We start from the raw sequence: 508151 nt of genomic DNA, 5'->3' as shown, positions 1-508151 counted from the left end.
ATTTACATCTGGAATCCTAGCACTATTTTTAATAATATTTACCCCAAGTATTCAATTTTTTTCCTATTGATATCCATCTTTGCCATCTTTGCAATTTTCTTCTTCTCCTCTTTATTTACATCCCCAATTAAAATTTCAGACTTCTCCAAATTTAATCCCAATCCCAACTCCTCTTTAAAGTCCTTCAGGATTATCATAAATTCTCTTACACCCTCTAAGGGGTTTGTAAATAATAATAGGATAGCATCTGCATACATGTTTAACTTCATTTCTTCCTTTCCTTCCTTACACCCTTTTATCCTTACGGATTTTCGTATTCTGTCTGCCAAGTACTCCATACCCAATGCAAATAGTAGTGGTGAGAGTGAACATCCTTGTTTAACTCCTCTTTGTATATTGAATTGATCTGAAACCCCCTCATTCACTCTGACCACAGCCTTCCCTTCTCTATACAATTCCCGGATTGCTTCGACAGAGTTCTCTCCTGATCCTACCTCCTGCATAATATTCCATAAGAATTTATGTCTAATTGTGTCGAAGGCCTTATACACAACCAATTTCAAGACCACCAATTTTCCTTTTACCCTGCTTGCTAATAAATGTATTTATTAAAACAATAAAAAATAAAAAATAAAAAATAAAAAATAAAAAATAAAGAAATTAAAAATATATTTATTAAATGTATTTATTAAAACACATTTCTTATATGATGGCCTATGTATCTTCCCTTAACAAATCCATATTGATCTTCCTCTATTATTTTAGGTAGTACCTTTTCCAGTCGCCTTGCCAGGATCTTTGTAAATATCTTATAGTCTTGATTTAATAGGCTAATTGGTCTGTATGACCCCACCTCTGTAGGGTCCTTTTGTGGTTTTTCAATTACTACTATTTCCGCTAGTTTCCAAGTATCTGGGGCTTTCCCCCCTTCTAAGATATTACTAAATTGTTTTTTTCAGTTCTGAGCCCAGGATATCAATTGTTTCTTTATAAAAGTCTGCCGTAATTCCATCTAATCCTGGGGATTTCTTACTTTTAAATGATTTAACTACATTCTCTATTTCTTCCAGAGAAATTTCCTCCTTCAGTCTTAATCTATCACTTTCTTCAATTTTAAACCCTAAACTTTCCCTACTTATATTTTTATTATCTTCTTTATATAAAGATTAATAGAATTCTGCAAATTCTTTCCTTATTTCTCTAGAGCTTTGTGTAAGTATTTTCCTTCTGGTCTTAATGGCCTTCACCCTCTGTTTATCCCTCCTTTTCTTTAAATAGTTTGCCAGTCTCTTATATGATCCTATTGAGGTTCTCTGAAAACCATTTTTGATCATATTATCTCTCTTCCAACTTTATCCGGCTCATCCAATTCCTGTTTTAACTTTCTCAACTGCTCCTGTCTCCTCCTTAGAAATGTAAACTGTTGCAAGATTTCAATCTCTTTAATTTTTTCCTGTCTCCCCGAGTACCAATCCTTCTTAATTGCAATCTCTTTCAGTATACAATGTCCTCTTATAACAGCTTTGAAAGCGTCCCATACTACCGGGATCTTGGCTGAAGCATTGTTTTCTGTAAAATACCAACCAATTTGTTTTCTAATATATTCCCTGTCAATCTCTTTTGCCATTATTAGGTTATTGTACCGCCATCTCCAACTTTTTCCATCCTCTTCCAGTCCCAGCTCCACAAATAGTGGAGCATGGTCTGAAATCCATATTCCCATAGTTTTTGCAATTCTAACACTGATTTCATTCCCTTCTTTAATTAGCATATAGTCAATATAAGAGAAAGTCTTATGTCTGTTGGAGAAGAAGGTAGGTTTGGTATTGGGGTTTCCTCTCTCAAAAACATCCTTTAATCCCCATTTACATAATCTGAAAGTACTATCGTTCTTTATATTCCAATTAAAGTCTGCTGTAACGATAACTTCCCCTTCAGCGTAAAACTGCAGTCTATTCAAGGTTTGCTTTATAATTTTTTTCTGTCTGGTGTTAGTGCTGTATATATTAGCTATTGTAAATATTTTTTGTGACACTTTAATTTTTAAGAATATAAATCTACCATCATTATCTTTTTTCCGGCTCAGAACCTCTGGCCTAAGATTTATATTACATAGTATAGCGACCCCTCTAGCCTTGTTTGTCGCTTTCGATTCTGCTATTAGGCCCCATTGCTGAGAGCATAACAAAGGTCGGTTGTTTGCTTCTCTATGAGTCTCCTGAAGGCATAGTATATCCACTTTCGTTTTCTTTGCCAATGTCAGTACCCTGTAGCGTTTGGTGTTTGAGGCCAGCCCGTTAACATTTAAAGATAAAACCTTTAAAGATCTATCCATTATCCCAGCTACTGTTTATTTTTTGAATCCCTCTGTGTACATATATTATATTTTCAATTCTGACGCATTCAACTCCCCCCTGAGACTCACTTAGGGATCTCCATGATCCCTGTCTCATGGTATCTTGGAGAACCACACTCCTCTCCCTTCGCTCTTGGAAAGTTTATATCAGAAAAAGCAACATATATATATATTTACAAAAGACCATTTTAGATGTCTCTAGTATATATTATTTCTTGCTGTTTCCTTCCCCTCTCGACTTCCGTCTTCTTTTATTCTCTTGTCTCTGCACTGGAGATTCTTGAGATTCTTCACTCGACGCTCCCTGTTGGTCTACCTGTAATTCTTGCTCAGTCTGTCCTTGTAGTCCAACTCCTAAATCAGCTAACCTTTTTTTTTTTTTGCTTCATCAGGGTTCTTAGCAGAATATTTCCTGCTGTCTTTAAAAACCAACAGTGTAGCAGGGTAGGCCCAGGTAAAGAGGATTTTATGATTGTAGAGAGCTTGTGCAAACCGCTGCATACGTTTCCTGTCTTGAAGCGTTTCCTGAGAAAAGTCTTGTCTCACTACGACCTTTTGCTGTTTAAACAGCAGGTCTGCTTTCTGCCGGAGTGATTTATAAATTTGATCTCTTACCTTCTCTCTTGTGAGTGTCATAATTACAACCCTGGGAAGTCCAGAGCCTCCTCGTGATGTGAACACCCGGTGCACTCTCTCAATTTCATTCTGCTCAATTTCAATTCCTTGTTCTTTGAGCCATTGTAACATCTCCTTTTCCAGGTCCGTATTCCCAATCTCTTCAGAAATACCAGCGAATTTTAAATTCCTTCTGCACAGTCTATCGTTCATTTGTGAAATCCTTTTTGTCAGAGATTCTATTTTGTTTACGTTTGCATCAGCTACCTCTTTTGCATACTCTGCTATTTTCATAACTTTTTCTACTGTAGCAGTCATTCTTCTCATCTCTCCTTTCAAGTCTTGCATATCAGCGCGAACATTTGCTTCTGAACGCTGAATCATTTCACCCAGCTCCTTCAAAGACTTGGCCATCTTGTTAAGTCCTTCTCAAGTCTTTCCCAAATAAATAGATAAACCGCCGTTTTAAACACTAACTCACTCCAATCCAGGACTTGGACCTAAGCCCAGTTTTCGGTCAGTTATCTCAGCTATCAGTTTGCAGAGAGTTATTTGTTTTTCAGGCTTTTAATTAGTAAAGTCCCAAGAGCGAGACGGGTGTGCCGACGCATGTGCAGTTCTGCTTTCACCTGGCTTTAGAGCTACTACAATTGGTGGTAATTTCAATTCTGCCCCTTTAGGCGTGAAGGCGATTTGAGCTTGAATTTTAGATAGAAAATCACGTCCCAAAAGGGGACTGGGACATTCTGGTACATAAAGAATCTGATGAGTGAGGATCCTCCCTCCATTCTGGCACTCTTGGGGTTGCAGAAAGGGTTTTATTGCTGGCTAAGACTGGTATGAACAGGTCTAGGCTGGTTTGAACCAGTCCAAGCTGGGTGGTACAGGTCCAATTGGAACCGGTCCAATCGAGTTTGAACCAGCTGAAACCAGTTGGGAAAAGTCCATGCGGGTTCCAACTTGCCCACACCAGTTTGAATTGGCCCAGACTGGTTAGAACTGGCTCAGACTGGTTGGAACAGGTCTAGGCTGGTTTGAACCGGTCCAAGTCGGTTGAAACAGGTCCAAGCCGGTTGGAACCATCTAGGCCAGTTTGAACCGGTCTTGGCCGGTTTGAACAGGTCTAGGCTGGTTTTAAAGAGCCCAAGCCAGTTTGAGCAGTTCCAAGTGGGTTAGAACTGGCCCAGACAGGTTGGAGCAGGTCCAGACCAGTTGGAGCAGCTGCAGGTCATTTGAAACTGAATTTGACCAGTTCAAACCAGCCTAGACCAGTTCAAACCGGCTTCAACCAGCACAAATCAGCTTGGACTGGTTCAAACCAGTCTAGACCTCTTCCAACCAGTCTGAGCTAGTTCCAACCAGTCTGGGAAAGTTGGAACAAGCCTGGACCTTTTCCAACTGGTTTCGGCTGGTTCCAACTGGCTTGGGCTGGATCCAACTGGTATGAAATGATTCCAACAAGTCTGGGCTGATTCCAAGTGACATAGACCTGTTCCAACCAGCCTGGACCTGTTGTAACCAGCTTGGGTCAGTTTCAAATGATCTGCACCTGCTCCAACTAGCCTGGACTGCTCCAACCTGTCTGGGCCAGTTCCAACCCACTTGTAACTGTTCAAACCGGCCTAGACCGGTACAAACCTGACTTGACCGGTTCAAACCAGCTTGGACCGGCACAAACCGGCCTAGACCGGTTCATACTGATCTAGACTGGTTCCAAGCAGCTTGGACCTGTTTCAACCGACTTGGACCGGTTCAAATCAGCCTAGACCTGTTCCAACCAGTCTGGGCCTGTTCCAACTGGCCTGGGCAAGTTGGAACCCACCTGGACATTTTCCAACTGCTTGCTTGAAAGCCCAGAAGGGTTAACACCAGCAGGGGGAGCCCTGCTGATGCACATCAACTGGAACCAATTCATACCTGTTGGGTCCGGTCCACAGCGGTTGAACCAGCCCAAAGCAGTTGCAAAAGGTCCAGGTGGGTTCCAACTTGCACAGACCAGTTGGAATTGGCCCAGACTGGTTGAAACAGGTCTAGGCTGGTTTGAACCAGTCCAAGTCGGCTGAAACAGGTCCAAGCCGGTTGGAACCAGTCTAGGCCAGTTTGAACCGGTCTAGGCCGGTTTCTGTGGGTCCAAGCAGGTTTGAACCTGTCGAGGCAGTTTTGTACTGGTCTAAGCCGGTTTGAACAGTTCCAAGTGGGTTGGAACTGGCCCAGACAGGTTGGAGCAGGTCCAGGCCAGTTGGAGCAGGTGCAGATCATTTGAAACTGGCCCAAGCTGGTTACGACAGTTCCAGGCTGGTTGGAACAGGTCTATGTTTCTTGGAAGCAGCCCAGACCACTTGGAATCATTTCATACCAGTTGGATCCAGCTGAAGCCAGTTGGAACCAGCCGAAACCAGTTGGAAAAGGTCCAGGTGGGCTCCAACTTGCCCAGACCAGTTTGAACTGGCCCAGACCGGTTGGAACTAGCTCAGACTGGTTGGAACAGGTCTAGACTGGTTTGAACCAGTCCAAGCTGATTTGTGCTGGTTGAAGCCGGTTTGAACAGGTCTAGGCTGGTTTGAACTGGTCAAATTCAGTTTCAAATGACCTGCACCTGCTCCAACTGGCCTGGATCTGCTCCAACCTGTCTGGGCCAGTTCCAACCCACTTGGAACTGCTCAAACTGGCTTGGGCCATTTCAAACAAGCCTAGACCATTTCAAACTGGCCTAGACTGGTTCCAACCGGCTTGGACCTGTTTCAACCGACTTGGACTGGTTCAAACCAGCCTAGACCAGTTCTAAGCAGTCTGAGCCACTTCCAACCAGTCTGGGCCAGTTCAAACTGGTGTGGGCAACTTGGATCCCGCCTGGACATTTCCCAATTGGTTTCAGCTGGTTCAAACCGGCTTGGACCTGTTCCACCCGACTTGGACCGGTTCAAACCAGCCTAGACCAGTTCTAAGCAGTCTGAGCCACTTCCAACGAGTCTGGGCCAGTTCAAACTGGTGTGGGCAAGTTGGATCCCGCCTGGACATTTCCCAGTCCGGCCTTGGGAACTTAGAATCCGCCTGGACTTTTTCAAACTGCTTTGGGCTGGTTCCTACTGGCTTGGGCTGGATCCAACCAGTATGAAGGGGTCCCAGCAGGTCTGGGCTGCTTCCAAGTGACACAGAGCTGTTCCAACTGGCCTAGACTTCTTCAAACTGGCTCAGACCGGCAGAAACCAGCCTGGACCAGTTCAAACTGGCCTAGACCAGCTCAAACCGGCTTGGACCGGCACCAACTGGTCTAGTCTGGTTCAAACTGGCCTAGACCAGTTCCAACCGGCTTGGACCGGTTCAAACCATCCTAGTCCAAGCTAGTCCAAACCAGCTTGGACTGGCACAAACCTGCCTAGACCGGTTCATACTGGCTTAGACTGGTTCCAACCGGTTTGGACATGTTTCAACCGACTTGGACCGGTTCAAACCAGCCTAGACCTGTTCCAAGCAGTCTGAGCCAGTTCCAACCAGTCTGGGCCAATTCAAACTGGTCTGGGCAAGTTAGAACCCGCATGGACTTTTCCCAACTGGTTTCCAACTGGTCTGAACCGGTTCCAACAGAATTGATGGTAACAGGGCGGCGGGGCACTGAATGTGGACCTTTCACTACCGCATTTCCAAATCAGGTGACTGCATTTTGATCGGGAACAAAGGGACGCCAATCTCTGAGAATCTGGTGAGTAGCACTTCACAAGGGACATAGCGATGCAGCGGAGCGTGTTCAATGGCTTGTAATTCAAGCACTCCACTCGGCTGTATGATAGCAAATTTCAACAGGGCTTTCTCAGGGGACTATGGTATCAAACCGACCCCAGAGACTTTGAGAACGCATTGTGAGCTGAATTGGCCAAGCCAGGTTGCGTGGCGAGTTCCCGCCTCCCACCAGTAGGAATAAAGATACATGACACCGTTATTTTAAGGTTAATGGGCTAAAATTGCCCGCAACTTTATTGGTTGCAGCTGATGAGCAGTATTGGCTTAGGCATTCGTCTTATCCGACTATCTGGCTTCGGCCTGCTTGCTTGAAGACCCGGAAGGGTTAACACCAGCAGGGGGAGCCCTGCTGTTACACATCAACTAGGAACTCCCCCGGGGTCACCACTCGGGGGCGTGCCTTGGGCCCTGGCCTCCATAGGCTTCGGACAGGGCCACGCCCCCCGGAATCCTTTACCGGCTGAGACCAGCAAAAACCAGCCTAGACCGAATGTGCACCTTTGGACCGGCACAAATCGGCATTGACTGGTTCAAATCAGCCTAGACCTGTTGCAACCAGTCTGAGCTACTTCCAAATTCTAACCAGCTTGGGCAAGTTTCAAATGACCTGCACCTGCTCCAACTGGCGTGGAGCTGCTCGAAGCTGTCTGGAACTGTTCAAACTGGTTTGGGCTGGCTCAAACCAGCCTAGACCTGTTCAAAGTGGCTTGGACCGGCATAAACTGGCATAGACCAGTTCAAACTGGCTTGGACCAGCACAAACCGCCTTGGACCTGCACAAACTGGCCTAGACCGGTTCAAACCGGTTTGGACTGGCACAAACCAACCTCGACCAGTTCAAGCCAGCCTCGGCTGGTTCAAACCCACTTGGACAAGCACAAAGCGGCCTAGACCAGTTCAAAGTGGCCTAGACATGCTCAAACCAGCCTAGACCAGTTCAAACCGGTTTGGACCTGCCAAACTGGCTTAAACCAGCACAAACTGCCCTAGATCGGTTGAAACAGGCCGAGACCAGTTCAAACCAGCTTCGACTGGCACAAACCAGCCTTGACCAATTCATACGGCTTCGACCGGTTCAAACCAGCCTAGACCTGTTGCAACCAGTATGAGCTATTTCCAACCAGTCTAGGCCAGTTTAAACTGGTCTGGGCAAGTTGGAACCAGCCTGGACCTTTTTCAACTGGTTTGGGCTGGTCCCAACCGGCTTGGGCGGGACCCAACTTGTATGAACTGGTTCCGACTGGTCTGGACTGGTTCCAAGCGACATAGTCCTCTTTGAATCGGACTGGACCTTTTCTAACCAGTTTGGGGCAGATTCAAATGATCTGCACCTGCTCCAACTGGCCTGGACCTGATCCAACCTGTCTGGGCCATTTCCAACCCACTTGGAACTGCTCAAACTGGCTTAGGCCGGTTCAAACTGGCTTGGACCAGCACAAACCGCCCTAGACCGGTTCAAACCGGCCTAGACCAGTTCAAACCAGCTTGGACCAGCTTGGACTGGTTCCAGTCGGTCTCAACAGCTTCCAACCAGCCTAGACCTGTTCTAACCAGCTTGGGCCAGTTTCAAATGACCTGCACCTGCTCCAACTGGCCTGGATCTGCTCCAACCTGTCTGGGCCAGTTCCATCCCACTTGGAACTGCTGAAACTGGCTTGGGCTATTTCAAACCGGCCTATACCAGTTGAAACTGTCCAAGACAGGTTCAAACCGGCCTCGATTAGTTCAAACCGGTTTGGACTGGTACAAGCTGGTCTCCACAGGTTTGAACCGGCTTGGACCAGTTCCAACCAGCCTGGACCTGTTCTAAAAATCATGGGCCAGTTTCAAATGACCTGCACCTGCTCCAACTGGTCTGAGCAGGTTGGTACCCACCGGGAATTTTTCCAACTGGTTTGTGCTGGTTCCAAACAGCTTAGACTGGATCCAGCTGGTATGAACTTGTTCCAACTGGGCTAGGATGGTTCCAAGCGACATAGACCTGTTCCAACCGGTCTGGACCCAATCTAACCAGCTTGGGCCAGTTTCAAACGACATCCACCTGTTTCAACCGGTTCAAACCAGCCTAGGCCTGTTCCAAGCGGTCTGAGCCAGTTCCAACCAGTCTGGGCAAGTTGGAACCCACATGGACTTTTCCCAACTGGTTTCAACTGGTTCAAACCGGTCTGAACCGGTTCCAACAGAATTGATGGTAACAGGGCGCCCGGGCACTGAATGTGGACCTTTCAGTACCGCACTTCCAAATCAGGTGACTGCATTTTGATCGGGAACAAAGGGAAGCGAATCTCTGAGAATCTGGTGAGTAGGGACATAGCGATGCGGGGGGGCGTGTTCAACGGCTTGTAATTCAAGCACTCCACTCGGCTGTATGATAGCAAATTTCAACAGGGCTTTCTCAGGGGACTATGGTATCAAACCGACCCCAGAGACTTTGAGAACGCATTGTGAGCTGAATTGGCCAAGCCAGGTTGCGTGGCGAGTTCCCGCCTCCCACCAGTAGGAATAAAGATACATGACACCGTTATTTTAAGGTTAATGGGCTAAAATTGCCCGCAACTTTATTGGTTGCAGGTGATGAGCAGTATTGGCTTAGGCATTCGTCTTATCCGACTATCTGGCTTCAGCCTGCTTGCTTGAAGACCCGGAAGGGTTAACACCAGCAGGGGGAGCCCTGCTGATGCACAACAACTAGGCACTCCCCCAGGGTCACCACTCGGGGGCGTGCCTTGGGCCCTGGCCTCCATAGGCTTCGGACAGGGCCACGCCCCCCAGAATCCTTTACCAGCTGAGACCAGCAAAAACCAGCCTAGACCGATTCGAACCAGCTTGGACCGGCACAAATCGGCATTGACCGGTTCAAATCAGCCTAGACCTGTTGCAACCAGTCTGAGCTAATTCCAAATTCTAACCAGCTTGGGCCAGTTTCAAATGACCTGCACCTGCTCCAACTGGCGTGGAGCTGCTCGAAGCTGTCTGGAACTGTTCAAACTGGTTTGGACTGGCTCAAACCAGCCTAGACCTGTTCAAAGCAGCTTGGACTGGCACAAACTGGCCTAGACCGGTTCAAACCCGTTTGGACTGGCACAAACCAACCTCGACCAGTTCAAGCCAGCCTTGGCTGGTTTAAACCCACTTGGACAACCACAAAGCGGCCTAGACCAGTTCAAAGTGGCCTAGACATGCTCAAACCGGCCTACACCGGTTCAAACCGGTTTGGACCCGCCAAACTGGCTTAAACCAGCACAAACCGCCCTAGATCGGTTGAAACAGGCCTAGACCAGTTCAAACCAGTTTCAACTGGCACAAACCAGCCTTGACCAGTTCATACGGCTTCGACCAGTTCAAAGCAGCCTAGACCTGTTGCAACCAGTATGAGCTATTTCCAACCAGTCTAGGCCAGTTTAAACTGGTCTGGGCAAGTTGGAACCAGCCTGGACCTTTTCCAAATGGTTTGGGCTGGTTCCAACCGGCTTGGGCAGGACCCAACTTGTATGAACTGGTTCCGACTGGTCTGGACTGGTTCCAAGCAACATAGTCCTCTTCGAACCGGCCTGGACCTTTTCTAACCAGCTTGGGCCAGATTCAAATGATCTGCACCTGCTCCATCTGGCCTGGACCTGATCCAACCTGTCTGGGCCATTTCCGACCCACTTGGAACTGCTCAAACGGGCTTAGGCCGGTTCAAACTGGCTTGGATCAGCACAAACTGCCCTAGACCAGTTCAAACCGGCCTAGACCAGTTCAAACCAGCTTGGACCAGCTTGGACTGGTTCCAATCGGTCTCAACAGCTTCCAACCGGCCTAGACCTGTTCTAATCAGCTTGGGCCAGTTTCAAATGACCTGCACCTGCTCCAACTGGCCTGGATCTGCTCCAACCTGTCTGGGCCAGTTCCAACCCACTTGGAACTGCTCAAACTGGCTTGGGCCATTTCAAACCGGCCTCAATCGGTTTAAACCGGTTTGGACTTGTTCAAGCTGGTCTCAACAGGTTTGAACCGGCTTGAACCTGTTCCAACCAGCCTGGACCTGTTCTAAAAATCTTGGGCCAGTTTCAAATGACCCGCACCTGCTCCAACTAGCCTGGACCTGCTCGAAGCTGTCTGGAACTGTTCAAACAGGCTTGATCCGGGACAAACTAGCCTGTTCAAATCAGTTTGGACCAGCACAAACTGGCCTACACCGGTTCAAACTGGCCTAGACATGTTCAAACCAGTCTGAGCCAGTTTCAAGCAGTCTGGGCCAAAGCAAACCAGTCTGAACAGGTTCAAACCGGCTTGGACCGGTTCAAACCAACCTAGATCGGTTCCAACCAGTCTGGACCAGTTCAAACTGGTCTGAGCAAGTTGGTACCCACCGGGAATTTTTCCAACTGGTTTGTGCTTGTTCCAACCAGCTTGGACTGGATCCAACTGGTATGAACTTGTTCCAAAAGGGCTGGGCTGGTTCCAAGTGACATAGACCTGTTCCAACCGGCCTGGACCCAATCTAACCAGCTTGGGCCAGTTTCAAATGACATCCACCTGTTTCAACCGGTTCAAACCAGCCTAGACCTGTTCCAAGCAGTCTGAGCCAGTTCCAACCAGTCTGGGCAAGTTGGAACCCACATGGACTTTTCCCAACTGGTTTCAGCTGGTTCAAACCAGTCTGAACCGGTTCCAACAGAATTGATGGTAACAGGGCGCCGGGGCACTAAATGTGGACCTTTCAGTACCGCATTTCCAAATCAGGTGACTGCATTTTGATCGGGAACAAAGGGAAGCGAATCTCTGAGAATCTGGTGAGTAGGGACATAGCGATGCGGGGGGGGGGGGGGGCTGTTCAACGGCTTGTAATTCAAGCACTCCACTAGTATGATAGCAAATTTCAACAGGGCTTTCTCAGGGGACTATGGTATCAAACCGACCCCAGAGACTTTGAGAACGCATTGTGAGCTGAATTGGCCAAGCCAGGTTGCGTGGCGAGTTCCCGCCTCCCACCAGTAGGAATAAAGATACATGACACCGTTATTTTAAGGTTAATGGGCTAAAATTGCCCGCAACTTTATTGGTTGCAGGTGATGAGCAGTATTGGCTTAGGCATTCGTCTTATCCGACTATCTGGCTTCGGCCTGCTTGCTTGAAGACCCGGAAGGGTTAACACCAGCAGGGGGAGCCCTGCTGATGCACAACAACTAGGCACTCCCCCGGGGTCAACCCCTCGGGGGCGTGCCTTGGGCCCTGGCCTCCATAGGCTTCGGACAGGGCCACGCCCCCGGAATCCTTTACCGGCTGAGACCAGCAAAAACCAGCCTAGACCGATTCGAAGCAGCTTGGACCGGCACAAATCGGCATTGACCGGTTCAAATCAGCCTAGACCTGTTGCAACCAGTCTGAGCTACTTCCAAATTCTAACCAGCTTGGGCCAGTTTCAAATGACCTGCACCTGCTCCAACTGGCGTGGAGCTGCTCGAAGCTGTCTGGAACTGTTCAAACTGGTTTGGGCTGGCTCAAACCAGCCTAGACCTGTTCAAAGCGGCTTGGACCGGCACAAACTGGCTTAGACCGGTTCAAACCCGTTTGGACTGGCACAAACCAACCTCGACCAGTTCAAGCCAGCCTTGGCCGGTTCAAACCCACTTGGACAAGCACAAAGCGGCCTAGACCAGTTCAAAGTGGCCTAGACATGCTCAAACCGGCCTAGACCGGTTCAAACCGGTTTGGACCCGCCAAACTGGCTTCAACCAGCACAAACTGCCCTAGATCGGTTGAAAGAGGCCTAGACCAGTTCAAACCAGTTTCGACTGGCACAAACCAGCCTTGACCAGTTCATACGGCTTCAACCGGTTCAAACCAGCCTAGACCTGTTGCAACCAGTATGTGCTGATCCCGGGGGGAAGGTTACTGTTGGCATAGTCAAAGTCCGGTCCTGGGTCACTAGCCTGGAATCAGTCCACAAGGAGTGGGGCGAGGTCCAAAGCAGGAAGCCGGGCGGGGATAGGAGCACTGGGGAGTCAGGTCTGGGTCCGGGCTGGAACAGGTACTCAACAACGACGTTGCTCCCACAACCTGGGACCGGGCCGACTGGCCTTTATCTGTTCTGAGGCCAGGGGCGGTCCCGGCCCGCAGGAGACCCGCCTCTCTTGGCCTTAAGGTGAGCACTCCTCCTGGGAGAAACCAGTTCCCTTCGCCTCTCTGCCCTTCGCCTCTGCAGTTCAGGAGAGGCTAAAGGGTTACTGGGCCCAGGGGGAGACTCACCTGCAGGCACTGAGTCCTCAACCACCTCTGGAGCCAGAGTGGAACCACCTGGTGCCTGCTCCTGAGGATCCGGCACAGGTGCAGGCGCTTCAGAATCAAGGCCCTGCCCCAGTTCAGACGGTCCTGGAGGTGGGGACTCCTGTGCAGGCTGGGATTCCTCTGGTTCAGCCTCTGAATCGGAATCCCAGACCATCACACAGTATGAGCTATTTCCAACCAGTCTAGGCCAGTTTAAACTGGTCTGGGCAAGTTGGAACCAGCCTGGACCTTTTCCAACGGGTTTGGGCTGGTTCCAACCGGCTTGGGCGGGACCCAACTTGTATGAACTGGTTCTGACTGGTCTGGACTGGTTCCAAGCCACATAGTCCTCTTTGAACCGGCCTGGACCTTTTCTAACCAGCTTGGGCCAGTTTCAAATGACCTGCACCTGCTCCAACTGGCCTGGACCTGATCCAACCTGTCTGGGCCATTTCCAACCAACTTGGAACTGCTCAAACTGGCTTAGGCCGGTTCAAACTGGCTTGGACCAGAACAAACCGCCCTAGACCGTTTCAAACCGCCCTAGACCAGTTCAAACCAGCTTGGACCAGCTTGGACTGGTTCCAATCTTTCTCAACAGCTTCCAACCGGCCTAGACCTGTTCTAACCAGCTTGGGCCAGATTCAAATGACCTGCACCTGCTCCAACTGGCCTGGATCTGCTCCAACCTGTCTGGGCCGGTTCCAACCCACTTGGAACTGCTCAAACTGGCTTGGGCCATTTCAAACCAGCCTATACCAGTTGAAACTGGCCAAGACAGGTTCAAACCGGCCTCAATTGGTTTAAACCGGTTTGGACTGGTTCAAGCTGGTCTCAACAGGTTTGAACTGCCTTGAACCGGTTCCAACCAGCCTGGACCTGTTCTAAAAATCTTGGGCCAGTTTCAAATGACCCGCACCTGCTCCAACTACCCTGGACCTGCTCGAAGCTGTCTGGAACTGTTCAAACAGGCTTGGTCCGGGACAAACTAGCCTGTTCAAACCAGCTTGGACCAGCACAAACTGGCCTACACCGGTTCAAACTGGCCTAGACATGTTCAAACCAGTCTGAGCCAGTTCCAAGCAGTCTGGGCCAAAGCAAACCAGTCCGAACAGGTTCCAACCGGCTTGGATCGGTTCAAACCAACCTAGATCAACTAGGTGTCAGTATATGGAAACATCACCGCTGTAGACAGCCAGATTGTTGACACCACATGATGCGCTTATCTGTGGGAAAGAAGATTTTCCCAGGACGTTCACAGGCTGGATAAGTCTTTGTGAAGAGTGTAACTTGAAACCTTCTGTGTGTGCATGTTCAGGAAGTTTGTCAGACTTGCTGGAAGAACTGAACTGAAAGGACGTGTTTTTCTCTAGTGCTGTAATGTCAGAAATAAGCATCATGTAAATAGATTTCTGACTTATTTTCTTTCCCCTGCGGAAGCAGGAGGGAGGGGTTGTGCATTTTGCCCATGCTTGGGAAAATGTCGCCTATCAAAATCTCCCTGGTCTGTCTGGATATCAGCCAGAGGAGGTTACCGGTAAGCAAGCTCCGAGGACAGTGAGAGGGGCCAGCCTCTATGGAGGGGGCTTGCAAACCAACAGTTGGTAGCAGAGCCGGATGGTTGCAACAACAAGACGGCTGAGCACCAGGTGGGAGATTTTTTTTGCTGATAAGCAGCAATCCATGGACCTCTGCAATGCTGATTTATGGCTGGATGGTGAACGCGAATTGAAAAGTCTTCGGTTCTCTGAGAAAAAAAGGCTCCTGTTTTGGATAAAACACAGCCGAAAGGCCGCATACTTTGCATTCCAGAGCTGATAAGAAGTTCCATTGCTATGCGACAAGTCGTGAGTACTTTTCGAGCTAAATTTATGAACTGGTTAGTTTAAAAAGCATAGAGAGAAAAGAAGCTTCAAAAACGAAAGCAAGCGACGCTTGTTGTAAACAAACTTGGAAAGGGGACTTTCCAAGAAGAGCGCTGATTGTTGTTGGATTGCAGCGAAGGCTTATTGTTTACAGATTCTCTGTGGAAGGGAAATTTCCAGGCAGCTGGGCTGACTGCCAAGTGCAAGCAGCTTGTAAACAGACTATTGGATTTCCCAGTTTGTAGCTGCAGCTGCAGCTGCAGCTTGGGATTAAAGATGGCTCTGTTCTCACAGAAACTGAATAGCCAAAACTGGCTAGAATGGTCATTTGCAATGGAATTTTTGCTGGTGGGAGAGCAATTATGGGACTTAGTACAAACTCCACAACCTGTTGCTGTACAAGCACAGGGGAAGAAGGCTGCAGTTCAAAGTGAATTGAAGCAGCGTGTCCTGAGAAAATGTGGACGCTTATCTTGAGCCAGTCCTAAAGGGTGCAGAAGAACCAAGGGTCGCTTGGGAGTCACTCCGCAAAGCTTGTGAAGCTAGGGTGGGAAGCAAGGACTGAGAGTTGGTTGCCCCAAAGGGGGAGAGCCAAGATGAAGCTAACCGAATTCTTGAGAGCTCATCGAAAGCTGGGAGGAGCTTTGAGCCACAACAAGGAAGTGAAGGGACTCTTGCTGCTGCTGCTGATGATGATCCTAGCACTGCTGCAATGGCTGTTGCTGATGGGGGAGTGAAGCTCAGAAATCAAGCACCCCCACTAATATTGCTACAGAGGAGAAAGCTGTAGCTCAGAATGCTGTTCGTCAGGAGACACCACATCAGGAGAAAGGAGCTAGAGGGAGCTCTGTAAAGCCTCAGACTTCAAGCAAAGGTCGTACCCAGTCCCAGGCAAAACCAGATATGGCTTTGATGTCACAAAAAGCCACATCATCCGTGGATAACTCGTTTATTGTAGATACAGGATGCACGCAACACATGGCGTCACGCCAGGAACTGTTTTCTACTTTCGAGAAGCAACGCTTCACTGTGAAACTGGCCAATGGTCAGGAAATGGAAGCAACCGGGATCAGAACTGTGTATCTAGAAAGCCTGAACTTGACAATAAACAATGTTTATTTTGTTCCAGGTTTAAAGTACAATCTGTTGAGTGTATCTCAGATCACTAAGAAGAAACTGGTGTTGTCATATGATGAGGAAAGCTGCAAAATCTACAAAGATGGAGAGCTGTATCTTTCTGCCAGAGAGAAAGATGGACTGTATCTGTTGACATTTGATGAAAGTGATTATAAAATGTGCACAGCATGTGAATCTAAAATGCTTTCTCTTGCAGGTATCTCGAGAGAAGACACGAGAGGAAAGGCAACAAAGATTAACAGTGTTTTTCAGCGAGTGTATGCTGATGTAATTGGTCCTTTAGCACCTTCTAGAGGCAATGCAAAATACTATCTTGTATTTGTTGATCATTTTTCTCAATATGTATGGATTTACACATTGAGATCTTCCAGAGAAACCTTAGAAAGGTTTAAGGAGTTTTGTGATAAGGTTAAGAATATTCATGATGCTAATATTGATTTTCTTTTCACAGATGAGAAGCCAATTTTTCTTTCACAGGATTTTCAGGATTTCCTGGAGAAGCAAGGGATAGAGCACAAGGTTGTTGTCTCAGAGGCTGCATGGAACAAAACTGTTTGTGTAAAAGTGAACAAGGAGTTGCAGAATGGCATGAAGGCACAATTGCTGAGTTCACACTTGCCACATGAGTATTGGGCTGAATCTTTATCTTGTTTTTGTTACACGTGGGTGAGAAAGGTTTCGAAAGGTATGGAATGTTCTCCTTTTGAGAGGCTGTTCCATAGAAAACCTTCTGTCTCGCATTTTAAGGTTTTTGGATCTCAAATCAGGACGGAAACTCCAGAAGGGGTGAAGAATGCCAGAGGCATTTTTGTGGGTTATGAAAAGGGTCCCTACAGAGTAATTTTGTCTGAATCTGGTCAGGTGATTCTCACAAAATTTCTAGAGAGTGCTCCTGGACAGGAGAGAGTAATTTTTCACACATATCCCACTGCTGATGATTCAGATGATGAATTTGATTATTCTGATTATAGTGATACTGAAAGTGACACAGAAAGCTCAGAGAGTTCTGTTGACACAGTCATTGAGAAAGGTTCACACACAAAAGCTAGATCTTCACAGGTTAAGGATGAACCACTGTTTACTATTGGAACTGGTTCTTCGAAAAGTCCTGAGACTGAACCAGTCAGCAAAGAGGATCAGCACCTCATACGCAGGTCTGAGAGAATCACAAAGGGCGTACCACCCGAGAGGTATTCTCAAGAGTTTGCTAGTTCAGCTGTTGCATGTGTTACTATTGTTGACAACTCAAGACAGGTTGAAGCTGTGTCTAAGTCAGAGACAAAGACACAACAGGGAGTTGCTAAGCATAATACAACATTCCCTAGTCAAGGTAATGCAGAAGCACTCATTCCTTGGAAAACTGACAACCAGAGAGTTACATTGGTGAAACCAGTGGCGGGTAGTTCCAAGGGTGGAACTGAAACAACAGGGGATTGTTACATGTATAACAACTGTTTGTTTTCTTCTCTGGATCAAGCTTTGTCCACAGCTAATGATGATTCATATGGGGGAGGATGTCAGGATATGGAAACATCACCGCTGCAGACAGCCAGATTGTTGACACCACATGATGCGCCTATCTGTGGGAAAGAAGAATTTCCCAGGACGTTCACAGGCTGGATAAGTCTTTGTGAAGAGTGTAACTTGAAACCTTCTGTGTGCGCATGTTCAGGAAGTTTGTCAGACTTGCTGGAAGAACTGAGCTGAAAGGACGTGTTTTTCTCTAGTGCTGTAATGTCAGAAATAAACATCATGTAAATAGATTTCTGACTTATTTTCTTTCCCCTGCGGAAGCAGGAGGGAGGGGTTGTGCATTTTGCCCATGCTTGGGAAAATGTCGCCTATCAAAATCTCCCTGGTCTGTCTGGATATCAGCCAGAGGAGGTTACCGGTAAGCAAGCTCCGAGGACAGTGAGAGGGGCCAGCCTCTATGGAGGGGGCTTGCAAACCAACACTAGGCACACCCCCGGGGGTCACCGCTCGGAGGCGTGCCTTGGGCCCTGGCCTCCATAGGCTTCCAATGGGGCCAAGCCCCCCCCCCCCGGAATCCTTTACCAAACTACCCTTCAATATCTGGGGGAGGTGATGGTGCTCCCCCCCCATACATCTACATAACAATACCCATACCAATGCCTAACCACCACTGGAGCAAAGCTCACTGCCAATAGCCTCAGACCTGCAACCAGTCCCTAATCCCCACAGATATGTCAGCCAACCAAACATCGTTTCCTACATTGGAAATATGCACGCCATCCTCGCAGTAGGGGGTCACCTTACTGAACTGGATTTTGGGGTGGTCAATGTCCCGCCCCCCCCCCCCCCCCAGCGCTGCCACTCTACGCGCCACTGAGCATTCCAGGATCTTTCTGGATTTGTTCATAGCAATAGGGCATCAACAGTCCCTCCAAGTGGGCCTTTCCAACAGTGATGACCAAATTATGACTAAATTTGGGAAAGAAATCCTCAGATCATCAAAATCATCGAAAACGTTCCTCATTAAGTCCACGCTCTTCCAGTAGGCCAAATCATTTCCATCCAGCTGAATGACAAGGGCATTGGGTGGGCCTTTCGCAGTGGCTCTAGCTTTTACTGCTGGCAGAAATTCCCCCCAACGCATTCCACGGCGAGTGATCCAGGAGATTTCAACATTTTTTGGCAGATCCAACCCGCACCCCTGGCCACAGCTGACAGCACGGTTTCTGGCCCAGTGGACGATACTATGGCCTATGATCCAAATGCGCACAACCACGTCACCTAAAAGGAAAAGAGCATAACAAGGAGGGGTCAGGGGTGATGAAAACAGTCATAAAGGCCTCCGAATGTACCCTTTAAAAGCATCTGACTTCCATCGACCCAGATCCTTTATCCTTTCAGCTGGTAGGCCTAAGTGTACCGCTTTAGTGGCTGCCCCGATCCGAAATGAGTGGGCCACAAATGGTCAGGGGTCCCTTTAACTTTACTATCTTAACTTTAGTTTCTTTACCAGCCTATACCTTCCTAATATCTTCTGACTGATTATCTCAACTGTTTGACTGACTCCTCTTAACAAATTCTCTTCCAGTGAGCCCTCAGGGCTGATTTCCTTAAGAATGGATAGGTTTGATCTTCTTGCAGTCGATGGGACTCTCAAGAGTCTCCTCCAGCACCAGAATTCAAAAGCATCAATTCTTCGGCGATCAGCCTTCTTTATGGTCCAGCTCTCACTTCCATACATCACTGCTGGGAAAACCATAGCTTTAACTATACGGACCTTTGTTGGTAAGGTGATGTCTCTGCTTTTTAGGATGCCGTCTAGGTTTGTCATCGCTTTTCTCCCAAGAAGTAGGCGTCTTTTAATTTCATGACTGCTGTCACCATCATAAACCATAACATGCTGTAAATTTTATATCTTTATTCCACAATCGCTCCCATGCTCCCATGCTTCCATGTCTATATTATAACCGATTATTGCCCAGTGTGAATGATGATGCACTCCTAAGGCTTTCCCCCAACATCTTTGGCTGAACCCCCCCCCCCCATCAACCTCCCTCAGAAACAGGAGCTTTCACTTATTCATAGCAGAGAGTGCCTTCTCTGAGCCACTACTTTAAAGGGAGCCTTGTGCTCAGCTGCCTGTCCCCAAACTGCTATGGAAATGTATTATTCAGTCACTCTGTCTCTTTGTCTGTACAGAGCACTCTTGCACAAGCTTGTTCTGAAATGTTCCTTCTTCAGACACCCTGTTTCAGCTTCCTGCAGTTGTGTTGGTAGCACTGACAAAATGAGTCATCTTGTTTCATGCAGCCCAAACTCTGAGCAGTGAGAGGTTTCAGGCTATGCATAGGGTGCTGGTCCTTTGGAACGAAGCTCACTGTGGGCTCTTTAGGATATATGGTTTTGTTTTCTCACAGAAATACAGTCTGAGCGGAGGATGTGAAATATGCTCAGAGTCGAGAGTGGATTTCATGCTCTTTATTCAGCTCATAGTGGTGAGGAAGAATGGAATTTCCCCCAGAATGTCTGCCTTATGTACATTATTTACAAAATGGGCCACACGTGATTGGCTAATTCCAGGATTCTCCTGTAGGCCAATCAGGTTGCAGATTCCTTTCCACCTGGAGCTGGATTGGATGGCTCCTGTGGACCAATCAGACTGCTACATTCTTAATCCTATTGTTCTAGGACCAATCAGACTGCTGCCTTTTAGATCCTATTCAACTCAGTACATAACAGGATGGAAGGGCTCACAGCAGTAATATTCCAGCAGATCTTGCTTGCCCATTATAGGTTCCTAGGAGGACTCCAAAACCATGGCTTTGGGTCCAGCACAGAGCAGGAAAAGACTCTGTGTCTCTTCCCAGCTAAGACCCCCAGACTCTGGCAAAAGGCTGTTCTTCTTGTTCTTCTTTCCACCTCTAGGATGATGCAGAATTTGGCAAAGGGAGGAGATGGGCAAGGCCCACCCAGTGGTTTGTATGGCAACAGCACACCTGTTCTTTGCCAACTCCCTGTGGGTCCAAATGTGGGTGCTTGCAGGCCCAGCTATAACAATATTTTCACTAACTTTCAGACAGACAGAGGTGTGGGCTGCCTTCTTCAGAAAAGAATACATATGACAGACCCCTCTGCCCAGAGAGATGCATTGATAAAATGGGGACAATTTGATCCCCCGTACTGGCGTTATCTGGGGAGGGCTGGGGGCCTGGGCCCCCACAAAATTTCCCCTGTGGGTGCTCGGCCATCCCGTTGCGTATGGACACAGGATCCCAAATGTGGCTGCATCATGTAATCTACCCTGAGCTGCTGGGTGAATAGCCACCTTATCCAGGAGACGAATACATATTAGGGTTGGCAGCCCCACCTTTCTGGAAGGGTGGTGTTATAAGAGAAGAAAAACCTGCTCCTTTCCCCCTTATGGGGTATCCAAGAGCCCATATAGAGTCCTTTTGTAGGTTCTCTATTGGTAGGAGAAAATAACAGAGGCCAACCAGAGAATATTGAGAAGCAAAGCAGCTAGTAAGCCTGATCTTTATTAAACTGTTGCAACAGGGTCCCCCGCTCACTCCACGCAGGGAGGGAGGAGAGGAACCCAGAACATTGGTGTGCAAGCTCTTATATGGACTTTTGAAAACAGCGTAGTGCCATGCGAGTGGCTTGCCGATCAGAAGGTCAGCTGTTCGAATCTCTGCGACGGGGTGACCTGCCGTTGCTCGGTCCCTGCTCCTGTCCACCTAGCAGTTCGAAAGCACGTCCAAGTGCAAGTAGATAAATAGGTACTGCTCTGGCGGGAAGGGAAATGGCATTTCCGTGCACTGCTCTGGTTTGTCAGAAGTGGCTTAGTTGTGCTGGCCACATGACCCGGAACCTGTACGCCAGCTCCCTCGGCCAGTAAAGCGAGATGAGCGCTGCAACCCCAGAGTCGTTTGTGACTGGACCTAACGGTCAGGGGTCCCATTGCCTTTACCCTGTAGCTCAAGACCACCTCCCAAAACATCATACATACATCACAGAAAGAGGTGGTCCGCAGCAGAAATTTGAGTGTGTTGCTTCTCTCCTCTCTGCCAGGATACCTGATAATGCCTTATCTGATTGCCTTTTCTGAGTAGCCTGGCCATTCCTTTGAGATAGTAAATATTTAGTTCCTGAATCTCTTATGCATATTGATAGTGTGCTCAGCTTAGCAGATACTTGCCAGACTGTATTTACAGGGAGGTGTAAGCCCCTACAGTCCAAAGACAATTGGAAAGCTGACCACAGGTATTAAATTTACGGCATGTAATGCCTTACGAGAAAACATTATGAAAATGATTTATAGGTGGTACATGACCCCAGTCAAGCTTGCGAAGATTTATCATTTGCCCAACAACAAATGCTGGAAATGTAAAGAGACTGAGGGTACCTTTTTCCACCTTTGGTGGACCTGCCCAAAGATTAAGGCCTTCTGGGAAATGATTTATAATGAAATTAAGAAAGTGCTTAAGTGCACCTTTAACAAGAAACCAGAGGCATTTCTCTTGGGTATGGTCGGCCAGTTGGTGCCGAAGAAGGATAAGAATTTCTTTTTGTATGCTACTACGGCAGCAAGGATTCTTCTAGCAAAGTATTGGAAGACACAAGAGCTACCCACGCTGGAGGAATGGCAGGCGAAAGTGATTGACTTTATGGGACTGGCAGAAATGACCGGCAGAATCCGCGACCAAGAGAAAGAGACTGTGGAAGAAGATTGGAAGAAATTTAAGATGTATCTTAAGAATTATTATAAAATTGAGGAGTGTTAAAATGCTGAGGGAAAAGAAGACGTAGAATTGCAGCGATAATTGGGTTTAAAATTTAGGGTGGAATAGAGAAAGAGGATAAATTTATATTTAATTGGGCAAGATAGGTTGCTGAATAATGGTACTAAACTAAGGATGCAAAAAGTGAAAGGTATGGGGAAGTCCGGGAAAAGAGGGTTATGAAAATAAGGTTATGAAAATATGAGTTTTTTGTTTGTCTGTTTTTTTTTGTTGTTTCTTGTTTCTGTTAAAAAATTGGAAATTAATAAAAATCTTTATAAAAAAACAAAACAAACAAAGACAATTGGAAAGCTTTTCCCATTTCCTTCCTCCTTGCAGAGAAATATTTGAGGTCAATTTGGGAGAGACAAAATGGCTTCAGGATTGCTCTCCTGTACTGTTTCAGACACTATACTTAACGTCCTTAGGAGGACAACCAAATTTAAGCACAAATTCGACCCACAGCTGTGAGGCATTCGCGAGTTTTTTTGCGGAGAAAGTCCTGTTGCTCCGCCGTGACCTCCCTGCCAATTTAGATACAGTGACTGAACTGGAGGCCCCTCGACTGACTTCAGGTCCAGTGTTGGACCATTTCGATCGGATACTCCCTACTGATGTGGATAGATTCCTCCAAGTTGGTAGGCCCACCACCTGTCTCCTCAATCCGTGCCCGTCTTGGCTGATTAGGGAGTGTCCAGATGTTGTGTGGACCCCCCTGGTTGAAATTATCAATTTGTCCCTTGACACGGGGACATTCCCAGGGGAACTGAAGGAAGCAGTGCTGTGTCCACTCTTAAAAAAAACTTCATTAGATCCCTTAGACCTATCCAATTACCGCCCAGTTTCAAATCTTCCATACCTGGGTAAGGTAATTGAGAGAGCGGTTGCTGAACAGCTTGGTAGGTTTCTGGAGGAAACATCGGCATTAGATCCATTTCAGTCCGGTTTCCGTCCTGGTTTTGGGACGGAGACGGCTCTGGTTGCCTTAACAGATGATCTCCGTAGACAACTGGATCGAGGCGGGTCAGGACTGCTGATCCTTTTAGATTTGTCAGCAGCCTTTGACATGGTCGATCATGATCTTCTGGACCACCGTCTCGCAGACGTGGGGATACAGGGCATAGCCCGTAACTGGTTGTGCTCTTTTATCTCTGGTCGGGGACAGAGGGTGGCACTAGGGAGGGAAATGTCGTCACGCCACTCCTTGGTGTGTGGAGTGCCGCAGGGCGCAATTCTCTCCCCGATGCTTTTTAACATCTTTATGCGCCCCCTTGCCCAGATTATCCGGAGCTTTAGGCTGGGCTGTCACCAATATGCTGATGACACTCAGCTCTATCTGCTGATGGATGGCGACACTGACTCGACCCCGAACACACTGACCAGATGCTTGGAAGCTGTGGCTGGATGGTTTCGTGGGAGCCGATTGAAACTAAATCCTTCGAAGACAGAGGTCCTATGGCTAGGTCGGGATGACATGGGGATGAGGGACCAGCTCCCTTCTCTTGCGGGGGCCCAATTAGTGCCATTGCCTCCCGTTAAGAGTTTGGGTGTAATCCTTGACGCCTCCCTTTCCATGGAGGCGCAGGTTACAGCAACAGCCAAGGCGACATTTTTCCACCTTCGCCGCATCAAGCAGTTGGTTCCTTACCTTTCCCGCCCTGACTTGGCCACAGTGATCCATGCGACGGTCATCTCCAGGCTTGACTACTGTAATTCGCTCTATGCGGGGCTGCCCTTGAAGCTGTCCCAGAAACTCCAGCGGGTGCAGAATGCTGCAGCGAGGCTCCTCACGGGGTCTCTGCCATGGGAGCATATTCACCCAGTGCTTTTCAAGCTGCACTGGCTCCCGGTGGAGTACAGGGTCAGATTTAAGGTGCTGCTTTTGACCTTTAAAGCCCTTCACGGCCTAGGTCCCTCGTACCTACGGGACCGCCTCTCCTGGTATGCCCCACGGAGAGCCTCAAGGTCCATAAATAACAACACCCTAGTGGTCCCGGGCCCTAAGGAAGTTAGATTGGCTTCGACCAGAGCCAGGGCCTTTTCAACTCTGGCTCTGGCCTGGTGGAATGCTCTGTCTCATGAGACCAGGGCCCTGCAGGATCTGATTTCTTTCCGCAGGGCCTGTAAGACAGAGTTGTTCCGCCTGGCCTTTGGCTTGGAGCCAATTTGATTCCCTCCCTCCCTCCCTCCCTCTCTTTTTTCTTTTTCCTTCTTTTCCTTCTCCTCCTGAGATGGGCTACATTTTAATATTTTAATGTTCCATTATTTTAATGTTGTATTTTATTTTTGTTTTTAAGTTTGTAATCATTCATCTTGTTTTTATTATTGCTTGTAAGCCGCTCTGAGCCTGGCCTTGGCTGGGGAGGGCGGGGTATAAATAAATTATTATTATTATTATTATTATTATTATTATTATTATTATTATTATTATTCTATGATGTCACAGTAGGGGGCTTGCAGGCGCTGGGCAACCGAAGTTGGCATGAGTGTTACACAAATCTTAAAGTGCACACATAGCAGGCAGGCACCCTAGAAAAAAAACAATCCTATATTCCCTGAAAAAAAGACACTTTGAGTTCACAGAGCAATCCTGAAGCCCTCTTAATGACCCCAGATATTTACTCTGCAGTTGAAGGAAAAACCTTTCCCAATAGTTCTTTTCACTTACAAATCCTTCAAAAGCTATAAACATCTCACATAAATAGGGGTAGATCTGTGACAATGGATTAAAGAACTGAGGTATTTACCATTTCAAGGGAACAGCTCAGACTGGTCAGGAAAGGGTAACCAGCAAACTGTCAGGTGTTACGGAAGGGGGGGGCATGTCTTCTTCACCTTCTTCGCTACAATATATTTGCTCAATTTCTCTAGGACTCCATCACCCCTCCCCTGTCCTCCATAATCCCTCAAGGTGTCAAGACCCTAATCCTGTCAAATCACTCTGCCAAACCTTTCCTCCGGGCAATGCCAGGTGATAGACTACCATTGTCTTCCCATCACCGGCACTCAGGATGTGCTTATCTATGCATATCTCCAGCTCTGCATATTCCCCCCTCCCTCCTCCATATGTTAATCAGTGTAACCCAACCTCCCTTTAATATATTCATGATGTAATCTGTGTAACCAAACCTCTCTTTAATGTATTCATGACGTGTTTTGCACTGTATTCTGGGACATGGAGGGAGTTTCAAAAACTCATGTCACCCCTTTCTCACTGTTCAATCTTGCCTTGAACCTGTTGCGCAATAAACTTGGATCTTCTGCAGTTTGCTCCTGTCTACGGCTGAGCTCATTTTCCTCCGCAGGGACCCACAGACTTAGTCCGATGAGCTGGGTGGCAGAGCAGCCTCGCACCCAGATTTTGCCATAACAGATGGCGCCCCAACGTGGGGCTTTGTGGTTCTCCTGTGTTGCTGACCGGGGCCCCCGAAATCTTCAGCCGGCACCAGGCCATTTTGCCTGGGAAGATCCTTTGGACCCCCGGCCATCTTCCGGGCGGTAATCGAAAGCCCCAGGAGTTCAGCTGGGGAGCAAAGAGGGATCCAGCCGGCTTATTCATCAATCCCGGGATCATCATAGAAGACGCGTGAGTATAAGGAAAAGAAAATCCAGTGCACTGGTGGGAAAGGGGTGGAAATCTCCTGGCAACTGAATTCTCTGCCCTCCTCTCTATCGCTCCTTCTCGCCTGTCTCTTGGTCCAGTTGGTGAGAGAGACCGTGGACTGCTGCTCGACCCAAAAGGGGCGTTCTGAGCTCTATCTCTTTCTCTATAATTCTCCAGCCAGCCGCACCAATTGGGAGCCCGAAAGTAAGACGGAGAGACCCGACTTGAAAGATAGCCGACTCTCCGCAACGGGTATCCCAGTTGAAAGCAAGGGGTTGGAGTTCTTTTTCCGAACTTCCCGAGCGTCCTTGCTAGGGGGCAGGAAGTGGTCTTGCTTTCTATCAATCCCAGCCGCACTGGTCGGTGCCACGTAACACGTGTATTGTGCGTGAGCCCGCTTCCAAAAGCAAGGGGGATTTTCGGTTCGAAACTCTATCCAGGGATCACCCGATCTGGCACCGCACGGCATGGGCGTTCAGTAGGGCCCCTTTTCCTGAGATTGTGACGATAGGTAGGAGGTTGCCAGGAGGGATAGCCCATGAGGAATTGGGCGGTATCGGCAGAGTGGAAAGGGACCCCAGGATATTAGAATAGAGAAAGGAACCGAGTGGGTAAAGCTTGTTAAAAACATATAAGTAGGAAATAATACAGGAATAGGAAAGGAACCGAGTGGGTAGAGCTCGTTAAAAACGTATAAATAGGAAATAAGACAGGAATAGGAAAGGAAAAACCCTAAATAGCCCCCTGTACAAGTTACCCAAATCCTAATCAACCCCTCTCTTTCTCCCTACTCTATCCCCCCCCCAAAAAAGAAAACAACCACAAAAAGCAACAACAACAACGCATGCATTATAAAGGGGTACCCAGTCAACTAAGCATTGTGAGCCCTGCCAGTTTGGTTAACTGGTGGTGTTTGAAGAGGCAAGGATGCTCTTAAAACCATGTGGGACCTTCCTACTAATTTCACTTAATGAAGCTAAAGGAAGCGGCCCAACTCCTTGCAATTCAAGTTGTCTGTTATGTGTGTTGTGTGTTAATACATATATGAGAATATGCATGTTTACATGTTGTCTGTTATGTGTGTTGTCTGTTCCTTCTGTCTCTGACAGACTGCCTTTCTTAAGCGCGCATAGTTTAAACTGCAAGCTTGCTTCAAAATTTTAAATCTAAGGAAGCCATGCTGGACCTTATCAGTCCTAAATAAGACAAAATGAGAATGAAGGGTGCAAATGTTTACCCCACCTTTTGCTTTGCCGCAACTTTTGAGATTGTGAGTCTACAGTCTATTTTGGAATGTGAAGTTAACCTAATGTTTCTGCTGCAAAAGCGTAGTTGAGCACAACTGCTCTCTCAAGCTAAAATGCAGTGTCTGTATTTCATTAAGCACATGCCTATGAAAATAGGTGATCTTTCTAAGAAAATTGTTAATAAAAGGTAGAAGCTTCGATAGACAACAATTGTCTATCTATAGAGTCCAGTCCTGATATCAGTCTCTAAGATCAGCTAGGGTTTCCTGGCTTCTTATTGAAATTACCTCCCCCACTTGTTTCTGTCTCTTTCAGGCCCCCCCCCTTCTTACTTCTGTGCCAAGTGAATTTACTCCTGAGTAAGCTTCCTTCAACAAGGGAGGGGGGCACATTCTTTGCTAAAAGTACCCGACATCTCACCTTCCTATGTATAGTTATTTTAAAATCGTAGTTAGGCGTACTATTCCTATGCAAGTTCAGAGACATTAAATCAAATCCAGGACTGGTTTTATTATTTGAGTGGGTATATCAACTGAAATAACCCTATGCTTATAAAATATTCTCTCCCAGATTCTCTTCCTATCTTATCTTAGGAAACTGTTCTTCCTTTAGAGGGTTCTGTATAAAGCTGGATACTTTTATTTTCCTCTTCCTTAGTACATGATAGGAGCATTGAGTGTGCTCTCTTCCCCAGTAGTGCCTGTGTACATAAGTATGTGTGTGTCTCTTTGGTAGTACAAATCTTGCTGTGAAATCTTGCTGTGAACCCTATATTTTGGAGGGTTGGACTAGATGACCCCAGGGTCCCTTTCAACTCTCCCAATTTGTGGCTGTGTGGAAGGACAATTTGTGGCTGTGTGGAAGTACATGTGTCCGCAAGCATTGCAGGGTAATTCTTAAATTCTGGTGTGGTGATGGAGTTGAAATTCAGCCTAGCTTTGCTCTTTAGTTTTAAAAGGTGAGAAGTGAAGCTGTGATGTTTTGAAGCACAACTGGTAATATCAAGCATTTGAGTGATTACAGTGTTTATCATTTTGTCTACTATTTAAAAATCAGACTTCAAAGTCAATTCAAAGTTTAAACACATACAAATACATATGGGCCTTGACCAATCCTGTAAATAAAGGGGCAGGAAAAATTTTGTCTGCAAATGGTAAGGCCGAAATAACTTAAAATGTTAAAAATCCTATGAATTCTGACTCTCTGGCCATTTTTTCCCATATATAAGGGCGTGGCATTGTTCCGCGAATGGCCAGAGGGATATTAGCCCTTTCCTGTACATAAAGGAAGCAGTCGCTTTGCTTGGGCTGAAATTGCTAGCTTTTGTTGGTGAACACTTCAATTGCTGAGTTTCTCTTTTTTTGTTTTAAATCTAACCCTCTTTTAAAATCTACTCCTTACCCTTCCCTTATTCAAATTCTAATTTTGCCAGAAGATGCAACATTTCAATAGTATAAAAGGTTTGCTGAGACATGAACTCCACACATGCACAGAGACTAGATCAGCTAAAAAAAAAAAAAGATAGGAAAAGAAGAGAGAGAGAGAGGGGGGGGGGAAGGAGGGGGAACTGGTGGGGGGGGAGAGGAGGTTTATGTAAAACTTGGAACCATTGAGAGAAATCACCCTTAATGTGTCCCAAGTTTGAAATCTTAACATGCCAAATTCTTTTCACAGGTATATATCAAAGCATTCCACCCCTCAATGGGATTTAAATCACGGACTTTGTGTGCATTTTAACAGGATATGTGAACCCCCGATAACAAAGTGTTTGTCCCTTCTTTTCTCCCACAGCAACTTTCTTTCCTGTTCTTTGAAACAAGTCTGAATCCCTGCTGTATTAGTGACTTCCATCTCTTTGTGGCTTTGACACTTTAAGTTACAAATAATCTCTTTTCATTTATTTAATCAGTTTTTCCATGATGTCTATGAAATTAATCGAAGCACAACCAAACATTGTTTGTGGAATGGTATTTGTTTACCTTTTTGCCTGAGTATTATTATTTTTGGTTCCTCATAGGTCATTGTGTGTGTGTTTTACTTTGGGGACATGTCCATCACATATTGAAAGTCATTTTAAGCCCTTTTCCATTGTTTTCTCATTCTTTCAGTCCAGTAGTAATCTGTGGTTTTGATAATATCTTTGTGTTGTTTAATAATAATTCTTTTCTAAATCTGATGTCTTTGTGTCAAGTCTGTTTTCATCTGACTGGTAATCTAATTTTTGGCTTTCTTTTTTATTTTTTAACCTTTGTTGTATTTTCTACAGTTCTCTTTCTATACATGTGGAGTAATTTTTTATTTCATAATATGAAAAACAACAACAAAAAAACTAAGTGAAGGAAAGCAAACAAACTTAGCAGATAATAACAGTAATTATATGAAAATGTGATAATAATATTAAAATGAGTAAAATGCTTAACATGCTAAGATTTTATTATTTGCAGCTAATAACTCAAGGAGATTTTCTTGGGGAGGGGGTTTTTGCTCCTCCCTTTTCTAACTGTCTTTTAAGTCCCTAAAAACCCTAACCCCTTACAGGATATCACTTCTACAGATGTGCAATGATGAAAAAGCAGCAACAACCCCTCAACTCAGTTCTTCGCCATCACAAGACCTGCAACAACAGACACCAGAGTTTTCAAAATGCCCACAGCTATCTCTTTCAAAGGATATAGACTGCCGTGGGAGTGGGGCTGACAAAGGGGGGTGGAGTTGAATTACAAGGACATTTTCTGACTTTTGAACCTTAAGATACATACATAAAATATCCCAATTGTCTCAAGATATGCAACTGATATTTAATTAGTTTGTTTTGTATTATGTGTTATTACGTAGGAATGTTGAAATGTGTCTTGACAGTTTGTTATTCCCACAAATGGGGGGGGGGGTATTTTTGTGTGTAATTCTTTTTATGTTTAATGTCTTATTCCTTACACCTCAGTGGAGGATTCTCATACATTTTATGCTTTTTACAGATCAGGCTATTATGTAGTCCAATGTTTAGAATTAGATAAATTTCGTTGTTTCACCTGGCACTCTGCCAACTTCCCTACCCATTTTAAAATGTGCTAAAACTCACTTTACCAAGGAGAAGCTTCTAAGATACATGAAGGTGGATATGCTTTGGCTTAGCAGGAATGATCCCTTATAGAGTTAAATTGACTTATTTGGACAAGTGCCCCTTTTAAGAATGGTTTTCTTTTAACAGATTGGTTTGAAGAGTTAAGAACCATGGGGCAAGATAAATTCAAATTGGACCCAGTGTGAATTGGGCAAGTGTATCCAGGCTGCAATTAGCTTTTGGTCCTTTTAAGTGCAAGTGAGCAACTTCCCATGACTGCAAGACCAGAGCCTATAATAATAAAACCCCATAGAAAGGCCAAGGCAAAGACATTTATCTCAGGACGTGTCCAAACCTGTGCCAGCTGTGATGGGTGCCAGGCAACATGGTTAATATGAAAGCCCTAAGTGGATTCACCAGGGATTGCCACTACTGTGACACCATGCCGGTGTGAGACCACAGAAGAGCTACCTTGACACCTGAGAACACAAAATGGCGGGGGGGGGGGCAAAGCAAACTGCATTTTTTCCAGTCAATAGTGGACCTTCCTGCTAAATGTAAAGCATAGACCACTACTGAACAAAATACAACAGGTGTTCTTTTGTGTGATATCCTATATCCAGCTATCTGCACTACTATACTTGCAAATGACCTTCAGAGGCATGGCTTGCAAGTCCCCTTCAGGTTTTCACAAACCCACACATCTAGTACAGTAGATACAAAGTTATTATTTAGTGCATATCTATATAACATACACATACATTGTATTGGTCCGTGTTGCTCCCTCCTTTGCCGCCCTGTTCAACCCACCTCCTTTTCCATTAGGGCCTATTCCCACTCACAGGGCACCCCTACCTTCACCGAGATTTAGGGTGCGGAGAAAAGATTTGCAAGTTCTTACAGAACTTTAATGCAAATCTATCTCCGAATGGGGGACTGTTACGGAAGGGGGGGGCATGTCTTCTTCACCTTCTTCGCTACAATATATTTGCTCAATTTCTCTAGGACTCCATCACCCCTCCCCTGTCCTCCATAATCCCTCAAGGTGTCAAGACCCTAATCCTGTCAAATCACTCTGCCAAACCTTTCCTCCGGGCAATGCCAGGTGATAGACTACCATTGTCTTCCCATCACTGGCACTCAGGATGTGCTTATCTGTGCATATCTCCAGCTCTGCATATTCCCCCCTCCCTCCTCCATATGTTAATCTGTGTAACCCAACCTCCCTTTAATATATTCATGATGTAATCTGTGTAACCAAACCTCTCTTTAATGTATTCATGACGTGTTTTGCACTGTATTCTGGGACATGGAGGGAGTTTCAAAAACTCATGTCACCCCTTTCTCACTGTTCAATCTTGCCTTGAACCTGTTGCGCAATAAACTTGGATCTTCTGCTGTTTGCTCCTGTCTCCGGCTGAGCTCATTTTCCTCCGCAGGGACCCACGGACTTAGTCTGATGAGCTGGGTGGCAGAGCAGCCTCGCACCCAGATTTTGCCATAACACAGGTATCATGACAAGAGACAAGCCAGGAGACAAGACTGCCTCTTTCTGTGATGCATGTCTGATGCTTGTTGGGTGGGCAGTGGTTTTCAAGCAGGGTGCTGTGGCACCCTTTGGTGCCTTGAATGATGGTCAAGGGTGCTGGTAGCAACACTGGCCTCTGTCCCTCTTTCTCCCCCCATGCCTTCTTGCATCTCTGCCTCCAAAGGTTTGCACAGCTGTTTGTTCCAGCACCCCTGGCTACAAGCTCCCCAGGCGAACGGTGCCTCTGGAGCTGGCAAGGGGGTACTTCCCTGTGGGGCAGCATGAGGAGGCACCTCTCTTTAGGGAAGGGGCGGCAACTGCGGCTGTCCAGAGGACTCCTAAGGAGAGGGGAGAGGAGAAGAAGGAACATTCCACAAAGGAAGGAGTCAGAAAAAGGACAAGAGGCTGCCAGCTCTGCTGGCAAGGGGTGATGTAGCTGGGCTCCTGAGCCTCATAGAAAGCATGTAGTTGGTCAAGGGAGCCGTGGACTCAAAAAAGTCAAAAACCTCTGGGCTAAGGGAAACCCAGCCAGATTGAAGGGGGGGGGGGTATAAAAAAATAAATTATTATTATTATCAAGTCTTTAAAAGTTGTTACACACACTTGTCTTGGCTCCTCACCTCCATGCAACATGTAAGGTGAGAAACTCTGTCACAACAGTAAAATTAAGATCTGCCTTGCTTTGACTGGTTCCTGCCGCCGCTCATTTTTCTCTGACCCATCATGGATTTAGCCCCAACCCCAAGAAACTAGTAACTGAAGGAGGTGGGTCATGGGAATTGAAGTGTACGCCTTCTGCATACAACACACCCACTGCCAAGCAGCTCCATCTCACCTGCCCCCAACCCCATACCACCCTCTCTCCTAAAATAGACCGGGGTCACTGAGTCCTTCCCAGCAATAGAATTAGCCGTTCTGGAAGATTCCTAAAATGTTATTAATCCAGAGTTCAGAGTTCAGAATTCAAAGGCCCCAAATATAAAATAAACGTTCATAAATGTACACGGCAAACACATAAGTAAGTACAGGGGAGCAATCCTGTCAGCTTCTTTAGGAGACAACAAGAGTCTGCAGGATACAAATAATAGAAAAAGTATTAAGTGTACATTTCAAAGAATATATATCACCCTAGCGTTGCATGGCATTAACATTGTTCTAACCACTAGGCCACACGGCCTCTCCTAGAGCCTTGGCACTGAGGCCGGGAATTCCATCTTCTCAACTGCCGTTGCCTAGCAACGGAGCTTGTGACCGTTTGAGGTTCCTCAGCATCTCGAGGTTGGAGGAGGTGGCCAGTAGTGACCTTCTTTCCGTCACTACAGGAGAGGATGGCGTCCCGAAGACTCCTGGAGGTAAGTGTAGGTTGCCATGGCCAGGGGACTTAACTCTGGAACCTACCTGTATGAACTTTATGAGCTCTGGCCCAATGGTTGCCAGTGGTTTGATTCGAATTAATTTTATAATGAATGATTTTAGAGTGTTGTGTTGTACTGTTTTATTGTTGTTAGGGAGGGTAAATAAAAATAAAAATTATTATTATTACTGTTGTTATTATTATGGTCACAGACCAGGATAAAAAAAGAAAGAGCATATTAATAAAGTAGCAGTTAGGATTATTATTTTTTAAACCGATAATTGTTAGAGCAAATGAGGACCAAGAAACAGGCATAGGATAAAACATCTGAATAAAATACAAGATTAAACACGGATAATGGATGGATAAAAACTGATAATTAAAACAGATAAGAACTAAAAAAAACAAAGACAGTTAAAACAACTGTAAGAGCATAAGAACTTAAAAACTCGCAGTTAAACAACTATAAGAAGCTGCAGGGTACAAGCCTCTGAAATAGAGGACCCTCACAACATTAGAAACTGCTGCGCAAATATGGTTAAAACAGACAATTGAAACAATGTACAACAATAAATTGAGAAATAATTTGTTGTAGTAAAGGGGCTCCGGCCACTCGCCCCTCCCTCACCTGCCCTTACCCTCCAGCTGGGTCAGGTTTCTGGAACGGAGGCCGGCAGCCATTTGCTTTTTGACAAAACAAAACGCAACAGAAATGGCAATGCTGCCACCACTCCGTCTCAGGGCACCAGGAGGCACAGTCCAAGGGAGAAGACTATGCTCCTTTGTTACCAGTTGCCCCACTCTGCAAGCTGCTTCCGCAAACTTGCAGGCAGAAATTCATCAGGTATAGCGTAACCAAGTACCGTATTTTTCGCTCTATAGGAAGCACCTTTTCCCCTCCCAAAATGAAGGGGAAATGTGTGTGCGTCCTATGGAGCGAATGTAGGCTCCTTGGCTTCGCGGCGGCGTGCCTGACCTGGAAGCCGGAGGCTCCAGCTTTGCTAAAGGGGCGCTGCGCCTTCTCCCTCTCTGCGCAGCGCCTCTCCTGAGAGAGAGAGAAGGCACAGCGCCCCTTGAGCGACGCACCTGTCCTGGAAGCTGGAGGAGGAACAGAAGGGTCTCCTTCTGTTCTTTCTCCAACTTCGCTGAAGGGCGCTGTGCAACGCCTCTCTGTGCAACGCCTCTCCTGTGAAGGTGCAGCGCCCCTTCAGCAACGTGCCTGTCCTGGCTTCTGCCTTAGCCCTGCGCAGCCTCTTTGGGCAGGGGGAGCCTTCATCCCGCTGCCCTGAAGAGGCTTGGCGTGGTTATCCCAGAAGCCAGGACAGCCGCACGGTATCCCAGAAGCCAGATCCCTCTTGCTGTTCTGGCTTCTGGGGTTCAGAATAATTTTTTCTTGTTTTCCGCCTCCCAAAACTAGGTGCGCCCTATGGTCTGGTGTGCCCTATGGTGCGAAAAATACGGTAGTCAGGCGTTGGACTTAGATTTCCCCTCAGATTGGCACATAAGATTTATTTAAATTTATTAAAAAAAACACAAAGTTAACAAGCTTAAAAAGCAGGCACATCTTTTGTAACTTGCAGGCAGATAAAATACAGTGTTTAGTATAGCTAACTAAGATACTCACTTCTAAGAACAAAGACAGTGATAGGATAGTTTCAAAGTCCTTCAGTAGAGTAAAGGTAAAGGTACCCCTGCCCGTACGGGCCAGTCTTGACAGACTCTGGGGTTGTGCGCCCATCTCACTTAAGAGGCCAGGGGCCAGCGCTGTCCGGAGACACTTCCGGGTCACGTGGCCAGCGTGACATCGCTGCTCTGGCCGTTTACCTTCCCGCTGGTAAGCGGTCCCTATTTATCTACTTGCACCCGGAGGTGCTTTCGAACTGCTAGGTTGGCAGGTGCTGGGACCGAGCAGCGGGAGCGCACCCCGCCGCAGGGATTTGAACCGCCGACCTTTCGATCGGCAAGTCCTAGGCGCTGAGGCTTTAACCCACAGCGCCACCTGCGTCCCTTCTTAGGATCTTTATTCCCAGGTAATTAATATTCCCAGGTAATTAAAAGTCTGATAACAACACTAGGTGGGTGTGAATAGCTGGAGCCCCAGGTGTCAAGCCCCCAAATCAAACTAGAGAACTTCCTTCCTAAGATAACAATTTACACATTTGGAGACTGTCGGTCTGCAGGGTTAAAGCAACAGACCTCTTCCCCATAACTCTTGTGGCTTTTTGATTACCCACCATACTCCGCTCCTTTCTTGACCGAAGTTTGAAATCCTTAACTTCACTACACCCTCCCCTCTAAGATGAAATTACAGTGTTAAGTCCCTAAATTTCATCAAAACAAAGTATGTACAAACTGATGTCAACATTTCCGGCTTGAGTGGTTAAGCAGCCTTTTAAAGAAAAAAATCACTAGCAGCACACTCAAACTGATCTTCCCAAAACTAGGGGGGTTGCACAGATAACTCATCGTGGCTCAATACCGCAGGCACAGTAAAAAAGCTGTGAAATAACAAAAAACTTCCTAGCCGATGTTCTGGGCAGGATAGACAAGGATAACGCATCAAAAGTACCTTTAGCCTGTTTGTACCCTTCTAGGAAGTCCAAGTGCACAAAGGCTACCTGTGTTCGACTTCCAGAAGGAGTTAACAAAGAAAATTCAAGTTCCACATACATTTTCACAGTATTAGCATGATGTTCTCTAAAAGAATTAAGCACCTTTTGGTATTTCTCTTGATAAAACACAGGACTTAGCTTGGCCTCGGATGTACTAAGGCCAAGCCAGTAAACGACTTGCTTAGGGGGGAGACTGGTAAGATTTAAAGTTACAACCCAGTCTCCTTTCTCAAAACTTTGAGTCACTATTTCCAGATCAAAACAAAATAAAAAAATTCCTTCCAGTAGCACCTTAAAGACCAACTAAGTTAGTTCTAGGTATGAGCTTTCGTGTGCATGCACACTTCTTCAGATACACTGAAACAGAAGTCACCAGACCCTTCTATATAGTGAGAAGGTGGGGAGGGGTATTACTCAGAAGGGTGGTGGGAATGGGTGATTGGCAGATAGCTGTGATGAGCCTGTTGACGACTCTTAACGACTGCAATAGGTCTTACAGGAAAAAGCTAGGGGTGAGAAGGTGAAAAATGGCTTTGTCATGTATAATGAGATAAGAATCCAATGTCTTTGTTCAGACCAGGTCTCTCCATGGTTTTAAGTTTGGTAATAAGTTGCAATTCAGCAGCTTCTCTTTCCAGTCTATTTCTGAAATTCCTTTGTAATAGAACAGCTACTTTGAGATCTTGTATAGAATGTCCTGGGAGATTGAAGTGTTCTCCTACTGGTTTCTCTGTCTTGTGATTCCTGATGTCAGATTTATGTCCGTTTATCCTTTGGCGTAGGGTTTGGCCTGTTTGTCCAATATAGAGAGCTGAAGGACACTGTTGGCATTTGATGGCATACACAATGTTAGACGATGAGCAATTAAATAGTCCCGAGATGGTATATGTGATGTTGTTGGGGCCAGTAATGGTGTTGTCCGGGTGTATGTGGCATCTGGGTTTAGTGCAGGCTCTGGTGCCAGTGTCCGTGTTAAGTCTGGTAGTAGTATTATTGTGGGTTAGGAGTTGTTTAAGATTGGGTGGCTATCTGTAGGCAATGAAAGGTCTTTCTCCCAGAGCTTGAGAAAGAGAACTGTCATTGTCCAGGAGAGGTTGTAGATCTCTGATGATGCGTTGTATTTCCAGATCAGAAAGACCTTTTTGTTCAGCAGTGGGATGGTCTTTCTCTCGGGGCAACAATTCTTTGCTCAGGTGCACCAACTTCTCTCATTGTCGCGTTGGAACAAAGTTTCTCCTAACCCTATTTGACTGGCATTGGTTTGCATTTCAAAAGGAGGCTGCTGGTCAGGGGCTAGAATCACCCACAAACTTACTAGGGCTTGTGTTAACAACTCAGCGGCTCCCTTGAGTTGGTGTAAGAGCCATTCCAGTACACACTGGATTTCTGCTCCCAGGGATTTGATGTTTCCCAAGCCCAATCTGAATCCGAAATCATTCACGTCTCCTTGAGCAAGCTGACATTTATACATTTTAACGGTCAGGTTTGCATCTTGCAATCGGGCCAAAGCTCTCTGCACATGCTTAAGGTGTTCTGGTCATGACTTAGAAAAAATTAACTCAACTTCTTCCAATCCTTCCCATCTCCCTCTGAGCATGGACAAAGGATTTTCTAGGAGCTTGCCAAAACCTGGCTGGTCTGACACAAACTCTGGGCTCCTTGAGTAAATCTCAACCAAAATTCCTAACAGATTTTGAACACAGAGGTGGGGTGGGATGGAATCCCAATCAAACCTGAAAACACTTTTACTCATAACATAACCACACTGTTTCCTAGGACTAAAGTTCTGTAAAAGACCCACCAAATCGTATTTCTTCTCCACACAAATATTTGCATTACAAAACTTTTTGAAAAACAATAAACATATTGACTGGGTCTTTATAGTCCTTGAGCTGTGGATAGAAAAACTCTTTTTCAGGCACAAAAGGGGTAAACTCTATTGTGCAAAGAGACTTTTCTGCAGTTTCTAAATGACCTAGGAGAGAGTGACCAAATCTCTGCTTTACTTCAAACGCGGCCAAATCTCCCACCATGCCAGAGGACTCAAAACTCTCCACACGCTTGCATCTTTCACAGTCTGCGTCGCTAGGGGGGTCGTTGCAAGCTGCTGGAAAGGAACTGCAATTTCAAAACCCCTTCCCCCAAAGTAAGGTTTGCACAAACTTGGGGTTCAGGGACTGGAACAAAGGGATCCCCCATAAAATCCTGGGAGGGAACTGAATCAACAGTTGCAGATTAAGGAATTAAATTTCCACCACTAGGATTACTCTTCCGAAAATCGGACTGGTTCCGCTGGGACAAAACTAAGTCTTTTGGCAGAGTCACAATATCAGAGTCTATGCTTCAAAAGGAAGGCACAACAATTCGATGAAGGTGAACACTGGGAGGTGTGCTAGACGCTGAGGTGGGCCAGTTAACACCAGGGGTGGCAGTGCGTATTAAGCCAACCCTCTTCCCAACCGATTTCTCAGGAACAGCAGTCACAGCAGTTCCAGTGGTTTTGGGAGTTATAGCATCAGGCGCCCAACCTTCACCCCTCCCATCTGGGATAAGGCTTCCCTCAGTCCTCAAACCTTGAGGTGTTGTTCCCCAGTTTCCCATCCCCTGTACCTGGGTGGGTAAGACCTTGATGGAAAAAGAGTTCACCGCAAGTTGTTGTTGGTAAACCTTAAATCCCAAATTGTTCCCCACCAGGACAGGACATTTGCACACTTCAGGATCATGTACTATAATTAGGTGGTTTCCATAGTACCCCTTATACGATACTGGAACAATGGCAGTAGGTTGAAAAATCTCGTTCACACCATAGGGGCTAATCTTTAAGGGTTTAGCCTGCATCTGTAGGGGCAAAACCAAATCTCTGGACACACTGGTAATGTCAGACCCAGTGTCTCAGAAAGAGTTCACAGCAATTCCGTTGATCTCCATGGGGGCTGTAAACTTCGAATTAGCCCACTTCAGATGAGGCACACTTGAACCAGCATCAGTACTCACAGGTCCCACAATAACCGCACTTGAAGTGGCTACAGCTGGTTTGGAAGCTATAGCGTCAGGAGCTGCCCCACCCTTCCCCTCCGGACCGAGCTTTCCTCAGTTCCTGATTTTTGCTGTTCCGCTTCCCAATCTTCCTCGGTCAAGCACAGTCTGGAACTCGGAGACAATTTAGCACGTTCCCCACCTGCTGTAGAGGAGTCTTTTGCAGGAGTCTGTACCCACCAGCCAGTCCCCTGCTGGCCAGATGAGAACAATTTAGTCTAAAAGATTCTGTGAATTCTGTGGCCTCCTCTAAAGATCGTGGACTTTGGTCAGCAACCAAACTCGCAATTTCTGAAGACAGGTGGTGCATAAGTTGCTCTATCAGCATCAGCTGCCTAAGTTCTTCAAAGCCACACACACTTTCGGCTGAAAGCCAAAGTTCAAAGTTCTGGGCCATTTTCGCAGAATACACACCAATGCTGTCTGAGGGACCAGACTTATCCCCTTTTCGGAAAGCCCTCCGATAGTTCTCAGGATGAAGTCCATGCCTTTGCATGACTAATTTTTTAAAGCGCTCATAGTCACTGATTTGGGATGAGGGGAGATGGCCCATCAATTCGGCTAGGTCTCCACAAATTAGGGAGCACAAAATTGGCATGTACATTTTCAGGGACACCCCCATATCTTAGCAGGTTACTTCAAAAAGAGTCAGATAACTCAGAACATCAGTGGGGGGGGGAGGGCTGATATTTCAGAAATGCCCTCCAGTTAAGGTTGCTCAAAGTTAGCCCCGGAGGAGACGGTCTGCGATTTTCTCCTCGTGGCTCCTCGTCATACCTTGGAACAGGATGTGGAGACGCTAGTCCCTCCGGACGCAGGTGTTGCGTCGCCCGTATCCACGCGAGGGTCTAGGGAGAAATTCCTCCTCCTCTGCTGCGTACTGTCGCGCTGCTCCACGAGTTTCCCAAGCTCTTACTGGCGAGCAGACCCATCCCGGGCTGGCTGGGCGAACGCCGTCTCACTGTTCTGCGAATGTCGCGCGATGGACGCTCTCGACGGTAGTCTCCCACAGACACTTCTTGCAGCTGCTGCCGCAGATCTTGATACTCATAAGCCATCCGGCTGACTCTCGGCCCCATAAGAATGGACTGGCCCATCTTTGGAAACTTATCACGGCACCGGTATCCACCTTGGCCTGGGTTTTGCACCCACTCAACCGCATCGCCCTCTGAAAACTCCATCTCTTTGGGCTCTGCATAAACAAGATAGTTCCCTCTAGGACGTGTGGAGGCCATCCTAGCTTCCACTTCCCCTCACGAAGTGACAAGAGTTGGTTAACTGGCGCCCCCCTCACTCTCTCCAAGTTGCAGAACTCTTGCCCACCCTTCCGAACAGTTCTTAATTCGCTGGCATCCACCAGCTCTCTCTCCGACTCGGGATCTCCCAAAAACCAGGAGGCGGAGACTTGGAGGTTGGGGGGCGTTGTCTCCGAAGGAAGGGAACTGCCTTCTCCACCCGGGCCCCATTCGTCCACAGTACGCAAAGTGTATTCCTGGGAAGCCCCGGCTTCCATAATTCCTGACTATCTCTATCCAAAAAATAAATAAAACGCCTGTAGTACACAAAAGAAAAAATCGTGCCAATTTAAAATCAAAGTGCCAATTTAAAATCAAATTTAAAATCAAAGTGCCTTTCTGCAGGGAAGTTCCATCCCACCGCTGCCACCATGTAGTAAAGGGGCTCCGGCCACTCGCCCCTCCCTCACCTGCCCTTACCCTCCAGCTGGGTCAGGTTTCTGGAACGGAGGCCGGCAGCCATTTGCTTTTTGACAAAACAAAACGCAACAGAAATGGCAATGCTGCCACCACTCCGTCTCAGGGCACCAGGAGGCACAGTCCAAGGGAGAAGACTATGCTCCTTTGTTACCACTTGCCCCACTCTGCAAGCTGCTTCCGCAAACTTGCAGGCAGAAATTCATCAGGTATAGCGTAACCAAGTGGTCAGGCGTTGGACTTAGATTTCCCCTCAGATTGGCACATAAGACAAAAGAAAGTTTCTTTTTTTAAAATTTATTTTAAAAAACCACAAAGTTGACATGCTTAAAAAGCAGGCACATCTTTTGTATCTTGCAGGCAGATAAAATAAAAACATTGTTTAGTATAGCTAACTAAGATACAAAAGTATTGTTTAGTATAGCTAACTAAGAACAAAGACAGAGATAGGATAGTTTCAAAGTCCTTCAGTAGATCCGCATTACAAACTCAGCAGGAATCTCCATTACAAGGAGACACAAGATGGCTGCCAGCAAAGGTGGTACGCTAACAGCCGGGCGAATTGCAGGTTGCAGAGCGCTCTTTCTCAGCCATTCTTAGGATCTTTATTCCCAGGTAATTAAAAGACTGATAACAACACTAGGTGGGTGTGAATAGCTGGAGCCCCAGGTGTCAAGCCCCCAAATCAAACTAGAGAACTTCCTTCCTAAGATAACAATTTACACATTTGGAGACTGTCGGTCTGCAGGGTTAAAGCAACAGACCTCTTTCCCATAACTCTTGTGGTTTTTTTGATTACCCACAATACTCTGCTCCTTTCTTGACCAAAGTTTGAAATCCTTAACTTCACTACAAATGTACAACAATAAACTATCCCAGGGAGTTGACTCAGAGTCAGGGCTTTTCATGCCGGACTATTTTGAGTTGGGCGATGGTCTGCGCCTACAGATCTGTACACAGAATCTGGCGACCATCCAGGTCATCTTCTGCTCTTTGCCTAACAGCAAAAGGTCAAATTTTTGCTTTTGCAGGAGGTCGGCGAACCGTTCCGCGAGTCTCTTCGTCTAGCGTTTTTTTCGTCTTGCGAAGCAAGCCCATTGACGGCTTAGCGGATTAGCGCTATTAGCGGTTTAGCGGCTTTGAGCAGCTTAGCGGATAAGCGGATAAGCGGCTTAGAAAAAGGGGGGGGGAAGGGGAAAAACCCCGCAGGAACTCGCAAGACATTTTCGTCTTGCGAAGCAAGCCCATAGGAAATTCGTTTTGCGAAGCACCTCCAAAATGGAAAACTCTTTCATCTAGCGAGTTTTCCGTCTTGTGAGGCATTCGTCTTGCGGGGCCCCACTGTACGCGCCTCTTCATAAAAGGGACATCTAAAGAACAAGTGTTCTGGGCTTCCTATCTCTCCCAATGGACAGGTGCAAAGTCTCTGAGCATACGGGACCCTTCTAAAGGCTCCATCCAGGACCGGCGAGGGAAGAGCCGCGCTTCTGGCGAGTGTAAAGGCCCTTCTTGCATCCCTAGAAAGAAGAAAGAAGAGATATGCTGCCGGTGCGGCTATATCTCTCTCGATTTCTCCAATTCTATAGTTGGGGCACCTTGCACAGTCCTGCTGTCTCTCGGTGTCTAATATTCTTTGCCTGACCGTAGCATTAGCCTGGCCCAAGCCCAGACTTAGAAGGGCTTGAGGGGCAAAATCTAGTTTCCGGAGGGTGTTCAGGACTGCAGTTTGCCAGCCCGACTGGAATTGGTCACAGAGGATCAAAGGGGCTATCCCTCGGGGGGAGCAGGTTCAATGTCAGCCATTTGTAGATTGATGTTAGGCAGATGCTAGCCTCCACTCTCATCACCCCCGTTTCCAATCTAATCCATGCATTTGAGACAAAATCTGGGGACTTGGAGGAGAGCTCTAAGAAGAGGGAATCAAACTGATTCTAAGCCAAAGGTCAGGTGGAACAACTCTGTCTTTTTGGCCCTGCGGAAAGAAATCAGATCCTGCAGGGCCCTGGTCTCATGAGACAGAGTGTTCCACCAGGCCGGAGCCAGTGTTGAGAAGGCCCTGGCTCTGGTTGAGGCTAATCTAACTTCCTTAGGGCCTGGGATCTCTAGGGTGTTGCTATATATGGACCTTAAGGTCCTCTGTGGGGCATACCAGAAGAGGCGGTCCCGTAGGTACGAGGGTCCTAGGCTGTGAAGGGCTTTAAAGGTCAAAACCAGCGCCTTAAATCTGACCCTGTACTCCACCGGGAGCCAGTGCAGCTGGAAAAGCACTGGGTGAATATGCTCCCATGGCAGAGACCCTGTGAGGAGCCTCGCTGCAGCATTTTGCACCCACTGGAGTTTCTGGGACAGCTTCAAGGGCAGCCCCACGTAGAGCGAATTACAGTAGTCAAGCCTGGAGGTGACCATCGCATGGATCACTGTGGCCAGGTTGGGGCGGGAAAGGTAAGGGACCAACTGCTTGATGAGGCGAAGGTGGAAAAATGTCGCCTTGGCTGTTGTAACCTGCGCCTCCATGGAAAGGGAGGTGTCAAGGATTACACCCAGACTCTTAACCGAAGGCTTAAATGAATAGAAGGATGAATAAGGTCTCTAAGGAAATGGAGGCCAGAGATTTTCAGTTTGTTTCCCAACCTACCTCATCTGTGCTTTCCTGCTCAATACAAAAACATGAATGGGTCTGATCCATTCTTCACATTCTGACGTTCCTGTTTCTCTTTTCTCATGGACAGGGAATTGATTTTGATGAAGATCAAATATCGGAAATCAGCCTGGAAGATGGGGAGGATCTTCCTCCAAGGTAATCCTGTGCTAATCCCCTCCCCCATAATCAATTGCTTTTAAAAAAGAACCCGGTGGTGGTGCTTGGGGTCTTTGAAGGATGGGAGGCAATAAACCCTTTTGACAAAAGTGCTACTCCTCTCTCCCCTCAGCATCCCAACCACAGCTTCTCCGGATGCGGCTGATCTTCCTCCTGAAAGCATCAGCAAGGACCGGCTGAAGAACAGATTTACGGATGTCGTCGCAACCATGAAGAATGGGAAGATCCGAAGGAAGGCGCTCCAAGATCTTTCCGCCCTCCTGAAGAAGATCCAGGAATATGTGAGTTGCGTGGCGAGTTCCCACCTCCCCCACGGAAATAAAGACACAGGACACCAGTATTTTAGGTTAATGGGCAAAATTAGGCCACAACTTTATTGATTACAGGAACTGAGCGGTAATGGCTTAGGCATTGGTCCTATCGACTAACCGGCTTCAGCCTGATTGCTAGAAGACCGGCAAGGGTTAACCACCAGTAGGGGGAGTCCTGCTGATGTACATCAACTAGGAGCTCCCCCAGGGTCACCCCTCGAGGGCGTGCCTTCGGCCCTCACCTCCATAGGCTTAGGACAGAGCAACGCCCCCCGGAATCCTTTACCGGACTACCCTTCAATTTGGGGGAGGGTGATGGCGCTTCCTCCCCCCCTTTCATCTGCATATCAATACCCTTATCAATGCCTAACCGCCAATGCCAAGGGAGATGTGACGATTTGCTACGAGGTAGGCAAAAAACCAAATGGCTGGTGCCAATTTGCCAAGCGGGAAAAATTCCTACCAGGCCCCTTGACGGCGACCAACCGAAGTCCATAGCAATGTCAAAGAGCCAAATCTAAAGGGTGGCAGGGTGGGAAAACCGGAGCTGCTGGGGCACTGGGAGAAAAAGGGAAATCCTTTTTTTTAATGATATTTATTAGAAGTTTCAAAAATTTCAGAAAAAAGCAAAAGAGAGAGCAACAAAAAATTAACAAAACATACATAACAGTACATCAAAAAAGGAAGGAAGGAAGAAAAAAACACACATAAAAACCAATACACCAATAACAATAAAAAAACCCACACATCCAGTATTCCATATCTCCATCCTTCATTTACTTGTTTCATCGACCTCCTCGCACCTCCCTTTTTGTATTCTAGTTTAGTTATTTGTTTCAGCAAATTCTTTCCATCTTTCTCAATTTTTATTAAGTAATTTGTCTTAAGAGTCTAACCTATTAGTTAACTCAGCAAATCCTTTCCATCTTTCACTATATTCTGTCATTCAATTTACCTTAATTTATTTTAACCTTATCTTACCATAAAATACCTTAAAGCTTAAAACTTAATATTTATTTGTGCATAATTCCTTATATCATTTCTACTAAAGCCAAATATTTTCATTCCAACATTTTTCCTAATGCTCATTAATTTTACACTAATTCCCAAAATAATTTTAAAAAAAAAATTCTTCCAATCTTCCTCCAGCGTCTCTTCTTCCTGGTCTCGGGTTATGTCAGTCCTTACTGTCCATTCCATCTAGTCCATCAACCTGGTAATCTTATGTCTGAGGCTCTTAAGTCTTTTCCATGTCCCTTCTGCAGATCTTCTTCTTGTTTGTACTTGCACTTTACCTTATCTTTTGTTGATCTCTTTCTTAAATCCTTTCCTTTCTCATTGAGGAGTAGGTCTCGGGGATGTTCCAACTCAAAAATATCTCCGTCTCTCCTCAGCAGATCGGCCCATTCCCCACAGTCCCATTCCCCACAGTCAACAGTGTAGTCCAGAAAATATTTAAAGGCATGTTTCAAAGTCCCTCCAAACTTAAGGGCCCCCACAACTCCAGACCCCCCCTGGCCCACTCCAGATTCAACCTTCAACAACAACGGCTTATGCTCCTGTAGGACCTCGGGCTTCTCCATTTGTATTACTTGAGGTTCAACAGCAACCTCCTCCATTATCTTCTGCGTTTGCACTTGCTCTATCAAATCAGGTTCTTGAGTTGGCTCCTGGATGGTTTCTGTATAAGTATTCACTGTTTGTCCAAAAGTTTTGACTGCAACAGTCATCAAATCCATCTTCTCATGCATCTGCTCCAACAAAGCGCTTGTCTTGCAAAAAGCAAGCACCAAAACTTCTTCCAAACACATTTTTGTTCAAGGTCACAGTCTGTTCCCAGGATCCTAATCACCACAGCTGTAAAGTCCCCAGATCGACTCCAGCAACAATTTAACAAACTCCCTCTAGAGGAGACAATTTCTATTTGTATCCATCTTTTGAAAGCAGATCCAACAAAATAAAGTTACTTTCATTTTTCAATTTTTTTGTTTCTTTTAAATGCAAAAGGCAACATTGGAGACAATTTGTTTCTCTTCTTTAACTATCTGTCAAAGGATGTTCCTTTCGCAGTCAATGAACTTCACCAAAAATCTCTGTCTCTGACACCCCGTTCCCAGGTTTGAGACAGTGGAAATTTATCTTTCTTTACTCTCTCTCCTGCAGGCTTAAACAGTCAAAATTCCCCCTCTTTACTCCTGCTTCCAAGAGGGGTTTAGATGGTTAAAACAGAAGGAATTTTAAACCTTTATGTACAGCTTTCCAGACTTTAGCTTGCACAATTTTTGCTTCAGGCTATTTACAAAAGCGGAAGGCGGACTTCCTGTTTAGGACCTTCCCGCTTGAGTGCCAAATTAAAATGTTTCTTAGCCCAATTTTCTGTTCTACTCAAGGGTACTTGTTTAGAGTCCAATTGTCCACAGGAAAAAGTCAGTGCTCTCTGACAACGGCTGTGCGGCTTCACTCCGTAAAAATAGCGGTCAATTCAAAACACCGCGCCGCTCACCCCACGTCGCTTCGGATCCCCGAAAAAGGGGTTTCCTTGCCTGTGTGTGTGGGGCGCTCCTGGTGTCAGCCCAATCCCACGTTCCCAGGCTCCCTCTGCCTGGGATTTTTAAAGGGTCTCCGCCTTCGCCGCGGCGGCAAGACCCGATTTTCGCGGAGTGGGTTCCTCTGGATCAGAGGAATTCCACCATTGCCGATGGCGCTAACCCGGAAGTCCGAAAAAGGGAAATCCTCAGGCGCGCCGATTGGCTGGCAAGGGAGGTGACGCGCCCGAGGATTCCCTGCTCTTGCGGGGGCTGCAAGCCAGCCCCCGAGTACGTAGGGGGAGGGCATGAAGCCCACAACCCCACCTCCTCTCCAGCTCAGAAGTGGCTTTACTGAAGGGAAGCATTGCAACCATGCAGGGCTGTCAAGGCCTTCAGGCTGCCGCTTCTAGGTGCCCAAGGGACCATCAGGCATCCCAGCACATACTCAATTTGGAGAACAGAGCTGGGCCATAGTGAGTAAAACGGCTGAGAAAAGAAGAAAAAAGCAAACATTAGGAAAAGAGGGGTGGGAAGTCAAAAAGAAATGGATTTTTTTCTGTAGAGGATGCTAAATGTTTTGGAATGTTTGGAAGATTTAATAAAAATGTTATAGGAAAAATGGTGATGGGTTGCTTCTCTTCTCTGGGTTTCTTCTCAGCCATCGGTAGCGGTTCCTGCATCCTCCTTTGGCCAACTGGTGGCGATTTCCTGCCTTTGTGCATTGGATCCGGACCCGGAGAGCAGGCAGCGGGCAGCAGAGGCTCTCTGCCATCTTCTGCCCATCCTGCGGTGCAACGAAGGTAAGACTAGAAGAATGTATCCCAGGATGTGGTGGAGGTTGAGCAAGACCCAAACTAACCCTTTGGCTTTCCTTCGCAGAGACCCTGGCACAAATGTCATGGAACCAAATACTTATCACCAGAGCTGAGAAGGTCCTCAGATCCACCGGAGGACCGGTTCCTGAATTGTTCGTGAATAATTGTTACTGTCTTGCCAGGGTAAGTCGCTGTCTCTCAAGCCACATGTTCTGGGTTCCGCAGAGGCAGCACCTGGGCTTTCTGCTGCCCAGCCCTGCCCTGTGGGCATCTCTGACCTTCCTCTCTTGCTTCAGGTCTTTGGCGCCTTTCTCCCTGCGGAGCAGCTCTTGGAGGCCATGTGCTTCCTGGCCAGAGACCTGGTTGTCGAGAGCAGCTTCAACCCACTGGATATCTCCCACTTACTGCAAGAATTCATCAAGCAGTTTGGCGGCACAAAAGTGGAGGTAAGGCATCTGCAAAGGTAGGAGAGAAGAAGATTCTCTGCTTTGGTGTAGGGGAGGCAACCTCATGCCATTGGGTGGCCAGGACACATGTTAGTTGAGAGGGCCTGGCAATGTCAGGACAAGAGCCTCAGCCAAGGGTCCTGAGAACATGGATTCAGGGATGGGGAATCCTCCTCCTTCTGGGAGTAGACTGGCAAGCTTCTTCTCTTGGCCCACAATGGATAGGAGAACTGGTGCCCTGGAGCTGCCTGGGTCCAATACTCCCAAGGACCTTGAGTGGTACCTTGGAATGAAGATGGCTGTGGTGGCACAGGTCAAGGGTCCCTCTTTCAATGAGGGATGGAGGGATCCGCCTGCAGACAGCCCCGCTTCCTTGTACTCCCCAAGCAACCCTCTCCTTTTCTCTGACAGGTGAAGGTGCTGCTGAAGGCCTTCTATAAGATCAGCCAGGGGCCTACAGTGCAAGGCAGAAGCATGGCCGTCTTTGCTTTGTCCATCTTGTCGCACCACCACCTGGCAACAGTGGTTGAATATCTCCTCCAGTTTCCTTTCGGGTATGGAGCCCTCCAAGTTCTACTGGGCTAAGGGGGAGGTTGGCAAGCTGCAGGGCTTGCTCAGAAAGCCCTTGCTGCCATTTCCTCTCTCTGGAGCATGGCAGCAAGCAGAAGACTTGAAGCTGACCATTGCTCTTGTTTTTGCATTCCCAGAGACTGCGAGAGAGTGTGGAAGGAGGTGTTAGCATCGGCCGACCCAGAACAACTGATCCATCTTACGGCCAAGCAGCTTTACGAAAGCCCCTTGGCGGAATCTGCCACCGAAGTGGTAAGGACCACCTGCTTTCTGGCTTCCTTCTTCCTAGGGTAATATCTAGGGATTCCTGTATTCTGCAGGAAAGCAGATAAAGTGACTTGCACCCCTCTCTCTTCCAGCAACATCTCACCCGCCTGTTGCACGCCATCCTCAGGATGGAGGACTACAAGGCAGCTGTGCGCCAGAACTTCCCACAGCTGCTCATCGCTCTCCTGGGGATGGTTATGAACTTCCATTACGACCAGGAATTCCTTGGGTGAGTAGTGTGTTGCAAAGGGACCAATGGAGTCCTTTCCCCTTCAGCCTCAGGGGGTTTCCTGTCCAGCTTGGTTTTGCAAGACAGGCTCTCCTTCAGGCGGCTGCTAGGGAGGAGGGATGGGGAAGGAATTTGAGTGTGTGGCAATGACCCTCTTGGTAAAACTGGCCTTGCTTTTATTGCAGAGGGGCTAAGGAAGTTCTGCACCTCCTTCTTGGCACCACTGGAGAGCAAGTGGAGGCGGCCATCGTTGACCAACTTTTCTGCCGGGAGACTTTCAGCCAGGGGTTGTCTGCCATGGTGAGGTAAGAGGAAGAACGCGGTGACCTTCCCCAGTGGTCTGGCAAATGGAGCTGAAGGCACGGGATCGGACTGTGCCCATTTGCTTCCTGCGGTGTCTTTGCCTTCCTTACCAAGATCTGTTTCTCCATTTCAGAGCTGTCGGAAAGCGACGCTGGTGGATCCCTCCCATGGTGGAAAGCATCATCGCTGCTCTCGAGGACCAGGACTTTGCCGGAATGCCACAAGTCGCGGCAGCTATCTACATCGAGGTGAGGGGGACTGACGCGGGAGGAAATGGGTGCAGCAAGGAGGCCCTGGCTTGGTTTCTGCCAAGTGTTGGGCTGCTTTGAGCCTACGGACTGTTGCCTGTTTTAGTGCTCCTCAGAGTAGACCCATTGGATTTGATGTACATGACAAACTTTGGTGCATTCACTTCAGTGGGTTTGCTCTGTGCAGAATTGCAAATGGTGGGTAAAAGGAGAACCTGCCTCAGTCTCTCATCACTGAAGTGTTTCTTTCTCTTTGGGCCTCTTTAGCTGCTCAGCTGCCGTCTGGAGGTCTATCCCTGTGAAGATACACTGGAGCAGCTCCTCAACTGGCTGGAACACGACCACCTGCAAGTCCGGAAGCTCAGCGTCAGAGGGATATCCCTGCTTCTGGACTCTGACATGGCAAGTGATGCTCAGAGGGAGGGAGGGGGGGTACAGATCTCGATTCTAATCATGGTCCAACACTCTTTTGCTGGCACAATACTGAAGGGCCTGTGCTAAAAGGCGTGAGGCCTTTCAGACCTTTGAAAAGATTCTCTCTTTTGTTTTAGGACCCTTCGCTTCTGCGGCTCTTGCTGCTGGATTCCCTCCCTTCTGCGGAAGCCGATGTCCTCCCAGAGTTGATAGAGCTAGTAGACCAAGCCTACCATTCCAGGGAGCTGGGAGAGGAAGACCTGAAGATGCTGGCAGCAACCTACTGCGGTCTGGCTGCCCATGTGAGTGTTAGGGAAAACATGACATCACACCCGGTGGAGGAGGAATGCTTTGGAAGAGGAAGGGTGGGGTTTAGACTGGCATGCAGCGGAGATGTTCTGGCTTCAGGATGGTCTTCCTCTGGAGCACCTTCTCTTGGAAGCCTGCCTGGAAAACGCAGGGGGAGAGCCACCCCTGCCCCCAGTCTCCCCCAGGAGGAGGATAGGGGGCTGAGCAGCCTCAAAACACCCCAGTGGGCAGGAGAAAGGAAGGTGATCTGCTGAGAAACACAACCTCTGATATTTTCTGCCTACAGGAGGAAGCCTCCGTCCGGGCATCAGCCATCGAACATCTGGGGCTGCTTCGGGGCTGGGTGAGAGACCAAAGGCTTCCCATAACAACAACAGAAGAGGAAGCCATTCACGAACTGGTTGTGGTCCTCATTCACCTCGAAGACGAGGACGTGGTGGCCAAGGTGAGGGCCAAAGAGGTGGACTTACACAGTAGGAGGGAGGGATTGTTCTCAGGAGCTTACGAGACTATGTACCGCAATTTGTAACCCTCTTCTCTTCTTGTGTTGCAGGCCGCAAGGAGGGCTCTTTCCCATCTAGCCCCACAAGTGAAGTGGTGGGCTCGTTCCAACAAATTTAGCCTCCACTTTGCTCTCCACCAGGCTGCCAAGCATCTGGTAAGGTCCCTCTGCTTTGTTGGTAGCTTTGCCCAGGCATGTCTCTGGGAGTGCAAGGCTCTTCTGCCGCGCTCTCAAGCTTCTCTGATGCCACTTCTCCTTTGTCTTTGCCCACAGAGCAAGACCTTCAGCAAGGACATCCTTCGGAGTGCTGCCTTGACATGTACGAAGCCGTCCGCCAACAGGCTGCCATCAGTCTCCAGGGTGGCAGCTCTGCTTCTGGGTAAGTCAAGCAATGTTCTTCCCTGGTAGGGATGGACAGAAACGTCTTGGTAATGATGGCAGGGAGGATGGACATGTACCCAGGCCACCTGCTAGGTAGGCCATCTGCGCCCAGATCTTGCTCTGAGTGAGGGTGGAGACCTCTAGAGCATACCTGCCCTCCTGCCGAGCTGCCTCTGTCTCCACTTGCTTTGCATCGAGATGACGTCCCTTTTCTTGCCTCTTTCTCTCTCTAGGTCATCTGGCTTTCCGGGATGCCAGTTTCATCCACCATCAAGACATGGCATCCTATGGAACATGTGAGTGAGACGTACGGAGGGCAGGGAGGGATGCTTCTGCTGAGAAAGGTCTTCAGGGGAAGGCAAATTCTCAGATGTATGTTCAGACAGAGGTGCCACAAGATGAACATGCAAAGAGAATTGGCATGTGACTTCACTGCTCTCTCTCTCACACAAACACACCTGACGGCTGTTTTCATATTGTTGATGCATGGCTCTTTTCCTGTGTATCTCCGCCTTGCTCAACCTTTCTCCCTTGCCACTCAGGGCTGGAAGAGATGCAGCAGCACGAGGAAGAAGGGCTCAGGCAGACAGGGAGGAGCTGCCTGAACATCATGCAGCGGGCCTATAAACATCGGAAGAAAGGCAGGGTCCAGCGCTTTTTGAGGAGGCTGCTCCACTGCGTTCACAGGGAACCTTACCCGCAGGACTTCCTGAGCTGCATGCCAGGTGAGTGAGGCATCTGGTGGGCTATTGGGACACCTGGTGGGCTGTCTGGATGGGACGTTTCTCAAGGAGCCTCTTTCTCCTCCTGACAGAACATCCGCAGTAGCGCCAGGCCAAGACAACGTAACATCAGAGTTGTGCCGCAGAGATACCATCTTCTGCTCTCCGCGGGATCCAGTCTGGACCAGCGCCAGGAACATCAACGCCACCAGGATGGACCAAGAGGAGTGGTGCTGCCCTCACGATCTTCCGTACACAGCGGTAGGAAACCTTTTTGTTGTTGTTGTTGTGTTTCTTGTTGATGTTGTTTTGGATTGTTGATTTTATTGATTTTGAATCTCAGGGTGGTTCACAACACCAAGTATACGAAGCACAAAATACATAATAAGAATAATCACTGCACAAAATTCATAATAAAAATATCAGAACATAATATAAATTAAAATAATAAAAACATACTAAAAATAGCCACAAGACTAATGTATGCACACTAATAAACAATACAAAATCTAAATCAACGTAACACATTTAACAATCATTTAAAACAACCCCACCTTCTTGAAGAAGGCTGATATATTAGATTTAGAAGGTTGGAATACGAGGTTTGGATGGCACGCCTACCTAACATACAACAAAGTGGCAGTGCATAAGGACTTTTTAAATCATATAGTCAGAATTTCATTATACAAGGTCTGGGATAAGTACCACAGACTATTAGAGCCCAAAATACCCTGGTGGGTATCCCCAGTAGAGATGATAACGGTAAAAAAGACAAACATGGACACAAATTGGGCAACCTAGCAACAATTAATAAAGGTAGAACAGGACCAATTAAAAATCAAATTGTATGAAGAAATTAAACAGTATTGTAACGGCTAGATTCACTATCACCTAATAGTGCATATATTTAATCAGGATAAGAAAATTGGTTTTGGAGAAAAGAAGTCATTCTTACAAAAGGAATTAGTACCAATTAATAAAAAGACCCTATCTAGGATGTATGATCTACTTTTGGAATGGGAACTCAAGGATGAGATGCTAAAGGACGTTATGATAAAGTGGGCACAGGATTTTGGCCACAACATAATGTTAGCTGTGGAAATTTGACATCAAGTTCACAGCATGCTATACAATAAGGGAGAATCTAATGAAAATGATCTACCGATGGTACTTAACCACTGCCCCAAGGAATTGGCAAAAATCTATAAGCAAAAAACCAATGTGTGCTGGAGATGTAACACCGAGATAGGAACAATGTACCATATTTGGTGGGCCGTAAGGAGTTAAAAAGCTTTTGGAACAAAGTTCATGAAGAAATCATTAAGATTTTTTTAAAAAACATTCAATAAGAAATCAGAAGCGTATGTTGCAAACCTATAAGGAATACCTGATACCCATTCAAAATATGCTCAAGAATCGACAGACGCAGCAATGGTTATCATTTATAAGGGCCTGTAATTTTGGCAACTCATCCTCAGTAGTGTTGTTGAGGTCATGAAACTTCACTCTGCATTTGCCTTCCGGGACTATTTTACAAAAACCTCCTGATTTGGCAAGAAGATAGTCAAGAACAAGTCTATTAGCTGCTGCGATCTGGTTCAAATCCTCAATCTCAGACTGCAACGGTCAGAGTATATGTGTAGTGGCATTGATGGTTTTCTCCAACCTGCATGTTAGGGCAAATAGTGCTTCACGATTTTGTTCAGCCACAACTCCCGGATGTATGCCGATGGTGAGGATGCTAACGAAGCCTCTACCAACAGCACCCACAGACCGGGCCAGGAAAATCTCATCACTGCACTGTTCCCCTTGGACTTCTCTCCTCTTTCTGTTTCTAAGAGAGGGTAGAGGAGGAAAAGCCTCCACAGTCACAGGGAAAGTAAAGGCACCTATTCCCACACACTGATAATTACCAGGGTGGTAATTAGTGGCCAGTCCATTATACAAGAACCAAAGATTGGGGGTCCTTGATCACCCAGCCAGATGGATCCCTGTCCAGTGAAGTTGACTGGGAAAGTATGGGTACAGATCTGAGGATGTGGTGTTGTTTTGGTAAGAGGTGTTGAAGGAACCCCACAACCAAAACTTAGCAGTGCACTGTGTGTAATTTCCCAGCCAACCTTTATGTTGGTGGTGCTGGACATTCGGCCAATCTTTCCATTTGGTGTTCCATGATCCAGAGGCATAACAACAAAAGCACAAGCCCTGGGTGGTTCTGGAGAACCGGAAATATCGGTAGGAGGTATCATTCATTTCAGAAGGAGGTGTCACGAAAAGGCCACTTTGATTATACAGTAGGCCTGCCAAGACAATGTCAGGGTCCCTGGTTAGTCCTGGGATATGTCAGCTACCTTTCTAGGGTGTTCATAATAAAGGGTGACATTTTCGCCATATATTTAAACATCTGCTTAGCATGCTTTACAAAAACATTTTCTTTTGTCATTGGTCTCCTCAAGGTCAAGATGCACATCAGGGTTAACATCAACTTCATCATGATCAAGGAACTCCATGGGTTCAAGGAGCCCAAGGATATCAACAATTCCTCGTGGGTAGTCTTTCCGAAGAAATACTTCCTATATACGTAAAAGAAGATAAGGAGAACAGTTATTATTACTGTAAGAAGAACTGGAGGTAACCAAGACCAGAGCATAGCTGGAGAGTGAGCCAACCCTCCGTTCAGCCGCACCCAGTAGAGCCTCTTAGTGGTTCCCGGGTTCTGGTTGAACTGGAGTGGTCAATTCACACTGTATACACTCTGCTATTGCTACTCAAAAAGGGTTTGGGGCGGGGGGAGGAAAGAAGGCTACTGTGACCAGTATGGTGGGAGGAAGTACACCTTGGGGTGGTGGGTGAGAGAACCCGACAACAGTTCTTTTAGGTTCTCCGGGCATTTACCTCCTATGATAGGTTGGTCTCGGCCAAAACCCTTCTAAGGGTATATGGGTATATGGCACAGCTGCCTTGGTAATGCTTGTAGCCAAACGGGTATGTACCAATCATGAAAATACAAGGGGATATGACATCCGTAATCCTCCAACAACTCTACCCACTTATCAATTATGTTCCCTAGCCCATCCACATTCCTTACTACTATCTGTACAGCTGGTCTGTATTTAAATCTGGCACAAATTGAGGGCTGGCTGATAATTCAACTGGTAAAGATCCTCCCATCTGCCGGTGCAGTTCCTCAATCTTCGGGTGTGCGTAGACTCACTGGCTTCCGGTGCAGTGAGAACAGACCGGGTGTCTGGGGCTCGTGCCCTAACCCACTCCCGGTGGGGCTAGGGGCAGGGGTTCCTGGTGATCTTCAACTTCAGAGGGTCCGAAGGATTCTGCTCACAGTTCCAATGACCCTCAGACCACTTCAGATGAGAATGATCAATCCAGGGGGTCACCTTGGCCACTTTCACCGTGGTAGGCGTTGCAAGCAAGATGGCATATGGACCACACCACTTAGGAGCCAAACATATCTTTTAATTTATAAAATCCCTGATCTTCTAATTTCTTCCACCAACCAGGCTCCCTTTGACCCTCCTACATATATTTTAACGGCATCCACCTTGAGTATGTTGGCATCCATTTTGTATTCCAGTTCTTCCGGATTCCTAACGCAATTTTCCTTGGTCCTATTGTCTTCTTAAAAGCTGTGTTAATATCTCTGTTAAATAGCCCTTCTCTTCCTATTCCTTCATTTATTTCATTCTCCAGTCTTATCCATTTAACCCCTTCCTTATATACAATATCTATTAGATTTTTCAATTGGAACGTTTCATAGTAAAATTCCAAGTTCAGTATTCCCCATCCCATCGCTTCTTGAGATGAATAATTTACTATGGCTGGGGTTCTAACTCTTTTACTTCCAAAAATCCATTTTTAAAATACCTTATTCCATGTTTTGAACCATATTTTCCTAATGGGTAGTGTAATTACTTGAAATAAATATAATAATTTTGGTACCAAAAACATTTTAACTGCTCTAACCCTACCTAGAATAGATAAATTCTTATTATTCCACCACTTTATATTCTTCTTGATCTTTCTCCACGCTTCTTTGTAATTTACATCTGGAATCCTAGCACTATTTTTAATAATATTTACCCCAGTATTCAATTTTTTTCCTATTGATATCCATCTTTGCCATTTTTGCAATTTTCTTCTTCTCCTCTTTATTTACATCCCCAATTAAAATTTCAGACTTCTCCAAATTTAATCCCAATCCCAACTCCTCTTTAAAGTCCTTCAGGATTATCATAAATTCTCTTACACCCTCTACGGCGTTTGTAAATAATAATAGGATAGCATCTGCATACATGTTTAACTTCATTTCTTCCTTTCCTTCCTTATACCCTTTTATCCTTACGGATTTTCGTATTCTGTCTGCCAAGTACTCCATACCCAATGCAAATAGTAGTGGTGAGAGTGAACATCCTTGTTTAACTCCTCTTTGTATATTGAATTGATCTGAAACCCCCTCGTTCACTCTGACCACAGCCTTCCCTTCTCTATACAATTCCCGGATTGCTTGGACAGAGTTCTCTCCTGATCCTACCTCCTGCATAATATTCCATAAGAATTTATGTCTAATTGTGTCGAAGGCCTTATACACAACCAATTTCAAGACCACCAATTTTCCTTTTACCCTGCTTGCTAATAAATGTATTTATTAAAACAATAAAATAAAAAATAAAAAATAAAAAATAAAAAATAAAAAATAAAAAATAAAAAATAAAAAATAAAAAATAAAAAATAAAAAATAAAAAATAAAAAATAAATTTATTAAATGTATTTATTAAAACACATTTCTTATATGATGGCCTATGTATCTTCCCTTAACAAATCCATATTGATCTTCCTCTATTATTTTAGGTAGTACCTTTTCCAGTCGCCTTGCCAGGATCTTTGTAAATATCTTATAGTCTTGATTTAATAGGCTAATTGGTCTGTATGACCCCACCTCTGTAGGGTCCTTTTGTGGTTTTTCAATTACTACTATTTCCGCTAGTTTCCAAGTATCTGGGGCTTTCCCCCCTTCTAAGATATTACTAAATTGTTTTTTTCAGTTCTGAGCCCAGGATATCAATTGTTTCTTTATAAAAGTCTGCCGTAATTCCATCTAATCCTGGGGATTTCTTACTTTTAAATGATTTAACTACATTCTCTATTTCTTCCAGAGAAATTTCCTCCTTCAGTCTTAATCTATCACTTTCTTCAATTTTAAACCGTAAACTTTCCCTACTTATATTTTTATTATCTTCTTTATATAAAGATTAATAGAATTCTGCAAATTCTTTCCTTATTTCTCTAGAGCTTTGTGTAAGTATTTTCCTTCTGGTCTTAATGGCCTTCACCCTCTGTTTATCCCTCCTTTTCTTTAAATAGTTTGCCAGTCTCTTATATGATCCTATTGAGGTTCTCTGAAAACCATTTTTGATCATATTATCTCTCTTCCAACTTTATCCGGCTCATCCAATTCCTGTTTTAACTTTCTCAACTGCTCCTGTCTCCTCCTTAGAAATGTAACCTGTTGCAAGATTTCAATCTCTTTAATTTTTTCCTGTCTCCCCGAGTACCAATCCTTCTTAATCGCAATCTCTTTCAGTATACAATGTCCTCTTATAACAGCTTTGAAAGCGTCCCATACTACCGGGATCTTGGCTGAAGCATTGTTTTCTGTAAAATACCAACCAATTTGTTTTCTAATATATTCCCTGTCAATCTCTTTTGCCATTATTAGGTTATTGTACCGCCATCTCCTACTTTTTCCATCCTCTTCCAGTCCCAGCTCCACAAATAGTGGAGCATGGTCTGAAATCCATATTCCCATAGTTTTTGCAATTCTAACACTGATTTCATTCCCTTCTTTAATTAGCATATAGTCAATATAAGAGAAAGTCTTATGTCTGTTGGAGAAGAAGGTAGGTTTGGTATTGGGGTTTCCTCTCTCAAAAACATCCTTTAATCCCCATTTACATAATCTGAAAGTACTATCGTTCTTTATATTCCAATTAAAGTCTGCTGTAACGATAACTTCCCCTTCAGCGTAAAACTGCAGTCTATTCAAGGTTTTCTTTATAATTTTTTTCTGTCTGGTGTTAGTGCTGTATATATTAGCTATTGTAAATATTTTTTTGTGACACTTTAATTTTTAAGAATATAAATCTACCATCATTATCTTTTTTCCGGCTCAGAACCTCTGGCCTAAGATTTATTTATTTTTATTATTATTATTATTATTATTATTATTATTATTTTTTTTTTTTTAGGAAAATTTTCTTTTACAAATTTAAATAACACATTCATATCCACTATAATACAAAATTCTTTTGGACTTCCCCCCGCTCCCTCCACAATCCTCATAATTTTAAATTTATTTCACATTTCCTTTATGATTGTATTGCCAGTTGATTAATCTTTACAGCTCTTATCCCTCTTACAATACCCTTTCTCGTCACAAAGCCTCTTTAAATCCAACTAGCATTGTCTGTTCATCACAAATATTTTCCAGATAAATCGTAAACTTTCTCCAGTCCTGTGTGAACTTGTGATCTTTCTGATATCTAATTCTTCCTGTCAGTTTGTCTAATTCAGCAAAATCCATCAGTTTCCATCTCCATTCTTCCAATGTTGGTAATTCTTCTTGTTTCCATTTTTGAGCCATTAAAATTCTTGCCGCAGTCACTGCATATTGAAAAAGTTTATAATCACTTCTATTAATTTCTCTTCCTGTAATTCCTAACAGAAAGGCTTCTGGTTTCTTCACAAACGTATATTTAAACATCTTTTTCAACTCATTATATATCATTTCCCAGAAGCCTTTTACTTTCTTACACTCCCACCACATATGATAAAATGTCCCTTCCCTTTCCTTGCATTTCCAACATTTGTTACATGTCTTATACATTTTTGCTAATTTAACGGGAGTGATATACCATCTGTATACCATTTTCATAATATTTTCCTTTATCGTCATGCATGCAGTGAATTTCATATTTTCCTTCCATACCTTCTCCCAATCTGCTAACTGTATATTATAACCAAAATCCCTGGCCCAATGTATCATAACCGATTTAACTTCTTCGTCCTTTGTTTGCCATTCCATCTGGCCTAAGATTTATATTACATAGTATAGCGACCCCTCTAGCCTTGCTCGTGGCTTTCGATTCTGCTATTAGGCCCCATTGCTGAGAGCATAACAAAGGTCGGTTGTTTGCTTTGGCTCTATGACTCTCCTGAAGGCATAGTATATCCACTTTCGTTTTCTTTGCCAATGTCAGTACCCTGTAGCGTTTGGTGTTTGAGGCCAGCCCGTTAACATTTAAAGATAAAACCTTTCAAGATCTATCCATTATCCCAGCTACTGTTTCTTTTTTGAATCCCTCTGTGTACATATATTATATTTTCAATTCTGACGCATTCAACTCCCCCCTGAGACTCACTTAGGGATCTCCATGATCCCTGTCTCATGGTATCTTGGAGAACCACACTCCTCTCCCTTCGCTCTTGGAAAGTTTATATCAGAAAAAGCAACATATATATATATATTTACAAAAGACCATTTTAGATGTCTCTAGTATATATTATTTCTTGCTGTTTCCTTCCCCTCTCGACTTCCGTCTTCTTTTATTCTCTTGTCTCTGCACTGGAGATTCTTGAGATTCTTCACTCGACGCTCCCTGTTGGTCTACCTGTAATTCTTCCGAACATGAGAGTTCTTGCTCAGTCTGTCCTTGTAGTCCAGCTCCTAAATCAGCTAACATTTTTCTTTTGCTTCACCAGGGTTCTTAGCAGAATATTTCCTGCTGTCTTTAAAAACCAACAGTGTAGCAGGGTAGGCCCAGGTAAAGAGGATTTTATGATTGTAGAGAGCTTGTGCAAACCGCTGCATACGTTTCCTGTCTTGAAGCGTTTCCTGAGAAAAGTCTTGTCTCACTATGACCTTTTGCTGTTTAAACAGCAGGTCTGCTTTCTGCCGGAGTGATTTATAAATTTGATCTCTTACCTTCTCTCTTGTGCGTGTCATAATTACAACCCTGGGAAGTCCAGAGCCTCCTCGTGATGTGAACACCCGGTGCACTCTCTCAATTTCATTCTGCTCAATTTCAATTCCTTGTTCTTTGAGCCATTGTAACATCTCCTTTTCCAGGTCCGTATTCCCAATCTCTTCAGAAATACCAGCAAATTTTAAATTCCTTCTGCACAGTCTATCGTTCATTTGTGAAATCCTTTTTGTCAGAGATTCTATTTTGTTTACGTTTGCATCAGCTACCTCTTTTGCATACTCTGCTATTTTCATAACTTTTTCTACTGTAGCAGTCATTCTTCTCATCTCTCCTTTCAAGTCTTGCATATCAGCGCGAACATTTGCTTCTGAACGCTGAATCATTTCACCCAGCTCCTTCAAAGACTTGGCCATCTTGTTAAGTCCTTCTCAAGTCTTTCCCAAATAAATAGATAAACCGCCGTTTTAAACACTAACTCACTCCAATCCAGGACTTGGACCTAAGCCCAGTTTTCGGTCAGTTATCTCAGCTATCAGTTTGCAGAGAGTTATTTGTTTTTCAGGCTTTTAATTAGTAAAGTCCCAAGAGCGAGACGGGTGTGCCGACGCATGTGCAGTTCTGCTTTCACCTGGCTTTAGAGCTACTACAATTGGTGGTAATTTCAATTCTGCCCCTTTAGGCGTGAAGGCTATTTGAGCTTGAATTTTAGATAGAAAATCACGTCCCAAAAGGGGACTGGGACATTCTGGTACATAAAGAATCTGATGAGTGAGGGACCTCCCTCCAATCTGGCACTCTTGGGGTTGCAGAAAGGGTTTTATTGCTGGCTCAGACTGGTTTGAACAGTCTAGGCTGGTTTGAACCAGTCCAAGCTGGGTGGTACAGGTCCAATTGGAACCGGTCCAATCGAGTTTGAACCAGCTGAAACCAGTTGGGAAAAGTCCATGCGGGTTCCAACTTGCCCACACCAGTTTGAATTGGCCCAGACTGGTTAGAACTGGCTCAGACTGGTTGGAACAGGTCTAGGCTGGTTTGAACCGGTCCAAGTCGGTTGAAACAGGTCCAAGCCGGTTGGAACCATCTAGGCCAGTTTGAACCGGTCTTGGCCGGTTTGAACAGGTCTAGGCTGGTTTTAAAGAGCCCAAGCCAGTTTGAGCAGTTCCAAGTGGGTTAGAACTGGCCCAGACAGGTTGGAGCAGGTCCAGACCAGTTGGAGCAGCTGCAGGTCATTTGAAACTGAATTTGACCAGTTCAAACCAGCCTAGACCAGTTCAAACCGGCTTCAACCAGCACAAATCAGCTTGGACTGGTTCAAACCAGTCTAGACCTCTTCCAACCAGTCTGAGCTAGTTCCAACCAGTCTGGGAAAGTTGGAACAAGCCTGGACCTTTTCCAACTGGTTTCGGCTGGTTCCAACTGGCTTGGGCTGGATCCAACTGGTATGAAATGATTCCAACAGGTCTGGGCTGGTTCCAAGCGACATAGACCTGTTCCAACCAGCCTGGACCTGTTGTAACCAGCTTGGGTCAGTTTCAAATGATCTGCACCTGCTCCAACTAGCCTGGACTGCTCCAACCTGTCTGGGCCCGTTCCAACCCACTTGTAACTGTTCAAACCGGCCTAGACCGGTACAAACCTGACTTGACCGGTTCAAACCAGCTTGGACCGGCACAAACCGGCCTAGACCGGTTCATACTGATCTAGACTGGTTCCAAGCAGCTTGGACCTGTTTCAACCGACTTGGACCGGTTCAAACCAGCCTAGACCTCTTCCAACCAGTCTGGGCCTGTTCCAACTGGCCTGGGCAAGTTGGAACCCACCTGGACATTTTCCAACTGCTTGCTTGAAAGCCCGGAAGGGTTAACACCAGCAGGGGGAGCCCTGCTGATGCACATCAACTGGAACCAATTCATACCTGTTGGGTCCGGTCCACACCGGTTGAACCAGCCCAAAGCAGTTGCAAAAGGTCCAGGTGGGTTCCAACTTGCACAGACCAGTTGGAATTGGCCCAGACTGGTTGAAACAGGTCTAGGCTGGTTTGAACCAGTCCAAGTCGGCTGAAACAGGTCCAAGCCGGTTGGAACCAGTCTAGGACAGTTTGAACCGGTCTAGGCCGGTTTCTGTGGGTCCAAGCAGGTTTGAACCGGTCAAGTCAGGTTTGTACCGGTCTAGGCCGGTTTGAACAGTTACAAGTGGGTTGGAACTGGCCCAGACAGGTTGGAGCAGTCCAGGCTAGTTGGAGCAGGTGCAGATCATTTGAAACTGACCCAAGCTGGTTACAACAGGTCCAGGCTGGTTGGAACAGGTCTATGTCGCTTGGAACCAGCCCAGACCACTTGGAATCATTTCATACCAGTTGGATCCAGCTGAAGCCAGTTGGAACCAGCCGAAACCAGTTGGAAAAGGTCCAGGTGGGCTCCAACTTGCCCAGACCAGTTTGAACTGGCCCAGACCGGTTGGAACTAGCTCAGACTGGTTGGAACAGGTCTAGACTGGTTTGAACCAGTCCAAGCTGATTTGTGCTGGTTGAAGCTGGTTTGAACAGGTCTAGGCTGGTTTGAACTGGTCAAATTCAGTTTCAAATGACCTGCACCTGCTCCAACTGGCCTGGATCTGCTCCAACCTGTCTGGGCCAGTTCCAACCCACTTGGAACTGCTCAAAATGGCTTGGGCCATTTCAAACAAGCCTAGACCATTTCAAACTGGCCTAGACTGGTTCCAACCGGCTTGGACCTGTTTCAACCGACTTGGACTGGTTCAAACCAGCCTAGACCAGTTCTAAGCAGTCTGAGCCACTTCCAACCAGTCTGGGCCAGTTCAAACTGGTGTGGGCAACTTGGATCCCGCCTGGACATTTCCCAATTGGTTTCAGCTGGTTCAAACCGGCTTGGACCTGTTCCACCCGACTTGGACCGGTTCAAACCAGCCTAGACCAGTTCTAAGCAGTCTGAGCCACTTCCAACGAGTCTGGGCCAGTTCAAACTGGTGTGGGCAAGTTGGATCCTGCCTGGACATTTCCCAATTGGTTTCAGCTGGTTCAAACCGGCTTGGACCTGTTCCACCCAGCTTGGACCGGTTCAAACCAGCCTAGACCTGTTCAAACCAGTCTGAGCCAGTCCGGCCTTGGGAACTTAGAATCCGCCTGGACTTTTTCAAACTGCTTTGGGCTGGTTCCTACTGGCTTGGGCTGGATCCAACCAGTATGAAGGGGTCCCAGCAGGTCTGGGCTGCTTCCAAGTGACACAGAGCTGTACCAACCGGCCTAGACTTCTTCAAACTGGCTCAGACCGGCAGAAACCAGCCTGGACCAGTTCAAACTGGCCTAGACCAGCTCAAACCGGCTTGGACCGGCACCAACTGGCCTAGTCTGGTTCAAACTGGCCTAGACCAGTTCCAACCGGCTTGGACCGGTTCAAACCATCCTAGTCCAAGCTAGTCCAAACCAGCTTGGACTGGCACAAACCTGCCTAGACCGGTTCATACTGGCTTAGACTGGTTCCAACCGGCTTGGACATGTTTCAACCGACTTGGACCGGTTCAAACCAGCCTAGACCTGTTCCAAGCAGTCTGAGCCAGTTCCAACCAGTCTGGGCCAATTCAAACTGGTCTGGGCAAGTTAGAACCCGCATGGCCTTTTCCCAACTGGTTTCCAACTGGTCTGAACCGGTTCCAACAGAATTGATGGTAACAGGGCGGCGGGGCACTGAATGTGGACCTTTCACTACTGCATTTCCAAATCAGGCAACTGCATTTTGATCGGGAACAAAGGGAAGCGAATCTCTGAGAATCTGGTGAGTAGCACTTCACAAGGGACATAGCGATGCAGGTGGGCGTGTTCAACGGCTTGTAATTCAAGCACTCCACTCGGCTGTATGATAGCCAATTTCAACAGGGCTTTCTCAGGGGACTATGGTATCAAACCGACCCCAGAGACTTTGAGAACGCATTGTGAGCTGAATTGGCCAAGCCAGGTTGCGTGGCGAGTTCCCGCCTCCCACCAGTAGGAATAAAGATACATGACACCGTTATTTTAAGGTTAATGGGCTAAAATTGCCCGCAACTTTATTGGTTACAGGTGATGAGCAGTATTGGCTTAGACATTCGTTTTATCCAACTATCTGGCATCGGCCTGCTTGCTTGAAGATCCGGAAGGGTTAACACCAGCAGGGGGAGCCCTGCTGATGCACATCAACTAGGCACTCCCCCGGGGTCACCACTCGGGGGCGTGCCTTGGGCCCTGGCCTCCATAGGCTTCGGACAGGGCCACGCCCCCCAGAATCCTTTACCGGCTGAGACCAGCAAAAACCAGCCTAGACCGATTCGAACCAGCTTGGACCGGCACAAATCGGCATTGACCGGTTCAAATCAGCCTAGACCTGTTGCAACCAGTCTAAGCTACTTCCAAATTCTAACCAGCTTGGGCAAGTTTCAAATGACCTGCACCTGCTCCAACTGGCGTGGAGCTGCTCGAAGCTGTCTGGAACTGTTCAAACTGGTTTGGGCTGGCTCAAACCAGCCTAGACCTGTTCAAAGCGGCTTGGACCGGCATAAACTGGCATAGACCAGTTCAAACTGGCTTGGACCAGCACAAACCGCCTTGGACCTGCACAAACTGGCCTAGACCGGTTCAAACCGGTTTGGACTGGCACAAACCAACCTCGACCAGTTCAAGCCAGCCTCGGCTGGTTCAAACCCACTTGGACAAGCACAAAGCGGCCTAGACCAGTTCAAAGTGGCCTAGACATGCTCAAACCGGCCTAGACCGGTTCAAACCGGTTTGGACCTGCCAAACTGGCTTCAGCCAGCACAAACTGCCCTGGATCGGTTGAAACAGGCCGAGACCAGTTCAAACCAGCTTCGACTGGCACAAACCAGCCTTGACCAATTCATACGGCTTCGACCGGTTCAAACCAGCCTAGACCTGTTGCAACCAGTATGAGCTATTTCCAACCAGTCTAGGCCAGTTTAAACTGGTCTGGGCAAGTTGGAACCAGCCTGGACCTTTTCCAACTGGTTTGGGCTGGTTCCAACCGGCTTGGACGGGACCCAACTTGTATGAACTGGTTCCGACTGGTCTGGACTGGTTCCAAGCGACATAGTCCTCTTTGAACCGGACTGGATCTTTTCTAACCAGTTTGGGGCAGATTCAAATGATCTGCACCTGCTCCAACTGGCCTGGACCTGATCCAACCTGTCTGGGCCATTTCCAACCCACTTGGAACTGCTCAAACTGGCTTAGGCCAGTTCAAACTGGCTTGGACCAGAACAAACCGCCCTAGACCTGTTCAAACCGGCCTAGACCAGTTCAAACCAGCTTGGACCAGCTTGGACTGGTTCCAGTCGGTCTCAACAGCTTCCAACCAGCCTAGACCTGTTCTAACCAGCTTGGGCCAGTTTCAAATGACCTGCACCTACTCCAACTGGCCTGGATCTGCTCCAACCTGTCTGGGCCAGTTCCATCCCACTTGGAACTGCTGAAACTGGCTTGGGCCATTTCAAACCGGCCTATACCAGTTGAAACTGTCCAAGACAGGTTCAAACCGGCCTCAATCGGTTTAAACCGGTTTGGACTGGTACAAGCTGGTTTCCACAGGTTTGAACCGGCTTGAACCAGTTCCAACCAGCCTGGACCTGTTCTAAAAATCATGGGCCAGTTTCAAATGACCTGCACCTGCTCCAACTGGTCTGAGCAGGTTGGTACCCACCGGGAATTTTTCCAACTGGTTTGTGCTGGTTCCAAACAGCTTGGGCTGGATCCAGCTGGTATGAACTTGTTCCAACTGGGCTAGGATGGTTCCAAGCGACATAGACCTGTTCCAACCGGCCTGGACCCAATCTAACCAGCTTGGGCCAGTTTCAAATGACATCCACCTGTTTCAACCGGTTCAAACCAGCCTGGACCTGTTCCAAGCAGTCTGAGCCAGTTCCAACCAGTCTGGGCAAGTTGGAACCCACATGGACTTTTCCCAACTGGTTTCAACTGGTTCAAACCGGTCTGAACCGGTTCCAACAGAATTGATGGTAACAGGGCGCCCGGGCACTGAATGTGGACCTTTCAGTACCGCATTTCCAAATCAGGTGACTGCATTTTGATCGGGAACAAAGGGAAGTGAATCTCTGAGAATCTGGTGAGTAGCACTTCACAAGGGACATAGCGATGCAGCGGAGCGTGTTCAACGGCTTGTAATTCAAGCACTCCACTCGGCTGTATGATAGCCAATTTCAACAGGGCTTTCTCAGGGGACTATGGTATCAAACCGACCCCAGAGACTTTGAGAACGCATTGTGAGCTGAATTGGCCAAGCCAGGTTGCGTGGCGAGTTCCCGCCTCTCACCAGTAGGAATAAAGATACATGACACCGTTATTTTAAGGTTAATGGGCTAAAATTGCCCGCAACTTTATTGGTTACAGGTGATGAGCAGTATTGGCTTAGGCATTCGTCTTATCCGACTATCTGGCTTCGGCCTGCTTGCTTGAGGACCCGGAAGGGTTAACACCAGCAGGGGGAGCCCTGCTGTTACACATCAACTAGGCACTCCCCCGGGGTCACCACTCGGGGGCGTGCCTTGGGCCCTGGCCTCCATAGGCTTCGGACAGGGCCACGCCCCCCGTAATCCTTTACCGGCTGAGACCAGCAAAAACCAGCCTAGACCGATTCGAAGCGGCCTGGACTGGCACAAACCAACCTCGACCAGTTCAAGCCAGCCTTGGCCGGTTCAAACCCACTTGGACAAGCACAAAGCGGCCTAGACCAGTTCAAAGTGGCCTAGACATGGTCAAACCGGCCTAGACCGGTTCAAACCGGTTTGGACCCGCCAAACTGGCTTAAACCAGCACAAACCGCCCTAGATCAGTTGAAACAGGCCTAGACAAGTTCAAACCAGTTTCGACTGGCTACAAACCAGCCTTGTCCAGTTCATACGGCTTTGACCGGTTCAAACCAGCCTAGACCTGTTGCAACCAGTATGAGCTATTTCCAACCAGTCTAGGCCAGTTTAAACTGGTCTGGGCAAGTTGGAACCAGCCTGGACCTTTTCCAACTGGTTTGGGCTGGTTCCAACCGGCTTGGGCAGGACCCAACTTGTATGAACTGGTTCCGACTGGTCTGGACTGGTTCCAAGCCACATAGTTCTCTTTGAACCGGCCTGGACCTTTTCTAACCAGCTTGGGCCAGATTCAAATGATCTGCACCTGCTCCATCTGGCCTGGACCTGATCCAACCTGTCTGGGCCATTTCCAACCCACTTGGAACTGCTCAAACTGGCTTGGGCCATTTCAAACCGGCCTATACCAGTTGAAACTCGCCAAGACAGGTTCAAACCGGCCTCAATCGGTTTAAACCGGTTTGGACTTGTTCAAGCTGGCCTCAACAGGTTTGAACCGGCTTGAACCTGTTCCAACCAGCCTGGACCTGTTCTAAAAATCTTGGGCCAGTTTCAAATGACCCGCACCTGCTCCAACTAGCCTGGACCTGCTCGAAGCTGCCTGGAACTGTTCAAACAGGCTTGGTCCGGGACAAACTAGCCTGTTCAAATCAGCTTGGACCAGCACAAACTGGCCTACACCGGTTCAAACTGACCTAGACATGTTCAAACAAGTCTGAGCCAAAGCAAACCAGTCTGAACAGGTTCCAACCGGCTTGGATCCGTTCAAACCAACCTAGATCGGTTCCAACCAGTCTGGACCAGTTCAAACTGGTCTGAGCAAGTTGGTACCCACTGGGAATTTTTCCAACTGGTTTGTGCTGGTTCCAAACAGCTTGGACTGGATCCAACTGGTATGAACTTGTTCCAACTGGGCTGGGCTGGTTCCAAGCGACATAGACCTGTTCCAACCGGCCTGGACCCAATCTAACCAGCTTGGGCCAGTTTCAAATGGCATCCACCTGTTTCAACCGGTTCAAACCAGCCTAGACCTGTTCCAAGCAGTCTGAGCCAGTTCCAACCAGTCTGGGCAAGTTGGAACCCACATGGACTTTTCCCAACTGGTTTCAACTGGTTCAAACTGGTCTGAACCGGTTCCAACAGAACTGATGGTAACAGGGCGCCCGGGCACTGAATGTGGACCTTTCACTACCGCATTTCCAAATCAGGTGACTGCATTTTGATCGGGAACAAAGGGAAGCAAATCTCTGAGAATCTGGTGAGTAGGGACATAGCGATGCGGGGAGGCGTGTTCAACGGCTTGTAATTCAAGCACTCCACTCGGCTGTATGATAGCCAATTTCAACAGGGCTTTCTCAGGGGACTATGGTATCAAACCGACCCCAGAGACTTTGAGAACGCATTGTGAGCTGAATTGGCCAAGCCAGGTTGCGTGGCGAGTTCCCGCCTCCCACCAGTAGGAATAAAGATACATGACACCGTTATTTTAAGGTTAATGGGCTAAAATTGGCCGCAACTTTATTGGTTGCAGGTAATGAGCAGTATTGGCTTAGGCATTCGTCTTATCCGACTATCTGGCTTCGGCCTGCTTGCTTGAAGACCCGGAAGGGTTAACACCAGCAGGGGGAGCCCTGCTGATGCACAACAACTAGGGACTCCCCCGGGGTCACCACTCGGGGGCGTGCCTTGGGCCCTGGCCTCCATAGGCTTCGGACAGGGCCACGCCCCCCCAAATCCTTTACCGGCTGAGACCAGCAAAAACCAGCCTAGACCGATTCGAACCAGCTTGGACAGGCACAAATCGGCATTGACCGGTTCAAATCAGCCTAGACCTGTTGCAACCAGTCTAAGCTACTTCCAAATTCTAACCAGCTTGGGCAAGTTTCAAATGACCTGCACCTGCTCCAACTGGCGTGGAGCTGCTCGAAGCTGTCTGGAACTGTTCAAACTGGTTTGGGCTGGCTCAAACCAGCCTAGACCTGTTCAAAGCGGCTTGGACCGGCATAAACTGGCATAGACCAGTTCAAACTGGCTTGGACCAGCACAAACCGCCTTGGACCTGCACAAACTGGCCTAGACCGGTTCAAACCGGTTTGGACTGGCACAAACCAACCTCGACCAGTTCAAGCCAGCCTCGGCTGGTTCAAACCCACTTGGACAAGCACAAAGCGGCCTAGACCAGTTCAAAGTGGCCTAGACATGCTCAAACCAGCCTAGACCAGTTCAAACCAGTTTGGACCTGCCAAACTGGCTTAAACCAGCACAAACCGCCCTAGATCGGTTGAAACAGGCCTAGACCAGTTCAAACCAGTTTCGACTGGCACAAACCAGCCTTGACCAATTCATACGGCTTCGACCGGTTCAAACCAGCCTAGACCTGTTGCAACCAGTATGAGCTATTTCCAACCAGTCTAGGCCAGTTTAAACTGGTCTGGGCAAGTTGGAACCAGCCTGGACCTTTTCCATGGTTTGGGCTGGTTCTAACCGGCTTGGGCGGAACCCAACTTGTATGAACTGGTTCCGACTGGTCTGGACTGGTTCCAAGCGACATAGTCCTCTTTGAACCGGACTGGACCTTTTCTCACCAGTTTGGGGCAGATTCAAATGATCTGCACCTGCTCCAACTGGCCTGGACCTGATCCAACCTGTCTGGGCCATTTCCAACCCACTTGGAACTGCTCAAACTGGCTTAGGCCGGTTCAAACTGGCTTGGACCAGAACAAACCGGCCTAGACCTGTTCTAACCAGCTTGGGCCAGTTTCAAATGACCTGCACCTGCTCCAACTGGCCTGGATCTGCTCCAACCTGTCTGGGCCAGTTCCATCCCACTTGGAACTGCTCAAACTGGCTTGGGCCATTTCAAACCGGCCTATACCAGTTGAAACTGTCCAAGACAGGTTCAAACCGGCCTCGATTAGTTCAAACCGGTTTGGACTGGTACAAGCTGGTCTCCACAGGTTTGAACCGGCTTGGACCAGTTCCAACCAGCCTGGACCTGTTCTAAAAATCATGGGCCAGTTTCAAATGACCTGCACCTGCTCCAACTGGTCTGAGCAGGTTGGTACCCACCGGGAATTTTTCCAACTGGTTTTGTGCTGGTTCCAAACAGCTTGGACTGGATCCAGCTGGTATGAACTTGTTCCAACTGGGCTAGGATGGTTCCAAGCGACATAGACCTGTTCCAACCAGCCTGGACCCAATCTAACCAGCTTGGGCCAGTTTCAAATGGCATCCACCTGTTTCAACCGGTTCAAACCAGCCTAGACCTGTTCCAAGCAGTCTGAGCCAGTTCCAACCAGTCTGGGCAAGTTGGAACCCACATGGACTTTTCCCAACTGGTTTCAGCTGGTTCAAACCGGTCTGAACCGGTTCCAACAGAATTGATGGTAACAGGGCGGCGGGGCACTGAATGTGGACCTTTCAGTACCGCACTTCCAAATCAGGTGACTGCATTTTGATCGGGAACAAAGGGAAGCGAATCTCTGAGAATCTGGTGAGTAGGGACATAGCGATGCGTGGGGGGGGCGTGTTCAACGGCTTGTAATTCAAGCACTCCACTCGGCTGTATGATAGCAAATTTCAACAGGGCTTTCTCAGGGGACTATGGTATCAAACCGACCCCAGAGACTTTGAGAACGCATTGTGAGCTGAATTGGCCAAGCCAGGTTGCGTGGCGAGTTCCCGCCTCCCACCAGTAGGAATAAAGATACATGACACCGTTATTTTAAGGTTAATGGGCTAAAATTGGCCGCAACTTTATTGGTTGCAGGTGATGAGCAGTATTGGCTTAGGCATTCGTCTTATCCGACTATCTGGCTTCGGCCTGCTTGCTTGAAGATCCGGAAGGGTTAACACCAGCAGGGGGAGCCCTGCTGTTACACATCAACTAGGAACTCCCCCGGGGTCAACCCCTTGGGGCGTGCCTTGGGCCCTGGCCTCCATAGGCTTCGGACAGGGCCACGCCCCCCGGAATCCTTTACCGGCTGAGACCAGCAAAAACCAGCCTAGACCGATTCGAAGCAGCTTGGACCGGCACAAATCAGCATTGACCGGTTCAAATCAGCCTAGACCTGTTGCAACCAGTCTGAGCTACTTCCAAATTCTAACCAGCTTGGGCAAGTTTCAAATGACCTGCACCTGCTCCAACTGTCGTGGAGCTGCTCGAAGCTGTCTGGAACTGTTCAAACTGGTTTGGGCTGGCTCAAACCAGCCTAGACCTGTTCAAAGCGGCTTGGACCGGCACAAACTGGCTTAGACCGGTTCAAACCCATTTGGACTGGCACAAACCAACCTCGACCAGTTCAAGCCAGCCTTGGCCGGTTGAAACCCACTTGGACAAGCACAAAGCGGCCTAGACCAGTTCAAAGTGGCCTAGACATGCTCAAACCGGCCTAGACCGGTTCAAACCGGTTTGGACCCACCAAACTGGCTTCAACCAGCACAAACTGCCCTAGATCAGTTGAAACAGGCCTAGACCAGTTCAAACCAGTTTCGACTGGCACAAACCAGCCTTGACCAGTTCATACGGCTTCAACCGGTTCAAACCAGCCTAGACCTGTTGCAACCAGTATGTGCTGATCCCGGGGGGAAGGTTACCGTTGGCATAGTCAAAGTCCGGTCCTGGGTCACTAGCCTGGAATCAGTCCACAAGGAGTGGGGCGAGGTCCAAAGCAGGAAGCCGGGTGGGGACAGGAGCACTGGGGAGTCAGGTCTGGGTCCGGGCTGGAACAGGTACTCAACAACGACGTTGCTCCCACAACCTGGGACCGGGCCAACTGGCCTTTATCTGTTCTGAGGCCAGGGGCGGTCCCGGCCCCCAGGAGACCCGCCTCTCTTGGCCTTAAAGCGAGCACTCCTCCTGGGAGAAACCAGTTCCCTTCGCCTCTCTGCCCTTCGCCTCTGCAGTTCAGGAGAGGCTAAAGGGTTACTGGGCCCAGGGCACTGAGTCCTCAACCACCTCTGGAGCCAGAGTGGAACCACCTGGTGCCTGCTCCTGAGGATCCGGCACAGGTGCAGGCGCTTCAGAATCAAGGCCCTGCCCCAGTTCAGCCGGCCCTGGAGGTGGGGACTCCTGTGCTGGCTGGGATTCCTCTGGTTCAGCCTCTGAATCGGAATCCCAGACCATCACACAGTATGAGCTATTTCCAACCAGTCTAGGCCAGTTTAAACTGGTCTGGGCAAGTTGGAACCAGCCTGGACCTTTTCCAACTGGTTTGGGCTGGTTCCAACCGGCTTGGGCAGGACCCAACTTGTATGAACTGGTTCCGACTGGTCTGGACTAGTTCCAAGCGACATAGTCCTCTTTGAACCGGCCTGGACCTTTTCTAACCAGCTTGGGCCAGATTCAAATGACCTGCACCTGCTCCAACTGGCCTGGACCTGATCCAACCTGTCTCGGCCATTTCCAACCCACTTGGAACTGCTCAAACTGGCTTAGGCTCAAACCGGCTTGGACCAGCACAAACCGCCCTAGACCGGTTCAAACCGGCCTAGACCAGTTCAAACCAGCTTGGACCAGCTTGGGCTGGTTCCAATCGGTCTCAACAGCTTCCAACCGGCCTAGACCTGTTCTAACCAGCTTGGGCCAGTTTCAAATGACCTGCACCTCTTCCAACTGGCCTGGATCTTCTCCAACCTGTCTGGGCCATTTCTAGCCCACTTGGAACTGCTCAAACTGGCCTATACCAGTTGAAGCTGGCCAAGAAAGGTTCAAACCGGCCTCGATTGGTTCAAACTGGTTTGGACTGGTTCAAGCTGGTCTCAACAGGTTTGAACCGGCTTGGACCAGTTCCAACCAGCCTGGACCTGTTCTAAAAATCTTGGGCCAGTTTCAAATGACCCGCACCTGCTCCAACTAGCCTGGACCTGCTCGAAGCTGTCTGGAACTGTTCAAACAGGCTTGGTCTGGGACAAACTAGCCTGTTCAAACCAGCTTGGACCAGCACAAACTGGCCTACACCAGTTCAAACCGGCCTAGACATGTTCAAACCAGTCTGAGCCAGTTCCAAGCAGTCTGGGCCAAAGCAAACCAGTCTGAACAGGTTCCAACTGGCTTGGACAGGTTCAAACCAACCTAGATGAACTAGGTGTCAGTATATAGAAACATCACCGCTGCAGACAGCCAGATTGTTGACACCACATGATGCGCTTATCTGTGGGAAAGAAGAATTTCCCAGGATGTTCACAGGCTGGATAAGTCTTTGTGAAGAGTGTAACTTGAAACCTTCTGTGTGTGCATGTTCAGGAAGTTTGTCAGACTTGCTGGAAGAACTGAACTGAAAGGACGTGTTTTTCTCTAGTGCTGTAATGTCAGAAATAAACATCATGATTTCTGACTTATTTTCTTTCCCCTGCGGAAGCAGGAGGGAGGGGTTGTGCATTTTGCCCATGCTTGGGAAAATGTCGCCTATCAAAATCTCCCTGGTCTGTCTGGAGCTTACCGGTAAGCAAGCTCCGAGGACAGTGAGAGGGGCCAGCCTCTATGGAGGGGGCTTGCAAACCAACAATTGGTAGCAGAGCCCAATGGTTGCAACACAAGACGGCTGAGCACCAGGTGGGAGCACCAGGTGTTTTTTTGCTGATAAGCAGCGATCCACGGACCTCTGCAATGCTGATTTATGGCTGGATGGTGAACGCGAATTGAAAAGTCTTCGGTTCCCTGAGAAAAAAAGGCTCCTGTTTTGGATAAAACTCAGCGGAGAGGCCGCATACTTTGCATTCCAGAGCTGATAAGAAGTTCCATTGCTATGCGACGAGTCGTGATTACTTTTTGAGCTAAATTTATGAACTGGTTAGTTTAAAAAGCATAGAGAGAAAAGAAGCTTCCAAAACGAAAGCAAGCGACGCTTGTTGTAACCAAACTTGGAAAGGGGACTTTCCAAGAAGAGCGCAGCTTGCTGATTGTTGTTGAATTGCAGCGAAGGCTTATTGTTTACAGATTCTCTGTGGAAAGGAAATTTCCAGGCAGCTGGGCTGACTGCCAAGTGCAAGCAGCTTGTAAACAGACTATTGGATTTCCCAGTTTGTAGCTGCAACTGCAGTTTGGGATTAAAGATGGCTCTGTTCTCTCAGAAACTGAATAGCCAAAACTGGCTAGAATGGTCATTTGCAATGGAATTTTTGCTGGTGGGAGAGCAATTATGGGACTTAGTACAAACTCCACAACCTGTTGCTGTACAAGCACAGGGGAAGAAGGCTGCAGTTCAAAGTGAATTGAAGCAGCGTGTCCTGAGAAAATGTGGACGCTTATCTTGAGCCAGTCCTAAAGGGTGCAGAAGAACCAAGGGTCGCTTGGGAGTCACTCCGCAAAGCTTGTGAAGCTAGGGTGGGAAGCAAGGACTGAGAGTTGGTTGCCCCAAAGGGGGAGAGCCAAGATGAAACTAACCAAATTCTTGAGAGCTCATCGAAAGCTGGGAGGAGCTTTGAGCCACAACAAGGAAGTGAAGGGACTCTTGTTGCTGTTGCTGATGATGATCCTAGCACTGCTGCAATGGCTGTTGCTGATGGGGGAGTGAAGCTCAGAAATCAAGCACCCCCACTAATATTGCTACAGAGGAGAAAGCTGTAGCTCAGAATGTTGTTCGTCAGGAGACACCACATCAGGAGAAAGGAGCTAGAGGGAGCTCTGTAAAGCCTCAGACTTCAAGCAAAGGTCGTACCCAGTCCCAGGCAAAACCAGATATGGCTTTGATGTCACTAAAAGCCACATCATCCGTGGAGAACTCATTTATTGTAGACACAGGATGCACGCAACACATGGCGTCACGCCGGGAACTGTTTTCTACGTTCGAGAAGCAACGCTTCACTGTGAAACTGGCCACTGGTCAGGAAATGGAAGCAACCGGGATCAGAACTGTGTATCTAGAAAGCCTGAACTTGACAGTAAACAATGTTTATTTTGTTCCAGGTTTAAAGTACAATCTGTTGAGTGTATCTCAGATCACGAAGAAGAAACTGGTGTTGTCATATGATGAGGAAAGCTGCAAAATCTACAAAGATGGAGAGCTGTATCTTTCTGCCAGAGAGAAAGATGGTGTGATGGCCTGGGATTCCGATTCAAAGGCTGAACCAGAGGAATCCCAGCCTGCACAGGAGTCCCCGCCTCCAGGGCCGGCTGAACTGGGGCAGGGCCTTGATTCTGAAGTGCCTGCACCTGTGCTGGATCCTCAGGAGCAGGCACCAGGTGATTCCACTCTGGCTCCAGAGATGGTTGAGGACTCAGTGCCTGCAGGTGAGTCTCCCCCTGGGCCCAGTAACCCTTCAGCCTCTCCTGAACTGCAGAGGCTCAGGACAGAGAGGCGAAGGGAACTGGTTTCTCCCAGGAGGAGTGCTCGCCTTAAGGCCAGGAGCGGCGGGTCTCCTGGGGGCCGGGACCGCCCCCGCCTCAGAGAAGATAAAGGCCAGTCAGCCCGGTCCCAGATTGCGGGAGCAACATCAATGAAGAGCTGTTTCGGCCAGCATCCAGTCCTGTTCCTCCAGTGTTCCTGTCCCCGCCTGGCTTCCTGCTTCGGACCTCGCCCCGCTCCTTCGGAACTGTTTCCAGGCTATTGACCCAGGACCGGACTTTGACTACGCCAACGGTAACCTTTCCCCCGGGACCAGCACAGATGGACTGTATCTGTTGACATTTGATGAAAGTGATTATAAAATGTGCACAGCATGTGAATCTAAAATGCTTTCTCTTGCAGGTATCTCGAGAGAAGACACGAGAGGAAAGGCAACAAAGATTAACAGTGTTTTTCAGCGAGTGTATGCTGATGTAATTGGTCCTTTAGCACCTTCTAGAGGCAATGCAAAATACTATCTTGTATTTGTTGATCATTTTTCTCAATATGTATGGATTTACACATTGAGATCTCCCAGAGAAACCTTAGAAAGGTTTAAGGAGTTTTGTGATAAGGTTAAGAATATTCATGATGCTAATATTGATTTTCTTTTCACAGATGAGAAGCCATTTTTTCTTTCACAGGATTTTCAGGATTTCCTGGAGAAGCAAGGGATAGAGCACAAGGTTGTTGTCTCAGAGGCTGCATGGAACAAAACTGTTTGTGTAAAAGTGAACAAGGAGTTGCAGAATGGCATGAAGGCACAATTGCTGAGTTCACACTTGCCACATGAGTATTGGGCTGAATCTTTATCTTGTTTTTGTTACACGTGGGTGAGAAAGGTTTCGAAAGGTATGGAATGTTCTCCTTTTGAGAGGCTGTTCCATAGAAAACCTTCTGTCTCGCATTTTAAGGTTTTCGGATCTCAAATCAGGACGGAAACTCCAGAAGGGGTGAAGAATGCCAGAGGCATTTTTGTGGGTTATGAAAAGGGTCCCTACAGAGTAATTTTGTCTGAATCTGGTCAGGTGATTCTCACAAAATTTCTAGAGAGTGCTCCTGGACAGGAGAGAGTAATTTTTCACACATATCCCACTGCTGATGATTCAGATGATGAATTTGATTATTCTGATTATAGTGATACTGAAAGCGACACAGAAAGCTCAGAGAGTTCTGTTGACACAGTCATTGAGAAAGGTTCACACACAAAAGCTAGATCTTCACAGGTTAAGGATGAACCACTGTTTACTATTGGAACTGGTTCTTCGAAAAGTCCTGAGACTGAACCAGTCAGCAAAGAGGATCAGCACCTCATACGCAGGTCTGAGAGAATCACAAAGGGCGTACCACCCGAGAGGTATTCTCAAGAGTTTGCTACTTCAGCTGTTGCATGTGTTACTATTGTTGACAACTCAAGACAGGTTGAAGCTGTGTCTAAGTCAGAGACAAAGACACAACAGGGAGTTGCTAAGCATAATACAACATTCCCTAGTCAAGGTAATGCAGAAGCACTCATTCCTTGGAAAACTGACAACCAGAGAGTTACATTGGTGAAACCAGTGGCGGGTAGTTCCAAGGGTGGAACTGAAACAACAGGGGATTGTTACATGTATAACAACTGTTTGTTTTCTTCTCTGGATCAAGCTTTGTCCACAGCTAATGATGATTCATATGGGGGAGGATGTCAGGATATGGAAACATCACCGCTGCAGACAGCCAGATTGTTGACACCACATGATGCGCTTATCTGTGGGAAAGACGAGTTTCCCAGGACGTTCACAGGCTGGATAAGTCTTTGTGAAGAGTGTAACTTGAAACCTTCTGTGTGCGCATGTTCAGGAAGTTTGTCAGACTTGCTGGAAGAACTGAGCTGAAAGGACGTGTTTTTCTCTAGTGCTGTAATGTCAGAAATAAACATCATGTAAATAGATTTCTGACTTATTTTCTTTCCCCTGCGGAAGCAGGAGGGAGGGGTTGTGCATTTTGCCCATGCTTGGGAAAATGTCGCCTATCAAAATCTCCCTGGTCTGTCTGGATATCAGCCAGAGGAGGTTACCGGTAAGCAAGCTCCGAGGACAGTGAGAGGGGCCAGCCTCTATGGAGGGGGCTTGCAAACCAACGCTAGGCACTCCCCCGGGGTCACCGCTCGGAGGCGTGCCTTGGGCCCTGGCCTCCATAGGCTTCCAATGGGGCCAAGCCCCCCCCCCCCGGAATCCTTCACCAAACTACCCTTCAATATCTGGGGGAGGTGATGGCGCTCCCCCCCCATACATCTACATAACAATACCCATACCAATGCCTAACCACCACTGGAGCAAAGCTCACTGCCAATACCCTCAGACCTGCAACCAGTCCCTAATCCCCGCAGATATGTCAGCCAACCAAACATCGTTTTCATCATTGGAAATATGCACGCCATCCTCGCAGTAGAGGGTCACCTTACTGAACTGGATTTTGGGGTGGTCAATGTCCCGCCCCCCCCCCCCCAGCGCTGCCACTCTACGCGCCACTGAGCGTTCCAGGATCTTTCTGGATTTGTTCATAGCAATAGGGCATCAACAGTCCCTCCAAGTGGGCCTTTCCAACAGTGATGACCAAATTATGACTAAATTTGGGAAAGAAATCCTCAGATCATCAAAATCATCGAAAACGTTCCTCATTAAGTCCACGCTCTTCCAGTAGGCCAAATCATTTCCATCCAGCTGAATGACAAGGGCATTGGGTGGGCCTTTCACAGTGGCTCTAGCTTTTACTGCTGGCAGAAATTCCCCCAACGCATTCCACGGCGAGTGATCCAGGAGATTTCAACGTTTTTTGGCAGATCCAACCCGCACCCCTGGCCACAGCTGACAGCACGGTTTCTGGCCCAGTGGACGATACTATGGCCTATGATCCAAATGTGCACAACCACGTCACCTAAAAGGAAAAGAGCATAACAAGGAGGGGTCAGGGGTGATGAAAACAGTCATAAAGGCCTCCGAATGTACCCTTTAAAAGCATCTGACTTCCATCGACCCAGATCCTTTATCCTTTCAGCTGGTAGGCCTAAGTGTACCGCTTTAGTGGCTGCCCCGATCCGAAATGAGTGGGCCACAAATGGTCAGGGGTCCCTTTAACTTTACTATCTTAACTTTAGTTTCTTTACCAGCCTATACCTTCCTAATACCTTCTGACTGATTATCTCAACTGTTTGACTGACTCCTCTTAACAAATTCTCTCCCTCTCTCACACCAGACTAGCCCAACCCACAGACTTATCTTCTCTGTCTCTTATAACTCCAGACTGTCTTCTCAACAACTCTAACTCTAACTCTAACTCTCTCAAAAAACCTCTGGGGAAAAGGCGTTCCACAAAGTTTCATGGAAATTTCTAAAAATATTATTAGACCAGATGGACATGGGAGACCAAATTACAAGAGGGTTAAAAGCAATTTATGAACAACAAGAAGCAAATATAATAATAAATAATGACATGACTGATTATTATAAAATACAGAAGGGCACCAGACAAGGGTCACTTTCACCATTATTATTCATTTTGGTTTTGGAAATACTAAATCAAGAAATCAGACTGGATCAAGAAATAAATGGAATATCCCTAGGGGAGAAAATATACAAAATAAGGGCATTTGCAGATGATTTAGTGTTAATGGTGGAAAATCCAAAGGAAAGCATAGCAAAGGCTCTAGAAAAAATGGAAAACTTTGGAAGGGTTTCAGGTTTTGCTTTGAATAAAGAAAAAATGAAACTAATGGTAAAGAACATGGGAGACCAAGAGAAAAAGGAACTGGTAGAAAAATTTGGATTACAAATTGTAAAAAAAGTGAAATATTTAGGAATCCAAATAACAATGAAAAATATAAATTTGTTTGAAGATAATTATAAATTTTTTTTGGAAGAAACAAAAAGAGAAATGGAAATTTGGACAAGATTGAATTTAACACTGGGGTAGAATTTTGGCTATTAAAATGAATATTTTACCAAAACTCTTGTTCCTTTTTCAAATGATTCCCATAATAAGTAAAGATGATTGTTTAAAAAAATGGAATATGGACCTTACAAAGTTTATATGGCAAGGCAAAAAGCCATGGATCAAACATAAATTATTAACCGACATAAAAGAGCAGGGAGGTTTTGGACTCCCAGACCTGAGACTATATTACGATGCAGCATGCTTTAGTTGGATCAGAGACTGGATTAAGTTAGATAATAGTGACATTTTAGACTTGGAGAGATGGAACAACAGATACGGTTGGCATGCCTATCTAATTTACAACAAAGTGGCAGTACAATAAGAATTTCTCAGTCATGTAATTAGAAATGCATTATACAAGGTCTGGGTGAGACATAGAAGGTTGTTAGAACCAAAAACCCCATGGTGGGTCTCACCGTTAGAAGTAATATCGGTTAAAAAGAAAAATATGATAGGAAGAATGGCAACATACCAGCAGCTCCTAAAGGAGGAACAGCGCCAATTAAAACTAAGACCATATGAAGAGGTGACCCAATATTGTACCACATGGTTACAATATCACCAAATTGCCCAAATATTCAATCAGGATAAAGCAATAGGATTTGAAAAAGAAGAATCAAAATTTTGAAAAGTATTATTACAAAACTCAAGAAAGAATATATCCAAAATGTATAATTTATTATTAGAATGGGAATTAAAGGATGAAGAAGTAAAAGAAGTTATGACTAAATGGGCATGTGATATATGTAATTTGGCTGGACCAGTGGGAGAAATTATGGAAATATGATATTAAATTCACAGCATGTTACACAATCAGAGAAAATTTCATGAAAATGGTGTACCAATGGTACTTAACTACGGGGAAAATTGGCTAAAATTTACAAATTAAAATCAAATACCGTATTTTTCGCTCTATAGGACGCACCGGACAATAGGACGCACCTTGTTTTAGAGGGGGCAGAACAAGAAAAAAAAAATTCTCCGCCTCTCTGCCCAGCGCCCCTTCAGCAAAGTGGCAGGAGGCGCTGTGCAGAGAGGCGGAGAATTTCCCCCCTCTTGTTTTCCCCCTATAAAACTGTCAGCATCGCCCTTGAGCCAGTGTACCAACTGGCCTCATGCACTACAACCCCAACTGGGCTAGGCGAGCTGGGTAGCACTGCCAGCGACCACCTTTCTCACAGGGACAGGTCACCGTGCTGTGGACTCACAGCTTAGAGCTGAGAGCACCGGATTCGCTTGCACAATAATACAGTCGTTGCGCAGCAGAGTTTTGCAGAGTCTTGCAGAGTATAAACCACTCGGAGAGCAGCTCTGTAGAGTATCCTCCTTTTATTCTATAACTACAGCTATAATACAAAACTATATACAGAGCTAAAAGATCTAAGCATACATCAATGCTACTCTGAGTGCCTGCAGCTGCTCTTAGCAGCAATCTTATCTCTAAACACAATCTCTAGCACTCACTCTCTCTCCGACACACTGACTGACTGACTCACTCTCACACATTTGGTGCTGGGCAGAATAAGTAGATAGCAGGACACGCCTCCTCCTCTCTGTAGAATCAGCAGGCTCCTCCGGAGATTCTTGGGTATGGGAGGGGTGAAATCTCCTCAAAAACAAGGTGCCGTTTAAGGTGCGTTCAGTCACCTTCATGCGGCTACCTTGGAAGCCTGGAGAGCGAGAGGGGTCGGTGTGCAACGACCCCTCTCACTCTCCAGGCTTCAGGTTCCTTTCGACCTGCTCTTTGGGGCTGGCAGGGGAAAGCCCACCACCAGCCCCAAAGAGCAGGTCAGGGAGCAGCGGAAAGGCGCAGCGGAGAGGCTGCTGCCATAGCCTCACATCACCTCTCCAGCCGGGAGAGGGTCGCGGGGCTATGGCTTCTTCGCTCCATAGGACGCACACACATTTCCCCTTCATTTCATTTCCCAGTAAGCTTTAACCTTACTACAAGGCCACCACATATGATAAAAAGAACCTTCTCTCTCTTTACATTTCCAACACATGTTTGATTTAGATTTATACATTTTTGCAAGTTTACTTGTTGTTAGATACCAATGATATATCATTTCCATTTAATTTTCTCTTAAACCGTGTTGTTGTTTAGTTGTTTAGTCGTGTCTGACTCTTCGTGAGCCCATGAGCTAGAACACGCCAGGAACTCCTGTCTTCCACTGCCTCCCGCTGTTTGGCCAAACTCATGCTGGTAGCTTTGAGAACATTGTCCAACCATCTTGTCCTCTGTCGTCCCCTTCTCCTTGTGCCCTCCATCTTTCCCAACATCAGGGTCTTTTCCAGGGAGTCTTCTCTTCTCATGAGGTGGCCAAATTCTTGGAGCCCCAGCTTCAGGATCTGTCCTTCCAGTGAGCACTCATGGCTGATTTCCTTAAGAATGGATAGCTTTGATCTTCTTGCAGTCCATGGGATTCTCAAGAGTCTCCTCCAGCACCATAATTCAAAAGCATCAATTCTTCGGCGATCAGCCTTCTCTATGGTGCAGCTCTCACTTCCATACATCACTACTGGGAAAACCATAGCTTTAACTATACGGACCTTTGTTGGTAAGGTGATGTCTCTGCTTTTTAGGATGCCGTCTAGGTTTGTCATCGCTTTTCTCCCAAGAAGTAGGCGTCTTTTAATTTCATGACTGCTATCACCATCATAAACCATAACATGCTGTAAATTTTATATCTTTATTCCACAATCGCTCCCATGCTCCCATGCTTCCATGTCTATATTATAACCGATTATTGCCCAGTGTGAATGATGATGCACTCCTAAGGCTTTCCCCCAACATCTTTGGATGAACCCCCCCCCCCCCCCCCGATCAACCTCCCTCAGAAACAGGAGCTTTCACTTATTCATAGCAGAGAGTGCCTTCTCTGAGCCACTACTTTAAAGGGAGCCTTGTGCTCAGCTGCCTGTCCCCAAACTGCTGTGGAAATGTATTATTCAGTCACTCTGTCTCTTTGTCTGTACAGAGCACTCTTGCACAAGCTTGTTCTGAAATGTTCCTTCTCCAGACACCCTGTTTCAGCTTCCTGCAGTTGTGTTGGTAGCACTGACAAAAGGAGTCATCTTGTTTCATGCAGCCCAAACTCTGAGCAGTGAGAGGTTTCAGGCTATGCATAGGGTGCTGGTCCTTTGGAACGAAGCTCACTGTGGGCTCTTTAGGATATATGGTTTTGTTTTCTCACAGAAATACAGTCTGAGCGGAGGATGTGAATGTGGATTTCATGCTCTTTATTCAGCTCATAGTGGTGAGGAAGAATGGCATTTCCCCCAGAATGTCTGCCTTATGTACATTATTTACACAATGGGCCCCACGTGATTGGGTAATTCCAGGATTCTCCTGTAGGCCAATCAGGTTGCAGATTCCCTTCCACCTGGAGCTGGATTGGGTGGCTCCGGTGGACCAATCAGACTGCTGCCTTTTGGATCCTATTCAACTCAGTACATAACAGGATGGAAGGGCTCACAGCAGTAACATTCCAGCAGATCTTGCTTGCCCATTATAGGTTCCTAGGAGGACTCCAAAACCATGGCTTTGGGTCCAGCACAGAGCAGGAAAAGACTCTGTGTCTCTTCCCAGCTAAGACCCCCAGACTCTGGCAAAAGGCTGTTCTTCTTGTTCTTCTTTCCACCTCTAGGATGATGCAGAATTTGGCAAAGGGAGGAGATGGGCAAGGCCCACCCAGTGGTTTGTATGGCAACAGCACACCTGTTCTTTGCCAACTCCCTGTGGGTCCAAATGTGGGTGCTTGCAGGCCCAGCTATAACAATATTTTCACTAACTTTCAGACAGACAGAGGTGTGGGCTGCCTTCTTCAGAAAAGAATACATATGACAGACCCCTCTGCCCAGAGAGATGCATTGATGAAATGGGGACAATTTGATCCCCCGTACTGGCTTCCTCTGGGGGAGGGTTGGGGGCCTGGGCCCCCACAAAATTTCCCCCGTGGGTGCTCGGCCATCCCGTTGCGCATGGACACAGGATCCCAAATGTGGCTGCATCATGTAATCTACCCTGAGCTGCTGGGTGAGTAGCCACCTTATCCAGGAGATGAATACATATTAGGGTTGGCAGCCCCACCTTTCTGGAAGGGTGGTGTTATAAGAGAAGAAAAACCTGCTCCTTTCCCCCTTATGGAGTATCCAAGAGCCCATATACAGTCCTTATGTAGGTTCCCTATTGGTAGGAGAAAATAACAGAGGCCAACCAGAGAATATTGAGAAGCAAAGCAGCTAGTAAGCCTGATCTTTAATAAACTGTTGCAACAGGGTCCCCCGCTCACTCCACGCAGGGAGGGAGGAGAGGAACCCAGAACATTGGTGTGCAAGCGCTTATATGGACTTTTGAAAACAGCGTAGTGCCATGCGAGTGGCTTGCCGATCAGAAGGTCAGCTGTTCGAATCTCTGCGACGGGGTGACCTGCCGTTGCTCAGTCCCTGCTCCTGTCCACCTAGCAGTTCGAAAGCACGTCCAAGTGCAAGTAGATAAATAGGTACTGCTCTGGCGGGAAGGTAAATGGCATTTCCGTGCACTGCTCTGGTTTGTCAGAAGTGGCTTAGTTGTGCTGGCCACATGACCCGGAACCTGTACGCCAGCTCCCTCGGCCAGTAAAGCGAGATGAGCGCTGCAACCCCAGAGTCGTTCGTGACTGGACCTAACGGTCAGGGGTCCCATTGCCTTTACCCTGTAGCTCAAGACCACCCCCCAAAACATCATACATACATCACGAAAGAGGTGGTCCGCAGCAGAAATTTGAGTGTGTTGCTTCTCTCCTCTCTGCCAGGATACCTGATAATGCCTTATCTGATTGCCTTTTCTGAGTAGCCTGGCCATTCCTTTGAGATAGTAAATATTTAGTTCCTGAATCTCTTATGCATATTGATAGTGTGCTCAGCTTAACAGATACTTGCCAGACTGTATTTACAGGGAGGTGTAAGTCCCTACAGTCCAAAGACAATTGGAAAGCTTTTCCCATTTCCTTCCTCCTTGCAGAGAAATATTTGAGGTCAATTTGGGAGAGACAAAATGGCTTCAGGATTGCTCTCCTGTACTGTTTCAGACACTATACTTAACGTCCTTAGGAGGACAACCAAATTTAAGCACAAATTCGACCCACAGCTGTGAGGCATTCGCGAGTTTTTTTGCGGAGAAAGTCCTGTTGCTCCGCCGTGACCTCCCTGCCAATTTAGATACAGTGACTGAACTGGAGGCCCCTCGACTGACTTCAGGTCCAGTGTTGGACCATTTCGATCGGATACTCCCTACTGATGTGGATAGATTCCTCCAAGTTGGTAGGCCCACCACCTGTCTCCTCAATCCGTGCCCGTCTTGGCTGATTAGGGAGTGTCCAGATGTTGTGTGGACCCCCCTGGTTGAAATTATCAATTTGTCCCTTGACACGGGGACATTCCCAGGGGAACTGAAGGAAGCAGTGGTGTGTCCACTCTTAAAAAAAACTTCATTAGATCCCTTAGACCTATCCAATTACCGCCCAGTTTCAAATCTTCCATACCTGGGTAAGGTAATTGAGAGAGCGGTTGCTGAACAGCTTGGTAGGTTTCTGGAGGAAACATCGGCATTAGATCCATTTCAGTCCGGTTTCCGTCCTGGTTTTGGGACGGAGACGGCTCTGGTTGCCTTAACAGATGATCTCCGTAGACAACTGGATCGAGGCGGGTCAGGACTGCTGATCCTTTTAGATTTGTCAGCAGCCTTTGACATGGTCGATCATGATCTTCTGGACCACCGTCTCGCAGACGTGGGGATACAGGGCATAGCCCGTAACTGGTTGTGCTCTTTTATCTCTGGTCGGGGACAGAGGGTGGCACTAGGGAGGGAAATGTCGTCACGCCACTCCTTGGTGTGTGGAGTGCCGCAGGGCGCAATTCTCTCCCCGATGCTTTTTAACATCTTTATGCGCCCCCTTGCCCAGATTATCCGGAGCTTTAGGCTGGGCTGTCACCAATATGCTGATGACACTCAGCTCTATCTGCTGATGGATGGCGACACTGACTCGACCCCGAACACACTGACCAGATGCTTGGAAGCTGTGGCTGGATGGTTTCGTGGGAGCCGATTGAAACTAAATCCTTCGAAGACAGAGGTCCTATGGCTAGGTCGGGATGGCATGGGGATGAGGGACCAACTCCCTTCTCTTGCGGGGGCCCAATTAGTGCCATTGCCTTCCGTTAAGAGTTTGGGTGTAATCCTTGACGCCTCCCTTTCCATGGAGGCGCAGGTAACAGCAACAGCCAAGGCGACATTTTTCCACCTTCGCCGCATCAAGCAGTTGGTTCCTTACCTTTCCCGCCCTGACTTGGCCACAGTGATCCATGCGACGGTCATCTCCAGGCTTGACTACTGTAATTCGCTCTACGCGGGGCTGCCCTTGAAGCTGTCCCAGAAACTCCAGCGGGTGCAGAATGCTGCAGCGAGGCTCCTCACGGGGTCTCTGCCATGGGAGCATATTCACCCAGTGCTTTTCAAGCTGCACTGGCTCCCGGTGGAGTACAGGGTCAGATTTAAGGTGCTGCTTTTGACCTTTAAAGCCCTTCACGGCCTAGGACCCTCGTACCTACGGGACCGCCTCTCCTGGTATGCCCCACGGAGAGCCTCAAGGTCCATAAATAACAACCCCCTAGTGGTCCCGTGCCCTAAGGAAGTTAGATTGGCTTCGACCAGAGCCAGGGCCTTTTCAACTCTGGCTCTGGCCTGGTGGAACGCTCTGTCTCATGAGACCGGGGCCCTGCAGGATCTGATTTCTTTCCGCAGGGCCTGTAAGACAGAGTTGTTCCGCCTGGCCTTTGGCTTGGAGCCAATTTGATTCCCTCCCTCCTTCCCTCCCTCTCTTTTTTTCTTTTTCCTTCTTTTCCTTCTCCTCCTGAGATGGGCTACATTTTAATATTTTAATGTTCCATTATTTTAATGTTGTATTTTATTTTTGTTTTTAAGTTTGTAATCATTCATCTTGTTTTTATTATTGCTTGTAAGCCGCTCTGAGCCAGGCCTTGGCTGGGGAGGGCGGGGTATAAATAAATTATTATTATTATTATTATTATTATTATTATTATTATTATTCTATGATGTCACAGTAGGGGGCTTGCAGGCGCTGGGCAACCGAAGTTGGCATGAGTGTTACACAAATCTTAAAGTGCACACATAGCAGGCACGCACCCTAGAAAAAAAACAATCCTATATTCCCTGAAAAAAAAGACACTTTGAGTTCACAGAGCAATCCTGAAGCCCTCTTAATGACCCCAGATATTTACTCTGCAGTTGAAGGAAAAACCTTTCCCAATAGTTCTTTTCACTTACAAATCCTTCAAAAGCTATAAACATCTCACATAAATAGGGGTAGATCTGTGACAATGGGTTCAAGAACTGAGGTATTTACCATAATAATAATAATAATAATAATAATTTATTATTTATACCCCGCCCATCTGGCTGAGTTTCCCCAGCCACTCTGGGCGGCTCCCAATCAGTGTTAAAAACAATACAGCATTACATATTAAAAACTTCCCTGAACAGGGCTGCCTTGAGATGTCTTCTGAATGTCAGGTAATTCTTTATCTCTTTGACATCTGATGGGAGGGCGTTCCACAGGTCGGGCGCCACTACCGAGAAGGCCCTCTGCCTGGTTCCCTGTAGCCTCACTTCTCGCAATGAGGGAACCGCCAGAAGGCCCTCGGCGCTGGATCTCAGTGTCCGGGCTGAACGATGGGGGTGGAGATGCTCCTTCAGGTATACAGGACCGAGGCCGTTTAGGGCTTTAAAGGTCAGCACCAACACTTTGAATCGTGCTCGGAAACGTACTGGGAGCCAGTGCAGATCTCTCAGAACCGGTGTTATGTGGTCCCGGCGGCCACTCCCAGTCACCAGTCTAGCTGCCGCATTCTGGATTAATTGCAGTTTCCGGGTCACCTTCAAAGGTAGCCCCACGTAGAGCGCGTTGCAGTAGTCCAAGCGTGAGATAACCAGAGCATGCACCACTCTGGCGAGACAGTCCGCGGGAAGGTAGGGTCTTAGCCTGCGTACCAGATGGAGCTGGTAGACAGCTGCCCTGGACACAGATTTAACCTGCGCCTCCATGGACAGCTGTGAGTCCAAAATGACTCCCAGGCTGCGCACCTGGTCCTTCAGGGGCACAGTTACCCCATTCAGGACCAGGGAATCCTCCACACTTGCCCGCCTCCTGTCCCCCAAAAACAGTACTTCTGTCTTGTCAGGATTCAACCTCAATCTGTTAGCCGCCATCCAACCTCCAACCGCCTCCAGGCACTCACACAGGACCTTCACCGCCTTCACTGGTTCTGATTTAAAGGAGAGGTAGAGCTGGGTGTCATCTGCATACTGATGAACACCCAGTCCAAACCCCCTGATGATCTCTCCCAGCGGCTTCATATAGATGTTAAAAAGCATGGGGGAGAGGACGGAACCCTGAGGTACCCCACAAGTGAGGGCCCAAGGGTCTGAACACTCATCCCCCACCACCACTTTCTGAACACGGCCCAGGAGGAAGGAGCGGAACCACTGTATAACAGTGCCCCCAGCTCCCAGCCCCTCTAGACGGTCCAGAAGGATGTTATGGTCGATGGTGTCAAAGGCCGCTGAGAGATCCAGCAGAACTAGGAAACAGCTCTCACCTTTGTCCCTAGCCCGCCGGAGATCATCAACCAGCGCGACCAAGGCAGTTTCAGTCCCATGGTGAGGCCTGAATCCCGATTGGAAGGGATCCAAATGGTCCGTTTCCTCCAGGCGTGCTTGGAGTTGTTCAGCAACCACCCGCTCAATCACCTTGCCCAAGAATGGAAGATTTGAGACTGGGCGATAGTTGGCCAAATTGGCCGGGTCTAAAGATGTTTTTTTAAGAAGCGGTTTAATGACCGCCTCTTTCAGCGGGTCTGGGAAGGCTCCCTCACAGAGGGAAGCATTCACCACCCCGCAAAGCCCATCGCCCAGCCCTTCCCGGCTCGCTTTTATCAGCCAGGATGGGCAAGGATCAAGAAGACAGGTGGTCGGTTTCACTCGTCCAAGTAGCCTGTCCACATCCTCGGAGGTAACAGATTGGAATTGATCCCATATAACAGGACCAGACAGAACTCTAGCACTCTCCCGCCCTGGCCCTGCTCCCACTGTGGAGTCTACTTCCTTCTGAATCTGAGCGATTTTATCTGCAAAAAACTTTGCAAAAGCATTGCAGGAGATCTTGGGGTCCCTACCAGGCCCCGGTGGTACAGGTGGTTCCGATAAACTGCGAACCACCTGAAAAAGTCTCCTGCTGCTGTTTTCTGCAGATGCAATGGAGGCGGCGAAGAAGGCCCTCTTCGCCGTCGCCATTGCCACTTGGTAGGCTCGACGTTGAGCTCTAACCCGTGTCCGGTCTGATTCAGAATGAGTTTTCCGCCACCGGCGCTCTAGCCGTCTCAACGATTGTTTCATCACCCTCCGCTCCGGGGAGAACCACGGGGCTGTCCGGGCTCCATGCAATCGGAGAGGGCGCTTCGGAGCCAGACAGTCAATAGCCCTGGTTAACTCCGCATTCCAGCGTGCCACCAGGGAATCAGCTGAAAGGCCATCAACTTGGGATAAAGCATCCCCTACCACTCTCTGGAAGCCAATTGGATCCATTAAGTGGCGGGGGCGGACCATCCGAATCGGTCCCACCTCCCTGCGGAGGGGAAGGGTTGCGGAGAAGTCCAGTTGCACCAGGTAGTGATCTGACCATGGCACTTCTTTTGTTTCGCTTTTAGTTAATGTCAGATCACCAACGTCCGTAGAGGTAAACACCAAGTCTAAGGCATGTCCGTGGCTATGAGTTGGGCCAGACTTATTCAGGGACAGCCCCATGGAGGCCATGCTTTCCACGAAGTCCCGAGCTGCCCCTTGTAAGGTCGTGTCGGCATGGATGTTAAAATCCCCCAGGACAACCAAGCTAGGTGTCTCCAGGAGTATATCCGCCACGACCTGAAGCAGCTCGGGCAGGGAATCCTTGGTGCAGCGGGGAGGTCGGTACACCAGTAGGAATCCTGTACTGCCCCTATTGCCCAACTTCCAGAACATGCACTCAGAAAACTGGGTCTTCCCAATAGGACGCCTGGTGCAGACTAATGACTTCCTAAAAATCGCTGCAACCCCCCCTCCCCGCCCACATGACCTGGGTTGTTGTGCGTAAGAGAAACCTAGTGGGCAAGCAGCGGCAAGGACAGGCCCATCTGCCTCATCCAACCAGGTCTCTGTCACACATGCCAGGTCAAATCCTCCATCCACAATCAGGTCGTGGATGGCAGTGGTTTTATTCATCATTGACCTGGCATTGCACAGCAACACTTTCAGGTCATGTGGGTTTCCCTTGCTGATTACTGTATCCTTCCGGTCAGGACCAGACCTGGAGGCAGGGATAGTCCTCAAACAACGACTAAACCTGCCTCCTCGGTAATGACATGGTCTGGTCTTAGCATAACTCCTCCTCCTGCCCGTGATCACTGAGATCGGGTGCCCCAATACATCTCCCCCTGTGGAACCTGCCCCACCCAATCTATTGGCTGAGGCCCACTCCCAGGCAGCCATGACCCTCCCCCTTAAAAGGCAAAATACAAACTATATAATAATTTAACAGAATAATAATAATAATAAAACAAAACAGAACAAAACAAAACAAAACAAAGCAAAACAAGGAACAATAGTGCTGACTCAGTGCTTATCCCACCCCAAGCAAAAATAAAATAATGAAATAATATAATATTATAAACAACAACAACCACCATTTAAAGTGCTGCAAATTAAAAGTGATTAAAACATTTAAAACCATTTTGTCCATTGCTGCCGGTAGCTGCTCAGGCCTCTTATGCTGTGGCAGTGAGTGCAGGCCCCGCCCCCTAGGCCGGATGGAGTTGGCAGGAGAGGGAGCGGTCCTCCCAACACTCACGCAAGCAGCAGCAGCAGCAGCAGCAGCCGTGTCCCGGAGGCCTCTCTCAGGCCTCTTATGCTGTGGCAGTGAGTGCAGGCCCCGCCCCCTAGGCCGGATGGAGTTGGCAGGAGAGGGAGCGGTCCTCCCAACACTCACGCAAGCAGCAGCAGCAGCAGCAGCAGCAGCCGTGTCCCGGAGGCCTCTCTCAGGCCTCTTATGCTGTGGCAGTGAGTGCAGGCCCCGCCCCCTAGGCCGGATGGAGTTGGCAGGAGAGGGAGCGGTCCTCCCAACACTCACGCAAGCAGCAGCAGCAGCAGCAGTCGTGTCCCGGAGGCCTCTCTCAGGCCTCTTATGCTGTGGCAGTGAGTGCAGGCCCCGCCCCCTAGGCCGGATGGAGTTGGCAGGAGAGGGAGCGGTCCTCCCAACACTCACGCAAGCAGCAGCAGCAGCAGCAGTCGTGTCCCGGAGGCCTCTCTCAGGCCTCTTATGCTGTGGCAGTGAGTGCAGGCCCCGCCCCCTAGGCCGGATGGAGTTGGCAGGAGAGGGAGCGGTCCTCCCAACACTCACGCAAGCAGCAGCAGCAGCAGGAGCAGCAGCAGTTGTGTCCCGGAGGCCTCTCTCAGGCCTCTTATGCTGTGGCAGTGAGTGCAGGCCCCGCCCCCTAGGCCGGATGGAGTTGGCAGGAGAGGGAGCGGTCCTCCCAACACTCACGCAAGCAGCAGCAGCAGCAGGAGCAGCAGCAGTTGTGTCCCGGAGGCCTCTCTCAGGCCTCTTATGCTGTGGCAGTGAGTGCAGGCCCCGCCCCCTAGGCCGGATGGAGTTGGCAGGAGAGGGAGCGGTCCTCCCAACACTCACGCAAGCAGCAGCAGCAGCAGGAGCAGCAGCAGTTGTGTCCCGGAGGCCTCTCTCAGGCCTCTTATGCTGTGGCAGTGAGTGCAGGCCCCGCCCCCTAGGCCGGATGGAGTTGGCAGGAGAGGGAGCGGTCCTCCCAACACTCACGCAAGCAGCAGCAGCAGCAGGAGCAGCAGCAGTTGTGTCCCGGAGGCCTCTCTCAGGCCTCTTATGCTGTGGCAGTGAGTGCAGGCCCCGCCCCCTAGGCCGGATGGAGTTGGCAGGAGAGGGAGCGGTCCTCCCAACACTCACGCAAGCAGCAGCAGCAGCAGGAGCAGCAGCAGTTGTGTCCCGGAGGCCTCTCTCAGGCCTCTTATGCTGTGGCAGTGAGTGCAGGCCCCGCCCCCTAGGCCGGATGGAGTTGGCAGGAGAGGGAGCGGTCCTCCCAACACTCACGCAAGCAGCAGCAGCAGCAGGAGCAGCAGCAGTTGTGTCCCGGAGGCCTCTCTCAGGCCTCTTATGCTGTGGCAGTGAGTGCAGGCCCCGCCCCCTAGGCCGGATGGAGTTGGCAGGAGAGGGAGCGGTCCTCCCAACACTCACGCAAGCAGCAGCAGCAGCAGCAGCAGTCGTGTCCCGGAGGCCTCTCTCAGGCCTCTTATGCTGTGGCAGTGAGTGCAGGCCCCGCCCCCTAGGCCGGATGGAGTTGGCAGGAGAGGGAGCGGTCCTCCCAACACTCACGCAAGCAGCAGCAGCAGCAGCAGCAGCAGCAGCAGTCGTGTCCCGGAGGCCTCTCTCAGGCCTCTTATGCTGTGGCAGTGAGTGCAGGCCCCGCCCCCTAGGCCGGATGGAGTTGGCAGGAGAGGGAGCGGTCCTCCCTCATTTCAAGGGAAAGGCTCAGACTGGTCAGGAAAGGGCAACCAGCAAACATTGCCAGGTATCATGACAAGAGACAAGCCAGGAGACAAGACTGCCTCTTTCTGTGATGCATGTCTGATGCTTGTTGGGTGGGCAGTGGTTTTCAAGCAGGGTGCTGTGGCACCCTTTGGTGCCTTGAATGATGGTCAAGGGTGCTGGGAGCAACACTGGCCTCTGTCCCTCTTTCTCCCCCCATGCCTTCTTGCATCTCTGCCTCTGCACAGCTGTTTGTTCCAGCACCCCTGGCTACAAGCTCCCCAGGCGAAAGGTGCCTCTGGAGCTGGCAAGGGGGTACTTCCCTGTGGGGCAGCATGAGGAGGCACCTCTCTTTAGGGAAGGGGCGGCAACTGCGGCTGTCCAGAGGACTCCTAAGGAGAGGGGAGAGGAGAAGAAGGAACATTCCACAAAGGAAGGAGTCAGAAAAAGGACAAGAGGCTGCCAGCTCTGCTGGCAAGGGGTGATGTAGCTGGGCTCCTGAGCCTCATAGAAAGAATGTAGTTGGTCAAGGGAGCCGTGGACTCAAAAAGGTCAAAAACCTCTGGGGCTAAGGGAAACCCAGCCAGATTGAAGGGGGGGGTATAAAAAAAATAAATTATTATTATTATCAAGTCTTTTAAAGTTGTTACACACACTTGTCTTGGCTCCTCACCTCCATGCAACATGTAAGGTGAGAAACTCTGTCACAACAGTAAAATTAAGATCTGCCTTGCTTTGACTGGTTCCTGCCACTGCTCATTTTTCTCTGACCCATCATGGATTTAGCCCCAACCCCAAGAAACTAGTAACTGAAGGAGGTGGGTCATGGGAATTGAAGCGTACGCCTTCTGCATACAACACACCCACTGCCAAGCAGCTCCATCTCACCTGCCCCCGACCCCATACCACCCTCTCTCCTAAAATAGACCGGGGTCACTGAGTCCTTCCCAACAATAGAATTAGCCGTTCTGGAAGATTCCTAAAATGTTATTAATCCAGAGTTCAGAGTTAAGAATTCAAAGGTCCCCAAATATAAAATAAACGTTCATAAATGTACATGGCAAACACATAAGTAAGTACAGGGGAGCAATCCTGTCAGCTTCTTTAGGAGACAACAAGAGTCTGCAAAGCAGGATACAAATAATAGAAAAAGTATTAAACTGTACATTTCAAAGAATATATATAGCGTTGCATGGCATTAACATTGTTCTAACCACTAGGCCACACGGCCTCTCCTAGAGCCTTGGCACTGAGGCCGGGAATTCCATCTTCTCAACTGCCGTTGCCTAGCAACGGAGCTTGTGACCGTTTGAGGTTCCTCAGCATCTCGAGGTTGGAGGAGGTGGCCAGTAGTGACCTTCTTTCCGTCACTACAGGAGAGGATGGCGTCCCGAAGACTCCTGGAGGTAAGTGTAGGTTGCCATGGCCAGGGGACTAAACACTGGAACCTACCTGTATGAACTTTATTATGGTCACAGACCAGGATAAAAAAAAAAGAAAGAGCATATAAATAAAGTAGCAGTTAGAATTATTATTTTTTAAACCGATAATTGTTAGAGCAAATGAGGACAAAGAAACAGGCATAGGATAAAACATCTGAATAAAATACAAGATTAAACACGGATAAAGGATGGATAAAAACTGATAATTAAAACAGATAAGAACTAAAAAACAAAGACACGCAGTTAAAACAACTGTAAGAGCCTGAGAGTAGAAGCCTCTGAAATAGAGGACCCTCACAACATTAGAAACTGCTGCGCAAATATGGTTAAAACAGACAATTGAAACAATGTACAACAATAAATTGAGAAATAATTTGTTGTAGTAAAGGGGCTCCGGCCACTCGCCCCTCCCTCACCTGCCCTTACCCTCCAGCTGGGTCAGGTTTCTGGAACGGAGGCCAGCAGCCATTTGCTTTTTGACAAAACAAAACGCAACAGAAATGGCAATGCTGCCACCACTCCGTCTCAGGGCACCAGGAGGCACAGTCCAAGGGAGAAGACTATGCTCCTTTGTTACCGGTTGCCCCACTCTGCAAGCTGCTTCCGCAAACTTGCAGGCAGAAATTCATCAGGTATAGCGTAACCAAGTACTGTATTTTTCGCTCTATAGGAAGCACTTTTCCCCCTCCAAAAATGAAGGGGAAATGTGTGTGCGTCCTATGGAGCGAACGTAGGCTCCTTGGCTTCGCGGCGGCGTGCCTGACCTGGAAGCCGGAGGCTCCAGCTTTGCTAAAGGGGCGCTGCGCCTTCTCCCTCTCTGCGCAGCGCTTCTCCTGTGAAGATGGCATTAGGGGGAGAAGAAAAAAGAAAAGGAAAAAAAGAAAGAAAGGAGGGTGGAGGGAGGGGAGATGGATGGGGGTGGGGTCGGGTAGCGGTGTTTCTATTATGCTTAATGTATGTAGTTTGGTGTCAGCGTGCTTGTGTTGTTCACTTGTGTTCCTTTGGTGGTGAGAGAGGTTGGGGTTGGCCTAGGATGTGATTGTTTGCTTGTGATTGGCTGTGGTGATCTTTGTTTTCGTGTGTGGGTGAGGTGGGTGGGTGTTTTGGATCAAGTTAGCCATATTGATTTGTATGCTGTTGGTGGATTATTGTCATTGTCCTGTTGGGCTGTGTATGTGATAAAGGGGAGCCATACCAGGGTGAAGGTGTCTTCTTCTGTTTGTCCCCGTGTCAGTTTCAGTTTGTTAGTTAATTTTTCTAGTAGGGCTGTTTCCCATACTATTTGGTACCATTGGTCCATGCTTACTCCTGACAGGTCTCTCCAGTGTCTGGTTATGGTGTTTCTGGCTGCTGAAAGTAGGTGGGTTATGAGTTCTTTGTGGTGTAAATGGGCATTGCTGTCTTGGAAGATGTTTAGTAGGGCCAATTCTGCGGTGAAGTCTAATACTTGCTTTGTTATTTTACATATTTCTTGTATGGCTGTTGTCCAGAATAGTTGGATTTTGGGACACTCCCACCACGTGAAGGTATGTGCCTGTGGAGGTGCACCCTCTCCAGCATTTAGGCGAGGTTCCTGGGTGTATTAGCGCTAGTTTCCTTGGTGTTAGGTACCACCTGTAGGTGAGTTTCAGTGTGAGTTCTTTTCTTTTCGTTGATATGGATTTAAAGGGGGGTTTAGACCACATTCTGGTCCATTGAGTGGGGTTAATCTCATAGCCTATGTCATTCTCCCATTGTTTTTTGATTGCGTCTAGGGGATTTGCGGGATTTTGGAGTAGTATTTTGTATATTGCGGATACCGTCCCTTTACCATTTCCCTTTGTTGTTAGGAGGAGGTTTTCAAAGGTTGTCAGGGGCCTAGTTGCTGCTGATTTTACTGTTGGGTTGTTTAAGAGGGCATGTAGTTGGTGTTGTGTTAACCAGGGCATTTGGGTGTCTTCTAGTTTGTCTTGTATTTCTTGTGTTGACAAGGGTTTGTTATTTTTATAAAAGTCTATTAGGCGATATAAGCCTTTGGTTCGCCAGGCTTTTATCTGGAGGTTTTGTGCTGCATGGTGGAATAATGGGTGGTACGCCAGGGAGATTAGTGGGGATGGGGTTGGGGATAGTTTGCCTATTTGTGTTTTCCATGCTTTGAGCATGGTCTGTGTGTACCTGTTAAGTGTTGTGGGAATTTTCTTTAGTTTGTTTGGGAGGAGTGGGTATGTTGTGGTGCAGGTATTTTCAATTGTGTCCCTCTCTAGGTGTACCCATTGTTTTGTCTCATCTTCTAGTATGTATGGGATTGTATGACGTATTTGGTTGGCAATATAATATGCTTCTATGTTGGGGATTCCCCATCCTCCTTCTCAGGTGGGGAGGTGCAGGTATTTGGGGCTTATTCTTGGTTTTTTATGTGAGAAGATGAAAGAGTGTAGTTTTCTCTGCCAACTGCGGAGTTGGGTTGAGGGGATCCAGATTGGGAGGGTTTGGAATAGGTAGGTTAGTTTTGGGAGTGTGATCATTTTGATCATGGCTATTTTGTCTGAGAGAGTGAAATTCGTGTTATTCCATCTCTTTAGGTCTTTGTTAATTTGTCGCCACAGGGGCTTGTAGTTGTGGAGGTACAATTTGTTGAGGTTTCTGGTTATTTGTACCCCTAGGTATCTGAACTTGGTGTGGCAGAGTTTTATTTTGGTGACCTTCGTGAGCTCTTTTTGGGTGTGAGGAGGGGTGTTGAAGCACATAGCTTCTGACTTTGTAAAATTTACCTGTAGGCCCGACACCATTGCAAATTTGTTGAGTTCTCTGATTAGGGAGGTTGCTGTGCTTATGGGGTCTGGTGTTGTCACCATTAGGTCATCTGCAAAGAGCCCTAATTTATAGGTTCTGCCTTTTATTTCCACTCCCTTGATGTCTGTGGCTGCTCGGATGCGGATTGCTAAGGGTTCCAGAGCCAGGATAAATAAGAAGGGAGACAGTGGGCATCCTTGTTTCGTGCCTCTTTGGATAGCTATAGTATTAGAATCCATATTGTTAATTCTGCATTTTGCTGAGGCTTGGGAGTATATTTGTTTGAGGATTTGTAGGAAGTTGGGGCCAAATTTCATGTTAGTTAGTACTGCTAATATGTATTTCCACTCTAAGCAATCAAAGGCTTTGAGGATGTCTAAGGACATAATTGTCAATGGGAGTTTCGTTGCCTTGCTGTGTTCGATCAGGTTCAGTAGTTTCCTGATGGGGTCTGTTATATTGCGGCCAGGGACAAAGCCAGTCTGGTCTGGGGCTATTAACTTGTGTAGGAAGATTTTTAGGCGGTTGGCCAAGATTGATGTGAATATCTTGTAGTCTTGGTTTATTAATGAGATTGGGCGGTATGATTCTACTCTGAGGCTGTCTTTTAGTGGTTTTGGGATGGAGACTATTTTGGAGTGGGTCCAGGTTTTGGGGATGGGGCCCCCTTTTATGATGTCGTTGAATAGGCGGGTCATGTAGGGCATCAAGGGTTCTTTGAATTTCCTATAGAATTCTGCTGTGAAGCCGTCTGGGCCTGGGGCTTTGTGTGGTTTCAGGTTTTTGAGGACCACATCTATTTCCTCTGGGGTGATAGAGCTGTCCATGAATTCCTGTTCCTCATAAGTTAGGGTAGGCATGGTCAGTCCTGCTAGAAATGTTCTGATTTCCTTCTCTGGTGGGTTATGGGAGGTGTATAGGTTGGAGTAGAATTCTGCAAATTCTGAGGTTATTTCTTCAGGGGAGAATGTTATGTTGCCGTCTTTTTTGGTGATGCAGTGTATTCTTGTTTTGAGTGCTTTTTTCCTACATCTATTTGCTAGTAATCTGGAGTTTTTCCCTCCATATTCATAGAAACGTTGTTTAGAATATAGAATGCTGATCATTGTTTTGTTAATTTCTAGGGAGTCTAGTTCTCTCCTTTTTTGTTCTATAAGTTTGAGGAGTTTTTTAGATCCTGTTTGTTTGTAGAGTGTTGAGAGGGCTGTGATGTCTTGTTCTATTTTGCTAATTTTTGAGGAGGTTTGTTTTTTAAGGAATGTTTTCTCTTTTATGCAAGCTCCTCTGGTGACCGCTTTCATTGTGTCCCATAGGAGGGGGGTTGTTATATTGTCTACATCGTTTTCCTTGAAGTAGTTTTGGAGGGTTTTTGTGAGACTCTCTCTAATTTGTTTGTTTGTAGTTAGGGTGGGACTGAAGGACCATGATGGGGTGGTTTGTGTTCCTTCTCCTATTTTAACAATGACTTCTACTGGGGCGTGATCTGTGATTTTAATGTTACCGGTGTTTGTTGATTCCACTGAGGGGATCAGACCCTGTGTGAGTAGAATGCTGTCCAGTCTGGACACTGTATCATGACGTCCCGATTGGAATGTATGGCTGATGTCTCCCGGGTTTTGCTCACCCCAAATGTCGTAGAGACCCCTGTTTTTTAGCATTTTTAGTAACTTGTAAGAGTTCTTAGTTGTTGGGGGTTTCCTTCGGAGGAAGGTTGCCCATGGGGTTGTAGGGTGGATATCTTTCAGGGATATACCTTTCATATTTAGATTGAGGTCCCCTCCTAGGATTGCTTCCCCTTCAGAGAAGGAGAGGAATTTGTTTAGTGTCTTCTGGAAGAATTCTAATTGTTTTGCGTTTGGGGCATATATGGAGCCAATTGTCAGTTTGATTTTACCATCTAGTGTCCCTTTAGCGAAAATGAATCTGCCTTTTTTGTCCCTGAGGACTGTTGTGGCAGTGAAGTTCAGGTCTCTACTGAGTATTATGGCTACACCGCGAGCTTTCCCTGAGCCTCGTGCAACCCACTGCTGACTGAAGCGGGGGTCGCTCAGGAGTTTGCTGCCTTTGGGTGGGTTGTGTATTTCTTGTAGGAAGGTGATGTGTGGTTTCATGGTGTTTATGTATGAGGTGATGCGTTTTCTTTTGATGGGGTTTCCCAGCCCCCTCACGTTTAATGTAATTGCTTTTAGGTTAGCCATCTTGCTTATCTATTATGTGGGGCGATTCCCTGCCAACCCGTTCGGGTTGCCTTGTGTCTCTCTCTTCGTGTTGTTTAAAGAACCAGTGGGGTTGCGCTGACCTAGGGTGTGGTGGGTGGGGGGCTAATGGGATTAGAGTAAGATTTGGGTTAAAGAGTAGGGGGTAAGTTGTAGAGAGTTTCCTATATGTAGTCATATAGGTGTTTGTTTGGGGTATTTTGGGCCATCTGGCATTTAGCCGGTTGGTCCTAGGTCTCAGCTGGTATGGAAGGCCGTGTTCAAGGACAGGCCGTCCCCCCTGTTGTTTGCGAGAGGGGGAGATCAGTGAGACAGTGTGAAGTGACTTTGTAACATCGCTGTCAAGTATAAGGTTCATGAGCAATGTTGCCAATGTTATGAGCAACATTGTTGGTGTGTTGGGGTATGGGTGTGGGTGCTGGTACGCTCTGGTGCCACCATAGTGCTGGTTGGGTATCAGATTTTTGCCTGATTGTGGGTTGTGTTATTGAGGTTGGAGGAGTTGTTTTTCCTTAGTATGGAGTATGGGAATGTTGAAGGTGTGGGTGGTGGGGAATGTGGTTGAGGTCGTCTGGGCTGGTGTTGGGGATTTCTGTGGGGGTGTGGGGCTGGGGGGATGTTGATGGTGTTAACTAAATCTATGTTTGGGGGGGGGGAGAGGGGGAACGGGGGGGGGGAATCACCAGTCCTTCAGTTTGTGGTTTTTTCCTGGTTGCTTCATTCAGCTGCGGTTGTTGTTGTTGTAGGGTTGTCCATCTGCGATGAATTGGTTTGGTTAATCTTGGTCTGGTTTCTTGTGTCGTATGGCCGGCGGGGTGGTTCTGAGCATGATGCTTGTCTGTATTGGTTTGCGTTGTTGTGCCGCTTCTGTTGTTTCCTTTTCTTCTTCTGTACCGTCGTCCAGTTGTTTGCTGTTGTTTCCTCGTGGTTGGGGCTGTCACTTGGTGGGTTTGTCGGTTGCCATTCCGGTGGGGGGTCGAGTTCAAGGTTCTTTAGTAGTTGCAGGGCCTCAGGTATGTTGGTAACCATGTGTCGTGTTGTATTGGTTGTTACAATGAGACACAAGGGGAAGCCCCATCCCGCTGCCCTGAAGAGGCTTGGCGCGGTTATCCCAGAAGCAGGACAGCCGCACGGTATCCCAGAAGCCAGATCCCTCTTGCTGTTCTGGCTTCTGGGGTTCAGAATAATTTTTTCTTGTTTTCCGCCTCCCAAAACTAGGTGCGCCCTATGGTCCGGTGTGCCCTATGGTGCGAAAAATACGGTAGTCAGGCGTTGGACTTAGATTTCCCCTCAGATTGGCACATAAGATTTATTTAAATTTATTTAAAAAAAACACAAAGTTAACAAGCTTAAAAAGCAGGCACATCTTTTGTATCTTGCAGGCAGATAAAATACAGTGTTTAGTATAGCTAACTAAGATACTCACTTCTAAGAACAAAGACAGTGATAGGATAGTTTCAAAGTCCTTCAGTAGATCCGCATTACAAAGTCAGCAGGAATCTCCATTACAAGGAGACACGAGACGGCTGCCAGCAAAGGTGGTACGCTAACAGCCGGGCGAATTGCAGGTTGCAGAGCGCTCTTTCTCAGCCATTCTTAGGATCTTTATTCCCAGGTAATTAAAAGTCTGATAACAACACTAGGTGGGTGTGAATAGCTGGAGCCCCAGGTGTCAAGCCCCCAAATCAAACTAGAGAACTTCCTTCCTAAGATAACAATTTACACATTTGGAGACTGTCGGTCTGCAGGGTTAAAGCAACAGACCTCTTTCCCATAACTCTTGTGGCTTTTTGATTACCCACAATACTCTGCTCCTTTCTTGACCAAAGTTTGAAATCCTTAACTTCACTACAAATGTACAACAATAAACTATCCCAGGGAGTTGACTCAGAGTCAGGGCTTTTCATGCCGTACTATTTTGAGTTGGGCGATGGTCTGCGCCTACAGATCTGTACACAGAATCTGGCGACCATCCAGGTCATCTTCTGCTCTTTGCCTAACAGCAAAAGGTCAAATTTTTGCTTTTGCGGGAGGTCGGCGAACCTCACCAGTAGGGGATCCATGATCTTACTACGTGCCTCTTCATAAAAGGGACATCTAAAGAACAAGTGTTCTGGGCTTCCTATCTCTCCCAATGGACAGGTGCAAAGTCTCTGAGCATACGGGACCCTTCTAAAGGCTCCATCCAGGACCGGAGAGGGAAGAGCCGCGCTTCTGGCGAGTGTAAAGGCCCTTCTTGCATCCCTAGAAAGAAGAAAGAAGAGATATGCTGCCGGTGCGGCTATATCTCTCTCGATTTCTCCAATTCTATAGTCGGGGCACCTTGCACAGTCCTGCTGTCTCTCGGTCTCTAATATTCTTTGCCTGACCGTAGCATTAGCCTGGCCCAAGCCCAGACTTAGAACGCTTGAGGGGCAAAACCCAGTTTCCGGAGGGTGTTCAGGACTGCAGTCTGCCAGCCCGACTGGAATTGGTCACAGAGGATCAAAGGGGCTATCCCTCGGGAGAGCAGATTGAATGTCAGCCATTTGTAGATTGATGTTAGGCAGATGCTAGCCTCCACTCTCATCACCCCCGTTTCCAATCTAATCCATGCATTTGAGACAAAATCTGGGGACTTGGAGGAGAGCTCTAAGAAGAGGGAATCAAACTGATTCTAAGCCAAAGGTCAGGTGGAACAACTCTGTCTTTTTGGCCCTGCGGAAAGAAATCAGATCCTGCAGGGCCTTGGTCTCATGAGACAGAGTGTTCCACCAGGCCGGAGCCAGTGTTGAGAAGGCCCTGGCTCTGGTTGGGGCTAATATAACTTCCTTATGGCCCGGGACCTCTAGGGTGTTGCTATATATGGACCTTAAGGTCCTCTGTGGGGCATACCAGAAGAGGCGGTCCCGTAGGTACGAGGGTCCTAGGCTGTGAAGGGCTTTAAAGGTCAAAACCAGCGCCTTAAATCTGACCCTGTACTCCACCGGGAGCCAGTGCAGCTGGAAAAGCACTGGGTGAATATGCTCCCATGGCAGAGACCCCGTGAGGAGCCTCGCTGCACCCGCTGGAGTTTCTGGGACAGCTTCAAGGGCAGCCCCACGTAGAGCGAATTACAGTAGTCAAGCCTGGAGGTGACCATCGCATGGATCACTGTGGCCAGGTTGGGGCGGGAAAGGTAAGGGACCAACTGCTTGATGAGGCAAAGGTGGAAAAATATCGCCTTGGCTGTTGTAACCTGCGCCTCCATGGAAAGGGAGGTGTCAAGGATTACACCCAGACTCTTAACCGAAGGCTTAAATGAATAGAAGGATGAATAAGGTCTCTAAGGAAATGGAGGCCAGAGATTTTCAGTTTGTTTCCCAACCTACCTCGTCTGTGTTTTCCTGATCAATACAAAAACATGAATGGGTCTGATCCATTCTTCACATTCTGACGTTCCTGTTTCTCTTTTCTCTTTTCTCATGGACAGGGAATTGATTTTGATGAAGATCAAATATCGGAAATCAGCCTGGAAGATGGGGAGGATCTTCCTCCAAGGTAATCCTGTGCTAATCCCCTCCCCCATAATCAATTGCTTTTAAAAAAGAACCCGGTGGTGGTGCTTGGGGTCTTTGAAGGATGGGAGGCAATAAACCCTTTTGACAAAAGTGCTACTCCTCTCTCCCCTCAGCATCCCAACCACAGCTTCTCCGGATGCGGCTGATCTTCCTCCTGAAAGCATCAGCAAGGACCGGCTGAAGAACAGATTTACGGATGTCGTCGCAACCATGAAGAATGGGAAGATTCGAAGGAAGGCGCTCCAAGATCTTTCCGCCCTCCTGAAGAAGATCCAGGAATATGTGAGTTGCGTGGCGAGTTCCCACCTCCCCCACGGAAATAAAGACACAGGACACCAGTATTTTAGGTTAATGGGCAAAATTAGGCCACAACTTTATTGATTACAGGAACTGAGCGGTAATGGCTTAGGCATTGGTCCTATCGACTAACCGGCTTCAGCCTGACTGCTAGAAGACCGGCAAGGGTTAACCACCAGTAGGGGGAGTCCTGCTGATGTACATCAACTAGGAGCTCCCCCAGGGTCACCCCTCGAGGGCGTGTCTTCGGCCCTCACCTCCATAGGCTTCGGACAGGGCAACGCCCCCCGGAATCCTTTACCGGACTACCCTTCAATTTGGGGGAAGGCGCTTCCTTCCCCCCTTTCATCTGCATATCAATACCCTTACCAATGCCTAACCGCCAATGCCAAGGGAGTTGTGATGGTTTGCTATGAGGTAGGCAAAAAACCAAATGGCTGGTGCCAATTTGCCAAGCGGGAAAAATTCCTACCAGGCCCCTTGACGGCGACCAACCGAAGTCCATAGCAATGTCAAAGAGCCAAACCTAAAGGGTGGGAAAACCGGAGCTGCTGGGGCGCTGGGAGAAAAAGGGAAATCCTAAGGCGCGCCGGCCCTAAATAGTGCAGACCATGCCTCCCGGGCCAGGCGATTGGCTGGCAAGGGAGGTGACGCGCCCGAGGATTCCCTGCTCTTGCGGGGGCTGCAAGCCAGCCCCCGAGTACGTAGGGGGAGGGCATGAAGCCCACAACCCCACCTCCTCTCCAGCTCAGAAGTGGCTTTACTGAAGGGAAGCATTGCAACCATGCAGGGCTGTCAAGGCCTTCAGGCTGCCGCTTCTAGGTGCCCAAGGGACCATCAGGCATCCCAGCACATACTCAATTTGGAGAACAGAGCTGGGCCATAGTGAGTAAAACGGCTGAGAAAAGAAGAAAAAAGCAAACATTAGGAAAAGAGGGGTGGGAAGTCAAAAAGAAATGGATTTTTTTCTGTAGAGGATGCTAAATGTTTTGGAATGTTTGGAAGATTTAATAAAAATGTTATAGGAAAAATGGTGATGGGTTGCTTCTCTTCTCTGGGTTTCTTCTCAGCCATCGGTAGCGGTTCCTGCACCCTCCTTTGGCCAACTGGTGGCGATTTCCTGCCTTTGTGCATTGGATCCGGACCCGGAGAGCAGGCAGCGGGCAGCAGAGGCTCTCTGCCATCTTCTGCCCATCCTGCGGCACAACGAAGGTAAGTCTAGAAGAATGTATCCCAGGATGTGGTGGAGGTTGAGCAAGACCCAAACTAACCCTTTGGCTTTCCTTTGCAGAGACCCTGGCACAAATGTCATGGAACCAAATACTTATCACCAGAGCTGAGAAGGTCCTCAGATCCACCGGAGGACCGGTTCCTGAATTGTTCGTGAATAATTGTTACTCTCTTGCCAGGGTAAGTCGCTGTCTCTCAAGCCACGTGTTCTTGGTTCCGCAGAGGCAGCACCTGGGCTTTCTGCTCCCCAGCCCTGCCCTGTGGGCATCTCTGACCTTCCTCTCTTGCTTCAGGTCTTTGGCGCTTTTCTCCCCGCGGAGCAGCTCTTGGAGGCCATGTGCTTCCTGGCCAGAGACCTGGTTGTCGAGAGCAGCTTCAACCCACTGGATATCTCCCACTTACTGCAAGAATTCATCAAGCAGTTTGGCGGCACAAAAGTGGAGGTAAGGCATCTGCAAAGGTAGGAGAGAAGAAGATTCTCTGCTTTGGTGTAGGGGAGGCAACCTCATGCCATTGGGTGGCCAGGACACATGTTAGTTGAGAGGGCCTGGCAATGTCAGGACAAGAACCGCAGCCAAGGGTCCTGAGAAACATGGATTCAGGGATGGGGAATCCTCCTCCTTCTGGGAGTAGACTGGCAAGCTTCTTCTCTTGGCCCACAATGGATAGGAGAACCGGTGCCCTGGAGCTGCCTGGGTCCAATACTCCCAAGGACCTTGAGTGGTACCTTGGAATGAAGATGGCTGTGGTGGCACAGGTCAAGGGTCCCTCTTTCAATGAGGGATGGAGGGATCCGCCTGCAGACAGCCCCGCTTCCTTGTACTCCCCAAGCAACCCTCTCCTTTTCTCTGACAGGTGAAGGTGCTGCTGAAGGCCTTCTATAAGATCAGCCAGGGGCCTACAGTGCAAGGCAGAAGCATGGCCGTCTTCGCTTTGTCCATCTTGTCGCACCACCACCTGGCGACAGTGGTTGAATATCTCCTCCAGTTTCCTTTCGGGTATGGAGCCCTCCAGGTTCTACTGGGCTAAGGGGGAGGTTGGCAAGCTGTAGGGCTTGCTCAGAAAGCCCTTGCTGCCATTTCCTCTCTCTGGAGCATGGCAGCAAGCAGAGGACTTGAAGCTGACCATTGCTCTTGTTTTTGCATTCACAGAGACTGCGAGAGAGTGTGGAAGGAGGTGTTAGCATCGGCCGACCCAGAACAACTGATCCATCTTACGGCCAAGCAGCTTTACGAAAGCCCCTTGGCGGAATCTGCCACCGAAGTGGTAAGGACCACCTGCTTTCTGGCTTCCTTCTTCCTAGGGTAATATCTAGGGATTCCTGTATTCTGCAGGAAAGCAGATAAAGTGACTTGCACCCCTCTCTCTTCTAGCAACATCTCACCAGCCTGTTGCACGCCATCCTCAGGATGGAGGACTACAAGGCAGCTGTGCGCCAGAACTTCCCACAGCTGCTCATCGCTCTCCTGGGGATGGTTATGAACTTCCATTACGACCAGGAATTCCTTGGGTGAGTAGTGTGTTGCAAAGGGACCAATGGAGTCCTTTCCCCTTCAGCCTCGGGGGGTTTCCTGTCCAGCTTGGTTTTGCAAGACAGGCTCTCCTTCAGGCGGCTGCTAGGGAAGAGGGATGGGGAAGGAATTTGAGTGTGTGGCAATGACCATCCTGGTAAAACTGGCCTTGCTTTTGTTGCAGAGGGGCTAAGGAAGTTCTGCACCTCCTTCTTGGCACCACTGGAGAGCAAGTGGAGGCGGCCATCGTTGACCAACTTTTCTGCCGGGAGACTTTCAGCCAGGGGTTGTCTGCCATGGTGAGGTAAGAGGAAGAACGCGGTGACCTTCCCCAGTGGTCTGGCAAATGGAGCTGAAGGCACGGGATCGGACTGTGCCCGTTTGCTTCCTGCGGTGTCTTTGCCTTCCTTACCAAGATCTGCTTCTCCATTTCAGAGCTGTCGGAAAGCGACGCTGGTGGATCCCTCCCATGGTGGAAAGCATCATCGCTGCTCTCAAGGACCAGGAGTTTGCCGGAATGCCACAAGTCGCGGCAGCTATCTACATCGAGGTGAGGGGGACTGACGCGGGAGGAAATGGGTGCAGCAAGGAGGCCCTGGCTTGGTTTCTGCCAAGTGTTGGGCTGCTTTGAGCCTACGGACTGTTGCCTGTTTTAGTGCTCCTCAGAGTAGACCCATTGGATTTGATGTACATGACAAACTTTGGTGCATTCACTTCAGTGGGTTTGCTCTGTGCAGAATTGCAAATGGTGGGTAAAAGGAGAACCTGCCTCAGTCTCTCATCACTGAAGTGTTTCTTTCTCTTTGGGCCTCTTTAGCTGCTCAGCTGCCGTCTGGAGGTCTATCCCTGTGAAGATACACTGGAGCAGCTCCTCAACTGGCTGGAACACGACCACCTGCAAGTCCGGAAGCTCAGCGTCAGAGGGATATCCCTGCTTCTGGACTCTGACATGGCAAGTGATGCTCAGAGGGAGGGAGGGAGGGAGGGAGGGAGGGAGGGGGGTATAGATCTCGATTCTAATCATGGTCCAGCACTCTTTTGCTGGCACAATACTGAAGGGCCTGTGCTAAAAGGCGTGAGGCCTTTCAGACCTTTGAAAAGATTCTCTCTTTTGTGTAGGACCCTTCGCTTCTGCGGCTGTTGCTGCTGGATTCCCTCCCTTCTGCGGAAGCCGATGTCCTCCCAGAGTTGATAGAGCTAGTAGACCAAGCCTACCATTCCAGGGAGCTGGGAGAGGAAGACCTGAAGATGCTGGCAGCAACCTACTGCGGTCTGGCTGCCCATGTGAGTGTTAGGGAAAACATGACATCACACCCGGTGGAGGAGGAATGCTTTGGAAGAGGAAGGGTGGGGTTTAGACTGGCATGCAGCGGAGATGTTCTGGCTTCAGGATGGTCTTCCTCTGGAGCACCTTCTCTTGGAAGCCTGCCTGGAAAACGCAGGGGGAGAGCCACCCCTGCCCCCAGTCTCCCCCAGGAGGAGGATAGGGGGCTGAGCAGCCTCAAAACACCCCAGTGGGCAGGAGAAAGGAAGGTGATCTGCTGAGAAACACAACCTCTGATATTTTCTGCCTACAGGAGGAAGCCTCCGTCCGGGCATCAGCCATCGAACATCTGGGGCTGCTTCGGGGCTGGGTGAGAGACCAAAGGCTTCCCATAACAACAACAGAAGAGGAAGCCATTCACGAACTGGTTGTGGTCCTCATTCACCTCGAAGACGAGGACGTGGTGGCCAAGGTGAGGGCCAAAGAGGTGGTCTTACACAGTAGGAGGGAGGGATTGTTCTCAGGAGCTTACGAGACTATGTACCGCAATTTGTAACCCTCTTCTCTTCTTGTGTTGCAGGCCGCAAGGAGGGCTCTTTCCCATCTAGCCCCACAAGTGAAGTGGTGGGCTCGTTCCAACAAATTTAGCCTCCACTTTGCTCTCCACCAGGCTGCCAAGCATCTGGTAAGGTCCCTCTGCTTTGTTGGCAGCTTTGCCCAGGCATGTCTCTGGGAGTGCAAGGCTCTTCTGCCGCGCTCTCAAGCTTCTCTGATGCCACTTCTCCTTTGTCGTCTTTGCCCACAGAGCAAGACCTTCAGCAAGGACATCCTTCGGAGTGCTGCCTTGACATGTACGAAGCCGTCCGCCAACAGGCTGCCATCAGTCTCCAGGGTGGCAGCTCTGCTTCTGGGTAAGTCAAGCAATGTTCTTCCCTGGTAGGGATGGACAGAAACGTCTTGGTAATGACGGCAGGGAGGATGGACATGTACCCAGGCCACCTGCTAGGTAGGCCTCCATCTGTGCCCAGATCTTGCTCTGAGTGAGGGTGGAGACCTCTAGAGCATACCTGCCCTCCTGCCGAGCTGCCTCTGTCTCCACTTGCTTTGCATCGAGATGACGTCCCTTTTCTTGCCTCTTTCTCTCTCTAGGTCATCTGGTTTTCCGGGATGCCAGTTTCATCCACCATCAAGACATGGCATCCTATGGAACATGTGAGTGAGACGTACGGAGGGCAGGGAGGGAAGCTTCTGCTGAGAAAGGTCTTCAGGGGAAGGCAAATTCTCAGATGTATGTTCAGACAGAGGTGCCACATGCAAAGAGAATTGGCATGTGACTTCACTGCTCTCTCTCACACACAAACACACCTGACGGCTGTTTTCATATTGTTGATGCATGGCTCTTTTCCTGTGTATCTCCGCCTTGCTCAACCTTTCTCCCTTGCCACTCAGGGCTGGAAGAGATGCAGCAGCACGAGGAAGAAGGGCTCAGGCAGACAGGGAGGAGCTGCCTGAACATCATGCAGCGGGCCTATAAACATCGGAAGAAAGGCAGGGTCCAGCGCTTTTTGAGGAGGCTGCTCCACTGCGTTCACAGGGAACCTTACCCGCAGGACTTCCTGAGCTGCATGCCAGGTGAGTGAGGCATCTGGTGGGCTATTGGGACACCTGGTGGAATGTCTGGATGGGACGTTTCTCAAGGAGCCTCTTTCTCCTCCTGACAGAACATCCGGAGTTGCGCCAGGCCAAGACAACGTAACATCAGAGTTGTGCCGCAGAGATACCATCTTCTGCTCTCCGCGGGATCCAGTCTGGACCAGCGCCAGGAACATCAACGCCACCAGGATGGACCAAGAGGAGTGGTGCTGCCCTCACGACCTTCCGTACACAGCGGTAGGAAACCTTTTTGTTGTTGTTGTGTTTCTTGTTGATGTTGTTTTGGATTGTTGATTTTATTGATTTTGAATCTCAGGGTGGTTCACAACACCAAGTATACGAAGCACAAAATACATAATAAGAATAATCACTGCACAAAATTCATAATAAAAATATCAGAACATAATATAAATTAAAATAATAAAAACATACTAAAAATAGCCACAAGACTAATGTATGCACACTAATAAACAATACAAGAGCCCTGAAACAACACTCCAGCCCACAAATACAAAATCTAAATCAACATAACACATTTAACAATCATTTAAAACAACCCCACCTTCTTGAAGAAGGCTGATATATTAGATTTAGAAGGTTGGAATACGAGGTTTGGATGCCACGCCTACCTAACAGTGCATAAGGACTTTTTAAATCATATAGTCAGAATTTCATTATACAAGGTCTGGGATAAGTACCACAGACTATTAGAGCCCAAAATACCCTGGTGGGTATCCCCAGTAGAGATGATAACGGTAAAAAAGACAAACATGGACACAAATTGGGCAACTTAGCAACAATTAATAAAGGTAGAACAGGACCAATTAAAAATCAAATTGTATGAAGAAATTAAACAGTATTGTAACGGCTAGATTCACTATCACCTAATAGTGCATATATTTAATCAGGATAAGAAAATTAGTTTTGGAGAAAAGAAGTCATTCTTACAAAAGGAATTAGTACAAATTAATAAAAAGACCCTATCTAGGATGTATGATCTACTTTTGGAATGGGAACTCAAGGATGAGATGCTAAAGGACGTTATGATAAAGTGGGCACAGGATTTTGGCCACAACATAATGTTAGCTGTGGAAATTTGACATAAAGTTCGCAGCATGCTATACAATAAGGGAGAATCTAATGAAAATGATCTACCGATGGTACTTAACCACTGCCCCAAGGAATTGGCAAAAATCTATAAGCAAAAAACCAATGTGTGCTGGAGATGTAACACCGAGATAGGAACAATGTACCATATTTGGTAGTAAGGAGATAAAAAGCTTTTGGAACAAAGTTCATGAAGAAATCATTAAGATTTTTTAAAAAAACATTCAATAAGAAATCAGAAGCGTATGTTGCAAACCTATAAGGAATACCTGATACCCATTCAAAATATGCTCAAGAATCGACAGACGCAGCAATGGTTATCATTTATAAGGGCCTGTAATTTTGGCAACTCATCCTCAGTAGTGTTGTTGAGGTCATGAAACTTCACTCTGCATTTGCCTTCCGGGACTATTTTACAAAAACCTCCTGATTTGGCAAGAAGATAGTCAAGAACAAGTCTATTAGCTGCTGCTATCTGGTTCAAATCCTCAATCTCAGACTGCAACCGTCAGAGTATATGTGTAGTGGCATTGATGGTTTTCTCCAACCTGCATGTTAGGGCAAATAGTGCTTCACGATTTTGTTCAGCCACAACTCCCGGATGTATGCCGATGGTGAGGATGCTAACGAAGCCTCTACCAACAGCACCCACAGACCGGGCCAGGAAAATCTCATCACTGCACTGTTCCCCTTGGACTTCTCTCCTCTTTCTGTTTCTAAGAGATGGTAGAGGAGGAAAAGCCTCCACAGTCACAGGGAAAGTAAAGGCACCTATTCCCACACACTGATAATTACCAGGGTGGTAATTAGTGGCTAGTCCATTATGCAAGAACCAAAGATTGGGGGTCCTTGATCAGCCAGCCAGAACAGATGGATCCCTGTCCAGTGAAGTTGACTGGGAAAGTATGGGTACAGATCTGAGGATGTGGTGTTGTTTTGGTAAGAGGCGTGGAAGGAACCCCACAACCACAACTTAGCAGTGCACTGTGTGTAATTTCCCAGCCAACCTTTATGTTGGTGGTCCTGGACATTCGGCCAATCTTTCCATTTGGTGTTCCATGATCCAGAGGCATAACAACAAAAGCACAAGCCCTGGGTGGTTCTGGAGAACCGGAAATATCGGTAGGAGGTATCATTCATTTCAGAAGGAGGTGTCACGAAAAGGCCACTTTGATTATACAGTAGGCCTGCCAAGACAATGTCAGGGTCCCTGATTAGTCCTGGGATATGTCAGCTACCTTTCTAGGGTGTTCATAATAAAGGGTGACATTTTCGCCATATATTTAAACATCTGCTTAGCATGCTTTACAAAAACATTTTCTTTTGTCATTGGTCTCCTCAAGGTCAAGATGCACATCAGGGTTAACATCAACTTCATCATGATCAAGGAACTCCATGGGTTCAAGGAGCCCAAGGATATCAACAATTCCTCGTGGGTAGTCTTTCCGAAGAAATACTTCCTATATACGTAAAAGAAGATAAGGAGAACAGTTATTATTACTGTAAGAAGAACTGGAGGTAACCAAGACCAGAGCATAGCTGGAGAGTGAGCCAACCCTCCGTTCAGCCGCACCCAGTAGAGCCTCTTAGTGGTTCCCGGGTTCTGGTTGAACTGGAGTGGTCAATTCACACTGTATACACTCTGCTATTGCTACTCAAAAAGGGTTGGGGGGTGGGGAGGAAAGAAGGCTACTGTGACCAGTATGGTGGGAGGAAGTACACCTTGGGGTGGTGGGTGAGAGAACCCGACAACAGTTCTTTTAGGTTCTCCGGGCATTTACCTCCTATGATAGGTTGGTCTCGGCCAAAACCCTTCTAAGGGTATATGGGTATATGGCACAGCTGCCTTGGTAATGCTTGTAGCCAAACGGGTATGTACCAATCATGAAAATACAAGGGGATATGACATCCGTAATCCTCCAACAACTCTACCCACTTATCAATTATGTTCCCTAGCCCATCCACATTCCTTACTACTATCTGTACAGCTGGTCTGTATTTAAATCTGGCACAAATTGAGGGCTGGCTGATAATTCAACTGGTAAAGATCCTCCCATCTGCCGGTGCAGTTCCTCAATCTTCGGGTGTGCGTAGACTCACTGGCTTCCGGTGCAGTGAGAACAGACCGGGTGTCTGGGGCTCGTGCCCTAACCCACTCCCGGTGGGGCTAGGGGCAGGGGTTCCTGGTGATCTTCAACTTCAGAGGGTCCGAAGGATTCTGCTCACAGTTCCAATGACCCTCAGACCGCTTCAGATGAGAATGATCAATCCAGGGGGTCACCTCAGCCACTTTCACCGTGGTAGGCGTTGCAAGCAAGATGGCATATGGACCACACCACTTAGGAGCCAAACATATCTTTTAATTTATAAAATCCCTGATCTTCTAATTTCTTCCACCAACCAGGCTCCCTTTGACCCTCCTACATATATTTTAACGGCATCCACCTTGAGTATGTTGGCATCCATTTTGTATTCCAGTTCTTCCGGATTCCTAACGCAATTTTCCTTGGTCCTATTGTCTTCTTAAAAGCTGTGTTAATATCTCTGTTAAATAGCCCTTCTCTTCCTATTCCTTCATTTATTTCATTCTCCAGTCTTATCCATTTAATCCCTTCCTTATATCCAATATCTATTAGATTTTTCAATTGGAACGTTTCATAGTAAAATTCCAAGTTCAGTATTCCCCATCCCATCGCTTCTTGAGATGAATAATTTACTATGGCTGGGGTTCTAACTCTTTTACTTCCAAAAATCCATTTTTAAAATACCTTATTCCATGTTTTGAACCATATTTTCCTAATGGGTAGTGTAATTACTTGAAATAAATATAATAATTTTGGTACCAAAAACATTTTAACTGCTCTAACCCTACCTAGAATAGATAAATTCTTATTATTCCACCACTTTATATTCTTCTTGATCTTTCTCCACGCTTCTTTGTAATTTACATCTGGAATCCTAGCACTATTTTTAATAATATTTACCCCAAGTATTCAATTTTTTTCCTATTGATATCCATCTTTGCCATTTTTGCAATTTTCTTCTTCTCCTCTTTATTTACATCCCCAATTAAAATTTCAGACTTCTCCAAATTTAATCCCAATCCCAACTCCTCTTTAAAGTCCTTCAGGATTATCATAAATTCTCTTACACCCTCTAAGGGGTTTGTAAATAATAATAGGATAGCATCTGCATACATGTTTAACTTCATTTCTTCCTTTCCTTCCTTATACCCTTTTATCCTTACGGATTTTCGTATTCTGTCTGCCAAGTACTCCATACCCAATGCAAATAGTAGTGGTGAGAGTGAACATCCTTGTTTAACTCCTCTTTGTATATTGAATTGATCTGAAACCCCCTCGTTCACTCTGACCACAGCCTTCCCTTCTCTATACAATTCCCGGATTGCTTCGACAGAGTTCTCTCCTGATCCTACCTCCTGCATAATATTCCATAAGAATTTATGTCTAATTGTGTCGAAGGCCTTATACACAACCAATTTCAAGACCACCAATTTTCCTTTTACCCTGCTTGCTAATAAATGTATTTATTAAAACAATAAAAAATAAAAAAATAAAAATAAAAAATAAAAAATAAAAAAATAAAAAATAAATAAAAAATAAAGAATAAAGAAATAAAAAATATATTTATTAAATGTATTTATTAAAACACATTTCTTATATGATGGCCTATGTATCTTCCCTTAACAAATCCATATTGATCTTCCTCTATTATTTTATGTAGTACCTTTTCCAGTCGCCTTGCCAGGATCTTTGTAAATATCTTATAGTCTTGATTTAATAGGCTAGTTGGTCTGTATGACCCCACCTCTGTAGGGTCCTTTTGTGGTTTTTCAATTACTACTATTTCCGCTAGTTTCCAAGTATCTGGGGCTTTCCCCCCTTCTAAGATATTACTAAATTGTTTTTTTCAGTTCTGAGCCCAGGATATCAATTGTTTCTTTATAAAAGTCTGCCGTAATTCCATCTAATCCTGGGGATTTCTTACTTTTAAATGATTTAACTACATTCTCTATTTCTTCCAGAGAAATTTCCTCCTTCAGTCTTAATCTATCACTTTCTTCAATTTTAAACCGTAAACTTTCCCTACTTATATTTTTATTATCTTCTTTATATAAAGATTAATAGAATTCTGCAAATTCTTTCCTTATTTCTCTAGAGCTTTGTGTAAGTATTTTCCTTCTGGTCTTAATGGCCTTCACCCTCTGTTTATCCCTCCTTTTCTTTAAATAGTTTGCCAGTCTCTTATATGATCCTATTGAGGTTCTCTGAAAACCATTTTTGATCATATTATCTCTCTTCCAACTTTATCCGGCTCATCCAATTCCTGTTTTAACTTTCTCAACTGCTCCTGTCTCCTCCTTAGAAATGTAACCTGTTGCAAGATTTCAATCTCTTTAATTTTTTTCTGTCTCCCCGAGTACCAATCCTTCTTAATCGCAATCTCTTTCAGTATACAATGTCCTCTTATAACAGCTTTGAAAGCGTCCCATACTACCGGGATCTTGGCTGAAGCATTGTTTTCTTTAAAATACCAACCAATTTGTTTTCTAATATATTCCCTGTCAATCTCTTTTGCCATTATTAGGTTATTGTACCGCCATCTCCTACTTTTTCCATCCTCTTCCAGTCCCAGCTCCACAAATAGTGGAGCATGGTCTGAAATCCATATTCCCATAGTTTTTGCAATTCTAACACTGATTTCATTCCCTTCTTTAATTAGCATATAGTCAATATAAGAGAAAGTCTTATGTCTGTTGGAGAAGAAGGTAGGTTTGGTATTGGGGTTTCCTCTCTCAAAAACATCCTTTAATCCCCATTTACATAATCTGAAAGTACTATCGTTCTTTATATTCCAATTAAAGTCTGCTGTAACGATAACTTCCCCTTCAGCGTAAAACTGCAGTCTATTCAAGGTTTTCTTTATAATTTTTTTCTGTCTGGTGTTAGTGCTGTATATATTAGCTATTGTAAATATTTTTTTGTGACACTTTAATTTTTAAGAATATAAATCTACCATCATTATCTTTTTTCCGGCTCAGAACCTCTGGCCTAAGATTTATATTACATAGTATAGCGACCCCTCTAGCCTTGCTCGTGGCTTTCGATTCTGCTATGAGGCCCCATTGCTGAGAGCATAACAAAGGTCGGTTGTTTGCTTTGGCTGTATGAGTCTCCTGAAGGCATAGTATATCCACTTTCGTTTTCTTTGCCAATGTCAGTACCCTGTAGCGTTTGGTGTTTGAGGCCAGCCCGTTAACATTTAAAGATAAAACCTTTAAAGATCTATCCATTATCCCAGCTACTGTTTATTTTTTGAATCCCTCTGTGTACATATATTATATTTTCAATTCTGACGCATTCAACTCCCCCCTGAGACTCACTTAGGGATCTCCATGATCCCTGTCTCATGGTATCTTGGAGAACCACACTCCTCTCCCTTCGCTCTTGGAAAGTTTATATCAGAAAAAGCAACATATATATATATTTACAAAAGACCATTTTAGATGTCTCTAGTATATATTATTTCTTGCTGTTTCCTTCCCCTCTCGACTTCCGTCTTCTTTTATTCTCTTGTCTCTGCACTGGAGATTCTTGAGATTCTTCACTCGACGCTCCCTGTTGGTCTACCTGTAATTCTTCCGAACATGAGAGTTCTTGCTCAGTCTGTCCTTGTAGTCCAACTCCTAAATCAGCTAACATTTTTCTTTTGCTTCACCAGGGTTCTTAGCAGAATATTTCCTGCTGTCTTTAAAAACCAACAGTGTAGCAGGGTAGGCCCAGGTAAAGAGGATTTTATGATTGTAGAGAGCTTGTGCAAACCGCTGCATACGTTTCCTGTCTTGAAGCGTTTCCTGAGAAAAGTCTTGTCTCACTATGACCTTTTGCTGTTTAAACGGCAGGTCTGCTTTCTGCCGGAGTGATTTATAAATTTGATCTCTTACCTTCTCTCTTGTGAGTGTCATAATTACAACCCTGGGAAGTCCAGAGCCTCCTCGTGATGTGAACACCCGGTGCACTCTCTCAATTTCATTCTGCTCCATTTCAATTCCTTGTTCTTTGTGCCATTGTAACATCTCCTTTTCCAGGTCCGTATTCCCAATCTCTTCAGAAATACCAGCGAATTTTAAATTCCTTCTGCACAGTCTATCGTTCATTTGTGAAATCCTTTTTGTCAGAGATTCTATTTTGTTTACGTTTGCATCAGCTACCTCTTTTGCATACTCTGCTATTTTCATAACTTTTTCTACTGTAGCAGTCATTCTTCTCATCTCTCCTTTCAAGTCTTGCATATCAGCGCGAACATTTGCTTCTGAACGCTGAATCATTTCACCCAGCTCCTTCAAAGACTTGGCCATCTTGTTAAGTCCTTCTCAAGTCTTTCCCAAAGAAATAGATAAACCGCCGTTTTAAACACTAACTCACTCCAATCCAGGACTTGGACCTAAGCCCAGTTTTCGGTCAGTTATCTCAGCTATCAGTTTGCAGAGAGTTATTTGTTTTTCAGGCTTTTAATTAGTAAAGTCCCAAGAGCGAGACGGGTGTGCCGACGCATGTGCAGTTCTGCTTTCACCTGGCTTTAGAGCTAATACAATTGGTGGTAATTTCAATTCTGCCCCTTTAGGCGTGAAGGCTATTTGAGCTTGAATTTTAGATAGAAAATCACGTCCCAAAAGGGGACTGGGACATTCTGGTACATAAAGAATCTGATGAGTGAGGATCCTCCCTCCAATCTGGCACTCTTGGGGTTGCAGAAAGGGTTTTATTGCTGGCTCAGACTGGTTTGAACAGGTCTAGGCTGGTTTGAACCAGTCCAAGCTGGGTGGTACAGGTCCAATTGGAACCGGTCCAATTGAGTTTGAACCAGCTGAAACCAGTTGGGAAAAGTCCATGCGGGTTCCAACTTGCCCACACCAGTTTGAATTGGCCCAGACTGGTTAGAACTGGCTCAGACTGGTTGGAACAGGTCTAGGCTGGTTTGAACCGGTCCAAGTCGGTTGAAACAGGTCCAAGCCGGTTGGAACCATCTAGGCCAGTTTGAACCGGTCTTGGCCGGTTTGAACAGGTCTAGGCTGGTTTTAAAGAGCCCAAGCCAGTTTGAGCAGTTCCAAGTGGGTTAGAACTGGCCCAGACAGGTTGGAGCAGGTCCAGACCAGTTGGAGCAGCTGCAGGTCATTTGAAACTGAATTTGACCAGTTCAAACCAGCCTAGACCAGTTCAAACCGGCTTCAACCAGCACAAATCAGCTTGGACTGGTTCAAACCAGCCTAGATCTGTTCCAACCAGTCTGGGCCTGTTCCAACTGGCCTGGGCAAGTGGAACCCACCTGGACATTTTCCAACTGCTTGCTTGAAAGCCCGGAAGGGTTAACACCAGCAGGGGGAGCCCTGCTGATGCACATCAACTGGAACCAATTCATACCTGTTGGGTCCGGTCCACACCGGTTGAACCAGCCCAAAGCAGTTGCAAAAGGTCCAGGTGGGTTCCAACTTGCACAGACCAGTTGGAATTGGTCCAGACTGGTTGAAACAGGTCTAGGCTGGTTTGAACCAGTCCAAGTCGGCTGAAACAGGTCCAAGCCGGTTGGAACCAGTCTAGGCCAGTTTGAACCGGTCTAGGCCGGTTTCTGTGGGTCCAAGCAGGTTTGAACCTGTCGAGGCAGTTTTGTACTGGTCTAAGCCGGTTTGAACAGTTCCAAGTGGGTTGGAACTGGCCCAGACAGGTTGGAGCAGGTCCAGGCCAGTTGGAGCAGGTGCAGGTCATTTGAAACTGGCCCAAGCTGGTTACGACAGTTCCAGGCTGGTTGGAACAGGTCTATGTTTCTTGGAAGCAGCCCAGACCACTTGGAATCATTTCATACCAGTTGGATCCAGCCCAAGCCAGTTGGAACCAGCCGAAACCAGTTGGAAAAGGTCCAGGTGGGCTCCAACTTGCCCAGACCAGTTTGAACTGGCCCAGACCGGTTGGAACTAGCTCAGACTGGTTGGAACAGGTCTAGACTGGTTTGAACCAGTCCAAGCTGATTTGTGCTGGTTGAAGCCGGTTTGAACAGGTCTAGGCTGGTTTGAACTGGTCAAATTCAGTTTCAAATGACCTGCACCTGCTCCAACTGGCCTGGATCTGCTCCAACCTGTCTGGGCCAGTTCCAACCCACTTGGAACTGCTCAAACTGGCTTGGGCCATTTCAAACAAGCCTAGACCATTTCAAACTGGCCTAGACTGGTTCCAACCGGCTTGGACCTGTTTCAACCGACTTGGACTGGTTCAAACCAGCCTAGACCAGTTCTAAGCAGTCTGAGCCACTTCCAACCAGTCTGGGCCAGTTCAAACTGGTGTGGGCAACTTGGATCCCGCCTGGACATTTCCCAATTGGTTTCAGCTGGTTCAAACCGGCTTGGACCTGTTCCACCCGACTTGGACCGGTTCAAACCAGCCTAGACCAGTTCTAAGCAGTCTGAGCCACTTCCAACGAGTCTGGGCCAGTTCAAACTGGTGTGGGCAAGTTGGATCCCGCCTGGACATTTCCCAATTGGTTTCAGCTGGTTCAAACCGGCTTGGACCTGTTCCACCCAGCTTGGACCGGTTCAAACCAGCCTAGACCTGTTCAAACCAGTCTGAGCCAGTCCGGCCTTGGGAACTTAGAATCCGCCTGGACTTTTTCAAACTGCTTTAGGCTGGTTCCTACTGGCTTGGGCTGGATCCAACCAGTATGAAGGGGTCCCAGCAGGTCTGGGCTGCTTCCAAGTGACACAGAGCTGTTCCAACCGGCCTAGACTTCTTCAAACTGGCTCAGACCGGCAGAAACCAGCCTGGACCAGTTCAAACTGGCCTAGACCAGCTCAAACCGGCTTGGACCGGCACCAACTGGCCTAGTCTGGTTCAAACTGGCCTAGACCAGTTCCAACCGGCTTGGACCGGTTCAAACCATCCTAGTCCAAGCTAGTCCAAACCAGCTTGGACTGGCACAAACCTGCCTAGACCGGTTCATACTGGCTTAGACTGGTTCCAACCGGCTTGGACATGTTTCAACCGACTTGGACCGGTTCAAACCAGCCTAGACCTGTTCCAAGCAGTCTGAGCCAGTTCCAACCAGTCTGGGCCAATTCAAACTGGTCTGGGCAAGTTAGAACCCGCATGGACTTTTCCCAACTGGTTTCCAACTGGTCTGAACCGGTTCCAACAGAATTGATGGTAACAGGGCGGCGGGGCACTGAATGTGGACCTTTCACTACCGCATTTCCAAATCAGGCAACTGCATTTTGATCGGGAACAAAGGGAAGCGAATCTCTGAGAATCTGGTGAGTAGCACTTCACAAGGGACATAGCGATGCAGCGGAGCGTGTTCAACGGCTTGTAATTCAAGCACTCCACTCGGCTGTATGATAGCAAATTTCAGCAGGGCTTTCTCAGGGGACTATGGTATCAAACCGACCCCAGAGACTTTGAGAACGCATTGTGAGCTGAATTGGCCAAGCCAGGTTGCGTGGCGAGTTCCCGCCTCCCACCAGTAGGAATAAAGATACATGACACCGTTATTTTAAGGTTAATGGGCTAAAATTGCCCGCAACTTTATTGGTTGCAGGTGATGAGCAGTATTGGCTTAGGCATTCGTCTTATCCGACTATCTGGCTTCGGCCTGCTTGCTTGAAGATCCGGAAGGGTTAACACCAGCAGGGGGAGCCCTGCTGATGCACATCAACTAGGCACTCCCCCGGGGTCACCACTCGGGGGCGTGCCTTGGGCCCTGGCCTCCATAGGCTTCGGACAGGGCCACGCCCCCCGGAATCCTTTACCGGCTGAGACCAGCAAAAACCAGCCTAGACCGATTCGAAGCAGCTTGGACCGGCACAAATCAGCATTGACCGGTTCAAATCAGCCTAGACCTGTTGCAACCAGTCTGAGCTACTTCCAAATTCTAACCAGCTTGGGCAAGTTTCAAATGACCTGCACCTGCTCCAACTGGCGTGGAGCTGCTCGAAGCTGTCTGGAACTATTCAAACTGGTTTGGGCTGGCTCAAAGCAGCCTAGACCTGTTCAAAGCGGCTTGGACCGGCACAAACTGGCCTAGACCGGTTCAAACCGGTTTGGACTGGCACAAACCAACCTCGACCAGTTCAAGCCAGCCTCGGCTGGTTCAAACCCACTTGGACAAGCACAAAGCGGACTAGACCAGTTCAAAGTGGCCTAGACATGCTCAAACCAGCCTAGTCCAGTTCAAACCGGTTTGGACCTGCCAAAGTGGCTTAAACCAGCACAAACTGCCCTAGATCGGTTGAAACAGGCCGAGACCAGTTCAAACCAGCTTCGACTGGCACAAACCAGCCTTGACCAATTCATACGGCTTCGACCGGTTCAAACCAGCCTAGACCTGTTGCAACCAGTATGAGCTATTTCCAACCAGTCTAGGCCAGTTTAAACTGGTCTGGGCAAGTTGGAACCAGCCTGGACCTTTTCCAACTGGTTTGGGCTGGTTCCAACCGGCTTGGGCGGGACCCAACTTGTATGAACTGGTTCCGACTGGTCTGGACTGGTTCCAAGCGACATAGTCCTCTTTGAACCGGACTGGACCTTTTCTAACCAGTTTGGGGCAGATTCAAATGATCTGCACCTGCTCCAACTGGCCTGGACCTGATCCAACCTGTCTGGGCCATTTCCAACCCACTTGGAACTGCTCAAACTGGCTTAGGCCGGTTCAAACTGGCTTGGACCAGAACAAACCGCCCTAGACCGGTTCAAACCGGCCTAGACCAGTTCAAACCAGCTTGGACCAGCTTGGACTGGTTCCAGTCGGTCTCAACAGCTTCCAACCAGCCTAGACCTGTTCTTACCAGCTTGGGCCCATTTCAAATGACCTGCACCTGCTCCAGCTGGCCTGGATCTGCTCCAACCTGTCTGGGCCAGTTCCATCCCACTTGGAACTGCTGAAACTGGCTTGGGCCATTTCAAACCGGCCTATACCAGTTGAAACTGTCCAAGACAGGTTCAAACCGGCCTCGATTAGTTCAAACCGGTTTGGACTGGTGCAAGCTGGTCTCCACAGGTTTGAACCGGCTTGGACCAGTTCCAACCAGCCTGGACCTGTTCTAAAAATCATGGGCCAGTTTCAAATGACCTGCACCTGCTCCAACTGGTCTGAGCAGGTTGGTACCCACCGGGAATTTTTCCAACTGGTTTGTGCTGGTTCCAAACAGCTTGGACTGGATCCAGCTGGTATGAACTTGTTCCAACTGGGCTAGGATGGTTCCAAGCGACATAGACATGTTCCAGCCGGCCTGGACCCAATCTAACCAGCTTGGGCCAGTTTCAAATGACATCCACCTGTTTCAACCGGTTCAAACCAGCCTAGACCTGTTCCAAGCAGTCTGAGCCAGTTCCAACCAGTCTGGGCAAGTTGGAACCCACATGGACTTTTCCCAACTGGTTTCAACTGGTTCAAACCGGTCTGAACCGGTTCCAACAGAATTGATGGTAACAGGGCGCCGGGGCACTGAATGTGGACCTTTCAGTACCGCATTTCCAAATCAGATGACTGCATTTTGATCGGGAACAAAGGGAAGCGAATCTCTGAGAATCTGGTGAGTAGGGACATAGCGATGCGGGGGGGGGGGTGTTCAACGGCTTGTAATTCAAGCACTCCACTCGGCTGTATGATAGCAAATTTCAACAGGGCTTTCTCAGGGGACTATGGTATCAAACCGACCCCAGAGACTTTGAGAACGCATTGTGAGCTGAATTGGCCAAGCCAGGTTGCGTGGCGAGTTCCCGCCTCCCACCAGTAGGAATAAAGATACATGACACCGTTATTTTAAGGTTAATGGGCTAAAATTGGCCGCAACTTTATTGGTTGCAGGTGATGAGCAGTATTGGCTTAGGCATTCGTCTTATCCGACTATCTGGCTTCGGCCTGCTTGCTTGAAGATCCGGAAGGGTTAACACCAGCAGGGGGAGCCCTGCTGATGCACATCAACTAGGCACTCCCCCGGGGTCACCACTCGGGGGCGTGCCTTGGGCCCTGGCCTCCATAGGCTTCGGACAGGGCCACGCCCCCCGGAATCCTTTACCGGCTGAGACCAGCAAAAACCAGCCTAGACCGATTCGAACCAGCTTGGACCGGCACAAATCAGCATTGACCGGTTCAAATCAGCCTAGACCTGTTGCAACCAATCTGAGCTACTTCCAAATTCTAACCAGCTTGGGCAAGTTTCAAATGACCTGCACCTGCTCCAACTGTCGTGGAGCTGCTCGAAGCTGTCTGGAACTGTTCAAACTGGTTTGGGCTGGCTCAAACCAGCCTAGACCTGTTCAAAGCGGCTTGGACCGGCACAAACTGGCTTAGACCGGTTCAAACCCGTTTGGACTGGCACAAACCAACCTCGACCAGTTCAAGCCAGCCTTGGCCGGTTCAAAGCCACTTGGACAAGCACAAAGCGGCCTAGACCAGTTCAAAGTGGCCTAGACATGCTCAAACCGGCCTAGACCGGTTCAAACCGGTTTGGACCCGCCAAACTGGCTTAAACCAGCACAAACTGCCCTAGATCGGTTGAAACAGGCCTAGACCAGTTCAAACCAGTTTCGACTATCACAAACCAGCCTTGACCAGTTCATACGGCTTCAACCGGTTCAAGCCAGCCTAGACCTGTTGCAACCAGTATGTGCTGATCCCGGGGGGAAGGTTACTGTTGGCATAGTCAAAGTCCGGTCCTGGGTCACTAGCCTGGAATCAGTCCACAAGGAGTGGGGCGAGGTCCAAAGCAGGAAGCCGGGTGGGGACAGGAGCACTGGGGAGTCAGGTCTGGGTCCGGGCTGGAACAGGTACTCAACAACGACGTTGCTCCCACAACCTGGGACCGGGCCAACTGGCCTTTATCTGTTCTGAGGCCAGGGGCGGTCCCGGCCCCCAGGAGACCCGCCTCTCTTGGCCTTAAAGCGAGCACTCCTCCTGGGAGAAACCAGTTCCCTTTGCCTCTCTGCCCTTCGCCTCTGCAGTTCAGGAGAGGCTAAAGGGTTACTGGGCCCAGGGGGAGACTCACCTGCAGGCACTGAGTCCTCAACCACCTCTGGAGCCAGAGTGGAACCACCTGGTGCCTGCTCCTGAGGATCCGGCACAGGTGCAGGTGCTTCAGAATCAAGGCCCTGCCCCAGTTCAGCCGGCCCTGGAGGTGGGGACTCCTGTGCTGGCTGGGATTCCTCTGGTTCAGCCTCTGAATCGGAATCCCAGACCATCACACAGTATGAGCTATTTCCAACCAGTCTAGGCCAGTTTAAACTGGTCTGGGCAAGTTGGAACCAGCCTGGACCTTTTCCAACTGGTTTGGGCTGGTTCCAACCGGCTTGGGCAGGACCCAACTTGTATGAACAGGTTCCGACTGGTCTGGACTGGTTCCAAGCGACATAGTCCTCTTTGAACCGGCCTGGACCTTTTCTAACCAGCTTGGGCCAGATTCAAATGACCTGCACCTGCTCCAACTGGCCTGGACCTGATCCAACCTGTCTGGGCCATTTCCAACCCACTTGGAACTGCTCAAACTGGCTTAGGCTCAAACTGGCTTGGACCAGCACAAACCGCCCTAGACCGGTTCAAACCGGCCTAGACCAGTTCAAACCAGCTTGGACCAGCTTGGGCTGGTTCCAATCGGTCTCAACAGCTTCCAACCGGCCTAGACCTGTTCTAACCAGCTTGGGCCAGTTTCAAATGACCTGCACCTGTTCCAACTGGCCTGGATCTGCTCCAACCTGTCTGGGCCATTTCCAGCCCACTTGGAACTGCTCAAACTGGCCTATACCAGTTGAAGCTGGCCAAGACAGGTTCAAACCAGCCTCGATTGGTTTAAACTGGTTTGGACTGGTTCAAGCTGGTCTCAACAGGTTTGAACCGGCTTGGACCAGTTCCAACCAGCCTGGACCTGTTCTAAAAATCTTGGGCCAGTTTCAAATGACCCGCACCTGCTCCAACTAGCCTGGACCTGCTCGAAGCTGTCTGGAACTGTTCAAACAGGCTTGGTCTGGGACAAACTAGCCTGTTCAAACCAGCTTGGACCAGCACAAACTGGCCTACACCAGTTCAAACCGGCCTAGACATGTTCAAACCAGTCTGAGCCAGTTCCAAGCAGTCTGGGCCAAAGCAAACCAGTCTGAACAGGTTCCAACCGGCTTGGACAGGTTCAAACCAACCTAGATGAACTAGGTGTCAGTATATAGAAACATCACCGCTGCAGACAGCCAGATTGTTGACACCACATGATGCGCTTATCTGTGGGAAAGAAGAATTTCCCAGGATGTTCACAGGCTGGATAAGTCTTTGTGAAGAGTGTAACTTGAAACCTTCTGTGTGTGCATGTTCAGGAAGTTTGTCAGACTTGCTGGAAGAACTGAACTGAAAGGACGTGTTTTTCTCTAGTGCTGTAATGTCAGAAATAAACATCATGATTTCTGACTGATTTTCTTTCCCCTGCGGAAGCAGGAGGGAGGGGTTGTGCATTTTGCCCATGCTTGGGAAAATGTCGCCTATCAAAATCTCCCTGGTCTGTCTGGAGCTTACCGGTAAGCAAGCTCCGAGGACAGTGAGAGGGGCCAGCCTCTATGGAGGGGGCTTGCAAACCAACAATTGGTAGCAGAGCCCAATGGTTGCAACAGCAAGACAGCTGAGCACCAGGTGGGAGCACCAGGTGTTTTTTTGCTGATAAGCAGCGATCCACGGACCTCTGCAATGCTGATTTATGGCTGGATGGTGAACGCGAATTGAAAAGTCTTCGGTTCCCTGAGAAAAAAAGGCTCCTGTTTTGGATAAAACTCAGTGGAGAGGCCGCATACTTTGCATTCCAGAGCTGATAAGAAGTTCCATTGCTATGCGACAAGTCGTGAGTACTTTTTGAGCTAAATTTATGAACTGGTTAGTTTAAAAAGCATAGAGAGAAAAGAAGCTTCAAAAACGAAAGCAAGCGACGCTTGTTGTAAACAAACTTGGAAAGGGGACTTTCCAAGAAGAGCGCCGCTTGCTGATTGTTGTTGAATTGCAGCGAAGGCTTATTGTTTACAGATTCTCTGTGGAAGGGAAATTTCCAGGCAGCTGGGCTGACTGCCAAGTGCAAGCAGCTTGTAAACAGACTATTGGATTTCCCAGTTTGTAGCTGCAACTGCAGTTTGGGATTAAAGATGGCTCTGTTCTCTCAGAAACTGAATAGCAAAAACTGGCTAGAATGGTCATTTGCAATGGAATTTTTGCTGGTGGGAGAGCAATTATGGGACTTAGTACAAACTCCACAACCTGTTGCTGTACAAGCACAGGGGAAGAAGGCTGCAGTTCAAAGTGAATTGAAGCAGCGTGTCCTGAGAAAATGTGGACGCTTATCTTGAGTCAGTCCTAAAGGGTGCAGAAGAACCAAGGGTTGCTTGGGAGTCACTCCGCAAAGCTTGTGAAGCTAGGGTGGGAAGCAAGGACTGAGAGTTGGTTGCGCCAAAGGGGGAGAGCCAAGATGAAGCTAACCAAATTCTTGAGAGCTCATCGAAAGCTGGGAGGAGCTTTGAGCCACAACAAGGAAGTGAAGGGACTCTTGTTGCTGTTGCTGATGATGATCCTAGCACTGCTGCAATGGCTGTTGCTGATGGGGGAGTGAAGCTCAGAAATCAAGCACCCCTACTAATATTGCTACAGAGGAGAAAGCTGTAGCTCAGAATGCTGTTCGTCAGGAGACACCACATCAGGAGAAAGGAGCTAGAGGGAGCTCTGTAAAGCCTCAGACTTCAAGCAAAGGTCGTACCCAGTCCCAGGCAAAACCAGATATGGCTTTGATGTCACTAAAAGCCACATCATCCGTGGAGAACTCATTTATTGTAGACACAGGATGCACGCAACACATGGCGTCACGCCGGGAACTGTTTTCTACGTTCGAGAAGCAACGCTTCACTGTGAAACTGGCCAATGGTCAGGAAATGGAAGCAACCGGGATCGGAACTGTGTATCTAGAAAGCCTGAACTTGACAATAAACAATGTTTATTTTGTTCCAGGTTTAAAGTACAATCTGTTGAGTGTATCTCAGATCACTAAGAAGAAACTGGTGTTGTCATATGATGAGGAAAGCTGCAAAATCTACAAAGATGGAGAGCTGTATCTTTCTGCCAGAGAGAAAGATGGTGTGATGGCCTGGGATTCCGATTCAAAGGCTGAACCAGAGGAATCCCAGCCTGCACAGGAGTCCCCGCCTCCAGGGCCGGCTGAACTGGGGCAGGGCCTTGATTCTGAAGCGCCTGCACCTGTGTTGGATCCTCAGGAGCAGGCACCAGGTGGTTCCACTCTGGCTCCAGAGGTGGTTGAGGACTCAGTGCCTGCAGGTGAGTCTCCCCCTGGGCCCAGTAACCCTTCAGCCTCTCCTGAACTGCAGAGGCGAAGGGCAGAGAGGCGAAGGGAACTGGTTTCTCCCAGGAGGAGTGCTCGCTTTAAGGCCAAGAGAGGCGGGTCTCCTGGGGGCCGGGACCGCCCCCGCCTCAGAGAAGATAAGGGCCAGTCAGCCCGGTCCCAGATTGCGGGAGCAACATCAATGAAGAGCTGTTTCGGCCAGCATCCAGTCCTGTTCCTCCAGTGTTCCTGTCCCCGCCTGGCTTCCTGCTTCGGACCTCGCCCCGCTCCTTCGGAACTGTTTCCAGGCTATTGACCCAGGACCGGACTTTGACTACGCCAACAGTAACCTTTCCCCCGGGACCAGCACAGATGGACTGTATCTGTTGACATTTGATGAAAGTGATTATAAAATGTGCACAGCATGTGAATCTAAAATGCTTTCTCTTGCAGGTATCTCGAGAGAAGACACGAGAGGAAAGGCAACAAAGATTAACAGTGTTTTTCAGCGAGTGTATGCTGATGTAATTGGTCCTTTAGCACCTTCTAGAGGCAATGCAAAATACTATCTTGTATTTGTTGATCATTTTTCTCAATATGCATGGATTTACACATTGAGATCTCCCAGAGAAACCTTAGAAAGGTTTAAGGAGTTTTGTGATAAGGTTAAGAATATTCATGATGCTAATATTGATTTTCTTTTCACAGATGAGAAGCCAATTTTTCTTTCACAGGATTTTCAGGATTTCCTGGAGAAGCAAGGGATAAAGCACAAGGTTGTTGTCTCAGAGGCTGCATGGAACAAAACTGTTTGTGTAAAAGTGAACAAGGAGTTGCAGAATGGCATGAAGGCACAATTGCTGAGTTCACACTTGCCACATGAGTATTGGGCTGAATCTTTATCTTGTTTTTGTTACACGTGGGTGAGAAAGGTTTCGAAAGGTATGGAATGTTCTCCTTTTGAGAGGCTGTTCCATAGAAAACCTTCTGTCTCGCATTTTAAGGTTTTTGGATCTCAAATCAGGACGGAAACTCCAGAAGGGGTGAAGAATGCCAGAGGCATTTTTGTGGGTTATCTCTGGTCAGGTGATTCTCACAAAATTTCTAGAGAGTGCTCCTGGGCAGGAGAGAGTAATTTTTCACACATATCCCACTGCTGATGATTCAGATGATGAATTTGATTATTCTGATTATAGTGATACTGAAAGCGACACAGAAAGCTCAGAGAGTTCTGTTGACACAGTCATTGAGAAAGGTTCACACACAAAAGCTAGATCTTCACAGGTTAAGGATGAACCACTGTTTACTATTGGAACTGGTTCTTCAAAAAGTCCTGAGACTGAACCAGTCAGCAAAGAGGATCAGCACCTCATACGCAGGTCTGAGAGAATCACAAAGGGCGTACCACCCGAGAGGTATTCTCAAGAGTTTGCTAGTTCAGCTGTTGCATGTGTTACTATTGTTGACAACTCAAGACAGGTTGAAGCTGTGTCTAAGTCAGAGACAAAGACACAACAGGGAGTTGCTAAGCATAATACAACATTCCCTAGTCAAGGTAATGCAGAAGCACTCATTCCTTGGAAAACTGACAACCAGAGAGTTACATTGGTGAAACCAGTGGCGGGTAGTTCCAAGGGTGGAACTGAAACAACAGGGGATTGTTACATGTATAACAACTGTTTGTTTTCTTCTCTGGATCAAGCTTTGTCCACAGCTAATGATGATTCATATGGGGGAGGATGTCAGGATATGGAAACATCACCGCTGCAGACAGCCAGATTGTTGACACCACATGATGCGCCTATCTGTGGGAAAGAAGAATTTCCCAGGACGTTCACAGGCTGGATAAGTCTTTGTGAAGAGTGTAACTTGAAACCTTCTGTGTGCGCATGTTCAGGAAGTTTGTCAGACTTGCTGGAAGAACTGAGCTGAAAGGACGTGTTTTTCTCTAGTGCTGTAATGTCAGAAATAAACATCATGTAAATAGATTTCTGACTTATTTTCTTTCCCCTGCGGAAGCAGGAGGGAGGGGTTGTGCATTTTGCCCATGCTTGGGAAAATGTCGCCTATCAAAATCTCCCTGGTCTGTCTGGATATCAGCCAGAGGAGGTTACCGGTAAGCAAGCTCCAAGGACAGTGAGAGGGGCCAGCCTCTATGGAGGGGGCTTGCAAACCAACACTAGGCACTCCCCCGGGGTCACCGCTCGGAGGCGTGCCTTGGGCCCTGGCCTCCATAGGCTTCCAATGGGGCCAAGCCCCCCCCCCCCGGAATCCTTTACCAAACTACCCTTCAATATCTGGGGGAGGTGATGGTGCTCCCCCCCCATACATCTACATAACAATACCCATACCAATGCCTAACCACCACTGGAGCAAAGCTCACCGCCAATAGCCTCAGACCTGCAACCAGTCCCTAATCCCCACAGATATGTCAGCCAACCAAACATCGTTTCCTACATTGGAAATATGCACGCCATCCTCGCAGTAGAGGGTCACCTTATTGAACTGGATGTTGGAGTGGTCAATGTCCCGCCCCCCCCCCCCAGCGCTGCCACTCTACGCGCCACTGAGCGTTCCAGGATCTTTCTGATTTGTTCAGAGCAATAGGGCATCAGCAGTCCCTCCAAGTGGGCCTTTCCAACAGTGATGACCAAATTATGACTAAATTTGGGAAAGAAATCCTCAGATCATCAAAATCATCGAAAACGTTCCTCATTAAGTCCACGCTCTTCCAGTAGTCCAAATCATTTCCATCCAGCTGAATGACAAGGGCATTGGGTGGGCCTTTCACAGTGGCTCTAGCTTTTACTGCTGGCAGAAATTCCCCCCAACGCATTCCACGGTGAGTGATCCAGGAGATTTCAACATTTTTTGGCAGATCCAACCCGCACCCCTGGCCACGGCTGACAGCACAGTTTCTGGCCCAGTGGACGATACTATGGCCTATGATCCAAATGCGCACAACCACGTCACCTAAAAGGAAAAGAGCATAACAAGGAGGGGTCAGGGGTGATGAAAACAGTCATAAAGGCCTCCGAATGTACCCTTTAAAAGCATCTGACTTCCATCGACCCAGATCCTTTATCCTTTCAGCTGGTAGGCCTAAGTGTACCGCTTTAGTGGCTGCCCCGATCCGAAATGAGTGGGCCACAAATGGTCAGGGGTCCCTTTAACTTTACTATCTTAACTTTAGTTTCTTTACCAGCCTATACCTTCCTAATATCTTCTGACTGATTATCTCAACTGTTTGACTGACTCCTCTTAACAAATTCTCTCCCTCTCTCACACCAGACTAGCCCAACCCACAGACTTATCTTCTCTGTCTCTTATAACTCCAGACTGTCTTCTCAACAACTCTAACTCTAACTCTCTCAAAAAACCTCTGCGGAAAAGGCATTCCACAAAGTTTCATGGAAATTTCTAAAAATATTATTAGACCAGATGGACATGGGAGACCAAATTACAAGACGGTTAAAAGCAATTTATGAACAACAAGAAGCAAATATAATAATAAATAATGACATGACTGATTATTTTAAAATACAGAAGGGCACCAGACAAGGGTGCCCACTTTCACCATTATTATTCATTTTGGTTTTGGAAATACTAAATCAAGAAATCAGACTGGATCAAGAAATAAATGGAATATCCCTAGGGGAGAAAATATACAAAATAAGGGCATTTGCAGATGATTTAGTGTTAATGGTGGAAAATCCAAAGGAAAGCATAGCAAAGGCTCTAGAAAAAATGGAAAACTTTGGAAGGGTTTCAGGTTTTGCTTTGAATAAAGAAAAAATGAAACTAATGGTAAAGAACATGGGAGACCAAGAGAAAAAGGAACTGGTAGAAAAATTTGGATTACAAATTGTAAAAAAAGTGAAATATTTAGGAATCCAAATAAGAATGAAAAATATAAATTTGTTTGAAGATAATTATAAAATTTTTTTGGAAGAAACAAAAAGAGAAATGGAAATTTGGACAAGATTGAATTTAACACTGGGGTAGAATTTTGGCTATTAAAATGAATATTTTACCAAAACTCTTGTTCCTTTTTCAAATGATTCCCATAATAAGTAAAGATGATTGTTTAAAAAAATGGAAAATGGACCTAACAAAGTTTATATGGCAAGGCAAAAAGCCATGGATCAAACATAAATTATTAACCGACATAAAAGAGCAGGGAGGCTTTGGACTCCCAGACCTGAGACTATATTACGATGCAGCATGCTTTAGTTGGATCAGAGACTGGATTAAGTTAGATAATAGTGACATTTTAGACTTGGAGAGATGGAACAACAGATACGGTTGGCATGCCTATCTAATTTACAACAAAGTGGCAGTACAATAAGAATTTCTCAGTCATGTAATTAGAAATGCATTATACAAGGTCTGGGTGAGACATAGAAGGTTGTTAGAACCAAAAACCCCATGGTGGGTCTCACCGTTAGAAGTAATATCAGTTAAAAAGAAAAATATGATAGGAAGAATGGCAACATACCAGCAGCTCCTAAAGGAGGAACAGCGCCAATTAAAACTAAGACCATATGAAGAGGTGACCCAATATTGTACCACATGGTTACAATATCACCAAATTGCCCAAATATTCAATCAGGATAAAGCAATAAGATTTGAAAAAGAAGAATCAAAATTTCGAAAAGTATTATTACAAAACTCAAGAAAGAATATATCCAAAATGTATAGTTTATTATTAGAATGGTAATTAAGGGATGAAGAAGTAAAAGAAGTTATGACTAAATGGGCATGTGATATATGTAATTTGGCTGGACCAATGGGAGAAATTATGGAAATATGATATTGAATTCACAGCATGTTACACAATCAGAGAAAATTTCATGAAAATGGTGTACCAATGGTACTTAACTACGGGGAAAATTGGCTAAAATTTACAAATTAAAATCAAATACCGTATTTTTCGCTCTATAGGACGCACCGGACAATAGGACGCACCTTGTTTTAGAGGGGGCAGAACAAGAAAAAAAAAATTCTCCGCCTCTCTGCCCAGCGCCCCTTCAGCAAAGTGGCAGGAGGCGCTGTGAAGAGAGGCGGAAAATTTCCCCCCTCTTGTTTTCCCCCTATAAAACTGTCAGCATCGCCCTTGAGCCAGTGTACCAACTGGCCTCATGCACTACAACCCCGACTGGGCTAGGCGAGCTGGGTAGCACTGCCAGCGACCACCTTTCTCACAGGGACAGGTCACCGTGCTGTGGACTCACAGCTTAGAGCTGAGAGCACCGGATTCGCTTGCACAATAATACAGTCGTTGCGCAGCAGAGTTTTGCAGAGTCTTGCAGAGTATAAACCACTCGGAGAGCAGCTCTGTAGAGTATCCTCCTTTTATTCTATAACTACAGCTATAATACAAAACTATATACAGAGCTAAAAGATCTAAGCATACATCAATGCTACTCTGAGTGCCTGCAGCTGCTCTTAGCAGCAATCTTATCTCTAAACACAATCTCTAGCACTCTCTCTCTCTCCGACACACTGACTCACACTGACTGACTGACTCACTCTCACACATTTGGTGCTGGGCAGAATAAGTAGATAGCAGGACACGCCTCCTCCTCTCTGTAGAATCAGCAGGCTCCTCCGGAGATTCTTGGGTATGGGAGGGGTGAAATCTCCTCAAAAACAAGGTGCCGTTTAAGGTGCGTTCAGTCACCTTCATGCGGCTACCTTGGAAGCCTGGAGAGCGAGAGGGGTTGGTGTGCAACGACCCCTCTCACTCTCCAGGCTTCAGGTTCCTTTCGACCTGCTCTTTGGGGCTGGCAGGGGGAAGCCCACCACCAGCCCCAAAGAGCAGGTCGGGGAGCAGCGGAAAGGCGCAGCGGAGAGGCTGCTGCCATAGCCTCACGTCACCTCTCCAGCCGGGAGAGGGTTGCGGGGCTATGGCTTCTTCGCTCCATAGGACGCACACACATTTCCCCTTCATTTCATTTCCCAGTAAGCTTTAACCTTACTACAAGGCCACCACATATGATAAAAAGAACCTTCTCTCTCTTTACATTTCCAACACATGTTTGATTTAGATTTATACATTTTTGCAAGTTTACTTGTTGTTAGATACCAATGATATATCATTTCCATTTAATTTTCTCTTAAACCGTGTTGTTGTTTAGTTGTTTAGTCGTGTCCGACTCTTCGTGAGCCCATGAGCTAGAACACGCCAGGAACTCCTGTCTTCCACTGCCTCCCGCTGTTTGGCCAAACTCATGCTGGTAGCTTTGAGAACACTGTCCAACCATCTTGTCCTCTGTCGTCCCCTTCTCCTTGTGCCCTCCATCTTTCCCAACATCAGGGTCTTTTCCAGGGAGTCTTCTCTTCTCATGAGGTGGCCAAATTCTTGGAGCCCCAGCTTCAGGATCTGTCCTTCCAGTGAGCACTCATGGCTGATTTCCTTAAGAATGGATAGCTTTGATCTTCTTGCAGTCCATGGGATTCTCAAGAGTCTCCTCCAGCACCATAATTCAAAAGCATCAATTCTTCGGCGAACAGCCTTCTTTATGGTCCAGCTCTCACTTTCCACTACTGGGAAAACCATAGCTTTAACTATACGGACCTTTGTTGGCAAGGTGATGTCTCTGCTTTTTAGGATGTTGTCTAGGTTTGTTATTGCTTTTCTCCCAAGAAGCAGGCGTCTTTTAATTTCATGACTGCTGTCACCATCATAAACCATAACATGCTGTAAATTTTATATCTGTATTCCACAATCGCTCCCATGCTTCCATGTCTATATGATGACCGATATCTATTGCCCAGTGTCAATGACGATGCACTCCTAAGGCTTTTCCCCAACATCTTTGGATGAACCCCCCTCCCCCATCAACCTCCCTCAGAAACAGGAGCTTTCACTTATTCATAGCAGAGAGTGCCTTCTCTGAGCCACTACTTTAAAGGGAGCCTTGTGCTCAGCTGCCTGTCCCCAAACTGCTGTGGAAATGTATTATTCAGTCACTCTGTCTCTTTGTCTGTACAGAGCACTCTTGCACAAGCTTGTTCTGAAATGTTCCTTCTCCAGACACCCTGTTTCAGCTTCCTGCAGTTGTGTTGGTAGCACTGACAAAAGGAGTCATCTTGTTTCATGCAGCCCAAACTCTGAGCAGTGAGAGGTTTCAGGCTATGCATAGGGTGCTGGTCCTTTGGAACGAAGCTCACTGTGGGCTCTTTAGGATATATGGTTTTGTTTTCTCACAGAAATACAGTCTGAGCGGAGGATGTGAATGTGGATTTCATGCTCTTTATTCAGCTCATAGTGGTGAGGAAGAATGGAATTTCCCCCAGAATGTCTGCCTTATGTACATTATTTACACAATGGGCCCCACGTGATTGGGTAATTCCAGGATTCTCCTGTAGGCCAATCAGGTTGCAGATTCTCTTCCACCTGGAGCTGGATTGGGTGGCTCCGGTGGACCAATCAGACTGCTGCCTTTTGGATCCTATTCAACTCAGTACATAACAGGATGGAAGGGCTCACAGCAGTAACGTTCCAGCAGATCTTGCTTGCCCATTATAGGTTCCTAGGAGGACTCCAAAACCATGGCTTTGGGTCCAGCACAGAGCAGGAAAAGACTCTGTGTCTCTTCCCAGCTAAGACCCCCAGACTCTGGCAAAAGGCTGTTCTTCTTGTTCTTCTTTCCACCTCTAGGATGATGCAGAATTTGGCAAAGGGAGGAGATGGGCAAGGCCCACCCAGTGGTTTGTATGGCAACAGCACACCTGTTCTTTGCCAACTCCCTGTGGGTCCAAATGTGGGTGCTTGCAGGCCCAGCTATAACAATATTTTCACTAACTTTCAGACAGACAGAGGTGTGGGCTGCCTTCTTCAGAAAAGAATACATATGACAGACCCCTTTGCCCAGAGGGATGCATTGATGAAATGGGGACAATTTGATCCCCCATACTGGCTTCCTCTGGGGGAGGGTTGGGGGCCTGGGCCCCCACAAAATTTCCCCTGTGGGTGCTCGGCCATCCCGTTGCGCATGGACACAGGATCCCAAATGTGGCTGCATCATGTAATCTACCCTGAGCTGCTGGGTGAATAGCCACCTTATCCAGGAGATGAATACATATTAGGGTTGGCAGCCCCACCTTTCTGGAAGGGTGGTGTTATAAGAGAAGAAAAACCTGCTCCTTTCCCCCTTATGGGGTATCCAAGAGCCCATATAGAGTCCTTTTGTAGGTTCCCTATTGGTAGGAGAAAATAACAGAGGCCAACCAGAGAATATTGAGAAGCAAAGCAGCTAGTAAGCCTGATCTTTATTAAACTGTTGCAACAGGGTCCCCCGCTCACTCCACGCAGGGAGGGAGGAGAGGAACCCAGAACATTGGTGTGCAAGCTCTTATATAGACTTTTGAAAACCCTGTAGTGCCATGCGAGTGGCTTGCCGATCAGAAGGTCAGCTGTTCGAATCTCTGCGACGGGGTGACCTGCCGTTGCTCAGTCCCTGCTCCTGTCCACCTAGCAGTTCGAAAGCACGTCCAAGTGCAAGTAGATAAATAGGTACTGCTCTGGCGGGAAGGTAAATGGCATTTCCGTGCACTGCTCTGGTTTGTCAGAAGTGGCTTAGTTGTGCTGGCCACATGACCCGGAACCTGTACGCCAGCTCCCTCGGCCAGTAAAGCGAGATGAGCGCTGCAACCCCAGAGTCGTTCGTGACTGGACCTAACGGTCAGGGGTCCCATTGCCTTTACCCTGTAGCTCAAGACCACCCCCCAAAACATCATACATACATCACGAAAGAGGTGGTCCGCAGCAGAAATTTGAGTGTGTTGCTTCTCTCCTCTCTGCCAGGATACCTGATAATGCCTTATCTGATTGCCTTTTCTGAGTAGCCTGGCCATTCCTTTGAGATAGTAAATATTTAGTTTCTGAATCTCTTATGCATATTAATAGTGTGCTCAGCTTAGCAGATACTTGCCAGACTGTATTTACAGGGAGGTGTAAGCCCCTACAGCTCTGGTTGCCTTAACAGATGATCTCCGTAGACAACTGGATCGAGGCGGGTCAGGACTGCTGATCCTTTTAGATTTGTCAGCAGCCTTTGACATGGTCGATCATGATCTTCTGGACCACCGTCTCGCAGACGTGGGGATACAGGGCATAGCCCGTAACTGGTTGTGCTCTTTTATCTCTGGTCGGGGACAGAGGGTGGCACTAGGGAGGGAAATGTCGTCACGCCACTCCTTGGTGTGTGGAGTGCCGCAGGGCGCAATTCTCTCCCCGATGCTTTTTAACATCTTTATGCGCCCCCTTGCCCAGATTATCCGGAGCTTTAGGCTGGGCTGTCACCAATATGCTGATGACACTCAGCTCTATCTGCTGATGGATGGCGACACTGACTCGACCCCGAACACACTGACCAGATGCTTGGAAGCTGTGGCTGGATGGTTTCGTGGGAGCCGATTGAAACTAAATCCTTCGAAGACAGAGGTCCTATGGCTAGGTCGGGATGGCATGGGGATGAGGGACCAACTCCCTTCTCTTGCGGGGGCCCAATTAGTGCCATTGCCTTCCGTTAAGAGTTTGGGTGTAATCCTTGACGCCTCCCTTTCCACGGAGGTGCAGGTTACAGCAACAGCCAAGGCGACATTTTTCCACCTTCGCCGCATCAAGCAGTTGGTTCCTTACCTTTCCCGCCCTGACTTGGCCACAGTGATCCATGCGACGGTCATCTCCAGGCTTGACTACTGTAATTCGCTCTACGCGGGGCTGCCCTTGAAGCTGTCCCAGAAACTCCAGCGGGTGCAGAATGCTGCAGCGAGGCGCCTCACGGGGTCTCTGCCATGGGAGCATATTCACCCAGTGCTTTTCAAGCTGCACTGGCTCCCGGTGGAGTACAGGGTCAGATTTAAGGTGCTGCTTTTGACCTTTAAAGCCCTTCACGGCCTAGGACCCTCGTACCTACGGGACCGCCTCTCCTGGTATGCCCCACGGAGAGCCTCAAGGTCCATAAATAACAACCCCCTAGTGGTCCCGGGCCCTAAGGAAGTTAGATTGGCTTCGACCAGAGCCAGGGCCTTTTCAACTCTGGCTCTGGCCTGGTGGAACGCTCTGTCTCATGAGACCAGGGCCCTGCAGGATCTGATTTCTTTCCGCAGGGCCTGTAAGACAGAGTTGTTCCGCCTGGCCTTTGGCTTGGAGCCAATTTGATTCCCTCCCTCCCTCCCTCCCTCCCTCTCTTTTTTTCTTTTTCCTTCTTTTCCTTCTCCTCCTGAGATGGGCTACATTTTAATATTTTAATGTTCCATTATTTTAATGTTGTATTTTTTTTTTTTTTAAGTTTGTAATCATTCATCTTGTTTTTATTATTGCTTGTAAGCCGCTCTGAGCCAGGCCTTGGCTGGGGAGGGCGGGGTATAAATAAATTATTATTATTATTATTATTATTATTATTATTATTATTATATGATGTCACAGTAGGGGGCTTGCAGGCGCTGGGCAACCAAAGTTGGCATGAGTGTTACACAAATCTTAAAGTGCACACATAGCAGGCACGCACCCTAGAAAAAAAACAATCCTATATTCCCTGAAAAAAAAGACACTTTGAGTTCACAGAGCAATCCTGAAGCCCTCTTAATGACCCCAGATATTTATGACCCCAGATATGCAGTTGAAGGAAAAACCTTTCCCAATAGTTCTTTTCACTTACAAATCCTTCAAAAGCTATAAACATCTCACATAAATAGGGGTAGATCTGTGACAATGGGTTCAAGAACTGAGGTATTTACCATTTCAAGGGAAAGGCTCAGACTGGTCAGGAAAGGGCAACCAGCAAACATTGCCAGGTATCATGACAAGAGACAAGCCAGGAGACAAGACTGCCTCTTTCTGTGATGCATGTCTGATGCTTGTTGGGTGGGCAGTGGTTTTCAAGCAGGGTGCTGTGGCACCCTTTGGTGCCTTGAATGATGGTCAAGGGTGCTGGGAGCAACACTGGCCTCTGTCCCTCTTTCTCCCCCCATGCCTTCTTGCATCTCTGCCTCCAAAGGTTTGCACAGCTGTTTGTTCCAGCACCCCTGGCTACAAGCTCCCCAGGCAAACGGTGGCTCTGGAGCTGGCAAGGGGGTACTTCCCTGTGGGGCAGCATGAGGAGGCACCTCTCTTTAGGGAAGGGGCGGCAACTGCGGCTGTCCAGAGGACTCCTAAGGAGAGGGGAGAGGAGAAGAAGGAACATTCCACAAAGGAAGGAGTCAGAAAAAGGACAAGAGGCTGCCAGCTCAGCTGGCAAGGGGTGATGTAGCTGGGCTCCTGAGCCTCATAGAAAGAATGTAGTTGGTCAAGGGAGCCGTGGACTCAAAAAAGTCAAAAACCTCTGGGGCTAAGGGAAACCCAGCCAGATTGAAGGGGGGGTATAAAAAAATAAATTATTATTATTATCAAGTCTTTAAAAGTTGTTACACACACTTGTCTTGGCTCCTCATCTCCATGCAACATGTAAGGTGAGAAACTGTCACAACAGTAAAATTAAGATCTGCCTTGCTTTGACTGGTTCCTGCCACTGCTCATTTTTCTCTGACCCATCATGGATTTAGCCCCAACCCCAAGAAACTAGTAACTGAAGGAGGTGGGTCATGGGAATTGAAGCGTACGCCTTCTGCATACAACACACCCACTGCCAAGCAGCTCCATCTCACCTGCCCCCAACCCCATACCACCCTCTCTCCTAAAATAGACCGGGGTCACTGAGTCCTTCCCAGCAATAGAATTAGCCGTTCTGGAAGATTCCTAAAATGTTATTAATCCAGAGTTCAGAGTTAAGAATTCAAAGGTCCCCAAATATAAAATAAACGTTCATAAATGTACACGGCAAACACATAAGTAAGTACAGGGGAGCAATCCTGTCAGCTTCTTTAGGAGACAACAAGAGTCTGCAAAGCAGGATACAAATAATAGAAAAAGTATTAAACTGTACATTTCAAAGAATATATATAGCGTTGCATGGCATTAACATTGTTCTAACCACTAGGCCACACGGCCTCTCCTAGAGCCTTGGCACTGAGGCCGGGAATTCCATCTTCTCAACTGCCGTTGCCTAGCAACGGAGCTTGTGACCGTTTGAGGTTCCTCAGCATCTCGAGGTTGGAGGAGGTGGCCAGTAGTGACCTTCTTTCCGTCACTACAGGAGAGGATGGCGTCCCGAAGACTCCTGGAGGTAAGTGTAGGTTGCCATGGCCAGGGGACTAAACACTGGAACCTACTTGTATGAACTTTATTATGGTCACAGACCAGGATAAAAAAAAAAGAAAGAGCATATAAATAAAGTAGCAGTTAGAATTATTATTTTTTAAACCGATAATTGTTAGAGCAAATGAGGACCAAGAAACAGGCATAGGATAAAACATCTGAATAAAATACAAGATTAAACACGGATAATGGATGGATAAAAACTGATAATTAAAACAGATAAGAACTAAAAAAAACAAAGACAGCTAAAACAACTGTAAGAGCATAAGAACTTAAAAACTCGCAGTTAAACAACTATAAGAAGCTGCAGAGTACAAGCCTCTGAAATAGAGGACCCTCACAACATTAGAAACTGCTGTGCAAATATGGTTAAAACAGACAATTGAAACAATGTACAACAATAAATTGAGAAATAATTTGTTGTAGTAAAGGGGCTCCGGCCACTCGCCCCTCCCTCACCTGCCCTTACCCTCCAGCTGGGTCAGGTTTCTGGAACGGAGGCCGGCAGCCATTTGCTTTTTGACAAAACAAAACGCAACAGAAATGGCAATGCTGCCACCACTCCGTCTCAGGGCACCAGGAGGCACAGTCCAAGGGAGAAGACTATGCTCCTTTGTTACCGGTTGCCCCACTCTGCAAGCTGCTTCCGCAAACTTGCAGGCAGAAATTCATCAGGTATAGCGTAACCAAGTACCGTATTTTTCGCTCTATAGGAAGCACCTTTTCCCCCTCCAAAAATGAAGGGGAAATGTGTGTGCGCCCTATGGAGCGAACGTAGGCTCCTTGGCTTCGCGGCGGCGTGCCTGACCTGGAAGCCGGAGGCCTCCAGCTTTGCTAAAGGGGCGCTGCGCCTTCTCCCTCTCTGCGCAGCGCCTCTCCTGTGAAGATGGCATTAGGGGGAGAAGAAAAAAGAAAAGGAAAAAAAGAAAGAAAGGAGGGTGGAGGGAGGGGAGATGGATGGGGGTGGGGTCGGGTAGCGGTGTTTCTATTATGCTTAATGTATGTAGTTTGGTGTCAGCGTGCTTGTGTTGTTCACTTGTGTTCCTTTGGTGGTGAGAGAGGTTGGGGTTGGCCTAGGATGTGATTGTTTGCTTGTGATTGGCTGTGGTGATCTTTGTTTTCGTGTGTGGGTGGGTGTTTTGGATCAAGTTAGCCATATTGATTTGTATGCTGTTGGTGGATTATTGTCATTGTCCTGTTGGGCTGTGTATGTGATAAAGGGGAGCCATACCAGGGTGAAGGTGTCTTCTTCTGTTTGTCCCCGTGTCAGTTTCAGTTTATTAGTTAATTTTTCTAGTAGGGCTGTTTCCCATACTATTTGGTACCATTGGTCCATGCTTACTCCTGACAGGTCTCTCCAGTGTCTGGTTATGGTGTTTCTGGCTGCTGAAAGTAGGTGGGTTATGAGTTCTTTGTGGTGTAAATGGGCATTGTTGTCTTGGAAGATGTTTAGTAGGGCCAATTCTGGGGTGAAGTCTAATACTTGCTTTGTTATTTTACATATTTCTTGTATGGCTGTTGTCCAGAATAGTTGGATTTTGGGACACTCCCACCACGTGAAGGTATGTGCCTGTGGAGGTGCACCCTCTCCAGCATTTAGGTGAGGTTCCTGGGTGTATTAGCGCTAGTTTCCTTGGTGTTAGGTACCACCTGTAGGTGAGTTTCAGTGTGAGTTCTTTTCTTTTCGTTGATATGGATTTAAAGGGGGGTTTAGACCACATTCTGGTCCATTGAGTGGGGTTAATCTCATAGCCTATGTCATTCTCCCATTGTTTTTTGATTGCGTCTAGGGGATTTGCGGGATTTTGGAGTAGTATTTTGTATATTGCGGATACCGTCCCTTTACCATTTCCCTTTGTTGTTAGGAGGAGGTTTTCAAAGGTTGTCAGGGGCCTAGTTGCTGCTGATTTTACTGTTGGGTTGTTTAAGAGGGCATGTAGTTGGTGTTGTGTTAACCAGGGCATTTGGGTGTCTTCTAGTTTGTCTTGTATTTCTTGTGTTGACAAGGGTTTGTTATTTTTATAAAAGTCTATTAGGCGATATAAGCCTTTGGTTCGCCAGGCTTTTATCTGGAGGTTTTGTGCTGCATGGTAGAATAATGGGTGGTATGCCAGGGGGATTAGTGGGGATGGGGTTGGGGATAGTTTGCCTATTTGTGTTTTCCATGCTTTGAGCATGGTCTGTGTGTACCTGTTAAGTGTTGTGGGAATTTTCTTTAGTTTGTTTGGGAGGAGTGGGTATGTTGTGGTGCAGGTATTTTCAATTGTGTCCCTCTCTAGGTGTACCCATTGTTTTGTCTCATCTTCTAGTATGTATGGGATTGTATGACGTATTTGGTTGGCAATATAATATGCTTCTATGTTGGGGATTCCCCATCCTCCTTCTGAGGTGGGGAGGTGCAGGTATTTGGGGCTTATTCTTGGTTTTTTATGTGAGAAGATGAAAGAGTGTAGTTTTCTCTGCCAACTGCGGAGTTGGGTTGAGGGAATCCAGATTGGGAGGGTTTGGAATAGGTAGGTTAGTTTTGGGAGTGTGATCATTTTGATCATGGCTATTTTGTCTGAGAGAGTGAAATTCGTGTTATTCCATCTCTTTAGGTTTTTGTTAATTTGTCGCCACAGGGGCTTGTAGTTGTGGAGGTACAATTTGTTGAGGTTTCTGGTTATTTGTACCCCTAGGTATCTGAACTTGGTGTGGCAGAGTTTTATTTTGGTGACCTTCGTGAGCTCTTTTTGGGTGTGAGGAGGGGTGTTGAAGCACATAGCTTCTGACTTTGTAAAATTTACCTGTAGGCCCGACACCATTGCAAATTTGTTGAGTTCTCTGATTAGGGAGGTTGCTGTGCTTATGGGGTCTGGTGTTGTCACCATTAGGTCATCTGCAAAGAGCCCTAATTTATAGGTTCTGCCTTTTATTTCCACTCCCTTGATGTCTGTGGCTGCTCGGATGCGGAATGCTAAGGGTTCCAGAGCCAGGATAAATAAGAAGGGAGACAGTGGGCATCCTTGTTTCGTGCCTCTTTGGATAGCTATAGTATTAGAATCCATATTGTTAATTCTGCATTTTGCTGAGGCTTGGGAGTATATTTGTTTGAGGATTTGTAGTTGGGGCCAAATTTCATGTTAGTTAGTACTGCTAATATGTATTTCCACTCTAAGCAATCAAAGGCTTTGAGGATGTCTAGGGACATAATTGTCAATGGGAGTTTCGTTGCCTTGCTGTGTTCGATCAGGTTCAGTAGTTTCCTGATGGGGTCTGTTATATTGCGGCCAGGGACAAAGCCAGTCTGGTCTGGGGCTATTAACTTGTGTAGGAAGATTTTTAGGCGGTTGGCCAAGATTGATGTGAATATCTTGTAGTCTTGGTTTATTAATGAGATTGGGCGGTATGATTCTACTTTGAGGCTGTCTTTTAGTGGTTTTGGGATGGAGACTATTTTGGAGTGGGTCCAGGTTTTGGGGATGGGGCCCCCTTTTATGATGTCGTTGAATAGGCGGGTCATGTAGGGCATCAAGGGTTCTTTGAATTTCCTATAGAATTCTGCTGTGAAGCCGTCTGGGCCTGGGGCTTTGTGTGGTTTCAGGTTTTTGAGGACCACATCTATTTCCTCTGGGGTGATAGGGCTGTCCATGAATTCCTGTTCCTCATCAGTTAGGGTAGGCATGGTCAGTCCTGCTAGAAATGTTCTGATTTCCTTCTCTGGTGGGTTATGGGAGGTGTATAGGTTGGAGTAGAATTCTGCAAATTCTGAGGTTATTTCTTCAGGGGAGAATGTTATGTTGCCGTCTTTTTTGGTGATGCAGTGTATTCTTGTTTTGAGTGCTTTTTTCCTACATCTATTTGCTAGTAATCTGGAGTTTTTCCCTCCATATTCATAGGAACGTTGTTTAGAATATAGAATGCTGATCATTGTTTTGTTAATTTCTAGGGAGTCTAGTTCTCTCCTTTTTTGTTCTATAAGTTTGAGGAGTTTTTTAGATCCTGTTTGTTTGTAGCGTGTTGAGAGGGCTGTCATGTCTTGTTCTATTTTGCTAATTTTTGAGGAGGTTTGTTTTTTAAGGAATGTTTTCTCTTTTATGCAAGCTCCTCTGGTGACCGCTTTCATTGTGTCCCATAGGAGGGGGGTTGTTATATTGTCTACATCGTTTTCCTTGAAGTAGTTTTGGAGGGTTTTTGTGAGACTCTCTCTAATTTGTTTGTTTGTAGTTAGGGTGGGACTGAAGGACCATGATGGGGTGGTTTGTGTTCCTTCTCCTATTTTAACGATGACTTCTACTGGGGCGTGATCTGTGATTTTAATGTTACCGATGTTTGTTGATTCCACTGAGGGGATCAGACCCTGTGTGAGTAGAATGCTGTCCAGTCTGGACACTGTATCATGACGTCCCGATTGGAATGTATGGCTGATGTCTCCCGGGTTTTGCTCACTCCAAATGTCGTAGAGACCCCTGTTTTTTAGCATTTTTAGTAACTTGTAAGAGTTCTTAGTTGTTGGGGGTTTCCTTCGGAGGAAGGTTGCCCATGGGGTTGTAGGGTGGATATCTTTCAGGGATATACCTTTCATATTTAGATTGAGGTCCCCTCCTAGGATTGCTTCCCCTTCAGAGAAGGAGAGGAATTTGTTTAGTGTCTTCTGGAAGAATTCTAATTGTTTCGCGTTTGGGGCATATATGGAGCCAATTGTCAGTTTGATTTTACCATCTAGTGTCCCTTTAGCGAAAATGAATCTGCCTTTTTTGTCCCTGAGGACTGTTGTGGCAGTGAAGTTCAGGTCTCTACTGAGTATTATGGCTACACCGCGAGCTTTCCCTGAGCCTCGTGCGACCCACTGCTGACTGAAGCGGGGGTCGCTCAGGAGTTTGCTGCCTTTGGGTGGGTTGTGTATTTCTTGTAGGAAGGTGATGTGTGGTTTCATGGTGTTTATGTATGAGGTGATGCGTTTTCTTTTGATGGGGTTTCCCAGCCCCCTCACGTTTAATGTAATTGCTTTTAGGTTAGCCATCTTGCTTATCTATTATGTGGGGCGATTCCCTGCCAACCCGTTCGGGTTGCCTTGTGTCTCTCTCTTCGTGTTGTTTAAAGAACCAGTGGGGTTGCGCTGACCTAGGGTGTGGTGGGTGGGGGGCTAATGGGATTAGAGTAAGATTTGGGTTAAAGAGTAGGGGGTAAGTTGTAGAGAGTTTCCTATATGTAGTCATATAGGTGTTTGTTTGGGGTATTTTAGGCCACCTGGCATTTAGTCGGTTGGTCCTAGGTCTCAGCTGGTGTGGAAGGCCGTGTTCAAGGACAGGCCGTCCCCCCTGTTGTTTGCGAGAGGGGGAGATCAGTGAGACAGTGTGAAGTGACTTTGTAACATCGCTGTCAAGTATAAGGTTCATGAGCAATGTTGCCAATGTTATGAGCAACATTGTTGGTGTGTTGGGGTATGGGTGTGGGTGCTGGTACGCTCTGGTGCCACCATAGTGCTGGTTGGGTATCAGATTTTTGCCTGATTGTGGGTTGTGTTATTGAGGTTGGAGGAGTTGTTTTTCCTTAGTATGGAGTATGGGAATGTTGAAGGTGTGGGTGGTGGGGAATGTGGTTGAGGTCGTCTGGGCTGGTGTTGGGGATTTCTGTGGGGGTGTGGGGCTGGGGGGATGTTGATGGTGTTAACTAAATCTATGTTTTGGGGGGGGGGGAGAGGGGGAACGGGGGGGGGGGAATCACCAGTCCTTCAGTTTGTGGTTTTTTTCCTGGTTGCTTCATTCAGCTGCGGTTGTTGTTGTTGTAGGGTTGTCCATCTGCGATGAATTGGTTTGGTTAATCTTGGTCTGGTTTCTTGTGTCGTATGGCCGGCGGGGTGGTTCTGAGCATGATGCTTGTCTGTATTGGTTTGCGTTGTTGTGCCGCTTCTGTTGTTTCCTTTTCTTCTTCTGTACCGTCGTCCAGTTGTTTGCTGTTGTTTCCTCGTGGTTGGGGCTGTCACTTGGTGGGTTTGTCGGTTGCCATTCTGGTGGGGGGTCGAGTTCAAGGTTCTTTAGTAGTTGCAGGGCCTCAGGTATGTTGGTAACCATGTGTTGTGTTGTATTGGTTGTTACAATGAGACGGAAGGGGAAGCCCCATCCCGCTGCCCTGAAGAGGCTTGGCGCGGTTATCCCAGAAGCCAGATCCCTCTTGCTGTTCTGGCTTCTGGGCTTCAGAATAATTTTTTCTTGTTTTCCGCCTCCCAAAACTAGGTGCGCCCTATGGTCCGGTGTGCCCTATGGTGCGAAAAATACGGTAGTCAGGCGTTGGACTTAGATTTCCCCTCAGATTGGCACATAAGATTTATTTAAATTTATTTAAAAAAACACAAAGTTAACAAGCTTAAAAAGCAGGCACATCTTTTGTATCTTGCGGGCAGATAAAATACAGTGTTTAGTATAGCTAACTAAGATACTTACTTCTAAGAACAAAGACAGTGATAGGATAGTTTCAAAGTCCTTCAGTAGATTCGCATTACAAAGTCAGCAGAAATCTCCATTACAAGGAGACACAGGACGGCTGCCAGCAAAGGTGGTACGCTAACAGCCGGGCGAATTGCAGGTTGCAGAGCGCTCTTTCTCAGCCATTCTTAGGATCTTTATTCCCAGGTAATTAAAAGACTGATAACAACACTAGGTGGGTGTGAATAGCTGGAGCCCCAGGTGTCAAGCCCCCAAATCAAACTAGAGAACTTCCTTCCTAAGATAACAATTTACACATTTGGAGACTGTCGGTCTGCAGGGTTAAAGCAACAGACCTCTTCCCCATAACTCTTGTGGTTTTTTGATTACCCACAATACTCTGCTCCTTTCTTGACCAAAGTTTGAAATCCTTAACTTCACTACAAATGTACAACAATAAACTATCCCAGGGAGTTGACTCAGAGTCAGGGCTTTTCATGCCGTACTATTTTGAGTTGGGCGATGGTCTGCGCCTACAGATCTGTACACAGAATCTGGCGACCATCCAGGTCATCTTCTGCTCTTTGCCTAACAGCAAAAGGTCAAATTTTTGCTTTTGCGGGAGGTCGGCGAACCTCACCAGTAGGGGATCCATGATCTTACTACGTGCCTCTTCATAAAAGGGACATCTAAAGAACAAGTGTTCTGGGCTTCCTATCTCTCCCAATGGACAGGTGCAAAGTCTCTGAGCATACGGGACCCTTCTAAAGGCTCCATCCAGGACCGGCGAGGGAAGAGCCGCGCTTCTGGCGAGTGTAAAGGCCCTTCTTGCATCCCTAGAAAGAAGAAAGAAGAGATATGCTGCCGGTGCGGCTATATCTCTCTCGATTTCTCCAATTCTATAGTCGGGGCACTTTGCACAGTCCTGCTGTCTCTCGGTGTCTAATATTCTTTGCCTGACTGTAGCATTAGCCTGGCCCAAGCCCAGACTTAGAACGCTTGAGGGGCAAAACCCAGTTTCCGGAGGGTGTTCAGGACTGCAGTCTGCCAGCCCGACTGGAATTGGTCACAGAGGATCAAAGGGGCTATCCCTCGGGGTAGCAGATTCAATGTCAGCCATTTGTAGATTGATGTTAGGCAGATGCTAGCCTCCACTCTCATCACCCCCGTTTCCAATCTAATCCATGCATTTGAGACAAAATCTGGGGACTTGGAGGAGAGCTCTAAGAAGAGGGAATGAAACAGATTCTAAGCCAAAGGTCAGGTGGAACAACTCTGTCTTTTTGGCCCTGCGGAAAGAAATCAGATCCTGCAGGGCCCTGGTCTCATGAGACAGAGTGTTCCACCAGGCCGGAGCCAGTGTTGAGAAGGCCCTGGCTCTGGTTGAGGCTAATCTAACTTCCTTATGGCCCGGGACCTCTAGGGTGTTGCTATATATGGACCTTAAGGTCCTCCGTGGGGCATACCAGAAGAGGCGGTCCCGTAGGTACGAGGGTCCTATGCTGTGAAGGGCTTTAAAGGTCAAAACCAGCACCTTAAATCTGACCCTGTACTCCACCGGGAGCCAGTGCAGCTGGAAAAGCACTGGGTGAATATGCTCCCATGGCAGAGACCCTGTGAGGAGCCTCGCTGCAGCATTCTGCACCCACTGGAGTTTCTGGGACAGCTTCAAGGGCAGCCCCACGTAGAGCAAATTACAGTAGTCAAGCCTGGAGGTGACCATCGCATGGATCACTGTGGCCAGGTTGGGGCAGGAAAGGTAAGGGACCAACTGCTTGATGAGGTGAAGGTGGAAAAATGTCGCCTTGGCTGTTGTAACCTGCGCCTCCATGGAAAGGGAGGTGTCAAGGATTACACCCAGACTCTTAACCGAAGGCTTAAATGAATAGAAGGATGAATAAGGTCTCTAAGGAAATGGAGGCCAGAGATTTTCAGTTTGTTTCCCAACCTACCTCGTCTGTGCTTTCCTGATCAATACAAAAACATGAATGGGTCTGATCCATTCTTCACATTCTGACGTTCCTGTTTCTCTTTTCTCATGGACAGGGAATTGATTTTGATGAAGATCAAATATCGGAAATCAGCCTGGAAGATGGGGAGGATCTTCCTCCAAGGTAATCCTGTGCTAATCCCCTCCCCCATAATCAATTGCTTTTAAAAAAGAACCCGGTGGTGGTGCTTGGGGTCTTTGAAGGATGGGAGGCAATAAACCCTTTTGACAAAAGTGCTACTCCTCTCTCCCCTCAGCATCCCAACCACAGCTTCTCCGGATGCGGCTGATCTTCCTCCTGAAAGCATCAGCAAGGACCGGCTGAAGAACAGATTTACGGATGTCGTCGCAACCATGAAGAATGGGAAGATCCGAAGGAAGGCGCTCCAAGATCTTTCCGCCCTCCTGAAGAAGATCCAGGAATATGTGAGTTGCGTGGCGAGTTCCCACCTCCCCCACGGAAATAAAGACACAGGACACCAGTATTTTAGGTTAATGGGCAAAATTAGGCCACAACTTTATTGATTACAGGAACTGAGCGGTAATGGCTTAGGCATTGGTCCTATCGACTAACCGGCTTCAGCCTGATTGCTAGAAGACGGCAAGGATTAACCACCAGTAGGGGGAGTCCTGCTGATGTACATCAACTAGGAGCTCCCCCAGGGTCACCCCTCAAGGGCGTGCCTTAGGCCCTCACCTCCATAGGCTTAGGACAGAGCAACGCCCCCCCGGAATCCTTTACCGGACTACCCTTCAATTTGGGGGAGGGTGATGGCGCTTCCTCCCCCCCTTTCATCTGCATATCAATACCCTTATCAATGCCTAACTGCCAATGCCAAGGGAGATGTGACGATTTGCTACGAGGTAGGCAAAAAACCAAATGGCTGGTGCCAATTTGCCAAGCGGGAAAAATTCCTACCAGGCCCCTTGACGGCGACCAACCGAAGTCCATAGCAATGTCAAAGAGCCAAATCTAAAGGGTGGCAGGGTGGGAAAACCGGAGCTGCTGGGGCACTGGGAGAAAAAGGGAAATCCTTTTTTTTTATGATATTTATTAGAAGTTTCAAAAATTTCAGAAAAAAGCAAAAGAGAGAGCAACAAAAAATTAACAAAACATACATAACAGTACATCAAAAAAGGAAGGAAGAAAGAAAAAAACACACATAAAAACCAATACACCAATAACAATAAAAAAACCCACACATCCAGTATTCCATATCTCCATCCTTCATTTACTTGTTTCATCGACCTCCTTGCACCTCCCTTTTTGTATTCTAGTTTAGTTATTTGTTTCAGCAAATTCTTTCCATCTTTCTCAATTTTTATTAAGTAATTTGTCTTAACAGTCTAACCTATTAGTTAACTCAGCAAATCCTTTCCATCTTTCACTATATTCTGTCATTCAATTTACCTTAATTTATTTTAACCTTATCTTACCATAAAATACCTTAAAGCTTAAAACTTAATATTTATTTGTGCATAATTCCTTATATCATTTCTACTAAAGCCAAATATTTTCATTCCAACATTTTTCCTAATGCTCATTAATTTTACACTAATTCCCAAAATAATTAAAAAAAAAAAAAATTCTTCCAATCTTCCTCCAGCGTCTCTTCTTCCTGGTCTCGGGTTATGTCAGTCCTTACTGTCCATTCCATCTAGTCCATCAACCTGGTAATCTTATGTCTGAGGCTCTTAAGTCTTTTCCATGTCCCTTCTGCAGATCTTCTTGTTTGTACTTGCACTTTACCTTATCTTTTGTTGATCTCTTTCTTAAATCCTTTCCTTTCTCATTGAGGAGTAGGTCTCGGGGATGTTCCAACTCAAAAATATCTCCGTCTCTCCTCAGCAGATCGGCCCATTCCCCACAGTCCCATTCCCCACAGTCAACAGTGTAGTCCAGAAAATATTTAAAGGCATGTTTCAAAGTCCCTCCAAACTTAAGGGCCCCCACAACTCCAGACCCCCCCTGGCCCACTCCAGATTCAACCTTCAACAACAACGGCTTATGCTCCTGTAGGACCTCGGGCTTCTCCATTTGTATTACTTGAGGTTCAACAGCAACCTCCTCCATTATCTTCTGCGTTTGCACTTGCTCTATCAAATCAGGTTCTTGAGTTGGCTCCTGGATGGTTTCTGTATAAGTATTCACTGTTTGTCCAAAAGTTTTGACTGCAACAGTCATCAAATCCATCTTCTCATGCATCTGCTCCAACAAAGCGCTTGTCTTGCAAAAAGCAAGCACCAAAACTTCTTCCAAACACATTTTTGTTCAAGGTCACAGTCTGTTCCCAGGATCCTAATCACCACAGCTGTAAAGTCCCCAGATCGACTCCAGCAACAATTTAACAAACTCCCTCTAGAGGAGACAATTTCTATTTGTATCCATCTTTTGAAAGCAGATCCAACAAAATAAAGTTACTTTCATTTTTCAATTTTTTTGTTTCTTTTAAATGCAAAAGGCAACATTGGAGACAATTTGTTTCTCTTCTTTAACTATCTGTCAAAGGATGTTCCTTTCGCAGTCAATGAACTTCACCAAAAATCTCTGTCTCTGACACCCCGTTCCCAGGTTTGAGACAGTGGAAATTTATCTTTCTTTACTCTCTCTCCTGCAGGCTTAAACAGTCAAAATTCCCCCTCTTTACTCCTGCTTCCAAGAGGGGTTTAGATGGTTAAAACAGAAGGAATTTTAAACCTTTATGTACAGCTTTCCAGACTTTAGCTTGCACAATTTTTGCTTCAGGCTATTTACAAAAGCGGAAGGCGGACTTCCTGTTTAGGACCTTCCCGCTTGAGTGCCGAATTAAAATGTTTCTTAGCCCAATTTTCTGTTCTACTCACGGGTACTTGTTTAGAGTCCAATTGTCCACAGGAAAAAGTCAGCGCTCTCTGACAACGGCTGTGCGGCTTCACTCCGTAAAAATAGCGGTCAATTCAAAACACCGCGCCGCTCACCCCACGTCGCTTCGGATCCCCGAAAAAGGGGTTTCCTTGCGTGTGTGTGTGGGGGGGCGCTCCTGGTGTCAGCCGAATCCCACGTTCCCAGGCTCCCTCTGCCTGGGATTTTTAAAGGGTCTCCGCCTTCGCCGCGGCGGCAAGACCCGATTTTCGCGGAGTGGGTTCCTCTGGATCAGAGGAATTCCACCATTGCCGATGGCGCTAACCCGGAAGTCCGAAAAAGGGAAATCCTCAGGCACGCCGATTGGCTGGCAAGGGAGGTGACGCGCCCGAGGATTCCCTGCTCTTGCGGGGGCTGCAAGCCAGCCCCCGAGTACGTAGGGGGAGGGCATGAAGCCCACAACCCCACCTCCTCTCCAGCTCAGAAGTGGCTTTACTGAAGGGAAGCATTGCAACCATGCAGGGCTGTCAAGGCCTTCAGGCTGCCGCTTCTAGGTGCCCAAGGGACCATCAGGCATCCCAGCACATACTCAATTTGGAGAACAGAGCTGGGCCATAGTGAGTAAAACGGCTGAGAAAAGAAGAAAAAAGCAAACATTAGGAAAAGAGGGGTGGGAAGTCAAAAAGAAATGGATTTTTTTCTGTAGAGGATGCTAAATGTTTTGGAATGTTTGGAAGATTTAATAAAAATGTTATAGGAAAAATGGTGATGGGTTGCTTCTCTTCTCTGGGTTTCTTCTCAGCCATCGGTAGCGGTTCCTGCACCCTCCTTTGGCCAACTGGTGGCGATTTCCTGCCTTTGTGCATTGGATCCGGACCCGGAGAGCAGGCAGCGGGCAGCAGAGGCTCTCTGCCATCTTCTGCCCATCCTGCGGCACAACGAAGGTAAGTCTAGAAGAATGTATCCCAGGATGTGGTGGAGGTTGAGCAAGACCCAAACTAACCCTTTGGCTTTCCTTTGCAGAGACCCTGGCACAAATGTCATGGAACCAAATACTTATCACCAGAGCTGAGAAGGTCCTCAGATCCACCGGAGGACCGGTTCCTGAATTGTTCGTGAATAATTGTTACTCTCTTGCCAGGGTAAGTCGCTGTCTCTCAAGCCACATGTTCTTGGTTCCGCAGAGGCAGCACCTGGGCTTTCTGCTCCCCAGCCCTGCCCTGTGGGCATCTCTGACCTCCCTCTCTTGCTTCAGGTCTTTGGCGCTTTTCTCCCCGCGGAGCAGCTCTTGGAGGCCATGTGCTTCCTGGCCAGAGACCTGGTTGTCGAGAGCAGCTTCAACCCACTGGATATCTCCCACTTACTGCAAGAATTCATCAAGCAGTTTGGCGGCACAAAAGTGGAGGTAAGGCATCTGCAAAGGTAGGAGAGAAGAAGATTCTCTGCTTTGGTGTAGGGGAGGCAACCTCATGCCATTGGGTGGCCAGGACACATGTTAGTTGAGAGGGCCTGGCAATGTCAGGACAAGAGCCTCAGCCAAGGGTCCTGAGAAACATGGATTCAGGGATGGGGAATCCTCCTCCTCCTGGGAGTAGACTGGCAAGCTTCTTCTCTTGGCCCACAATGGATAGGAGAACTGGTGCCCTGGAGCTGCCTGGGTCCAATACTCCCAAGGACCTTGAGTGGTACCTTGGAATGAAGATGGCTGTGGTGGCACAGGTCAAGGGTCCCTCTTTCAATGAGGGATGGAGGGATCCGCCTGCAGACAGCCCCGCTTCCTTGTACTCCCCAAGCAACCCTCTCCTTTTCTCTGACAGGTGAAGGTGCTGCTGAAGGCCTTCTATAAGATCAGCCAGGGGCCTACAGTGCAAGGCAGAAGCATGGCCGTCTTCGCTTTGTCCATCGTGTCGCACCACCACCTGGCGACAGTGGTTGAATATCTCCTCCAGTTTCCTTTCGGGTATGGAGCCCTCCAGGTTCTACTGGGCTAAGGGGGAGGTTGGCAAGCTGTAGGGCTTGCTCAGAAAGCCCTTGCTGCCATTTCCTCTCTCTGGAGCATGGCAGCAAGCAGAGGACTTGAAGCTGACCATTGCTCTTGTTTTTGCATTCACAGAGACTGCGAGAGAGTGTGGAAGGAGGTGTTAGCATCGGCCGACCCAGAACAACTGATCCATCTTACGGCCAAGCAGCTTTACGAAAGCCCCTTGGCGGAATCTGCCACCGAAGTGGTAAGGACCACCTGCTTTCTGGCTTCCTTCTTCCTAGGGTAATATCTAGGGATTCCTGTATTCTGCAGGAAAGCAGATAAAGTGACTTGCACCCCTCTCTCTTCTAGCAACATCTCACCAGCCTGTTGCACGCCATCCTCAGGATGGAGGACTACAAGGCAGCTGTGCGCCAGAACTTCCCACAGCTGCTCATCGCTCTCCTGGGGATGGTTATGAACTTCCATTACGACCAGGAATTCCTTGGGTGAGTAGTGTGTTGCAAAGGGACCAATGGAGTCCTTTCCCCTTCAGCCTCGGGGGGTTTCCTGTCCAGCTTGGTTTTGCAAGACAGGCTCTCCTTCAGGCGGCTGCTAGGGAGGAGGGATGGGGAAGGAATTTGAGTGTGTGGCAATGACCCTCCTGGTAAAACTGGCCTTGCTTTTGTTGCAGAGGGGCTAAGGAAGTTCTGCACCTCCTTCTTGGCACCACTGGAGAGCAAGTGGAGGCGGCCATCGTTGACCATCTTTTCTGCCGGGAGACTTTCAGCCAGGGGTTGTCTGCCATGGTGAGGTAAGAGGAAGAACGCGGTGACCTTCCCCAGTGGTCTGGCAAATGGAGCTGAAGGCACGGGATCGGACTGTGCCCGTTTGCTTCCTGCGGTGTCTTTGCCTTCCTTACCAAGATCTGTTTCTCCATTTCAGAGCTGTCGGAAAGCGACGCTGGTGGATCCCTCCCATGGTGGAAAGCATCATCGCTGCTCTCAAGGACCAGGAGTTTGCCGGAATGCCACAAGTCGCGGCAGCTATCTACATCGAGGTGAGGGGGACTGACGCGGGAGGAAATGGGTGCAGCAAGGAGGCCCTGGCTTGGTTTCTGCCAAGTGTTGGGCTGCTTTGAGCCTACGGACTGTTGCCTGTTTTAGTGCTCCTCAGAGTAGACCCATTGGATTTGATGTACATGACAAACTTTGGTGCATTCACTTCAGTGGGTTTGCTCTGTGCAGAATTGCAAATGGTGGGTAAAAGGAGAACCTGCCTCAGTCTCTCATCACTGAAGTGTTTCTTTCTCTTTGGGCCTCTTTAGCTGCTCAGCTGCCGTCTGGAGGTCTATCCCTGTGAAGATACACTGGAGCAGCTCCTCAACTGGCTGGAACACGACCACCTGCAAGTCCGGAAGCTCAGCGTCAGAGGGATATCCCTGCTTCTGGACTCTGACATGGCAAGTGATGCTCAGAGGGAGGGAGGGAGGGAGGGAGGGGGGGTACAGATCTCGATTCTAATCATGGTCCAGCACTCTTTTGCTGGCACAATACTGAAGGGCCTGTGCTAAAAGGCGTGAGGCCTTTCAGACCTTTGAAAAGATTCTCTCTTTTGTGTAGGACCCTTCGCTTCTGCGGCTGTTGCTGCTGGATTCCCTCCCTTCTGCAGAAGCCGATGTCCTCCCAGAGTTGATAGAGCTAGTAGACCAAGCCTACCATTCCAGGGAGCTGGGAGAGGAAGACCTGAAGATGCTGGCAGCAACCTACTGCGGTCTGGCTGCCCATGTGAGTGTTAGGGAAAACATGACATCACACCCGGTGGAGGAGGAATGCTTTGGAAGAGGAAGGGTGGGGTTTAGACTGGCATGCAGCGGAGATGTTCTGGCTTCAGGATGGTCTTCCTCTGGAGCACCTTCTCTTGGAAGCCTGCCTGGAAAACGCAGGGGGAGAGCCACCCCTGCCCCCAGTCTCCCCCAGGAGGAGGATAGGGGGCTGAGCAGCCTCAAAACACCCCAGTGGGCAGGAGAAAGGAAGGTGATCTGCTGGGAAACACAACCTCTGATATTTTCTGCCTACAGGAGGAAGCCTCCGTCCGGGCATCAGCCATCGAACATCTGGGGCTGCTTCGGGGCTGGGTGAGAGACCAAAGGCTTCCCATAACAACAACAGAAGAGGAAGCCATTCACGAACTGGTTGTGGTCCTCATTCACCTCGAAGACGAGGACGTGGTGGCCAAGGTGAGGGCCAAAGAGGTGGACTTACACAGTAGGAGGGAGGGATTGTTCTCAGGAGCTTACGAGACTATGTACCGCAATTTGTAACCCTCTTCTCTTCTTGTGTTGCAGGCCGCAAGGAGGGCTCTTTCCCATCTAGCCCCACAAGTGAAGTGGTGGGCTCGTTCCAACAAATTTAGCCTCCACTTTGCTCTCCACCAGGCTGCCAAGCATCTGGTAAGGTCCCTCTGCTTTGTTGGCAGCTTTGCCCAGGCATGTCTCTGGGAGTGCAAGGCTCTTCTGCCGCGCTCTCAAGCTTCTCTGATGCCACTTCTCCTTTGTCTTTGCCCACAGAGCAAGACCTTCAGCAAGGACATCCTTCGGAGTGCTGCCTTGACATGTACGAAGCCGTCCGCCAACAGGCTGCCATCAGTCTCCAGGGTGGCAGCTCTGCTTCTGGGTAAGTCAAGCAATGTTCTTCCCTGGTAGGGATGGACAGAAACGTCTTGGTAATGATGGCAGGGAGGATGGACATGTACCCAGGCCACCTGCTAGGTAGGCCATCTGCGCCCAGATCTTGCTCTGAGTGAGGGTGGAGACCTCTAGAGCATACCTGTCCTCCTGCCGAGCTGCCTCTCTCTCCACTTGCTTTGCATCGAGATGACGTCCCTTTTCTTGCCTCTTTCTCTCTCTAGGTCATCTGGCTTTCCGGGATGCCAGTTTCATCCACCATCAAGACATGGCATCCTATGGAACATGTGAGTGAGACGTACGGAGGGCAGGGAGGGATGCTTCTGCTGAGAAAGGTCTTCAGGGGAAGGCAAATTCTCAGATGTATGTTCAGACTGAGGTGCCACAAGATGAACATGCAAAGAGAATTGGCATGTGACTTCACTGCTCTCTCTCTCACACAAACACACCTGACGGCTGTTTTCATATTGTTGATGCATGGCTCTTTTCCTGTGTATCTCCGCCTTGCTCAACCTTTCTCCCTTGCCACTCAGGGCTGGAAGAGATGCAGCAGCACGAGGAAGAAGGGCTCAGGCAGACAGGGAGGAGCTGCCTGAACATCATGCAGCGGGCCTATAAACATCGGAAGAAAGGCAGGGTCCAGCGCTTTTTGAGGAGGCTGCTCCACTGCGTTCACAGGGAACCTTACCCGCAGGACTTCCTGAGCTGCATGCCAGGTGAGTGAGGCATCTGGTGGGCTATTGGGACACCTGGTGGGCTGTCTGGATGGGACGTTTCTCAAGGAGCCTCTTTCTCCTCCTGACAGAACATCCGCAGTAGCGCCAGGCCAAGACAACGTAACATCAGAGTTGTGCCGCAGAGATACCATCTTCTGCTCTCCGCGGGATCCAGTCTGGACCAGCGCCAGGAACATCAACGCCACCAGGATGGACCAAGAGGAGTGGTGCTGCCCTCACGACCTTCCGTACACAGCGGTAGGAAACCTTTTTGTTGTTGTTGTGTTTCTTGTTGATGTTGTTTTGGATTGTTGATTTTATTGATTTTGAATCTCAGGGTGGTTCACAACACCAAGTATACGAAGCACAAAATACATAATAAGAATAATCACTGCACAAAATTCATAATAAAAATATTAGAACATAATATAAATTAAAATAATAAAAACATACTAAAAATAGCCACAAGACTAATTTATGCACACTAATAAACAATACAAGAGCTCTGAAACAACACTCCAGCCCACAAATACAAAATCTAAATCAACATAACACATTTAACAACCATTTAAAACAACCCCACCTTCTTGAAGAAGGCTGATATATTAGATTTAGAAGTTTGGAATACGAGGTTTGGATGGCACGCCTACCTAACATACAACAAAGTGGCAGTGCATAAGGACTTTTTAAATCATATAGTCAGAATTTCATTATACAAGGTCTGGGATAAGTACCACAGACTATTAGAGCCCAAAATACCCTGGTGGCTATCCCCAGTAGAGATGATAACGGTAAAAAAGACAAACATGGACACAAATTGGGCAACTTAGCAACAATTAATAAAGGTAGAACAGGACCAATTAAAAATCAAATTGTATGAAGAAATTAAACAGTATTGTAATGGCTAGATTCACTATCACCTAATAGTGCATATATTTAATCAGGATAAGAAAATTAGTTTTGGAGAAAAGAAGTCATTCTTACAAAAGGAATTAGTACAAATTAATAAAAAGACCCTATCTAGGATGTATGATCTACTTTTGGAATGGGAACTCAAGGATGAGATGCTAAAGGACGTTATGATAAAGTGGGCACAGGATTTTGGCCACAACATAATGTTAGCTGTGGAAATTTGACATCAAGTTCACAGCATGCTATACAATAAGGGAGAATCTAATGAAAATGATCTACCGATGGTACTTAACCACTGCCCCAAGGAATTGGCAAAAATCTATAAGCAAAAAACCAATGTGTGCTGGAGATGTAACACCGAGATAGGAACAATGTACCATATTTGGTGGGCTGTAAGGAGTTAAAAAGCTTTTGGAACAAAGTTCATGAAGAAATCATTAAGATTTTTTAAAAAAACATTCAATAAGAAATCAGAAGCGTATGTTGCAAACCTATAAGGAATACCTGATACCCATTCAAAATATGCTCAAGAATCGACAGACGCAGCAATGGTTATCATTTATAAGGGCCTGTAATTTTGGCAACTCATCCTCAGTAGTGTTGTTGAGGTCATGAAACTTCACTCTGCATTTGCCTTCCGGGACTATTTTACAAAAACCTCCTGATTTGGCAAGAAGATAGTCAAGAACAAGTCTATTAGCTGCTGCTATCTGGTTCAATCCTCAATCTCAGACTGCAACCGTCAGAGTATATGTGTAGTGGCATTGATGGTTTTCTCCAACCTGCATGTTAGGGCAAATAGTGCTTCACGATTTTGTTCAGCCACAACTCCCGGATGTATGCCGATGGTGAGGATGCTAACGAAGCCTCTACCAACAGCACCCACAGACCGGGCCAGGAAAATCTCATCACTGCACTGTTCCCCTTGGACTTCTCTCCTCTTTCTGTTTCTAAGAGAGGGTAGAGGAGGAAAAGCCTCCACAGTCACAGGGAAAGTAAAGGCACCTATTCCCACACACTGATAATCACCAGGGTGGTAATTAGTGGCCAGTCCATTATACAAGAACCAAAGATTGGGGGTCCTTGATCACCCAGCCAGATGGATCCCTGTCCAGTGAAGTTGACTGGGAAAGTATGGGTACAGATCTGAGGATGTGGTGTTGTTTTGGTAAGAGGCGTGGAAGGAACCCCACAACCAAAACTTAGCAGTGCACTGTGTGTAATTTCCCAGCCAAACTTTATGTTGGTGGTGCTGGACATTCGGCCAATCTTTCCATTTGGTGTTCCATGATCCAGAGGCATAACAACAAAAGCACAAGCCCTGGGTGGTTCTGGAGAACCGGAAATATCGGTAGGAGGTATCATTCATTTCAGAAGGAGGTGTCACGAAAAGGCCACTTTGATTATACAGTAGGCCTGCCAAGACAATGTCAGGGTCCCTGGTTAGTCCTGGGATATGTCAGCTACCTTTCTAGGGTGTTCATAATAAAGGGTGACATTTTCGCCATATATTTAAACATCTGCTTAGCATGCTTTACAAAAACATTTTCTTTTGTCATTGGTCTCCTCAAGGTCAAGATGCACATCAGGGTTAACATCAACTTCATCATGATCAAGGAACTCCATGGGTTCAAGGAACCCAAGGATATCAACAATTCCTCGTGGGTAGTCTTTCCGAAGAAATACTTCCTATATACGTAAAAGAAGATAAGGAGAACAGTTATTATTACTGTAAGAAGAACTGGAGGTAACCAAGACCAGAGCATACCTGGAGAGTGAGCCAACCCTCCATTCAGCCGCACCCAGTAGAGCCTCTTAGTGGTTCCCGGGTTCTGGTTGAACTGGAGTGGTCAATTCACACTGTATACACTCTGCTATTGCTACTCAAAAAGGGTTTGGGGGGGGGGAGGAAAGAAGGCTACTGTGACCAGTATGGTGGGAGGAAGTACACCTTGGGGTGGTGGGTGAGAGATCCCGACAACAGTTCTTTTAGGTTCTCCGGGCATTTACCTCCTATGATAGGTTGGTCTCGGCCAAAACCCTTCTAAGGGTATATGGGTATATGGCACAGCTGCCTTGGTAATGCTTGTAGCCAAACGGGTATGTACCAATCATGAAAATACAAGGGGATATGACAACCGTAATCCTCCAACAACTCTACCCACTTATCAATTATGTTCCCTAGCCCATCCACATTCCTTACTACTATCTGTACAGCTGGTCTGTATTTAAATCTGGCACAAATTGAGGGCTGGCTGATAATTCAACTGGTAAAGATCCTCCCATCTGCCGGTGCAGTTCCTCAATCTTCGGGTGTGCGTAGACTCACTGGCTTCCGGTGCAGTGAGAACAGACCGGGTGTCTGGGGCTCGTGCCCTAACCCACTCCCGGTGGGGCTAGGGGCAGGGGTTCCTGGTGATCTTCAACTTCAGAGGGTCCGAAGGATTCTGCTCACAGTTCCAATGACCCTCAGACCGCTTCAGATGAGAATGATCAATCCAGGGGGTCACCTCGGCCACTTTCACCGTGGTAGGCGTTGCAAGCAAGATGGCATATGGACCACACCACTTAGGAGCCAAACATATCTTTTAATTTATAAAATCCCTGATCTTCTAATTTCTTCCACCAACCAGGCTCCCTTTGACCCTCCTACATATATTTTAACGGCATCCACCTTGAGTATGTTGGCATCCATTTTGTATTCCAGTTCTTCCGGATTCCTAACGCAATTTTCCTTGGTCCTATTGTCTTCTTAAAAGCTGTGTTAATATCTCTGTTAAATAGCCCTTCTCTTCCTATTCCTTCATTCTCCAGTCTTATCCATTTAATCCCTTCCTTGTATCCAATATCTATTAGATTTTTCAATTGGAACGTTTCATAGTAAAATTCCAAGTTCAGTATTCCCCATCCCATCGCTTCTTGAGATGAATAATTTACTATGGCTGGGGTTCTAACTCTTTTACTTCCAAAAATCCATTTTTAAAATGCCTTATTCCATGTTTTGAACCATATTTTCCTAATGGGTAGTGTAATTACTTGAAATAAATATAATAATTTTGGTACCAAAAACATTTTAACTGCTCTAACCCTACCTAGAATAGATAAATTCTTATTATTCCACCACTTTATATTCTTCTTGATCTTTCTCCACGCTTCTTTGTAATTTACATCTGGAATCCTAGCACTATTTTTAATAATATTTACCCCAAGTATTCAATTTTTTTCCTATTGATATCCATCTTTGCCATTTTTGCAATTTTCTTCTTCTCCTCTTTATTTACATCCCCAATTAAAATTTCAGACTTCTCCAAATTTAATCCCAATCCCAACTCCTCTTTAAAATCCTTCAGAATTATCATAAATTCTCTTACACCCTCTAAGGGGTTTGTAAATAATAATAGGATAGCATCTGCATACATGTTTAACTTCATTTCTTCCTTTCCTTCCTTATACCCTTTTATCCTTACGGATTTTTGTATTCTGTCTGCCAAGTACTTCATACCCAATGCAAATAGTAGTGGTGAGAGTGAACATCCTTGTTTAACGCCTCTTTGTATATTGAATTGATCTGAAACCCCCTCGTTCACTCTGACCACAGCCTTCCCTTCTCTATACAATTCCCGGATTGCTTCGACAGAGTTCTCTCCTGATCCTACCTCCTGCATAATATTCCATAAGAATTTATGTCTAATTGTGTCGAAGGCCTTATACACATCCAATTTCAAGACCACCAATTTTCCTTCTACCCTGCTTGTTGATAAATGTATTTATTAAAACAATAAAACAATAAAAAATAAAAAAATAAAAAATAAAAATAAAAAAATATATTTATTAAATGTATTTATTAAAACACATTTCTTATATGATGGCCTATGTATCTTCCCTTAACAAATCCATATTGATCTTCCTCTATTATTTTAGGTAGTACCTTTTCCAGTCGCCTTGCCAGGATCTTTGTAAATATCTTATAGTCTTGATTTAATAGGCTAATTGGTCTGTATGACCCCACCTCTGTAGGGTCCTTTTGTGGTTTTTCAATTACTACTATTTCTGCTAGTTTCCAAGTATCTGGGGCTTTCCCCCCTTCTAAGATATTACTAAATTGTTTTTTTCAGTTCTGAGCCCAGGATATCAATTGTTTCTTTATAAAAGTCTGCCGTAATTCCATCTAATCCTGGGGATTTCTTACTTTTAAATGATTTAACTACATTCTCTATTTCTTCGAGAGAAATTTCCTCCTTCAGTCTTAATCTATCACTTTCTTCAATTTTAAACCGTAAACTTTCCCTACTTATATTTTTATTATCTTCTTTATATAAAGATTAATAGAATTCTGCAAATTCTTTCCTTATTTCTCTAGAGCTTTGTGTAAGTATTTTCCTTCTGGTCTTAATGGCCTTCACCCTCTGTTTATCCCTCCTTTTCTTTAAATAGTTTGCCAGTCTCTTATATGATCCTATTGAGGTTCTCTGAAAACCATTTTTGATCATATTATCTCTCTTCCAACTTTATTCGGCTCATCCAATTCCTGTTTTAACTTTCTCAACTGCTCCTGTCTCCTCCTTAGAAATGTAACCTGTTGCAAGATTTCAATCTCTTTAATTTTTTCCTGTCTCCCCGAGTACCAATCCTTCTTAATTGCAATCTCTTTCAGTATACAATGTCCTCTTATAACAGCTTTGAAAGCGTCCCATACTACCGGGATCTTGGCTGAAGCATTGTTTTCTTTAAAATACCAACCAATTTGTTTTCTAATATATTCCCCGTCAATCTCTTTTGCCATTATTAGGTTATTGTACCGCCATCTCCTACTTTTTCCATCCTCTTCCAGTCCCAGCTCCACAAATAGTGGAGCATGGTCTGAAATCCATATTCCCATAGTTTTTGCAATTCTAACACTGATTTCACTCCCTTCTTTAATTAGCATATAGTCAATATAAGAGAAAGTCTTATGTCTGTTGGAGAAGAAGGTAGGTTTGGTATTGGGGTTTCCTCTCTCAAAAACATCCTTTAATCCCCATTTACATAATCTGAAAGTACTATCGTTCTTTATATTCCAATTAAAGTCTGCTGTAACGATAACTTCCCCTTCAGCGTAAAACTGCAGTCTATTTTCTTTATAATTTTTTTCTGTCTGGTGTTAGTGCTGTATATATTAGCTATTGTAAATATTTTTTTGTGACACTTTAATTTTTAAGAATATAAATCTACCATCATTATCTTTTTTCCGGCTCAGAACCTCTGGCCTAAGATTTATATTACATAGTATAGTGACCCCTCTAGCCTTGCTCGTGGCTTTCGATTCTGCTATTAGGCCCCATTGCTGAGAGCATAACAAAGGTCGGTTGTTTGCTTTGGCTCTATGACTCTCCTGAAGGCATAGTATATCCACTTTCGTTTTCTTTGCCAATGTCAGTACCCTGTAGCGTTTGGTGTTTGAGGCCAGCCCGTTAACATTTAAAGATAAAACCTTTAAAGATCTATCCATTATCCCAGCTACTGTTTATTTTTTGAATCCCTCTGTGTACATATATTATATTTTCAATTCTGACGCATTCAACTCCCCCCTGAGACTCACTTAGGGATCTCCATGATCCCTGTCTCATGGTATCTTGGAGAACCACACTCCTCTCCCTTCGCTCTTGGAAAGTTTATATCAGAAAAAGCAACATATATATATATTTACAAAAGACCATTTTAGATGTCTCTAGTATATATTATTTCTTGCTGTTTCCTTCCCCTCTCGACTTCCGTCTTCTTTTATTCTCTTGTCTCTGCACTGGAGATTCTTGAGATTCTTCACTCGACGCTCCCTGTTGGTCTACCTGCAATTCTTCCGAACATGAGAGTTCTTGCTCAGTCTGTCCTTGTAGTCCAACTCCTAAATCAGCTAACTTTTTTTTTTTTTGCTTCACCAGGGTTCTTAGCAGAATATTTCCTGCTGTCTTTAAAAACCAACAGTGTAGCAGGGTAGGCCCAGGTAAAGAGGATTTTATGATTGTAGAGAGCTTGTGCAAACCGCTGCATACGTTTCCTGTCTTGAAGCGTTTCCTGAGAAAAGTCTTGTCTCACTATGACCTTTTGCTGTTTAAACAGCAGGTCTGCTTTCTGCCGGAGTGATTTATAAATTTGATCTCTTACCTTCTCTCTTGTGCGTGTCATAATTACAACCCTGGGAAGCCCAGAGCCTCCTCGTGATGTGAACACCCGGTGCACTCTCTCAATTTCATTCTGCTCCATTTCAATTCCTTGTTCTTTGAGCCATTGTAACATCTCTTTTTCCAGGTCCGTATTCCCAATCTCTTCAGAAATACCAGCGAATTTTAAATTCCTTCTGCACAGTCTATCGTTCATTTGTGAAATCCTTTTTGTCAGAGATTCTATTTTGTTTACGTTTGCATCAGCTACCTCTTTTGCATACTCTGCTATTTTCATAACTTTTTCTACTGTAGCAGTCATTCTTCTCATCTCTCCTTTCAAGTCTTGCATATCAGCGCGAACATTTGCTTCTGAACGCTGAATCATTTCACCCAGCTCCTTCAAAGACTTGGCCATCTTGTTAAGTCCTTCTCAAGTCTTTCCCAAATAAATAGATAAACCGCCGTTTTAAACACTAACTCACTCCAATCCAGGACTTGGACCTAAGCCCAGTTTTCGGTCAGTTATCTCAGCTATCAGTTTGCAGAGAGTTATTTGTTTTTCAGGCTTTTAATTAGTAAAGTCCCAAGAGCGAGACGGGTGTGCCGACGCATGTGCAGTTCTGCTTTCACCTGGCTTTAGAGCTACTACAATTGGTGGTAATTTCAATTCTGCCCCTTTAGGCGTGAAGGCTATTTGAGCTTGAATTTTAGATAGAAAATCACGTCCCAAAAGGGGACTGGGACATTCTGGTACATAAAGAATCTGATGAGTGAGGATCCTCCCTCCAATCTGGCACTCTTGGGGTTGCAGAAAGGGTTTTATTGCTGGCTCAGACTGGTTTGAACAGGTCTAGGCTGGTTTGAACCAGTCCAAGCTGGGTGGTACAGGTCCAATTGGAACCGGTCCAATCGAGTTTGAACCAGCTGAAACCAGTTGGGAAAAGTCCATTCGGGTTCCAGCTTGCCCACACCAGTTTGAATTGGCCCAGACTGGTTAGAACTGGCTCAGACTGGTTGGAACAGGTCTAGGCTGGTTTGAACCGGTCCAAGTCGGTTGAAACAGGTCCAAGCCGGTTGGAACCATCTAGGCCAGTTTGAACCGGTCTTGGCCGGTTTGAACAGGTCTAGGCTGGTTTTAAAGAGCCCAAGCCAGTTTGAGCAGTTCCAAGTGGGTTAGAACTGGCCCAGACAGGTTGGAGCAGGTCCAGACCAGTTGGAGCAGCTGCAGGTCATTTGAAACTGAATTTGACCAGTTCAAACCAGCCTAGACCAGTTCAAACTGGCTTCAACCAGCACAAATCAGCTTGGACTGGTTCAAACCAGTCTAGACCTCTTCCAACCAGTCTGAGCTAGTTCCAACCAGTCTGGGAAAGTTGGAACAAGCCTGGACCTTTTCCAACTGGTTTCGGCTGGTTCCAACTGGCTTGGGCTGGATCCAACTGGTATGAAATGATTCCAACAGGTCTGGGCTGGTTCCAAGCGACATAGACCTGTTCCAACCAGCCTGGACCTGTTGTAACCAGCTTGGGTCAGTTTCAAATGATCTGCACCTGCTCCAACTAGCCTGGACTGCTCCAACCTGTCTGGGCCAGTTCCAACCCACTTGTAACTGTTCAAACCGGCCTAGACCGGTACAAACCTGACTTGACCAGTTCAAACCAGCTTGGACCGGCACAAACCGGCCTAGACCGGTTCATACTGATCTAGACTGGTTCCAAGCAGCTTGGACCTGTTTCAACCGACTTGGACCGGTTCAAACCAGCCTAGACCTGTTCCAACCAGTCTGGGCCTGTTCCAACTGGCCTGGGCAAGTTGGAACCCACCTGGACATTTTCCAACTGCTTGCTTGAAAGCCCGGAAGGGTTAACACCAGCAGGGGGAGCCCTGCTGATGCACATCAACTGGAACCAATTCATACCTGTTGGGTCCGGTCCACACCGGTTGAACCAGCCCAAAGCAGTTGCAAAAGGTCCAGGTGGGTTCCAACTTGCACAGACCAGTTGGAATTGGCCCAGACTGGTTGAAACAGGTCTAGGCTGGTTTGAACCAGTCCAAGTCGGCTGAAACAGGTCCAAGCCGGTTGGAACCAGTCTAGGCCAGTTTGAACCAGTCTAGGCCGGTTTCTGTGGGTCCAAGCAGGTTTGAACCTGTCGAGGCAGTTTTGTACTGGTCTAAGCCGGTTTGAACAGTTCCAAGTGGGTTGGAACTGGCCCAGACAGGTTGGAGCAGGTCCAGGCCAGTTGGAGCAGGTGCAGGTCATTTGAAACTGGCCCAAGCTGGTTACGACAGTTCCAGGCTGCTTGGAACAGGTCTATGTTTCTTGGAAGCAGCCCAGACCACTTGGAATCATTTCATACCAGTTGGATCCAGGTGAAGCCAGTTGGAACCAGCCGAAACCAGTTGGAAAAGGTCCAGGTGGGCTCCAACTTGCCCAGACCAGTTTGAACTGGCCCAGACCGGTTGGAACTAGCTCAGACTGGTTGGAACAGGTCTAGACTGGTTTGAACCAGTCCAAGCTGATTTGTGCTGGTTGAAGCCGGTTTGAACAGGTCTAGGCTGGTTTGAACTAGTCAAATTCAGTTTCAAATGACCTGCACCTGCTCCAACTGGCCTGGATCTGCTCCAACCTGTCTGGGCCAGTTCCAACCCACTTGGAACTGCTCAAACTGGCTTGGGCCATTTCAAACAAGCCTAGACCATTTCAAACTGGCCTAGACTGGTTCCAACCAGCTTGGACCTGTTTCAACCGACTTGGACTGGTTCAAACCAGCCTAGACCAGTTCTAAGCAGTCTGAGCCACTTCCAACCAGTCTGGGCCAGTTCAAACTGGTGTGGGCAAGTTGGATCCCGCCTGGACATTTCCCAATTGGTTTCAGCTGGTTCAAACCGGCTTGGACCTGTTCCACCCGACTTGGACCGGTTCAAACCAGCCTAGACCAGTTCTAAGCAGTCTGAGCCACTTCCAACGAGTCTGGGCCAGTTCAAACTGGTGTGGGCAAGTTGGATCCCCCCTGGACATTTCCCAATTGGTTTCAGCTGGTTCAAACCAGCTTGGACCTGTTCCACCCAGCTTGGACCGGTTCAAACCAGCCTAGACCTGTTCAAACCAGTCTGAGCCAGTCCGGCCTTGGGAACTTAGAATCCGCCTGGACTTTTTCAAACTGCTTTGGGCTGGTTCCTACTGGCTTGGGCTGGATCCAACCAGTATGAAGGGGTCCCAGCAGGTCTGGGCTGCTTCCAAGTGACACAGAGCTGTTCCAACCGGCCTAGACTTCTTCAAACTGGCTCAGACCGGCAGAAACCAGCCTGGACCAGTTCAAACTGGCCTAGACCAGCTCAAACCGGCTTGGACCGGCACCAACTGGCCTAGTCTGGTTCAAACTGGCCTAGACCAGTTCCAACCGGCTTGGACCGGTTCAAACCATCCTAGTCCAAGCTAGTCCAAACCAGCTTGGACTGGCACAAACCTGCCTAGACCGGTTCATACTGGCTTAGACTGGTTCCAACCGGCTTGGACATGTTTCAACCGACTTGGACCGGTTCAAACCAGCCTAGACCTGTTCCAAGCAGTCTGAGCCAGTTCCAACCAGTCTGGGCCAATTCAAACTGGTCTGGGCAAGTTAGAACCCGCATGGACTTTTCCCAACTGGTTTCCAACTGGTCTGAACCGGTTCCAACAGAATTGATGGTAACAGGGCGGCGGGGCACTGAATGTGGACCTTTCACTACCGCATTTCCAAATCAGGGAACTGCATTTTGATCGGGAACAAAGGGACGCAAATCTCTGAGAATCTGGTGAGTAGCACTTCACAAGGGACATAGCGATGCAGCGGAGCGTGTTCAATGGCTTGTAATTCAAGCACTCCACTCGGCTGTATGATAGCAAATTTCAACAGGGCTTTCTCAGGGGACTATGGTATCAAACCGACCCCAGAGACTTTGAGAACGCATTGTGAGCTGAATTGGCCAAGCCAGGTTGCGTGGCGAGTTCCCGCCTCCCACCAGTAGGAATAAAGATACATGACACCGTTATTTTAAGGTTAATGGGCTAAAATTGCCCGCAACTTTATTGGTTGCAGGTGATGAGCAGTATTGGCTTAGGCATTCGTCTTATCCGACTATCTGGCTTCGGCCTGCTTGCTTGAAGATCCGGAAGGGTTAACACCAGCAGGGGGAGCCCTGCTGATGCACATCAACTAGGCACTCCCCCGGGGTCACCACTCGGGGGCGTGCCTTGGGCCCTGGCCTCCATAGGCTTCGGACAGGGCCACGCCCCCCGGAATCCTTTACCGGCTGAGACCAGCAAAAACCAGCCTAGACCGATTCGAACCAGCTTGGACCGGCACAAATCGGCATTGACCGGTTCAAATCAGCCTAGACCTGTTGCAACCAGTCTGAGCTACTTCCAAATTCTAACCAGCTTGGGCAAGTTTCAAATGACCTGCACCTGCTCCAACTGGCGTGGAGCTGCTCGAAGCTGTCTGGAACTGTTCAAACTGGTTTGGGCTGGCTCAAACCAGCCTAGACCTGTTCAAAGCGGCTTGGACCGGCATAAACTGGCATAGACCAGTTCAAACTGGCTTGGACCTGCACAAACCGCCTTGGACCTGCACAAACTGACCTAGACCGGTTCAAACCGGTTTGGACTGGCACAAACCAACCTCGACCAGTTCAAGCCAGCCTCGGCTGGTTCAAACCCACTTGGACAAGCACAAAGCGGCCTAGACCAGTTCAAAGTGGCCTAGACATGCTCAAACCAGCCTAGACCAGTTCAAACCGGTTTGGACCTGCCAAACTGGCTTAAACCAGCACAAACTGCCCTAGATCGGTTGAAACAGGCCGAGACCAATTCAAACCAGCTTCGACTGGCACAAACCAGCCTTGACCAATTCATACGGCTTCGACCGGATCAAACCAGCCTAGACCTGTTGCAACTAGTATGAGCTATTTCCAACCAGTCTAGGCCACTTTAAACTGGTCTGGGCAAGTTGGAACCAGCCTGGACTTTTTCCAACTGGTTTGGGCTGGTTCCAACCGGCTTGGGCGGGACCCAACTTGTATGAACTGGTTCCGACTGGTCTGGACTGGTTCCAAGTGACATAGTCCTCTTTGAACCGGACTGGACCTTTTCTAACCAGTTTGGGGCAGATTCAAATGATCTGCACCTGCTCCAACTGGCCCGGACCTGATCCAACCTGTCTGGGCCATTTCCAACCCACTTGGAATTGCTCAAACTGGCTTAGGCCGGTTCAAACTGGCTTGGACCAGAACAAACCGCCCTAGACCGGTTCAAACTGGCCTAGACCAGTTCAAACCAGCTTGGACCAGCTTGGACTGGTTCCAGTCGGTCTCAACAGCTTCCAACCAGCCTAGACCTGTTCTAACCAGCTTGGGCCAGTTTCAAATGACCTGCACCTGCTCCAACTGGCCTGGATCTGCTCCAACCTGTCTGGGCCAGTTCCATCCCACTTGGAACTGCTGAAACTGGCTTGGGCCATTTCAAACCGGCCTATACCAGTTGAAACTGTCCAAGACAGGTTCAAACCGGCCTCGATTAGTTCAAACCGGTTTGGACTGGTACAAGCTGGTCTCCACAGGTTTGAACCGGCTTGGACCAGTTCCAACCAGCCTGGACCTGTTCTAAAAATCATGGGCCAGTTTCAAATGACCTGCACCTGCTCCAACTGGTCTGAGCAGGTTGGTACCCACCAGGAATTTTTCCAACTGGTTTGTGCTGGTTCCAAACAGCTTGGACTGGATCCAGCTGGTATGAACTTGTTCCAACTGGGCTAGGATGGTTCCAAGTGACATAGACCTGTTCCAACCGGCCTGGACCCAATCTAACCAGCTTGGGCCAGTTTCAAATGACATCCACCTGTTTCAACCGGTTCAAACCAGCCTAGACCTGTTCCAAGCAGTCTGAGCCAGTTCCAACCAGTCTGGGCAAGTTGGAACCCACATGGACTTTTCCCAACTTGTTTCAACTGGTTCAAACCGGTCTGAACCGGTTCCAACAGAATTGATGGTAACAGGGCGCCCGGGCACTGAATGTGGACCTTTCAGTACCGCCTTTCCAAATCAGGTGACTGCATTTTGATCGGGAACAAAGGGAAGCGAATCTCTGAGAATCTGGTGAGTAGCACTTCACAAGGGACATAGCGATGCAGCGGAGCGTGTTCAACGGCTTGTAATTCGAGCACTCCACTAGTATGATAGCAAATTTCAACAGGGCTTTCTCAGGGGACTATGGTATCAAACCGACCCCAGAGACTTTGAGAACGCATTGTGAGCTGAATTGGCCAAGCCAGGTTGCGTGGCGAGTTCCCGCCTCCCACCAGTAGGAATAAAGATACATGACACCGTTATTTTAAGGTTAATGGGCTAAAATTGGCCGCAACTTTATTGGTTACAGGTGATGAGCAATATTGGCTTAGGCATTCGTCTTATCCGACTATCTGGCTTCGGCCTGCTTGCTTGAAGATCCGGAAGGGTTAACACCAGCAGGGGGAGCCCTGCTGTTACACATCAACTAGGCACTCCCCCGGGGTCACCACTCGGGGGCGTGCCTTGGGCCCTGGCCTCCATAGGCTTCGGACAGGGCCACGCCCCCCGGAATCCTTTACCGGCTGAGACCAGCAAAAACCAGCCTAGACCGATTCGAACCAGCTTGGACCGGCACAAATCGGCATTGACCGGTTCAAATCAGCCTAGACCTGTTGCAACCAGTCTGAGCTACTTCCAAATTCTAACCAGCTTGGGCAAGTTTCAAATGACCTGCACCTGCTCCAACTGTCGTGGAGCTGCTCGAAGCTGTCTGGAACTGTTCAAACTGGTTTGGGCTGGCTCAAACCAGCCTAGACCTGTTCAAAGCGGCTTGGACCGGCACAAACTGGCTTAGACCGGTTCAAACCGGTTTGGACTGGCACAAACCAACCTCGACCAGTTCAAGCCAGCCTTGGCTGGTTCAAACCCACTTGGACAAGCACAAAGCTGCCTAGACCAGTTCAAAGTGGCCTAGACATGCTCAAACCAGCCTAGACCGGTTCAAACCGGTTTGGACCTGCCAAACTGGCTTAAACCAGCACAAACTGCCCTAGATCGGTTGAAACAGGCCTAGACCAGTTCAAACCAGTTTCGACTGGCACAAACCAGCCTTGACCAGTTCATACGGCTTCAACCGGTTCAAGCCAGCCTAGACCTGTTGCAACCAGTATGTGCTGATCCCGGGGGGGAAGGTTACTGTTGGCATAGTCAAAGTCCGGTCCTGGGTCACTAGCCTGGAATCAGTCCACAAGGAGTGGGGCAAGGTCCAAAGCAGGAAGCCGGGTGGGGACAGGAGCACTGGGGAGTCAGGTCTGGGTCCGGGCTGGAACAGGTACTCAACAACGATGTTGCTCCCACAACCTGGGACCGGGCCGACTGGCCTTTATCTGTTCTGAGGCCAGGGGCGGTCCCGGCCCCCAGGAGACCCGCCTCTCTTGGCCTTAAAGCGAGCACTCCTCCTGGGAGAAACCAGTTCCCTTTGCCTCTCTGCCCTTCGCCTCTGCAGTTCAGGAGAGGCTGAAGGGTTACTGGGCCCAGGGGGAGACTCACCTGCAGGCACTGAGTCCTCAACCACCTCTGGAGCCAGAGTGGAACCACCTGGTGCCTGCTCCTGAGGATCCGGCACAGGTGCAGGCGCTTCAGAATCAAGGCCCTGCCCCAGTTCAGCCGGCCCTGGAGGTGGGGACTCCTGTGCTGGCTGGGATTCCTCTGGTTCAGCCTCTGAATCGGAATCCCAGACCATCACACAGTATGAGCTATTTCCAACCAGTCTAGGCCAGTTTAAACTGGTCTGGGCAAGTTGGAACCAGCCCGGACCTTTTCCAACTGGTTTGGGCTGGTTCCAACCGGCTTGGGCAGGACCCAACTTGTATGAACTGGTTCCGACTGGTCTGGACTAGTTCCAAGCGACATAGTCCTCTTTGAACCGGCCTGGACCTTTTCTAACCAGCTTGGGCCAGATTCAAATGACCTGCACCTGCTCCAACTGGCCTGGACCTGATCCAACCTGTCTGGGCCATTTCCAACCCACTTGGAACTGCTCAAACTGGCTTAGGCTCAAACTGGCTTGGACCAGCACAAACCGCCCTAGACCGGTTCAAACCGGCCTAGACCAGTTCAAACCAGCTTGGACCAGCTTGGGCTGGTTCCAATCGGTCTCATCAGCTTCCAACCGGCCTAGACCTGTTCTAACCAGCTTGGGCCAGTTTCAAATGACCTGCACCTGTTCCAACTGGCCTGGATCTGCTCCAACCTGTCTGGGCCATTTCCAGCCCACTTGGAACTGCTCAAACTGGCCTATACCAGTTGAAGCTGGCCAAGACAGGTTCAAACCGGCCTCGATTGGTTCAAACTGGTTTGGACTGGTTCAAGCTGGTCTCAACAGGTTTGAACCGGCTTGGACCAGTTCCAACCAGCCTGGACCTGTTCTAAAAATCTTGAGCCAGTTTCAAATGACCCGCACCTGCTCCAACTAGCCTGGACCTGCTCGAAGCTGTCTGGAACTGTTCAAACAGGCTTGGTCTGGGACAAACTAGCCTGTTCAAACCAGCTTGGACCAGCACAAACTGGCCTACACCAGTTCAAACCGGCCTAGACATGTTCAAACCAGTCTGAGCCAGTTCCAAGCAGTCTGGGCCAAAGCAAACCAGTCTGAACAGGTTCCAACTGGCTTGGACAGGTTCAAACCAACCTAGATGAACTAGGTGTCAGTATATAGAAACATCACCGCTGCAGACAGCCTGATTGTTGACACCACATGATGCGCTTATCTGTGGGAAAGAAGAATTTCCCAGGATGTTCACAGGCTGGATAAGTCTTTGTGAAGAGTGTAACTTGAAACCTTCTGTGTGTGCATGTTCAGGAAGTTTGTCAGACTTGCTGGAAGAACTGAACTGAAAGGACGTGTTTTTCTCTAGTGCTGTAATGTCAGAAATAAACATCATGATTTCTGACTTATTTTCTTTCCCCTGCGGAAGCAGGAGGGAGGGGTTGTGCATTTTGCCCATGCTTGGGAAAATGTCGCCTATCAAAATCTCCCTGGTCTGTCTGGAGCTTACCGGTAAGCAAGCTCCGAGGACAGTGAGAGGGGCCAGCCTCTATGGAGGGGGCTTGCAAACCAACAATTGGTAGCAGAGCCCAATGGTTGCAACAGCAAGACGGCTGAGCACCAGGTGGGAGCACCAGGTGTTTTTTTGCTGATAAGCAGCGATCCACGGACCTCTGCAATGCTGATTTATGGCTGGATGGTGAACGCGAATTGAAAAGTCTTCGGTTCCCTGAGAAAACAAGGCTCCTGTTTTGGATAAAACTCAGCGGAGAGGCCGCATACTTTGCATTCCAGAGCTGATAAGAAGTTCCATTGCTATGCGACAAGTCGTGAGTACTTTTTGAGCTAAATTTATGAACTGGTTAGTTTAAAAAGCATAGAGAGAAAAGAAGCTTCAAAAACGAAAGCAAGCGACGCTTGTTGTAAACAAACTTGGAAAGGGGACTTTCCAAGAAGAGCGCTGATTGTTGTTGGATTGCAGCGAAGGCTTATTGTTTACAGATTCTCTGTGGAAGGGAAATTTCCAGGCAGCTGGGCTGACTGCCAAGTGCAAGCAGCTTGTAAACAGACTATTGGATTTCCCAGTTTGTAGTAACATTATACAGGAGGCAGCAACGAAAACCATCCCAATGAAAAGGAAATGCAAGAAAGCAAAGTGGCTGTCCAATGAGGCCTTACAAATAGCGGGGGAGAGAAGGCAAGCAAAATGCAAGGGAGATCGTGAAACATACAGGAAATTGAATGCAGATTTCCAAAGAATAGCAAGGAGAGACAAGAAGACCTTCTTAAACAAGCAATGCAAAGAAATAGAGGAAAGCAATAGAATGGGAAGAACCAGAGATCTGTTCAAGAAAATTGGAGATATGAAAGGAACATTTCGTACAAAGATTTCCATAATAAAGGACAAAAGTGGAAAGGACCTAACAGAAGCAGAAGACATCAAGAAGAGGTGGCAAGAATACACAGAGGAATTATACCAGAAAGAAACGGATGTCTCATATACCCCAGGTAGTGTGGTTGCTGACCTTGAGCCAGACATCCTGGAGAGTGAAGTCAAATGGGCCTTAGAAAGCACTGCAAATAACAAGGCCAGTGGAAGTGATGGTATTCCAGCTGAACTATTTAAAATTTTAAAAGATGATGCTGTTAAGGTGCTACACTCAATATGCCAGCAAGTTTGGAAAACTCAGCAGTGGCCAGAAGATTGGAGAAGATCAGTCTACATCCCAATCCCAAAGAAGGGCAGTGCCAAAGAATGCTCCAACTATCGCACAATTGCACTAATTTCTCACGCTAGCAAGGTTATGCTTAAAATTCTACAAGGCAGGCTTAAGCAGTATGTGGACCGAGAACTCCCAGAAGTGCAAGCTGGATTTAGAAGAGGCAGAGGAACCAGAGACCAAATTGCAAACATGCGCTGGATTATGGAGAAAGCTAGAGAGTTCCAGAAAGACATTTACTTCTGCTTCATTGACTATACAAAAGCCTTTGACTGTGTCGACCATGGCAAACTATGGCAAGTTCTTAAAGAAATGGGAGTGCCTGATCACCTCATCTGTCTCCTGAGAAATCTCTATGTGGGACAAGAAGCTACAGTTAGAACTGGATATGGAACAACTGACTGGTTCAAAATTGGGAAAGGAGTACGACAAGGCTGCATTTTGTCTCCCTGCTTATTTAACTTATATGCAGAATTCATCATGCGAAAGGCTGGGCTGGATGAATCCCTAGCCGGAATTAAGATTGCCGGAAGAAATATCAACAACCTCAGATATGCAGATGACACAACCTTGATGGCAGAAAGTGAGGAGGAATTAAAGAACCTTTTATTGAGGGTGAAAGAGGAGAGTGCAAAATATGGTCTGAAGCTCAACATCAAAAAAACGAAGATCATGGCTACTGGTCCCATCACCTCCTGGCAAATAGAAGGGGAAGAAATGGAGGCAGTGAGAGATTTTACTTTCTTGGGCTCCATGATCACTGCAGATGGTGACAGCAGCCACGAAATTAAAAGACGCCTGCTTCTTGGGAGAAGGGCAATGACAGGCCTAGACAGCATCTTGAGAAGTAGAGACATCACCTTGCCAACAAAGGTCCGTATAGTTAAAGCTATGGTTTTCCCAGTAGTGATGTATGGAAGTGAGAGCTGGACCATAAAGAAGGCTGATCGCTGAAGAATTGATGCTTTTGAATTATGGTGCTGGAGGAGACTCTTGAGAGTCCCATGGACTGCAAGAAGATCAAACCTCTCCATTCTGAAGGAAATCAGCCCTGAGTGCTCACTGGAAGGACAGATTGTGAAGCTGAGGCTCCAGTACTTTGGCCACCTCATGAGAAGAGAAGACTCCCTGGAGAAGACCCTGATGTTGGGAAAGATGGAGGGCACAAGGAGAAGGGGGCGACAGAGGACGAGATGGTTGGATAGTGTTTTCGAGGTTACCAGCATGAGTCTGACCAAGCTGCGGGGGGCAGTGGAGGACAGGAGTGCCTGGCGTTCTCTGGTCCATGGGGTCACGAAGAGTCGGACACGACTAAACGACTAAACAACAACAACAACAAGCTGCAGCTGCAGCTTGGGATTAAAGATGGCTCTGTTCTCTCAGAAACTGAATAGCCAAAACTGGCTAGAATGGTCATTTGCAATGGAATTTTTGCTGGTGGGAGAGCAATTATGGGACTTACTGCAAACTCCACAACCTGTTGCTGTACAAGCACAGGGGAAGAAGGCTGCAGTTCAAAGTGAATTGAAGCAGCGTGTCCTGAGAAAATGTGGACGCTTATCTTGAGCCAGTCCTAAAGGGTGCAGAAGAACCAAGGGTCGCTTGGGAGTCACTCCGCAAAGCTTGTGAAGCTAGGGTGGGAAGCAAGGACTGAGAGTTGGTTGCCCCAAAGGGGGAGAGCCAAGATGAAGCTAACCAAATTCTTGAGAGCTCATCGAAAGCTGGGAGGAGCTTTGAGCCACAACAAGGAAGTGAAGGGACTCTTGCTGCTGCTGTTGCTGATGATGATCCTAGCACTGCTGCAATGGCTGTTGCTGATGGGGGAGTGAAGCTCAGAAATCAAGCACCCCCACTAATATTGCTACAGAGGAGAAAGCTGTAGCTCAGAATGCTGTTCGTCAGGAGACACCACATCAGGAGAAAGGAGCTAGAGGGAGCTCTGTAAAGCCTCAGACTTCAAGCAAAGGTCGTACCCAGTCCCAGGCAAAACCAGATATGGCTTTGATGTCACTAAAAGCCACATCATCCGTGGAGAACTCATTTATTGTAGACACAGGATGCACGCAACACATGGCGTCACGCCGGGAACTGTTTTCTACGTTCGAGAAGCAACGCTTCACTGTGAAACTGGCCAATGGTCAGGAAATGGAAGCAACCGGGATCAGAACTGTGTATCTAGAAAGCCTGAACTTGACAGTAAACAATGTTTATTTTGTTCCAGGTTTAAAGTACAATCTGCTGAGTGTATCTTAGATCACTAAGAAGAAACTGGTGTTGTCATATGATGAGGAAAGCTGCAAAATCTACAAAGATGGAGAGCTGTATCTTTCTGCCAGAGAGAAAGATGGACTGTATCTGTTGACATTTGATGAAAGTGATTATAAAATGTGCACAGCATGTGAATCTAAAATGCTTTCTCTTGCAGGTATCTCGAGAGAAGACACGAGAGGAAAGGCAACAAAGATTAACAGTGTTTTTCAGCGAGTGTATGCTGATGTAATTGGTCCTTTAGCACCTTCTAGAGGCAATGCAAAATACTATCTTGTATTTGTTGATCATTTTTCTCAATATGTATGGATTTACACATTGAGATCTCCCAGAGAAACCTTAGAAAGGTTTAAGGAGTTTTGTGATAAGGTTAAGAATATTCATGATGCTAATATTGATTTTCTTTTCACAGATAAGAAGCCAATTTTTCTTTCACAGGATTTTCAGGATTTCCTGGAGAAGCAAGGGATAGAGCACAAGGTTGTTGTCTCAGAGGCTGCATGGAACAAAACTGTTTGTGTAAAAGTGAACAAGGAGTTGCAGAATGGCATGAAGGCACAATTGCTGAGTTCACACTTGCCACATGAGTATTGGGCTGAATCTTTATCTTGTTTTTGTTACACCTGGGTGAGAAAGGTTTCGAAAGGTATGGAATGTTCTCCTTTTGAGAGGCTGTTCCATAGAAAACCTTCTGTCTCGCATTTTAAGGTTTTTGGATCTCAAATCAGGACGGAAACTCCAGAAGGGGTGAAGAATGCCAGAGGCATTTTTGTGGGTTATGAAAAGGGTCCCTACAGAGTAATTTTGTCTGAATCTGGTCAGGTGATTCTCACAAAATTTCTAGAGAGTGCTCCTGGACAGGAGAGAGTAATTTTTCACACATATCCCACTGCTGATGATTCAGATGATGAATTTGATTATTCTGATTATAGTGATACTGAAAGTGACACAGAAAGCTCAGAGAGTTCTGTTGACACAGTCATTGAGAAAGGTTCACACACAAAAGCTAGATCTTCACAGGTTAAGGATGAACCACTGTTTACTACTGGAACTGGTTCTTCGAAATGTCCTGAGACTGAACCAGTCAGCAAAGAGGATCAGCACCTCATACGCAGGTCTGAGAGAATCACAAAGGGCGTACCACCCGAGAGGTATTCTCAAGAGTTTGCTAGTTCAGCTGTTGCATGTGTTACTATTGTTGACAACTCAAGACAGGTTGAAGCTGTGTCTAAGTCAGAGACAAAGACACAACAGGGAGTTGCTAAGCATAATACAACATTCCCTAGTCAAGGTAATGCAGAAGCACTCATTCCTTGGAAAACTGACAACCAGAGAGTTACATTGGTGAAACCAGTGGCGGGTAGTTCCAAGGGTGGAACTGAAACAACAGGGGATTGTTACATGTATAACAACTGTTTGTTTTCTTCTCTGGATCAAGCTTTGTCCACAGCTAATGATGATTCATATGGGGGAGGATGTCAGGATATGGAAACATCACCGCTGCAGACAGCCAGATTGTTGACACCACATGATGCGCCTATCTGTGGGAAAGAAGAATTTCCCAGGACGTTCACAGGCTGGATAAGTCTTTGTGAAGAGTGTAACTTGAAACCTTCTATGTGCGCATGTTCAGGAAGTTTGTCAGACTTGCTGGAAGAACTGAGCTGAAAGGACGTGTTTTTCTCTAGTGCTGTAATGTCAGAAATAAACATCATGTAAATAGATTTCTGACTTATTTTCTTTCCCCTGCGGAAGCAGGAGGGAGGGGTTGTGCATTTTGTCCATGCTTGGGAAAATGTTGCCTATCAAAATCTCCCTGGTCTGTCTGGATATCAGCCAGAGGAGGTTACCGGTAAGCAAGCTCCGAGGACAGTGAGAGGGGCCAGCCTCTATGGAGGGGGCTTGCAAACCAACACTAGCACTCCCCCGGGGTCACCGCTCGGAGGCGTGCCTTGGGCCCTGGCCTCCATAGGCTTCCAATGGGGCCAAGCCCCCCCCCCCCGGAATCCTTTACCAAACTACCCTTCAATATCTGGGGGAGGTGATGGTGCTGCTCCCCCCATACATCTACATAACAATACCCATACCAATGCCTAACCACCACTGGAGCAAAGCTCACCGCCAATAGCTTCAGACCTGCAACCAGTCCCTAATCCCCACAGATATGTCAGCCAACCAAACATCGTTTCCTACATTGGAAATATGCACGCCATCCTCGCAGTAGAGGGTCACCTTATTGAACTGGATGTTGGAGTGGTCAATGTCCCGCCCCCCAGCGCTGCCACTCTACGCGCCACTGAGCGTTCCAGGATCTTTCTGGATTTGTTCATAGCAACAGGGCATCAGCAGTCCCTCCAAGTGGGCCTTTCCAACAGTGATGACCAAATTATGACTAAATTTGGGAAAGAAATCCTCAGATCATCAAAATCATTGAAAATGTTCCACATTAAGTCCACGCTCTTCCAGTAGGCCAAATCATTTTCACCCAGCTGAATGACAAGGGCATTGGGTGGGCCTTTCACAGTGGCTCTAGCTTTTACTGCTGGCAGAAATTCCCCCAACGCATTCCACGGTGAGTGATCCAGGAGATTTCAATGTTTTTTGGCAGATCCAACCCGCACCCCTGGCCACGCCTGGCAGCACGGTTTCTGGCCCAGTGGACGATACTATGGCCTATGATCCAAATGCGCACAACCACGTCACCTAAAAGGAAAAGAGCATAACAAGGCGGGGTCAGGGGTGATGAAAACAGTCATAAAGGCCTCCGAATGTACCCTTTAAAAGCATCTGACTTCCATCGACCCAGATCCTTTATCCTTTCAGCTGGTAGGCCTAAGTGTACTGCTTTAGTGGTTGTCCCGATCTGAAATGAATGGGCCACAAATGGTCAGGGGTCCCTTTAACTTTACTATCTTAACTTTAGTTTCTTTACCAGCCTATACCTTCCTAATATCTTCTGACTGATTATCTCAACTGTTTGACTGACTCCTCTTAACAAATTCTTTTCCTCTCTCACACCAGACTAGCCCAACCCACAGACTTATCTTCTCTGTCTCTTATAACTCCAGACTGTCTTCTCAACAACTCTAACTCTAACTCTTACTCTCTCAAAAAACCTCTGCGGAAAAGGCGTTCCACAAAGTTTCATGGAAATTTCTACAAATATTATTAGACCAGATGGACATGGGAGACCAAATTACAAGAGGGTTAAAAGCAATTTATGAACAACAAGAAGCAAATATAATAATAAATAATGACATGACTGATTATTTTAAAATACAGAAGGGCACCAGACAAGGGTGCCCACTTTCACCATTATTATTCATTTTGGTTTTGGAAATACTAAATCAAGAAATCAGACTGGATCAAGAAATAAATGGAATATCCCTAGGGGAGAAAATATACAAAATAAGGGCATTTGCAGATGATTTAGTGTTAATGGTGGAAAATCCAAAGGAAAGCATAGCAAAGGCTCTAGAAAAAATGGAAAACTTTGGAAGGGTTTCAGGTTTTGCTTTGAATAAAGAAAAAATGAAACTAATGGTAAAGAACATGGGAGACCAAGAGAAAAAGGAACTGGTAGAAAAATTTGGATTACAAATTGTAAAAAAAGTGAAATATTTAGGAATCCAAATAACAATGAAAAATATAAATTTGTTTGAAGATAATTATAAAAATTTTTTGGAAGAAACAAAAAGAGAAATGGAAATTTGGACAAGATTGAATTTAACACTGGGGTAGAATTTTGGCTATTAAAATGAATATTTTACCAAAACTCTTGTTCCTTTTTCAAATGATTCCCATAATAAGTAAAGATGATTGTTTAAAAAAATGGAAAATGGACCTAACAAAGTTTATATGGCAAGGCAAAAAGCCATGGATCAAACATAAATGATTAACCGACATAAAAGAGCAGGGAGGCTTTGGACTCCCAGACCTGAGACTATATTACGATGCAGCATGCTTTAGTTGGATCAGAGACTGGATTAAGTTAGATAATAGTGACATTTTAGACTTGGAGAGATGGAACAACAGATACGGTTGGCATGCCTATCTAATTTACAACAAAGTGGCAGTACAATAAGAATTTCTCAGTCATGTAATTAGAAATGCATTATACAAGGTCTGGGTGAGACATAGAAGGTTGTTAGAACCAAAAACCCCATGGTGGGTCTCACCGTTAGAAGTAATATCAGTTAAAAAGAAAAATATGATAGGAAGAATGGCAACATACCAGCAGCTCCTAAAGGAGGAACAGCGCCAATTAAAACTAAGACCATATGAAGAGGTGACCCAATATTGTACCACATGGTTACAATATCACCAAATTGCCCAAATATTCAATCAGGATAAAGCAATAAGATTTGAAAAAGAAGAATCAAAATTTCGAAAAGTATTATTACAAAACTCAAGAAAGAATATATCCAAAATGTATAATTTATTATTAGAATGGGAATTAAAGGATGAAGAAGTAAAAGAAGTTATGACTAAATGGGCATGTGATATATGTAATTTGGCTGGACCAGTGGGAGAAATTATGGAAATATGATATTAAATTCACAGCATGTTACACAATCAGAGAAAATTTCATGAAAATGGTGTACCAATGGTACTTAACTACGGGGAAAATTGGCTAAAATTTACAAATTAAAATCAAATACCGTATTTTTCGCTCTATAGGACGCACCGGACAATAGGACGCACCTTGTTTTAGAGGGGGCAGAACAAGAAAAAAAAAATTCTCCACCTCTCTGCCCAGCGCCCCTTCAGCAAAGTGGCAGGAGGCGCTGTGAAGAGAGGCGGAGAATTTCCCCCCTCTTGTTTTCCCCCTATAAAACTGTCAGCATCGCCCTTGAGCCAGTGTACCAACTGGCCTCATGCACTACAACCCCGACTGGGCTAGGCGAGCTGGGTAGCACTGTCAGCGACCACCTTTCTCACAGGGACAGGTCACCGTGCTGTGGACTCACAGCTTAGAGCTGAGAGCACCGGATTCGCTTGCACAATAATACAGTTGTTGCGCAGCAGAGTCTTGCAGAGTCTTGCAGAGTATAAACCACTCGGAGAGCAGCTCTGTAGAGTATCCTCCTTTTATTCTATAACTACAGCTATAATACAAAACTATATACAGAGCTAAAAGATCTAAGCATACATCAATGCTACTCTGAGTGCCTGCAGCTGCTCTTAGCAGCAATCTTATCTCTAAACACAATCTCTAGCACTCACTCTCTCTCCGACACACTGACTGACTGACTCCCTCTCACACATTTGGTGCTGGGCAGAATAAGTAGATAGCAGGACACGCCTCCTCCTCTCTGTAGAATCAGCAGGCTCCTCCGGAGATTCTTGGGTATGGGAGGGGTGAAATCTCCTCAAAAACAAGGTGCCGTTTAAGGTGCGTTCAGTCACCTTCATGCGGCTACCTTGGAAGCCTGGAGAGCGAGAGGGGTCGGTGTGCAACGACCCCTCTCACTCTCCAGGCTTCAGGTTCCTTTCGACTTGCTCTTTGGGGCTGGCAGGGGGAAGCCCACCACCAGCCCCAAAGAGCAGGTCGGGGAGCAGCGGAAAGGCGCAGCGGAGAGGCTGCTGCCATAGCCTCACGTCACCTCTCCAGCCGGGCGAGGGTCGCGGGGCTATGGCTTCTTCGCTCCATAGCACGCACACACATTTCCCCTTCATTTCATTTCCCAGTAAGCTTTAACCTTACTACAAGGCCACCACATATGATAAAAAGAACCTTCTCTCTCTTTACATTTCCAACACATGTTTGATTTAGATTTATACATTTTTGCAAGTTTACTTGTTGTTAGATACCAATGATATATCATTTTCATTTAATTTTCTCTTAAACCGTGTTGTTGTTTAGTTGTTTAGTCGTGTCCGACTCTTCGTGAGCCCATGAGCTAGAACATGCCAGGAACTCCTGTCTTCCACTGCCTCCCGCTGTTTGGCCAAACTCATGCTGGTAGCTTCGAGAACACTGTCCAACCATCTTGTCCTCTGTCGTCCCCTTCTCCTTGTGCCCTCCATCTTTCCCAACATCAGGGTCTTTTCCAGGGAGTCTTCTCTTCTCATGAGGTGGCCAAATTCTTGGAGCCCCAGCTTCAGGATCTGTCCTTCCAGTGAGCACTCATGGCTGATTTCCTTAAGAATGGATAGCTTTGATCTTCTTGCAGTCCATGGGATTCTCAAGAGTCTCCTCCAGCACCATAATTCAAAAGCATCAATTCTTCGGCGAACAGCCTTCTTTATGGTCCAGCTCTCACTTTCCACTACTGGGAAAACCATAGCTTTAACTATACGGACCTTTGTTGGCAAGGTGATGTCTCTGCTTTTTAGGATGTTGTCTAGGTTTGTTATTGCTTTTCTCCCAAGAAGCAGGCGTCTTTTAATTTCATGACTGCTGTCACCATCATAAACCATAACATGCTGTAAATTTTATATCTGTATTCCACAATCGCTCCCATGCTTCCATGTCTATATGATGACCGATATCTATTGCCCAGTGTCAATGACGATGCACTCCTAAGGCTTTCCCCCAACATCTTTGGATGAACCCCCCCCCCCATCAACCTCCCTCAGAAACAGGACCGTTCACTTATTCATAGCAGAGAGTGCCTTCTCTGAGCCACTACTTTAAAGGGAGCCTTGTGCTCAGCTGCCTGTCCCCAAACTGCTGTGGAAATGTATTATTCAGTCACTCTGTCTCTTTGTCTGTACAGAGCACTCTTGCACAACTTGTTCTGAAATGTTCCTTCTCCAGACACCCTGTTTCAGCTTCCTGCAGTTTTGTTGGTAGCACTGACAAAATGAGTCATCTTGTTTCATGCAGCCCAAACTCTGAGCAGTGAGAGGTTTCAGGCTATGCATAGGGTGCTGGTCCTTTGGAACGAAGCTCACTGTGGGCTCTTTAGGATATATGGTTTTGTTTTCTCACAGAAATACAGTCTGAGCGGAGGATGTGAATGTGGATTTCATGCTCTTTATTCAGCTCATAGTGGTGAGGAAGAATGGAATTTCCCCCAGAATGTCTGCCTTATGTACATTATTTACACAATGGGCCCCACGTGATTGGGTAATTCCAGGATTCTCCTGTAGGCCAATCAGGTTGCAGATTCCCTTCCACCTGGAGCTGGATTGGGTGGCTCCGGTGGACCAATCAGACTGCTGCCTTTTGGATCCTATTCAACTCAGTACATAACAGGATGGAAGGGCTCACAGCAGTAACATTCCAGCAGATCTTGCTTGCCCATTATAGGTTCCTAGGAGCACTCCAAAACCATGGCTTTGGGTCCAGCACAGAGCAGGAAAAGACTCTGTGTCTCTTCCCAGCTAAGACCCCCAGACTCTGGCAAAAGGCTGTTCTTCTTGTTCTTCTTTCCACCTCTAGGATGATGCAGAATTTGGCAAAGGGAGGAGATGGGCAAGGCCCACCCAGTGGTTTGTATGGCAACAGCACACCTGTTCTTTGCCAACTCCCTGTGGGTCCAAATGTGGGTGCTTGCAGGCCCAGCTATAACAATATTTTCACTAACTTTCAGACAGACAGAGGTGTGGGCTGCCTTCTTCAGAAAAGAATACATATGACAGACCCCTCTGCCCAGAGAGATGCATTGATGAAATGGGGACAATTTGATCCCCCGTACTGGCTTCCTCTGAGGGAGGGTTGGGGGCCTGGGCCCCCACAAAATTTCCCCCGTGGGTGCTCAGCCATCCCGTTGCGCATGGACACAGGATCCCAAATGTGGCTGCATCATGTAATCTACCCTGAGCTGCTGGGTGAATAGCCACCTTATCCAGGAGATGAATACATATTAGGGTTGGCAGCCCCACCTTTCTGGAAGGGTGGTGTTATAAGAGAAGAAAAACCTGCTCCTTTCCCCCTTATGGGGTATCCAAGAGCCCATATAGAGTCCTTTTGTAGGTTCCCTATTGGTAGGAGAAAATAACAGAGGCCAACCAGAGAATATTGAGAAGCAAAGCAGCTAGTAAGCCTGATCTTTATTAAACTGTTGCAACAGGGTCCCCCGCTCACTCCACGCAGGGAGGGAGGAGAGGAACCCAGAACATTGGTGTGCAAGCTCTTATATGGACTTTTGAAAACAGCGTAGTGCCATGCGAGTGGCTTGCCGATCAGAAGGTCAGCTGTTCGAATCTCTGCGACGGGGTGACCTGCCGTTGCTCGGTCCCTGCTCCTGTCCACCTAGCAGTTCGAAAGCACGTCCAAGTGCAAGTAGATAAATAGGTACCGCTCTGGCGGGAAGGTAAATGGCATTTCCGTGCACTGCTCTGGTTTGTCAGAAGTGGCTTAGTTGTGCTGGCCACATGACCCGGAACCTGTACGCCAGCTCCCTCGGCCAGTAAAGCGAGATGAGCGCCGCAACTCCAGAGTCGTTTGTGACTGGACCTAACGGTCAGGGGTCCCATTGCCTTTACCCTGTAGCTCAAGACCACCCCCCAAAACATCATACATACATCACGAAAGAGGTGGTCCGCAGCAGAAATTTGAGTGTGTTGCTTCTCTCCTCTCTGCCAGGATACCTGATAATGCCTTATCTGATTGCCTTTTCTGAGTAGCCTGGCCATTCCTTTGAGATAGTAAATATTTAGTTTCTGAATCTCTTATGCATATTGACAGTGTGCTCAGCTTAGCAGATACTTGCCAGACTGTATTTACAGGGAGGTGTAAGCCCCTACAGTCCAAAGTCAGTTGGAAAGCTTTTCCCATTTCCTTCCTCCTTGCAGAGAAATATTTGAGGTCAATTTGGGAGAGACAAAATGGCTTCAGGATTACTCTCCTGTACTGTTTCTGACACTATACTTAACATCCTTAGGAGGACAACCAAATTTAAGCACAAATTCGACCCACAGCTGTGAGGCATTCGCGAGTTTTTTTGCGGAGAAAGTCCTGTTGCTCCGCCGTGACCTCCCTGCCAATTTAGATACAGTGACTGAACTGGAGGCCCCTCGACTGACTTCAGGTCCAGTGTTGGACCATTTCGATCGGATACTCCCTACTGATGTGGATAGATTCCTCCAAGTTGGTAGGCCCACCACCTGTCACCTCAATCCGTGTCCGTCTTGGCTGATTAGGGAGTGTCTAGATGTTGTGTGGACCCCCCTGGTTGAAATTATCAATTTGTCCCTTGACACGGGGACATTCCCAGGGGAACTGAAGGAAGCAGTGGTGTGTCCACTCTTAAAAAAAACTTCATTAGATCCCTTAGACCTATCCAATTACCGCCCAGTTTCAAATCTTCCATACCTGGGTAAGGTAATTGAGAGAGCGGTTGCTGAACAGCTTGGTAGGTTTCTGGAGGAAACATCGGCATTAGATCCATTTCAGTCCGGTTTCCGTCCTGGTTTTGGGACGGAGACGGCTCTGGTTGCCTTAACAGATGATCTCCGTAGACAACTGGATCGAGGCGGGTCAGGACTGCTGATCCTTTTAGATTTGTCAGCAGCCTTTGACATGGTCGATCATGATCTTCTGGACCACTGTCTCGCAGACGTGGGGATACAGGGCATAGCCCGTAACTGGTTGTGCTCTTTTATCTCTGGTCGGGGACAGAGGGTGGCACTAGGGAGGGAAATGTCGTCACGCCACTCCTTGGTGTGTGGAGTGCCGCAGGGCGCAATTCTCTCCCCGATGCTTTTTAACATCTTTATGCGCCCCCTTGCCCAGATTATCCGGAGCTTTAGGCTGGGCTGTCACCAATATTATTATTATTCTATGATGTCACAGTAGGGGGCTTGCAGGCGCTGGGCAACTGAAGTTGGCATGAGTGTTACACAAATCTTAAAGTGCACACATAGCAGGCACGCACCCTAGAAAAAAAACAATCCTATATTCCCTGGAAAAAAAAGACACTTTGAGTTCACAGAGCAATCCTGAAGCCCTCTTAATGACCCCAGATATTTACTCTGCAGTTGAAGGAAAAACCTTTCCCAATAGTTCTTTTCACTTACAAATCCTTCAAAAGCTATAAACATCTCACATAAATAGGGGTAGATCTGTGACAATGGGTTCAAGAACTGAGGTATTTACCATTTCAAGGGAAAGGCTCAGACTGGTCAGGAAAGGGCAACCAGCAAGCATTGCCAGGTATCATGACAAGAGACAAGCCAGGAGACAAGACTGCCTCTTTCTGTGATGCATGTCTGATGCTTGTTGGGTGGGCAGTGGTTTTCAAGCAGGGTGCTGTGGCACCCTTTGGTGCCTTGAATGATGGTCAAGGGTGCTGGGAGCAACACTGGCCTCTGTCCCTCTTTCTCCCCCCATGCCTTCTTGCATCTCTGCCTCCAAAGGTTTGCACAGCTGTTTGTTCCAGCACCCCTGGCTACAAGCTCCCCAGGCGAACGGTGCCTCTGGAGCTGGCAAGGGGGTACTTCCCTGTGGGGCAGCATGAGGAGGCACCGCTCTTTAGGGAAGGGGCGGCAACTGCGGCTGTCCAGAGGACTCCTAAGGAGAGGGGAGAGAAGAAGAAGGAACATTCCACAAAGGAAGGAGTCAGAAAAAGGACAAGAGGCTGCCAGCTCTGCTGGCAAGGGGTGATGTAGCTGGGCTCCTGAGCCTCATAGAAAGAATGTAGTTGGTCAAGGGAGCCGTGGACTCAAAAAAGTCAAAAACCTCTGGGGCTAAGGGAAACCCAGCCAGATTGAAGGGGGGGGTATAAAAAAATAAATTATTATTATTATCAAGTCTTTAAAAGTTGTTACATACACTTGTCTTGGCTCCTCACCTCCATGCAACATGTAAGGTGAGAAACTCTGTCACAACAGTAAAATTAAGATCTGCCTTGCTTTGACTGGTTCCTGCCACTGCTCATTTTTCTCTGACCCATCATGGATTTAGCCCCAACCCCAAGAAACTAGTAACTGAAGGAGGTGGGTCATGGGAATTGAAGCGTACGCCTTCTGCATACAACACACCCACTGCCAAGCAGCACCATCTCACCTGCCCCCAACCCCATACCACCCTCTCTCCTAAAATAGACCGGGGTCACTGAGTCCTTCCCAGCAATAGAATTAGCCGTTCTGGAAGATTCCTAAAATGTTATTAATCCAGAGTTCAGAGTTAAGAATTCAAAGGCCCCAAATATAAAATAAACGTTCATAAATGTACATGGCAAACACATAAGTAAGTACAGGGGAGCAATCCTGTCAGCTTCTTTAGGAGACAACAAGAGTCTGCAGGATACAAATAATAGAAAAAGTATTAAGTGTACATTTCAAAGAATATATATCACCCTAGCGTTGCATGGCATTAACATTGTTCTAACCACTAGGCCACACGGCCTCTCCTAGAGCCTTGGCACTGAGGCCGGGAATTCCATCTTCTCAACTGCCGTTGCCTAGCAACGGAGCTTGTGACCGTTTGAGGTTCCTCAGCATCTCGAGGTTGGAGGAGGTGGCCTAAGGATGGCTTCCCGAAGACTCCTGGAGGTAAGTGTAGGTTGCCATGGCCAGGGGACTTAACTCTGGAACCTACTAGTATGAACTTTATGAGCTCTATGACCTCTGGCCCAATGGTTGCCAGTGGTTTGATTCGAATTAATTTTATAATGAATGATTTTAGAGTGTTGTGTTGTACTGTTTTATTGTTGTTAGGGAGGGTAAATAAAAATAAAAATTATTATTATTGTTGCTGTTATTATTATGGTCACAGACCAGGATAAAAAAAGAAAGAGCATATAAATAAAGTAGCAGTTAGGATTATTTTTTTAAAACCGATAATTGTTAGAGCAAATGAGGACCAAGAAACAGGCATAGGATAAAACATCTGAATAAAATACAAGATTAAACACGGATAATGGATGGATAAAAACTGATAATTAAAACAGATAAGAACTAAAAAAAACAAAGACAGTTAAAACAACTGTAAGAGCATAAGAACTTAAAAACTCGCAGTTAAACAACTATAAGAAGCTGCAGAGTACAAGCCTCTGAAATAGAGGACCCTCACAACATTAGAAACTGCTGCGCAAATATGGTTAAAACAGACAATTGAAACAATGTACAACAATAAATTGAGAAATAATTTGTTGTAGTAAAGGGGCTCTGGCCGCTCGCCCCTCCCTCACCTGCCCTTACCCTCCAGCTGGGTCAGGTTTCTAGAACGGAGGCCGGCAGCCATTTGCTTTTTGACAAAACAAAACGCAACAGAAATGGCAATGCTGCCACCACTCCGTCTCAGGGCACCAGGAGGCACAGTCCAAGGGAGAAGACTATGCTCCTTTGTTACCACTTGCCCCACTCTGCAAGCTGCTTCCACAAACTTGCAGGCAGAAATTCATCAGGTATAGCGTAACCAAGTACTGTATTTTTCGCTCTATAGGAAGCACTTTTCCCCCTCCAAAAATGAAGGGGAAATGTGTGTGCGTCCTATGGAGCGAACGTAGGCTCCTTGGCTTCGCGGCGGCGTGCCTGACCTGGAAGCCAGAGGCCTCCAGCTTTGCTAAAGGGGCGCTGCGCCTTCTCCCTCTCTGCGCAGCGCCTCTCCTGTGAAGATGGCATTAGGGGGAGAAGAAAAAAGAAAAGGAAAAAAAGAAAGAAAGGAGGGTGGAGGGAGGGGAGATGGATGGGGTAGCGGTGTTTCTATTATGCTTAATGTATGTAGTTTGGTGTCAGCGTGCTTGTGTTGTTCACTTGTGTTCCTTTGGTGGTGAGAGAGGTTGGGGTTGGCCTAGGATGTGATTGTTTGCTTGTGATTGGCTGTGGTGATCTTTGTTTTCGTGTGTGGGTGAGTGTTTTGGATCAAGTTAGCCATATTGATTTGTATGCTGTTGGTGGATTATTGTCTTTGTCCTGTTGGGCTGTGTATGTGATAAAGGGGAGCCATATTGGGGTGAAGGTGTCTTCTTCTGTTTGTCCCCATGTCAGTTTCAGTTTGTTAGTTAATTTTTCTAGTAGGGCTGTTTCCCATACTATTTGGTACCATTGGTCCATGCTTACTCCTGACAGGTCTCTCCAGTGTCTGGTTATGGTGTTTCTGGTTGCTGAAAGTAGGTGGGTTATGAGTTCTTTGTGGAGTAAATGGGCATTGTTGTCTTGGAAGATGTTTAGTAGGGCCAATTCTGGGGTGAAGTCTAATACTTGCTTTGTTATTTTACATATTTCTTGTATGGCTGTTGTCCAGAATAGTTGGATTTTGGGACACTCCCACCACGTGAAGGTATGTGCCTGTGGAGGTGCACCCTCTCCAGCATTTAGGCGAGGTTCCTGGGTGTATTAGCGCTAGTTTCCTTGGTGTTAGGTACCACCTGTAGGTGAGTTTCAGTGTGAGTTCTTTTCTTTTCGTTGATATGGATTTAAAGGGGGGTTTAGACCACATTCTGGTCCATTGAGTGGGGTTAATCTCATAGCCTATGTCATTCTCCCATTGTTTTTTGATTGCGTCTAGGGGATTTGCGGGATTTTGGAGTAGTATTTTGTATATTGCGGATACCGTCCCTTTACCATTTCCCTTTGTTGTTAGGAGGAGGTTTTCAAAGGTTGTCAGGGGCCTAGTTGCTGCTGATTTTACTGTTGGGTTGTTTAAGAGGGCATGTAGTTGGTGTTGTGTTAACCAGGGCATTTGGGTGTCTTCTAGTTTGTCTTGTATTTCTTGTGTTGACAAGGGTTTGTTATTTTTATAAAAGTCTATTAGGCGATATAAGCCTTTGGTTCGCCAGGCTTTTATCTGGAGGTTTTGTGCTGCATGGTGGAATAATGGGTGGTACGCCAGGGGGATTAGTGGGGATGGGGTTGGGGATAGTTTGCCTATTTGTGTTTTCCATGCTTTGAGCATGGTCTGTGTGTACCTGTTAAGTGTTGTGGGAATTTTCTTTAGTTTGTTTGGGAGGAGTGGGTATGTTGTGGTGCAGGTATTTTCAATTGTGTCCCTCTCTAGGTGTACCCATTGTTTTGTCTCATCTTCTAGTATGTATGGAATTATATGACGTATTTGGTTGGCAATGTAATATGCTTCTATGTTGGGGATTCCCCATCCTCCTTCTGAGGTGGGGAGGTGCAGGTATTTGGGGCTTATTCTTGGTTTTTTATGTGAGAAGATGAAAGAGTGTAGTTTTCTCTGCCAACTGCGGAGTTGGGTTGAGGGGATCCAGATTGGGAGGGTTTGGAATAGGTAGGTTAGTTTTGGGAGTGTGATCATTTTGATCATGGCTATTTTGTCTGAGAGAGTGAAATTCGTGTTATTCCATCTCTCTAAAAAGGTAAAGGTACCCCTGCCCATACGGGCCAGTCTTGACAGACTCTGGGGTTGTGCGCCCATCTCACTCAAGAGGCCAGGGGCCAGCGCTGTCCGGAGACACTTCCGGGTCACGTGGCCAGCGTGACATCACTACTCTGGCGAGCCAGAGCCGCACACGGAAACGCCGTTTACCTTCCCGCTGGTAAGCGGTCCCTATTTATCTACTTGCACCCGGAGGTGCTTTCGAACTGCTAGGTTGGCAGGCGCTGGGACCGAGCTATTTTGTCTGAGAGAGTGAAATTCGTGTTATTCCATCTCTTTAGGTCTTTGTTAATTTGTCGCCACAGGGGCTTGTAGTTGTGGAGGTACAATTTGTTGAGGTTTCTGGTTATTTGTACCCCTAGGTATCTGAACTTGGTGTGGCAGAGTTTTATTTTGGTGACCTTCGTGAGCTCTTTTTGGGTGTGAGGAGGGGTGTTGAAGCACATAGCTTCTGACTTTGTAAAATTTACCTGTAGGCCCGACACCATTGCAAATTTGTTGAGTTCTCTGATTAGGGAGGTTGCTGTGCTTATGGGGTCTGGTGTTGTCACCATTAGGTCATCTGCAAAGAGCCCTAATTTATAGGTTCTGCCTTTTATTTCCACTCCCTTGATGTCTGTGGCTGCTCGGATGCGGATTGCTAAGGGTTCCAGAGCCAGGATAAATAAGAAGGGAGACAGTGGGCATCCTTGTTTCGTGCCTCTTTGGATAGCTATAGTATTAGAATCCATATTGTTAATTCTGCATTTTGCTGAGGCTTGGGAGTATATTTGTTTGAGGATTTGTAGGAAGTTGGGGCCAAATTTCATGTTAGTTAGTACTGCTAATATGTATTTCCACTCTAAGCAATCAAAGGCTTTGAGGATGTCTAGGGACATAATTGTCAATGGGAGTTTCGTTGCCTTGCTGTGTTCGATCAGGTTCAGTAGTTTCCTGATGGGGTCTGTTATATTGCGGCCAGGGACAAAGCCAGTCTGGTCTGGGGCTATTAACTTGTGTAGGAAGATTTTTAGGCGGTTGGCCAAGATTGATGTGAATATCTTGTAGTCTTGGTTTATTAATGAGATTGGGCGGTATGATTCTACTTTGAGGCTGTCTTTTAGTGGTTTTGGGATGGAGACTATTTTGGAGTGGGTCCAGGTTTTGGGGATGGGGCCCCCTTTTATGATGTCGTTGAATAGGCGGGTCATGTAGGGCATCAAGGGTTCTTTGAATTTCCTATAGAATTCTGCTGTGAAGCCGTCTGGGCCTGGGGCTTTGTGTGGTTTCAGGTTTTTGAGGACCATATCTATTTCCTCTGGGGTGATAGGGCTGTCCATGAATTCCTGTTCCTCATAAGTTAGGGTAGGCATGGTCAGTCCTGCTAGAAATGTTCTGATTTCCTTCTCTGGTGGGTTATGGGAGGTGTATAGGTTGGAGTAGAATTCTGCAAATTCTGAGGTTATTTCTTCAGGGGAGGATGTTATGTTGCCGTCTTTTTTGGTGATGCAGTGTATTCTTGTTTTGAGTGCTTTTTTTCTACATCTATTTGCTAGTAATCTGGAGTTTTTCCCTCCATATTCATAGAAACGTTGTTTAGAATATAGAATGCTGATCATTGTTTTGTTAATTTCTAGGGAGTCTAGTTCTCTCCTTTTTTGTTCTATAAGTTTGAGGAGTTTTTTAGATCCTGTTTGTTTGTAGCGTGTTGAGAGGGCTGTGATGTCTTGTTCTATTTTGCTAATTTTTGAGGAGGTTTGTTTTTTAAGGAAGGTTTGTTTTTTTCTCTTTTATGCAAGCTCCTCTGGTGACCGCTTTCATTGTGTCCCATAGGAGGGGGGTTGTTATATTGTCTACATCGTTTTCCTTGAAGTAGTTTTGGAGGGTTTTTGTGAGACTCTCTCTAATTTGTTTGTTTGTAGTTAGGGTGGGACTGAAGGACCATGATGGGGTGGTTTGTGTTCCTTCTCCTATTTTAACAATGACTTCTACTGTGATTTTAATGTTACCGATGTTTGTTGATTCCACTGAGGGGATCAGACCCTGTGTGAGTAGAATGCTGTCCAGTCTGGACACTGTATCATGACGTCCCGATTGGAATGTATGGCTGATGTCTCCCGGGTTTTGCTCACCCCAAATGTCGTAGAGACCCCTGTTTTTTAGCATTTTTAGTAACTTGTAAGAGTTCTTAGTTGTTGGGGGTTTCCTTCGGAGGAAGGTTGCCCATGGGGTTGTAGGGTGGATATCTTTCAGGGATATACCTTTCATATTTAGATTGGGTCCCCTCCTAGGATTGCTTCCCCTTCAGAGAAGGAGAGGAATTTGTTTAGTGTCTTCTGGAAGAATTCTAATTGTTTCGCGTTTGGGGCATATATGGAGCCAATTGTCAGTTTGATTTTACCATCTAGTGTCCCTTTAGCGAAAATGAATCTGCCTTTTTTGTCCCTGAGGACTGTTGTGGCAGTGAAGTTCAGGTCTCTACTGAGTATTATGGCTACACCGCGAGCTTTCCCTGAGCCTCGTGCAACCCACTGCTGACTGAAGTGGGGGTCGCTCAGGAGTTTGCTGCCTTTGGGTGGGTTGTGTATTTCTTGTAGGAAGGTGATGTGTGGTTTCATGGTGTTTATGTATGAGGTGATGCGTTTTCTTTTGATGGGGTTTCCCAGCCCCCTCACGTTTAATGTAATTGCTTTTAGGTTAGCCATCTTGCTTATCTATTATGTGGGGCGATTCCCTGCCAACCCGTTCGGGTTGCCTTGTGTCTCTCTCTTTGTGTTGTTTAAAGAACCAGTGGGGTTGCGCTGACCTAGGGTGTGGTGGGTGGGGGGCTAATGGGATTAGAGTAAGATTTGGGTTAAAGAGTAGGGGGTAAGTTGTAGAGAGTTTCCTATATGTAGTCATATAGGTGTTTGGGGTATTTTGGGCCATCTGGCATTTAGCCGGTTGGTCCTAGGTCTCAGCTGGTGTGGAAGGCCGTGTTCAAGGACAGGCCATCCCCCCTGTTGTTTGCGAGAGGGGGAGATCAGTGAGACAGTGTGAAGTGACTTTGTAACATCGCTGTCAAGTATAAGGTTCATGAGCAATGTTGCCAATGTTATGAGCAACATTGTTGGTGTGTTGGGGTGTGGGTGTGGGTGCTGGTACGCTCTGGTGCCACCATAGTGCTGGTTGGGTATCAGATTTTTGCCTGATTGTGGGTTGTGTTATTGAGGTTGGAGGAGTTGTTTTTCCTTAGTATGGAGTATGGGAATGTTGAAGGTGTGGGTGGTGGGGAATGTGGTTGAGGTCGTCTGGGCTGGTGTTGGGGATTTCTGTGGGGGTGTGGGGCTGGGGGGATGTTGATGGTGTTAACTAAATCTATGTTTTGGGGGGGGAGAGGGGGAACGGGGGGGGGAATCACCAGTCCTTCAGTTTGTGGTTTTTTCCTGGTTGCTTCATTCAGCTGCGGTTGTTGTTGTTGTAGGGTTGTCCATCTGCGATGAATTGGTTTGGTTAATCTTGGTCTGGTTTCTTGTGTCGTATGGCCGGCGGGGTGGTTCTGAGCATGATGCTTGTCTGTATTGGTTTGCGTTGTTGTGCCGCTTCTGTTGTTTCCTTTTCTTCTTCTGTACCGTCGTCCAGTTGTTTGCTGTTGTTTCCTCGTGGTTGGGGCTGTCACTTGGTGGGTTTGTCGGTTGCCATTCCGGTGGGGGGTCGAGTTCAAGGTTCTTTAGTAGTTGCAGGGCCTCAGGTATGTTGGTAACCATGTGTTGTGTTGTATTGGTTGTTACAATGAGACGGAAGGGGAAGCCCCATCCCGCTGCCCTGAAGAGGCTTGGCGCGGTTATCCCAGAAGCCAGATCCCTCTTGCTGTTCTGGCTTCTGGGGTTCAGAATAATTTTTTCTTGTTTTCCGCCTCCCAAAACTAGGTGCGCCCTATGGTCCGGTGTGCCCTATGGTGCGAAAAATACGGTAGTCAGGCGTTGGACTTAGATTTCCCCTCAGATTGGCACATAAGATTTATTTAAATTTATTTAAAAAAACACAAAGTTAACAAGCTTAAAAAGCAGGCACATCTTTTGTATCTTGCAGGCAGATAAAATACAGTGTTTAGTATAGCTAACTAAGATACTCACTTCTAAGAACAAAGACAGTGATAGGATAGTTTCAAAGTCCTTCAGTAGATCCGCATTACAAAGTCAACAGGAATCTCCATTACAAGGAGACACAGGACGGCTGCCAGCAAAGGTGGTACGCTAACAGCCGGGCGAATTGCAGGTTGCAGAGCGCTCTTTCTCAGCCATTCTTAGGATCTTTATTCCCAGGTAATTAAAAGACTGATAACAACACTAGGTGGGTGTGAATAGCTGGAGCCCCAGGTGTCAAGCCCCCAAATCAAACTAGAGAACTTCCTTCCTAAGATAACAATTTACACATTTGGAGACTGTCGGTCTGCAGGGTTAAAGCAACAGACCTCTTTCCCATAACTCTTGTGGTTTTTTGATTACCCACAATACTCTGCTCCTTTCTTGACCAAAGTTTGAAATCCTTAACTTCACTACAAATGTACAACAATAAACTATCCCAGGGAGTTGACTCAGAGTCAGGGCTTTTCATGCCGTACTATTTTGAGTTGGGCGATGGTCTGTGCCTACAGATCTGTACACAGAATCTGGCGACCATCCAGGTCATCTTCTGCTCTTTGCCTGACAGCAAAAGGTCAAATTTTTGCTTTTGTGGGAGGTCGGCGAACCTCACCAGTAGGGGATCCATGATCTTACTACGTGCCTCTTCATAAAAGGGACATCTAAAGAACAAGTGTTCTGGGCTTCCTTTCTCTCCCAATGGACAGGTGCAAAGTCTCTGAGCATACGGGACCCTTCTAAAGGCTCCATCCAGGACCGGCGAGGGAAGAGCCGCGCTTCTGGCGAGTGTAAAGGCCCTTCTTGCATCCCTAGAAGAAAGAAGAGATATGCTGCCGGTGCGGCTATATCTCTCTCGATTTCTCCAATTCTATAGTCGGGGCACTTTGCACAGTCCTGCTGTCTCTCGGTGTCTAATATTCTTTGCCTGACCGTAGCATTAGCCTGGCCCAAGCCCAGACTTAGAAGGGCTTGAGGGGCAAAATCCAGTTTCCGGAGGGTGTTCAGGACTGCAGTTTGCCAGCCCGACTGGAATTGGTCACAGAGGATCAAAGGGGCTATCCCTCGGGGGAGCAGATTGAATGTCAGCCATTTGTAGATTGATGTTAGGCACATGCTAGCCTCCACTCTCATCATCCCCGTTTCCAATCTAATCCATGCATTTGAGACAAAATCTGGGGACTTGGAGGAGAGCTCTAAGAAGAGGGAATCAAACTGATTCTAAGCCAAAGGTCAGGTGGAACAACTCTGTCTTTTTGGCCCTGCGGAAAGAAATCAGATCCTGCAGGGCCCTGGTCTCATGAGACAGAGCATTCCACCAGGCCGGAGCCAGTGTTGAGAAGGCCCTGGCTCTGGTTGAGGCTAATCTAACTTCCTTAGGGCCTGGGATCTCTAGGGTGTTGCTATATATGGACCTTATGGTCCTCTGTGGGGCATACCAGAAGAGGCAGTCCCGTAGGTACGAGGGTCCTAGGCTGTGAAGGGCTTTAAAGGTCAAAACCAGCACCTTAAATCTGACCCTGTACTCCACCGGGAGCCAGTGCAGCTGGAAAAGTACTGGGTGAATATGCTCCCATGGCAGAGACCCTGTGAGGAGCCTCGCTGCAGCATTCTGCACCCACTGGAGTTTCTGGGACAGCTTCAAGGGCAGCCCCACGTAGAGCGAATTACAGTAGTCAAGCCTGGAGGTGACCATCGCATGGATCACTGTGGCCAGGTTGGGGCGGGAAAGGTAAGGGACCAACTGCTTGATGAGGTGAAGGTGGAAAAATGTCACCTTGGCTGTTGTAACCTGTGCCTCCATGGAAAGGGAGGTGTCAAGGATTACACCCAAACTCTTAACCGAAGGCTTAAATGAATAGAAGGATGAATAAGGTCTCTAAGGAAATGGAGGCCAGAGATTTTCAGTTTGTTTCCCAACCTACCTCGTCTGTGCTTTCCTGATCAATACAAAAACATGAATGGGTCTGATCCATTCTTCACATTCTGAGGTTCCTGTTTCTCTTTTCTCTTTTCTCATGGACAGGGAATTGATTTTGATGAAGATCAAATATCGGAAATCAGCCTGGAAGATGGGGAGGATCTTCCTCCAAGGTAATCCTGTGCTAATCCCCTCCCCCATAATCAATTGCTTTTAAAAAAGAACCCGGTGGTGGTGCTTGGGGTCTTTGAAGGATGGGAGGCAATAAACCCTTTTGACAAAAGTGCTACTCCTCTCTCCCCTCAGCATCCCAACCACAGCTTCTCCGGATGCGGCTGATCTTCCTCCTGAAAGCATCAGCAAGGACCGGCTGAAGAACAGATTTACGGATGTCGTCGCAACCATGAAGAATGGGAAGATCCGAAGGAAGGCGCTCCAAGATCTTTCCACCCTCCTGAAGAAGATCCAGGAATATGTGAGTTGCGTGGCGAGTTCCCACCTCCCCCACGGAAATAAAGACACAGGACACCAGTATTTTAGGTTAATGGGCAAAATTAGGCCACAACTTTATTGATTACAGGAACTGAGCGGTAATGGCTTAGGCATTGGTCCTATCGACTAACCGGCTTCAGCCTGATTGCTAGAAGACCGGCAAGGGTTAACCACCAGTAGGGGGAGTCCTGCTGATGTACATCAACTAGGAGCTCCCCCAGGGTCACCCCTCGAGGGCGTGCCTTAGGCCCTCACCTCCATAGGCTTAGGACAGAGCAACGCCCCCCCCCGGAATCCTTTACCGGACTACCCTTCAATTTGGGGGAGGGTGATGGCGCTTCCTCCCCCCCTTTCATCTGCATATCAATACCCTTATCAATGCCTAACCGCCAATGCCAAGGGAGATGTGACGATTTGCTACGAGGTAGGCAAAAAACCAAATGGCTGGTGCCAATTTGCCAAGCGGGAAAAATTCCTACCAGGCCCCTTGACGGCGACCAACCGAAGTCCATAGCAATGTCAAAGAGCCAAATCTAAAGGGTGGCAGGGTGGGAAAACCGGAGTTGCTGGGGCACTGGGAGAAAAAGGGAAATCCTTTTTTTTTATCATATTTATTAGAAATTTCAAAAATTTCAGAAAAAAGCAAAGGAGAGAGCAACAAAAAATTAATAAAACATACATAACAGTACATCAAAAAAGGAAGGAAGAAAGAAAAAAACACACATAAAAACCAATACACCAATAACAATAAAAAAACCCACACATCCAGTATTCCATATCTCCATCCTTCATTTACTTGTTTCATCGACCTCCTCGCACCTCCCTTTTTGTATTCTAGTTTAGTTATTTGTTTCAGCAAATTCTTTCCATCTTTCTCAATTTTTATTAAGTAATTTGTCTTAACAGTCTAACATATTAGTTAACTCAGCAAATCCTTTCCATCTTTCACTATATTCTGTCATTCAATTTACCTTAATTTATTTTAACCTTATCTTACCATAAAATACCTTAAAGCTTAAAACTTAATATTTATTTGTGCATAATTCCTTATATCATTTCTACTAAAGCCAAATATTTTCATTCCAACATTTTTCCTAATGCTCATTAATTTTACACTAATTCCCAAAATAATTAAAAAAAAAATAATTCTTCCAATCTTCCTCCAGCGTCTCTTCTTCCTGGTCTCGGGTTATGTCAGTCCTTACTGTCCATTCCATCTAGTCCATCAACCTGGTAATCTTATGTCTGAGGCTCTTAAGTCTTTTCCATGTCCCTTCTGCAGATCTTCTTCTTGTTTGTACTTGCACTTTACCTTATCTTTTGTTGATCTCTTTCTTAAATCCTTTCCTTTCTCATTGAGGAGTAGGTCTCGGGGATGTTCCAACTCAAAAATATCTCCGTCTCTCCTCAGCAGATCGGCCCATTCCCCACAGTCCCATTCCCCACAGTCAACAGTGTAGTCCAGAAAATATTTAAAGGCATGTTTCAAAGTCCCTCCAAACTTAAGGGCCCCCACAACTCCAGACCCCCCCTGGCCCACTCCAGATTCAACCTTCAACAACAACGGCTTATGCTCCTGTAGGACCTCGGGCTTCTCCATTTGTATTACTTGAAGTTCAACAGCAACCTCCTCCATTATCTTCTGCGTTTGCACTTGCTCTATCAAATTAGGTTCTTGAGTTGGCTCCTGGATGGTTTCTGTATAAGTATTCACTGTTTGTCCAAAAGTTTTGACTGCAACAGTCATCAAATCCATATTCTCATGCATCTGCTCCAACAAAGCGCTTGTCTTGCAAAAAGCAAGCACCAAAACTTCTTCCAAACACATTTTTGTTCAAGGTCACAGTCTGTTCCCAGGATCCTAATCACCACAGCTGTAAAGTCCCCAGATCGACTCCAGCAACAATTTAACAAACTCCCTCTAGAGGAGACAATTTCTATTTGTATCCATCTTTTGAAAGCAGATCCAACAAAATAAAGTTACTTTCATTTTTCAATTTTTTTGTTTCTTTTAAATGCAAAAGGCAACATTGGAGACAATTTGTTTCTCTTCTTTAACTATCTGTCAAAGGATGTTCCTTTCGCAGTCAATGAACTTCACCAAAAATCTCTGTCTCTGACACCCCGTTCCCAGGTTTGAGACAGTGGAAATTTATCTTTCTTTACTCTCTCTCCTGCAGGCTTAAACAGTCAAAATTCCCCCTCTTTACTCCTGCTTCCAAGAGGGGTTTAGATGGTTAAAACAGAAGGAATTTTAAACCTTTATGTACAGCTTTCCAGACTTTAGCTTGCACAATTTTTGCTTCAGGCTATTTACAAAAGCGGAAGGCGGACTTCCTGTTTAGGACCTTCCCGCTTGAGTGCCGAATTAAAATGTTTCTTAGCCCAATTTTCTGTTCTACTCACGGGTACTTGTTTAGAGTCCAATTGTCCACAGGAAAAAGTCAGCGCTCTCTGACAACGGCTGTGCGGCTTCACTCCGTAAAAATAGCGGTCAATTCAAAACACCGCGCCGCTCACCCCACGTCGCTTCGGATCCCCGAAAAAGGGGTTTCCTTGCGTGTGTGTGTGGGGGGGCGCTCCTGGTGTCAGCCGAATCCCACGTTCCCAGGCTCCCTCTGCCTGGGATTTTTAAAGGGTCTCCGCCTTCGCCGCGGCGGCAAGACCCGATTTTCGCGGAGTGGGTTCCTCTGGATCAGAGGAATTCCACCATTGCCGATGGCGCTAACCCGGAAGTCCGAAAAAAGGAAATCCTCAGGCGCGCCGATTGGCTGGCAAGGGAGGTGACGCGCCCGAGGATTCCCTGCTCTTGCGGGGGCTGCAAGCCAGCCCCCGAGTACGTAGGGGGAGGGCATGAAGCCCACAACCCCACCTCCTCTCCAGCTCAGAAGTGGCTTTACTGAAGGGAAGCATTGCAACCATGCAGGGCTGTCAAGGCCTTCAGGCTGCCGCTTCTAGGTGCCCAAGGGACCATCAGGCATCCCAGCACATACTCAATTTGGAGAACAGAGCTGGGCCATAGTGAGTAAAATGGCTGAGAAAAGAAGAAAAAAGCAAACATTAGGAAAAGAGGGGTGGGAAGTCAAAAAGAACTGGATTTTTTTCTGTAGAGGATGCTAAATGTTTTGGAATGTTTGGAAGATTTAATAAAAATGTTATAGGAAAAATGGTGATGGGTTGCTTATCAGTCCCTTCTCTGGGTTTCTTCTCAGCCATCGGTAGCGGTTCCTGCATCCTCCTTTGGCCAACTGGTGGCGATTTCCTGCCTTTGTGCATTGGATCCGGACCCGGAGAGCAGGCAGCGGGCAGCAGAGGCTCTCTGCCATCTTCTGCCCATCCTGCGGTGCAACGAAGGTAAGACTAGAAGAATGTATCCCAGGATGTGGTGGAGGTTGAGCAAGACCCAAACTAACCCTTTGGCTTTCCTTTGCAGAGACCCTGCCACGAACGTCATGTAACCAAACACTTATCACCAGAGCTGAGAAGGTCCTCAGATCCACCGGAGGACCGGTTCCTGAATTGTTCGTGAATAATTGTTACTCTCTTGCCAGGGTAAGTCGCTGTCTCTCAAGCCACGTGTTCTTGGTTCCGCAGAGGCAGCACCTGGGCTTTCTGCTCCCCAGCCCTGCCCTGTGGGCATCTCTGACCTTCCTCTCTTGCTTCAGGTCTTTGGCGCCTTTCTCCCTGCGGAGCAGCTCTTGGAGGCCATGTGCTTCCTGGCCAGAGACCTGGTTGTCGAGAGCAGCTTCAACCCACTGGATATCTCCCACTTACTGCAAGAATTCATCAAGCAGTTTGGCGGCACAAAAGTGGAGGTAAGGCATCTGCAAAGGTAGGAGAGAAGAAGATTCTCTGCTTTGGTGTAGGGGAGGCAACCTCATGCCATTGGGTGGCCAGGGCACATGTTAGTTGAGAGGGCCTGGCAATGTCAGGACAAGAACCGCAGCCAAGGGTCCTGAGAACATGGATTCAGGGATGGGGAATCCTCCTCCTTCTGGGAGTAGATTGGCAAGCTTCTTCTCTTGGCCCACAATGGATAGGAGAACTGGTGCCCTGGAGCTGCCTGGGTCCAATACTCCCAAGGACCTTGAGTGGTACCTTGGAAGGAAGATGGCTGTGGTGGCACAGGTCAAGGGTCCCTCTTTCAATGAGGGATGGAGGGATCCGCCTGCAGACAGCCCCGCTTCCTTGTACTCCCCAAGCAACCCTCTCCTTTTCTCTGACAGGTGAAGGTGCTGCTGAAGGCCTTCTATAAGATCAGCCAGGGGCCTACAGTGCAAGGCAGAAGCATGGCCGTCTTTGCTTTGTCCATCTTGTCGCACCACCACCTGGCGACAGTGGTTGAATATCTCCTCCAGTTTCCTTTCGGGTATGGAGCCCTCCAGGTTCTACTGGGCTAAGGGGGAGGTTGGCAAGCTGTAGGGCTTGCTCAGAAAGCCCTTGCTGCCATTTCCTCTCTCTGGAGCATGGCAGCAAGCAGAGGACTTGAAGCTGACCATTGCTCTTGTTTTTGCATTCACAGAGACTGCGAGAGAGTGTGGAAGGAGGTGTTAGCATCGGCCGACCCAGAACAACTGATCCATCTTACGGCCAAGCAGCTTTACGAAAGCCCCTTGGCGGAATCTGCCACCGAAGTGGTAAGGACCACCTGCTTTCTGGCTTCCTTCTTCCTAGGGTAATATCTAGGGATTCCTGTATTCTGCAGGAAAGCAGATAAAGTGACTTGCACCCCTCTCTCTTCCAGCAACATCTCACCAGCCTGTTGCACGCCATCCTCAGGATGGAGGACTACAAGGCAGCTGTGCGCCAGAACTTCCCACAGCTGCTCATCGCTCTCCTGGGGATGGTTATGAACTTCCATTACGACCAGGAATTCCTTGGGTGAGTAGTGTGTTGCAAAGGGACCAATGGAGTCCTTTCCCCTTCAGCCTCGGGGGGTTTCCTGTCCAGCTTGGTTTTGCAAGACAGGCTCTCCTTCAGGCGGCTGCTAGGGAGGAGGGATGGGGAAGGAATTTGAGTGTGTGGCAATGACCCTCCTGGTAAAACTGGCCTTGCTTTTGTTGCAGAGGGGCTAAGGAAGTTCTGCACCTCCTTCTTGGCACCACTGGAGAGCAAGTGGCGGCGGCCATCGTTGACCAACTTTTCTGCCGGGAGACTTTCAGCCAGGGGTTGTCTGCCATGGTGAGGTAAGAGGAAGAACACGGTGACCTTCCCCAGTGGTCTGGCAAATGGAGCTGAAGGCACGGGATCGGACTGTGCCCGTTTGCTTCCTGCGGTGTCTTTGCCTTCCTTACCAAGATCTGTTTCTCCATTTCAGAGCTGTCGGAAAGCGACGCTGGTGGATCCCTCCCATGGTGGAAAGCATCATCGCTGCTCTCAAGGACCAGGAGTTTGCCGGAATGCCACAAGTCGCGGCAGCTATCTACATCGAGGTGAGGGGGACTGACGCGGGAATAAATGGGTGCAGCAAGGAGGCCCTGGCTTGGTTTCTGCCAAGTGTTGGGCTGCTTTGAGCCTACGGACTGTTGCCTGTTTTAGTGCTCCTCAGAGTAGACCCATTGGATTTGATGTACATGACAAACTTTGGTGCATTCACTTCAGTGGGTTTGCTCTGTGCAGAATTGCAAATGGTGGGTAAAAGGAGAACCTGCCTCAGTCTCTCATCACTGAAGTGTTTCTTTCTCTTTGGGCCTCTTTAGCTGCTCAGCTGCCGTCTGGAGGTCTATCCCTGTGAAGATACACTGGAGCAGCTCCTCATCTGGCTGGAACACGACCACCTGCAAGTCCGGAAGCTCAGCGTCAGAGGGATATCCCTGCTTCTGGACTCTGACATGGCAAGTGATGCTCAGAGGGAGGGAGGGAGGGAGGGTGGGTACAGATCTCGATTCTAATCATGGTCCAGCACTCTTTTGCTGGCACAATACTGAAGGGCCTGTGCTAAAAGGCGTGAGGCCTTTCAGACCTTTGAAAAGATTCTCTCTTTTGTGTAGGACCCTTCGCTTCTGCGGCTGTTGCTGCTGGATTCCCTCCCTTCTGCAGAAGCCGATGTCCTCCCAGAGTTGATAGAGCTAGTAGACCAAGCCTACCATTCCAGGGAGCTGGGAGAGGAAGACCTGAAGATGCTGGCAGCAACCTACTGCGGTCTGGCTGCCCATGTGAGTGTTAGGGAAAACATGACATCACACCCGGTGGAGGAGGAATGCTTTGGAAGAGGAAGGGTGGGGTTTAGACTGGCATGCAGCGGAGATGTTCTGGCTTCAGGATGGTCTTCCTCTGGAGCACCTTCTCTTGGAAGCCTGCCTGGAAAACGCAGGGGGAGAGCCACCCCTGCCCCCAGTCTCCCCCAGGAGGAGGATAGGGGGCTGAGCAGCCTCAAAACACCCCAGTGGGCAGGAGAAAGGAAGGTGATCTGCTGAGAAACACAACCTCTGATATTTTCTGCCTACAGGAGGAAGCCTCCGTCCGGGCATCAGCCATCGAACATCTGGGGCTGCTTCGGGGCTGGGTGAGAGACCAAAGGCTTCCCATAACAACAACAGAAGAGGAAGCCATTCACGAACTGGTTGTGGTCCTCATTCACCTCGAAGACGAGGACGTGGTGGCCAAGGTGAGGGCCAAAGAGGTGGACTTACACAGTAGGAGGGAGGGATTGTTCTCAGGAGCTTACGAGACTATGTACCGCAATTTGTAACCCTCTTCTCTTCTTGTGTTGCAGGCCGCAAGGAGGGCTCTTTCCCATCTAGCCCCACAAGTGAAGTGGTGGGCTCGTTCCAACAAATTTAGCCTCCACTTTGCTCTCCACCAGGCTGCCAAGCATCTGGTAAGGTCCCTCTGCTTTGTTGGCAGCTTTGCCCAGGCATGTCTCTGGGAGTGCAAGGCTCTTCTGCCGCGCTCTCAAGCTTCTCTGATGCCACTTCTCCTTTGTCTTTGCCCACAGAGCAAGACCTTCAGCAAGGACATCCTTCGGAGTGCTGCCTTGACATGTACGAAGCCGTCCGCCAACAGGCTGCCATCAGTCTCCAGGGTGGCAGCTCTGCTTCTGGGTAAGTCAAGCAATGTTCTTCCCTGGTAGGGATGGACAGAAACGTCTTGGTAATGATGGCAGGGAGGATGGACATGTACCCAGGGCACCTGCTAGGTAGGCCATCTGCGCCCAGATCTTGCTCTGAGTGAGGGTGGAGACCTCTAGAGCATACCTGCCCTCCTGCCGAGCTGCCTCTGTCTCCACTTGCTTTGCATCGAGATGACGTCCCTTTTCTTGCCTCTTTCTCTCTCTAGGTCATCTGGCTTTCCGGGATGCCAGTTTCATCCACCATCAAGACATGGCATCCTATGGAACATGTGAGTGAGACGTACGGAGGGCAGGGAGGGATGCTTCTGCTGAGAAAGGTCTTCAGGGGAAGGCAAATTCTCAGATGTATGTTCAGACAGAGGTGCCACAAGATGAACATGCAAAGAGAATTGGCATGTGACTTCACTGCTCTCTCTCTCACACAAACACACCTGACGGCTGTTTTCATATTGTTGATACATGGCTCTTTTCCTGTGTATCTCCGCCTTGCTCAACCTTTCTCTCTTGCCACTCAGGGCTGGAAGAGATGCAGCAGCACGAGGAAGAAGGGCTCAGGCAGACAGGGAGGAGCTGCCTGAACATCATGCAGCGGGCCTATAAACATCGGAAGAAAGGCAGGGTCCAGCGCTTTTTGAGGAGGCTGCTCCACTGCGTTCACAGGGAACCTTACCCGCAGGACTTCCTGAGCTGCATGCCAGGTGAGTGAGGCATCTGGTGGGCTATTGGGACACCTGGTGGGCTGTCTGGATGGGACGTTTCTCAAGGAGCCTCTTTCTCCTCCTGACAGAACATCCGCAGTAGCGCCAGGCCAAGACAACGTAACATCAGAGTTGTGCCGCAGAGATACCATCTTCTGCTCTCCGCGGGATCCAGTCTGGACCAGCGCCAGGAACATCAACGCCACCAGGATGGACCAAGAGGAGTGGTGCTGCCCTCACGACCTTCCGTACACAGCGGTAGGAAACCTTTTTGTTGTTGTTGTGTTTCTTGTTGATGTTGTTTTGGATTGTTGATTTTATTGATTTTGAATCTCAGGGTGGTTCACAACACCAAGTATACGAAGCACAAAATACATAATAAGAATAATCACTGCACAAAATTCATAATAAAAATATTAGAACATAATATAAATTAAAATAATAAAAACATACTAAAAATAGCCACAAGACTAATGTATGCACACTAATAAACAATACAAGAGCCCTGAAACAACACTCCAGCCCACAAATACAAAATCTAAATCAACATAACACATTTAACAATCATTTAAAACAACCCCACCTTCTTGAAGAAGGCTGATATATTAGATTTAGAAGGTTGGAATACGAGGTTTGGATGGCACGCCTACCTAACATACAACAAAGTGGCAGTGCATAAGGACTTTTTAAATCATATAGTCAGAATTTCATTATACAAGGTCTGGGATAAGTACCACAGACTATTAGAGCCCAAAATACCCTGGTGGCTATCCCCAGTAGAGATGATAACGGTAAAAAAGACAAACATGGACGCAAATTGGGCAACCTAGCAACAATTAATAAAGGTAGAACAGGACCAATTAAAAATCAAATTGTATGAAGAAATTAAACAGTATTGTAACGGCTAGATTCACTATCACCTAATAGTGCATATATTTAATCAGGATAAGAAAATTAGTTTTGGAGAAAAGAAGTCATTCTTACAAAAGGAAATAGTACCAATTAATAAAAAGACCCTATCTAGGATGTATGATCTACTTTTGGAATGGGAACTCAAGGATGAGATGCTAAAGGACGTTATGATAAAGTGGGCACAGGATTTTGGCCACAACATAATGTTAGCTGTGGAAATTGGACATCAAGTTCACAGCATGCTATACAATAAGGGAGAATCTAATGAAAATGATCTACCGATGGTACCTAACCGCTGCCCCAAGGAATTGGCAAAAATCTATAAGCAAAAAACCAACGTGTGCTGGAGATGTAACACTGAGATAGGAACAATGTACCATATTTGGTGGGCTGTAAGGAGTTAAAAAGCTTTTGGAACAAAGTTCATGAAGAAATCATTAAGATTTTTTAAAAAAACATTCAATAAGAAATCAGAAGCGTATGTTGCAAACCTCTAAGGAATACCTGATACCCATTCAAAATATGCTCAAGAATCGACAGACGCAGCAATGGTTATCATTTATAAGGGCCTGTAATTTTGGCAACTCATCCTCAGTAGTGTTGTTGAGGTCATGAAACTTCACTCTGCATTTGCCTTCCGGGACTATTTTACAAAAACCTCCTGATTTGGCAAGAAGATAGTCAAGAACAAGTCTATTAGCTGCTGCTATCTGGTTCAAATCCTCAATCTCAGACTGCAACCGTCAGAGTATATGTGTAGTGGCATTGATGGTTTTCTCCAACCTGCATGTTAGGGCAAATAGTGCTTCACGATTTTGTTCAGCCACAACTCCCGGATGTATGCCGATGGTGAGGATGCTAACGAAGCCTCTACCAACAGCACCCACAGACCGGGCCAGGAAAATCTCATCACTGCACTGTTCCCCTTGGACTTCTCTCCTCTTTCTGTTTCTAAGAGAGGGTAGAGGAGGAAAAGCCTCCACAGTCACAGGGAAAGTAAAGGCACCTATTCCCACACACTGATAATTACCAGGGTGGTAATTAGTGGCCAGTCCATTATACAAGAACCAAAGATTGGGGGTCCTTGATCAGCCAGCCAGAACAGATGGATCCCTGTCCAGTGAAGTTGACTGGGAAAGTATGGGTACAGATCTGAGGATGTGGTGTTGTTTTGGTAAGAGGCGTGGAAGGAACCCCACAACCAAAACTTAGCAGTGCACTGTGTGTAATTTCCCAGCCAACCTTTATGTTGGTGGTGCTGGACATTCGGCCAATCTTTCCATTTGGTGTTCCATGATCCAGAGGCATAACAACAAAAGCACAAGTCCTGGGTGGTTCTGGAGAACCGGAAATATCGGTAGGAGGTATCATTCATTTCAGAAGGAGGTGTCACAAAAAGGCCACTTTGATTATACAGTAGGCCTGCCAAGACAATGTCAGGGTCCCTGATTAGTCTTGGGATATGTCAGCTACCTTTCTAGTGTGTTCATAATAAAGGGTGACATTTTCGCCATATATTTAAACATCTGCTTAGCATGCTTTACAAAAACATTTTCTTTTGTCATTGGTCTCCTCAAGGTCAAGATGCACATCAGGGTTAACATCAACTTCATCATGATCAAGGAACTCCATGGGTTCAAGGAGCCCAAGGATATCAACAATTCCTCGTGGGTAGTCTTTCCGAAGAAATACTTCCTATATACGTAAAAGAAGATAAGGAGAACAGTTATTATTACTGTAAGAAGAACTGGAGGTAACCAAGACCAGAGCATAGCTGGAGAGTGAGCCAACCCTCCGTTCAGCCGCACCCAGTAGAGCCTCTTAGTGGTTCCCGGGTTCTGGTTGAACTGGAGTGGTCAATTCACACTGTATACACTCTGCTATTGCTACTCAAAAAGGGTTTGGGGGGGGCGAGGAAAGAAGGCTACTGTGACCAGTATGGTGGGAGGAAGTACACCTTGGGGTGGTGGGTGAGAGAACCCGACAACAGTTCTTTTAGGTTCTCCGGGCATTTACCTCCTATGATAGGTTGGTCTCGGCCAAAACCCTTCTAAGGGTATATGGGTATATGGCACAGCTGCCTTGGTAATGCTTGTAGCCAAACGGGTATGTACCAATCATGAAAATACAAGGGGATATGACATCCGTAATCCTCCAACAACTCTACCCACTTATCAATTATGTTCCCTAGCCCATCCACATTCCTTACTACTATCTGTACAGCTGGTCTGTATTTAAATCTGGCACAAATTGAGGGCTGGCTGATAATTCAACTGGTAAAGATCCTCCCATCTGCTGGTGCAGTTCCTCAATCTTCGGGTGTGCGTAGACTCACTGGCTTCCGGTGCAGTGAGAACAGACCGGGTGTCTGGGGCTCGTGCCCTAACCCACTCCCGGTGGGGCTAGGGGCAGGGGTTCCTGGTGATCTTCAACTTCAGAGGGTCCGAAGGATTCTGCTCACAGTTCCAATGACCCTCAGACTGCTTCAGATGAGAATGATCAATCCAGGGGGTCACCTCGGCCACTTTCACCGTGGTAGGCGTTGCAAGCAAGATGGCATATGGACCACACCACTTAGGAGCCAAACATATCTTTTAATTTATAAAATCCCTGATCTTCTAATTTCTTCCACCAACGAGGCTCCCTTTGACCCTCCTACATATATTTTAACGGCATCCACCTTGAGTATGTTGGCATCCATTTTGTATTCCAGTTCTTCCGGATTCCTAACGCAATTTTCCTTGGTCCTATTGTCTTCTTAAAAGCTGTGTTAATATCTCTGTTAAATAGCCCTTCTCTTCCTATTCCTTCATTTATTTCATTCTCCAGTCTTATCCATTTAATCCCTTCCTTATATCCAATATCTATTAGATTTTTCAATTGGAACATTTCATAGTAAAATTCCAAGTTCAGTATTCCCCATCCCATCGCTTCTTGAGATGAATAATTTACTATGGCTGGGGTTCTAACTCTTTTACTTCCAAAAATCCATTTTTAAAATACCTTATTCCATGTTTTGAACCATATTTTCCTAATGGGTAGTGTAATTACTTGAAATAAATATAATAATTTTGGTACCAAAAACATTTTAACTGCTCTAACCCTACCTAGAATAGATAAATTCTTATTATTCCACCACTTTATATTCTTCTTGATCTTTCTCCACGCTTCTTTGTAATTTACATCTGGAATCCTAGCACTATTTTTAATAATATTTACCCCAAGTATTCAATTTTTTTCCTATTGATATCCATCTTTGCCATCTTTGCAATTTTCTTCTTCTCCTCTTTATTTACATCCCCAATTAAAATTTCAGACTTCTCCAAATTTAATCCCAATCCCAACTCCTCTTTAAAGTCCTTCAGGATTATCATAAATTCTCTTACACCCTCTAAGGGGTGTAATAATAATAATAATAATAATAATAATAATAAATAATAATAGGATAGCATCTGCATACATGTTTAACTTCATTTCTTCCTTTCCTTCCTTATACCCTTATACCCTTTTATCCTTACGGATTTTCGTATTCTGTCTGCCAAGTACTCCATACCCAATGCAAATAGTAGTGGTGAGAGTGAACATCCTTGTTTAACTCCTCTTTGTATATTGAATTGATCTGAAACCCCCTCGTTCACTCTGACCACAGCCTTCCCTTCTCTATACAATTCCCGGATTGCTTCGACAAAGTTCTCTCCTGATCCTACCTCCTGCATAATATTCCATAAGAATTTATGTCTAATTGTGTCGAAGGCCTTATACACAACCAATTTCAAGACCACCAATTTTCCTTTTAGCCTGCTTGCTAATAAATGTATTTATTAAAACAATAAAACAATTAAAAAATAAAAATAAAAAATAAAAAATAAAAAATAAAAAATAAAAAATAAAAAATAAAAAATATTTATTAAATGTATTTATTAAAACACATTTCTTATATGATGGCCTATGTATCTTCCCTTAACAAATCCATATTGATCTTCCTCTATTATTTTAGGTAGTACCTTTTCCAGTCGCCTTGCCAGGATCTTTGTAAATATCTTATAGTCTTGATTTAATAGGCTAATTGGTCTGTATGACCCCACCTCTGTAGGGTCCTTTTGTGGTTTTTCAATTACTACTATTTCCGCTAGTTTCCATGTATTTGGGGCTTTCCCCCCTTCTAAGATATTACTAAATTGTTTTTTTCAGTTCTGAGCCCAGGATATCAATTGTTTCTTTATAAAAGTCTGCCGTAATTCCATCTAATCCTGGGGATTTATTACTTTTAAATGATTTAACTACATTCTCTATTTCTTCCAGAGAAATTTCCTCCTTCAGTCTTAATCTATCACTTTCTTCAATTTTAAACCCTAAACTTTCCCTACTTATATTTTTATTATCTTCTTTATATAAAGATTAATAGAATTCTGCAAATTCTTTCCTTATTTCTCTAGAGCTTTGTGTAAGTATTTTCCTTCTGGTCTTAATGGCCTTCACCCTCTGTTTATCCCTCCTTTTCTTTAAATAGTTTGCCAGTCTCTTATATGATCCTATTGAGGTTCTCTGAAAACCATTTTTGATCATATTATCTCTCTTCCAACTTTATCCGGCTCATCCAATTTCTGTTTTAACTTTCTCAACTGCTCCTGTCTCCTCCTTAGAATGTAACCTGTTGCAAGATTTCAATCTCTTTAATTTTTTCCTGTCTCCCCGAGTACCAATCCTTCTTAATTGCAATCTCTTTCAGTATACAATGTCCTCTTATAACAGCTTTGAAAGCGTCCCATACTACCGGGATCTTGGCTGAAGCATTGTTTTCTTTAAAATACCAACCAATTTGTTTTCTAATATATTCCCTGTCAATCTCTTTTGCCATTATTAGGTTATTGTACCGCCATCTCCTACTTTTTCCATCCTCTTCCAGTCCCAGCTCCACAAATAGTGGAGCATGGTCTGAAATCCATATTCCCACAGTTTTTGCAATTCTAACACTGATTTCATTCCCTTCTTTAATTAGCATATAGTCAATATAAGAGAAAGTCTTATGTCTGTTGGAGAAGAAGGTAGGTTTGGTATTGGGGTTTCCTCTCTCAAAAACATCCTTTAATCCCCATTTACATAATCTGAAAGTACTATCGTTCTTTATATTCCAATTAAAGTCTGCTGTAACGATAACTTCCCCTTCAGCGTAAAACTGCAGTCTATTCAAGGTTTTCTTTATAATTTTTTTCTGTCTGGTGTTAGTGCTGTATATATTAGCTATTGTAAATATTTTTTTGTGACACTTTAATTTTTAAGAATATAAATCTACCATCATTATCTTTTTTCCGGCTCAGAACCTCTGGCCTAAGATTTATATTACATAGTATAGCGACCCCTCTAGCCTTGCTCGTGGCTTTCGATTCTGCTATGAGGCCCCATTGCTGAGAGCATAACAAAGGTCGGTTGTTTGCTTTGGCTCTATGACTCTCCTGAAGGCATAGTATATCCACTTTCGTTTTCTTTGCCAATGTCAGTACCCTGTAGCGTTTGGTGTTTGAGGCCAGCCCGTTAACATTTAAAGATAAAACCTTTCAAGATCTATCCATTATCCCAGCTACTGTTTATTTTTTGAATCCCTCTGTGTACATATATTATATTTTCAATTCTGACGCATTCAACTCCCCCCTGAGACTCACTTAGGGATCTCCATGATCCCTGTCTCATGGTATCTTGGAGAACCACACTCCTCTCCCTTCGCTCTTGGAAAGTTTATATCAGAAAAAGCAACATATATATATATTTACAAAAGACCATTTTAGATGTCTCTAGTATATATTATTTCTTGCTGTTTCCTTCCCCTCTCGACTTCCGTCTTCTTTTATTCTCTTGTCTCTGCACTGGAGATTCTTGAGATTCTTCACTCGACGCTCCCTGTTGTTCTACTTGTAATTCTTCCGAACATGAGAGTTCTTGCTCAGTCTGTCCTTGTAGTCCAACTCCTAAATCAGCTAACATTTTTTTTTTTGCTTCACCAGGGTTCTTAGCAGAATATTTCCTGCTGTCTTTAAAAACCAACAGTGTAGCAGGGTAGGCCCAGGTAAAGAGGATTTTATGATTGTAGAGAGCTTGTGCAAACCGCTGTATACGTTTCCTGTCTTGAAGCGTTTCCTGAGAAAAGTCTCGTCTCACTATGACCTTTTGCTGTTTAAACAGCAGGTCTGCTTTCTGCCGGAGTGATTTATAAATTTGATCTCTTACCTTCTCTCTTGTGAGTGTCATAATTACAACCCTGGGAAGTCCAGAGCCTCCTCGTGATGTGAACACCCGGTGCACTCTCTCAATTTCATTCTGCTCAATTTCCATTCCTTGTTCTTTGAGCCATTGTAACATCTCCTTTTCCAGGTCCGTATTCCCAATCTCTTCAGAAATACCAGCGAATGTTAAATTCCTTCTGCACAGTCTATCGTTCATTTGTGAAATCCTTTTTGTCAGAGATTCTATTTTGTTTACGTTTGCATCAGCTACCTCTTTTGCATACTCTGCTATTTTCATAACTTTTTCTACTGTAGCAGTCATTCTTCTCATCTCTCCTTTCAAGTCTTGCATATCAGCGCGAACATTTGCTTCTGAACGCTGAATCATTTCACCCAGCTCCTTCAAAGACTTGGCCATCTTGTTAAGTCCTTCTCAAGTCTTTCCCAAATAAATAAATAAACCGCCGTTTTAAACACTAACTCACTCCAATCCAGGACTTGGACCTAAGCCCAGTTTTCGGTCAGTTATCTCAGCTATCAGTTTGCAGAGAGTTATTTGTTTTTCAGGCTTTTAATTAGTAAAGTCCCAAGAGCGAGACGGGTGTGCATCTACCCACACCGACGCATGTGCAGTTCTGCTTTCACCTGGCTTTAGAGCTACTACAATTGGTGGTAATTTCAATTCTGCCCCTTTAGGCGTGAAGGCTATTTGAGCTTGAATTTTAGATAGAAAATCATGTCCCAAAAGGGGACTGGGACATTCTGGTACATAAAGAATCTGATGAGTGAGGGACCTCCCTCCAATCTGGCACTCTTGGGGTTGCAGAAAGGGTTTTATTGCTGGCTCAGACTGGTTTGAACAGGTCTAGGCTGGTTTGAACCAGTCCAAGCTGGGTGGTACAGGTCCAATTGGAACCGGTCCAATCGAGTTTGAACCAGCTGAAACCAGTTGGGGAAAGTCCATGCGGGTTCCAACTTGCCCACACCAGTTTGAATTGGCCCAGACTGGTTAGAACTGGCTCAGACTGGTTGGAACAGGTCTAGGCTGGTTTGAACCGGTCCAAGTCGGTTGAAACAGGTCCAAGCCGGTTGGAACCATCTAGGCCAGTTTGAAAGGGTCTTGGCCGGTTTGAACAGGTCTAGGCTGGTTTTAAAGAGCCCAAGCCAGTTTTAGCAGTTCCAAGTGGGTTAGAACTGGCCCAGACAGGTTGGAGCAGGTCCAGACCAGTTGGAGCAGCTGCAGGTCATTTGAAACTGAATTTGACCAGTTCAAACCAGCCTAGACCAGTTCAAACCGGCTTCAACCAGCACAAATCAGCTTGGACTGGTTCAAACCAGTCTAGACCTCTTCCAACCAGTCTGAGCTAGTTCCAACCAGTCTGGGAAAGTTGGAACAAGCCTGGACCTTTTCCAACTGGTTTCGGCTGGTTCCAACTGGCTTGGGCTGGATCCAACTGGTATGAAATGATTCCAACAGGTCTGGGCTGGTTCCAAGCGACATAGACCTGTTCCAACCAGCCTGGACCTGTTGTAACCAGCTTGGGTCAGTTTCAAATGATCTGCACCTGCTCCAACTAGCCTGGACTGCTCCAACCTGTCTGGGCCAGTTCCAACCCACTTGTAACTGTTCAAACCGGCCTAGACCGGTACAAACCTGACTTGACCGGTTCAAACCAGCTTGGACCGGCACAAACCGGCCTAGACCGGTTCATACTGATCTAGACTGGTTCCAAGCAGCTTGGACCTGTTTCAACCGACTTGGACCGGTTCAAACCAGCCTAGACCTGTTCCAACCAGTCTGGGCCTGTTCCAACTGGCCTGGGCAAGTTGGAACCCACCTGGACATTTTCCAACTGCTTGCTTGAAAGCCCGGAAGGGTTAACACCAGCAGGGGGAGCCCTGCTGATGCACATCAACTGGAACCAATTCATACCTGTTGGGTCCGGTCCACACCGGTTGAACCAGCCCAAAGCAGTTGCAAAAGGTCCAGGTGGGTTCCAACTTGCACAGACCAGTTGGAATTGGCCCAGACTGGTTGAAACAGGTCTAGGCTGGTTTGAACCAGTCCAAGTCGGCTGAAACAGGTCCAAGCCGGTTGGAACCAGTCTAGGCCAGTTTGAACCGGTCTAGGCCGGTTTCTGTGGGTCCAAGCAGGTTTGAACCTGTCGAGGCAGTTTTGTACTGGTCTAAGCCGGTTTGAACAGTTCCAAGTGGGTTGGAACTGGCCCAGACAGGTTGGAGCAGGTCCAGGCCAGTTGGAGCAGGTGCAGGTCATTTGAAACTGGCCCAAGCTGGTTACGACAATTCCAGGCTGGTTGGAACAGGTCTATGTTTCTTGGAAGCAGCCCAGACCACTTGGAATAATTTCATACCAGTTGGATCCACCTGAAGACAGTTGGAACCAGCCGAAACCAGTTGGAAAAGGTCCAGGTGGGCTCCAACTTGCCCAGACCAGTTTGAACTGGCCCAGACCGGTTGGAACTAGCTCAGACTGGTTGGAACAGGTCTAGACTGGTTTGAACCAGTCCAAGCTGATTTGTGCTGGTTGAAGCCAGTTTGAACAGGTCTAGGCTGGTTTGAACTGGTCAAATTCAGTCTCAAATGACCTGCACCTGCTCCAACTGGCCTGGATCTGCTCCAACCTGTCTGGGCCAGTTCCAACCCACTTGGAACTGCTCAAACTGGCTTGGGCCATTTCAAACAAGCCTAGACCATTTCAAACTAGCCTAGACTGGTTCCAACCGGCTTGGACCTGTTTCAACCGACTTGGACTGGTTCAAACCAGCCTAGACCAGTTCTAAGCAGTCTGAGCCACTTCCAACGAGTCTGGGCCAGTTCAAACTGGTGTGGGCAAGTTGGATCCCGCCTGGACATTTCCCAATTGGTTTCAGCTGGTTCAAACCGGCTTGGACCTGTTCCACCCGACTTGGACCGGTTCAAACCAGCCTAGACCAGTTCTAAGCAGTCTGAGCCACTTCCAATGAGTCTGGGCCAGTTCAAACTGGTGTGGGCAAGTTGGATCCCGCCTGGACATTTCCCAATTGGTTTCAGCTGGTTCAAACCGGCTTGGACCTGTTCCACCCAGCTTGGACCGGTTCAAACCAGCCTAGACCTGTTCAAACCAGTCTGAGCCAGTCCGGCCTTGGGAACTTAGAATCCGCCTGGACTTTTTCAAACTGCTTTGGGCTGGTTCCTACTGGCTTGGGCTGGATCCAACCAGTATGAAGGGGTCCCAGCAGGTCTGGGCTGCTTCCAAGTGACACAGAGCTGTTCCAACCGGCCTAGACTTCTTCAAACTGGCTCAGACCGGCAGAAACCAGCCTGGACCAGTTCAAACTGGCCTAGACCAGCTCAAACCGGCTTGGACCGGCACCAACTGGCCTAGTCTGGTTCAAACTGGCCTAGACCAGTTCCAACCGGCTTGGACCGGTTCAAACCATCCTAGTCCAAGCTAGTCCAAACCAGCTTGGACTGGCACAAACCTGCCTAGACCGGTTCATACTGGCTTAGACTGGTTCCAACCGGCTTGGACATGTTTCAACCGACTTGGACCGGTTCAAACCAGCCTAGACCTGTTCCAAGCAGTCTGAGCCAGTTCCAACCAGTCTGGGCCAATTCAAACTGGTCTGGGCAAGTTAGAACCTGCATGGACTTTTCCCAACTGGTTTCCAACTGGTCTGAACCGGTTCCAACAGAATTGATGGTAACAGGGCGGCGGGGCACTGAATGTGGACCTTTCAGTACCGCATTTCCAAATCAGGCAACTGCATTTTGATCGGGAACAAAAGGAAGCAAATCTCTGAGAATCTGGTGAGTCGCACTTCACAAGGGACATAGCGATGCGGGGGGGGCGTGTTCAACGGCTTGTAATTCAAGCACTCCACTAGTATGATATCAAATTTCAACAGGGCTTTCTCAGGGGACTATGGTATCAAACCGACCCCAGAGACTTTGAGAACGCATTGTGAGCTGAATTGGCCAAGCCAGGTTGCGTGGCGAGTTCCCGCCTCCCACCAGTAGGAATAAAGATACATGACACCGTTATTTTAAGGTTAATGGGCTAAAATTGGCCGCAACTTTATTGGTTGCAGGTGATGAGCAGTATTGGCTTAGGCATTCGTCTTATCCGACTATCTGGCTTCGGCCTGCTTGCTTGAAGATCCGGAAGGGTTAACACCAGCAGGGGGAGCCCTGCTGATGCACATCAACAAGGCACTCCCCCGGGGTCACCACTCGGGGGCGTGCCTTGGGCCCTGGCCTCCATAGGCTTCGGACAGGGCCACGCCCCCCGGAATCCTTTACCGGCTGAGACCAGCAAAAACCAGCCTAGACCGATTCGAACCAGCTTGGACCGGCACAAATCGGCATTGACCGGTTCAAATCAGCCTAGACCTGTTGCAACCAGTCTGAGCTACTTCCAAATTCTAACCAGCTTGGGCAAGTTTCAAATGACCTGCACCTGCTCCAACTGTCGTGGAGCTGCTTGAAGCTGTCTGGAACTGTTCAAACTGGTTTGGGCTGGCTCAAACCAGCCTAGACCTGTTCAAAGCGGCTTGGACCGGCATAAACTGGCATAGACCAGTTCAAACTGGCTTGGACCAGCACAAACCGCCTTGGACCTGCACAAACTGGCCTAGGCCGGTTCAAACCAGTTTGGACTGGCACAAACCAACCTCGACCAGTTCAAGCCAGCCTCGGCTGGTTCAAACCCACTTGGACAAGCACAAAGCGGCCTAGACCAGTTCAAAGTGGCCTAGACATGCTCAAACCAGCCTAGACCAGTTCAAACCGGTTTGGACCTGCCAAACTGGCTTAAACCAGCACAAACTGCCCTAGATCGGTTGAAACAGGCCGAGACCAGTTCAAACCAGCTTCGACTGGCACAAACCAGCCTTGACCAATTCATACGGCTTCGACCGGTTCAAACCAGCCTAGACCTGTTGCAACCAGTATGAGCTATTTCCAACCAGTCTAGGCCAGTTTAAACTGGTCTGGGCAAGTTGGAACCAGCCTGGACCTTTTCCAACTGGTTTGGGCTGGTTCCAACCGGCTTGGGCGGGACCCAACTTGTATGAACTGGTTCCGACTGGTCTGGACTGGTTCCAAGCGACATAGTCCTCTTTGAACCGGCCTGGACCTTTTCTAACCAGTTTGGGGCAGATTCAAATGATCTGCACCTGCTCCAACTGGCCTGGACCTGATCCAACCTGTCTGGGCCATTTCCAACCCACTTGGAACTGCTCAAACTGGCTTAGGCCGGTTCAAACTGGCTTGGACCAGAACAAACCGCCCTAGACCGGTTCAAACCGGCCTAGACCAGTTCAAACCAGCTTGGACCAGCTTGGACTGGTTCCAGTCGGTCTCAACAGCTTCCAACCAGCCTAGACCTGTTCTAACCAGCTTGGGCCAGTTTCAAATGACCTGCACCTGCTCCAACTGGCCTGGATCTGCTCCAACCTGTCTGGGCCAGTTCCATCCCACTTGGAACTGCTGAAACTGGCTTGGGCCATTTCAAACCGGCCTATACCAGTTGAAACTGTCCAAGACAGGTTCAAGCCGGCCTCGATTAGTTCAAACCGGTTTGGACTGGTACAAGCTCGTCTCCACAGGTTTGAACCGGCTTGGACCAGTTCCAACCAGCCTGGACCTGTTCTAAAAATCATGGGCCAGTTTCAAATGACCTGCACCTGCTCCAACTGGTCTGAGCAGGTTGGTACCCACCGGGAATTTTTCCAACTGGTTTGTGCTGGTTCCAAACAGCTTGGACTGGATCCAGCTGGTATGAACTTGTTCCAACTGGGCTAGGATGGTTCCAAGCGACATAGACCTGTTCCAACCGGCCTGGACCCAATCTAACCAGCTTGGGCCAGTTTCAAATGACATCCACCTGTTTCAACCGGTTCAAACCAGCCTAGACCTGTTCCAAGCAGTCTGAGCCAGTTCCAACCAGTCTGGGCAAGTTGGAACCCACATGGACTTTTCCCAACTGGTTTCAGCTGGTTCAAACCGGTCTGAACCGGTTCCAACAGAATTGATGGTAACAGGGCGGCGGGGCACTGAATGTGGACCTTTCAGTACCGCACTTCCAAATCAGGTGACTGCATTTTGATCGGGAACAAAGGGAAGCGAATCTCTGAGAATCTGGTGAGTAGGGACATAGCGATGCGGGGGGGGGGGGGCTGTTCAACGGCTTGTAATTCAAGCACTCCACTAGTATGATAGCAAATTTCAACAGGGCTTTCTCAGGGGACTATGGTATCAAACCGACCCCAGAGACTTTGAGAACGCATTGTGAGCTGAATTGGCCAAGCCAGGTTGCGTGGCGAGTTCCCGCCTCCCACCAGTAGGAATAAAGATACATGACACCGTTATTTTAAGGTTAATGGGCTAAAATTGCCCGCAACTTTATTGGTTACAGGTGATGAGCAGTATTGGCTTAGGCATTCGTCTTATCCGACTATCTGGCTTCGGCCTGCTTGCTTGAAGATCCGGAAGGGTTAACACCAGCAGGGGGAGCCCTGCTGATGCACAACAACTAGGAACTCCCCCGAGGTCAACCCCTCGGGGGCGTGCCTTGGGCCCTGGCCTCCATAGGCTTCGGACAGGGCCACGCCCCCCAGAATCCTTTACCGGCTGAGACCAGCAAAAACCAGCCTAGACCGATTCGAAGCAGCTTGGACCGGCACAAATCAGCATTGACCAGTTCAAATCAGCCTAGACCTGTTGCAACCAGTCTGAGCTACTTCCAAATTCTAACCAGCTTGGGCAAGTTTCAAATGACCTGCACCTGCTCCAACTGTCGTGGAGCTGCTCGAAGCTGTCTGGAACTGTTCAAACTAGTTTGGGCTGGCTCAAACAAGCCTAGACCTGTTCAAAGCGGCTTGGACCGGCACAAACTGGCTTAGACCGGTTCAAACCCGTTTGGACTGGCACAAACCAACCTCGACCAGTTCAAGCCAGCCTTGGCCGGTTCAAACCCACTTGGACAAGCACAAAGCGGCCTAGACCAGTTCAAAGTGGCCTAGACATGCTCAAACCGGCCTAGATTGGTTCAAACCGGTTTGGACCCGCCAAACTGGCTTCAACCAGCACAAACTGCCCTAGATCGGTTGAAACAGGCCTAGACCAGTTCAAACCAGTTTCGACTGGCACAAACCAGCATTGATCAGTTCATACGGCTTCAACCGGTTCAAGCCAGCCTAGACCTGTTGCAACCAGTATGTGCTGATCCCGGGGGGAAGGTTACTGTTGGCATAGTGAAAGTCCGGTCCTGGGTCACTAGCCTGGAATCAGTCCACAAGGAGTGGGGCGAGGTCCAAAGCAGGAAGCCGGGTGGGGACAGGAGCACTGGGGAGTCAGGTCTGGGTCCGGGCTGGAACAGGTACTCAACAACGACGTTGCTCCCACAACCTGGGACCGGGCCGACTGGCCTTTATCTGTTCTGAGGCCAGGGGCGGTCCCGGCCCCCAGGAGACCCGCCTCTCTTGGCCTTAAAGCGAGCACTCCTCCTGGGAGAAACCAGTTGCCTTCGCCTCTCTGCCCTTCGCCTCTGCAGTTCAGGAGAGGCTAAAGGGTTACTGGGCCCAGGGGGAGACTCACCTGCAGGCACTGAGTCCTCAACCACCTCTGGAGCCAGAGTGGAACCACCTAGTGCCTGTTCCTGAGGATCTGGCACAGGTGCAGGCGCTTCAGAATCAAGGCCCTGCCCCAGTTCAGCCGGCCCTGGAGGTGGGGACTCCTGTGCTGGCTGGGATTCCTCTGGTTCAGCCTCTGAATCGGAATCCCAGACCATCACACAGTATGAGCTATTTCCAACCAGTCTAGGCCAGTTTAAACTGGTCTGGGCAAGTTGGAACCAGCCTGGACCTTTTCCAACTGCTTTGGGCTGGTTCCAACCGGCTTGGGCAGGACCCAACTTGTATGAACTGGTTCCGACTGGTCTGAACTAGTTCCAAGCGACATAGTCCTCTTTGAACCGGCCTGGACCTTTTCTAACCAGCTTGGGGCAGATTCAAATGACCTGCACCTGCTCCAACTGGCCTGGACCTGATCCAACCTGTCTGGGCCATTTCCAACCCACTTGGAACTGCTCAAACTGGCTTAGGCTCAAACTGGCTTGGACCAGCACAAACCGCCCTAGACCGGTTCAAACCGGCCTAGACCAGTTCAAACCAGCTTGGACCAGCTTGGGCTGGTTCCAATCGGTCTCAACAGCTTCCAACCGGCCTAGACCTGTTCTAACCAGCTTGGGCCAGTTTCAAATGACCTGCACCTGTTCCAACTGGCCTGGATCTGCTCCAACCTGTCTGGGCCATTTCCAGCCCACTTGGAACTGCTCAAACTGGCCTATACCAGTTGAAGCTGGCCAAGACAGGTTCAAACCGGCCTCGATTGGTTCAAACTGGTTTGGACTGGTTCAAGCTGGTCTCAACAGGTTTGAACCGGCTTGGACCAGTTCCAACCAGCCTGGACCTGTTCTAAAAATCTTGGGCCAGTTTTAAATGACCTGCTCCAACTAGCCTGGACCTGCTCGAAGCTGTCTGGAACTGTTCAAACAGGCTTGGTCTGGGACAAACTAGCCTGTTCAAACCAGCTTGGACCAGCACAAACTGGCCTACACCAGTTCAAACCGGCCTAGACATGTTCAAACCAGTCTGAGCCAGTTCCAAGCAGTCTGGGCCAAAGCAAACCAGTCTGAACAGGTTCCAACTGGCTTGGACAGGTTCAAACCAACCTAGATGAACTAGGTGTCAGTATATAGAAACATCACCGCTGCAGACAGCCAGATTGTTGACACCACATGATGCGCTTATCTGTGGGAAAGAAGAATTTCCCAGGATGTTCACAGGCTGGATAAGTCTTTGTGAAGAGTGTAACTTGAAACCTTCTGTGTGTGCATGTTCAGGAAGTTTGTCAGACTTGCTGGAAGAACTGAACTGAAAGGACGTGTTTTTCTCTAGTGCTGTAATGTCAGAAATAAACATCATGATTTCTGACTTATTTTCTTTCCCCTGCGGAAGCAGGAGGGAGGGGTTGTGCATTTTGCCCATGCTTGGGAAAATGTCGCCTATCAAAATCTCCCTGGTCTGTCTGGAGCTTACCGGTAAGCAAGCTCCGAGGACAGTGAGAGGGGCCAGCCTCTATGGAGGGGGCTTGCAAACCAACAATTGGTAGCAGAGCCCAATGGTTGCAACAGCAAGACGGCTGAGCACCAGGTGGGAGCACCAGGTGTTTTTTTGCTGATAAGCAGCGATCCACGGACCTCTGCAATGCTGATTTATGGCTGGATGGTGAACGCGAATTGAAACGACTTCGGTTCCCTGAGGAAAAAAGGCTCCTGTTTTGGATAAAACTCAGCGGAGAGGCCGCATACTTTGCATTCCAGAGCTGATAAGAAGTTCCATTGCTATGCGACAAGTCGTGAGTACTTTTTGAGCTAAATTTATGAACTGGTTAGTTTAAAAAGCATAGAGAGAAAAGAAGCTTCAAAAACGAAAGCAAGCGACGCTTGTTGTAACCAAACTTGGAAAGGGGACTTTCCAAGAAGAGCGCAGCGTGCTGATTGTTGTTGGATTGCAGCGAAGGCTTATTGTTTACAGATTCTCTGTGGAAGGGAAATTTCCAGGCAGCTGGGCTGACTGCCAAGTGCAAGCAGCTTGTAAACAGACTATTGGATTTCCCAGTTTGTAGCTGCAGCTGCAGCTTGGGATTAAAGATGGCTCTGTTCTCTCAGAAACTGAATAGCCAAAACTGGCTAGAATGGTCATTTGCAATGGAATTTTTGCTGGTGGGAGAGCAATTATGGGACTTAGTACAAACTCCACAACCTGTTGCTGTACAAGCACAGGGGAAGAAGGCTGCAGTTCAAAGTGAATTGAAGCAGCGTGTCCTGAGAAAATGTGGACGCTTATCTTGAGCCAGTCCTAAAGGGTGCAGAAGAACCAAGGGTCGCTTGGGAGTCACTCCGCAAAGCTTGTGAAGCTAGGGTGGGAAGCAAGGACTGAGAGTTGGTTGCCCCAAAGGGGGAGAGCCAAGATGAAGCTAACCAAATTCTTGAGAGCTCATCGAAAGCTGGGAGGAGCTTTGAGCCACAACAAGGAAGTGAAGGGACTCTTGCTGCTGCTGATGATGATGATCCTAGCACTGCTGCAATGGCTGTTGCTGATGGGGGAGTGAAGCTCAGAAATCAAGCACCCCCACTAATATTGCTACAGAGGAGAAAGCTGTAGCTCAGAATGCTGTTCGTCAGGAGACACCACATCAGGAGAAAGGAGCTAGAGGGAGCTCTGTAAAGCCTCAGACTTCAAGCAAAGGTCGTACCCAGTCCCAGGCAAAACCAGATATGGCTTTGATGTCACTAAAAGCCACATCATCCGTGGAGAACTCATTTATTGTAGACACAGGATGCACGCAACACATGGCGTCACGCCGGGAACTGTTTTCTACGTTCGAGAAGCAACGCTTCACTGTGAAACTGGCCAATGGTCAGGAAATGGAAGCAACCGGGATCAGAACTGTGTATCTAGAAAGCCTGAACTTGACAGTAAACAATGTTTATTTTGTTCCAGGTTTAAAGTACAATCTGTTGAGTGTATCTCAGATCACTAAGAAGAAACTGGTGTTGTCATATGATGAGGAAAGCTGCAAAATCTACAAAGATGGAGAGCTGTATCTTTCTGCCAGAGAGAAAGATGGTGTGATGGCCTGGGATTCCGATTCAAAGGCTGAACCAGAGGAATCCCAGCCTGCACAGGAGTCCCCGCCTCCAGGGCCGGCTGAACTGGGGCAGGGCCTTGATTCTGAAGCGCCTGCACCTGTGCTGGATCCTCAGGAGCAGGCACCAGGTGATTCCACTCTGGCTCCAGAGGTGGTTGAGGACTCAGTGCCTGCAGGTGAGTCTCCCCCTGGGCCCAGTAACCCTTCAGCCTCTCCTGAACTGCAGAGGCTCAGGACAGAGAGGCGAAGGGAACTGGTTTCTCCCAGGAGGAGTGCTCGCCTTAAGGCCAGGAGCGGCGGGTCTCCTGGGGGCCGGGACCGCCCCCGCCTCAGAGAAGATAAAGGCCAGTCAGCCCGGTCCCAGATTGCGGGAGCAACATCAATGAAGAGCTGTTTCGGCCAGCATCCAGTCCTGTTCCTCCAGTGTTCCTGTCCCCGCCTGGCTTCCTTCTTCGGACCTCGCCCCGCTCCTTCGGAACTGTTTCCAGGCTATTGACCCAGGACCGGACTTTGACTACGCCAACGGTAACCTTTCCCCCGGGACCAGCACAGATGGACTGTATCTGTTGACATTTGATGAAAGTGATTATAAAATGTGCACAGCATGTGAATCTAAAATGCTTTCTCTTGCAGGTATCTCGAGAGAAGACACGAGAGGAAAGGCAACAAAGATTAACAGTGTTTTTCAGCGAGTGTATGCTGATGTAATTGGTCCTTTAGCACCTTCTAGAGGCAATGCAAAATACTATCTTGTATTTGTTGATCATTTTTCTCAATATGTATGGATTTACATATTGAGATCTCCCAGAGAAACCTTAGAAAGGTTTAAGGAGTTTTGTGATAAGGTTAAGAATATTCATGATGCTAATATTGATTTTCTTTTCACAGATGAGAAGCCAATTTTTCTTTCACAGGATTTTCAGGATTTCCTGGAGAAGCAAGGGATAGAGCACACGGTTGCTGTCTCAGAGGCTGCATGGAACAAAACTGTTTGTGTAAAAGTGAACAAGGAGTTGCAGAATGGCATGAAGGCACAATTGCTGAGTTCACACTTGCCACATGAGTATTGGGCTGAATCTTTATCTTGTTTTTGTTACACGTGGGTGAGAAAGGTTTCGAAAGGTATGGAATGTTCTCCTTTTGAGAGGCTGTTCCATAGAAAACCTTCTGTCTCGCATTTTAAGGTTTTTGGATCTCAAATCAGGACGGAAACTCCAGAAGGGGTGAAGAATGCCAGAGGCATTTTTGTGGGTTATGAAAAGGGTCTCTACAGAGTAATTTTGTCTGAATCTGGTCAGGTGATTCTCACAAAATTTCTAGAGAGTGCTCCTGGACAGGAGAGAGTAATTTTTCACACATATCCCACTGCTGATGATTCAGATGATGAATTTGATTATTCTGATTATAGTGATACTGAAAGTGACACAGAAAGCTCAGAGAGTTCTGTTGACACAGTCATTGAGAAAGGTTCACACACAAAAGCTAAATCTCCACAGGTTAAGAATGAACCACTGTTTACTATTGGAACTGGTTCTTCGAAAAGTCCTGAGACTGAACCAGTCAGCAAAGAGGATCAGCACCTCATACGCAGGTCTGAGAGAATCACAAAGGGCGTACCACCCGAGAGGTATTCTCAAGAGTTTGCTAGTTCAGCTGTTGCATGTGTTACTATTGTTGACAACTCAAGACAGGTTGAAGCTGTGTCTAAGTCAGAGACAAAGACACAACAGGGAGTTGCTAAGCATAATACAACATTCCCTAGTCAAGGTAATGCAGAAGCACTCATTCCTTGGAAAACTGACAACCAGAGAGTTACATTGGTGAAACCAGTGGTGGGTAGTTCCAAGGGTGGAACTGAAACAACAGGGGATTGTTACATGTATAACAACTGTTTGTTTTCTTCTCTGGATCAAGCTTTGTCCACAGCTAATGATGATTCATATGGGGGAGGATGTCAGGATATGGAAACATCACCGCTGCAGACAGCCAGATTGTTGACACCACATGATGCGCCTATCTGTGGGAAAGAAGAATTTCCCAGGACGTTCACAGGCTGGATAAGTCTTTGTGAAGAGTGTAACTTGAAACCTTCTGTGTGCGCATGTTCAGGAAGTTTGTCAGACTTGCTGGAAGAACTGAGCTGAAAGGACGTGTTTTTCTCTAGTGCTGTAATGTCAGAAATAAACATCATGTAAATAGATTTCTGACTTATTTTCTTTCCCCTGCGGAAGCAGGAGGGAGGGGTTGTGCATTTTGCCCATGCTTGGGAAAATGTCGCCTATCAAAATCTCCCTGGTCTGTCTGGATATCAGCCAGAGGAGGTTACCGGTAAGCAAGCTCCAAGGACAGTGAGAGGGGCCAGCCTCTATGGAGGGGGCTTGCAAACCAACACTAGGCACACCCCCGGGGTCACCGCTCGGAGGCGTGCCTTGGGCCCTGGCCTCCATAGGCTTCCAATGGGGCCAAGCCCCCCCCCCGAATCCTTTGCCAAACTACCCTTCAATATCTGGGGGAGGTGATGGTGCTCCCCCCCCCCATACATCTACATAACAATACCCATACCAATGCCTAACCACCACTGGAGCAAAGCTCACCGCCAATAGCTTCAGACCTGCAACCAGTCCCTAATCCCCACAGATATGTCAGCCAACCAAACATCGTTTCCTACATTGGAAATATGCACGTCATCCTCGCAGTAGAGGGTCACCTTATTGAACTGGATGTTGGAGGGGTCAATGTCCCCCCCCCCCCAGCGCTGCCACTCTATGCGCCACTGAGCGTTCCAGGATCTTTCTGGATTTGTTCATAGCAACAGGGCATCAGCAGTCCCTCCAAGTGGGCCTTTCCAACAGTGATGACCAAATTATGACTAAATTTGGGAAAGAAATCCTCAGATCATCAAAATCATCGAAAACGTTCCACATTAAGTCCACGCTTTTCCAGTAGGCCAAATCATTTCCATCCAGCTGAATGACAAGGGCATTGGGTGGGCCTTTCACAGTGGCTCTAGCTTTTACTGCTGGCAGAAATTCCCCCCAACGCATTCCACGGCGAGTGATCCAGGAGATTTCAACATTTTTTGGCAGATCCAACCCGCACCCCTGGCCACAGCTGACAGCACGGTTTCTGGCCCAGTGGACGATACTATGGCCTATGATCCAAATGCGCACAACCACGTCACCTAAAAGGAAAAGAGCATGACAAGGAGGGGTCAGGGGTGATGAAAACAGTCATAAAGGCCTCCGAATGTACCCTTTAAAAGCATCTGACTTCCATCGACCCAGATCCTTTATCCTTTCAGCTGGTAGGCCTAAGTGTACCGCTTTAGTGGTTGTCCCGATCTGAAATGAATGGGCCACAAATGGTCAGGGGTCCCTTTAACTTTACTATCTTAACTTTAGTTTCTTTACCAGCCTATACCTTCCTAATATCTTCTGACTGATTATCTCAACTGTTTGACTGACTCCTCTTAACAAATTCTCTCCCTCTCTCACACCAGACTAGCCCAACCCACAGACTTATCTTCTCTGTCTCTTATAACTCCAGACTGTCTTCTCAACAACTCTAACTCTAACTCTAACTCTCTCAAAAAACCTCTGGGGAAAAGGCGTTCCACAAAGTTTCATGGAAATTTCTAAAAATATTATTAGACCAGATGGACATGGGAGACCAAATTACAAGAGGGTTAAAAGCAATTTATGAACAACAAGAAGCAAATATAATAATAAATAATGACATGACTGATTATTTTAAAATACAGAAGGGCACCAGACAAGGGTGCCCACTTTCACCATTATTATTCATTTTGGTTTTGGAAATACTAAATCAAGAAATCAGACTGGATCAAGAAATAAATGGAATATCCCTAGGGGAGAAAATATACAAAATAAGGGCATTTGCAGATGATTTAGTGTTAATGGTGGAAAATCCAAAGGAAAGCATAGCAAAGGCTCTAGAAAAAATGGAAAACTTTGGAAGGGTTTCAGGTTTTGCTTTGAATAAAGAAAAAATGAAACTAATGGTAAAGAACATGGGAGACCAAGAGAAAAAGGAACTGGTAGAAAAATTTGGATTACAAATTGTAAAAAAAGTGAAATATTTAGGAATCCAAATAACAATGAAAAATATAAATTTGTTTGAAGATAATTATAATTTTTTTTGGAAGAAACAAAAAGAGAAATGGAAATTTGGACAAGATTGAATTTAACACTGGGGTAGAATTTTGGCTATTAAAATGAATATTTTACTAAAACTCTTGTTCCTTTTTCAAATGATTCCCATAATAAGTAAAGATGATTGTTTAAAAAAATGGAAAATGGACCTAACAAAGTTTATATGGCAAGGCAAAAAGCCATGGATCAAACATAAATTATTAACCGACATAAAAGAGTGGGGAGGCTTTGGACTCCCAGACCTGAGACTATATTACGATGCAGCATGCTTTAGTTGGATCAGAGACTGGATTAAGTTAGATAATAGTGACATTTTAGACTTGGAGAGATGGAACAACAGATACGGTTGGCATGCCTATCTAATTTACAACAACGTGGCAGTACAATAAGAATTTCTCAGTCATGTAATTAGAAATGCATTATACAAGGTCTGGGTGAGACATAGAAGGTTGTTAGAACCAAAAACCCCATGGTGGGTCTCACCGTTAGAAGTAATATCGGTTAAAAAGAAAAATATGATAGGAAGAATGGCAACATACCAGCAGCTCCTAAAGGAGGAACAGCGCCAATTAAAACTAAGACCATATGAAGAGGTGACCCAATATTGTACCACATGGTTACAATATCACCAAATTGCCCAAATATTCAATCAGGATAAAGCAATAGGATTTGAAAAAGAAGAATCAAAATTTTGAAAAGTATTATTACAAAACTCAAGAAAGAATATATCCAAAATGTATAATTTATTATTAGAATGGGAATTAAAGGATGAAGAAGTAAAAGAAGTTATGACTAAATGGGCATGTGATATATGTAATTTGGCTGGACCAGTGGGAGAAATTATGGAAATATGATATTAAATTCACAGCATGTTACACAATCAGAGAAAATTTCATGAAAATGGTGTACCAATGGTACTTAACTACGGGGAAAATTGGCTAAAATTTACACATTAAAATCAAATACCGTATTTTTCGCTCTATAGGATGCACCGGACAATAGGACGCACCTTGTTTTAGAGGGGGCAGAACAAGAAAAAAAAATTCTCCGCCTCTCTGCCCAGCGCCCCTTCAGCAAAGTGGCAGGAGGCGCTGTGAAGAGAGGCGGAGAATTTCCCCCCTCTTGTTTTCCCCCTATAAAACTGTCAGCATCGCCCTTGAGCCAGTGTACCAACTGGCCTCATGCACTACAACCCCGACTGGGCTAGGCGAGCTGGGTAGCACTGCCAGCGACCACCTTTCTCACAGGTACAGGTCACCGTGCTGTGGACTCACAGCTTAGAGCTGAGAGCACCGGATTCGCTTGCACAATAATACAGTCGTTGCGCAGCAGAATTTTGCAGAGTCTTGCAGAGTATAAACCACTCGGAGAGCAGCTCTGTAGAGTATCCTCCTTTTATTCTATAACTACAGCTATAATACAAAACTATATACAGAGCTAAAAGATCTAAGCATACATCAATGCTACTTTGAGTGCCTGCAGCTGCTCTTAGCAGCAATCTTATCTCTAAACACAATCTCTAGCACTCACTCTCTCTCCGACACACTGACTGACTCACTCACTCTCACACATTTGGTGCTGGGCAGAATAAGTAGATAGCAGGACACGCCTCCTCCTCTCTGTAGAATCAGCAGGCTCCTCCGGAGATTCTTGGGTATGGGAGGGGTGAAATCTCCTCAAAAACAAGGTGCCGTTTAAGGTGCGTTCAGTCACCTTCATGCGGCTACCTTGGAAGCCTGGAGAGCGAGAGGGGTCGGTGTGCAACGACCCCTCTCACTCTCCAGGCTTCAGGTTCCTTTCGACCTGCTCTTTGGGGCTGGCAGGGGGAAGCCCACCACCAGCCCCAAAGAGCAGGTCGGGGAGCAGCGGAAAGGCGCAGCGGAGAGGCTGCTGCCATAGCCTCACGTCACCTCTCCAGCCGGGAGAGGGTCGCGGGGCTATGGCTTCTTCGCTCCATAGGACGCACACACATTTCCCCTTCATTTCATTTCCCAGTAAGCTTTAACCTTACTACAAGGCCACCACATATGATAAAAAGAACCTTCTCTCTCTTTACATTTCCAACACATGTTTGATTTAGATTTATACATTTTTGCAAGTTTACTTGTTGTTAGATACCAATGATATATCATTTCCATTTAATTTTCTCTTAAACCGTGTTGTTGTTTAGTTGTTTAGTCGTGTCCGACTCTTCGTGAGCCCATGAGCTAGAACACGCCAGGAACTCCTGTCTTCCACTGCCTCCCGCTGTTTGGCCAAACTCATGCTGGTAGCTTTGAGAACACTGTCCAACCATCTTGTCCTCTGTCGTCCCCTTCTCCTTGTGCCCTCCATCTTTCCCAACATCAGGGTCTTTTCCAGGGAGTCTTCTCTTCTCATGAGGTGGCCAAATTCTTGGAGCCCCAGCTTCAGGATCTGTCCTTCCAGTGAGCACTCATGGCTGATTTCCTTAAGAATGGATAGCTTTGATCTTCTTGCAGTCCATGGGATTCTCAAGAGTCTCCTCCAGCACCAGAATTCAAAAGCATCAATTCTTCGGCGAACAGCCTTCTTTATGGTCCAGCTCTCACTTTCCTCTACTGGGAAAACCATAGCTTTAACTATACGGACCTTTGTTGGCAAGGTGATGTCTCTGCTTTTTAGGATGTTGTCTAGGTTTGTTATTGCTTTTCTCCCAAGAAGCAGGCGTCTTTTAATTTCATGACTGCTGTCACCATCATAAACCATAACATGCTGTAAATTTTATATCTGTATTCCACAATCGCTCCCATGCTTCCATGTCTATATGATGACCGATATCTATTGCCCAGTGTGAATGACGATGCACTCCTAAGGCTTTCCCCCAACATCTTTGGATGAACCCCCCCCCCCGATCAACCTCCCTCAGAAACAGGACCTTTCACTTATTCATAGCAGAGAGTGCCTTCTCTGAGCCACTACTTTAAAGGGAGCCTTGTGCTCAGCTGCCTGTCCCCAAACTGCTGTGGAAATGTATTATTCAGTCACTCTGTCTCTTTGTCTGTACAGAGCACTCTTGCACAAGCTTGTTCTGAAATGTTCCTTCTCCAGACACCCTGTTTCAGCTTCCTGCAGTTGTGTTGGTAGCACTGACAAAAGGAGTCATCTTGTTTCATGCAGCCCAAACTCTGAGCAGTGAGAGGTTTCAGGCTATGCATAGGGTGCTGGTCCTTTGGAACGAAGCTCACTGTGGGCTCTTTAGGATATATGGTTTTGTTTTCTCACAGAAATACAGTCTGAGCGGAGGATGTGAATGTGGATTTCATGCTCTTTATTCAGCTCATAGTGGTGAGGAAGAATGGAATTTCCCCCAGAATGTCTGCCTTATGTACATTATTTACACAATGGGCCCCACGTGATTGGCTAATTCCAGGATTCTCCTGTAGGCCAATCAGGTTGCAGATTCCCTTCCACCTGGAGCTGGATTGGGTGGCTCCGGTGGACCAATCAGACTGCTGCCTTTTGGATCCTATTCAACTCAGTACATAACAGGATGGAAGGGCTCACAGCAGTAACATTCCAGCAGATCTTGCTTGCCCATTATAGGTTCCTAGGAGGACTCCAAAACCATGGCTTTGGGTCCAGCACAGAGCAGGAAAAGACTCTGTGTCTCTTCCCAGCTAAGACCCCCAGACTCTGGCAAAAGGCTGTTCTTCTTGTTCTTCTTTCCACCTCTAGGATGATGCAGAATTTGGCAAAGGGAGGAGATGGGCAAGGCCCACCCAGTGGTTTGTATGGCAACAGCACACCTGTTCTTTGCCAACTCCCTGTGGGTCCAAATGTGGGTGCTTGCAGGCCCAGCTATAACAATATTTTCACTAACTTTCAGACAGACAGAGGTGTGGGCTGCCTTCTTCAGAAAAGAATACATATGACAGACCCCTCTGCCCAGAGAGATGCATTGATGAAATGGGGACAATTTGATCCCCCGTACTGGCTTCCTCTGGGGGAGGGTTGGGGGCCTGGGCCCCCACAAAATTTCCCCCGTGGGTGCTCGGCCATCCCGTTGCGCATGGACACAGGATCCCAAATGTGGCTGCATCATGTAATCTACCCTGAGCTGCTGGGTGAATAGCCACCTTATCCAGGAGATGAATACATATTAGGGTTGGCAGCCCCACCTTTCTGGAAGGGTGGTGTTATAAGAGAAGAAAAACCTGCTCCTTTCCCCCTTATGGGGTATCCAAGAGCCCATATAGAGTCCTTTTGTAGGTTCCCTATTGGTAGGAGAAAATAACAGAGGCCAACCAGAGAATATTGAGAAGCAAAGCAGCTAGTAAGCCTGATCTTTATTAAACTGTTGCAACAGGGTCCCCCGCTCACTCCACGCAGGGAGGGAGGAGAGGAACCCAGAACATTGGTCTGCAAGCTCTTATATAGACTTTTGAAAACCCTGTAGTGCCATGCGAGTGGCTTGCCGATCAGAAGGTCAGCTGTTCGAATCCCTGCGACGGGGTGACCTGCCGTTGCTCAGTCCCTGCTCCTGTCCACCTAGCAGTTCGAAAGCACGTCCAAGTGCAAGTAGATAAATAGGTACCGCTCTGGCGGGAAGGTAAATGGCATTTCCGTGCACTGCTCTGGTTTGTCAGAAGTGGCTTAGTTGTGCTGGCCACATGACCCGGAACCTGTACGCCAGCTCCCTCGGCCAGTAAAGCGAGATGAGCGCCGCAACCCCAGAGTTGTCCGTGACTGGACCTAACGGTCAGGGGTCCCATTACCTTTACCCTGTAGCTCAAGACCACCTCCCAAAACATCATACATACATCACAGAAAGAGGTGGTCCACAGCAGAAATTTGAGTGTGTTGCTTCTGTCCTCTCTGCCAGGATACCTGATAATGCCTTATCTGATTGCCTTTTCTGAGTAGCCTGGCCATTCCTTTGAGATAGTAAATATTTAGTTCCTGAATCTCTTATGCATATTGACAGTGTGCTCAGCTTAGCAGATACTTGCCAGACTGTATTTACAGGGAGGTGTAAGCCCCTACAGTCCAAAGTCAGTTGGAAAGCTTTTCCCATTTCCTTCCTCCTTGCAGAGAAATATTTGAGGTCAATTTGGGAGAGACAAAATGGCTTCAGGATTGCTCTCCTGTACTGTTTCAGACACTATACTTATGCATGTGTGTTTGCCTTGTACATTTATGAACATTTATTTATATATATATTTAAGACCTTAGAATTCCTATAACAGTGGGATAGTCCTCTATTCCATCAGCACTTTGTATGAGGTTATCTGTGGGTGAGCTGAAGCAAGGATAAGCATTCCGTGTCATCAGTAATGCTTTTGCCCTACCTTTCTCCTTTGTCCGCAGCACTAAGTGAACCTTCCCTGTGTATTGGCAGAGCTCTGCTGTTATGACAGCAGCAGAGATGTACTGCTAAACCATTTAGTATGTGTTCATAGGAAAGATCTCACGCGATCTTCCAAACGGCAGCTGTTCTGTTTTAGGCCAGAATTGTAGGTGGAACCTGGATGCTTTGAAAGGCTGGAAATAGCTGTCTTGACTGTTCCCTCTTATCTGAGCAGTTTCCTAAATCGTGGAGAGGAGAAGCCGATCTAGCGGCTGTGGGCCACAGTCTGTCCATGTTAGCAAGCGATTTTTGCACTAAGATTGTTAATCTATGGAACTCGCTCCCACAGGAAGCAGCGATAGCCACAAACTTGGGTGGCTAGGTGCCACCAATAGCCCTTTCCTCCATGAATTAGTTCAGTCAAATATTGGTGGCTATCACTGCCCCCTGTCATAGTGTGATGATAATTTTAAGGTCTTAGATATGTAATAAATGTTCATAAATGTACCAAGCAAACACATACATAAAAATATAAACCACATGTCTGAAAACCCCACAGAAAAAAAGTCCTTAACAAATTGACCTAAATTATTTCTCTGCAAGGCCAAACTGGGAAACCTCCCCATTGTCTTTTTCATTCACAAATCCTGTCTTAAGGGCACATTTAAGAAATAAATAGGGTGTGAGCCTTTGACCTGGCCCAGGAACTAAGTATTTATCATTACAAAAGACTGGCCAGGCTCCCCAGGCAATCCAATCAAGTGATCATTAAACAGGTAACCTGTCAGATGAGATAAACAAGTCACTCAGATTTCTGCTGTAGACTGCCTTTTCTGTGATGTGGGTATGATGTTTCTGGGGGGTGGTCTTAGGTAACACCCCTTCTGTGATGTATGGATGATGTATGGAGGGGTGGTCTTGAGCTCCAGGGCAGGGAATTTAAAATGTCTATATAAGGTCTTGCATGCCATTGTTCTGGGTTCCTCCTCCTTTCCTGCATGTGAGGGGAGCACCCTGTTGCAACAGATCAATAAAGATCAGGCTTACTAGCTGCTTTGCTTCTCAATATTCTCTGGTTAGCCTCTGTTATTTTCTCCTACCAATAGGGAACCTACGTAAGGACTCTATATGGGCTCTTGGATTCCCCATAAGGGGAAAAGGGCAGATTTTTTTGTTTACAACAAGAGTTCAACTATGTGCTGCATAAAGAAATGCTTATTTTTATACGTGCTGGATCTTCCAGCAAACTTACAGCAAACTCAAGGCCAGATCTTTTCTGGCATTATTAAGACATCCCCGCACCCCAACAGCTCAAATTTTGCCTTCCTGCACTTTATTGATGATTATAGATTTGACAAGCAGCGTTAAGAAAAAAGGAACATAACCAGCAGACGACCAGTACAAAGTATACAATAAAAAGATGTGCATGGTTGATATCAGCAGCTAGAGATGTTCGAGCAGAATTACTCTTATAACAATAGATTTTTTTTTAAAGGTTCAGTACATAAAATGTGTTTCCTTGCCTTGTCTTGAATTCCCATCTGCTTAGGGCCAGGATACATGATGATAACATGGTTGGGCACTTAGCCTTCCCTCAAATTGCAGCTGGTGGATTAAATGTCTGGATGTCCCATCCCATCCCCATCTGAAAGCAAACTCTCTCTCTCTGTACATGTTGGACTAGCATTCTGCACATGCTAAGCTGGCATGGAGAGAGTTATTACCCGCAAGATTGCCTTGCGCACTGGACCTCTTTGGCAGAACTGGCACTGCTACAGGTGCCACGTAATACCTGTTCCACATTTGTATGAACTCAGTCTTTTAGGACTTTGGAACTCCCTGCCTATTGATACCAGGTGAACACATTCACTGTACTCTTTTCAACACCTGCTAAAAATATTTAAGCTTTAGGCCAGCCTAACCCAGATATTTAGAAGGTTGATATGAGTTTTAATCTGCTTTTTAGCCCGTCGTTATTTTAACTTTTTGTGGGGTTGCCATATTTTAAAAAGTGAAAATCTGGACACAAAAGTTAAGTCCCTCCCCCACCCCCCCCGGCAATGTTGTTGAGATGGTTTGTTTTGTTTTGGGGTTTTTTGCCCAAAGTTCTTGAGCTTTTTTTTTGGTGAAATCACAATAAAAAGGACGTTTTCCAGCAATTTTTAAGGAAAATCAGCCAAAACGACACTGCCATACATGGTTGCCAGACGTCCGGATTTTCACAGACCTTTTGCCCATTTTCCACCCGGACCCTGCTTCCAACTGCGGTATTCCATGTATGTCTGCGAAAGTCCGGGTGTATGGCAACCCTACTTTTGTAGGTCTTAAATTATTGTTATTAATGTTTCTAATTGGTAATTTTTTGCTTTTATCTTTTTTTTTGTGAACCGCTTTGAGGTTGTTGCTCTTTTTACGATCAAGCTGAGTACAAATTTTGTGAAATAAAATAATTATGAAATACCATGACAGAAGTGTGTGCAGACAGGACAAGATGCACTCCAGCTTCTATCTGTAGCCTGAGCCCAGATGGGTCCAGCTAGCTCAGCATGTTCTCCACCATCTGATTCCTCATGATTTCAGGCATGAGCCTTTCACCTTGGAGATACCAGGGCTTGAACTTGGGACTTTCTGCATAGGCTCTGCCTTTGAGGAATGGCTCCCCTTCCCATGAAATGGCTTAGTCTAGCAATGCTTTAATCCATGTGTTTGTTGCATGTGGCTCTCTATTCTGATGAAGTCGTGGCAATTGACCGAGAATGGACTTTATCCCCTGAGGCCAAGACATTAGCAAAGGGGTGTTGTTTGCAGATCTATCTATCTATCTATCTATCTATCTATCTATCTATCTACCATCTGTTGTGATTTCTGCATTTCAGGGGGTTGGACTACATGAGACTTTGGGTCCCTTCTAATTCTGCGATTCTATGATCTCTACATAAAGGCTGAGGGTTCCCACAGGGCCATTTCAGAGATTTCTCTTGCACAGCATCCCTGTTGCAGGAAGTTTGACTTTCGTTGCTGGTGTGCATGTTCTGTTGGGTCTTTGGTCTTCACTTCTCTCACCCATCTCTCCTCCTCTAAGCCCAGTAGATGGGGACGCTGCTACAGAGGATGTTGATGGTGGTACCCAAGATAGAACGGTCAGCCAGTGGCACATCTGTTTCCTCCTCGTTCTCTTTGAGGGATGATGCCGGAGGCCTGGGCTGCAAAAACAGATCTCTTTGTTAATGGTAGGACCCTGAGGAACCCCATCCAATTCTATAATTGTATGTTTCTCTGAAATATAAAATTGCCCTGCAAACTTTGACACAGCCTGACCTCTTCACACAGTCCCTCCAAATCCCTCTGGGAAAGGTTCTGCATAGTTTTCTAAGTGGCTTTAAAGATGTTCCGACAATCAGCAGGTGGGTGTGGATGGATTCCCTTCAGCTCTTGGGACTTGTTCACACATCCACCTCTCCTGTGTGCCTAGAAAGCATGGGTCCAAGTGGTTTTCCCGTTGCCCCACTCCTTTCCGAGGGAAAACCTGCGATAGATCAGAACAAATGGCAACCTATGGAAAAACAGAATTGCCATTTGCTCTGATTGAGCACTAAAGAGCAGTTTTCCCAAATGGAGAAATGGGACATGAGAAAGCTCTGGTCTGTTTTCATTCTGCCTTCATGTCCTGCCTGCAAACCAGTGGCAGCCAGCCTTAAGGACAGGGATCCCCATCTAGCCACTCTCAAAAGACAACTGCTACCCCAAACAGCCCAAACAGCAAATCACAATGTCCTTGGATTACTGCAGGCCGGGGTGTTATGTGTCCCGGGACTGGGTTTGTGGTTGTTTTGGAAGATGCTGGGACATCCACCCGCACTGTGTGAAGTGGTACAGTCCAGAAGCATTCTTCCCACATGATTTGCTCTTTCCATGCTTTGGAAACTCTGAATGTAGAGTTGAATTATTCTAACCTGGATGTTCTGGAACACCTTGACAGCAGCATCCAGGCTCTGGATGTTTTCCTTCTTCATTCTGGTGATGTAGCAGGACTGTCCCGGCCAAGATCTGTAGCCAATCAGGAGCTGTTCAAAGGCAAAGGCTGTCAATTTAGCTGTGGTTCCTGTATTGCAGGAAGTATTTTATCGTGGGTATACTGTGCATATTTTGGATCTCAACAAGGTATATGTGCAGGGGCAACCCCACTTTCTCAGGGCTCTACCTCATATCCCAGACCCCATGCACCCCCCCAAGCTTCTCTCCCTGTGCCTTCCTCTGTTGCATCTCCTGTTGACACACACTAGGTAAGCAAAGACTAGGGTTGACTCAAATGCCAAGGCTTTTGGTTTTCAGAGCAGAATGAGCCCTTTTTGTTAAGTTGTGGGCGAACATATCAGACAACACAGCGATTCTTCAAACAGCTCTTGTTTATTCAGAGGCCAGAACAGAACTGAACTGAAGAGCTCAGTCAGCCTATTTATATAGAGCTCCAGAACAACGTTACTGTAGCAACTTTCTAAAACTATCCAGTCACTGAACGTCACTTTCGATCCTTCATTTGCATACAAACTATCCAATCACTGAACGTCACTTTTGATCCTTCATTTGCAAAACTATCTACAGTATCCCCCTGCTGGCCCAGGGTACATAACACTTTTGACAACATAACATAACACTTTTGACAACACTGCTGGCCCAGGGTACATAACACTTTTGACAACACATTTTATTCTTCCCCCACCCACCAAATAAATAAGAACATATAAAAACATCAGAAGAGGCTGCTGGATCAGGCCAACGACCCATCTAGTCCAGCACCCTTTTCTCATGGTGGCCGACCAGATGTCCCTAATGGGAAACCCAGAAGCAGGATCTGAGCACAATAACACTCTCCCCTCCAAGCAGCTGCTATTCAGAAGAATGCAGAGCATAGTCACCAAGACTAGTAGCCCCCTCTCCTCCATGTATTTGTCTAATCCTCTTTTAAAAGCCCATCCAAGTTGGTGGCCCTCATTGCCTCTTGTGGCAGTGAGTTCCGCAGTTTAACTATGTGCTGTGTGAACCACTGCTTTCTTTTCTCTGTCCTGATGCTTCCAAGGCTGAGCTTCAGTCGATGCCCAGGAGTTCTAGTGTTAGGAGAGAAGGAGGGGAAACTTTTCTCCATTCGCTTTTTCCATGCCAGGCAAAATTTTACAAATGTCTATCATGTCAATAAGAAGCATGTGTGGCTTTGATACGATGCTTCAGACTTTTTGAAGGGAGAGGGAGGGCTTTTCTCTTGGGATTAACCTGCCCTGTCCTGCTCTCAATTCTCTTCTGGTCCTAATCCACCTTTCCACTACTGGGCTCAACTACACTTCCCCTTGTGCCATGCCTAGGCAGCATGAGTCTGAGCAGTTTTCTGCTTGATTTTCACGTTCTAGGCATGCATCACAGAGGCTTCCCCCTTGTGCTGCTCCTTTCCAAAGGAAAACCTGCGGTTGATCAGAAGAAACAGCAATCAAGAGGAAACCTGAATTTCCATTTGCGCAGAAGAGCGGTTTTCCATGGGGGAAGCAGTGACACAAGAGGAAGCATGGATAAGCCCCAAGGGCACATCCAAACCAGAAGAAATTGTGCAGCCCATCCCAATGTTGTCCCAGTCCTTTCCCACTTTAAACGCAGGGTTTTTCGTTCTGATTTGGACTTTTCAAGGATGAAAATCCCCGCAGTTAAGCAGAGGGAAGTTCGGGACATAAACTTTCATAGTCTCAAGTTAGCTTTTAAAAGGTAACGGGTAAAGGAACCCCTGACCATTAGGTCCAGTCGTGACCGACTCTGGGGTTGTGGCACTCATCTCACTTTATTGGCCAAGGGAGCTGGCGTACAGCTTCCAGGTCATGTGGCTAGCATGACTAACCCACTTCTGGCTTAAGCCACTTCAGAGCAGTGCACGGAAACGCCGTTTACCTTCCCACCGGAGTGGTACCTATTTATCTACTTGCACTTGTTGTGCTTTCGAACTGCTAGGTTGGCAGGAGCAGGGACCGAGCAACAGGAGCTCACCCCGTCACGGGGATTTGAACTGCTGACCTTCTGATCGGCAAGTCCTAGGCTCTGTGGTTTAACCCACAGCACCACCCACGTCCCATCATGTTAGCTTTTAAAGTGACACAATATTTGCTGTCCTTTGTGCTTACGGAAAGCAACTGATCTAGCCAGCCCCACCAGAACTCGCCACTGACTTGCTTCATTGTCAGGATAGATGTTATTATTTCTAAAAGGGACCTGCTAGGTGGACAAGCAAGCCTTGGGCAAAGCTGCACGACTCCTTTGGAAACTAAGAACCAGTTTCAGCAATCTTACGTTGCTGTAGTCATACACCACGGTGGCCGAAGAGTTGACCCTGCTGACGTGGAAGGTGGCCAGCCTCTCCTTCCTGCTCATGGAAAGATGCTGTGGGGAGCCCTCGCCATCCAGGCCTTGGATGGTCATTTGCAGGACCTAGACGTTGAAAAGGAGACCATGTTGAGTGATGAAGAGCGAAGGGAATGAGACGTATGAACTGGAGCATTTAACTTGGGTGCATTCAGCTTTACATGCTTTGCAAATATAAATGAATATAATATAAATATAATATAACATAAATATGAATGAATGAATAAATAAATAAATAAATAAATAAAGGAGGTGGAAAGGGGATGGGAGTCCAGGAAAAAAGACATGGGCAATCCCACCCAGTTTTGGTTTTATGCGCTCTCCCTAGAACTGCTTCTTAGCACTCAGTCGGAGCAAACAGGAATTCAGGCTTTTCCCGGATTGATGTTTGCTCCAGTTTAGAGCTAAAGTGTGGGTTTTCCCTGGGAAAGGAGTGGAGCAAGGGGAGTACTGCTTGGACCCCTGCCTAGAAAGTGTGGGTCAAGTGGAAAACCACTCAGACCCAAGCTTTCCAGGCACAATGCAAGTGGAAGAAGAGAAGAAGAAGAAGAGTTTGGATTTGATATCCCACTTTATCACTACCCTCACTACCCAAAGGAGTCTCAAGGCGACTAACATTCTCCTTTCCCTTCCTCCCCTACAACAAAAACTCTGTGAGGTGAGTGGGGCTGAGAGACTTCAGAGAAGTGTGACTAGCCCAAGGTCACCCAGCAGCTGCAGGTGGAGGAGCGGGGACGCAAACCCGATTCACCAGATTACGAGTCCACCGCTCTTAACCACTACACCACACTGGTGGAAGTGTGTACGGGCCTTGAGAGTCGCCAGTACTATGAAAACAAACAACTACCATCATTTTGGGAAGAAGACAGAGGAGTGGGAACCTTTGACCCTCCAGGTATGGTGGGACTGCTCACCCAGCAGGTCTGGGAACAAGTAGCCAAGTATGGTGGAAGTGGGAGTCCAGCAAGATCTGGAGTGCTAAAGGTTAGCCCGCTGTCTTCTCCATTGGAATTGCTTCTACTTAGGGAAACCACAGTACTCAACAAGGTTCAGTGCACAGGTGTTTATTTATTTTATTTTTTTATAAATATTTTATTAAATTTTCAAAATACATAATAAAAAGAGAAAAAAATATAACCAACCATTCAATATAACTTTTCTTATATAACTAACTGGACTTCCTCGCGTCTCCTTACCCTGCATTATTTATAATCAGAATGTCAGCAAATTATTACCTTATTTCATACCTTATTTTGTACTTTCCAAATATTATACTTCTAAATTTAAACTAATTTTTATCAATTGCTCATACCTTAAAATTAAACAAAATATTGCCTTAAATTTTGATCTTTTCTAACTTATAACTTAATTTTCTATTTTACAAAGCCTATTTGCTGGAGCTGGTATTTTCTAAATCGTGCAAATAATTAACATTCATACAGCTTATAATATTTTTGTAGATAGTCCTTATACTTCTTCCAGTCCTCTTCCATTGTTTCTTCTCCCAAGTCTCGGATTCTGCCAGTCATTTCAGCCAGTTCCATATAGTCTATCAATTGCGTCTGCCACTCTTCCAGTGTGGGCAAGTCTTGTGTCTTCCAGTACTTTGCAGTGAGTATTCTTGCTGCTGTTGTCGCATACATAAAAAAGCTTCTATCCTTCTTTAACACTTTCTGGCCGACAATGCTCAAGAGGAAAGCCTCCGGTTTCTTAACAAAGGTATATTTAAATACCTTTTTTAGTTCATTATAGATCATTTCCCAGAAGGCTTTCACTTTAGGGCATGTCCACCAGAGGTGAAAGAATGTCCCCTCAGCCTCTCTACATTTCCAACATTTATTGTCAGACAGGTGATATATTTTTGCAAGCTTGACTGGGGTCATGTACCACCTATATATCATTTTCATAATATTCTCCTTCAAAGCATTACATGCCGTGAATTTTATTCCGGTGGTCCATAACCTTTCCCAGTCCTCAAACATAATGTTATACCCTATATCCTGAGCCCATTTTATCATGGCTGATTTAACAGTCTCATCCTGTGTGTTCCATTTAAGCAGCAAGTTATACATTCTCGAAAGTACCTTAGTCTTTGGTTCCAACAGTTCTGTCTCTAATTTCGACTTATTAGAGACAGAACTGTTGGAACCAAAGACTAAGTGCACAGGTGTTTAAGCCAGTTGTCTTCAGCCTTCACAGGTGAAGGACCCACCTTTAGCCCCAACAGGCATTTGAGGAATTACTAGCTGTGGCACTTCTTGAGGTGACCCACAGCAGACCTCATTCACTTGAGGTTTTTAAGCAGAAGTTGGGTGGCCATCTGTCTTGGATGCTTTAGCTGTGATTCCTGCATCGCAGGGGGTTGGACTAGATGACCTGTGAGGTCCCATCCAACTCCACAATTCTGTGATTCATCATGCTGTACTTACTGTCTCCGTGTGCTTCTCTGTGATACGCAGCCCCATCAGCCCAAAAGCCAGAACAACCAAAACGATGACCACTACCACCACCACCACGATCAAGAGCTTCTTGCAAGGTAGTCCGGGTAGCCGGGGCGATGCTGTGTAACCCTGCAGAACCAGAAAAGATGTTCATGAGAACATTGTGGTGCATTTTGACCCAGACAGAATGATTGGACAGAGGGACATACAAGTTCTCATGGAAGGAGCAAACGTAAGCACGTAAAAAGAACCGACTGGATCAGGCCAATGGCCCATCTAGTCCAGCAAACTCTTCTCACAGTGGCCAGCCAGAGGCCCGTGGGAAAGCAGCAAGCAGGATTCTTGCAGAAGACCAACACTGTCTCCTTCCGTGGTTTCCAGTCACTGGTAGGCAGAAGCATTGCTGCCTCTGACTGTGGAGGCAGAGCCTAGCCATCATGGCAAGTAGCCATGGATAGCCTTTTCCTCTTCCATGAATTTGTCTCATCCTCTTTCAAAGCCATCCATGTTGTTTTCTGTGGTGATCACAAAGGGTCACACAGGACATTTCACCATCTATTGATCCCTGTGCCACCACTTTATTTCTCGCTGCCACCATCCAGGCCCTACTGAGCACAGTCAGGGTTAAATTGGAACATAAACTTCTGTTTATTTATTGCAGTTTAACAAGCGTGTGGTTTCATAAATGGTATCGGTCAATTACAAACATGGGGTGTCTATCCAGACCTATAACTTCCGCTACCTGCTCTCCCTCACTAAACCACCTCTCAGATATTTACTTGTCTTCCTAGCCCCTAACTGTTCCTGACTCCGCTTATTTCGATACACTAACTCAACCTACCCCCAGACTCTATCCCAATTCACTCCCACTCCAACCAACCACCCAACTCCCAATAAACTCCCCCCTTCGCCCCTCCCAGAGCTGGTTTTATAGTCCCTCTGACTCCACCCCCTGGGTTCTGATTGGGTAACCTGTTTAACTAGTTCACCTCCAGCACTCTCATATTTTACATCACAGTGGCCATCACTGCTTCCTGTGGGAGTGAGTTCCATAGTTTAATTCTGCACTGCCTCTGAACTGCACCACTTTAGATTAGAGGTAGGGGCTCATATGACAGAGTATTACTCCATACAGCAAAAATCCCTGTGCATAAAAAAACCCAGCCTGTTAGAGAAAAGGATAGACTTTGACCCTTGCAGGCTAGCTTTCTATGTGCAGGGGTTCCTGTATAGAGGAAGGTTCCTTCATGTGACACCCTGCACCATGCAGCTTAAAGTGGGGCACGCAATAAAAAAAGGTCAAATTATCTTCCAAATTTTAATTATTAATTTTACGGCTTCCCATAGTTTTTTATTTTTATTGGATTATGATTTGATATGTTAATTGGATGTCTTTTATTGGAAAATTAATAAAAACGATCTAACATGAAACTGGGGCATGCAGACACGGGTTTACCACCTTAGTAAGAGCTGAGGCACTGAGGAAATAGGAACCAAAATGTATATACTGTATAGTTAGAGGGAAGCACAGAAGGACAAAGCCATTGATGCAGCCACAACTCCTATTCATCCATCCACCCATCCATTCATAATCCAATGTGTGGGTAGTTTTAGTGTTAGGCCTGCCATCTCACAGGGCAGATTTTGGCTACCATGAATGGCAGCAGAGTGGGAGACAGGCAGCCCAGTCTGGCCCACTGAATCATATAACTGTAGAGATGGAAAGGACCCGAAGGGCCTTTGAGTCTAACCCCCAGCAGAGCAGAATCTATAGGGCAGAGTCCAGTGTGACGTTCTCCATCACAAGCCCCTTGGAGTGGAGAGCAGGGAGGAGAACATCCCAGAGGACCACCTTGCCCCAGTTCCAAATGCTATGGGCCATCCCTGGGCATCCCTCTCTCTCCAGTTCAGCCCTCCTTGCCCAGGCTGGACTCCACACCATACCCGCAGGAGCAGGAACTCAGTCCCAAGTGGAGAACGACTCACCGGGGGTGCCTCTATCATCAGGACATCCTTGCTACTTTTGCTGTTATTCTCCATCTCGTGCGACGAGTCTTCTGGCTAGCTTTCAGCTGTCCCCACTGATCCTAGTTATTTCCAGGCACGAGAGAGGAGGGCTCCGTTTATATAGGGTTCCTGGCACCAAAGCACTGAAGGTGATTTGCTGTGTGTCCTCTACCTGTTCCCACCAAGTTCTTTCAAAAGAAATAAAGTACAGCTAAGTGGCCCTTGGCATCACTTGTCAGTCAAGAGACCCTCTCTGGAGATTTGTCCACAGGCACAGAGGCCTCTTAGCCGCCTCTTGTCCTTCAGAAAGCCAGCTTGTTCTGACGCCAGGAGCGTCAAAGTGTGGCTCATTAAGGACTCTCTTTGCCTCTCCAACACTTGTGTCAGAAGGTTCTCGGGTCTTTCAAAGCAAGAACACGGAAACTTTCTTCTTTCTTTGATGGTGCGACTACATTTGGGAATACTATGTGCCGTTCTGGCCACCACACCTCAAAGAGGGTATTGTTGAGCTGGGAAAGGTTCAGAAAAGGGCAACCAAAATGATTGAGTGGGGGCAGCGACTCCCAGTGGAGGACTTGGGGCTTTCAAATTTCAGTGGTGCCCTGTGCTAGGACATAATTTGTCCATCCATCTCCTGCCCTCACCTTCTGTTCTAAGTCATTGTTGTGGTGCTCCCTGTGGTGTCCTCTGCAACTACCCTAGGAAAAAAGATTGCAGCATTTGCAACTTTTCAGTCTTCACAGAATCATAGAGTTGGAAGGGACCCAACTCTATTCAGGACAGATGTAAGAAAGTCACCCATGCAGCATGTACAGTAATTCAACTGTGGAATTTGCCCCACAGGGAGCAGTGATGTCCACCAACCAATATTGCTTTAGAAGAGCATTAAGCAAATTCATGGAGACATGGCTACTAGCCAGGATCTAATAATAATAATAATAATAATAATAATAATAATAATAATATACCTGGCCCATCTGACTGGGTTTCCCCAACCACTCTGGGCAGCTCCCAACAAAATATTTAAAACACAATAAAACATCAAACATTAAAAACTTCTCTATACAGGGCTAGCTTCAGATGTCTTCTAAAAGTCAGTTGTTTATTTCCTTGACATCTGATGGGAGGGTGTTCCACAAGGCAGGTGCCACTACCGAGAAGGCCTTCTGCCTGGTTCCCTGTAACTTCGCTTCTCGTATTGAGGGAACTGCCAGAAGGCCCTCGGAGCTGGACCTCAGTGTCCAGGCAGAATGATGGGGGTGGAGACGCTCCTTCAGGTATACAGGGTCAAGGGAGTTTAGGGCTTTAAAGGTCAGCACCAACACTGAATTCTGCTCAGAAATGTACTGGGAGCCAGTGTTATATGGTCTCTACAGTTGGAGGCAACGATGCTTCTGAATGCCAGTTGCTGGAAACCACAGGAGGTGAAAGGACTATTGTGCTTGAATCCTGCTTGTGGACACCTGGGTGGCCACCGTGAGAACAGGGTGCTGGACTTGATGGATCCTTGGTTTGATCCAGCAGGATCCTGCATGTGTTTTTGACCGTCTCTTCTTTGAGTGAAGTGCACCCAGCTACTTCCACCTGTCTTCATAGGAATGCTTTGCCCATGCTTAGCTGTGCTGTCTCAGAGCGAGGATGGTGACATCTCCAGATGGCTAACTGTGTCTCAGCTCTAAAGCGGATCCCCGGTCCAGTGCAAAGTCTGCCTCCACCATCAGCCATGAAGCAGAATCATTGGGTGTCACTAAAACCTTCAGCCTAACCTACCCAACAGGGGTCTTTGTGGGTAAAATAGGAGAAGTAGATAAAATATGATGTCCTAAGCATTGGGGGGGGGCAGGGAGGGGTTCTATCTTGCCAGAGTGGCTCATGCTCTAGTTATCTCCTGCTTGGACTACTGCAATGCTCTCTACGTGGGGCTACCTTTGAAGGTGACCTGGAAACTGCAATTAATCCAGAATGCAGCAGCTAGACTGGAGACTGGGAGTGGCCACCGAGACCACATAACACCGGTCTTGAAAGACCTACATTGGCTCCCAGTACGTTTCTGAGCACAATTCAAAGTGTTGGTGCTGACCTTTAAAGCCCTAAATGGCCTCGGTCCTGTATACCTGAAGGAGCGTCTCCACCCCCATCGTTCCGCCCGGACGTTGAGGTCCAGTGCTGAGGGCCTTCTGGTGGTTCCCTCACTGCGAGAAGCCAAGTTACAGGGAATTAGGCAGAGGGCCTTCTTGGTGGTGGCGCCTGCCCTGTGGAACGCCCTCCCACCAGATGTCAAAGAGAAGAACAACTACCAGACTTTTAGAAGACATTTGAAGGCAGCCCTGTTTAGGAAAGCTTTTAATGTTTAACAGACTACTGACTTTTAATACTTTATTGGAAGCTGCCCAGAGTGGCTGGGAAAATCCAGCCAGATGGGTGGGGTATAAATAATAAATTATTATTATTATTATTATTATTATTATTATTATTATTCCTGTTTACAGGATGAGCACCTCTCCTCTCATCTGCTGGATAGGAAGATCATAGTAGGCCCTCCCCTTCCCACATACTCATCAAAGCCCCCCTTCGCTGTTACATATATACCACACCAATGTTTTTACTACTTGCAGGTCTCTCTGGCCAAAGGGATGACTATGAAACTATTGTCTGGTCTGGACATACTGGTGAGCTCCATGCCCCATCCAACTTGAGGCCTGACGCGTGCTGAGTGTATCTGCCAAAGAGGATGCTCCAAGCGGTCACTTTTCTTCTGTGTGGGCCTGCCCCCCCCCCGGGTGGGGGGAGACCCGTGGATGTCTCGACCCTGCTCCCAGCTGCTCAGAAGGCCTCGCAAACATCAGGTCATCTTCTGCACTCACACTTTGCCCTTTGTTGTCTGGGGCAGAGCTGTGCCTGGAACGGGAGATGTTTGTGAACCTCCAGCTGCACACGGGCAGCTCGTGTGCCATCAATGAGCTGACAGCAACTTTAATGACCGGCAGGATGGAGGGGGGGATGAAAGAGATGAGCCAGCACTCAGGGTTGCTGATGGCGAGGGAGGGGGGCAGTTCAGAGAGATGCAGAGTGGATAAATATCCCTTGTGGTGTTGATGCCTGCCAAGGCTTTATTGTAGAGTGTAATCTTCAACATCTCCCTTTCCATGGAGGCGCAGATTGCAGCTATAACAAAGGCGGCATTTTTTCATCTCTGCCAAGCTAAGCAGTTGGCTCCTTACCTCTCTCGCCCTGACCTAGCCACTGTGATCCACGCGACGGTCACCTCCAGACTGGATTATTGTAACTCGCTCTACCTGGGGCTGCCCTTGAGACTAACCCAGAAACTCCAGCGGGTGCAGAATGCGGCAGTGAGACTCCTTACGGGGTCCTCGCCGCGGGATCACATTCACCCAGTGCTATACCAGCTGCACTGGCTCCCGGTGGCGTACAGGATCAGGTTTAAGGTGCTGGTTTTAACCTTTAAAGCCCTATACGGCCTAGGACCCTCGTACCTACAGGACTGCCTCTCCTGGTATGTCCCATGGAGGACCTTACGGTCTTCAAACAAAAACATCTTGGAGGTCCCGGGCCACAGGGAGGTTAGGCTGGCCTCAACCAGAGCCAGGGCTTTTTCGGCTGTGGCCCCCGATCTGGTGGAACACTCTGTCACAAGAGACTAGAGCCCTGCGGGACTTGACATCTTTCTGCAGGGCCTGCAAGACAGAGCGTTCCACCAGGCCTTTGGCTAATGCACAGCCTGACCCCCTCCTTCGGTAATTCTTCACAGAACTCTAGCTCAATGTTGCCATCAATTTGATCTGAACTGATTTTATAATGAATTGATTTTAGAATGCTGTATTATTTTACTGTTGTTAGCCGCTCTGAGCCTGGTTTTGGCTGGGGAGGGCGGGATATAAATAAATTATTATTATTATTATTAGTCATTCAATGATAATAATAAAAATGCCATCACCAAAAAAGAAGACAGGACAGGCAACAAATTTGCATATCTTTTTATGTCGTAAAATTTGTACACCCTCAAAGCAGTTTATAGAAAAGATAAAACATCATTGATTAGAAGAAAAAAAGATTAAAAAATCATCCATAAGAAGAACTGGCAGCAGTAATTTAAGACTTTCGAACAGTTAAAATAGCAATAGACTAAAAACAGATTTATTTATTTTTTCCCAAAAAAATTATTGGTTTTCACAATATTATAAACAAACAAACAAACAAACAAACAAACAAACAAACACACAAGACAAACAAACAAAACAAACATAAATCATAGCCTTGTTAAAAATTACAGTTATTAACTTTGTTAAGTGACTTCCTCGCTTCCCCTTGGTTGAATTTCATTGTGTGTCCTTTTAACGGTTTTCCAAATCCCAATTTTTATGAAATTTAACTTAAACCTTAACTAAAAACAGATTTAAACTTCTAAATACCCGGACAGGCTTGCCTAAACAAAAATGTTTTTAGCAGGTGCCAAAAAGGGTGCAGTGAAGGTGACTGCCTGATAGTGGCCACACTAAAAGATTGCGTTATTACAGGTGTTATGTGGCACCTGTAACTTAGATTGCATTGTAAATATGCTAAACATTAATATCCAACACCTGTGAACCACCCTGAGACCCCCAGGTATAGGGTGGTATAATAATAATAATAATAATAATAATAATAATAATAGGCTAGTATGTTCTTTTTGTATGTCTGTAATCGAAATTATAAAACACACTACATTATACTCAGACTCTCATAAGCTCCAGCCTCCATGACCGATGGGTCAGGGATGAGGACTGTGGGGTCCAGCAATGTACAGAGGGCCAGAGTTTTCCCTTTCTCTCTGCCCTGGATGTTTTGAGTTTGCCTGTAGCAGTAAGTACAGCCCAGACTGCTGGGAATGCAAATATGAAATAGGAGCCTATTCATATATGTGGTAGTGGACATGTCCAGTAGCAAGTGCATTCTGGTGTTCAGCTGAACTATGTAGACAAATTGTTTATCTCTTATTCTTAGACATAGTTTTACTAGAAGTGAAATCATATGCATGTCAGCTTGGAAGTAAGTTCTACTGACTCGCAAGTAAATTTGTATTTATACAAAAACCTACCCGTGAAATGATAACACATCTGCTGATTTCTATAGCGAGAGTTTTGTGTACTGAAGAGGGCATCAAATGTGAAAGAGTGAGAAAACAAGTTATGTGAATATATACCGTATTTTTCGCTCTATAAGATGCACATTTTCCCCTCCAAAAATTAAGGGGAAATGTGTGTGCTTCTTATGGAGCGAATGCAAGCTCCTTGGCTTCAGTGATAGCAATGCGAAGCCTCCAAAGTGCAGTGGGAGCGCTCCCGCCGCGCTCTGAATGCTTCGCGTTGCTTTCGCTGAAGGGTAGGTGCCCCTTCAGCTAAGGCGCAGCGCCCCTTCAGCTAAGCGGGAGGAGAAATGGAAGGGGCTCTGTTTCTCCTGCCGCTTCGCTGAAGGGGCGCAGCACAGAGAGGGGGAGAATTTTTTTTTCTTGTTCTCCCCCTCTAAAACAAGGTGCGTCCTATGGTTGGGTGCGTCCTATAGAGTGAAAAATGCGGTAGTTATTGATCAATGAATGTGTTCTATTTGAGCTATCCAGAAAGACCAAATATCTAGATCTAGATCTAGATCTAGATCTATATATAAAAGTGGCTCAGCAGTACTCAGGCAACTGCCTTCTGTCTTGAGTTCAAATCCAGAATCAACGATTGACAGGGTTGCACTAAACCACAATTCAAAGAGATGTAGCTCAGGCTCCCCTCCTTGCAATGGGACCCAAAATCCCACTGCTCAACTATAGGCAGTGTGGCATAGTGGTTAGAGCGTTGGACTAGGATCTGGGAACCCAGAGATCAAATCTCCCCAGCTGACCATGAAGACCATTGGGTAACCTTGGAGGTCAGGCACTGTCTCTCAGCCTAACCCACTTCACATGGTTGTTGTGGGGATTAAACAAGGAAGAAGGGAGGACCATACACACCATCTTGAGTTCTGGGAGAAAAAAGGGGAGGATATAAATATAAACATCAGGAACAACTTTGACAGTAAGAGCTGTTCAGCAGTGGAATGGACTCCCTTTAGACTCTCCACAGATGTTGTTGGACTACAACTCCCATCATCCCTGAGCTCTGGCCTTGCTAGCTAGGGGTGAGGGGAGTTGTACTTCAACAACATCTGGAGACCCACAGATTGAGAAAGATTGCTTTAGAGTAGTGTTTCCCAACCTTGGGCCTCCAGCTGTTTTTGAACTACAATTCCCATCATCCCTGACCACTGGTCTTGCTAGCTAGGGATGATGGGAGTTGTAGTCCAAAAACAGCTGGAGGCCCAAGGTTGGGAAACACTGCTTTAGAGGATGTGGATTCTCTTCCATGGTGGTATTTAAGCAGAGGCTGGATGACTGTCTGTTAGCCAGGGATGCTTTAGTTGAGAATCCTGCATTCCAGGGGGTTGGACTAGAGGACCTTTGGGGTCCCTTCCAACTCTACAGTTCTATGATTCTATGCAGTGCTTTTTTCCTGGGGGGGACGCAGGGGTGAGCATACCCCTAAACATTTTGTGAATCTAAATTTGGTCTCATTGAGGGGCAGTATTTCAATATGTATGGAAGTGAGAGCTGGACCGTAAAGAAGGCTGATCGCCGAAGAATTGATGCTTTTGTATTCTGGTGCTGGAGGAGACTCTTGAGAGTCCCATGGACTGCAAGAAGATCAAACCTATCCATTCTGAAGGAAATCAGCCCTGAGTGCTCACTGGAAGGACAGATCCTGAAGCTGAGGCTCCAAGACTTTGGCCACCTCATGAGAAGAGAAGACTCCCTGGAAAAGACCCCGATGTTGGGAAAGATGGAGGGCACAAGGAGAAGGGGACGACAGAGGACGAGATGGTTGGACAGTGTTCTTGAAGCGACCAACATGAGTTTAACCAAACTGTGGAAGACAGAAGTGCCTGGCGTGCTCTGGTCCAGGGGGTCACGAAGAGTCGGACACGACTAAACAACTAAACAACAACAAAATACTTACCATATTTTTTGCTCTATAAGACTCACTTTTTCCCTCCAAAAAAGTAAGGGGAAATGTGTGTGCGTCTTATGGAGCGAATGCAGGCTGCGCAGCTATCCCAGAAGCCAGAACAGCAAGAGGGATTGCTGCTTTAACTGTGCAGCGATCCCTCTTGCTGTTCTGGCTTCTGAGATTCAGAATATTTTTTTTCTTGTTTTCCTCCTCCAAAAACTAGGTGCGTCTTGTGGTCTGGTACGTCTTATAGAGCGAAAAATACGGTAGTTCCTGAGCCAGGTCACAGGCTCACCCTATTCATACACAGACAGACATACCCTTAAGACAGGATTTGTGAAGGAAAAGACAATGGGGAGGCTATGTATGCGCTTGGTTGGTACATTTATGAACATTTAATATTAAAATTCTTATCACACTACATTCCAGGGGGTTGGACTAGAGAACCGCTGGGGTTCCTTCCAATTCTACAGTTCTATGATTCTATGCAGTGCTTTTTTCGGGGGGGGGGACGCAGGAGTGCGCATGCCCCTAAACATTTTGCGAATCTAAGTTTGGCCTCATTGAGGGGCAGTATTTCAATATGAGGGACGCAGGTGGCGCTGTGGGTTAAAGCCTCAGCGCCTAGGGCTTGCCGATCGAAAGGTCGGCGGTTCGAATCCCTGCGGCGGGGTGCGCTCCCGCTGCTCGGTCCCAGCGCCTGCCAACCTAGCAGTTCGAAAGCACCTCCGGGTGCAAGTAGATAAATAGGGACCGCTTACCAGCGGGAAGGTAAACGGCGTTTCCATGTGCGGCTCTGGCTCGCCAGAGCAGCGATGTCACGCTGGCCACGTGACCCGGAAGTGTCTCCGGACAGCGCTGGCCCCTGGCCTCTTGAGTGAGATGAGCGCACAACCCCAGAGTCTGTCAAGACTGGCCCGTACGGGCAGGGGTACCTTTACCTTTACCTTTATTTCAATATGAGTAGGAAAACGAGAGTACCCCTAAACTTTTCTTTCCCTAGGAAAAAAAGCATTGATTCTATGAAATGCAATCAATAAAAACAATGCTCCTGATCTCTCTGCCAGCAACCCAGGTGCGCAGCTCCAACCCCATTCTGCTTCACCCCGAAAAGCACCCCGATCAAGCGCCGGCTTAACAGCTTGCACGGCCAGGCGTGCCGAGACGCTGGCCACCTTTCTTCAGCCTCTTTCTCCCTCTCTCTCCTGGATTGAGGAGGCTTCCCCGGCTGCGGGAGATGGCCAGCTCCTTCCAGCAGCTGCTGCTGCTGTTGCTGCTGCGCTCTATTCCCACGTGCAGCCGACCTTTTGTTCCACCACCCGCCCCCCGCTGTAGGCTGCATCCAGTCAGCGATGCGCTCATTCATCCACCCTCCCCATCAGTGATCAGTCCAGAACTTGGTGCTTTCGTGCTGCGCGCGTCTCTCCATCACGCCTGGCGGAGGAGCGCAGCTTCCTGCAGGGATGAGATAGCTTGCAGCAACCTGCAAACAGTGGAGAGGAACCAGGAGCTGTAGAGGAGGCGAGCGGAGAGTTCGGCTTGCTCCTGATCATCCTCCTCAGCTGCTGCTGCTGCTGCTGCTGCTGCAAACGCCCGCTTCTCCCTGGGGAGACCTTCTCCAGCCTTGGAGGACTGGTTCCTTCCCAGGAAAAGGCCATGGCAGAGCTGCAGAGGCTGGGGCAGCTTCTCCTCCTCTTCCTCCTGGGCCTGGCCTGCCTCTGGCTGCCCGCCACCTGCCGGAAAGCCCCCAGGCCTCCCCCCTGCCCGCCCAGCTGCTCCTGCACCAGAGACACAGCCTTCTGCGTCGACTCCAAGGCCATCCCCAAGAGCCTGCCGCGGGATGTCATTTCGCTGTAAGTGGATGGGGACTGGGGAGGGCGCACATCTGGTCGGAGTTAGACATTATAAATTAAGAGCATTTGCAGATGATCTAGTATTGACCTTACAACAGCCAGACACTAGTACTAAAAGAGTTTTAGAATTAATTGAAATATTTGGTCGAGTAGCAGGTTTTAAATTGAACAGACAAAAAACGAAAGTGTTGGAAAAAAATTTAACAATGGAAGAAAGAGAGAGTTTTCAGAATGAAACAGGCTTGGAAATAACAAAAAGGGTAAAATACCTAGGGGTAAACTTAACATCTAAGAATGTGAATTTATTTAAGGATAATTATGAAAAATGTTGGTCAGAAGTTAAAAAGGATCTGGAAATCTGGTCAAACTTTCCTTGTTAGGCCGAATCGCTACTATTAAGATGAATGTATTGCCTAGAATGCTGTTTTTATTCCAGACGCTGCAGATTGTGGACAAGATGGATTGTTTCAAGAAGTGGCAGAAAGATATATCAAAATTTGTCTGGCAGGGCAAAAAGCCCAGAATTAAATTTAAGATTTTAACTGATGCAAAGGATAGAGGGGGGTTTGCCCTGCCGGACTTAAGACTCTACTATGAATCAGCAGCTTTCTGCTGGTTGAAACACTGGCTACTTCTTGAGAATACTGACATTTTAGATCTGGAAGGGTATGACAATAGCTTTGGTTGGCATGCATATTTATGGTACGACAAGGTAAAGGTGTACAAAAGTTTTAAAAACCATATTGTAAGGAAAGCATTGTATAATGTTTGGATTAGATACAAAGATCTGTTGGAAAGCAAAACCCCTAGGTGGGTGTCACCAATGGAAGCTAGGGAAGTAAAAAAGCTTAATATGGATTCTAAATGGCCAAAATATCATGAGATTATAGAATACGATGGTGAAAGGGTGAAACTTCAGAGTTATGAGAAACTAAAACCTAAGGTTCGAGATTGGTTGCATTACTACCAGATAAATGAGACGTTTAAACAGGACAGGAAAATAGGATTTCAGAAAGAGAAGTCAAAATTAGAAACAGAATTGTTGGAACCCAATACTAAGAATTTATCAAGAATGTATAACTTGCTGTTAAAATGGAATACACAGGATGAAACGGTGAAATCAGCTATGATTAAATGGGCACAAGACATAGGTCATGATATTATGTTTGCTGACTGGGAACAGTTATGGACCACCGGTATCAAATTTACTGCATGTAATGCTTTAAAAGAAAATATTATGAAAATGATCTACCGGTGGTACATGACCCCAGTCAAGCTTGCAAAAATTTATCATTTGCCTAATAATAAGTGTTGGAAATGTAATGAGACTGAAGGCACTTTCTACCACCTTTGGTGGACCTGCCCAAAGGTTAAAGCTTTCTGGGAAATGATCTATAATGAAATTAAGAAGGTCCTTAAGTGGACTTTTCCTAAGAAACCAGAGGCTTTCCTCTTGGGTATGGTGGGCCAAGTGGTGTTAAGGAAGGATAGGACATTCTTTATGTATGCCACTACAGCAGCAAGAATTCTACTGGCAAAGTATTGGAAGACGCAAGAACTACCTACTCTGGAAGAATGGCAAACAAAGGTGATTGACTTTATGGGACTGGCTGAGATGACGGGCAGAATCCGGGACCAGGGGAAAGAGACAGTGGAAGAGGACTGGAAGAATTTCAAGATATATCTTAAAAATAACTGTAAAATTGAGGAATGTTAAGATGTCAGGGGGTAAGAAGTAAAGAATTGCAGCAGTAAACAAAAAAAAAACTTAAGAAATATTTATGAAAAAGAACTAAGACAATGGACTTAAGGGTTGCTAAAGAATTTTAAACAAGGATGCAGGGATAGGGAGGTATGGGGAAGTCAGAGAAAAAAGGTTATGAACCGATGATTATGAAGTTATACTGTGTTACATTGTTCTTTATTTTATGTGTGGAAAATTAATAAAAATCATTATAAATGGGGAGGGCGCACATCTGTCTCTTGGTGGGTGGGTGGGTGGGTGACGGGCTGCTATGCAGTAGGGGTTCAGGAGCATGTGGAGATGGTGTCCCCGGGTGGAACAGGGCCGGCTGGTGTCCAAGAGACAGATGACAGGGATGAGGGGTCAGAAGTGAGGGGTTAGATTGCCAGGGTGAGCACAGACAGCATTGGGAGCAAAGGTCTGCATCTTCAGACTGGTCTCCTGTGAAAGTCCATTTTCAGATGTTGCATCCCAGCTGGGGAATGGCTCCTTTGCTCCTCGAGAAAGAGGGGGGTTCTATAGATGATGATGATGATGAATTACATGCACATCCCATTTCTGCTAAAGGAGCTGAAGGTGGCATACATAAATCTCATCGTCCTCATTTTATCCTCACAACTACCCTGTAAGGTAGGCTAGGTTGATAGTGAGTGAGTGGCTCAAGGGCTTCGTGTCCAAGTAATTCAAATCCTGGTCTCCCAGGTCCTAGTCCAACACTCTAACCACTATGCCGCACTGCCTATAGATGGCTTCTTGCAGGTGAAAAGACCAACATGGTCCTTAACGGCAGCTCTACATGCAAATGCAAGGCAGTGGCTGCATTGGTTTAGAGAGACAAAACTCTTGGTTGCTTCTTGACACTCACTCATCTCATCTGCCTTTAATGACGTGAAGCTGAACTGGTTATATCATAAACCTTGAGGTGATATAGAAGTTCTCTCTGTGGTGTGAGATCTGTGAAAGCTCAACCAGGCTTTTCATTGCAGTGATCAAGTGGGGATTATGAATAATTTTCTCCATCATAGCCATATTCCAGAGTGAGTGGTAAGTGTAAGATTTTAGGCTGTTTGCCACCGAGTTGCAATTACTGTCTGAGCTGCCAAGATCATGCAAAAGACCAATTCTTTTGACAACATATCTACACCGGTATCGTCAAAAATATCCAGTAGCATTCATTTTGGACAACAAACAAGAGTTTCTTTAGTAATGTTTATCATTTCTGTCAAAATTAAATTCTAAAAATCTTGCACCAGCTTACAATTCCACCACAAATTGTAATATGTACCGAGTGCATACAGGGCCTTCTCTCCCCCCCCCCCCCCCATTTTCTCATTTCTTAGCAGCATGCAATAACATAATGCATGTGCAGTGAAAAGTTGGAGCCATGTGAGCTTGCAGCATGTTTTTAAGCACTGGTATAAATAAACGAAATTCAGCATCCCACAAATCTTGATTTTCCTTTCCTTTTTAAAATAAAGTAAGTTTCCAGCCAACATGATTGTGTATGTGGGAAGCTCGGAGGGGGGGGGGAGTGTGCACAGCCACTCCATGGTGCAATCTGAGCATGTGGGATGCTTGCATGTCATAAATACAACTGAATATCCATATTAAATGTCAGCCGGGTGGAACTGGTGCAGCGTTGCTCTTACATCGCTCCTTTGTTGCACAGGGACAATTCAAGCATTAATGCGCATCACTGCATTGCTCCGTACTTTAAAGCAAAAATCCGGAAAACCAGATTGATTGGGGACACGAGAGGGGCATCTTCCTCACCTTCCCATGGTTAAAACCTTGATCCAGGTGGTTTACAACATCAAAAGATTTGCATAATTACAAAAATAAAACTGAGATAGTTGCAAGCAATAAATGAAAACATGCTAAAATGTATGCAACAGAATTGAACAATCCTCACATGTCATATGTACAAGAAAATATTTTTTTTAAAAAATAAAAATTGCCAGCACCCCAGCAAAGCGGCATAGCTCCCCCCCTTCCCCCAATGGCTCGGGGTACTTGGGAGTCGCAGGGGTGGGGGCACAGAGGCGTAGGAAGGGTGCAGACATTCGGCGCCTGCCCATGACTCCCAAGCCTACCCCGAGCTGTCGATGTGGGAGGAGGGGGTGACAAAAAAAAATTCCGCACCGGGTACTACCTGGCTTGCTATGCCTCTGCTTGTGGGGGGCCGGACTATATTTTGAAAAAAATAATGAACGAATTTCTATGCCTCACAAATAACCCAGAGATGCATTTTAAATAAAAGGACACATTCTACTCATGTAAAAACACGCTCATTCCCGGACCGTCTGCAGGCTAGATTTAGAAGGCAATTGGGCTGGATCCGGACCCCGGGCCTTAGTTTGCCTACCCATGTGATAGAATGTACCCAGTTTTCCCTTTACTTTTCCAGCATGTGTCTGACTTTGAATTATACATTTTCGCCAGTTTACTAGGGGTTAGAGATTGCTTTCTTGAACAAATGGGATTTAGAAAAGATCTCCTAGGTTCTGTGTAATATAACAAATAACAAAGTATGTGATTGCCCACAAATACAGAGTCTATTTACGTATGAAATCTTATATTGCCCTTCCACCACAGCTGAGGGCATTGCTTAGAAACACAGTTCAATAAAGGCAGGTCTTAATGGACCAGGTAAGAGGTTTTTAGACAAATAACTGTCTCTAAAATGCCCTGTTTTAAGAGTGGGAACCACAGAGAACATTTGGAAGATTTAATCTCTTGTAGGTCCCGTCCGGATTCTGTCTAGTAGAGCCTTAGTGGGCTCGTGGCCATATTCAAAAACTTGTTCAATTCATGGACACAATAGCAATCCAGTATACCCTGAACGTTTGATTTCCCCCAGAGCTGTTCCCCATACAGCACAGGTCTGGAAAACCTCGGATCGGATGCAGTCTTGCTCTGATCATTGTCCATCTGGCTTCCGTACACAGAAGTGCAGCTGTTGTTCTGCGGGGTAAGGAAAATTAACTCCTAAGAAATTGATTCTGAACTGTTTCTAACTCTTTAATAGAGTTCACATCGTCGCCCCAAATTTCAGCTCCATACAGCATTTGTGGGATCACTTTGCATACCAAAAAGATTCAATGCTTGACGAAACAACTGTCCACACTCCATAAAATAAAACTTCATCGGTGTCCCTATAGCTTTCTGTGCTTTGGGTATGCCACTTCAAAGACAATGATTCACTAAAAAGGACTCCAAGATATCTGAAGGAGCGAGTTTGCTGTAAATCATGTTGATCCAAACTCCATTTATATTGAGGGCTGCGTTTTCCAAAAATCATTATTTTAGTCTTGGAGTAGTGTGTTGAGAGAAGCTTTTCTGTTTACAGCATGAGCTAAAAGCCACCAATACATTTTTAAAACCCAGGTAAAAGAGTGAAAGGAACTCTATGTTGTCTTCATAGGCAAAACACCTTCCTGGACACCATTTCAAAGCCCGTTAATTGCTTTAAATCGATCTTTTCATTAGTGCCTATAGTACCACTGATATAGCACTATAAAACTATAGCGCTGATTTTAAACATTTAACTCTTTCCATCAGCACCGTTTTAGACGTGATTTTATGGTTTGATTTGGTTTTGTGCTAATTAAACACTTTTTAATCTGCATTGTGTTTTAACATTTCATGGGTAGCAATAGGCAACCACACTAGAATGCTTAGCGCTAAATAAATAATGGAGGTTTCGATTTACTTATTTATGTGAGGATCACTTAGAGCTCCCCACCCCCACCCTACTAACCCAGTTGCATCTTCCTCTCCTATCTACTGGTGTGGAAGTGCAAAATCCCCGAAGGTGTGGAAAGTCAATTGAAATTCCACTTACAGCTTGCAACAGGAGAGCAATAATTCATTACACTGGCAGCAGCCAGCTGTCTGGAAGAAACCTCAGAAGCACGATATAAGCGTGCAGCCCTAGAGCCTGCCTGCTTGCTTCACGTGGTGAGCACACTCAGGTGTGTAAAACTGGTGGCGTGGATCTATGCACATGTGTGCACAAAATGGGGCTTGTGGGGCTGCCTGGTTCCCCACCAGAAGTTTTTCACCACAAATCCCATCAGCCCCAGCTTTCATGAGCCAGTTCCTATTGGTGCCAGTGTCATGCAGCTGTGCTGGTTGAGGCTGATGTGTACTGTAGTCCAAAACATCTGGAAGGCACCAGGCAAGGGAAGGCTGTTATAAGAGACAGAATCAGGACTCATAGGGCCCTCTACTCCAACTTCAAGGCAGAAATCACAGCTAAAGAATCCCTGACAGGTAGCCATCCAACTTCTGTGTTATAAACCTCTCGTGAAGAAGTGTCCACCGCCTTCAGAGGGAGTCTGTCCCACTGTCAAGTGGCTTTTACTGCCAGAAAATTATTCCTGATGTGGAGCCAGGGTCTCTTTTATTGTCATAAGCCAGTGTGGTGTAGTGGTTAAGAGTGGTGGACTTGTAATCTGGTGAAGCAGGTTCGATTCCCCGCTCCTCCACATGCAGTTGCTGGGTGACCTTAGGCTAATCACACTTCTCTGAAGTCTCTCAGCCTCACTCACCTCACAGTGTTTGTTGTGGGGGAGGAAGGGAAAGGAGAATGTTAGCTGCTTTGAGACTCCTTAAAAGGTAAAGGTAAAGAGACCCCTGACCATTAGGTCCAGTCATGACCGACTCTGGGGTTACGGCGCTCATCTCGCTTTACTGGCCAAGGGAGCCATACAGCTTCTGGGTCATGTGGCCAGCATGACTAAGCCTCTTCTGGCGAACCAGAGCAGCACACGGAAATGCCATTTACCTTCCCGCTGGAGCGGTACCTATTTATCTACTTGCACTTTGACATGCTTTTGAACTGCTAGGTTGGCAGGAGCAGGGACCGAGCAACGGGAACTCACCCCATCACGAGGTTTTGAACTGCCAACCTTCTGATCGGCAAGCCCTAGCCTCTGTGGTTTAACCCACAGCGCCACCCGCATCCCAGGATGAGACTCCTTAGGATAGTGATAAAGCGGGATATCAAATCCAAACTCTTCTTCTTCTTCATTTAGATCTGTGGTTGGGGTCCTCCCCTCTGGGGCAGCAGGAAACAAACTGGCTCCATCTTCCATGGGACAGCCCTTAGGATATTTGAAGATGGCTCCCGTGTCACCTGTCAGTCATCTGCTCTCCAGTCTAAGGAGATTTGTAGAAATCTCTGTAGTTACCCAATATTCGTATAGATTATTGTTAATTTTTCTTAATTCTTAATTGTTCTATCTTTTTTGTAAACTGCGGTGAAGTTAAATATATAAATATCAGAGACATTGGTGCACATCAGGCACAGTGAGGTGGCAGTATTTTGGGCCATAGGAGCCAACTCCTAGGGGCTGAGGGGTCTTCAGCCCCTCAGTAAAATATTTGAGGGGGCTAGCCCCCCATATCTTATTCAGGTTGGCACCCCTATTCTGGACTATGCCACTTCAGACTGTGGGCAGGTAGAGGGCATTTAATTGTTGCTTCCCCCATGTTAATAAACAAAATTGCATGGGGCACATCAGAAGGCGAGAGAGAGCTTTGGCAAACTCCTCTTGTTGATAATGCCAGTTTCTTGCTTCTGGACAGGGCTTTCTGTGTGTGGCTCTCTCACCATCACCTACAGCCTGAAGTGAGGGATTCAGACTGCATAATGTTGTTGTTTAGTCGTTTAGTCGTATCCGACTCTTCGTGACCCCCTGGACCAGAGCACGCCAGGCACTCCTGTCTTCCACTGCCTCCCGCAGTTTGGTCAAACTCATGCTGGTGGCTTTGAGAACACTGTCCAGCCATCTCGTCCTCTGTCGTCCCCTTCTCCTTGTGCCCTCAATCTTTCCCAACATCAGGGTCTTTTCCAGGGAGTCTTCTCTTCTCATGAGATAGCCAAAGTATTGGAGTCTCAGCTTCAGGATCTGTCCTTCCAGTGAGCACTCAGGGCTGATTTCCTTAAGAATGGATATATTTGATCTTCTTGCAGTCCATGGGACTCTCAAGAGTCTCCTCCAGCACCATAATTCAAAAGCATCAATTCTTCGGCGATCAGCCTTCTTTATGGTCCAGCTCTCACTTCCATACATCACTACTGGGAAAACCATAGCTTTTACTATACAGACCTTTGTTGGCAAGGTGATGTCTTTACTTTTTAAGATGCTGTCTAGGTTTGTCATTGCAGACTGCATAATAAGATGAGATAATTCCATTTTATGCAGAACGAAGGTGTGATCAAATGAGATGGCAGGATTCCACTTCTCACTGCAAGTGTGTGTCTCTCTGTGTGTGTGTGTGTGTGAGAGAGAGAGAGAGAGAGAGAGAGAGAGAGAGAGAGATGGCTTTGAATCAACAGAAGAAGTCCAGTGTCAAGATCAAGGGAAGCAATAGTGCGACTATTTTGGGCACCAAGGTTTCAGAAGGAATAGAGGAGGGTGACCAAGATGACCAAGGGTCTGGAAACCAAGAAGCCCCGCAAGCCCATCCTATTGATTCAGCAGCCCCGCAACCCCATCCTATTCCCACTGGGAATTTCTGGCATTTCCTAACACTTTTCTCCCAGACTGCTGCGTCTGGCTCTGTCTTTGTGCCAATGCCGATGCCCGCATTGATTTGTTTAAGTGTTTTTTCCAGCCTCTCTCCAACCACCCTTCATTAATCACAGCAAATGGAGAGATCTTTAAATGCATCCTCTCTGCCAAGGGACTCTATTTCTTTGGCTGTGCTCAGTTTATGTATAAAAGAGATTGCAAGGGAAACTGCAAGAAGAGGAGGAGGAGAGAGAGAGAGAAGAGATCAATCTCAGGGGTGTGTGTGGAATGGAGCAAGATTGGGGGGCCCAGGCTCTGCCTACTGAGAGCTAAAGTCAGGAGACAACCTTTTTTAAAAATAACAATAATTCAAAGATTTTCAAAATATGCAGATAACAAGTACAGTAAAGGCTAAACAAGTCCGCACGGTCCAGTCACTTGCTATCAGGATTCTGATGACTGGCGCCTACCAGCTAGAAAAATGTGCAGTTTAGCATTTGGCCTGTAGCCAGTGAGTGAGACGACGTGAAATCTGTAAATGTAGGACAGCCTGACAGTGTGGGGGATGACATCGGATGCCCAGCCATACACTGCAAGCAAATCAGTTTTATCTTAACGTTTGCTGCCCTAGCTTTCCACAAAGGATTCCTGCTGGTGAGGGGCCTCCTACCACAGATCTATGATTCCCTGGGTTCCTAGGGTAAGAGAGTGGCATTAAAAGCAAATAAAGTCAGTAGCGCAGACAGACCCTTAGGATGCTTTTCAGGGTCTTAATTAGCTGTAATAAACGTAAATCTGCCCTTATTCCCTTATGGGGGACACAAGAGCCCTTATAGAGTCCTTTGTAGGTTCTCTATCGGTCGGAGAAAAGAACAGAGGCCAACCAGAGAATACTGAGAAGCAAAGCAGCTGGTAAGCCTGATCTTTATTTAACTGTTTTAACAGGGTGCTCCCCTCACATGCAGGAAAGGAGGAGGACCCAGAACAAAGGTGTGCCTTCCCTTATATAGACATTTTAAATTGCCCACCTTGGAGTCCAAGACCACCCCCAGATACATCATACCTACATCACAGAAAGGGCGGTCTACAACAGAAATCTGAGTGTGTTGTTTACCTCCTGTCTGGCAGGTTACCTGTTAATGCTTACTTGATTGGATACCCTGGGGAGCGTGGCCAGTCTTTTGTAATGATAAATACGTATTTTTTGCACCATAACACTCACTTTTTTCCTCCTAGAAAGTAAGGGGAAATGTCTGTGCGTGTTATGGAGGGAATGCCTACGGGTGGCGGGGGGGATCTGCTGCAGTCGTGAGCAGAGGATCCATGGTTCCCCTTCCTTCCCTTCTCCGTGAAACAGCAAAGCGGGAGAAGAGCCGCTGAGTGGGAAGGAGAGAGGGACAGAGAGCCTGCTTCTTTAAAGGAGCAAAGCGGGAGAGGAGAGGAGCCACTTACACGAGTGTAAGCGGCTCCTGTCCGGTTGGTTCCTTTAAAGCAAGCAGGCTCTCTGTCCCTCTCTCCTCCCCACTCAGCTCGCTACATAGCAGCAAAGGTTTTCAGCTCGCTAAGCCGGGGATGAGCAGGGAAGAGGGAGAAAAGCAGAGCCTGCTTGCTTTAAAGGAGCGAAGTGGGAGAGGAGAGGAGCCTCTCCCCTTATACCCCTCTTCTTCATTATTAGCAGCATCCTTCTCCACCCACCCCACACGTGTTCCTTCTCTCCTTAAACCCCTCTTCTGCATTTTTAGCAGCATCCTTCTCCACACACCCCACGAGTGCTCCTTGTCCCTTGAGTGTTTTTCCTTCCCTCCCCATTTAAAACGTGGTTACAAAGCACAGATCCACATGGATCCTCAGGACTTTTGCACTGGGTCACCCCAAATTCACCATCAGATCACATAGCATGTCCATGGCTACATCTTGCACCAAAAAAATCACGTACCCACTGTTGCCTGGGGCCGCAATGGTGCAAAAACGTGGTTACAAAGCATGGATCCACATGGATCCTCAGGATTTTTGCATTGGGCTACTCCAAACTCACTGTCAGATCACATGTCTGTGGCTACAGCATGAACCACAAAAATCATACTTCCACTGTTTCGTTTAGAATTTTTTTTTTCTTGTTTTCCTCCTCTAAAAAGTACGTGCGTGTTATGGTTGGGTGCGTGTTATAGAGCGAAAAGTACGGTACTTAGTTCCTGAGCCAGGTCACAGGCTCACACTCTATTCATACACAGACATACCCTTAAGACAGGATTTGTGAGCAAAAAAGCAATGGGGAGGCTCCCCCACCTCCTCCCTCCTTGCAGAGAAAACATTTGGTCAGTTTGGGAGTGAAAATGGTTTCAGGGCGGTCCTCCTGTGCTGCTCCAGACATGTGGTCCACACATCTATGTATGCGCTTGGCTGGTACATTTATGAATATATATATATATATATATATATATATATATATATATACCTTAATTTTTTTTATTTCATAGCAAACAAGTAGATTGTAGGCAGCAGTTAACAACAGCAGATTTTTATTTATTTTTAAATAATTTGTTAGATTTGCCCCAGAAAGGATCCTAAGCATTGGTGAGGTTTCCAGTTTGTTACCAGTATGGGGAAACAAAATGGGGGCGGGGGCGGAAATAGGTTGGCATTTTGATGACAATGGCATTATTTGGGCACCTCAAATAAAAAAGCTCACTGGGTGTGAACCGGGGACCACTCCCTGCCTCTCAGCCTGACCGACCTCGCAGGGTTGTTGTGAGGATAAAATGGGGAGGGGGAGAACAACGTAAGCCCCCTTGAGATCCTCAGAGAAAAAGATAGAACATAAATGCAACAAATAAAAAGATAAACCGTACACACATCTGGAAGCAGGCGTGAGTGAGTTTGTGGCTGGGAGTGTGATTGGAAACAGCCAATTTGTAGCTCGTGCTTTGAGCCACTAATGGAGAAGCCACCTACTTTGCAGATTGGAAACTGGTTTAGCCACAATTATTCGGCCTAGGACCCTCGTACCTACAGGACCGCCTCTCCTGGTATGTCCCACGGAGGACCTTACGGTCTTCAAACAAAAACATCTTGGAGGTCCCGGGCCACAGGGAGGTTAGGCTGGCCTCAACCAGAGCCAGGGCTTTTTCGGCCGTGGCCCCAATCTGGTGGAATGCTCTGTCACAAGAGACTAGGGCCCTGCGGGACTTGACATCTTCCCGCAGGGCCTGCAAGACAGAGCTGTTCCACCAGGCCTTTGGCCAAGGCACAGCCTGACCCCCTCCTTCTGTAATCCTCACAGAACTCTAGCCCAATGGTTGCCATTAATTTTATTTTGAATTGATTTTAGAATGAATTGATTTTAGAATGCATTTCAACTAATTGATTCTGATTTTATGTAAACTGTGTTACTTTTATTGTTGTTAGCCACTCTGAGCCCAGTTTCGGCTCGGGAGGGCGGGATATAAATAAATAATAATAATTATTATTATTATTATTATTATTATTATTATTATTATTATTCCCTGTCTCGAGATTGTTCACTCTCTGGAATGTTATATATTACTTACGTGGATTCAACAACTGAACAAGGAGACACCAAGTCAGGAATCTAGATTTCCTCTTTATTGGTACGCGTTTGCAAAGGCGGGCCCTCCGCTCCGAATTGGTGCGAAGAGCCCCGAGCATACTCCAGCACAAACATTTATACCCTATAGCTGCCGCCCCTCGTTAGAGGCTTGGCTTACAATCTACCTAGCATCATTAGACACCGCACTAATACAATAGCCAATCTACACTCTCTATTCTAACTCTGCCCTTTTATGGAATTACTCATTACTTCCCTATTCTACCTATTACTTCCCTATTCTACCTAGCCGACGTGGCATTCATACACCCACATCCCCATGTACAAATTACTGAATTCGACACACTCTATTTTCTATTCTCACAATCCCCCCTCTTTTTGTATCTTGTCTCGAATTCACATAAAAGTTCATGGGCCACATTTTCTCCTTCATCCTCTTGTTGTATTATGTGCTATGTACCCCTGTCGAGTCTGAGCCATGGAAAACATTTTTTTCTCTATCTGTCCTTTTGCTGGCAGTTCCTCCCTTATATCCATATACATATATGCTAGAGGTGATAGGTCCTACTGCCAGGGGTTCATAACACTCCGTTTTGTTTCCCTTTACTTTACATCTATAATATTGGGTCTGGTTGTGGATGCAAGGCTCTATATATTGGATGCATTCCGGGGCTACATTATAATACATCAATGTTTGTGTAATTTTCCTCCCAGTTCTCGTGATTTTAATACACTCGGTACATGAACCTGAGTCCTTATATTCTCCCCCTATGACTATGCATCCTATCATTATACCCAGAATCTGCCAATTAATTTTCATATTCGGGATCTAGACGGGCTAATGCTTGCTTCACCGTTGGGGTTTCTTTTAATAGGCACGTTATCCGTCCTCCCTCTTCTACCTCACAGAACTCTAGTATAATCTCCTCAATGCATATAAGATTACACTTTTCTGTGCAATGTACACATAGCACACACCCCTCGCAATGACTACAGCAACAGCATTCAAATAAACATTTACAATCACAATAAAAACACATCACTCTTGTGATGCTTGTTTATCCTTGGTTCCTGATTTGGTAAGTCTTATTTTTAGCGGATTATCCGGACTGGTTGTCACCGCCCAATCCTCCGTTGGAGCTCTTTTCACCCGATGATAATGGGTCCATCCATGCTCTCTGGTCCGTACTGCTGATTCAGTTGTGAGCAGGACCTGGTATGGGCCTTCCCAAGTCGGGCTGAGCTTCTCCGTCCGCCACGCTTTTATCAGGACCAAATCTCCAGGCTGAAAGGTATGCTGTTGCTCCAATAGCGGGGGCCGCTGTGCTAATACGCCTTGCCTATGAAAAGACAATAAAGACTGGGACAGTGTATGCAGATATTTTCTGATGAATTGATCCCTAAATTCCACCTGAGGAGTTCCTACAACCGCCAAGTAGGGATGACCCATCATCATTTCAAAAGGCGATAGACCCGTGTCTTTTCGTGGGGCCACCCTCATTCTTAACAACGCCAGCGGGAGGTTTTTCGTCCAAGGTAGCCCATTTTCCAAATACAATTTAGTTAAATGTTTCTTTATCTCTCCATTTGCCCGTTCCACTTTCCCACTGCTCTCAGGGTGCCACGGTGTATGAAGGTCCCATTTGATTCCTATTGCTTTCATCACCTCTTACATGGCTTTTTGTATAAAATGTGTCCCTCTATCAGAATCTATTGCTTCTATTATCCCGTAGCGAGGGAGAAGGTGTTCTAAAATGGCTTTGCTGACCACTTGGGCTGTTGCTCTCCTGCTAGGGAAAGCCTCAACCCACCCGGTCAGATGATCTTTAAAAACCAACAGATATTTTTGCCCCCCTCTTTCTGGCAATTCAGTAAAATCTACCTGTACCCGTTGAAACGGCCATACCGCTAAGGGTCTTCCTCCTCTCTCTACTTTCTTGGCCCGAGCCTTATTGACTTTTTGACACAATAGGCATTTCCATGCGATGGCGTGCGCCATTGGCCACATATCCTTACTCCAATATAATGGTTTTATCAAATTTATCATCCCTTCTGTACCGAAATGACTTCCCTCATGCACTTTCTCCAATAAATTTAACATGACCAGCTTTGGGAGCACTATTTGTCCTTCAGGGGTTTCCCATCCATCTCCCTTTTTCTCCCATCCTTCTTTTTCTATATATTCTTTTTCTTTTGGACTGAATACCAGGTGTTCCAGATCCCGTTTATCTATAATGGGTATTTGCAAGACGCACTGTCTAATTATCTCTGTCTTTATTTCACCCTCTGCTGCTTCCCGCGCTCGGTGATCCGCCCATGCATTTCCTCGTTGCTCTGGGCTATGTCCTTTGGTATGGGCCAGAATATGTACAATACTGATCTTATGCGGCCCCATCAAAGCTTCCAATAATCGTTCAAGCAAAGCTACATGTTCTATTTGCTTTCCATCTGCCTTTATAAATCCCCTCTCTTTCCATGTCCTTCCAAAAGTATGTACCACTCCCCATGCATATCTTGAATCCGTCCAAATCGTCACATCCAACCCCCTGGCTAATTCCAATGCCCGGGCTAATGCCATTACCTCACATTTCTGGGCCGACCAAGTGCTAGGGAGTGCACCACTTTCTATGGTTTCTCCATCTTCTTGCACTATCGCATATCCCGATCTTCTCCTCCCCTCCTTAACATAGCTTGATCCATCTACAAACCATCTTTCACCCTCATTCAGAGGCTCTTCCCTCAAATCTTCCCGGACCTTGGCCATCAATTCTATGTCTTTGAGACAATCATGTTCCCCAGGTTCCCATTCCTGTCGCTCGCCCCTCAGAAACTCTGCTGGGTTTAAATTTCTGTCGGTTCCAATAGTTATATCAGAACCTGTCCTGAGTATACCTTCATATTGTACCAAACGCCTGTCTGTCATCCAGGCGGGCGCAGCCCCTGTCATTACTGCGCCGATCTGGTGAGGACTGTGCACTATCAGAGCCCCTCCAAAAGTCAATTTTCGACTTTCTAAAACGAGCTCTGCCGCAGCGGCCACGGCTTGAATACATGCTGGCCACCCTCTGACCACTGGTTCCAAGGTAGAACTTAGATAGGCCACTGGCTGATATCGCCCTCCCCTCTTTTGAGCCAGAACTCCTACTGCCGTCTGGGCAGTCACTGTTACGTATAAGTGGAAGGGTAATTGCAAATTTGGCAAAGCCAGAGCGGGGCTGGCTATTAAAGTTTTCTTAATCTCCTCCCATCTAATCCGATCCTCCTCATCTGATTCCACCTTTTTTTTTCTTTTAAGGGAAATTGTTTAAAAGGCGGGGGATCTGGTCCGAAAAATGTTACTCGGGACCAAACCTCTATATAAGGTTTCTCTTTTTTCCTTTTTGGTCTTCACTAGATACAGTTTCATCTGTTTTATCCAATATGGATCTGTTTCCCCATCTGGCCTCCACCGGGACTCCCCTTCTGGACCTATGGGATACTCTGGCCAGGTTACCCTACATAATTTAATCATTACTGTCTTCAATAATCCTTGACTATAGGGCTTAATCTCCTTTTCGTCCCATTCTAGTAGGACTTGTCCCAGGGGACTATTTGGATCTATTGGATCCCTGTCCTCAATCCTTGGCCCCCTTCTGCATTTACTCTGTCCCTTGCCCATTCTTTAATTAAATATGTCTCGGCTTGTAACTCTCATTCACACAATCACGCGGAATCGCCTGGCCGCTCCCCTCGCGGGAATACGGAACCGCAAGCTAATCCTCTCGCTGGGTCCTGGTCCCCAGTCCACACTCACGCGTCCGTTTGGAACCTCTCTTTCGCACTGAGACCACTCATACACCCATCCCTTCCCGGGATTCCTTTATATACTCACCCCTCTCAGTCTAGCGCCTCCTTCTCGGTCGGCTGGTAAACTGGCAGGCGTCCCTGCGGGGCGATGCAGTCCCTGACTGCAACACTTCCCAACACTATCCTGTTCGGCTTTCTGAGTTGGTGTTCCGTTCTTTAAGCCCTCGGGATCCGTCGCTACCGGGGTCTGAATAGCGGATCTCTCCGAAAATACCGGAGTGCCGGCTGATCCCCTTCCAATACCCCGATACGCAGATCGTCGAGGGCCCCACGTGGGGCGCCAAAATTGTTATATATTACTTACGTGGATTCAACAACTGAACAAGGAGACACCAAGTCAGGAATCTAGATTTCCTCTTTATTGGTACGCGTTTGCAAAGGCGGGCCCTCCGCTCCGAATTGGTGCGAAGAGCCCCGAGCATACTCCAGCACAAACATTTATACCCTATAGCTGCCGCCCCTCGTTAGAGGCTTGGCTTACAATCTACCTAGCATCATTAGACACCGCACTAATACAATAGCCAATCTACACTCTCTATTCTAACTCTGCCCTTTTATGGAATTACTCATTACTTCCCTATTCTACCTATTACTTCCCTATTCTACCTAGCCGACGTGGCATTCATACACCCACATCCCCATGTACAAATTACTGAATTCGACACACTCTATTTTCTATTCTCACAGGAACCACAGAATCCTGCACTCTCTCATCAAAGTACAGACCAATTACAGTGGTGCCCCGCAAGATGAACGCCTCGCAAGACAGAAAACCCGCTAGACGAAAGGGTTTTCCGTTTTGGAGGCGCTTCGCAAAACGAATTTCCTTATGGGCTTGCTTCGCAAGACGAAAATGTCTTGCGAGTTCCTGCGGGGTTTTTCCCCTCCCCCCGCTTTTCCTAAGCCGCTAAGCCGCTTATCAGCTGATCCGCTAAAAGCTGCTAAACTGCTAATAGCGCTAATCCGCTAAGCTGTCAATGGACTTGCTTCACAAGACAAAAAAACCGCTATACGAAGAGCCTCACGGAACGGATTAATTTCGTCTTGCCAGGCACCACTGTACACAGGTGTGGAATCCACATATTGTGGATGGTAGTGCAATGGTACACAAACTCTCTGTGTATCATAAGAACATAAGAAGTTAAGAAGAGTCTTCTGAATCAGGCTAGTGGTCCATCTAGTCCAGCTTCCTGTTCTCACAGTGGCTGACCAGACTTCGCCATGCAGAGGGCATGCAGTCCATACCCAAGCTGGTTTCCAGCAACTGGTATTCAGAAGCACTGCTGATTCCAACTGTAGTCGCAAAGGACAGCCATTATGGCTGGTAGCCATCAATAGCCCTCTCCTCCTTCTTGACTTTGTCTGGTCCTCTAAAGCCATCAGTGTTGCTGGTCATCACTGCTTCCTGCGGGAGTTCCATGCTTTCACTATGCACTGCACGAAGGACGTGGGTGGCGCTGTGGTCTAAACCACTGAGCCTCTTGGGCTTGCTGATCAGAAGGTTGGCGGTCTGAATCCCCGCGATGGGGTGAGCTCCTGTTGTTCTGTCCCGGCTCCTGCCAACCTAGCAGTTTAAAAGCACACCAGTGCAAGTAGATAAATAGGTACCGCTCCGGCGGGAAGGTAAACAGTGTTTCTATGCACTCTGGCTTCCATCACAGTGTCCCATTGCACCAGAATCGGTTTAGTCCTGCTGGCCACATGACCAGGAAAGCTGTCTACGGACAAACGCTGGCTCCCTCGCCCTGAAAGTGAGGGAGCCCCATAGTTGCCTTTGACTAGACTTAACCATCCAAGGGTCCTTTACCTTTACCTTTTGCACAAAAGATACCTTTTTTCTTTCCTGAATCTTCCAACATTCAGCTTCATTGGATGTCCACAAGTTCTAGTGCTGAGACAGAGAAAAACTTTTCTCTTATCCCAGTGTTTTGTGAGCTTCCCTGGGGGAAACTGCTCTTTAGTGCTCAATCAGAGCAAAGGGCAATTCTCCAGATTGACTTTCGCTCCCATTTAGAGTTAAAAGCATGGGTTTTCCCAGGGAAAGGAATGGGGCAAGGAAAACGCCACTCATTCCTGTGTTTTCCAGGCCCAGGATAAGTGGAAGTATGGACAAGCCACCTTTTTACTGCTGCACAGATCATTTTGTGAGATTCAGTTGCCTCCTTCTGTTTCAGCAGACGTTTTAGCATTTTTCTCTCTTTCCCTCTCCTCTCCTGCAGGACTCTGATAAATGCAGACTTCAGCGAAATCAAAGAAGCCGCCTTTGCTCACCTCCCGTTCCTGCAGTTCCTGTATGTCTTTCTGCCTGTTTGTTTCCCCTGGTTTTGTCTTTGGGGAGGAGGGTTCTTGTTACCCTGAGTTGTCACAGCGCTGCTTAGCCAGCCAAAGAACTTTACCATTAGAGTGACTGCCTAGGCTAGTACAGTGGTACCTCGGGTTACGAACTTATCCCGAGTTAAGTTCTTAACCTGAGGCATGCTTTCGCTAATGGGACCTCCCGCTGCCGCCGCACTGCTGCTGCGCGATTTCCGTTCTCATCCTGGGGCAAAGTTCTCAACCCGAGGTACTACTTCCTGGTTAATGGAGTTTGTAACCAGAGGTGTTTGTAACCCGAGGTACCACTGTAATTGGGCAAAGGGCAGGAGTTTTCCATGGCAGCAGATGAGAGAGGACATCCTTTCTGCCTTGACACATTAACTTTGGCAGCTTAGAAACGGCAGTGGTTGGAATTTGGACTCTGCAATACAGTGGTACCTCGGGTTACATACGCTTCAGGATACATACGCTTCAGGTTACAGACTCTGCTAACCCGGAAATAGTACCTCGGGTTAAGAACTTTGCTTCAGGATGAGAATAGAAATCATGCTCCGGTGGCACAGTGGCAGCAGGAGGCCCCATTGGCTAAAGTGCTGCTTCAGGTTAAGAACAATTTCAGGTTAAGAAGGGACCTCCGGAACGAATTAAGTACTTAACCCGAGGTAACACTGTATAGTTAATGCCACAGGGCAAGACACTAATAGAATTGCTTTTGCACCCAACTGGAGTGGGAAACATCTGGTTTTCACGAGCCTTTGTTTTCCTTCTGTCCATTTCAACTAAACTGTCTGGAGTTCCTTTCACAGTCAAGATAACTTCCCATGAGATAAGTTTACTAGGTCAAAGCAGAGCATAGCTCTTGTGGAACTGGAATTCCTTGCAAGTTCTTAGCTCCTTTACAAGTCGAGAGGAACTCTGCATAACCCGAGCTGCCAGTTGGTACTTTTCTTCTCTAGAATAGAGCCTCATCCCCTACATGCCTACTCGGCTGCTTCAGTTGACAGAATTGGCACCATTACCCTTTGGAACTCCCTGCCTCTTGAGACCATGCAGGTGCCTTTGCTGTACTTTTTGGCACCTACTAAAAACACTTTTTATTTAGACAAGCCTACCCAGGTGGTGCAAGTTTAAATCAGTTTTTATTCTATTGTTATTTTAACTTTTTGAAAGTCTTAAAGTTGTTCATTTTTCTTACTGATAGTTTTATTGTTTTATCTTTTTTCCCTAAACCTCTTTGAGTGCGGGGTTTTTTTGTGATCAAGTAGTATATACATTTTATTAAATGAATAAATAAATATTCTGCAATGTGCAGAGCAGGTCATCAGTCCTGAAGGCACACCACCTGCGGGGTCACTGGCAAATCAGTTTAGGGGGGGGAAATCCCCTCCTACCCTTACCTTAAATATGTCAATCAGACCTTGAACGAGGTGGGAGGCAGCATTTACTGATTTTTAAAAAAAAGTATTTTTAGACAGCTTTTCAGAAAAAGTAAGGAGAAAAACCCTCCCAGAGAGGCTTATAAGTATCAATAATAAGAACACTCCTTACACCTTACATTCTAAAAGTCACAACACAAAAGGGAAAAGGATTGGGAAGTGGGGGGACAAACCCAGGCTTTAGTTCCTATTTACAGAATTATTATTTTTTTGTTGCACATTTATTTATTTTTATTCACTTTTATTAAACATACATTACATACAAAAAACAAAACAAAGAAAAAAACACAACTTACATTGGATATTTTTAGATTATAGTTATTACAGTATCCATAATCAAATTATCAAACATCTAGAATAAATGTGTATTATATAAAAAGAAATAGAGAGAGAGAGAGAAAAGAAAAAAAGAAAAAGAAAAATGAATGACAATGAAACCAAAAAATTTACAAGACTAAAAATACCTATCAAACCAAAAGCATTATTTTGTTAATTCAAACCAGTACCAGGGTATGCTCCTCACAAAGTTCCTCCTACTGGATTGAACCCCCTTTTTTAATTTGTTGGTTTGTTGACTTCCGTCTGCTCTCTGGTTTCAATTCAGCCATTGCTATCTTTGATCTGTATTTAATTATTGGTCTCCATCTTCGGATACCTCTGTCTAAACACAGCCAAGTGTTATTGTTGGAACCACGTTTGTTCAAGTAATTTTTAAAACATTCCCACATTCATGTGATGAGCAACTGGGATGGAATAAAGGAGGAGGAGGGATGCTGGTGGCGCTGTGGGTTAAACCACTGAGCCTCTGGGCTTGCCGATCAGAAGGTCGGGGGTTCAAATCCCCGCAATGGAGTGAGCTCCCGTTGCTCGGTCCCTGCTCCTGCCAACCTAGCAGCTCAAAAGCACGTCAAAGTGCAAGTAGATAAATAGGTACCACTCCGGCGGGAAGGTAAACGGTGTTTCTGTGCGCTGCTCTGGTTCGCCAGAAGCGGCTTAGTCATGCTGGCCACATGACCCGGAAGCTGTCTGAGGACAAACGCCGGCTCCCTCCGCCTATAGAGCGAGATGAGCGCCGCAACCCCAGAGTCGGCCACGACTGATGGTCAGGCGTCCCTTTACCTTTACCTTTTAAAGGAGGAGGAAAGCTTAAAGTTGCTGGTCTCTCAACTAAGAGGCGCTGAGCTCCCATCTCTCCCTCTTCTGAAGCCATTTCCTTGTGATACTCCAAGCAAAATCCTAGAATTGTAGAAGAGTTGGAAGGGATCCAAGGGTCATCTAGTCCAACCCCCGCAACACAACATGAAATGTTGAATGAATGAATTTTATTATTACTGTCACAGACCAGTTCCGGCTCACTTACAATATCAGAAAAATCAACAGGGATACATTGAATTGCAATTGGGTTTAACAGAGGCAATTCAGATATAACAGCAGTTAAAAAATATACATTAAATCTTAATCACTAAAATATAACCTAAAATTGTCATTTAAAACATTAATCATTTTGGTAGTACAGCTTGTTCCCTAAGTTTTATGGCAGTCGCACAGAATTTGACATGAAACGTTAAGCCAAGCATTCCTAGGGTTTACTGTCCCATCTCACCGCCTTAACACCGTCTCTTTTCTCTTTGCAGCTTATTGAATTCCAACAAGTTTTCCTTGATTGGGGACAATGCGTTCACCGGACTCTCCCACCTGCAGTACCTGTAAGGGTCACTTTTCTCTAGCCGCTACAAGGGGACACACTGGGACAACAGTTGTAGTAGGAAGAAGTGCCAGGAACAGGGGGAAAGGGGAGAACTGATGTTTATAAGCCCTAGGAACAACAAAATACACGACAAAGGTCACACATCTTATTCCAGTTCCAGCCATGCACATCCTCACACAGCTAGTGGAGGGCTGGCAGGGGGTGGGGAGGGGGTGTCAATGACCATGAGACTTTCAAAAGCTGGTGTAATAAACATAAATCTGCCCTTGTTCCCTTATGGGAGACACAAGAGCCCTTATAGAGTCCTTTGTAGGTTCTCCATCGATCGGAGTAAATAACAGAGGCCAACCAGAGAATACTGAGAAGCAAAGCAGCTTGTAAGCCTGATCTTTATTGAACTGTTGCAACAAGGTGCTCCCCTCTCATGCAGGAAAGGAGGAGGACCCCAGAACAAAGGTGTGTCCACCCTTATATAGACATTTTAAATTGCCCACCTTAGAGTCCAAGACCATCCCCAGATACATCATACCTACATCACAGAAAGGGCGGTCTACAACAGAAATCTGAGTGCGTTGTTTACCTCCTGTCTGGCAGGTTACCTGTTAATTGATTGGATCCCCTGGGGAGCCTGGCCAGTCTTTTGTAATGACAAATACTTAGTTCCTGAGCCAGGTCACAGGCTCACCCTATTCATACACAGACATACCCTTAAAAGACAGGATTTGTGAACAAAACGCCAATGGGGAGGCTCCCCCACCTCCTCTCTACTTGCAGAGAAAACATTTGGTCAGTTTGGGAGTGAAAATGGTTTCAGGGCGGTCCTCCTGTGCTGCTCCAGACATGTGGTCCACACATCTATGTATGTGCTTGGTTGGTACATTTATGAACATTATATATATATATATATATATATATATATATATATATATATGACCTTAAATTTTTTATTTCACCGATGTCAGTCAAGCTCATAGTTTTTGTTGAATTCATTAAACAAAATCTACAGTTAATGGGGGTTTGAATCAATGTGCAATTAACTGCTAATGTTTTGAATTTTATTCAAGATTTTATTATCTTCCTTGGTGGGTTTTGCAAACTGCTGTTCTGAATTATGTTTTTTTTTTTTTTTAAGGATAGGGTAGTTGGTATTTTGGATGAGTTTATGGAACCAAGGCAGGGCTGTGGCCTACAAAAAGCACTGGAGTCCCTGGGTGAGAATATGTCTTTCTCTTTGCCTTCAGGTTCATCGAGAACAATGATATCCAGGCTCTGTCGAAAAACGCCTTTCGTGGCCTCAAGTCCTTGACACACCTGTGAGTTGCCACTTGGGCAGAAGAATCTGTAGACTTGGCCTTGCATGCTACCTAAGAGTAACTTGTGCACTCCTGGCAGTGTGGGACATGCTTGCTAGAATAATAATGAAGCTTAGGGGTTTATTTTTGGTGGGGTCAAGATATAATTTTGGAGATGTTAATTTTGATGTTATAGAATCATAGACTTGTAGAGCTAGAAATCCCCCAAGATGCATCTAATCCAGCTCTCTGCAGTGCAGGAATCACATTATTATTGATGTTAATTTTTTGTATTGATGTTAATTTTTTGTATCTCTATTTGTGGATCTTATTATGACTTGTTTGGGGGAGGTGTTAAATTATATTGCTTGTGTTTTTTTTATTGCTTATGACTACTTTTGTTGTATTTTTGTAATTATGCAATTCTTTTCACACTGTGCTCCTTGAGCATGGTTTTTAACTATGGGGAGGCAGCATACGAATGAATTATGATGATCATGAAGACATGGCTCAAATGGTCAGGGATAATAATAATAATAATAATAATAATAATAATTTTATTATTTATACCCCTCCCATCTGGCTGGGTTTCCCCAGCCACTCTGGGTGGCTTACAGCACATAAAAAAATGGTAAAACATTAGACATTAAAAACTTCCCGATACAGGGTTGCCTTCAGATGTCAGACAGTTGTTTATTTCCTTTACATCTGATGGGAGGGCATTCCACAGGGCGGGTGCCACTACCGAGAAGGCCCTCTGCCTGGTTCCCTGTATCTTCGCTTCTCGCAGGGAGGGAACAGCCAGAAGGCCCTCGGCGCTGGATCTCAGTGTCCAGGCTGAACGATGGGGGTGGAGACGCTCCTTCAGGTATACTAGATTTGTCCAGGAGGTAGGGGAGAGCTTCTGCATTCAAAGGGCAGGATGCATTGTGCCCACAGAGGTATTGCAACATCTTCCTGCAGGATTCTTGTCCATGAGGGTTGGCTGGGTCACATGGTGTCTGTAGAAGCAGCAGAGTTTGACTTTGCATACCCTCCAACATTTCTCCAAAAGCAGGAGCTTCTGGGATCAAATCAGAAACCGGGATGGCTTCTGACATTCCAGGACTTTCCCTGGAAAATTGGGACACTGGGAGGGTCTGCCTTTGCCCCAGCAGCAGTAGCAACCACCAACCTGGATGGTTTTAAAAGAGGATTAGACAAATTCCTGAAAGAAAAGGCTATCAATGGCTCCTAGCCACAATGGCTATGCTTCTGAATACCGGTTGCTGTAAATGGCAGGAGGGGAGAGTGTGGGAATGTTCAGGGATGCAGGAGAGGATATATTGTTTGATTATATCCTTTCCAACTTGTGTTAACTAGTTATACAATTTAGCAGACTAACATTCCCCTTTTTAAACTTGCACACTGGATGCATTTGCTCAGGCTCGCTAAAGCCTCTAAAATAAGTTACCTGGTAATTTCCCCTTTAGTCCCTCATAAAAGAAATAGACACGACACAGTCTTCTATAAAAGAGTTTACTCACTCACATTCTGTTCACAGATGGATCCCAGAAGGCAGACTTAAGTTACAAAAATAATATACACCTGGAAACTATCCCATAAGGAGACAGCTCCTTTGTCCTTTCTTGGCTGCAAGCCAAGAGCATCTTAGGCTAAGCAGATGTTGCTTCTTCGACGAATGTAGTCAGAGAGAGAGAGATGGCGGCCTCCGCTGAGGTATTTTGTTACCTGCATAGGTGAGGTCATGCCCACATCTGGTCAAATGTAGAGGAAGCCTGTCCCAGCCTAGGAGGAAACAGGAAGTTCCGACTGGCTGGTCCAGACACCCCCTTTTTATGTCTACTCTAGGGATGTTGTACTTGACTGCTCTGTGTTTCACATCCCACAGAGAGGGCTCTTGTGCTCAGGTCCTGCTTGTAGGCTCCTCACTGGGGCATCTGGTTGGCCACTGTGGGAATGGGAATCTGGACTAGATGGACCTCTGGCCTGATTCTGCAGGCTCTTCTTACATCCTTATGTTCCTCAGGAGCAGCAAAGAGGGGAACCCCTGGAACAACCCAACATTCACGTCTTCCTTTTTTCCAGGTCTTTGGCCTACAACAATCTGCAGACGCTGCCCAGAGGCCTCCTGAAACCGCTGGACATCTTGAGCGACCTGTAAGGTTCCTTCCCACTTTGGTGCAAGTAATTCTACTCCCTGCGCCTTTTGCAATTGCAAATATTGCAATGTCCTCCCATATTTGTGGCCCACAAGTTCGTGGCAAGCTGCAAGAATTTCACCATATATGAAAGACCCACCGTTGTAATTAAATTAACCACAGTCCAAGCACTGACTGGGAAGGGCTTGCTGAAAAAGGGTGAGCCAAGCAGAATGGACCAATTTAAATTGGAGCAGCAAGACGCACCCGGTTAAATAATTTGATTTCATTTGTGGGGAATAGGAGAGCATTAAGCATATGTACAATTCTCCTTTTCAAGATCAGTGAGACTTAAAAGCACCAACTTCACTTTAAAGCAACATGTTCTTTACACAATAGTAGCGGATTTGGGCTACCATAATATTGCTGTCCAGCGAGACCACAGCACAGTAAAAGTGGAACGAGACCCAGAACATTTGTGGTTATCAAATTTCAACAGGGAGTCTCAGGGTGGGCATTGACTGGAAATGAAGCAGACATTCTTTTCACTGTGCATTTATTATTATTATTTGTGTCCATAATGCTGTTGGGGTGATCAAACGCTATCGTACTTTCAACACTAATTTCAATACATGAAAAAGTTTGGGGGTAGTTACACTGCTTCATTTCCAATCAGGGCATAACCTGTAACTTCCAGCTGAAATCCTGTAATTTTCATAAAGCAAATATTCTAGGGTTGGTGTTGTTTTTGTCTTGCTTTTCTTGCACTTAGAGCCATTCCAGACATCAATAATTATTATTTGTTTATTATGTGGTAGCATTAAAGAAGACCACAGAAAAAACTAGATAAGCAGGATAAGTCTACACTGACAAGCAAATGATTTATGAGATCAGCATTATCATTGGCGAAGATGGACAGCAAACAAATCCTATTTGGATTTTCAAAGCACAGGGGATTTCTGTACTTAGGGAGTGTTAGCATCGCCCTTGAGCCAGTGTCACCAACTGGACTCATGCACTTCAAACCCGACTGGGCTAGGCGAGCTGGGTAGCACTTCCAGAGACCACCAGGTCAAAGTGCTGTGGACTCACAGCTTAGAGTTGTGAGCACTGGATTCACTTCCACGATATAGTCGTCGCACAGCAGAGTATAGCAGAGTCTGGCAGTGTATAAACAACTCGGAGAGCAGCTCTGTAGAATATCTTCTTTTATTCTATAACTACAACTATAATACAAAACTATATACAGAGCTAAATAGGTCTAAGCATAAATGAATGCTGCACTGAGTGTCTGCAGCTGCTCTTAGCAGCAACCTTATCTCTACACACGATCTCTAACACTCAGTCTCTCTCTCTCTCCGACTGACTGACTGACTGACTTGGTGCTGGAGCTGAATAAGTAGAAAGCAGAACACTGCTCCTCCTCTCTGGAGAATCAGCAGACTTGTCAGGAGATTCTTGGATATGGGAGGGGTGAAATCTCCTCAGGGAGGAGAGTGCGGGGCACAGTGGTAGTTGGAGAATGCTGGATCAGATTTGCAATCTTGCCTTTGGATTGGGTGACTGCTCTTAAATTACCGTATTTTTCACTCTATAGGACGCACCGGACCATAGGAGGGGGAGAACAGGGGAAAAAAAAATCTCTCCCTCTCTGCTCAGCGCCCCTTCAGTGAAGCGGCAGGAGAAACAGAGCCCCTTCCATTTCTCCTCCCGCTTCGCTGAAGGGGCGCTGCGCAGCTCTCCCTCTCTGCTGAAGCCAGGAGAGTCTTGCTCTCCCAGCTTCAGCAAAAGGAACCCGAAGCCTGCGGAGCGCAGCACGAGGTCCTGCTGCACTCCAAAGGCTTCAGGCAGCTATCCCTGAAGCCTGGAGAGCGAGAGGGGTCGGTGCGCACCGACCCCTCTCGCTCTCCAGGCTTCAGCAAAAGCAACGCAAAGCCTCCAGAGCGCGGAGGGAGCGCTCCCTCTGTGCTTCGGAGGCTTTGAGTTGCTATCACTGAAGCCAAGGAGCCTGCATTCGCTCCATAGGACGCACACACATTTCCCCTTAATTTTTGGAGGAGAAAAAGTGCGTCCTATAGAGCGAAAAATACGGTAGCCAATTTGTGGGTGGAGGTGATTGCTCCTGAATTGCCTCTCTCTCTGACAGAGACCTCCGGGGCAATTCGTTGACCTGTGACTGCAACATCAAGTGGCTAGTGGAATGGATGGAAAGCACCAACACAAGCATCCCCGCCGTCTTCTGTGGGAGCCCGGCTCAGTATCAAGGCCAGAAGATCCGGGACCTGCCCCTCAAGGACTTTGACTGCGTCACCACAGGTAGGAACAGGTGGTGTTTGCATGGCCTTCTGGGAAATAGAATGGCACCCAGAAGCAGCGCTACATCTACAGATTTTGCTGGGGGGTGGGGGGAGGAACCCTGCCTTGCCATCCCCTTCTCCTGCAGATTTGTGCCTGACATGACCACTGTTCTGGTTGTCTCACTACAAACCTGTGGAGGTTCAGAAAAGAGCAACCGAAATGATCAAAGGGACGAAGCGACTCTCGCATTGGAAAAAGTCGCACTGTTTGGATCAGGCATAGGGAAACTCGGCCCTCCAGATGTTTTGGGACTACAACTCCCATCATCCCTGACCACTGGTCCTTTTAGCTAGGGTATCGGCAGAGAAGGCTGCAGCCAGGAGGTCTTAACCTACAACATTCCAGCTGACCTTATCAGAGAGCCTCCATATCTTGCATATCCTTGGGATACTCCCCTTGCTCTCCTGGCCAGAAAGAAAAGAAAACGGAGAGGGCGTAAGCAGAAGAGGGGCTGTAGGGCCGGACTACGAGTGAGGCTAAGTAAAAATCCTCACAAGCCTGCACTGCCAAGTCTCCTTGTATCAAATGTTAGATCTTTACCCAACAAGGTAGAGGAGTTGGAACTTATTACCTCTCGGCAGAAAAGTATCCGGGACTGTTGTGTTATGGTCCTTTTAGAGACGTGGCTGGATTCCTCCTTTCCACAGGGACTTTTGCAGCTAGAAGGACGCTCAGTAATTAGAGCGGATAGAACCGCCGAATCCGGGAAGAGTAGAGGAGGAGGAATCTGCGTTTATATAAATAACAACTGGAGCTCGGACATTAAACAAATGGACATGCATTGTTCTCCTGACTTGGAGTACCTAGTGGTGAAGTGCCGCCCTTTTTATTTGCCACGTGAGTTTAATGTTGTCATAATAACAGCGGTGTATATACCTCCCGATGCAAATACTACTACAGCTATGGGTCACCTGCTAACTGCTATTAGCAAAAAAGCAGCGGGCCCACCCGGATGGAGCATTTGTGGTTGCTGGTGATTTCAATCGAGCCGATTTAAGGACTGTGCTTCCTAAGTTCCATCAGTATGTTGATTGTCCCACTAGGGGGGGAAATACCCTAGACCGAGTATATAGCAACATCATGCATGGATACAAGACCAAGCCCTTGCCCAATTTGGGACAGTCAGACCACATATCCTTACTTATGATACCATCATATAGACCTCTCGTACGCAGAATTAGACCATCAACTAGAGAGATACGAGTGTGGCCAGCAGGTGCACCCGAGCAACTTCAAGATTGCTTTCGGAACACTGAATGGTCACTTTTTGTGGAGAATAATGTGGACACATACGCTTCAATAGTACTGTTCTATGTCAAAAGCTGCATTGATGTCGTTACTACCACCAAACAAATACGGGTGTTTCCTAACAACAAGCCCTGGCTAAACAGGGATGTGTATCTTCTGCTAAAGGCAAGGAATGCTGCTTTTCACTCTGGCGATGCGCAACAGTATAGAGAAGCTAGAGCCAAACTGAAAAAGGGCATTAGGGATGCTAAAGCCATGTACTGCCGGAGGATCGAAAAGCATTTTGAGAGCTCCGACCCTCGTCGTGTATGGCAAGGCCTGCGACAAATTACAGGGCAAAATATTAAAAACGAACTGGCTAACAGCAGTGCGCACCTGGCTGATCAGCTGAATCAATTCTTCAGTCGTTTTGAGGTGGGAACTGGAACCACCTTCACTACAGCATTGGCTACCAGCACACCATCAGGAACTATTACTGATAAACAACCACTTTTATTACAGACCTCCGACGTACAACGTGCTTTTCGGAGCATTAATACTAGGAAGGCAGCTGGACCGGATGGAATTATGGGACGAGTTATTAGGGACTGTGCTGCAGAATTGGCTGGTGTATTTACGGACATTTTTAATCTATCCCTGTCGCAGGGTTCTGTCCCTACCTGCCTGAAGACATCGATTATAGTGCCAGTCCCTAAACAGTCAGTGGTGGTATCTCTCAATGATTACAGACCAATAGCCCTAACATCTGTCGTTATGAAATGCTTTGAGAGATTGGTGCTAGATTATATTAAGGCTGGTCTTCCATCCACTCTAGACCCGTTCCAGTTTGCATACAGAAGGAATAGATCTACTGATGATGCTATTTCCATCGCTGTCCATACTGTACTGAGTCATCTAGAACGACAGGGAACCTACGCAAGGCTGTTGTTTGTGGACTACAGTTCTGCCTTTAATACAATTCTACCAGACAGGTTATTCCTTAAAATGACCAATTTGGGTATACATCAGAAGATCTGCTTGTGGGTAAGGAATTTCCTGACCGATAGGCCGCAGACAGTGAGAATGGGACCTTACCACTCTCCTACTCTAGTATTAAGCACAGGAGCCCCTCAGGGGTGTGTGTTAAGCCCCTTCCTCTATTCCCTGTACACATTTGACTGCACCCCACTGTATAAGTCCAACACAATCATCAAATTTGCGGATGATACAACAGTGGTGGGGCTCATTAGTGAGAATGATGAGGCTGCTTATAGGAAAGAAGTACAGGGGTTAATTCAGTGGTGTAAAGAAAATAATCTTATGCTTAACACCAAAAAAACCAAAGAACTCATAATTGATTTTAGGCGAAAGAAAAGTGTAGTTTTACCATTGCACATAAATGGCGAGGAGGTGGAGAGGGTTGGTAGTTTTAAATACCTGGGCACTTACATCTCTGAGGACCTCTCATGGACTGCAAATATTAATATGGTTGTGAGGAAGGTACAGGGGAGGTTGTATTTCCTGAGAATGCTCAGAGGACTGAATCTATCTCAGCACCTGCTTCTGTCCTATTATCATAGTATCATTGAGAGTGTCTTAACCTATAGTATATTATCGTGGTATGGGAGCAGCTCTGGAATGGATAAAAAAGCCTTACAGAGAATAATTAAAATTGCCCAGAATGTTATTGGGCTCCAACTACCAACCCTGGATGAGATCTTCACGTCTCGCAGCTTGAAGAAGTCACACAATATCCTGAGAGATCCCACCCATCCTGCTCACAACCTCTTTGAACTGTTGCCTTCGGGCAGAAGATATAGGACAATGAAAACACGAACCACACGCCTCCTGAATAGTTTCTATCCAAGAGCTCTGATTGCACTAAACAATGATCTCAGGGCCAGTTGTAAGAAATAGCAAGCAGTGAGTAGTAAGGAATGAGATAGGTTTTAGGTTATGCTATGCTTCTAATAGGTTGTGTTATATTCTGGATTATGTATGTTTTAATAGATTATGTCTGAATAGGATGAGAGTGTTGGAGATACGTGCAAATGTGTATGTGAATCCGGTCTTGGGTGTTTGATTTTCGTTGTTGTGTATACTGTGTATATACGGACAATGACAATAAATTTATCTAATCTAATCATGGGAGTTGTAGTTCTAAAACTTCTGGAGGGCCAAGTTTGCCTATGCCTGGTTTGGAACTTCTTTGTTGAGAGAAAAGGCGAATAAGAAGTGTCATGACTGACTTTATAAAACTATGCCAACCTCCGTGTCAGGATCTCTGGCAGGCATGAGCAAGCTCCAATACAAATTAATGAGTCTCTGGCAGGTTTGTAGTACATTTATTTACAATTAACATACAGAGAGCGGCACCAAGTGAGCCTCCCTTGGTAACTAGTTGCTCACTCTGAATCTCCGCCCCTTCCACAGCACAAAGCACGCCAAAGTCCAGTCCTTCCTCCCTTGCACTTCTGTTGCATTTCAACTTTTTCAGCCCTCCTGGTTTGGGGGGAAGGTGGATGGACTTTCCCTCCACTCTCAAATGAAGAGCCTTCTAAACGCTGCCTCCCTTCTGGTTGCATAGCAACCCCCTGAAAGCCGTCTGATTCCTCCCCCGCCCGCCGACTGTGAGCCTTTTGAGTCTACTATTTTATCTACGACTGGAAACGCAGGAGGAAAGGGGGTGAAACTAACCCACTCTTGCTTTATCTGTGACTGCATTACCTCATCTTCAGAGTCAGACACTTCCCAGGCATCCAGCTCAGTCACATCCCTGACACTCCGGTTTGGAGAAAAGGGTTAGGTACGAGGAGAGGCAAAGAGAAGGTCACATGAAAAATCATGCTCAGTGTGGAGAAAATGAATAGAGAAACTGAAATATACTCGGAGTTGAGTGTGGATTTCATGCTCTTTATTCAGCTCATAGTAGTGAGGAATGCCAGTTCCCCCGAAATGTCTGCTTTATATACATTATTTACACAATGGGCACCACATGTTTGGCTAATTCTGGGATTCTCCTGTAAGCCAATCAGGATGCGGCTTCACTTCCACCTGGAGTTGGATTGGGTGGCTTCCTGCATTCTGAATCCTATTGTTCTAGGACCAATCAGACTGCTGCAATTTGGATCCTATTCAACTCAGTACATAACAGAAAAATTTTTCTCCCTCTTTCATAACACTGGAACTCATGCACATCCAGTGAAGCTGAATGTCAGAAGATTCGGGACAGGTCAAAGAAAGTCCTTCTTCATGCAGTGCATAGTTCAACTGTGACACCTGCTCCCACATGAGGCAGTGGTGGTCACCAAGTTAGATGGCTTTTAAAAATTAGACAGATTCATAGAATCATAGAGTTGGAAGAGACCACAAGGACCAACCCCCTGCCAAGCAGGAAACACCATCAGAGCACTCCTGACATATGGTTGTCAAGCCTCTGCTTAAAGACCTCCAAAGAAGGAGACTCCACCACACTCATTGGCAGCAAATTCCACTGTCAAACAGCTCTTACTGTCAGGAAGCTCTTCCTAATGTTTAGGTGGAATCTTCTTTCTTGTAATTTGGATCCATTGCTCCGTGTCCGCTTCTCTGGAGCAGCAGAAAACAACCTTTCTCCCTCCTCTATGTGACATCCTTTTATATATTTGAACATGGCTATCATATCACCCCTTAACCTCCTCTTCTCCAGGCTAAACATGCCCAGCTCCCTTAGCCGTTCCTCATAAGGCATCGTTTCCAGGCCTTTGACCATTTGGGTTGCCCTCCTCTGGACACGTTCCAGTTTGTCAGTGTCCTTCTTGAACTGTGGTGCCCAGAACTGGACACAGTACTCCAGGTGAGGTCTGACCAGAGCAGAATACAGTGGCACTATTACTTCCCTTGATCTAGATTCATGGAGGAGGAGAGGGCTGTCGATGGCTACTAGCCAGGATGGCTCTGGGCCATTGGCCTGACCCAGCAGGTTCTTCTTACATTCTTATGTTCACACTACAGAACAATGAAATGTAACAGAACAGATGAAACCATGACTATAAACAACCTACACTTCATGTGGCGAAACATGGGTGGGTAGGGAGGGTTACCCTGACACTGGACTGATGTCCAGGAAGTGAGGATGTTATATAAATAGGACATCGTAATCAAGAAGGTTTTTCCTGACCAGTGTCTAATGTCATGTGGGAATGGGAACCCATGGAGTTCAGGCAGGCTGGTGTGGTAGAATGTGGCCCTTCAGGTATCCAGGGTCCCAAGCCATTTAAGGGCTTTTTTTAGGCCACCAGCAGGAATTGTTTGGGATACAGACAAGGTCTCTTTGTTTCTTTCCTCCATCAGATTTTGTGGTGCACCAGGTCCTGCCTTTCCAGTCTGTGTCCGCAGAGCCGTTCCTGTACTCCAGCGACCTCTACGTGGCCCTGGCCCAGCCCAGTTCCAGCAGCTGCAGCATCCTCAAGTGGGACTATGTCGAACGGAAGCTGCGGGACTTTGACCGCATCCCTGGTAAGCAGTGGATGGAACCATAGAATTTGTAGAGTTGTGTTATAAGAATTTTAAGGTCATAATATAAATGTTCATAGCTGTATATATAAACCACATGTCTGAAACCCCACAGAAAAGATCCTGAACAAATTGACCTCAAATATTTCTCTGCGAGGTCAAAGTGGGAAACCTGCCCATTGTCTCTTTCCTCACAAACCCTGTCCTCGCAAATCCTGTCTTAAGGGCACATTCAAGATATGAACAGGGTGTGAGCCTTTGACCTTGACCTGTGACCTAGATTCAGGAATTAAGTAGTTATAATAACAAAAGAGTGGCCAAAACCCAGCTAATGCAATCAGGTAACTTGCCAGACAGGAGATAAACAACGCACTCAGATTTCTGTTGTAGGCCGCCTTTTCTGTGATGTAGGTATGATGTATCTGGGGGTGGCCTTTGCAGAATGTCCACCTAAAACTGTCATGCACGTGTGCAACAGATGCATGTCTTTTGTCATGCATTTAAAAATGCCAGAGGGCAGGGGTGGCTAAGGCGCATGCCACATTCCTCATCGCAACCTGTTTGAAGGGGCTGTTGCTTCATTTCCCAATCCTCTCTCCATGGTGCCTCCCTCCTTGTAGTCTGTGGCCTGCAACATTTAGCTGTGATTCCTGCATTGCATGACAGGGATCGAAAGAGATGACCCTTTGGGTTTCCTTCCAACTGATATAAGTAAAAAAAAACCTGCTCCTTATGTAGGTTCTCTATTGGTAGGAGAAAATAACAGAGGCCAACCAGAGAATATTGAGAAGCAAAGCAGCTAGTAAGCCTGATCTTTATTAAACTGTTGCAACAGGGTCCCCTGCTCACCCCACGCAGGGAGGGAGGAGAGGAACCCAGAACACTGGTGTGCAAGCTCTTATATAGACTTTTGAAATTGCCCACCCTGTAACTCAAGACCACCCCCCAAAACATCATACATACATCACAGAAAGAGGTGGTCCCCAGCAGAAATTTGAGTGTGTTGCTTCTCTCCTGTCTGCCAGGATTGCGTTTTCTGGGTAGCCTGGCCATTCATTTGAGATGGTATATGCCATATTTTTTGCTCTATAAGACTCACTTTTTCCCTCCTAAAAAGTAAGGGGAAATGGGTGTGCGTCTTATGGAGCGAATGCAGGCTGCACTGCTATCCCAGAAGCCAGAACAGCAAGAGGGATTGCTGCTTTCGCTGTGCAGCGATCCCTCTTGCTGTTCTGGCTTCTGGGATTCAGAATATTTTTTTTCTTGTTTTCCTCCTCCAAACACTAGGTGCGTCTTGTGGTCTGGTGCGCCTTATAGAGCGAAAAATACGGTACTTAGCTCCTGAATCTCTTATGCATATTGATAGTGTGCTCAGCTTAACAGATACTTGCCAGACTGTATTTACAGGGAGGTGTAAGCCCCTACCGTCCAAAGACAATTGGAGAACTTTCCCATTTTCTTCCTCCTTGCAGAGAAATATTTGAGGTCAATTTAGGAGAGTCAAAATGGCTTCAGGATTGCTCTCCTGTACTATTTCAGACAGGACGCGGGTGGTGCTGTGGGTTAAACCACAGAGCCTAGGAGACTTCCGGTTGGCGCCAGCGCTAATGGCGGCTCTTTCTCTGATCTCCGGAGAAGGGGCTGCTCCACGAGTTCGGGTCTGACCACTACGGCGAAGCGGGGACCCCTAAAATCACAGGCGCGGAAGCCTGTGAACAAGGAGACTCGGTGGGCACCTTTTGCGCCCCCCTTTATTGCAAAAGAGCCTTTTTAAAGGCTCCGGAGGAGCATCGGGGGTGCGCGGAGCTGAGAGTCACTACCCAGCCCGTGGAGTGAAGCCGCATCGCCATTGACGGAGAGCGCCGATTCCTTCCTGAAATTTGGACTGAAAAGAGACTCCCGTGAGTAGGATTGGAAACTTTACCGGGATTTTAAATTAAAACTTTAAAATTTGGCCGAAAGTGGTGACGGTAAATAAAGGAAGTCTGCCTCCCCCGGATTGCATGATCGCTAAAGCAACGGAACCAGGAAGCTGTAATTGATAATTTATGGAGAACTTTTGAAAGGACTAACCCTAGCATTGAGTTTAATCCCCCCTCTAGTAAGCAGGAACGGGGGGGGGGGAGAAGAAAAGGAAACCTGCAGGAGAAAATTTTAAGGGACAATTTGCTGCAGCCTCTGACTCTGGGAACGGACTGTCTGGGTGAAGCACTTTGACAGGGAACTGTCAGATGTGTTGCAAAGTGGGGACTTTATTAGATACAATTGCCTGAGATTCTGTAGAAATAATACTGTTGCAACTAAAAGACTGAAAGACGTTTTTTAGTAACTTTTCCCCTCTGAGGGTTTTTGGACTCTTTGTTTCTCTGCTTATTGGATATCTTGGCTCCCTCTAGAGGGCTGAAGGTAACAGTTGCAACATTGACTGCTAAAAACAAAGTCACTGGATTTTTCCATTCAAGACCTGTTCCTGTGGGAACGACCTTGGGACATGAGTGGCCCTGCAGATGAGATAGCAACAAGATCTAAGGCTAAAGCAGCACAAAAGAAAAGGGGCTCTTTATCAGGACTATTGCCAACAGGCCCAGTTGGACAGGAAAAAGGAATAAGTGCATTCATGGAGTCAGTGACGCAGGCATTACTGAAGATAAATGAATCTTTAGAAAAGCTGAATAAACAGAGTACAGAAAATACCAAGCGATTGGCTCCATTATTTTCAAATAATGGAGGCCTACAAACAAGACAGGAAAATCGGTTTCCAGGTGGAGAAATCGAAATTAGAAACAGAACTGTTAGAACCCAATACTAAGAATTTATCAAGAATGTATAACTTGCTGTTGAAGTGGAATACAATAGATGAGACAGTGAAGCCAGCTATGATTAGATGGGCACAGGACATAGGTCATGACATTATGTTTGCTGACTGGGAGCAGTTATGGACCACAGGTATTAAATTCACGGCATGTAATGCCTTACGAGAAAACATTATGAAAATGATTTACAGGTGGTACATGACTCCAGTCAAGCTTGCGAAGATTTATCATTTGCCCAATAACAAATGTTGGAAATGTAAAGAGACTGAAGGTACCTTCTTCCACCTTTGGTGGACCTGCCCAAAGATTAAGGCCTTCTGGGAAATGATTTATAATGAGATTAAGAAAGTACTTAAATGCACCTTTCATAAGAAACCAGAGGCATTTCTCTTGGGTATGGTCGGCCAGCTGGTGCCGAGGAAGGATAAAAACTTCTTTTTGTACGCTACTACGGCAGCAAGGATTCTTCTAGCAAAGTATTGGAAGATACAAGAGCTACCCACGCTGGAGGAATGGCAGGCGAAAGTGATCGACTTTATGGGACTGGCAGAAATGACCGGCAGAATCCGCGACCAAGAGAAAGAGACTGTGGAAGAAGATTGGAAGAAGTTTAAAATATATCTTAAGAGCTACTATAAAATTGAGGAGTGCTAAAATGCTAAGGGAGAGGAAGACGTAGAATTACAGCGGTAAATTTTGTTTGATTTAGGGTGAAATTGAAAAGGAGAATGAATTTATATTTAATTGGCTAAAAGGGTTGTTGAATAATTGTTAAAAATAAAAGGATGCAAAAAGGGGAAGGTATGGGGAAGTCCGAGAAAAGAGGCTTTAAGAAATTATGAATTTATGTGTTTGTTTGTATGTTGTTTTTGTTGTGTTTGTTAAAAATTGGAAAACTAATAAAAATTTATTAAAAAAAATAAAATAAATAAACCACAGAGCCTAGGACTTGCCGATCAGAAGGTCAGCGGTTTGAATCCCCGCGATGGGGTGAGCTACCGTTGCTCGGTCCCTGCTCCTGCCAACTAGCAGTTCAAAAGCACATCAAGTGCAAGTAGATAAATAGGTACCGCTCCGGCGGGAAGGTAAACGGCGTTTCCGTGCGCTGCTCTGGTTTGCCAGAAGCAACTTAGTCCTTCTGGCCACATAGCCTGGAAGCTCTACGCCGGCTCCCTAGGCCAATAAAGCGAGATGAGCGCCGCAACCCCAGAGTCGGTCACGACTGGACCTAATGGTCAGGGGTCCCTTTACCTTTACTATTTCTGACACATGGTTTATATACTTATGTATGTGTTTGCCTTGTACATTTATGAACATTTATTTTATATATATAAAAGACCTTAGAATTCCTTTTCGTGTGCTGATGCCTCATAATGTTCTCCTGCAGCTCACTCAGCCGTTTACTGCAAGCCCATCGTGGCCGAGTCGCAGCTTTACATCGTGGTGGCCCAGCTCTTCGGCGGCTCCTACATCTACCGCTGGGACACCAACATCGACAAGTTCATCAAGATCCAAGACATCGACAGCCAGAAGATCCGCAAGCCCAACGATATCGAGGCCTTCCAGATCGAGGGCGAGTGGTTCTTCGTCATTGCCGACAGCTCCAAAGCTGGCTCCACCAGCCTCTACCGCTGGAACCAGAACGGCTTCTACTCCCACCAGGACCTGCACTCGTGGCACCGTGACACTGACGTGGAGTACCTGGAGGTGGATGGCAAGCCCCGGCTGATCATCTCCAGCAGCTCCCAGGCCCCCATCATCTACCAGTGGAACCGCTCGCAGAAGCAGTTCCTCCACCTGGGCGATGTGGCAGACGTGATGGATGTCCAGATGGTCAAGCACTTCCGGGTCAAGAGGGACAACTTCCTGTGCCTCAGCCGCTACATTGGCGACTCCAAGGTGGTCAAGTGGGAGGGCCTGCGCTTCACAGAGCTGCAGACCTTGCCCTCCCGAGGCTCCATGGTGATGGAGCCGTTCCGCGTGTCCCAGCATCAATATATGGCCCTGGGGAGTGACTTCTCCTTCACCCACATCTACCTGTGGGACGAAGAGAAGCAGAAGTTTGCAAAGTTCCAGGAACTCTCTGTGCAGGCTCCCCGCGCCTTCCGCCCCATCCCTTTGGAGGACATGGATATCCTTCTGGCGCCCAGCTTCAAGGGGAACACACTGGTTTACAAGCATATCGTGGTAGATCTCAGCTTGTAGGGCAGAGGTAGGTCACCGCCATCCCCTACCTGCACACACACACACTTCTGCTGGAGGTGGGCACCTGAGCACTGTAGTCACTTGGAGCAAGGCTGCTTACTCATCCCCCACCCTTCTTCTCTCCACGGTAAGGATATAAGCTCAGGGCCTCCTCAATGCAGAGGCTCCTCCAGAACACAAAAGGGACCTAACATACACTCACACACTCCTACGTCGACCTGGATGTATATGCAATAATAATAACACACCCCTAGACCTCACGTCATTAACTCCATGCAACGCTGGCCAAGCGTGCCGGTTGAAACGCAAATCTTGTTGCCAAATTTCAGCACCGAACTCTCTCCACACATACACACACAACAGACACATGAAGCTCCCTGGAATAATGACCACACTTGGAAATGACACTTGAGGTTATATAAGCCCCAGCTCTGCTGTCCCGTCTCCACTTCGGAACTGACAAGGCCATCCATTAAGCATCATGTACTGATAAAGGAGAGGGCTTTGTTTATACAGCTGGGTCCTTGCCACACACTGGCTCAAGTGCTCAAGTTAATGGATTTTAGCTAATGGAGAAGGAAAAATGGGGATTTTGGGGCCCGTTTCAGACTGACTGCACAGTCAGGTTTTAGATTTGGGAAACCCATTCCTTCAAGGTGATCCCTTGAGCGTGTAAGAGTTGAAATGCTATGGTTCCACACTTGGGGTTTCCTCTGGGGTTGCCACTTTTGGTTTTTTAAAGTATACCCACATGACAACATCATCATGATCAAATCGCTGTTCTCCTGCCTTTCTTCCCGGGTTTATTCCATTTCTTTTGAGATCTCCCAAAAGCTTAATTTTGCTTCGTTTTTTAAAGGAATGGAATAGCATCCTGATTGCGAACCATGATGAAAGTGCAGTAGAAATGATGTCTCAGCTGGCCCCTGCCAATCCATACCAATCCATTAAACAGGGAGCGCAACACAAACCAACATCCTTTGCTCCATACTTCCTGCTTTGCAACAAATAAACCCTGATTCTGCACACACACACACTTTTTATGGCTCTGCACCAGCAGCTCCCAGCTGACTTCCAGCTGTGCCTCTAACATCCCAGTTTTTTCTGACTGGTCCATTAGCTCTTATTAACCTCTAAACCTACAGCAACTCTCACCCTAAGAAAGCCTCTTTCTAGCTGTTGTGGACAGAGAGCTAGAAAACATAATGGTGATTGGATTGGGAATCAGGTAGCAAGTAAAGAGACATAAATATTAATTACACAACCCCTACCAGAAATCCCATGATTTCTAAGCTCCTTTGCAGATTTCTGAGGGTCCATAAAACATTATTCCACATACTAAGAGGAATATGCTGGAAGATATCACAGGATCAAGACCAGACATCCATCTGGATAGTGCAACTGATGCATACGGTTTATGATTATATGAAGACAGTTACTATATGCAGCTATTTTATTATGCAACTAAAATATGTGACTTTGGCAGCAGACGTCTCTCTATATTTTTACATATTCCCCAAAGAGTACTCAGTCCTGCTTATTGCTTCTCGTTAGGCAAAAAGTGTATTAAGAAAAGAGCAAAGCCTGCTTTCAGTGTGGGCCAGAGGTGGCAGATGGGTCTCTGTGACTCCAGGTGGTGCATGGGGCAAACTCTTGCCCAGTTGGGTGGGTCAGCATTGCATGTAGCTCGCTTTGCCGGCTCAGGGTGGCTGCAACTTGACATAGCTCCCTCTTCCAAATCAAGGCTGGCTTTGAACCTCTTGGGACTGGCTCAGGAATGATGAGGAGCAGCAGAAGGAGGGACCTTCTGTTGTCTAGTCCCAGAATAAAGTGAATGGGATTTTGATCTACTGGTGACATCTCCTGCTAGCATCATTCAACGGGCCAGATCCTCAGATCCATTTGAAGCATGGAGAAACCTCAGTCAGACTCTTGGCCTCCCAGAGTCAGGCCAAGGGCTTCTACAAAAAGGTGGTAGAAGGAGGCTATGGAATCAATAGGGCAAGCAGAACATCCAAGTGTGCAAACAGAAGGAGAACAGCAAAACAAGCTAAACTTGGGCAAGAGCAGGAGCCAGGGCAGGGAGGAGCCTGGTAATCTATGGCTCAGGCTTAAGAATGTGGTGCAGAGGGTTATATAAAACAGAAAGTGGTGCACATGGATACCTGGGTTCAAGAGGGTCATGTGATTCCTGCACTGCAGGGGGTTGGCCCTTTGGGTCCCTTCCAGCTCTACAGTTCTATGATTCTATGGGCGTAGGTGGAAATCCATGCACTGCCTTCCTTTAGTGGAAGGAGCAGGGCACCCAAAGGTGGTCTCCTCTTTTAATTTGCAGTATTTATGAAAGCCTTCGGTGCAATTGAGACCCTTTACACCTAACGCTTGTAAAGGCAGAGTGTAGTCAATGCTATTTTTCTAGAAAAAGAGGTGCTGGAACTCACCATGAACGCCTCCATTGTTCTCTTATAATGGCATGCAGAACGTCTTTACATCCAACCCCAAGTATCCCTTGGTAGGGTTGGGAAAGACTCCAGGCTGAAACTCAACTGACTCTCTCTGCCTTCTGTCCAGTTTTCCTTCATCATGTCGTGTTCTGCCCCTGCTTGTTGGTTTCCCAGAGGCATCTGTTGGCCACTGAATGCCAAACTTGATGGGCCACTGGCCTGATCCACCAGGATTCTTCTTCTGTCCTTATACCTTTCCTCTCTAGACCTCGCCCTCACTCTCCACAGCCACCTTTCCCCAAGGCGATGGAGAAAAGCGTCTCAAGCCATGGAGAATAGCCATGCACAGCAACAGCAGCAGCAGGGTGGGGAAAAGGACAATTCAACTCCCCTCGGCTCTGCATTTCTTGTGGTGTAAAATGTAGCATGCACACACATACACACACACACACCATCCTGTCTGGGTTCAGGAATGTAAGGCCCAGGGATATGAAGGACACAAGTGTGATGGCCTCATCCCTATGGTGTGAGTTATGTTGCAATCCTAACCCTCTAACTTTGAAGTAAGCCCTATTGAATTAAGTGGGGCTTACCTCTGAGTGGTTATGGTGAGGACTGCAGCCTTTCTTCTTTTTGGATGGAGAGCAGGGTGCCTCTGGGCCTACACAGAGAATCTGTGTCTCACCATTCTGGAACTTGAGTTTCTCTTGTCTTCAGCCAAGATAGCCTTTGGCAGTTAGGTGTGGAGGCTGCTCAAAATTAGGAAATACCAACAGCATTTTGAATTCTCAAGGAGGATGGCCTTCAACATCTCTGCTGGGAAGAACTTGAGGAAAAATATTGGGGGGATAATTTCCAGGGGGAGGCTGTTGGCTTTTCCTTCACCTCACCTGCCCAGTGCTATCCATTAAATAAGTTAAAAGGTGAAGTGAAGGTTCTATCAGGACGCTTGGACCTTTCCTAGGGAAGGCATGATATTAAGCAGGTAGGAAAGATTCTATATGGACAGGACACTTCTCACGACAGACACTTCTGCTTAATCACATACGAAATGCACTTGGGAATGTGCACCTTGAAAAATAGTGGCACCTCTACACCTTTTAATTTGACTTGGGAAATTTAATTCATTGTAATAAAGTTATTTATTCCCTATTTCTTCATGCTTTCTTCATTAACTGTCTGGAAGCTGGTAATGATTTTGCCTTGAACTGTCATGTCAAGTAAAGTTGTGTTCACATGGGAAAAAACAACTCTCCCCCTCCCCCCACCTTCTTTTGGGGGTCAGCATTAGGCAAAGGGTGTTGTCCTTTCTATTTGGAAGGCCTCTCCATTAGATATTATTTTGCTGTGATTCCTGTATTGCAGGGTGTTGTGGAAGTTGGGGTTTGCTTTTAAAACCTAACTCCCTCTCGAGGGATGTGGGATCTCCCAAGGTCCACCCTTGGTCAGAGAAACAAAACAGAGATGACAATCAGGTAAAAGAAAGCAAGGCAGGCTCTTTAAACCTGGTCTTTATTGATCTCTTGCAGCAGTGTCTCTCCCTTCTCCAACAAAAGGAAGAAGAAGAGCCCTAAACAAAGTGGGGAGCAACTTTTAAAACTTCATAAAGTGTCCAGCAAAAACTGGAGCATGCATAGGTTACATGTTTTTCCAACTTGTCCATCATGATATGTTGTAAATAGCCCATCCAGGTCTGCCATTCATCTTCCTGACACTTCTTTAGATATTGTATTTATCTGGGTTCATTTTTCTCACACTCCTACTGATGCACAAAAGACCTCAGTTTGACAGGTCTCACTCACCATTTTGTTGACAAGTATCCAATCTACCAATTAATGACCAATCTGCAGCCCATTTAGGAGTTCCTGACTGCAGAGGTGACTGCCAGGGTCAGATGTGAACCAAACATGGCGCCCCTCTTCCCCTTTTATGCTCATTGTGATGTTTTGGCTGATTGGCCAGCTAAACCAGGTGGAGGTAGCCAATTGGTCTCAAACCCTCAGTGATTTAAAGACTTCCCCTGCAAGCAAAGACAGGCTCCAGCAGATTGAGTGGACAAGACCAATAGTGTGTCCAACGGTCAAGAAGGCAGTTTCTGCACATGCTGTACAGGGAAGTGAGGGGCAGATGGGACTTTTCAACCTGGGAAGGTTGCCCATCTAGGAGAAGGAGAAGTCTGATCCTAAACATCTGCTGCCTTGTGGGATATCTCCAGGAGAAGAAAAGGCAGGAGTATCATTCATAAAATACGTTATTCATTCATAAAATATCTTATTTACAAAGATGAGAGTTATAAATTTATTCTTTCCAGGCAGCAAAACACTCCAGCAGGGGGAACTGTTGTGCATGTGAAAACACTGACTGTAAAGTTCTGGTTTAAAGGGGAAATGTGGTCCTTTTAAACGAGGAATAATGTCTTGGAGATTATATAGGGTGGAGCCCTATTTTCTGTAACATGACCCACGAGATCCCTTCCAACTCTACAACTCTATGACTTATTGACATTCTGATCCTATCTGTTGCCAAATGAGAGAGATGGAATTACGGAAACAAACCCTCCTTTCTTAATATTGGCCTATTGAACTCTCAGAGTTCGAGATCTCCTATTATTAAGAGAAAAATAACTACCAAACTTTTAGAAGACATCTGAAGGCAGCCCTGTTTAGGGAAGCTTTTAATGTTTAATAGGTTATCGTATTTTAGTGTTTTGTTGGAAGCCGCCCAGAGTGGCTGGGGAAACCCAGCCAGATGGGCGGGGTATAAATAATAATAATAATAATAATAATTATTATTATTATTATTACCTGAGTGATGGCAGCCTTGACCTAGAACACGGATTCCCAGATTTCCCTCCCTTAACAACATAGGAACCAACCTCCCAATATTTTATTCAAGTTGGCAGTCCCTGCTGAACACGGATCCCTTGAAAATTGCTGGTGGTTCTGGCTGATCAAGTAATGATTTTTCTGTCTTTTGTAGCAATTGTAATGTACTTTGCAAGATGCTGCATTGTTTGGTGTGTGTTCTTATATATGAGTTCTTAGAACTCCATAGAATTCAAACTGTAGTACAAACTCTAATACTGTACAAGAAAATAAAAGAAGGAGGGATGTTTTGGACTACTACTCCCATCATCCTCTTCCGCGCTTAGGCAACACCCGGACCGGAAGGATCGCCTCCTGGGGCTGACGGGAGTGGTAGTTCCCAAAACGCCTAGAGAGGGCACCAAGCGGGCGGAAGAAGCCGGAAGGGACTCTCCCTCCTGCTACTTAGATCTCCTCAAGCCAGTCAGAGAGGGCGGAAGGGGAGCAGCCGCCAGCCCCACTAAGGGGGCAGCAACCGTCGTCTTCTCTCTGCCTCCTAATTCGCCCACCCGCAAGGGGCGGGGCCCAGGGCAGCCTATCGGGAGGCAGGCAGAGCCGTTGGTTGCGCGAGGGGGCCGCGCGTGCGCTCTGGCACCAACATTCAAACGGCTGGCGAGGGGAGGTCGCCGCACCTGTTGCCGCCGCCGCCGCCGCCGCCGCCGCCGCCGCCGCCTCCGGGGTCGGGGCATCGCCAGCGGAGCGTCCTTGGCTGAGGCGGCCCAGGCGGAGGAAGCAGAGGCCCCGGCCATGATCTCCTGGGTCCTGTACCGCGTCGTGGTGTGAGTTGGGCTGCGTTCGGGAGCTGGGGGTGGGTCGACTGGATGGCCTCTGGGGGACCCCGCGGCGCTCCCAGGGCTCAGCCCGTTGCGGGCCCCGTGAGGCGAAGCTGCGAGGGTTCAGCCCAGGGCGAAGGGGGTGGGGGGGGGTCCTTTCGTCTGACAGCATAAGGAGCCGGCCCAGCCTGAGGCATCTCGGTCGGTGGGTGGGATGGCAGCTAATGGGACCCGCCCTCCAAGCCTCCTTTTTAGATACGTTCATGCCCACCCAGAGGACTAGAAACTTGGGCTGGTAAATGGAGGCGCCTCGCCCCGTTGTTCTCTCCCGCTTGGCGGGTGGGGTTCGTCTCCAGAGAGAAAACGATGAGCCCTTTGAGTGGCACCCTGACTCCCAGACGCCATGGAGACGAACCCCCCCCCCCCAAACACACACTTCTTATAATAGTATATTATTATTATTATTGTTATTATTATTATTATTATTTCAGTTTATTGCCTGCCCTTCCCCCTAAGGTCCCAGGGCAGGTAAAGGTAAAGGTAAAGGTACCCCTGCCCATACGGGCCAGTCTTGACAGACTCTGGGGTTGTGCACCCATCTCACTTAAGAGGCCAGGGGCCAGCGCTGTCCGGAGACACTTCCGGGTCACGTGGCCAGCGTGACATCGCTGCTCTGGCGAGCCAGAGCCGCACACGGAAACGCCGTTTACCTTCCCGCTGGTAAGCGGTCCCTATTTATCTACTTGCACCCGGAGGTGCTTTCGAACTGCTAGGTTGGCAGGCGCTGGGACCGAGCAGCGGGAGCGCACCCCGTCGCAGGGATTCGAACTGCCGACCTTTCGATCGGCAAGCCCTAGGCGCTGAGGCTTTAACCCACAGCGCCACCTGCGTCCCGCCCCAGGGCAGGTAACAGCGCTGTAAAAGACATTAAAACGCATTGCAAAAAAAATAAAATTAAGATTAATAAAAAGTAAGAAAAGTTCGTGCACTTCCACTTGTGGAACGCTGCTGTTTAAGATGCACTCTGGTTCCGTGATGGAGTGTAACTTGGATGCTTGTGGGATGCCTTTAGCGCCAGGCCAAGTGTATGTGTAACAAGGGTGCCCATTGAGGAAGTGTGTTCTGGAGGCTTGGCATGAATAACTCTCATGGAATTGAGTCAGGGCTGTAGGCGGGGTGGGAGTCAGATGCTGTGCCAGGGGCATGGATGCCATTCAGTTGCGGATCTGTGGAAAGAACAGAGACAATGGAGCATTTTCCCTTTCTTTAGCAATAGAGACCTTTTTCCCTTTAATTTTTATATCCTTTATAATCCTCCGGTTTGACAGAGTGGTTGGGGGGGGGGCCCTCTGGGCACCTAAAATTTGAAACTTGCAATGTTCCTTCAGCTCCACTGATAAACTTGGTCTTTTCTCAAAGGAGCCAAAGGTTATATTATGCTCTTTGAGTCCTGAATGCAAGACATGACAAGCCATATTATGCTCTCCGAGTCCTGAATGCAAGACATGACAAGCCATATTATGCTCTCCGAGTCCTGAATGCAAGGCATGACAAGACATGCCCTCTCCTCCCTGGTTGCACAACTGGCAAAATGCTAAGGGCCGTTTTGCCCTTGACTCCTGTGGTAGTCGGGTTTTCTTCTGGTGTCTCACAAGCAGCACATAGTGGTTCTGAATTGAGTCAGCACCAGGAGGCTGAATTAGATGACTATTGGCTGGATTAGATGACCCAATTCCTGTAAGTCTATGATCCCCAGCTTTGCATCCTTAAGAGAGGAGTCATGCTAGTGTGGAAGGAGCCACATAATGCTGGGCTTCTCTGATGCAGAGAAACTCAGATGCAGCATAAACACTACAGCTTAAATCTTGCAAGTTCTAAATCCAGGTAGGTAGCTGTGTTGGTCTGGCGCAGTAGAAATGTTATAAAATAATAAAAATAAAAATAATTGTTGGCATGCACACGAAAGCTCATACCAAGACCAAACTTAGTTGGTCTCTAAGGTGCTACTGGACATTTTTTTTTTAAAATAGAGTTATAAATCTTCACCCTTGTAGTTTCAAGATATTGCTTGCTCATCTTTCTCAGTAAACAATTGTTCAGCCTCCCTGCCCCTATTTTTCTTAAATATAACCTGCCTCAGTTTTGCTTAACTGCAGACTAATGGCCCTCAGTTTCTTTCAGTCTTTGCTATTGTATGCTTCTTGAACCTGGTGCCTTCCAGGTGTCTTTTCATCAGATTCAGCCAGCGTGGCCCATAGAGTGGGAGCACAGCAGGGGGAGCCGATGAGAGCTGTGATCCAGAACATTTCAAGGGCTCCAGATTGGGGAACTGAATCTTTTCAGGCATGCCATCAATAGTTCCAGAAGCATCCCATCGATTCAGAATCATAGAATTGTAGAGTTGGAAGGGACCGCCAGGGTCATCTAACCCAACCCTCTACAATGGTTGTGTAGAGCTCCTTCCTCAGAAATTCTGTTGCCTTATACTGAGTTGGACCATTAGTCCATCTTGTTCAGAATTGACTGGCAGGGGATTTCAGCATCTTAGAGAAAGATCTTTCCCAAACTTCCCTGCAAATGCTGGAGAATGAACCTAGGCCCTTCTGTGCACAACCAGGTACTTTTCCACTGAGCTATGGTAACCCTGATCAAATATTCTCTGTTTCCATATATGTTATGGTGCCAACAAGATGGTGGAATGCTCTACACAACATTCTTGCAATTTTGAGTTGGGCTGGGGAGATTCTTAGATTTCATGGGGGACTGAGCTGGACATCCGCTCTTGGAGGCTCCTGGAGGGGCTTGAGTCTTACGTCTCCAGCTGCCCTTTTGTTTACACCCAGCAGCCAAGGAAGGCCTGGCTGAGGAGCTTGTTGAGCCGGTCCCACCTCTCATTGAGCAACCCAAGGCATGTGTGTAGGAGGGAGAAGGCCCCAGAAATAATCCTTGAGAGTGCCTGAGCTGCTCAGTGCAGTCAGCTGCCTGCCTGGTGCTTGGATGCCTCTTGCACCCTTCTTGCCATGCCCCAGGGTCAGAATAGCATATTCTCTGGGGCAGCCATGGAGGCCGTGAAGGCCAAGGTGCAGCGCTATGCGAAGCAGTGGTGCCTGTGGATCCTAGCTGGATTGTACCGGTGCTGGCCCGCCTTCTTGACGCCCCCTTTCCGTTACAGGCTGGTGCTTGGGATGCTCTACCCTGCCTATGCTTCCTACAAGGCTGTGAAAACGAAAAATATCCGGGAATATGTAAGTGGTGTTGGGGCAGGGGGAAGGAAGAATGAAGTAACCCCCAGATTCTGAATACAGTGCAGTGGACTCTCTGGATATGAATTAAATTCATTCTGGGGGTCCATACTTAACCTGAAAAGTCCGTAACTGGAGGCACCGCTCCTGCGCCTGATCCAGCAGGCTCTTCTTATATGCTCCTATGTTCTTCTTAGCCCGGGGACCATGACTGTGGCTCTCCAAATTAAAGACACTTGTGGCTTGGAGGACACACTTGTCATGATGATTAATAAACCAAAGTTAGATGGGGGACAGTCAATATTGTGACTGGTGTCTCTTTACCTTTGTTGACGTACTGTGTCTCCATGGTGCAATTCCACATTGAGAGCTGAAGATTTGGGTGCCACCTGAGACCAGTTTCTCTGTAGCAGGGCAGGGTTTCCCCAGGCATTTGCATTGCATTGACTAGGAGGGACCTAATGCTTCCTGGTGACTTGGCAGGTCCGCTGGATGATGTACTGGATCGTGTTTGCCCTCTTCATGGCCACAGAGACCCTCGCAGATACTTTCATTTCCTGGTGAGTTGCCGTTCTCCCTCTCCCTCTCTCCCCACCCCCTTGTTTCAGTGAACCACATAGACATGTCCGCTGTTGAACAGAAAAGATCCCAAAGCCCAACCGCTCCCTGGTCTCACAACTGTGTTTTCTTCTGAACAGGTTCCCCTTCTACTATGAGATCAAAATGGGATTTGTCATATGGCTGTTGTCCCCATACACAAGGGGTGCTAGCTGGCTGTACCGCAAATTTGTACATCCCACATTATCCCACAAAGAAAAGGTGAGAGTAATCCTAGAACAGACCGTCCGCTTCAGGGAAGGGGGGAGGCATTCAGGGGTCTGGCACCAGGTGAGCCACTCCTTCATTTTTCCGTCCAGTTCTGGATGAGCAAAGGATTTCTGGAAGCTTCTGTGTGGGAGTTAGTACATGCATGGAGGTTTAGGTCACCAAAAGTTCCAGCCTTCAATGTGCTTTGCCTATTGCTTATTTAGTTCTGCCAGAGTCATGTGCATTTCATACAATCTTTCTCTTCCTCTTTCCCTGCAGGAAATTGATCAGCTCATCCTTCAGGCCCAGGAGCGTGGCTATGAGACACTCCTGAGCTTTGGGAAGAAGAGCCTCAATGTCGCAGCCACAGCTGCTGCCCAAGCTGCAGCAAAAGTAACCACGTTTCCTCTGTATATTGGCTATGAAGGGCATGGGGTGGCGGGCTAGCTTGGGCAACAAGCAGCAGCCCTGGAGGCTTTGGGGAAGGAAGAGAAGGGCTGCTGTCCCATTCCTAGGCGGTGTAATGTAGTAGCCTTGTTTGTTGCACTAAGGCCCCCTGTGGCCTTGCCAGTTCCCAGCTCAGCATTGCCAGGCCATGGAGGGTGGTTGAAGCATGCTATGCAAACCTCTCACCCCAGCTGACTGAGATGTAACCAGCCAGAATCTGGGTAGTTCTCTGGACTCAGTTGCCCTTCCCAGTTGACCAGATACTGCCTGCAATAAGCTTTGCCACCTGTGGGAAGGAGCTGGTAGGTTGACCTCATTTTAATAATCCACATGAATGTAGAACAAAATTGGGCTTATTCCCAGCTCTTACTGGGAGTGTGGGCCCGAGGCAGATGCTTAGGCCTTTGAGCAGGATTACGCTTCCCAGCTTGGGCTGGTTCCTTCTCTGGATGCCTCTGAAACAGACCTTTGCTTGTGAAGGTGGCGATGTTTAGAATTATCCCTGTATGGCTGCAGCTCTGGATTGCCTTGCATTCTGCACACTCTTTAAGAAGGTCCTACCAAAGGGGATTTGTGGGAATTCTGCTTTTGAGAGTCATTTATCAGTTGTGTCCCCCTCCCTTGGCACAGGATACCCCTCTTTGTCTCATTCCTCCTTATTTATTAAATTTATTTCATAAAATGTATATACTGCTTAATTTCAGAAAACCTCAAAGCGGTTTACAAAAAGAATAAAACAGTAAAAGCAATTAAAACATCCAAAAATTAAAACCAGCAATAAACTAGGAACACATCAGCATTCTAAATATCTGGGTTAGCTTGTCTCATGTGACATCAGTAACAGTGGCAGTTCTCTCTGCTCAGTTCTCTCCTCTGCCAGCGCTGTTTAACCCTATGTATTTCTTTCATCTTCCCCAAACACAATTGGGGTGAGGAGCAGTGTCCGTATCATGCTGGTTTCTTCTCCATAGTGGGGGGGAAATTACCTCCAGGAAAGATTTTTGGAAGCAAAGCTTTTCTTGTCATTGGGGAATGAGCTGCCCTTGAAGGTGGTCTTTTGTTTGCATACAGCTCTCTGCTTCATTCCTCCCTTTGTCTCCCCTTGTTCAGAGTCAGGGGGCCCTGGCCGGGCATTTGCGTAGCTTCAGCATGCAGGACCTGCGTTCCATCCCAGACACGGCTCCTGTGCATTACTCTGATCCCCTGTACCTGGAGGAACAGGAGCTCCGCCGGAGGCCAATAGGTGAGCAAGCCCAGAAAATGCTTGGAACTGCTGGCATCCACAATGATCAAGGGGGTGGGGGAGCAACTCCCCTCTAAGGGAAGCTTGCCATGTTTATGACTTTTTAGTTTAGAGAAAAGACGAGCAAGAAGTGACATGGAAGACGTTCATAGAATTATGCATGGCAGGGAGGGAGTGGACAGAGAGCTTGCCAGTGTTTCTGTCTCATGGGAAGGGTGTTTGACGATTAGCTGTGTTGACTGGGGCAGATGACAATCCAACAATAGCTGGCGTACCAGTTTGCTCCTTTCCCTCCCCCTGCATCACCAGCAATTGCAAGGGGGAAAGAAGACCCTCCCCCTCTAACTTCCTGGGCTCCTGTTGCAGCTGTATCTACATTTAAAAGTGCATGTTGTTTGGTGTTAAAACAGGCATGAGGAAAAACTCCAGCCTTCCTTGCCTGCCACTCTTGGTTGTTTCATAGGACACAGGGCATCTCCTCAAGAGCTGGGCTCTGACAGCAACGAAGAGGACTGCTGGTCAGACTCTGAGCTCTCTGCTGGCGTAAGGGGCCACAGCAGGAAGCCTTTGCTTTCCAAGCCGCTGGCCAGGACCCAGAGCCTCCGCATGGTGAAGAAGAAGTCGCCTGTCAAAGAGGTGAGACCCTTGGGTGGTGGGCACAGCCTGGGAAGTGCCCTGGCTTGGGCTGGCAAAGGGCATGTCAGAACACTCACACTTTGTCCTCCTCTGCAGGGTTCGGCTCGGGTCCCGCGAAGTCGCCCCAGGAAGAAGGTGGCTGATCCGATCTGTTAGGCTTGTCTGCAGGGAAGCCTTGGTTGCGAATGCTGGCACTTGGAACAGCTTGGGACAGCGATGACTGCAGTGCTTGACAGCTTGGTTGTGGAGGGAGATGGGTTTGAAACATACCACGTCCTGGCAATGTGAAGCCTTGTGTACCCTACAGCTACCACCCACACTGCAAGCTGGCTCTCAGGGCACCCTCCCCTCCTTGTCTCAAAGTGGTGTCTTGATGGTGACTGGTGGCCACCTTCCTCTCTGTACTTGCTGCCTGTCAAATATCCTGCCCACATGGATGTGCCTACAGGAAGGGGAGGTATCTCTCTCTTTCCCTTTCACTACACATGCCTTTTTTGACACAAGAATACTGTGCCATAAGCAGACTTGCCTTTTTAAATGCCAGGGGCGGAAGAGCTGTTTGTTGGGGGAGTATTAGTCTCCAAGAATCTGGGTACCATTTTTCTTGTCCGGACGCTTGGCTGCTTTGAAGATGGGTGCCTGAGAGTGAGCTTAGTGCACTTCTGCAGCACTCGCACTTTGGATTGGGGTGCAGTGGTGAGATACCAAAGAAGAAAAAAGCCTCTCTCCCCCCACTTTCCTTGTAGCTGCTTACATCTCAGGTTTCTTCTTCCACTGAAGTTCCCCCTCTCCACCACCGGTGAAAACACTGGCATGTCTACTTGAACACTATCACTAGCTAGGACCTTGACCTAAGTGCATTTGTAAGTTTTGTATATTAAATAAATGCATTTTTATTAGACCTTATATTGCTCCTCTTAAAAAGCAGAATGTGTGTGTTAAAGGGAACATTAGCTTAAGAGCTAATGAAAGAAGCATTCCATGCCAGTATAGACCTTTTAAGTAGGGGTGGAGGGTGAGGAGGCTGCTAATGTGCTAGTTCAGCTCCCTACCTGCCCATCTTGATGGAGTAGGAGTAGTGAGATATTGAAGGGAGGAGTGTGCTCACATCGCTGGCTCCTGTGGTGGTGAGTTCGCAAAATGGGGTTGTCAGGCCCTGCTCAGTTGCCATGCAGTTTCTAAGAGCCATTTAATGGCTATCTAATGCTACTCACCTTCCACGTTCTCCTCTTAACTGCTTTATCCCCGCTGCATAGACCTATCAGCTGCCCCTCCCCTACAGGGGAGGTTGCCTTTTTATAGAGCCTAAAACATGACAGTATACAGTGGGCTGGGGTGGCCATTCCATAAACTCAGAAATCTAAGGCAGGTGCTTTTAGTGTCTAGGGTATTTGGGCTGAGGAACTGCTATTGCTCTTAGCTAGCCCTTTGTGGGAGAAAGGGTTACTGTCCAAGCTCAGCCAGGTCCTGAATTTAGGCACTGTCAATCCTCCCAAGGTGTTATTTCCCACAAAAGACCCCCAGCATCCCTTCCTTCCTTTGAACTGGCTGTGTTTTGGTGCAACTGGAGTTTTTCCTTTGCACCTAGTGGCTGATGCCCAAGGGAGTTCTCAAAGAAGTCAGTTGTGGAATTACTGATCTAACATAAATTTGTAACTTCACCATCAGATCAGCCTCCGTGTCTGAGGACTGGAAAGTAGCCAATGTCACACTCATTTTTAAAAAGGGATCGAGGGACCATCCTGCAAATTAAAGGTCAATTAGCTTAGCATCTGTCCTTGTGAAAACTTGTGGGAAGTATTTTTAAGCATAATATAACCAAGCATATAGAAGAACAACTCCTACAGAACCAGCATGGCTTCTGCAGGGGCAAGTCCGGTTTCACAAACCTTTTAGAGCTCTTGGGGAGTGTCAACAGGCCATCTAGATAGAGGTCTAGATGGCTGAGATACTGTACTTGGACAAAGTCCCTTACTAAATACTCCAGAGTAAGTTTAGCAGTCATGGGGTAAGAGGAGAGGACCTCTTGTGGTTCAGGAATTGGTTAGCTTGCAGGAAGCAAAGAAGGAATAAATTGATAGTTCTCTGAATGGAGAGATGCAGGAAGTAGAGTCCCCCAAGGGTCGGTATTGGGAACTGCTTTTTAACATACTGTAATCATAAATGATCTAGTGTTAGGAATGAGCAGTGAAGTGGGCAAGTTTGCTGATGATAATAAGTCATTCAGGGTCAGTAAAAGAGATGATGAAGAGCTTCAAAAAGACCTTGCCGAACATAATGGGTGCTACATTGGCAAAAGCAGTGTAATGCAAACAAGTGTAAAATGATGCATGTTGGAGCCAAAAATCTGAATTTCACATATATACCATGGGATCTGAACTGGCAGTGACTGATGAGGAATGAGACCTTTGGGTCATAGTAGACAGCATGAGTCAGATGTTGGTGCAGGGTGAAGCGGCTAAAAAAACAAACAAGTTCTGCGCTAGGGATCATCAGCAAAGGAAATGAAAACAAAGCTGCTGACATAATGCTGTTGAATAAATCTAAGGTGTGACTGTACTTGCAGTAATGTGTACAGCGCTTGTTGCCTCATCTCAAAGAGGACACTTAGTGTTGGGAAAGGTTCAGAAAAGGGCAGCCAAAATAATCCAGGAGCTTGAGAGACTCCCCTGTGCATAATGGTAGTGGCACTTGGGGCTTGAGTGTTTATTGAAAAGGCAAGTGAGATGTGACAGAGAAATTTATAAAATAATGCACGACATGGAGAAAGTTGGTAGAGAAAATGTTTTCTCCCTGTAGCAGGAACCCCCCCCCCCCATCATTCAGTTTGTACAAACTTCACACACACTCACACTCACACACTACATACGCTACGCTTCTGTTATAAATTCATAGAAAATCAACCATGCATCGGATTTGCACTGTTCTACTTTTATTTTACTCCATGAAGGAAGGACTACAAAATGGGGAAGGTTTGATACAGGGCAGCCATAATCCCTTCACCATCCCAGCACATCCACAGGAGCCCTGCCCAGTTGCTATGCCAACCCTGATGGTCCTAGACAGAAGACAATCAAGATCACAAAGAACTTGCATATGGGAGTGGATTCAGCATGGACTGGAACAAAGGACAATGATCGGATCTTCTCTCAGGGGGCAGGAAACTGCGACTACCTTTTGTCTTCAGAAAATGACTCATGGGGAGGGGGAAAGGGGGAACCAGCCAAGTGACAGGACACTCGGGTTACCACCGCAACTCCTCCCTCAACCCCTCCTTTCTGTAATGTATGCATGATGTTTCTGGGGGTGGGCTTGACCTAGAGGAGGGGAATTTCAAAAGTTTTTATAAGGTCTTGCACACCATTTTTCTGTGTCTTTCCTCTCACCTGCAAGTGAGGGGAGCACCCTGTTGCAACAGTCAATAAAAGCCAAGCCTACAGGCTGCTGATTTGCTCCAATTTACTCTGGTTGGTGTCTTTACTTTTTGTCCAAGGGAGCCCTCGGATTTTTCCGGTAACATCCCTTTCTCATAAGGGAGGAAAACTAGGAACTCCTGGGCATCCAGGGAAGTTGAATGTTGGAAGATTCATGACGGATAAAATGAAGTGCAGCAGATTAGACAAATTCCTTGAGGAAGAGAGGGCTATCGAGGGCTTGCTAGCCATGGTGGCTATCCTCTGCCTCCACGCTCATGGGCAACAAATGCTTCTGAATGTCAATTGCTGGAAACCGCAGGAGGGAAGAGGGCTCTTGCGCCCCAATCGTGCTTGCAGGTTTGGCCACTGAGAACAGGCTGCTGCTCTGATGTTCGATTCCTCTGAGATGACCAGCTGAGCGAAGCAGTGTTGTTGTTTTTTGAACGTCTGACTACCAGACACGTCATAATGTCATCAGGCGATTGACGCTGTCCCTGTCCAACAGGAAGCGAGCGCAGCAGCCAGCTGGCGCTGGAGAGGCGGCTCCTTCCCCATCGCCTCGCCCCTCAAGGGCCTGAGCAGCCGCTCTCCTTCCTTCCTTCCTGCATTCCTTCCCCTCCGCCTCCCACGCCCCGGGAGCAGGCGCCAGCGAGCGAGCGAGCCCCTGAGCGCGTGCAGAGTTCCGCGCGCCCGCCCCGTCCCCGCGTCTTCCGCGCCCCTGGCGAGGATGTCCTCGCTGGCGGCTGGGCTTGGGGCGGAGGACGAGGAGGTGGCGGCGGTGCTGGGCGGCGGGGGCTGGCCGGTGGTGGCGCCGCCGCCGCCGCAGGGCCGCGATCTGGAGCCGGCGCGCCTGCGGAGGAACACTTGCTACATCGTCCTGGCCGTCCTGCTCAACGAGGAGGTGCGGGTGCGGGACGGGAGGAGAAACTGGCGCTGCGGCTGTTCTCGGGGGTGGGGGGAGGCGCTCCCCTTGCTCCCTTTCTTTGCCCAGCGTTGCCCGCTTGCCCAGGACCCGCCAGACTGGACGCGGCTGGCTGGCTTGCCTGGGCCCCTCGACGGCGCGCCCGGCAAAGCAACGCTGCAAAGCATCCTTCCCCGCAGCCAGATTGCTTTGCAGCCAGTGGCGTAGCGTGGGGGGTGCAGGGAGGGCCGGCCGCACCCGGCGCAACATCTGGGGGTTAGGGTTAGGGGGTGCAAATCCACGGGTTAGGGGGCGCAAATCCACGGGTTAAAGGTAAAGGTAAAGGTACCCCTGCCCGTAGGGGCCAGTCTTGACAGACTCTGGGGTTGTGCGCCCATCTCACTTAAGAGGCCAGGGGCCAGCGCTGTCCGGAGACACTTCTGGGTCACGTGGCCAGCGTGACATCGCTGCTCTGGCGAGCCAGAGCCGCACACGGAAACGCCGTTTACCTTCCCGCTGGTAAGCGGTCCCTATTTATCTACTTGCACCTGGAGGTGCTTTCGAACTGCTAGGTTGGCAGGCGCTGGGACCGAGCAGCGGGAGCGCACCCCGCCGCAGGGATTCGAACCGCCGACCTTTCGATCGGCAAGTCCTAGGCGCTGAGGCTTTAACCCACAGCGCCACCTGAGGGCGCAAATTACTTGCCTTGTCCCGGGTGCTGACAACCCTCACTACGCCACTGTTTGCAGCATCCACAAGCCCGCCCGCACGGAGGCGGGGGTCCGTCCTCTTCCTTGCCCCTTCCTGACAGCCCCCCTCCCACAATATATATGTGTCTATATATCTTTCCTCGCCTCCTTCTCCAACAGGGAGAAGTTCTGATGATGCAGGAGGCCAAGCGGGAGTGCCACGGGCGGTGGTACCTGCCGGCGGGGCGGATGGAGCCCCGGGAGACCATCGTGGAGGCCATGCGGAGGGAGGTCCAAGAGGAGACCGGCTTGCAGTGCCAGCCCCTCACCCTGCTGGCGGTGGAAGAGAGGGGCCCCGCCTGGATCCGCTTCGTCTTCCTCGCCCGACCCACCGGTGCTGGCCTGGACGCATCTAAGGGGGGCTTGGAGCTGCGCGGGTTGGGAGGTCGGGTTATCCCCTTGGCAAGAGGTGCCCTGCTTCGATGCATGCAAGGACGATGCACCTGGGCAGACCCAGCTGGGGCTGCAACAACAGCAGAGGAATTCAGGAAGCCTGCTGGGCCTCCCTAGACCCAGGGCATGCATTTGCAAAAGTTGATTTGCATGCAGAGATAGATGCCCATCTGGGGCGCAGTGCTTCCAAAACTTCTTCAGTGCTATCCCATAGAGAGCATTATCCAGAACAGCAGCTTGCACCACCCACTAAGGAAGATAATAAGACAAAAAAAATCAAAACAGTAAGAATTAGTTGCTCATTTATTCAAAAAAATAAACGCATGCTCTGATCCAATCTTGCAGCTTAAAATATATATACAACAAAGAATTTTGCATGAAAAGTATTTTTATACATTCTTACTAACAAAAACATACAGATGAAGGAAATTTATAGCATGAAATGTCTGCATTTATGTACTTCCCAAACATACACAAAGCTTCACAGATGGACGGTAACTAATTTATAAGAAAATTAATAGCTGTTAGCAATAATTGGCTATCTGGTGACTTGTGATAATTTAGAAACATAAAGACGAACAAATGCGACCAAACAAAATAGCTTTGAAAGCAGTAAGAGCAGTAAATACGAAGTAAGGAAGGTGTTTCACTTGAGGTGCCAGCCTGGTCAATCCTAAATAAGCCATCAGTGCCCTCAGAGGGGGGCACCTCCAGCCCCCCTCGCCCCCCCCATTGCCTCTTAGCATCCTCCCAGGTAATCCTGTCGCCTCCCCCCCAAGGGGCATTACCAGTGGGAACCACTGGCCTGAGTTCTCACTGGCCTTGGGCTTTTCAGTATTTTCACCAGCCCTGTAAGTCTTATTAAGAAGGGACCCAGGAGAGGGGCAGCAGATCTGGGACCCAGGGCAAAAGTGCTGGGCCCTAACATTGCCTTTGCAAAGCATGAATCCCTTCTCCAAGCTGGGGCTCCGTGTTTTTCCCTTCCCCAGTGAAGGACAAAGCATTAAACTGGGCAAGAAGTAGGGTGTCCCCGATGTGGCTGTGTTTCAAGGCCACTTCTGAACATCTGGAGTGTGTTTGGGGTGGGGGGTCAGACTGGATGAGTCCCTTCTGATTCTTGGGGTCTTGGACCCAGTGAGGGCTTCAATCTAATTAGAGGAGGTTGCTAAGCAAGTTTCCCTGGAAGGTAATGGCCTTCACATGTATCCTAAAAACACCCGTCTCCAAGGAAAGTGAACCTTGGATTGGGCTGGCATATAGCCGAGAAAATCCATCCTTGTGGGTGCACACACATGGCACAATTGTCTCGACTCCCACCTAACCCCAGGCTGCTTCGCTCTTCCAGGTGGTGCCTTGAAGACCCTTCAGGAAGCTGACGCGGAATCCCTGCAGGCCCAGTGGTGGAACAGGGAGACGCCCTCCCTGCCTCTGCGTTCCCGGGACATCTTGCCCTTAATAGAGCTGGCTCTGCGGTACCAAGCCAGCCCGGCCCACCCGCGAACACTGCCCGTGGAGCTGCCTTGCGCCTTCATCTGCCAGCGGCTGCTGCTTGTCTGTGTTGGCAGCAGTGGTGACTTGTGGGTGCTTCAAGGGACAGCAGGGGCTCCAGGCCTTCCTCTGGCCACAAGTGGCCTGGCTCCCTCAGAGCTGGGCCACAGGCTCCTGGGGGACATCCAGCGCCTACTCCAGGACTCCCTGCCACACCCCCAGGTGCCCGTCCGCATCCAAGGCCTGCTTGGAGTCCAGCATCTCGGGAAGGAGCCTGGGCAGAGCGATGGGATCTGCTTCAATGTCATGGCGGCTGTAGGCGACAAGGGACGGTGGCTGAATGAAGCGCCCCCAGCGTTGCAGAGTGGAGCCTTCCTCTGGCGGAAGGTGGAGGATGAGGCCCTGCGGAGCCGAATCCTGCAGAGGCTTGATGAAGAGTCCTTCATCCCCATTCACAGCTGAACCACCCCCCTGTCGAGATACGGGATGGCCCCGGGTGTGTACTTTGGCAACTTGGGCCAGGCGAGAATCCCTGGAGGAGCCTCGGCTGGGCCAAAAATGCTCGCTGTTTGCTGGAATGAGGGACGTTGGGAGTCTGTGGCGCCACAGAGAGCTCCTTACATTGGTGCCTTTGGAGGAAATGTCACAACAGCTGAGGGCTTGATGGCGCCTGAACTCTGGAACCGGCCAGGAGTATTAACCTTTTCTTGCTCCAGAGTGCCAGCTCACAGCTGTGATTCTTTCACCTTTCCGCACCAGGAGCATGGCAATGCCTGTGCATGCCAACCCCAAATGCCCAGCTTCTGGGTTCTCCCCACAGCTGCAAGAAAAAGGACCTTGACAGGAATGAGGTCTTAGAGCTCTTGCCACCCTTATGGATGATTTGCAGCCTTGCAGAATCCAGCCAGGCTTGGTAAAAATAAAACAAAAAGGCCACCCCCCCACCCCCGTGTTCTACTGTTTGTTTCTGCGTGTTCTTCTTGTCTGTAAATGAGAAAAGGGGGCTCAGCGACTTCCCACAGGTCCTAAACATGAGCGTGAGCAAAGCCAGGACGTTCACCACAGATTATTTATTTCAAGGCACGAGTAAGAAACCCATCAGGGTAGAAGCAGAGAATCAGTAGCTGCAGTGTGGAGACACCAAAGTGCGTCCCAGCTTACGGAGAGGGGGCACAGATTCCCTCCCCACATGTATTGCACTTGAAAAGAGTCTTTAGACCCACAACGGACTGGACACCGTGCCTGGTCATGGTGGGTGGAGCCTGCCCCAGCCAGGGCTGCTCCTGGTGGCATTTATTTATTTACATATTGCGTATTGAAACGAATAGCTCACCTTTTCCTCCAAAGAGCTCAAGGCGGCACATGTGGTTCTTCTCTCCCTCCTCATTTAATCCCAACCACAACAGCCCTGAGAGGCCAAGAGGCAGTGACTGCCCTAAGATCACACCCAGTGAGCTTCATGATGGCTGAGTGGGGATTCAAACCCTGGTCTCCCAGGTCCTCTTCCACCCTGTGACCCAGCCCCTCTCAACCTTGGGTCTCCAGGTGCTATTGGACTACAACTCCCATTATCCCTGACAACTGGTCCTGCAAGCTAAGGATGAGGAGAGCTTTAGTCCAACGCCATCTGGCGAATCAACGTTGAGAGGCTCTTTGGAAAGGGGTTAAGTTGCAGCTGACAAGGCTAGCAGAAACTCTGGTAGAATAGAAAGTAAAAACAAAGGGAAAGGGCTCTTTTCCTGAGGAGTTGAGACTGGACAGATCTGGAAAGGATCAGAAGAAAACAACGTCTGCTGTGGTTAGGAGCAAATAGTGTCTCCCCCTCTTTGGCCTGGCCTTTGAGGCCTGCAGAGAAGGTCAGAATCGAGGCAGGAGGCCCCACAACCCCTAACGCCCAGCCATGGATAGTAGGAAGATTCTTCCTTTCACAAAGCAGCTTTCGGTCACCCTGCCTGCCCCACTTTCCCATTGGGCAAACATTAAATAAAACAAGCCAGAGATTAAAAACCCAGAAAGTCCAGGAGGAGCCTTTAGTATCTTGTACCAGATTGCCCTGAGGTGCCACATGCAGGCTCCAGGCTCCTGCAGGGAAGAAGGGAGCCATGACTGCTCTGAAATCACACCTGGAGCCACGGCGAGAGACTTCTGAGGGAGAAGGCAGAGCACTTCTGGCTTTGCTGAGGAACCACACGCTCGACCTCGGGAAGAGCTAGGTCTCGCCTTGTCACAGCCTGACTTCTGAGACTTTTGCTCTAGGGACTGGGCGTGGGGCTCCTGGGCAGCCCTTCAAGCACAGGGGGCCTGCCTCTGCTCTCCCCGCATGAAGGCAACCAGCGACGGCTGCGGCCCGGTTCTTATGAGGCCGGAAAGGGCCTCTAGGGTTGCCGCAAATGCCCTTGCCAGACCCCAGCTGTGCATCCGTCCCTTGAGAAGTGTGGGATCCAAAAGGGGCAGCGTGCTCCTTGGAAAGTCAGGCGGGGACCTCGTGCATGGACTTGACGAAGACGATGGCCGCCAGCTCCTTGCAGAATTCTTCAAGGACAACCACCCCCTCCAGGAGGGTACGATGGCCGATCCTGTAAGGAAGCAGCATGTGAGGTTGAGGAAGCGGCCTTGCCCTCATTTCCTATTGCTCACCTCCCCACTTCTGCTTCTCAAGAACGACAGCACTTTACATTTGCAAAACTCCATCATATGTGCACTATCTGAGTCCTTTGCAACTTTAGCAAAGGAGGCCAGCGTCATGCCCAGAAGGAGAGGAGCTTGCCGGAGGGGAGATTTAAACCAAAGACTGCCTCCTTTACAGGTCAGCCTCTTTTCCTCCATGCAGATAGTCATTTGTCAGGGAGTCTTTAGCTGTGATTCCTGCATCCCAAAGGGAAGGACCAGATGACTCTTGGGGTCCCTTCCAATTCTACAAGTCTATGATTCTATGGTCTGCGCAGCTCCGTCTGATCCAGTGCCGAGGGCCTTCTGGCGGTTCCCTCGCTGTGAGAAGCCAAGTTACAGGGAACCAGGCAGAGGGCCTTCTCGGTAGTGGCACCTGCCCTGTGGAACGCCCTCCCACCAGATGTCAAAGGGATAAACAACTACCAGACTTTTAGAAGACATCTGAAGGCAGCCCTGTTTAGGGAAGCTTTTAATGTCTGACGGACTACTGTGTTTTAATATTTTGTTGGAAGCTGCCCAGAGTGGCAGGGTCTAAAATAATAATAAATAATAATAATAATAATAATAATAATAATAATAATAATAATAAAATATCAGACTGTGAAAAGAATAGATGAATATGAAAATGACAGGTCTGGTTGTCCCCCCACACCATGCCTTAGAGGTTTGGATGTGCCTGAATATAAAATGGTCCTGCTGGATCAGGCCAAAGGGGGCCCATCTAGTTCAGCATCCTGTTCTCACAGTGGCCAACGAGATGCCCATTGTGGGAAACCCGCAATCCAAGATTCAAGCATGAGAGCCCTCTCTCCCCTCCTGTGGCTTCCAGCAACTGATGTTCCCATGCATGGCTGCCTCCGACTGTGGAGGCAGAACAGAGCCATCCTGGCTAGCAGCTATCAACAGCCCTCTCCTCCTTCTTGACTTTGTCTAATCCTCTTCTAAGTCCACCCAAGTTGGTGGCTACCACTGCCTCCTGTGGAAGGGAGTTCCATAGTTTAACTCTGTGCTGTCCAAAGAAGTCCTTTCTTTTATCATTCAGCTTCCTTTTTCTCTATTCACTTGCTGCATGCGGTCTATCATTTTAGGGTTCCCTCATGCAGCCTCTTCTTTACCTTTCCTTTTCTCCAAACTGGAGGTTGGCACCAGCCCTTTCAACCTGTGTGCAGTGCCCCCCCCCCAACACTCACTGCTGTTCTTCAGCAGGGACCAGCCCCATCAGCCCCCTCCGGACCAGCAGCAAGTTGGTGGGGAAGTTTGGTATCCGGTGGATCCTTTGCATTAAGTCTCCAATCACCTGGAGGGAGGAGAGACCAGAGGGGCGGCTTGTGAGTCAGGCCTCCAAGTCAGGTGGAGAGGAGGAGCTGGGGGGGCGGCGGCAGGGCTCCCCTTAGCTTAGAGGCACAGGACACCCCAAAAGGCACCTTCTTCCCCAGGCAGCATTCTCCATTTCTCCCCACCCAGCCCGCTTGCCGTGCCAAGACTAGACATTACCCTGATCAGGACGGAAAAGAGGGTCCTGCAGCCGGGGGCCAGAGGCAAGTAGGGATCCAGGAGGTACTCGTGGAGGTGAGGGTGGGGAAAGAGAGCCAGGCGGGACAGCACCGACGTCACCTGCAGGTTCACTGCGTAGGGCTGCAAGGGAGGAATAAGAAGAGAGGCAGAGGGCTCAACTGTGGGGCGTCATTCACAGCCTGCACAAACAGCCAGGCATAGAGGGTCACCGGAGGGGGAGGGAAGAGAGCAGAAGAGAAGCGATTCCCCCCACCCACGACATTCTGCACTTGCTCTCTGCAACCAGACAAAGCCACAGCTGTCTGAACATCATGCCCCCTATCTAACCTTTGCTCTCTTAGTGGTCTGCCGTGCCCTGCCTGTGATCTTTGTCTCCTTCGTCATACACTGTGCTAGGGGAAAATGATGCGGTGGAAACAGGTGCCAAAATAACTTTGCACCACCCCACGATCTCAGGATTGGAAGATGTGTAAAGGTCACAATCCAAAATGTATCTGACTGGTTTTGCATATTGTGCCAATAAAAGGAGCCTCCACAGAGCTAACCGGCAGCTTGCTTATGCACAGCTCACCTGATGATCAACACCTGACTCGTGCCTTCACTTCACTTCCCCTTCCCTCTTATGTATTTATTTAGAGCATCTGGGTACCCTCCTCATCAGCCAGAGGCTCCCAGAGTGGCTTACAAGACAAGACACAACACACAAAGGGAAAAGGAAAGGGAGTGATGAGGAAAACAAAAACCCAGGCAGAGATTTCTAAATAGTTGACCAGGTGGCCCAGTTCAGGGGCAGGAGGCGGCTGATGGAGCTGGGCCTCCAGCACAGCTGATGCAATGAGCCCTGCTGCTCCCATTCTCTCTTCCCCTGAGATCGCCTGATGGAATGGCTGCCCCCAGCTGACAGGTTAGGGGAGAGGAGGACAAATGGAGCTGGCCTCTCACAGCAGAGCCCTGCTTTCCAGCTCCCCTGCTGAGGAAGTCCAGTAGAGAATCTTAGCGCTCCATCCTAGAGAAGGAAGCAGCCCCTAAAACTTGTCTCTCCCTGCTGCTTCTAGGCCACAGAAACACCAGACTCCAGGGTCTTAGCGATGCTGGCCACTCCCAGCAAGGCCCCCTTTCCCATCCTTACCTGGTCCAGGATGCGCATCAGCCGTTCAAAGAGCACTTCCAAGAAACGGCCTTCGTAGAAGCCAGTGCTGGCAGAGCAGGTCTCCAGGGGCCGAGGGGCCTTTGGCCAGTGCCAGCGAGACGCCTTGGTACAACATTCCTGGAACTGACAGAAGAGGAGGGGATGGATCGCAGGTGGGCAGGGTCTAAGGAAAGGCTCTTGCAGGGCCCAGCTGAGACAATAAAGCAGAATGAACTCAAATGCTGTGAATCGCAGGAGCAGGGAACAACGCCAGGTATCACACATCAGCAGAGATCAGGTAGGCAGGGAGACAAGTGACTCACCAGCACACTGGCATCGTGGACATAGGTGTCATATCCGGCCTCTTCCAGGTAGGCAGAGGTCTTTGCTTCACTGGGAACCAGGCAGAGAAAGCTGAGAAAGAAGGAAGCAGGATGGCAATGATGGGAGGAAAAGAAGCCTCTGAGACCCAGGACACAGGTGTGAGGGTCAACATTAGGAAGAGGGCAGCATTAGGAAGAACCTTAACATGGCAGCAGGTGTTTAGGCAGTGGGACGAACTCCCTCGGAAGGCAGTGGCCTCTCCTCCTGGGGATTTTAAGCAGAGGTTGGATGACCAGGTGTCATGGATTCTTTAGCTGTGATTCCTGCAGGAGTTTGGACCAGATGACCCATATATAGAGCAGAGATATAATCTGGGCAGAGTTAAAAACCGAGCTGGATGCAGAAAGCATAATATTATGTTTGCCTAATATATAATACAAGCTCCAACCAAAATGCTTAGCTATTTTAAAACTCCTGCAAAGTGGCCCAGCCACACAGCTCCCTTGATGGCAGCCCCTGCCCACCTTGTGCCTTCCAGATGTTCTGGACTACAACTCCCATCAGCAGTGGTCAGGACAGCCACACGTGGCTGGCCCTCAAGGAAGTAAGAACCATAGAACTGTAGAGTTGGGGGAAGGGACCCACAGAGTTATCTAGCAGGTCTGAAATGCTTGGGCCTGGCTGGGCTGGGCTGGGCTGGGGTGAGGAGACTGGCGAAGACCTGCCTTGTGAGTTCAGTTAAGCTGTTCACATATTGTGAGCCGGTCTCCCCCCTGCCCCGCCTTCGTACCTGCTGACCACCTCCTTCACGTCCTCCGGCTGGGCTTGCTGCTTTGGGGCAGGGATGCCTGGCTTGGTAGAGACCTGGAAGCTGGTGCCTGGGAACCCGTCTATGAAGTAGGGATCCTCCTCCAGTTCTCTACAGGGACAGAGAACAGAAGCATTGAGTGGCTGGCCTGGACGAGGGCCCCGTCCCCCAACTTTCCTCTCCCGCTCTCACTTACAACCCATCCTCGCAGGGCTCCTGCTCACGAGCAAGGGGCTCCTCCTGTCCAGGTGGGCTTCTCAGGAGGTAGCTGCGCTCCTCCAAGTGGTCCAGGACCAGGCGCTGCATGACACGTTGATCTGGAAGCCACAGCAGCTCCTCAAACAGCCTCAAGGTGGCCATACTGATCTGGAGGGGAGGAAGGAAGAAGGGCAATGAGTCAGGAAAGCCCGCTAGGAGGCCCTGCTCCCAGCACTGGGAGCTGCTGAGTTCCACCACCTCCTTCCACCTGGAAAAAGGTGTAGGGAGATGGAAGTCAGGGGTTGGCCTCCGTTTTGGAAGAGAAGCTCTCACTTCAGGCAGCCTGGAGACACCCCTTGGAGACCCACAGAAACTCCAGGCAGCCAGCAGGCAGGGCCAGTTGGTAGCAGACAAGCAAGGGCAGCTATTGAGGGACAAGGGCACCATGTTGCTGGGTTTTGGGGTTGCAGACTGTCATTTCCCATCTTGATCGAGCCATGAACATAGGAAGAGGCTGTCGGATCAGGCCAATGGCCCATCTAGTCCAGCATCCTGTTCTCACAGTGGCCAACCAGATGCCCCAAAGGGAAACCTGAAATAGGATCCAAGCAGAAGAACAACTCTCTACAGAAGGGAGTCGCTCCTTCCCATTGATCATTTTGGTGTTCCTTTTCTGAACCTTACTAAGGGGCCTGGCAGATAATAATAATACAGTGGTGCCCCGCAAGACGAATGCCTCGCAAGACGAAAACCCACTAGACTAAAGGGTTTTCCGTTTTGGAGGTGCTTCGCAAAACGAATTTCCTATGGGCTTGCTTCGCAAGAGGAAAATGTCTTGTGAGTTTTTCTGACTTTTTCCCCCCTTTTCCTAAGCCCTAAGCCGCTTATCAGCTGATCCGCTAAAAGCCGCTAAACCGCTAATAGCGCTAATCCGCTAAGCTGTCAATGGGCTTGCTTCGCAAGACGAAAAAACCGCTAGACGAAGAGAATCGCGGAACGGATTCTTTTCGTCTTGCGAGGCACCACTGTAATGATGATGATAATAATAATAATAATAATAATAATAATAATAATTTATTTATATCCCGCCCTCCCCAGCTGAAGCCGGGCTCAGAGCGGCTAACAACAATAAAAGTAACACAGCATTCTAAATTCCATTCATTTTAAAATCAATTCAAAATCAAATTGATGGCAACCATTGCGCTAGAGTTCTGTGAGGATTACAGAAGGAGGGGGTCAGGCTGTGCCTTGGCCAAAGGCCTGGTGGAACAGCTCTGTCTTGCAGGCCCTGCGGGAAGATGTCAAGTCCCGCAGGGCTCTAGTCTCTTGTGACAGAGCGTTCCACCAGATTGGGGCCACAGCCGAAAAAGCCCTGGCTCTGGTTGAGGCCAGCCTAACCTCCCTGTGGCCCGGTACCTCCAAGATATTTTTGTTTGAAGAGCGTAAGGTCCTCTGTGGGACATACCAGGAGAGGCGGTCCCGTAGGTACGAGGCTCCTAGGCCGCGTAGGGCTTTAAATGTTCAAACCAGCACCTTAAACCTGATCCTGTACTCCACCGGGAGTCAGTGCAGCTGGTATAGCACCGGGTGAATGTGATCCCGCGGCGAGGACCCCATAAGGAGTCTCGCCGCGGCATTCTGCACCCGCTGGAGTTTCTGGGTCAGTCTCAAGGGCAGCCCCACATAGAGTAGAGATTCAACAACAGAGCTCACTGCTATCCTGGGGAAGCCTCAGCTGCTGCTGAAGGCTTCATTTCCTCCTAAAGAGCTGAGCCTGATTCCTTCCCTGGGGTTCATGAGGCCTCAAAGGAGGCATGAGAGTTTCCATTTTGCAAGGGAAGGTTTGGGGGGCAGGGGGAGGGCTGGAAAAGCATCCCCCATGCTGGGATCTCCTTGGCCTGCTGTGGTCTTCAGTCATCACTATCGCCCCAGGGTTAAGTTCCCAACAAGTGGGGAGAAGACCTCAAGCCCAACAAAACCCATAATTCCCAACCCCGCTCTGCAACTCCTGGGAGCCTGGCAGTTTCTGTGACTCAGAAAAAGTCCTCTGCACATGCTCTGAGGCTTTTGCTTGCTTCCCACAAGGAAGCGCCTGATGCTTGGCATTCAAAGGCTTGAAGACCTCCATCTTATCAAGGTGAAGTCCTGAACAGCCTGAGGTCCAGCAAGTTGCTGCCCCTTAAGGGCAGTCTGACCCAAGCACTGAGCCCCTGCTGCGTGCTACTGCTTTCTCCCCACTGACGCTTGCAGGAATCCTGCTCAGGTGGAACTTTCCCAGCAGGATTTCAGCTCACCTCGTCCGACAAGTGGTTGCAGCGCTCAATCAGTTGGGAGCAGAGGTGGTGTTGCGGCTGGTGGCCTGCATCCTTGGCCACTGCGGGTCCTTCCTTGGTTCCCAGCACAAACCCCACCAATTCCTGGAGGAGCGCAGGAGAGCGGATGTGTCTTGCCAAGGCAGTCAGGACAGCTGTCGAGAGAAGGATGCCGCGTTCTGACCTGCCAAGGAAGACAGGGATGGATGAATGAGGGGAGCTCATAAGCTATGGGCTTATTAGGCAGGCCTCCGAGTTCCCCCAAGCAGGACAAGGCTTGGTGCTCACCCCTCTTTCCATGTTAAGCTTGGACTCACATTTGCAGGAGCTGGGACTGCAGGACTCCCTGGAAAAACCTCTCAGCCACCGTCTCACTTACGGCACCTGCCACAACCTGGTGGGGTGAAACACCACAATGACTCATCATGATCTCTGCAGCTCCTCCTCATTCAGAAACCTGAGTCAGCTCGGAGGCCAAGGGAGAAGTGACAATGCAGAAAACTCCCCTGGAAAGGGGCAAAGAGCCTGAGGCAGCTTCCAAAGACTTAACTATGTGGATGTGGATGGAGGTTTCAGCAGGAGGTCTCTTCCTTTTAAAATATTTTATTAAAGTTTTCTTGGTTTACAAATGTATGTGCAATGTCTTTTTTCCCCCAAGTTACATTTTCCATAAGTCAGTTTCATTTGTTGAGGCATTAGAAAGAAAAAAGGGGAGAAGAAGTGGAGGGGGCCATGGTGGGTGGAGGTGGGGTCGGGAGGCGATATTTCTATTTTGCTTAATGTATGTGTGGGTTTTTGTGTCAGTGTCGTTTGTCCAGGTTCCCTTTGCTATTTGCTTGTGCTCCTTTGGTGGTGAGAGAAGCTGGGGTTGGGCTAGGGTGAGGTTGCTTGTTTGTGATTGGCTATGTTGAACTTTGTTTTCGTGTGTGAGTGGGGTGGGTGGGTGTTTTTGAATCAGGTTAGCCATACTGTATTGATTCATATGCTGTTGGTGGATTCTTGTCGTCTTGTTGGGCTGTATATGTGATATTGGGATGAAGGTATCGTCTTCTATTAGTCCCCGTGTCAGTTTCAGTTTATCGGTTAATTTTTCTAGTAGGGCTGTTTCCCATAATATTTGGTTCATGCTTATTCTTGACAGGTCTTTCCAGTGTCTGGCTATGATGTTTCTGGTCGCTGAGAGCAGGTGGGTTATGAGTTCTTTGTTATATGAGTGGGCATTATTGTCTTGGAATATGTTTAGTAGGGCCAGTTCTGGGGTGATTTCTAATACTTGCTTAGTTATCTTACACGTTCCTTATATGGCTGTTGTCCAGAATAGTTGGATTCTGGGGCACTCCCACCACATGTGGAGGTATGTGCCTGTGGAGGTGCACCCTCTCCAGCATTTTGGTGAGGTTCCTGGGCGTATTAGCGCTAGTTTCCTTGGTGTTAGGTACCACCAAGTTTCAGAGTGAGCTCTCAGCAGGAGGTCTCTTACCGGGTGGGCCTCTTTCGCTAGGCAATCACAGAGATCGAGCCAGGCAAAGAAAGCCTCCAGCCTGGCCTGGCCTGGAAAGTCGTTCTCCTCAAGGTAGCTGCCCTGAAGCCTGGAAGGGCGAGAGGTACAGTTCAGCAATGTATGGAGCACTGCTCTGTCTGAACATCTTGTCAGGCAGATTGAGAGTGAGAGGCAAAATAAGTCTGACAGCTTCAACACAGACTGGTTTGGGTTATACAGACACAGAAGAGGGAGGGAGATGTGTACTTTGCCTGACATTCGCTGAAAGTCAGTGTTTTACAGTGGTACAGTCATACCTCAGGATAAATACGCTCCAGGATAAGTATTTTCGGGTTGTGCTACGCGGCGACCCGGAAGTAACGGAGTGTGTTACTTCCGGGTTTCACCACTCGCGCATGCGCAGACGGTCAAAATGACGTCATGCGCGGAAACGGCGAAACGCAACTCGTACATGCACAGTCGCGCCTTACGTTCTAACAGGGCTCTGGAACTGATTCCGTTCGCATCCTGAGGTACCACTGTACTTTGGTTCCCGAATGGCTTGGCTCCCAAACAAATCGGCTCCTGAATACCGCAAACTGGAAGTGAGTATTCCGGTTTGTGAACGCTTTTCGGAAGCCGAATGTCCGACACGGCTTATGCGGCTTCCGATTGAGTGCAGGAAGCTCCCGCAGCCAACCGGAAGCCACGCCTTGGTTTTCGAACCATTTCGGGAGTCGAACAGATTCCTGGAATGGATTAAGTTCAAGAACTAAGGTACCACTGTATCTCTACATATACCAGTTTGTCAATCATATGCTCTTCAGTTTTAAAGTACGGTTGCATTCTGTGTGGGGGTTAAGTTCCAGGGATCACAGATATATGCAAAAACACGTATACCTGAACTAACTCCTTGAAACCTGCCCCCACATCTTATCTTCCAGAGCTGGTGCACCGAACAGGACTTACTCCCCAAGCAAGGCAGAGAGCTTTGAAGATCTTGAAAGATTCCGGTAAGCATGACAGAGCGCTTGAAAGCTCTTTCAACACTGGGAAAACCCGGCGTAAAAACCCACTAATTTTAAGCTCTCCACCTTGCCTGCATTTAATCTACACAACCAGCTAGGCCACTCCACTTGCTGGTGGAGGACCAAGGTCTAAGCCTCCTTGTGGCCCCCAAACTCTGGGGGTATCTTTACCTCCAGCTGACCGGCTGAAGCGTGGTGACATCAGCAGGGTTGACAGTGGCTGGGATGGCCTCGCACAGCGTGCAGAGGTGGTCAGCCACCAGGGGGCAAAGCCTGCTGTCTCGCGCCAGAGCCAGGGCAGCTGCTCGATGGTCGATGCTGGTTAGCAGCAGAAGGTTCTCTTGAGCTTTGAGGGCAACCTTCCTCTTCTGCAAGGGAGAGAAAACAAGGCTCCTGAAGGCCCTCCTTGATATGCAGTCTCACCTTCTCCACCCACCCTAGCAAGAGGCAGCATGCGCCCCACCCCACGGCCCTGTACCTTGCTCTTGCACAAGCTGATCAGGGAGGTCACCAGGTTTGGGGCAGAGGAGGCTGGTTCCACAAGCTGCACCTCACAGGAAGTTTCCTCTGGGCACAGTCTTCTGTCCTGCTCTACAGGGGTGAGCAGGGTCCGGGAAGGGTCCAAGGCAGGCTCTGCTGTTGCTCCCTGAGGTTGGAAGGCCTGATCCACTTTCTGCCCACTCGCCGCATTCTTGCCCTTGAAAACGGGGGGAGAATCTGGCTACATTATCGTTGTTTGGCATGCTGGGCTTACGGTGGGAAATCAAGCAAAGGCACAATGCCCCAGAAGGGTCTAACCCATAGGTGGCTCCTCCAGAATCAACACCAGGCATAGGCAAACAGATGTTTTGGGACTACAACTCCCATCATCCCTAGCTAACAGGACCAGTGGTCAGGGATGATGGGAATTGTAGTCTCAAAACATCTGGAGGGCCGAGTTTGCCTATGCCTGATCAACACTCTTGGAATGAGCCTGAGCTTTGCAGTTGAGCACCCACTGCAGAAAGCAACATCCACTGAGCTCCTTCAAATAATTGGTAAACTGCTTGATTCCAAAAACATAATGAGTTCATGCAATTCATACAACTGATTTGCAAACCCACCATGAAAGGCCTGCTTGGTGTGCATGGTTTGGGAGCACTGGAGATTCATTCTCTCTCTCTCACACACACACACACACACACCAAATAACTGTGGCAAGAGGCAGAAAAAGAATTAAGTGGTCTGTCAAGACTCTCAGCAATTTTTAAGTGGTCCGGCCAGGAGAGAATAGTTTGGGAACCACTAACTTAAGATAATTTCTGTTGAGTAAATGCTTTTGAAAAATAAAGCAATAAAAGATCATGTGTATTTCTGCAATAATAATAATAATAATAATAATAATAATAACAATAATAATATATTATTTATTCCCCGCCCATCTGGTTGGGCGGCTTCCAAAAAAATATTAAAATATCGTAATACATCAAACATTAAAAGCTTCCCTAAACAGGGCTGCCTTCAGATGTCTTCTAAAAGTCTGGTAGTTGTTGTTCTCTGTGACATCTGGTGGGTGGGCGTTCCACAGGGCAGGTGCCACTACTGAGAAAGCCCTCTGCCTGGTTCCCTGTAACTTGGTTTCTCGCAGTGAGGGAACCGCCAGAAGGCCCTCGGCGCTGGACCTCAGTGTCCAGGCAGAACGATGGAGGTGGAGACGCTCCTTCAGATATACTGGACCGAGGCCGTTTAGGGCTTTAAAGGTCATCCATGCACATACAGACCTTGCAAAAACAAAGCACTCTGCAGTCTGTCCCAGACTGTTAAAAGATGTACTGGCTCCTGTAGGCAAGCAGATCCAAGAGTCCCTCACCTCTAGGACGTAGGGCAGCAGGGCCGGATCCTGTTTGATCTTGGTACACAGGGCAGCAACAAGCTGCATCATTTCCTTCTCAGGCTCAGAGCCTAGCGCGTAGTTCCCAAGGTGGAGGAGTTTCTGTAGAAGGACAGTGAGTGGGTGGGTGAGGGTAGCAGTGGTTCCAAGGAGAGAAAGAATAGGAATACAGTACAATTGCATCTTACGCACATTTAAGATGCTCAATTTCAACCATAGGTGGTTGAAGGCCGCTGGCTGAAATCCTGCAAGTTAAATGCAAGCAAGTTGGAGAGATTAATAACTTTTTTTGCGCAGGGAGAACCCGCTGCAAAAAGAGTTTTTATACATCAAACCCACACATAAGATGCAATCATACTGTAACCAAAAGAGTTTTGAGCCCAGGGCTCAGAATCACATGAACCAAGAGAAAACATGCAAGTCTGCTTTGTTTTCAAAAATGGAATCCTGATCTTGTAGCAGAACTTGAGTTGCCTCGGCACAGAATTTGATTTTTCTTTGTCAGCACGGAGTACAATGCTAATTGGAACCTTCACCAGATTTGACGAAGAGGGGAGTGTCTTTGGCACGGGCAACTCAGACGAACCCTGGCTGGCTCAGCAGAAAGGAACTCACCTGGACAGGTCTGTACACGTTCAGGTAATGCAGCAGAGGGCACTGCATTTGTCCCAGCAAGCGGCTGAAGAAGAGGAGCACGTGAGACCTCATCCCCGTGGGATACTGGGGATCAGAAGAGAGACAAGAGTACTGCTACAGAGGGTCCCTTCGGAAGATCCTGCCCTGTCCCCTCCTGCCACCAGGCCTCAAAGAGCCTTGAGCCTGACTCAGACAAGTCAATGAGAACAGCAAAATAAAACACAACACCAAAAATTAGGAGTTCAGTTAAGCACCCTAAAATTGCAAACAACCCAGAAAGCATAAAACAGCCCAGCAACAGCCCTTCGAGTTATGCCTAGCTGCTGCCTCCACTTGAACAGAAAAGGAAAAAGAAAAGGTGCCTGTGTGTTGAATTTATTCTGCAGGAGAGTTCCATGATCATCCTCATCAATAATGTTTATAACCCCCCTTTTCCCCCCCTCCCCCTAATGTCTCAACAAATGAAACAGACTTGTAAAAATGTTACATGGAAAAAATACGAGAGACATTACACTTACTTCTGTAAAACAATAAAATCTTTAATAAAAATAAAATAAACCATTTAGTATGTAAAATCTTTAAGCGGTTAATGAAAATTAACGGTAAGATGATTTAAAGCAGAAAAATGTCTCTACAACATTTAAAACCAAAAATTAAAAAAAATACATCAGTAAAAACAGAGAAGCCATCAATAAAACATTCAGTTAAACATCAATAAATTATCAGGTAGGATCACGTGGTGACTCTTAAGAGGCCGGGAGTGTCTGCTTAAAAAGATGGATCTTTAGGAGGTGTTTAAAGCTTGCTTCTGCTTCTGCCTCACAAATAGTACATGGGAGGTACACAGGTCATGTTGGCTGGGGCAGACAATCCAACAGTACCTGGAGTGTCACAAGTTCCCCATCCTTGGCTTAAAAGATAAACCCAGCAACAGGATTGGGGGGGGGGCTCTCAGACCAGGCATCCTCTGTGGAACCCCTTAAACTAGGCATGCAATTCTCTTCTACTGCCTGACTCCTCCATGCAAAGTAAGAATCATGCCTGCAGCCAGCGGCACCACTGCCAAAAAGGCCCTGCTCCTATTGCATTTCAGCAAAGCAGACACTGCTTGGGCGGGAGGGACGGCAGAAAGTACAGGACTGCCTCAGAAGGGAAGCTGCGGTACCTCTGCTTTTGCCAGAGTGCTGAGGGTCTCCAGGATTTTGTGCTGAAGCAAGTACTCCAAACAGGGTCCCGTCTCCCCCGATGGCTGCTTCTTCTCCTCGTATGCTAGGATATCTAGCATCTGTTTCAAGCGCCAGGGGATGTCCGTCTCTTTTGCTGGTTTGTTTTCATCTTGAGAAAAGATAATCAGCTTGTCACAAGCATACCCACTCACCCGTTTTATATCAAACACAGGGATCTCATTCATTTCTTTATCCAAGCACTGAAAAGATGGTTGAAAAGCATCATTTAAAAACATTTTAATATGTTTTTTATTTATTCCTTGTTGTTTGCTCCCCTGGGCTCCTTTGGGATATTAAAATAAATATCCAGAACTGATACCTGCAGAATGCAACTGCATGTCAAATTCTGAATAGGGCTAAAGGATCTGTGCTGCTCCTCAACCACACTCTGATCCCAGAAGCTCTGTAGCAGCTTTCCCCAACCTCCAGATTCCAAGACAGCAAGACCGGAGGTCAAGGATGATGAAGTTATAGCAGTTCATTAACATCTGGAGGACACCACACAGGTGGAGGCTGATTTATGGGCCAGGATTTGTTTTTTGCCAGTGTTAACTGGCTTTTATCCATAATTTTATTTATACAAGTATTTCTACTTGCCCTTTTGCAAAACAGCAAGGTGGTTCCCTCTTGGAAAACAAGGACTAGCCCACTCTATGGCATTTTCTCATACTAACATCATATACTCCTGCCTTTCAAAGTTCTTCGGAAATGTCAGTTGGATCCAAAAGCTGTCATGTATCCTTAAAAGGGGGAAATGGCAGGAAACAAAACTAGCCAATTCTGTCCCTATAGATTCCCCTTTCCTCACCTTGATTTCATGGTTTGTTTGCTTTTTAAGGGAAAGATTTATTATCATTTTGATAAGAGTGTCTCCAGGGTACTTTTTGGGCAGGAAGGTGGGAGATAAGCATCTCAACTCCATATATAGCCTCATTTGAATGTGTGCCACACCGGTCTGACAGGTCAGGACAACTTGGGCCACAAAGATATTATTTCCCCTTTGAGGCTGCATGTCACCTGCCTTCCTTCGGAAAAGAACATTCACAGAATCACAGAACTGTGGAGTTGGAAGGGATCCAAAGTGTCATCTGGCCCAACCCCCTGCAGTGCAGGAATCACAGCTAACAATCTAAGAAACTTCCTCCACCTCCACAAAAATAATGTGTATCATAAGCTTTGCGTTTCCATCAATCAACAGTAAGAGCAACGGTAAAGAAAGTAGCAACAGCTCAACAAGAAGAAAAGCAAGGTGTGGCTGCACATAAAAGGGAGCGAGTGCTGGCATTCGTGGCCACAGGGGTTCCTACCGGTGGTCTCCAGGTAATACTGGGTGATGCCCTTCCAGTGGTCCGTGAAGGCGGCCGGGAGGTCCAGGCGTGGCTCCTCCTGCGGGGGGGGGGGGGGGAGAGAAGAAAGCGGTTGTGAGGGGAAAGGCCCACGCTGCTCCCTTGCTCATATGCCTCCTCAGCAGTACTGGATTTACATATACAGTGGTGCCTCGCAAGACGAAATTAATCCATTCCGCGAGTCTCTTCGTCTTGCGGTTTTTTCGTCCTGCGAAGCAAGCCCATTAGCGGCTTAGTGGCTAAGCGGCTTTAAGAAAAAGGAAACAAACTCGCAAGACGTTTCGTCTTGCGAAGCAAGCCCATAGGGAAATTCGTCTTGCGGAACAACTCAAAAAACGGAAAACTCTTTCGTCTTGCGCGTTTTTCGTCTTGCGAGGCATTCGTCTTGCAGCCAAACAAGCTATAGCTTAGGGCCCCATTCTCTTGCCCCCCCCATACTACTTAATAGTATTTCAGTTCAACAATTACTTTGATAAAATACATATTTTGTTATGTGCAAATGTCTTTAGGTACCTATTAGGTCCATAAATTACCATATAGCATATACAGTAGAACCCTCGGGCAACGTAAACTTTGGGATGTGAAAGAGGCAAACTCAGAAGTATATTTCCGGGTTTTGCCACTCGCGCATGTGCAGAAGCGCTCTATCCTGCCACGCGCATGCGAAGAAGCAGCACCTCCGGTTGCGGAAACCTCGGGATCTGCCCAGAGCTCTGGAACGGATCCCGTCCACAACCGGAGGAACCGCTGTATTCAACACAAAAAAACAGGGACAATTTGTTGTTGACAAAGGACAGCTGGACATATAAAGGGCCCCATTAGCTTCGGTAGCTTAGGGCCTCATCTAACCTAAATCCGGTCCTGGTCCTCAGCCCAGCCTGAAAGGACAGGCAGAAGGGAACAAAGAGGGGAGCAGTTTTCTAAGGAATGAGCTCCATCCCTGACCCCACCTGCGTGGGTCACCCGCCAGCCAGGTAGCCAGTGAGCCAACCAACATGGGCATGGCCAGGATTTTTGTTTTGAACCTCGGATTTGTATTAATGGGGGGGCTATGCCCATGCCAAGGGCAGGGGTACCTTTACCTTTACCTTTATGCCCATGCCAAACAATTAGGTAGCCAGGTAGCCTGACAGCCAGCTTCTTAGCCAGCCAACCAACCAATCAATTCGTTTGCCAGGTGGCCAGCCAGCTAGCCTGCCTGCCGGATAACCAATCAGGTAGCCAGTCAGCTCCCTGATCAGTTGATTGACCAGCCAGCCAGCCAGTCAGGGAGCCCAGCGGCCAGCCCAGCTCGGCTCCCTCGCCCCGCCGCTCACCGTCTCCACGGCCCGTTGCAGGAGGGCTCCCAGGCGGCCCAGGAGAGCCATGGCTTCTCCGCGGGAGGAGAGAGGAGGAGCCTCCCCGCCCAGGGCGCCGTCTGCGCCCTTTCTGCCCCCTCCGCCCGCCCGCGGCCGTTCCTTCCCAACCGAAGTGCGCCCTGATTGGTCCATCCGAGAGCGCCGGGGGGGGGGGGGGGGGCGGAAAGGGGCGCGGCCTCCGCGGGACGTCATCGGGGCGCGACGGATTTGGCGGCGCGGGAGGCGGCGGCGGCGGCCTCTCTGGGAGCTGCGCTTGTCTGCCGAGCGGCCTCCGCTACCCTTGAGGGCCGCCATGTCCTTGGCGCCGGTGCTGCGGGCTGGAAGGGCCCGCGCGGGACTCAGCTCGCTCAGGGGGGTGAGTAGGAAGGGGGGAGGGGGGGAGAAGGGCTTCCCTTGTGGACCCGCCTTTCCCCCTCAAGGTGTCGCCCGCCCTTGGTTCTCCCTCTCCCACAACAACCCTGTGAGGTAGGCTAGGCTGAGAGGCGGCGTCTGGCCCCCCAGAGCTCCCACCCTGCGAGGTGGACGGGGAGGAAGTGCCAGATTGGCTTCACTATGATCAGATAATGGAGGCTTATAAATTGGACAAGAAAATTGGATTCCAGGTGGAAAAATCGAAATTAGCCGCTAAGAATTGGAAAACTCAAGATCTACCCACACTGGAAGAGTGGCAGATGCAGCTGATGGACTATATGCAACTGGCCGAGATGACTGGCAGAATCCGAGACCTGGGAGAAGAGAGGGTTGAGGAGGACTGGGGGAAATTCAAGATTTATTTACAGAAATATTGTAATTTGGTTGAATGCTAAGAAGGATGCTAGATCATAAATAACTGCCTACCATTGAACTAGATTTGATTTTGATGATAAGTGAGAAATAAGGAAAATATAAATTTTTTGGAGAATTGTTAGATTTCATTTAAATGAGCGGAGATAAATATTGTAAACAAGTGGGTAGTTTGCTTGGAAAAAAATCTTCTGTAACGATGTAAGTGGGAGTGGGAGATGTGAGGGAGTCCAAAGAAGAGACGAAACTATGTTATGATGTAAGTAATTTTTATTTATGCATTTGTATTCAAAAATCTTAATAAATATGAAATTAAAAAAAAAAAGGAAAAATCGAAATTAGCAACAGAATTGTTAGAACCCAAAACTAAGGTTTTGTCAAAGATGTATAACTTGCTGCTGAAATGGAACACCCAGGATGAGACGGTGAAGTCTGCTATGATTAAATGGGCACAGGATGTTGGACATAATATTATGTTTGCTGACTGGGAACAGTTATGGACCACCGGTATGAAATTTACGGCATGTAATGCCTTAAGAGAGAATATTATGAAAATGATTTACAGGTGGTACATGACCCCAGTCAAGCTTGCAAAAATTTATCACTTGCCCGCTAATAAATGTTGGAAATGTAAAGAAATTGAAGGTACATTCTTTCACCTTTGGTGGACGTGCCCAAGGATTAAGACTTTCTGGGAAATGATCTACAATGAAATGAAAAAGGTATTTAAATACACTTTTCTGAAGAAACCAGAGGCCTTTCTCCCGGGCATGGTCGGCCAATTGGTGCCAAAGAAGGATAGAACTTTCTTCATGTACGCTACAGCAGCAGCAAGAATACTCATCGCAAAATATTGGAAGACACCAGATCTACCCACTCTGGAAGAATGGCAGATGAAGATGATGGACTATATGGGATTGGCAGAAATGACTGGCAGAATCCGAGACCAGGGAAAAGAGTCGGCGGAAGAAGATTGGAAGAAGTTTAAAGACTATTTGCAGAAATATTGTAAAATTAATGAATGTTAGAATGATGTTGGACAGAAATTAAGTGGTTTCCAGCTGTAATGTTTTAAGAGATATGGAAAATAAGGTTTTGAATTAAGTAAAAACTAATGGTGAGGATTTGCTGAATTTATAATTTGAACTGGAATATAAGAAAGGGAGGTATGAGGAGTTCCGGAAAATAAGTTAAAAGAAAATAGGTAAAGGGAAATTTTATGTGTTTTTTAGTTGTTTTTAATTTTTTTTTTGTATTTTTGTATTTTTGTTGTTTCTTTTTTGTTGTTTTATAATGTATTATTCTGGAAAATTTCAATAAATATAAAAAAAAAGAGGTGGACGGGGAGGGAGGAAGGCGAGCAGGCCCACCTCGGGCTGGAATTGGGGCCGCATCGCTTGGGTCGACAGCAACCACTGTAGGAATTATAATGGACTGAAAGCTGCCCCAGCTCCCCCCCCCCCCAATGTTCAATTTTCTTACCTTTTTAAAACAGCGCTTTGCAGATTGCTTGTTTACTTACTGTGTTTATATCCCGCCGCAAAGCGGTTTAGGTAAAGGTCATTGCCAAACGTAAGCATCCATCTGGAGAGTTTACAGTAGATGGCAAACGAGGCATTTTCTGAGGGGGGTTTCGGTGTTTTTCGTTTCAGGGAAGTAGTACTTTTAGCTAAATGCAGATTTAGGGAATCACTTAATGAGCTTAACACTCGCGGTTAAACAGTTGCTTAAAAACACACACACACACATACAATGGAGTTGTAGGTTTACATAGAAAAGTCATTAAGATGCCTCAGGTAAGGTTGCTAATATTGCAAGAAACCCTTGCTCTTTAATAATTGTCCTTTTTTTAATATGATATGGAGAGGGGGTAAAGCAGCTGTCAGCTTTGTAACTGATGTGAAATGTGACACTGATCTCTTGTGTGACAGAAACTTGAGATTTCTAGTTGGTACCAATGGTATTGGTTTGAAATATTTATGTCCTGCTTTATCTTGAGACAAAATAAAGTTTGCTGTTGTCTGAAGACACTTTGGGGCCTCTGCAGGCTTCCTTGTCAGACTTTGGTGCTCCTGCTGAGAGGGCCCTGATCCTATTTAGCTCCTGTTGAACTTCCGCTAGTTGGGAGCACACATATCAGAACTTCAGTTATTGAAGAAGACAGATAAGAGAGTAGATAGGGGAGGTGGTGGCCCTTAAGGTGTCCAGAATCTATAGAAGATTTTGCCTATTAAGTTGTTGCTGGCAATATTTCAGTCATTGTATGATTGTTTGAATCCATCTTAATTTGTGAATGTGACAATTGGTGATATGCTGGTATTAATGGTGGAATCTACACATATATAAAAACCATTTTGAAATGCTTTTTTTTAAAGCGTTTTTAGAAATACATTGAATTTCCCATAAGCTCACCATTGCCATCTTGTGTCACATTCTTATATCACACTTAAAACACACTTAAAACGTTTTGTTTGCAGCTGTATAGCTGAGTCCAATGAAAGGAAGCTCAGTTATAATTGGGGAGAATTCTGTTCATTGTAGGGAGCCAGTGTGATATAGTAGTTAGAGTATTGGACTAGGACCTGGGAGGCCAGGCATTAAATCCCCACTTAGCCTCATAGTTCAGTGGGTGTGACCCTGAGCCTAACCTACCCCATAGGGTTGTTTTACGAATTAAATGAGAAGCAGCAGAGCCAAGTATGCCACCTCCTTGAGGGGAAAAGTTGGGATGTAATTGCAGTTAATAAGCAATAAATAAATAATAGTGTTCTGTTGCATTTCTGGTGAAACTGGTATAAAGCTATCTAATGACATCTAATGTTTCTTTTTGAAAAGTTCTGTCAGAGTTAGGTCAATACTGTGGTTCCCCCCAAAAAAAAACAACCACCACCACCACCACATACACAGTATGGTTTTGTTGCATATAATGTTAATATGGCAGAACATTAAATCCCAAATATTGTTAATTCAATCTGATTTTTCCCTTCTAGGCAAGGCTTCATGTGAGTTCCCGGTGCAGCTTACGGTATAACTGGCTGGCATATATTTTGGGAGAGAGAACTACTCCAAGGTTGAATGAATACAGCAAAGTCTTCACGGTGGATGGCAATCTACGAAGCGGCAAGGGCAAGCTTGCGCAGCAAGTAGCAGAGAAGCTAGGCATGTACTCCTGTATTGCTGTTGGAACCCACACATAATTTGTAACCTTTTGGGTAGTGGAATGCCCTCCTTGGGGGAGGCTCACCTAGTACCATTGTTACATATCTTTAGGTGGTAGACAAAAGCATTCCTCTTAAACTAGGTCTTTGGCTATTCAAGTGGAGGAGGGAGATATTTTTTTGCCCGCCCACCCTGTTTCTATTTAATTTTTGTATCGGAGCTTTGGGTGTGTTTTTCTGTTGCTGCTTTTTTGGGAATCAGCATAGATTATCTATGTATCAATGACAGCCCTCTTCATTCTGGTTGACTTTTGATGGCTGGCTCTGGGTTGGAGGGTTCATTTCATATAGGCCTATTGCACAATTAACAAAACCATAGCAAACTAGTTGCAAGTTATATTTTCTGAGTCAAATCTACATACGTTTGGAGACGAAATGGAACTATTGCATCACTGCATTTATATTCCATCTTTTTCTCCAAGAACCTTAAGGTGCATAGTTCATCCTCTCTTCATTTATCTCCCACAACAACCCTGTGAGGCAGGTGAGGCAGTACCTGACCTGGGTCACCTAGTGAGCTTCATGGCCAAGTGGGTATTTGACTCCTGTTCGCCCAGGCCCTAGTCTGATACTCTAACCATTGTACGATACTGCCTGTCTTTGTAAACAGCAAACCATCTTTGTTTATAAATGTGTGTCTATTTTTTTTTAAATGCTATTTTATTAATTTTACAATAAAACAATAAACATCAAAACATCAACAAACACCAACATTCAAGCAACAAAAACACACAATCAATACATAACCAAAACAGAAAAAAAGAACAATATTACACACCTAAAAAAAAAGCTTAAGAAAAATTTAACATAAAAAGAAAGGGAAAAAAACTCTCTTCAAATTCATATCCTTCATAACCTTATTTTCCTGACTTCCACCCGCCCTCCTTTCTTCTATTCCACTTTAAATTTAATTCAGAAAATTCATTTTTATTAATTTTATCCTTTAAAAATTCCTTCAAATATTATATTATTCAGATTTTCGTCCAATATCTATCCCTTCTTTCATACTCTTATTTATCTTATTCACTAGAACCTCTTCGTTTCATTTCAGTGTCCTCAACATTCAAAAATTTTACAATGTTTTTGTAAATAGTTTTTAAACTTCTTCCAATCTTCTTCCACCTGCTCTTCTCCTATGTGTCTATGTTTTGGCAAGTGCTGCCTCAGAAGAGATGTTCCCTAATATGTGATGGAGGAGGAGAAATGCCTTGTATGAGAAAGTATCTGTCAGCCCTGTGGAATTTTGGTTGCTTATTTTAAGCATAATTAATAACTTGATGAATCTGTTTTTAATCAGAAACACTTTCTAAATTGACAAAAAAGATTTTTAATCAACTTCTAATATCCTAGATAATGGGTGTCTTAGTGTTATATTACACTTTGATCCATCCTGATCCCTCAGGACACAAGGTGTATAAAATAAATAAATATACAGCAGTGGCCATCTGGAGAAGATGGGATTTGAGAAGACTATTTTAAAGACAGAGACCTCCAGATGTCTTGCACTGGTTCGCTTCTGAAAAGTGGGCTTGGAGTGGAATGTCGTTGAAGAGTGCTGCGTAGATAATGTAAAGAAAGCCCTTGCATGTGTATAGAGACGCAATTCAGCTTGTATTCTGTAGTGGCTTAAGATGAACATCAATATCTAGCTTTCCCTTTCAAATCTTTGATTGCTCTTTCCAGGTATGCGATACTTTCCAGAAGCAGATATTCATTATGTGGACAGGGTCACAGGAGATAGAACAATATTGGATTCAAAATTCAGCGGTAATTGTAGCCTGGAGAAATTTTACAGCAGTCCTAAACACCCAGATGGAAACTCATATCGGCTTCAAGCCTGGTTATTCAGTAACCGCCTCCTACAGTACGCTGATGCCCTGGAACACCTGCTGACCACAGGTAATGTAGTTCCTTTTGTTCCTAAATAAACTTACTAATTGAAATTTGGATTCTGTTTAGAGAAAATGTGGCAAAAAACAAAACAAAAAACCATAACTGAGAATGCACAGGGCAGCAGCCAGCCATAGTTGGTTCTTCAGTCTTCTTCAACCTGGTGCCCTCCAGATGTTTTGGATTACAAGTCTCATTGGCGGCAAGCTTCTTGGACATTGCAGATACCAGGTTGATGAAGACTAGAACGTTTTGAGAAGCGGTACTTGTGCAATTGCAACTTGCATGATTGAAGACAGGCTGGTTGAAATTTAGCAAATTAAATGCACACATGTTTTTTCAGGGGTGAAAAAGAGCTTTTAAACTTTCTACTTTCCTTTCTGGGCTAGGCTTTCTCGGCGTGCTGGGTTTGGAAGCCTGGGGACAGCCCTGTGAGATCTTATGAGAGCTCGGATGGCCCTGCAGAAGCACCCCAGAGCTAACACATTGAGCTGGCCTTGCCCACTTAAAAGTTCTCTGCCTTGCTTGGTGGGCAAGGCCTGTTTGCTACACGCTTCCAGAAGAGTAAATAGGGTGGTTTGAGTACGCACATTTTTGCGTACAGTGGGGCCTCGCAAGACGAAAAGAATCCGTTCCGCGAGTCTCTTCGTCTAGCGGTTTTTTCGTCTTGCGAAGCAAGCCCATTGACGGCTTAGCGGATTAGCGCTATTAGCGGTTTAGCTGCTTTTAGTGGCTTTTAGTGGATTAGCGGATTAGCGGATAAGCGGCTTAGCGGCTTAGAAAAAGGGGGGGGGAGAGGAAAAAATCCCCGCAGGAACTCGCAAGACATTTTCCTCTTGCGAAGCAAGCCCATAGGAAATTCGTTTTGCGAAGCACCTCCAAAACGGAAAACTCTTTCGTCTAGCGAGTTTTCCGTCTTTCGAGGCATTCATCTTGCGGGGCACCACTGTATATGTGCCACCCCCAGAATAGAATTCCTGTATAAGATCTGATTGTACTGTACTTCTTCAAAGGTATTTTGAACAAATATGATCTGGAGGGTTGAGTGGTTTGCCAAAGCAGAGCACTGCACTTCCTGCCAACTTTAAGATACAACTGCAGGTTCTTCCTGTGATTAGCAGACCTTGAACATGTGGGCTTTAGGATATGGTGTCAAAAAATTAATTATTGCCTGCATAATGCTGCTTTGCAAACTGGGAGAAAATCATAATAAGAAGCAGCGTTGAGGAGCACAAGCTTTAAATAAAGGTTGCCTAAATAAAAACTTACCTCGCTCTAAGCCCAAACCCCCTAACTTGTATGAATAATATGTGATGGTGTGTCTCATTCTGAAGTTGTGGTCCCTTTTTAACTTCAGGGCAAGGAGTGGTTCTGGAGCGCTCCCCCTACAGTGACTTTGTGTTCTTGGAGGCGATGTATAAGCAGGGCTACATCCACAAGAGGTGTAAGTCATCGTTTGAATTTTTTATTTATTTAAAAGATTTATAACCCAGCCATCATCGGTACTGCTTTGGATTATGGGGGGCAAACAAACAAGGCCCGAATCCTGTTGGAAGAAGGTAGGACTGGAACAGGGGAGCCCAATTGTACTCTTCACTTTTCCCCCAGACCTGAAACTTACCTCCCTCTGCTCTGCCCATGACCACTGTGGTATGTGTGTGTGTGTTTGGGGGGTGGGTTGTGATATAGCATCATCATGTAAGTAGAAGGAACTTGCTGTTGAGTAGGAGTCTCTCCCAACCCTCCCTTGAGATGCAGGGAATTGATCTGGGACTTTTTATTTGCAAGGCAGACACACTATGACCTCTGAGCTAGGCAATGAGGGAGCTCCTTGGCTTGTCCTTGTACAAAGAGTTGCTGTGTTCTTGGTGTGTGCTGATCTAACCACAGAGCTTCCTGGCTTTTGGGTAGGAGAATGAGGGAGCAGAGAGAGTTGTGGCAGGAGAAGGGGACTTGCTGGGTCATCTGCAAGCGATTTTTAATTTTTTGACTCTCCAAAGGTGGTCTCACAGGCACAATGTGATACAGTGGTACATTTCAGTACACATCTGCTACAGAGTGGTTTGAATAGCTGGTGTAAAACTTTCCATTTTCTCTGCCTGAAACAAGACATGCCTTTAGCTGACGAAAGCATTCTCTCGCTGGCTTTCTTTCTAGGCGTGGAGCACTATGATACAATGAAGGATCTTAGTCTTTCTGATTTCTTGCCCCCTCACCTGACCATTTATATTGACGTACCTGTCTCAGAAGTAATGAAAAGGATTGAAGAGAGAGGCAAGGTATGCTTGGTTTGGGCGGGCGAATAATATTGTGTTCACTAAGCCCGCAACTTACACACATTTAACTTGTGCACATTCAGCTTTATCACCTTGGCAAAATAACAAATAAGGGAGGTGGAAAGCAAGAGAGTGTACGGGGGGAAAAGACTTTGGCCATCCCACCGACCATTGAACCCAGTGTGTTTTGACTACATGTGATTTTGGCTTTAGGTGTGATCCCAGGGTTGTAACCCCCACGTGAGTTGCGGGCTTAGTGTATTAGTCTGACAAAGAGTGCTTCTTCTCCAGAAATGTAGAACTTGTGGTACCAGGATTCTTTTTCTACTGACAAATCGCTTTAGGGTGTGGAAGACTGTCCTCATAGGAATATATTACGTTTTAACTCTGCGAGTCAGCTTGCTTCCTTATTTATATAAAGCATTTTTGCCAGCCTCTTGAGCTGAAAAGGTTTGCAGAGTGGTTTACAGAAGTCCATGCCCCAGGGGCTTATAATTAAAACATACAAGGCAAAAGGAAAAGGGGATGAGGAGGGAAGAGGAAAACAAGCAAAGCCAGACACTGGTTGTTAAAGCTGCATGGTTTCTTCTTACAATGGCCAGGTGGAATTTCAGGGTGGGGGAGAGGAGCTGATCTCAGCTGAGTGGAAGGAATGAGTGGTTCCACTTCCATCTCCTTCTGCTCCAGCAGAGTGGGGAGAACTTGGAGGAAACGGTGGGGTAGGAAAGCAATCACTCAAGTAAGTAAGTTACAAAAGTGTCTTGTGGTGTGACTTTTCGTCCCTCCCCTACTGGTATTACTAAAGGGCAAGAGGGAAAGACCTTCCTGGACAAGTGCATCTTCTGACTTTGATCAGCACTGCGTTGGTACAAATAATTCTGAAGCCTCTCTGGAAATTCTAGATGTTATAATAAAGGTGGTAGTTAAACGACTTTAGCTGGTCAAATGAATACAGCAGTAGTAGCTTCAGTCACATTGAGTTTGAATGTGTGATTTTTATTTTATTTTAAAGCCGTATGAAAAGAAAGTATCACCTGCGTATCTTCAGAGCATTGAAGATGGCTACAAGAAATCTTTCCTGCCTCAGATAAGGTTAGCATGTGTTAACACGAAACAAGCACCGTTTAGTAAAACTGCTTGTACATCAGCAGCTTTGTGTTACACTGTTTGTATTCTGGTTTTTAATGTACGATTGGCCTTAGAAATTACAGTGCAAATCTCAGCTTTGCTCTCTGTCAAAGAACTGAAAGAAAAGAACTGGACGGTGCTTCCCTCTTGGGTGTTTCCATTCATAGGCTGATCTGTCTTAACCCTCTTGGCTCTTCTTTCTCTGCCTTGTGCCACCCTTTCCAGGTTCACATCTGGCTGCACTCTTTTCGCCCCATTTCAATTTGCTTCTGGACTTCTACTCCCACATCTTCAGGTGTGGCCTCTCCTAGTTGGTTCTTCATCTTCACACTGCATTTGTTTTTGACCCCTTCTTGTCCTGTCCAAAACTACATCTTCGTTAATTTTGCTTTCCAAACAACTCAATTTACTCATTCTTTCCTGCCACATTATTTCAGACACTTCCAGTTTATATAAATTACCTTTGAAGAAATTAACTTAATTACTTCTTTTTTAAAAAAATTCTGTTTTGCTGCACCTCTCTGTTTCTGCTCTGAATTCTCTTAACTCCTGTACTTGCTTAACTTAATCCATTTCAATATGGGATTTCTTACTTTTAACTAATATTTTGTTTCTTGTATGTTTTTAGGCTATCGTTCTGCAAGTTGGAATTTATTTAATAAAACAATTTATATCTCACCTTTCTGTGCTATTGAAAACACTCAAGGCATATTTAGTTCTTCTTGATTAATGCATTGCAGAGGGTTGGACTAGATGACCCCTGGGTCCCTTCCAACTCTACAATTCTATTTACAATACAATTGTACTTAAAAATGGGGCATCATAGTTTTTAGGGGGCTAACCAGGTTGGGATAGCTGGGTAGCAGGCTTGTTGGGTTTTGAATGTCTTACGTAGATTTTTCAGTTTCGTTGTTCTGTATGGGACAATGACAATAAAGATTATTGTATTGTATCGTATGATTTTGTAGCTTTCCCCTTCCGTTTTTATTTATTTATTTACTAATTATAAAAATGTTTATGTACTGCTATGTCATAAAAAAAAATATATCGCAGCAGTTAAACATAAAGCTATACAATAAAAGTCATAAAGAAGTTAAAAAGAGATATCAGTTAACCATTGTGGAGGATTGTGTTGTTTGCCTGAACAGGCATGGCAGAATGGAAAAGTTTTCAACAGGCATTTAAAAGTTGGCACAGAAGGTGCTTGCTGAATCTCAAGTGGCAGGGCATTCCACAGGATTGGGCCAATGACACTAAAGGCTCGGCTTGTTGTCAAACGAACCTCACCAAAATCTGTGATTACAGCTGTGTCTCTCTGCCGCTGCCGCCCTCCACCCCACCTTCTCCCAAGCATGTTGTCGTTGAAAGGTTGTTGTGTTACCCCAGATATGTCCTGTTGCCCCTCCAGAATCCATTCTCATCTCTCCTGCAGCTCTGGGATATGGCACATTCTGTAGCAACTCCATGACATACATGCAGTATGTGATTTGGGGGTTGCCTCTTGTTTCCCAAGACCATATAACACTGGTCCTGAAAGATCTTCATTGGCTCCCAATATGTTTCCGAGCACAATTCAAAGTATTGGTGCTGACCTCTAAAGCCCTAAACAGCCTCGGTCCTATATACCTGAAGGAGTGTCTCCACCCCCATCATCCAGCTGAGGTCCAGCGCCGAGGGCCTTCTGGTGGTTCCCTCGCTGCGAGAAGTGAGGTTACAGGGAACCAGGCAGAGGGCCTTCTCAGCAGTGGTGCCTGCCCTGTGGAATGCCCTCCCAGCAGATGTCAAGGCAATAAACAACTATCTGACTTTTTAGAAGACATCTGAAGGCAGTCCTGTTTAGGGAAGTTTTTAATGTTTTTTAAGCTGTATTGTTTTTAATATGCAGTTGGGAGCTGCCCAGAGTGGCTGGGGAAACCCAGCCAGATGGGCGGGGTATAAATAATAAATTATTATTATTACTATTATTATTATTATTTTCCCCCATATCAAACAAAGTGATTCAATGTTACCTTGTTTCCTTCTAGTGAGACTTCTGAGGTCTTGCAGTATACCACAAGCGAGGCTGAACACGTGGAAAAAGTAAGTTGCCATGAGCTCTCTCTCTCTCTGTGTGTGACCTCTTTTGCAGGATCCCTTCCATTGCTCTCATGGTGGTGGAAACTGCTTGTGTGTTTACTGTCCATCTTTCCAGCTTTCCTTTGTCAGGTTCAGGAAGGATGAAATAAAGTGGGCATGTTCAGAGAAGTGCAACTAGGCTAGCAGAGCAAGCCGTATCCAACACCCCCTGCCTGCTCGTTCTAGCCAGTGTGTGTGTGTGTGTGTGTGTGTGATATTTCTCCTTTATTCCATTGTATTTCCTCCCTCTTGGTTTCTGTGGAAGTGGGAGTGAACTAACTGCATCAGCTGGAAGCTGACAGGTCTTTGTGCAGCAAGCCTTTCAAGTAGGGAATTTCCCAGTCTGCATCTATATCAGAATTGGTTTTGAGATGTGTTTATTGTTTTATCGATCTGTCAGGAATTCTTTAGCTGTGATTCCTGCATTACAGGGGTTGGATTAGATGACCCTTGGGGTTCCTTCCAGCTCTACAGTTCTATGATTTTAAGAAAAGCAATATGGCCGTCCCTGGGGCAAGGGTTGCATTAAGCTTACAAAAGGCCTTGAATTCTTGGTGTGTTTTATCACACATGCACCTTCACCTCTTCCCCTGGAGTATTGGGGGAGCTGTAGGAAGTAGGTGGCAAGAATTTGTCCCTTCAACTTCCAGTGAGGTTCAGAGGAGTGTCCTTTCCCCTGCAAGTGATCAAAGGGAGGGCTCACAGCTGAATGGAAGAACACCGCTTTTGCATGCAGAAGTTCTCAGATGGCCTCCTTGGTGATACTGCAGTGGTGTCTGTGCTATGAAGTTATTAATATTGTGATTTATTATCTGTGTGTGTGATGCTGAACCGTTAGCCACTTTGTGTTCCCCCTGGGAAGGTAGGCAAATCACAGTCTGATCGTGTCTTGTGGTGGATCGTGTCCAGGGATGGCACATAGATGCAAAAACGTGTATATCTGAACCACTTCCTTGGAACTGCCCCCTACACAGACCATCCTTACTTTCCAAGCAAGGCAGAGATTTGATTGTACTGTAAACCAAAATATTGGGGGGGGGTGAGTTACAGGATATTGGCTTGCTGGGAACAGGAATTGCTCAGTCTCTCATTTCCTTTCTAATCACCTTGCCTGAACTCTGCACTTAATGGAGTTCCTTGTTGCAGATTTTAGACCAGGCATCCCCAACCTTCGGCCCTCCAGATGTTTTGGACTACAATTCCCTGACTGCTGGTCCTGCTAGCTAGGGATCATGGGGGTTGTAGGCCAAAACATCTGGAGGGCTGCAGGTTGGGTGTGCCTGTTTTAGACTTTCCACCACATTTCATTCCAGTTCATTCTCCAGATTAAGCTGATTTTTAAAAACCCATCTAAACTCCATACTTTAACGCCTGTGGTGCAGCATATACCCCTTGGTCATCTTGGCCTTGCAGCCTTGTGGTAGCAAAGAAGCTCAGGTGTCCTTGTGGCAAGCTGACTGGTTGCTTTGATGCTAATCCTTTTCTCTTGGCAGGTAATAGAAGATATTGAGTACCTGAAGTTCAACAAGGGGCCTTGGCCCGAACAGGATGACGTCTCTTTTCATCACTTGAGGGTTCTGTAAGGATGGAGTTTCTAACTAGTCTAACTAGTCTCCTTTCATGTTGCATCTCTTGCTTACAGAAGCATCTCAGAGCCGCCTCCTGCTGCGGAGCGTGGCACAGCTTTAATGTTTCAGAATTGAATACATACAGCAGTGTTTCCTGTATATTGAATTATCTCCCCCCCCCCCAATGCAAAATTACAACAAAAATTACAAACATAAAATCCAAAAGAAGAAGAAAAAACACAAAACAAAACCACACCTACAAAGAAAACCATGCCATCATAATAATCTTTACGTACATATTGACTTCCTTCCTCTGTTTTGAGACCTCACAATTTTTAATCTTTCTGAACTGTTGTGTCTAATGTAAATTACCTCTATCTTTATACCATTCACACCGTTTTTCAATTTCTTTAACCCTGCAAAGCTTCATTCGTTACATACCGATATACTTACTCCAGAACAATGTTTTTTCTTATATTCTTTAACACAATCCCATTCTTTTGCTAATTTTTGGTCTGATTGTCCCCTTAAGAATGCTGTGAATCTTGCCAAATTTATATATTCACAAAGTTTAATTTGCCATTCTTTTATTGATGGAATTTCCCCCCCTTTCCATTTTTGCTATGAGCATTCTGGCAGCTGTTGTCGCATAGAGGAGTACTTTCCTTTGATTGCCATGAATTTCGTTTGTAATTATACCTAAAAGGAATGCCTCTGGTTTTTTACTAAAAGATATTTTAAACATCTTTTTGATTTATTCATATATTTCATTCCAAAATTGTTTAATAGGTCGGCATTCCCACCACATGTGAAACATTGTTCCTATTTCTTTCTTGCATCTCCAACAGATATTTGATTTTGATTTATAAATTTTTGCCAATTGGATTATCAAGGCATACTCTTGATATATTTTTATTTTTTTATCTAGGATTGAAGTTTGAGGTGCTTCACAGTGGGGATTGCCTTCCCCTCAGGGGGATGCTAACCCTGGTTTTTTATGCCCTCGGATTAGCAGCAAACAGCAATGACTTGCAGAGGTTCAGCTGCATTTCTGCATTTCTGTAATTCTGCATTCTGTATTCATTTCTGTATTCTGCATTCTGCATTTCTGGGCCATTCATTTGCTAGGTGGAGATGCCCACCCTGTGCAGAGGCAAAACAGAGTAGTGACTCATGCAGAGAGGCAGCAAGCACCTTTGAAGCTGGTACTTAATTGGTACTTAATTCAAGCCCAAGCCGAGGAAGGAGAAAAGCTGCTTGTCTATCCCCCTCTGTGGAACTCTGGCCTGCTTTTGGGTGGGTGGGTGGTGACTGGGAGCGGCCACCAAGACCATATAACACCGGTCTTGAAAGACCTACACTGGCTCCCAGTACGTTTCCGAGCACAATTCAAAGTGTTGGTGCTGACCTTAATGCCCTAAATGGCCTCGGTCCAGTATATCTGAAGGAGCGTCTCCACCTCCATCGTTCTGCCCGGACACTGAGGTCCAGCGCCGAGGGCCTTCTGGCAGTTCCCTCGCAGTGAGAAGCCAAGTTACAGGGAAGCAGGCAGAGGGCCTTCTCGGTAGTGGCACCCGCCCTGTGGAACACCCTCCCACCAGATGTCAAAGAGAAAAATAACTACCAGACTTTTAGAAGACATCTGAAGGCAGCCCTCTTTAGGGAAGCTTTTAATGTTTAATAGGTTATTGTATTTTAGTGTTTTGTTGGAAGCCGCCCAGAGTGGCTGAGGGGACCCAGCTAGATGGGCGGGGTATAAATAATAAATTATTATTATTATTAACTGATGTTGATAGATTGAAAGGAGCACCTTCTCTCCTTACCCCCACCACCCAAAAAATGCTGTCATTCCCACCCCCCACCCCCCCACCCCCGGTGTGAATCCCCAAAGCTGCTGCCTTTTCAGTAAGCATAACCAAGTTGCTGTTGTTATTTTTTTTGCATGTTAGGGCACAGGACAAGTACAGTGTGATCCTCCCTACCACTCTCCCTTTCTACATACCTGAAATCACAGTGGGAGGCCTCGATGCTGACAAAGCATTTACTGAATACAAGGAGGTAAGAGGAGAACATTCAGTGGTGGTACAGTAAAATGTAATTTTGGAAGGTGGCAGAAGAGGAACTCCCAAGAGACATCCTGCATATTTAAGGTTTAAGGTCCAGCATGCTGGTACTTTTTCACGGTGATGGGCTGTGAACCTTCATCTTGTCAGTGTTCTTTTGGTTTCATGCTCAGATACTTCAGGTGCCTTGTACATAACCACCCACCTTTTTCAATTTAGCAATTTTTAAAATGAGGTTATTTGATCCTCAAACAGCTCACCTTTTAGATCTGTAGTCTGAGAGAGGTGGTATTTTGTACACAAAAAAATGTAAAAGTGGAAAAGTGGTATAATACCGACAAAAACAGAGTGGCTTGCCAAATTATTGGAGTATTACAATATATCCAAAGCAATGGGAGAAATCTGAAGGATCTCAAAACAGAAGATAGACAAGGACTGGAAGATGTTTAAAGGATATTTGCAAAATCGTATTGAAAAATCAGAACTCCTGTTAGAATAAACAAGTTCCGTTATAAATACTGAAATACTAAATAAGATGGATAACAATGTGTAACAGAAAAAGAAGTAGAAAGTTGGTTTAGAAGTGTGTGAAAGAAAGTAATAGAAGTGGAAAGAAATTGCAGTTGAGTAGATTGGAGGTCTAACACAAGGGTGGGGTGAGGGGTGGTGGTGGGAAAAGTATGTGTGGGATTGAGTGTGGGTATGTATGAATATTTTTAAGGATTATATAAAATGTATGTTTGTTTGTATATTCGTAATATGTATTAATGTTGAATTGTTTTAATAGAATAAATGTAAAAATTACTTTTAAAAAATGTACACTGTTATGAAAAAAAACTTGTGCCCAATCCCCCCCCCCAAAAAAAATTCTGAAACTTGCAGTTTTCTTAAAAAAAGAATTCTCTGGAGATCTGCAGCTGCAGTTCTTCATACAGCACTTAAACTTTGGCTCTCCTACAGGAGGCAGTGATGGCCACCAACTTAGATGGCTTTAAAAGAGGATGAGAGAATTTCCTGAAGGAGAGGGCTGTTGATGGTTTACTAGCTATTCTCTGCCTCCACAGTTAGAGACAACAATGCTTCTGAATGCCAGTTGCTGGAAACCACAGGAGGAGAGAGGGCTCTCATTCTCAGGTCCTGCTTGCACTGGCTGGCCACTGTGAAAACAGGAAGCTGGACTAAATGGGCCATTGGCCTGATCCAGTAGCCAGGCTCTTCTAATGTTCTTATGAGAGAACCAGAGAGGAGAGGGAATGGCTATCAGTCCATTATAAGTTTGCGGGGTCAGTGTTTTCCACAGCCTGCTAAAAAAACCTTACGTTGAAAAACTGTGTTCAGTTCTGGTTGCCATACCCCAAAGGGCTCAGAAAGGGCAACCAAAATATCATGAAGCTGAAACAGCTCCCTATGAAGGATGGCTACCACCTCATGCCCACGTGGTCAGGCTTTTTTCAAGGAGAAAGGAACATTTTATTATGACAACACACTTAAGAAGTGTGTGTGTGTGTGTGTGTGTGTGTGTGTGTGTGTGATGAGAACATGGCAAGAGGTGTATAAAACCATGCATAGTATAGAGAAAGTGGAATGAGAGCAGCTTTCTCTGCCTCTCATATAATGCTAGAACGTAGTGGGGTCATAAGGGACACGGGTGGCGCTGTGGGTTAAACCCCAGAGCCTAAGACTTGCCGATCAGAAGGTCGGCGGTTCGAATTCCCCTGACGGGGTGAGCTCCCGTTGCTCGGTCCCTGCTCCTGCCCACCTAGCAGTTCGCAAGCACATCAAAGTGCAAGTAGATAAATAGGTACCGCACCAGTGGGAAGGTAAACGGCATTTCCGTGCGCTGCTCTGGTTCGCCAGAAGCAGCTTAGTCATGCTGGCCACATGACCCGGAAGCTGTATGCCGGCTCCCTCGGCCAGTAAAGCGAGATGAGCGCTGCAACCCCAGAGTCGGCCGTGACTGGACCTAAATGGTCAGGGGTCCCTTTACCTTAATGGGGTCATGCGGTGAAGCTAAACATTGGAGAAGCTGAAGGAAGGTCTTTTTTATGCTGTGCCGCCGCCGTGGAATTGGCTCTCATAAGATGTCGTGGCAGCCACCACCTTTGAAAAGGGAATTGTTTATGGCTATGAGCCACAGCGACAATATTCTTCTCACTGTTTTCCTGGAGTCGTTATGCCTCTGAATGTCACTTGTCGGGAATCTAAAGTTAGGGAGAAAACTGCTGTGGCACTCAGGTCTGCCTTCTCATAGCCATCTGGCTAGCCACAGTGGGAACAGGATGCTTTGGCCTGATCCAGCAGGCCCGCTCTTATATTTTCAGGGGAGTGATGACAAGTGTGAAGCTGTGCCCTTATCCTCATGGATCTTCTGTGCTTTCTACTGCAGCTTCCTGGACGTAAATACGAACAAGGCTACAACGCTGAGGTGGGCGACAAATGGATCTGGCTGAAATAACGGGTTGGTGGAGCTGCTGTTATCAGCCTGCCTTTTATGGGTGATGCCTGAAGCTGGACCGACACGACCAGGTCATTGTCGAATGACCTTGAAAAGAACGAAGTCTAAAAGTAATTCTCAACTGAAACCCATTAGGAAGACTGATAAGTGATTGGCATGGCAGGTAGGCATGGCCCTGGGAATGTGGTCTTATCATCACAATGGTGGCTGGTCCAGGAGCTTGGCTGGATTTGGATAAAATAAAACCCTTTACTCGTGCTATTTTCTTAGTATTTTTCTTCGCACAGCACATAGTTAAACTATGGAACTCACTCCCGCAGGAAGCGGTGTTGGCTGCTGTCAGGGGTTCAGGAGCAGAAGCACAGGGAAGAGGGGAGATGGAGAGCGAAGGGGAAGAATCTGAGGGCAGCGTAGGAGAAGATGACAGTGGCCCGAGAGATTCCATGAGCCTCTCCAGTGAATCGGAAGATTCACAGAAGGGGGCGCCAGTGGCCAGGGCAAGGGGATTCCCAAGGGGGACACTCCAGGAGCAAGGGGCCAGCAGGGACTCCCAGAGTAGCAGTTGGAAATCAGGACCAGCTTCCCCACCAGAGCATAGTGGGGGGGAAGAGTCCCAGGTATCGAGGGCAGAGGATTCCACACCAGGGAGTGAAGATAAGTCAGGGCTGGCCACGCCTCCATCGGAGAGCCAGACAACGGAGGGGAGGTCAGATCCGGGCAGTATCCCGGAAGAGGGAAGCAGTGACAGAAGCAGTGTGACGGTCAGGAGGAAGGTCACTGGGTTGGCGCGAGAGGCAAGTTCAAATGTACAGGAGCGCGGGACAGCAGAGAATGAGGATTGGGAACCGGGTCCTAAAGCCCGCCGGAGACAGGGGGAGGAGTCAGCCGACTCAGCGTCGGAAGAGTCCAGAAAGGGGAAAGCCCCGGTGGGCAGGAGGACCCAGAGGAGGAGAGAACAACGGAAAAGGTGGAGCAGGGCTAGGATCTTAAACTGGTGCCAGAGGGGAGGAGATTCAGACGGGACTTCGCCGGTTTAGGGTTTAAGACGTAGGGCTGCGCGCTGTGGCTTTGGAATGGAAGTTGAACTTCAATAAAGACTTTTGTACATAACGACGATCGGGCGTTGGTCCTCTGTGAGCTGGGACCTAGGGGCAGCTCTGACAGCTGCCAACTTGGAAGGCTTTAAACGAGAATTAGACACATTCATGGAGCAGAGGGCTATCAATGGCAGCCAGCCACAATGGCTATGCTCTGCCTGCGTAGTCGGAGGCAGCAATGCTTCTGAATTCCAGCTGGTGGAAACCACAGGAGGGGTGAATGTGATTGTGTTTGAATCCTGCTTGCAAGTTTCCACATAGGGGCATCTGGTTGGCCACTGTGAGAACAGGGTGCTGGACTAGATGGGTCCTTGGCCTGATCCAGAAGCTTCTTCTGTGTTCTTTCAGCAGGCTGTATGTGCGGTTACCCAAAGGCCCAGTCTGGCTCAGAGGAAGAATAATGTGCAGTCTCAGAGTAGATTGCTAGATTTCTCTTCTATTGCCTGTGGTCTGTTGTCTTAGAAGTGGCTGGGCAGTGTCTTTTTATTTTTTTGAAGGAGGAATGTGCCAGGGAGGGCTTGAAAAATGACCAGTTCCCTCTATCCTCATCCAAACGTTTTCTTAGTGAGCATTTCTCACTTTTTCCTGCATTGGTTACTTCAAGACTGGAACTTCAAGACTTCTTTCTCCTGCATTGGTTACTTCCAGACTGGAACACTGCAATGCCCTCTGTGTGGGGCTTCCCTTGCGCTTGATCTGGAAGCTGTAGTTAGTGCAGAATGCTGCAACACGATTGCTGACAGAGTGAGGCCTTGTCAGCATAGAACACCTTTGCTCAGAGATTTGCACTACTTGCAGGATCACCTTAGCACATAGACACCCACTCGATTGCTTCGATTGACAGAACTGGCACTGTTACAGGTTCCATATAATACTCATTTCGTATTTGTAAGAAATTGATTTTTTAGTGTGGCAGCGGCTACACTCTGGGATTCCCTGCCATTTGATATCAGATAGGCGCGTCCACTATACTCTTTCTGGTTCTGTGCCCAGAAGATTTTTGTTCAGACAAGGCTACCCAGACATTTAGAAAATTGCTATATTTTTTAATCTGTTCTCAATTTATTGTTTTGCTTTAGGGTTTTTAGGGTTTTTACTAGTAATTTTATTGTTTTATTCCATTTGTAAATTGCTTTGAGGTTTTGTTTTGTTGTTAATGATCAAACGGTGCATAGATTTTATGAAATAATAAACAGAGGAGAGGCTAGAAAGGATTTAACAGTGTGGTGCAGCTCATACATTAGTCCTGACAAACAAATAACAAAGCAAGGACAAGACCTTTTTGAATAAAGCCACTTCACATTTAATTAAAAGGGGGTGGGGGTTAGAGAGGAAATCATTTTCACACAGATTCTGACATCAGCCAAAGTGGGTGGTGGAATAGGGGTAGGCCGCTCTTCGCACTAGGAGGTCCGTATTTATAGATATGCTCACAGAATAGCAGTGAAAAGCAAGTAGAGGCCGGTGACTTCTAATAAATTACATTCTTTACATTTGCACAAAGTGGAGTGGCCAGGAGGGAGGAAATGGAGGGGGGGGCAGCATGGCAGGGGCTGTGTGGAGGGAAAAGGTGTGAGCTGAACACTGGGCTCCTGAGCCAGGAAAGGCAGTTTCTCCCACAGCCCTGGGGAATGGCTCATTGGGCAGTCTTGGTGGCTGGATTTCAGGGCCAGGGTGCTGTCCTGCTGCTCCCCAGATATTTGGGGCTCCCTTGAGCTCCAGCCAGCACGCTGGGTTGGTGGTAGCTGCCATCAAAAGCAGTTGGAAGGTGCCAGGTGGAGGGAAAGCACCTCTCTCATCATCTTCCTGACTCAAAAGATAGACTTGCTTGGGCCTAGACTGCTGCTGCTGCTTTGATCCACCCCACCAAGGGCAGCGAACCCTTCCAGGCTCTTCTGCTCTCTCTCCCACAATGCAATGGCAGCACCCTTACTAGACTGAAAAGTGCCAGGACAGCATTGTGGGTGGGAGGTTTTTGCTGGTGCAGTGCAGGACCCCTTAAGTGAGACAGGTAGGCCTAGCGCTGGTCTGGATTGGGGAATGTTCCTTGGAACTGTGGCTTGAAGCACCCCTCTCCTCCTTGGCAAACTCTTCCCCCTCTTTAAATAGCCTGATGAATAGTACCACTAGGCTGCAGTAATTTTACCAGTCAGTGAGAAGCCACCACTTAAGGGCTGGTAGATTTTTTGGAGGAAGGTGCTCATTGGGACAGTGCCCCCCTCTTGCTTTAGGGGTGTGTGTGTGAGAGAGAGAGAGAGAGAGAGAGATCTTTTATGCCCCAGCAGAAACCAACCCTGCAACTCGCTGCTGATGTCTAGCAGCCTGTGCAACATTGGTTTGTGTTCCTAAAATCATGCAATCTGGAAGGGGCCCAAAGGATCACCTAGTCCAACTGTGCTGACTTGTGGGCCCTGGTATTTCAACAGGCACGGGTGCTTGTGTATTGCACGCAACCACTTGTGTGCTCCCTGGGGCAGGGGGAGTGCGATGGTGATGGGCAAAAAAGGAGCCTTGGCCTCCAGGAGGAGGAGATGGGGGTGGGCAGGTGCTTCCCATCTCTTGGTGAGCAGAAATGTGTGGCAGTGTAGAGACAGCCTAGTCTCCTCCTGTCCTGGCTCTCCCTGCTCTCGCTGGTCAGTCTGGGTTGAGACTGACGGTTGTTTGGCTCATAAAGAAAGAAAGCCTGTCTTGGTAAGGAAAGCGACAGAGCAGCCTGGATCTTGCCTGTGAAGTAGCTGCACTCCCAAAGTGATCCTTTGCAGAGCCTGGCCTCTATGCGCAAGACGGAAGGGGCCGGCTAGTAGGCTCCTGTCCCTTGGCATAAAGGCAGTTGCCTTGTATGACCTAAACTGGCTGTAGTAGCTTCCGAGAGACCAGGGGCCTCTGGCACAGAGTTGTGGGCCTTGCGGTGGCTGAAGCAGAAGAGAGCTCTCACTCCTCTAGCTTTTAGGGTTGAAGAGTTTGGATTTGATATCCCGCTTTATCACTACCCTAAGGAGTCTTGGGTGGCACTGTGGGTTAAGCCACAGAGCCTAGGACTTGCCGATCAGAAGGTTGGCGGTTCGAATCCCGGCAATGGGGTGAGCTCCCGTTGCTCGGTCCCTGCTCTTGCCAACCTAGCAGTTCGAAAGCACGTCAAAGTGCAAGTAGATAAATAGGTACTGCTCCGGCGGGAAGGTAAACGGCATTTCCGTGCGCTGCTCTGGTTCGCCAGAAGCGGCTTAGTCATGCTGGCCACATGACCCGGAAGCTGTACGCCGGCTCCCTCGGCCAATAAAGCGAGATGAGCGCTGCAACCCTGGAGTTGGCCACGACTGGACCTAATGTTCAGGGGTCCCTTTACCTTTAAAGAGTCTCAAAGTGGCTAACATTCTCCTTTCCCTTCCTCCCCCACAACAAACACTCTGTGAGGTGAGTGGGGCTGAGAGACTTCAGAGAAGTGTGACTAGCCCAAGGTCACCCAGCAGCTGCATGTGGAGGAGCGGGGAATCGAACCCAGTTCACCAGATTACGAGTCCATCGCTCTTAACCACTACGCCACACTGGTTGTGCAGGAGCAGGGGCATACCCAGGCTTTGCATCAAGCCACCTTCTCTGCAGTCCTTTCCACAGGACTAGCATGAAGCTGTGGAGACAGGGCAGGTAGATCTGGGTACCTACGAGTGCAGGGTATGTGGAGGGGGAGGCACATAGGCTGAAGAGGCGGGCCTGAACTACGGGCATGACAGAGCAGGTAAATGCATTCCTCTCTTCAGACACATCCTCAAAGTCTCGCTGAATAGAGCTTGCAGGGCCCCCCAGATTTTGGGGTGGGGGGCAGGCAGCAGGTGCAGCACAGAAGAATGTTACAGCCTAGATGGGTGGGATGGCAGGGCTGAGGGAGAGCAGGAAGCAGGTGCCACATATAGCTGGCCCAGGACCAGCTTGCAGGAAGAGTTGGGAACACTGGGGCGGAAACGGGTAGAGGAAGCTGGCCTGGAAAGGGAGATTTTGGTAGTGGGTAAGAAACCAGAACAATAGAGTTGGAAGTTACTCCAAGGCTCACCTAGACCAACCCCCTGCAGAACGGGGGCCTGCAGGACACATGCCTCGATTCCAAATGAAGCCCACCTCTATGCCCTTCTCCATGCCTGCGGGCACCGTGGTAGTGGCTGCATTCCTCCTGTAGACAGCACATCTTAGAGAGTGGCCACAAAATACTTCCGTTTGTCCAGTAGGGGCAGGAGCTAGCAAAGGAAGCTTTTTTTCTTTTTGCTGGGGAGGGAGCCATCACCCTGCTGCTTGGTAGCCATTTAGATGAGAAGCAGCCCTAGGTCACGTTCACTCCAGCGGAGGCTAGGCACGTCCAGTGAGCAGCTGAGTACCAGTCACAAGGGGGTGGAAATCAGTGGGAGAGTGTGGCAAGGCTGCCCCCTGTGAGAAGAGGATGCTGGGGCAGAGACACCCTCTTCAATCTGGTCCTGCTGCAGGCTGATAGTCTGCCTGGTGCCATGATGCTCAGATCTGCCCGCTGGGCCTCATTCTTGCCCAAGTTTAGAAAACCTGATGGGCCTTTGTGCCAAAGGGGGGAGAGGGTGCACGGTCTGGGAGTAAAGCCAGCAACGGAATGAGCTTAAGGGTGGCAGCACAGAACACCTTATCTCCACCCTGGCCTCTTCCCACCCCACACATAGCTGATTTTCACCGGGGTGGGAGTGGGGAAGGGACTTGGCACCCCCCCACAGCCGCCACATCCAGCACAAGGTGCTCAACACTCTTTTCCTGACCCACTTTTCCTCTGCCCCAAGAGTCAAGGCATGGCAGCCACCTCTGCAGTGAGGGCGGTTGGGTGGTGGTAGGGAGAAAGGAGCAACGTCCCTTCGAACGAGCTCGAGAGTAGCCCTAAAGCGTCTGTGATGAAAGACGGGTCGGCACACACGCATGGAGCGTCACGCCGGGCATGTCGGCTCTGCGCGGGGGCCAGGATCAGAAGAGGAAGGCTTTCTTCTTCAGCTCGTTCCGCTTCCACAGAGCCAGCTTGCCAAATTCGTCCGGCGACATCTCGAACGCACGCAGGAAATCCTCGGCTGACAGGTGGCGCTGTGATGAGGAGAGAAGGAAGAAGGCTTGCTCATTCATTCATTTCTGCATTTCATAAGATTCATGAAACCACTCGAGTGGTTTGCAGTCAAGGCACACGAAAAGTTAAAATAACTTTTTTAGAAGCAAATGAAAACCTGAACCAACTTTCTAAAACATATGGGTAAAGGTAAAGGGACCCCTGACCATTAGCTCCAGTTGTGGCTGATTCTGAAGTTGGGGTGCTCATCTCACTTTATTGGCCGAGGGAGCCGGTGTACAGCTTCCGGGTCATGTGGCCACCATGACTAAGCCGCTTCTGGCGAACCAGAGCAGCGCACAGAAACACTGTTTACCTTCCCCTCGGAGCGGTTCCTATTTATCTACTTGCACTTGACGTGCTTTCGAACTGCTAGGTTGGCAGGAGCAGGGACCGAGCAATGGGAGCTCACCCCGTCACGGGGATTCGAACCGTCGACCTTCTGATCGGCAAGTCCTAGGCTCTGTGGTTTAACCCACAGCGCCACCCGCGTCCCATAAACATTTGAGTAGGCGCTGCAAAAGGGTACTTTGAATATGCCGGCTTGAAATCAATCAGCAGGGAGTTCCAAAGGGTAGGTGCTGCCAGGCTGAAAGATAAGAGAGTTCTTACAAATGTGGAGCCCATAATAATGCCGGTTCTGCCGATCAAAGTGGTCGAGTGGGCACATAGGGGGGTAAGGCAAGGTGCTTGTCCGGAAAGTTGTTGTATCTTATGTCAGATTCAAAGAACATGGGAAGCTGCCTTATCTTGAGTCAAGACAAGTGGTTTGTCTAGCTCAATATTATGCACACCAACTGGCGCCTTGCAAAAATTGGACTACAGCTCCCATCGTCCCTGCCCACTGGCCATGTGGGCTGCTGAGGCTGTGGGGAGTTGAAGCACAACAACATCTGGACCTTCTTACCCCACATGTGGCCCCTCTGCTGCTTCAATCAGCAGGACAGGCACAGTTACAAGTGCCCCATAATACCTCTTCCACATTTGTAAGAACTTGATACTTTAGTGCAGCAGCGCCCAAACTTTGGAACTTGCTGCGTATTGACACCTTTATTCTTTTCAGCACCTGCTAAAAACATTTTTCTTTAAACCAGCCTGTCCAGATGTTTAGAAAGTTGATGCAAGTCTTAATATGTTTTTAGTCTCTGGTTATCTTAACTTTTCCAATGTCTTGTTATTTCTTGCCAGTTTAATTGCTTTTTCTCTTCTGTAAGCCCTTTTGAGTTTTTATGACAATCGAGCGGCTTATACATTTTCTAAAACAACAACAACAACAACAACAATACAGTCATACCATGGTTGTCAAACGGAATCCATTCCAGAATTCTGTTCGACTTCCGTAAACATTTGACAACCAAAGCGTGGCTTCCGATTGGCTGCAGGGGCTTCCTGCACACAATCAGAAGCCGCATAATCCGTGTTGGATGTTCGGGTTCCAAAGAACGTTCGCAAACCGGAACACTCACTTCCAGGTTCGCGGCGTTTGGGAGCCAAAATGTTCAAGTCGCAAGGCACTCAGGATCCAACGTACGACTGTAATAATGATGTTGTTGATAAAGATAATAGCAAGGAAGTGATTTTCAGGGTGTCAAGGTTGAGAAAGGTAGATCTGCACCAGTGCTATCTCTTTGTACCTCTAGCCTTGTCCTGTCCACGCCTGGAGGCAGTTTCACTCTTCCCCGATTCGTCACCATCAGCATCTCATAAGGGTAAATCTTCAGGGAGGAAGAAAAGCAAAGTTAACGAAGGGGCCACTTGGTTGCATTCCTTTGTGGGCGCATCAGGACACATTACCCCCATGCGAAAGGACGGTGGATATTCCCCCATGGCCCCAAGGGCGGTTCTCACCTTTTGCTCCAGCATACTAGGGAGGGAGTTTCCCCTGTCCATCCGCCCTCTCTGGCCGTTCTGCGGAGGGAAAATAAACCCAACACAGTTGCAGGGCCTTCTCCCACAGAAATAGTGCTTGGCATGGCTGTGGACCCACAGGAGGCAGCAAGTTGACCACCTTATTGCCTCCTGGCCCCCCTCTCAAACCCTCCTCAGCCTTTCTCTGGGGTTTGGGTGAGACGCCGTCACTCTCCCGGGTATCCTTGGGGGAAGTGGCCTGATACATCACCTCTCGAGGGGACCACCTGTGGCTGGGCATGTGTGCTCACCTGTAGACCTGCAAGACAGAAGGAAAGGGGATGAAGGTTACCAGAGAACAGTCCCCTGCTATCTTCTTCAGTTGTTTCATTACTAAGTGGCCAAGACTACTTAGTGTGATTCCTGCATTGTGGGGGGTTGGAGTAGATGATCCTCTGGCAGGGTTCGAAATTAGCAGGGTGCCAGGCGCATTTTGCACCTAAAGATTCTCCATTTGCGAGCACCTCAAAAAGTCTGGGTGCTTAATTTTCGCGCCTGGCTGACACTCGAGGATTACTGAAATGTATGTGCTTCAAAGCATCGAAGTACAGTGGTACCTCGGGTTACATACGCTTCAGGTTACAGACTCCGCTAAGCCAGAAACAGTACCTCAGGTTAAGAACTTTGCTTCAGGATGAAAACAGAAATCATGCTCCGGCGGCACGGCGGCAGCAGGAGGCCCCATTAGCTAAAGTGGTGCTTCAGGTTAAGAACAGTTTCAGATTAAGAACGGACCTCCGGAATGAATTAAGTACTTAATCCGAGGTACCACTGTATATGTTAAGGATAGGCAATATGTTAATAAAAAGAGTGTTTTGAAAGCTGAAGTATGGTACCCATAATTTTTATTGGAAACACCAAATCAAACATGTATTAGCAATTTCTGCTTAAAATGTGATATTGACAATGTGTCATTTATGTGAATTGAGTATTAATTCATGCCTATCAAAACAATAAAAAGTATTGCCACCCCCCCCCCCAAATGGCGACTAGACATTCTGTTTTGGCGCCTGCAACCCAGGTTCCAGGAGCCATTTGGCTCCTAGCTTTTCTATCCCAGTTTCTAACACTGCCCTTGGGGTCCCTTCCCACTCTACAATTCTGTGACCAGGAGGAAGGTCAGAAGTGGATCAGAAGTAGCAGAAGAGGGTCCAAGCTAGGGCAGGTGACTGATGTCAGCAGATGAGAGGTCTGCCTTTGCCCAACCCCAACCCCAACCCCGTAGCTTCGCTTACCTGGGCTCCCTTTCTCGCTGCCGGCAGGACTGAACTCTGTGGACTGCAGCTGTAGAAGGCGGAAAAAAGCAGAAGAGTCAGGGTCACCCACAGAGACATGCCAACCTTGGTGCCTTTGTGGCATGAAGAGAGGGGGCGCTTCGATCTTTCCTAGGTCACATCCAGACCACACATCTAAAGCACACATCACTTTCCCCAAAGACTCCTGGGAACTGCAGCTTTGTGGGAGAAAGGCAACTGATTCCACGTGTCCATGGTGTGATTTTGCCTTTATTACTCAGGTTTTCTGCTTGGGACAGAAGGATTCTCACCCCCCACCTCCCAATAATGGCATGAGATGTGGGCTACTTGTGGGACCTCAGCCCCAGGCCAGCAGGTCTCTCTGCAGGGCCAATGCCAGCTGTGTGTTTCTTGGTCAAAGATGGCGTGGATCAGAATTTGACAGCCATCTTCAAATACCTGAAGAGTTGCCCCATGCAAGACTGAGCAAGCTTTTCTACCTGCTCCAGAGGGGACGACCCAAATCACAGGGATTCAAAGGGCAAGAAAGGAGATTCCAATTAAATACAGTTGTACCTTGGAAATAAAATGGAATCCATTCTGGAAGTCCGTTCGACTTCCAAAACATTTGGAAGTCAAATCGCTGCTTCTGATTGGCCGCAGGAAGCTCCTGCGGCCAATCAGAAGCCGCAGAAGCCCCGTCGGATGTTCGGCTTCCAAAAGAATGTTTGCAAACTGGAACAATCACGTCTGGGTTTGCAGCATCCGGGAGCCAAAACGTCCAAGTTCCAGGGCGTTCGGGATCCAAGGTACGACTGTATTCGGAAGAACTTTCTGACTGTAAGAACAGTTTGACCCTTGGAAGAGACTCCCTTGGAACAGACCCTTGGAACAGACTCCCTTGGAAGACAGTGTTGGACCCTCCTTCCTTGGAGGTGCTTAGATGGCCATCTGTCAGGAATTCTTCAACTGTGGTTCCCTAGTCAGGGGTCAGCAAACTTTTTCAGCAGGGGGCCAGTCCACTGTCCCTCAGGCCTTGTGGGGGGCCAGACTATATTTTGGGGGGGAAATGAACGAATTCCTATGCCCCACAAACAACCCAGAGATGCATTTTAAATAAAAGGACACATTCTACTCATGTAGAAACACCAGGCTGGCCCCACAAATAACCCAGAGATGCATTTTAAATAAAAGGACACATTCTACTCATGTAGAAACACCAGGCTGGCCCCACAAATAACCCAGAGATGCATTTTAAATAAAAGGACACATTCTACTCATGAAAAAGCACGCTGATTCCTGGACCGTCCGTGGGCTGGATTTAGAAGGCGATTGGGCCGGATCTGGGCCCCGGGCCCTAGTTTGCCTACCCATGGACTAGATGATGCTCCAACTCCCTGTTGTTCCTTCCCAACTCTACAATTTTATGATTCTATGGTTTCAGAGTGGAAGCAGGCACCAGAGGGACGGGCACAATCTGGAAGGGCAGCCCTTCTTCTGATCATTGAGATGATTTCCACCGCCTCAGATTGGACTGTTCTGGAGCCCTCTCTGCACTGGCAAAAGCAAGGCTGCTTTCGTAAAAAGGAAACCTGAGGACTTCTAGATGTGTGGAATATGCATATTCCCTCCAAACAGCTTCACTTTTTCTACTTCCATCCAAGGGATAGAGCAGAGATGGGCAGTGTGTCTCAACTCAAGACCTGCACCCCATTGTGGATAATCTTCTAGGGTCTGCATTCAACGGAGCTCAGGGTGAGCGGCAAAACAGGTCAAAGCAGCAAATGCATTGGTCTCATTTCATAGCAGGCTACATACATTCCAGCAGCACAAAAGCCACACACAAACACCATTTCCAGGCAGGCAGGCAGGCAAGGGGCATTATATCATTTTATGGGCCCAATCCAGACCGTGAAAGCGCTTGTGGTGAATGCAATCATGGGTTGGGGAAAGTCCCAAGAGAAGAAAGGGGAAAGACAAAAGTCTCTGTCACAACACTAGAACTTGTGGAAGCTGAAGGAGTATGGTGGACTACGCCAAAATGGCAAAACTGACTGGGAAAATCAGAAGCAAGGAAGAGAAGAATTTTAAGAAGGAATGGGTAGAATTTATAATGTGCTCAAGAGAACACTGTAAACAATTTTAAAAACTTTGGCAGGACTTGAGTAATGCTTGTAACGTATGAAAAACAATAGAAAAATGGGTCATTATTCTTTTAACAAATTAGAGAAAATAAGATAAGCAGATAAAATAAAATAAAGGATTGATAATGGTAACCATGGAAGGGCAGAGGGTAGTCAAGGGAAGGTTGGAGGGCAGAGGCCCCTAACTGGCACCTTACCCTGGCGAGGGTGCTTCTCCCGTAGGCAGGAAGGGAGGAAGATTTCGAGCTTCCGCCGTGAAGAGCTGAAAAAAGAGGAAGAGCAGCAATTAATATGGCAGGGGAAAGGGCTCCTTTTAATCTGGGTTGAGCAACAGTTCAAGAACATGGGCAGATGGTAGTGCTGGAAGGGAGCTTGGAAAAGGGGCAGGCTGTGGGGCTGCTGCTCAGGGTGGCAACAAGACAAGGAGCTCTGGCCAAGGGACACACCTGCTGCTCTAGACCAGCCTTCCCCAACAGGGTGGCCCCAGCTGGTTTTGGACTACAGCTCCCATCAGCCCCGGGCAGCACAGCTCTTTGGTGCAAGGGCTGATGGGAGTGTGGCCAGGCTGGCAAGGATTGATGGGAGTTGTAGGCCACAACACTTGAAGGGCACCAGGGACAGCTCTCATGGGGCCAAATGCTCAGGCACACTTGCAGGAGGGCAGTTGCCTCTGTGTCTCCTGGGCTCTTTTGGCAAAACCTGCTTCTCCACACAGCACACAGCTGAACTGTGGAACTCTCTGCCACAGGATGCAATGAGAGCCACCAACCTTTAAAAGAGGGTTAGACAAATTCATATACACACTGCCTTGTGGGACATCTTTCGGAGAAGAAAAGGCTAAGGTGTAAAGCCTACACAAATCCCAAGTCCCTAAGACAGTAGGATGGTGTCTTGAATGCCTCCTTCCACAACTCCTGCAGCCAATCTGGTGTCAAATGTATTGCTCTGCTTTCCTTTAGACCACTCCAGTGAGGCTGAGGAACTCCAGACACGCTGCCCAGGCTTGCGTCACTTTGGCGCAGCTAACACAGCAAAAACAATACAAAACCAGTCTCTTCTTGCAGCCACAGCAGGCACTGTGGACACATGACCGCTGGAGGCACACTCCATTGTCTCTCGAGATGGACACAGTCATGGGGGAGAGGTACTATCTTTGAAGGTTCTGCTATGCCTTCACAGACAGAGGCAGCAGTGCTTCTGTATGACAGTTGCTGAAAACTGCAGGAGGGGAGAAAGTGCTCTTCTTCCCGCTTGCGGGTTTCCCACGGGCACCTGGTTGGCCACTGTGAGAACAGGGCGCTGGGACCAGATGCGCCATTCACTGGCCTGGTCCATCAGGCTCTTCTTATTCCCTGTCATTCATTCAGCCTGCATTGAGAACAGGGGTGGGCAATTCTGGGCACGGCTTGTTCACTCAGCCACTCTCCCCAGGAGAGGACAAAGTGGTGTCATGTTGTGTGCCAATCTCAACTTTTTCTATGGTTTTCTTCTGTAGATCATGGCAGGAGTACAGTTGGCCTAAACTTGATATAATACATATTGAAATTGAAATACTTTATTGTCACTTGTACTTGTATACAGTGAGATTACATGAGCACCCCCCACTCAGCTCTCTTAGTCTTAATTTCCCTCGTTTACACATCCACCAAACCCAAAAGTCAGTTGCCCTGTTGTTATCTTTTCATTCAGCAGCCTAACAGCCCATGGATAGAAGCTGTTCTTTACCCTGTTGGTGCGACTAGTCATGCTTCTATATCTTCGGCCCGAGGGCAGGAGATCAAGAAAGTGCCGGCCAGGCAAAATATATGAACAAGATGTGATGTGGAAACAGCAAGATAAGACTGGATAGAATTATGAACCCTGTTTGGACTGATTTGGATTGATTTGGACATTAACGCAGTAGCAAGAAGATGATCAGAATCCCCCTTCGGATCTTGAAATATGGGTCCCCCCAACAAAAATTTAAAATTCGGCTTTGTAATTCGGAATTTATGTGATGTGATTTAATTTGATTTGATTGGCCGGTTAATAAAAAATTATTTAAAGAAAGTGCCGGCCAGGCTGTGAATCATCCCTGAGAATTTTCCTCACTCTCCTGAGGCAACTTTCTTCCGCGATGTCATCCAGGGGATTCACGGGACAGCCCATAATATCTTGTGCTGTATTCACCACCCTCTGTAGGCACTTCCTATCAGTTGATGTCAAACTAGCGTACCACACCGTGATGCAGTATGAAAGGTCACTTTCTATTGTGGACCGGTAGAAGGAGATCATCAGATGTTGATTGACATCGTTCTTCTGCAATGCTCTGAGGAGAGGGAGTCTCTGTTGGGCTTTCCACCTGGGTTGTATTGATTTTCCAAGTAAGGTCTTCACTGAATAAACTCCTAGGAATTTAAAGGAAGAGACTCTCTCCACACATCCCTTCCCGATGTACAGTGGGGCTAGTTCTCCTCTCCTCCTCCAAAAGTCCAACACCATCTCCTTTATCTTGCTGATATTAAGGTGCAAGTTGTTCCCTAGGCACCATGTAGATATTTTTTGGACCTATATATATATACAGTGGTGCCTCGCAAGACGAAATTAATCCGTTCCGTGAGGCTCTTCGTATAGCGGTTTTTTCGTCTTGCAAAGCAAGCCCATTGACAGCTTAGCGGATTAGCGCTATTAGCGGTTTAGCGGCTTTTAGCGGATCAGCTGATAAGCGGCTTAGGGAAAGGGGGAAAAAAGGGGGGGGGAAACCCGCAGGAACTCTCAAGACATTTCGTCTTGCGAAGCAAGCCCATAGGGAAATTCGTTTTGCGAAGCGCCTCCAAAACGGAAAACCCTTTCGTCTAGTGGGTTTTCCTTCTTGCGAGGCGTTCGTCTTGCGGGGCACCACTGTATCTGCATGCAGAATGCCCCAGGATCAATCTCTGCCTGAAACCCTGGAAAGCGATTTCTTCCAGTCTGTGAAGGCAGTACTGAGCTAGATGGATCAGGTCTTGCATTCTTGGGTCTTGTGTTCTAAGCAGCTTGAAGGAGCCTCTCCACCCCTGTCGTTCAGCCCGGACACTGAGGTCCAGCTCCGAGGGCCTTCTGGTGGTTCCCTCGCTGTGAGAAGTGAAGTTACAGGGAACCAGGCAGAGGGCCTTCTTGGTAGTGGCGCCCATCCTGTGGAACTCCCTCCCGTTAGATTTAAAGGAAATAAACAACTATCTGACTGTTAGGAGACATCAGAAGGCAGCCTCCTTTAGGGAGGTTTTTACTGTTTGATTTTTTTGTGTGTTTTCAATACAGTGGTGCCCCGCAAGACGAATGCCTCGCAAGACGAAAAACCCACTACACGAAAGGGTTTTCCATTTTGGAGGTGCTTCGCAAAACAAATTTCCTATGGGCTTGCTTCGCAAGACGAAAATGTCTTGCAAGTTTTTCTGACTTTTTTTCCCTCCCCCCCCCCTTTTTCTAAGCCGCTAAGCCGCTAATAGCGCTAATCCGCTAATCCGTCAATGGGCTTGCTTCGCAAGACGAAAAAACTGCTAGACGAAGAGAATCGCGGAACGGATTCTTTTCGTCTTGCGAGGCACCACTGTATTCTGTTGGGAGCCATGCAGAGTAGCTGGGGAAACCCAGCCAGATGGGCAGGGTATAAATAAATTATTATTATTATTATTATTATTATTATTATTATTATGTGTGGCATAGCGGTTAAGAGTGTTAGCCGAGGACCTGGGAGACTGGGAGTCAAATCCCCACTCAGCCATCATGAATCTCACTGGGTGACCTAACCTGCCTGGCAGGGTCGTTGAGAGGATAAAAAAGGGAAGAAGAGAACAATGAATGTGCCAGGAGTTCAGCCTACACTTGAGTAGGACCCTGGCAGAGACACATGCCCGACTGGCATGTTCCCTCCCTCCTGGACAATCATTCAGAAGCTTCAGAAGTTTTCTTCTGCCCGAACATTACAGTGACCGATGCCAAACGACACCAGCACACTTAGAGATCTGCAGAGTTTGTGCACCTTGCGTGACAGACCTCAGTAACTCAGCATTTTGGCTAATCTACTTTATTTACATATAAACACACAAGGAGCACTGCAACATGGCTCCCTCTCTCTCTAGCATCAGACAGCAAAGAGAAAGAACAAAGGACAATAGTCCCACTTCACGGAACACAGTAACACAAACATCCTGTCTCCGTCACTTCTCACTCTGTGGAATGAAAACATACACCATCATGTGATAGACAGCAATCCCATGACTGCAGTCATGGAGCAGGAATTCTAACAGAGTGCTACCTTGAGGTCCTCGGAGGAAAAAGTGGATTATAAATGCAAACAAACAAAAAGGGGTGCACGAAAGATGTGCCCTTCCTGTTTTAGGACAAAAAGAATGAGAAGCATGGGAAATCAGCCCCTGGTTTTAGCAGGGGGTGGGGTGGGGGTTGCTTACTCACAGGAGTGGAAGGGCGTCCGGTCCGGAAGCGAACGGGTTTTCCTCCGGATGGGGAGAGACTTCTCCATCTCCTCCTTGAGGATGAGCTTGCCAAGGTTGGAGGCCACCTGGCGGAGAGATAGAGTGGGGGCGGGGAGCTCAGCCACACAAGGAGCCACCGGCAACCAGGAGCGCCCACACCCGGCTTCACCTGCCCCCAAGCCCCCTGCCCACCTTGCTCAGCTCTTGCTTCTGCAACTCTCGCAGGCTCCCCAGTTCTTCCGTGCTGTCCTCATCCTCGTCCTCGCCCCTTTTGGAGGCCATCCGCCGCCGCCACTCGGTCTCTGCAGAAAGACAAGGCAGGAGGGTGTCTCACACACGGCAGACAGCTTCTTGGGCGGAGGGTGTTCTCACCTTCAAAAATGACCCCCCCCCCCCCGATTTCAGAAGAGATCGTCCCCAGGTGAGTGTGCTTAGGGCCGAAACCTTATAGTAGCCATTTGAGGAGGGGAAGATGAAAGGGACCAAAGAGGGTGAAGCTATAAAGCCCTTAGTAACGTGGGGCCAAGGGACGCAGGTGGCGCTGTGGGTTAAAGCCTCAGCACCTAGGACTTGCCGATCGAAAGGTCGGCGGTTCGAATCCCTGCGGCGGGGTGCGCTCCCGCTGCTCGGTCCCAGCGCCTGCCAACCTAGCAGTTCGAAAGCACCTCCGGGTGCAAGTAGATAAATAGGGACCGCTTACCAGCGGGAAGGTAAACGGCGTTTCCGTGTGCGGCTCTGGCTCGCCAGAGCAGCGATGTCACGCTGGCCACGTGACCCGGAAGTGTCTCCGGACATCGCTGGCCCCTGGCCTCTTAAGTGAGATGGGCGCACAACCCCAGAGTCTGTCAAGACTGGCCCGTACGGGCAGGGGTACCTTTACCTTTTTAACGTGGGGCCAGTTTACCTGAGCCTCCACATGGATTACTTCACTGCTAGATTACTGCCATGTGCTCTGTATGGGGCTTGCCTTGCACGTGATCTGGAGGTTGCAATGAGTGTAGAATGCTGCAGCACAATTGCTGACAGGCTTTGGCAGCACAGAACACCTGCGTTGATGGCCAGGTTCAAGGGGTTGCTATTCTTATATCAACCACCCTTAACAACATGGGACCAAATAAATAAATAAATAAATCCTTCCAGTAGCACCTTAGAGACCAACTAAGTTTGTTCTTGGTATGAGCTTTCGTGTGCAAGTGTGCATGCACACAAAAGCTCATATCAAGAACAAACTTAGTTGGTCTCTAAGGTGCTACTATGGACTGCAAGAAGATCAAACCTATCCATTCTGAAGGAAATCAGCCCTGAGTGCTCACTGGAAGGACAGATCCTAAAGCTGAGGCTCCAATACTTTGCTGTTGTTTTTTAAATAATATTTATTAAAGTTTTAAATGTTACAGAAAGAAAAAGAGATAACTCCAGGTTAAACAAAAACTTAACAACACATCACAATAATGAAAAAAGAGAATAGGAAAAGAATTTTTTTTTAATAAAAAACAGAAAAACAGAAAAATAGAAACAATTAAAAAACACAACGAACCTTCCCAAAACTTATCTTTCATTTGCTTGTTTCCTTGACCTCCTCGCACCTCCCCTTCTAGTTCGGTTAGCTATTTCAGCAAATCCTTTCCATCTTTCCCAATTTTTATCCTATAATTTATCTTAATATAATGTAACTTTACCTTTCCTCCTTTCATCCATTAACAATCTTTACTTAATCCTTTATAATATTTCTGCTAAAGCCACATAACTTCATTCCAGCCTCCTTCTAACATTCCTTAATTTTACAATGTTTCTGTAAATAAACTTTAAATTTCTTCCAATCTTCTTCCACCGACTCTTCTCCCTGGTCTCGGATTCTGCCAGTCATTTCCGCCAATTCCATATAGTCCATTACTTGCACCTGCCATTCTTCCAAGGTGGGTAGATCTTGAGTCTTCCAATGCTTTGCAATGAGTATTCTTGCTGCTGCTGTAGCGTACATGAAGAAAGTTCTATCCTTCTTTGGCACCAATTGGCCGACCATGCCCAGGAGAAGGGCCTCTGGTTTCTTCAGAAAAGTGTATTTAAATACCTTTTTCATTTCATTGTAGATCATTTCCCAGAAAGTCTTAATCCTTGGGCATGTCCACCAAAGGTGAAAGAATGTGCCTTCAGTCTCTTTACATTTCCAACATTTATTATCGGGCAAATGATAAATTTTTGCAAGCTTGACTGGTGTCATGTACCACCTGTATATCATTTTCATTATATTCTCTCTTAAGGCATTGCATGCCGTAAACTTCATACCTGTGGCCCACAACTGTTCCCAGTCAGCCATTATAATATTATGTCCAACATCTTGTGCCCATTTAATCATAGCTGATTTCACCATTTCATCCTGAGTGTTCCATTTCAACACCAAGTTATAAATTCTTGACAAGTTCTTACTTTTGGGATCTAACAGTTCTATTTCCAATTTTGATTTTTCCACCTGGAAGCCAATTTTTTTGTCCAGATTATGTGCCTCCATTATTTGAGAATAATGGAGCCAATCTCGCACTCTATTTTTTAGTTTTTCAAAACTCTGTAGTTTTAATCTATCTCCCTCTTGTTCCAGAATTTCCCTTTTTCTGAGCTTTCGCTTCCATTGGTGATAACCACCTTGGGGTTTTATTTTCGAGCAAGTCCTTATTACTTATCCAGACGTTAAACAGTGCTTTTCTGACAATATGATTTTTAAACGCTTTATGTGCTTTGACCTTATCATGCCACCCAAATACGTTGTTAAAACCTTCTAGATCCAGCACGTCAGTATTTTCAAGAAGCAACCATTCTCTCAGCCAGTAAAAAGCGGCTGATTCATAATAAAGTTTAAGGTCTGGCAGGGCAAATCCACCTCTTTCTTTAGCATCAGTTAGTATCTTAAATTTTATTCGAGATTTCTTACCCTGCCAGACAAATCTAGAAATATCTCTCTGCCACTTCTTGAAACAATCCATTTTACCCAGAATTTGCAATGTCTGAAACAAAAACAGCATCCTAGGCAATACATTCATTTTTATCACAGCAATTCGGCCAAGCAATGATAGCTTCAGATTTGACCATATTTCTAAGTCCTTTTTCACCTCCATCCAACATTTTTCATAGTTATCCTTAAATAAGTTCACATTCTTGGCAGTCATATTGACCCCTAGGTATTTCACTTTCTTAACCAGTATTAATCCTGTCTCCTTCTGAAACCTCTCTCTCTTAATCACTGTTAGGTTTTTCTCTAAAACCTTAGTTTTCATTATGTTCAACTTAAAACCCGCTACCTGACCAAATTCTTGAATTAGTTCCAATACTCTTTTAGTACTAGACTCTGGCTCCTGTAATGTCAATACCAAATCATCAGCAAATGCTTTCAATTTGTACTGTTTAGCTCCGACTTGTATACCTTTAACCAATTGGTCCCTTCTAATCATGTTTAAAAGGACCTCCAGGACCAATATAAAAAGCAATGGAGAGATTGGGCAACCTTGTCGTGTTCCTTTCTCTATCTTAAATTCTTCTGTCACTACATTATTCACAATTAATTTAGCCTTTTGTTCTGAGTAAATTGCACCTATACCATTTCCAAACCCTTGACCAACCCCCATCCCTTGTAATTTTTTCTTCATGAAACTCCAAGAAATGTTGTCAAAGGCTTTCTCTGCGTCCACAAATATCAGAACTGCTTTAGTATTAATATTCACTTGTAATTTCTCTAAGATATTAATTACCGTATGTTCCGAGGATCCAATACTTTGGCCACCTCATGAGAAGAGAAGACTCCCTGGAAAAGACCCTGATGCTGGGAAAGATGGAGGGCACAAGGAGAAGGGGACGACAGAGGACGAGATGGTGGGACAGTGTTCTCAAAGCTACCAGCATGAGTTTGACCAAACTGCAGGAGCCAGTGGAAGACAGGAGTGCCTGGTGTGCTCTGGTCCAGGGGGTCACGAAGAGGCGGACACGACTAAACGACTAAACAACAACAACAAGGTGCTACTGGAAGGATTTTATTATTATTATTTTGTTTTGACTATGGCAGACCAACATGGCTACCTACCTGGAACTAGGACATGGGACCAGTTTGCCTGCGAGATCACCTCACCCTATATATGTCTGCTCAGCCGCCACATTCTGTGCAGCTGGCATTATTACAGGGCTATATAATACCTGTTCTTCACTTGTAAGAAACTGGTCATTTAGTGTGGCAGCGCCTGCACTGTGGAACTCCTTGCCTATTGAGATCAGGCGGGCACCTTCACTGTATTCTTTTGGGTGCCTGCTGAAAACATTCTTGTTTAGACAAGCCTGCCCAGGCATGTAGAATGGTGATGTATGTTTTAATCTGCTTTTATTTATTTATTTTGAAGGTTGTAAATAGCTGTTTTGTAAATGCAAAAGATCTCGCAAGGAATCGCTACCGTTTAAAACTGCCAGTACGAAGCAGCAACCCCATCAAAGAAAAGGAAAGCAGTATCCAGCCTCTGCTCGATTCTTTTCCTCATTATCCAACTTCCTCTATGCTAATCTCTCACAAGCAAACTTGAAAGACTTGTTATCACCTCATTCGTTTTTCCAGAAAAAGGAGACCAATTAATTGCCTGGGCACCTTGCCAGATGGCATCATTGCTCCAGTTCTGGGGGGAAAGCCCCACAGCTATGCTTCCTCTCCATTCCCCCATCCACTACCCCACTGGCTGACAGAAAACCACAGCAAGTACCATCTGCCCGATAATAAATGTTGGAAATGTAAAGAGACTGAAGGTACATTCTTTCACCTTTGGTGGACGTGCCCAAGGATTAAGGCTTTCTGGGAGATGATCTATAATGAAATGAAAAAGGTATTTAAATATACTTTCCTGAAGAAACCAGAGGCCTTTCTCCTGGGCATAGTCGGCCAATTGGTGGCAAAGAAGGATAGAACTTTATTTATGTATGCTACAGCAGCAGCAAGAATACTCATTGCAAAGCATTGAAAGACTCAAGATCTACCCACCTTGGAAGAATGGCAGATGCAAGTAATGGACTATATGGAACTGGCGGAAATGACTGGCAGAATCCGAGACCAGGGAGAAGAGTTGGTGGAAGAAGATTGGAGGAAATTTAAATTTTATTTGCAGAAGCATTGTAAAATTTTTGAATGTTGATGTCATTGAAATGAAATGAAGGGGTTCTAGTATTAGGGTAAAAATGGATTGATATTACATGAAAGCTTGAAGCTATAATATGTGAAAAAGAATAATATGAATTTGCTGAACTAATTTCTAAGTGGAATACAAAAAAGGGAGGCGTGAGGAAGTCAGGAAAATAAGTCAACTAAAGAGGAGAAACTAGAAAAAAATCGTTTGTGTTTTTGTATTTTTGTTTTTCTGTGTCTTTGTATTTTTTCTTGTGCTTTTTGTTTTTGTTGAATTCTTTTTTTGTTATGAAAAGTTAATATATATCTTAAAAAAAGAAAAAAGAAAACCACAGCAAGGACCACCTACCCACAACTGCCAAGGAGGGCGGGCACGGCCAGTAGTCCGTCTCAATCTTGGCCGGCTGGTTGGGGTCGGGTGGCTGGGCAGCCGGGAACTTGGAGGATTCGATGATCAGGTCCTCGATCAGGTGCTTGCTCTGCGGGGTTGGCGTCACCGACTGCTCTGCAAGGTGCAAAGGGGGGGGGCAGGTGACTCTGAGCCTCTGCTATGTGTAGCCCCACCTTTGCCCACCCCAGAGGGCACCAGGGAGCACGACCTACCTCTCTGCTTGTAGATGGGGGGCTTCTTGTAGATGTTCATCTCTGCCGTGTTGGTATCTGGGGAAGGAACAGGGAGGTGCTTAGGAGATGCAGCAACTGGTTTTTGGGGCCACTTCTCAGGGAGACCCGAGGGTGGATTCCCAGCCTGCTGCTGCCCATATTTCTCCTTTTAAAGGTAAAGGGACCCCTGACCATTAGGTCCAGTCGTGACCGACTCTGGGGTTGCGGCGCTCAACTCGCTTTATTGGCCAAGGGAGCCGGCGTACAGCTTCCAGGTCATGTGGCCAGCATGACTAAGCCGCTTCTGGCAAACCAGAACAGCGCACGGAAACGCCGTTTACCTTCCCGCCGTAGCGGTAGCTATTTATCTACTTGCACTTTGACGTGCTTTTGAACTGCTAGGTTGGCAGGAGCAGGGACCGAGCAACGGGAGCTCACCCCATCACGGGGATTCAAACCGCCGACCTTCTGATTGGCAAGCCCTAGGTTCTGCGGTTTAACCCACAGCGCCACCTGCGTCCCTGTAAACCAAGGTACCACTGTAATAATAATAAACAACTCTCATCATACCCAGGGTAGCAAAGGCTGCCCCAACGTAGAAGAGTTACAATACCACAGAGGGGGTTTCCATGAAGCTGCTTTGGAGAAGGACGGAAGGACACAGGTTAAATATTCCCTGCCTGAAACCTGGAGAACAGCTGCCAGTCACTGGACTGTAGGTAACAGTGAGCAGGACAGGCCAATGGCCTGACTCAGTACATTTAAGGCAGCTTGCTATGCTCCAGGGTTGAAGGGCCTGGCCCAGGGGAGTTCTAGGTAGAGGGGAGCAAGGCAGATTTTAGGCCACATAAAAGGAGAAATATAAGGGACGCGGGTGGCGCTGTGGGTTAAACTACAGAGCCTAGGACTTGCTGATCAGAAGGTTGGCGGTTCGAATACCCGCGATGGGGTGAGCTCCCGTTGCTCAGTCCCAGCTCCTGCCAAACTAGCAGTTCGAAAGCACTGGGGTCGTTTTACTTTACCTTTACCTTGGTTTACAAACTTAATCCGTTCCGGAAGTCCGTTCTTAAACCAAAGCATTCTTAAACCAAGGCATGCTTTCCCATAGCAGCGGGGGACTCAATTTACAAATGGAACACACTCAACAGGAAGCGAAACATGTTCTTATTCCAAGGCATAGTTCACAAACCAAAACACCTACTTCTGGGTTTGCAGCGTTCTTAATCCAAGTTGTTCATAAACTAAGCTATTCTTAAACCAAGGTACCACTGTATTATTATTATCATCTTCATCATCTTTTATATCCTGTCGTTTCCCCAGACTGGGACTCAAGGCAGCTTACACAAATTAAAACACCACCAATTAAATAAGTTAAGAAATATATAAAAAGTAATTTAACTCTAAGAGAATTAAAGCAGTTTAAAAAACTCGTCTATTAAAATACAAATAATAAAACAGCACAGCACTTATTAAAAGCCCTTTCCTTAAAAAACAACAGTCTGTTCCCAAAGGCCTGTTGGAATAAGAAGGTCTCTGCCTGCTGGCAGAAGGACCGCCAGGAGGGGGCCCGCCTGGCTTCTCCAGGGAGGGAGTTGTAAAATCAGGGAGCAGCCACCAAGAAGGCCCTCTCCTGCGTCCCCCCACCAAGTGGGCCTGTGAGGGTAGTGGAACTAGGAGAAGGACCTCCCCTCAAGATCTCAAAACCCGGGCAGGTTCTTATAAGGGAATATGGTCCTTCAGAGAGCCTGGGCTTAAGTCATATAGGGCTTTATAGGCCACGACCAGCACTTTCAATTGTGTTCAGGAACAGATTGGCAGCTAGCAGAGCTGTTCTAACAAGGGGGTCAATATTCTGTCTGGCTGAAGATCTCTGAGCCAGCTGACATTTCTCAGCCCTTTTCAAAGGCACGTAGCGTGTGATTGCTGCATTGCAGGGGCTGGACTAGATGGCCTTTGGGGGTCCCTTCCAACTCGCTACAATTCTATGACTGAGACCCCCCGGAGAGGCTGCAGCTGATGGAGGGCAGGGAAGGGTCTGGGGGAGCAGTCTAAGGCGTGGGTGGGGGTGTCAGGGAAAGCCTGAAGCCGCCTTTGGCAAGGGGGGGGGCGTGTGGCCCTACCAGGGCGGTGGAAATGATGGACTCCGCTGCGGCTGCTGCTGCTGGTTCGGCGGCTGCCAGGCTGGGAGGCATTGCCTGGAGACTTGCTCTCCTCCATCCAGTCACGAGTGACCTGTGGGCAGAGCAAAGGAGGTCAGAGGAGGCCAGCAGTCTGGTTTCAGGGCCGGCCCAAGACATTTTGCCGCCTGAGGCAAAAGGGGAGAAAATAGCAGGCAGGTGGCAACAGTTGCTCTGCTCTTCCCTGGTGGCAGCTGCGAGCTACAAGCACAGGGGGCAGCGGGCGGAAGGCTCATGGGGTCCCCAGATCTGCAGCTCCCCCCAGCCGTCTCCAGCCTGCAGCCTGAGGCAGCTGCCTCATCGGCAGTAACGGGTGGGCCGGCCCCGGCCTGAATTGCCACACAGCCCTTTCCCTCCCGTTGCAGAAGACCAGCCTGTACCCTGCCGTCCACCAAGAGACTGGCAGCGGCCGAGGAGCTGTGCTGGCCTGTCGTTTGGCAAGGAATCTTGCAAACCGGCTTGCCTCTTGGCCAGAGGGCTTCTGGAGCTGACAGGCCCCGGTGCGCTGAGCTCAATTGCTGCCCGTGCAGATGCAGGAACAGATCCCTCTCCCCTCCGTCGCACTGACAGCCTTGCACATCTCTTCCCCACTCCCTCCCTCCCACTGGCCTCTTCTCTGCTCTTGGTAACCCATCTTGGAAACCCATCTCCAAGGCAACCTTGAGAAACACTTACTTCTGGAGAAGGAGGAGGAGAGAGGGATTTGGGCGAGAGGGAGCGCTGCAGAAGGGAGTCAAGAGAGAGAGAGAGAGAACTTCATTTGATGCCGCTCACATCTGAGTCATCTATTACGTCTAAAAGGCTTTCTTACAAAAGATGGAGCAAGCTTGTTTTCTGCCTCTCCGGAGATTCAGATTCCATGAAAGGAGATTCTGGTTAAAGCATCGGAAGAACTTTCTGAGGGTAAGAGCCATTTGACAATGGAAGCGACTCCCTTGGAACGTGGCAAAATCTCCTTCATTGGAGGTTTATAACAGAGCTTGAGTCATGTATGATCTAGTTGAGATTCCAGCATTTCAGGGGGTTGGACTAGATGAGCCTTAGGGTCCCTTCCACCATAGTTTTCTATGATTCTGTGTCTATACTGCAAGCCACAGCGGGGCTTGTGGAACACAAAAACCTCACAGTATTAATTAGCCAGCCATTACAGAACTGGCCTTACTGTTTCCTTTTTTAAAAAAATAATATATTTTTATTAGTTTTTTTCAACATATCATTTCCAACATTCATAAAACATAATTTCTTATCTTATACAATATTTTTGACTTCCGTCAACTCCTCTAATGATTTTCCATTTTTATCACTTATTCTGCATTTCTTAATTTCTCTATTACTTTTAATTATCATTAACTAATAATTCTCCAGGGACGTGGGTGGCGCTGTGGGTTAAACCACAGAGCCTAAGACTTGACGATCAGAAGGTCGGCAGTTCGAATCCCTGCGACGGGGTGAGCTCCTGTTGCTCTGTCCCTGCTCCTGCCAACCTAGCAGTTTGAAAGCACATCAACGTGCAAGTAGATAAATAGGTACCGCTCCGGCGGGAAGGTAAACGGCATTTCTGTGCGCTGCTCTGGTTCACCAGAAGCGGCTTAGTCATGCTGGCCACATGACCTGGAAGCTGTACGCTGGCTCCCTCGGCCAATAAAGCGAGATGAGCGCCGCAACCCCAGAGTCGATCACGACTGGACCTAATGGTCAGGGGCCCCTTTACCTTTACTTTTAGTAATTCTCCTCAAAGTCTTTCTTGCAATATTTCAAATAATCCTCCTTACAGAACTTCTTGCAATCCTACTAGCGTAATCTGTTCATTACAATTACTTTTCAAATAGTTCGTATATTTACTCCAGTTTCTAAGAATCTCTGGTCCCGCAAGTTTCGAATCCTTCCTGTTAATTTACAGTGGTGCCCCGCAAGACGAACGCCTCGCAAGACGGAAAACCCGCTAGACGAAAGGGTTTTCCGTTTTGGAGGCGCTTCGCAAAACGAATTTCCTATGGGCTTGCTTCGCAAGACGAAAATGTCTTGCGAGTTCCTGCGGGGTTTTTTTCCTCCCCCCCCCCTTTTTCTAAGCAGCTAAGCCGCTTATCTGCTTATCCGCTAAGCCACTAAAAGCCGCTAATAGCCGCTAATAGCGCTAATCCGCTAAGCCGTCAATGGGCTTACTTTGCAAGACGAAAAAAAACCGCTAGACGAAGACACTCGCGGAACGGATTAATTTCGTCTTGCGAGGCACCACTGTATCTAACTCGGCATAGTCCATCAGTTTCATCCTCCATTCCTCTTTCGTCGGGCCTTGCTGTTTCCTAACAACTCCTACAGTATCACAACCTCAAAATAGCTTTTGCTACGGTACTCTGGGCAAAGCAAAGGACCCACCCACCCCAGGCCCAGAAAGGGGAGTTGGGCTGGCCTACCTCTCGACTCCTTGGCCTCTCCACGTGGTCCAGGAGGGAGTAGGTAAAGTGGGGCTCATAGATCATCAAGTCGGGGCGCTCTATGTCCAGGATCGCCTTGTCTTTGGGGATTGCTGCTAAGTCCTTGTAGACTTCATTGTCCATTTTTGCCTGGGAAGGAAGACAGAAGCATCAGCGTTCCAGGTCTTGATTCAGGAAGCATTCAAATACACACTCTCACTTACAAAACCAAACCTAAAGCTATATTACGTTGCACAACATATTAATTTGTCAATGGATCTGGATATTCGAGCCGACTTAAAAGCTACAAACTTTTGAGCCTGGTTGCCTACATTAAATATCATGGGGTAGAAACACAGCTAGACCAAAGCAAACAATCTCTTTTTGTTAACAAATTGGTTGAAAATATGATATGGCAGCCATCTTCAAATATCTCAAAGGCTGTCACATGGAAGTTGGAGCAAGTTTGTTTTCTCCTGCTCTAGAGGGTAGGACTCGAACCAATGGCTTCAAATCACACAAAAGGAGATTCTGACTAAACATCAGGAAGGACTTTCTGTTAAGAGCTGTTTGACAATGGAATGGATTCCCTCCTCTGCACACCTTCCAGCTTCTCAATATCCTTCTTAAACTGTGGTACCCAGAACTGGACACAGTACTCCAGGTGTGGTCTGACCCAAGCAAAATAAAGCAGGATTATTACTCCCTTGATCTGGAGACTGGACCTCTGCTGAATAGAATTAGCTTTGCTTGCTGCTGCATCACACTGTTGGGTGATGGAGAAATGCTATTGGGTGATCTCTCTATCTTCTCCACGCAGAGGACCAAATACCTGCTGGTTCATCCTGAGCTTTGGCCCGCCTGACCTTTCTCCCTGCAGCTGTTGGCTACTTATGTATACTCTTCCTTCCTTCATAATTTTCCCTTTCTCCCATTTCTTATTCATGCCCTTCTTAAATCTTAGCTCATCTGTAACCAGCCACATTGGTTTCCCTGCTCCAGCCACCCCACAAGTTTCTGTGGGATGTAATCCACTGAGAGCAGGCAAGTGCAACATTCCTTGGATTGCTAGAGAAGACATGCGAAGGCATGTTTGGTCCAGCCAGTCAAAACTTCCTGTTCCTCCTGGCTGGAGCATCCTTCCTTTTGCATGTGATAGAAGGTGGGTGTGACCTAACCTGTCCAGGTAACAAAAGGACGAGTCACACAGCACACCTCTCTCTTTTTCACTTCCTTTGTCGTTTGACCAGCTTTTAGCGAAGACTCAGCTTCTCAGCTAGCAAAAGCACTGGGATTATTCCCCCATATGGGGTAGATCCACATGTACATATTTGTAACTAAGTCTGCCTTCAGGGATCCAACTGTGAACTGATGTAAGTAAACTTCTTTTATTGACTTTGAATAAGATTGTGGTGCCTTTATTCTTTTAAGAGGGATTCAAGGGAACTTACCAGGAACGTACAATTCAATCTAACACAGATAATAGTGAGAAGCTTACACAAGCCTGCAACCAGCTATCTGCTGTGCATGTAAAAGGGGAATGTAAACTCTGTTAAGTAAAGGAACTTGCTAGCACAAGTTAGGAAGGATATTAATAAACAATAGTTTCCAGCCCCAGTGTGGGTCTCAGCTTCGGCCAGGTCGGGTGTACCTGCCTTACCTGCTGCCGATGGCATGGTTTTGACCTTTTCTGGTTCTGCTCCTGCTGTAGTCTTGCATTCCTGCTATGGTGCTAAGCTTTTTAGTGTTTCGAATGAAGCCCCAGAAGGATGTTTGCTGGAGAATCATAGAAGAGTTGGGAGGGACCCTGAGAATCATCTAATACAACCCCCTGCAAGGCAGGAATACGCAGTTGCCCCATACGGGGATGGAACCTGCAACCTTGGCATTGTCAGCACCACGCTCTAATCAGCTGAGAGATCCATGCATGGAGGTGAGGTATCATTTAAAAGCAAAGAGTCCATCTGCATGGTACTACTCACCACAGTGCTGGAGGGTGACCCAGGGACGCTGGAGCCCCGGGAAGAGCAGAGGCTCCCTGGGGACGTCAGCTGGTGCTGGAGAGAGGGGGAAATACACGAGTCAGTAATGGACTATATGGAACTGGCGGAAATGACTGGCAGAATCTGAGACCAGGGAGAAGAGTTGGTGGAAGAAGATTGGAAGAAATTTAAAGATTATTTACAGAAACACTGTAAAATTAATGAATGTTAATATGATGTCGGAATGAAACGAAGCGGTTTTAGTAACAAGGTTAAAAAGGAATGTGTAAAAATGGATTGATAATAGATGAAAATATAATGTTATAATATGTTAAGATAAAGATAAGATAAGATAAAGAGCTAAGATAAAATAAAGAGGGAAAGGATTTGCTGAATTAACTATTCGAACAGGAAAACAAAAAAGCGAGGTGAGGGAGTCATGGAAACAAGTAAATGAATTGTAAGACATAGAAAGAGGGATTTATTTTTAACTGTTTTTATTTTTTCTGTATTCTGCATTTCTTGTATTGTATTGTATTGTATAGTATTGTTTAATTCTTTTTCTTTTCTTTTGTAATCTTTAAATTGTTAATAAATATTATTTTTTAAAAAAAGAAAAGAAAAGAAAAGACACGAGTCAGATGGGATGTGACAAGCAAAGAACTCCTTTCTCATCTCTTAACAGCAGCAGCCCAGGGTTGCATTGCCGAACCCTGGAAGGCCTTTGATCTCAATAATTTGGATTGCTGGTGTTCAAGGGTTTGGCAAACCGCCCTTCTTTAAAAAAATAAATAAAAAAATTATTGACTGTTTTCACATAACAAATGATTCCAGAAAATAATCTTCATTATATTTTCCCCCATTCCCCCCTCCCCCTCCCCCCCCCTCCCCCCTACGACTTCCCTCAGCTCCTCTCTCTGATTTTTTAACACATATTATTCTCTATAATAATATGTTATAAAAATGTAAAGATCCTCAATAAGTTTGTGTATGTTTATTCGGCAAACCGCCCTTCTTGAAAAGAAATCCCCTAAACCAGTTGTGCCCAAACTTTTTTCAAAGAGGGCCAGATTGAATGAAGTGAAGGGCCGTGAGGGCCAAACAAAGTTGTTGACTTTGTTGTTTTAGGGTTGAAGTTCTTGGGGGTATTTTTAGGATTTTACCCCAGGGGCCGGATCAAACCTACCGGTGGGCCAGATTAACCCCCGAAACAGACTTTAGAAATGCCTGCCCTAAACTAAACGTACCTAAAGAGCCGAGCTCAAATAACCTTTTTGAATATACAGTCTATATATGACATGATGTTATTTCTTACACAGCGCCAACAGTACAACAGTGTCTGGCTCCCTCAAGACTAAAAAGGACCTTTGTTCTAAGGAATGGTGGAACTCACAGGTGGAGAAGGCTTATATTTTTAACAAATCTTTGTTATTTCTAACGGGAACCTTTGTATGAGTTAATACTTTATAATCCCTTTGGAGCTGTCCTTCCAGACTGTGGTGCTTTACGGTTTAAATATTTGATTATTTGTTTTTCCTTTCTCTTTGTTATGTTTGTAGGGTTGTTGTTTTCTTGGTTAGCAAATCAATATTTTTTTAAAAAAAAATCAGGGAACTGACTCAGATGGGGAGGAGGCTCTTCCACCAAGGGGACAATACTAGAGCAGGCATTATCAACCTGATACCATGTAGGAGATGGGGGGGGGGCGGAAGTGTTTTATGTTGAAGGATGGGGGGAAAAGAATCAGGCGTCTTGCCTCTTTGCTTTGTGGAGCCCTTGATGCACAGTCCAAATTAGTGCTCCGAAACACTCTAAAAAGGATGCCATTTTAAGGAAGGGGCACTGGGTGTGGATGGGCAGGTGGAGATTGACAGCAGTCACCTTATCCAAGGCAGCAGCCCATCAACAGCCACCAGGTGGCGCCGCTTCCCTAAAGGCCAGAATGTGTGGCCAAAAATTAGAACAGCTGCATTTGCAAGGGCTTTATGGCCATTCGAGAAGCTTCTTCCTCCCCATTAAATGTCACTACACACACACACACAGAGAGAGAGAGAGAGAGAGAGAGAGAGACATACATACATACAGACAGACAGACAGACAGACAGACAGAGCATTAGTGCATGAGAACAACACCTCTGGCCATGTATTTGTCTCCACTGAAATCCCATTGCAATCCATTGCAATTGTGGCTACCAGCAAATCCATCTGCCTGCCTCTTTCCTAGCGGCCACCAGCCCTGAGGCGTGGGAGGAGGAAGAGGAGAAGGGGAACCCCAGTTGTGGCTCATGGGGTGCCTTTTAGCCCCCCAGATATTGTTGACTAAAGGTGGTTGCTGCCCCAATGCCAAAAGGGAAGGGACTCTCTACTTTGGGGACTCCATGAAGGGGTAGCCTTCTTCCTCTTTTCCACCTGTATTTATGGAAAAGCAGGGTGGGAGGTTTCTATTGTGGAGGCTTGTGGGCAACGATTCATGTTCCCTCCCCAGGTAACGGCAGAAGGTATTGACCTCCCCATAAGATGCTTGGAAATTCTAATTTTTGTCCTCACTGCTGTTGAGTTTTGTTCCGTTTTTGATGGAACTGTTAATCTACTGATCAATCTGTGCTTGTACAGTGTTACCTCGGGTTACATACACTTCAGGTTACATACACTTCAGGTTACAGACTCTGCTAACCCAGAAATAGTACCTCGGGTTAAGAACTTTGCTTCAGGATGAGAACAGAAATCGTGCTCCGGCGGTGCGGCGGCAGCAGGAGGCCCCATTAGCTAAAGTGGTGCTTCAGGTTAAGAACAGTTTCAGGTTAAGAACAGACCTCCGGAACGAATTAAGTTCTTAACCCGAGGGACCACTGTATATTGTTTTCCTGCATATTTGTATTGTTATTTCATTTCATTTCTCTGGGCTGTGGGGTTAAAATATTCAACGAAGATCATTTTCTTCGCCGTTCCAGACTTTGGACTCCCATGAAACTTCCAAGGTCAGGGGGGGGGGGCTAATTTCACTGATGGGGTGTTAAAAATAGGTCAGTTCTGCTGCAGAAACACCAGCACAGGGGGACATCATCACAACACACAAAGAAACAGGCCAAGCGCAATCTGCTCGGCTTCCCTCCAACTTCCAACAACAGAGACCAAGGTGGGGGCAGCAAAGGAAATTCCTGTGATGTATAATGAAGGGGAAAGAGGAGGAAGAAGGGAAGGGGTGTCTGTTATCAGAGGCCAAAAGGAGAATTTTGCAAGGGGAGGAAAGGTTAAAAATTTGTGTGTGTGTGCCAAATGCGCAGAACTCTATGGAATTGTGTGTGTGCCAAATGCGCAGAACTCTATGGAAAAAATGTTGGGTGTCAGGCTAAAAGGGAACTTCTAATAAAATGTTTCTGTTCCAGACACTGGAGAGACCTGTCAGGAGTAAGCATGGGCCAATGGTACCAAACAGTATGGGAAACAGCCTTACTAGAAAAATTAGCCAATAAACTGAAACTGACACCGGGACAAACAGAAGAAGACACCTTCTTTATCACCTACACAGCCCAACAAGACAACGACAAAAATCCACCAACAGCATGCAAATCAATATGGCTAACCTGATCCAAAACACCCACCCACCCCACTCACACACGAAAACAAAGACCACCACAGCCAACCACAAATGAACAGCCACACCCTAGGCCAACCCCAACCTCTCTCACCACCAAAGGAACACAAGCGAACAGCAGAGAACCTGCACAAGCAACGCTGGCACCAAACCCTACATATATTAAGTAAAATAGAAACATCCCCCTTTTCTTCCTAATGTCTCAACAAATGAAACTGGTTTGTAAAAATGTTACATGGGGGGAAAAATACGAGAGAGAGATATTGCAAACACTTTTGTAAATCAAGAAAATCTTTAATAATAATAATAAAATATGTAGTAAAACGTTTCTTTTCAGTGACACAAAAGGAAGTCCTTCATGCAGTGCATGGTTAAACTTCCTAAACATTAGGAAGAACTTCCTGACAGTAAGAGCTGTTCGACAGTGGAATTTGCTGCCAAGGAGTGTGGTGGAGTCTCCTTCTTTGGAGGTCTTTAAGCAGAGGCTTGACAACCATATGTCAGGAGTGCTCTGATGGTGTTTCCTGCTTGGCAGGGGGTTGGACTCGATGGCCCTTGTGGTCTCTTCCAACTCTATGATTCTATGATTCTATGATTCTATGGAACTCCCTGCCACTGGAGGCAGTGATGGCCACCAGTCTAGAGGGCTTTAAAAGAGGATTAGACAAATTCATGGAGGAGAGCGCTATCGATGGCTACTAGCCAGGATGACTGCTCTGCATCCACAGTTGGAGGCAGTAATGCTTCTGAAGACCAGAGGATTGAAACTACAAGAGAAGATAACACTCTTTTCTTGCATCCTGCTTGCAAGGTTTCTCATGGGCGTCTGGTAAGCCAGTATGAGAACAGGATGCTGGACTAAACTTGGCCTGATCCAGCACGTTACATGGCAGAAGACTGAATGCAATCGCAGCTCCACCTTCCTGTATGGCTGCCAATAGATTAAAGGCTTGCATATGAGTTCATTAGGTAAAGGAAAAGGGACCCCTGACCATTAAGTCCAGTCGTGGCCGACTCTGGGGTTGCGGCGCTCATCTCGCTTTATTGGCTGAGGGAGCCGTCGTACAGCTTCCGGGTCATGTGGCCAGCAGGACTAAGCCGCTTCTGGTGAACCAGAGCAGCGCACGGAAACGCCGTTTACCTTCCCGCCGGAGTGGTACCTATTTATCTACTTGCACTTCATGCTTTCGAACTGCTAGGTTGGCAGGAGCAGGGACCGAGCAACGGGAGCTCACCCTGTTGCAGGGATTCAAACCGCCGACTTCTGATCGGCAAGCCCAGAGGCTCTGTGGTTTAACCCACAGCGCCACCCACGTCCCTATGAGTGCATTATTTTTTTTAATTAAAAAAAAATCCGCTTTTATCTTCTGTACATGCACAGCAGCAGCTGCTGGAAAGAAAGTCAATGCCACTCATTGGGGTGAAACGGAAATTTGCATTGGCCATGCAGGCAGCGTATTGAAAAGCCGTTTCCAGCAAGGATTTCCTTCCAGCAGGCACAGTAAACTCTGGCTTTGTCACAAATATACATTTGTATTCCCTCCTGCCAATCAGATGGGTTGCTGTGTGTCCCCAAAGCGCTGGTATCTGGGCAGAGCTGCTGAATCCCAGCCCCCTTGCAAATGTGCCACCAAAGGGGACTGGAGACTGACTGATAAGATTCTTGGCTATCCAGTCGGGGACAGAAACAGAAAACCTTTCTTAGAACCAGCTACACATCACAAAGCCGAGAGTGAGCCGGCTGCCAAGTTTCACTGCCTGGATGTTAAAAGGCAGGGTGGGGAGGGGCACACTGGAAAGCCAGTCTGCGAGATGGGGCAGTCTTTTTAAAATGTTTCAAATGAATACCTCGTTTGGCCTACAATATAATCCTACAAAAAGAATTGCGGAATAGATTGCTTTTTTTTGATCCAAGATATCTGGCAATGCTTCATAGCAGTCAAATTACAAAACAGAATACAGTGGTACCTCGGGTCACATACGCTTCAGGTTACATACGCTTCAGGTTACAGACTCCGCTAACCCAGAAATAGTACCTCAGGTTCAGAACTTTGCTTCAGGATGAGAACAGAAATCGTGCGGTGGCAGCGGGAGGCCCCATTAGCTAAAGTGGTGTTTCAGGTTAAGGACAGACCTCCGGAACGAATTAAGTACTTAACCCGAGGTACCACTGTAAAACCCTCCACATCTGACATTTGATCAGTGACTTCCATTTTAATGCAGCCTCGGTCATTTATTTCCTTCCTTCGGCAGCAAGGCCAAGACTCACTGCCCGCGGTAGCAGGGGGCTGGACTAGATGTCCCTCAGGGTCCCTTCCAACTATTCTATGCATCGCCCCCCAAAAGAGGACACCCATTTATGTAGGCTAATTTGTAAGTGTAAGTGCAAAACTATAAATAAGTACTATGGCTGAGAGAAAACTGAAGGGGCATCGCCTCACCGTCGTGGAAAAGACTGTGACCTCTTTTAACTAAACATCAGGAATAACTTTTTGACTGTAAGAGATGTTTGACAGTGGAATGGACTCCCTTGGAGGTTTCTAAACAGAGGTTGGGAGGGGAGGGCATCTGTCACAGACTATTTAGTGGTGATCGGTGCCAAATTTACATATAAGCTAAACAAGCTATAGCTTAGGGCCCCTCTCTCTCGGGGCTCCCCAAAAGATTAAAGGAAAAACAACAACTGGATGTACATTTCCAAAATGTAAGATTAAAAAGAAATAAAATAATACCTACATACAGCAATCATGTTTTGTGTTGTGTAGGCTCCTATGACGTAAGTCATGGGCCCCACCTGCTTGTCTGCTCACTCAAATATCACTGGTTTGCTCCTTTCTATATATAGGGTGCCTCCATTCTGCATGGATGGGTTGCATGGCAACATGTGCAAATGGCTTTAATTACCTATTAGGTCCATAAATTAATAATAATAATAATAATAATAATAATAATTATTATTATTATTATTATTATTATTATTATTTATTTGTACCCCGCCCATCTGGCTGGGTTTCCCCAGCCACTCTGGGCGGCTTCCAACAAAGATGAAAAATACACTAAAATGTCACATATTAAAATCTTCCCTGAACAGCCTTCAGATGTCTTCTGAATGTCAGGTAGTTGTTTATCGCTTTGACATCTGATGGGAGGGCGTTCCACAGGGCGGGCGCCACTACCGAGAAGGCCCTCTGCCTGGTTCCCTGTAACTTGGCTTCTCGCAATGAGGGAATCGCCAGAAGGCCCTCAGCACTGGACCTCAGTGTCCGGGCAGAACGATGGGCTTGGAGATGCTCCTTCAGGTATACTGGACCGAGGCCATTTAGGGCTTTAAAGGTCAGCACCAACTCTTTGAATTGTGCTCGGAAACGTACTAGGAGCCAATGTAGGTCTTTCAAGACCGGTGTTATATGGTCTCAGCGGCCGCTCCCAGTCACCAGTCTAGCTGCCGCATTCTGGATTAGTTGTAGTTTCTGGGTCACCTTCAAAGGTAGCCCCACGTAGAGTGCATTGCAGTAGTCCAAGCGGGAGATAACCAGAGCATGCACCACTCTGGCGAGACAGTCTGCAGGCAGGTAGGGTCTCAGCCTACGTACCAGATGGAGCTGGTAAACATATATAGCATATATTAACACAAATAACAGTGACAATTTGTTGTTGACAAAGGACAGCTGAAGATTTAAAGGGACCCATCACCTTCAGTAGCTTAGGGCTTCATCAAACCTAAATCCATCCCTGGTGTGATTCCTGCATTGCAGAGATTTGGAATAAATGAACCTTGGTCATTTTATAATTCCATCTGCCGGCCAAGCGCTGCTTCCTGCGAATGAGGAACTTTACGTGTTGCCCCCGCCCCTCCACAAACACATACAGCTTCTCTCCCTTCTTTGGGTCATCTTCAAACTGAGCTTTTACCTGACAGTCCTCCAAACAGAGGACTGTCCGCTGTCCCAAACGACACACAGCCCCTGTATTTCTGCCTCACGTCATTCTGCAGTCAGATTTTATTCCAACATGACAAACAGATAATTGCCTTTTCTTCCCCAAAGAGAGCTTGTTTCACAATTGCAAGTCCCCACAGATGCTAGAGCCTGTTCTCTAACAATATAAGCCACACCTCACACCTCCCAACCCTTAAGCAGGTGTTCCTTTATTACCCCTGGGGGTTTGTGATTATTATCATCATTGCAAGTATTAATCTTGCGGCAGTTATCAAACTTCCTCCAAGATCTGTGAACATTCTCCTTACAGCATCCTCAATGTAACCTAACAGAAGCCCTCCTGGAGCACCAGAAAATCATGGAGTATAGAGGGTTTTTTTTTTGCAGTGCCTGGCTGATTTATAAAAATACATCTGCAGTGATACCAACCTCTTCGACAGCTCCAAGATTCTGCATAATTTTTCCTTTTTCCCCTAGTCTGTCACAGAGAAGTGGGAAGAAGGCTTAGCAAGTGTCCCTGCTGGAGTGAGCTTTTCAGTGTCCACAGAATCATGGAAAGGTGGAACTGGAAGGGATCCCAAAAGTGATCAAGTCCAAACCCCTGCGATGCAGGAATGAAGTTGCCATCTATTGTAATCCTGTCAGCCTGTGCCTGAATGAACCAACCTGACCCCATTTCCAAAGGGACAGAGTTGCCTTTGCTTCACACCAGACATGGAATGTGTTTCAGTGCTGGCTCTGTATGTCCTACCGCCTTAAACTGGTGCCCCAAATGTCCTGGCTAAGCTTCCTATGAATATACAGCCAAAACTGGAGTTAGTACCCAGCCTGACTCCATGCTTTGTTTTCTGCCACTCACTTGCTGATTATCTCAGCCATGGCAAACATTTCAAGGTAGAACTTTATTTTTCTCTTTTCCCTTACTCCACTGCAATTCTACAGCCTTTTGTGTTTGTCAATAAGCCTATCTTCTTGATCACAGAAACCTAATCTGGGAGTATTTTAGCTGACCTTTTCTTCATGTTTTCATCTTTTTAGCCAAGCTAACCATTATCATTTATCATTAACTAACAATTTTCCAGGGACGCGGGTGGCGCTGTGAGTTAAACCACAGAGCCTAGGGCTTGCCGATCTGAAGGTCGGTGGTTCGAATCCCTGCGACGAGGTGAGTTCCCGTTGCTCGGTCCCTGCTCCTGCCCAGCTAGCAGTTCGAAAGCACAGCAAAGTGCAAGTAGATAAATAGGTACCACTCCGGCAGGGAAGGTAAACGGCATTTCCATGCGCTGCTCTGGTTCGCCAGAAGTGGCTTAGTCATGCTGGCCACATGACCCAGAAAAACTGTCTGCGGACAAACGCCGGCTCCCTCAGCCTATAGAGCGAGATGAGCGCCACAACCCCAGAGTCGTCCGCGACAGGACCTAACGGTCAGGGTCCCTTTACCTTTACCTTTACCTTTACCAAGAGAGCACACAGCAGTCTTTGCCAGCTATGTTGGCTGGGGCTGATGGGAGCTGCCATTCACAACATCTGGAGGGCACCAGGTTGGGGAAGGATGGAGCGAGCTAAGCCTCAAGGGGTGTTGGGTGGCTGGAGACTGGGAAGCTCCATGCATCAGCCATCTCCCCCCTTTAATGCACGCTCCTGCGTGTGAATTCTGGAGTGAATTTAATCTCAGCAAAGACACTGGAGCCTCTGATCAAATTCAGTTCATCAGGTGAAATCACAGACTTCTGGGATGTCACTAACATGCCACTTTTAAAAAAAAATCCCTTCATCGACTTGATAAAATATCAACAGAGGGTGTTGGCTCTTTCTTCCAAAAATATTTCCAAATGGGTGTTGGAATCTGTTTTACTAGAACTGCTCCCCCAGTTTGCATATTTCTGCTGAGCAGAACAGAAACCCACTGATCATTCTGCAAATATGCTACAGCTACCGTTTGAAGGACATGAATCCTGCCAACAGGGTTTTCAAATTTCACAGAGTCCAAAGGGACCTTGCAGGCCACCCTATTCAACCACTCTGCTCAACACAGGAAAACAGAGAAGGAGATTTAGCGCCATTTAATTAGATCCCTGGTCACAACACAGCCCTCCCTGTAGTGCTGTAACTCAGCTTCTCATTTGCAGGTACTGAAAGAACCTGATGGGTGGGCTGATTATTACATTCAGTGAAGTTAAAGAGAAGATTAATACAGAGCAAGTAACCCCTTTCCCCTCACTCAACCTTGCAACCACATGTTTCCCTCACAAAGGGACTTTAAAGCCCTAAATGGCCTCGGTCCAGTATACCTGAAGGAGTATCTCCACCTCCATCGTTCAGCCGGCGTTTCACAGGGAGGGTGCCACTTCCGAGAAGGCCCTCTGCCTGGTTCCCTGTAACCTCACTTCTCGCAATGAGGGAACCGCCAGAAGGCCCTCGGAGCTGGATCTCAGTGTCCGGGCGGAACGATAGGGGTGGAGACGCTCCTTCAGGTATACTGGACCGAGGCCGTTTAGGGCTTTAAAGGTCAGCACCAACACTTTGAATTGTGCTCAGAAACATACTGGGAGCCAATGCAGATCTCTCAGGACCGGTGTTATGTGGTCCTGGTGGCCACTCCCAGTCACCAGTCTAGCTGCTGCACTCTGGATTAGTTGTAGTTTCCGGGTCATCTTCAAAGGTAGCTCCACACAGAGCGCATTGTAATAGTCCAAGCGGGAGATAACCAGAGCATGCACCACTCTGGTGAGACAGATCCCCTCCTCACCCCATAATGAGAGCCCCACAGAACCCATGGAACCCGTTTCCCAGTGCAGTCCCAGACCAGCTCGGTTACCTTCTGTAGTTTCTCCATTCAGTCTCCTGCTTGAGGGTCCAACTCATTCACCAAGTCCTGTCCAAGGAGAAGGAGGCAGGTTACATTAGAAGGAGCAGATTCTCACAGGGCCAGTTTCTCCAGAAGTGCCTTCCTCAACTGGGTGCCTTCTAAATGTTTTGAACCAACTCTTATCTCTCCCAGACAGCAGGGCCTTGATGCTATCAGCCCCACAGCATCGTACGGGGCTGTTGGGAGTTGAAGTCCAAAACAGCCTGTCCTATAAGGTTCCTCTTGTCATCACTTTGGAACAGCCAAGGGGAGCAGTCTGCCTCCATCCCACCCCCCTCCGACTGACAGGTCACATCCTGGGAAATCACAGCTAAGCAGGCAGCAGCTGAAATCTCTCGGCCTCATTTTCCCATTGGTAAAATGGAATGGCAGTGATCTTCCCAAGTTATTCAGAATTATACTGGGAAAATGAACAGGGTAAAAACAGAACCACGTTAACCACTTTGAGCTTGTGGAGAAATAGGCAGGATGGAAATGGAATAAATAACAAATTAATAAAAGGCTCCATGTGCATTAAAGGCGATGCAAAAGCTATGAATGAAATGCAGCACCTCCTCTCTCTCTTTCTCTGTTAAAGCATCCTAAAAAGGGGTTGCCATATAGCACATTTTGCATTACTCCACCCCCATCGTTCTGCCCGGACGCTGAGGTCCAGCGCCAAGGGCCTTCTGGCGGTTCCCTCACTGTGAGAAGCAAAAGCTACAGGGAACCAGGCAGAGGGCTTTCTCGGTAGTGGCACCTGCCCTGTGGAACGCCCTCCCTTCAGATGCGAAGAAAATAAGCAGCTAACTTATCTTTAAAAGACATCTGAAGGCAGCCCTGTTTAGGGAAGTTTTTAATATTTAATTCTGTATACATAAGATGATTGGACCCCATTGAACTTGAAGCATGGGAAGCCCCAACAAAAATTTATAATTTGGCAAAATATTTGGACTTTATGATATGTATTTGTATAATTCTTCACACAGCAGTGACAGCACCAGGTTAAACTATGGAACTCCCTCCCACTGGAGGCAGTGGGGAGAAGACTATCGATGGCTACTAGTCAGGACGGCTATGCTCTGTCTCCACAGTTGAAGCCAGCATTGCTGTTGTGAGTCACTTTGAAGATGATTCGGCTACAGAAAAGAGGCGTACAGATGAGGGGTCCATCAGGAAGGCCAAGGAAGGAACCAGGCAGGCAACTCCCAACAGGACTTTTTCGCCGCCACAGTTCTGCCACGTCCAGGTCTCTATGGGCTTTGCCTTCCTACCCTATTAGGGGGCTGAGGTTGCCAAGCGTGGACTGTGGGCGGCAGGTGAGGAGGGAGAGGGATAGCAGAGTGAGGGGACGTGAAGCTAATGGAAGATGAGGGGCAGATGACAGGCACATGAAAGATTCATGGCTCGGTGGCAGGGGGCTGGGAAACGGCTTGGATGGTGGGCTGGGGGTGGGGAGGGTTCAGGCCAGCATGATCTCAGGATTGCAGAGGTGAAGCTAAGAGATTCACATGGAGGTTGCCCAAGAAATACTGTTTTTGTATGCCACAACTGCAGCCAGAATTTTGTTGGCCCAAAACTGGAAACTACAAGAAGTACCAACAGTGGAAGAATGGCAGATGAAGATGATGGACTTTTCGGAGCTGGCCGACCTGACCAGAAGAGTCCGCGACCAGAAGGAGGAGGAGTACCAAGAGGAATGGAAGAAATTCAAAGTCTATTTAACTAAATATGTTAAGATAACTTAAATAGAATTACTTGCGAGTATCAGATAGGCCTAGGATTTAAATATGTGATGTTATAGAATACTATGTCTAAAGTGAAAATGAAAAGAAAGAAAGATGTTAATTGCCTAAGTATATTTTATGTGAAAATAGTTTTGGAAAACTGTTACAATGATATACCGTATTTTTTGCTCTATAAGATGCACCAGACCACAAGACGCACCTAGTTTTTGGAGGAGGAAAACAAGAAAAAAAATATTCTGAATCTCAGAAGCCAGAACAGCAAGAGGGATCGCTGCGCATTAAAAGCAGTGATCCCTCTTGCTGTTCTGGCTTCTGGGATAGCTGCGCAGCCTGCATTCGCTCCATAAGACGCACACACATTTCCCTTTCCTTTTTGGAGGGAAAAAGTGAGTCTTATAGAGCAAAAAATACGGTACATTGAAACTCAGCTTGGGGGAGTCAAGGAAGTCATCCAACAATGTAAACAAAGTGGAATTATTATATTTAAGATTTTTGTTTGTTTGTTTGTTTGTTTGTTTGTGTATTTGTGTTTGTTTTTAAATATGGAAAACCAATAAAAATTTTTTTTTGGGAAAAAAAAGGAGATTCACATGGAGGGAGCCGCAAAAAGCCAGCCTCTGTTAGAGATGGAGAAATAGGTGTGGGGGCCACCTACCTGCTCACCTGGCTGTTCCCATCCCTCCTGGCTTGGCTGGCACTTGGATGAGCGGCTCCTTCTGCAAGGAGAGACAACAACAAAATATAAGACAAAAAACAAAAAATATAATCCAGAAACAATGGAAATGTCTAAATGATTATTTATGTAAATATTGTAAGATAAGAGGTTAGAAGTTACTTGAAAGTACCAAACAGGCCTAGGACTAGAATAAGAATGAATTCTAAAAGAATATGGACAGTAAACTGAAGGAGTTAATTTCATGAGAAATAGGATTTTGGAGCGCTGTTACAAAGCGATTCAATGAAATTCAGTTGGGGGGATGGGATTTGAGGAAGTCAGTTAACAATGAAAGTTAAATTGGGTTTTAGAAGTAATAGGTCTATTATTTTTGTTTTATTTTTCTTCAGTATTGTAATGTATGTTTCTTTTTGTGTGTTATATATGATATGTTTGTGATAAATGTTGAAAATTAATTAAAAAGAATTGGAAAAATAAATAAATGATTATTTATGTAGACAAGGATTAAATGTAAGGTATCGGTTGTGTTCAGGATAGATTTATGGAAGATTTAGAAAACTTATTGATTAGAATATTTGTGTGAGATGGTATGGGGAAAATACAGAATGACAGATACAACCTTGCTTAAAATCTATATAGGAAGCGCAGTGTAAGTGATGGAAGTCAACCAATGAATTTTTTTTATTATTTTCATATTGAGATATTTGTACAATAAATTTGGAAGAAATTCTTCCAACTTCTTTTTCTCTCTTTATTTCTTCTTCTTCTTTTCTCTTTTGTTCCTTTTCCCATATATAAGTGCTTATTTGAAATATATATATGTATGTATGTATTTGCAAAATTTTGCTGATATTTTGTAACAATTATGTTAAATAAATTATTTATTTTTAAAACACACACACACACACACACAAAAAACACAAATGGGTGAGCAGCTCCCAAACTGCCCAGCTTGTAAACTGGGGGTAGGCAGGTCTCAGAAGTGCCTTCAGCCTCAGAGACTGAAACACACGGAGAAGAGGAAATTTGGGACAGGCCCAGGTGCTTGATTCATTCACCTGCTGAGAATGATGGAATGCCTGATGGGCCACCATCTTCACAAATCCATCCGTGGAGACAGAATCATAGAACTGTAAAGGTGGAAGGGAACCCCGAGGGTCATCTAATCCAACCCCCCCTGAAATGCAAGAATCACAGCAAAAGAACCCCCTGGCAGATGGCCAGCCAAGCTCTGTTTAAAAACCTCCAAAGAAGGAGAGTCCGCCACTTCCCAAGAGAGTCCGTTCCTCTGTTGAATAGCTCACACTGTCAGAAAGTTCTTCCTAACTGAGCACAAATCAGAAGACCAAGAGCTGTCCCAGCAGGAAACTGTTAAGTTGTGGGTGAACATATCAGACAACACAGAGATTCTTCAAACAGCTCTAGTTTATTCACAGGCCAGAACAGAACTGAATTGAAGGGTTCAGCCAGCCTGCTTATATAGAGCTCAACTACAAGGCAACAGTAACAACTTTCTGTAACTATCCAATCACTGAACGTCACTTTCAATTCCTTATTTGCATATGTGGACCTGAGTGAAAACTATCTACAGTATCCCCCTGCTGGCCCAGGGTGAGAACTTCAGTACATAACAGAAACCAAAGGAGGGACAGCATCTGAGATCAACCCAGCAGCAACAGCAACACCACAAACAACTATTTACAAACTGAGTCCCTTTTTCCCAGCTGTGTTCAACTAACAGTCTCTTCCCCACAACCCCCATTTTCATGTGTGTTATTTGACTTTTATTCAATTTTAATGTGTGTGTTTTTTTTAGAAAATCTTTATAATTTTTCACATAGACAAATATACATAACGTATAAAACAGAAAACAATACAAATGAATAGAAACAATAAATCAAGAAAAAATAAAGGGACAAACATAAAAGAGTACAATATATTACACTTACATGACAAATTAAAATACAGTGATACCTCAGGTTAAGTACTTAATTCGTTCCGGAGGTCCGTTCTTAACCTGAAACTGTTCTTATCCTGAAGCACCACTTTAGCTAATGGGGCCTCCCACTGCCGCCGTGCCGTCGGAGCACAATTTCTGTTCTTATCCTGAAGCAAAGTTCTTAACCTGAAGCACTATTTCTGGGTTAGCAGAGTCTGTAACCTGAAGCGTATGTAACCTGAAGCATATGTAACCTGAGGTACCACTGTATGTAACTTCCAATAGTTCTCATTACGCTGCTTGTGTTATCTGTATTCTTTGCACAGATTCCTATTATTTTAATGTTTTCGTTCCACTTCCCCAACAACAAACACTGGGCTCAAAGCGGCTCACAACAGTCACAATAGGGGAGGGGAAACAAATGCTGTAAACACTGGAATATCAAGCACATAAATAGAGCAAACCAGAACCATTAATTTATCGAACAATGAATGCAACTCAGTAAAATCACAGCAAGCCGAAATATCAGAAAGAGCTGCTGAGCAGGAGCCCCTGCGCCTGTGAGGACATGTTGGGGGTCTCTCTCTTAGCTCAGTGGAGGGGAACTGGCTCCGCTGGGTCTGCCAAAGAGGCCTGTCTCTGGGCTGGTGACCAGCAACTGATCCATGCCCGCCTCTCGCGCCCGCCTGGCACTTGCCAGCCAAGGGAGAGGTAATGAGCCCTTTTGTCGCAAGCAACAGCCCCCAGGGAAGGCTCCAGAGGAAGGCCCTGGCAACAGCCAGGCAGGCGGAGGCGCTCGGCTGACAATCAGAGCCAGCCCTAATGAGCAGCCTGCTTTCTGGGAGGAGGAGGGAGGCAGCAGTGCGGAGGTGGGTGGGTGGTTCTTGCTCACCCTGGTGCTTGCTTGTCGCTAGCAGGGACGAAGCTCAAGGGCAAAGCATCTGCCTTGCATGCGGAAAATCCCTGGTTCCATCCCGGCTGGAACTTCCATGTTGGGCTGGGAAAGATTCCCTGTCTGGAATTCCAGAGAGCAAATACTAAGCCAACTAGGCCAAGGGTTTGGTTGGCACTGTGGTCTAAACCACTGAGCCTTGGGCTTGCCGATCGGAAAGTCGGCGGTTCGAATCCCCGTGATGGGGTGAGCTCCCATTGTTCGGTCCCTGCTCCTGCCAACCTAGCAGTTCAAAAGCACGAAGCGCAAGTAGATAAATAGGTACCACTCCAGCGGGAAGGTAAACAGTGTTTCCGTGCGCTGCTCTGGTTTCGCCAGAAGCGGCTTAGTCATGCTGGCCACATGACCCGGAAAAACTGTCTGCAGACAAAACGTTGGCTCCCTCAGCCAGTAAAGCGAGATGAGCACCGCAACCCCAGAGTCGTTCATGACTCAACTTAACTGTCAGGGGTCCTTTACCTTTTAAGCTGCCTCCTAGGCCCCTAACTTTTTGCTTCAAAGAGAAAGGGATTAAGAAGAGCAAAGAGCAGACACTTGGAAAGACCCATGAGGAAGATCATTTCGCAGGAAAAACAGAAGGAATATTTAGGTAACAATGATACAGAGCCTTTCTCAAGGTGCATCTGCGCAAAGGTAACTCCATGATAGTTCAGGTCCACACGTCGAAGCCCACAGAGAGTCCCAGGCCCAGAGGAAGTGGAATTTGGTTTTGTCCCTTCTCTCGTAACAGGCAATAGTGACATATCCACAATAGCAAACAGCTACATAAAGGAACAGAAGGCAGCCATTAACCACAGATGAAACAAAGGGATTTCCGTATGGTTGCCTTAAGGACTCAAGAACATAAGAAAAGCCTCCTGGATCAGGCCAGCAGTAGTGGACTTTGGGCTCTAAAATTTCAGAGGCACCCTGGGCAAGGCTAAAATTCAGTGCCCCCCCCCCCCTTTTGCGCTCTGTTCTGCACCATTGTTGTGGTGCCCCCTGCAGCGCATTGCAGCACTCAGTGCAACCACATCGGCCGCACCACCCTAAAACCACCCCTGAGGCCAGTGGCCCATTGAGCCCAGGATCCTGTTCTCACAGTGGCCAGTCAGATGCCTGTGGGAAACTCATGAGCAGGACCTTAGACTACTGCAATGTGCTCTATGTGGGGCTACCTTTGAAGGTGACCCAGAAACTACAACTAATCCAGAATGCGGCAGCTAGACTGGTGACTGGGAGCGGCCGCCGGGACCACATAACACTGGTCTTGAAAGACCTACATTGGCTCCCAGTACGTTTCCGAGCACAATTCAAAGTGTTGGTGGTGATCTTTAAAGCCCTAAACGGCCTCGGTCCAGGGGACCTGAAGGAGCATCTCCACCTGCATCATTCTGCCCAGACACTGAGGTCCAGCGCCAAGGGCCTTCTGGCAGTTCCCTCACTGAGAGAAGCAAAGTTACAGAGAACCAGGCAGAGGGCCTTCTCGGTAGTGGCACCCGCCCTGTGGAACGCTCTCCCACCAGATGTCAAAGAGAACAACAACTACCAGACTTTTAGAAGACATCTCAAGGCAGTCCTCTTTAGGACTGTATTTTAATACTTTGTTGGAAGCCGCCCAGAGTGGCTGGGGAAACCCAGCCGGATGGGCGGGGTAAAGGTAAAGGGACCGCTGACCGTTAGGTCCAGTCGTAGCCGACTTTGGGGTTGCGACGCTCGTCTCGCTTTACTGGCCGAGGGAGCCGGCGTACAGCTTCTGGGTCATGTGGCCAGCATGACTAAGCCGCTTCTGGCGAACCAGAGCAGCACACGGAAACACCGTTTACCTTCCCGCCAGAGTGGTACCTATTCATCTACTTGCACTTTGACGTGCTTTCGAACTGCTAGGTTGGCAGGAGCAGGGACCGAGCAACGGGAGCTCACCCAGTTGCAAGGATTCGAACCACCGACTTTCTGATCGGCAAGTCCTAGGCTCTGTGGTTTAACCCACAGCGCCACCCGCGTCCCTATATGGGTGGGGTATAAATAATAAATTCTATTCTATTCTATTCTATTCTATTCTATTCTATTCTATTCTATTCTATTCTTGCTATCTTTCCTTTTTATTCTGGAAAATTTTTAATAAATATTATTAATATATATATATATATTCTATTCTATTCTAAGAGCAACTCTCCCCTCCTGTGGTTTCCAGCAACTGAGATTCAGAAGCATTGCTGATTCCAGCTGTGGAGGCAGAGCCGAGCCATTGTGGCTAGCAGCCACTGATAGCCCTCTCCTCCATGCATAGGTGCCAATTCCCTGGGGCCTTGGGTGCCCAAGCACCCACAAAATTCCCCATGAAGGGGCTGGGCACCCACAAAATTCAGTGCCAAGGTCATGCCTGCTGCATGGCACCCGTGGCCCCAGGCACCCATGGTCACGGGGCCAAGATGGCACTCCTGCCTCCATAACTTTGTTTTTTAATCATTCTGCTGGCAAATGTGTCTTTTTGAACAGAAAAGCTATGTAACCATTTTAGAAACAAAAGGAAAGGCTGCAGCAAAAAGTGCAAAGTTTCAAAGGTGCAACTACATCCTAGCACAACCTTTTTGTGTCTGGTGGTGCCCGCCAGATGTTTTTGACTGTAACTCCCCATCAGCCCACCAGAACATCTGGTTGCAGAGGGCTGCCCTGACACTCACCTTGCCCCTCCCTCAAACATGCACAGCTTGTTCATAAAGGATCCAGAGCTAGGAGTGAGCAGTGAAGATGTTGCCAAATATGGTTGCTGACACTGAATTGTTCAGGCTGTTAAAACAAAGAGAGGTTGCAAAGAGCTCCGAAAGGACCTCTCCGAAAAGAGTGGATGGGTGGAAAAATGGCAAATGCAATTCAATGTCAAGGGTAAAGTGATGCATGTTGGAGCAAAATAATAAATAATAATAATGATGATGATGATGATGTCACGTGTACCTTCATGGGGTCTTAACTAGCTGGTACTGTGCAGGAAAGAGAGGTTGTTCTGAGCGGCTGCTTCTGCAGCAAATAGATACCTAAAAAGCTACCAGAGTTATTGTGCTGGCTTTGCCTCTGGCCCACAAAGGTCCCAACAAAAATAAACCTGGTAAGTTTTTAAGGTGCTGTTGCCTCCAAAATTTGTCTTGCAATGACTGCAGAAGGAACGAGCCTCTAGAAAAAGTGTCTCTTTCTGCTGCCCTTCTCTCTGTGACTTACTTGCCTCACGTCCTTGCAGCTAAACAGAAAAGCTCATTCCTGGACGGCAGGGGATTGTGGAGGAATCTGGAATCCCCTGTGGAAGATGCTGGGACCAGGCGTGTCCCATTCATCTGCCTGAAAGCCGGGTCTGTGCGCGGCGGCAGCGTTAGCAGGCAGGGAGCATGAAGGGCACATTGTGTGTGCCGGAGAGGTCGGCCACTCAGGCCTGGCAGCATCCAGACACTCAGATTTTCCATAGGCATTTTCCATAGGCTCAGAAAGTCAAGGGGAGGGCAAGGAGGACTGGGCGAGGAAGACACGTCCCTTTGTTCTCAAGAGGGCGTATGAGGCGGCTCTCGGGGGGGACGGGACTTTTGCATCAGCCAGCTGCTGAGGTGCTCTGAACCGCATCACCAAGTTGGCTCCTCAGGTAAGGTTTCTGGGAGGTAAAGGTAAAGGGTAAAGGGACCACTGATCCTTAGGTCCAGTCGTGTCCGACTCTGGGGTTGCAGCGCTCATCTCACGTTATTGGCTGAGGGAGCTGGCGTACAGCTTCTGGGTCATGTGGCCAGCATGACTAAGCCGCTTCTGGCAAACCAGAGCAGCGCACGGAAACGCCATTTACCTTCCCGCCAGAGCGGTACCTATTTATCTACTTGCACTTTTTGGCATGCTTTTGAACTGCTAGGTTGGCAGGAGCTGGGACTGAGCAATGGGACCTCACCCCTTTGCGGGGATTCGAATTGCCGACCTTCTGATCGGCAAGTCCTAGGCTCTGTGGTTTAACACACAGCTCCACCCACATCCCTAGGCTTCTGGGAAAGCACTGGCAAAAGGGAGCTTCCCTTCCTCACAAAACGTAACAACATAAGCAGAGCCTTCTGGATCAGGCCAATGGCCCATCTAGTCTAGCATCCTGTTCTCACAGTGGCTAACCAGACACCCATAACGGGAAACTCACAAGCAGGACCTGAGCACAAGAACAGCCTCTTGCGGTTTCCAGCATCGCCGCCTCTGACCATGGGGAAAAAATAAAGGCAGAGCAAAGCCATTGTGGCCATGGAAAATTTTATGGAGGAGTATAAGGCTAGCCCTCTTTTAACGCCGACCAAGCTGGTGGCCATCACTGCCTCCTGTGGCAGAGAGTTCCATAGTTTAACAAGGCGCCAGCCCAGCTAGTGGTTTTCACAAGGGGCTGGTATAGGACCCAAGCTGTCAATAAACTAGAAAGCGTGATTCTGCACCAGCCTGGTGCCTTCCAGGTGTTTTGGACTACTACTCCCATCAGCCCTGTATGAGGCACAGACACATGTCACTGGGGAAAAGAGCAACATATCACTTGGCGAAAGAGCTGCACCCATCACTCTGCATCTTTGCCCAGGTGGACTAAAAGGATCAGGACAGCGGCAGCAACGCCTCATTCAACCCGTTTCCCCCTCAAACTGCTATGCAGACCCTCTCTCGCTGCATTTCCAGTGGCTCTGCAGCGACTTGGACGAAGCCCAAAGACCCCTTCCAGATATTTTGGGATGCATCAGTCCAGCGGCGCTGATGTGAATCAGAGTCCAAACCCCGCGGAGGAAGGTTGTCGGAGCTCCGCCGTGTGAACGGGTTTTGCTCCACTCAAGCCGCGTTTCTGTTAACGTCCTGGTGGCGCAGAGGTCTCCTAGGGCAGCAGTCGAGACCTCTGCCCCGGAGAACCTACATTTGTTGTTGTTGTTGTTTAGTCGTTTAGTCGTGTCCGACTCTTCGTGACCCCATGGACCAGAGAATGCCAGGCACTCCTGTCCTCCACTGCCCCCCGCAGCTTGGTCAGACTCATGCTGGTAACCTCGAAAACACTATCCAACCATCTCGTCCTCTGTCGCCCCCTTCTCCTTGTGCCCTCCATCTTTCCCAACATCAGGGTCTTCTCCAGGGAGTCTTCTCTTCTCATGAGGTGGCCAAAGTACTGGAGCCTCAGCTTCAGGATCTGTCCTTCCAGTGAGCACTCAGGGCTGATTTCCTTCAGAATGGAGAGGTTTGATCTTCTTGCAGTCCATGGGACTCTCAAGAGTCTCCTCCAGCACCATAATTCAAAAGCATCAATTCTTCGGCGATCAGCCTTCTTGATGGTCCAGCTCTCACTTCCATACATCACTACTGGGAAAACCATAGCTTTAACTATACGGACCTTTGTTGGCAAGGTGATGTCTCTACTTCTCAAGATGCTGTCTAGGCCTGTCATTGCCCTTCTCCCAAGAAGCAGGCGTCTTTTAATTTCGTGGCTGCTGTCACCATCTGCAGTGATCATGGAGCCCAAGAAAGTAAAATCTCTCACTGCCTCCATTTCATACTCAAAGCGAGCCGAGAGCGCCCGACGGGGCGGAGGCGCGCAGTGGGGCTGGTGCTGTGCGCCCTCGGCGGTGCTTATCTGTTGCGCCCAGGCAGGGGCCCGCCCGGCTCGCGCCCCCTCCGACCTCGCGGCGCCCCGCCCGGCTGCAAGCAGATCAGCAGAAGCCGCGGGCGCCCAGCCAGACCCAAGGGTGCCTCTGAGCGCGTCCAGAGTGCCCACCAGCGGGGCTTCCGACAGCCGAGGAGAGAGAGAGAGGCAGCCGACCCGGGCCTTCCCCGCCTCGCTTCCTTCCTCTCCCGGCTGCACCAGCTCGCGGGGTCAGGAGGCCGCGGCGATGGAAAAGCCGCTGACGGGGCCAGAAGCGCGCTCGGCCGGGTCACAAGTTCCAGAAGCAGCCGGAGGGGCCGGCCGGACTCGCCCAGCGAGGGGCCCGCGGGCAGGGAGGCAGCGGAGGCGCCCCATGGGCCTTGCACCAGGAACCCCCAGGACCTGGCCAAGGCTTCTCGATTTGTTTGTTTGCATTTTATTGGGTTTTTACAAACAAGGACGTTTTCCAAATAAGTATACCGAGTTTTCTCATGTGCATCACAACAAATAGCATCATTAATGTGGAAAAAATATATTTGCAATATACGTTTCATTGTTCGTGGTCAGTGTTTTGCATTTTTATCCTATCTGTTTCTCCAAAGAGATTGAAGTGGCATTTTCATGGTTCTTTCCCCGCACCTCATGTAATCCCCACAGTGGCGTAGCGTGGGTTGTCAGCACCCGGGGCAAGGCAAGTTATTTGCGCCCCCTAACCCGTGGATTTGCGCCCCCTAACCCTAACCCCCAGATGTTGCGCCCGGTGCGGCCGGCCCCCCTGCACCCCCCACGCTACGCCACTGAATCCCCATAACAACCTTGTTAGGTAGGTCAGGCTGAGAGGCAGTGACTGCCCCCCACCAACGTTATCCAGCGAGCCTCCTGGCCAAGTGGCGATTCAATCCCCCGTCTCCCAGTCCTAGTCTGACACTCTGACCATTACACACTTCCCCCTGTCTATACCGCCCCCACCAACTGGATATGGTACCAGTGGCGTAGCGTGGGGGGTGCAGGGGGGGCCGGCCGCACCGGGCGCAACATCTGGGGGTTAGGGGGCGATAATCCACGGGTTAGGGGGCGCAAATTACTTGCCTTGCCCCGGGTGCTGACAACCCACGCTACGCCACTGTATGGTACAGGTATGCAGGTCATGATGCCAACTTGGAAGTGCATTTCCTCAAGTCCCCAGTAGACCTGGGCCAGGTGCCACCTGCCACCTTGTGACTCCTCAGTTCACCTGCATGTCCTCTGTTGGCATCACCCACTAGGTTGCGCTGCCCTTCAGCTCCTTCTAGAGTCCCAGGAGCCCCTGGAAATGGGTGCCTGGGGCTCCAGGATGCCTGCTGGACATCTAGCACTTTTACAGCGTGCATGTGGCACCAATGACCAGGGAGGGTACCACCAGTGGCACTGGCAAGGAGCCTCTGGGGCACTCATAGGCAGGAGCAAAAAGCCTTGTGGGTCTGCCTGGGACATAAAGTAGCTTTCCTACCATACATTTAGCTGTGATTTCTGCATAGAAGGGGGTTGAACTGGATGACACTTCCAACTCTGCAATCCTGTTATTCTATAGGGACGCAGGTGGCGCTGTGGGTTAAACCACAGAGCCTAGGGCTTGCCGATCAGAAAATCGGTGGTTCAAATCCCTGTGACCATTAGGTCCAGTCGTGGCCGACTCTGGGGTTGCAGCGCTCATCTCGCTTTATTGGCCGAGGGAGCCGGCGTACAGTTTCCGGGTCATGTGGCCAGCATGACTAAGTCGCTTCTGGTGAACCAGAGCAGCGCATGGAAACGCCGTTTACCTTCCCGCCAGAGCGGTACCTATTTATCTACTTGCACTTTGACGTGCTTTTGAACTGCTAGGTTGGCAGGAGCAGGGACTGAGCAATGGGAGCTCACCCCATCGCGGGGATTCGAACCGCCAACCTTCTGATCGGCAAGTCCTAGGCTCAGTGGTTTTTCTTTACCCCTCCATCAAATCAGACTGAAGCTGGTTTAGGGAAAAACTGCGTCAAGCAGAGCATCTCACAGGAGAGAGAAATGGAGTGTGGCTAATGTGCAGACACCCCACTCCCCAAGGCAGCAGCGGGAACGCATTGGAGTAAACAGAGGTGTGTCCACTTCTCTCGTTCCATCTGAAGAGCCTCCATTTAATCACAAGCGACTGGCAGCTCAAAGCCACAAGTTTCCCATGGATTTCTGAGGGCGGCAGTGGCGGCGGCGGTGGAGGGGCTCAAGGAAGTGCCCCTCCCCCCTCTCCCTTTTCAGCAGAGTCCATTAGAGACAATGAAATCTTAATGTAGGAGCCACCAAGTTAATGGCATGGAAACTGCCATAAGGAGAGAGCTGAGCGCAGTCAGGCTCAGGGAAAAAGCAACACACACACTCACAAACACACACAGCCCCACACCCTTTTTCTATATAGGATGTCAGTTCTGGCCTAGATATGCCCTTTTCGCAAGGCAGACGACAGCAGGCCCTTCCTGGCATTGGTGATCTGTGAGGAAGAGAGCAAGCGAGCACAAAACCATCACCATCACCCCCAAAACTGGCCTGGCTGCTGCTATTTTTGCTTCTAGGCCAGTCGCCAGAAAGGGTATGTCCTCACCACAGCCCCACTCAGAATTTTCCATTTCCAAAGCTGGCATCTGAGCCACAGGTGCAGGAGGCAGAGCAGGTTCCACCTGGAGATTTGCAAAGATGCCCTAGAAGAGAAGCCCAAAGTCTATGTTGTGGGATGTGAAACCCAAGAGCAGTCAAGTACAACATTCCTAGAGTGAACATGTTTACACACGGGGATGAATGTTTGTCCAGCCAGCAGGTAAACTTCCTGTTTCTTTCTGGCCTGGGACAGACTTCCTCTGCGTGTGACTAGAGGTGGGTGTGGCCTCACCTGTGCAGGTAATGACAAAAGCACAGGACAGGGCAGCCATCTTTGACTACATGCATTGAAGAAGCAACATCTGCTTAGCCAAAGATGCTCTCTTGGCCAGCCAATAGAGGACAAAGGGACTGTCTCCTTATGAGATAGTTTCCAGGTGTATGTTACTTTTCTAAGCTAAGTCTGCCTTCTGGGATCCAACTGTGAACAGAATGTGAGTAAACTCTTTTAATACTTTTATAGAAGACTGTGTTGTGTCTTATCTTTTATGAGGGAATAAGGGGGAAATACCAGAACAGTTATTATAGAGGCTTTAGCAAGCCTGAGCAAACGCATCTGCTGCAAGTTTAAAAAGGGGAATGTTACTCTGCTGAAATTGTGGAACTTGTTAACACAAGTTGGAAAGGCTATAATCAAACAATATATCCTCTCCTGCATCCCTGAACATTCCCACAAATGTTCCTGCAGTCAGCCAGCTTCTGGATGTGACCCGTCTCGCCCTCCACCTCAGGCAGCACAATATAACGGGCAGTCCTGCTTCCTGCAACCAGAGACAAGTCACCGACTGTCTAGTTTGTTAGAAGCTTCAGATGCAGGCGAGAGTGTTTCAAGCTGGTGGGACAAAGCGTCAGCAGCTGGGCTGATGTTTCCTGCTGAACAGAACAAGATGGAAAAACGAAGTCCCGATACACACATTTCCTCTGCTGTTGCAAGCTACACAGCTGGGCGTGTTGCATCCCAGACTTGCCTTGGAGCTCAGCCACCCCCAAACAGGGTTCAGCATTCCAGGCAGCTCCTGCTGTTCGGTGGGAGAGAGAGCAGGCGCTGCAAACCGGCTCCTTGACCTTTCTGGTGCCTGTGCCAATCGCTACTGAGCTGAGCTGCTTCTCAACTCTGCAAAGAGAAGGCTGTCTGGGACCCTTACAAGGAGGAACTGCTGCTGAAGTTAATAATAATAATAATAATAATAATAATAATAATAATAATGTATTATTTATACCCAACCCATCTGGTTGGGTTTCCCCAGCCACTCTGGGCACCTTCCAACAGAACACTAAAATACAATAACCTATTAAACATTAAAAGCTTCCCTAAACAGGGCTGCCTTCAGATGTCTTCTAAAAGTCTGGTAGTTTTTTTTCTCTTTGACATCTGGTGGGAGGGCGTTCCACAAGGTGGGTGCCACAACCGAAAAGGCCCTCTGCCTGGTTCCCTGTAACTTGACTTCTTGCAGTGAGGGAACGGCAGAAGGCCCTCAGTGCTGGATCTCAGTGTCCGGGCGGAACGATGGGGGTGGAGACGCTCCTTCAGGTATACTGGACCGAGGGCACCTTCAAAGGTAGCCCCATGTAGAGCGCATTACAGTAGTCCAAGCGGGAGATAACTAGAGCATGCACCACTCTGGCGAGACAGTCTGCAGGCAGGTAGGGTCTCAGCCTGCGTACCAGGTGGAGCTGGTAAACAGCTGCCCTGGGCACAGAATTAACCTGCACTGGGTGATTTTGGGGCTGTTGCTGCCTCTTAGCCTCACCTCACAAGGTTAATAATAATAATAATAATAATAATAATAATAATAATAATAATAATAATTGATTATTTATACCCCGCCCATCTGGCTGAGTTTCCCCAGCCACTCTGGGCGGCTTCCAATCAAATGTTAAAAACAATATAGCATTAAATATTAAAAACTTCCCTAAAGAGGGGTGCCTTCAGATGTCTTTTAAAGAGAAGATATCTGCTTATTTCCTTCACATCTGAAGGGAGGGCGTTCTACAGGGCGGGCGCCACTACCGAGAAGGCCCTCTGTCTGGTTCCCTGTAACCTCACTTCTCGCAATGAAGGAACTGCCAGAAGGCCCTCGGAGCTGGACCTCAGTGTCCAGGCTGAACGGTGGAGGTTGAGACACTCCTTTGGGTATACTGGGCTGAGGCCGTTTAGGGCTTTAAAGGTCAGCACCAACACTTTGAATTGTGCTCGGAAACGTACCGAGAGCCAATGCAGTTCTCTTAGGACCAGTGTTATGTGGTCCCGGCGGCCACTCCCAGTCACCAGTCTAGCTGCTGCATTCTGGATTAATTGCAGTTTCTGGGTCACCTTCAAAGGTAGCCCCACGTAGAACACATTGCAGTAGTCCAAGTAGTCCAAGGTTGTTATGGGGATTAAATGAGGAGGGGGAAGAACCATCTACGCCACCTTGGGCACCTTGGAGGAAAGACTGGGATATAGATGTTGGACTAGATGATGCTTGGAGTTCCTTCCTTCTACAATTTGATGATTCTATAAAATGCAACAAACCTACTAAATGGCTCTCTTACAGCACGCAGTTTGGCAATAAGGAGCTCCAGGGAATTTGAAACCCACCCTGGACTGGTGGGGAGAGAGGAAACTTGCCCAGCAGAAAGGTTACTGGATGTTTTGATGCCAGGGACTCTGCAAAGCTTTTTATGGGAATCCAGAGTTATTCGCTTGGGCAAGACCACAAACACTGGCTACTAGTCATGATGGCTGTGCTCTGCCACTACAGTTGGGGGCGTTAATGCTCCACCCCCATCGTTCAGCCAGGACACTGAGATCCAGCGTTGAGGGCCTTCTGGCGGTTCCTCAGGTCCCTGCAAACTTTTTTTATTATTATTATAAGATATTTCTTCAGAGTTTAAAAGTTATAAAAAGGAAAAAAGAACAATACAAAATACAAAGAAAGAATACAACAACAACAAAGAAAGAAAAATAAAATAAAAATGAAAATGAAAAATATATTCACTTCAAAATATAAAAAGAACTGATTAGACCTTTACATAACTTTCTTCCTTTACCTATTTCCTTGACCTCCCCTTACCTCCCAATTTTGTATTCTAGTTCAAATCATTATTTCAGCAAATCCTTCCAACCTTATTTTCATTTAAGTAATTTAATTTATTATATTATAATTTAACGTCCTCTCTTTCATCAAGTTCATCAACTCATTTTTACTTAATCCTTTATATTATTTCTACCAAAATCACCTAATTTTCTTTTTCCAACATCTTTCTAACATTCCTTAATTTTACAACATTTCTGAAGATATGCTTTAAATTTTTTCCAATCTTCCAACCCAGGTCCCTGCAAACTTAAAAAAGAAACTCAAACTTCCTGGCTGACAGTCTCCTCGTCCCCAGCCCCAGCCCCGCAGTGCCTTCTCTCAGAGTCTTTCTGGCACAAACATTATCAGCCAGCTAAGGGCCTTCCCTGTCCTGTCCAGGCATCCACTGTGTGCCTGGATGTGCACAAGTGCATTAGGGAGGGCTGCCTGGTGGGAAAAGACAGACCTTTCAGCCTTCCTTGGCAGCTTCCTGGCAGCCCAGCCCTGGCACTGCTGCACTCCCAAAACTCTGGATCTGAATGTCCGGAACACGGAAGAGCAGAGAGCAGCCGGGTGACATTTCCTAAGTTCCTTTGTGGTGAGGCAATGGGGGGGGGAGAGAAGAGGTCAGGGCACTTGCATAAATCTGGCAGCTGGAAGGGGCACCCCTTCCCCATCAGCTGGAGACTCCCCCCCCCAATCTCTGTGCCATCCTGGCTGTCCGCTTAACTAAGGGCTCCTACTGTGCTCCTCCCCAATGCTCTAAGGGATAAAGAAGTGCTCCTAAGCTGAGAGCCAACCAGGGCAGGATCTGCTGCAGTCTTGCCCAACAGGGGTCTTTGCTCTCTGGAAGGGTAAATGTTTTGCACCCAGAAAGGTGTCCAGTTCCATCCCATGGCTGGAAAACAGCCTTGTTCAACTGGTGGCATCTTCAGGTGCTGCTGGACACCCCGCAACCCTCACCTTCAGCCAGCAACATGGGCAGTAGGTGAAAGGAACTGTGATCCAGCAACATCTTGAAGGTGGGATGGAAGGTTCAGAGGCTTCCCACTGCTAGTGTGGACAACCCTGGTCCCTGAGCTAGACGGACCAGCAGCTAGGCTTGGCACAAGGCAAGCTCCTACATCCCCCTAGAAGCATCTCAGCTGATGCGGAGGCTTTTCTGTGGGATGTGACATAAGCAGTCAAATACAACATTTCCTGTTTGCCTAGAGTGGACATACAAGGGAGTGTTGGTCCAGCCAGTTGAACTTCCTCTTACGCCTGGTCTGGAGCATCCTTCATTTGCATGTGAGCAGGTAGGTGGGCGTGACCCTTCCAGACCCCACAAAAGGTCCAGTCACGCAGCCACGTTCCTCTTTTAATGCCTTTTCTTCTCTTGGACTGCACTGCTGGCTTTCAGCTAGCAGCATGTGGGATGAGCTCCCACATGGGATGAACTCAAACCCTCTTCTGTAACTCTGAAGCCTGCCTTCAGGGATACAACTGTGAACTGAATGTGAGTAAACTTCTTATTACTTTTAAAAGAAGACTGTTTTTATTCTTTATTCTTTTAGGAATGCCAAACTGGATTGCTTAATCAGATCCTGAAGCTGAGGCTCCAAGACTTTGGCCACCTCATGAGAAGAGAAGACTCCCTGGAAAAGACCCCGATGTTGGGAAAGATGGAGGACACAAGGAGAAGGGAACAACAGAGGATGAGATAGTTGGACAGTGTTCTCGAAGCTATGAAGATGAGTTTGACCAAACTGCGGGAGGCAGTGGAAGACAGGAGTGCCTGGCGTGCTCTGGTCCATGGGGTCACGAAGAGTCGGACACAACAAAACAACTAAACAACAAAAACGAATCTGCAACTAGCTTCCTGCTGTGTAAAGAGAGGGGGTGTACTCTGCTGTGTGAATAAACTCACAAGCGTGAGTTAGGAAGGACAATATTTAATCAACATATCCTTTCCTGCTACCCATAACATTCCAACATTTTCCAGAAAGGAGGCAGGAAAATGGTTTATCCGTTTATGAAGCCAGCATTTGGGAAGCCAACATGCCTCTTGCCACTTCTCAAAGACTCTCCCATCACGATGAGCATGGACTGGTTTTCCCAATCCTCAGAACGAAGCCTAAGCGTTGTCCTGCTGGATCCGACCTCACTAGCCCTCCCTAATTCCCAGGGGTTTGGTCTGCAGGTATGTGTGGGCCCTACTTTGCTGAAGGTAGGCAGGTCTGGCCAGTGCCTGGATGGGACCACCTGGGAGCGCCTCATGCACGCCTCTTTGGGTTCCATGATGGAAGAAAGATGAGATATAAATATAAGAGCATAATCGACCAATCTGGACTAGACCCACCTCCTAAAGGTCCACAAGAGCATCTTCAGTCCAGCGTTCTGTGCTGCCAAGAATGGCCAGCTAGATACACCTGAGAAACTCAGAGCCAGGGCTTGAGGCCAATGGCCACCTGTCCCAGCTAAGTAGAACTTGAAGGTAGACTGCCTCTATGATGGCGTGGAGGCTCCACAGGTCTCCTCAGAGGAGCTACATTCAGTGACATCCTGAATGTACTGGTTTGATAGGCAGAACTGGCACTGTTACCTGTGCCACATCAAACCTTTTCTGCATTCATGAGAACCTGGTCTTTCTACACTCCCTTCCTATTGACATGAAGCTGGAACGTTCCCTGCCCTCTTTTTGGTACCTGCTGAAAACATTTTTCTTTGGACAAGTCTGTCCAGACTTTTAGCAAGTTGATGCGAATTTTAATCTGTATTTAGTCTATATTTAATTTAACTTTCTGAAAGTTTTAAATTATGCTTGTTAATTCTTCTTATTGAAACTTTTATTGTTTTATCTTTCTGTAAACACTTTGAAGTGTGTGGGGTGCGTGTGTGCGTGTGCGTGTGTGTGCGTGTGTTTTTACAACCAAGCAGTCTACACATTTCATGAGATAAATAAATTACATCCTGAAAATTGGGGCTAGGCCACGAAATTCATTAAAAAAGAACAGAATAAAGCACACATGCCAAATCCATACCATCTCCAATTGGGATCACACCCATTCCATCCAGACACTGGGGACCAAACGCCAGGTCTTATGTTGCTTCCTACAAAAGCTTTGACAGAGGAGTTCCAAAATTGCCAGAACGTCTGATGGGTCCACTATGTGGATAGGACAAAATGAATAGAAGGAGGCTCTCAGCAGACTGGAGAAATAGGACAGGAGGACAGGAGCCAGTTTTTATAGCCTTGGTCCACAAGTGGTTGTTCTTTATCATTAACACTGAACCTTTGAAGTGTGAGCCAGCCAGGACACTGCAGCACAAGAGTAGCAGAACCCCACAACCCAATGCTATCAGGAGACAGACTGAAAAACACACACTAGCGGAAGCCTCTGATCGGCCTTCAAGGGCAGCTCCTCGCACCGCGGTAGCCTAACCTGCACCCCGGAGATGGACAGCTGCCGCTTGTTCGGACATGGAAAAGAGTCACAGCTGCCACATCACCAGAGGGGCAACTCACAAAAAAGCTCGCCCCTGTCCATCGCAACAATCTGGAGGTCTAGATCTCGCAGTTCGTCTCACAGCTAAGCTGATTTTAATTTAACAGGATTGCCTATGTCAAGAGGAATTTGCTTTCGCTTCATTCAAAATGTGTGGCAAACATTCTTACAACTCATGAACTGCATACCAAAATGACCACGTGGCTGATCCCCCAAAGGGGGACACGATTCCCTTCAGCTCTCTCTGCCTCCTACCCGATTCCCTCTTCCTCCTCTCTCCCCACCCCAGCCCATTTTTCCTGGAGACCCCCAAGCAACTCTCATGTCCATCTTAAACCCCCCTCTGAAAGTCCCCCCTTTCATCGGGTATTATTTGGCTGCGTCCGACATCTTCCAACTCTACATTTCTATGATTCTTCAGCAGCTGGGACAGGCATCTTTGGGGACATTTCCCTGCGCCCTTCTGCCTCTCAGCCTCTTTGCCCAATTCAGCATGAAGCATCTCCTTCTATTCTTTCCCCTCTCACTGGTAAAGGTAAAGGGACCCCTGACCGTTAGGTCCAGTCGTGACCGACTCTGGGGTTGTGGCGCTCATCTCACTTTATTGGCTGAGGGAGCTGGCGTACAGCTTCCAGGTCATGTGGCCAGCATGACTAAGCCGCTTCTGGCGAACCAGAGCAGCGCACAGAAATGCCATTTACCTTCCCACTGGAGTGGTACCTATTTATCTACTTGCACTTTGACGTGCTTTTGAACTGCTAGGTTGGCAGGAGCTGGGACTGAGCAACGGGAACTCACCCCGTCATGGGGATTTGAACCACCAACCTTCTGATCAGCAAGTCCTAGGCTCTGTGGTTTAACCCACAGCGCCACCCAAATCCCTCCCTCTCACTGGTGCCAGACAGCTAATCTCCTCGGGCATTTGGGCCTTACCCTGAGCCCCAGGAGGGAGCTGCTCTCCGAAGTGCAGATGGCCTGTAAAACATCCCTTTCCTTTGCCAGGAGAAACACAGGAAACCTCCCAGCTCGCACTGAGCATGGACTGCAGCATGGGCTCCAGGAACAAGTAGCTGGAAAGCTCAAGGCGTTTAGAAAGAAGAGCATCTCTCCCCAAAGTAAACAAACACCAAGACCAACATGGAAACAAACTGCCAGGCGCATTAGTACCAGGGGACCAACTAATAATAATAATAATAATAATAATAATAATAATAAATTTTATTTATACCCTGCCCTCCCAAGCCTCCAGGCTGCTAACACCAAATATAAAAACAATTGATCGAAATACAGCTTAAAAAAACAAGATTAAAATACAACATTAAAACATTAAAATGCAGCCTCATTTCAGTGGAAAAACTCAATCAAAAACTTTTCTGGGGATAAGAACGTCAAGTCTTCACCAAGGTCCTACGTGGGCCAGAAAAAAGCCAGGGAAGTCCCCAAATAGGAGTTCCAACACAGAAGGAGAAAGGAAAAAGGAAAGAGGGGGAGGGAATCAAATTGATTCCAAGCCAAAGGCCTGGCGGAACAACTAGGGAGGGAGTTGGGCCATTAGATGGCATGGGGAGGGGAAGGTGTGCTAAAGGATGAAAAGGAAATTGCAGAGAGGCTGGATAAATTACCGGGTATCTGCATCCTATGTTAGTCACCTTCCCCCCTAAAGCCCCCAATGTAACACAGAAACGTAAGAAGAGCCGGATGGATCAGGTCAATGGCCCACCTAGGCCAGCATCCAGTTTTCACAGTAGGCAAAGAGATACCCCTTCTGGGAAGCCCACAAGCGACAGGACCCAGACACAAGATCCCTCTTCCATCCTGTGGTTTTCAGCAACTGGTAGACAGAAGCACTGCTGCCTCCCTTAGGTGCCAACTCCCTGTGGCCCTGGATGCCCGAGCACCCACAAAATTTCCCATGAAGGGGCTGGGCACCCACAATGTTTGGTGCCAGAGCCATGTACACTACATGGCACCCACTGCCTCGGGCACCCATGGTCACGGGGTCAAGCGGGCACTCCTGCTGCCTTCAACAATCTTTTCCTTCCAAAGGAGTTTCCAATGGAGCCAGTCTGGTGTAGTGGTTAAGAGTGGTGGACTCGTAATCTGGTGAACCGGGTTTGCTTCCCTGCTCCTCCACCTGCAGCTGCTGGGTGACCTTGGGCCCCTCTCAGCCCCACTCACCTCACAGAGTGTTTGTTGTGGAGGAGGAAGGGAAAGGAGATGGTTAGCTGCTTTGAGACTCCTTAAAGGTAAAGGGACCCCTGACCATTGGGTCCAGTCGTGGCCGACTCTGGGGTTGCGGTGCTCATCTTGCTTTATTGGCCGAGGGAGCCGGTATACAGCTTCCGGGTCATGTGGCCAGCATGACTAAGCCGCTTCTGGCGAACCAGAGCAGTGCACAGAAACGCCATTTACCTTCCCACCGGAGCGGAACCTATTTATCTACTTGCACTTTGACGTGCTTTCAAACTGCTAGGTTGGCAGGAGCTCACCCCGTCATGGGGATTCAAACCGCCAACCTTCTGATCGGCAAGTCCTAGGCTCTGTGGTTTAACCCACAGCGCCACCAGTGATAAAGCAGGATATCAAATCCAAACTCTTCTTTTTGTCAGTAAACATGGGGATAAGGGTAGCCGCCAAACAGATCTAGTGTTGCGCTGGTGTGAAATGGCACCCATGAGGTCTTCCACTGGCACTCCATAAATAAAGACTGTGAGTCTTCCCCCACCTGCGGCCCCCTTGCCATGCGGTGATGAGAGTGATTACCTCTCCTCCCCACCCCCCAACAGTAGATACTGCTGAAGGAAAAAGTTGGGAAGAAGAGGAGTGGTCTTCTGTGGCTGTTAGAGAGTCACTTGGCAGCGGCACAAGAATTGCTTAGAAATGGGGGGAACCCAAGGAAGCAGAATGTTGCAAGTCTCAGGACTTTCCCCACTCAGCACAAACTAAGGAATTTGCTCCCACAACCAATGACGCCATGATGGCTTCCAGCTTGGCTGACCTTAAAGAGAATTTAGGCAGATTCGTGGAGGAGAAGGTGGGAGATGACCACTAGGCATGATGGCTATGCTCTACCTCCAGTAGGGTGGGGGAGCGGGCTATGGACACCCACGCCTTCCTGTCCCACTGGGCAGGACCCTTCTTCGTTACTAAAGCAGATCTCATGTCACGGCAATCTGTTTTTCGAGGGAGGCTTCCATCTAAGAGCCCTTGATGGAGTATCCCCCCCCCCCCATCATAAAATTGCTTTTCTAGTGTGGCAATCAGGAGCGTGGCCAGGATGCGCCTCAGCGGACCGTGAGTGGGGCCTTGCTTGCCACTCTTTCTCTCTTTTAATCACAGCCAAGGACACAGAATCACAGATTCACAGAACTGTGGTGTTGGAAGGGACCCACTGGGTCATCTAGTCCAACCCCCTCGGCTTTGTCCCCCTTGAGAATTCCCTGCACCAAAGAGCAGGTGGGATATTCAGTCTGGAGCAGGAAAAAGGACCTAGAGGCCTCTGCTGCTGCTCTACAGCTCATTTCCAGATCTGGGGTCCTGATTCAGCAGGCAAGTCTCAGGCTGGCCCAGGTGGGCTAAGCGGAGTTTGCTTCCTCTGTCCCGCCCTCCCAGCCTCAAAACATTTGGGGCTTTCTTCCCACCCCCTTGGCGCCCCTCTTTTTCTTCCTTGCACTGTTTGTGGTTCTAACAAAGGAGCTCCTGAGCTTGGCGGGCGGGGACTTAGAGCCACAGGGGCGCACCGGAAGTTGCCTTGGGCAGTCAGATCAATGGCCCACCTAGCCACATACAGCCCACACTGACTGGCAGCCAAAGCTCTGTCAGAGTTGCAGGTAGGGATCTCGTTGCGGACAAAACGGAGGCCTTTTGCACAGCTTCCCCCCGGGAAATAAAGGAAGAACGACGAGTGGGGCAGATACGTGGAAAACTTTAATTTCCACGAGGCAACTCGGGCATTAACGGTTTGCGCGCCGGGGAGGAGAGGCGGGTGCAGCGGTGTGCGTGGTCCCGCTCCGGAATCGCCGCCCGGGGATCGCCTCTTGCAAACCGCGGAGGGCAACGCTGGCCGTCGAGGGACGCTTTGCAAGGCGAATTACGCGCTCGGCGGCTCCCGCGCCAATAAAAGCTCCTTTTGGAACTTTAGACGCCGGAGGCTGCCACGCCCGTCGGAGCTCTAGTCAACTCTCGGGGGACCCCCGGGCACGTCCAGTCCGGGAGAGGCTGACCTGCCAGCCGTTAGCTCGGCTGCTCCCGATCCCTTCTTAGCCTTTACCAGGGAGTAGGGAAGGAGGCCCACCTCACGGAGGGCGCTGGACGGGAGCGAGGCCAGTCCTCTCGAGGAGACTCGGACACAGTGGCGTAGCGTGGGGGGTGCAGGGGGGGCCGGCCGCACCGGGCGCAACATCTGGGGGTTAGGGTTAGGGGGCGCAAATCCACGGGTTAGGGGCGCAAATCCACGGGTTAGGGGGTGCAAATTACTTGCCTTGCCCCGGGTACTGACAACCCACGCTACGCCACTGCTCGGACAGGAACTTGGAAAAGGTCGCCGGAGCCAAATTTGTACCCCAGCGGAGGACCCTCCCTCGCATACTCAGCTGCCAACTTTTCTTGGCCGGACTCCCGTGCCTTTAAGAACAGCCCGACGGAGCCCGATTCACGCCGTCAAGCAGCGCTTCCTATGTCCCGGAGTCCCGACCGCCATCCCGGCATCTGTGTTCCTGTGCGCAGTTCGAGCACGACATGTGGCACAGGAGCCGCGCCGGAAAAAAGTTGGCAACCCTGCTTAATCTGGTTGGTTAGACGCCGAGACTGGCGCTCTTGGCCTCTCCCTTCCCTGGCTGTGAGGAACAACAAGGCAGAGTCCGCCGGGGGTGCCTTCTGCAGCACCCCCCCGGAAAGGAACAGCTCAGCGCTGGCCCGGCCTGGGCGACGCTTCCCAAGCCGCCTCCCGCTCGACGGCCGCCAAAATTAGTCTAATTACGCAGTAGATGCAACGAAAGGAAGGAGCGATTCCTAGCTAGCTTGGGGAGGAAAGGGGGCTCAGGCCGGACTGGCTTATTTGCCCCCTCCGCCCTGTCTTCGAGAGGTCTACGACAGACAAAAACCCAACAGGTGTACCCCCAACTGCCTCCGCAGAAAATCGCCACTTACCAGGCCGGGCGAGCGAGGCTGCTGCTTGCGGGGACTGCGCGGGCAGCGCCGAGCACCCGACGCCGAAGGCTGCCGCTCCGAGGGCGCGCGCGTTGTGTGCCTGGGAGCCTCCGCCCGCCGCCGCCGGGGAAGCAGCCAGCCAGCCAGCGGAGCGTCGTGACGAAGCACCAGCGGGCCGCGCCCGGCTGGAGGAGGAGGCCTGCGGGGAGAGACGGGGTCCGCCAGGGGCCGGGCCGCCTCTGGGCCGGAGGATCAGGCCCTGCACTTGCCTCGCCTAGCTGGGGAGGCTCTAGAGCTGCCAGCCCGCGCTGGATTTGGACCCCCGCCTCAGCCCAGCACATACTGCCCCGGTCTTTGACGGGCGCCCAACAGGTGCAGCGCTGCACCTGTTTCGGAGGTTGACGCCCTCCAGGCCATGACTTATCTGCCCCCACCGCATCCCCATGAGCTGGCAGTCATTATGACACCTTCCCCACCCGGCGCCCAAAGGTGCTTCAATCCCCAACCCCCCCACGAGAGGGGCTTGGAGCCCCCGCCTTCGAGGCCAGCCCTGCCCGCGCACTCCTGCGCTCCCTCGCCCAGGTAGTTTGAAGAAAGCTCCCCCTGCCCTCCCCCTACTCCATGCAACTGCTTTCGCAGCTCTGCCCCTTCCCCAAATGGCTCAGTGGCGCCCCCTACGGACCCTGCGCCGGAACCCTCCCCGCTGGGAAGGCCGAGGGATCCGACGCAGCAATCGCTTCCGCGCTCAGGCTGAGTCCCGGGCTGTTGCCTCTTCAGGGTCTCTCCTTCCTGCCCGAGGGGCTTCTCCATCCTACAAAGACCACCAGGCCAGGTGGAGGGCGGGCAGCTGGGGGACGGGACGGACCATGGAAGAGCCCCATTTAAAAGGCCCAAGGCGGGGGAGGGGACTTCAGTCCAAGCTGGACAGACCCTCCCGGAAAGGGCCTCTCCGAGCGCCCCTACGAGGAAGCAGCCGGCGACCCAGCTCGGATTGATTCCATTTCCATAGACCGATTCCACGCGACTCCAGTCCTGGGGGGTCCCATGCAACCCCCCCCTCCCCCAGCAAAGCAGCAGGGCCGGCGGGCAGCCTCGGCTTCCCCTGGACGTGGAGCTGCTCCTGCCGGGAGCTCCGGGTACCGGGAGCCAAAGGCCAGGGCGATGCCTCCTGGCGCGCCCTAGCGCCTCGCCCCAGTGTCCGGCGCTTGGATGCCCTTGGCCGGGGCGGTGGCGCAGCCTCGCCCTGCAAGGCAGCAATAGGCGTCCTCTGGAGCCGGGCAGAGCTCGGGCCCAGCCGGCCGCCCCTCCTGCGCCGCGCCTGGCCCGCCGGCCTCTGCCCGCCCTTGGAGCCCTTCGCCTACCTTCAGAGGCGCGACGCGGGCCCGACGGCGGGCGGGGCGCTGGTCCTTCCCGGCGGCGGCGGCGGCGCCATCCTCGTTGCTGCTGCTGCTGCTGCTGCTGCCTCCCGCATCTCTCGCCTGGCGCTGCGCGTTGCCAGCGCGACCGCCCGGCCGCCTCCCGCAGCAACCCGCGTGGGGAGGAGGAGCAGCCGCTGCTGCCGCTGCGCAAGGCGGGGGAAGAGGCGAGCGAGCGGCAGCCCCCTCCTCTCGCCGGGCAGACGTCCTGGGGGGCCGCGGGGGCCGGCCGGACAGCGCCCAGCCTCCACCAAAGGCGCCTCCCCAGCGAGACCATCCCTGCTGGAGCCCGGCCCCGGCCCCTGCGTGCGCGCCCGGCACCTCGGAGCTGGGGGATGGCAGCTCGGGGCGCCCGGACCCCGGGCAGGATCGGAGCTGGCGATCTGCCATAACGCAGAGGGGAGAGGAGGGTCTGCCTGGAGGCACAACCGCACCCCCGACCCCGCCAAGCCCAGCCCCGTCTCGTCCTTCTCCATGTCCCCTTCGGATGGTATTTAGACCGGGGAGGGCGCACCTTCCGTGAGCGGGAGGATTAACTCGCCATTGAGCTCGACTGTCCTGCCCCCCAGCGAGGACGAGGGATAGGGGGCGGTGGAAGCGTCTCCCTCCTTTTGCTCAGGGGCTTCTTGGCATCCCCGGCAGGGCGCGCCACCGGGGAAGCTCCGGCGCACCCGCAGCCACCCGCCCCGAGGACCTTGCCTGCTGCTGGAGCCGCCCTGCGGAGCAAGATGGACGGGCCTGGCCCGTGGGGGGGGGGGGCAGGCTGATCGCACCCCCCACTGGGCGCAAGCCCTCCCCTGGAAGAGTCGGGGGCAGCGCAGGGGGGCCGCCAGCGCCTGCTCATCCGAAGGGGGCTGGCCGGCGCCTCTCCGGGGAATTTCGCGTCCTTTGAATTAGCCTGATTGTCTCCGTGCAGCTCGGAGTTTCAGCCTCAAGCGCCTCGATGTTTTGGGGTGGTTTGACCCCCACGTTGCCTCATGGGGCTCATTAGCGTACCGTTATAAGGCGGCGGGAGGTTCTGGCAGAAGCGGTGGGCCGCTTTCATCCCTGGCCAAGATGCCCCCCCCCTCCACGCATCCCCTCCTTGCAAAGAGCCTGCTGCGTAAACGGGCACAACGCAGCAGCAGCAGCAGCCGTCATCAGCAGGCAGCGGGCAGAACTGCAGTCTTCTGGTGCCCTCTGGGGCCTACAGATGGTAGGGCAGCCGATAACTTTTATTTCAGGTGCATCTTCATCATCACAAATACTACTACAATATTTGCATACAGTACTGCCACCGTTTTCTCCAAGGAACTCACGACAGAAGATACGATAAAGGCATGTGCAGTACAGAGGTAGCAAGTTTCCCCCTTTCGCTGTCATGTTAGATAGAAACTGCAGGTATTCAGGATCTAGACACATCAAAGAAATGTTTTAGTTAAACGTGTTTTAAACTTTGTATGAGAAATCAGGTTAGCAAAAACGAAACTTCACGGCGCCATCTGGTGTCACAGTGTTAGAAAGTGTTTTAATGTTGTACTGTATTTTAATCTTGTTTTTAAGTTGTATTCATTCAACTTGTTTTTATTATTGGTTGTTAGCCACCCTGAGCCCGGCCTTGGCTGGGGAGGGTGGGGTATAAATAAAATTTATTATTATTATAATTATTATTATTAACAACGCATGTAAAGCGCTTTTTCTTTGCCAATGTAGCTGAACTTTTGGAACTCACTGACACAAGACGGGATGGTGGCTAGCGGCTTAGATGGCTATCAAAGGGGATTGGACGAATGGGAGGAGGAGGAGGAGGCTACCAAAGGCAACCAGTCAGGATGTCTATATGGAACCTCCAGCATCAGAGGCAGTCTACCACTGAATATCACCTGCTAGAGAACAGAAGCTGCAGAAGACTTCTCCCCTGCTGGTGAGCATCCTGGAGGCATCCAGCTGCCCCCTGTTCTCAACTATAGCTCCAGGTGTAACAAGAAAAGGGAGGTGGTCCACAACTTGAAGCTCTTGCCTCCATAGCAGAAGGCTTGTGGCCCTTTGCTCTGGGGTTGGAGGGGCTGCCGCAGCAGCATCTCTGTACCTCGCCCTCCATGTTGTGTTGTTGTTGTTGTTTAGTCATTTAGTCGTGTCCTACTCTTCGTGACCCCCTGGACCAGAGCACGCCAGGCACTCCTGTCTTCCGCTGCCTCCCGCAGTTTGGTCAAACTCATCTTAATAGCTTCGAGAACACTGTCCAACTATCTCGTCCTCTGTTGTTCCCTTCTCCTTGTGTCCTCCATCTTTCCCAACATCAGGGTCTTTTCCAGGGAGTCTTCTCTTCTCATGAGGTGGCCAAAGTATTGGAGCCTCAGCTTCAGGATCTGTCCTTCCAGTGAGCACTCAGGGCTGATTTCCTTCGGAACGGATAGGTTTGATCTTCTTGCAGTCCATGGGACTCTCAAGAGTCTCCTCCAGCACCAGAATTCAAAAGCATCAATTCTTTGGCGATCAGCCTTCTTTATGGTCCAGCTCTCACTTCCATACATCACTACTGGGAAAACCAGAGCTTTAACTAGACGGACCTTTGTTGGCAAGGTGATGTCTCTGCTTTTTAAGATGCTGTCTAGGTTTGTCCCTCCAACTGTTACTGGGGCACAATTCCCTTCAGGCCCAGCCAACAAGGGCGGGTCTCTCTCAAGTGACTTGCAGGGTCAGGAGGTCACCCAATTCTGTCCCAGCAGAAGAGCTCTGTAGCCACAAAACTCACACTCTGCACTTGCCATAAATCAGTGGTTCCCAAACTACCCCCACGGACCGCTTGAAAACTGCTCAGGGTCTTAGCACCACTGTGCAAGATGTGGTGTGCTTTTTAATTTTTGCTTTTAATTTTATTTCTTATCGTTTGAATACTTTAGATTAGAATACCGGTTGTAATACAGGAAAATATAAGGAGCACGCTGCTTGCAAGAGAAAGATCTGGCTGCCCGGGAGTTGTGCTGCCTGTTGCACAGAGCGAAGAATCATAGAACTGCAAGCTAGGAGGAATCCCAAGGGCCATCTAGCCCACTCCGTGAAATGCAGGAACCCTTCCCAGAGAACAGAGCACAGGTGTTGAATAAAACTGGACAAAAGCAGCCATTGAAATGCCATTGGAAACGAGAGACGGATAAGAGGAGATATGGTACAAAAAGTGAATAAGGAGTGGGCTATCTTTAAGGAAGACATCAAAAATTATGTGGAAAAAGTAGAATTTCTGACAGATACTGAGTGAATCCAGAAAATGATTAGATTGAAAGGAGAGTAAAGATAAAAGAAGAGATTAAAGAAGTAATGAAATGCGTTTAAGCTAGTTGGAAAAATAAAGTAGCGTGACAAGAACAGCTGGAAGTCATTTGGTGGGTGTCCGTATGGGGTAGGTGTGTAGGTACGTTGATATGTATAGTATACGTAGCTAAAGGTAAAGGGACCCTTGACCATTAAGTCCAGTCGCGGATGACTCTGGGGTTGGGGCGCTCATCTCGCTTTGCAGGCCAAGGGAGCCCGCGTTTGTCCGCAGACAGCTTCCGGGTCATGTGGCCAGCATGACAAAGCCGCTTCTGGCAAACCAGAGCAGCGCACAGAAATGCCGTTTACCTTCCCGCCGGAGCGGTACCTGTTTATCTTCTTGCACTTCATGCTTTCGAACTGCTAGGTTGGCAGGAGCAGGGACCGAGCAACGAGAGCTCACCCCGTCGCGGGGATTCGAACCGCCGACCTTCTGATCGGCAAGTCCTAGGCTCTGTGGTTTAACCCACAGCGCCACCCGCATCCCTCGGTTTCCATAAAGGTAAAGGTAAAGGTACCCCTGCCCGTACGGGCCAGTCGTGTCCGACTCTAGGGTTGTGCGCCCATCTCACTTAAGAGGCCCGGGGCCAGCGCTGTCCGCAGACATTTCCAGGTCACGTGGCCAGCGTGATGAAGCGGCTCTGGCGAGCCTGCACCAGCGCAGCACATGGAAACGCTGTTTACCTTCCCACTATAAAGCGGTACCTATTTATCTACTTGCACTTAGGGGTGCTTTCGAACTGCTAGGTGGGCAGGAGCTGGGACCGAAAGACGGGAGCTCAACCCGCTGCGGGGATTTGAACCGCCGACCATACGATCGGCAAGTCCTAGACACTGAGGTTTTACCCACAGCGCCACCTGCGTCCCTTTTTTTTTTTTTTGCGTCCCTTTTCCCCCGGTTTCCATAGACAGGTTCAAAAGAGCCAGGTGCAAAGATGGAACAATAATTTGTTTGGGTATCAAAGAGATCTTAGCAAACACCTCGTTCCAACATTCAGTTATGTAAAGTATAGGTAGGTATTATATAATGTAGGATGTTTTATGTTATGAAAATGTTTTATGTTGTGTACGTGTATTGTGTAAATGTATATGTATGTGTTTTATATGTTAATAATAAAAGGAATATAATGAAAATGATATACAGGTGGTACATGACACCAGTCAAGCTTGCAAAAATCTATCATCTGCCCGATAATAAATGTTGGAAATGTAAAGAGACCGAAGGTACATTCTTTCACATTTGGTGGACGTGCCCAAGGATTAAGACCTTCTGGGAGATGATCTATAATGAAATGAAAAAGGTATTTAAATATACCTTTCTGAAGAAACCAGAGGCCTTTCTCCTGGGCATGGTCGGCCAATTGGTGCCAAAGAAGGACAGAACTTTTTTTATGTATGCCACAACAGCAGCAAGAATACTCATCGCAAAGTATTGGAAGACACAAGATCTACCCACCCGGGAAGAATGGCAGATGAAGGTGATGGACTATATGGAACTGGCGGAAATGACTGGCAGAATCCGAGACCTGGGAGAAGAGTCGGTGGAGGAAGATTGGAGGAAATTTAAAGACTACTTACAGAAACACTGTAAAATTAATATCTGTTAGAAGGATGTTGGAATAATATTATATGATTTTAGCAGGAATGATATAAAGGATTTGGGAATAACTGACTGTTAATTGGTGAAAGGAGGAAAAGTAAAGTTACATTATATTAAGACAATTTACAGGACAAAAAGGGAAAGGATTTGCTGAAATGGATAATTGACCTAGAATACAAAAAAGGGAGGTGTGAGGAGGTCAAGGAAATAAGCTAATGAAAGATTAGTAATGAGGAGATCTGATGCATTTTTTTCCTGCGTTTTTGTTTTTGTTTAATGGGTCTTATTTCTCTGTTTTTTTATATATTGTGATGTGCTGTTTTGCTTTTGTTTAATGTGGAATTTTTACTTTTTCTTTCTGTAATTTTTAAAACTTTAATAAATATTATTTATAAATAATAATTTGTTTTTGTTTTTGTTTAATGGGTCTTATTTCTCTGTTTTTTTATATATTGTGATGTGCTGTTTTGCTTTTGTTTAATGTGGAATTTTTACTTTTTCTTTCTGTAATTTTTAAAACTTTAATAAATATTATTTATAAATAATAATTTGTTTTTGTTTTTGTTTAATGGGTCTTATTTCTCTGTTTTTTTTATATATGTTGTGATGTGTTGTTTTGCTTTTGTTTAATGTGGAATTTTTACTTTTTCTTTCTGTAGTTTTTAAAACTTTAATAAATATTATTTATAAATAATAATTTTTGTTTTTGTTTAATGGGTCTTATTTCTCTGTTTTTTTATATATTGTGATGTGCTGTTTTGCTTTTGTTTAATTTGGAATTTTTACTTTTTCTTTCTGCAATTTTTAAAACTTTAATAAATATTATTTATAAATAATAATTTGTTTTTGTTTAATGGGTCTTATTTCTCTGTTTTTTATATATATTGTGTTGTGTTGTTTTGCTTTTGTTTAATGTGGAATTTTTACTTTTTCTTTCTGTAATTTTTAAAACTTTAATAAATATTTATAATAATTTTCGTTTTTGTTTAATGGGTCTTATTTCTCTGTTTTTTTAATATATGTTGTGATGTGCTGTTTTGTTTTTGTTTAATGTGGTAATTTTTACTTTTTTCTTTCTGCAATTTTTAAAACTTTAATAAATATTATTTAATAAAAAAGAATAATAAAAGGAAACGAGAGGCGGAGGGGTGTGCCCATCTTCGGGGGGGGGGCGCCCTTGAAACCAAAGGATCCCGCCAACCCCGCTCGCCCCTCTCCTCGCCCGGGCCGCTCTCAGTTCCCTGCCCCGCTCAGCCTCCAGGGGCCAAGCCCCGCCCCCCCGCACTCCAGGGCCCCGCCCCTTCCCTCGGCGCCTGCGCACAGCCCCGCCCCGCGACCAAGATGGCGGCGCCCACGGGAGGCGGCCTGGCCGCGCTGGTGAGCGTGCGGGAGAGGGGAAGGGGCGGCCGGGTTGCCATGGCGACGACGTCGCCCCCCCCCCGTCCCGCATCCTCACCGGCTCTCTTTCTCTCTCTCTCTCTCCCACCTTGCAGGGCGCCCATGAAGCCGCCGCCGCCGCCGCCGCCCTCTCGCTGCCGGCCGAGGCCTACGGGAACGACGTGAGCCAGGGGCCGGGTGGGGGGCGGGGGGCGGGCCGGACCCTCGCGGGGACACCGGGAGCAGCCTGGGACCTCCTCTCTCTCTCTCTCTCTCTTTGCAGCCCACCGTGGAGATGGTCTGGGCCATGAAGGCCCACCAGCATGCCGAGGTCTACTTCAACGTGAGTCCTATGGGTGGGGGGGGGGAGGGGTGTTGTTGTTGTTTAGTCGTTTAGTCGTGTCCGACTCTTCGTGACCCCATGGACCAGAGAACGCCAGGCACTCTTGTCTTCCACTGCCCCCCGCAGTTTGGTCAAACTCATGCTGGTGGCTTCGAGAACACTGTCCAACCATCTCGTCCTCTGTCGCCCCCTTCTCCTTGTGCCCTCCATCTTCCCCAACATCAGGGTCTTCTCCAGGGAGTCTTCTCTTCTCATGAGGTGGCCAAAGTATTGGAGCCTCAGCTTCAGGATCTGTCCTTCCAGTGAGCACTCAGGGCTGATTTCCTTCAGAATGGAGAGATTTGATCTTCTTGCAGTCCATGGGACTCTCACAGACAGTGTTCCATTAGATCAGCCTCCCCAGACATTTTGGACTTCCCAACAGCGCCCCCGACCAGCACAACCACCTGCTGTTGTAGAGTACAATCGCATCTTAACAGACATTTAATATAGTGACAATCAGTCGTATAGTATATGTATAGTGACAGGCAATCATATGTTGTTGTTGTTTAGTCGTTTAGTCGTGTCCGACTCTTCGTGACCCCATGGACCAGAGAACGCCAGGCACTCCTGTCTTCCACTGCCCCCCGCAGCTTGGTCAGACTCATGCTGGTAACCTCGAAAACACTATCCAACCATCTCGTCCTCTGTCGCCCCCTTCTCCTTGTGCCCTCCATCTTTCCCAACATCAGGATCTTCTCCAGGGAGTCTTCTCTTCTCATGAGGTGGCCATAGTACTGGAGCCTCAGCTTCACAATCTGTCCTTCCAGTGAGCACTCAGGGCTGATTTCCTTCAGAATGGAGAGGTTTGATCTTCTTGCAGTCCATGGGATTCTCAAGAGTCTCCTCCAGCACCAGAATTCAAAAGCATCAATTCTTCGGCGATCAGCCTTCTTTATGGTCCAGCTCTCATTTCCATACATCATGACTGGGAAAGCCATAGCTTTAACTATACAGGACTTTTATCTTTGTTGTTGTTGTTGTTTAGTCGTTTAGTCGTGTCCGACTCTTCGTGACCCCCTGGACCAGAGCACGCCAGGCACTCCTGTCTTCCACTGCCTCCCGCAGTTTGGTCAAACTCATGCTGGTAGCTTCGAGAACACTGTCCAACCATCTTGTCCTCTGTCGTCCCCTTCTCCTTGTGCCCTCCATCTTTCCCAACATCAGTGTCTTTTCTAGGGAGTCTTCTCTTCTCATGAGGTGGCCAAAGTCTTGGAGCCTCAGCTTCACAATCTGTCCTTCCAGTGAGCCCTCAGGGCTGATTTCCTTCAGAATGGAGAGGTTTGATCTTCTTGCAGTCCATGGGACTCTCAACAGTCGCCTCCAGCACCAGAATTCAAAAGCATCAATTCTTCGGCGATCAGCCTTCTTTATGGTCCAGCTCTCACTTCCATACATCACCTTTGTTGTTGTTGTTTAGTCGTTTAGTTGTGTCCGACTCTTCGTGACCCCATGGACCAGAGAACGCCAGGCACTCCTGTCCTCCACTGCCCCCCGCAGCTTGGTCAGACTCATGCTGGTAACCTCGAAAACACTATCCAACCATCTCGTCCTCTGTCGCCCCCTTCTCCTTGTGCCCTCCATCTTTCCCAACATCAGGGTCTTCTTCAGTGATCAGCCTTCTTTATGGTCCAGCTCTCACTTCCATACATCACTACTGGGAAAACCATAGCTTTAACTATACGGACCTTTGTTGGCAAGGTGATGTCTCTACTTCGCCACGGCAAGGCAGTGATCCATGAAGGGGGGGGAGGGGGGGCTCCCTGCTAGGCCACAGGAGGAGGAGGAGGAGGGGAGCCGGCCCTGCCTTTGGAGGTGTCAACGAACCCGATACTGCATCGCCCCTCAATCCGGTCGCCCCCGCTCGGTACTAATTCGTCTTATTTATTTATTTATTTATTTATTTTAAAAAAATAATATTTATTAAAGTTTCAAAAATTACAGAAAGGAAAAAGGAAAAATGCCACATTAAACAAAAACAAAACAACACATCGCAATATAAAAAAACAAGAAAAAAAACAGAAATACAACCCATTAAACAAAAACAAAAACCAGAGAAATAAGACCCATTAAACAAAAACAAAAACGCAGAAAAAAAATACATCAGATCTCCTCATTACTAATCTTTCATTAGCTTATTTCCTTGACCTCCTCACACCTCCCTTTTTTGTATTCTAGGTCAATTATCCATTTCAGCAAATCCTTTCCCTCTTTTAAAATTTTTGTCCTGTAAATTGTCTTAGTATAATGTAACTTTACTTTTCCTCCTTTCACCAATTGACAGTCAGTTATTCCCAAATTCTTTATATCATTCCTCCTAAAATCATATAATATTATTCCAACATCCTTCTGACAGATATTAATTTTACAATGTTTCTGTAAGTAGTCTTTAAATTTCCTCCAGTCTTCTTCCACCGACTCTTCTCCCTGGTCTCGGATTCTGCCAGTCATTTCCGCCAGTTCCATATAGTCCATCACCTTCATCTGCCATTCTTCCCGGGTGGGTAAATCTTGTGTCTGGTATTAATTCGTCTTACAGTGGTACTTCGGGTTAAGTACCACTTTAGCCAATGGGGCCTCCCGCTGCCGCCGTGCGATTTCTGTTCTCATCCTGAAGCAAAGTTCTTAACCCAAGGTACTATTTCTGGGTTAGCGGAGTACCACATTAGCTAAAGTGGCACTTCAGGTTAAGAACAGTTTCAGGTTAAGAACAGACCTCTGGAACAAATTATGTACTTAAGCTGAGGTAAAGGTAAAAAGGTAAAGGTACCCCTGCCCGTACGGGCCAGTCTTGACAGACTCTGGGGTTGTGCGCCCATCTCACTTAAGAGGCCAGGGGCCAGCGCTGTCCGGAGACACTTCCGGGTCACGTGGCCAGTGTGACATCGCTGCTCTGGCAAGCCAGAGCCGCACACGGAAACGCCGTTTACCTTCCCGCTGGTAAGCGGTCCCTATTTATCTACTTGCACCCGGAGGTGCTTTCGAACTGCTAGGTTGGCAGGCGCTGGGACCGAGCAGCGGGAGCGCACCCCGCCGCAGGGATTCGAACCGCCGACCTTTCGATCGGCAAGCCCTAGGCACTGAGGCTTTTACCCACAGCGCCACCCGCGTCCCTATAAAGCTGAGGTACCACTGTATAAAAGCAACTTCCAAGTATAAAAACAAGGCGAGACCAAAGACACATAAGCCTCGAGTGTCAGAAGGCAAAGAGGTGCATCCTCCAAGCCCCGGAGGATGACATGGAGGCTCCCAGGTGGAGGAGGAGGAGGAGAGTGGCAAAAATGTCCCATTGCTTGCCTTGAGCAGGTTTTAGGCATTTGGGGGCGGGGAGCTGTGCTTCTGCCTAAAGAGTGCCTGTGTGTGCTCAAGCACACTTATTTATTGCATTTATATCCACCCTTTTTTTCTTCCAAGAAACTCAAGTTGGTCACATGGTTCTTCCCCCCCCCCTATTTAAGCCCCACGTAGGTTAGGTTGGGGACGCAGGTGGCGCTGTGGGTTAAAGCCTCAGCGCCTAGGGCTTGCCGATCGAAAGGTCGGCGGTTCGAATCCCTGCGGCGGGATGCGCTCCCGCTGCTCGGTCCCAGCGCCTGCCAACCTAGCAGCTCGAAAGCACCTCCGGGTGCAAGTAGATAAATAGGGACCGCTTACCAGCGGGAAGGTAAACGGCGTTTCCGTGTGCGGCTCTGGCTCGCCAGAGCAGCGATGTCACGCTGGCCACGTGACCCAGAAGTGTCTCCGGACAGCGCTGGCCCCTGGCCTCTTAAGTGAGATGGGCGCACAACCCCAGAGTCTGTCAAGACTGGCCCGTACGGGCAGGGGTACCTTTACCTTTACCTTTAGGTTAGGTTGAGGCAGTGATGGCCCACCCCCAAGCTTTCCCAGTGAGTTTCATGGCTAGCAGGGATTTGAACCCTTGTCTTCCAGGTCCCAGTCCTGCGGCAAAGCACACTTTGCTTGGCTCACTTAATTCAGTGTACACATTTGAGGGCACTCCCACATCCAGGTACCGTATTTTTCGCACCATAGGGTGCACCGGACCATAGGGCGCACCCAGTTTTTAGGGGGGGGGGGGATCAAGAAAAAAAATATTTTTTACCCCCCAGCCCCAAAGAGCAGCGTACAGGCTGCGCACAACCTCTCCCTGCCGGAGGGGTTGCGCGCAGCTATGGCACAAGCCAAGGCAGCGAGCGGGATGGATCCCGCTCGCTGTTTTGGCTTCCCCTTTAGCCCCGTGCAGCCTCTCCTTGCCAGGAGGCGCTGCGTGTGGCTAAAGAATCCATAGCCCGTGCAGCCGCGCAACCCCTTTAAAGAGATCACGGCTTCTTCTGGCTTTTCTGGGAGGTGGGGGGGGGATTCCCTCACCTCTTGCAAAAGCCCGCAGAAGCCGTGCAACCCCTTTAGAGAGATGGCGGCTTCTTCTGGCTTTTCTGGGAGGTGGGAGAAGGGACTGATGCGGCCAGTCAGTCCCTTCTCCCTCCTGTGGAAAAGCCCACAAGAGCACACGGAGCTTGTGTGCGGCTCTTGGGGGCTTTTCCCGCCTGCCTCCCCCCTGCATTCGCTCCATAGGACGCACACACATTTTCTCTTGCTTTTTAGGAGGGAAAAAGTGTGTCCAAGGTGCGAAAAATACGGTAATTGATGTTTGTATGACAGCGGTGCTCTCCAGGTAGTTCAGGAGCAGGTGTTTCTGCTGGCTTTTCAGCTAGCATTGGGTAATATCCTCAGCAGTGACTGGTTCATTGTATAAATTGGGGGCTAGTTTTTGGCTGGCCTTGGGATCCCAGCCACTAATTCTGATCACCAGTTTCCCTCCCACTGGGTTAGATAGAATCCAATTGCAAAATATCTCCGCTCTTCTCTGAGGGCTTAATTGATGCTCAGCAAAGGAGCTCAGAGTTTCATGGCTGAGGAACTGTTATATAAGCTTCCTCTGGCCACAGAAACATGTGCAGCATGTAGGTGGGGCATCCTCCACATTGTGGTCAAGAGCTCCCATTTCCGCAGCAAAGGGAATATATATTTTTTTCTGGTTTAGCCTTCATGCTCTGGACACCTTGGGCATAAAGCTGCCAGCCACCCCAACCTTAAGGAGGGCATTGGGAGCAATACAGGACAACCCTTTCCTAGCCCCACAGCTCCAGCATTTTATGACTTTGGTGTCAGTTAGTTGGCAGGATTGGCCACATATTTGTCAAAGCCGCTTGGAGTCTTGAGGTCTTGTCACGAAGTCTTTTCCTCCCATGTTTTGTAGGTGCTTTGAGTGTGAGCCCTACACCACAAAACTGGTGTTCAGAAGGCTTGCTCCAGTCACTTAACGGCCTGGATGAAAGAGTGGTGGTAGCAGCAATCCTGTTTTCTGTTCTTCCCACTTAACCTTGCCTACTTTCCCCATGCGTAGCTCATTTCTTCAGTTGATCCCAAATTCCTGAAACTTACCAAAGCTGACGACCAGATCTACACTGAATTCAGGAAGGACTTTAACCATCTTAAGATTGATGTGCTCGACCCGGAGGATCTTAAATCCGAACCTGCTAAAGAGGTTTGTGCTGGGCGTGAGGCTTGAGGCTGGTTGCTCTTGAGACTCTTGCGGGGCAGGAAGTAACCGAATGCTCTTCCTCCACAGAAATGGCGTCCATTCTGCTTGCAGTTTGACGGAGTAGTTGAGGACTTTAATTATGGCACACTTTTACGTCTGGATTGCAGTAAAGGTTACACAGAAGAGAACACAGTATTTGGTAAGGTAACTTTTTTCTGCTTTCAGTTGTGCTTCCTCTGGCCAGGTCATAGTCATATAGCTGTGGAGTTGGAAGGGATCCTATGAGCCATTGGTCCAACCCCCTGCATGCGGCTGATGCCTAGAATGGCTTTGCTGGTCAGTCCAAGAGCATCTTTGATTAAGGAAAATACAGTCCCTCCCACTGCACATGCACCCTCCCTCCCAGTCCTTTGTTCCACACTTCCTTTGTGGTGTATTAGTTGGAAACTGGAGTGAGATCCCTAAGTGTTATGCCCATCCTAAACAAAGTTCTCTTCCTAGCAACCAGAATCCAATTCTTCGCCATTGAAATAGCCCGTAACCGAGAAGGCTACAACAGTGTGGTCTACAACAGTGCCAAGAAAGCCAGCTCAGCCACAGAAGAGGTTAGCTCCGGGTGAGACGTTCTGCTCTCAGAAAGGGCAACACGTTCAGAATGGACAGGGATCATGGCTTTGCACCAGCATCAACTCTAGCCGAGCTGCAGACTGTTCCTGTTTCAATGCAGAGGTGTAAGAGCCACAGCTGCTGCTGGAATGTTGTTTAAGGTGCCAAAATGATCTAAATAATGGATTAACAGTGACGCATTTGTGGGCTCAGCCAAAGCAACAGACTCTGATAATGTCAAGAGTCCAAATACTATGGAAACGAACTCAACATTAAAAGCTTAAATGAAAATCAGCAGCAGGTGAGTCCTAATTGGTCCCTGGTTTTTGTACCCTCTCTCACTGATTTGCAGAATACAACAAACTTAAAAGCTGTGGGATGATCGCAGGTAATCAACACAAACGACCACGTTAAATATGGTTACCAAGCTACAAGTCACACTCAAAGCTGCCCTGTATCCTGAGAGGGATATTCACCCACACTGTAGGATACCGTCATGTTTCCCAAAAAGCAAATTGGCACCAATAATCTCAAAAAAATCTTGTCGGGTGCTGGTATGCTGTTCTATGCTTCGTCTAGAACAGGGGTTGGCAACCTGTGGCCCATAGGCCACAAGCAGCCCATGGGGGTAGTTTATATGGCCCCCGAGCCGCCCCCGAACTGAGCTGCCTGCTCAATGAGTCCCCACACGCTGCGCTAAGCTGGCGAAGCAGGGACTCACTTCCGCAGCAACGGAAATCGCGTCTGCACAGACGCGATCCGGCCCACAGAGCGATCTCCACGGGAGTGAATCAGCCCAGGCGAGGTAAACCTTGCCGCCCCCTGGTCTAGAATGAGTGTGCCTGTCATGTACCTAAGGCACCCACCCTTGCATGTGCCTGAGCCAAAAGAAAAGAAAAAAGCTTCCTCAATGTGGGTATTGACAGTTGAGGCTTAAAAGCAGCATTGCAAATAAACTTGAATAGCAGCTTTTGTATTGTGTATCTGCTCTAGCCCTGAATGTGAAGAGCTGGCTGTGGAGATTAAAATGGGTTCAGGGGAGAGCTACAAATCAGGTTTACTACCATATTCCTCTAACAGCTCCTCTAACTTATCAGAGTATCGAAATCTGCAGCATAAAAAAGGAGTTTGGAGAAGCAGTCCAGTGTCGTCGTCCCCTGCAACAAGCCTGTACCGTACAACTGCATCTTATGTGGGGGTTTGGTTCCACGGGTTCTGTGTATATGCAGAAATGTGTGCACTCAAGCCCTTTGAAGCCACCCCTGCACAAGCATCCCAGGGCTTCCAGAACTCTCACACACATTAAAGAGCTTTGCTTCCCAAGAAATCCAGAGAGCTCAAAAGCTTTTTGCACTGGGTTTTCACAGCGCAAAAAGAACTTTTAAGCACTCTGCTTCACTTGCATCTGAAGTTACAGGATTTCAATCAGCGGCCTTCAACTGCCTGTCGTTGAAATTGCACAGATTGAATGCATGTAAGATGCAACCACGCTGTGTTTGCAAATGCTGCGCGTGAGATCCTTTTAACCTGGCTACTTTCAGAGATGGTTATGGTACCGTCACCTCTCCTCCCGTCCCCCCTCTCGCCCCTCTGCTATATTTTTCCAGCAGGGATGAGGAAGCAAGCAGGTGCTAAGAGGGTTGCCTACTGCTGGCAAGAAGTTACACTCTTGTTCCCAGGCACCCTCCTGTTGGCTCGTGGTCATCGCACACCATCGTCATTTAACGTCACACAAGAGTAACACTCTGGCCTGGTTCCACACAGCTCAGTAGAAACCACTGAAGTTTATTTGCAGCCACAATGCTTACACTGTATGCAGCAAACACCCTTACAAGTCATCCAGCAATCTGCTCACGCAAAAAGGACCCAACACACAGTCGCCAGAGGAGAAAGAACAAAAAAGAATAAAAACCGAGGAGGTGCTATCTGGGAAGAGAAACCAGGGCAGGCTAGGGCTGGGCTAGGGTGGGCACAGAACTAGCAGCAAGAAGAATGGGGAAGTACAAGGCAAACAGGTCATTTCCCCCCATTATTTTCTCTTAAGTAAATTTAAATATTGAAAAACATTGATGTTGGTGCAGCATTTTTTTTGGAGGGGGGGGGATAATGGACTTTTCTCAAGGGGAATTGTTACATGTCATGCTGAGCTTGCCTTGGTAGCAAGCCTGTGCCCACTCCCCACAGTCCCTACTGTAGACAGGCAGCAGAGATGACCTCAGGAAGCCAATGGCCAGACTCTACAAGGCAAGGCAGTTCACCGAGGCTGCCTTTTGGGGAGGAGAGAAACAAGCTCAGGCCCTGAAGCAGATTCTCTATGCATTTTCCAGCAGCTGAGAAACAAGGAGGTTCACACACGGAGGGAAAAAGCCTGGTGCAATGTTCTGGGGAGGGGAGGTGAGGCATGGACAGAGCAGCTCAGGCTTCCTTGGGCTGGCCAGCTGGGACCAGGCGGGAAGAGAGCTGTGTCAGTTTGATGGGGCAGAAGGGATGGACACTCACGGAACAGCATGGAGCATGGCATGGCTTTGAGTTCCTAACAAGAAGGGGTGGGGAGGGGAGAAGGAAGATTGGGGTAGGATGGTGCAAGTTAAAAGGGATGTATAAGAAAAATATACATTTGGAATTTTACACTTCTTGTGCCTCTCTCTCTACACTGGTTACTAAATATAACTCTGCACTTTCACACCCCCTTGCCCAGGAACACGGCAGGTGGCCAGGAGACACAGCTTCCTCACTCACATACAACCCTCACTTCAGCATTGGTGCACTAAACTCTGTAAAAATTTCAGTCACACTTTTTTTTTTTTTTTAAACTTGAGTCAATATAAACCTTGTTCAAAATGTTATGAAAAAATGTACATGTTTATACAAGGCAGGCTGCGGCAGGACGCTGGGGTTCCTCTCCAACATTCACCCAGGGAAATACGCTGGTCTCCCCCTTGCTCCGCCCCCCCAAGGAAACGAGCCCCCTCTGCCCTGGTGAACTTTTTTTTTTAAACACCCCTTCCTCCTGCAGCCTAGCCCCAGAGACCAGCAGGGATCAGAAATGCCCTTTTGTCTTTCCATCGGAAAAGTTAACCTCCCCGGCCCGGGCCAGAGAGAGGTTCCTTGCGAGATGTCAGCTCATCATGTCGTTGCTGTTTACCCCATAGGCGGAGTTCTTCATAGAGTCATTTACCTCCCGCCGGAATGCAGACAGGTTCTGTGTAAACCTGCCAAGGAGGCAAGCCAAAGCTGGGTTAGAAAGCGGGCAAAATCCACCATCACAAGATGTTAGTCAACCTATTAAATACAGGCAGCAATCATTTTAGGCATGTCCAATGGACATGCGATCGCCAACGTGTGGGCCTTGGAAGAAGGCAGAATGGGGTGAGGTGCACTTAAACGTGCTCTGCCGACACGCATGGGGACCGGGAGAGGAACCCCCGCACGAGACGGTCACCATCTGTACTGACAACTGAACTCTCAGAATCACTTGGAAAGCTGCTCAGTGAAGTGTAAGGACAGTTCTCGATTTTGCTGCAGGGATGTGAATTGGTAACTTCATTTAAGGCACTTTAAGAAAAGCAAATGAAAATAAAGTGTATAGCCCTTTCTTGAGGCACGGCAAGTCAGCGTTTGGTAAAGACTTGCAGGGGTCATCATTTGTGTCCTGGTTTCTTGCGAGGCTCTTTAGACCCTGACTCTCTTCCCATTAAGTTCTACCCCTCTCTGATCTTTCCCTTAAATTTGCTTTAACATCTCCATTCTCTGAAAATCTCTGTTTTGAACAATAATTCTGTAATAATCAGCTGGAAAGCTAGGCTGATAGCAGCTGTGTGCACACATTCCCTGAAGCTGGGCCAACTGGTACCTGCAAAATATTCTTGGAATGGGTTTCCACAGCCACCCTAGGCAGGCTGTCCCATCCCTGAACTGCTCTTCAAGTTGGGAAGACATTCCTAACGGTTGGGGTGGAATGGCCGAAGCCAAGTCCGCTCCCTTACTTTTGATCAAGAACTGTTTCCGCACCAATTTCCTTTCTGACACCCAAAAGCTGCTGACGTTTCCTATTTTCCACTCCCACCTCCCTAAAATAATCTATTTAGGACAGTTAAGCATGTTCGCTTTTAGCCTGCAGAACAGGCTTTGCAAAGTATTATATTCTTCTGCTCAGGGCCTTGCTAATTAGGAAATGTCAGGACTTAATGAGAAGGGCACGTGGGGGCAGAGGCAAAGACTGTTTTAAATACTTGCAAGTACAGGGTTCTTGCTTCTGCCCTCAAATAAGAGTTACTGTGAACATTCCCAATTCCTAATATCCGCCCCGTGTCTGAGTCACTAGTGTTGTCCAGCAAATTCCAAGCAGCTCTTAAGGAGCTCATGACCTCATATGTTTTCCAGTGGAGCAACGTTACAGAGAGAAGCTCTGGAGGCAAAGGGTCTCCCCTGACGCCCGCGATGGCTCCTGGAGGGCCTTGAGTTGCTGGCAGCCTCAGGGGAGATTTCTATCCCCAGCTGTTATGCAGTCTGCTCTCTGCAGCAGAGGAGAGATACTGACCTATCGCGATTCTTGGTGAGCAAATTACGCTCTATGCCTTCCATTAGATTTTCAAAGCAGAGGTGCATAGCTTGCTGCTTCTCTGGAGGCTGGCTGTTCACTATACTGTTCCGTAGGTCTGAGAAATACTGGAAGGGGGAGAAAAGAGGGGATGCTGGTTTAGTTATCCAAGGGACTGTGCTGACAGGAGTCAGCATCTCCTGAGCACTCCTTTTAAAGAGTCCCAGCCGTTGAACAACTCTCTAAGAAGTGCCTTACCTTTTCATTGAGCAGTATCAAACCAAGCAGAGGCCGAGACATGGACCACTGATTCCTGCAGTCCTCAAAGATGATGATATTCAACACTGTTGATAGCATCTAGAAGGAAAGAGCAAAATCAAGCAAGCTGTTACATTCTTCAGAGATTGCAGGGACTTTTTTGAAATAGACGTATGACTGAATAAAACCATTTAAAGGGGGAAGGGTCTGCTGCATGTCTGCTTGTAGGCAGTCAGTCAAGGAAACTTAACTCTGCGTGATGGTAATGTGCATCCTTAAGCACACCAGAAGACTCATCCAGTCTGTTCAGTGTGACCTGGATGAGCATGACAGGTAATGATGGGCATCAGCTAAGTCACTACCCTTGCTGGGCTGGGGCGCAGACTCTCTCTTGCCCTGTCCAGTAGCCTTAACTGAGCCTTGGCAGGTGCACACAAGAATAGCCACACAAGAATTCTCAAGCTTGCACTGAAAGGAATGAGCAGGGAGGCTGCAAATTAGCATCTTGTTGCAGGTGCTTCCCGACTGGCCTCTTGCTCGGGAGAGCTGAGACGCATCATCAGCTCTGATGTGACAGGCTGCCAGCCCCATCAGGTCTCCTCTCCTCTCAACTGCTGAGACAGCCATTCTCCACCAGATGGCCTCAGTGGGAGACACAGGAAACCGGGCTTGTTCCATCTGCTTTGCTAGATGCCCAGCTCCACCAGGCACCTCCTGCTCCTGAACTTTTTTTAAAAATAAGATTGTAAACCTGTAGGTAAGGACTGTCTTGTTTGGATTGTATGCAAGCCCCTCTGGGAGTCATTTTGCCTAAAGAATGGGATTTGTTGTTGTTGTTTAATCGTGTCCGACTCTTCGTGACCCCATGGGCCAGAGCATGCTAGGCACCCCTGACTTCCACTGCCTCCCGCAGTTTGATCAAACTCATGTTGGTCACTTCGAGAACACTGTCCAACCATCTCGTCCCCTTCTCCTAGTGCCCTCCATCTTTCCCAACATCAGGGTCTTTTCCAGGGAGTCTTCTCTTCTCACGAGGTGGCCAAAGTATTGGAGCCTCAGCTTCAGGATCTGTCCTTCCAGTGAGCACTCAGGGCTGATTTCCTTCAGAATGGATAGGTTTGATCTTCTTGCAGTCCATGGGACTCTCAAGAGTCTCCTCCAGCACCAGAATTCAAAAGAATCAATTCTTCGGCGAAAGAATGGAAATGCACTAAATAAATCAGTGTTGGGCCTCAGCAATTCAGCTCCATGAGTGTCACAGGATTAGCCAAGGAGGCCACTGGCTGCGACCAGTACCTGCACCCCTCCTTACCTGCTGGATCATCTCTGGGTGCTGCTGCATGATGTGCAGGAACCGGTCGCTCTCCTGTGTCAGGGGGGCAGCCCTCTTCTTGGTGCTGCGGGAGAGCTGCTTGAAGAGATAGGTGACAATGTGGTCCAGGCAGGAGCAGCAGCCAGTGCAAACCATGGTGTCTACAAAGACAGGAAAGAAGGGGCAGAGTGGGGTGACTCCCAATACCTCAAGGACCGCCTCTCCCCATATGAACCGACCCTAACTGTGATCGTCACCTGAGGCCCTTCTTCATGTGCCTCCTCCACAGGAAGTCCAGAGGGTGGCAACACGAGAACGGGCCTTTTCAACTGTGGCTCCCCATTACTGGAACACTCTCCTCAAGGAGGCTCGCCTGGCGCCATCATTCTGTACCTTTAATTATCTGTCTAGGTGCCTATGGCTGCAGACTTGTGATGCGTCTCAATTGCCCAGTCTCTTCCTCCTGACCCCTGTTCCACCACCACTGGCAGCTGCCTCACAAGGAGGCACCCCACCCCACAGGTCACTGGCCCCTTGGATCTTCCTCCCCACTGCTTTCTCTGCCCAAACATCCCCCGACTCCTCAGGCTCCTGCCCATCCCTGACACATCCAAGGAGACACACAGAGAACATGGATACACTCACCTAGTGCTGTGAGACCTTCCGAAATAGAAGAAAGAATATACATTATTACGTGCGGCTCCAGGCTAGCTATAAAATTCATGTGGTCCTGGGTGAGTACTTCCAGTAATGAATAATAGGACTGGCTGAGTTTAGGGTAGTCCTGCAAACAAAGGAAAGGAGAATGTGGGTATGACAGATGTGAAGAGTCATATCCTGGCGCGTCCCAAAACTGCTACAGGGAGCAACAGCACAGTGCTTATACAACCCCACTGCAACCCTGCTGTCAGAAGCAGTGTGTTTCAAAGCATCTCTCCCATTACGGGAAATACAGCTTTTTGATTGTTGAGCTTGTGCAAGGCACTAGCCCATGTACTGTGAACCTTCAACACCAGAATTTCAAGGTGTGTGTTTGCAATGAGAGGTGGTAAGTGAGAGGAGGAATTTGTGGTTTTATTCTCCACAGCACACTTTCTCGTTCTTCAGCATCTACCGACCAACTTCCCATTTGGATCCCACGACGCCATGTTAACCCCATGGTTTTGTCTAGCAAGGGGCATTAGCCTTCCTGCCCAAATCACCTGTTAGTGGCAACATGCAGGGTTCAGTGCAGACCTTGTAGCACAGGTTGTCAAAAACAACATGGGGGGGGGGGAAATACATAAAGGCATGAGAAAGGTGGAAACCAACTGTGACACTTGTGCACAGGTAGCGCAGTAAAACAAGGGGCTGTATGCGAAGCAGCGCTGAGCCAGGATCCCATCAGTGCAAGGATTATCACTAGTGTGACAGAACTTCTTCCCCTGCACGCCTGCAAATCTGTTCCAGGGGCTCTTCCAACACTCAAGCAGGTTTGAGGATTGTGTGGGGAGAAGTATTGTTGTGCTAGTGATAATCCTTGCGTTTATGGGATGAGTTTGTGGAATGCTGCCCAAGGTGCCCCAAAGTGGGGGAAGGTTTGAGGGCCTGATGCAAGGCGGACAAGCTCACCAGAAGGTCGCTGTGGGGGATGGAGAGCAGGAGTTTGATGAAGGTTTGCAAGGCGTTGTCAAGTGCGTCGTCCCCATACAGACGGAAGACACCGAAATTGACATAGCTGCCGCTCAGGGCAGCTTTTAACATGGAGAAGCAGATGGAAATCCCTTTGAGCTTCAAGGCATACACTTGATCCTTTGGAACCTCCCCCAAGGTTAGGATGCGGTTTCCTGCAAAAGCATTTTTTAAAAGGCTAGTTATCTCAACTCTGCTCAGTACATTTCCCTTTTAACCTCAGCCCAGAGTATATTATTCTCAGGAGGTCAACAGAGAAGTCAAAAAGCCACACTGAATGTGCAGGAGACCATTACTTCACTCTCAAAATGTCACCTTCACAAGGGGGTGAGGCCAATACCAGAAGAAGAGTTTGGATTTGATATCCCACTTTATCACTACCCGAAGGAGTCTCAAAGCGGCTAACATTCTCCTTTCCCTTCCTCCCCCATAACAAACACTCTGTGAGGTGAGTGGGGCTGAGAGACTTCAGAGAAGTGTGACTAGCCCAAGATCACCCAGCAGCTGCATGTGGAGGAGCAGGGAAGCGAACCCGGTTCACCAGATTACGAGTCCACCGCTCTTAACCACTACACCACACTGGCTCTCTTTATATAAAGAGATATATACACATAAATACCAATCTTTATATTGATACAGAAAGGTGCTTTTTGATGTACTGTTTTTAAACGTTATTTTATAACACAGCATAGTTTGCCCTCTGTTGCTGCTCGCTACGACCTTTGGTTCTACTCTAAAATAATCCAAAAATTCATGTGAATAACCTAGTACAGAATGTAATTAGAGAAGAAAAAGTGAGACTGTCAACAGCGACCTGGGAAAAGTGCCAGAGGGCGAGGAAGTTCTGGGGGAAGAGCCATGGCCTGGCTGTTTGTCTTTTGGCAAGGTCTTTTCTCCCTCTTGCTCCAGGACTTGCTCCAGACAGCAGATCTGCTCCTTTAGAGGAGGTCTGTGACTGGAGAATGTTGCAGGCTGCCTCTTCCCCCCACCAGTTTAAGGCCAGTCATGGACTGGGGCATCCCTTGGCCATCCACTGTAACCTAGTGCAGCCCATCAAGTGACGCCCGTTCCCTTGAAAGACACCCACCATAGGTAGTTATCATTTTACTCGTCTCCCGGAAGAGCAGGATGCCATTGGGTGAGGAGACATCAAACTGCAGCCTCTGGGATCTGGAAGGAAGCAACAAAGCTGTGAGTTGGCTGAAGTCTGGGGAGAAAAAGAGCTGGAGCTCATATACAGTGGTGCCCCGCAAGACGAATGCCTCGCAAGACGGAAAACTCGCTAGACGAAAGAGTTTTCCGTTTTGGAGGCGCTTCGCAAAACGAATTTCCTATGGGCTTGCTTCGCAAGACGAAAATGTCTTGCGAGTTCCTGCGGGTTTTTTCCCCTCCCCCCCTTTTCTAAGCCGCTAAGCCGCTTAGCCGATAAAAGCCGCTAAGACGCCAATAGCGCTAATCCGCTAAGCCGTGAATGGGCTTGCTTTGCAAGACGAGAAAACCGCTAGACGAAGAGAGTCGCGGAACGGATTCTTTTCGTCTTGCGAGGCACCACTGTAGTGGCCAATGATAGGCCCATCCTCCATGAATTTAGCTATCATTTTAAAAAGCCGCCGAAAATAAAAAGCCGTTATGGTCTCTTGTGGAATTCCACAGACAAGTATGCACTGCTCAAAGGACTACTTCTGGTTTGTCCAGATCTTCAGAGGCCCCTGCAAACAGAGGCCACCAGAGGGCAGGGGGTCTTCTATGCTGTTTCCAGGGAAAACTGACCTGGTTCCCGTGGTTACACTTAAGCTTCTGGTGAGTTTTATGTTGTGAACTGCCCTGTGATCTTTGGGTGAAGGGTGGTATCCGAATAAATAAATAAAATAAACAAATGTTTAAATGTTCTCCTGTGACTGTTTCTTGCATTGCTCTTTGTTACTGTCAAGTCTGCTTATTCAGATTTATTTCATAAAATTTATACACAGTTTGTAAAAAAAAGAGCAAGCGGTTTACATAAAAGGTAAAACAATATTATTACTATTAATAGTAAGAAAAAATGACAAAAGTAATTGAAGATTTTCAAAAGGTTCAAACAACAATAAACCAAAAACAGATTAAAACTCACAACAGCTTTCTAAACATCTGTGAAGGCTTGTCTAAACCAAAACAAATTTTTTTTTTTTTAGGCCAGCACCAAAAGAGTATAATGAAGTCGCCTGCTTGGTGTCAAAAGGCAGGGATTTCCAAAGTGTAGGTGCCACCACACTAAAATAGTGAGTACTTACAAATGCAGAATAGGTATTACATGGCACCTGTAGTGGTGCCAGTTCCACCGACTGAAGCAGCCCAGTGGGTGTATATGGAACAAGGTGATCTCGTAAAGAAGTTGATGGTGGTACCCTGGAAATTATTAACTGAAGGGCAGTGTTTATTAATTGTTTAACAGCACTTTGACACAAAAATAACAACCTGTTTAACTCTCTTATCAATACTGGATTGTTAAAACCACTCAACTCCTCTCTTCCCCTTATCCCAGCAAGGCTCCTGCAGATATCAGAATGGCTCCCCTTGCATTCCTAGGCAAGTCAGCCCTGGCAGTTCCAACCCTCTTCCCCTCACCTACCTGTTGTGCACCAGCTCAGCCATCAACTTGAGCACAGGTGTGGTGCAGGCTGGGTCGTGGTACCACAGCTCAACTGCCCGCTGCAGGATTGGCATGTAGGATGGGTAGCTGTGAGGCAGAAGTTAAGGAGGCAACAATGCTTCCAGGATGACTTATTCAGGTTCTTAAAACTCAGGGTGTTATTTGGCTAAAGGTAGGAGGGCATGGGCACTCACAAAAGACACCTGACATTGCCAGATTCGGGTGCAGATAATAAGCCTGAAAAGTGGATGAGTACTTTACTGGAGGGACGCGGGTGGCGCTGTGGGTTAAACCACAGAGCCTAGGGCTTGTCGATCAGAAGGTTGGCAGTTTGAATCCCCGCGATGGGGTGAGCTCCCGTTGCTCGGTCCCTGCTCCTGCCAACCTAGCAGTTCGAAAGCACGCAGTGCAAGTAGATAAATAGGTACCACTCCGGCAGGAAGGTAAATGGTATTTTCCGTGCACTGCTCTGGTTTGCCAGAAGTGGCTTAGTCATGCTGGCCACATGACCTGGAAGCTGTACGCCGGCTCCCTCGGCCAGTAAAGCGAGATGAGCGCCGCAACCCGAGTCGGCCACGACTGGACCTAATGGTCAGGGGTCCCTTTACCTTTATCTTACTGGATCCCTTTGGCTGAGATCCTAGTGGGATCCCACTGCCACTACTATGTCTGCACCTTATTTGTGGGTTCTCTTCCCTGGCCACAGTCATGCAGCCTCTCCAGATGTCAAGACAAGAGAAATTCTACAGGTGGCACTCTGTGGCCTGCAAGCCCTGCTTCTTGATCAGGGAAGCAGCTGAGAGCCCATCACCTGAGCTGCAGTATCATCAGAAGGGTTGAAGGCAACACAAGGCAGTTTTCAGCAGTGGCAGGAAGAACTAAAGGGACATACATAAGGATTAAGGATACATCCACTCGAAGAGCATCATAAAGCTGGTCTTGGCATTGAAGGCAAAGGCAATCCCCCTTAAATCTCTCACCAGGCCAACCAACGTCCTCTGTGTGAAGGGAGAGGTATGGGTTAGGGGGAAGAAGCAACTGTAGAAATGGATACAGTATGATCACACCTTGTGCGCGGATTACGTTCCGAGGATGGTTTGTACATGCAAAACCATGTGCACTAAAACCACTCCTTGGAACCAGCCCTGCACAAGTGTCATTGCCTTCCAGACCAAGGCCAAACAGGCCTTGCCCCCAAAGCAAGGTGGAAAGCTTTTAAAAATCCACCTTGCTTACCGGGCAAGGGCTCTGGGATGCTCTTGCACGTCATCCGAGTTCCCCAAGAGTATCCCAGAGCCCACGTGCTGAGCAGGACTTGCCCATTAAGCAAGTTCCTTCCGTGGCAGGAAAACTCGGTGCAAAAGGAGCTTTTAAACTCTCTGTCTTGTGTGCATTTAAACTGTGCAATTTCAACTAGCCCATTTTCAACCACGCAAGGTTGAAATTGTGAGTCAATTGCACGTAAGATGAGATCGTGCTGTACTCCCTGGGCAATAGCATCGGAACACAGTTCAGCTCAGTGCTCATCTACCCCCCTTAGTGGGAAGACATGGAGCACACTGCGTGCATCTCACTGGTGCAAAGTTCCCTGGAGAGTCGCCAGACACCGACATCTACAGGCCCGTTGTCTCATTTGATACCACTCAAAGAAGAACAGTGGGACTTACTATGAATGTTCCTTGTGGTGGATGGAGGGTATCCAGAGGGAATTCTTCCTGCCCTCTCGCTCACTCTCAAGGCAGGGCTTGTGCCCCAAAGGCAAGCAAACTGAAGCATCCATCAGAGGAGGCTTGGCACAACACCACTGAGACCAAGCAAATGCCTGAATAATTAGCATTAAACTAAACCCCTCAAGATTAGGGAAGGAAGGAGAGGGATACAACAGCCTCTAAGAAGAACAGGTCAGGAAGAACAGGTTATGGAAGCCCTAAGAGCCACAACTGGCTTATGCCAGCAGCAAGACAGCCAGGAACTAATATAGTCCCAACTCTCCTGGAGCAAAGAGTACAGGCCACTGTGGAGTAGGGCTAGGCAGCCAGCTCATCTCCTCTATGATGCAACCTCTTCCTTCTTACCAGGACTTCCCAAGGTCTCTGGTCAGGAGACGGGAAAGTTGGGGCACCTATTTCTTTGACATGCTTTGTTGGGAACCTCAAATGAACGGTGTACTTTGCCATTCACCAGGCGACTTTGGCAATGCCAAAATGCTTCAGAATCACTTTGCACAGAGAAAGATTCAGACTCTGGTGTCCAAGTCTTGGGGACTTAGCCAGGCAGCCTTGATGATGTTGTATCACAGCAACTGAACCCTGGTCTCTGCGTTCGTCCCAGGAGAAGGGTAAGCTTTGCGAAGACAATACAGGCAATAGTCTGAAAGTGGGCTCAGAGCTGGCAATATAGATTCCCAAAAAGTCTAGAGTGCCTCAGCTGCATTGGAACATGCAGGTATGCTTTACTATCAGAGGGGGTAAATCTGGTGGTTGCCTGGGCTCCTGTGATGGAACAGGACACTGCACAACATGAAAAGGTGCTCAAGATTGCCTTCTAAGTCAACGTTTTCCCGGGCAAGAAAAATACCGGGCGTATACATCAAGAGGTGAACAAGACACATATCTCAGTTAGTTACTCTATTTGTTTTCAGTATTTAAAATGCCATTTGTTTTGTTATTTGTTTTCCATTACTGAATTAGAGCAAGTGCATTTGACTTCGTTAATCTCACATTTTTGTTCCCGTTTCTTTTGGTAGCAAACCTAGCTAGTCTTTTGCTGTCTAATTCCAGGGCTTTCCATCCAAATGACATAAAACTGAGAAGCACCCTACAACTCTTTAACAGTATCAGACTTGCCACTGGCAGAATCCAAGACCAAGGAGAAGAGTTGGTGGAAGAAGATTGGAAGAAATTTAAAGTTTATCTACAGAAACATTGTAAAATTAAGGAATGTTAGAAGGGTGTTGGAATGAAGTAGTGTAGTTTTAGCAGAAATGATATAAAGGATTAAGTAAAAATGGATTGTTAATTGGTGAAAGAACAGAATGTAAAATTATAGTATATTAAGATAAATCATCAGGATAGAAATAAAGATGGAAAGGATTTGCTGAAATATCTAATTGAATTAGAATACAAAAAAGGGAGGTGTGAGGAGGTCAAGGAAATAAGCAAAGGAAAGAAAGTTATGTAAAGGATTGATTTGTTTTTCTTTTCTTTAATTATCTGCATCTTTTTTTCTGTTTTCCCCCCCTTTGTTTTTGTATTGTTCTGTATTTTTATTTTTATTTTTCTGTTTAAATATGTTCTTTATTTTTTCTTTTCGTAACCATTAAAATCTCAATAAAAATCTATTGGGGAAAAAAAAACAGTATCAGACTTGCCAAATTTCAAATGGAGAGGACAAACAGAGAGGATTTTATAGGCAACTTTAAAAGGTGCAGACGGTGTCTGGCTGCTCTCTTTTCCTGCTCCCTGCAACCAGTACAAGCTGTTCCAGACAGTTTCCATTTTCTATCCCAAAAGAAACAAATGGCTTTCCCTCCCATTTAAAACTCATTCTTTTGAATTGCCATTTGTTTTTATACTTAAAAGCAAATGGGGTTCGTTCACTTTGTTTTTTAAAAAAAATCATTTAAAAAAGCAAACATACACCCCTACTGTACACCCCAAACATTTCTGAGAATCTGGAATTGTTTTGTACTGGGAGGCTAGGGTGCGTTTTTCTGAAGACCCGGACACTGGTGACATTAATTGGTGCCTTCCTTTTGCTGGAGTCAATGTACGGCCAAAACTGTTGCTAGGATGATCCCCTTCTCCCGTGTTTCTCCTTCCCGAAGGGAAGGTGTGAATTGTCAAGAGCACATTTGGCTGGTGCTGCGACTCTGGTTTGTTCTAGGAGCAATGGTGTCATCTGACATCAACACTGCACCCCGATTCTGCAATCCTCTAGGCCCCAGATGGGCGGGGTACAAATAAAATAAGAGTAAGAATAATGTCTCAATTAGCCTGTCATTGAGGGGTTCTTCCCCAAATAGTTTGAAACTCTGATCAGGAACCACAGAAAGGTTTGTTTTAGAGGTTGTTTCCATGGTTCAGTGTTTAGGCCATAAATTCATTCTAAGCACAACACCATCTTGTCGTAGGATGAGAAGAAAAGAAAAAAAAGATGCATACAGGCTAGCATCTGCTGCCTGTGACAGTTTTAACAGTCCTGTGAAATGATCAGGGCCAGGTAAGAGAAAAAGCCAGGGACCGCCCCCCTCTGCCAACTGGGGTATAAATGGGTGGAAAATAAATAAATAAATATCCATGATGAGAGTCCACTTGCTGAGTGGTTCATAGAATCAGAGTTGGAAGAGACCACAAGGGCCATCGAGTCCAACCCCCTGCCAAGCAGGAAACACCATCAGAGCACTCCTGACATATGGTTGTCAAGCCTCTGCTTAAAGACCTCCAAAGAAGGAGACTCCACCACACTCCTTGGCAGCAAATTCCACTGTTAAACAGCTCTTACTGTCAGGAAGTTCTTCCTAATGTTTAGGTGGAATCTTTTTTCTTGTAGTTTGGAACCATTGCTCCGTGTCCGCTTCTCTGGAGCAGCAGAAAACAACCTTTCTCCCTCCTCTATGTGACATCCTTTTATATATTTGAACATGGCTATCATATCACCCCTTAACCTCCTCTTCTCCAGGCTAAACATGCCCAGCTCCCTTAGTTGGTTGTCTGCCCGCCTCCCACTGAATGAAATTAAGGACTGGTCATTGCTCTTTTCAGGCCAGGATTGCACAAGGAGCCTGATGGCTTTACAGTCCAGGTGGCAGGTAGCATCCTGAAAGCCCAATGAGGCCTGTATGCAGTGAGAAAAAAATTAAGTGGCCAAATACAGGCAGCCACTTAACTAAGCACTGCAGAAGGAGGAAGGGGAGGAAAAGAAAATTACTGGTAGCCAAAAAAGGGAACGAGGAAGTTCAGAGAGGCAGAAGAGCTGTGACAAACGTCTAGCCCAGGGGTAGGCAACCTAAGGCCCGGGGTCCGGATGCGGCCCAAATCGCCTTCTCAATCCGGCCTGTGGACGGTCCGGGAATCAGCGTGTTTTTACATGAGTAGAATGTATCCTTTTATTTAAAATGCATCTCTGGGTTATTTGTGGAGCGTAGGAATTTGTCCCCCCCCCCCCGCAAAATATAGTTCAGCCCCCCACATGGTCTAAGGGACGGTGGACCGGCCCATGGCTGAAAAAGGTGTCTAGCCTCAACAGCAGACAGGACCAGGAATTTGAGGGGTGTGTGTGTGTTGAGGGAGAGCCTCCTTCTAATGGGCTGATGCAGTATGCTTGATTTGTAAAAGACCTGCCTTGAGCCCGTCAAAGGATACCATCCTCCATTGACAGGTAATCCCTGCTTCAGATTCTGAAGGGGGCTGGCCATCACTAGAGACTGTATGTGGAAGAGCCCTCTAGGTTGCACACACAAGTTGAGAGAGAGCGCCTCCAAGCCAGGTTTTGCCAACCAGGCGCCCCCTAGAAGTTTGGGACTCCAGTTTGTATCAGTCCCAGTGAGCAGGGCCATCGGCTGATAGGTTAAGCTGAAGTCCAGAAAGTTTTGCCAAGCAGGAGAAAGAAGCTCTCTGTGGCTTCAAGGCTTGTGCGAGGAGGTGGCTGAAGATTGGGGGAGCGAGAGCTGGACCTTCCTTACCTTTGCCTCCTGCTCATTGAAGGTGTTGGTGCTGAACATCTGCGCCACCGTCTCAAAGGCAGCTGTGAGGGGCAGCATAAACTGCTCATACTGATCCTCGTCCTCCCCTGGAAGAGAGGCATGAAGGACTGTTATCTTCTACAGCCCTGTGCACAGCAACACACGCCACAAATCTGGGCTCGCCGTCAGCAGAAGTAATTCTCTTCAACTGGCCTGTCTAGTGAACTTTGGGGTGCTAATGTGTACAAGATAAAGGTCAACATTCAGATCCCCCCCCCGGCAGCCTAGCAGATTTGTTTGCTTTACAGGAAGTTAGCTTATTAACTGCCCCCACCAATAATTAAATTAGTTAAGACTAGAAGAGTCTAGTGGTCCCGTAAGAACAGAGTGCAGTACCTAGGTCCACCATGAGGAGGCGCCCAAGTGCAGTGTAGAAGGTTGTCCGACATCTCATATCACTCAGGTTGGACTGATTGTTAATACCCAAGAACGAAAAGTGCTCACTCTGTTAAAGAACAAAAATCAGGTTATTGAGGAGCAGCTGGTCAGGGGGTGAAGGGGCAGGTTTTGTGCCTGGCTTGTGCCCACGCTGGCCAGTCAAGAGCACACTGTCTTCCTTACCCTGCTTTTGGCAGTTGGGGCAGCTTGACTAGAATTTGGTCATCAATCCCAGCTGTCAAGTGCGTGTAACTCCACTAGATTACTTACAATGCGCAGAATTTTTCACTTACTCAAGTGTCATGATTTAGTTTTGAAATTCAATTTGAATGGTCAACAGAAGTGTGAATAACAGGAAATCATAGCAAAACACCCTTTAGCTAGCACTTTAGCTAGCATTTGAAATGCTATCACCAATACTAGCCAGCCATAGAAAGGCCTGGGCCTGTGCATACAAGGCAGAGCTGCCATGAGCTTGTGGGGCACAGCGGTCAAATGTAGATGACTCAAGTCAAATGCCCAAGCATTGTAAAGGTAACAGGCGAAGCAACTTTGAACCGGTCTGTATCCTGAAAATTAACAACCGCAAAAAGCTATGCAAACCCTTACCCAAAAGGACTAGAACAGCCTAGAAAACAGACCTCTTTAGCACCTTCCAGAGGTCATTAGCCATACACTCCAATGGGAAAGAAAAAGGCAAGGATCCTGACACGCTTCTCTTCACAAGGGCTGGGGGCATGTGTTTATTTAAAATAGTTTAATCCCAGGCTCAAAACAACTCTCACTTACGCCAGAAAAAAACCATTTTGCATACTCTCTACACCAGGGGCAGGCAACCTAAGGACCGTGGGCGGGATGTGGCCCAATTGCCTTCTCACTCCGGCCGTTGGACAGTGTGTTTTTACATGAGTAGAATGTGTCCTTTTATTAAAAATGCATATCTGGGTTATTTGTGGGGCCTGCCTGGTGTTTTACATGAGTAGAATGTGTGCTTTTACTTAAAATGCATCTCTGGGTTATTTGTGGGGCATAGGAATTTGTTCACCCCCAAAAAAATAGTCCGCCCCCCCCCCATGGTCTGAGGGACGGTGGACTGGCCCACGGCTGAAAAAGTTTGAGGACCCCTGCCCTACACAGCAACTGGTCTCTCTCTTCCTTCTGCTCGTATTTCGGATGCTTTGATATCTCAGATCCAGGGTTGTGGAGGTGTGTGCAAAGGAGATGACAGACTATAAACTCATGGAGAGGAAGCCAAGGGACCTGCCTAATTACCTGGGGGTGCAATAGTTATTTCCAGGCAAGCAGAAAGACAAGGCTTTTATAAACTGAAAGGGTTCTCTCTCTTTTTCAGGTTGTCATTATCCTACAAGGGACTAACAGAAGGGCGGGTCTGCAGGCTGGATTTGAGGGTCCAAAACAGTCACAGCAGACATCCCAGAGCTCCGTTGCCATGTGGATTTGGGGACAAGCAGGAAGGACAATGGGTTATGCCCAAGAACAAAACAGCAGGCTTCTAGCAATCTTGAAGGGCAGCCGTGTTTTTCAAACACGTAGCCCAGCCTCTAGATCTGTGGTTCCCAAAGTGGGTGGTACGGCTCCTTCCGGAGTGTGGGGGATGACCTGGGGGGTGCTAAGAGGCAGGAGGGCAGCAGAGGGGCACCGGAGGTATAAATGAGTGATAGGCTTTGGAAACCTGGCATCACCTGATCGAGTTCACCAATTTTGTTTAATTAATTGAACTAAACAGTTTTTATTGTCTTTTAGATAAATGTACAATTAATGGTTACTGTTTTGAATTTTACTGTGCTATTATCTGTCTTACTGGGCTGGGCAAACCACTATTCTGTATGTTTTTTATAGGGTGGGGGCACTGCGGGTAAGCTCATGGAACCAAAGGGGTGGGACCTCAAAAATGTTTGGGAACCACTGATCTAGAATAACTCATTTGTGGCATATCTACAAAGACTACTGAGGAACTGAGCCTAGAATGCTGGGGATGTCGCATGGGAATTGGAGGGGGCTGCAAAGATGCTGCTAGTTCTGCTGCCCTCAATTCCTCAATTTACAGTCTCTCTCCATCTCTGTCTCTCAGATTGTCAGCACAGAGGCCTCCCATGATGATTCATGCATGGGTGTAGGAGAATTTTGCCATCTAGAAGCACGGCATGAAAAGCCACCACAGGGGGGCAGCGCAGCACAAGCAACAACCCTTGAGAGAAGACATGAGAGCTGCCATGTATTCAGCAGAGACCTTGGGAACAGAAGCTACCTGGGCCAGGAAGACTTCATCCTAAGAAACAATCAAGGACACCTTTCACCATGAAAATTCACTCAACCTCAGTGAAGCATCAGAGATGGCTGAAAGCTTACCGTGTGATTGTTCAGCATGAACTGCACAGCGCTGAGTTTCACCAGTTTCCTAACGCTGCTGTAGGTAGAAGCCATGTTAAGGAAACAGCACCAGTCAAAAACTGGTTAGAAAGCCCTGGGAGGATGAAGGGATGGTTCCTGGTACTGCCAACAAGGTAGCCTCACGCAAACCCGGGGAGATGGGTTCCTCAACCTGGTACTCTCCAGATTGTTCTGACTACAACTTCCATCACCCCAGCCAGCGTGACTGATTGAGTTAGGCCCTTAATGTCAAAGATGTCTATTGCAATATCTGCAGTTGCGTGTACTCATGCACACTCCATTGCTGACCCATAGGTCAGGCTGGCTAGTGACCCTAAGAACTTGAGACATGCCTGCTGGCTCAGGCAAATGGTCCATCCAGTCCAGCATTCTGCTGTGTTTCCAGTAATGGATTTTCAGAAACACTGCTGCCTCCAGCTGTGGGGGCAGAACATAGCCACCATGGGATTTTCACCTTCCTTCTGCTGTGTGCAAGTTACCTGCTCTGCAAGTACATTCATGTGGTAGATCTGCTCCCTAGTTATGGTCAGGACTGCAGAGATTAATCCGCATTGGGCTGGGAGTTGAAAAGGCAACTTCTGGGTCCTCTTCCAGCCCATAATTATTAATTACTGTATTTTTTGCTCTACAAGATGCACTTTTCCCTTCCTAAAAAGTAAGGGGGTGTGTGTGCGTCTTATGGAGTGAATGCAGGCAGGAGGCTCTGCTCAGCGCTCCCTTTAAAGAGCGCTCAGAGATTATGTGTGGCCCATCACTGCCCTTCTTCCTCCTCGGGGAAAAGCCCCCAAGAGCCACACACAGGCTCCGCGCACTCTTTAAAGGGAGCGCGGCTCTTGGGGGAGCCTTCTGCCTTAGCCGTGAGCAGCCTCTTCTGGGCAGGGGGAGCCTTCATCCCGCTGCCCGGGAGAGGCTTCGTGCGGCTATCCCAGAAGCCAGGACAGCAAGAGGCTATCCGAGAAGCCAGATCCCTCCTGTTCCCTACCCAACTAAGCTAAGCTTCTTCCCCAATTTATCTGCACTTTACAAATACAAAGCGAGTTAAGAAAATGAATTGAACCTATTCTAGTGCAAAACCCTGGAATCAATCGCCTAGGGGGTAGGGGCCATTTTTTTCTGGGCAAAATGAGAAATGAGATGATGATTTTGAGGCAGACCAAGTTATCAAGTGCCAGGCTGGAAATGGGACAGTGAGCCCCGAAGGACATCAAAGCAAGGAAGCCTGGCTTTGCCTGACAGCTGCATGCAACTGTGATGATGTGTGAATTTGGTGCCCAAACCCAAGGAAGAGGTCTGCTGAAAAGGATATCCAATGGAGAGGTCGTTGAGAAGCTGTAGTGTCTTGGAGGTGATCGGCTCACACCGCCCCCAGTACTTCAGGTTGGTGATGCTAGAAGGGGAGAAAAAAAATGCACTCAGATTCAAGACTGCCCCTTCTTTCTCTCACCCATCTCCATCCTCCCCTAAAGCCACAGACAACGACACAAGCCAGAAAATACCAGCGTAAAGTCACAGTACTTACATTTGGTTGACTAGAAAATTATCCTTCAGATAATCTTCACTACTTGGATCCCAAAGCTACACTGGCCCAAACTCAGGGCCCGTGGAATGCTGTGGCACTGTTGGGCCGATTTCTGCAGCAAGGGCAAGAGAATCCTGCGGCAGTGACAACACGCCGTGAGGCAACCTGTCCCTTCCACCACCGGCTGCAGAATTCCAGAAGCCCTTGTGAAGAGTCTCACCCAGCAGCCACAGGCCTCAAGGTGGGCAGCCAAGGGCTGATTTGGCCTGGGGGCTAGGGAGGGAAGTGCTTGGCCCCCTTGGCCCCTCAGGAGCTCGACTGGCTCACCCCAGGCCACACTTGCAAGAAGGGAGCCTTCAAGAAGGGAGCAATGCTACCAGGGGGTTGGCAAGGGCAAAACAGTCCTGCCTTGGAAGGTGGCTGGCGTGCAAAACAGAGCATGCCTTTTCACTCCTGCCTAGGCAGGTGAGTTCCTCTCCAGGTAAAACTGCTGCTGGGAGGAGAAATCTCATGTGGGGGAAGGCATAGAGGAGGACAGGTGCATCTCTGGAGCAGCCCATCAGCCAAACTCAGGCCCAAGGTTCAGCCTGTAGCCAGGAGGTGTTCCTTCTCTACTCTCTGAGCATCCCAGCAGAGGCTCAAGGGCTTCAGAGATGTATGATGGACAAGCGCAACTGGCAAGGAGTCAGAACACTTACATTTTCCCTATGAAGACACTCAGGACCATGGTCTCATCATTCAGCCCAAGGACCTCCGAGAGCCGCCGATATAGCTAGAAGCAGAAAACAAAGTCAAGCTTAGAGGCCTCCATAGAAATTGTTATTTTTCCTTTAAGACCAAAGGTGCCTGGAGGAAAGAGAAGCCTAGCAGGTCAGGAAAAAGAAACCACAACACTCAATGGCTGTTTAGTGTGGCACCTGCCTCCTAGAATCATTTAAGAATACAAGAAGAGCCAATGGCCTGTCTAGTCCAGCATCTTGTTCTCACTGTAGTTATGCAGGATTTGAGCACAGGAACTACTCTCCCCTCCAGTGCTTTCCAGCAACTGGTATTCCAGCGTTTTGGCATAACCGTGGAGGCAGAGCATAGTTATTGTGGCTAGTAGCCATCAATAGCTATATAGAGCTCAGGCTTTCTTTCCTGCTGCTTGTGGGGTAGCTCTTTTGGGCTTCACAGCCATGCTGCCCTCTGTCTAGCCCAGACCCCACCCCGGTATTCCCCATTTGGAGGAAGCATTCACTTGGAACTCCTCCAAGCACCCTGCACCTCTCGATTTGGGTACGAAGAAGCTGCAAGATGAAAACATTTGACTTCTGCTTTGGCCACTAGCCTTAACCGTGGCCGACTTCCAACAGCCAGCAACTCACAAAAAAGCAGTCGCAGGTGGAGCCTTTCATTATGGCATGAGAGCAGGTAGGTCCGAAAACATAAAAGCCACTAGGAGGCCGAGGAGGCATTTACCTTGGAAGACTTCTGCACCTGATCTCCGATGTAGATCTTCCGGAACTGCTCAAAGAAGCTCAGCATGGCAAGCTCAAGCTTCTCATTGCCGGCCTGAGCCAGGCGCGAGTCGGTTAGGTTCATGAGCTGAAGAACCCTAGAGAGGCAACAAGTGAGGGGGTGGGCACTGAAGGTCATGCAACATCACAGAGGCTCAGTACTTAGCCAGCAAGTTTGAGATTGCCCCTGCTATGAGGAAAGGGTGCCTCTTTGTTACCCCAATGTTAGATGAACGCAGGCATTAAGAGCATGAGCTGCAGAACTCTGCACACACTCTCGACACAAGGAGAGGGGGCTAACTGTAGGGCAGACACTTGTGTCACTGGACACCAGACTAAAGATGCAGCCACCGGGCAGTTAGGCAGCCTGCGGCCATGATAGTCACCACTGGAAGGTGCCTCTGAGACACGGGACTTGCTCCAGTTCACTGGTGTCCAACCACCAGTCAGCAGCATGCAAGAACGAATTGTATCAATGGGCAGGGGGAATATTCAGTCAGGCTTCTGTGCTCTCTACAGGCTGAAAATGACTCAATGCACTGCCCAAAATTTTAGGTAGGATTGAGCCAAAGAGGGTGTAGTGGTTTTCTTTGATTAACTACTCCAGTTGTGATGTTTAAAACAACTTTTACTTGGTCAGAACAACAGCAACCATTGGGAACTCACAAAAACAGCGTTCAAAGGCTTGTGAGTAAACACAGGCATATCTAGTGGAATTCCTGTGCATTAACTTTACACAAGCAGAAAAATTAAGTCACAATCTCAGAGGAAAAGCATGCATGCATGCATGATCAGAGATGATGCCGCAACTGGCGTGATTAATTGAAGAAAATCCACTACAAGGGCTTAAAAGACTCTCAGGGATCCCTGACCTGTGTAGAATGTTAAGTATTCAGTCAAGTTCAAAATGCTTCTCACCCAATGTTGTCTGCTGTTTTAGAAGCGTTTTCTATACTTTCCTAATTATGTTTTACCCCAGAATGCACAACTTGTATTTGGCAAGAGGAACCCCTCTATGTGCAAGCAGTCTCTGCACAATAAGATGGAGATTTGTATAATCTATTCTGCTTCCACTAATTCTGGAATGGACGCTCCTCAGAGTTCAAACTTGTGCAGTACACAGCCCTCGTGATAATCCTGAAGGTAAGAGCAACCACAGAGCTGTGCCACTAATTCTCCCACGCACCCAGCCAGCCACCAATCCCAGATAACAGCTCTTCATTATGGCCCTTTCCATATTCTAGTGTTTTCACCACGAAGAAACCAGGGCTGCTAAGGAATCCAATGGCTCCTACCGACAAACCAGCTCGCCGTCCATTGCGTCCTGCTCATCTGTGCTGGCAAATGACACTCGGCCACCAATCACAGCCCCAATGATATAGACGAGCCATGTCAGGCGTCCTGAAACCAGAAGAGCAAGAGTCCTGATCCACAGAAGTGTTTCCCTGAAACTGGGGAAGGTGGGATTCCCTTGCATCTACAGTCCATACAAAAAAAATCTCAACCACTCTACTTCTGAAAGTAGATAATCTGTTGCACTGCTGATTTTATAGTTAGAAGCAGTTAAAAGCAGTGGCTTTAAATAGCAGATTATGCCAGCGCTTTAATTTCTTCTTCCTCCTAACCACAGGTGACAACTGCTATTCTTTTTTCTTTAACCTCAGCAGTTTCAACCAGCATCTAATAGGTGCTAATGCCCCTTTCCTCTGATATTTTTCTCTTAAGCTGAAACTTGCCACCTACTCTCTTACTGTCCCAAAATCCTTTGCCATTTCCACTGCTCCATTACTGCAACACATACTATAATTTGCAGCAAATGATGCAAGAGAGGGCAGCAAAACAGAGTCCCTTCCTGCCGCATGTCATATCTGCTTTGCTGACAAATCTCTGGAGGAAAGCAATTCACGTGCCCCTTTCCAAGATCTGTTCAAAGTAGTTTACAACCTGAAAAATTCACAGCAAATACCCATGACAAACTAATTAAAATATGCACAAAGGGTCACAATCTTAAAGTACACTGGGTTGGCTAGGAGCAGCAGCAGCACCCTATACAACCCCTTTCCCTGAAATCTTCTTTGCTGTGATGGACAGGAGCGATGCAGCTGATCTCTGGGCCCTCACCTTCCTGCACAGCCACATCCACAGGGATGGCTGTCGCACTCTGCAACAGCTCCTGGTAGGACTGAGCTGACTGGTCAAACAGCTGCACAAGGAGAGCACACGTCTTCTCATATTCACAGCGCCCGATAGTGGACAGCTGGTCTAGCTGCTGCTGCACGAGGCCCGTGTCGTCCAGTGGATCTTCCAAGCCGTCTCTGCATGGGGAGCAAGCAGAAAGGCAGGGAGAGAGAGTGAAACGCGGCTCCCAGAAGGTGGATCAAGCTTGTTTCCCAAAAAACGCTGCTCAGTTCTCACCTCTAGGCTGTAAGGCAAGGCCCACTATGCTGTTGTTTTGTGGCAACTCTCTGGAGGAGGCCAGCAAATTCACCTGTAAATCACTACCTGGCAGCTCTGTTGAGCCCAAGGCCCACATTTTGTTAAACTGGAAATATTCATTCATTCATTCATTCACTCACTCACTCACTCATTTATGCTGATGCAATTTTACCTGTTTACCTTATGATAGAATTGTTTAGCTGTTTATTGGTCCTGTTGATATGATTTTGAATTTTTCTATATCATTTTTCTATGGTTTTTAATTTTTTTTTTACTTTGCTTCCCACTCTGGGACTGAGAACATTCAAATAAGAGGGAGCTACAAGTAAGACTGATAAGTAAATAAATAACCACAGCATATTTTTCTGCAGGTAATAACTCCCACAACAACAGATCAATATTAAAATCCCCAAGTTGTAAAGCATTTAAAAAACAAACGAGCAGATGCAGCAGATAAAACCAAGTTCTTAAAACACAGCAACCCTAAAATCACCCCAACACAGACCAGAATGAAAAAAGGCCTATGAGAGGGGGAGATGGAGTCATGTGTATTTCCCTGGGAAGGATGTTGTAGGGTTAGGGGGCCACCACAAAAAATGCGCTGCTGCTGGTACTCACCAACCTAACAGCTTTTACCAGTGCACTGGACAGCAGCCGCAGGACCAAGCTTATAGCTTGTGTAGGTACGTATGGGTACAGGGGTCCTTCAGATAACTGGGTCCTGAACTGCTTAGGTACCAAACTAGGACTTGTGCAGGCTGTTCTCCCTCCACTCCTTGAGTACCACTTTCCCCTTGGCCTCTTTACCTCAGTATGATGTGCACAGACTCCAGCCTGGAGGTGATGTAAGCTTTGGTGACTTCAGGCGTGTAAGTCTCCAGCATGTGTGGCTCTGTGGCTTTGACGTAAGGAACGGACGCTGCCAGGCGCTGCCACAGGCTCAGGAGATAGTGAACGCTGTTCGGAGCAAATTCCCAGTGCTGTAGGAACAAAGGGGAGGAAACGGAATGCCACTTGCGGGCTGGCCAGCGTCTCCCACCCCAACCCCCAGCCTTTGGGCTTAAGGACATGGGAGCCATTCAAGCAAACAGCCGTCAACATTTGTAAGTAGAGTAAGCAGCACAGTGGAGATCTCTTTAGACACCTGTATGCTTCTAAAGGGGAACCTAAAGTCAGTACTTGGGACCTTGAACGTCCTTATTTTTTTTGGGGGGGGGGTGTCGTGCATCTCAGCACCTGAATACAACAAAGGAAGCTCCTCCATTTTTATAAAATCAAACAAGATTCTGCCACGCTGGCCAAGGTTGCGGATTTTCTTCTATTCACCACTCCAGTTGCAACGTTTACGATAGCTTTTATTTGGTCAGAACAAGAGTAGCTTATACAGAGGCACTCCCTCACCTTAGCTTTACACATGCGCAGAAATTAAGTCACATTCTCAGAGGAAAAGCATGCCTGCATTATCAGAGCTGGGTGCCTGGTTAAGCAAGAAGAATTCAGTGTCTACTTTCTATCAAACAGGCCCAAGGCTGAGATTTCCCCCCACACAAACATTACAGAAACATACAGTAAGCAGATTCTCCTAATAATATCCTTTCACACACTTTCTAAATTCCCTCACATGCAGGCTACCTAACGTCAGTACGTTTCCCACACATGGGGAGAGGAGATGTTTCGAAGACTGGTGGCCCTGACAGACGGTATGCTTTGCCTTGCTGTGGTCTGCATGGTTGGAAGTGTTTTCTGTTCCGAATGAGCTAAAATGCTGTGCAGTGAGGAACAAACCAAGGCAATTCTGCATAATGACAGGGGGCACAATATTACTTGAATGACAGGGGGCACAATATTACCTTATGCACCTTATATACCCACAGCAGGAGACTCTGAGAGGGCCGCCCACCACGCCCCTCTCAGTTTCAACCTAACGAGGTCAAAGTTTGCAGTGTGATTTTGGGTGCTCTCCCCCTGCTGAAAACCCTCCCTCCGCAACACACACGCACACAGTGCCAAACCACACAGCTTCTCACCTGCAAGCTGGTTACTGTGAAGTTCGCAATGAGGCGGATGACCTCAGGGTAGTTTTCCACTTTCACCAGCTCCCCGAGCTGGTAATTGCTTTTCAGGCGGGCCAGAAGTCGACAGAACTCATGGTAGTTGTTTGGGTCTGACAAGCTCTGGGAAAGGAACAAATTTCGAAATGGGTCATGGCACAGGAATCAGTAAACAGGATTGATTATTTAATTTGTATCCCACCCTCCATCTGAAGATCACAGGGCAGTTCACAACATAAAAGTGTGGCACAGCACAAAAAACATCTGTTCCCATGGCTGGGGACTAGTGAAGGCTCATCACTGTGGCATGCAATGAATGGGTCTACCTGAGAGTCCAGGCAACAGAAGCCCAACACTGCCGGTGGTAGGGGCTGCCATTTAAGTACAATATCTGAAACACTAATTTGTTCAGGCACTAAATAACTGAGCACCTAAGACCTCTGACTGGCTCTGCAATGGTGGTGGGCGTCCTACCACCATGAACCAGCCTGGCACACGGTGTGGAGTCAACAGCTGCCCTTGTCTTCAGATGGGGCACAGCAATGTCGCTCAAACCTGTTGTGCACCAAGAATGGCAGGTACTGGCCGGGTGAACTTTATGAAGCCTGGAGTAGGCTGAGGTTCTTGTGACCTGCATCTCTTTATAGCTTCTTATTATCTAGCAGAATAAACAGATATACAAAGAGAGACCTTGTTCCAAGTTCCTGCCTTTACCTACCACAAAAGGCACCGTCCACACACAAGAAGGAATCAGCAACTTGGGGAAAAGGTTTGCAGAAGTGGGGGGGGGGGGGAGGAAACATAAGAAGAGACTGCTGGGTTGTGCCAAAGGCCTATCTAGTCCAGCATCCTCTTTTCACAATGCCAACCAGATGTTCCAATCGGAAACCTGTGCAAGAGCACTCTCCTCTCCAGTGGTTTTCAACAACTGGAATAACAGTCCAATGAGAACAGAGCACAGTCAGTGGATATGGAAGGAGTGACTAAAAAACTGAAGAGTGAACACGGCAATAAACACATGTGTGTGTACTATAGGTTGCAGAGCTCAGCACAGAGACTTGCCAAAAAAATCTTTTCGTTGCTGGTTTCAATATGAAGCACTCACATACTGACGGATCTCAATCCTGTGACATTTTCTCAGTTACAACCACTTATTTCCCCCCCTCCGATTTTGCCTGCCCAAAGTTAACCACATGTACCAAGAAGTTTTGTGTTTATTCACCCTCTTAAGCTTTGCCCTGGTTGCCAGCTAGTTTACCACCTGTTGCTAAGTTCCATGGGCCTTTGGATCTCCACTGTTTCCAAGCTTCAAGAGGCAGTTTGTGACCACACACACACACACACGGTTTAACTCCCATCCACAGTTCTGACAGACTCACCTGAGGGTTTTCCAGTATTCGCTTGACACCATCAACGAGATGAGACAGGAACTTCGCTCTTTCTGCATTGTTAAATAGGGACCTACGTACAGAGGCGATTTGCACTAGACACGATAAGACCTAAAGGTAGGAGGGTGAATAAAAGGGAGAACCGTAAGCTGTCTGGAATAAAATATAAACCAAATACACACTTGCATTGGCACATAGGTTGTGGAAAGACAATGCAAACAAGCAGGTAACCATTTTGCGGAGGGAGGGAGGAAAACTTCCTCCTGATCTCCCAACAGGGTGATCAAATCCACCTGTGAATCTTCTTAAGGGGATGTGTGCCCCTGGAACGTATGCCCCTGCCCACTGAGTCAGGAATGCCACACTCACCAGAGGTGAAAACGTAGGAGGGATGGAATGGTACAGGTCAAAAAACAGCTGTAAAGTTGAGGAATCTAGAAAGGCTGGAAGAAACAAACAACACATCACTGTGGATACCCGAACTCTGGCAAAGTGGTTCAACCCAGCACTCGTGCCTATCTCAGGCCTTCAGCTTTGCTCAGCGCAGCATCCCTACCAACACCCTTGGCACTGACGGGTCTTTCATAATCATTTTAAGATTCCTGCATTACAGCGCATTGGACTAGATGGCCCTCATGGTCCATTCCAACTCTATTATTCTAAAACTGGAGGCCAATCTACAGCATCATGGCCCTAATCCCCACTCTTAACTGCTTTTAAAGATGCTGAAAGACCTCAGGAGATCCAGGAGTGCTTCTTCTCATGTCGCATATAACTTGGCTTAAATTCAGTGTGAAATGAGGCTTCGACTTAAAGCTGATGTGTCACAAGGAAGCAAAGCAGGAGTTATCCATATATAAAAAGTGGTTCCCTGCTTGTGGAATGCTTTCCCTAGGGAAGCTTGCCTGCCACCTTTACATATCTTCAGGCGCCAGGCAAAAACGTTCCTCTACTCCCAGACCTTTGCCTAATTAAACAAACCATGGCCTTTTAAACTATGTTTTTGTTTGTTACTGTGGGGTGTATTTCTGTGTTTTTCTACTGTAAACCGCCCTTTGATCCTCAGATGAAGACGGTATAGAAATTTTAAACATCACCGCCCACCCAGAGCTGAGACTGGAAACACAGAGCTTTCAGACTTCAATACAGTCATACCTCATGTTATGTTTGCTTCATGTTACATTTTTCAGGTTGCGTCCCGCAGCGACCCAGAAGTACCGGAAAGGGTTACTTCCAGGTTTCTCTGCTCATGCATGCGCAGTAGCACTAAATTGCACTTTGCGCATGCACAGTAGCACCAAATCACGCCGCACACCTGTGCAGACACGGCGCTTCATGTTGCAAACGGGCCTCCAGAACGGATTCCGTTCACAACCAGAGGTACCACTGTACAAGAAAATTCTCTAATATTCAGCAGCAGCTGCTGAATGAACCTAGCATGCAGAAGCATACTGTTTTCTTTCTAAGACAACAACAAAATGAAAACCAATGCTATTTGCAGAATGTTTCTGCTGAAAGATTCCCCCCACCCCGTGCTGGTTCCCCATTGAGGGAGGCGGTCATTCTGGAGAGAATTTTTTTCAATTGGCATGAACTGAGCAGCAACTATCAAGTACAGCCTTGATTAAAAGTGCAGTCTTATGCTCTTTGTTTTCAAAGCTTCTACTAAACCAGCCCTCTTCAACCTGGTGTACTCAGTAAGTTTTGGACTACAACTCCCATCAACCCCAGCATGTGTGGCTGTGCTCCCAACACTGCCCCCACTACACCGCTGGCCAGTTGTGGTCAATGCGAGTTTCAGTCCAAAACCTAGAGGCTGCACCAGGATGGTAAAAGTTGCACTAAACATCCATCCAATCATTCACCACATGCAAGGGAAAAGGGAGAAGGAGGGAAGAGGAAAGTATTAAAAAAATCAAAACTCAGGCACAAATTTCTAGACATTTTACAACTCCATACTCATCTTTTTCCATACAAGCTACAGCGTGGAGCATTAAAGCACTTCACTTGTGCCAACCTGGTGCCCTCTGGATGTTTTGGACTACAACTCTCAACAGCCCCAGCACAGGAATACTTAAATTGGGGATCTGTCAGCACACTGGTCACTCAGAGAATGGGAAGACTGCGCACAGCTTGCAAAGTCACACCTGCTGTTGATCAAGTTCCCCTCATACAGCTCAACTTCCCAAGGCCTCTCACAGCTGGGCCAGAGCAGGGAAGAAAGGTCCTTTACCTGATCTCCAGCTGGTGGGGATCTGCACGGTGCAAAGGTCATCTGAGGACTCATCTGTAGATGTACCAATGAAGTCGAAGTTTAGGCAGTTGTGTGTGAGCTTGAGAAGCTGCATGAGGAGGCCGTGCTGGCTTTCATCGTTCAGGTTCAGGTTTTTCCCTGAAGCCTACCAGAAGAAGAAAAATAGAATGGAAAACCGCATCTGTTAATGGGCAGAGTTCAAGACAGCTGCCAAGCCGAAAGGAAAGGGAATCCTGGAGTGGAAAGGCAAAAGGGTTTCATCTCAGGCCTCCCCTACCAGAAACACTGGAATGCCCCAAGCTTACAGTAAAAGAAAAAGTGGAGTTTTATTTCCTGTGGAGCTCAGTTTAAATAAATAATAATAATGTTTTTATTTATTTATACCCTGCCCATCTGGTTGGGTTTTATATCCAACACATATAAAAACATAATAAAAAACTGAACACTAATAATAACAATCTGAACCAATAAAAAAAGTCACAATAACTTTAAAATAAACAACTTAAATAAAGCAATAGTTAATAATGCATTAGAATTTAATAGTAAACAGTAAAATTAAACATCAGCAAATAATAGACAGTTCATACTTATTGATTACAATAAAGAATTACTAATCTATAAAAAACAAAAATAACGGCAAGTCTCAGTGCATAAAATACTACAAAACATACAAAACCATGTAAAAGGACATGGCTTTTATTCAGTGCCTACCCTCAATTTTCTGCTGCTTTATTTCTGTTATTTACAGTGGTACCTCGGGTTACAGACGCTTCAGGTTACAGACTCCGCTAACCCAGAAATAGTACCTCGGGTTAAGAACTTTGCTTCAGGATGAGAACAGAAATCACATGGCAGCAGCGCGGCCGCAGCGAGAGGCCCCATTAGCTAAAGTGGTACCTCAGATTAAGAATAGTTTCAGGTTAAGAACGGACCTCCAGAACGAATTAAGTGCTTAACCTGAGGTACCACTGTACTGCATTCACACATCACATTTTTCTCCAAGGTGGTGTACACGATTCTCCCCTTCCTCTTTTAACCTCCACAACAAGCCAGTGAGATAGGTGAGGCTGAGAGTGAGTGAATGGCTCAAAGTCACCTAGCGAGCTTCATGGCCAAGTGGGAATTTGAACCCAACACTGCTTCTTGTCCTCTCATATTGTATCACAGTGTGGTACATTGACTTGACAGCCACAGACAGAAAGTCTTTACAGAGGGTGGTGAACACAGAACATGATATCATGGGCTGTCCCCTGAGCCCGATAGATGACATCACAAGGGATCGTTGCCTTAGGAGAGCGAGAAAAATCCTCAGGGACAATTCATACCCTGGCCAGCACCTTTTTAATCTTCTACCCTCAGGCAGGAGATACAGAAGTATAATCAGTCGTACCAACAGGCTAAAAAACAGTTTCTATCTGTGGGCTGTTACACTGCTGAACGGAAAATAATAATAGTGCAACTGACTTTCGGGGTTGGTGTGTTGTGCGACAAGCACAAAGAGTGCAATGAGATTGAGTGTTTGGGGGGGGGGCTCGGTTAATTTCATTGTACACAGGTTGTACATTGACAATAAAGGTATTATTATTATTTAGTTCCCTTTTCAGGACAACTAAATTTCTCATCAATACAGCTCAGCTAATTTAAAACCACACAGGTGTTTGCTTGACAGAGCATTCTTCACAGAAGCAATTTCAGGGTCCTAAACCCACAGCTAGAAGAAAACACTGTCCAAAGTTCCACCCCCCACCAAAAAAAGTTGTTCTCACATCACCTGTTTTAGTAAATTGCACGAGAGAGTGAAAATATCAAACAAAGATGAATCTCGGAATGAAGAGGCTATTTTCCTGTGCTTGGTCAGTGGGTGTGTAGTGTCTGCCTGGGTGGGGTGGGGAGCAGGGAAAGAGAGATAGAGAGAGAAAGAGATCATTAGAACTCAAGTGTCTGTTAAAGAGTGCAGAGTCAAAGTAACCATCTCAATAAAGGAAAAACACGAAACAGCAGAACACCCCATATACTGCCCTCTGCCAGTAAATAAAGCATGCTAACCACCTAGAGGGGGATGCGGGTGGCGCTGTGGGTTAAACCACAGAGCTTAGGACTTGCCGATCAGAAGGTCGGCGGTTTGAATCCCTGCGACGGGGTGAGCTCCCGTTGCTCGGTCCCTGCTCCTGCCAACCTAGCAGTTCAAAAGCACGTCAAAGTGCAAGTAGATAAATAGGTACTGCTCCGGCAGGAAGGTAAACAGCGTTTCCGTGCGCTGCTCTGGTTCACCAGAAGCGGCTTAGTCATGCTGGCCACATGACCCGGAAGCTGTATGCCGGCTCCCTCAGCCAGTAAAGCGAGATGAGCACCGCAACCCCAAAGTCGGCCACGACTGGACCTAATGGTCAGGTGTCCCTTTACCCTTTAACCACCTAGAGCACTAATTTCATAGAACTCTAGGGTTTGAATGGAACCCAAAGGCCATCTAGTCTAACAGCCTGCAATGCAGGAATCCCAGCTAAGAATTTAGAAGACCGTTCAAAGATTTACAGTTCTGCAGAACAAAACTGTGACAGCCTGGCAGCATTCAGGCAATGCCCAAGTTTCCCGACTGAGGTTGACTGTCTCCTTTGCATGGGGTGCAGGCTGAGCCATCTAAATTCCTGGAAAGGAGAAGCTGGAGGAAGAGGGTGATTATTTGCAATTTTGCAAAGAGTGGCTTTGCCATTCTTACTGAAGAAATGAGGACTTTTGGCTGAGGAAGAACTCTGGGTCACCATCACTTAATGCTTTTCATAGAAAGCAGTGCCCTTCTGAGTCTCTGGATAGGGAAGAGGTGTAAACGAAGCCTGAGATAGCTGAGACTAATCTCTGGAGGGAGTGCTCAATTTCTTACCACCAAAGGTCATGAAATCGGTGCATAACATACAGCAGCAATCCAAAGGAGAAGCGTTGACACTGAGTTTACTGGCGAAGGCTGAGGCACTTACTTGATTAATTTCATTTGTTAGCTGAGACAGGATTGTCACTCCTATGATGCAGTGTTCTACACTGTCCTGGAGAAGGAACAGGCAGAGTCAGACTGAATGACAAGGGAGGTCAAAGCAGCAAGATGACAAATGCACACACACACACACACACAGACAATTAAGATTCCTTGGGCAGAAGCGATTTTGTACTGGGCATTGATGGTTTTTGGTTTTAATATTTTGGGCACTCTCTATTATTGTGTTTCATTATTTTCATTGATTGTTGCAAACCACCTTGAAGGGTTTTCCATCAGCCCCAGTGCCAAATGGCCTTGCTGGCTGGGAGTTACAGTACAGCTAGAGAGCATTAGGTTGGTGACGACTGTCTGGTGGCATCCCGGGAAGCCTCTTGGTGAAACCACTACATACGCCAAGTGGGACGGGTGGGGTGGAGGAAACGGCCAACCTGTAAAAACCTTGTGACGTCAGTGATGACGTTTCTGAAAACATATTCATCTTTCTGACAGTCAAACCAGCCCAGCTTTGTGATCCTGGCGTAGAGCTGAATTAGTGCCTGCGTAACGAAAGTTGCCAGCTTGGGTCTGGTGGCCAGGTAGTTGAGCACGTAGTTCCCTGAAAGACACGGAAACATCCAGATGAAGCAGAATGGCAAAGACAGGAGCCAAAAACTGATAAATAAAGCATCTCCTGAAGCTGACCTTTTGAAACAAGTTTCCCCCCTGCTGCAGCAACACAGAAAAGCCACCACAGGGGCTTGGACTAGATGGCCATTGATGTCCATTCTCTCTCTGCAATTCTATGCTTCTATAGCTGTGCCTGTTGGGTGTCCAGGCATGCGGGACTGGGTGAGCTCCTGTTGCTCGGTCCCTGCTCCTGCCAACCTAGCAGTTCGGAAGCACGTCAAAGTGCAATTAGATAAATAGGTACCACTCCGGCGGGAAGGTAAACGCCGTTTCCGTGCACTGCTCTGGTTTGCCAGAAGCAGCTCAGTCATGCTGGCTACATGACCCGAAAGCTGTACACTGGCTCCCTCGGCCAATAAAGCAAGATGAGCACCACAACCCCAGAGTTGGCCACAACTGGACCTAATGATCAGGGGGTCCCTTTACCTTTTTACACAGGCATGCACATGCTACCTGCTATATGTTGAGGACCCCACACCACATATGGAATGCGTTGGGAAAGGAAATGGTGAGGGGGGAAACATGTGGCTCTGGAAAGATCCAAACCCTTCTGAGGTCAAGCGTCCACTTCTCTGTCATTAGCCAAATGTTACTCTATCTACTTACAGTAACCTCAGAGCAAGTTTATTGAGGAAAGACTTGCTCAGGGTGACGCATAAATACGTTGGTTAGCCTTCAACTACCCTCCGACCCACCGACATTCATGGACCTCACTTAATCATGTTCATTAATTTCGGTGGATCTATACACTTGAGTAAAACTTAGCAACCGCCTTACTGACACAGCCAAGCTGGCTTCCCAAGTTGCTTCTGGGCCTAATTCAAAGCGCTGGCAATGACTTTGAAAGCCTTTTATGATTTGGGACCAGAATTTCCGATGGATGACCTTTTCCTGTGTGGACCTGCCCACCTGCTGACGAGTGTCAGAGGCCCTGCTGTGGGTATCAACCGCCCCAGAGATATGTTTAGTTGGGACCAAGGAGAGTGGGTCTTCTCTGTGAGTGGCTCTGCAATTCCTCCACAAGGGACACTCATCTTGCCCCCTCTAGCGGCCTTCCATGGGATGAACATAATCTTCCTTTTCAAGAAGGCTTTTGGGCTATAAAGGGTTGGTCCCTTTTTGAAGTAGAGTCATACCTCGGGTTACAGACGCTTTGGGTTGTGTGATTTCGGGTTGTGCACTGCATCGAACCCGGAAGTACCGGAACGGGTTACTTCTGTGTTTCGGCGCATGCGCAGAAGCGCTAAATCATGACCCACGCGTGCGCAGATGCGTGGGTCGCGAATGCTGAGGGTTGCGAACGTGCCTCCCACACAGATCATGTTCGTAACCTGAGCGTCCACTGTACAGTTGTACCTTGGAAGTCGAACAGAATCCGTTCCAAAAGTCCATTTGACTTCCAAAATGTTTGGAAACCAAAGCATGGCTTCTGATTGGCTGCAGGAAGCTCCTGCAGCAATAGGAAGTCCCATTGGATGTTCGGCTTCCAAAAATAGTTTGCAAGCAGGAACAGTCACTTTCGGGTTTCCGGCGTTCGGGAGCCAAAACTGTTCGAAAACCAAGACATGACTGTACTTGTGCGTATTTAACTTGTGTGATTTCAACCTCACGTAGTTGAAGGCTGCCTGGTTGAAACTTAGCAAGTTAAATGCAAGCAAAGGCAGAGAGCTTTAAAGCGCTTTTAGTGCTGGGTCCACTTGGGGTTTCCAAGCACAGATTTTAAGCTCTCCCTCTTGCTTGTGGGGTAAGGCCCTCTTAGCACATTGATTCTGGGATGCTCTTGTGAGATCTCTGGGGACATCAGTGTTCCTACGAGATTTTGTGCAAGCATCTTTAGCCTGCTGGAGTTAGTGCACTAAGCAGGCCTTGGCCTCCAAGCAAGGAAGAGAGTTTAAAAGTTATTTTTCTGCCAGGTCCACTTGGGTCACTTTGTGCTTGTGGGGGTAAGGGTTCCGAGGGCTTGGGTATATATGTGGAACCCTAGGAATTGAGCCTCCACGTAAGATGCAATAGTACTCTATGTAATTGTTGTGGTTAAATTATTTTCAAATGGCTGCTTGTGTTCCTAGACTGTTTTAACACTTTATGGGTGGCTTATTGGACTTAGTTAACCATTTAAAAAAGTTTTGACAAGCAATTGTTTCAGTTTACATTAGCAGGTTGCATTGGGCTTCTTAAGGAAAGGAAAGGTAAACATGTTTTAAATAATTATGCAATAAGACAAAGCCAACCCATAACTCCCCTGGAAAAACATGCCACATGCAATTGTAGCTTTGACAAAATGCCTCCTGAAGAATGGAAGATTTAAAATAATTGGCCTTATATATGATCTTGGCAGCACAAATGGTAATTGCAACTCAATGGAAAACAGCCCATTTTTTTTCAGTGAACACTTGGTACCACTCACTCTGGAATATAGCTATAATAGGAGAAAATTATGCATAATTTGAGATTTTGATAAGGACTAGAACCTCCAGGCACTTATTATAAAATTTGGCATTTTTTAATGACATATACAGGGGAATTGTCATTTTCAAGACAACGCTTGTCACAAGCCTAACATATCTGGAACTATACTTGATAATACTGAGAAGGCTGATAGTCTTTACTTACTTTGTTATTTTAACCCATGTGCTACTGTACGCATTCTATGTGCCTATTTTATAGCTTTGTTTTTCATCTTTTAATTTTTAATCTGTTGTTATAATTGTTCTCTCTATTTAATATACAGTGGTGCCTTGCAAGACGAAAAGAATCCGTTCCACGAGTCTCTTTGTCTAGCGTTTTTTCCGTCTTGCGAAGCAAGCCCATTGACGGCTTAGCGGATTAGCGCTATTAGCGGTTTAGCGGTTTTTAGCGGCTTTGAAAAGGGGGGGGGAAGGGGGGAAACCCGCAGGAACTCACAAGACATTTTCGTCTTGCAAAGCAAGCCCATAGGAAATTCGTTTTGCGAAGCACCTCCAAAACGGAAAACTCTTTCGTCTAGCGAGTTTTCCGTCTTGCGAGGCATTCGTCTTGCGGGGCACCACTGTACATTTTAAAAAATGATTTTTTTAAAAAAAAACTTTGCCAAAAAAAGTCACATACTAGCAGCATGGTGATTAAGCATCGTGCCACTAAACGACTGAATAGTTGTTACAATTACTGAAGGCTAGCATTCAGGAAAGGTACAGAGAACTCTCGAAAGTTTAAAAAGCAAAAAGTAGCTGCACTGGTCTATAAGAAAAACTCCAAAATCCAGTTTGGCAATACTGTTATTAGGACCAGCCAGCTGTCACAGGATGTACCAAGCATAATCGACTGAACTCCATGAACGACTCTCCAGAACTCTTCATCAGCTAAGATGCTACACAGATCACAGGATAAGGGGGGACAAGAAAAATAAAATGCAAAAATCAGGCTTTTGTTGAGACACCAATGTCAGCTTGCTTTCTCAGCCCCAAGACAGAAATTAAGGCTGAATAAGTCCCACCCAAGTGCTACACTTAGCAGGTTACACACTTCAGATTTGGGGATGATGTGACATTGGATGACCCCTCTCTCAGATAAATTGAAGTTTAGATGTTCTGCTTGGAAACATGTGTGCTTCATTTAAGATTTGGGAGGGGGAACCTGCAGCCTTCCAGATGCTGCTATACTACAACAAACCCCATCATCCCTGACCATTGGGATCAATGAAGCTGACGGGAACTGTAGTACAAGAACATTTGGAGGGCCACAGGTTTATCACCACTGGTTTGGATTACACCCCCAACGTCAGTTTCTCAGTGATGAGGAGCAGCCATTGTTTCTTTATCCCAGAATCCTAGGTGTGCAACCTGGCATCTGCAACACCCGGGAGAGACTTATTCAGCTAGTCACCACTATCTTGGACCTGGGCATACAAGCTGATCTTAATGCTACAACATCAGCCTTGTGCTTGGAACTTTTTTCCTCCCCCTGTGAAACATCTTGTTTGATGAAAAGCTTGGGAGAACTCAAAAGCTTGCTGCACGTTTTTGATATTTTGATTTGCCCAACTGTAGATTTTGGCGTCCTCTTTTAATACCATGGGCATCTTATAAACTCCTCATGTAGTTGATTTCAGTCTTGGGCATGCTGGCTCTCTTCTTCTACTTACGTATATCTATTCGCTGTTCCAAGGGCAAAGGGTTGTTTGTGCGTGACACCAGTTTCGTAAGGCATGTAGCTGCCAATAACTGGGAGTAAGACGACTGTAAAACACAAACAGAAAGCAAATGGTTAAATTGTAGGCAAAAACAGGAAAGGAAAAAGGTCAAGGATGTAAGTATGTTCACAAAGGTGAGGCAGTGTTAAGGCATGAACTGGGAGTCAGTCAGCGATAACTCACAATACGTCAGTGAAGTAAACTCTGTATTCAAAGAAATGAAAGCAGCTCAGGCCTAGTGAACACAGCAAATCTTCCCAGTAGGCCTTGTCCCAATCAGGCAGTAGCGAGGACTGCAGATCCGACCTTCCCACAGCTCTCTAAATCTCTCCCCCCCCCCCAGGTCCTTCCCAAGCAACTCTAGACTTATTCACCTTGTCTGTCTTTGCTCCACCCTCTTCATACCTCTATGGATTCTAGGAGACCAGGGCAGAAGACTCCCTGCCTTATCTGTGCATCTTAGTCCCCCTCCTCTCCAGCCTCCGCTTCTGCCCGATTCTGGACTGCTCTCTGCCACAGCTTCTTCCTGTTCACTAAACTGTTATCTCTTCAGCTTCCGACACCACCTCCTTCTAGTCCGCTCCCTCTTCTCCCTATGACCATTCAACGTTGTCCCACCACCAATCCCGTGTCTCTGAGCCCTCTCCTTCCTTGGGTGTACCCCAGCTGGTCCCTTCCACCATTCCTCTGCATTCAGCCAGTCCATGACAGACAGGAGGGTCTGATCCTCAGATGCATTCAAAGGAAAGACTGTTGTGTATACTGGAGGAAAGAGTGTGTAAGAAGAGCACAAGGATTTATCACAGGAGGTGTTCAAGGCTAGGAACTGTGGAAGTCTGTTGGAGGTGTCTGAATTCTCATGCTGGTCTGCAATGAATCTTATGAACTATCATTCAAGAGTGGACCACATTAATTCTGAAATAGTTCCACTCAATTTCCTTTATAGTGCTTTAGAAGTATTTTAAATAGAAAGCCCTGAGAAAGGGTTCTGTGTAAATTACTCCAAATGAAAGCAGAAGGAGACCCAATAGTGATCAGTTCTCAAGTTCATGGCTGTAAGCAGAGCAGAGGAGAGACTACACCAGCAGGACTCCCGCAGTACTTTTCTGTACCAAGCCATGAGCACAGGCAAATACCAAGAGAACGCTTTAGGTGGTTTGAAAGCAGGGTGGTGGGTTTCTCCGCCTACGTACACTCCCTCTTTCAAGGAGAAGCTGGCACTTGTTCAAGCAGTCCGGACTGTTGGTAAACTCAACCAAGGCTTTCTCCGCCTGGAGCCGTGTTGTGGTGTCGGTTGTCTCATACAGTTGCTTGCACAGGTTCTCTAGCTGGGCTAGACTCTGTAACAAACCAAACAGGAGAGCTTGATTATTTTATTTTATATTTCTGGTGGGACTACCTTTAAGGGCAACTGCTAGGAAAAATGCAGCCGTGGGGAAACGAAACACAAATCTTGAAACCCTGACATTTTGCTTGGGGGTGAAAACCACACTCTAAAAGAACTGTGTTGCCACTTTATGGGAAGCAAACACCAGATTTTCATTCCCCTATTCCAGCCCTTTGAAAGTAAAGTGGTACCTCTAACGTTCACCTCTGGTTACGTATCCTTCGGGATACATACGTGGCAAACCTGGAAATATTTTTCCAGGTTCTCTGCGCGCGCATGCACAAAGGCACTCTACCGCCGTGCACACATGTGCAGAAACGGTCCCTCCGGTTGCGGAAACCTTGGGATCCAACTGGAGCTCCGGAACAGATTCTGTCTGCAACCAGAGGTACCACTGTAATAGCAATTCAAAGGGAAACCTGCAAGGAACCTTCTAAATACCACCACCACATTAAATACCAGCTCCGTCCTGAGATCAGGACTTTCAAGGCCTCCAGTTCAGTGGGCTCCTTTAGGTAGTTCTGCCAACCATGTTTGTAGGCCTGGATACACAATGTGAACCTGAATAAGCCAAATATTTAATTTGTGCAAGTTGTTTTAAAAAATGGAGAATTGTGTCTAATTACTGAGGCTTGCCGATCAGAAGGTCAGCAATTTGAATCCCTGCAACGGGGTGAGCTCCTGTTGCTCAGTTCCTGCTCCTGCCCATCTAGCAGTTTGAAAGCATGTCAAAGTGCAAGTAGATAAACAGGTACCACTCCGGCGGGAAGGTAAATGGCGTTTCCGTGCGCTGCTCTGGTTCACCAGAAGCGGCTTAGTCATGCTGGCCACATGACCCGGAAGCTGTACGCCAGCTCCCTCGGCCAATAAAGCGAGATGAGCGCCACAACCCCAGAGTCGGCCACGACTGGACCTAGTGGTCAGGGGTCCCTTTACCTTTACCTTTACTGAGGCTTCACAGTTCTCATTCTACTAATTTACTGCATTTGACCATTTTTAGATAGCCATTTACCATTTAATTTTTCAAGACTTTATCATGACAGCGAAGTAACAATCCAGTAGAAAGTATGAAATTATATAAAGGGGAGGAAAGTACCAACCCCCCCCCCCCATCCATGGTTCACAGCCATTACCTGATAAAATAAGGTACATTCTCAAGTACACAATGATTTAGATGTTACACCAAAAGCCAACCTGATACAGAGAGAGTACAAGACAAATGTTATGAATACCAAGCAAAGCAACATTTCATCAGGATTTGCTGCCACCGCCATGATTGGCCTGTCCTATTAAATAACAAATGGCCACCTAACAGAGGCAAAATCCATAGGCCTAGCTGAACCCCAAGATACCCTCAATTTGTAACTTCGTTTTTCAGAAATGAGAATAAACATTACTTTGTTGAATCAAATGATTAAAGAAAAACCAGGATTCCTTCCAGCCCTGCAATATGGTTAAACAAGCAGTTATGAACACAAAAAAGTGTTTTATATATTAAGTCCATATTTGATTTATCAGAAATTGATAGAAGACACAGTTTGGGGTCTAAAGGCACCAGTACACCTATTATTTCAGAAATGTCCTTTATGACCTCTACCCAAAAGTTGTGCACACACTTGTAAGATGCCACATGTGTGAACAGGGTCTACTTTTGTTATATCTCCCCCCCCCCCGACACAGGAGAACTGACTCTAGTTATGTGTAAAGAACCATGGATGGGCTATTTTAAAAAGATTTTTCTTGGATATTTGCGGAGGCAGATTTAAATGGGGGAGCGAGGCATGGTTTCCCCCACTGCACATTATCCACTACTCTTCTAAGATCCGTCTCCCAAACAGGTTTAAAAGAAAAAAAATGTGAGAAAACAACAAAGAGTGTATAAAAGAGACAAGTTCTCTACCTTTAAGGAATTGATTAGCAATGGAATCAACGTGGTTCTTTCTTCTCCATGTATGTTGTGGAACACAGTTTCCTTAGTGATTCCCAAAATCTAATTCACATTATGTTGCACAATACTATTTATAAACTTTATGCCCATGAGGAAATAAATCATCTAAGGCAGGCATGGGCAAAGTCCGTTTCGGGGGCCTAATTCAGCCCGTCGGTTGGTTTAATCTGGAAATAACAACTTCAATCCTAAAAAAAGGCCCTTTGGTCAGCCTTCGCAGCCCTTCATTTCATCAAATCTGGCCATCTTTGAAAAAAGTTTGGACACCACTGATCTAAGGTATCTGAAGATCAACAGCCTGGAATGCAAAAGTACTTCAAACATGCCAAGATTTACTATGACTGAGGAATTCTAACATCAGTTGATATCAACAGATGAGAATTTCCAACACACGTTGGTTCTGTACATTAAACATCAAGAGTGCCAAGAATGATTGGTACATTATACAGGGTTGTCTGCTACAGAGAAAAAGGGTGTATGTTGTTGTATGTTGTATGTTGCATCAACAGGCAGGGCTAGAAGACTCCCCTGTGCCCTGCCCACTATTTATTTTGCATTGACATCCCAAAACATGGCAGACTCAGCAGGTCTGTCACATCTTGAGACAAGTGGCTGTGCTCAGGAGGATTTTGAGGAACTAACAGCACAGAAAAAGGTCAATGCCTCATACTGGGAAGGATGGCTGGAGAAGCCTTCAAGACTGCATGTGCGCTGGAATGTGGAATCTCCACACAGGCAGCAAAATGAACTCTGGGATTCCACCAGTTGAGAGTTGAGATAGGCAGCTAGAAGCCAGGTCTAAAAGCAAAGCAAGACACGGAAAACAGCGGGAGAGGGAATATGCAGATGCTGCCACGAACCAATTAATAACTTAGGCTTCAGATGGCATGCCACTGGTATTCAGAAGCACTGCAGCCTCTAGATGTTCAACAGCTGGAGGCAGCAATGCTTCCAAATACCAGTTGCCGGCAACCACAGGAAAGGAGAGTGCTCTTGTGGGAGAATCCTACTTCTGGCTTCCCACGGGCATCTGGCCAGCCACTGTGAGAACAGGATCCTGGACAGGATGAGCCATTGGGCTGAGCTAGCAGGCTCTCCCCTTGTCTAAAGGTCAGAAGAAGAGAATGGAGTGCAAGAGAAGGATCAAACTGGGGTGTAGGAACAAGGAATGGGCAGAGACTCATACTGGAGAAGAGAGCTATCCATAGCTACTGGTCTATAATGGCTATGTTTTGCCTTCACAGATGTGTTGAACCAAAGGTGAAATGTTCCAGAAGGCCTGCAAGTGCCATCTTGGTAGTCAAGATGACCCCAAAATAATTGGTAGTTGTTGCAAGAATGAGCTCATATATTCGCTTGCTTTGATATATTGTAATTGGCTTACTTTGATGCTGTACTTATCTATAGGACTTGGGATGCTGGGCACTAGGACCAGACAGGGGAGAAGCTTTGGATAGTTGCCACCTATGGCCTCATGGACCAGGTGTGATGGGAGGTTCTGGGTAAACTGATGTAAGCTGCTTTGTGAATAAAAGATGTATACATGTTTGCTTGGGTGCAAAGAAGTCATGACAAACTTTCACTGTGAGGCTCTGAACACTGTGTTGTAAGTTGACTAATTTCTTTAATAAAGAACTATAACTAGCCAACCTGGTGTTTTTGACATCCTTCTTTCATGTCCCTGCATCAAACCACTCCTTGGGGCCTGTGATCCAGAACAACAGTTGGAGGCAACAATACATCTGCACTCCAGCTGCTGAAAACCACAAAAGCAAGAAGGTGCTCTTGTGGTCTGGTCCTGCTTACAAATTTCCCATTGGGGCATCTGGTTGGCCACTGTGAGAACAGGACACTGGACTAGATGGGCCTTATTTGGTTGAGCTCTTTGTATGCTCTTATAAGGGGATGGAATAACTGGTGTCTGAGTTTGGTGGCCACAGCCAGCGTGGACTGAGCTGGAGGCAAAAAGGACAGAGTGATGAAACCTCCTCCTGGTCTAGGACAATAGAGTGAGTAGAAACAAATAACAGCTTTGCTATTTCACCTTCCTCTTTGGAAGGTGCAACCTCAAGCTTGGAAGGCTAGACAGCCGTGTAGGTAAAGTGCAGGTTGTGCTAACACAGCCCAGCTTCTTGGAGTCTTCCTGTATTTCCCAAGTTGAATAAATCTCTCGGTTGCAAAAACCACCTCCATCTTTCTGCATTCATTATTTGAAGAATGAGGGCAGTGGATATGAAACTATTTATTATTATTATTATTGAGGAATTATTAGACTGCCTTTTAGGTATAACCATCACAATGTGGCTTATGTAAAGGTAGAGGGACCCCTGACCATTAGGTCCAGTCCTGGCCGACTCTGTGGTTGCAGCGCTCATCTCGCTTTATTGGCCAAGGGAGCCGGCGTCCAGCTTCTGGGTCATGTGGCCAGCATGACTAAGCCGCTTCTGGCGAACCAGAGCAGCGCACGGAAACGCCGTTTACCTTCCCGCCGGAGCGGTACCTATTTATCTACTTGCACTTGACGTGCTTTCAAACTGCTAGATAGGCAGGAGCAGGGACCGAGCAACGGGAGCTCACCCCATCGCAGGGATTCGGACCGCCGAACTTCTGATCGGCAACTCCTAGGCTCTGTGGTTTAACCCACAGTGCCCCCCGCGTCCCGTGGCTTATGTACATCTACACAAAAAGTTCTAAAATAAACTACTTAACGCTAGATGGCCAGATCACACTATTAAAAACCCCAATGAAACCATACAGAACAAACTGCAATGTTGAGAGCCACAGAAAAACTCAGTTTGTGGCCACTTAAAAAGACTGATTCATTCAAACACACTCTAAGATGGCTTTTGGAGATTCTTAGGGATGGCTGTTTTCCTTTTCAAATGACAAAGAGTGCGGAACATTTCAACCCCCTTGGTGCCCCATTCTGTGTCTGCCCCTCCAGCTACAGAAGACTGTACACCATCCCGTTCAGACTTGCCAAGTGCTCATTTCCCAGCTGCCAGCCAATGAAGGCATGTGTTTGGCCAACCCAAGGGTGGGGATTATTCCTTACTATGGCTGGACAATATCAAGCCTTTGAACCTAGATAAAGTAGTATTGAGCACAGCAGCGATGCAGTGAAGGAGCCCTGTGCACACTAGATAAGGATGGAAGCATGAGACAGCGAGCAGGAGAGCACTGAAGAAGCACTAGCTGGAGTTTTTTCCAAGGTAAATCTCAAAACAAGATGTAGCAAGCACTCCACCTCCTCTTTCATAATAACACTACAAGAGTCTGCTGGATCAGGCTAATGGGGGCCCATCTAGTCCAGCATCTTGACCTATTCACACAGTGGATAACTAGATGCCTGTGGGAAACCTGCAAGCACCAGAGCAATCTCCAATCCTATGGTTTCTAGCAACTGGTATTCAGGAGCATTGCTTTCTCCAACTGTGGAGGCAGAACCAAGCCATTTTATGAACTTCTATCATGTCACCTCTTATTCGCCTTTGGTTTCAGAAGGCCCTATACATATTGTAATTTCAGAAAAGTTGACCCATTTGATGCATGCTTCTCAAGGCACCAAGCCAATGGACTAAACCACCCCATGGTGCATGTTTTTGATGTTTATTAAGAAACAATCTCATGTCTGGTAGGTTCCCATCAATTTTTTATTTGGTACTGACAGCATAACTGATATCCACTATTACTGGCTCTCTCTGTTCCTGTGAAAACAATGATCTTATTTTCTAGTCTGACTTTGGATTGAAGCTCTTCATGTCCCAATGTAATATCCAACCATGTACTATAGATTTATAACAGCAACTCACCACCTAACTCTTTGCTTTGTTGTAGAGTATTTTGATTACTTCATAAAGTTAATTTTTTTTTTTTAAAAAAAACCCTATCCTTATTGTCTAGTATGTGTTGAAATTGCAGAGTCCCGAGCACAGCGGAATGATGAGGAGTACGTGCCACATACTCTATATTACTTTATTTACACTTCAAAGCTGGTAGATTACAGAAAAACATCTTGCCTCTGCCGGAGCAGAGAAAGCATCCTCTCTCCTCTGAAGCACGGAGAGAACACAGTGTGAACAGTGAAAAACAGGAAACCAGTGTACGTCACATCCAGTCTCCTTTCCCGTGAGAAAACCCAACAGCAACTGACTGTGGAATGTAAACACCTGTCTCGTGACAAGCACTTCGCTGCACAGTGAAGAGAGCAGAAACCAACAGTATGGACAAGAAGTCTCCATCTTTCTGGCAACGGTGAAATACTTTGAACGGAACCCATTAAGCCAGTAGATCCCACTGCACCCTTTCAAAGCAGGGCTTTGATCGCCTCTTTTAAAAGGAGGAGACGGAGGGTTTAACTGATGGTGCCATGGGAAGTGAGACAAACTCTACTGCCTACCCAGTACAGCAACCAGTGTTAGAAACTGGGATAGAAAAGCTAGGAGCCAAATGGCCCCTGGAACCTGGGTTGTGGGCGCCAAAACAGAATGTCTAGTCGCCATTTGGGGGAACGGGTCGGCAACACTTTTGGTTTATTATTTTGATAAGCATGAACTAATACACAATTAACTTAAGTGAAACACTGTTAATATCACATTTTTAACAGAAATTGTTAATACATGTTTAATTTGGTGTTTACAATAAAAATATTGGCACCATACTTCAATTTTCAAAATACTCTACTCTTTATTGTTAAACTCCTCAGCATATTGTCTATCCTTAACACATACCATATTTCGAGGCTTCAAAATATATACGTTTAGGCAATCCTCGAGTATCAGCCAGACACAGAAAATGGCATGCTGACTTTTTGAGGTGGTCACAAATGCAGAATCTTTAAGTCTGAAATGCGCCCGGCGCCAGGCTTAATTTTGAAGCCTGGTGGCAACCAACAACCCACTGGGCTCATGCACCGAGCGTGAATGGAACGGTGGAGTTTGGCACCCAAATGTAAAATGCTGGTGGAACAGGGGCATAGGTAAAGGTAAAGGTACCCCTGCCCGTACGGGCCAGTCGTGTCCGACTCTAGGGTTGTGCGCCCATCTCACTTAAGAGGCCGGGGGCCAGCGCTGTCCGGAGACACTTCCGGGTCACGTGGCCAGCGTGACGAAGCTGCTCTGGCGAGCCTGCACCAGCGCAGCACATGGAAACACCGTTTACCTTCCCCCTATAAAGCGGTACCTATTTATCTACTTGCACTTAGGGGTGCTTTCGAACTGCTAGGTGGGCAGGAGCTGGGACCGAAAGACGGGAGCTCACCCCGCCGCGGGGATTCGAACCGCCGACCATACGATCGGCAAGCCCTAGGCACTGAGGTTTTACTCACAGCACCATCTGCGTCCCTTGGAACAGGGGCATATGTGAAGTCAAAGCTGATGCTTAAATGCCTCAGGTGTCTTGCAGCAACTGGATGTCAGGAAGTGGACTGGAGAGAGAACTGCACTTATTGGGAGATGTGAAACATCAGGAAAAGCCCATCTGCTAGTGATGGGAGTGCTGACAGCAAAACTTTCGATGGCCAATTCCCGAGGACCAAAGGGTTCCCAAAAGTCCCTTAGTAACTTTAACTGAGGCCAGGGTGGAGTCTAAAGCCATTCCAGAAGTTGAAGTCAGAACCAAATGGGAAACACTATATTGGTCAGGTGACTGATTTAAAAAGATGGCAGGTACTGGTAGCATGCTGAACAGTTAAGTGGGCATTGGTACTGATAAAATGTCAGGCAGTGTAGTGAAGAGTATAACAGATGTCAGTACTGCTATAGTACAAGCAGTTATCAACAAGCAGTGTTAGAAACTTCAGGTGTCTAACCTAATCACCGAATGGCACCTTAAACCTCGGTTACGGTTGCCACAACTGATTATCTAGGCACCTTTTGTTTTAATAGAGTTTATTTTTATTATTATTCAAGCCACTTTATACTCTGGGAGTAGGGGTGGGGGAATGCTACAGAAAGGACTGAAAAAATGCTACTTTATGTTATGTAGATTCTCTTCCCAAAGCTCAAATGACTGAATGAAAGAAATATACACTAAGTCAGTTGTTTTATGGTAGCCAATGTTAACCATCTTGATGTGTGGTGTTGGGGCTGACATTACAAGCAGTCCCAGAACAGCAACACAGACAGATACACTTTCAACAGGCAGCAATACTGAAGAGAAGAAAACTCAAAAGTAGTACAAGTGGGGCATGAGTAGGGTAAAGGAAAGCCCACCATTGTGGTACTTTTTTGACCAGGGGTCAGCAAACTTTTTCAGCAGGGGGCCAGTCCACTGTCCCTCAGACCTTGTGGGGGGCGGCAGACTATATTTTGGAGGGGGGGGGAATGAACAAACTCCTATGCCCCACAAATAACCCAGAGATGCATTTTAAATAAAAGGACACATTCTACTCATGTAAAAACATGCTGATTCCTCAACCGTCCACGGGCCAAATTTAGAAGGCGATGAGCCGGATCCAGTCCCCGGGCCTTTGTTTGCCTACCCATGTCTTTGACTATCGCAGAACATGCTGTTTGGAGAAACTTTCAAATGGGACTGGAGCAGATGATGGCTTCAACATACTTTCCAAGAATGGCAGCATCAAGCCACTCTGAGCATCTTCTGCAATGGATACGCACAATAATAGCCCTTCAAGTCCAAAGCAAAAGTCATGAGCACCGAGCAAAAACACACCAACTTTCTCCCTCAGTTAACAGTGGCAGCCTTGTTTCTCAAGCCGTTACAGGGTTAGGAAATAAGCACTGATCTGCTACTGTATCCAAACCAGCCACCCCCAACCTAGTGTCCTCCAGATGTTTTAGAGTCAACTTCCCTCAGCCTCATATGGCCAAGCTGGTTGGGGCTGAAAGGAGTTGTCGTCTGAAACATATGGAGAGATGAAACTAGGCTGGGGAAGGCTTGCATAAAACTACACAAATTATTCATGCACTGCAGGGGGTTGGAATAGATCACCCTCAGGGTCCCTTCCAACCTACAAGTCCATGATTCTAACTTGTGGACCTCCGTGGCCTAAACAGACTAACTTTTGCCAATTCCCAGGACTGATCAAGACCCCGGCAGGCGATAATCTGTATTGGACTGTGCTTGCCTCGATGACTTACTTACAAGTTGCCCAGGAGTGCATATGGGTGGGGAGAGAACATTTACATAAGATCAGAACTAAAAGAGCCATGCTATCTTGTCCAATCTCATGCCATTCACCACCTCTACTCTGATCTGGCTATCTACTGAATGCAGATGACAGAAGTGCACCACAAACTGAGAGCAAGTACAGGGCTGTCAGACAAGTGCAGAAGAACAGCTCTAGACAACATGTCATGTGCTAGAGAGTGAGGCAAAAACCCTCCAAGGTAACTATCCAATCTTACCTAGGAAGGATTATTTCAAAAGCCCAAATGTGATACCCAACAAGGCCTGCTTCCAGAAAAGTTCTATTCAAATGCAATCCACACCAGCCAACAACATCCTGCTGTGACAGTAAAGAACTCTCTCTTAGAACAATTTCTAAAACTACCCAACAGGTTTCACCATTAAAGCCCAGAAAGGAGGACAAACAGCAGGACAGCTGAAACAGTCAGGGAGAAGGTGGTTCAAGCAGCTACTGCTTTTGACATGCAGGTGAGTTCAGAGGCATCTACCATGTGCTACATTCAGACTGGCAACTGGACTGAAAGCCACAAGGGCCTGTAGACTAAAAAAACAAGAGAAAATGGCTAACCTATCTTCAGGAAGAAAACTGCAACTCTCTGCACCTGTGGCAGTATTTTGAAGGGTTGCCCAAACAAAACAAAAAGAGGGAGGGGATTTTATTTATTTTTTCGATTTACAGATACCTTCTTGGGTTTTAGAATGTGATGAAAGGTTACACATTCGTGGGGGAGAGGGCTATCAATGGCTATTAGCCAGGAGGGCAGAAATGCTTCCGAATACCAGTTGCTGGAAACTGCAGGAGTGAAAAATGGTCGTGTTCAGGTCATGCTTGCTGGTTTCCCAAAGGCATCTGGTTGGCCACTGTGAGAACAGGATGCCGGACTGGATGTGCAATTGGAGTAATTCCATTCTCACGTACACATACATTATTTGTTCATCACTCCTTTTTCAATATTAAACTGACAGGTAACCCCTGGCAAACACAGATCTCTCTTTATTGAACTGGAACTTCTTATTATCTGACCGAAGGTTGACCTGAGGAGAGGTGTGGACAGGCTTGTTGCTTGCTGGATTTTCTTACAATTTTTACTAGAACCCCAAAATCAGAGCTGGTGCAAAAAAACATACACTTAAAACTGAAGAACTCTTGAACCCAGGAATGTGCTTTGCATTCCAGAGCTCACAGTTTTTCCACAAAAGGGACTCCTAGTTACCCCAAGCTTTCGCCCTTTTAGAAGCACAAATTAGGTTAGTTGTGTGTGTGTGTGTTTATGTGTGTTGGGAGGAGGGTAATTTTGTTGCTGCTATTCTTAAACTAGGAGACAGAACTCCTTGCCAGTTTGCTGCAAACAATCCAGAGATCTATCAGCAAATCCAGATTGCCTCTCTGCATTTGGACCACCATACATCCTGCAATGAAATATATCCACCCAAGCATTGGTGTGGGGACCATACACTAGACCTGTAAATAACTGCTTGCCAGGTTAATATCTTTATGCAAGGAGGGCTAGTATATTTTCTTTTAAAAGCTGATAACTCATGTGCATTTATTCACAAGATCACCACATATAGTCAATATGATCCAAGCAATAAAGTTCTGAATTGATCAAGATGTGTTAAATCCAAGCTGCTTGGAAGCCAACCAGAACCTGCAGTTTATCAGTGAAGCAGTGGGCTTTTTCACATTTGGTATACACCAGACTTCACTAGAGAAGGACATTCAAGATACTCCTTAATTTTAGGGTTGTGGGTTCAAGCCCCACATTAGGCAAATGAACGCTGCATTGCAGAGGGTTGGACTAGATTACTCTTGTGGTCCCTTCCCACTCTGAAATTCTATGATTCTACTCATGCCAGTGTGGTGTAGTGGTTAGAGGGCTGAACTAGAATCTAGAAGACCAGGATTCAAATCTCCACTCGGACACAAAGCTCAGTAGGTGACCTTGAATCAGTCGCTGCCACTCAGCCTAACCTACCTCACAGGGTTGTTGTGGGGATTAAATGAGGAAGGGGAGAAACATGTACGTCACCTTGAGCTCCTTTGAGAAAAGGTGAGATATATATGCAATAAATAAATACATTCATTGGAATGAATTTAAATTAGCATCCCAGTTGATAGTAACTTGAAACTTTTGATAGTAGAGCGAAGTTCAATCTCTAGTTAGGGAATCAGGTGGTGGAACTGAAGATTGGAGAGCTGCAGCAAGCTAGAGTAGACAATCCTGGGCTCAATGGACAAGAAAGCTCACCTGGTATAAAGGCAGCCTGAACAAACCTAACAGAAAACCAGATGTTTTGCCATTATGAAACTTGAGAAACTTATTTTACATTTGCACATATGGTGTATTAAAACAAATGACTAGTGAATATATCCAAAGATTAACGTAAGAACATATAAAGAGCCTGCTGGATCAGGCCAATTGTCCATTGTGTCTTCTTCTCACAGTGGACAATCAGATGCTTGCCTCCTGTAGTGTATTCTGAAGCATTGCTGCGCCAACTGTGAAGGCACAGTATAGACCTCATAGCCAGTGGCCATCAATAGCTGTTTTGTCTTATCTTCTTTTAAAGCCATCCAGTTTGGTGGCCATCATCGCCTCCTGTGAGAGTGAGTGCTATAGCTTAACTATTCTGCTAGAAAGAATGATCTACATACAGCCGAAGTTCACATTTAATCAGACCATTACTAATTATTATTAATGGCAAAACTAAGGAAAATGGAAAAAAGAAAAGAAAGCTATCTGGGAAACACTTGGGGCACTTCATGCATTCCAACAGACAGGCCCTCGCATTCCCACTTGGTGTCAACCATAGCCACTTGTAAATATGAGGAGAGATGGTACACACATACCTCCTCTCAGTCTGCTGCTGTTCCTGGGGGTATAATTATAAGGAGTTACACAAATGCCTTTCAGAAAAGACATGTCAACCTATGATGGGGAGCCATTTTTCTCTGCAACGTGCTAAGTGACTCCAAAGCATTTCATCTCCAAGAACTTGCACAGCCAAGTTACGAGCAAATGAACAGCTCACCCTTGTGGCACTTGGAGGTACCAAATCCAGAAGGAGCAGGCTAGAGGATGTTAGTCCCAGAGCCACTGCCCTGGAGGAGCCCAAGGTCCACACCCCCCTCCGCGCAACTCCTGCAAGTTCTCCATTCTTCCTAAACCACAGCGCAGTCCTGCCAAAAAGGCCACCAAGGAGGCTGGACTGACCAATGCAGAGTTTGCAAAAGGGGAATAAAAATCCCGGCATAACGCTGCGCTACTTGGGAGGAGAGAGAGGGCAGAAGGTTGTTTTTGCTATCCCTTCCGTGGAAGCAAGTGCCTAAGAAGTGGGCTGAGGCTGGTTATTGGGTTTGGGCTTCCTAGCTCTGCTGTGCTCTATCCTTTGGGCCCCTTCCCAAACCCAGAAAGCTGGATCAGAGGGAGCCGGAGCCCTTTCCGACTCCTCAGCATCAAACCCCAGTGAAGTACCCCCGGGCCGGATCCGACCCGGCTTCTCCCTCCGCCTGGCCACAGCGCTCCTCGGCGGGGCACCTGCCTTGCATGAGGGAAGCTCAGCCTCGCCGGCATCTCCAGGTGGGGAGCCCTACTGGAAACCCTGGAGAGCCGCTGCCTGCCAGCCAGTGCAGGCGGTCCTGAGCTACACGGGCCCAGGGCTACGGCCGTGACCGGGGAGCCACACGCCTCGAAGCGCAGCCGGCCCGGTGGCCGCGAACTTCTCCCGGGAGCCCGTCCTCCTCCTCCTCCATTCCGGCGCAGGCCCAGGAGGCGCCCGCCGAGCTCGGCCCGCGCGCGCTCTTTCCCTCACGGCCCCCGGCAGGCTAGGCCCGGCCCCCGCCGGGTGGCCCCCGCCAGGCTAGGCCCCGAGAGCCCCCTCAGCTCTCTGGCCCGGCGGCGCGGCCTGTCCGCCGAGCCCCGTTCTCCCTCGCGCATCCCCTCACCTGCACAGGATCCGCCATTTTGCTCCATTCATGTTCCGCTCCCGCCGCCGCCGCCGCCGCTGCCGCCGCTTCTCGCCCCCTCCCACCGCAGGCGACCCAGCCAGGGCTGCCGCGCCTGCGCACTGGCGCCGGCCCTCCTCACGCACTCGGCGTCAAGCGGGGGGGGGGGGCCTCGAGGTTCTGCGAACGAACCAGGGACGCCGCCGCCGCTGCTGCGGCCGCCGCGCGGGCTTTCGGAATGGGCTCGGCTGCTCTGCGGCGGCGTAGAAGGAGGGAGCCGCCGGTCGCGCCGCAGTGACGTCACCGCGCAGGACGCGCGGGGGGGGGGGAGAGAGAGAGAGAGAGACTGTTGCGCGCGCGCGCGCGCGGCCCGGGACGGGGCAGGGGAATGCGCGGGGTGGAATCGGACTTTGTTTACATGGCTTCTTAAAGGGGCCGCGCGTCGTGGCGCGGGGCAGGGCTCCTCCATGGAGGGCGGCGGGTAGGGAGCTAGTCTGAAGCAGCCAGCCTAAGAGGGGCAGGCGGTGTGGGGACAGGGAGGAGGCGTCTGAGGGAGCCTTCTCCAAGCGGGCGCCCTTCAGGTGTTTTTGGACTACATCTCCCATCAGCCTCAGCGTCGTACGGCCGCGCTGGCGGGGGCTGATGGGAGTTGTAGTCCATAAGGGGTCAGACAAGGCAGCCTCTTTTGACAGGGGCCGACCAGATTCGAAATACGAACATAAAAAGAGCCCAGCCTCCTCTTTTCACAAGGGGCCAATTCAGATAGATACCTCTTGTTGGAAACCCATAAGCAGGATCTGATCCCAAGAGAACTCTCCCCTTTTGTGTTTGCCAGCAACCGGCATTGAGAAGCACCACTTCCCAATTTACCCCTTACCCTTGGCTTGTTCTTGTTTGTGCCAAGGGCATTTCCCACAGTTACCCCAAGTCGTATTTATTTATTTATTATTTATTTATTGCATTTATACTACACCCTAAGGAGTTCAAAGGGGAGTCAGTCAGCGCCAGATTTAGGGCGGTGTGGGTGGTTCCTGTGCGCAGGGTGCACTGAACTGAGGGGGTACAAAATTGAGAAGATCCATAATTGAGAAGATCCATTTTGGGGGGCCATATTACAAAAGTCTGCCCCTGCACACATGGTTCCCCTTGTGAGGTAGTTGAGGCTGAGAGGTAGTGATCTTCCAAGTTCACACAGTGAGCTTCATGGCTGAATGGGGATTTGAAGCGGGATCTCTCCCAGATCCTAGTCTGACACTTTAACCACTACACCCCACTGGCTCTTGCTCCTTCTTGCTAAAACTCTGTAGACATGGGGCTTATCCACACTTACCTTTTCTCCACTCTTCTCAGGCACAATCTGCAATTTAAAACCTCTGTGTCCATGCACCCTTTTCCCCCTTCTCTGGAGCTTTTCCTGCAGAACCCCACTCTTTAAAGCTCAATAAGAGCAAATGCCAATGTGTGGAAAAGCCAAATTGACGTTTGCTTTGGCTTTAAAGAATGGGTTCTTGTGGGGAAAGCTCTGGAACAAGACAAAAAAGCTTGCCTGGAAACAGGCAGGGCAAAAGCTAAGTGTGGGTAAGTCCACGGGGACAGGAGAGATGTACAGTACAGTGGTACCTCTAGTTACGAACTTAATTTGTTTCGGAGGTCTGTTCTTAACCTGAAACTGTTCTTCACTAGAGGCAAGCTTTTGCTAATGGGGCCTCTTGCTGCCGATGTGCCGCCGGCACACAATATCCGTTCTCATCCTGGGACAAAGTTCTCAACTCGAGGTAACTCTTCCAGGTTAAAACAAAATAAAAAAATTCCTTCCAGTAGCACCTTAGAGACCAACTAAGTTTGTTATTGGTATGAGCTTTCATGTGCATGCACACTTCTTGAGATACACTGAAACAGAAGTATCTGAAGAAGTGTGGATGCACACAAAAGCTCATACCAATAACAAACTTAGTTGGTCTCTAAGGAGCTGCTGGAAGGAATTTTTTAATTTTGTTTTGACTACGGCAGACCAACATGGCTACCTACCTCCTCCAGGTTAGCGGAGTTGGTAACCTGAAGCATTTGTAACCTGAGGCGTTTGTAACTCGAGGTACCACTGTATATAGGATCAAAGCTTCCTGGCTAGGTCCTACATGGTGGTGGGCCTTGACTGGCTGTGGGGTGGAGGAGATTGAACAGGAGGCAGTTGAGCAACCCTAAGGGGTCAAGCAGGGTCAGCTCACCACCTCACAACCCCTCCCTTCCTCTCCCGCTTGCACCAACAGGGATCCTACAAACATAATGGCATTGCTACCCTAGCATGTATTTTCTTTCCTGCCAAGTGCAGTAAAAAGTTTTAGGAGCAATCCTTTCTCCATCTGTAGTTATAAACTGACAACAGGATCACCTTGTGTATAAGAACATGAGAAGAGCCTGCGGGATCGGGTCAACAGCCCATTTATTCCAGCATCTTGTTCTCATAGGGATGCTGGTGGCGCTGTGGGTTAAACCACAGAGCCTAGGACTTGCCGATCAGAAGGTCGGCGGTTTGAAATCCCGCGACGGGGTGAGCTCCCGTTGCTTGGTCCCATTTGCTACCAACCTAGCAGTTCGAAAACACGTCAAAGTGCAAGTAGATAAATAGGTACCGCTCTGGTGGGAAGGTAAATGGCGTTTCTGTGCGCTGCTCTGGTTTGCCAGAAGCGGCTTAGTCATGCTGGCCACATGACCTGGAAGCTGTACGCCGGCTCCCTCGGCTAATAAAGCAAGATGAGCGCCGCAACCCCAGAGTCCGCCACGACTGGACCTAATGGTCAGGGGTCCCTTTACCTTTACCTTTAAAGGTATTTTAAGGACGCAGGTGGCGCTGTGGGTAAAAGCCTCAGCGCCTAGGGCTTGCCGATCGAAAGGTCGGCGGTTCGAATCCCTGCGGCGGGGTGCGCTCCCGTCGTTCGGTCCCAGCGCCTGCCAACCTAGCAGTTTGAAAGCACCCCTGGGTGCAAGTAGATAAATAGGGACCGCTTACCAGCGGGAAGGTAAACGGCGTTTCCGTGTGCGGCTCTGGCTCTGGCTCTGGCTCTGGCCAGAGCAGCGATGTACCTTTACCTTTACCTTCTTCTCATAGTAGCTAACCAGCTGCCCCAATGGGAAACCTGCAAGCAGTATTCAAGCATGAAAACACTCTCCCCTCTAGTTGTTTCCAGCAACTGGTATTTGGAAGCTTTGCTGGCTTCAACTGTGGAGGCAGAACATTGCCACCATGCTGAGTAGCCATTGAGAGCCCTCCCTAGGAATTTGTCTAAGGTAAAGGTAAAGGTACCCCTGCCCGTACGGGCCAGTCTTGACAGACTCTGGGGTTGTGCGCCCATCTCACTTAAGAGGCCAGGGGCCAGCGCTGTCCGGAGACACTTCCGGGTCACGTGGCCAGCGTGACATCGCTGCTCTGGCCAGAGCCAGAGCTGCACACGGAAACGCCCTTTACCTTCCAGCTGGTAAGCGGTCCCTATTTATCTACTTGCACCCGGAGGTGCTTTCGAACTGCTAGGTTGGCAGGCGCTGGGACCGAGCAGCGGGAGCGCACCCTGCCGCAGGGATTCGAACCGCCGACCTTTCGATCGGCAAGCCCTAGGCGCTGAGGCTTTAACCCACAGCGCCACCTGCGTCCCAGGAATTTGTCTAATCCCCTTTTAAAGCTATCTAGGTTGGTGCCCATCACTGCCTCCTGCAGAGCAAGTTAAGTTTCACTATGTGCTGGCTGACATCCGTCTGTCTGTCTCAAAAGATAATGGAGTGCGCCTCCAGAAGTGAAATGCAACTGCTGCATTAGCAGCATCAAAGTGACCTCCCTGGGGCGCAAGCCTGGGCAGCGTCTATGAAGGTCTTGGGCTGCCCAGACAGGAAGATTTTACTCTTGAACTTAATTTTATCTGTCTTGAATCCTCCAGCTTCATTAAACACAAGTTCTTTTTTTAAAAAAATAATATTTATTAAAGTTTAAAAAAGTTACAAAAATAAGAATAAAAAAATAAAAAAATAAAAAGAAGCAAAAAATACAAAATACAGAAAAGTAAAAACAATTAAGAACAAATCAACCTTTCCATGTCTTGTCTTTCATTTGCTTGTTTCCCTGACCTCCTCACACCTCCCTTTTTTGTATTCTAGTTCAATTAGCGATTTCAGCAAATCCTTTCCATTTTTGCTTTTATCTTAATAATTTATCTTAATATATTATAACTTTGCATTCTCACCTATTAACAATCCATTTTTACATACTCCTTTGTAACATTACTGCTAAAACCACATAACTTCATTCCAACATCCTTCTAACATTCCTTAATTTTACAGTGTTTCTGTAGATAGTCTTTAAATTTCTTCCAATCTTCTTCTACCGACTCTTCTCCCAGGTCTCGGATTCTGCCAGTCATTTCCGCCAGTTCCATGTACTCCATCACATTCATCTGCCATTCTTCCTGGGTGGGTAGATCTTGTGTCTTCCAATACTTTGCGATGAGCACAAGTTCTATTGCTGTGAGAGAGGGGGGTGGGGGTGGGAACTTTTCTCTATCACTTTCTCCATGCCACACACAATTTCAGAAATTTGTCCCAGTGTAAAATAAGTGTCAGAGGCCACCCCCCTCTAATTTTGGTCTGGACTATCATGTTACACATCTGCATTAAATAGGGGGGGATCCCTACCCTCCAAAGCAGGGGTCGGCAACCTAAGGCCCGTGGGCCACAAGCGGCCCATGGGGGTCGTTTAACTGGCTCACGAGATGCCCCAAACCAAGCTGCCTGTTCTGCGAGTCCCCACCCACTGCGCTAAACCGGTGCAGCGCAGCGCGGGGACTTGCTTCCGTGGCGTCGGAAATCACGTCTGCGTCTGCACAGACACCGAAAATCGCATCTGCACTGACGCAGATGCCGAAAATCACTGGCGCGCACACTCATGCATGTGCGTGATCTGGCCCACGCAGTGATCTCTGCTGGAGTGAACCGGCCCAGGCAAGGTAAACCTTGCTGACCCCTGCTTCAAACTATAGCTATAAAGCACCTACTGTGGTACCTCGGGTTACATACGCTTCAGGTTACAGACTCTGCTAACCCATAAATAGAACTTCGGATTAAGAACTTTGCTTCAGGATGAGAACCGCAATCGTGCTCCGGCGGCGCGGCAGCAGCAGGAGGCCCCATTAGCTAAAGTGGTGCTTCAGGTTAAGAACAGTTTCAGGTTAAGAACGGACCTCCAGTACGAATTAAGTACTTAACCCGAGGTACCACTGTATTGGCTATGGGACAGAGGAGGGATGCTCTAGAAAAAGCAAAAGACCCCTGGATGGTTAAGTCCAGTCAAAGGCAACTATGGGGTGCAGCATTCATCTCGCTTCAGGCCGAGGGAGCTGGCTTTTGTCCACAGACAGCTTTCCGGGTCATGTGGCCAGCATGATTGAACAGCTTCCGGTGCGATGGAACACCATGATGAGTGCCAGAGCACATGGAAACACCATTTACCTTTCTGCCACAGCAGTACCTATTTATCCACTCACACTGGTATGCTTTCAAACTGCTAGGTTGGCAGAAGCTGGGACAGAGCAGTGGGAGCTCACCCCATTGCGCGGATTCGAACTGCTGACCTTCTGATTGGCAAACCCAAGAGGCTCAGTGGTTTAGACCACAGCGCCACCCACTCACTTTAGGGATGCCCCACCCTTCTTTTGAGGCCTGAGCATGACAGAAGTGGGTTGGCCCTCTGGGCCCCCTGGCAGGGCACCTCTCTTGGTTGTGAAGGTGGAAGAGCGGGAAGGGGAGGGCAAGAGTAAAGGAGGGTGGAGGAGAAAGGCTTGCCTTTCCAGTGAAATGTGGGCTGCATTTGCTTTATGAGCAAGCAGGGAATGAAAACAACCAGCTATTAAATATTCTTCCTGGGAGACCTGTAACACTTTCTGTCCTATCCACTTGGCGGGTATAAATAAGAGGCTGTTTCTGGGCAGAGAAATGCCATCATCTTGTGTGTGTTCTAGGAGATCCTTAAAGCCTTTGCCAGCCTGGTGTTCTCTAGATGCTCTTGGACTACAACTCCCATCCGCACCAGGCAGTCTGGGAGTTGTAGTGCAACAACATTGGGCAGCTGCAACATGCTGGCCACCTCTAGGATAAAGATAGAGTGGGGGGCGGGATCCAGGGAGCAGTACTGGGGTGTGTGTGTTCTGGTATGGCAGTGCCACCTCTAAGCTTTGTAGTTCCTGGATTCCGGCATTGCAGGAGCTGGACTAGACAATTTTTTTGGTCTCTTCCAACTCTACAGTTCTACGATTCTATGACCCTTGAGTGCGACCCCCTCTCTTAGAGAGCCCCCCCCCACTCCTCCTTCCAGATGTCCCCACTAGCTGCTTCCGTTGATCCCTTTCTGACCTCCTGGCTTCCCACCAGGCCATTTCAGAGGCCCAGGGCTCAAACAGCCAATCCACCCTTTAGCATGTTTTCGATTCAGCTGGTGAAGAAAACCAAGTACAGTGGACGCTTGGGTTGCGAACGTGATCCGTGCGCGATGCACGTTCACAATTCGCAGCATCCGCAACCTGCAGCGGCGCGTCTGCACACGCGCGGGTTGCGATTTAGCACTTCTGCGCATGCGCAAAGCTCAATTTAGCGCTTCTGCGCATGCGCAACTGCCGAAACCCGGAAGTAACCCCTTCCGGTACTTCCAGGTTTTGGCGGTCCGTAACCCGAAAAAATGCAATCTGAAGCGTCTGTACTCTGAGGTATGACTGTATACATATCATTCTCCAAGCCTCCCGCTTCCCCCAGTTAACATCAGAAGCTATATGCTAAGATTATACATCTAAAAATATATATATTTAGAAATTCTCTTTGTGAAGCTCAGGAAATTATGCAGAGCCCCCTTGTCATCTGTACACAGGGAGCAATGCCTGCTGCAATTTGCCTTACAGCTTGTGCAGCATTATTATTATTATTATTATTATTATTAGTCACTCTTTTTTTGCCACGGGAACTCAAAGTGACAGCAAAGGATCCAGAAGTTCTCACAAGCTGCACACCCATTCCTTCGAAGGCAGTGTAACCATATCAAGGCAACCTCCCATCCATCGGGTTTAAGGAACCACCCGCTAACAGTGCCTCTGTCTTATCTGGATTGAGCTTCAGTTTGTTGGCTCTCATCCAGTCCATTACCAAGGCAAGGCAGCAGTCCATGGATATATAGAAGCCTGCAGAAAAATATTTGGGGAATTTGACAGCACTGAGTGTAGTAGTCAGACAGGCATCATGAATTCAAATAAAACTACTTAGAGTGAGGGCCAGCAATGACTCTGCAGCAGAGGAAAAGCAGCAGGGCACTGCGTATAGGCCAGCAGATCGCATTTGTCACCTCCCTCCTCTGTTTACGTTCTAAAAGCTTCAAGGACAGGAGAAGAACTCCATATCTTTCTTAACTGAGGGGCTGATTTCGCTAGCTTTCCATCCCACTCCCTTTCCTATTTGTGTTGTGTCTTTTAGATGCTGAGTTGGGGGCACGGATTGGTGTTTTGTGTTTTTTTTAAAGTGTACAGGCCCCCTGTTCACTAAGCTGTGTTTTTATATTAGGTTGGAACTTGAAAGCTGCTCAGAGTGGCTGGCTGGGGTATATTATTATTATTATTATTATTATACAGTGGTACCTTGGGTTAAGAACTTAATTCGTTCTGAAGGTGCGTTCTCAACGTCAAACTGTTCTTAACCTGAAGCACCACTTTAGCTAATGGGGCCTCCTGCTGCCGCCGCGCGATTTCTGTTCTCATCCTGAAGCAAAGTTCTTAGCCTGAGGTACTATTTCTGGGTTAGCGGAGTCTGTAACCTGAAGCGTCTGTAACCTGAAGCGTCTGTAACCCGAGGTACCACTGTATGTGGTGATGGCTTTAAAAGGGAATTAGACAATTTCAGGGAGGGTAATAAGGCTGTTGGTGGCTACCAACTGTTGTGTATTGAGTCAAAGGATTTTATATCTGTATTATTATTGTCAGTATTTGCATTAGGGTAAAGTAACTGCGGGACGCAGGTGGCGCTGTGGGTTAAAGCCTCAGCGCCTAGGACTTGCCGATCGAAAGGTCGGCGGTTCGAATCCCTGCGGCGGGGTGCGCTCCCGCTGCTCGGTCCCAGCGCCTGCCAACCTAGCAGTTCGAAAGCACCTCCGGGTGCAAGTAGATAAATAGGGACTGCTTACCAGCGGGAAGGTAAACGGCGTTTCCGTGTGCGGCTCTGGCTCGCCAGAGCAGCGATGTCACGCTGGCCACGTGACCCGGAAGTGTCTCCGGACAGCGCTGGCCCCTGGCCTCTTAAGTGAGATGGGCGCACAACCCCAGAGTCTGTCAAGACTGGCCCGTACGGGCAGGGGTACCTTTACCTTTTAAAGTAACTGCCTTTTGGTTCCAGAGGGTACAGCTACTATTGGTTCATTTAAGCTGCTGTATTTGGATCCTCTGTCTTATTGGTTTCCTCCAAAAGGCAGGACTGTGATTGCCTGTTATTGTTCCCTCCAAAATGTATCCCTTCTAGCTAGTTCCCTGTCCCTATAAATGTAGCTCTCCCCTCCTCAGGTCTCAGTCTTGTTGCTTTAATAAAGAAGTGTTACTAGAGAGCTGTCTCCAGCATATTATGTCAAGAGAGCTGAAATCACAAACCCCACGTCACAACACCAACCATGATGGCTACGTTATGTCTTAATTTCTTGAGACAATCTGCCCCTGGATACCTGTCGCTTTGGAGCAACTGTCAGAGAGGGATCTTGTGCGTAGGACCCGCTGGTGGGCTTCCCATTGTGGCTCCTGGTTCACCGTTGTGGAAATCTTGGATCTGATGCAGCTGCAGGGCTCTTCTGTGTCAACTGAAATACTCCTGTGTGAATTTCTCGGGGTACGGAGATCAGCGTTGGCTGTGGAGTTGGCCAGAATCCCTTGGCGCTGTGGACAGAGGAGGAGCCGTGAGTACAGTTGGAAGGGATCCCACGGAGAGGGCTAACGTAAGGACATCAGAAGAACCAGCTGCATCAGGCTAATGGCCCATCTTGTCCAGCATCTTGTTCTCACAGTGAACAGCTAGGTGCCTGTGAGAAACCAGCGACCAGGATTCTTTTTTTTTTTTTAAATAATTTTTATTCGTTTTTCAAACACATAATAAAACAAACAAAAGAAAAACAGGAAAATCAAAACACAGACGAAAACATACAAAACAATTAAACCAATATAACTTCAAGATTATAATTTCATGCCCTTCTTTCTTTTGACTTCCCCATACCTCCCCATCCCTGCATCCTTGTTTAGTGATTCTTTAGCAACCCTGTAGTCAATTGTCTTAATTCCCTTTCATTAAATTTCCTTTAGTTTTTTAGTTACAGCTGCAATTCTCTGCTTCTTACCCCCTGACATCTTAACATTCCTCAATTTTACAATAGTTTTTGAGATATATTTTAAATTTCTTCCAGTCCTCTTCCACTGTCTCCTTCCCCTGGTCGCGGATTCTGCCCGTCTTCTCAGCCAGTCCCATAAAGTCCATCACCTTTGTTTGCCATTCTTCCAGAGTAGGTAGTTCTTGCATCTTCCAATACTTCGCCAGTAGAATTCTTGCTGCTGTGGTGGCATACATAAAGAAAATCCTATCCTTCTTTAACACCAATTGGCCAACCATGCCCAAGAGAAAAGCCTCTGGTTTCTTAGGAAAAGTCCACCTAAGGACCTTCTTAATTTCATTATAGATCATTTCCCCCAGCGACCAGGATTCGAGCACAAGAACAATCTCCCTTCCTGTGGCTTCCAGCAACTGGCCTTCAGAAGCATTGTTGCTTCCAGCTGTAGACACAGAGCACAGTTGTCCTGGCTAGTCCATAGGTCTTCTCCTCCATGAATTTGTCTCATCCTCTTTTATAGGTATTCAAGTTGGAAGCCACCACTGCTTCATGTAGGTGTGAGTTCCATCATTGTTTTTATTATTACAGTGGTGCCCTGCAAGACGAATGCCTCGCAAGACGGAAAACCCGCTAGACGAAAGGGTTTTCCATTTTGGAGGTGCTTTGCAAAACGAATTTCCCATGAGCTTGCTTCGCAAGACGAAAATGTCTTGCGAGTTCCTGCGGGTTTTTTTTCCTTTCCCCCCCCCTTTTTCTAAGCCGCTAAGCCGCTTATCTGCCGTCAAGGGGCTTGCTTCGCAAGACGAAAAAACCGCTAGACGAAGAGACTCTCGGAACGGATTAATTTCGTCTTGCGAGGCACCACTGTATTATTATTATTATTATTATTATTATTATTATTATTTTATACCCCGCCCTTCCCGGTTCAAAAACCAGGCTCAGGGCAGCTAACGACAAATTTAAAACACTTTAAAACACTTAATTATAAAAGCAGCATAAAATACAGTATAAAGACATGAATAACAATAAAAACCAAAAATCATCCAGATAATCCCCAGGGCTATCTGGCTGAATTGGTCCTACTTGGGCCAGCAAGGCGGCCAGGGGAGAATTTTCTGTCTTACAGGCCCAATGGAAGGAGGTTAAATCCTGCAGGGCCCTGGTCTCATGGGACAGAGCATTCCACCAGGTCGGAGCCATCACTGAAAAAGCCCTGGCCCTGGTGGAGGATAGTCTGACTTCCTTAGGGCCCGGGACCTCTAAACTATGGTTATTCATGGACCTTAAGGTCCTCTGCGGGGCAGACCAGGAGCAGTGGTCCTGTAAATACGAAGGCCCTAAACCACATGTAAGCACTGCATGAAGATGTACTACCTTCCATCTGCCTTGAATTTTACAACCTTCAGCTTCATTGGGTGTCTAGGAGTTCTGCCGCTGAGCGAGAGGGAGAAACATTTTTCTCTGTGTACATATGGCACAGTGATCTGTGTCTTCAACTTCTGTTCTTCTTGATGAGACCGCAACCACAGGAAGCTGACGTAAAAACGCTTTTTAGAAAGAGAGAGAGAGAAAGGGTGGTGGAGGAAGGAAAACGGAGCCTTGTTGAGCAGTGTTGAGCGTGCAGTGCACCCACAGAGAGGCCAGGAGTGGGACCAAGGAGATGTTGTGAGTCCCCACCTGCTGCTGCCGCTGCTCCTCCTTGACTATGGAAGACACAGTGGTGAAGAAAGGCTTGCTCTACTTGCTCCAGCACCAGACCTTTGGGAAGGTGAGACTGGCTTCTCCTCGCTGAATGTTGGAACAAGGTGTTCGCAAAGATCTCTTTGATACCCAAACAATTTATTGTTTTGATGCATTTACATTCTTCATCTGAGCATATTAGCATGTCTTTTTAAGAGCAATATTTTGTCATATAATCATCAAAGCATTGCCATTCATTTTTTAGTTTTTGATTTGATTGCTGTCGTATGGATGCTGTTAATTTAGCCAATTTTAAATATTCATTTAATTTGAGAATCCATTCCTCCTTGGTAGGTAGTTCTTTAGCTTTCCGTTTAGATGCTATTGCAATCCTGGCTGTGGTGGTTGCATATAAGAAAATCCTTTTTTTCGATTTTGGTATTTCTTTTCCTAAAAGGCCCAGTAGGTAAGCCTCTGGTTTTTTCGTTAATGGGATGTTAAGCATTTTTTTCAACTCCTCATGTATTTCTCCCCAGAAGTACTTAATCGGGGTGCAGCTCCACCACATATGCAGTGTTGTACCAGCTTCCTTGTTGCATTTCCAACAGAGGTTGGATTTCAGTTTATAGATGTTTGCTAATTTGACTGGTGTTAAATACCACCTGTAGAACATTTTGATGGAATTTTCTTTTATTGTACTACAGGCGGTAAACCTTATATTTTCCTGCCAAAGTTTCTCCCTTTGTTCTAAATACATTGTGTGGCCGAAGTCTCGTGCCCATTTAATCATTGTCTCTTTCACTTTCATGTCAATCATGTCCAAATCTAGCAAAAGGTTATACATTTTAGATAGGATTTTTTTTAAAAAATAATGTTTCATGTATTAATGATTTCTCTTTAGCATAGCCTTTCTTTGAGTTCGAGATACCCAAACAGATTATTGTTCCATCTTTGCACCTGGCTCTGTTGAACCTGTCTATGGAAACCGAACAGGATTTGAAAAGCAAAGAACTGATTTCTCATCTCTCCTAACAGCAGCTCAGGGCAAACTCCATAAGGCCTTTCATCTTAAGAATTTGGATTGCTGGTGTTCAAGGGTTTGGCAAATTGCCCTTCTTGAATAGATACATTATAAACTAAAAATATCTAAAGGGCAGAGTGTGAAAATATATATATAGAGAGAGAGAGAGAGAGAGAGCGCGCATTATTTCATTTCTTATGCCAATTCTGAGAGTTGTGGTCATTCATTGCCACCAGTCAGGGCCAGATTTAGATTAGATGAGGCTCTAAGCTGTTGAAGGTAATGGGGCCCTTTATATATCCAGCTGTCCTTTGTCAACAACAAATTGTCGCTTTTTTTTGTGTCGAATATATGCTTATATGGTAATTTATGGACCTAATAGGTATCTAAAGCCATTTCCACATAACAAAATATGTATTTTCTCAAAGTAATTGATATAGAAATGAGCAAACCAGTGATATTTTAGCGAGCAGGAGGGGCCCATTACTTACATCATAGGAGCCTACACAACACAAAACACTGTTGCTGTATGTAGGTTTTACTTTATTTGTTTTAAATCTTATATTTTGGAAATGTACATCCAGTTGTTGTTTTTCCTTTAATTTTTGGGGGGCCCCCGAGAGAATGGGGCCCAAAGCTATGGCTTATACGTACTTTGGCACTGCCACCAGTGCATGTAAGACATTTAAGACTAGAACCTTTCTTCTCAATAATGATGGAACTCACAAGTGGGGAATGCTTTTATATTTATACATATTTATGATTTGTAAGTGGAACCTTTGTATGAGTTAATACTTTATTATTCCTTTGGAGCTCTGCTGGATCTGTGTATTTTTGTCCTTACAGGCTGTGATGCTTTATGGTTTACATTTTGTATTCCTTTTTGTTTTTGTTACGCTTGCACTTCTTCTTCTTCTTCTTCTTCTTCTTCTTGTTAATAAATTAATACAATTTAGAGACCGGCTAGAAGCTCAGGGATCACTTCCAGCAGGCTCCAGGTATCTTGCCTCTCCCGTCCTTTGAAAACCCTTTAAAAATTGCTCTGCTCCCTCTGAAATTTGGCCCCACTTTGCCTCCGAATGTATAAATTATTGTAACTCACCCAGGGAATTGCTTGATAAAGGGCAAATGAAAAATACTCTTAACGAAGAGAAAGAAAACAGGTGAATTTCTTCAACGCGCAGGCTGCACCCTGAATTCTTTTAAGGATCAAGCTGGATAGAGCCCAGCCTTTCCATAGGCAGGAGCTGAACACGGGGCTTAAACACACACACACACACACACACACACACACAAATACACAGAGAGAAAGAAAGAGAGAGAGAGAGAGAGAGAGAGAGACCCCAGTTTCCTTTCCCCCATGAACTTTCACATTTGCTCTTTTTCACCCTTGCTATTGTTATAAGAATTTTAAGGTCTTATATATAAAAAATAAATGTATAAACCATGTGGAAATACAGGGTCCCAAACCACCTCAGATTCGTCAGTTGTGGGCGTGTCAAGGCCCTGCCTGGAAATCTTGGAGAGATATTGCCTTAGCACTTCTTTCAAACGTTGTTGTTGTTGTTGTTGTTGTTGTTTAGTCGTTTAGTCGTGTCTGACTCTTTGTGACCCCATGGACCAGAGCAGGCCAGGCACTTCTGTCTTCCACTGCTTCCCGCAGTTTGGTCAAACTCATGTTTGTAGCTTTGAGAACCCTATCCAACCATCTCGTCCTCTGTCGTCCCCTTCTCCTTGTGCCCTCCATCTTTCCCAACATCAGGGTCTTTTCCAGGGAGTCTTCTCTTCTCATGAGGTGGCCAAAGTATTGGAGCCTCAGCTTCAGGATCTGTCCTTCCAGTGAGCATGCAGGGCTGATTTCCTTCAGATTGGATACGTTTGATCTTCTTGCAGTCCATGGGACTCTCAAGAGTCTCCTCCAGCACCAAAGTTCAAAAGCATCAATTCTTCGGCGATCAGCCTTCTTGATGGTCCAGCTCTCACTTCCATACATCACTACTGGGAAAACCATAACTTTAACTATACAGACCTTTGTCGGCAAGGTGATGTCTCTGCTTTTGCAGTATAGAAAGGTTTTTTTATGACTAGAGAAACAAACCTTCATGTACGTTTTTTCTCCCCCTCAGAAATGGCGGAAGTTCTGGGCTGTCCTGTACAGGGAAAGTGCCTGTGCCCTGGCCCGCCTTGAGCTCCTGGAGTTGGCGGAGAAAGCAAAGAAAGGGGAGGGCAGCCGACGGCTCATCAAGTTGGAGGACTGTGTTCAGGTGGCTGAAGCAGGTGGAGAAACCGGCAGCCCCAAGGAGACAGCGCCTTTCTTCCTGGAGACCACCGAGAAATGCTACCTGCTGGCTGCTGAGAGGGCCGAGGCGGAGGCCTGGATCCTGGAGCTGTGCAAGCATGCTTTCACTGTGAGGAAAATGGCACTCAGTAGTACAGGTCATGTCTCATGCAGAGGGAGGTGTGGAAAGCTGCACCTCATCATCCCGTGTGTGTAGCAGTTTAAAAGGTAAAGGTACCCCTGCCCGTACGGGCCAGTCTTGACAGACTCTGGGGTTGTGCGCCCATCTCACTCAAGAGGCCAGGGGCCAGCGCTGTCCGGAGACACTTCCGGGTCACGTGGCCAGCGTGACAAAGCTGCATCTGGCGAGCCAGCGCAGCACACGGAAACGCCGTTTACCTTCCCACCAGTAAGTGGTCCCTATTTATCTACTTGCACCCGGGGGTGCTTTCGAACTGCTAGGTTGGCAGGCGCTGGGACCGAGCAGCGGGAGCGCACCCCGCCGCAGGGATTCGAACCGCCGACCTTTTGATCGGCAAGTCCTAGGCTCTGAGGCTTTAACCCACAGCGCCACCCGCGTCCCCTTGTGTAGCAGTTTAGAAACTGCCTTTTACTGGCCCAGGGTCTGTCAGAGCACTGACGAAATGAAAATCCTTCTTCACACATAGTTAAACTGTGGAACGCCTTGAAGCAGGAGGCAGTGATGATGACCCCCAACCAGAGATGGCTTTCCCCCCTTCATTAGAGCACAATTTTTACTAATTTTAGAAAACTACCAGCTTTTAGGGATGCGGGTGGCGCTGCGGGTTAAAACCACAGAGCCTAGGACTTGCCAATCAGAAGGTCGGCGGTTCGAATTCCCGCGACGGTGTGAGCTCCCGTTGCTCAGTCTCAGCTCCTGCCCACCTAGCAGTTCAAAAGCATGTCAAAGTGCGAGTAGATAAATAGGTACCACTCCGGCGGGAAGGTAAACGGCATTTCCATGCGCTGCTCTGGTTAACCAGAAGCGGTTTAGTCATGCTGGCCACATGACCCAGAAGCTGTACGCCGGCTCCCTCGGCTAATAAAGTGAGGTGAGCACCGCAACCTCAGAGTCGGCCATGACTGGACCTAATGTTCAGGGGACCCTTTACCTTTACCTTACCAGCTTTTAGTACAGTTCCATGCAGTAGCTTCAATACAGGTGTACAGGGGCGCCGACTTATAAAAAATATTGGGGGGGCGGGGGCCCATACCGACTTATAAAAAATATTGGGGGGGGGCCCAAGACCTCCAAACCGCTGCTGCTGGGGGAACGAAAGGGGCGAGCCCCGGGCTGCCCCGACCTTAAGTGAACCTGTGAGGGCCCGCCCTTTGCGGCAGGCGATTGGCTGCCGCCGTGGGCGGTGAATATTAATGAGCTAGGGGGAATCCCCGCTTCTCGCGGGGCTGACGCCAGCCCCGCGAGATTCTTGATGGGTCGAGAGCCCGCAACCCCACCCCCTCTCTAGATCGGGAGTGGCTTTGTTTTTCTTAAATTATTGGGGGGGGGGCAGAGCCCCCCAAACGAATTTTTGAGGGGGCTCGGGCCCCCTCAGGCCCCATGGAGTCGGCGCCTATGCAGGTGTACAGCAACAGACAATGTCATAAAGAACAAAGTTAGTCAGTTAAAGGGAAAGATTGCAGGGAGGGTTGTGTATTTTTGCAAGAGTAAGAAGAAAGCAAGATGAACTAGGGAATGTATTGAGTTTCATTTAAACTAAAGCAAAAGCTCTGGAGAACGGATTTAAACAAAACTTATGCAACCATACATTGTGACATTATGTTTGGGAAAATAGGGAAAACACTTGTTGATAATTCTGACTGGAAACCAAAGATGGCTTTAATAGAGAATTAGACAAATTCACAGAGGAGGCTATTGTTGAAAGAAAAAAACTGCTCCTTTTCTGTTATGGGGTATCCAAGAGCCTGTATAGAGCCCTATCAGAAGGAGAAAATAACAGAGGCCAACCAGAGTATATTGAGAAGCTAGTAAGCTTCAACTTTATTAAACTGTTGCAACAGGATCCCCCGCTCACCCCACACAAGAGGGAGGAGAACCCTGAACAATAGTGCCCAAGCCCTTATATATACTTTTGAAATTGCCCACCCTGTAGCCCAAGACCACCCCCCAAAACATCATACATACATCACAGTAGGAGGTGGTCTACAGCAGAAATCCTGTCTAGCAGGATACCTGATAATGGTCGCTGATTGCTTTACCAGGGCAGCCTGGCCATTCTTTTGTGATGGTGAATACTTTAGTTCCTGAGTCCAGGTCACAGGCTCACCCTATTCATACACAAATACGCCCTAAAGACAGGATTTGCAAGCAAAAATAGAATGAGAAGGCTTTCCCCATTTGCCTCCCTCACTGCAGAGGAATATTTGAGGTCACTGGGAGAATCAAAATGGCTTCAGGATTGCTCTCCCTTACTATTTGAGACACTTAGTTCATATATTTACTGTAGATATGTGTGCATTTAAGAATATTTATTTTATATTTGAGACCTTAGAATTCTTATAATAATATGGATGGCTCCTAGCTATGGTGGCTGTGCTTTGCCCTCCACAGTTGGAGGCAGCAATGCGTCTGGACATCAGCTGCTGGAAACTGTTGTTGTGTTCATATCTGTGCTGATCCCGGGGGGAAGGTTACCGTTGGCGTAGTCAAAGTCCGGTCCTGGGTCACTAGCCTGGAATCAGTCCACAAGGAGCGGGGCGAGGTCCGAAGTAGGAAGCCGGGCGGGGACAGGAGCACTGGAGAGTCAGGTCTGGGTCCGGGCAGGAACAGGTACTCAGTAACGACGTTGCTCCCACAACCTGGGACCGGGCCGACTGGCCTTTATCTGTTCTGAGGCCAGGGGCGGTCCCGGCCCCTAGGCGACCCGCCTCTCTTGGCCTTAAGGCGAGCACCCCTCCTGGGAGAAACCAGTTCTCTTCGCCTCTCTGCCCTGAGCCTCTGCAGTTCAGGAGAGGCTGAAGGGTTACTGGGCCCAGGGGGAGACTCACCTGCAGGCACTGAGTCCTCAACCACCTCTGGAGCCAGAGTGGGATCACCTGGTGCCTGCTCCTGAGGATCCGGCACAGGTGCAGGCGCTTCAGAATCAAGGCCCTGCCCCAGTTCAGCCAGCCCTGGAGGCGGGGACTCCTGTGCAGGCTGGGATTCCTCTGGTTCATCCTCTGAATCGGAATCCCAGGCCATCACAATATCCTACTTCTGGGATTCCCTTTGAAGGGCAGCAGTTCTCAACCTGTGGGTCCCCAGATATTGTTGGATTACAACTCCCATCATCCCTAGCTAGCAAGGCCAGAGCTCAGGGATGATGGGAGTTGTAGTCCAACAACATCTGGGGACCCACAGGTTGAGAAACACTGCAAGGCATCGGCTTGGTCACCATGCGGACAGGATGCCAGACTAGATGGGCCCCCTTTGGCCCCATCCAGCAGAGGGCTCTTCTTATATTTGTATTGATATGTGAGAAACAACCAAAGCATGCACACATCCCTTTAATTCTAAGGTGTCAAAACAGTGAAATAAATGTTCATAAACACACATGGTGGGCACACACACATAGGTAAGGTAAAGGTAAAGGTACCCCTGCCCGTACGGGCCAGTCTTGACAGACTCTGGGGTTGTGCGCCCATCTCACTTAAGAGGCCAGGGGCCAGCGCTGTCCGGAGACACTTCCGGGTCACGTGGCCAGCGTGACATCACTGCTCTGGCGAGCCAGAGCCGCACACGGAAACGCCGTTTACCTTCCCACTGGTAAGCGGTCCCTATTTATCTACTTGCACCCGGAGGTGCTTTCGAACTGCTAGGTTGGCAGGCGCTGGGACCGAGCAGCGGGAGCGCACCCCGCCGCAGGGATTCGAACCGCCGACCTTTCGATCGGCAAGTCCTAGGCGCTGAGGCTTTAACCCACAGCGCCACCTGCGTCCCTACACACATAGGTACATCAGCCATAATTTCAAATGGTGCAGGAGAGCAATCCCGGAGCCATTTGGACTCTCACCTCAAATATTTCTCTTTGGTAGCAGGAAAATGCCTTTCCAGATAGTTGTTTTTCACTTGTAAATCCTGTAAATAAACAAACTGCTTGGAATGAAGGGGTTTACCTACCTCTCTGCAAAACCGGCATGGCAAGTATCTGTTAAGCAGAGCAGACCAGTCATCAGAGCATCTCATTTGTATCAGTAGGTGTGAATTTGTGAAAGGATTCGGGATATTTACCATTTCAAAAGGATGGCCCAGACTGATCAAGACAGGGCCATCAGCAAAAAAATCATCAGATATCTTGACAGACAGGAGACAAGCCACTTCCTCAAATTTCTGTTGTAGACTGCCTCTCTGCCTCTTTCTGTGACCTGTGTAGGATGCTTTTGGGTGGTCCTTGGCTAAGGGGCCTGGAAATTTCTGATGCCTTTTAAAGTTCTTTCACACCTTTGTTCAGTGTCCTCGCCTCCTACCTTAGGTGTTGAGGAGACTTTTGTTGCAACAGGAAAATAAAGATCTGCCTTGCTTTAACAGGATCCTGTCTCACCTGATGCTTCTCTGAGGTTCCTCTGATGTGGAACTTGGGGGACCCTTGAGTCCCTTAATGGGGAGCTGGGCTGTAGAAACCACACACACCGCTGTTTTCTGGTAACAATATGTTCTCTTTGGGTTTTAGAGAAGCACTGAAGACTGGAAAGTGATGCTGGAGAAGGAACTCCTGAAGGGCAAGGCCACATCTCCCACTGCTCTCTCCATGGCAGAGAATTCCCTGTACAGCACCACCTGCAAAGGTAGGAGAGGAGAGCAGGAGACCCCGAGTTGGGCAGGGAGCAAAGAGGAAGGGGCTGCCACCATCGAGAGTTGGTGCTTGTGTTGTGAGTCAAGGACCCGCCACCTGCATAGGAGTATAATAAGACACAAAGACACATTATTTTAGGTTAATGGGCAAAATTAGGCCACAACTTTTATTGGTTACAGCATGTGAGTAGTATTGGCTTAGGCACTGGATGAAACAGCAATAGCAGACTCCACCCCGAACAGCCGGGAGTCATATCAGGGTTAATAATAATAATAATAATAATTTATTATTTATACTCTGCCCATCTGGCTGAGTTTCCCCAGCCACTCTGGGTGGCTGCCAATCGAGTATTAAAAACAATACAGCATTAAGTATTAAAAGCTTCCCTAAACAGGGCTGCCTTCAGATGTCTTTTAAAGATAAGATAGCTGCTTATTTCCTTCACATCTGATGGGAGGGCGTTCCACAGGATGGGTGCCACTACCGAGAAGGCCCTCTGTCTGGTTCTCTGTAACCTCACTTCTCACAATGAAGGAACCTCCAGGAGGCCCTCGGCGCTGGACCTCAGTGTCTGGGCTGAATGATTGGGGTGGAGACGCTCCTTCAGGTATACAGGACTAATGGGAGGAGCTTGTTGATGCAAATACAACTGGAAGCTCCCCCATGACGTCACCAGGGGTCGTGCCATGGCCCTAGCCACCAGCAGAGCATTGGACAGGATCCACGACCGCCGGAGTCCTTTAACGGAATACCCCAAAGAGGAGGGGTAGATGATGGCGCACACCCAATCCTCCAACACAGCACACATATTCCAATGCCTAACCGCCGATGCCAGAAAGTTGTGACGAATTGCTATGAGGTAGGCGGAAAAACCAAGAGGCTGGTGCCAATTTGCATAATGGATAAAAAAGTCCTATCAGGCCCCTTGGGCAACCAACCGAAGTCCATAGCAAGGTCAATATGTAAAAAGAAGCTGACCTAAGAGGGAGGGAGGGAGGGAGATCTGAAGAAAGCAGGAACAGACTGGGAGCAGAGCGCTGCGGTGGCTGTTTAAATGCAGCTAGCCCCGCCCACCAGCCAGCCCTATTAGTCAGCTGGAAGTCTTGGCCGCGGCAGCAGAAGCAATCAGGAGCAGGGAACTGAGCGCGCCTCCCTGCCCCAGTGGGAAGCTGCTCCCGCTCACAACCCCTCCCCTCTGGGAGGAGGAGAGGCCTTGTAAACAAATTGTTTACAACACTTGCAAGCAGATTTATGTTTAGCTGAGATTCCTGCATTGCATGGCCCTTTGGCGGGCAGGTGGTCCTTTCCACTTCTACAATTTCATGATTCTGTGTCGGGGGAAAAACCGAAAGGATCAGCTCTACATCTCCAGCTGCCCAACACTACTCTTAGAGCTCCAGCATTTGAACCAAGACGATGTTCTGTTCTCCTTGGAGCTCTGTGCTCAAAGGTGGGGGCTAGGCATGCATGCTAGTGATGTATGGAAGTGAGAGCTAGACCATAAAGAAGGCTGATCGTCGAAGAATTGATGCTTTTGAATTATGGTGCTGGAGGAGACTCTTGAGAGTCCCATGGACTGCAAGAAGATCAAACCGATCCATTCTGAAGGAAATCAGCCCTGAGTGCTCACTGGAAGGACAGATCCTGAAGCTGAGGCTCCAATACTTTGGCCCCCTCATGAGAAGAGAAGACTCCTTGGAAAAGACTCTGATGTTGGGAAAGATGGAAGGCACAAGGAGAAGGGGACGACGGAGGATGAGATGGTTGGACAGTGTTCTCGAAGCTACCAGCATGAGTTTGACCAAACTGCGGGAGGAAGTGGAAGACAGGAGTGCCTGGCGTTCTCTGGTCCAGGGGGTCATGAAGAGTTGGACACAACTAAATGACTAAACAACAACAACAACAGGCATGCATGCAGCGTGCACCACAGTGGAGCCTATCTTCCAAGAACTGGCATGTAAAGTGCTCACTCTGGCCGAGGCGGCGTCATGGAAAATCTGCCTCCGCCTTAGCTCTCGCTCGCCCTCTTCCTGACTGTGGTTTTGCGGGCCGTGCAGGGCTCTCACTGATGCGGCTGCCTGATACTCCCCAGGCACTTATCGTCCCTTCCCCATTTCCTGCCCTCCTCCCTCCCCCCACTTGTCCTTGTTATAAGAATTTAAGGCCTCAAATATATAAATTAAATGTACAAGGCAAACATGTACATAAATACATAAACCACATGTCTGAAACAGTACAGGAAGACAGTCCTGAAACCATTTTGACTCTCCCAAACTGACCAAATGTTTCTCTGCAAGCAGGGAAGAACTGAAAAAAAACCTCCCCATTGTCTCTGTGCTCACAGATCCTGCTTTAAGGGCACATTTAAGGTGTGAATAGGGTGAGCCTGAGACCTGTGACCTGGATTCAGAAATTAAGTAGTTATAAGGTTCGAATCCCAGCGACGGTGTGAGCTCCCGTTGCTCGGTCCCTGCTCCTGCCCACCTAGCAGTTCAAAAGCACGTCAAAGTGCAAGTAGATAAATAGGTACCGCTCCGGTGGGAAGGTAAATGGTGTTTCCGTGCGCTGCTCTGGTTCGCCAGAAGTGGCTTAGTCATGCTGGCCACATGACCCAGAAGCTGTACGCCGGCTCCCTCGGCCAATAAAGCGAGATGAGCGCCGCAACCCCAGAGTCGGTCATGACTGGACCTAATGGTCAGGGGTCCCCTTACCTTTACCTTTAATAACAAAAGAGTGCCCAAAACCCAGATAATGCAAGCAGGTAACCTGCCAGGCAGGAGATAAACAACACACTCAGGATTCTGTTTTAGACCACCTCCTTCTGTGATGTATGTATGATGTTTCTGGGGATGGTCTGGAGTTTGAGGGCAGGCAATTCCAAAAGTCTATATAAGGGCGGGCACACCTTTGTCCTGGGTCCCTCCAGCCCCTCCTGTGTGTGGAGGAGCATCCTGTTGCAACAGCTTTAATAACAATCAGGCTTACTAGCTGCTTTGCTTCTTAACATTCTCTGGTTGGCTTCTGTTATTTTCTCCTACCGATGGAGAACCTACAAAGGACTCTATAAGGGCTCTTGTGTACCCCATAAGGGAATAAGGCCAATTGTTGTTGACAACACCTTCAGTGTTCTTGGGCAGAACCTGCACCTGAGAAAGCGGGCTGGGGGCAGGACATTGGAAAGAAGCCTGCGATGACACAAAATGCCATTTTATTTCATTAAATTTATGCGCCGCTCGATTGTAAAAAGACAGAGAAAACTTTTCAAAGCAGGTTTGCCATGAGAATAAAGCAATAATTTTTTTTTAAAAACCCTCTTTAAAACATTCAGAAGATAAACTCAGCATTTAACTAAAACATACAGCAGAATACTACATGTCTGGGCTGGCTTCTCTAAACAAAAATGTTTTTTAGCAGGCGCTGAAAAGGAGCACAGAGAAGGCACCCGCCCCATGGCAATAGGCAGGGAGTTCCAAAGTGTGGGTGCTGCCACAGGAAAAGAATGGGGCCCACTTGCCACGATGGCTATGAAATCATGCTTCTGAAAACCAGTTGCATGTGTCCCATTAGGGCAGTCATAGGCAAACTCAGCCCTCCAGATGTTTGGGGACTACAACTCCCACCACCCCTAGCTAACAGGATCAGTGGTCAGAAATGATGGGAATTGTAGTCTCAAAACATCTGGAGGGCCGAGTTTGCCTATGCCTGCATTAGGGCATCTGGTTGGCCAGTGTAAGAACAGGATGGTGGACTAGATGGGCCATTGGCCTGATACTGCAGCCAGGATCTTTTTAAGTTCTTATGTTTCCTTCCAGCTGCTGAAAGGAAGTTTCCCGTGGCCGTGAGGGCAACAGAGGCCTCTGAGCGCTGTCAGATCTGGGGCATGTTCTTTCTCTGTGCCAAAGCGGATGCCTTGGAACTGCGTGACAAGCAAGCGGGGGAAGTGATCTACACCTGGCCGTACAAGTTCCTGCGGAGATTCGGTCATGACAGGGTAATGGCTGTGGGGTGTTTGTCTCAGGCGCAGCACATTTCAGGTGTGCAATGCCAGACAGTTGCTGTTCCTAAGCAGACTTCGTGGTGTGGATAGGAAGTTGCCAGTGGCCTGGTATTGCCTCCTTTCCATTGACCATGCCTCCCAGATGTGCCTCCTTTCCAGATGTGTTTCTATTGCCTGCCTCCTTCCTGCCCCTTCCTGGTTCTTTGGGGGGAGAGGGTTGTTCTGCTCACCTGGTTTTCCACTGACACTGTGTGCCCGCCTCGGGCGGCAGTAGGAGATGCTACGCCCCTGGGGAAGCAGAGGAGGGAGCCAAGATAGGAGCCAAGTCTGTGAAATGGGTGGTAGTGGGGGAATCATGATGTGCTGGTCCCGTGGGTTACCCATGAGGCAAGGTCCAAGTCCGGTCCGTGGTCAAAGGTGCAACGTGGAGGCAGTTCGTAGTAGCTGAAGCTGGGTGCAGGGCAGGGAGTCGGGTGAAGTCAGGAACAGGCTTGCAAGCAGGGAGCCAGGGCGGGTCAGGAGCTCAGGCAGGAAAGCAGGACAGGGTTCAGGCAGGAACTGGCAACCAACAGTGTTGCTCCCGCAACTTGGGACTGGGGCTGGCCGGCTTTTATCTGCCCCGAGGCATAGGGCGGCCCCGATCCTCTGGTGACTCGCCTCTCCTGGCCTGGAGGCGAGCACTCCTCCTGCGGGAACTTAGTTCCCTCCGCCTCTCTGCCCTGAGCCTCTGCAGCTCAGGAGAGGCTGGAGGGTTACCAGACCCAGAGGCAACCTCAGCTTCCCCTGACGGGGCTGAGAGTGGAGCACCTGCAGGCAATGGGTCCTCCATCACCTCAGGAGCCAGAGCAGACTCAGCTGATGCCTGCACCTGAGGACCCAGCACAGGTGAGGACCCTTCAGGCTCAAGCCCCGACTCAGCTGGTTCTGGAGGCAGGGAATCCTGTGCAGGCTGGGATCCCTCAGGTTCAGCATCCGAGTCTGAATCCCAGGCCATCACACATGATTTTGCAGAAACATTTCCTGTCTTTGGAGGAAGTTTTGTGTCAGCTGGGTGGGGCTTTCCTGCCCCCCTGCACTCTGCCTCCTGCAGGATGCCCTGAGTTTTTCTCTTCCCAAATCCCAGGGAAGGAACCATGCAGAAGAATAAGTCTTGTATTGCAGGGGTTTGGATTAGATGACCCGTTGGGCCTCTTCCAGCTCTATAATTCGGTGTTTGAGTTCTTTAGGGTGATGTCTTGGTGCTGAACCAGATGTTAAGATGGAGGACTGTGATGGGAACTCCCATCTCACAGTTTCCTGGTCCTACGTCGTATCTGCCACCCAACCTTGACGGTCCTAAGTCTCACCTGGCTTTTCCCTAGCAGAGAGGAGCATTTTAAACCCCACGGGAAGCAGTGAGGGCCACCAACTTGCATAGCTTTTAAAGAGGATTGGATAAATTCATGGAGGAGAGGGCTATCGACGGCTACCAGCCATGGTGGCTCTGTTCTGCCTCCACAATTGGAGGCAGCAATGCTGATGAATACTAGTTGCCAGAAACCACAGGACGGGTTAAGTTTTATTGGGCTCAAATCCTGCTCATTGGTTTCCCAATAGAGGCATCTGGTTGACCACTGTGAAAGGGGAAGCTGGACTAGATCCAGCAGGCCTGATCCAGCAGGCTCTTCCTATGTTCTTAGAAGATGGAGAATTATTATGGGAGCTCCCAGCTCCCAGCCTCCTGGTCCCATTGACTCCCTCCCCCATTTTTTATTAGTTTTCCAAATTTATAACAAACAGAAAAAAGAAAATCAAAAATCAAACAAGCAAACCAACAAACATTTAACCTGATTATAGTAGTTCCACTTTTGTTAACATTGTTAGGTGACTTCCTCAAACCCCCCTGGCTGAGTTTCCATATAAATCATTGTAACAGTTTTCCAAAACTATTTTCACATAAAATTTACTTGGTCAATTAACATCTTTCTTTCTTTTCATTTTTAACTTTAACATAGTGTTTTACACATCACATTTTCAAATCCTAGGCCCATTTGGTACTCGCAAGTAATTCTATTTATATTATCTTAACATATTTAGCTAAATAGTCTTTGAATTTCTTCCACTCCTCTTGGTGCTCCTCCTCCTTCTGGTCATGAACTCTTCTGGTCAGGTTGGCTAGCTCCCAAAAATCCATCATCTTCATTTGCCATTCCTCCACTGTTGGTACTTCTTGTAGTTTCCAGTTTTTGGCCAGCAAAATTCTAGCTGCGGTTGTGGCATACAAAAACAATTTAACATCTTTTTTGGGCAATTCCAAACCTATTATTCCAAGTAGAAAGGCTTCTGGTTTCTTAATAAATGTATATTTCAACATTTATTCAACAGCTAGTTTTACAGGGGTTAAGTACCATCTATACATCATTTTCACCTGGTCCCATTGACTCTCTTCTCACCTTGATGGGCCTCACCTGACTTTGCCCAGTAGAGAGGAGAATTTCAAGCTGCTCGTCCACTTGTCCCTCCCTACAGACTGACCCCAGGAGACCTTGTGTTTCTTCTCCTAGGCCTTCTTCTCCTTTGAAGCTGGGCGGAGATGTGCCTCTGGAGAAGGCAGCTTTGAATTTGCCACCAAGCAGGGCAGCGAGATCATCCAGGTCATTGAAGGTGCCATCAATGCTCAGAGGAATTCCACCAGTGCATCTTCAGGTGCCACCCTTCTTGCCGGCCCCGCCAGTCCAGCCAAGCCTGTCGAAGGTGCCCAGGGAGGGAAAGCCAACACGCTGGTAGAAGGGCAGTCATTCCGTACTGCAGGCACCAAATCCCTCTCCTTCGAGTCCACCTGGCAAGGAAGACCAGCGAAGGGCAGGTTAGTCAAGCCCACGGCCAGCTGCCCTCTCTCCAGCACCAACTGCCCCTACATGGAGGGCTCTGATGCCCACCCCAGGCGAGAACCCCAGCAGGAATCAATGTCTGAGTACGCGGAGCCATTTGATGCCATCTCCAAGTCGTTGCGAAGCTCAGGTGGCAGCTGTTTTCCCCTGCCTAGCGCCGAGGAGCCACCGGGGGCAGCAGGCTTGCATGCCAGGACCAGAAGGTTGGGCCTGTCCCCTGCCTCTCTGGGGCTGCACCACATCTATGATGACCCAGAGGGTCTGGCCCACCTGGTGTACGATGAGCCCCAAGAGTTCACAGGGGATGCCTGGAAGGTGCAGGCCATTCCCGAGGACCCTGTGGGCCACGAATACCCCTACAATCCAAGCTTGGACGACTACTCTGTGCCTAAGATGGCGGCAGCGTATGCCCCCGTGCAAGACCAAAATGGGCTTGGAGAAAGTGCATATGATCAGGTGATCTTGAGCCTCAAGAACAAGAAAAATGCACAATGAAAGGAGAGGATGGATGGAATGAATGAAGGAAGGGGGTGGATGGGAAATGAGAGGATCGCTTTGTTTCATTTGTTGTGGGAGATGAGCCAGGGTGCAGCCTCCCTGCCTGACCTCCTCTCAGAGCTCAAGCACCGTATTTTTCGCTCTATAAGACTCACTTTCCCCATCCTAAAAAGTAAGGGGAAATGTGTGTGCGTCCTATGGAGCGAATGCAGGCGGGAGGCTCTGCTCAGCGCTCCCTTTAAAGAGCCGCGTGGAGCATGTGTGCGGCTCTTTGGGGAGAAGGGCTGCCCTTCTCCCTCCTCAGGAAAAAGCCCCCAGGAGCCGCACGCTCTTTAAAGGGAGGACGGCTCTTGGGGGAGCCTTAGCCGCACGCAGCTGCCCAGGAGAGGCTGTGCGTGGCTATCCCATAAGCCAGGTCAGCAAGCAGGATCACTGCGCAGCGTTCCCGCTTGCTGTCCTGGCTTCTGGGAATTCAGATTTTTTTTCTTGTTTTCCTCTTCCAAAAACTAGGTGCGTCTTGAGGTCTGGTGCGTCTTATAGAGCAAAAAATATGGTATGTTTATAGGGGAAGTATGCTGACCCTTTGTTGCGACCTCTAGGATAATCCAGGAACAGGGATTGAAGTTGCTACAAAAATGGTATTATACTCCTGTAAGGTTATATCATATTACAAAATCTGGAAGTAAGAATTGTTGGAGGAAATGTGGAGTGATGGGATCGTACAGTTATATGTGGTGGGATTGTCCGTTAGTTAATGAATTCTGGAAACAGATTGGTATAGAAATATCGGGAATTCTGGGTAGGAAGGTGGGAATATCTAAATTAATGGTTCTTATTAGTCTGAGTAGCACCCAGTTAAAAACAAAAGAGGAATGTAAATGGGTAAAATGGATGGTAACTGCAGCCAGACAGGTTATAGCGAGTAATGGGAAAAATGCAGAAGAGTTAGGGGTGAACCAATGGAGGAAAAAACTGAATATTATAATTCTAGCATATCTAACTGTGAAGATACACAGAATGAAAGGGTTTAAGGTCAGTGAGAAAGAGGAGGATTGGTTTGAGAAGATATTGAATTATTTGGGTACGTCTGAACAATTTGGGGCAATTAAAATGTTAAAAGTCAAATAAACCTTGTGGATGGAGGAGTATTAACGTATATAAAATTGTACATATGGTTGATTTGGATATATTATTGATTATGTATACCCAATGTATCAGCCGCCTGGGGGGGGGGGAGGTTCACTGTTTCTGGTTTGGTTGTTGGTAAAAAAATAAAAATTTTAAACATTTTTTAAAAAAGAAGTATTCTGGCCATCATTATTGCAAGAAGATCCAACTGAGTGGGAGAGAGCAGGCTTGCTGCAATTTTGAAGGCTGTGTGCCATGTGATGAATTATGCGCCAGTACGGCTTTCCTACATGAAATATATTAAAGGGTGAAGACTATGATATATAGCTGCTCTGCAAACACACATAAAGTTTTTCATTCTGCAGGGCGCTTGCCTTCCACTTGTGGCTCAGCTGACCTGAGGTGAAGCCAAGTTCTGCCTTGAGCCACCAAGAGGCCTTGGTCTCTCTTCCACGCTTCTGAGCTGCTCCCACTCTGATGGTTTAGCATGTCGCTCTTTCTCTTTCTCCCCCTCTGGAGTGGTGTCTGGGGATCTCTGTGGAGTTCCTAACTCTCGAAAGAGACTGCTAAAAAGAGTAGAGAAAGCTAAAAACCATTAAACACCTATAAAAAGTCTTTAAGTAAACAGTAATAGTGCCACTGTATTCTGCTCTGGTCAGACCTCACCTGGAGTACTGTGTCCAGTTCTGGGCACCACAGTTCAAGAAGGACACTGACAAACTGGAACGTGTCCAGAGGAGGGCAACCAAAATGGTCAAAGGCCTGGAAACGATGCCTTATGAGGAACGGCTAAGGGAGCTGGGCATGTTTAGCCTGGAGAAGAGGAGGTTAAGGGGTGATATGATAGCCATGTTCAAATATATAAAAGGATATCACATAGAGGAGGGAGAAAGGTTGTTTTCTGCTGCTCCAGAGAAGCAGACACGGAGCAATGGTTCCAAACTACAAGAAAGAAGATTCCACCTAAACATTAGGAAGAACTTCCTGACAGTAAGAGCTGTTCGACAGTGGAATTTGCTGCCAAGGAGTGTGGTGGAGTCTCCTTCTTTGGAGGTCTTTAAGCAGAGGCTTGTCAACCATATGTCAGGAGTGCTCTGATGGTGTTTCCTGCTTGGCAGGGGGTTGGACTCGATGACCCTTGTGGTCTCTTCCAACTCTATGATTCTATGATTCTAGGTATGTCTTCACTTGGGACACGGGTGGCGCTGTGGGTTAAACCACAGAGCCTAGGACTTGCCGATCAGAAGGTTGGCTGTTCGAATCCATGCGACGGGGTGAGGTCCCATTGCTCGGTCCCTGCTCCTGCCAACCTAGCAGTTCGAAAGCACGTCAAAGTGCAAGTAGAGAAATATGTACCACTCCGGCAGGAAGGTAAACAGCGTTTCCATGTGCTGCTCTGGTTCGCCAGAAGCGGCTTAGTCATGCTGGCCACATGACCCAGAAACTGTACGCCGGCTCCCTCGGCCAGTAAAGCAAGAGGAGTGCCACAACCCCAGAGTCGGTCATGACTGGACCTAATGGTCAGAGTCCCTTTACCTTTACGTCTTCCTTGTTGAAAGGACAGTCATGTTGGCATTACACAAACGGGCCACCACAGAAAGTCTCCTTCCCATGTCAACAATCGTCCTGTAAGAGTCAAATTCAAAAAAAAAGGCCCTTGTGTTGGTTCAGAAATTTTGGCCCCAAGCCACCTGGAGCTTTAAAGAGGATCTTGTGGAGAGCAACTAATGAAGAAGTAAGTGAGGGGTGGGAAATGTATGATCCATGGGCCAAGGAACTCAAATTAGGCACATGAAACCATTTTCTGAAAGCCACCATCCAGCTGTCAGTCAGCTGATGTCACTTTGATAGGTCAGGGATATCAGCTGATGAGCGAGGATCAGTTATTTGTTGGTTGCACTCAGCGATTGCCCATCCAGGAGTTAAATCCTACTCAGTTTGGCAGGATTCAATGCAAACTCCTTCCTGAGCAAAACAGGTTTAAACAGTTGCTAAAACAAAGGTTTCCTCCCTCTGTTTTAGCAGGGCCTGCGAGGAGCTTTGAAGTTCCGACTTTGGGTCTTCAAAGCACCCAATCCCCCAATGTCATTGTTTATTTACTTACGCATTCATAATTCACATTTTCATTAAAAAACAAAATCAAGGCAGTGCTCATATATATACAAATCAGCAAAAAGCACCCATAAAACATAGTTTAAATAATCAATAAATACTAAATGATTAACGAGAAAATTAATATTGCAAACTCACTACATCTACAGTAGAATGGTTCTTTAAAGGCTCATTTCAAGGGGGGGGGGGAGGCCCCAAGGGCACCAGGGAGGGGCTCTGCATGCACATCCCACCCACTGAGTATTAAATAGCTGTCAACTTTTCCCTTTTCTTGCAAGGAATCCTATTCGGGATAGGGAATTTCCCTTAAAAAAAGGGAAATGTTGACAGCTATGGAGTATTATGCTGGTGACTCCTGACCTAGGTAACAACCACTTTGGAAACTTGGACTCACATCTGATAGTCTTTGCCACTTCTACTTCCTCTTCCATAAACCTAACAATTCAGGAAATACTTTTCAAGATTATTTTTATTTTATTTTATGTACAGTCCTTTCAACAGAAGACTTTACATCCAAAATAAACCACAATACAAGCAAAAACATGACTCACATATTCTTCCCAAATTCCCTTGTTTTTCTACTCTTTAATGTTAGTCTTCTTCTTTTAACTCCTTGTTCTTAGCCTCTTAAATCACCTATGTATCCTTAACAATTTTCCAAGTATTGCCCTATGCCTCCCTCACTCCGACCCATTGCTTCCCTTCACCCATGTGCGATCTTCTCTACATAATATTGTTTCTCGTTGTGTTAATTAAAGTTGTATTTATTGTTTCGCATATATTATTATATCATCTTGTATCCTTGCACACTTTAGCTATTGCATATTAAATCAGAGCTCCAATCTCAGTTCTTTCCATGGAAAGTACTTTTCAAGATTATGGCCAGGTGGCTGTCAGGAGCTAGTAGGACTTGAACCCATAGCCTGGCATATGTGTGTCACTGGTGGTGAGCTGCAGGTCTGCAGGATGCTTCATTTACCTGTCAGGAGTTCAGCCTACACTCGAGTAGGACCCTGGCAGAGACACATGCCCGACTGGCATGTTCCCTCCCTCCTGGGTGATCGTTCAGGAGCTTCAAAAGCTTTCTTCAGCCCGAACATCACAGCGACCGATGCCAACAGACACCAGCATACTTAGGGATCCGCAGAGTCTGCGCAGTTGCATAACAGACATCAGCAACTCAGCATTTTTGCTAATCTACTTTATTTACATATAAACACACACGGAGCACTGCAACATGGCTCCCTCTCTGTCTAGCATCAGACAGCAAAGAGAAAAAAGTACAAAGGACAATAGTCCCACTTTATGGAACACAGTAACACAAACATTCTGTCTCCGTCACTTCCCACTCTGGAGTCAAAACATATACAGTGGTACCTCGGGTTACAGATGCTTCAGGTTACAGACTCCACTAACCCAGAAAAAGTACCTCGGGTTAAGAACTTTGCTTCAGGATGAAAACAGAAATCACGTGGCGGCAGCAGGAAGCCCCATTAGCTAAAGTGGTACCTCAGGTTAAGAACAGTTTCAGGTTAAGAACAGACCTCCAGAACGAATTAAGTTCATAACCGAGGTACCATTGTACTGTCATGTGATAGACAAAAATCCCATGACTGCAACCATGGAGCAGGAATTCTAACATTACCATCCGAGGCAGTGAAGGAGCCACAGGCCCTGGAGTGACTCTGCCCCCACTGCCCCAGCTGACCACTGGATCCTGCTGGACAGGAATGGGTAAAGAAGACTTCCTGTTCCAGGAGTGCAAAGATCTTGCAGAGCTGTGGGGTGCCCCTGTATCCTTTGCCTGCTCCTTGGCCCTGACCTCTGATTCCATTTCCAACAGAAGCTGATCTCCACTATACCTTGAGGGTACCAAGTTGACCTGGTGCAACTTCTGCTGCCTGGCTTATCTATACCTGCTGCCTATGGCTCAGCCTTGATGATGGCACTGAGCGCCCCATGTTTTGTCGGCAATTTGTGGAAATGGGATTTAAACATTCAGCACCACTGGACCCAGCAGTGCCGGATTTACATATAAGCTAAACAAGCTATAGCTTAGGGCCCTACTCTCTTGCCCCTCCCCCAAATTTCACTATTAATATACAGTGGTACCACAGGTTACATACGCTTCAGGTTACATACGCTTCAGGTTACAGACTTTGCTAACCCTGAAATAGTGCTTCAGGTTAAGAACTTTGCTTCAGGATGAGAACAGAAATCATGCTCCGGCGGCGCAGCAGCAGCAGGAGGCTCCATTAGCTAAAGTAGTGCTTCAGGTTAAGAACAATTTCAGGTTAAGTACAGACCTCCGGAACGAATTAAGTACTTAACCCGAGGTACCACTGTACTAAGGGATGTGGGTGGCACTGTGGGTTAAACCACAGAGCCTAGGACTTGCCGATCAGAAGGTCAGCGGTTCGAATCCCCGTGAAGGGGTGAGTTCCAGTTGCTTGGTCCCTGCTCCTCCCAACCTAGCAGTTCGAAAGCACACCAGTGCAAGTAGATAAATAGGTACCGCTCCGGCGGGAAGCTAAACAGCATTTCTGTGCGCTGCTCTGGTTCGTCAGAAGCGGCTTAGTCATGCTGGCCACATGACCCGGAAGCTGTACGCTGGCTCCCTCGGCCAATAAAGCGAGATGAGCACCGCAACCCCAGAGTCGGCCACGACTGGACCTAATGGTCAGGGGTCCCTTTACCTTTACTACCACTGTACTCTTAATTGTATTTCAGTTCACTTTGTTTTTACTTTGTTTACTCAGTTTTACTTTGATAAAATACATATTTTGTTATGCGCAAATGGCTTTAGATACCTATTAGGTCCAATAAATTACCATATAGCATATCTATTCAACACAAAAAAAACAGTGACAATTTGTTGTTGACAAAGGACAGCTGGACATACAAAGGGCCCCATTACCTTCAGTAGCTTAGGGCCTCATCAAACCTAAATCCGGCCCCGGGACCCAGTTGGGAGCTTGTTCATCAAAGAGGTCCTACAAACCTGGAGAGAACTAGTCTCACACCCACTGATGGTGGCAGAGAATTTTCAGTCGCAGCCAAATCAAAATCAAAAAACTAGGTTGGATAAAATCTGGGAGTCCCAGTACAGTACGTGGCAATTTTAGTGCAAATTAAAGGAAGCATATATAAGCATCCGTCTCCAATACAGTGACATATTTCTTGGGGAAATTATCATGGTTCGTTAACTAAGCAGACTCGAGGAAAAATCTTTGTGGCAGACCAGAGCAGTTACAATTATGTTCTTGTGCTGTTGGGTATCTTCTGTGCTGCCATTCAAACTGAGCTTCCAGAGTACGAGAGATCCCACAAGTGCACAAACTCTGGGATTTGCTCCCACTGGCAATAGTGATGGCCACCAATTTGGATGGCTTTAAAAGGGGATTGGACCATTTCATGGAGAAGCAGAAAGCTTTTGGGGATCATCTAGGGCTTATCCAAACTGACCCTTTGCCCTAATCTTTCCAGGCAGTCCCCCACTTTCCAGGTCTCCCTTTTTTCTGTGTGTCCTGCTACTTTCCGTAGGAATATCCACCGCCCACCACTGAATCAGAAACAATAGCAATCCACAGAAAACCCAATTGTCGTTTGTTCAGATTTGGCAGTAAACTGAGTTTTCCCAGGGAAAGTGGAAGGACCAACAAAAAAAAAAAAAAAACAAAAACTGCTCGGACACCGTTGGTGGTAGCCAAATATGCTTGGTGAAGGGATCTCAAATGACTCAGGGGCAACGCGGAACATCCAGAACCAAAATACCTGGAGCCTGAGAGGGTTAAATTTTGGAGTCATAAAGTTATGGATGGAGTGAGTCTCCTCATTTGGGACTTTTTAGTTTAGAGATAAGGCAAGGATAATAATAATAATAATAATAATAATAATAATAATAATAATAATAATAAATAATAATACTACTACAGTGGTACCTCGGGTTAAGTACTTAATTTGTTCCTGAGTCCATTCTTAACCTGAAACTGTTCTTAACCTGAAGCACCACTTTAGATGCACTGGGACAACCGATCTCAGTGATCACGGGTAGGAGGAGGAGTTACGCTAAGACTAGACCATGTCATTAGAGAGGGGGCAGGTTTAGTCGTTATCTGAGTACTATTCCTGCCTCCGGGTCTGGTCCTGACCGGATGGATACTAGAATCAGCAAGGGATACCCACATGACCTGAAGGTGCTGCTGTGCAATGCCAGGTCAATGATTCATAAGACCACTGCCATCCATGACTTGATCATGGATGGAGGACTTGACCTGGCATGTGTAACAGAGACTTGGTTGGATGAAGCAGATGGGCCTGTCCTTGCCGCTGCTTGTCCACCAGGTTTCTCTTACACACAGCAACCCAGGTCATGTGGGCGGGGAGGGGGGGTTGCAGTGATTTTTAGAAAGTCATTAGTTTGCACCAGGCGTCCTATTGGGAAGACCCAGTTTTCCGAGTGCATGTTCTGGAAGTTGGGCAATAGGGGCAGTACAGGATTCCTTTTGGTGTACCGACCTCCCCGCTGCACCAAGGATTCCCTGCCCGAGCTGCTTCAGGTCGTGGCGGATGTTCTCCTGGAGACACCCAGCTTGGTTGTCCTAGGGGATTTTAACATCCATGCCGACACGACCTTACAAGGGGCGGCTCGGGACTTCGTGGAAAGCATGGCCTCCATGGGGCTGTCCCTGAATAAGTCTGGCCCAACCCATAGCCGCGGGCATGCCTTGGACCTGGTGTTTACCTCTATGGATGTTGGTGATCAGACACTAACTAAAAGCGAAACGAAAGAAGTGCCATGGTCAGATCACTTCCTGGTGCAACTGGACTTCTCTGCGACCCATCCCCTCCGCAGGGAGGTGGGACCAATTCGGATGGTCCGCCCCCGCCACTTAATGGATCCAAATGGTTTCCAGAGAGTGGTAGGGGATGCTTTATCCCATGTTGATGGCCTTTCAGCTGATTCCCTGGTGGCCCGCTGGAATGTGGAGTTAACCAGGGCTATTGACTGTTTGGCTCCGAAGCGCCCTCTCCGATTGCATGGAGCCCGGACAGCCCCGTGGTTTTCCACGGATCTGAGGGCAATGAAACAATCGTTGAGACGGCTAGAGCGCCGGTGGCGGATAATCATTCCAAATCTGACCGGACACAGGTTAGAGCTCAACGTCGAGCCTACCAAGTGGCGATAGCGACGGCGAAGAAGAATTTCTTCACCGCCTCTATTGCATTTGCAGAAAACAGCAGCAGGAGACTTTTTCAGGTGGTTCACAATTTAGCGGAACCACCTGCAACATCGGGGCCCAGTACGGGCCACATGTTCTCCTGCAATGATTTTGCAAAGTTTTTTGCAGATAAAATCGCTCAGATTCGGGAAGAAGTAGACTCCACCGTGGGAGCAGGACCGGGGCGGGAGAGTGCTAGAGTTCTGTCTAGTCAAGTTGAGTGGGATCAATTCCAATCTGTTACCTCCGAGGATGTGGACAGGCTGCTTGGACGAGTGAAACCAACCACCTGTCTCCTGGATCCTTGCCCATCCTGGCTTATAAAAGCTAGCCGGGAAGGACTGGACGATGGGCTTCGTGGGGTGGTGAATGCTTCCCTCCGTGAGGGAGCCTTCCCAGACCTGCTGAAAGAGGCGGTTATTAAACTGCTTCTTAAAAAACCATCTTTAGATGCGGCCACGATGGCCAACTACCGCCCAGTCTCAAATCTTCCATTCTTGGGCAAGGTGATTGAGCGAGCGGTTGCCGAACAACTCCAGGCACGCCTGGAAGAAGCGGACCATTTGGATCCCTTCCAGTCGGGATTCAGGCCTCATCATGGGACTGAAACTGCCTTGGTCGCACTGGTTGATGATCTTCGGCGGGCTAGGGACAAAGGTGAGAGCTGTTTCCTAGTTCTGCTGGATCTCTCAGCGGCGTTTGATACCATCGACCATAACATCCTTCTGGACCGTCTTGAGGGGCTGGGAGCTGGGGGCACTGTCATACAGTGGTTCCGCTCCTTCCTCCTGGGCCGTGTTCAGAAAGTGGTGGTGGGGGATGAGTGTTCAGACCCCTGAGCTCTCACTTGTGGGGTGCCTCAGGGTTCTGTCCTCTCCCCCATGCTTTTCAACATCTACATGCAGCCGCTGGGAGAGATCATCAGGAGGTTTGGGCTGGGTGTTCATCAGTATGCGGATGATACCCAGCTCTACCTCTCTTTTAAATCAGAACCAGTGAAGGCGGTGAAGGTCCTGTGTGAGTGTCTGGAGGCGGTTGGAGGATGGATGGCGGCTAACAGATTGAGGTTGAATCCTGACAAGACAGAAGTACTGTTTTTGGGGGACAGGAGGCGGGCAGGTGTGGAGGATTCCCTGGTCCTGAATGGGGTAACTGTGCCCCTGAAGGACCAGGTGCGCAGCCTGGGAGTCATTTTGGACTTACAGCTGTCCATGGAAGCACAGGTCAAATCTGTGTCCAGGGCAGCTGTTTACCAGCTCCATCTGGTACGTAGGCTGAGACCCTATCTGCCTGCGGACTGTCTCGCCAGAGTGGTGCATGCTCTGGTTATCTCCCGCTTGGACTACTGCAATGCATTCTACGTGGGGCTACCTTTGAAGGTGACTCGGAAACTACAACTAATCCAGAATGCGGCAGCTAGACTGGTGACTGGGAGCGGCCGCCGAGACCATATAACACCGGTCTTGAAAGACCTACATTGGCTCCCAGTATGTTTCCGAGCACAATTCAAAGTGTTGGTGCTGACCTTTAAAGCCCTAAACGGCCTCGGTCCAGTAGACCTGAAGGAGCGTCTCCACCCCCATCATTCTGCCCGGACGCTGAGGTCCAGCGCCGAGGGCCTTCTGGCGGTTCCCTCATTGCGAGAAGCCAAGCTACAGGGAACCAGGCAGAGGGCCTTCTCGGTAGTGGCGCCCGCCCTGTGGAACGCCCTTCCAGCAGATGTCAAAGTGATAAACAACTACCTGACATTCAGAAGACATCTTAAGGCAGCCCTGTTCAGGGAAGT

The 508151-nt window shown here is 47.4% G+C and overlaps 13 protein-coding genes and 2 long non-coding RNA genes across 20 annotated transcripts; 9 read left to right on the top strand and 6 right to left on the bottom strand.

Annotated features, from left to right (window-relative positions):
* Nucleotides 1-669: 669 nt before the first annotated feature.
* LOC307222433 lies at nt 670-4812 on the bottom strand. Its single transcript, XR_013841762.1, has 2 exons — nt 4740-4812; nt 670-888 (listed from the first exon to the last, which is right to left on the bottom strand). It is a non-coding gene; the product is annotated as an uncharacterized lncRNA (long non-coding RNA).
* Nucleotides 4813-42392: 37580 nt separating this feature from the next.
* Nucleotides 42393-51483, top strand: LOC307222319 (maestro heat-like repeat family member 5). The gene is made up of 19 exons (XM_079987469.1): nt 42393-42813; nt 43101-43168; nt 43302-43470; nt 46687-46828; nt 46908-47026; nt 47140-47289; nt 47701-47843; nt 47997-48111; nt 48219-48355; nt 48541-48660; nt 48792-48906; nt 49174-49308; nt 49458-49622; nt 49916-50074; nt 50183-50287; nt 50405-50510; nt 50746-50808; nt 51055-51237; nt 51327-51483. The coding sequence occupies exons 1-19, from the start codon at nt 42649-42651 to the stop codon at nt 51338-51340; spliced, it is 2373 nt and encodes a 790-aa protein (XP_079843595.1). The 5' UTR covers nt 42393-42648; the 3' UTR covers nt 51341-51483.
* A 2149-nt stretch (nt 51484-53632) lies between these two features.
* LOC307222305 (uncharacterized protein) lies at nt 53633-197958 on the top strand. Of its 2 annotated transcripts, none has more exons than XM_079987425.1 (30): nt 53633-53865; nt 100938-101005; nt 101139-101307; nt 102393-102534; nt 102614-102732; nt 102846-102995; nt 103408-103550; nt 103704-103818; nt 103926-104062; nt 104248-104367; nt 104499-104613; nt 104881-105015; nt 145097-145164; nt 145298-145466; nt 148685-148826; nt 148906-149024; nt 149138-149287; nt 149700-149842; nt 149996-150110; nt 150218-150354; nt 150540-150659; nt 150791-150905; nt 151173-151307; nt 151468-151632; nt 151926-152084; nt 152193-152297; nt 152415-152520; nt 152756-152818; nt 153065-153247; nt 197851-197958. In XM_079987425.1, exons 3-30 carry the CDS (start codon nt 101236-101238, stop codon nt 197877-197879), a joined length of 3471 nt encoding a protein of 1156 aa, XP_079843551.1. In that variant the 5' UTR covers nt 53633-53865; nt 100938-101005; nt 101139-101235; the 3' UTR covers nt 197880-197958. The 2 variants fall into 2 exon arrangements, with proteins under 2 accessions (XP_079843551.1, XP_079843550.1); XM_079987424.1 differs by lacking the exon at nt 53633-53865 and adding an exon at nt 92262-92462 and having other exon boundaries at nt 197851-197957.
* Nucleotides 197959-198324: 366 nt separating this feature from the next.
* On the top strand, nt 198325-204205 carry LOC307222352 (uncharacterized protein). Its single transcript, XM_079987538.1, has 12 exons — nt 198325-198505; nt 198691-198810; nt 198942-199056; nt 199324-199458; nt 199615-199779; nt 200073-200231; nt 200340-200444; nt 200562-200667; nt 200903-200965; nt 201212-201394; nt 201484-201652; nt 203885-204205. Exons 1-11 carry the CDS (start codon nt 198405-198407, stop codon nt 201495-201497), a joined length of 1266 nt encoding a protein of 421 aa, XP_079843664.1. The 5' UTR covers nt 198325-198404; the 3' UTR covers nt 201498-201652; nt 203885-204205.
* Nucleotides 204206-230036: 25831 nt separating this feature from the next.
* SFTPC (surfactant protein C) lies at nt 230037-239720 on the bottom strand. Of its 2 annotated transcripts, none has more exons than XM_079988656.1 (5): nt 239502-239720; nt 237546-237686; nt 235045-235182; nt 232674-232784; nt 230037-231923 (listed from the first exon to the last, which is right to left on the bottom strand). In XM_079988656.1, the coding sequence occupies exons 1-5, from the start codon at nt 239595-239597 to the stop codon at nt 231798-231800; spliced, it is 612 nt and encodes a 203-aa protein (XP_079844782.1). In that variant the 5' UTR covers nt 239598-239720; the 3' UTR covers nt 230037-231797. The 2 variants fall into 2 exon arrangements, with proteins under 2 accessions (XP_079844782.1, XP_079844783.1); XM_079988657.1 differs by having other exon boundaries at nt 239544-239711.
* A 6191-nt stretch (nt 239721-245911) lies between these two features.
* Nucleotides 245912-302315, bottom strand: LOC307222423. Its single transcript, XR_013841751.1, has 3 exons — nt 302086-302315; nt 300407-301356; nt 245912-245925 (listed from the first exon to the last, which is right to left on the bottom strand). It is a non-coding gene; the product is annotated as an uncharacterized lncRNA (long non-coding RNA).
* Nucleotides 247935-286156, top strand: LGI3 (leucine rich repeat LGI family member 3). Its single transcript, XM_079987515.1, has 8 exons — nt 247935-248445; nt 266341-266412; nt 269508-269579; nt 270823-270894; nt 272962-273033; nt 275161-275330; nt 280932-281096; nt 285294-286156. The coding sequence occupies exons 1-8, from the start codon at nt 248249-248251 to the stop codon at nt 286109-286111; spliced, it is 1638 nt and encodes a 545-aa protein (XP_079843641.1). The 5' UTR covers nt 247935-248248; the 3' UTR covers nt 286112-286156.
* REEP4 (receptor accessory protein 4) lies at nt 292101-299473 on the top strand. 2 transcript variants are annotated; one of them, XM_079987594.1, is made up of 8 exons: nt 292101-292198; nt 295365-295437; nt 295918-295994; nt 296133-296253; nt 296521-296634; nt 297799-297931; nt 298395-298567; nt 298664-299473. In XM_079987594.1, the coding sequence occupies exons 1-8, from the start codon at nt 292167-292169 to the stop codon at nt 298721-298723; spliced, it is 783 nt and encodes a 260-aa protein (XP_079843720.1). In that variant the 5' UTR covers nt 292101-292166; the 3' UTR covers nt 298724-299473. The 2 variants fall into 2 exon arrangements, with proteins under 2 accessions (XP_079843720.1, XP_079843719.1); XM_079987593.1 differs by lacking the exon at nt 292101-292198 and having other exon boundaries at nt 295198-295437.
* Nucleotides 302316-302400: 85 nt separating the features above from the next.
* NUDT18 (nudix hydrolase 18) lies at nt 302401-307330 on the top strand. The gene is made up of 3 exons (XM_079987587.1): nt 302401-302884; nt 303754-303967; nt 305372-307330. Exons 1-3 carry the CDS (start codon nt 302711-302713, stop codon nt 305974-305976), a joined length of 993 nt encoding a protein of 330 aa, XP_079843713.1. The 5' UTR covers nt 302401-302710; the 3' UTR covers nt 305977-307330.
* Nucleotides 306566-323495, bottom strand: FHIP2B (FHF complex subunit HOOK interacting protein 2B). Its single transcript, XM_079987455.1, has 17 exons — nt 323373-323495; nt 322018-322096; nt 320650-320819; nt 319464-319568; nt 318828-318950; nt 317457-317675; nt 317150-317346; nt 315951-316059; nt 314788-314864; nt 314453-314654; nt 312157-312326; nt 311943-312071; nt 311152-311242; nt 310829-310972; nt 309679-309819; nt 309375-309481; nt 306566-308090 (listed from the first exon to the last, which is right to left on the bottom strand). Exons 1-17 carry the CDS (start codon nt 323421-323423, stop codon nt 307985-307987), a joined length of 2220 nt encoding a protein of 739 aa, XP_079843581.1. The 5' UTR covers nt 323424-323495; the 3' UTR covers nt 306566-307984.
* Nucleotides 323422-341171, top strand: NDUFA10 (NADH:ubiquinone oxidoreductase subunit A10; the record flags this gene model as incomplete). Its single annotated transcript, XM_079987532.1, has 10 exons — nt 323422-323769; nt 327188-327356; nt 329099-329314; nt 330663-330749; nt 331463-331584; nt 332594-332673; nt 334734-334788; nt 336318-336403; nt 338342-338450; nt 340842-341171. 10 exons carry the CDS (start codon nt 323422-323424, stop codon nt 340908-340910), a joined length of 1341 nt encoding a protein of 446 aa, XP_079843658.1. The 3' UTR covers nt 340911-341171.
* Nucleotides 341172-346835: 5664 nt separating this feature from the next.
* On the bottom strand, nt 346836-407204 carry DMTN (dematin actin binding protein). 3 transcript variants are annotated; one of them, XM_079987578.1, is made up of 16 exons: nt 406178-406319; nt 381953-382013; nt 379520-379576; nt 369169-369243; nt 367187-367336; nt 365448-365492; nt 364716-364827; nt 362596-362652; nt 362342-362497; nt 357039-357148; nt 356827-356932; nt 352590-352654; nt 350241-350297; nt 348954-349013; nt 348740-348820; nt 346836-347086 (listed from the first exon to the last, which is right to left on the bottom strand). In XM_079987578.1, exons 3-16 carry the CDS (start codon nt 379535-379537, stop codon nt 346973-346975), a joined length of 1206 nt encoding a protein of 401 aa, XP_079843704.1. In that variant the 5' UTR covers nt 379538-379576; nt 381953-382013; nt 406178-406319; the 3' UTR covers nt 346836-346972. The 3 variants fall into 3 exon arrangements, with proteins under 3 accessions (XP_079843704.1, XP_079843703.1, XP_079843702.1); XM_079987576.1 differs by lacking the exons at nt 346836-347086; nt 348740-348820 and having other exon boundaries at nt 349011-349272; nt 350249-350297; XM_079987577.1 differs by lacking the exons at nt 346836-347086; nt 348740-348820; nt 365448-365492 and having other exon boundaries at nt 349008-349272; nt 350249-350297; nt 406178-407204.
* Nucleotides 407205-412436: 5232 nt separating this feature from the next.
* Nucleotides 412437-419323, top strand: PBDC1 (polysaccharide biosynthesis domain containing 1). The gene is made up of 6 exons (XM_079987629.1): nt 412437-412499; nt 412616-412681; nt 412783-412842; nt 418283-418423; nt 418508-418619; nt 418922-419323. Exons 1-6 carry the CDS (start codon nt 412464-412466, stop codon nt 419038-419040), a joined length of 534 nt encoding a protein of 177 aa, XP_079843755.1. The 5' UTR covers nt 412437-412463; the 3' UTR covers nt 419041-419323.
* A 1457-nt stretch (nt 419324-420780) lies between these two features.
* XPO7 (exportin 7) lies at nt 420781-471521 on the bottom strand. The gene is made up of 28 exons (XM_079987446.1): nt 471370-471521; nt 458133-458279; nt 456892-456985; nt 452534-452700; nt 452089-452154; nt 450888-450992; nt 449096-449261; nt 447232-447305; nt 446854-446973; nt 445451-445597; nt 444231-444403; nt 443109-443302; nt 442283-442388; nt 440950-441085; nt 440187-440260; nt 439276-439356; nt 437928-437991; nt 435516-435624; nt 435120-435226; nt 430346-430434; nt 429416-429523; nt 427895-427977; nt 426748-426962; nt 425782-425920; nt 425137-425297; nt 423825-423923; nt 423567-423694; nt 420781-422238 (listed from the first exon to the last, which is right to left on the bottom strand). Exons 1-28 carry the CDS (start codon nt 471385-471387, stop codon nt 422145-422147), a joined length of 3264 nt encoding a protein of 1087 aa, XP_079843572.1. The 5' UTR covers nt 471388-471521; the 3' UTR covers nt 420781-422144.
* Nucleotides 471522-481884: 10363 nt separating this feature from the next.
* On the top strand, nt 481885-498167 carry DOK2 (docking protein 2). Its single transcript, XM_079987522.1, has 5 exons — nt 481885-482513; nt 485573-485854; nt 490416-490530; nt 494351-494529; nt 497079-498167. The coding sequence occupies exons 1-5, from the start codon at nt 482451-482453 to the stop codon at nt 497898-497900; spliced, it is 1461 nt and encodes a 486-aa protein (XP_079843648.1). The 5' UTR covers nt 481885-482450; the 3' UTR covers nt 497901-498167.
* The last annotated feature ends 9984 nt before the right edge of the window (nt 498168-508151 follow it).

This window comes from Podarcis cretensis (assembly GCF_951804945.1).
Source record: "Podarcis cretensis genome assembly, chromosome: 8".
In the NCBI taxonomy this organism is placed as follows: Eukaryota; Metazoa; Chordata; class Lepidosauria; order Squamata; family Lacertidae; genus Podarcis; species Podarcis cretensis.
This window is presented reverse-complemented; position numbering and strand designations above follow the sequence as displayed.

Coding starts and splice junctions, on each gene's coding strand:
- LOC307222319 (XM_079987469.1), top strand. CDS start 42,649: ATGCTCCCATGGCAGAGACCCTGTGAGGAGCCTCGCTGCAGCATTTTG. Junction 47,844..47,996: donor CTCCTCCAGTTTCCTTTCGG/GTATGGAGCCCT, acceptor TTGCATTCCCAG/AGACTGCGAGAGAGTGTGGA. Junction 48,112..48,218: donor CGGAATCTGCCACCGAAGTG/GTAAGGACCACC, acceptor TCTCTCTTCCAG/CAACATCTCACCCGCCTGTT.
- LOC307222305 (XM_079987424.1), top strand. CDS start 92,439: ATGGCGTCCCGAAGACTCCTGGAG. Junction 104,063..104,247: donor TACGACCAGGAATTCCTTGG/GTGAGTAGTGTG, acceptor CTTTTGTTGCAG/AGGGGCTAAGGAAGTTCTGC. Junction 153,248..197,850: donor CTTCCTGAGCTGCATGCCAG/GTGAGTGAGGCA, acceptor TTTCTCTGACAG/GTGAAGGTGCTGCTGAAGGC.
- LOC307222352 (XM_079987538.1), top strand. CDS start 198,405: ATGGAGGACTACAAGGCAGCTGTGCGCCAGAACTTCCCACAGCTGCTC. Junction 199,459..199,614: donor TGCTTCTGGACTCTGACATG/GCAAGTGATGCT, acceptor TCTTTTGTGTAG/GACCCTTCGCTTCTGCGGCT. Junction 199,780..200,072: donor ACTGCGGTCTGGCTGCCCAT/GTGAGTGTTAGG, acceptor TTCTGCCTACAG/GAGGAAGCCTCCGTCCGGGC.
- SFTPC (XM_079988656.1), bottom strand. CDS start 239,597: ATGGAGAATAACAGCAAAAGTAGCAAGGATGTCCTGATGATAGAGGCA. Junction 232,785..235,044: donor TGGTGTATGACTACAGCAAC/GTAAGATTGCTG, acceptor GCCTTTGAACAG/CTCCTGATTGGCTACAGATC. Junction 231,924..232,673: donor AGGTGTTCCAGAACATCCAG/GTTAGAATAATT, acceptor CTGTTTTTGCAG/CCCAGGCCTCCGGCATCATC.
- LGI3 (XM_079987515.1), top strand. CDS start 248,249: ATGGCAGAGCTGCAGAGGCTGGGGCAGCTTCTCCTCCTCTTCCTCCTG. Junction 248,446..266,340: donor CCGCGGGATGTCATTTCGCT/GTAAGTGGATGG, acceptor CCTCTCCTGCAG/GACTCTGATAAATGCAGACT. Junction 273,034..275,160: donor CTGGACATCTTGAGCGACCT/GTAAGGTTCCTT, acceptor TCTCTCTGACAG/AGACCTCCGGGGCAATTCGT.
- REEP4 (XM_079987593.1), top strand. CDS start 295,213: ATGCCCCAGGGTCAGAATAGCATATTCTCTGGGGCAGCCATGGAGGCC. Junction 296,254..296,520: donor CATTATCCCACAAAGAAAAG/GTGAGAGTAATC, acceptor CTTTCCCTGCAG/GAAATTGATCAGCTCATCCT. Junction 296,635..297,798: donor CTGCCCAAGCTGCAGCAAAA/GTAACCACGTTT, acceptor CCCCTTGTTCAG/AGTCAGGGGGCCCTGGCCGG.
- NUDT18 (XM_079987587.1), top strand. CDS start 302,711: ATGTCCTCGCTGGCGGCTGGGCTTGGGGCGGAGGACGAGGAGGTGGCG. Junction 302,885..303,753: donor CCGTCCTGCTCAACGAGGAG/GTGCGGGTGCGG, acceptor CTTCTCCAACAG/GGAGAAGTTCTGATGATGCA. Junction 303,968..305,371: donor CTTCCTCGCCCGACCCACCG/GTGCTGGCCTGG, acceptor TCGCTCTTCCAG/GTGGTGCCTTGAAGACCCTT.
- FHIP2B (XM_079987455.1), bottom strand. CDS start 323,423: ATGGCTCTCCTGGGCCGCCTGGGAGCCCTCCTGCAACGGGCCGTGGAG. Junction 314,865..315,950: donor TAGCGAAAGAGGCCCACCCG/GTAAGAGACCTC, acceptor TCACCCCACCAG/GTTGTGGCAGGTGCCGTAAG. Junction 308,091..309,374: donor GTCCCTGCTGAAGAACAGCA/GTGAGTGTTGGG, acceptor GCTTCCTTACAG/GATCGGCCATCGTACCCTCC.
- DMTN (XM_079987578.1), bottom strand. Junction 364,828..365,447: donor CTCCTCCTCCTTCTCCAGAA/GTAAGTGTTTCT, acceptor CTCTGCCCACAG/GTCACTCGTGACTGGATGGA. Junction 348,821..348,953: donor CTAGTATGCTGGAGCAAAAG/GTGAGAACCGCC, acceptor TCCTCCCTGAAG/ATTTACCCTTATGAGATGCT.
- PBDC1 (XM_079987629.1), top strand. CDS start 412,464: ATGGCGGCGCCCACGGGAGGCGGCCTGGCCGCGCTG. Junction 412,682..412,782: donor CCGAGGCCTACGGGAACGAC/GTGAGCCAGGGG, acceptor CTCTCTTTGCAG/CCCACCGTGGAGATGGTCTG. Junction 418,620..418,921: donor AGAAGAGAACACAGTATTTG/GTAAGGTAACTT, acceptor TTCTCTTCCTAG/CAACCAGAATCCAATTCTTC.
- XPO7 (XM_079987446.1), bottom strand. Junction 443,303..444,230: donor TCTGTGCACATCATACTGAG/GTAAAGAGGCCA, acceptor CTCCCCATGCAG/AGACGGCTTGGAAGATCCAC. Junction 425,298..425,781: donor GGAAGGTCTCACAGCACTAG/GTGAGTGTATCC, acceptor CTGTCTTTGTAG/ACACCATGGTTTGCACTGGC.
- DOK2 (XM_079987522.1), top strand. CDS start 482,451: ATGGAAGACACAGTGGTGAAGAAAGGCTTGCTCTACTTGCTCCAGCAC. Junction 482,514..485,572: donor AGCACCAGACCTTTGGGAAG/GTGAGACTGGCT, acceptor TCTCCCCCTCAG/AAATGGCGGAAGTTCTGGGC. Junction 485,855..490,415: donor TGTGCAAGCATGCTTTCACT/GTGAGGAAAATG, acceptor TTTGGGTTTTAG/AGAAGCACTGAAGACTGGAA.